Raw genomic sequence first — 480,451 nt, 5'->3', positions numbered from 1 at the left:
GGGTGATCCCTGTCAGTGTCTTATCATTACATAACTTTATGCACTGTTTAACTGACAGTTTAACTTTTATAGCCTACATCCCATTTTATCATATATTTTGTATGTAAAACCTTAATCTGCAAAGGAACTAACTATAGCTCTCGAATGTAGTGAGGTGGAAGTATAAAGTAGCATACAATGAAAGTGCTGAGGTGAAATAACTCTTTGAGGTCCAAACTGGCAAAAAGTCCAAGAAAATGAAAATATGTGTATCACAAGTTTGTGTTCTTCTTTTCAACCCTGATTAATCATCTCACAACCCCTCAGATTTATCTTGTGTCCCACTGCAAGGACCAGATACCCAGGTTGGGAACCACTGGACTGAACTAACTATCTAACTGTATATAAAGTCAAGCAGCTACAGCGGTAAAATGCTGCATGCTTATCTGATGCATCAGTGTCAACAATCTAATACGTTATATAAAATATTATATCACTGACAGGGGGCTTATTTCTGCATAATGAGAACTTTTACTTATATTTTACTTATGTTTTGCTAAGAATACCTTTGTTCTTTGTCTTGGTGGGATTTTGAATGCAGGACTTTGATATGTGATGGAGTAATTTTACATTCGTGTACAGGTACTTTTACTTAAGCAAGGGATCTGAGTACACCACTGATTACACTCTACTGTGGATTTTGTTAATGAAAATTAGAGGAAACAAATAAACCTCTCTTCGTTGTAACACAAACTCCAACCCCGCAGGCGGCGCTAATGCGGCAACGCTGTTAAATCCAAAGAAGAAGAAGTACTATTAGAAGAACAGCATGATGGGATATGAGAGTCCTCCGGCGGCGCGTTGCCGCCATGTCACCTAGAGAGAAACATTTAGCGCTTCTCTCTGTTTTAGGCGTAGTTAGTCTTGCCCTTTATTATTTTCCTACTTTTCTTTATGCAACTTTAATTCTTGGAGTTTGTTGCATTGTGTGTTACTATCACAGCGGAGAACCGCTTCCCGCCAGGTTAGGCCTGAATCCGCGGGCTGGACTGAACGTCCCAGCCTTGCTCAGGCGTTGGTTGTTGGGTTGGGGGGAGACCGGCGTTTCGGTAGCCGCCCGGGGGAAAACGAAGAGTACGAGCAACAGAACCGAGCTCCGGGAATCAGAGGGACACTTCAGACAAACGCTCGGGGAAACTGGGATTTATCGGAGACAAGCCTTGGCAAGTGACTCGTTTCTTTTCAGCCCTCGGGATTTCCTCATGGGGAGCTACATCGGGAAACCCGAAAGTCCAACCGCTGACGCCGGGAGGCCGAAGGCAGGGAGAAATCCCCGAGAACAGCTGAGGGAAAGGCTGTCCAGACCCAACCATGCCGTCTATACGCCAAACAGGCGGTTGTCATTTGCTGGGTATGTTTTTATGATCAAATCACGCTATAACAGTACGAGCCGCCGTTAGGAGGCAGTACCGTTAGAGTCGATGGCATTCAGAAGTCAAAGGTCCAGCTTCTTGGCGGGTTTTAATTATGAGTTCGTAAACCTTAGTATTTTATCGGCACATTGAAACAAGCAAAAACGTAATTGCACACTGATTGAATTATCTGTGACACCCCCTCCCTTTACTATTGCTGATACACTGTAATGTAATGTAAAAAATAGCCTTTATTGTCAAATTGTGAGCTATTATAATGAGGAGGAATTTGGCTTCTATTTGATGATGATTTATGACAGACTTCAAAAACAGGAAAACATCAGTCTATTAAAACAAAATCTATTAAGTTTTACTTTGGTTTGTTGACAACATTTTAATAGATAAGAGTGCTTTATTAATCCCAAAAGGAAATTCCAGAGTTGCAGCAGCCACTTCACATAAATCACAAAATCAGTGAGATAGGTAGATAACAAACACTTCAGTTTAAGGCTAAATTGTGAACAATAACTGAATATATTAAAGCTATTAAAAAATAAAATATAAATAATAGAAAAAGAAACACAGACTCAAGATATACCTGTACTTACACTGTGTACTGAATATACACTTAACAGTGGTGGCAAAATTATATACTATAATACACTGTATATCGATGCATCAGCATATGTAGAGCTGCACAAACCTTGAAAGATGTGATACAAAAATGGGCAGTCTGTACTGTTAAGATTAAGATAGTTCTTTATTAATCCCACAGTGGGGAATTTACAGTGTCAAAGCAGCAAAGTGGACAGCACAAGAAAGAAAAACTGCAAGATGTAAGTAACAATACTAAAAAGATAAATAATAGATAATAATATAATATGTACAATTCAATATTTACAAAATAGCAGCGTATGAGGTAAACACAAGGTACAAGGTCAGAGGAGTCCTCTCTCCAGACACAAATATTATATTTAAAAATGCTACTTATCAGACTTTTACAGGGCTAGCATGATAAAGCCATGGACTTACTTCAGTGTTGTCCCTGGTGCTCACATAATTCCAACTTTTATCATGAGGCAGTTATTTTTAAGAAGCTTTAGAATTCACGAACTAAAACTAGGAAATTGAATCACACAATCAGCTTCTGCATGTGTGGGAAAAGCTTTGTGACTGAATTACCAAGTACTATAGGGAGAGCTGAAGTCACAAATGGGGCTCTGTGTGATGTAGATGTGTCATGTTTAAAAATGTATACATCTCGGTTGAATATTCATTAGCAGATGCACGTAACACGTATCGACTTTTGTTTTTCCCCCTGCAGGGAGCCATTGGGCACAGCGGGCAGGTTCACCATCACCCCCCAGCGTCATTACCCCCTGCAGCAGCCAGGTGTTTCGTCAGTGGGAGTCCTACCTCCTGTCAAGTGGGATGGCTTCAGGAAGAAAAATGTCCTCAGCCCGCGTAACTCCCCGGCAGCCCTTAGTCCTGTCACAGTGAAGATTGCCAGGCCGAACCACAGCACCCCCAGGTCTCTATATTAATGCAAAGTCATAGTCTGTCATCATGCCAGTGTTCTTATTATTTTGTCTATTACCTAAGAACAAACTACATGCTTTGTACATTATATTATTATGTGCCATTTCAAAAGTTAGATAATCAGCTTGAATCAGATCTTGCCCTGCTGAATATTTGTCAGAGTTGTATTATTGTTGTGAAGTAATGCAGTGGAGACTTTCCAAAATGAGTCTGCACATGTAACCATTTTAAGTATGCAACTAGAGCTGAAACAGAATCTTTGGAATCATTTGTTAAGCAAAAAATACCAAAAATGTACCAAAAATATCACATAGCTTCTCAAATATGAGGATTCATAAATTTAATATCTTTCGGTTTTGGACTGTTGGCCCTGATGTGGAAATTGTGAGGAGCATTTTTCATAATTTCCTGACATTTTATTGACTTAATGATTAATTGATTCATCAATGAAATAATAAATAGATTAGTTCTTAATGAAAATATTAGTTTTATGCAGCTCCTGTTTGTAACAGTAACATAACTTTAACAACATTAAAGGCAGTCATGATGTTCACTGAAATGGATGACCTTCTACCTGAATGCAGAGTTTACCTCAACAGTCATGATGTGAGTTTAAAAAAGAGTTTTCAAAGAACTTATGCAGAGTATAAAATATGTCCTGCACATAAAAAGGGATAAATATCCCTAATCTACAAAAGTTTATTCTTGTTCATAAAAGTAGTTTTTAAACACTATATCAGCAAACTTTTGATACAACTCTTGTGATCATTGATGCCACAGATAGTGGCTGTGTCTTGAACTACATTATATTGATATGTGTTTCTAATATTTTGTCAAAAGTCCCTGATTTGTGGCTTTACTGTTTGAATATTCACACTGACCAGAGTTGCACTGTCTGTTGTTTTTCCCCCCCCCCTTTAGTCTGGACCATCTGAGTTGTGCCGGGCTCCCCAGGGCCCCTGCAGACCCCTGCTCCAGAGAAAGTGTCCTCAGGGTGTTGAAGGAAAGCCGCAAGAGAGAAGTGGAGGATGAGGACAGGAGCTTCACAACTGAGCAGAAAAGCAAACGAAGGTACCAGGCTGAAATAGTGTCTGAAAGGCAACACATGAACACATAATATTTGCTTAAAGTTTTGCTATGACTACATAGCCAAGATTAGCATTAATGACTGTTTACTTACCAGTCTTGCCAAGAGCTTCAGCTATCATTGCATTTACAAAACAAGAGGTTATATAATTCACCCTCTGAGCAGACTGGACGCTACAGTGACGAGATGGACTGGGGTTAGCTGGTTAGCATGCTAACTTCAGTGGAAGAAAAGAAGTGATAGAAATAAAAGCAAATCAAGAGTTAACATTGGCGTTGCTTTCAACCACTGGAAACAGCTCTTCGTAAGTACAAGAATGAGGTTTGATGTCAAACTTGCAACGTTTCTCCAGGACTGGAAAGTAAACATCTGTTACTGCTAAAGTTGGTTATGTAGCAATTGCAAAACTTACAAATGGCTCCTTTTTAAACTATCAAATAACAGTTTACACAAACAAAGCACAGACAAGCCAAAGTCAGTCACTCAATCTGTTGTTAGTCCGTTTACCATCTCTGCACTGTTGACTATTACAGCACATACAGGTCAGGTCTCTTTGAAGAGAGAGAATGTTACGGTTACCTCGGACATGATGTAGCAGGAAGGCTTGGACAGGATTTAGACGGCCTCTCTTAAACCCTATTGCCATTTGCTGTTAGAAAGCCAACTGTTTTTGGTTGAGGACGAACACATTCATGCAGGTGAAAATGTTTACATAGCAGTGTTGGCTCAGCCGGACCACATCTAGAGGTGGGCTTACGAAAAGTAGCCTACAGATCTCCCCCATGAGTCTTCTTCATTGCTTTCCTCAACTTGGAACTATGTAACCAGATACAGATTGCATGTTAATACAAGGTGGAAATGGGGTCTTAATTTGAAGCAGGGACACAGTGCTAACGCTGGAATTTCAGCTAACGTCAGTACTGAAAGTTGTGGAGAACATAACAAAGATCACTGAAACCGCACAGACAAAAAACAACAAATATCAAAAATAGATTGGAGATTACACATTTACTGTTGGGTTTTTAAATATATGTGAAGTGATTCATCTAAAAATGCTTAGATGTTGAAGTTTGTTTTTTTATAAAAAAGCTTTTCAGCTTTGTTTTAATATAACTCAAAATGTTCTAAATCAAATGATATGTGCTTCTCAGGACTTGGTTCATTCATTCAGTGAGTTGAAGTATTATGCATATTTTATAATCCATTTTCATTTCCCAAGGCGTAACGACAGTGGTGGAAGTGCACACTCTGCTTTTGAGCCTCTTTTGCCCAATGGAACACCGTCACAGTTGGTCCCTAAGTGAGTTAAAAGTTCAAATCTTAATTTTTAGTTTAACTGCCACTGAAGCCCATAGCAACATATGAATTATAGTTTGGCTGTCTAAATGTATGTGGAAATGCTTTCCTTTCCCCCCTCTAGGCCAGGAAGCCTGAAAAGAGGGATGACCTCATTGGCAGAGGAGTCCATCATGAAGAGGTCTCGCACCTCCTCCATTAGCTCTGGCAGTGGAGTCCATGCCCCCAGAGGAACGCCAGGCACCAGGAGAAACCCTATCCACAGCTCCTACAGCTCTTCACTAGGCCTCAGCCAGGTAACACTTACCTGCTCCACTAGTGCACCTGGCCTCACAGAGATAAATTGGAGTAGTTAAGCTTTATCTCCATGTTTAACTTTACAGTGGAAGAAACCATCAGCTCCCAGTTCCCCTCTGTCAAGCCCTGGATCATCTCGCTCCCAGACTCCAGAGGGAGCCTCCAAAAGACCCAGGTATGTGTCTGCTGAGTCCCGCTGAGTGCAGTCATCCAAATGTACTCTAATATTATGTTTCTTAACTTGTGGTTTCATTACCAGAGAGGACGATTGGCAGTCTCCCAGCTCAGCATCCTCAGTGAGGTCAGAACACACAGCCTCCGATAAGGCCCCTGTTACTTGTAAGTCATGTACAGAAGTCATTGTACAGACATACACACATGATATGTTATTTAGTTGGATTAAAGCTGAAGGATTTAATATGATGTTGTTGCAGCCAAACTGACTCCAGTCCCTAAGGTCCCCGTCACTACCTCAACAGAATCTACAGGTAGTGGAGGGAAGAGAAAAAGGAAGATCCAGCTGGTGTCCAGCCACCGGGACGATCACATCTCCCTGGTATGAACTGCTACTTTCTTAGACTTCATGCTTCCAGAAACCCTTGTTTATATAGTTCATGTGTTGAGTGACCTAGATATATTTCAATCTTTATTCTCATTGATTGGCAGCCCCCACCTCCAGAGCTTGGCTACACCATCACTGTGAAAGACCTAGATGAAGAGAAAAAGGCTGCTATCAGCAAGATCCAGAAAGTCCTGGAGACGCCTGGTGAGTAGAAACAGCCACCAGAATGAAACACTGAATCCTCCTCTTTAACTTCTGCACTGTTTGGTTCATGCTGCACTGTCCATTCACACATACATACTCCAATGCTGTAGAAGTGACAGGTTGCTATTCATTAAATGAATCTTGAACTGAATCTGCTGCTGCCCTCTGCAACTATTAGGCTTGACCAGTTGGCCGTTGATTGGATAAGCCCTCAGCCTGACGTCTGACCCTCCTGTTACTTTGTCTTTGTTTAGCTCCAGAGCCAGAGAAGTCTCTCTCCCCCCCAGCCACCACTTCCACCCAGCCCGCCTCCTCTACCAGCTCCACCATGACCACCACCCTGAGCAGCCTTCTTGCAGCTCCTCTGCCTACAGCCTCCAGCTCTGCCATCCCAGTCATTAACCTTGATCCCAGCCCAGGCAGCAGTGTCAGTACAGCACCTGCAGCCTCCAACCCACTGCTGGAGGCTCTGAAAATGAAGACCAGTACTCCTGCTAGCTCCACATCTGCTGCCATCCCAACCACAGGTAAAATCACTGAACTGAAGGTGTTTCTGTTTCCACATTTTTGTATTTAGTATCTCTCCTGATCTAATACTCACCGGGTGTTTGGTTTAATAAATTAAAAACCCTTTTTAACGTAAAGATTAGGTTTGAAAATTAAATTAATGTAGTCTTGTTTTATTATCATACTCAGAAGAATAAAAAAAAAACAATCAATTATTTTTATTATTTTTCTTTGTTATGTTATCTCCAAGTTAAAGTTTACTTTTTAAAATATTTTGTAATCAGTCTCGTATATCTCATGACATGTATTGATTATACCTGCATGCCTGTTTGATTCTGACATGTTTTTCCCTCCATAAATGGAATCCTTGTGTCTGCAGTGTCTGCATCAACCACACCAGTGCAACCTACCAGTTTAAACCTGAAGGCAACGACTGCAGTGGATGTACCACAACTCCCCCCTGCCACCCAGTCTCAGTCCTCCACTGCTGGTCTGGAGCAACCCTCTGCTTTTACTCAGGTCCTGGGTCAGGTCTTCAAGGCTTCCAGTAGCACCCCACCTGTAGCAGGAGCAGGCCTGTTTGGACTGACCAGCCAGATCAGCAGCCCCTCTGCTTCTACAGCCTCCAACACAGTCACTGCTGCTACTGCTGCTACTACTGCCCCAGCCAGCAGCTCCGAGTCACTCGGTAACACAAACCCTCTGCTGGCCTCAGGGTTCAAGCCCATCTTTGCTGTCAGCACCACCACCCCCTCAGCTACATCAGCTCCAGAGAGCAAACCTCCTGTCCAAAATTTCAAGCCCATCTTTGGAGGGGCTACTGCCGGTGCTGGCTTTGGACAGCCTGCATCCCTCACGACCACCAACCCAGCTTCTACAGTTACTTCAATTAGTACACCTTCAATGTTTGGTGGTGCAACAAGCAGCACCACAGCTGCCTCATCTGTTTTTCCAGGTTTGACCAACGCCCCCACTGGAACAGCCGCCACTGGCTCCATCCCCACCACACAGCCTGCAGTCCAGTCAGGTGTGAAATCCCTCTTTGGAAACTGGTCCACACCATCCACAACAAGTAACAGCTCAGCCACAGTGCAAGCCCCGAATACAGGGAGCACATTTCAGTTTGGAACTGTTACCACCACTACTGCAGCTGCCCCTGCACCTGCTCCTGCCCCCACCCCCGCCGCCGCCCCTGCCCAGGCACTGGCCCCGGCTGCTGCTACCACAACCTCCAGCAATGGCACCTTCACATTTGGTGTCACACAGCCGGACCCACAAGCTGCCAACCAGAAGGTATTTGCTTTTGGCCAACCAGCCCCCAGTCAGAATACAACCACTGCTTCATTTGGAGGGTTTGCTATGGCAAACACGGCCTCCACCACTGCCGCCGCCACCACCCAGTCCACTTTCACCTTTGGAAAGTCATCATTTGAAGCACCAGCAGCACAGCCAACCTTTGGCTCCTCAGCTGCACCACCAAAACCATTCACTTTTGGAAGCAGCGTTGCATCATCCACACCTGCCTCTAACCCTGCCCCAGCTCCTTTCACTTTTGGGGCAGCTGCTGCTACCACAGCAACCACATTTGGGACCCCTGCTAAACCAGCATTTGGAGCCAGTTCCACTGGTTTTGCTTTTGGGGGCTCCACTGCCCCCACAGCTGCACCCCCAGCTGCACCAAGCTTTGGTGCACCAACTCAGACTCAGAGCTCCTCCTCAGCCACCTTCACATTTGGTGGCGGTGCTCCTCAACCGGCTCCCTCCGGCCCTGCTCAGCCAGCACCTAGTGGATTTAACTTTGGTGCTGGTATGTCTTGCCCCCAGTTTGGAACACCAGTCTCCAATAATCCTGCACCACATATGGGAAACTTCAACTTTGGGGGTGCTGCTACTGACAAACCAGCTTTTGGTAAGGAACAAAGACAACCTATGTTTTGATTGTTTATACTTTAAATCCATCCACAGGGGGCCTCTAGAGTGAGACTTCTTTCTTCTCATAAACATTCTCTTGATTGGACTGTTTTTCACATTTGTTTCTGTCTCAGTGGAATTCAGTGGGTTGTTTGGTTGGTTCAATTTATGTGCTGCTTTCTCTGCAGGGACATCTACCCCATCCTTTGGCCAGAGTGCCACGGCGGGTCCAATTGCCTTTGGAAGTCCTGGAACTCCAGTCCAAGGCTTTAACGCTGCTCCTTTTGGTATGTCTTTAATGCTGTTGTTTGATAGGGGTGGTTATACTTGTGCTCAAGCCATGCTGCAAGGGTTTTTCTCACCACTACACAGCAAGGTAAAATGTGTTAATGAGTAGCAGTAACAGTTAGATGAAGCTGCAGACCCTTAACATGTCACTGCTTATACTATTTCTCCCTGCAATACATGGCCAAATAGCTCAGAATGTGTCAGTATGTTATATAGACCAATTGTAAATGAGAAATTCTGCCAATTATTTTTTTTTTACAACTTCTTTGCAATCAAGACTTCCTGCCACCTTTGCTGGTGTAACAGCAGTAACTTAGGCCTCAGTTTGAACCTCATGTTTAGTTAAAACACGAAAGCATGAGTCCTCAAAGTTTTAGCCTCATCTTAAAATGACAGTTAAACTGCAATGGAAATGGGAAGAAGAGTGATTTGTAGAAAGGGGAGGAGAGAAGAGTAATAACCTCGCAATGTTACTTCAGTTGGCTAAATCACTGCCAAAACATACAGGACTCTGGTATCACGGACTGTTTTGCTATCTAGTTTGATCACCACTGAGGTTTCGGTAGCCATGCAGTAGAGACACTCTGCCAAGATATGTGCAGCCCAAAATGTATGTCTGCACAAACAGAATCAGTTATATTTGGAGTATATCTAAAGTTTAACTAAACAATAATAAAATACAGAAGCTGTTTGAGGCAAATCACTAGTAAAATTCAGATGCAGTCCTAATAAAGGCAACCAGAAACAGATATTTATGTGAAATGTTAGAAGTTGAAAGAGTATAAAGAAATGTTAATGTTGTTCCTTAGAATTTACATATCTTAACATGTCCCCTGTGTTTTTGTTTTTTTTTTGTTTGTTTTTTTTTTTTTTCTTTAATCAGGTTCTCCAGCGACTCCCTCCTTCTCTATTGGAGCTGGATCAAAACCATCTGGAGCACGTCAGAGGCTGCAGGCGCGGAGGCAACACAACAGGAAGAAGTAACCTGTACATGTGTCCAACACTGCTTTCAGAGGACTTCAGCTGTTGCTGCTATGGCTAACCTGGCTAACATTGCTCTGTTCTAAGCTCAACATCCCCAAAACAGGCTGCCACCATGCCCTCTGCTTCCTTCCCCTCCTCCAGTGGGTTGTGCTGGCCAGAAACATTGTGTTTGCAGAGGAGTTAGAAAGAGCACACTAGCGTGCTGAGTTCATGCTGCCTGGATGACTGCATGACTCAGTGAGGGATCGTAGCAGTGAGGAGACAGAATCCAGAACAATGTACAATACTTGAAGAGAGAAAAGACAATTGATTAGTTTGATTCTGAGCAAAAGCATATCCAAAGTTCTTTTTTCCTTTTACAGTATGTGGACACTCCCATTGGTTCGTCTTAAGGAGAAAGTTGAGTCCGACAAAGACATGGAGCCTTGGCTCAAACATTTATTTTTTTACGTGAAGCGCTCACTGGTTTGTTTGTTACAGAATATTTGAGTACATTCTCTGAATGAGTCTGAGTAGGGTGAACTGCACAGTTGATTCAGATAAGGTACACAACGCTGCAGTGTAAATGTAAAGTTATGAGTCGTTTGCATTTTAAATTATTTTTTTAATTGGCTCTTTGACCCTGTACATGAATGATTTTTTTCTGCACTTAAGGGCAACTTAGTAAATGTCTTAATGTAGTTAGTGAAGACCCTTTTGTTCTTGTTTCATACTCTTTGTCATTACAAGCATTCCCAGAGTCCTCCTGTGGACAGCCTTTTTTTAATAGTGATTGCCAACACTGATGTAATTAGTAGGTCAGTATGTGATTAGGATGACTACTATTGACTTGTGTCGTCAAACCAAAGCCAATTCTTCAACTTCATGCCTGTGAAAAGAATCTGTGATCTCATCTTTAAATCCTGAGATGTGTTTGTTTGTGCCAGACTACCTCTCTTTACTCCCAGGCACTGAATCCTTGTTAGTTCACTGAAATATAGCAAATCTGACAGCATTGACTAGATCATATAAGTGTTTTACCCTAAACTACTGTCATTACAGATGTACCTTTAGAAATTACAGTAAGTTTTTTTGTAAAACATCTGCACAGCAACACATTATCCCCACTTCTGAAAGATCACTGTTATAATAGATTATAAACACATTAATGTAACATCAGATTTACTAAAAACACAATATGTCGAATTGGAAACCCTTACCTGCCAGAAATTCTCACTATGATGCAGGGATTTTTGTTGTCTCTAATGTCGCTTACTTGCACCGTGAGGTGAGAAACTTCATCAAGCAAACATGACAGTAAACCCATGATGTCAGCAGTCAGTTATTTTATCAAAATAATTTCTGCTCTGAGTAATAATCACCTCTTGTGAAAAGTGAGCAGTATCTGATGCAGTTTTTGATTGTTGATTTTGAATTAATAAAAACTGAATTTTCAACATGGACAAGAACACATTCAGCCCTTCAAGGCCCCATTCTTTTGCTTTCCAACCATGAGACCAAGTGACGGGCCACTAGTCATGACCATTAGTTCAGTTCTTGTTTGTCTCTACTTTTGAACAAAAAGTTACTAAATAAACTGTTATTACCTGTGTCAGTGAATAAGAAATAGACACACAATAAATGTTTCAGTTGTAGCTATATTGATGTAACCACCATATTCAATTTTTTTTTTTTTTTTTTTTTTTACAGTACATCTCAAGGAAAGGGTGACAAAAGTTCTGTTGAACATGACAATAATTTATTACAATATAACTGAGAATATACTTTTGTTCTACATTGTACTCCACAATGTTTCCACACTTCAATCACTGTTAAAGTAGAAATCAGTGAATGTGGTTGGAGTGATGTTGGGTGTATGAATTGTGAGGTTATACCCAATGGACGTGCAAGACACTGAACTGCAACTGCAAGCCTGCTGTGAAAATCTAAACTTTCTTAGATACTTTAAAAAGCAGCTTCAGTTATATAAGGTGTTTTCAGTAAAGTGAGGTCTGCAGTCTGTCATTAGGTAAGATTGCTGCAAACGCAATCCCACTAAATGTTCTTCAGGTTAAAAAATTCTTGAGTATTCCATCGTTTTTTCTTTCTTATGTCCTAAATGCTGCAATATAAAAACTCCATTCAAACTATAAAATGTTACACTCAGTAAGGACATCAGAGTTATTCAGTTTTTGATATATTTCATACTTTGCAAAATATTTAAGGTTTTTCTGACATTTTCTCAGATTAAGATGAATGAATGAAATGTTCAAAATTTTGAGTTTTCCACAACCTTTTTTTCAACTATTTTTCAACCCTTCTACTCATTCATACTTATAGCTAGAAACTCCATTCAAAAGTCAAAATGTTCAGAAATGTGTCTACATTTTTGGTTGTATTTAACTTTGAAATCCATTTCACAGCCACAAATTTCACTCTACACACATCATTGTCAAAATGTCGGCACATTTGTTTTCTGTCACACAGTGTGAAACCCAAAGCACAGTGACTCACAGAATTTGAACTATGACCTTCTGAGTAACAGGAGTACCATCCACCTGCCCCATTGGATCCACTGTTAACTGGCACCAGAAAATACGAAGGAAAACGGAGAGAGGGGCATTTTTAAAATCACTGGTCCTCCCACCTTTTTGTCACTCGAAATACTTCATATCACTGTGTTGAGCAGAGTCTCCTCTCTCAGACAATATAAGGTTTTAGGTGACAGGAGTTGTTTTTCTTTGACAAGGCAGAGTTTAGAGTTGTGTCTCACCATAATCCATCTTTTCCAGGTTTAAATAACATATATAACATATAAACATAAAAACATATATATATAAATATATATATATATATACAGACACACAAAGATGCATACTCACAAACATACTTTTTAGCGAAATGGGATTCCCCTTAATACTCTTGGTCATGATCCAGCTAATTGTCAATGAGCTGCACTTTTACAGGTTTGGGTTGAAAGATTATTTGTTGGTCTGAACAACGGCTCCAGATGAATTTTAAACCAGCTTCGAAGAACCACAAAATGCACTCATGCATAGGTGTAGCAGCTCCACTCCAGTCCATTAGGGGGCGATGATCTCAGTTTGCCATAGTGGGACCATGGAAGAAGACGTGGAAGATATGGACGCAATGACGCATGCGCGGTGCCTCAGTAAAGTGGTCGCCAAGTAGTATCTGTTAGCGGTGCAAGGTACGTGGCAGAAAGCTCTCGATATGGAGGTATCTGCACTAGCCGCCTTGACTTTAATACTGGGCGCACTGGTTATACTCGTCGCATTAGCGGTGGGCAAACGGAAGGAAGAAATAAGAGAGGAAACAGAGCAGGCAGCGGAGTTTGCCGGTAAGAGCTACTATCTAACTAGCTAACGTGACTGTAGCTAGCCCCTGAAGCGGTGAGTCACCGACTCGTCCACCACCTCTCCCCGACTCTCTGGCATGCTTCTTCGGCTGCAGTCACTCACAACCAGCGTGGACAGATAGTGGCGCTAGTAGTAGTAGTAGTAGTAGTAGTAGTAGTAGTAGTAGTGTGTCTGTGATATTTGTTACTCGTTCACGCAGAAACACACACTCATGAGAAACTGAGGCAACTTTTGAGCGACTGTCACCTGACGGACCAATGGCAATCAGTGCTTTATGTCCAGTCACTGCCTATTAATTATGTTAACATGGACAAGCAATTAAACACAAAATAGAAAAGCAAATTAGAGAACAAGAAAGGGAACAATAAGCAAAAGTAGGTCTCTCTCTCTCCCTCTGTAGTTCAAAGGAAATATATTTTAACGTATTAATGCAATTTTACTCTTCCTAAATAAATTAAAGGAGGGATGTTTATTAGATCATTTGCATATTTTAATTTTTAAGGGACAACAATTTTTGTATAGCTTTCCAAAATGCAGTTGTTTGTTCACACTGAAAGAACAAATGATTAGTAGTTTATGTGGCAAAGGAATATAAAATACAAAGGAAAGCGCATGTCTTATCATTCAAGTAAATATGGCAGACCTCTAAAGAAGGCAGTGTTGTAACAGTGTTGTAATAGCTGTGGCTATGATGTATCAGGAATGAAAATGATCTTCAGTGCTCGTGTTTGTCTCTCAGCTGAAGGCAGTGTTGTGAAGGGCGCCACATCGAAGAAACCGAAACAGGAGAAGCAGCGCACCCGTAAGGATAAAGCTTCACAGCACAGTTTCAGCCACCCGCTGCTGGCGTCTTCGCTTAAGGTAAACTGGAACACACACACACAGTGACACTGTAAGAGCCTCTGAGTACAATAAGAGCTGTTGTTCACGGACATATCCATCAACAGCTCAGATCCAAAAAGGGCTCTTTTTATGCCTCTGTGCCCGTGACAGCCAGGGCTGGAGGCATAGTGTTTGACCATTTTGGTGGTCAAAGGTCAAGGTCACGGTGACCTCACAAAACAATTTTTAGCCATTACTCAAGACAATTTTGCAATTATGACAAAGTGTCACATACATTATTATAATTTTATATGACTCTGGATAAACAGGGATGTAATCAGAAATTAGTCGCAGAGGCATACAACCGCGAGGCAGTAACTCTAGTTTCTATTTAGTCTACTCACACATATATTAGAAACATCTCTCTAAAACATTTTAAACTAAAACAACAAAAAACTTAAAAAAGTTAAAACTTTGATCCAAATAGGATTGTTTACAGGGCTGATGTGTATTTGTGATCAATTTTTATATATGATGCTTTACTTTAGGCTCCTTCCCCAAACCATTCTTTGAGCATGTGTGTATTTGTTTCACAGGGCCACAGTGGAAATGTGACCTGCGTTGATTTCAGCAGTAATGGGAAGTACCTTGCATCCTGCGCTGACGACCGCACCGTCCGGATCTGGAGCACCAAAGACTTCCTGGAGCGGGAACACAAGTGTCTGAGAGCAAATGTGGAGCTGGATCATGCTACACTGGTCCGCTTCAGCCCGGACTCCAGGTCTCTTCTTCTCTCTTACTATACGTACTGATGTACATGAAGCATCCCCTACCTATCCACAGACAAACCTTAATCATTCCTAAATCATTTGTTACTACAGTTTCAACAACTATCTCACCTTGTAACTCTGGAGTAAAGATTAGAGGTTCTTTACTGAAGAATATCAAGTCTGCCTCACTTGATGCCTGTAATTTTCAAATGCAGATTTTTTTTTTTAATATGCACACCATACACCAGTAATGTAGATAACCAGAGCAAAATTCTGTCTTTGTCTCTTAAACATGTATGGCATTGGTTCATCTGGTGGTAATTTTTGGATACAGGCATGTGCTAATGCCACCACCTTCTACCCCGACTCTCTCCTTTTCACTGCAGGGCGTTTATCACCTGGTTGGCCAATGGAGATGCCATTCGAATCTTCAAAATGAGCAAGAAGGATGACGGCAGTTTAAGCTTCAAAGCTGCTGCTGAGGACTTCCCACAGAAACACAAGGCCCCCATCCTCAACATTGGCATTGCAGAGACAGGTACAGAATAAGTGAAATGTCTTTTTGTTTTTTGTATAATTTGTGTATGTTTAAGCTGATGATAAATAAAGATACAAAGGGCATTTCTGTTTTGTTTTTGTACGACTCGTACTAGTAATGATAGTGGTGGCACACAGAGTTGTTGACAGTGTGAATGAAGCTGTACATAAGTTGTAGCACCAGTTAGTTTATTTTTTGGCAAACTCCACCATGATAATTTCTCGGCCATCAGAAAGTGCTGCTCCTTGAGCATAGCATGGTCTTTTTTTGTACCAGAAACACTGGTCAAGGGAACTAAATTTTGATGTCGAAACATAGGTAATTTTTCTGTTTGGTTTCTCCTTTTCTGTGAAAAAGTTACTTCATTAGAAATATGGCAAAAAAATGAATACATTGTTGTCCATGAAGATTAGGGAAATGCGACAGCTTTGTTAAAGAAGCAATAACAAAACAGCAGCACAGAGTCATTATTTTATTCTTTGTAATTTACTGCAATGTGTTAGATGGTTACATATGACTGACTGACAGTGTAGTGACAGTGGTGTCTGAGCTTTACAAATAGTCAGTGTTCAGCTGTGGAAACTGACCTTTTGTTTGACTTTGGATGGAGTCATCATGGAAATGTGGATACAATGCTACGTGTAATGATCTTTTCTTTCATTCTCCCACCCTGCTGTCTCAGTGATTTCTTGTCTGATGTCATTGTCATGCATGAATATAAAACAAATTAATGTAACCAAAAAACAAACAAAAAAGAAACAGGTACCCTGTATACATGACGTTTAAGAAATCAGGTTGCAATGCATGTAAAAGCACTGCATGAAACTCCTTACTTACAGTAGTTGCTTACTGTACTAATTAAGCTGTAGACAAGTTGTAGCAGCCTCTTTGCTTGCATTTGATCAGTCAGTGATAAGCAACAAGATGCCTCTGACTGAGATGATAGTTTCACAAAAGTAGAATTACTGCTAAGAAAGAAAATGTCTTTAAAATCAGTTTTTTTTATGAAGGATGCATTCGGTTTCACTGGTTTTCTAGTTTGTCACCAGTCTAAAATACGTGTAATGCTCATTCTGTGTTTCCTCTCTGCAGGTAAGTTCATCATGAGCGCCTCCACCGACACCAGCATCCACATCTGGGACTTGAAAGGAGAGGTACTGGCCTCTATCAACACTAACCAGATAACCAATTCTTATGCTGCCATCTCCCCATGTGGCAGGTCAGTCCCACCCCCTCCATCACTGCAAACCTTCCACTTGAAAGATCAAACGGGGATCTGTCTCATATTTACAGTGCCTAGAAAAGATATCCACCCCCCCTCAAAAGTTTTTATGTTTTGTTCTCATTGTATCAAAGTAGATTTCATGTGGGTTTCTTTGACAGTGATCTATAGAAGAAGACTCTTTAAAAGTGAAAACAGATCTCTACAAAGTGATGCTTTTTAAGGCACTGTAGGTTTTCCTCATTTCATGTATCATCTAGAAATGTATCCATATTTGAATTCTTATACATAATATAATATATTTGAATGAGCCTCCTAATTTTGCACCCCTCATTCATAATTTGCCAAACAAATGCTCTCTTAAATTATTTCTTCTGCACTTTGTATAATTCCTGACCTGATCATTTACTTTCTAAACAAGTTTCATGGTTTATGCTCAACAAAAATTGGTGTCAAATGGAGAAAGGGAGTGATTGCACATTTGTTGGAATATCTGTGCTAAAATAGGATTATTGTGTGTACATCGATGTAGGGTGTTGTTTCAAATACATGTGAGACAATGAAATACAATCCAGGATGGATTTGAGGCTGGTTTAAGGAATTTATACATGAGTTTTAATATTTCTTTGATGCCACAATATTGTACAGCAGTTTATAATCCTATGAGGCAACTCTTTAAATCTGTGTTGTGGCAAAAGTTAAGCCAGCCACCAACATGATGGTCTAAACTAATGTTGGTCTGAACACAGCCGTAGTATTTTGTCACTGTCTCTTCTAAAACCACTGTGTATCCGTGGTCATTTTCATTGCCACAAAGGGAAAGTATATCGTAACACTCAGTACCACAAGGCAAAATGTTACTACAAGAGCTAGACTAGAAAAAACATATTTAAATCCTATGTGACTTAGGTGGAGATGTAATTTTGTATGCTGTTTGTCTCTGTGCTCAGGTTTGTAGCATCATGTGGCTTCACCCCTGATGTGAAGGTATGGGAGGTTTGCTTCGGGAAGGGAGGAGAATTCAAAGAAGTGGCGCGAGCTTTTGACCTGAAGGGCCACTCTGCAGGAGTTCACGCATTTGCCTTTTCCAATGACTCTCACAGGTAACTAAGTCCCTGTTCAGACCTGCTATTAACTTTTGTCCGGAGTGATCTGACGAGTGGTCTGGGCCACATGTGGCCAAATTCTTTTAGCAGTGTGAATGCAAATGCGTCCTGGCCACACTGAAGGACTGCCTCCTCTACTAACGTCCTCTGCCACATTGTAATTCTTCCTGTCACAGTTTCATAATGAACCAAAAACATTTTACTGTTTCTAATGGTTAAAACCTTATTTCACTGTAGAGCTGTGCGCAGCGCATTGATTCGCTCAACTCCTCCGTACCGCTCTCTCTCTCTCTCACTCACACAAGTATACAAAGGCGCATTGACAATGGACCTGTCTGTCAGATTGGCCAAAAACAACACCATATTCCTGTCTATTTGCAAATGAAGTGGGGAACTGACATCCGACCACAAGTGGTCACTTGAGACATGTGGAGGTGCATTTTGGTGCTAGGTGTGAACAGATGTACTAAGAGCTGACCACTTGTGATAAGATCGCTCAGGACGCATGTTAATACCACATCTGAACAGGGCCTAAGGCTTTTCAGATTTCAACACGCAGCCAAAGAAGTGTCTCAAACTGACAGCATAACACTGCCATATAAATGCTTTTTATGCTGTTTTTCTCTCAGAATGGTGACTGTATCCAAAGACGGTACATGGAAGCTGTGGAACACAGATGTGGAGTACAAAAAGCAGCAGGATCCCTACCTCCTGAAGACTATCCCCTGCACGTCATCCGAAGGTAGCCGGGTGGCCTTGTCACCAGATGGCCGGGTGGTGGCCATCAGTGACGGCTCTAACGTGGCTATGTACAACGCTGCCAGTGGTGAGCTGGAAGAGGAAATGCACGGCATCCACAGTGGGGAGATCAGTGACCTTAGATTTGATATTAATGGGCGCTTCTTGGTGTGCAGCGGCGACAAGGCCATCCGAGTGTTTCATAATGCCCCGGGCTACCGGGCAGCCATCAGAGACATGCAGGACATGCTGAAGAAAGCCCAGAACGAAGCCATGAAGCAGAGACTGCAGCAGCAGATAAAGGATGCTCAGAGTGCCCTGGACACTGTGCTGGCTGCTCCTGTTGACTGAAGAATCCCTAAAAAACCACGCTCTGATTGTGATAGTGTTTGACTCAGACTGCTGATCTTTTTTGTAACCTCAACTCTCCCTCTGCCTCTAAATAATCTGGTCAGGGAATAATGAAAGTTGCATGCAGTTTTAATAAAGAATATCTTTTTATGAAAAAATAAAATGGTTTGAGTTCCAATCTTTTTCTTTGCTGTTTAGTGTACAGTAATGCCTTGTGTATGATCTCTCTTGTGGTTTTCTTGGAGTATATGTGCCTTCTACAGCTTCAATCTCAAATCCCCCTCCTCTCAAAAGTCTCACCTTAAAGGAGCTATTTGTTAGTGTTAGTTTTGCTATTGCTACATAGCCAACATTGAAATTAACAGCTGTTTACATACCAGTCTAGAAGAAACTTTGCGAGTTCAGCATCAAACTTCTCTCCTTCACTCACTAAGAACTGTGTCCAGTGGTGGAAAGCAACCCTCTTGTTTTGTTTCTTTTTCCATCACTTCTTTTTTTCTACTGAAGTTATCATGGTAACCAGCTAGGCCCCGCTCGGTTCGACTGTCTACTCACTTTTCAATACAGAGTCACTGTAGCGTCCAGGCTGCCCTGACAGGAGTAGGCTCAGGACGCCTGTTATAACCTCTTGTCTTGTAAAAGCAACGATGACTGAAGTTCTTACTAAGACTGCTAAGAAAATGACCATGTAGCAATAGCAAAACTTATAAATGGCTCATTTAAACCTCAGTTCCTGACATGCACGTGCAAGATGATTTTCTAACATCATAACTAGTATGAAAGCCATTTGTGAACGTGGAAGCTTGAAGCCTCCAGTGCACAAAGCTTCCGACTTTTCAGTGAAGTAGATGTCTTGTATCCAGCAGTTATATATGATAATATAATTTGATTTTTTTTTTTACTTAAATTTTTGTGCAGAAAAACATCAGATGCAAATTATTGTTCAAAGTCTATTTTTCTGAAGACTGTGTGGAGGGAATATTAAGGTGTGAATTCAATTCAGTTTTTTTCTCAGGTAGCTTAAAACATGAAAACTGTCAGTAAAGATGCGTATTAAGTGTAATCCTAACTCTTGAATGGCACAATCTATGCAAAGTGAGATCTCAGAAATCTAGTTTTGTCCACTAAACAGTCCAAAACCCAAGACATTCAGTTTACTGTTGTATAAATCAGAAAATAATCATATTTGTGAAGCTGAAACCAGAGAACTTTTACAACTTTCTTTAAAAAATAACTCAAAACTATTCATTGGTTATCAAAGAAGTTGCCCATTATTTTTCTGTCAATCAGTTAATTGCTCAGCCAACAATTTTCGGTTCTGGGAACGTTCCACAAACGTTCGCTGGAGGGTGCGAGAACGTTCTCTGGATCCCCTAGCAAACGTTCCCACAGGGTCATACAGCACAGTCTTATGAAGCTTCAGGGAACGCTGACGTTTTGCAGTTCGATGAACATTCCATGAACGTTCCCTGAACCTCATATTTTACCAAAAATGTTCCAAGAACGTTAAGAAAACCGTCCTGAATTACCTTAGGGGAACCTACGCTATGGGATCGCAGAAGGTTCAGGATACTAGTTGCCTATTATATGAGTATTATAAAATATGTCTTTGTGTGATGGTTCCTGGGATAGCCTTTTTTTTTTTTTTTTTTTTTTTTTATAGCTGGACCTTTTCATAAGATAGAAGAAATTATTAAGTATGCGACCAGTGCCCTTGAGGTATCTGCCTATATTTTCCATCAGCTACCAAACATCATTCATAAAGCTATCCTCAATTCATCTTGTCTATCTTGTGGTAGTAGCATAATGTTGGCCTTGCAGATCCTCTGAGTCCCTGAGGTGCTGATGTTCCTGTCTGCCTGTGGTTCGTCCCGCCACAACACTGCAAGCTGCCACCACAAGAATATAGCTACTATTCAAATGACTAATAATAGAACACATATCACTGAATTTTTTTTACCCACCCTCAAAATGTTCACAGACACATTCCCCACCTTCTTATATTATTGACAGGACATGAGATTAATAATTTGATATTATTGCAGGCTATTTTATAACACAAATAAACAATCAGACTAATAATGAATTAATGAATAAATAGATAACAACTTAATTTTGAAAAACTTTAACTTCAGCAGTCTGCTGTCTCCTGCTCCCGCTGGCTCCTTCGCACCATCTTAAGGTGGATTAACTCTCACAATGTGTTAATGTCATTCAAGTGGGATGTAAAGTTGTCAACACGTTTTTATCTCTTTTCTCATGGGCCTGTCTTTCACCTAGACGGAAAGAATGTAAAAACATTGCAAATTGAAAAGAAATTTGTCAGCCAGGTCCCAACAAAACTAATTTATCCTTCTTTTAACCAAACTACTTAAGGTGTTGAGATATCTTTTGTTGGTAGAAAATACTATTGCTTTTCCTTCTTGACAATATGAATGAAACCTTTAATTTTTTGGGGGAAAGTTCCGGGAACCTTTGCTTAAAAGTCATTTTTGACAACAGAATTGTTAATCAGTGTTTAAAGCGTCTTTAAGAAACAATTTCATGAATGAAAATATACAACTTCAGACTTGAATTAATTTGATGTGACACTGTGAATCTGTATGCATCCTCTAACAATTGAGTAACAGATACACACAAAAACTGGAAGATTATAAATCATAAACTAAAGCTGCAAGCAGTGTGCAGCTTTAGTTGCACCACAGGGCCTCGGCAACAGTGTTCAAAGAAAACTCACATTTATATATATATATATATATATATATATATATATAAGTGCCTCAATTTAATATCACAAAGGTCTTAGAATGAGATTCACAATCGATCTGATCAAGAAGGAGTTATTTAAAGTATGGGACCCTTCATTTCAAATTAAATTCAAAATTGCAGACTTCCTGTTGGGTTTAGACTATGGATGCTATGGGTGTTACATGGGCAGATTTTCGTGCACATAAGTGAAATTAAATGGATAGGGAGGGGCCTCACTGAAAATTTCTAGGTGGCACTGTTGAGCCATTTTGCCACACCCATGTGCCAGACCCATAAAATACGTACATTTTCTCCAGGTCTGATGCATCTGCCAAGTTCCATGAGTTTGCCATGAGCCCTGAAAAAATAAATGTATATTTGGTAAAAATAATATTATAATAAACACTACAAATTCAATAAGGTCCACGGCACCCTTAGTGCTCGGGCCCTAATGAGATTATTATATATTATTATACTGCCTCAGCTTTTTTTTTTTTTTGCTCCAACTCTGCTGTGTTTTTTGTTTTTTTGTTTTTTGTTCAATAAAGTTTTTTTCTGGCTCTGAAAAAAAGGGGGCGGGGTTGGAGTGTTGAACCGGAAGCAGTATCTGTGCTGTGAGGCACGTTTTCCTCCTGAAGCAGCATGGACAGTTAGTTGTGGTGGTGTGAGGAGATGTCTGTAGAGATGGTGGAGCTCTCGGTCAAAGCGTCAGAGCCGGTCCGACCCGCCGGGATCCTGCAGCAGAACCGCGTCTTTCTCGACTTCTTCTGGGACTTGGCCAAACCGGATCAGGAGGTCCGGCTGAAGGCGGTGGAAAACCTCATCCAGTACCTGAAAACTAATAACAAGGTGAGGCGGATCACTGACACTGTAAACCCAGCATGGTTCTTCTGGACATGTACTCCTCAGATGCTGGGATAATAGTAGTGGTAGTATTGTTAGTAGTTGTATTCGTAATGTCAGCAGCAGTAGGACAAATATTCAAGTATTTTGTGTGCAGTATTACAATATTGTGTGAAAATGAGAACACAATCTTATAAAAAATACTCTACTACAAGTAAAGGGTCATGCTCTCAAACGTTTAAGTAAGAGTTTATTAGAAGAACTCTATTATCCATAGTGGGCCCTGTCAGTGTTGTATTACTATATTACTGAACCATTATTATTGGGAAACTTTAATGTTGTGGCTGGTTGATATGGAGCTCATTTTACTTCCTTATACTTTTGGATTCCTTAATATATGACAATGCATCATTTTTTACAAGCTCATCATAAGCTTTGTATGCAATATAGTTTATGTAAAGTAACTAGTAACTACAGCTGTGACAAAAATAGTAGAGGATTAACCTCTTTTAGACCCCCAAGGCAAAGATTTGTTGTTGTGCCCCTTTTGACCCCCACTTATATATGGCAGATTGATTATTTCCTAGGGCCCCCGGAAACCAGCCAGAACTCTGGAGCTGAAATGATTAGTTGATGAAAAGAAATTAAATAGCAGCAATTTAAGTAACTGATTTATAATTTCTCAAGCAACAATTCCAAAAATTCGCTCATGCTAGTATCTCAACTATGAATATTTGCTATTTTCCCACTTCTCTATGATAGTAAACTGGTTTTTGACTGATGGTCAGATATGATAAAGAAGTAGGGCTTCAGGGAATCATGATGCAATCAATTATTAAGGAGAATAATTGCAGCCTTACAGTTCTCCTATGATGGAATGATAAGACCTTGCCCAAGGTTTTCTGTATGTTAATTACTGATCAAGTAAGTGGTCTTAATACTAGACTTGGACACATGGCGTGGTTCTGTGTATGTCCTACAGGCAGATGAGTTGGAATATACCTTTAAAAGGCTGGTGGATGGACTGGCGCACACACGAGAGGCTGCAAGACCTGGATTTAGCCTGGCTCTTGGACAGGTGAGTGGAGACTATCATCAAACTAGTTGAACCTTCCTGTCCATAATTTTATGCCAGGTTGACTTGTACTTGGAGATCTTAAATGTGAGACAAAATGATCCCAACTCAAAGGTCACACTATTCAATAAATGTGACCTGTACTAAAAGAAATACGAAGGTTTTACATTTATTTTAACTGTCAAATATATATATGTCTGTATGTGCCTCACATATCCAGTATTGGTGGTCCTCTACTTTCTGACTAATACGAACACTGACTTGCAGCATTGACAAACATTTTTCTAGGCGGAAATGTAGTTCAGTTCCTTTTGATGTATGTTACAGATGAGTTATCACACATTGAATGATTCTGTAATTTAGTTTTAATTGACAGAAGTGCTGTTTTTAGATGAATGACATGAATTGGGTGCAAGGCTTTTCAGTTGATGTTCAGCTGCAAACCACATGTGATCAATTTTGGCAGTAACTGCTTAAACATAACAGAAGTAAGCAGGAAATAATCAACATATGCTGGCTTTAGCATGACACAAGTTTTTGTTTTTCAGGTCTTGAGTGCCTTTGAGGACATCTCTCTGCAGAGTATACTTGACAGAATCAAAGAAAAGCACAATTTGCAGACAGTGAAAAAGGTGAGTGTTTGGTGTTTTCTCTGTCAGCAGAGAGACTGTTTCATGAATGAGATCTGTGGCCGCTCAACTTCTTCTTGTGTTTTTCAGAAACTTGCCAGAAATGCTATGTTTGGAAACTTGTTTGGCGTCCTCGCTCTTCATCAGTCCGGCCGCCTCTCCAAAGTAAGTAGTTCCACCACCATTCATCATTTTTAAAGGAAAGGTTCAGCTCTGTCTGTTTGCCGGATGAATAGAGGGAGATTGTGTTTGAACGTAAAAAAACATAAACAAGCCGGTGAATCTGGAAACAGACCGCATCTTGTAATAGAGACTGTGTCGTAACTTTATTTTCCGAGGATGTGGTTTCACAGCTACGCTTGGTAGAAGACGTTGTCAGAGCAGGGAAGACGCAGGTGTAAATAGGAATAATAAGGATGACCAAGGTGACAGAGTTTCATCGTGTGTAATGTAGACACCAGGTTTTGTCAAGAAAGAAGAATATGTGGAATAATATCTCTCTCTGACATGTAATAAAGTTTGATCTTCACAGTTAGCCATTCAAGTCACACAAATCTCCCGCTTTTGTATGTTGTGAACTTATTGGCAGTATTTATAATAGTGGATCGAGGCCTCACTTTTGCTGTTTTCTCCAAATCAGCATCATAATCGGGGGTTAGAATTGGGGCAGCAGCTTGTTTTTGCCCCCCACAGGTTAATCCAGCTCTAGTCTGGAATCATAGTGTAGTTAAACATCAGTCTGTGTTGACTACAGCTGCCGACTCACACTGTGTAAAGGTTGTTGTGTGTGTGTGAGCTGCAGTGTAACACAGTGTTGTGGTCCTTGTCTTGTGTCTCTGCAGGAGCCTCAGGTGGTGTTGGGGTGTGTGCAGGTTCTCCAGAGCCTCAGCCAGCACAGACAACACCTCAAGGACCTGCCCACTAAGACCATGATGGACATCCTCACTGAGGTGACTGCTTCACCATATTGCTATAACCATAACACATATACGTGCACAAAGCACAGGGAGTTCAAATTTAATCTTAAACTTAAATCTTGCATGACTTGATAGATTGTTTTATGTCTTGAAGTTTCAAAAACACATCGAACATGTATGTCCTGTCTGTCAGATCTCGGAGGACGTGTTTGAGGAGGTCCTGCTGGGTGCTCTGCAAACTGACCTGGCATCTGCCTTCAACACTCCAGAGCAGCTGCAGCTGCTGCTGGTAGCACTGCAGCGCTTCCCACAAACCCTCAAACCCAAGAAACTCAAGAAGCTGCTGGGCTCCTCGACCATCATCAACACTGACAACATCCCAAAGTAAGACCACTGTGATTGGCTTGATTTGGTTTTTGCAGGTTTTATGTTTCCCCCTCCCTCGCACACACACATACATACACATGTTAGCTTTCTATCTCTGTCTTTCTTTCCCTCTCTTTGAGTTTCCCTTTAACCATATTGTGTCAGTTATCTCATATTAGCTGTAAAAAGTATGCCCCACTTTCCCTTTCTGCATCTGCTAATTGGTAGCTATAATTAACAACTGCTGTGTCGAAAATCTAAGCAACGTGTGATGTTCTCTGGCAGGTTGACAGAGGTGTTAAAGACGGCAGCACGCTCGGTGAAGAAGGAGTGCGTCCTCCCAGCGGTGGTCCTGGACCTCCTGAAGCTCTCGCTGAAGGAAGACAGCTTCCAGCTCTTCTGGAATAAAGCCATCATCGACGGCATGTTGAAGGATCAGCCTGGGCCATCTCAGTGAGTCCTCACAGGAAGAAAATGTGTTCAAAGACTGAAAGCACTGAGGGGCTAAGAAATTTTACATTCAGAACTGAATTTTTGTGGCAAAAAAAAGTAAAAAAAATAAAAAATCATCAACATTCAACAGGTTTTAGAAATTCCCATTGAGCTCTTGAATTTATGTTGATGATGATGGTGGTGTAGAGCACTGTTGGACACATTGCTCTGAAATCTCCCATGGGTGTTCATTTTCACTGAAACTTTGTTCCACACGCCTAATCTTTTATCTTTTTCCTTTAATTTGCCACTTATGCGTTTGTCCAGTCCTTGTTCCAGTTAGTAAAATTCTGCTAACGTGTTTCCCTGGTGTCGTCCTGTTTGTGTCCAGTTACCTGAGCTTCCGTCTGCTGGGCAGTGCCCTGCCTCATCTGTCTGTAGCCCAGCTGAAGGAGGTGTTGTCTGGAGAGGTGATGATGCATTACGGAGAACATGTGGTGTCTGCTCAGGTCAGTGGTCCTATCTAGTTGACTATAAATAGCAGGTTGTGCTCTTCAAAACTTAATATAGTTTTAGTTTGGGTGATTGAGGTAAACGTACGTCCAATTTAAATTGTTTGCGAAATGGCTCGTACCTCTACTGATGTGGCCACTAGAGGTACATTGAAATAAAAATGTGTTTTTGTCATTTTGATCCACTATTTAATGACTTTTTGACCCAAAGTGAGGCATTAAGTAGTGACTCAACAAGCTTGGTTACAACTGTAGAGAAAGAAACGTCAATGTCACCTTCTGCCAAGTCACCCTTTATATAAGGTTGCTAATTTTTACATCAATGTTAATAGATCACATTTTTCACAACCTGGCAACCCGGAAGTTGCTCCTAATGGCTGATCTGTAAAGCATTTGCAATTTATTATTAATTATGCTGAATTTGTCACCTTTCTTCAATTTTTAACATAGTTTTTTGAAAACTATGGGCATAGGACAGTTACAAGCTCTTAGTATTGTAGTATATTTACAGTTATATTATTGTCACATCCCTGATTGGTCAGTATTATTTTCTCCACTTTGAATAGATAAGGAGAAGTGACTGTGTGGCTGCTTTAACTAGTGGTCATGTAATTAACAGCAGACTAATCTCACCCATCACTTTCCTCTCCCAGAAACCGGATCGCTTCAAGTTGGCTCCAGAGATGGACGTCTACGTGTCAGACTTCTTGCAGGGCTGTCAGGACTCAGACAAACAGCTGGCAGTGATGGTGGGCTTCTCCTCGCTGACCAATCAGGGTTACCCTGTGGTGCCGTCAGTGTGGAGGGTGGTGCAGCACCTCCAGCCAGCAGCTCTGCAGAACTACGTGGAGTGGCTGAAGAACATGTTCATGCAGCCTCAGCTGGACAAGCTGCTGGACTTTAGCACTCGCAAGCAGAAAGACAATCAGGAAGGACGGGAACAGTGAGTGTATATGTCCGCTGTAAAACGTTCGGCTTTCTGAGAATCTCAGCTCTGTACCTGTCTGGTCTGGTGACCATGAACAGGGTTAAAATGCAGGAGTAATAACAGGATGTTAATAGTGATTATCCTTCCTCAGGAGGGAGAGCTCTGTATTCCGCCTGAGGAAGTGGATTGTTGCTCGGCTCACCTCAGTCATTGACAACCACCAGGTTAAGAAGCAGGAGGATCTCATCATGGATGTGGCCAGGTGAGACTTGCTTAGATGAGTAATGTGGAGGTCCTTGTGTTTGATGAGTACAAGGCCATCATTTGGCGTCGTGTTGTTTCTTTTCCAGGTTTGTCTTTTTCCACGCTTTCTTCAGCGCCAAGAAGGCCACGGCCGAAATCGCAGAGACGAAGGGGAAGCTTTCCGTCCCACTGGATGATAAAACCAGAGGAGTGCTTGTCAGTTCTTTCTTTGGGTGAGACACAAAACCTTCTCTGCAGTTCTTAGACTCTCTTAAACATCGGCCACAGATCACAGCTGGTGTAGAGATGGTAGCGTTGGTTGATCAAAGGGAAGAGAGAGACCGGCTGATGCAGTATGATAAAACAAGTAGTTACTATTTAACTTTTTTAAAACTTTAAATTATACAGTGTTGCTTTTTATTGTGTGTTATCGAGAAGCGACAGAGGCGTCTTGTACAGCCTGATTACAGGATCGTTGTGTCACATACTTTTTGATGGACTGTGCCACATTAGACCAGTTTTAACTGCTTTTAACTGTTGGATTGATCAGGGAAAAATCCCTGCCACTCGCATACTAATGCACATACATGTTTACAGTGGCTACCTGATGAATCACAAACATATGCACATCAACTATAAGATTGCTTCCTGAACGGTTCACAACACATCTACTGTAAAAAAAATCCTGCAGTTGGTCTGTTTGCATTCACACAAAGACCTTCCTCTTCAACCAGTTGTTTGGTCCACACCAGGGTTTTCACCACAGCCCAGAGTTTGTTTAAACCTGTATCTGGTACTGGTAACGGCTTAATCTGTAAGATTTCTGCCTGGAAATCAGATGTCATGCATCGGGATGCCCCCTGAAGGTCAGAGAAACGTAACATCACAGCCAGGGCCAAACCCCGTTTTGTCCAAAGACCACAAGGCTGTCCAAAGTGCCTTGTGACCTCTGTGCATCACTGTTTTCTGTCTGCCCACCATCCAGACTCCTCATGTCCATGCACCACCTGCCCCTCACGGAGGACTCAGCCGAGGGCACCGCTGCCAACCAAAAGCGGGCACTGGGTGTGACAGCCGATGGCACCATGTGGATCTACCACCTGGTCCAGTACGCCCAAGTCCTGCTTAACCAGCCAAAACACGTCCAGAGCAGCCAGCCTTTCAGCCCTGAGCAAAGGCAGGCCTGGGACAGGTAGGACAAGAAAGTCTCCTCAAAGTATGGCCCCCGTGGTCCCTCAGCAGGACAGAATCAAGACAACATGAAACATGTTTTCTTCTAATGGGGTTAGGATATTACAGCCACTAGCATGAATATAGTTGTACAGGTTTAAAGGATAATTCAGTTTGATACAAGTTGACTTTTATTTTTCGTAGTTTTGGCCATAATTTCTATAATATGGTAACACTGAACTCACCAAAGTAATATTTATATTTTTGTTCACCTACGGGTTTTACAACTACAATACATTGTTTTTATTGGCTGTATTTTTTAACGCTGTTTAATGAGTGCTACTCACAAGGAAGGGACATGTTTGATGTCTCTGTCTCCACACGTCTTCCTCCAGCATGCTGGAGTCTGTGGCGAGCCTGAAGAAGAAGGCAAAGAAGGGCCAGACAGCAGAGAGCAGCGCGTTCCAGCAGCTCTTCCTGTTGGTCGGCATGCACCTCTTCAAGGTACAACACACAACACAGAGCTGTGATACAGGAGTACTGGAATATCAGTCTTGATGTTGTTGTTGTGTTCTTATAGAGTAGTGTATTTTAATTTTCAATCTGCTGGCACATAAACAAAACAATGGAAATTAGTGGAGTAAGAGCAAAATAACCCTCTTAATAATCTCATGAATACATTTCTTCTAAAGGCCCCTGAGGAGCTGCTGGATATCATGAAAGACCTGCAGAGTTGTGTTGACAAAGCCCAGGAGAAGAAATCCAAGAAGAAAAAAAAGAAACAAGGTGAGGCTTCATACATCGTTCATACATCCATACATTAGAGAAATATTTCAACAAATTGATAAATACACATTATTTGTTTCTTGCCAAAAGTTACATGAGAAGATCTGATACCACTCTGGAGTCTGTGTGTTAAGTAAGAAGCTTGAGCCAGAAATGATGGAGACTTAGAGCCGTGGGAAACAGCTAGCCTGGCTCTGCCCAGAGCTTCAAAATGCAGCTACCAGAACCTTTAAAGCTCACTGACTGATACATCTGGTTGGTTTTTTTTAATCCATACACGAACATCTGCAGCATCCCAGATGTAGAATATATATGTTTTTTTGTTTTTCATATTTAATTCAGCTGTCAGTGTTGTCGCTGGGGACAGGTTATTACCCACACAAGACCTGACAAAAACTAGAAAACATAACATCGTCAGCGTCACTCTGGTCATTCTTGACACTTCAGAAATGTTTCAGTATATATAGTGTTGGTACAATGTCATACTAACATTTTGCAGTTGCATGCAGCTAAATTAACCTTGAGTTGTGATTGTTTCTGTAGGTCAGATTCCAGTTTTAGTTTTTAAGTTACTCATATTTTGTTCTTAAAAAAAAACCCCAATTAGTTAAAGCTGCACAAATCAATATTTTCATTCAAACAATGGATCGAATAACGATGTGTTTGCTGCAAGGAGTTGGTTGTAATGATAAACCCACAGAGGTTTATCATCCAACAGCAGTTTCCCTCAGTGTTTTAGCGTTTTTCAGTACATTGTTTTGGTTTTATACATTTAGCAGCTAAAGAGTCAGATTTTTCCATCAGACATTGCTGGAGACCGAAGCAGTATAGTATAATGCAAATAAAAGGGAAAAATTATCCTGGAAGTGTAAATAAGCAATTCTTTGCGAAGACATTATGGACTTTATAATGTGTTAATATGTCAGACGTTGTACTTACAGCTTGTTCCAAGTAGGTGCAGCCAACTGGTGAAAGAAATCAGTTAGTACTGCTTTAAAGTGTATGGACGTGTATTTTCCCTGATGCAGCCACAGAGCAGGGGGAGGAACCTGATTGGGTGGAGGTGATGGTGGACATCTTGTTGTCACTGCTGTCCCAGCCGAGCCGACACATCAGACAGGTCTGCAAAACCGTCTTCTCCTCCATCTGCCCCCATGTCACTGCAGCAGCCCTCACCGCCATCTTAGATGTAAGTAACATGTTAAAGGTCATTCATTGTCATAGGGTCAAGACAATTTTGACACCAACCGTCAGCAATGTTTGAGAAAATGTTTTTACAGGTAGACGTGATAAAGCTAAGTCTGTAGAGCAGCTTTCAGCTACATCTTGTGACCTTTCTCAGAAGAAGGCGTTTGCTTGGTTGTCATGGAGATGGTTGAGTTGTTATAATGTGACCTCAGTATAAAATTTCAGTTACGTGATGAAAGATATAACATAACAGATGTGTTTAAATGTTTAATGATTTGTTGACTTTGTGTGAGTTCAGAGACCAGAAATCTGTGTAAATGGCCAAAATCCAGCTGGTCAGTGTAGTTTTTAGTAAATGGTACTCGTACAGGAGTTTGGTACTCCAGGGTGTATTTACAGCAGCAGGACGGTGTGTGTGGGACTGACTCAAAATAAGCTCCAGGAGTGTGTCACTCAGTGCAGCAGTGAATCACTGCTGTGTTTTAAATAGTGTTTGGACAACAATGGAGCTCTATAGCACGGAGGAATAAAATGTATTAGGCTTTTGCATTTACATTGTTTAAATCCTGATATTTAAAGTGGATCCTTTTTGTTTTATTGTTGGCATCTAGACAGAGAGAACGGTAGAGCAAGAGAGAACAGACACAGAAATTCAAACTTTATTTGGTGCCTGTTTTATCCAATGCATGATGTTTGGAGCAACAGTTGCAGTCTCAACCATGGCTGCATGTATGTAGAGAGTGTGGCGTGTGTCACACACAGGCCTTCTGTATAAACAGGCTGTTATTCTGCTGCCACTACAATACTGACTAGATAAGCATCAGAAAATGGACGGATGGACATCGTTCCTGTTTGCTAACTGCCCAGATAGTGCCCTGTCAGTTTTACTAAACAAGTGATCTCTGCTGGTTTTCAGAGCCATGTGTGTTGCACTGGCAGGTTTGTAAGAGGTTGTAATGATGGTGCTTTTGGGCTGTGTGTAGGTTTTGGACCCAGAGAGCAATGACGAGGAGGACGGCGCTGTGGTCGTCACTGACGACAACGACACCAACAAAACCCAGAAGAAGAAACCAAAGGGCGATGACGAGGAGCATGATGAGGAAATGGAGGTCAGTTCTTCTCTTACTTAGTCACAACTTATCGTCTTCTGTCATTTGATCAATATCATCATCTTATCATTTTATCTCTCGTATCATACTGTGTGCCACCCGGACCCACATGTTTTCTTTTGTTTACAGATTAAACTAAATAAATGCACATGTCTTTACTGTGTAGATTTTTGTAGTGTTTTAGAAGTAACACCTGATACTGATGTCCTAAAACATGTGGTCATGGCTCTGCCAGGATGACACATCAGACGGAGAAGATGAGGACTCCGACAAAGATGAGGATGATGAAGCAATGGAGGAGGAGGAGGAGGAGGAGGAGGAGGAAGAGGAAGCGGAGGAGAGGATGGAAGAAGAAGTGGACCAAAATTTCCGTTTGGAGTTGATGAAGGTGCTGCAGCAGCAGAATGCTCTGGTGGGTGTTCAGGCTTTCAGCACAGTCTGATGTCTGTGGTTTATGTGTCCTGTTTTTTAAAGTTATGATTGTTTAAACCAACATTAGTTGACTTTTCTGGCCACTTGGGGGCAGTACAGCAATTTGTAATCAAAGCCAGATCCATTTAGTCATGTCCTTGTCTCTTATGTAAAGAGGATAACAGTGATCAGGCCACAACAGACTCTACAGCACAAATGCAGTGTAATATTGTGTTAAAGACTTCTGGGTCATAACCACATGTTCTCTGTTGGCCTGTATGTTCAGGCCACAGAGGAGGATGGCAGCAGTGATGAAGATCTGGATGATGAAGCCATGATGGAGCTGGATAAGAGTCTGTCAGCGCTGTTCTCAGAGCAGAAGAAAAAGACCCAGGCCAAGAAGGATGAGAAGACCAAACTACAGAAAGAGAAGACTCTGGTCCGGGACTTTAAGATCAAGGTACCTCATCCTCAATCTGTGGTCTTCTAACAGACTTCTAAGCAGTTTGTAAACAGAAAATATGCTTTGTCAGAGTCAGGTAATGATCAAAAGTGCAAAAATAGAACCCCTTCCGCCGAACTCAAGCCTGTGCGCCTCCTTTGTTTGGTTGTTGTAGGTGTTGGACCTCATTGAGGTGTTCGTGGCACGGCAGGCTGGAAGTCCTCTCGTGTTGGGTTTGGTGGAGCCGCTGCTCACCATCATCGACAGAGGAATGAGCTCTGACAGTGACCAGCAGGAGCAGGATTTCCTGCGCCGAGCTGCAGACATCTTCAGGTAACATGCTTCAGCTGTGGACTGAGGTGATTCACAGCATCTGTTGTCTCCACCCTGGGTGTTTTTGTTTGTTTGTTTGTTTGTTTGTTTGTTTGCTTGTTGGTTTACGTGAGTGGTGTCGAGCAAGATCATGAATTTGGTTTGAGTGTTTTTGTTCACCAGAGATTTTGGACATTTTATATACCTAAAATTTTCTAAATTAAAAGCTGTTTAATTAAAGTGATCTCATCTCTGCCCACTTAATGACAGCTGGCTTATCACTCCACCTTCCACTGTGGTGGTTTGGTGGTTTTATAATTCTTTTAAACCTCTCATCTGCCTAAAATTAATACCTGAATATCTGAATATGTTATACATGGCCCAAGAAAATGTCTTTACAAGAAATGAAACTGAACTTGAGACAAATCAACATTACCTGCTGCTGTCAGACTCAGCTACAGATTCAAACATCTAAGTTATTGGGTTGGATATTGTAGCCATTTACTGATTATTACTTTTAGTGAATGCATGTGTCCTGTTTGTGTAATTTCTTTTTTCAGGAACCAACTGTGTAGGTCCAAGGTTTACTGCAGGACTGTTGGTGACAGACAGGGGGAGCTCCATGACCTGCTGGACAAACTGATGACTAAAACCCAGAAACTGTCAGACTCCTCAGTCTGCCTGTACTACTTCAGGTACAACTCACTGTTTGATAGCTGAGCTGAAAAGAAAATTATGCTAAACTTGGTCTTCATGAGCAGATTGAATTTGCATGTCTGTAGGACCTGTAGGTGTTAATGTTTTCCCTGAGACATCTACTTTGACTCAAACATCTGTTTCCACGGTCAGGGATGAAATATGGGGCTCTACACATAATTTGGGTCTGTTAACATACCTACATTGTGCGGTGGTTGTTTCGTATTTTGCTGATGTTGTTCTGTCCTTGCAGCGCGTCTCTGTATGTGGTGAAAGTGCTGCGAGGAGCTCCTCCTGCAGAGACCAAGGAGGAACAGACAGCCGAGAAAGCGGCAGCAAACGACGTATGTTCATCACAAACTGCTTCATGTTTGACCTTTGTTTTCATCCACCCTCAGAATCAGAGGAAAGTGAGACCAGCAAATCAGTCAGTTAGTTGTCCTGATGAGACAGCGTGAGGTGTTGCTGCCACAGCAGGTCGTCATGGTTGAAACTACTTTAAGCTTTGTCCAAAACAAATCACACAGAGGTCTGGCCAAGGTTTTCTTTTATTTTATTTTAGATCACAAAGTTCATCAGTTGACAGATGGAAATTAAACAATGTCAGTGAACGCAATTGTTCCCGTTGCATTTTCGTCTGTCATATTATGTCAGCTTTGCACCAAATAGATTCCAGGTCTGTACCTGTTCTTTACTGGGTCAGAAAGTGGGTCAGTCGTGGATAACTTGGCCCCCTTTTAGACACAGCCTCTTTTTCACACAGATTTCTTGTTGTCCTTCGTTTTTTTTTCGTCATCTGTATTTGAGTTGAAATGATTAGTTGATTAATCAATTAGTTGATCAACTAAAATAATTGCAGATTTATGTTCTGCAATCATTGAGGTTATGTTTTTTAAATCATTAAACAAATATTTCTACAGTTGGTCTACACCACCATACAGTTGTATCAGGATGCTGCCATCAGATGCTTTCGTGAGATTTGTCATAAGTAGAGCAAACTTCATTGAAAAAGGTTACACAAATAGTTGTATGTAGAGAGGGAAAATGAACTGAGTAGGACAAACCTCTGAGGTTTCTGCCTCCAGCCAGATACAATGGAGGTGAATGGAAAAATAGTGTTATCGCTAATCTTTTTTTTCCTCCATTTTTTTTTCCCTGAAAGCAAAATGCCTTTTTCACAGCAGATTGTACAGAACATTTTGAGTTGTCACCATAGGAAAAGCAACGATGCTATCTTGTCATTATTGATGATTCAGTTACAAGCTTTGTACACATCATGATTAAGTTTGTTTCTATTGCACTTTGTTACATTTTACTTTTGTCAATACACCAACTTCAGTAAAATGTAATTATTATGTATTATTATTATAAGTCTAACTGGAATTCAGTCATCATTCTTTTTGTTATTCTTTCTTGTTCACTTTTTACTGACCATGTAATGTCAAAATGTCTTCTGTTCCTCTTTCAGATTCCCTGATCACATTCATTTTACTTTCATTCCTCCATTGACAGAAAGTGTGATCCCTGATGGTGGATTGTCTGATCTTTTGTGCTGTTTGTGTGTGCAGTTGAGGTTCACGGGGAATCTGGATGTGGATCGGGTCTCCACCATCTTCAGAGAGGCTCTGACCTCCTTCATGAGCAGGAGGAAGAGCCCTCTCACCGCTCAGATGTTCACAGACTTATTCAACAGATTCCCTGTGAGTACAGTGACACATCTCATTCAGAAAACAGAAGTTAGTTCAGGACATCACAGGGACTGAGGGCAAGTCTCCTTTGGCATGTAACTAATGCAGCTTATGTGTTATTTTCCAGGTTTTGTGTGTGAATCTGTTGGATACAGCTGTGCAGCACATCACATCTGGGGTCAGAAAACACCAACAGGTAAAGACCAAGGCATCTTAACTCACACAAGAGTAAATCAAATGATTACAACGAGATGTCTAGAGTTGTGTCTCAAATGAAGCCATGTTTTTCAATTTTGTTGCTGTGGTGCAGTAGATAAACTAGATCTGTCCACTAGCTCCGTAGTCACTGGGCCACATGGCTTTTTTCAAACAATCAAAATATGCAGTTGCAAGGCTGCCTTTTGAACTTGTGTTGACCGGCTAATGTGAATTTGTCAAAATTTTTGTGGGAATGTTTCCAGCAGCCTCATGTTTAGGAAAAGTCCAGTATTTAAGTTTAACATTGGTGACATTCTTTATTCATCATATTGTCAACAAATCCCACAAAAATACCAAAACCAACAACGTTTAAGTCTGTCTCTCAATACTCCCTCCTGATCCGGCTTTAAAAAACGGGTCACAAATGTAGCATGACATTTAATAAAAAAAAAAAAAAAAAAAAGGCCTGGTCATTTCTTACAACAGCTGGACACTAGTTTTTAGTATATGATGCACAATGAGGAGGAAATAGTTTATTTGTTGGGGACTGTTATCATCTGCAGATTACAGCAGCAGGACTCATGTATGATTGAGTCAAACTAAGCTACAGTGTGTTCATGGTACTGAAGGAAGGATTTTGTCACCCAGTGTAGCGTGTAGCTCATTGATTTTTCTTGAATAAGAAACAGCCCCAGATTAGACGAAGTATTCACCTGTAATACTGTAAAACTGTAGGTATAACACATCCAAGGGTATTTGTATTGCTGCTGGCCTTGTTACATTAGAGCACTGTGTAATGGACAAAACTTGACATTACAGCCCACTTTTGGACAATTGTAGAAAATGTTACAGTCTGTCTGTTATCATCATTATGCACAAAAGTAACACATTTACAACCAGTGTACAGCTGCACTTCAAACCCAGCTGTCTAACAAGAAGGATGTCCTCCCTCCATCTCACCCGTTAGATATTCATGTGTTACTCCTTCTACTGTTTAGTTCATGTCTATGTCAGACTTCCTCTTGATGGACATTGTTTTGTGTATTTCTGTGTGTGTGTGTGTGTGTGTGTGTGTGTGTGTGTGTGTGTTTAGGGCCAAGCGTGTGTGTTGGTGTTGCGAGCGATGCAGAGCAGGGAGGTTCAGCAGCTGCTGAGCGGCACTCCATGGACAGAGCTCTGTGCGAAGATTGCAGGTCAGCTAGCAGCGGTAAGTCGACACAGCTCCACATCACAGTCCTGGGATACATCACAGGGATTAACACCCATCGTGAACTGAATCTACAACACTGACCCGATGCCAGCACTCTCTATCTACAAAATATATCTGTAAATATCTGCATGGAACTGATTAAAAAATCATACTTCCATGCGTAAGATTGATATACGCATGAGGCCGTAACTACACAACAGTTCTTCCCCACAAGTAGAGGCATCCTTACACCAGCATCCTTTAGGCTTGTGCGGATTTTAATTATATTGTTCTCAAAGTTAATGAGATTGCATCGTGCTGTGATAAATGATAATTAGAGCCAATACTGCACTCACTGTCCTCTGTGTGTCCTTGAGACAGCTCAGGGTAAAGACAAGCATAATTACATGCTTCTGCAATTCTTCACCAAACCACTTCATGTCTGTGTCGCCCTGTCTTTCTTCTTCTAGACAAAAAAGAGACCTACCAAACAGCACAACTCCTCCTTAGGGGTTCTTTTGTTCCAGATGCTAAATGTTTGTTGTCATAAGGCATAATGTCACTCCTTGAACTCTGAGCTACATGTTTTGTTAAACATTTAACACAGACAACGTTTCAAAATGACTTAATGATTAAAAACTGCAGGCTAGCACTCTACTTTGAGTCCCCCTATTTAACATTTATAATATTCAAGTGTTTATCAATGTATTAGTCACCCAGTGTAAATCCTCCCGTGGACACCCATAAGAGGAGGCTGATGTATGAACAGACACATGAACAGATACTGAATGACATGTAATAATATAGAATATATCATCATGGGATAAGTTAATTGATGATAAATGCTGTACAGCAGTAGACACTTAAAAATGTCCTCATAGCTGCTTATAACTACATTGTAGTGGGTTATAAACCATTTATTAATCTAGCTTTAGAAAAACTTAATCAAGTGCATTTTTGGAAGCATTTGTTAAACAGGAATGTCACAACACAATTCTTTTTTACTGTGGGCTGTCTTGTTGGCCCAAGGGGTCTAAGATGCTGACCATGTAATCACAACATCCCCGCTTTTAGTCCAGCTGCGGGCCTTTGTTGCATATCATCCAACAAAGCACATGAGAATACAAAAACAAAAGTACACAGGCATTTCATTTACACACATTACAAACAGTCTAAAACACAGTGATTAATCGCCAGTCCAATACCCAACACCAATAAAACAAACTTCCCTCTATTTGTTTTATCTTTAGGCAGACTAATAATAATAATAATACTAATAATAATAATAATAATAATAATAATAATAATAATCATGTGGAGCACAGCAAGGATACAAGGAACAAGGACAGCAGTCTAACCCCGGTGTCATTTTTCTCAGAGTCTTCAGCAGGTTGATCAAGCTGAGAGCAAGGTGGTGAAAGAGAAGGTGGTGAGAACCCTGGAGCTCTGTCAGTTCCTGGTCAAGCACGTTCACCAGCAGGTAGGCTGTGCTCTGCATGTGAGGACGACATCGTGAGAGGGTGGGTACAGTTCAGTCTTTGAATCTCTGCCTCTGTTGCCCCCACCGTGTAGAAGCTGTCTGTGGACCTGGAGCCGCTTCAGAAGGTCCTTCTGTCCCTGACCAGCGTCATCACTTTCAAGAAGACTGGCAAGCTGGAAGACACCTACTGGGCTGTGATGAAACACTTTGGAGTCCTGTGAGTTAATGTGGTTTCTATAATGGCTGCCACAACTTAAACTTAAACAGTACATAAGAAACTGAAAAGTCTGCTTTTTTTTGTGTCTGTGTGTGTGTCAGAGCGTTGGGACTGGCAGTGCAGGGGCAGGGTACAGTTGTAGTCAGACTTTGGATTAAATCATCTTGAATACAAGAGCGCATATGGATATTGATCTTACTTTCATCCAGCCGCTGTGATGCTTTTCCTGCAGTCTTTTGTCCTGCACACGCTCACTTAAAAAAAAAAAAAAGCTGATGTGAAACCTGGTTATGTGTATACATGGCCAAGAAATCAGCATTCTCTCAGAGAAATCCAGCTGGGGAAAATCAGGTTTCCAGGAAACAGGGTTTCTCATTTACAGGACACTGGAGAAATCAGATTACTGCAGACAGCTGTCAGTAAACTGGCTGTTTTAAGAGCATGTAAACACACCGGATGTTCCTTCATTTTGTAGCAGCAGAGTACAGTTGATGATAAAATTCAACCAGCAGCACCAGTGTATCCTCCTTGTACAGCAGTAATTGTTGTCTCCACCAATGTAATGCTGAGGGGGTAAACAGTAGAATGAGCAGACTGCTTCCCAATAAGATATATTTACGTGGAACATGTGCTTGCATGCGTGTGATAAGCCAGTGCGAACTGTTGTGTTACACGGTCATCTGACAGCAAAACTGAACCTGGCTTTTCATGCGGTTCTTATGCTTGTCTGACCTAAACACGTCTACCGATTCTTAGTTGTGGCTTCTTTATTTGTGTCTTTTTTTTTTTTCGGTTTGTGTGTGTTTTTAAGTAGGGTTAGGGTTATGGAAGTCATTTCTACAGAAATATGATGAATGATACCGCATAACTAAGAGTTTCGAAGGGTTAGAAGTTACAGCAGCATTTTGACATTGCTAAAAGGCAAGTGCTTTCTCATTCTGTGGCGGAGCTGTTCAGAGATTTTAAACATTAAGTGTGAGAGCTGAAAAAGATCTGACACCTCACTGACAAAGAGAGCACTGAGTGAAAGACACCTTGAGAGATATTATATTCTTTTTAACACCACAGACTGAAGTTCAGGGTCGTTAACAGAGATTCAGTTTTTGATGAATCGAGTCAGTAGCAATGTTTTTCTTCCCTTGTCCATTTAACTCCTTTGAAGTCACCATTCAGTTTAGTAACTCTTATGATGATAATATGACCAATAAATAGACATAACTCCATACAAAATGCTGCGAAAGGCTTTAGCACGTGGCGTGTCTGCTCCAACAAATTAGTTTGAATAAAAACGTGTGTGTGTGTCTGTATCAACTGTTTCTGAAACCTTTTTTTTTTTTTTTTTTTTTTAATTTAATTGATAACTTTTTTTTTTTAAATGGTGGTGTATGAATTAACATAAGGAATCTATTTGTTGATGCCCCTGATTGATAAGTTGAATCAGTTCTTCTAACAGTAGTAGTAGCATCAGAGCCGTCATGTTGACGTTAAATGTGTTCATGTTCACATTTGCAGGAAACCCAAAGTTGAAAAGACAAAGTCTGACAAGGAGGCCGACCAGCAGCCAGTTCCCAAGAAGAAGAAGGGCTTCCTACCAGACACAAAAAAGCGTAAAATGCGCAAGAAGCCTGTCTTAGAGCCAGCAGCAGCAACCCCCACAGACAAACCAGGAGCAGACAAAGGACAAGTCAAAAAGAAACATGACAAGAAAACAAAGCAGAAACGACTGGCCGACAGCGCGGCGGCTTCTCAGCCCAACCCAGCCAAGAAGAGCAAGACACAGTCTGAGAGCAAACCGGCGAAGAAGAAGAAGAAGAAGCCCAAACAGAAGAAAGAGGGAGGAGGGCAAATGTAAAGTGGACACTGCTATTTTAATGGACACAAAGAAGTTTTTGTTAATTTCTTTTTGAAGAGGCTGTGTTTTTGTCTGTTAATTTTTCTACTGTGCATGCAGTTGACCTGGCTGTCAGTTCTGGCAAGATGTTGGTATGTTTCAGTATGAGACAAGTCCATATTGAAAACTTCCGATGTGTGGGAAGTGAATTAAGACGCATTATTTTTCTAATGTTTGGCTATTGATAAAAAAAAGTATATCTACAACAATAAATTCATTTCTCCTCCCCAAAAATCCATCACAAGCTTTGTTATGCAGCGTTAATGAGAAACCTAGTCAGATCTCACAGTCAGGGTCCCACTCGACGATCAAATACAGAATATAAAACTGTGTGAATGTTCAACAAGTAGGACCCAGCTCTACCTTTCATCATCACTTCTTCAGATCATTTGATATTTCTGCAGTGAAAATGATGAGATGATGCTCATTATATTTTTAGGTTGATTACAACCTATGGTTGATACCTGTCATGGCCTGGAATTGAAAATCGAAATTTAAATACAGTACTGTGCAAAGGTTTTAGGACCTAAAAGTAAAGTTATGTTGCTTTCCAAAAATAATGCCATGAGTTGTTTTATTATATTAATATTATATTATTATCTGTTAACTTCATACAAAGATCAGTAAACAGAAAAGAACAAAATTGAATTGGCATTTGTTTTCTATCACCACCCTGTGACTTTAAAACAACACCAGTTCTCCTCAGTACACTTGATCACAGTTTTTCAAGGTACTTGGCAGGAAGGTTGTTCCAAGTATCTTGGAGAACTTGCCGCAGTTCTTCTCTCTCAGTGTCTTCTGTCTCTTCATGTAATTCCAGACGGATTCCATGTTGCTGAGATCGGGACTCTGTGGGGTCCAGACCATCTGTTACAGGACTCCTTGTTCTTGTAGCTGAAGATGGTTCTTTATGACTCTGGCTGTATGTTTGGCATTGTCTTATGCTGCAGAATGAATTTGGGAACCATCAAAATCTAAACATCTAAAGTGACCAAAACTTTTGTGTAGCACTGTGTATTTTGTGAAGTAGGATGTAAACTTCCCCCAGGTTGCTAATTCCACATGATTCCCAGGAAAAACACTAAGGACATGACCTCCAGGTTCTCCGTTTTGTTCTTGTTTAAGTATTGATTATACAGTAGCTGCTTTAACTAGATACCACTAGACATCAAGTATAAACCTTGTGGTATTATTCTATATTTTTTTTGGTTAACCAACAAAATCAACAATGTGTTTGTCCGTCTCAGTGCTTTCCAACTTCCCCACTCTGTCTGTGGCTTACAGCCCCAAGTCCACCGGTTAATACTGAAAACAAACTGTAACAAAGGAACACAAATACATAGTTTCATTTTTAGAAAAAGGCTCAATAATTTCTGTAAACAGTTGGTCAGTGTAGTTTTTAACAAACATTTCAACATTTCAAACTTTCAGGAGTAAAATTTCATGAGTAAACAGAACGTTTGTCTGGGACTGTTTTCAGCTGCAGATTAATACGCATTCGGTCTAGTGAGTATTTGTTGCCAGCAGGACAGTGTTTGTGAGGTTGACTTAACTGCAGTGGTGCCATTAGTAGTGACAGAGCACGTCAGCTAGTGTAACTGTGTGGCTCATTGATGTGTTTGTAATAGTTTTTGGACAATGCAGCAATGGAGCTCTATGGCACAGAGGAATATGAGGCGTCAGGCTTTGGCTAAACAGACAGCACTATCACCACAAAATTACAGAATATAAACTTAAACCTGAATATATATAAACTATTATAAATATTCTCCTTTTTTGTAAGTTGGGTGAACCAAAATTCTAGACCTGCCAAGTTGATTCACTGTTACAGCTTGATGTAAGACCCTCTACCGAAAAATCTGGGAGAATCTAGGTCAGATTTCACCTTTCTGTATCATATGTATGGACAAACAGAAATGCAACTCCATTACACAACATTGTTATTAGGAACAATATCACAAGCCTTTGCACAAGATTTGATGTTACAAACCCTTGTGCTGTAAACTAAGATGAGTAGTCACACATAACTCTAATTCATCTGTCAGAAAAATGATGTAGTGTCCCACAAATGGATTACTATACAGGACATGAAGCCATGCAGCTATAAATCTACAGGAGTGTCAGGCAAGGCAGCAGACCCATCCATCAGTAATCTCATCTTAAAGCCCCTCTTCACTGCAGGAACCTTCAGTGGTGGGTATTAACAGGAGCCATCTTATATCCAAGACACATTAAATTTTTTGTTTAGTCCCATACTGGAAACAGCTAAGTACTGCAGTTCTCTGTACTGAGAGTGCACAGGAGCCAGGATGTGTAGTAAGTTTGTACCTGGCAGGTAAGAAAACCTGCCTGCGTAGTGGTGTATTTGTCCTAATACCAGATTTTTAATATTTTTAATCATAGACTATATATAACTGTCTCATGCATAACGACAATAACGTGGGTCTGAAAGCTGCTCTAATAATCAATTTGTATGTTAACAATGGATCACATGACCACGTGTGACGTATCACGTGCTGTAACTGCAGGTTTCCTCATCTCTGCAGAGCAATTTTAGGTTCTTTAAGTGGTGTCTGTTTTTTTTCTGGCCCACAACTTTATTGTTGATTGAATCTCATTGCTCTCCTCAACCTCATTTCCACGACCTGCAAACAGCTGTTTTGAGCAAAAAGGCTCTGATAAACCATCCATGCACTACCTGCTCTGCACCAAACACAAGACTGATTTAGAAACTAGGAGCAAACACAGAGGAGAATTTGGCAGCCAGGTATTTCTTTGAGAAGTTGGTAGGGACCAAAAAAAACAAGGCTAAAAGACTGAATATTGCATTCATTGGTTTTCCACAAACATGATTCCCAATGAACGCTAATGGTGCTTCAGATCTGCTGGATGTCTAAACGAGCAACAGTTTGTGAAGTTAAGCTTGGCAACTTTTTAATGTGATGATATGACAGTGTTGTATTTCAACTGTCTGCAGGTGGCAAAAAATCAGTTAATGCAAAGTTGAATCGTTTTAGTTTAACGTTTACATGTTTAGGACGTAACAGCAGATTACCTTTAAACTTGTCACAGACCCAGAGGGATGGTATCAAATGTCTTTGGTGGCTCTGCAACTTTCCCTGAGGATTAAGATTCCTCCAGTGAAAAAGAAATTTCAAGATCTAACAGGCAGATTACCATGAAGATAACTGAGCACATTCACGCTCACATTCTCATTTTGGTAATCCCACGAGCTTCCTTCCAGCATTGGGCCAATATATCATTTTTATGCAAAGGCATTTAGAAAGATCAAGGGAGGTCATTTGCACCTGACAGCAAAGACCACCAAAGTCTTCTTCCTCTGGGCACCATGTCTGCACTTAACTCCATTCAGTAGCTGTTGAGATGTTTAATTCAGGATCAAAGTGGTGCACCAATATAAAGACTGACATTTCCATTAATAGAACCACACTGTGGTAAGCCATGGCTAAAAATACTGGGAAATAAAGCAACATTTTTTTTCCGTCACATTTGTACATTTCCTCAACTCCTGTAGTGCTGTTTCAATGGCCCCTTGACGTCCATTTAAATCACCAAGTTTCCTAAAAACATGCAGGGCAAACAACTGTGTGTGTATCAGTTGGTAGAAGTAAGGATGTTCAATAGCTCCAGCAAGAAGTTTAAAAGCAAAGCTTTCACGACAGAAAAATTACACAGCCTTTGAAAAAGGGTGATTTGATATTCCTTCTTTGGCCCACAGAGCAGTGGAGGTACATGTCTGAGTGCTTGGTAACCTCACAGCCACAGCTTGAACCTGCAGCAATGAAGCATATAAACAGACACTGGTGGTGACAAATCGTCTACCTCAAACCGTGACGGCAGGGGTGAGAACAGGAGCAGCGGTGTCCTCTCTTTCTGACAGTGAACTGTCACTTGTCATCACTCTGAGCTGAGCTATAGAGTGCAGAGCCAATCTGCTAATACAGCTCAGTGGAATAATCAGAGTGAGCTGTAAAGTCGAGGGCAAAGCCTCATAAATATGTGGAAGCTGTAACTGAATGCAGGCCTGATTCATCCCTTTACCTCATTGAATATTTCAGTTCCTATGGAATCATCCTGCAAAATGTGGACTGTGAAATTCTATAGTGCAGTGGACTGTGGAGTGTTTATCATTCCAGTTTTTTGTCTTCACCCAAGTTGCTTTAGTTTAAGTATGGCCCTTGAGAATCTGATGCTCCACAGCAGGAAGGTTGGCAGGCATGCTGGCAGGGTGTTAGTTTTATATTGAGTGCAACCGGAAACCCATTAATTAGTGCACCCAGTAGTTTACTCGCCAGGCCTTGTAAGAACAACCAGAGTTGTTCTACTGCTACTTGGAGGAGACCCAAATCTGCATGCATCACAGTCTGATTCTCCTGTTAAATACTGCTATGCTGAAATCTTTCTGTTCCTGCAGTAATAATTTAAAAGACCATACCCATTTTCTTCCATGTTTCTTGTCACTATCTACGAAGCTCATACTCTATAATTTATAATAATGCTGACCTTCTTCAAAGCAAGCAAGGAGTGCAAGTCTGTGTTCAACAAAGACACTGTCTGGCACTTGGTGGCAAACCAAACCAATGACTGCCAACTTAGGCAAGTCTTAAGTGTCTGCAAGTTGATCTTCATCCTTTAAAGAAATTAAAGGAAATCAATGATTGTCTGGAAATGCACCCAAAGGATGTAAAAAGGTAAAAAAGCAAAAAGAAAAGCCAAAAAAAAAAAAGCAGTAAAAAGCAGTGAATACTGTATATGCTCAACACAACAACAGAAATGATTTGCTGAGACGGTCCAGTGTCTCAAAAGCCAAGGTTACTCTAATCACTTCAATAACGAGAACAAGAGAACATGTTTAAATAAAATCTAAAACCCTCAAAGCTTTTCTGAAAGTCCATCCTATTGGTGGCTGCACTGTACTTACCAGAGCCTTACCAATAGTGGGGCTAAGATGTAAGCCTAGTCTTGTAAATGGCACAAGGGAAAAGGCCAGGAGATTAAATACATAAATTAGAGAAAATAAAAAAAAGTATGGCACCAATGATTTCTTAAGTTGGGAGCATGAATGCTCATTGGACTAAAGAGCAAATTTTCCAATTTTGTGGTCCTACACAAATGTTTATAAGTTCTATGAACTGAAGACCAGTTGGCTAAGGTGACTAAAAAAATACACTCAACCATAACACTAATGCTATAATGCTATGGTAAAAAACCTCAGAGGACTTAATCCACTCACTGGCCAACCAACGCCCCTTGCAAAAGCTATCTGCAGCACAGAGGAAAAGACCTCGTGGGATAACAAAACCCTGAAAACTGGCCTCATTAATTCTAAATTAGGCTATACACAATAACTAGGCTATTCCCAGAGCAAACTTAAATCAGACAAAAGTCTCTCCCTCTTTGTCTCTGTAATGCAACTCTGTGTGACAATGCCGTGCGACAATAAATAAGATCTGTCCTAATTCCTGTATCCTCAAATAATTGTCATTCATTCCCAACCAGTGACCACTGACCATCATTTCCTAGCCACTAACCTGCTTCCATTCTTCCACCCATTACTAGCCACTGAACTCAATCTGTTCTTTGCCAATTATCTCATCATCTATTCCTTGCAACATACCACCACTGACCCCCATCCTTTCTTAGCCCCTGTCCTCCTTCCATCCCTAGCTAGTTATCTATTACTATCTACTGACCATCCATTTCTAGCTACTGACCTTCACTTATTCCTTGTCTCTGACTCTAAACCAATTCTAGCCACTAACCTTTATCCTTTCGTAACTACTGACCTCCACCTATTCCTTGTCTCTGACGTCCATCCATCTCTAACTGCCAATAGCCACATATTAACTGTTACCCTCCCTCCATTCCTGGTCTCTCACATCCATTCCTTGCCTCTGACAGCCAGCCACTTTCATCTGTCATCCTACCTTGCCATGACTTAGAAGAAGTGTTTCATCCCCCAAACAAATAAACCTCGCAACCAGATCAAACAGAAAGATGTATGCAATGACTGGTACACAGAAATACTGTGATTTTATCTGGTCATGACTACTACATACTGGATGTTTTTCATGCTAAAACATATAGGATGTTGTGTGTCCTTATTTATAAATTGTCCTGACGGAAACATATGTGTAAATGTAGAATGCATTACTCATCTTTCATTGACTTACTTCCAATTTCCCTGCGAAGATAAATGGTTTCATTCTGTTGTACTTATGCCAATGAGATAAGATAGACAGGCAGTCTGTCAGTGCATCTTCCAGAGCTGGAGCCTTGCCAAAGACTACTTCATATTCCCAGGCCTTTTTGCTGGGGACAATTTGGAACATGGTGTCCTGGTACCTGGCCAACACACTGACTGATGCTGATTCACTTGCACTGACCTCCAATAAGACATGCTGTGGCACCATCACATGCTGAGCCTTTTGAGATTAAGAATGGCACTTCTATGGATAACCTTCATGCCAATAAGTCACTGGGAGATTGATATTATCCACAAATTTAATCTTGTTGTATATGCAGTGGATTAGATTTTGTATGTGACAGACATAATAGTACATGTAGTTCATCTGGTCTATATATTATTATATACAAATTGTGAATGCAGTGATATGGTTCTTTCATAGCTATCAGGAGCCTTATGTAGGAGACCCTGCGCAAATTCTATGGTTCTCCCCTGAGAAGGTCATTTATTTGTCTAGTGGAATGAATGATGAAATAAAAATCCATCCAAACATTTGCATAGTATCAAAAGTCAACTATCTTGTATAATATTGGATGAATGGTTGGAGTTTTTAGCAGTCAAATCAATACACTATGTAGTTGCATATTTACCTGTAGTAGTAGTAGTAGTAGTAGTAGCATTCAGATTTATTAGTTAATGGTCAAAATCTATAATTGGTTAAGATTACTGACACATTCAACAGATTAACATAATGTAAGTATTTATTTATAAACTTTGAATATTACATATTTTCCTTTGATAAGGCAGATTATATGAACTCCAGAAAGATGATGTTACTGTAAAACATTCCAGCTCTCATAATGGCATACATTTACAGTGATCTCATATAATTAATGACACAGAATTTCTATTAGGCCCACTATGATGCAATATGAAGGATCATAAAAGAAAAAAAGATTGGCTTAAACTGAAGCCCTCTGTTGGAAGGATTCTCAATTTATTACATTTCAGAGGATACATTAAAAATACTCAAAAATGAAAATACTGTATTAGCGCAAAAACGTACTATCTGACACATTAAAGAAAAATCTTATGTGCATTACTACAGCAAAAAAGTTGCATCCTGTCAGGCTAACTAGAGCTACCTACAGATGTCTAACAGACATTGGAGGACAGTACTTTATGCAAATATGCTAAGTCACTTAATTGAAGGAAAAAATACTATGCAAACAAATAAGCTATTTCTATAGCCTATATGCAGCTTTGCACTGCCTAACAGCACCACAACATCCATTATAGTCTAACTACATACTGGTAGTGTGTCAGAGGACATGCCAAGGCAGATCAGCGAGCCATTATGGTCTGTATTGTGTCATCAGCTCTTAATAATTTAACACAACCATGTGTCACATCCCAGGGAGGATTTAAAGTTTAAAGATCTTTGAGGTTTAAACAACGTTTTAGGCTTGGAAGGAAGAAGAGGTCCAAAAGTCAAAGCAGGCAAATACTTTATACAGTCCCATAAGGAGTTATCGGTTGGCTAAATACTAGTGTAAGAGGAAGGAGTGTGACCACATAGCTAACCTACAGACGGGTGACAAATTAGAGGAAAAACCAACTTAAAGTGTCTTAATAAGTTGTTGGGCCACCATGTGCCGCCAGAACAGCCTCAATGCGCCTTGGCATTGATTCAACAAGTCTCTGGAACTCTACTGGAGGGCTGGAACACCATTCTTCCAAGATATTCTCTCATTTGGTGCTCTGATGATGGTGGTGGAGAGCGCCTTCTAACACATTGGTCCAAAATCTCCCATAGGTGTTCAAATGGGTTGAGATCTGATGACTGCGGAGGCCGTAGCATATGATTCGCATCATTTTCATGCTCATCAAACCATTCAGTGACCGCTTGTGCCCTTCGAGTGGCACTGTTAACCTGGAATAGACCACTCCCATCAGGATAGAAATGTTTCATCACAGGATAAAGGTGATCACTCAGAACAACTTTGTATTGATTTGCAGTGACCCTTCCCTTTAAGGTGACAAGTGGACCCAAACCATGCCAGCAAAATGCCCCCCACATCATAACAGAGCCTCCGGATCCCCCCTCTGTAGGGGTCAAGAATTCTGGCCTGTACCTTTTTCTTGTTGTATGCCACTCATTCACTCGCCCACTGGTGGAGAATATGCTGAAGGATGACTCATCTGACCACATCACTTTTTTCCACATCTCTGTAGACCAGTGCTGATGGTTTTTGCACCACTGAGCTCTCAAATGTGCATTCATCTTTGTAATGAGGGGCTTATGCGCTGCGACCTTACTATATCCCTCTCTATGTAACTGTCGACGGACTGTTCTTGCTGATACAGTCCGACCACGTCCTGTATTTACAATCTCGGTCACCTGAGGAAGAGTTGCTGTTCTGTTTTTCCTTACATATCGCACTAATGCACGAGCATCACGTTCACCAAATGTGCGCTGTCGACCACAATTTCCAACCCTATTTACTGATGTCTTTCCCACAGAGCTAAATGCAGATGTCACTTTAGTCACTGTTCCTATTGAAACACCGGCCAGTTGAGCAGTCTTTGTGACCGAAGCTCCTGCCACTTAGATCTTTTCCTCTTGTCATCTTGATACAAAATCAGAATCATCTGGGCCTGCTGAGTATTTTTTTTTTGCACGTCACAGAGCTTGACTGGCTGTTAATCGCCCAGGCTACTTGTACCATACAGTACACCCTTGTGGAAGCATCTGAAATTCCTCGTCTCCTTGATTTGTTCAGGTTTTTTCCTTTAATTCGTCACCCGTCTGGTATGTGTCACTGTAGCACTAGCGTTACCTCTAGGCCCTACTATTATGCTGAGTGTTCTGCATTTATTTTATCTATTTTTATTTATCCCCCCCCCCCCCCCCCCCCCCGCTGTTTCTAACTCTACAAGCAGCAGAGATGGGTGTGGGAGTTCTTTGTGCCTTATTGCTTTTTCCTGTTAATTCCACAGTCTCATTCCCTGAAGTTGCGCTAAGTTAACAGTCCAGAGGTGCCGCCGGCGGAACATCGTCTGCGGTGACGTCCCCGCCGCCCGCGCCCGGGCACGGGGGCTTCTCCTCGCATCTCACGGGCCGCGCGATGACGCACGGCCTCGCGGGCTCCCCGCTGCTCGGCCCGGCGCGCGCGGGGCTGCGACTGTCGCGCTCGTATTCCTCCTGCGCGCGCTGGATCTTCCTGTTCCGGAGCCTCCTCTTGTGCAGGTGGAAGGTTGCCAGGGAGACCAGGACGATCCCCGCGAGCACGGCCACCAGCACGAGGAGCGCGAGGGCGGAGGAGAAGGGCGGGAAGAGGCGCAGCTGCTCCGCGCAGGTGCCGTTGCTGTTGCCCTGGAGACCCCCGTGACAGCGGTGCAGCGGCACCGACGGTCCCGAGGCCTCGGAGGTTCTGGCCGTCATCCGGTCCGCCTTCCCCCTCACCGTCCGCTGCTGTCTCTCCGAGCCCAGTTACCCCTTCGTGCTCTCCGGGCTCAGCGCGGTGACTCCGGCCGCCGCATGTGTGTTACCTGCGCCAGAGAGAGGACACATGAGACCCGCTCATTCATCTCCCGGGAGGGGGGCGGGGGGGGGGACTACCCGCCAGACCCCTCAATAACCGACCCAGGCTACTTTAATAAAAAAAACAATCTGACACAGTTCACATGGGTAATGCGCACCATTTGACACCAAATCACAACGTTGCCAACCCGACAACCCTCATGCTGTTGATCATTTAAAAAAAACCGGACGTTGCTGTGAATGTAAAACGGGATAGAAAGTCGGGACAATAGGCTGCATCATCTATTGTAGCCTAATGCGCAGGCCTCCCAAGATTTAGTCTGACAGAAGCCTTTCTTTCCTGCACTCCGCGCAGCAGCGTTTAGGACGAGAAAGTCAGCTTTACGCAGAGGACAATGGCTGCATTTGTTAGATCTCAAACCTGGTCAACATAATCAAATAGAGGGAGGAAAATCATGAATTCTTACCTGATGAAATAGTCAGTAGGGGGAAGAGACCGTGAGTGGAGAGCCGATATGTGTAAATGGGAAAACTGGATCGCGGTGACGTATTTCATGCAATGTGATGCTGCTGCTGCTGATGCTGAGCTCCGATGATCCAGGACGCTTTGATTGCCGCAATCCGCTCAGTCTGCATCCGGGACAGCACTTTCTCAGGTAAATGCTGTGAGCAACGGGGAGAAAAAAGTGCGTTTCAAAAAAAAAAAAAAAAAAAAAAAAAAAAAAATGCGATTAGGACAGAGCTGTGTTCTGGTTTTCCTCGAAAAGCGTCCCTCCTCCGGCCATCCGCTGCTCCACTCAGCATCTGAATGAAGAGCTGCAGCTGCATTAAAGGTCCCGTATAGCCTACCAGTCAGCTGGCAGGGCTGTTTTCTCTTCTTCAGATGTAGTCTATGTATTACCAGCACCGGAGTGCTTATGTTTCCTTCCCATGGCTAAATTAGTAAATGCTCATTAGTTCCTACTTAAATCGAATAAACACATTAGTTTCAACATTTTACCCTGATCGGTAATCACTGGCATTCCTGAGGGTGTGGTCAGTCAGATGCTGCAAACCTACATGATTTGAAGCTTTATAATAGATAGATAATGTTCAGCTGCCATGCTGAACATTTTTTGGGGCAAATTAAGTATAGTTTAGTGTCAATTATTAGCCTTTTCCCCAGAATCTCAGAAAATAAAAGTTGGTAGAAAGCGGATCTTCATCACACCTACACCTTTACTCTATAAGACATGTAGTTTCAGAGGCATTGTGGATTATACTGTTAAACATCAGTCTATTTATCACTAATTTACAGCTGAACATTGCTTTAGCTTTTAATCAAACCATTAACACCCTTGAAAGCGCCAGATTTCTAAATAATGTAGCCTACATCAGTTTGATAGGATACATGCTGTAAATTTTGTTTTATTGAAGATTTGTAAAGCAGCCAGTCCTTAGCAAGATTGCAGCCTTTATTGGACTCCATTCAAAAGTCCCAGTTTCTCAAAAATACTCCAGAGTCTGAAAAAACATCCATAATATTCACTTTCTCATTTACACCCAGACTTTCTTCTATGTCAGACTTGATTTTCTGGCTTGACGATGATGAGTGATAAACCCAAATCGGTTGTACTGACAACTGCCTTCTCGATAACCTATTACTTGACAAATGGTAATCTTCAGAGACTTAAAACGGTCATGAAATTTAGTGTGGAATTACGAGGTTTAACAGAAGGCTAACCCTGTTAAGCAAATGTTTTCACATTCAAATTGATCCTGAATAATACTCGTTACATCCTCTCTTTTAGTTTTGGTGAAGAGATGAACTCTTTTGCCCAAAAGTCGGTTGAAATAATGTTGAAAACCAGTAATTTAGATCACCACCAAACTGCTCAGCTCCTCCCTCGCTGGAAGATTACTGCAGGCAGTGTGACATGCACTCCAAATATAGAAGTGTGGGAGAAGGAGAACACAGCGAGGAGACATTTCTACAATGAGGCCACACCTTGACCTACTGAGGCTTTAAAGCCACTAACACCACTTTCCCACGCAAAAATACTTTTTTGAGTTTATCAGTAGCTGAGTATCTCAGTGTCATACTACATGCTAGTATGTAGCGTGTTCCTGCTCAAAAAGTAGTAAATGTTTCATGTGCCACTGATGGCCTGTGGACTGGGCTATTTTCTCATGTCACATTGCACAAAATCACTGGAGGGCAAGTTCACAGCTGTAAAACAAACATTAAAACAAACATTTTTACAGAGATAAAATAGTTTTGTGAACACAACAAAAACAAAGCAAAGCAAAGCAAAGCAAAGCAAAGCAAAGCAAAGCAAAGCAAAGCAAAACAAAGCAAAACAAAGCAAAACAAAACAAAACAAAACAAAGCAAAGCAAAAGAAAGCAAAACAAATAAAAAGACTGCGATCAGATCAACATTAGCCGTATGTCAAAAAATGCAGTCCCCTCTCTTGGATTCATGTAAGCTGGACCACTTTGTTGTCACACAGAGAATAGAGGTGCCAGCAACACAGTGTTGTTCGATAATAACTTTCCAAGCCGCTGAAATCTTCTTAAATATCAAAAATCAAATAGTTTTTCGTCTTTTATTACTTAGTTATCGTGAGATATACTGTATGTCTTTTCTCTTTAACTTAACCTCATGTCTGTCCTGCCTTGCTGTCTGGCTTTCTGCTGTTATATTGTTATTATATTGCCTCCTGAGCCTCTTGCCTGTTATTGCTTTTGCTTTGTTGTCAGAGCGCTTTGGAAACTTAGCTTTTAAAGGTTCAATATCAATAAAGTTATTATTATTATACTATTATAAACTATGTCATGTTTTGATGTGTGATCATCTTTAAAATTCATGGATCTGTTACTCAGGCTGAACCTCCAGGACTATATTACTGGTACCTGAAGCAGCACAGCCCCATCAACACAGCCTCTTGCATTGTTGTAATGCAGGACAAGGTGATAAACAGCAGGCGTTATCCTCTGGGACTTTGAATGTCAGTGCAAAATTTCATGGTAATCATTCCAAAACAGTTACTGTTGAGATACCTTAGTCTTGAAGCAGACTGCTGGCCACTGTCAGGAAGGGTGTGAGATGTTGTCCATGATACCCTGTGGACAGAGTCAGCCGTCCTGGTGTTGATGTTTGTTGATCCTGTTGGTGTCAGCTGCCCTCAGCTTGCTGCCTCAGCTCATCACAGTGTAGAACAAGACACTGACCATCAACAAGCGATTGACTCTCTCACAGGACAACAACGTCAATATTGAAGAATTCTGCGATTTTTTTTTTTTCTAAATTCTTCACTATGTTCTCCAGCTATTTGCTAACTCTTCTTTTTTCTTTAAAAACAGCTGAGTGCTGCAACTGAACTGTCTCTATAAAGCTCCATTTAGCTGATGAGAACTGCAGATTCAGGTGTCAAATGTCTGTAGGTTCATCACTGATCACTTTCACATACTACTAATACTAGTCATGAGCCATTGTTAATATAAAAATATTGAATATAGACACTTTAAGGTTAGGGAAAGCTCACAGTTAAAGTGGATAAAAACAATGAATATTTTGTGAGGGACTAGGATCTCCGTTCTCTTGAATGAAAGTCAGACTTGCTAAATGCCCATCCATCACCTCACTTTTCACCCAGGGTGCAAACCTACACTGATACCGAATTTGCCATCGGACTGTAGATCATGAGGTGAAAAATTGTCCAATTTGGATGTAATTCCCAAGGACTCTGGGCTAATGGAACATCTGCAGCGCGATACTGTAGACGCTAAACAATCTCAACAGGAAGCAGTCGGCTCTGAGCCTTTCTACACAGGGTCTCAGTCTTCTTCCTAAATCAGCCCCAATCAAGTCTGTTGTCCAGGTGAACTTCCAGGGGCTCGCAGTTGGCGACCATCTCGACATCCCTTGACAGAGATAGGGGACAGGGGATTCCTCTCTCTGCTTAAATCCACCACCAACGACTTGGTCTTAACAATCTTGAGCTGCAGATGATTCATCCCACACCACTCGACAAACCTGTTCACTACACCTCTGTATTCAGCCTCTTGGTCCCTGCTGAAATCATATACAATGAATGTACATTGTTAAACCAACTGACCATTTTACAGGAACTTTTCCTCACTCAAGTTTCATAAATGTGAACATTTTTTGACAGATTTATGTATTTAAAAATTGTTTTTATTATTGAGATTATTTTATGACTTGAATTTGTTTTCTGTAAATCTGCTTCTGGGTCACTGCAGGAGCTCATCCATCATCTACGTGAAGTCTGTTGGAGGGTTACAACGGTATAAAGAAACAAGTTCTGAAATGCATGTCAGGAATTATAAATCTCACTTCACAGATTAAATCAGAAATCAGAAATCTAATAACCTAAAAGAATCCAAACATTTGTGATATCAAAAAGTGTTTTGAAACACTGTTTGCAGCAGAGTCTCAAACCATCAGCAGTGAGATCAGGGGAAACTTAAACATTACTTTAAATCTTAGAATTCAGATTTTCCTCCAAAATTCAGAGTTTTATTTGAGTGATCTCCAGATTCAAAAGATTTTGCCACACAGTGCTTCAGTCAGAGCAGATTACAATGCAGCATCATGTCTAAAACACTCTGCATATTTATGGAGGTGTGTAGTAATAACAGATAAGACCAAGGAGGAACATTTAATCAGATAAAGGTCTCTGTGCTGTTTTACATTCGCACCACAAAGCGTCTGAGATTCTCACAGTAATTTCCCAGTCCTACTTGTGGACATGCTCCATCACCAGCGGGGCTCCATGAAAAATGAATGGCCTTAGAGGGAATGAGGGTCCCTGGATGATGAACTCACTGTAGATGAGTGCATACTGAAAGATTTATACAACTATTCATACACAGTTTAAAGCAGGGCATATGTTTGAGGGCTGTTAAATGGAGAGTGATTATAGCACTTATTTTAATATTCATACATGTCCACACAGCTGCCCAGGTCAAAATGACTGACATTAGACTAGAGACTGAACTCCAACCATAGAGGAGCCACTGTTATTCATTGTCATTCACTTCAAATAAATGAAATCAGTTTTATATGAAACTTGGAAACCAAAGCTGTTTTGGGGCCCTGGGGGTGAATAAACTAAAAAAACAAGTAGATACATTTTCTGGCAAGCTGGTTTGCAGCTGTGGCAGAGATCATCAGAGTAGAAATACAGTCCAAGTCCAAGGCTGCTGAAAATAAATTAAGTCGCACAAGGTGTCATCCAGCCACATCTGACAATAAAAGTATTTATATCTGCTGACTTGGAGGGAGGGCAAAAAACTTGGCATTGTGGCCTCCTCCTGGCTGCGGGGCACTGGCTCAAAGAACGCTGTGTCTTTTGTGTATCATTGCAGTCTGAACATGATGGATTGTGCAAATGGAGATAATGGTGCACACGTTCAGACAGTCTCTCCTTGAAGGCTCTTCATGGTGTTAACACTCGCAAAAAGTGATGGAGTAGTTGTGTGAAGAATGAAAAAAAAACAAAAAAATAACAGCTTGAGTGAGAAGTTTAAACCCAGTCCAATTTCACACCTCTGCACACTGTACACTACCCGCCCAGCACCAAACAGCAGTTGGTTTATCAGCGCTTTTTCACTGCCTGCTGGGGCTGGAAGCAAGGTTGATGAGTGAACCACACACAACAGTAAGGCTGTGGACCATAAAACCAAAACAATGAGTTGAAAGATGCTAAAACACTCTGTAGAGCTCAGGAGCACAGCACAGTTAAGTCATAATTCTCTGTAGGTTTACCACTATGAGCAACAATTTTCACATTACACAGTGATTTGATCGATTGTTAATATAAAAATATCGATTACAGAAGTTCTTAATGGAGCTCTACAGGATTTCCTTGAATAGGAAAAAGTTAGTAAAGTCTTATAGTTTAGATGATTAACAGCTTCATTATAAACCTGAACTATGACTGTAACCACATTCTCTCTCTCTGAATGACACTGTACATTATGTGGCTGCCTATTATTGAGCCATTCTGTTCTCCTCCAGTGTCAGGCTGTTCTGTCTGCAGCTTGTGTTAATCAGGATTATTAACTGTAATGAGAAAGGTTTGTGGGCCCAAATGCTAAACATATATTGATGTACACACTGCTGTCTAATCTGTGTGTGTGTGTGTGTGTGTGTGTGTTTGTGTGTGACGTTATGCGTCTTATGAAGGAGCTGATATCTTTAAAGCTGCAGGCCATCTCCAGGCAGAAGCAATCCTCTTAATATTCCTTCCACACACACACACACACACACACCACTGCTTTCTCTGCAAGTCTCTGTCAGCAGAATTTCTAATGAATTGCACAAAAGCCGGTTTACCATGCATGCACTCATGCATGCACGCACGCACACAGCTACATGCACAAACAGACACAGACCAACTTTCCTTTTGTGCACAACAGAAATGGCTTTAGGAAAGAATGAATGAGGTTCTTGCGCACGTAGAGAGGAAATGTCTTCCATAAATTGATTTTTCTTTGTTCTTAATGACTGCCCTGTCCCCGAGCAGTAGTGTGTGATGAAGTGTGTGCATTTATTATGAGGATTTTGAATTTTTGCATTCTAAATGAAGACATACAACTTCCCTGGATGGCTCCTCTTGTAAATGAGGGTCAGTTACTTGAAAGAAATTGATGTTGACTATTTATTTTTCTAAAATTATTTTAATTATTTTTGCTTTACTGGACAGTAATGGGAATAGCAGTAGTAGTAATAAGAGGAGAGGTAGAGACAGGAAACCTGGGGAGGAAGTGAGGGTTATGATATGCAACAAAGGTCCCAAATCCAAGGTTGATGTTTTTGTCCCCCACCTCCTACATTGGAGTCACTCTGAAAAGCCAGTGCTTACAACCACCAATAGCTCTTTCAATGTACATGTTTTAGAACTGTTTTAAAATGGGCTTGAAAAAAAATGTGAACCTTAAATTGCCATTATTGCTGTGTCTGAGATGTCTTGATTGAACTAAATATTGAGGGTCTCTCCAGCTAATTGGTTACACACATTTCTCAATGCAAGGTTCACTTTTTGAACCTTCCTCACGCAGTTCTCTGAACCAACCCATAGCTCCACAATGTAGCAATGCAACCAAGTGATTAGATCAACTAATTCTACCAGAACTCCTACAACAAGAAGACTCTGTCTCCCACCCACTGAGCCAGTGAAACTCATGTAATGAGGTTGGTTTACTTAACACCTTGATTAAAAGGGGGATACATACTCAATCCAAGATTACCAGCAGCTTTTAAAGGTGTCTAGCCCAAGTCTTAAAGCAGCTATAATTGATGTCTTTAAAATAATAATGTATAAAATAACAATGGGAAAATTATGTGAAATTGTGAAAAAGGTCAATCATAATATAATCAAATCTTTGATTGATAAATCAAGATTTCGTTTATTGATGGATAAATTAATGAATAATATAATATGAAATTAAATTAAAGGGTGAATTTCCACACTCACTCCAACTCCAACAACTCACTCTGCAGGCGTGTTTATATTTATTTAAATTTCTATAAACATCCTTTTCTTCACAGTTTGCTCACCGACATTATATCGATCTTTTCTTCAGCTGGTGGATGGCATGTGACCAGCAGTTCACCTTTTCCACCCACCTCAAGGCACTGTGCGCGTTACCAGAGCCCTGTTTCCATTTACACACAACTTCATATGAATAAAACCCACACCTTGCTCAGAAGTGATCACACCCACATTTGATGAACAATTCTGTTCCTAAGCAACTGATCCTCTCCGTGTGGGGTTTGCATGTTCTCTGCGTGTCTGTAATTCCTCCAGGCACTCCACTTTCCTCCCACAATCCACTGACACGCAGTGGAGCTGGAGTGCACATTTTAAATTGCCCCTATGTGTAAATGTGAGCATTTGTGGGTGGTCTGACACAATGGGTGAATAGCTAAAGGTGTGCGTGGAAAGGCTCCATCTCTCTGTGACAGCTGTAAATGTGGAAATAAATGCTGGACTAATGAACACTCAAAGGTCTCATGTTGCATTTTCTGAACATTTCTGGAAGTAAGGAGGCTTTATATTCCCTCTGAACTGCTTGTTGGATGGTTGGATAATTTTGAAAAAATCCCCTACCTCCACACCTTTCCGATGCTGTGTAACAGGTGCCTATGTCTGACCAAGTCTGCTTAAGAAATTCTACCCCCTAAAAAGGTCTAAAGCCCTGCCACTGGCTCTAAGAGGCTGCAGTGTCCAATACACTCCACAATCATTAAATATTGTCAGGAAAATCAGTCTGACTCTGTTGAGTCCTTTAGAATGACACTTGAAACTCATCTTCTTGCCCTAATTTTTAAGTAATTGCTTCTTCTCTCTACTTTGGGCCCAGTGAACAGTGAACAGAAATACAAAACTATGGGTAACAAAGTCGTAACATTTTAGAGGTAAGGAGAAATAAACTCATATTTTTGTAAGCACTGATTACCAACGGGATACAACAAAAAAAAAATACAATTTTAGGAAAATAGTGCTAGAAATCTTGTACTTGTTGTGTAATTAAAGGGGAGAACAGCCACACATTACAATACAGCCCATATACCTCAATCCAAATCATACAATGAAGTGGGTGTAATTAGCTCCTTTTTTCCTACACACCTCTATAATCCTTTGTTAATGAGTAAAACTACAATGTGCATTTTGCATTACACAGTAATGGTTAGGGATATTTTGTCACCCAGTACTGTATCCCATAGGTACCCAGTTTTTACAAAAAATACATAGAGTTTAATGTATTTAAAATGTCCAGTTGTTCTTCCCTTGATCTCTTGTTTTCTTCCACTGTACCTACATTTAAGTACCTTTTGGGACCTGTCATCTGCACCCGATCCATACAATGAAACAAATGATATTCAACTGTAAATCACATGCTGTATTATAATATTACCAGATGAAAATACATAAGCTGCTAATTGGACCCTATAGCACTTTGCACCTCATTTCATTACTGAATGACCTCTGTGAAAGCCTTGTGCCAGTCGAGGTAAGGGGGTAAGAGAGGACGTGGTGTGATGTGGATAAGAACTTGTGGCCATGCAGAAGGCAGCGTTGACAACTGCATATGTTGCTATTCTGTACATGTATTTGTAACATATCCATTTGTTTTGTATAGCAAATACAAAAACAGATCTACTTGTATATCAAAATCCTTGCCTTTTCTACAGAGCATGGCTGATGTCATGCAGCAAGAAAAACAATTGTTCTCAATTGCTTTCAAATTTAAAAACTGTGCGCACAAATTACTAATTGTGCCCTTGAATGACTTAATTTGTGCACATGATTTAACTGATGGGATGTGTTCTGTCGGTATAAATCATATGAAAGGAGGAGGTGGAGGAGGAGGAGGGGAGGGGACAGCCTTTTTGTAATTGAAACACTGCCCATTAAAATGTCTGTGCACGTCCCAACCGGCATTGGCCGTCTGGCCCGTAGGAGGGATCTGCTGCTCCTGACCAAAGTGCAGGACAGACGGACAGATGGAGCAAGGGACTGTCACAATCCTCAGGCCTTGCTGCTATTGAGGCAAAGAAAAGACAAGACAGGTTCATTCTAAATGTTTTTTGTCCTCTGACAGTCTTGTCCTGTTCTCTTTTTAATGGTCAGTGTTGTGGTGACATTCCCCGTTTGTCCTGTTGTTGACATTCCTCTCTTGTTGTCTTGAGCCTGGAGGCTTTCCATCCCACTCTACCTCCCTCTCTCCTTCTTTCTACTATCAATTATGTTAACAGCAGCCCGAAGCTTCCTCATAGCATGTTGCTCCATTTTGTGACAGGAAGCCTTTCTGCTGTTACTTTATGGCCTCCTGCTACATTATTGCACTGCACTGGTAATAGAGCTTACTCTCTATTCTACTCCAGGCTTTGCCCTGCAATCCAATTTGTCTTTCCAACACTAGGCATTTTCTGGTGACAATGAAGTATGTTTATGGCTGTGCTGATGTCATCACATTTCTGTTTGTCCCTCATCTCCCAGGGCACAGCTTACCGGAAAATGAATTATACAACACAATGGAAAGGATGGATGTTCTGCAGTCAACTTGAGGCCAATTTGCCCTAACATGACTTGGCTTATGTTTCTAGCTGGCTATACAACTGGAGATGATCTGCCAGCATCCTTGAGAAATTATGTTTTCCTCCTTTTTCCACTCATGTTAATTATGTATTACTAGTAAGAAGCTGGTGGAGGCATGTGGTGTGACAGGTTTACTTTTGATTGGCACAAGGGCCATAAATAGCACATCAAGCATTCCTACAGTAATTGTTAGTCATATTTGAGCCCCTATGCATTGTATAACATGCACAATGTGAATCCACTGGAGAGCCACAGCCTTGAATCATTCATTGATTTAAGTGAATAGCTCAGGCTGAAATATGTCGGGCAGGCAGTACTCATGCATGCAGCCCTGGGCTTTGAGCCTCCCACCGGCACTGTGTGGAGCAACTGGTGTTGCACCTCTCTCTTTGCATGGGCAGTGTTTGAGCTGCTCAACTGAAGATATTTCTGTGCATTTGAAATATTTAGTCAGATCTCCTTTTTTATCATGCTGAAAATTATGCTTAAAGAACAGCTTCACATCTTTTCAAATCCATCATATATACACAGCAGTCTTAGGTAATGAAATCAATCTTATATCTTATACTAAATTTCTAAACTAACAGTCTTTTCAGTACAAAATTGTCTAATTGTTTCCCTGGGCAGTGTTTCCTTGCTGTGAACTGCAGTGTGGTGTGAAACACAAAAAGGGAATTTTATACTAAACAGACTCTAACTATCTGGACAGCAACTCTGGAGCTGCAGGGTCCAGATCTGCCACTACAACACTCATTATTTTTATCATTATTATTATTATTATTATTATTATTATTATTATTATTATTATTATTATTATTATTATTATTATTATTATTATTATCATTATCATTTGGGGCTGCTATTATTGCTGCTGTTCATAACAACATTACACCTATGGATATTACTATTATTATTTTCGCTATAACAATCAACAATCAACACTATAAACAGCTGTTCAAGACAGACTTGAAAATATCCTTTCATATGATATGAAGTACTTAATGTACTTTAGATGTGCTAAGAAATCAATATTTTTAAAAGTGGGTCAAATGACTATGCATCGTGTGAATGGGGTCTCTATTTCTATGCATATGATATCTGCCAAGCATACATACATATATCACTGATATATGTTTTAATGTAATTTCTCTGTTCTTCTTTATTTCTTCCCTCTGAGGATCAATGAAGTCCTTTCTCGGTTTAGGTTTGTGGAAATTATGCATTTATTTTGAAGTATTCCTGGGTTGGGCTCAGGCTTTTATTCTGAAGGCGTGTGGCCGCCGGCGGAAGTGGCGGATGTATGTCATGGCTGTAGGTCTAGTCTGAATCACTAGTTAAACTTTCGGTTTTCTTTGGAAAGACTGTGCTCATGGCGACGTTTTTCGGTGAAGTTTTGTCGGCGTATTCTCGAGCAGTGGAAGAGGACGACGACGACGACATCGAGGAAAACGAAGAAGATGAACAAATCCGCAGAGAGCTGGAGGAAAAGAGGTAATTAGCGTTAGCTAGCTAGCATGGAGAGGCAGGAAGCGATAAGTCAGGAGGCATGGAAGAATTACAGTAGATAAAGCAGACACTTGCTTCCAGTGAAATGAACTGTGAATTATCTTTTAGTGGTGAATATGAATGCGGCTCCCGTCTTAGCATTTTAAATCGGGTTTGTACCACAAAACACCGTTAAAGACCTCTGACGGCTCTTGCCAGCCATCATGACACATGATATTTAGGACTGTTATCATGGCAGTTGAAATTGTCTATGTACAAACAAAACTAGAGGTAAATTACCACACACCAATTCCTACACAGTGAACATGGGGCTTTTGTATTTGTATAAACAAATACAGTAAAAAGTACTATATTTTTATCTGAAATGACAAACTGGGAATACTCACACATAAATAGCCCTAACTTGTTCCTAAGTGGTGATGTAAGAAACTAATGGTGATTACTTGGTTCCTTGAAATTTTTTACCACAGACCTGCTGTTTTTTATCCTTCCATATAACTGCAGTCACTTATCTCAGGTTGATTTCAATCAAAATCTTGAAATTATAGTTGCAGTGGTTCCCAAAACTGTTCCTCCTGCTCTAACCTACATCACTTTTTAATTCATCAGGGAGGTTCATCTGCACTGGAGCGCTGAAGTCTCTGAATCACTAAGGTCTGGAAACAAGTTGCAATGTTCAGACTTCATCCTTGCTGTTGGACACAACGCTGCTAGTAAGTGGCTCCTGTATGGTACATTACCTGTGATGAGTCCGTCAAACACCACCCTCAGTCATATTACACATCGATTGAAACATTAATGACCCCTGTGTGGAAATTCGAACTTGGATAAGTCCAGTGACTGTAGCTCTACTTAGGAGTAATACAGCAGACTTCCAAGAATGTTTTTACTTGGGCTTTTAAATATGATAAGATGTGTAGCGAGCATAGGCTTTGCACATAATTTGTTCAACATAATCTCTAGACAGTATCACACCACTATATATACACATGCAATTGATATGAATAAACACTAAGATTTTACAGTGTTAATGCTGAAAACTGAAAGATTAACAGCAATACCAGTTTTTGATTTTACCATGCTTGTCCTCAAAACGTATTGTTGAGTTAAGTTATTTCAAAGGGTTGCATTGTTACAAATGTAAGAGTGATTTTGAATACAGCATTTTGATTTTACCAGGGGTTCAGGTGGTGCGTTTGCACCCCTTGCAGGTCAGCAGAAAACAGTCTAATTTAAATTCCTTAACAACATTAAAATGCATTAATCAGTATTTTAATATTGTATATGTATCGTGAGAGGTGTCGCTTGTAGTAATAAGCCCACACAGAAGCGTTATAGCACCTTTCAGCTCATTGTTAACATTTTATGGCCTGCAATTTTGTTGCTTTGGTTCTTTAACTTCTTTTCTAGGGTTAGGTTTAGGGTTGCTGTTTTTCAGCAAGCAAGCTCTGATAAACCCACAGTATGCCACCTATACAGCACCAAACAGAAGACAAACAAAGCTGGCAACTAAATAATGATCAACAGATGTTTTTTTAAGCAAAAATGACAAATATTTGCTGCTTCTGTCTGATCAAATATGAGAATTTGTTGCATTTCTTTGTCTCACATTATAATAAACTGAATATTTTTAGATTGGATGTTAGTCAGACAGAATCACTATTTTCTGGCATTTTATTGACAGAACATTTGATTGAAAAAAAAAAGATTGGCACAAAATGAAAATAACCACATATAATCTACCCAGATATATGTATATGTATGCCATTCATTGAAACATTGAAGTGGAATAACGTCACCATGAAAAAAAAATCACAAATCAGCTGTTGTTGGACACTGAGAGGATCTGTCTTCACAGGCGTTCTGTCAGCGTACGTTCTCACCTCTTCAAACTGGGATGCAGTGGGACATGCATCAGTGTGGAACGAGAGGAGCCGGCCTGTAACTGGGCAAACCAGCGAGGAGTCAGCATGTGTTTTCTACAGACACAAGGACAACCCATCAGTGAGTGAAACTGAGCAAAATACCCGAGAACATCACTTCAAAATGTGTCTTCTATTTCACTAATCCCACAGAAAGCACCAGGTTGTTGTAAACTCAATAATCATTCAGTTTAATGTGATAGCTTCTGACCACCTTATAACCCTAACTCTTGTATAGAGAGAACATTACAATGGCTGTGCTCAGTTCATTGTCATGCTACAAGCACCCACCAGATTAAGGAAAAGAGGTGCATAAATTTATGGGGAAATATAAGGAATGCAGATAGAAACAATAAATTTGGTGAAGCCATTTATATGACAGCATCAATCAAACACTATTTCAGTCTCAGGTCTACTCTATCACATTTTATAAATGGTCACATCGTGTGTAATTGATGTGATAGAGTAGCATTTGCACAGTGATGTATTTCAGGAATAAAACATGAAACCCCACTTTTGCTCTAAAAGTTGGAAAGTAGGCCATGACACACAGGATTAATGAGCCATGGTAATCCGCCGTCTCAGCGTTTCTCAGCTAAACTGTCAGAATACGGAGTTATAACCGATCAGTCTGATGTTTGTGGAGGTGTATGTGGTTATTTTCTATCAGTCTAGTGTCATTTGCATATGGTTTAATCAACATAGTAAACAGCTGTGTCTGATAGCACTGTGCTGCTGAGGAGGCTTCAGATTTATCACGCATTTCTTCTCCTGTTACCTTCAGATGGCTACAGAGATTTAATGAGCTGAAGGAGAAGGCTTTCATACAGTGTAAAGCAGCTGTGGATAGCAGATAGTTTAACAGTCACCCAATGATTTACTGAAATTCATGTTATAACCTTCACTTTTACAGCTGATTTAAATGTACCTATAGGTTAGAGTGTGTGTGGGTGGGTGTGTGTTTACATGTTTTTGGAGCTTTTTTTCCTGTACTGACTGAAAATGAAGGAAGAGAGAAAGACGTGCAACAAGCAGGTATGCTGGGGTTAGAGAATGTTTGGTACAAAGCCGCAATGATTAGTCAACTAATTTATTCAGTTAGTTGAAAGACAATTATATCTTGACAGTCAATAATTGATTTTAAGTCAGGCAAACATTTGCTGTATCCAGGTTCTCAAATCAAAGAATTCTCTTAGGTTTCCCATCAGGTTGCCAGCTGAGTGACTTGCAACAAACGAGCCTGTGAGACATCTATCCTCAGCACCGTCTCATACAGTTTTTACCAAAATCCAACACCTCTCTTTGCACTACCTCATTTGAATGAAACTCCCACTGTCTCCTCTGCTTTGGGTGCTGAACTGCACTACATGAAAATGCCAGACAGACAAGCAAAGTGACTGTCAAGCTCAGGAAAAAACCGAACTGTTGGAGCGATGCTTGAGCTGTTTGTGACCCCCATGAAAACAAAGCTTCCTGTATTTTGAGTAACACTACACAGACAGTCTCAAACTGTCTTTAATCCACACATTTGAAATGAAATGTCTTTTCCCCAAAGGTTTTGATATGCCAAGTGCTTTGCTACATTGCAGAAGACCAGCTGTTTCAGTGGACAGAAAAGGTACGTTTATACAACAAAATCAGTTGGATGGTATTGTGATTAAATGATGCCTTTATGTGGAGAAGGTGAGGGCAGTTTCCCCTTCTCAGCCTGTAAACAGATAGCAGGTTCACAACCATGCACATTCACGAGGCACAACAACAACATAGCAACACGAGAACGTCAATATGATTATATCACACACAGAATCATTATCCTGTACATAATCATTAGTGTCACTCACACACAAACTAATTAAGCTACTTCACTGTCAACAGCCTAATTCTCATTACATATACACTCAGTGGCCATTTTATGAGGTACGCTTGTACACCTGCTTGCAAAAATCTAATTAGGCAATCATGTAGCAGCACATCTGGGTGCCTAGGTGCACGCTGACATTGTTGTTGTGACCAAACAACAGACTGGAGAAGAAATTTGGTCTTAAGTGACTGTGAGCGTGGAATGATTGTTGGTGCCAGACAGGCTGGTTTGAGTGCTGATATCCTGAATTTTCACAAAGTCTTTAGTCTTTACAGAAAATGGTGCGAAAAACACAGTTGACAAATCTGCAGCAACTGTGTGACGCTATGTAAACAATCTCTAAAGCATGTTTCCAGCTACTTGTTAAATCCATGCTACCAAGAATTCAGGCTGTTCTGAGGGCTAAAAGAAGAAGTAGGAACGTGTACCTGATAAAGTGGTCACTGAGTTTACCATAGTTATTTGTCAACTGACAAATATGTTTATCACATATTTAGATTACAGTGGTCAAAATCAAACATGCAGGTATTCTAAAGGGTGATCAACATGGTGAAGGTGATGCTGTGTTGGGCTGACTATGTTTGTATGTCTCTTGTAGGTTTTTGACTGTCTGTCCCACAGAGAGCTAAATGTGACTGTGTTGTCAGACAGCTCTGTGGCTGATTACAAGACAGCAGACTATCTGTGCACTAGCTCTGCTCCCTTCCTGCGCTCTCTGCACACCGGTACTTTCAGTGGTCAACCTGTTTGCCAGTCACTGGAGCAACCCAACATAATAACTGGACTTCCAGCTGCAGGTACTAGGATTGCACACTTTCAGTTTCACTAATTCAGGTTTCTCAAATTCTTGAACTCACATTACATGGCCATGTTTTTCTCCTTTCCTTCATCATACTTGCAAACACACTCAAAAACACTATAGGTACATCAAAGCTGCACAGCTTGTCTGTCATACTGCTCTGCATGTTGTTCAGTTTGGTGTCACTTTTTAAATGTTAAAGGTAAAGTTGCTATGGGTCATTGTATTTGTTGTCTCTACAGTATGAAACAACATGAGCTTGTACCAGGCATGATCACGATCTTATCTTGTTTCTACATGAATTGAATAGTGTAACATGGAAATGTTGTTGACAGCTCTGCCCAGGTAACATCAGCTTTACAGACCAACAGGACAGACTGCTCTGACTCTGAATCCTAGAGGTCTGAGTTCACAGCTTTTAAGGTGATAAGCCTAAAACGTCATTATGGTCTGCTTTGGCTCCTTTCCATCTTTACTGCCAAAAGTCCTAGATACCATGTGTTTTGTCATTGTGGGCCGCTCCTCCAAGTTTCTGATGCCAGTAAAGGTTGTTGATAGTGAAGCAAGACAATCTGAAGCAAGTTGAAAAAAAAGCTTGGTAGTCTTTGTCTTTTCACTTACACACATCTAGAAAAGACATTACGCTGTACTCACTTAGATCACTGCTTTCTATGAATTAACGAACCAAAACAATGCAGGCTAGAAATCCAGTCAGTTTGATTCTATACTCTTCCTGCTGAAGTGTCCTTGAGCAAGAATCTGAAACCCAAATTGCTCCTGATGTGTGTATGTGTGGAAAAACTGAAAGTGGCTTTGGACAGAGGCATCTGCCAACTGAATGAAATGCAGCACCATTAGGCTCCCCAACACTCACTGAGAACACATAGTCTTGCATCCTGATTTGGTCATTTTCATTCTGGTGCACTTAAAGACATTGACACTCCAATTAAACGGATGTATCATCAGGATAAAGAACTTGAGCCTTGGTCACTGCGGACTGACGGGTTACACACCTCATGTCAAACAGTCCTCTTTCATTGTGTAGTCACCAGATAACTTTGCACTCTTCTACTTTGTGCTGTTTCATCAGTACTGAACCACTGCCAGGTCCACCGAATCGCCACTGTTGTTTACCAGTGTTACAGTGATGTCATCGGCCCTGACTCTGTCACCATGGAGACCTACAAGCCTGCACTAACCAAGCTTGGGAAGTCCATAAAGGTGAGGTGCTTTTTGTAACCGAGGGGGCTTTTGGAAGGTCAGAGTGGTCAGAAAGAGGAAGAGAGCAGATGCCCCACTCATTTAAAGTTTAGCAGATATCTAAAGTGAATGAAAGATGCACACACTGGCCAACATCTTGAAAGAAATGTCAACACTGAGTTGTGCTTCTCGCTGCACATTAGACGATGATGTTACTGTAGGTTTTGACAGCAGATGGGTATAGAGATAGAGCTGCTGGTTCCAGAAGTGTTGTTGTCCTATATTACTCCCTTTCCACCAACACAAACCTAGTGCTGTTTCTGGGCTGGTGCCAATGCCGGTTTGGTGTTAGTTCACTTTGGAGGAAAATCCAGTCAGAGGTGGGATTAAGAGCAGTAGCACTTCCTTCTTGAATTTGTTGAGAAACTGCTGCTGTTAGTGCCGCACGTAGCCAATGATAAACTGTTTAACTGATTTTTTTTAACACTTTAATCCTCTGTTTCTTTCTCTCTTCAGTTGGACTCGTCTCCGAGCACAGACGTCCTCCGCAAATTTGTCAAAACCACTGACATCCAGAGTAATCTTTATATCTGAAAATGGCCATTTTGCACACTGAGCTGTGCATTGTAATTCTATTTTCCTGTGGTAAAATACTGTCGTTTTTAATAAAAAAAAAAATTAAGTAAGCGAAGGTTTGGGTCTCATTATTTTCTGAAGACTGAATTCTGTACCATTACCTTCTAACACTTTGGTCCAGAGTGAATGTCAAATATTGGATGCATTGCTATTAAATTCAGTAGGATAAACTGTATGAACTTGGACAATTTATGTCTCACCACCAACAGATAAAAATTTAGAACTTAGATAGAAGATATCTAATCTTTAAGACTAATTTTAAGACTAATGACATTAGTCTTAAATTTTTTTTTTTAATTTTCTGAATATGAAATAAAATGTTTTGTCCTGATCACCTATCATATTCTTCACACAGGATCACACTTTTTTGCCCGACTAATATCTTGTCACATAAATAACATAATTCTGTTGATATTACACATTCTTACTGTCAACAGATCCATGTAAAGACCAAAACAAATTGATCCTGCTATGAAGTATATGCATCATCAAAGCCCGATTAAAGAGCGTTGTTGTTCATAAACTGTTAAAAACAGATCAGTGAGACACTATTAAATTTAGTGACATGCTTCAGTGCATTGAACCCCACAAACTCCCATCATTCAGCTATAAACTTTATCCATCTGCAGATGAAAGTAGTCCCCAACAAATGCACTGTTCACTCCTGTTTGAGTCATGTTTGCTGATAACTAGTGTCTGGCTGGTGTAGAAAAATGTATTGCCTTTTTGACCTGTTTTTAGGATTTATATGTACAATAGGAACAAATGACCTAGGTCAGGAGTCAGACAGTCTTAAGAGAAGGACCAACGTTTTTGGTTTTATGGGATTTGTTGACAAAATCCCAAAAACAAAAATACAGAATATCACCAGCCTTATCCTTTTTAGAATGACGCACATTTAAAAGGTCCTGCCTCGAGTGCTGCATTTAAATTGTGTGTTGTGTTGGATTCACTGATATTCAGGAAGCAATTCAGCACAGGAATAAAAAGCAATTTATCAGTATACATAGCAAATATTTCAGTTGTGCTCATGTTTCTAGTCCCACTGATCTCCAGTCAGCTACAATACAGTGAGGTATCGTGGCAACAGTAGCAACCCTTTTATAACAATACATAATTTATTGTTAGTTATTTTATTAATTACTATCTGTAAAGTAACCAATTAAATATGTAGTGCGGTAAAAATACAATATTTCACTCTGAAATGTAGGCTGATAAAGTAACAAAATGGAAATACTCAACTAAATTACAAGTACCTTAAGTACTTAAGTACAGTATTCAAGTACTTAGTTACATTCTAGCCCTGGTATTTATGAGTCAAAACATTTTCAAGTCCAGTGGAGCTAACTTATTCACGCTGCAGGGCCAAACTAAAGACACATAACAAAGACAACCAAAACAAACAAACAAAAAAACATAAACGAAAAAACTAAACTAAAAACAACAAAACATTAAAATAAATCAGAATCATAGTTGAGCTCTGTGAGAAACCCCAAGTCTGAACTACTACTCTAGTGTTTGTTGTGTGTGTTTATGAGAGGAGGTTCTGGTGTGACCCACTGGCTTATACATCATCGCCATATGTTTATGTTTATTTATCTCTACTCAGCTTTGTTTCATTGTATGTCCATGTGTACCTCCCTGAACATTGTTAGTGGTACAGTATGCTGTGTGTAAGTACATTGAAATCCACTAGAAAGTCAAACTCCTTGTATGCACAAACATGCCTGGCCTATAAAGCTAATAATGAGTTCTCACAGTGTCTCCTCCTGTCCCGGTGGGGGCAGTAATGCTCCGCTGGGCTGTTTGTCAAACTCCAGGACATAAAAGAAGACGAAATGAGCGAAACTCAAACAGACCTGTTGGTATTTACTTTGCATAAACAAACCTGACAGGGATTTACTTTTTATTTTCCATTTCTTCACGTTTAAACATTTAGCGAATAGCGTCGACGAGGCGAGCCGAGAAGATATTTTAACTGTGAGCTAGCGGCACTTTACGTTAGCCTGGTTGGGGAGGCTAGCTATGAGTGCTAGCCGGGTTATAGCATCGACAAACGGCAAAAACAAAGCTTCGGTTCACCGGGGCAGGGAGCACCGAGCCTCCAGAGCTAACAAGGTGCTGGCTGAGAGGAATCAGGCGGTGGTGGCGGTGGGAGCCTGGGTGGAGAGCGGACAAGACTTCCTGGAGCACCCGACGGTAAGTTTGGGATTTAACGCTAAGCTAGCTGTGTTGCCAGGCACCGCAGAGACCGTTACTGCAGGTTTTTAGCAGGACACTGAGCTTTATTCACTTTAACACTTGTTTACATTTACTTTTCTGTTTCACTGCTGTATGTGTAAAAAAATAAATGCCAAATGAGCCGTTTCCCCTTTAAGTTTTTTTTTTTTTTTTTAAATTAAATCCCCACGTAGTAATAAACATTCCTCTGCAATCAAAATGGGGCGATGACATTATTCATTGTTAATATGCTAATATCAAGCTAGTGTCCATACTTTTCTGGCCTCTCAAACTGAAATGGTTGAGTATTAAATAAATACTAAATAAAACATTTAATAAATACTTGGGAACCTGGCTTTTAAAGACACATGAGGAACAACAAGCAAACTGAAGGTCACACTTGGATTTTTGCATAGACACATGGTTTTCTTTTTCTAGTTGGAAGACATTTGTGTAAGTCTGTTCTTGACTGTGGTGATATTGTTTATATGCACTGCACTTTATCACAAGTGATACATTCCTCACTCAACATTGCATCTTACATAAAAGGTTGGATCATTGACAAAAGCATTCAGACCCTTTGCTGTGGGTCTCCAAATAGTGGTCAGGTGCAGCTTTATTACTTGAGATGTGTCTGCAACTTGACTGGAGATCAACTGTGGCAAATTGAATTGGTGGGACATTTCCCGTCCAATCTGACAGAGCTCGAGGTGTGCAAAACTTGTAGAGAGGACTTGGAGCTGTAGGCAACTTCTACAAAGTACTGAATTAAAGCTCTGAGTACTTTTCTAAATGAGAGATTTCAGCTATATATGTTTAATAAATTCTAGAAACATGTTTTCAGTTTGTCATTATGGGTTATTGAATGTAGCTTGATGGGCAACAATGGTAATTTTATTAATTTTAAATGAAACCTACAATATGGTAAGGTGCAGAAAATTGAAGCAGACTGAATACTTTCTGAAGGAACTATTTATAAAGCCCTACCGCAAACACTACCTCATTACCTCTGCTTTCTGCTCTCATGTAATTACAGTACTTACAGTGTCAGGTCACAGGATATGTTAACATCAGCTTAACTACATGTTCAGACTGAGCTGGGAAGAACTGGTTTCAGACACCAAGACAGACTCATTTTAAAAAAAGCATCAGGTGCAAAAAACCTAAAATTGAAATCTTGCATTTTTTTTTTAATTTGGGAGATTAAATAAATTCAATAATGATAAATTGCTATAGATAATTTAAATTTGCTGTTGTTTATTTTTTCTTTTCTTTTTTTAAGAAATGTGACCAAGATGCATACTAACTTGGACAATGCCACTTCTTGTAACAGTTTTTTACAAAAATTTGGGCCCGTCACAATTACTTGTTGTTTTTTATATATATATATATATATATATATATATATATATATATATATAAAATTAAGTTCATGAAATAAAAATTTGCGTTACATCAACATTTGAAGAAATTAGTTGTATTTACGTCTCACTTCAAAAAAACAACAACAAACAATTGTCTATCAAAAATGTTTATTGAATCATTTTCTATCAATTGAGTAATTGATGAATTGTTGTTGCAGCTCTAATCATAGATATAGAGTAACTTTTATTCAAAAATGTACTTCAGTTCAGAAGCATTAGCAGTGAAATACTACTAAATACTAGTACTTAATGCATTCTAAGTGGAAGTATTCATCATACAGGACAGAACAACAGCCCCTGTTATTGTCATATTAAAATATATTATAATACTAGTATAGATAGTATTGAGTACTTTAATTTATACCTATGATTCATATTTTTAAAAACCCATAATGGTTTTTATATAAAATTTAAATCTGCAAAGATCCTGTAATAATAGTTGTATAAATGTATTAGAATACGATATGAAACAGTATCATTTCATGGAAATGCTCAAGTACACGTTCCTTAAAGTTGGATTTAGATTCAGCACCCGTGAAAAGGAGCTTTACTCAGTTGCTGCTTAGATTTGGGATCTAAATTTAGAAATTCATCATGACACCTCACGCGTCTGTGCGGCTGGCTGAAATGTGTTGCACTGTCTGTCTCTACTCATAGCTCTCAGGAGAAAAAGCAGGCAGGTTGGAGGGACTGAATCTGCACAGTCACATAAATTTAGACTGAGGACTGTTCCTTAAGTAGTCCTGACAGTCTTGCCTTGTCTTGGTTTAGGCTCTTGCTTCATTAACCGAGGAGCTCCAGGCAGAAAGGAGGAAGGAGAATGAAGAGAGCCTTCGACGATTTCAAGATGAAGTGCGCCACCGTGTGGCACAGCGAACCCAAGTCTTCAAGAAGAGACAGCAGCCTCAGAGAGAACCAATGGTAAAGATAACATTATTTTGACTGATAGTTAAGTATTAATGGCATAATATTAAAAAATCAAAAAACACATCAGGGGAAAGGACTGGGCTGTCAGTTATTTTTTTCAGATTAACTTGTTAAACGTTTAGTCTGTTGAGTGTAAAAAAATTGTGAAAGTTCGCCTTCACATTTCCCCTTTTCCCATTTCTTTAAATTGCTTTGTCCAACCAACAATCCAAAACTTGAATGATATTACGTGTACATTTACATTGATGCAAAACAATGTGATTGACACCTTCATGGCAAACTGTCCAGGTGAAACCTGACAGGCGAACCCCACAACAACAGCATCGAGTTTGGACCCAGCATCTTTCCGCTGGTGAGAATGTGATGTCTGAGGGAGGTGCTGCACAACAGAGGGTGATGGAGGGGAGCTGTCAGGAGGTGAGACAGTTTTACTTAGCATTGCCACTCTGAAGCATGAGTGAATAATTGAAGTTTTAGAAAAGTAATATCACATTTGTTTACTGTTTTGATGTGTGCATCTTCCAGAAAACTACTGAGTAGCTATTTGGTTTTATCATCTTTTTTCATTTCACTGATTTTATAACCCCCCCATACTGACATGTGACCGTTATTTTGACACATAGCTGAATATTATGGCTGAAATCAGTGTCAACACACATCAAGTGGCCAAAAGCATACTGGCACATATATGTTAACATGAGAATGATCCTGTGCACACAGTCAGGTCCAGAAAGAAATGGGTTTTCTCAGTTTGATGTGAAAGGACTTGACTTGCCAGCACAAAGCCCTGACATCAGCCCCATCCAAGACCTCTGGGATGAGCTGGAATGCCGACTGTCAGCCAGGCTTTATCACCCAACATCACTCTCTGACCTCGCTAGTGCTTTGGTGTCCCAATGGGAGCAAATCCTTGGAGCAGGGTTCAAAAGTATAGCAGAAAGACTGAAACCAGAAGAGTGGAAGTTATTATAGCAGCAAATTTATGACTGTGTTTTTCAAAAGATATGTTTAGCTATGACATATAGGTGTAATGTTTAGCTGATAAATAAACAAAATTGTATCTCAGAAATGTTAGATATATTTGAGGTAATTAGAAACAATGTCTCTATTGCAAGATATATTTCAAAATATCAAAATGTTTGCTTACTTTTTTTATAACTGAATATCAGATGATGTCATCAGATTAAAAAAAACAACAACAAAAAAACTTTTAACATAACAATATTTTAATTAGCTCAAGAAAATCTAGTATTGGTGGCTCTCTTATTTTGACCAGGGACAGAGAGAGACTGCTGAAGATCATGCTGCAGTCTCACATATGTCCTTTATCATCCCCTTGTGATGTACAGTCAGCCTTTTGTGGTCCTATTTTCTTCAGCACAAAGTGTGTGTGTGTTGTTGTTGCAGTGAGAATGATTCCACTGTTTCCTTGTATGAGTAATAAAATAATGTGACAGTGATTAATCTGGAGGGTTATTTATTTCCATGGTTTTCCAGTCTACTGAAGGCATGAAGCAGGTCCGACTCAGGCTGGCTGCCTGTCGGATGATCCCACATGGGGAAATTACGTCAGACCTTCCTGGAGGCAAATGGAACATCTCTTCAACCAGTCATGTGAGCTTCTGTGTCTAAAACTAGTTCCTCTTTTTAAAATGTATAGTTCTTATAATTGTGTATGTTGTTGCACATTCAGGGTATAATAAAAATAATTTTCCTCTACACCCAACAGAAACCTGCATCTCACATGCTGAGGGCAGAGGAGGAAGTGGGAGAGGATGATGTTCAGGGAGAGGAAGAGGAGGAAGGAGGAGATGATCATTTCTTTACCAGTCAACATGAATGTCCCCTCGTTCAGCAGAAGGTGAATGTATATGCAGGATGTAGCAGTGGCACCTTTTTATCATGGTTCACTCTGTGTGCCATGTTGATGGCTTTAGGTGAGCCTCACTGTCAGGCTCGCTGAAGCCTGACACAAACATTTCTTGTTACAGCAAGCTAAGAGTTAAGGGATGACTTAAAAGCTTTGTGGTGGGAGTGCTGTGTTTCTGCTAGTATAGTGTTGTTGCTGCTAAACATAGCAGTTAGTATGGCCAGATAATAACTTTGGCCTCATAAGAGCTGAAAAAGCTCATATATTCTTCAAGTTGCTCTTGTCAACTCATAAATCCAAATAGTTACAACATTATGACAATGATATTGCCCTTAAAAAGCTGACTAATCTAATTACAAGTGTGAAACTGGGGCAAGTTCCATTATACCAGAGTTTGTAGTACAAGTTGTGACTGATGACATCATGGAAGTATACAAGGATAATGATAAATACGTCCTCATAACTTCCATTTCCCTCTAACATCTTGTGATTCACAAGTCCAGGCTACTAACAGGGAACAACAACAATAAAGCAGTTTATTCCTGGCTTCATTTAGCTACGTCCAAACCCTGATGCGGATCGGTTAAAAATGTTTCTATGTACTTCTTGCCAGGAAGTTGATTAACCACAGTAGGCCTTCCTGGTACAGTTTAAGAGAGAGAGTTTAACCCAAAGTTCAGTTGCCTGCAACAGTGATGATTAGATTAAGTAAAGGGGATGGATGGTTATTCAATTAATTCTTCTGTTTTATATTGAATTTGATCACCTAGCAGTTGCTGCAGCTCCACCTGCTATATGTCCTGCTTACTTTACAAGAATTGGCAGATCTTATCCCCAACCATTGGCCATACTCATAATCTTCACTGCTTATTGGTTTTTACTGAAGATATAAAATCTGAACACAGCTCAGAAATGGTTTCATTTTTACGAAACGTGCAGTAATTTAAACTCCTGGGCACTATAGTTTTTAACAAACATTTCTCAAACGGGAGCAAATAGTGGGAATTGATTATTTACAGCAGCAGGACAGTGTATGTTGGACTGACTCAAAGTAAACTATAGTGTTCATATAATGAAGGAAGATGTAACCCTGTGCAACAGTGTGACTCGCTGATGTGTTTTTTTTCTTGTTTTTGTTTATCAGTGGAGCTCAATGGCGCAGAGGAATAAGCTTTATTAGGCTTTGGCTACACAGACAATTCTTATAAGTAGAATCAGTTCCTTTATGTGATGTCAATTAGAAAAATATAGTATAAAGGAAAATATAGAGCATCACCAGACTGATCCTTAACATAGATTTAACTAACATTTACACTGATAAAGTGGCGAGCTTGAAGACGTAAAAAATGTTTTGTTTTCGATTTTAATTACGACTGTTGGCAGCTTGGTACATTCATAATGGTTGAGCTGGTCTTCAGTCGAAACCTCCTGACACTATTCTGACTGTGTATATATTTTCAGGTGAGTGGATGTGTGTCGTGGCATACTGACAAATCACATCCTGATCCTGGTTTCAAGTCCGACCTTAGAGACCCACAGGTCCTGTGGCCTCTAGCTGACCAAGAGGAACTGAAAAGACACGTAAATATCAGACATGTTCATGAAGCTTTGACTTTACTTGTTGAAATGCTGTCAAACCAGATGTTAAAGATAGATAAAGATAAAGCCTCTCTCTGCAGCGTCAGTCTCAGTTCCTGATGCATCGCCGTCAGTTCATGAACATTGAAAGAGAACGAGTGAAGGAGAACAAGCAGCACAGGAAACACCTGAAGAGAACAGCAAGGTGACGAGACCACAGCATTTTCTTCTGTATCACTTCCTCTTAATTATGTGAATGTTTAAAGTAATTTTATGCCCAAAGTCTATCTTATTAGTTTACTACTACTTTGCCAAAATATGGCCCAATGCTGTGTTTCTGTGTGGTGATATCACCATTCTTGAAGCTCCTCCTCTGTGTTTGGAACAGGCTTAACATACAGATGAACTAAAATACTGGCATTTGAATGCAAATTACAAGTGATCGTTCAGCCCCAGTGAAAATCTCTTCCTATATGTGCCTGTCCTCAATTGAAGGATCAAAGCAGAGAAAGAGCAGATTCGTCTGGAGGAAGAGAGAAATTTGGAGAGAGTTCGACAGCTTGCAGAGGCCAGACAGAAGCTGGAGGAGAGAGAGCTGCTAATTCTGGAACGTCTGAAGCTTGAGGAGGAGGAGAGAGCTGTGGAACTGCAGAGGAGAAAAAAGGAGGAGAAAGGGAAAGTAGCTGCAAGGTAATTGAAGGACATTAATTTGCCAAAGCTTAAATGTGTAGTTAATGCAATTACCCATGTGCAAAATATGATCGGACACAATGTAACACTGCAGAAATCTTTATAGTATCAAAATATTATTACAGATATTCATTTTGGTTCGTAATATCTGAAGAGAGACTGTTTTATGGGGTGAAACAGTTGAAACAGTGAAGCGCTTTACCGTGCTGTAAGGGTACCTCAGGTCTGAACTGTTTGGTTCACTTTGTTTTGGCTGGTGTAAAAGCTGTCATTTGAACTCTGGTGCGGACAAATCTGCAAATCAATCTGCTTGTAACTATTTATATACAGTATGATATATTCTTATATATCATCTTATATGTTGCAGTCTTGCAGATTGATAAAGCTCATAATAGGCTATTTCTTAGTTAGCTCTTTGTGAACACCAGAGAAGAAAAATAAACCCATAAGGTTCACGAAAGTGCAACTATCAGTCATCAGAATTAGATTTTCTCACATGGGCCTATATAGCCCAGATGATGGAAGATAATTCCACTAATACGGTCCGATCAGTTACAGACCTGTTCCATAGGAATTCATGTGTACTCTCTGTTTTGTTTGTGAAACGTCAGTATGAGCACAAACCAGACCACAACTTAAATGCAACAATTTATAATTTTTTTTCTTGCCCAGCACCGAATGGACCAAACTACAGTTACACCCTTAAAAAAGTGTAATGGCTTCATGAAGCTGAAGCCTCCCTGATTAACAGGCTCATTTCAACTCTTGGCAGGTTCATTGAGGCTCTGAGAGCTCAGATGAAAGAGCGACTGTCTCAGGAGAAACTGGAGCTTCCTCCTCTCTGCTGCTGTGCATCCTCATTCTGGGACTCCCACCCCGACACCTGTGCTAACAACTGCGTCTTCCACAACAATCCCAAAGGTAGTTCTCACACTCTTACTCTCCCTCACTCTCTATACACACTGCCACTGAGCTTTAGAGGACCTATACATGAAAACATAAAAAAAACACACTCTTCACAGTTACATTTGTCTCTTCCACAGCGTATACCCAGGCGTTACATTCAACAATGCTGAGTTTGGATTTACGGTAAAGGAAGCTGACTGCCTGGAAGAAACACTGTTTAAAGTAACAGTCCAACATTTCGGGAAATGCAGTTTAAGTTGTCAAACCAAGACTCCGATTAAAAGGTGGATATCAGTATGATAATGATACCAATTATCACTTATGCTGTGATGGATTAATGCAACATTATTCCTGCTAAACATTAGCATGTTAGCATTGTCAGTGGGAACATGTTAGTATGTCGATGTTAAAAATGTATCTCAAAGCACCACTGTTCCCACATACAGCCTCACAGAGCCACTAGCATTTGTGTAGATGCTTAGTCTTGATCTGCTGTTTATGAAACCTTTTTTGATACTATTGGACTTTGTTTATTAAATATATTCTGTTTTATACCACGTCACATGAATTTACATTAATAGATTATTTATTGCTAATTTAGAGATTTCATTGTAAGCATACCATCTCCATTGAATTAGTGAAGTCAGGTTTACATGATTAGTAAAGAATCAGGGAAGTCACTGCATATGTAAACTTGAAAATTGCATTTGGAGATTTGTTGTTTATTGTGTGGAATTTGTAAGAATCTGTTTTGGGTCATGTTAATTTAAAAAATAAACTCAATTCTGTCATCTTTAATTATTTTTGTTTACAATTCATTGTTAAAAAGAACAAGTGTGCAAGTCTTAACACCTGCAGGTATCCAAATGTTTATGTTAAATTACCATTGTATTTAGTTTTATGAGCCTCTGTGTTATAAACTAATACCTTCCTATAGGAGCCAAACATTTATTATTTTATATCATTATATTTGTTTTCTAATGGTCATTCAAATTTGCATGCACTCTCTAGGGTCATGTGCTGCACTGTGATAGTTGAATAGTGATTTTTATACACTGACTATATTTTCACAGTGTCAAATGTTGGCCATTTGAAGTCTGTTAAGATTTAAAAGTTATGGGGTGAAACAGTCGATTATCTATTTATTACACTGTTGGATTAATTGACACCCATCACAGTGAACATCAAGTCTGCTATAATTTTAGTAATTTGCTATTGTGTAGAAATATGATTGTCAGTCTGTACTTACTACTGCATTACCATGTGCTAACATATTTGACATAACTAAAAGCACAGATGATATTCTCTGTAATTAAATTAACAAAAAACATCTTAAGTGTGGAACAAAAAAAAAATCAAAAATCCAAAAACATTCCAGTATACCTTGGGATATGGTAGCGGTACTGTAAACTGTACATCACTTGTTGTAAATAGGCTTAAAATTAAGTCATATTTAATTCAACCCATTGTCTCAAGCTGCCGTGGTGGAGTGTACCTAAATACATTTACTCAAGATATTTCCCATTTATATCAACAAGGTAAATAATTTTAGCTAATAAACTGGCAACTGAGTGTGTGATTGGTCAATTTCTAAAATAAAAAGCTTTGTTATACAATAACTTGATAAAAATCATATAAATAGGTTAGAGCTGAAATGACTGGTTAATTAATTGGCAACTAACATTCAATTTGAAAAGCTGAGCCACCTGTGGGCCTTGTACTCACTCATTTCAAAATAGACTTTGAACCAATAGGTCACATGGCTTGGAAGCTGCTGAAAGAAAAATAATAATGAAAAAAAAAAAATAGGAAGGTCATTTAAAAAAAATAGTATAAATAAATAAAGTACTAACATCCAATGTTAATCAGTATGAGCTAACTTGAAGTAATTTTGATAATTTTTATTATATTAGGTCTAATTCAAGTTAGCCTGTAGGTATTTGTAAATGTAACATTTCAGTCATTAATTTAGACAGTAATTTACAGATGACCCCTAACTTCGTGCAGCTGAAGACAGCGGCCACCTTTTTGTTTGTGGAGCTGAGAGCATCGAGGATCCGGGCTCACCGCGGTGCGCCAGGCTTCGGCTGTTTCCGGTTCACATCGGAGGGATCGGTCACATGGCCACCGGGAGGCTCCGTCTGGAAAATCGCCTGGAATAAACACTAAGTCTAATAATAAGTATTATTTTATATTCACATGGACGCCCTTTTAGGCAGGACGTAGGCCGGCTCTCCTGCGCGGCGCATATAAACGCACAGTATGGAGAGCTGCTGGATGTTGACGGACCGGATCTCCCACCACGGAGCTAAACGACTGCTGCTTTATCCCTCCAGCGCCCAGCATTTACCAGACATAAAGGTCCGTTTTCACTAGATAGCACCTCACAGAATAAGCGTCTGTTTACCTCCCGGGCTGGGCAGGTCTGTGTGACCCGGTTTCTGTTATAATAAGCGGCCGGTTATCTTTCCCTGTTATCCGGCTACAAACAGACCCGCAGTCCCTTCGCTCTCTCGCACCCGGAGGATATGCGCGGAGCCAAATTGTGAGCGCTTCTGTGTTAGGTTTGACAGCGGGCTGTGTGTTGCAAGTTTTCAGCGAAGATGAGCACCGCTCTGGCTCCCGGCATACGACTTATCACATCGTTTTCCAGAGATAGTTGGTAAGTTTCCATTATGGTCCGTTTCTATTGTTCCCTACACTCCCAGGCAGCTCACAGCCCCTCATTACAGCCGCCGGGTGTTGTTGGTGTGAACTTATCTCCCAGCTGTGAATGATTGTCTGAACCACGTCGATAAACACATTCTGCGGATCTGTATTGGGGCAGGTAAACGCAGTGGGTTCACTCTGTTACTGCTTACTTTTCCACACCATAGTACATGTTTCAAAGTCATTACTGCTGCTTGTTTTCCCTCTGGGTTGTTATTTACCGGGTTCAACTGGGTTTTGCTGACTTGACTGCCACGCCAAACTCCTCGTTTCAGAGCTTCCTCCTTTATCGACGTAGATTTTATCTGTAATAAATCGATGCAGTCGTCGACAAATAAAGCATTTTAGGAATTTGGCAAGACATGGAGCACTTATTTTTTAATGACATGTTAACTTTTAATATCACCCCACGCTGCTTGCCGTGAAGTAGCCATTGGTAGGACGGACTGTTGGATAATGCAGTCAAAGTTTGGTATGGATATATAGACATATGATATAACATCAAGTCCCTGATGGTCAAAAGTTGGGTTGATAAAACATTCCAAATTATTTGGATTATTTTGACTAATTATGGTTTTGTCCAAATAATTACTTTGTTGTAACTAAGATATATTAGATTATCAGAGTAGGACTGTAACTTAGATGTATACCTATAGTCATTATCTGGTAATCTGCCGATTATTTCCTCAATTTAATGAATATTCCTTTGGTTTGTAAAGCATCAGAAAACAGTGAATGCACATGATTTCATAGAGCCAACGTGATTCCCTCAGATTGATTCTTTTGTTCAGCAAACAGTCAAAATCCAAAGATTTGTAATTCACTACAGGAAAAAAACAACAACAAATTCACACATTTGATAAACTGGAGCATCCATTTTTGTTTGGAAATTCAGAAGGTTAATCAACTATAAAAATGTATGGTATGTACACTAGTATGTATGGTATTGAAAATACCATACATACTAGTGTACTTTATAGTTATGAGTAGGTTGTGTTAATTGAGACTCTTTCTCACAGTGCTCTGCCATGTCTTGAGTGTGTGTGATAAAAAACAATGAGGAGCCAATGAAAGCTGACACTGTGGACCCATTGCACTTAGCTGTGCCATACACTGATCTACCTGTCTGTTAGGTAACACTTGTGCAATCTAATGCAAACCAATACAAGACTCCTGCAGAAGGCATATTTTGGAAAATATTATTATATAATTACATAAATAGATTGTTTATACTGATGCAACCATGCTTAAGAAACATTTTACCATTGTATCTGGTAAAAGTGGAACTTTTTTGGGCCTTGATCAGTCAATGCGGTGAAAACATTGCAGAAGTTTAGAGATGAAATTACTCCCTGGTGGAGCTGAAAACGTCTCCTAAACATCAGAAATGTGACAAGGATCCCAACCCCCCAATGCTTTTTTGTAAGGGTTCACTAGCCAAAAAGGTTGAGAACCACTGGTCTTGTATAAACTTGTAATTAAAAAAATTTCAAAGCCAAAGATACTGGTGGTGCTGCTTTACTTTGAGATGTGTTTCTAATATAATGTCCCTTTGAAGATGGACTAAAAACAAAAAAAACCTGTATTTTAAAACTTTGTGTTTTTACCACACTGTAACAGTGTAGCACCATTAGAAAGATGGCATTACACACGTGTCACCTTATGCTGCATATATAATGTGTATGATTTAGGCATGAACATTTTACCAGCATTTACTTAGCTGATACTGTGACTTCCACCAATATATCAGTGTTATTATTATTTCACCAATATTGCCCAGTATGACCACAGTTGATCCATGACATGCTTGCAGTTGGTTCCTTATGTTTATGTTGATGTCTAGATGTCATTTGTGTTTTCCAAACACCCATTTCTACGTCAGTGGAAAGTTTTCTACATATAAAGTTTCTTATTTTTGTGTTAAAAAAATCATAATAGCCAGTATTATAATTAGCTATAAATACAGTATTATAATTGATTATAAACACCTCTTTTTGGTAATACATTTTGTCACCACACCTTTATTTCAATCTCTCTTTTGCAGGTATCGCAGTTTCATCCTTTTACTCACCTTCCTCTTCTACACCGCCTACCATCTGTCACGGAAACCTATCAGCATAGTCAAGGTGACTGGGACAGTCTGATTCCTTTTTATCTACAGTTGTTACAGGATTTTTAAAGAACATGTAGTGTGGGTCAAACCTTGCCTGTAAGTTGCTTTCTGGAGCTCCTTCATTTGAGTTTGGTAGTCATGAAAAAGGCAAAAATGTCAGTCTTGTCCCCTGCTCCTCCTTTACTTTAGCTAAGTACAAATGAGACAACCAGATATTTGCATCTAAGTAGATTCAATAAAAGATATAAAACACAGTGTAAAGAAATCCAGGCCTCCCATTTAGAGTCCCAGTTAATGTAGCAGTAAAATTTGAGCTTATTCACAATTTGTGACCAGTAATTACAAAGGAGATAAATGAAAACATGATCTGAATTTCTTATTCAGAGAACTAGACAAAATGTCTGTCTTAGTGGTGCCTCTCCAAGCCATTTGTTATCTTTCAAGGTCAAATACAACAGTCAGATTAAAACCACAGACTATTACATTAACATGGAGCCAGCAGAAGTAAACAAATGCCTAAGAAAATTTTACCCAAATGCAGCTGAAGTTGAAGATTTTCTGTTTCATACAAATTAACCGAAACTCCCAGCAGCTCTATCAGAGCAGTAACTCATAATTCTTGAGGAGCTCCAAACACTGCATAAAGATTTTGCTTCAAAAAAGGATAAACCTCCCAGAAATGTTGTACATACACTAAGTATTTTATATGAAGTGCTCTTCATCCACAGCCATAATTCCTTTAGATGCTGAAAAAGCATTTGGTTGTTTAGATTCAAGTTTATGATTTGTTGTAAATGGTCTGAAAATAAGTAATAGCTGGTATTGTCTTTGAAGGTTACATTTTATCAACAGCAGACACAAATAATTTGCAGTTAAAATGGGTATGTCTAGTCTCATGAGAGACCATGAAATATACACTTTGTATTTTGAAAAAAGACACATCATCAACCAGTGACTTTATGACTTTGGTACTTTCCATTATTTGTCTCATAATGTTTTGTTTGCACTGTATCATCTGCTTCCTTTAATGTTTTTCTCTCTGATATTCAGAGTGAGCTGCACAGAAACTGTTCCACAGTCATTCGGCCAACAGACCTTAACATAACCAATAATGATACCTGGTGTGACTGGGCGCCTTTTGGTAAGTCCTTTTCTTGATGTCGCCATAGTCAACTTGGATACTTCACTGACTGGGCCATTTATATTGATGTTTTTTATATGAGAGCAGATCTAGGATTTTTTTGATAATAAAAACAGGTGTACGGAAATAGAATTCAAGATATATACTGTATAATATTATATATTAATACTAAAATAGCTGTTTCTGTGTATACTAACTGCAAAGGCAGTATACACGCAATACCTGCCTGTTTGCCTGTTTCACCAGTTGCCTCGTGTCATTAGCTACATAATGTTTACTAGAGAGCTTTGTGAGGTTTTAGCAGTTAAGCTCTGAAAGTTGCTAGCCCTCCTGTAGTAAATGCAGTATTGTTGATGAGAGATTTCCCTCCAACACATGTGAACTTTGACCCACTGTTACAGGTCCTGTACACCCACACAGGCATCTTTAGTTACTCTGGCCATTAAGACTTCTAGACAGGTTGAAGTTGGGTGGAGATCTGCTGTGAATGTTGCTTTAGTCCATTTAATTCAGTTCTAACTATTGGACTTGTATTCCTTATTGTATGGCATAATTAATGAAACCACACACACACACCCACACCTACATTGGAGAAGACTGTAGTACTGTAAGCACTTTATGTGGCCATGTACCTGACACCTTCAGCCTTCAGTAAAGTTTTCTAAATTGAAGTCCAGTCTCTGTATCAGGGTCTCTTTAATTAGATTTTTTATGGATTGACAAAAACACCCCAATCCAACATATAAACCCCTGGACCAGCTAAATCCTTCACTACATATAGATTATCTTATATTTTCATTTCCATGATGGGTGTTGGTATCAGACTTTTAAATTCTGTAACTGTCTATGCTAAGTGTGAGTAGTTGAGAGCAAAAATGGTCATCCTCAAAATATACTGTCATTTTTTGGTATTAAGGTATCATAAGGTGCAGTATAGGAAGGCTCTTAATCCAGGCACAGGCTCCCCTATCACTGCAGAGACCCTGGGTTTTATCTTGGCTTGATTCTGTGGCTCGACCCTGCATTTTAGCAGGCACAACTGTCCACGTTGGTGGGTGTGAAATGAGAGAAAACTGATTTTATTTTAGTTTTATTTTTGTCATCTCTCTAGACCAAGACAACTATCAGACACTGTTTGGGGTCTTGGATAACTGTTTCCTGGTTGCCTATGCCATAGGCATGTTTTTCAGGTTTGTATATGCTGTTGCTAACAGACCTTGTAATGTTTTTTGTCTGCCTGTGTGTGCAACATTGATTCATAATCATTTTCTTGTGTTCACAGTGGGATATTTGGAGAGCGCTTGCCTCTGCGGTACTACCTGAGTGCTGGGATGCTGTCGAGTGGGCTGTTTACAACTCTGTTTGGCCTCGGCTACTACTGGAACATCCACTCATTAGGGTACTACGCCGCCATCCAGGTAAACACACAACACCACCATCATCTGGACATAGGAAGCAACTTATTGATGGGCTGGCCTCTTCTGTTCTGTACAGCGGTATCAATTAGACATCATCAGTCATACCGTCATCACCACTTTGCTTACATATGCATGAGGATGCATGAGGATGCAAGGAAGAAGACTGGACTCCAGCAAACATGGCTATAAACTATGCAGGATTTGAAATATTTAAAAAAAAAAATAGGCTTTGCAAAACTTCAAGGAGGAACAGACATAAAATTGGTTTGTTTACAAGAATTTACCACAGATCTTCTTTAAAGGCCTGATCTGTACCTTTATTTATTCATATATGTATGACTATAGATGTACTGGTAACATTTTGTGTTTCTTCACTTGGATTGATATAGGTCTGTTGAACTGCTGTGGTCACAAACACTGATGTGTAAACAAACCTTACCAAACTGAACCACATTTCAAATACACACCTACCAGCACCTCTAAGGCTCATTAATTAACATGTTGTATTGTATTTGTTCAATCATTAAGCAAACAGAATTTTTAAAACTTCCGTTGGTGGTGTCACAGGACCTTACTTGCTCTAACTATTTCTTGGAGAACAACAGGCTTGAGCTGTGACTGTGCACTGCTTCCTTGGTACTGTCATGCCTGCGCAGAGACCAAAACCTGTGCTCACCGATTGTGTCTGGAAACCTGCACTGTAGCCTGAGACTCTGCACAAAAGTGCACTGTGGATGGACAAGCTTTTGCATGTCATGAAATAATAGCACTTCAAAACATTGACATTTTTTTGTGTATAGAACTTATTCTCCTTATATTCCTTGTACAGAAACTAGGAAGATTTGAATTGCTCTAAACAAAACTCTTGTCCGTTTTGGCAGGCAGAACTACTGCATACCACAAAATCACTTTAGTACAGAAAGAGGGAAGCACGGAGATCGGCTTGGCTGTTGATTGCTAACTCATCACCAAGTGCTTAGTGAAGGTTCCCTTCTGTATACACACTCAATGCCTCATTTCCCATCTTTTATATTAAGGTTTCAGCTAATGATTATTTTCCTGTTTACTTATTTAGGCTCTAAAATGTCAGAATATAGTGAAACATTCCCATCATTATTTTCCAGACCCAAGGTGGTATCTGCAAATTGCTTGTTTTCTCTAATCCACTGTCCAAAGCCCAAAGATATTCAATTTACATTTATGTGAGGCAGAAAAAAGCAGCAAAGCATATTTGAGAACTAGAGAGTGAAAAAATGAAAAATAAAAAAGTATTTACACTAGTTTGTAGCTTATAAATGAAATGCTCTTTTCTAGCTCTGAAGTGTCAGATGAGCTTCAGGACCATCACATTACCCATCCCAAATTTCACATGCAAATTTAAAACCTATGGGAAACTATAACTAGAAATATTACTCATGCTATAAATGATGATTAGTCAAACTTGCACTAATTAGATCTTTAATTTGTAAGGAAAAATGGTTCTCTTTGACATAAGAGATATCAAAATCCAATATCTAAAAAGGACAGTGAAAAGACTAAATCACCCGCATGTAGCTATCAAGAAATCACGTATTTATTGTGTTAATGAATAACCCTTTTGCCCAGTTAGAGGTGTGATCACTGTCAGCTTTGTGGGTTAGTACAGACCTCATTTATCATCTCTTGCCTTTAAAATGTAGAGATCTCACGGGGGCTTAGTCAGGCTTTACTCACACGTATCACATGACTCACCACTGCATCATATGACTGCAGGCATGTGTGTGGGCTTATATAGATTTGGTGTGGGAATGTTAACACGCACTGTGCACGGGTCACCTCCCATCCTCCTTTAGATGTAGAATTTGTACCATGGCTATGACACTTGACTTACTCCATAAATTAACACAGGATGGTTTCTCCCTCTGTTTGCTTCACTCTGCAGGTCATGAATGGGCTGGTGCAGACCACTGGTTGGCCAGCAGTGGTGGCTTGTGTTGGCAACTGGTTTGGAAAGGGGAAGTGAGTACCGGGGTGCAGTTCTGCTGACTATGCAGTATTAGATGTCTGTTTTGTAGCTGACTGTTGTCACGTTTTGACAGCACAGTGAAACTCAGACCCCTCAGACGCTCCAGATTCATATCCTAAATCTAAGCTGCCTGTTAAATATGTGTGGAAGTTCAGTAACTGGTTAAACTTGTTCTTAACAAAGTAGAACAACAAGCACATCAAAATGAGGACTTTGCAACAACAGTCCCACACCTATCTGAACAGGCCCCACCCTTTTCACTGGCTGGTCTACAGCCATGGGTTATGCTTACTTGCACAAAAGAAACCAGGTTACTCAGAGACAACATGTTTACATGCACTACAATAACCTGGTCACTGTAACTTCTGTGTTTACATGAAGCTGGTCAGTTTAAAACTTGTACAGTTTTGTGTTTTAAGATTCAGAGTTACCCAAATGTATGTTTTTTTGTTTTCATTCATTTATTTAAGCTTCAAATGGTCAATTAGTTATTGATCATTAAAGGAATAGTTCAACATTTTCTGAAATCCACTTGTTTAGAGTGAGGTGAAATCAATCTCATGCCTGTGTGTTAAGTTTGGAGCTGCAGTCAGGAAGTGCTCAGCCTCAGCTTAGTTTACAATTAATACATTGTATCTTATTTATTTAGTTCATATGCAAATGGAATGTAAAACTCCCATTTGTGGTTTTAGAAGGGGTCATGTGCTCAATGTACTTTTTTTGACGATTAAAGTTGTATTCATACAGGCATTTGCCTTGTTGTGGTGAGGGAGTTATGCTGGCAGACAGGATTTTATCAATTTTAGTTTGCGTACAAATTAAACAAATGCGATACATCATATTTATTAATGAGCTCTAGAAGTCTTGGTAGGTACACAGCCAGGCTAGTTGTTTTGCCCTAGCCTCATGCTAAGCTAAACTAACCATGTCCTTTCTCCAGTTCCCAATTTAACACAGACATTAATATCAATCTGAATATCACTACGGGAATTAGAACAAATAATCATATTTCTTAAGAGGATGAAACACCCCTTTAACATGGCTGATGACTGATAGAGGAACTGCTGAAGATTTGCAGACATATTATAGTAGCATACAAAAGGTGTAAAAGTCTGTTTATATGCTTTTAGAATCCAAAACCATATATCTGAAGCAATACCTATATCCTCATTTCCCTTCCTTGTGTGCTTGTGTTTTTATCATCAGGCGTGGGTTCATCATGGGTGTGTGGAACTCCCACACCTCAGTGGGAAACATCTTGGGCTCCCTCATCGCAGGAGCCTTCGTCTCCTCGCGGTGGGGAATGTCCTTCATTGTCCCAGGGATCATCATCGCATCCACTGGCATCCTGTGCTTCTTCTTCCTGGTTGAGAGTTAGTTTCTGTTCATCAGATAAACCCACACACCACACTATGCCAGAGCGATGAAGCTTGCCCCTATGTATTTTCTATGAGATGCACTTTGTGTCTCATAGCAGTGTAGCCAGCAGTGTATGATGCGCTTCAGAGAAACTGCAATTATTGTGGTGTGTTGACACCTGTTGCCATCCTTAGAAGTATCATCATCATCAGATGTATCTGGGCTACTGTCCCTAGCAACTAATAATGTCTTTTGGTGTGTTCGTTATGTGCTACATGTGTCTGTAAATGATGTAACCCTACAGAAAGTGGTCAGTACAAACCTTGATACTGGCCAAAAGACAGAAAATCATTAGGGCTTAGGCTTATTTTTTATTGTTGATTCATATATTTATTATACATTATATATATTATATATATATTTCTTTATTTATTTTACAGAAAGTTTTGACATTTATGCTAAATATGTTGAGTATCAAAATTATATAAAATTGGGTATTAATTAATTTTCTGTTGATTGGCTAATAAGTTTATTGATTGAATTGAGTCAGATAAATCAGTAATTAATTGCATCTATGTGTGAAACCTGCTGGAACCTTAAAATCTGTCATATTTACATTTGTGTCATTCTCATCCTTTCGTCTCTGTTATTCAGAACCTGAGGACGTTAACTGTTCTCCTCCTCAGCACCATGTGAGTTACATCAGAAACATTGATCCTCCTCAATAATCCATAACAACACTGCCTGAACTCATGTATGTGTGTGTGCAATAGAGCGATCAGGATAGTGATGAGGTGGAACCTCTCCTCCAGAACTCGCCCCACAGTGACCGAACCGTCAACGGTGCCATCTCCACTGAATCTCAGGAGGTTATCGAGGACCACGCTGAGGCCATTAGCTTCTGTGGGGCTCTCAGGATACCTGTAAGTAAAAACTGTTTTAACCATGAACATGTCTGGTTTGTTTGATTAGGTTGGAAGCTGCTGGTTTTCAATCTCTACTACAGGATTTCATATTTTGAAGTTGTTAATAAACATCAAATTAATGATGATTATGTATTTAATATTTTGAATTTGTTAATAAACATAAAATTAATGATGATTATGTATTTAATATTTTGAATTTGTTAATAAACATAAAATTAATGATGGTTATGTATTTAATATTTTGAATTTGTAAAGTAAACACAGTTTGAAAGATAAAATGCCACAATGTGTAGGGTTTGTTTGCTTGTTTACTTTGGCAACCTCTGGTGGTGGTATCAGGAATGACACTGTGGCATCGAGCAACTGTAATGGCTTTATGCTGATAGAAAAAAAAAAAGAAAAAAGAAGACTCCTAAGATTCAGGGTCATCAATTTTTGAGACACTGCACTCAGAGACAGAGTTTCTTGTGAATGAGGCGTTTGGCCTTTTTCGCTGAAGATATTCTGATGTGTCACAGAAGGACAATTGTGTTTCTTGTGGCTGTTTTCCTGTCATTTTTTTCATGAATGCTATGAGCAGCTATCTATCTATGAAGGAAAACAACTTCTAATTCTTTATCCTGACTACAAATATCTGACCATGCAAAATGCTGTCAGTGAGACCCATCAGACAAATCAGACCTATTTGAATTGATAAACAAATCTGAGATGTGGGCGGTAAGTCATGTATCTGCAAGTACATTAATCCAGGTAGGAGAAAAACAAAGAAAAACAGAATTTGTAGTTTTATTTACCCCTTTATTTGATTTGCCAGTTCCTCATTTAAACCATAGTTTTGATGGTTTTAGATTGTATTTTACTGCTCATTTGTCATGAGACAAAATTAGAGCATTAACATATTTCTCAGTGAGAGGTAATGTAAAAAGCATTGATTTGGCATCGATTATTGTTGTTTCCACCATACAAAACTTTTATCTGATACTCAGCCTTATTCTTGTCATGTCAAACTGTGGGGTTGAATGGGTTATTTTCACTTTTATTTACTTATCTGCCTAGTGTGTGTCAGAAAGTTCACTGTGAATTGTAGCTGTGTAACAGTGAAAATATTTTGATATGATAATTCATTCTGTTTCGTGTCTCACACAGGGAGTGGTGGAGTTTTCTCTCTGTCTACTGTTTGCCAAGCTGGTCAGCTACACTTTCCTGTACTGGCTTCCTCTTTACATTTCAAATGTTGGTCAGTGTTTACTCACACTCTTTATGATATCATACATGTGATATACCTTTATCCACATCATTTAAAGTAATTTTTGAAGATAATGTGGGTTTTGTTTCTCATTTTCAGCACATTTTAAGGCAAAAGAGGCAGGAGACATGTCGACACTGTTTGATGTAGGAGGAATTGTGGGTAAGGACAGATTGATCCCTTTCATGCTTGAATGCTCATCCTTAATAACTTGAATCTCTAAGTGTAAAATTTTCATCTTGAAAGTAGGTGTCTGAATTTTACCAGTCCAATTTTATCAACCTTGACATGACTCAACTTTTCAGGTTAGAATTAGACATTTAAAAAATAAAGTATTTAGGTACTATAAATGCAATGCCGTAAGTTTTCAGTAGAGGGAGTGCAATATCTACAATTCGATTTCCCAATTTTATATTCTCTTGCTTGTAGGATTCAAATCCTGACAGCGTTTATTTGTGGCTACATTCTTCAGCGAAGGCTTTATCATTAGCCAGGAGGATGTCAAGGTTCCTCATCAATATTTCTATTACCCAAATGAATCCAAGCAGACTCTCTCCCAGCTGAAAGTTCATGATTCATCATAATCATCATCAGAGAAAAGAATGTTTAATTAACCTCAGGTCTGTTTCAAATCAAGTCCCTGGATCTCATAGGACTGGATCTCCTGCAATTTTAATTTATGATTATCACGATGCTGCCAGGAAGATGCAATGTGACTGGATATGTTTTGTGTGTACAGGAGGCATTATGGCAGGCCTTGTGTCGGACTACACCGGTGGGAGAGCCACAACTTGCTGCGTCATGTTGCTTGTTGCTGCTCCCATGGTGAGTGTCACCTCATTGAATAAATAGTGATAATAATTTCCGACATAGCATAGATTTTTTCTATGTAGTTGTTATCAAGGGAACATAAAGTTTAATGTGTGATGTCTGCTGATTGTTTTGTTCATGTTCTAGCTTTTCCTCTATAATTACATTGGACAGAGGAGCCTTGGTACTACAATTGGTAAGGGTCCTTTACTTTTTTTTTTTTTTGACCCATTTTAACATTTTTACACAATAGCTTGTCAGTGGCTTATGTGGTTCATTTTATAGTTAAAATGTTCAGGGAAATCTTCATGTTGGATGGTCAAACAGGATTAAATTAAGATATATTCAGTAAAATCTACGCCCAACGCCCAATCTCTTAAGATACGCTGACATAAAAACACACTGCTGCATATTGTGTGCATATTGCAACTATTGTCTTAAATTTATTCAAAGGTGGGGAATTCCATTTCTGAAGTGTATCCAAGTTTTGATTTGCACGTTTTGTTGATGAGCTTTTAACAATTTCACTGTCAGGGCTTCACACATCATATTAAAGTGATGAAGACTGCCCCTGCTACCATTAGAAAAAAAAGTATTATTATATTATATTATTATTAAAGCTATTATGAAACATAAACCTACAGGGAAAAAGCGCAGACGTGCTACATCACACAGCAAATGCCATATATTCAATGAGGCAATTGTTAACAATATCGTCTAGTAACTGAATGGGTCACCAAATGCTTGATCAAGATCCTATATCTTGTCCTATTGTTGTGGCAATTTTATCAGTGGCTCTGACAACAGACTGGTCCTGTTTAAGAGTACAAAATGAGTATAAGTTATAGCCTTTTGACTTAGAGCTGTTTTTCCATTATGTAGGTATGCTGCTGGTGTGTGGAGGCCTTGTGAATGGACCGTACGCCCTCATCACTACAGCTGTATCTGCTGACCTGGTGAGCATCATGTGAAACCCTCCGTTTTATTTCTCCATCATCTGTTAAACCAGAAATAATCAACCAAGATAAGCAACAAGTCTTTTGTGAAGTAAACATTTTCTAAAATGAAAACGGTAAAGCACTGGTTCTACTTACACAATGTGTTTGTTGTAACAGGGAACACATGAGAGTCTGAGAGGAAACTCCAGGGCACTGTCGACAGTGACAGCGATTATTGATGGGACTGGTTCTATAGGTAGGTGTCGAGCATCACAAATGTAGAGATTCATCTTTTTTTCCATTTTGATTTCTTACTTGCAATTACTCTTTTAACTCTCCTCCAATCATTAGTAGTAATATTAACAATAGATCAGATCAACATTAGCACCAACTCTGTAGTTCCCCATGGCTATATGGTGTCTTTTTGCTTATTTTAGCTTGTTCTTTTGGTTGCTGTGGGATTTTCTAAATGTATTTTTTAAATGATGTGCCACAAACTAAATACAATTCACAGATATCTCAACTTGTGTCTAACTATCTAAATACCCAGATACCACTGAGGTGGACTGGGAAAATGTTCATTTTAATTTAATTCAATTTCCTTGTGAAGCAACCCCTGAAATGAATCCTGCTGCTCTGTGATGCCCATGTTTACCAAGTCAAAGAAAATTTGTTACCGTCTACATCTGTTTGATTGGTATGAGACAGTGTCTGAAAGCTTTTCCAGTCAGAAGTGTGAGAGTTGCCAACACTTGATGCTGAAGAAAACGGAGCCAACACTCTGGAGCCAACACTATCATTTTAACTGTCATTTATATGAAATATTAGGATATGGAATAATCCTCTTGTTCTTCTATTTTTCTCCGTCCTTTTGTATTTAAAATTTAACATTTGGCATTTCAGTGTTAATATTTTAGAGGTAGGAACATTTCAGTACTTTATGATGTTTAGATGTAAATGCATTAAAAAATCTAAAAGGTTGAAAGTGTTTGATGTTAGATATTAAGAGTCAACAGACAGGCTTCAGTGTAATAATGACGGTGTGTTCCCTGCAGGAGCTGCATTGGGTCCTCTGTTAGCCGGAGTGATCTCTCCTACTGGCTGGAACAACGTCTTCTACATGCTCATCTCTGCAGATGTCTTGGCCTGCCTGGTTAGAAACACCACTTTATCTCTACTCACATTACTTTAATCTTTTACGACAAGGCTTTGAACATTAGGCTGAGATTTAGTTTATTTGAGCCATGATTTGGATTGTTGAATTGTCTTGGCTGATGAAGATGGTGTTCCTGTAGTTGTGTAACGACACCCTGACTGACGCATTGTCTGCTTGCCTTCAGTTTTTGTCCAGGCTTGTTTACAAGGAAGCTCAGGGTTGGTGTGGACGTGGTCCCCGAGTCAGAGGGTGAGTATCACCACAGGCCCCCGTTTTAGCATCAGAAAGGACATTTCAGGCAGTGTTTGATCAAATAAGCATTTGAAATTCATTCTTTGAAGGAAGAGTTCAACATTTAGGGAAATAGCCTTATTCACTTTCTTGTAGTGAGTTTGATAAGAAGGATGACACCACTGTCACTGTCAGGAGGTTATTAGCTTAGTTTAGCATAAGGACTGGAGGCAGGGAGAAATAGCTAGCCTCACTCTGACCACAGGAAACAAAGTCTAAAGTTAATTAACATGTATCATTTGTTTAATCTGTACAAAAAACAGAAATGTTAAATTGATAAATTGTGGTTTAATGGGGAGTTATGTGATAAAATTATTTCATGGTGAACAACAGCAGGGAGAGTGTTGGATAGACTTATTATACAAACTGCTATTCACTAAGAAAGAGTTACACTATATAACTCCCTATAAAACCAATGTTGTCTTTGTATGGATTAAACTATCCAAGTATGACTCAATAAGGAATCTTTGAGCTGAGCCTTGCTAGGTTTTCCTCCCGTTTCCAGTCTTTATGCTAAGCTAAGCTAACAGTCTCCTGACTCCAACACATGAGAGTGGTATCAATCTTCTCATCCAACACTCGGCAGGTCCACAGATAAGGGTATTTCCTAACATGTCAAATTATTCCTCTAAACAATGAATAAAGGAGAATTTTAATAAGGATATTAAAATTATGAACAGTGCTATTATATTACATTGCGTTTTATATGTTGTAACAGTCATACTCAAGCCAGTTATAACTTTTTATCGATTACATTTTTTATTGCAGGTTCAAAGAAATCTGAATTACTCACACAAACAAAGAGGGAACCAAACACATAAAAGAGGGAAACAATGCTGAAACTTACCTCACCATACATTGAACAACCTCTTTCCATTCTGGCCTAATGGAAACCAAGCTATCAGTGGAAGATTGATGGCACTCAGCAGACGATTGAAGCCTTCTTCTTATTGTAAAACAGCAAGAAATATGTCTTTGTCAAGACAAAGCTTTTTTATGATTAATCTACTCATTCTAACTTGTTTTTTTCTTATTCTTTTATCATTAAAGTGTATATACTGTGCCTTTTCTTAATTTTGTCTTTTTCTGTCTTATCCTGCATCCTCACAATACTCGATGGTTCAGTACAGGCCAACATTCAGGGACACAGAATGAGATAATTTTAAGTTAATATATGATAATATATAAAAATTGTACACCTCCCTTTTTTAAAAATATCAGACCACTTTTCATCTATGTCAACGTCATGGATGAAGTTATGAATATAAAGCAAAATGTGGCACTTACAGCATGTGAGGAAAAACAAGAACTAAATACGACTTTGAATTTAACAAAGGCTTCCTTTTTCTTCTTTCCTAGTTGTACGCAAGCTTTTCATGGTGGAATTCACAGTTCACGTAAACACGTTTGTCATGTAATCCTCATCACAGGAAGGCAAAACAATCCTACACATATCTGTCAGATCTGGATTATTATCTGGATCTGCACCAAATTGTACAACCATAGATCTCAACACCATAAATATGTTGCTTACATTTACACTATTTCTGAGAAATTGCTGAAAAGACTGAAGAAAAATCCCATATTGTGCAATATTAAGGAAAGTGATGAAAAATTCCTGGATCCGTCCCTTTAACCAGATCTGCACCAAAATTTGGTTGGTTGTGGTAATAATGGTTTCTTCTCTGGCTCATGTCCCATCCCCCCACCAAGTTCGGTGGAAAGTGGTTCAGTGCTTTTTGCATAATCCTGTTGACAAATAAACAAGCATGGATGAAAACATAACCTCCTTGACAGAGGTAAAAAGAAAGAAAGTCAAACCCAGGACTCACATGTTCTGTTTAATGATAGTAAATACAAGTTAATTAGGGTCCCTGAATTTAGAGGCGAAGACAAACGATTCCCAGACACTCAGAGGATCATATGGCACTTTAGCCACTCTTTACCATGGTAGTTTCAGTTACATCAGTAGAAACTTTACTTTAAAAAGGTACCTGCTGTAACATAATATAACATCACGGTTATAGTGGTTGGTTTTCTTTGATGTATGAAGTCATGAGTTACTTTGCTGAGTTTCGTACCACTGCAAAACATTTCTCTAAAATAAAATATACAAAGGACACGCAAAACAGAAATTCATTTAACAAAGGTAACTAAACAACAGGACAAACAAGAGTAGTCAGACCTTGACTTAAGGTCTGAAAGGTAGTTTTATGAGTGTCTGTATTAAACAGAACAACAAGCACGAAATAAGAGACAAATCAAGCAGAATCCCCAAGTCTCCAACGGAAGGTCTGGGTTCGACCAGCAGAGGTCAGAATTTCTCACATCCTCACATCCATATTAAAGGAAAAGTCTGGTGATAGTCAATATTTTTCTTGTTTTCAACAAATCCCATGAAAAGCACTGTCTGTGTAGAAAAAGACAGATGTGTATAAAGATATATCTTATTTCTGTAACACAGAGCTTCATTTAAGGCCAAAAATATTTTAAAGAACAATGAGCCAATGAGTTGCACATGTTCATTCATTAACACAAACATGGCCTTAGATGTTTATTTTGAACCAATCCCACTCTGCCATTCAACAGCTGGAAATACTCATTAAATGTGTAGTGATCCACAGCTGAAAATGGTCCCCAGCAAATACACAGTTTTGTCCTGTTTGAGAAGAAATCTTTGCTAAAAACTACACGATTCAGCTGTTAAAAGGAAATAACTGAGCCTTTAAATAAAAAAAAGTGAATCTGATTGTAATTTACATTTTTAGAAGGCGCCAGTGGTCTTGGGGCTGAGAGCCACAGGCAGGGTAGAGAACTCTAAAAACACAAACACAGAGAAGACATGAGATTTGTTGAGAATAGCAAAACTATGTAATGTTGCCAGCATTACCCTTTAACCAGGTAACAGCTTTGCTGAGTCACACTGCTGAATTACAGAATGTCAAATGAAAATACATTAATGAAAAACACTCCAGCAGGTGACATAAGACATACATGAACTACAACTGCCAAATTACATTTATCTTACAATTTATAACCAGGTTCATCCATTCAGATTAGAAACCATTTCAACGTGCCTCAGATGAAGTGTTTGTTGATCATAGTCTAAGAATTGGAAATAGCATCATTTTGTAAAAAAAAAAAAAAAAGATCCTGATCTAATGCAACAATCTTCCAGGTTTGCAGAGGTTTCCTAGTAGGAAGGGTTTCAACTTGAACATACCAACTTTCAAAACATAAATCAGAACAAGCATGACTGGTTGTTTCCACATTGTTGCTTCAGCACATTAAAGGCAATTGCGTAACGTTGAACCTCTCTCAAGTTCAGACTCAAGGTTGGACCTCCAGGTTTGAGGTTCCATTCACAATGAAAGGCTCCAGTTGTGTATGTGTATGTGTAAACATCGGTCCAACACCTTTCATGTGCACAAATGAGTGTACCGCCACGATTACTTCCCAGGAGAGACTGTCCAAAAGTGTTGGCCATAATCAACATTTGTACAGTTCATCACATCAAGACTACAGAGCCACACAAAAGGTGCAGATATTGTTATAGAGAGACGAGGAAGGCAGTGGTATGCAGCCAAGACGCCAGGCTTTTCTCTCAGCCTTTGAGTTTTCACCACTGTGAACAGCTATAAAAAGTTTTGACTTATGACGTGATCTAATGATTCATTTGTAGCATACTGAGACCTAAACACATGAACTAAGGCTTCACAGGAGACTTGTTTAAATCCCTGAAACTTGGTTTCACAACATCCTTAGTTATGAAGAGTTTAACACAGAAACAAAAGCTAACCCGTTTCATCAGGACTGTGTGGGTGCGGTTTGACCAGATTTGAACGAGAGAAAACAACCCCAAAACTATTGTTGGATTTTGATTCAACCAGAACAGTTCCAACTTTGTCAGAAATCTGTGTGTTCAGGGCCTTTTAAGCGTATTATAGTCCAGGTTTTTTTTGTAGTTTTATCCATCATTCCTAACAGTGATAATAATAAACAGCAACATCACTAAACATGAAGTCAGACCAAACAGGTGGTAAACAAAACCTCCAGGTTAGACAAGCTTGTTTGGAAGAGAAAATGAGAAACGATAAAATTATAGCTGTTGTAAACATCCATCACGATGTACAGACTGACACTCTAACATACTGTTCATGCCATGGTAATGTGCACACAGTTTTCTTGGCTGATCATGGCCTTTGTTGTTGGAATGTCACCATTTTCCCTGATATCAACTATTACTTTAGTAAGTACAGTGTCATTATAACTAATAGAGATGGTCAGAAAAAATGACCAAATCAAAAGCCCTTCTGGTCACTGATCGTATATTGCAATGGTCAATAAAAGACCTTTTTAGCGCCAACCATGAACACAGATGAAAATTCATTTTAATCCCTTTGTTTTGACTGCATATTTATTTAGACAGGCTAGCAGTATCCAATGTAGGGTTACATTAAAAAGTCACAACACAACACTATAATATGAACATAAAAACACAGCATAACAGCAACAACGCACATCATTGTAGATGGCATAAGGAAAAAACTTCACACACAATGTTAGTGAATCTGGACCTGTATCCTTCAACATTCATGCAGATTACTTGAGTCTTGACGGTTAAAAATCTAAGCGTGAACACGAGGACTCCCACCAGTTTTTCTGTTAGCTGTCACTGTGTGCTTTTCGGTGCATTCTTCATCTAAGCAGAGTGAAGAGTCACATGAACACAAATCAAACAGCTCGAGGCCGTTAGGATGTGTGAGAGCTTGACTGTTGACAGAAGTGTGGTGTTTTGCAGTCCTCTGCTTGAGCTGCTGTTTTGTCTCATTGGTCCATTAAGGTTTAGCCTGTGGTTGTAACCCCGTTCAGAACAGGGATATTGTGTTACTCTGTCACATCTTTAATGTACATCTTTCTCAAAGAAAAAAAAAAAAAAACTATCTTGAAAAGCTTCATATGATACAGTTCATGTTTCATATCAGTGATATGCAGCAGGATTCCAGGTGCGGTACCAGGAGCTGAAAGGCCAAAGGGAAGATCACAATTACTGACTCAGAAAAATAAAAGCGGCTGAACACTTAACTTCTGTCGGCAATTGCTTCTTGATAAATCATAAGAAACTGTCTAATATTTTAGGAAATGTGTGTATTTGGTTTTCTTGCTGAGAGTTAGATGAGAAGACAGACACCACTCTCATGTCTGTCCAAGTGACAGTCTGGGACACAACTACCTGTAAAACCACAAATCTTACACTTTTCTGTCAATACGGAATAAACAAAAAGATATAACCTGGTAATTGTTGAGCATTAAAGGTGCTGGTAGGTGGATTTTGTTACTTTTGGACAGAGCCAGGTTAGCTGTTTCCTGTTTCCAGTATTTATGGTATGCTTAGTTAACTAGCTCCTTGCTGTAGCTTTATTTTTACCATACATGTATCTAGACAGTGTACATGTGACGTGCATGTATTCAGTGCAGCAATGTCTTGTAATAATCTGCAAGGTCTCATAAAGATCAACACTCATGAACGCACATAAACACACACATACCCTTGTGTAACTGTCCTCTGCCTGCCTGTAATTAATCTCATTAGCCCTGAATCTTGTTTTGATGTCAGCTTACTGCTTTATTTAGTGATCCACTGTTACGAGGACATTGCTATAAAAGAGCACGTATACTCAGCCAACCTCCCCAAATTTAAATGAAAGTACAGATGAGTGATCACAAGATTAATATTGATCTTCTCAACTAACTTTCAGAAATAAAGCAACTAGATGAACTTAACAAAAATATTGAACTGTTCCTTCAAAAATGTCAGGTAACAAGTTGAAACAAGTTGAAAGGTTCCATGTTCCAGTACCTACTAACAGTATGAGAGAAAAGCAGTCTGCATGGGGGGTTAGGTGAACGTCTCTTACCCTGGTGCGCCATAGGAAGCTGCGTTAGCCTGAGACGTTAAAGAGGCAGCGGCTGTGGACAGGCTGTTGGGGGAGGCTTCACGGCTGGCACTGTTTGGGGAGGAATTTGATGAAACTGGAAGGAAAAGATCAAAGAATGACTGCGTATGCACACACATGTATATTCATTAATTCATTGTCTGTGCCGTTGACTTTGGGCGAGGGCGGGGTACACCCTAGACAGGTTGCCAGTCTATCACAGGGCTGACATATAGAGACAAACAACCAGGCAGGTTCACACCTATGGGCAATTTAGAGTCACCCATTTTGGGAGGAAGCCAGGAACCCACGCAGAACCTTCTTGCTGCGAGGTTGTGAGGCAGTGCTAACCACTGCACCACTGTGCTGCCCACACACACACACACACACACACACACACACACATATATATATATATCTATTTTGAGTGTATTTTGGATTAATGTGCAAATTAGCCCTGGATAGTGAAATAAAAGATGAAAATGTTACTAAATGTTTCCAACATATAGTAACATCAATAGGGGAATGTAGGAAACAGAACTTACCTCCGCCTGAAGCCAAAGGGCTGTAGGATCTGGATGCCGAGGCCTGAAACAGTGTGAAAAGGTATGAGAGAAAACCTATTTCACATTTTGACTGTAAAATATATTAGCTTTATAACCAACAATTTCCATATACAGCATATCACAATACCTACAGGATCTGCAATTTTCTGATTTCAACTGTTTTTGATTTTTTTAAATGACATCAACTACGCTCAAGGGAAAACTGTGTGACAGTCTGTCGGCTGTACAAACTCTTGCACACTGACGGATTGACAAGATTTAAATGTCTCTTTAATTATTTATTTTGGAAGTGGCTTGATGCCCCAGATCTGTTTTTTCATCTGCTGCCATGACATAAATAATTAAACGTTAATTTAGGACCTCTAGTTTGAAAGAGCCTTTATTGAACTTTGATATTTTGCAAAACATTCAATAAATGTGTATATACTCCTTAGAAATGGTAAATTGGGGGCTAAAAGTAAAGTGCTAGTTTCCAGTCTATATTTCTAAGCTAAGATGACATCTTTACTTTCAAAAAGTGAAATTCCCAATTTAATTTAATTTAATTTAATTTAATTTAATTTAATTTAATTTAATTTAATTTAATTTAATTTAATTTAATTTAATTTCTGTAATTAATTTTAACTATTACACCTGTCAGCACACACACACACACACACACACACGATATATACACCGCAGCAAGGTGAGAACTTCAGCCACTGCTGGTGTTAAGTTTGTCTTTAGGCCACAGTGGGATTTTATAGCATTGTATTAGCATATTAGTAAAATTACAGTAAGTGATCCATGAATCTGACACTATTCAAGAGACTGTGGCAAAACATAGACCATGAATCAAGGGGAAAGAATAAAGTATCACATGAGAATAGTATTTCAGTGGCTCACGCACCTGGTACATAAAAAAAAACCAAAAAAAAAACAACCAATAGTCGTAATTCTTTGTAAGTGAAAGAGATGGGTGTTTTAGACAAACTAACCATTCTGGAGTTGTAGCTGTGTGATTTGACAGGCAAACTGGCCACTGGACAGTAGATCCTCTTTTCTTTCTGACGCCGATTACAGAACCAAACTCGAACCACCTCCTTCTCCATGGACAGCTGCTCTGAGATCAGGGTTATCTCCTCGGAGTTGGGCTTGGGGTTCTGAAAAACAAAAATGTTCATGACTCCCTCCCCATAATGTTTGCATGGGAAGGTAAGGACATCTGCCATGAATAAGACATGCGTCTGGGCAACGGTTGTACTGTTTGTACAATTTGAAATTTTCTGACATTAGCACTCACCCACAGTGGTCGTATCCATACAACTAAGAGTCTACAGTGCTGTGCTATATTCACATTCAAGCCCACACAGTGTTTATATTTATTTTTTGTTAGTGATGAACAAGTGATCACACATTATACAAATCTATTCTAAATAGAGTTACTTGTGTAGTGTGTCTGTGTTAAACTAATGATATTTCAATCATTTACATATACAGAACAAATTTTTCATCATTGCTTTCTGTTAATGTCTAATGTCATTAGCAGACCATAAACAGTATAACTATATGCTACTATAACTTATAAAAAAGAGCAGGTTCACTAAAAGAATTCATGAAGTATAGGTTCAGTCTTTAACTCACATCAAGGAAACGTTTCTCCAGAGTCAACTTGATGTTTGTTTCAATGCTTGTCCTCTTTTTCCGTTTGCGGCCGTAGCCCTCCATTAGGGGCGGCAGAGCGGAAGGGTTGCTCATCGCATCAGAAGGTGAGTTCTCTAATGCAAAAACAAATGTCACATAGAGATTTATCACTTTTCAACAGCATTACATGTGAGTCACAGCTGCAATGTAAACCTGACTTTTAGAGCATATTTTTTTTACTGTTTATGCAAAGTTGTTTCTCTACTCAACAAGTTTTTTTTAATAAAAAATTTAAAAAATGGTTTTAGGTCTCCATCAATTCCATGAATCTCATTATTACAGGTCCAGGCCTGATGTGTCTTGTTTTGGCTTGCTGTGATATGCAGGTAGGTGATACCTCCATCATCCGTCAAATTCATAATTTTGTTTTATTGTTTGATGACAGTAGTGAATATTTTTCACAGCAGACATATTGACATGTCATAGCAGGAAAATGAAAGGTATGACCAGTAACTTCAGCAGTGGTGATCCTAGACTCTGAGGGCAGATACATACACCTGTATTATCATTTAACATCTAATAATACATTCCTGGTAACTGATAATACAGAAAATCAGTAAGATGTCTGGATTTAAATATTAATTTTCTGAAAATACTTATCTGTAATTATGTTAATCTACTTAAGGCAATTTCATATCGTGCCAACATCACCATGGTACTGTAATAAAACATAAAAATGTACCTGCGTCACTCAGCCATTTCTCCAGAAGAGGTTTGAGCTTGCACATGTTTTTGAAGCTGAGGTTGAGAGCCTCGAAGCGAGAGATTGTGGTCTGGCTGAAATCATTCCCGTACAGTTTTCCCATTGCAAGGCCCACATCCCCCTGTGGTAGAACACACACAGACACACTTATTAACTATTATCATCTTTGCATGGAAAAAGTCAAAAGTAGATCTTAGCACAAAACACAGCCTATTTGATCAGTTTGATAATAACTTAACTCAAGGTGTATTTACTAGCTTTTTTCCACACCTTTCAACCACATCTCCAAGTCATCATTAGTCTGCCTGAGGCGGAGAAACTTTTTCTAAGATTAGGAATGAACTGATGTGGTATCAGTGCCAGTCTAGTCTGAGGATCTTAAATTGAACCTTAAATAGATCCTAAAATCTGATCACTGCAAACATGAAGCCATCTTTTTTAGGGTTAATCACATTACATTATTTTCTAATAAAATTTTGGATCCTAGGAAAAGCAGTACCAAATGTGTAATGTTCAGTATTTGTGCAAGAGATTATATATTTTTAAAGATGCAGCTTTGTACGGTATAAACCAAAATCTAATTATTAAAGAATCATCATAGGATTGCTGCCTGGGTCATATTTCACAGTTTTATCCATCATTTCCAACCATTAGGTTAGCATTGTACTTAGCCTCCTGAGTTAGTTGGAGAGATCTGGAAACATAGTGGCATTGCTATGGGTCCAACGGGGCAACAAACATGAGGCGACCAGAGAGGTTGAAAACAAGTCAACAGTTTAACCACTAGTTTAACCATTTAAAACTGAAGGTGCACACATCTAAAAGGTCACGAATAATCCCTCATTCCACAGAAAAACTATGTGAACACAACTACTGTGAGCACAGTTGGCACAGACATGATGGCAAATATGAAAATAAGATCAAAGCTGCAATAAACGTTAATGCTTTATGACTCGCCATACACATCGTAATTCTTATCAACTTACTGTGTAATCTTTGGTAGCAACAACGAATAAGAATAACAATCTGGGAATTTAAAATGAATGTATACTGAAGGTATGTTTTCAATAACAAGTACTTATCTGTTATTACAGGGTAATCTACCATCTCTGAGGTATTTAAAGTTAACTTACCTGTACCTTTTTTTAAAAAAAATTTAAATAATTCATTTTGTTTGCTGTTACTTACATGATTCATACTGTACTGGTACACTTTTTAAAAACTGCACAAGATTACACTATAAACTGATAGAATTATGCAGTATATTGTGGACCGGTGACTAAAGCTTCAGTACTCCAAACCAGGAATTGTGACAATAAATAAAACCTGAGACATATGGAAGGAAAAAAGTCTTAGGTTTGAAAGTCAATCTGCTTCATGAAGACTGTGTGCGTGTGGTTCAATCATATTTCACTGGTAAGCAGGAAACCCCACATTTGTCATCAAATTGTCATTCAGCTGTTGCTAATTCCTGATTGGTGTGTGGAAGTATGGATGTCATCATTTTTCCAGCTGAGCTCTGCCCATTTCAAACCAATTCGAAAAGCAGCAGCGAAAACACAAATACAGAGGAACGTCATGTGATGTGACCAAAAACTCTTCTTAAAATGATGTGTTCATGTAAGACAATAATGGCTGTAGAAGGAAGCTGATTGTGATTTGGGGTTCTTTCTCTTAATTACCTGAGTGAAGCCCAGTTTGATGCGTCTTTGTTTGAATGCTTTTGCAAATTGTTCCAGTTCCTCCAGATCACTAGGTTCTTCCTGTGGTGGTACTGACATGTGTTTGGGCATCTGGAGGTGAGACATGTCCATGTGGTTCTCCATAGATGGTCCTGCCAGACCAGAGCGACTCATAGCCTGAATCAGACAAACATCACAAAAAAAAAAATAAATAAATAAATAAATTCAGTCTCCAGGTAAAAAGAGGTGATGATGAGGTTTTTGCTTTCTTGGAGCACACCGTTGCCCCATGATGGTACCTTAGTACCTGGCTGTTTAGCTGCTAAATGGAACATTATGTTCACCAGCAAGTCTCTAACTTGTTGTCTAACTTGTTTGTCTATGTGATGCTGAAGCTGTTTTTTTTTTTTTGCAGAGCATAGCGCCTGCTCAGAGAAGTGGGAGTAAATCAAAACAGTAATGTTGCAGGATATAAAACCAAAACTGTGGGTTGCAGATACTATAAAGCTCCCTTGAGCTGAGGAGAACTGCAAAGTTTTTTGAATTGTCTGTGGCTTTTTTACTATAAACAACACTTTCCACATACAAGTAGTCATGAGATTCATTTTGCAAGTTTTGCAGTTCGCCTACAGAGCCAACAGGTCTGTAGACGACGCCGTCAACATGGCTCTCCACTTCATCCTCCAGCACCTGGACTCCTCAGGGACCTATGCCAGGATCCTGTTTGTGGACTTCAGCTCTGCCTTCAACACCATCATCCCGGCTCTGCTGCAGGACAAGCTCTCCCAGCTGAGCGTGCCTGACTCCACCTGCAGGTGGATCACCGACTTCCTGTCTGACAGGAGGCAGCACGTGAAGCTAGGAAAGCACGTGTCTGACTCCCAGACCATCAGCACTGGATCCCCGCAAGGCTGCGTTCTTTCTCCTCTGCTCTTCTCCCTGTACACCAACACCTGCACCTCCAGCCATCAGTCTGTCAAGCTCCTGAAGTTTGCAGACGACACCACTCTCATTGGACTCATCTCTGATGGCGATGAGTCTGCCTACAGGTGGGAGACTGAGCGTCTGGTGACCTGGTGCAGGCAGAACAACCTAGAGCTAAACGCTCTGAAGACAGTGGAAATGATAGTGGACTTCAGGAAGTGCCCAGCCCCACCCACCCCCATCTCCCTGTGTGACTCCCCCGTGGCTACCGTGGAGCATTTTCGCTTCTTGGGAACCACCATCACACAGGATCTCAAATGGGAGCTAAACATCAGCTCCCTCATCAAAAAAGCTCAGCAGAGGATGTATTTCCTGAGGCAGTTGAAGAAGTTCAACCTGCCAAGGACTATGATGGTGAACTTCTACACCTCCATCATTGAGTCCATCCTCACCTCCTCCATCACCATCTGGTACGCTGCTGCCACGGAGAGGGACAATAACAGATTGCAGCGTATCATCCACTCTGCTGAGAAGGTGATTGGCTGCAATCTTCCGTCCCTCCAGGACCTGTACGCCTCAAGGACTCTGAGGCGTGCAGGGAAGATTGTAGCTGACTCCTCCCACCCTGGACACAAACTCTTTGAGACACTCCCCTCTGGCAGGAGGCTGCGGTCCTTCAGGACCAAAACCTCTCGCCACAAAAATAGCTTCTTTCCATCTGCTATTAGCCTCATCAACAAGGCTAGAGAGCCCCACTGTTGCTGATCAATTGCACCAATCACCAGAAAAAATTCCTTGTATGTGAAAACATACTTGGCAATAAAACTGATTCTGATTCTGATTCTGATTCTGATTCTGATTTTTGATATAAAAATATTGATTATAGGTGCTATAAACAGCATGTAACATTAGGCAATGTGATGCAACCTTATACTTTGAGCCGATGTGTGTATAGACAGGAAGTGGTCTGGATTTACCTGTGGAGTAAGAGCCAGTCCAGGTTGATGCTGAAGAAGACTAGTTTGACTCTGGCTAGGAAGGGACAATAGATTCTGCTGCAGAAGAGCTGCAAAGGAAAACAGCAGGTTTTTGATCAACTATCTGTTAACTGTAATCAAGTTGTAGTTCATTAGCTGGGTGGTATTTAAGAGGTTTAAACCATAATGCATTTCTGCCTTAAATCTCTAAGAGTAATTCACACAGCTGAAATGCTGTGTTGACTGAGTGGAAGATTTTTTAAGACTCCACCTTGGTGACTGGTGGGGCTCTGGGAGAGCAGAAAAGGGGAGGGAGATGACAGGTGAGACGGTGGCATCAGAACCAGTTGCTGCATGGTGTGGAGAGAGGTGAGCTCCTGGAGCAAAGCGAAACACAAAACAAGAAAAAGATTTAGTCTAAACTCAGCTGCACATGGAGACTATGCTTCAAGGTTAATCTGAGGTGAATATACTTTACCACTGATCACAATATTTCATACTGTGCAAAAATAACTCAGATAACTAAGATATAATGTATATAAAAATATGACACTCTGAAAGGGGCTGTGGTGCATTTAGCTGTATGTATGTACGACAAACTTCTTTCACACACAATGTGTACAGGACTCTTTGTTTGCTTTAAAGTGTCTTGCTTAAAGGGGTGCTGTAGTTTTTGTACTGACTTCCATAGAGTTTTGAATTGCAAGACTTTGCAAGAAAAGTAGTAGTTAGTAATTAGTTCAAACTGATACAGCAGAGGCAGAAATATCTTGTAGTCCGTTAAGTGGGATGTTAAATGTCTTTCCAATATTATACAACATTCTTGTATAGTTCCCCTTTAAGTGAGTACAAATGCTTTTACAATGTTGTATTTCTACTTGGACTGAAGTAAATCAGAATAGTTCTTGTGAAAGCCCATCGCTGATGAAAGGCTTATATACTCTGAGACGACACGCTTAGATGTAAAATAACCAGAGTTACTGAGTGATTTCAGATCCAGTGTCTTACCCCAGCCAGCTGACCTCCATGCACTTGAGCGCTCTGTGTCAGGTGACATGTCTTCAGTGAGGAAGCTGTATGAGGTGAATCGTTGATGTCCTCTGTCTTTATCTAAAACATCAAAAGCACAACCAAGCAGAATTAACTCAGTTTTTCCTCTGAATAAATTAAATAATAAAGTTTTGTAGAGCTGACTCTAATGAAAAATGAATGTCTTATCTTGACTATTTGGAGCAGATAAAAGTTAGTTTAATGTGTTTTTATTTGACATAGAACAAAGAAAATCAGGTATTTGTGCATATTAACCACAATGATTTTTTTAAAGAGGGTTTGTGATGCCTTGATCTAGTGTACTCTAGATATTAGCGTAGAGGCCGTTTTTTAACTGGAAATTCTGCTTTTTTTTTTTTTTTTTATGAAGGAGGGGTTTGGTTACCAGGCCTCATCATAGGCTCTTCTTTGACTTTCATTTTAACTAAAGTAGCATCTCATGTCCCACCAAATTATTATTGTGGTACCACCTGATGGAAGATTCTACATTCATACATACATATTAAAATAAAGCTATATAAATATATAATAATATGATTGTAACAGATAAAACAACAATAATGATTAGAGTTAAGAGACACAAATACACACGTGTGTACTATGGCTGATTTGTACTAATTGCGCATAGATGTCCATACACGCATGAGACTTTTAATAAATAATCATGTTTCGTCCCTTTCCACCCTCCATACCCACACACACTTACACACACACACAAACACAGACACTAGCTCCAGGACCAGTTTGGTCACTCAACAAAATACAAAGAGTGACAAAGAGTGATGACTCCTTCCCTCCCCTTGGGCAAGCCAGTATGCAAATATCCCTCCCCCTCTCCTCCCCTCGCCACCATCCCCCCTCCCCAACCCCTGAAAGCCATGGCACTTCCTGGAAGCATGAGCTCTGAAAGAAAGGTACAAAAACAATGTTTGGAGAAGTATCCAAATAGCTGCAAACTATTTGAGATGTTTATAAAGAGATGGCAGTCATTATTGACAGTCTGTGGGGAGAGAAAGTAGTTTATCCTGAGGATGTTAGCCATTTAAAAGTCAGTTTAACTTTATGTCTCAGGTAAAGGTACATTCAGTATCATTCACATGGCTCTGGGCTATTTATATTCTAACTGAGCTTCATTATTAAGTCTGCCAAAGAATACAGACTGACTTACTAAGTCTTATGATATTCTTTATTTTTCTTATCCTCAACAAATCCTATGAAGAGACCAAAACCAACAATGAATTGATCCTTCCAACAAGTATTGCATATCTCCTGAAATCTGATGCATCTGATGCTGTGCCAGAGCTCCATCGCTTAAAACACTATTTAAAATACACCAGTGAGCCACACAGTTTCAATGAACCTAAACCTCTTTTTACAATGAAATTAGATATTTTCTTTTCTCTGACTGTTTTACTAGAGAAAAACTCCTAAAAACTTTTAAGCTGAATAAATCTGATAAGGCAATATCACTTTTTGGTTAAACTGCTTTCAACTCAATCAGTGGTTTGTGAATACTAATTGGAAACCACTACACTAGAACACCAAAAGTGTATTAATCCACCACTGAAAATAGTCCTCAATAAATGCACTTTTTACTCCTATTTGAGAAATATTTCCTAAAAACTACAGCGCTAAGCTGTTCAAGGAAATTACAGAGCCTTTTTGAAATTCAATAAAAGCCTAACATACAAAACTGATTGAGGTAGATGATGTAGCAACATAGGTATAATGACTGTATATATATGACTTAATGTTTTTGCCAGAGATTAAGTGAATTTGATCCATGTGTGCCCTTAAAAGGCATCATCAGATTTTTACACACTGTGCCAGATACAAATATTACTGTCTAAGGGCCTGTTCAGACCTGGCATTAACATGAGTCTTGTGTGATCTGATCACAAGTGGACAGCTCTAAGTGCAGGTGCGAATGCACCCAAGAAGCATTGAGGACAGACCCACTGAGATCTGATTGCTCAGACCACGGTCAGAGGTAATCTGGGCCTCATATGGCCGCATTGTTTTAAGAATGTGAATACCAATGTGTCCTGGGCCACACTGAAGGACCACCTACTCAACTGACACCATCTGTGTAAGCGGAAGTTTATTCATTCGTACTAATTTAGTTGGGTGTCTGAAAATTTTGAAAAGCCAACAGAGATATATTACAAGTTTTGATTTGATTCCTTCCTCTTCTTCTTTCAATTTTGCATATTAATGCCAAGTGTGAACAGGGTTGAGCATATTAGCTAACAGGAAAAGATTATTACATGTTACACAAACCAATCTAAATCCTGCTGATGACATTCATGGAAATCCTCATTCATAGGAATTCGAACACAGGAAGGTATTATGAACTCTGTTACTCACTTGTCGATGGAAGTCAATTCCGTTTTGCTCTAAATGTCAGAAAAGAGGGAGAGAGAGAGAGAGAGAGAAAGATTCAGATTATTCTTCGACATTCAGAAAAAAACGGATGATAAAGATCATATTTAGTCTCTTAGGATTCAATGTACATGTGCTTGTACTGTTATTTTAGCACTAAGTCTTTCTCTTTCCACACCTGCAATGACATAATTTCCAGACTGAATCAGTAGATTTTCATTTAACCTTATTTCAAAATATATTGACTGAAAACTATTACTGAAAAGCAAGACTGACTTTTTTGGCCCTTGTTGGCAGTGTTTGTTTCTCTGTGTTTGTTTATAACTTGATTTGATTTGTTCATGGATGTTTAAGATGCACCAGTCATGGGATGAAATGCTAGAAAAAACAAGTAATTTGAAGCTGGCTTTTGGCACTAATTTCTCATTATTTTCTAAGTTTTTTTTTTTTTACAAATCAATCATTCAATTAATCAAGAAAATTGTAACCTAATTAATAAAAATAGCCATTAGTTGCAGCCATATACTCTGCTACAACAGTAAAATGCTGCTTACACATTAATGCATGAGTAATAATAATTTAATTAGTAATCTAATGATACAATAGTCAGAAGGGCTGCATTGGGTATTTTTGATACTTTAAGTAGATTCTCGAGTAACATTTTCAATTCAGGACCTCTGCTTGTAACAAGGTATTTTACAGTGTGGCGGGATTTGTATGATTTGTGTAGGGATTTTTACTACTTCATCCACCACCACTGATTGTTCACGCATAGAGCTGTGTATAGAAAAACACACTGAGAAGTCTTTTCAAGAAGTGCAGTTTTCCTCCTGAAATAAAGATCATTTGTTGTGAAGTGTATGTGGAGAGGACAGGGAGGGAGCTGATAGAGGAGGAGAGCTCATAAAGCTGGATAAAGCTCGCATCATTTGAATGTCAAATGGGGCTTTCGGGACTGTGTGTGTATGAGAGAGAGGCAGTGAGCTGCTGGAGACACACAATGCAAATATACCTATAACCCCCACACACTCCACCCCACACCTAACCCCTCCCACCTCCACCTGGACACACACTAACACACTTACACATGCACACACACACACACACACACACACACACGCACACAGACACACACACACACACCCCTCACCACCACCTCACTATGGTACTGCTCTCCCAGCACAACTAACTTCACAGCCAAACTTCCAGTATGGAAATGACCAAGTTATGCAAATCAGTTCTGAGTGCAGGAAGCCTGTGTTAGAGCTCTGTCTGCATACACACTCACACACGCAAACGTACTGAAAATGATGGTTACACACATACACACAAAATATAATTTGCAAAATTGTAGAAATTCTCAGTTTTAACTACTTATTTCATCTTTTATGGCTGTTATCTGTTAGTCTTAGATTGGTATTTGTAAAAGTGAAGAAAACACAAGTGAACTGCACTGGGATCATGTGGAGTGATATCATCCCTTTGGCACAATTATCTATTTGACTTCAGTTAGTCTTCAGGGCTGAATATGACATTCCTGCAGTGAACAGTCAGACACAGAAGCTGTTTCCCAATTCCATACTACATATTAAGCACTGTATACTGTATATACTATAGACTACTTGTCATGAAACACAGTTTTTGGAATTTTGATACAAAAAATCACAGCATATTTCTATTTTGTACTATGAGTAAAATATGCAATATGTTCACCAGTGGCTGGTGTTAGTCTGTATTTTTTGTTATTGTCAACAAATTCCATGAATAGACTAAAACCAACAGTGAGTTTTAGTCATCTGTTTACTTTCTATTTATACTTTCTGACTTGCCTACACTGTCTGTGGCACTCAGCCCAGAGAACATTAGTTCCTAGTGTTCCTAGTGAAGACAAATCAGGAGGAAGATTAATACACACTGAGTATTTACCATGCACACAGTATATAGGCCACCAAGTCAAAATAAACCACATTATGTATTTATGGTAATGTAGGAAGATGTCACTGGTGGCAAAAGTATGACTCACTTGTGTGTTTTTGATAGTACTTAGACAACAAACCATTGTATGGCAAAGAGGAATAAGCTACCAGGCTATGACTACACACACTGTATGTAGTAGGATCAATTCATTGTTGATTTTGGTCTTTTCAGGTGATTTACTGAAAATGAGAAGTGTATAGAAGACTTCAAACTTCAGAAAGTGGGAGCAACAAGTCTTTCTTAAACATTAATAATTTTTTGTTTGTTTTCTGAGATCTGCCTTGAGCTGACTCTCTGTTCTATACGTGAGCTGCTCCTCTGTTTCCTTTCATGACAATAGTCTGTATCATTAACCACCCTTGAATATCCAGCATAATGACTTCTTTGAGTATACTTTATCATGTCCATTTTCCAGTGTGAATACACCACCTTCTAAAAACCTTCATACTGTTACATTTGCGAATGCAACAGGGTCAGAAGAGCGTATCAGCTCTCCAGTGTTCAGTTCAGGAAACTGAACTTTATAACCTTAATATTCTGTCTGTAACGATCATTCACTCTGTCACTTTGATCTATTGTGTGCACTGTTTTCCTGCTAAGAAACAAAGTGCTGTAGTCTTTAATATGAAAAAGGACTAAACTAAACAGATAATCATGACTCCATACCATCTAAGAAAATGCACACAGTTGGCAGTGTATTAGGTACACTCAGCTAAAACTAATGCAGTCTAATACAACAGTCTCGCACTAAATCCTCACATCATGAAGGTTTTTGAGTAGAGAGTGTTTGGATACAGTTTTTGCTGATGTGTATTGTTTTTGCATCATTCTGTGCAATTTCACAGTTTACAGTTTTTTTTACAGTTTTAGATTCTCAATCTAACAAAAACAACCAAAAATAAATTTGAAAGTGTGAATACAGCATATGGCTATTAATGATTTAAGTTTAGTATTTGTTGTCTGAGTTAAATCCCCCCCAAGCACCCTTGCCCCCTACAAGTTACATTTAAATCCAACTAATTTGCAACAGCAAATAGCAAATTTTGAGAGAAATGTAATGCCAATCTGAATAGTGTTTTTTATCAACACAGTGAGGAAACATTTTTAAGAAACATGTAAATACTAAATAAAAAATACTGAATGTATCTACAAAATGTTGGCTGAGTTTTTTTTCCCTTACATTATTGGCTCAGGGCAACTTAAGCATGTTTTAGCTTATATACGGTTATGTTCAAGCACCTGCTGCACTTGGTTAAAATAAGGGAAATCTTGCTTAAATACTGAAAAAGTAAAAAGTGACAGCATGAGAAAGGATGTGTTAATTTTACATGTTAACATTTAACCATGAACCTTCCCTGCCCTCAATCAAAGACTCAGGATAAAAAAAAAGTCTCTGGTATCATTCTGGCCTACACTCAGTATGGAGAGTCAAGGTGGATGACTCGCAGGTCCATGTAGTGCAAAAGAAAAAAGAAGCCACTGAGCATAACTGAGGCAGGAATACGATTTTGAGGAAATACAGTTGCACAGAGTGAGCAGGTGCAGGTGCAGATCCTCTTGATCTACACAGCTGTAAATATGAACATGGACTGTCACAGTGTCCAGTGAATGTGACTCTCCCATTGTTAAAGGGTCCCACCCAAATTACATAAAACCCCCATAATTTCCCACCTACCTCTAGTGATATCTCTCCATACAGATAGTTTAAGTTTGTCTCTGAGATTTCTGCCTAGACACCAGTACGATGGAGGTTATTAATTGCTGTTGACAATTTTGATTGCTGGGACCACCACAGACTATATTCCACTCACCTCTATTGTATTGGATCAAGGCAACAATCTCAGAGACAGATGTCTCAAAAACCAGACAAATAAAACCAAAAATATCTGAACACCTGCAGAGGTATGGGAAAAATATTAATATTTTTAATTTGAGTGAATCAACCCTTTAAACTAATATAACAAGGTGTCCTGAAAATGAACCTTGACACAACTTATCATAAAAGCTGTATGGAAAAAAATTTATCTGTGGCAGCTAGTACACCTGATCACATACTAACAAAACAAGTCTTGATCATGTATTGACAAAAACACAGGCATTCAGCACTTCCATGAAACAGAGTGGTTCACTTCTCTCACACAAACATTGTCTGAATAAAAGTTCCACATTTTCTGTTGCTGGTTCCTGGTTTTGTTTCGGTACTGGTTGCTGTCCTCAGCCCCCGGGCAGCAAGCAAACAGCCTGAGGTGCATCCTGGTATAGCAGCCAACTGTCACAATGTCTACACACACACACACACACACGCACACACACACTCACACTCACACATACGGCTACCTATGAAACAGGAGCAAGTCATAATGCTGCTGCTTAAGCTTTTATTTGTGCCACATCAGGCATCAGTATCAGGAATAATGTGTTGTCTAAAGCATGCTGTGTTCGGTGAAATCAGATGGAGCATCTGTGAAAAGTTACACTTAAATATAGTGGTGAATGTTTCTAAAACCTGATGTGAATTACAGCGGCAAAGATCACTCAACAGTCAAAAAGCTATTGCCAAAAAGTCAGATATTCAAGTAAAATATTTCACTGGCAGGCTGAAGCAAACAATTGTCCTCTCTGATAATCCAGACTATAATTGCATGACTTTTCCAGAGATCTTTTAAACATTATAAATTGACAAACAAGTAAGCTTCCTAAATAACTCTTCAAATTGAAGCTGATAAAACATGACTCTCTAAAGATACTAATCAAATAAAAACTAAGAAAATGAACTTATAAGTCTATAAGGACAATAAATAAACTCTTTCCCCAGCATCACCAGCAGTGACAGAATAAACTCAGCAGAATAAACACAGACACACTTTTCTGAGTCACCTACTGAACTTATCTGCTTGTTTAGATGATTCAGCCGGGTTAATGTGCACCATAATGACGGTGAAATGTCCTTACCTGCCTGTTCAGCTGGAGCCTCCGACTGTTCCACCGTGTCTGCGCTCATCTTAATATCTGTAATGATAAATATAGCTGATTTTCCTACAGGATTGTAACTTTACCAGGACAATGAAGCACTCAGGCCACCCAGGAAAATGATCTTGAGTTTATTCTAATGCGCCCTCCCCTCCACACACCACCACACAAACTGTTCACACTGTGTGATCCCTAGTTGTAATATTCATAAGCAAGGCAGATATTCCCATAAAGCACTACCACACACGCGCTTATTAAAACTCAGCCTCTGTGTGACATGAAATAGTGACGATATTAAGATGCCATTGACGAGTGTTTGTTGGAGGAGTGACCCACCTCAGGTAAACAGTATGTGCTGCTCCAGCTCCCGTTTGTCTCCCTGATTATTCAAAAAGAAGCTTGTGTTAGGATAAAAAGTTTTGGAAATCCACAGCTGCTCATCTGCATTTTCCTAAGTGGAGAAACATTCACCTCTGCAGTACACCCCACACTGACTGATAGGCTGATTTGCATATGTCTCTGTGCGTCCTATCCAGCTTCAGACTGTTTGCATAAAACAACAATGGGGTACTGCAAATTTACAGTGTGTGTGTGTGTGTGTGTGTGTGTGTGTGTGTGTGTGCCCCTACTAAAAGGCTGAACAGACTCCTCTTCAGAGTCCTTTGAATAACAAGATGATGTGTGTATAATTCTTTACACCTGATATAGCTCAACATGTGTCAGTGATGGGGAAACAAGGTAATTTTGAGACAGTAAGTTATTATTTTTACACAGTAAGTAAAATTATTAAATTAAATGTAAGAGACCACTTTCCCCTTCATTTGGATGCCAATGTTTTTAACTTATTCTGTCATAAATTTGACAGCCATCAACATTTTGTAGTGTGGTACTTACTATTCAGTAGCATTAAATTAAAGTAATCAAGTGCAAGTATCTTGCTGCAAACAGTTGTGATTCACAGTACTGATAATGATAAGCTATTAAGCTATATACATTAAACTGTATTTTTGTGTAACATTTATCCAAAAAAGCAGCTGAGCTCACCAATCAATATTCTACCATTAACATTTGATTATTTATTCATTTATTCATGTCCAGTGGACCAAGGTTGGGTTACCAACTGGGAAAAGTGTGTGGCCCCAGACCCTCCAAAGCTCCAGGTTTACTCTATTTCAGTTAGGTCTATACTGTCTGCTTAATCATAAATCTGTTAAAAAAAATTGCTTCCACTTATGAATGAAGTGCCCTGCGAGAAATTCTAGTTTTAAGCCCTGAATTGTTATAGTTCACATTTAGCCCCTTTGTACAGAGTTGCGTTTTATTAGATTTACTTTTCTTTCTTTTTTCTTGTTTATTTATTATTTAAATTTTTCTTTTTTTAATTTTTCTGTTATTTTGTCTTGCTAGGCAAAGCTCTTGCTGCATGTTTATGTGAAAGGTGCTATATAAAGTTGAGTTGAATTCTCTGTGTTAAGTAGGCTAACAACACAAAGAAAACCTCAGGCATTTCTTGCTTTACTGGACAGTCAAAAATAAAAAAAAAAAGATGTTGAGTTTACTAACATAAGAAAACAGAAATTGATTTATTTGTCATTTTTCTTTTAAGACAGCACTTAAACTATTAAACTAGTTTTCTGACAATCCATTATTCGTCTTCTTCAGGTGTCGGGACCGGTCCACACGGTGGCGGTAATGCTGCTTCGTCTGTCTGATAAACACGTAACAATAACATGCAGCGAAGAAGAAGAGGAGCCTTGTGATTGGTGATTGCTAGGGGACAGACGGCTTCAGAGCAGGCGCCACCGCTACATCTTCAACTCAGGGCGAAAACACCAGCCGTTTTCCATCCCTTTTGACCCATGGTGTCGCTTCTGCTTTCACGCAGCCTGAACCGAGCTTTATTTTAGCCTTTGAATGAGAGACCACCCCTGCTGTGCGCTAGGATATACATTATATAATGCAGCACCCTTTTTTCCAGTCGTTTGCTTATCAGGTGTGACAGACGAAGCCGAGTCTGGGGAAGGTGAGCGAGCCATCCTGCTAATGCCAGCGAGCTAGCTAGCCTCACATTTATATATAAACATTTTCTGTTTTCTGAGGCCTCTAATTTATGTAAATAGGCATAGCACAAAATATAAGATCTTGTCATGTCTGCGCCGGTGAGGTTAGCTGTCAGTGTGTCTGCCGATGAGGGGCCTCGCAATGTTGGCTGGCACTGACTACACAAGCTAGCGGTGATGGCAGCACCTTTTGGCCGGGAAGACTGTGTTTTGCAGCTTTTATGTAGCATTATCTGTGTCTCTCTTGAGGGACCATACAGATATTGTAATCTTTTTTTTTTTTTTTTTAAATAGCAAAGTATGTCTACTTCACATGACATGTCTGTAAAAATACCCTGTGTCAAATAAAAGTGCTGAATTAAAGATGTTACTTAAGAAAACGTATGTAAGTATAATCAGGTAAATGTACTGAAAATATTCAATACAGAAAAAAATACCCTATGACTGTGGCTATTACATATTATATCATTAGATTATGATTTCTCATGCATTGATAGAAAAGCAGGATTTTGCTGGTGTAGTTGGTTGAGGTGGAGCTGATATTTAACAGTTTTGTGTATGACTGCAACCACTGCTTGTTTCAATTGTAAACATTTAGAAAATAGTGCAGAAAAGCAGCAAATCCTCTCAATTCAGAAGCTGGAACCATAAAATGTTTGTTATATTTTTATGAAAAATAACTTGTTTTGTTGTGTGTTTATTAAAATTATACCCAGTAATTTTTCTCTTAATCAACTAACAAAATTAAACCAGTAAATGTGATGTAAAATATGGTACGGTTTTTATTTTCCTAGCATCCAGGCAGCCACTTGTTTCAGTTCATTTTCTTATTATATGAACTCTTCCAGTCTTGAAACTCCATGTGTGTCTTTCTGTATCACACGTACTAATGCAGCAGAAAGTGGGAAATGTTTCAGAGCTAAAACAATTAATTGATTGATCAAATAGATAATAACAGCAAAGTAAAATGCAACCACTTTCACAATCAACTTATCATTTTACTAATTTTCTTAGGACAAAAATGCTTAAGCTCAAAACACAAATGAAAGTAATGTCTCTAACGTTACTTTTCTTCTTAGGCCACTGGCTACGACTTCTTTGATTTGTCCTGAGATTGAGAGCTTCAAACTGGCTGACATGGATGAACAAAGTGTTGAGGTATGTATCGCACACATCAGGCCATGCAGTTGGGGATCATAAATGTTTACCGCTTGAGTGTTTGTCTGTAGGCTGAGTGATCGGATCTCAAATGCGTCCTCAATGCGTCTTGGATGCCTTCACACCTGTATTTAGAGCTGTCCACTGGTGATCAGATCACCTGAGACAGATGTTAATACCAGGTCTGAACAGGGCCTTAAATGTTGAGACTAGGGAGTACTAATAGCTGGAGCCTGCTAGACCTTTAACCGTTTATTGAAAATATTCTTTGTGTGTATGAGTATGTATGACAATGAGTACATTTTCAACAATGATATCAAAAACTTACAAGCCAAAACCCGATTGTAAAGTTGGAGAGAGAGTGAGATCATCCAACCTCTGGAACGTCTCCTCTAAAGTCACATTATTATATATGTGGTGTGTTGCAACTGTCCTGTGACATTAACAATAGAGGGCAAATTAATGAGTGTGTCTGACAGTAACTATACAGAAATATATCATCTTCATATCGAAGCCAAACTAAAAAAAATTGCTGGGTGACATATAAGCCGTCAGACTCACCAGGTTTGTTAGAAAAACCTTTTGAGTCTTGAACTACTGTTCGTAGTTAATACACCACAATGACAGAAGACATTAATAAATACAATGTACATTATTTTATCTGTTTTGTTATAAACATAATCTAATCAAGTAAATTAATTGAAATCAAGATCTGTTCTGCACAAGAAACCTGAATATAGCAGAGAAAATGGTCAAAAAACTATAAGTTTTTTAACCATTAACCACCACTAACACTCAAAAAAAAAAAAATCCGACTCATAGTACTGATCCAGATCTTTCCTGAAATTAAATGGATTCTTCTTAGGCCCATGTCCCATCCTGTGCAAATCGATTGAGTACGTCTTGCATAAACCTTCTGACAAACAAAACAGACATAACCTCCTTGGCAGAGGTAAAAAAATAATGATAAGGTGTAGTTTTCTTCGTGTTGCTAGCATGGACCATATAGCATACAGTTTGAGCTTGATATTTTTCTATAGTAATGATGCATGGGGCACAATAGTAAACTGCATCAAGCTGTTGTAAGGTGGAATTAGCAGCATTAGACTACAAGTTATTGCAATAGTCAAGCACATTACAGACAAGACTATCATCTAACCAAATTTCTAGTAAACATCTTTGTAAACCTGCTTGTAAACCTTTTTGAAACATACAATGTTTAGTTTTTTTGCCGTATAAGTGATGTTGAGTGTTGTTGACTCTTTGGTGATCTCTGTGGCTTTAGTGAGTTGTCATCTCATCTTCTGTCCCCGTGCAGAGCATCGCTGAGGTGTTTCGCTGCTTTATCTGCATGGAGAAACTGAGGGATGCACGCCTTTGCCCACACTGCTCCAAGCTCTGCTGCTTCAGCTGCATACGGGTAAGTCTGTTCACAGCAGGTGGAGAGTAGAAGATGTTCTTCTCACTGCACCACCCCGTATTTTAATATTGATAGTAAATTCTGGTATTAATACACATAATTGATTAACTGTGCATACAATTTGATAGCCCACATTTCCCAGTCCACGGTTATAAGCTTAATTTTTGAGCTTTAAGGAAAGTGAATGTGCAGTTTGATACCCTGAACAGGGAGCCTAAGTCAACACGAGAGAATGATTCACTCACAAGAGACAGAAAAAATGGAAGGAAGGAAGAAAGAAAGAAAGAAAGAAAGAAAGAAAGAAAGAAAGAAAGAAAGAAAGAAAGAAAAGGATCTGAGATGGCCTGACTTTTAGTCCATAGTTTGAGAAAAGCACTGAAAACACTATCCTACATTTCCCACAATGCAACCAGGTAGTTTCTTCTCACTACCTGGTAAATGCCCACCTCTTTTAAATGTCACTCAATTAGGGTAAATAGTGCATCTGTTAGGGACTATTTTCAGCTGCTTATTAATACACATTTGCTGCTTTATCAAGTAATTACAGCAGCAGCACAGTGTATATGGGACAAAGTCATAAAGAAAGAATGTGTTGTCCAGTGCATTGGTGTGGATCAACAATGTGTTTTAATAGTTTTTGTGCAACAATTTAACTTTATGGCACAGAGGAACAGGATATGTCTGTCTTTGACTGCACATATAATTGTTAGGATTAGTTCATTGTTGATTTTGGTCATCATGGGATTTAGTAATAATAGAAGTATTACCAGTTGTATCCTAAAAAGAATCATGTACATAACAATGACAGCACTTTGCACTGATTGTGTTCAAAATACAATTATCATAAATTTGACATTTCTTGTTTGACAGCGATGGTTGACGGAGCAGAGAGCCCAGTGTCCACACTGTCGGTAAGCTGCTTCCATACACACACACACACACACACACACACACACACACACACACACACACATCCACTAGAATTGAAATGGAAGATGCAGACAATGTTTAAAAAACTTTGTTAGTGTCATTTGTTGTTTAATATTTCTTCTGTTGAGAGGTGTTGGGTATGAGGTAATGTTTAAAAATGTGTGTGTTTTCTTCTACACACAGGGCTCCGCTCCAGCTGAGGGAGCTGGTCAACTGTCGCTGGGCAGAGGAGGTCACCCAGCAGTTGGACACCTTGCAGCTCTGCAGCCTCACCAAGCACGAGGACAATGACAAGGACAAGTAAGAACCTCTTACTGCTCTTTCACTCTGTCTGAAGTTGTCTTTAAATGGGTACTTCAAACTGCAAACTCAAACTTTTAGAGCAAAGTGAAAGTGCCCAAAAATTTATTTATTTATTAAGTTATGAAAATGACAAAAATGGTTGCTTTTGCACTCCCTGCATTGTTAATGGACCCATCTCTTGCAGAGACACCCTGACACTCAGGTGTTCTGGCTACGAGGGAAGTCTGTATGACCTACGTAGCAATATTTTTCATCAAAGAGTTGCTTTGTCACTTCCTTTCATTTGGTGTGAGATTTGTTTGGGTTGATCAACTTATATTACCATAATGAGTGTTGAAAAGTTTCAAAAAGTTTCCTGAAAACCTTTTTATTTCTCTCTGATAATCCTGTTGTTGGATTCCTACAGATGTGAGAACCACCATGAGAAGCTGAGTGTTTTCTGTTGGACCTGTAAGAAATGCATCTGTCATCAGTGTGCTCTGTGGGGAGGCATGGTAATGTGTCACATCTTTTGTTTTTAGAGTTTGCATTCAAAGTCACAAACCTAATAATCAAAGTAATCACTTACAATTAGTAGTTGATTTAAATGTCAAAAAAAAAAGAAAAAAAACATATCACAGCTTCCTAATGCCCAAGGTTATGTCTTTATATTGCTGCTTTGTCACAAAATCACAAAATAGTCAATTCAATCAGAGAACAGAGGAAAATCTTTATATTGGAACTGGGACCAGAAAGTACCTGATTCTTTTTTTTTTTTGTGTCCAGCATGGTGGCCACACCTTCAAGCCTCTGGTGGAGATCTACGAGCAGCATGTGACTAAGGTGAAGGAGGAGGTTGCCAAACTCCGCCGCCGCCTCATGGAGCTTATCAGTTTGGTGCAGGAAGTGGTGAGAACTGCTTGTTGCTTTTGTACAAGAGTTGTCATCTGTGCATGCAGTGGGCTTAATGCAAAAAAAATTGTAGTCTTTTATTCTAATTTCTTCTGTGAGTTTTGTTCATGTAAGTGTTTCAACTCAATCACCTCAAACTTTCCTAAATGTACAAACTGGACATAAAAAGCTTGATGAATTTTTTTCATGAGGAGGAGTACATTCATGAATTTTGAAACAAAAAAGAAATATATCATCAAATAAATATATACAAATATATATCAATGACACAGACGTAAAGAGGGAATGATTTGTCAAGTTACATGGTAAAAAGCATTTTGCTAAAATAAAGCTGCCAATGGAGAATAATATATGATGAGTGATAGCAACCTGGGGCAGCATCTCACTAGGAAATTAAATAAGTTTAATAAATCATACACATTGGTTTTGCTTGTGGTAAAAAGAGAAAAAAACTCTGCGAAACCACAGTGTTCATCCAAACATCAGTCAGTTTCATGTTATTGTCATCTACTTCCAGCATGAATATCCAAGAAAATGCTTTACATACAGCTGGTAGTTATCTCGGTTGTTATTAAAGTAACTCAACTTCCACTTTATTAAGTTGACCATCATGAGGCAGGACATAAAATACATTGTTTTATAAAAGTGTATTTGTGTGAGGGATAAATTAGTAACTTTTATTTGAGACATTATTAAAAATGTAGGCAGTATGGCTGTTGTATTGCTTAAATCCACTAGATGGCAATAACATTTTAATATTTCAGTTCAGACCTGCTTCTGTGTGTCTTTGTCTATGTCTGTGTGTCTGTGTCCGCCGGGTCAGGAGAGGAATGTAGAGGCTGTCAGGGGAGCGAAGGATGAGAGAGTCAGAGAGATCCGAAACGCTGTGGAAATGATGATCGCTCGTCTGGACAACCAGCTCAAGAACAAACTCATCACCCTCATGGGTAGGACTCAAGGACACACCACATCACAATGCAGCTGTGTTGATTCTGGGTTTACAAGGCACAAGTGCATTGGACTGATGGTTTTTTTGTCACTGATCATTATTTATGAGTGGTTTGAATCTTAACTACTGCTACTTCACTAAATCAGGATTTAACTTCAAATTATGATACATGGTTGATTTCAAATTAAAATCTGGTTTTGTCATTTAGGCCAATTTCCCTTAAATATTTAATAATTTAAGTCATGCAAAATTGTGAGTGAGGTTTTATATCATTCGGCAAATGTCAAATCAGGCTAAAGTCTCTTTTCTCCCCGTGGTTCAACTTGAGCAAAAGAGGTAATTAAAAAAACACCTTGTCCAACCACAGTAATAATTGGACCAGCTGTCCCTCCCTGGATTTTCATCCATACCAGCTGCATGGGTGAATAAATGAATGTGCAGCAAAATGCAGCATGTGAGTAAAAAGGAGTTAGAGAGAATTTATTCATCATAGTATGACACCTTTATGTGAATTTAAAATTCATCCCAGGTGCCAAATATTATGCGAGCATGTGGCTTGTTCCCTAAATGTCATGTAATGTCTGAATTTAACCTAAATATAGATGAACATAGATGATCAATGTTGTTTATCCCATGTCTGAAAAGGGCTCTTGTTGGCAGAAGACACTGGGCCTAAAATGTGTCTGAAGGTCGAGACCTTAACCTAACAAGATATGCAGACTCCCTTCTGAAAGCAGTGAGAGACGCCTTTTATAGCAATGGTTAATGTACATATAAAATATTTATCTGGACTGAGTGGATGCATGTACTCACTGCCCACATACAACCTGCACACACACCCACCCACTCACACTCACCAACCTCCATCAGGGCAGACATTCAGCACAAATACACTGAAAATAGAAATGCGTTCCTCCCTACCAGGCCAGAAGACGTCCTTGACCCAGGAGACAGAGCTGCTGGAGTCTCTTCTGCAGGAGGTGGAGCATCAGGTTGGTAGTCTGCAGCACCTCAAAGCCTCCATTCATTTAGCTATACTGCATACTGTTGTTTTATCTGTTGTTGTGTAATATTAAAGACATTTTGGATAATTTTCTCATTTGCTGTCTTGCTGAGGATAAGATTGACACCACACTCATTTGCACAGTTACAGCTAGCGTGGCCCTGTCCAAACATACCAAAATCTGCCCACTAGCACCTCTGACACTCACTAATATGTGTGTTTAATCCATTCTAAGGCTGAAGTCTAAAAACAACAATTCTGGGTTATGTGCCAGCCTATTTTTCGGCTGAAACAACATGCCATCGTCGATGTTTTAACTGCGTGTTGTGGCTACAACGTTATGATTTTGCTGTTTGTGTTGAACAGCTTCACTCCTGCAGTAAAAGTGAACTCATCTCCAAGAGCCCAGAGATCCTGCTCATGTTTCAGCAGGTCCATCGGAAACCCATGCAGTCCTTCGTCACCACGCCGGTCCCACCAGACTTCACCAGGTAATCTGCTCAGCTGTAGGAAAGGTCAAGGCCTGACTGTTACAGCAAACTATAGCTTCATTCAGTGTGTCCTGTGTGTAATCATCCTTCCTCTATGTGCTTTCAGTGAGCTGGTCCCTGCCTATGACTCCAGCACTTTTGTTCTAGTCAATTTCAGGTAAATTCAATCTCAAGTTTTTTTTAGCCATAACTGCTGCAGCAGATAATATAAATAAAAAATGGCCTCAGTGCTATTTTACAGTTTTGTCAGCTGTGTGTATGTGTGTCTCAGTAAATAATTTAAAAATGGGGTTTTCTGTTGAGGTCACAGATTCAGACAGCTCCTTCAATCTTTAAACAACATCTCCAAGGCGAGATCTTTAGACCAAAGATTCGTGACGAGACAAAACAGTTTTAGACCGTTGCAGGGTAAAGTTGCTGCGACTTAGCTTGTCAAGTCACCAGTGAACAGAAGGTATGTCATCTGTTTAAGCAGCCAATCAGCTGATCAGGTCAGTTACAAATGGTCGAAATTGGCAGAGTTTTGGTTGGAGGAAAGAAAGGATAAACTCATCAATATGTCTGAGGAACAGCCGTATGTATGAAATTTACTCAAACATGACATGACATGACAAGACATGTTTTTGCCAATTCATCAATACTATGGCTGCAACTATAGCAAGTAGCTCATCATCACTACTCAAACTCAAGTTTCCAGCTACAAAAAAGCTTGAAAAGCTTAGAATGGAAATACAGAGAGTCGTTGCTATGGAAACGGTACATTGTCTCGTCTAGTTGCAGCAGTATTAAACTGACAGTTTCTCAGATTCATCATGAATCTTTGGTCTAAACTGGCCTTTGTAGTAAGCTGACAGTGTTTGAAGTAGACAGATGCTGAGTGCTATTTGACTATTGTTTTTAAGAAATTTGCTTTTCAGGAAGCACCTTTTATTTGTGTGTGGTGTGTATAGAACAGCTATAAACACTTTTGTCTGTAGGCATAGTTGGACGACACTCATACAAACCAGTTGGTTTTGAACATATTCCCACCTTCAGGCGTATCTACACTCAGTGGCTGAGTTATAAATCTAGTGAAAATCTGTAGGAGAATCATTTGTTTAGAGTAGTGTAAATCTGATTTTGATCTGACTTGAAATTATAATATGTAAATATGATATATAATACTCTTATAAAATGCTGTTCAGCCTTGAATTCTGCTGCATTAGGTATATCTTTCATTACTACCTATACTAGTTAAACAGATGGCAGCGGCTGTTACTACAACACAAAAGAAAAATACTGAGATGCTGAAAATAAATGCTGAGACAGTAGGGTCTGGTGGTTGTTGACAAAGAGGATGAGGGTATTCTGAAGCAGTTCCACCCAACACTGAATCAGTTTCAAGAGCTTTCTCCACTTTGAGCGTTGTTACAGCTGGAGAACCCCAGCAGTGCCCCACAGGGTAATGCATCAAAAAAAGCAAGGAGGAATATTTAAATAGAGTATGATTAACTGACTAACAGCTTCAAATAGGAATACGATGTGACAGCAGCCTAATGTTGTTACAGCTGCCTGGTTATTCACAAGTTTTGATATGAGTGTGTTTGATATGTGTTTGTTTTTGTGTGTTTGTAGCACCCTGCGGCAGCGGGCTGACCCTGTGTATAGCCCTCCTCTACAGATATCTGGGCTCTGCTGGAGACTGAAAGTCTACCCAGTGAGTTTGAACAGCTTCCTCTCTTCAATAGCTCTCCCAAATAAAGGGATTGTTCTCCACATGATGGTTACTTTACGGTAGTTCTGGAAATTCAGAAAAACAAAACCACAGTGACTTCAAATATTTCCAGTGCCTGTGCCTGTGTCTCTGTGTTAGTAACTCTTGTAATGTGTTTCCTCAGGATGGTAATGGTGTGGTGCGTGGAAACTACCTGTCTGTATTCTTGGAACTTTCTGCTGGACTCCCTGAAACATCTAAGTATGAATTTTTTTTTTTTTTTTTTTTTTTTTGTGATAAAGTGCTTTTTTTTTTCTCTACAAACTTCTCTTTCAGTAAATCTCTCCTTGCTTTTCTCTATTGGTGGCAAGCCAACGTTTCTCAACCAAATTCTTTCTATATTTCTCCCTTTTCTGTATTGTTAAGCCTGTGATTGACTAATCACATTTCAAATGTTTTATTTGTGGGCATAAAAATAGCAACAACATTCACAATAAGTGCACAGGAAAACACATAAATAATTATTTTATAAAGGATGCAATACTCATTATAGGATGGCAACAGAACAAAGGAAATGTTTTAAGGCTGCTTTTAAATGAAATAAGAATCTGAATCACAAGTCATTAGGGAGTCCAGGAGCATAAAACAGATTTATTACTGGCTGATGACTTCTGGAGGGTTTTTCTCAGAAGGCAGGAAGCACATCCTTGCTCTTTGTTTTCTCAATTTCAAATGACCCCAGAAAGGTTTCAACCTGCATGGCTGTTTTGCTGAAAAACTACTCCCAACACCAGGAGACTCGGACTGAACAGCAATTTTAAAGCAGAAGCTCTAAAGCCTTATACATTATACATCCCTTGTCACATGCAGTTCTATATGAGCGTGTATGTTATTGACATATTACACAAACTCAGACTCAGTCAGTCTTTTAAGTTTAAAAACAAACCACACTTTGTGATAAAGTATCACACTTTCACAGATGCTCAAATATAAGATCAGTCATTATCATTTGTGACAGCATCTTAAACTCCTGGATTTCTTTTCCTCACACCTCTCATTGTGTATTTCCCTGTGTAGTGATGTTACCTTGGTTCTGTGCAGGTATGAGTACCGTGTGGAGATGGTCCATCAGGCCTCCAATGACCCAACCAAGAACATCATTCGGGAATTTGCGTCAGACTTTGAGGTTGGTGAATGTTGGGGCTATAACCGCTTCTTCAGACTGGACCTTCTGGCTAGCGAGGGTTACCTGAACATGCAGACCGACACACTGGTCCTCTGGTAAGGGACACACACACACACACACACACACACACACACCATCATTATCCTGTAGTGCATGCTCACCTGCATTATTCTGATATAATAGAAAAAGCAGCATAGCAGGTCTGTTGTCATATGGTAATGCTGTGTTTTCATATGTGTGCTGTACAGCTACCAGGTTCGCTCACCCACCTTCTTCCAGAAGTGCAGAGATCAGTACTGGTACATCAGCCAGCTGGAGTCAGCCCAGAGCGGCTACATACAGCAGATCAACAACCTCAAAGAGGTAGCGTGTGTGTGTGTGTGTCTGTGTGTTCTTGTGTTTGTATCCTTGTTATAATTCAGTCGAATTTTTACATTTCCAAGTAGCAACAGCTTTGTGAAGTTAGGGCATCTGGGTTGATGATCATGTCTCAAACCCTTAACCCTCACTGACCTGCTGGTGCATGGGTCTTCACAAACTGAGGCTGTGCACCCAAACATTGTTCAAACACACAACACATTACTTTAGATTCTAGTGATGATCCAGATGCAAAGGTTAATATGTAAGGTGACACTTGAAAAGCACAGACATCCAGGTTAATTCCATTTTATGTGATGGGGCAGACGTAAAAACATGGAGTTTAAATATTTCCTCCAGTGTGAATATTAAAGAGCCTCACTGAAAAGCTGGGAGAGGATGATGGCTGAAGACGAAGATGGCCAAACTTTTGAATAAACCTATATGCATAACTGCTTTGTAACTGCTCTAAATAAGCCAGTGTTGAGCTGTGACAGATCTATCAGTCGTCCTGACTGATTGATATTTCTGATTTCAGAGGCTGGCCATTGAGCTTTTTCGCCGTCAAACATCGCGCAGCTCCTCGCCTCCTGACCTGAGGCTCACTGCAGGCACCACAGCTTCTGAAAGAGACCCTCGCTCAGTGAAGAGTGACGATGACATCCAGGCCACTTTGACCAGCACTAAAAAAGGGGAAGAAGAGGAGAGGACCCAGCAGGATGACTCTAATGTAAGGATGGAATATACTGCACCAGACTGAGGTAGCTGCTTACTGCATCTTTCTGTTTATGGTATGTGGAATACCTATAGAGAGAGCGAGAGGAGTCTCGGTGTGGATCTGTTGTGTCAGGTTGGCACATAATTTGCACAAAACCAGTATACTGAAAGTTCAGTTATCAGCTATGGATTGGCTGGGGACATCCCTGTCAAAGTTAATTATTGGGGCATTTAAATAAAATCCATCAAAGATTTTGGAAGGAAATAAGATGTAGCTGCACCGGGCTCTGTGTGTTGAAAGAAATGGGGATATCTCTGTACCACAAAGTCATGAGCTTGAAGTGATCATAGTGTCACTGTGTTGTTCAGGAGCTTTCGGACGGTGACTTGGAGGTGGATTGTCTGACAGAGGAGGAGGTGAACCCACTGGATGGCAGCAGCACCTCGGGGAGCTCCACAGCCACCAGCAACACTGAGGAGAACGACATAGATGAGGAGACTATGTGAGTACAATTTCTCACTTTCTCTTAGTGCAAAGTATTGTTGACGTTCCACAAACCGAAATCATTTTTACACTTTGCTGTGACCCTTCTTACAAGAATGTTGATTTGAACGTAAAGGCCTGAGTTTCTTTACTAAGCTGCAGCAGAGGAATAGTAACACAAGAGAATTTGGTTTCGCTTATCTGTCCTGCTTACCTCGTAAAATGTTAATCAAATGTTACACGAAATTTAACGGTTGCATAATTACTGGATACTTTTTGTGTTTGTGTATGTTTGCACAGGTCAGGAGAAAATGATGTAGACTTCATTGGGAACCTGGAGACGGAGGAAGGAGAGCTTCCTGATGACTTGGCCGGAGCCACAGGTATAAATCATACAGCAATATTAAGTTATTTTCATGATTTATTACAGTATACACATCCCACAGTTGAGAATTTAATCCCTCTTGTGTAGGAATAGATTTCATCCTCTGCAGAGGAGATATGTCTTTCTGTTTATTAGCAGATACTGTGTCTCACTTGTCAACAGAATTCAATGAAACTTGGTGGAAATAAAGTCAAAATTATATTTTCACGTCCGCATAACCTCAAGAGCCTGCCTGACGTAAATCTTATGACCAGCCTGTGTCCGCTGCACAGTCTCTCTCAACATGGCATGCAGCCCAAAATGTACAACCACGTCGTGACTGCACAAACTCATCCACCCTTTGCACCACCCAGTGTAGTAACAGAACTCCATGTGTGCCCACTGTTCTTGTCCTTGTCCATTTTTGGAGTATATGAAGTGATAAGTGTTACGTGTTTTACTGCTACTGTGTTGCCATTTGTTAAGAGACCACATTTTGGCTCATGAATCTTGAAAAGTGACACATGAGAGCAAAATTACTTTATCATGCATTCCAAAGTTCAAGACAAAGCTATCGGTCCACTTCTATTGGCCCAAAACAACCAGAGAATTGCTAGTACAGCAGTGAGCAGGAGACCTCTCAGTTGCAAGTAATGCTTTACATTTATTTTTCTGTACTAAGCTGTTGTATTAAGAAACTTAACATTACTGGTAATTATTTCAAAATAAAATCTTTCAGTGGGAGTTGAAGGGATCATAGCCCTGAACTGCTCGAAGTGTTTAACTGTGATTTTATATTAACAGTGAACAGCAGTAGGACTAATTATTTTCATTACTAAGTCTATCACAGTTTCCCAGAGCCTTAGGTGACATCTCCAAATTGTTTATTTTCTCCAACCAAAATACCCAAAGATAACAAAGCAAGGAAAAGTAACCAATCCTCATGTTTGTAAACCTGTAACATCAAATATTGAATGTTCTGCTGCAGATAAAGACCTTGTTCTATCTTCATTTGAGGCAAATAAAAACCTTGGCCACTATTTGAGAATTTACAGACTCAAATCTATTTTTGTTGTCTGACAACTGCATAACCAGAACATAGTGATACGATGGTGTGCCTCAAAGCAGCTCCTTCAGTGTGTTTGACTGTGTTGGTGTTGAAAGCCATGAAGAGGATGAGTCATTGTTGGTGCACTGGACCCCTTGCAGCGTGCTGATATAGAAACACTTGGTGTCTGTATGTGCACATGTGTGTGGGGGGGTTGTGTGTGTTCACTCTGTTAGAAAGGAGAGTCAAACTCAACAAAAAGCTACACATTTTTTTAGTTCCTACAAAATCAGTGAGTGTAGTGATTTTCCTATATTTAATATATACTTATTTTTGATACAGAATTTCTACAGCTAAAAATTAAATTACCAGAATCTCTTACATGAAAAACTGAAACATCTTGTTTGCAAGCAGACCATTGGAACGTAACCAATATGGACCATTTGGAAAAACGAAATCAAAACAAACTTTTATTCTAAAGGAATTTCCATGACATCAGACAAAGAGTGAGCACACCACAAAAATGTCTAAAGATTGACTGTATTAGCTCCATACACATAAACTGACTGGTGAGAATAGACCTGCATATAATTTAAAAATAATACGTCATTAAACTTGAACTTTCAATGAAGACATTTAGTATTTGGCTGTATTTACCACTGTATTCTATTACAACAAAAACCATAGTAACACCGTCTCTACCTTTAACCTCTTTTTATAAGACAGATGTTATATCTTTTGCCATGGATTTTTAAGTCTGTAAATTCACTGTTTGGTCAAAACCATAACCCTTGCTGCTCTGAAGAAGACTTAGTACATCCATATGAACCATATGTAAACCATATAAACTCCAGTCTTCTGCCTTATCTGCAGGTGGATCCAGCTCAAGTGGACGTTCATTACATCGCAGTGCTGCTGCTGGTCGTAGTGCCAGTAGTAGCGGAGCAACTGCTTGTGGTGCCGTTGGGCCAGGCAGCAACAGCCTCCTGGAGATTGACCCGGTCATCCTGATCCAGCTGCTGGATCTGAAGGAGCGCAGCAGCGTGGAGTCTCTGTGGGGGCTTCAGCCTCGTCCTCCTGTGTCTCTCCTGCACAGCCAAGGTCTGTAAACACAGCTTTCACCTCACTAACAACAAATCATTCCAGCTAAACTGAGAATCAATACTCAAAATCCCACACAAAAAATCCCTCTGGAGGTTCTGCAGCATCTATATAAGGTTTATCTGTAAAAGGGTCACATTGAATTTTTCACTCTAGCTCACACATGTCAGAGAATACTAATACATTTTTCCTTTAATTTCTTTCCAGTGATTGTGACCATCCCAGATATTAGAGACATCATGTACTTGTTCTAGTGTAGGAAGTGTTTCATGCCACGTGTAGAGGTGGCTAATGAACAACATGAAATTACATCATCCTGCTCAAATCTCAAGCAGCAACAGACACAAATAGTTTGACTATGAAGACTTGTGTTTATTTGCACTGTTGCAATGACAGTGCTGTAACTTTAACTTCAGCAGGGCCAACATAACAAACAAAACAAATCTCACAAGGGTAGTAACAAATTAACAGAATCAAAGAAACCAAATTTCAATAACTTACCTCCCTAAATAAAATAAACAGTAGAAAAAGGTATTAAACGTACCCTGTGCAGTTGTTGACCACTAGTAGCACTACGGAGCAGTGTTTTTATAAGTGGGTCACAGTTTTGTTTGTGTCTCATGCACGCACATGTGGGCGATGCAATACACATTCCCGCCAAAGGCTTCACAGTGTTACTTTGATCAGAAGGTGGTGGTAATGCAGCAAGGAACGCACACACGTGCAAAGAGCAGCGAAGAAGAAGAGCGCTAACAAGCAAACAGGGATGTTGATAATGCAGTTTTCAAAATTATTTTATGAGCGGAAAACCATTCATTATATTTGTTAGGCCACAACATACACACAGTGCATTGATGACATTGAATGTAAACACAAAGCTTTATGGGATATTTTTAGCATAACTGGTAGCCCACCCCTGTGAAGATCATGTAAGGGAAGCGGTTTATAAATCACAAATGCGGCTGGTTGGAAAATGAAGGAGACGAGCTTTGCCCTGTGAACTATCAGCGTCTTCATCTTCATCTTCTGTATATGCTGTCATCAGGACATGACATACACCTGCTGTGCAAATCAGTGATAAGTAGTAATAGTATGATTGAGTAAGATGTTCAGTAGAATATGTAAATGGTGAGTAGTTGGAAAAATATGATTTACAGCTTAATGCAAGAGTTTGTGAGACTTTGTGGTTAGAGACCATTTTGTAACAAAATATTGACAGGTTTGATTCTTGATTTTACGACATTTCTTATACTTTAGGCTGTCTCGTTGACCTAAACACAGACATCCCATTCTTGTTCCTGTCTCTTTCAGCTCATCCTCACTCCAGGAAAGAACGAGACCGACGGCCTCAGGTGGTGCGACGGTCAGCTCCAGACTCAGGGGTCCTGATCCGCCTCAAGGCTCAGATGGCAGAGGTCCGCAGCAAGATGTCTGATGTCAAGAGTCAAGTACTGGAGGCTCGGGCATCCACAGAGCCCAGGCCTGGCCCATCAGGGGCCTTCAGTGTCGAGGAGGTTCCCTCTCACCACGCTGATTCAGAGTTGTCAGTGTGTCGTAAGCCCAGTGAGCTGGACCTCCTGGGGAGAGCAGCTGCAGCTCGGTCCAGGCCCTGCCGCCCTGGTGAGGACTGCCACACTGCTAATGCTAATGATGTGAAGCTGCTACTGTTGTTGTAGTGCTGTGATGTTCCAGTGTTATTTCACGAACTGTACACAAACATAGAAAAGTTTCCTTCAAATTGAAAATCCTACTTATTATTTAACTACTCCAGTCGTGTGTGTGAGGTCATCTTCATAATTCTCATAGTCTTTCTTTTTGAGGAAGTGAACTGAATTTGAATTGAGTTCAAAATCTCCCCAAAAAGGCCAAGCTGTGCAAAAAACACTTCTAGTTTCACAGCAGTATGTGCTGGTGGTAAATGTAGCGACAGTACAGGCCAAGCTGACAGCCTGTCAGAACATTATCTGTAAAATTTCAGTTTACCACTGAGATCATCAGCAAAAGAAAAAAAAAAAAGAATATTTACTCCCAGCTGCTGGCAGAAGTCTGGGGAGAAACACCACCATCTTAAAATAATGAAATGACTTCTGTGCTCTCTTAGTATTTCACTTTGTCAAGTGGCTTATTTAACCAGTAATAAGACTGGATTAAAACAAAAACAGTATCAACGAGTACTGAAACTGAAACTTTAACCATTTCAGGCCCTGTATAATGCACTTTCAGATATCAGACCCACGTATGACACTTTCTCTTTCACTGGGTTGGTTAAATTACATTTACACATTGTTATCATTAAATTAATTTTTCATTCCTGTTAGCAATCTCAGCTCACCAAACAGTGCAAAAAAATTTGCCTTGGGCGCTGAGTGTAAAGCAGCTCATTTTTTTTCTTACACAGATTTATCTCAAAATACTTTGGATTCTGTATAAACCTGAGATATAAAGGCAGTGCAGCCAAGATTTAGACTAGACTGTAAATGATAAGGCTCACAGGTCTCATGCTGGTGGGAGTCTTTTGCTTTAATTTCAAAACAGTGGATGATTGTAACATGTGATTCCACACTTCTTGGGTCAGAAGAGTTGAGATAATTACATATTTGTTTATGTTTCTTATTTTCTGTGTGCAGCCAGAAAATCTCTCTCCCCTGTCCTGGACAGCAGTGGTTCTCTGGTTATGAAGAGGAGGAGTCCAGAGGAGATGGAGAAGGACCTTAGAGGAGCAGAGGCAGCCCCGGATATTAGCCTGCATCCTAAAGAGGGGCTGGGAGGAGCAGAGGGTCAGTAGTTTATGAACTTAAATTACTATTTAAACTCACATATATTGAGTTTTTTGGCCACTCGGTGTCAGCAGAAACAGTTACAAATGCAGCATAGACATAATATCACCTCAAATTTTTGTTTGGCAAGCAAGCTGTTGCTGCTTTAAACATCCGGCAAATTCGTTCTCATTTGGAGTTGTGTTATTGCTGGTATTTTTCCAACACAACTCTAAATAAGGGAAACTGCAGCTAGAATCAACCCAAATGAGAGTGGTGGGAATGAACCAAAACAATAGAGTTGCACAACCCAAAATAAAGCAATGAGCTTTAACACACAATAAAAGCTTCATAGAGCTGATGATAATGATAACTACTTGTGTCACTGTGACAGACACCAGTACTCAGCTGATCCATTGTGACAATGAAAATATTGACTAGAGCAGCTTTAAAGTATGGTGACTTGTTTTGTTAGCATTCATAGCATCCTCAAACTGATTGCACTGTAACAAAATCAGTGAGTGTACTTACCTGGATCAGGAATCTACTTGATGTATTTTGAAGTATCTTCATCGTGGAGTTTAAAATATTCTGTTCCAAATAACATCTACTTCACCTTGCTCTTACTCTCCTCTGTACTGTTCCACTGCGACTTAAAATAGTTCCTGAGGCTCTAATGGCTGGTCTGTGATGAACTGTAGGTTGTTTTAGCGCTGTGTCCATCTCCTCTCTGAAGTAGGTTTACAGTGTGTGCACATTTGCCTTGCTCCAAGTTTTTCAGCTTTCTACATTGGAACCAAGGGCATTGCTAGCTGAAGCAGTGGTGAAGAAAAAAAATGACCATGCCAAATAAAAATCTCATTATTCTTTGAGTAGCAAAATTGTAATTTAGCTGAACTGAATGTATTTTGAATTAGGGTTAGAAAAAAAGAAATGTAGACCCTTGTTATGTTGTGTTATTAACCTTAGTTGGAAACTGTACCAGTCTCCTCTTCATTAGCCACATAATGATGACTAATTAAGGATAGTAAGACTTGAGACTAAATATTGTCTGAGATTTTGATAATATCAAGATATATTGTAACTTCCTTCATTATAGTCTAAAGTCATTTCATTGCTTTACATTCCTGACAAAACAAAACTCAATTTTACACCATATAGGCCCCTTAAAGTTTTTATAACAATATAAGGGAGGGATGGGCAGTGACTAAATTGGTGGGGTAAATCTATTTCAACTTGATCCTTAAAAGCCCAAAGTGGTGTTTAAGTTTTGCTTATCCTCCTCCATTTACTAAACCTAAAGATGGTAACATCATTCTGTCTGAACGGTCAGAAATGTTTATGACTTTTGCATGGTGTTTAAGAAAAAAAAAAAACCACACACACACACACACACACAGCTCCCTCATTGTTGTGAATAAGGCTAGGCTCAAATGCAGCTGCATTGTAAACTGGCAAGGCGAATGCATGTAATGCTGTGTTGTGATGGATGGTAAAATAATTGCTGCCACGATAGTTTTCCATTTTCCTCATGGTATTAGACATGACTGGGTCTGCAGTAGCCTATTACTCAAACTTGACTTCCTTGATTATACTTATGCATAAATATAATTTGTTTGCCTGGACTGAACTAAATAACAAGGAACAAAATAAGACCCATGTCTTTCTATTGTATGACTTTGCTCCCGTCTCTTCTGCTTCAGGACTGCTGAAGGCAGACAGCACCCAGGGCCCACTCGTGTCTCTCGGCAGCTCCTCATCAGAGCAGGCCTCCACCTCCAAGCAACAGTACTCGGTAGAGCAGCAGCTGTATGTGACCTCGGGGCCTAAGGATGACATCTTCTCCTTGGGGGGACCAAGCTACATGACTGCCAGCAAGAACTGTGGCACTAGGACCCTAGGGTGCGTCTCAGAGACTCATCATACACAGGAAAAATGTAGCAGACAGCTGTGTTACTCAAACTACAACAGAGAACCGCTCTTGTCTTACAACTCTTCCATTTCTTCTTACCACAGGGCAGCCATGTTGGACTGTGAATCTGAAAGCTCAGGAAACTCCCATCAGTCCTTGCTGGAGGGACCCTCTGCACAGCCACAGTCAAATGAAGGTCGGTTCGCCACCCTCAGGAATGAATGTGTTTCATGATTTCTTTCTTTGGAAGTGGGGCATGTACAGCAATTGCCAGCTGACGAAAAGGAAAAATCTTCATGGTTTAAAATTCAATTTAAGAGTAACAGCTTTTTAGTTAATTATAAAAATGTTTTTTTCTTCCATTCCCCTCTGATGAGAGTAACACTGTGCTTTAGTGAACCTCAGACACACTTCTACAGCACTTAAACTTGAAGTGAATTATTTTGTGTCCACCTGTATAGCTCTCTGTGGATTATGATACACATTTACACACTGGAACAATGTTCCTGCCTGAGTTATCTGCTTTGTTTAGATTCTCATCTGTTATAGCTGTCAATTGAGGACTTTAAAATAACATTTCAGTTTATTACAACTTGGGTCTTGCTTTCATCCATAAAGCAGCATGCACCCCGCCGCATTGCTCATGGTTGTTTTATGACTTTCTATGCTTCTGCGCCAGCCACAGCCAAAGCCAGAGGCATATTGTTTTCAGGTTGTCCATTCGTCTATCCTGTTCTCATGGATTCAATATCTCAATAACTCCTTAATATAATTTCTTCAAATTTGGTAGAAATGTTCACTTGGGGTCAAGGACAAACTGATTCGATTTTGGTGGTGAAAGATCAAAAACGTCAAGGTTAGCGTGACCACACAAAACACTTAAGCCATAAATCAAGACTTCACACAGCAATTAGGATAAAATTTCACACAAATGGTTATTATTTTATTTGACTCTGGATAAACAGGGATGTAATCTGAAACTAGTCTGAGTCATGGAGGTATACAACCGCAGGGCGGTAATTTTTGTTTATTGATATGCTGCAGGTTTAACCAACCTGTAAAGTGCTACTATTGCAAATCAACCATGTGATGACATTCAATGTATGGTGTGACTCTGCTCTTTGTGTATCTGTATAGTATGTTTATTTGAGGCTACTAAATGTATTGTTCCACCATTACTCAACCGTACTCTTCATTGTTGACTGCAGAACTGTCAGTGGCTTAAAGTTTCTTTAATCTTTGATTTTCCCATGTAAAGCACTTTTTGTTTTAAAAACATTTCATTTTAAAAAAAAGTTATAATTAAAATGTATTATTATGATGATGTTATTATTGGAAACATCTGAGAAGAAGCTTGAAAACAATACTGTGATAAACAAAAGTTATTTTAGGTCTACATGTGTATTTTATTTCTGTTTTGTAAAATAATGTAAAATAAAAATTGCTCAATAATGTTCAGTGAATGAATGGACAGGTACAGTGGTCTCATCCTGTCTTGTCCCGTCTGTAGATCAGTCGCCCTCTGTCCTGGTGGCAGCAACCAGCAGTGACAGTGACACTGAGGACGAGGCCCTGCAGAGCAACAACTCTCGCTATGACAACCAGACTCCTCCCTGCACAGGTAACCAACACATGCAATGTCCATGATCACACACACACACACACAGAGATCAAACATTAATATTGTATGATTTGGGGCTTTCCCAGACGAAAGCTGACAATCTTCAGACAGATTTGGTGAAATCTTTGGTCATCTATCAACAATCACACATCCACCAATGGCCAGTTTCGAGGTTAGGACACAAAGAAAACAGTCAATTTCAAAACGAAGGACCAATATCCCACATTGCCACTGCTGCTGTCTGCTGCTGATCATTACAAGGAACACATCATGGCAGCGCTGGGATTTTAGTAATTTCTTGAAACAGCTCTGGATTTTCTCTGACACATCATATCACATGCTATATACTGTACTGATTATGTGACAGAGACAGGTGGTCAGTGACTGGAACAAGGAGTTAAACCTTACTGTACTTTTTATACCTGCACCGACTGATTTTTGGCCACATTAGTGCAGCAGAAACAAGCTGTGACCTCAACAACATTGGTAACCAACAGTTGATTATTTACTCATCCTGAAGTTAAGTTTCATTAGTAGAAGTTGTGCTTTTTGCCACCTGATGAATTGAAGCCCAATATTCACTCTCTTTTAGCTTCTATTTTCTCCCCAAACTCGTGAAGACTCTGTAGCACCACTACGTTCACAGACTGGTAGCATACAGTGGGTATTTAAACCTTTTTATTGCTCCTCTTTGGGCACTTGCTGGTGAGAAAATCACATTCCTCTTTGTCACATTTTTTCTTTTATTGTTAAACCAACTTTTCCATCTTGGCCAAGGGTGATATGTTTTTTTCTGCCATTTCCACACAAGTTTTTTTTATACACGAGGGAAAGGTAGGTGAGTGTTACCTGCTATGATCGCCCTCTTTTTTGTCATGTGATTTATATTTAATATAAAAATATTGTTTATAGCAGCTTTTGAAAGGGTTTTTAAGCTTTTGCCTGGTAATAACAGAATAATTATGTCTGCTGGTTACTACCTACTACATAATAAGGATTTAATAAACAGAAATTTGGGAGCATGCAGGTGTTGATGCATCCTGTATTTATGCTTTTATTGTGTGAGATGTTACAATACTTCACCTCAGCTATATGCACACTTTTGTTTCTAGGCTGAGTGTAGGTAACAGGTAATAAGAAGCATGCAAATGATTTCTCCTCTTCCTTCTTCCAGGAGAGCAGCTTCTGTCTGATGACATGAGTCTGCCTGCTGACAGGTGATTCCCTCTGAGTCTGTCAGACCTGAGAGCCCACTGCTTTATCATCAGTGGCCACACAGCGATGCAATAACCAGAGACAACACACATGCTAGTCACACAGATCTGTAGAGTAGAAGCTGCTTGTTTTGCATGAACTCAAAGACAATTCAACTACCTGTTTGTCTGAAAACAGAAACATTTCTTCTGGTGTCCTCAATTTTTTCAGAATTGGACCGTGACAGAAATAAGGGTAGTGACGGGCCAGTAAATTAACTTTTCAGGTGACAGAATAACATCAGTGTCATCAATATTGTGTGAAGACAGTGAAACTGTCCCTTTTTAAGAGAGAGACCCAACATAGAAAATTTGCTATCTCTTGAAACTGGACTTTGGTTGTATTTCTGTCTACACTCAGTGATTTGACTGCTCCATGTTGACCTCGGAAGTTTGATGTTTTACCCTGCTGCATTTCTTGGTCTTCAACATTTAGGGATGTACATACTTTTACTTCTCTCATGGTCACTCTTCAGTAAATACATCAAAGGAAAACATGGCCACTACAGCCATTTGTGCAATGACTGAATCTCTGAAAATGCTGAGGGCATAAAAACTGTTGGTCTATCTTGTTACTTTTATTTTGTAAACCTGACTGATAACATTTTACCTGGACTACAGGGCATTTAGTTACTTAAATTATTGTTCAACACAAATCTATTACCTTCTGTGTATAAATGTTTTTGTAAATTTGACTTCTGAAGTCCTCAACATATTTGCAAGAGTCTGTCAATAAGAGCTTAATGTTTTATAAGCGTTCTGTTGTTTAGTTCAATCTGTTTGGGCTTCAACCTTGACACCTTCTCAACTTCCTTCAGCCATGTTCCTGCACCAGCCATGGTGCTTAAAAGACTAAATTCATTCCTCAAACACTCAGTTTCAATGACACTGCAGCTTGGCGACTGCATAAATTCGGTGCTTCCGTTCCTCAAGTAGCTCTGCTGATTATATATGTAAATGTCCTCACTCACTCATTCGCAGCAGCAACTGCAATTTCTGTCTTCATTTGACATTTGAAAAGGCTAAATGATCACAGAATCACATGGATTGTAAAACAGCTGCTGCACTTGTTTCTATGGACTAAAACTTTGAAGCATGCTGCAGATCTGACGCCATAACATTGTCCATGCAGTTGTTTTTGCTTTGACATCTGCTTAGACATCCCTGACTTGAGCTACTACTACCATCAATGTTAATTTAAAGGAATAGTTTGGCATTTTGGGAAATATGCTTATTTACTTTATGGCAAAAAGATGCCACTCATGTCTGTACACTAAATATAAAGCTAAAGCTAGCAGCCGGTGAGCTTAGCTTAGCACAAAAACTGGAAATGGTGGCGGGGGGGAAGGCTACCTTGACTTTGTCCAAAGTTAACAAAATCCACACCTGTGCCTCTCCTAAGATCCTACCGTGCTGACATGGAGGTCTCAACACTAAATCAAACAGCACTGCATTCTACAGGTGGAAACTTTGAGCTAGGTTGCACCTTTTGCCACAGTCAGTTACATCTTTTCCGTGAGCTGTCAAATGCAAAAATACCTGTAATAGGACTTTTTCACAGCAGACATTCTGACTTTTCACAGTAGAAAAAGTAAAGCTGTTACTGAGTTAGCAATGGCTCTTTTACATATAAGTAAGCCATCACAGTGTGACAGTGAGCCAGCATGAACAATACCAGGACCCTGAAACTGAAGCAGGATGATAGTGTTCAGCTTTATTCAAAGTTATTCATAACACCTGTGCTTTTCCCGCTGTGACGCATCAAATGTCTGCTGTGGTCTGTACCTCGTTGTGATTATCATGTGTTCTGTTGGACCTCAATACTCCTAATAAAGACAACAAACACGTGTCAAAGGCTGCTGAAAAACAGTGCCCATTACAGGGAGAAAACATGGTGTTTCAGTGGGAAAACGTTACATTGACTTGCTGTGTTATAGCTGATGAGGCGGAGAACAGAAGAACAACATGCCTAACAGACCCTTCTGCACTTTGTAAGACTGTTGATTTACTCTGAAGTGGATCCTGTCCTGTTCATTGAGCCATATTGTATTTTGAAGGCCCCTTAATATTTTAGATCAAAGATATTACATTACATATTGTGCACTTCAGCAGTCATTAGTTTACATTGTAAATATCTTTGAATATAAGCTTGCTGTACATGTGCCTGAAAGTGCATGGCTTTATTGGCTGGATTGAAAGAAGAAAGGAAGTCTTGTTTTTTTTACCAAGACGTGTCAGATCGAACAGAAATCATCCAGTAAATGATGTTTGAATTGAATTCAACTCTACAGTTCTATTCCAGCTGATCATGTGATTTTCGACTTTTCCTTTGTTACCTTTGCTTTACAAGTTTATGTACACAATGAAGGCGTGGGAGACACCATTAATTAACCTTTCCTCTTCTTTGTGCTTGTTGTGTCAAAAGCTGCTTTTGTTTTTAACGTTCACAGACTGCACTGTGCATTATTTGTGTACATTTCCTTTTTGTGTAATAAATAAAATGTTTTACGATTGGAGAAATGGCCATGATCTCATGTCTCACGTTACTTTGCATTTGGATCACAGAAGATCCAATGAGGTTATAGCAGTAATGTCTGAATGTAAAAATGTATAATACAGATTTATATGCAGGGTTAAACAACCTATAGTTGAAGCAGAAAGTCTGTGACCTGTCAGTGATGGATGTTTACAGCAGACAGTTTGGGTAATAATGTATCTATTCGCCTCCTCTTCCAAATAAGTTGGGCTGTCCTTGGGGGGTTTGTTTCCAACCTGTACAATTGTGTGAGTGCTTGTGATTCCAGCAGTGCTGTAGGAAGTACTCAGATGTTTTACTTAAGTAAAAATTGCAATACCAAAGAGTAGAAATACTCTTGTTACAAATAAAAGTCCTGCATCCAAGTTTTTAGTTAAAAAAACAAAAGTATTAGTATCAAAATACACTTTGAGCCAAAATTAAAAGCACTCATTATGCAGAACTGCCCATTTTAGAATAGTGTAAATTATAATATTGGAATAGAATTATTGATGCATTACCAGATGCCCCTAATGGCTGTGTGAATGTGGAACTAAAGAAAGCCCACACGTCTATGGGTACTGGATGTCACCCAGCATGCACTTGTCAGGAAGAAACAGGTTGTCAGGCAGTCTCAGCTTCTTATGCATGCACAAAGTAATTGGGCTGTAAATAACTCTGATAACGACTGACAATGTACTGTACATTCCTACAAAGGGCAGAGATAGAAAGCCAGACTCCAAACAACTAAAATGAGATGGAAAGCACCCAAAAAAAGAGGACTCAAAACAACTGAAAAGAAATGCACAACAACCATAAATGGATGCAAAATAACCAGAGACTCAAAACAATATTAAAAGACATGCAAAACGACACAAAATGACCACAAAGGCTAGCCATGTCATTAGTAGTTGTTTGTGTCTTTCAGTCTGGTGGGCAGCTGTTTACATGTCCAGGGACCCAACGCTTCATAATCTGTCCATAGCTGTAGACTACATGGATTTACAAATACCAGCTATTAACTGATATAATTTCATACTAGAATATTTAAAGTTGTTTTTTGGCATTAAATTATTAACCAAATATGCATTTTCTTAAAGCAAGTTCATTATTGCAAATGTGCCCTCCCCCCACCCAAAATGGAAGTTACTACACCTGCCCCTGCCTCCCACAGTGGTTCAGATCAAACTCTTGTTTGTTCCTTGTTTCCATACTTAAAGAAAAACCCTCCGTTCTTTCGTTCTTTCCCCCTCACTGAATTTCATCGTCCTGTTTTCCTCCAAACCCAAACTGCTGGAATGGAGAGAATAAAGCCAGATTACGAGTGGGGTGAAATGATGAGTCTTTTTATAGAAAGAATGTGGAGGACTGCTCACTTTTTGTAAAGCTGTTTATGTAACAGACAGCGCTGTTCGACATGAAAGCCCTGTTACAGCATCACATCACTGCTCACACTGTGTGGCTTCTGGCATTTCACTCTGCTACATGAAAACTATTTGTTCAGGTTTCCTATTATTCACCTCCACAACTAAAGAAATTACTTCCTGTTAATTCTTCTGCTGTGCGCTTTTCATAACCTTGAAGGCTGTTTGACCAACTGTCTGCAGGAGAGTCACAAGACGAATCCGGGCTGTTGTGAGATGATAGAAGGGAGAGGGATGAAAAAAAAAAAATCTAGGTTCGTCCACACAAACATACATAGACAGAGATTTTTTTTTAACTTTCTCTAATCTTTGCTTTTTGTTAATTGCTTGATAATTAGACCTCTTTGGGTTTCAAACTGTTCTAGATGAAACCGTCTTACAGGTTTGGAGGGGAAATCACCCTGAAATCAACCTGTGAGAAGAACCCGGGAGACACTGCTTTTTCAGTAAGGGGTTTGTGTTATGTTTTTATGAGCTTATATGGTTTATACAATCTTAATTGGAAAAGTAACCGGTAACTAAAGCTGTAGTGAAGGATAAATGTAGTGAAGCAAAAGTGCAGTTCCCTCTGAAATGGATTAGTGAATGGAAATACCCATGTAAAGTACAAGTACACCAATATTGAACTTAAGTAGAGCACTTGAGTAAATGTAATTTCTTCAGTATTGATGAAACCTAGTCAATGAGATCTGGACTGTATGTACCTCATTCTGCCCCCCACCCTACCCCCCCACCCCACCTTCAAACATTTCAAAACTGCCCCTGTGGTTAAGTGATGTCAGGAGCAGATGAAAAGCTTCTGTTGTCCCAATAATGAGAAGAGACTTGATTTGAGGAAAGAAACCAAACTGACAAAGGAAAAAAAAAGGCATCAGCCAAAGACTTGGTCTAATCTTTATATACATGATATTTAGTCACCAGTTACAATACACATATTAATATATACTACAGGAACACAGATAATACAGGTACTCAACGTGTGTTACTGTTTTTTTGTTTTTGTTTTTTTTTAACCTATCCTGCATGTTGAATAAGAGCCAATCATGGGGTTTGTCTTCAAGCCTAGAGGACAAGAAGGAGAGGACTGCTGGCCTGAACCAATCACAGTCATCCATATTGTCACCTCCCTCATCCATATTGGCCAAAGGCCTGCATTTGAAGAGAGTGCATAGAAGAATTTTAAACTCTTCTAAAGTCTAAAGTTCAAGAAGTCCAAACTCCCAGGCAGTCTTTTCAAATGTACACAGATGTCCAAACTGCTGAGGAATGCCAATACAACTGAAATGTCCTGCCTCATATATCACGGCTACTTTTTAAAGAAGAAAGCTTCACATTCATTTTTCCACAGATGTGCAGATGATTTAAGTTTAGCTTTTACACTCAAAAACTAGCTGGCCACAGACTTAGTGACATGATCTAGAGAAGTGTCATATTTCACAAGGAGAAGGTGAAATAAATCCTTATAGGGAGTCTAGGAGTGTGTTAAATGACCCTTACCACAGACAGCAACTTATGACTCATAATGCTTTTCTCCATGGGAAAAATGAATAGGAAACTGACTTCATGAACTCCGTATTTATGCTCTGTGACCTTTCAAGTATGGCTGACAGAACTACATTTTGTTGCATCCTTCAGCAGAAGACAAACCCTCAGAGAGCCTTTTAATGCAACATCATTATTGCTTACAGAGAAAAAGAAAAAGCTTTTTTTGTGTACATAGACACACAGTGCAGATTCATGGAGGGCCCTATAGTTAGACAGAGATTATGGGAGAGCAGAGCTGAACTTCTGCTTGCTTTCATCATCAGGACAGGGAGACATCCGACTCAGAGGAACCTTTAGTGCAGGCAGCAGAGCGTGAGTGAGTGAGGTTTTCTCGAGCTTAGGTAGAGGATTTACCACAAGGGATGATGGTGAACATTTTTATTGCTCGACCCCTGGCAATTTTCAATATGATGACTTAACAGTGTTTAAGTAATTCACAGGGTTTGGGTGAAGGTTTTGGCAAACTCGACCCATGGATCCTTTTCACTGAGCACTGTTATGGTACATCTCTCTTTTAGGAGCGCAGAAATTGCAGCACTGAGTTTCGTAGCAACACTACAGACCTGCTGTGAAACCACATCAGCGATTTGAAAAAGTCAGTAGCAAGTTGCAGGGGACAGAAAACTGCTGCTGCACTGCACAGATGCTCTGAGACGTGGCCACAGGTACAACATGCCTCAGCATAATCGTCCATACAGAGCAGTTTTCCACGGCAGCACAGAACTGCCACCACTTTCAAAAAAACAACAAATCAGAAATGTATTTTGCTATAATGACATCATCTCATTGTTACAACAAAAAAGATCTTGTAATAATGACAAAAGACCAAGTCTCATCATGGCAAAGCATCTTATTGTAAGAAGAAATTAACTCTTGTTATAATAAGAGAAGTTTTGCACAGAGATCCTGAAGTGCTTAAAGATAATTTTAGCGACTAGTTCTGTGGTTTGTCAATGGCAGCATTGGTCAGTCTGTCCACCACTTTGGTCTCGACTGAAATATCTCAACAACTCTAGTATGGACTGCCATGAAATCTGGTGCAAACATCACCAGAGGAAGAAGACTTCTCTAGTGCCAGCATGATGTTTACATGTTTTGGTTTTTGGAGACATTTCTTAACAAACATGGGATGGATTGCCATGAAACTTGGTACAGAAATTTATGGTTCAAAGAGGATGAATTGCAATTATTTTGGTGACCCCATGACCTTTCCATCTACCTCCACTACGTGGAAGTGAACGTGAAAGTGGTGCAGGGATTCATGGTACCTTTAGGATATGAATTGTAATAACTGCCATCATCAGGTCAACATTTTTATTTGACTATGACTTGGCTTATGCCTAAATACTTGTAAAATAATCACATCCCCATCATCGTGCTAATTATCATTAGCATGCTAACACTAAGATGAACACCATCTTAGTGTAAAACAATATACCTGCTGAACATCAGCTTGTTGCATGGTCCATGTGAGCATGTTATCAACATTGTGCCAATGGTTCTCTCTTTTTTGTGCACATCTTTCAGGATTTTGGAGTCTTGGTAGAAAACATAAAAGTGTGGTTTTCACCTTTATACTGTAAAAATAAATGACTGTGAGCATTTCATCATTGTGCTCCCAGTAGTTAAGCAGAAAAAGGATGGCCCATAGCTTTTTTTCTAGAAACACAATAACCAGACATGGTGTTCTGTCACCATAATTAATTCACTGAATAATTTTTAACATGTTAACACTAAATCCATCTCTATCCAGAACTATTACTGTATGACGGCTGTGTTTTTGTACAGAGGCAACCATTTCATGAGAATATACTACTACTGACATTTTTGAACTTTTACTAGTTTGTTTGTTGAAATGAATGAACCCCAACTATTCACAGAATGATTCCCTGCAAAGGATGCAGCACTTAGAAATACAGAGCTTTAAGTCCAACCTAAACAAGAAAATATGCTGTTTGTAAGTTAAACTGTCAGTAGAAGATGGTGGTCTCTGGCGTCAATTTTTGACTCTAAACCATCCACCTCCACCTCTCTCAATTCATGGTGCTATAATAACATCATGCTACTTTAGCCTTTGCTTCTCAGAGACAAAGCTCATCATTCACATGACCACAGGAGGTCACCAGTCTGGAAAATAGCAACATAGGTTGTTCGAAATGTCCGAACGACTTCTGCTGTCAGTTCTTTTTTTTTCTTTTCTTTTTTCCTTTTTTTTTTTTTGGTGAAGAATGAAAGAGAGGGTAGTACATCTTTGAATTCATCACAACATCTTTGATTTAACTCACAGATGTGCAGAGAATAAATGAAGAGTAACTAAAACAAGTTTTTACCTGACAAATATCTGTCCTTTAATTAATTAATTTTATGTAAAGACCAAGCAGATGACAGTTATAATAGAAATCTTTGTCATTATAACAAGATCCTGAGAAAACCTTTTGTCTCATGGTGGCACCTCTGCTTCTCTACAGTTTACTGCTCTGTGTGATTTGTGTAAAAGATCTTAACTGTGATCTAAATGACTTGCAAGACAGTAGCTCTAAGCGAGGCCCAAACTCCACAGCAGCTCAGTTCACTCAAGTGTGCCTCATCTTTAATCAACCCTTACAAATCACCTAACACCTGCAGAGTTGGAATAAAAACCTACAAACTACTGATATAATCTGATTGGCAAGATGTTTTTTTAAGGCTGATACTGATAAAAAAAAATTTAACTCAAAGCTGCAGAGTGGAGATATAGTATTTTAAGCCGATACTTAACATCTTTATTTATGTTTTCCCGAGATTTTTATTCATGTCAGGGTGAGAGAGCAGTGTGAAACAGCAGCTAGGCCACGATAGAACAACACACTACAGCTCTCCAGTGAAAGCCAGACTGGTTCAACATCTTTATATACTTTAGCAGCTCTTAAAGGCAGAGGCTGAGTTTACAGACTGATGCCCCTCAGGCATTCAACAACATCACATCCTCACCTCCACCTCAGTCTGGTGGTAGGAGATTTTTACAGTCCAACATCTGACTGTTGAAAGTCCATATCTGCCATCTATCGGGCCTTATGGAGCATGGATTAAAACCATTGATTTACAAGACAGAATTATATATATACACTCCTCCTGCACTCGCTCCACTCACAATTAGTACTCATAAAACACATACACATCCATGCCCAAGTGAATAGGTAAAATGACTGTGATTCCTGTGATTTCCATTGTTTTCTGGTATATCTCCCATCTTCTTCGGGTATCAACCAACGCTTCTAGACACAACAACTGCAGTGATACTTCCACAAAGGGATCCAGTGGCTTTAGTTTGTTGAGTTGAGTGTCTTGACAGTACATTCCTCATAGCTAGATGCCCCCGAAAAGAATGCACCACCTCTTGTTGACCTACTTCACCGAGTCTCAGTCTGAGGACGTTCTGGGACATGAGGTACATTCTGCTCCACTGACAGTCTGGTGCTCTTCACTTGTCAGTCCACATGATGGTTACAGGAGACACCGAGGTAAGTCCCCATCTACCAGCAAGACTGAAAGAGGAGGTGATGACCCTTTGTGTCAAAGATGACAAACCACCAGTTGCTGGATAAATCACCTGTTTTGATATCACACCTGCTGAGTGTTTCATCAGCCAGCGACTGGGCCGGAAAAGTGGAGGCATGATTTACAGAGCCTGGTTACATCATAAGTTACATCATGACATTTGGAAATTCACTTCATCGATGGGTAATGATGATGTTAGGGGATGTTGGGGAATAGTTAATGCATCCAAGTGAAGGTTCGGTAAACCCCACCCCTGAATAGCGACTGTTCAATCACAGTTTAGCAACTGCAAATAGACACAGCATGGCACATCAGCCATGTCTCCGTTAGCCTTTCCAAACCCAAAAACACAAGAAAAAGGTGTAAGGAATTTATTAAAGTGTGTATTTGTCTGAAAATGTTTAATGTTATCAGCTCCAGCAACCCCAGCCCAATCTTTACCTGAGATAGCATTACATTTTCAGTTAGTCCTAATCCTCAAAGCTTTCTTTCTTCTAATGTTAAAAGTCAAACATATTGTTTGAAAAACACACAAGAAAGCATAAATCTCATAACCTCTGTGATGCTTGTCCAAGTGTGTTTTTCCATAAGCTAAGCATCCAAACAGGGTTGAGTCAGAAGGAAACAATTGTCTGATTTTACATTTTCCACTGTCATACTATAAAGTATGTAACACTAGGGCTAGCTAGCACCGATCTCAGTACAAGCGCAATGCTACTCCATTACTTCTTTGCCTTCTACATGGATCATCAACTGGTGAGGAGGCTAACTTTTTGCTTGGGACTTGTAGCTTTAGCCTCAGTCTTTTAGCATGATATCATGTACGTAGAATATTTAAGACGCTTTAACAGAATTCTCTTTTCAAAAATGTGTTTACAGCCAACTCGTGTAAATAAAGTTTTAGCTAGCTAGATATGATAAAAAATCTTCTAATGACAGTTCTCATTTCAGCTGCGAGAATCAACAGTTGCTGGCCAGAGGAAGGTGAGGCTTAGTGAACGTCAATTGCTCCAACAACACATGGAAAATATTGCAGTAAGGAACAGGGGCGTTTAAGTGTGTTCATTTTCGGTACTTTGAAAGTGATTGACTAGCAGAGTTATGAACTTCATGTGGCTCACAGTTGATTTTCATCGAAGTTTTCATGGTGGTTTGTGGGATAGTTCGCTTAGAGTTATTGAGTATGTAATGCTATGGTGTATTTGAGAGAAAGTTACACGTTTAATGCAAAGTGACAGACATCTTTCCATAGATCAGTCTCATGTATGGGTGCCATCAGCCTTAGAGATTGATATGGATCTAGACCAGAAGTTTTCATTATAGTATCATCATATAAATCAGTAGGAGGGTGATTATTTGATGGTTACATAGTTGTTTGTTTATCATGATTATGAATTGTCGATAAAGAGGGACTCTATAGATAGACTACGTACCATATTTGGTGCTAGATACATTAAAACCAATGAAAATCAGTGGAAAACAGTTTCTTACATCTTAGTCAAGTGTTGTAGGAGACTGCAGTCTTATGGAAGGTGGTATAATGACTGGGTTTCCTATGACTTGCTAACATAACTGAAGTGCGGCACTGTCAGCAGCGTGTTAGACAGCAGAGAGGGGGCACTCCACTGTAGAATCTAGATCACATCAGCGAAAGATCCAATTACAAAGGTGCTGTGGGGCTGTGCAAGCCAGCCTCAGTGGATTACTCTGACAGTGGCAGCTATCTTGGAGTTGGTGATGACGAGGGGTGTTTGCTGTGTAGTATTGTTGCTGTGCAGCTGTTAACGCCACAACTTTATTTACAAATAGAAAACTCTGCTCTCTTACCTCAGGCTACTGAGAATCTGCCCAAAACTGGGCAGATGCCTCCATCTTATTCAAAGGACTATGAATCTTAAAGGACTTTTTGAGAAGCTGTGCTTATTCACTTTCTTGATGAGAAGATTAATACCACTCTCATGTCTGTGCACTAAAGAAGCTACAGCCAGCAGATTATTGGTTTAGCTTGGCATAAATCATCAAGAAAGTGAATAAATATATTTCCCGAAATGTCAAACTATTCCTTTGACAGCACAAGCCAGATTTGTCCTTAACGGTGATAACACACAAATTTAATAATTAGTGAATATGTGTGTAAGGGAGTAGGCTTTAGTCTCACATATGGAAGGCACGTGTTCTGCAGCGTTCAACTATCCTGGTCTGACATTAAACGGTTGTGCATTTATAAAGCCTGCTGGAAAATACTCCTGTTCAGTGGGTTTTGCGTAAAGGTAAATACACTTGAAACACTTGCAATAACTATGTGGCCCAACAGCAACTATAACAAAAAATATATTTGTAAATGCCCCTTCCCAAGAAACCCATTATCTCAGGAGTATATCCCCATCTGGAATACTGGACTACATGAAACATTTATTCAGGTAAGTGACTGCTAATCTTTTATAATCCAGTGTTAAGTGCTTTTATCTGTAGACAAATTGTTGCTGGATAATGGCTGGGTCATTGACTTTATGTGAGGGGGCAGAACATCGTGTGCCTGCAGTCCTAGAAAGGAGGAGCAACAATTGTTCTGGCCTCATCTATGAATATTCATCTGCCACCAAAGCATTGCTGAGAGGACAAAGACGCAAGCTGGGCCATTAGTGCTTAATATAACGCTCAGTCGCTTGACATTCTTGACAGCTGTCTTAAGACAAAGGATGATATGTGTCACCTCACCCTGCATTTATACCTGGGCGACATAAAATAGACGGAAAGAGAAATAATAAAGCTGAGTGATCGCACAGTCAACCTCCTTCACTTTGCTGGTATGGCTAAAAGGCCGTCCTTCTTCTTGGATGCACAGAAAAGTACAGAAAAATGTGTGTGGATGTGGATTTAAGTGATGATACACAAAAGTATTTTGTGTGCTTTTTCAAGGTTTGTTCTAGGACCTTTGGTTCCATTGAGGGGACAACTTAGGGCTCATTACTTTTTCAACCAGAGCATGGCTAATATTTTTGGCTTATATTAGCTTAGAAAACATATCTGGGCAGTGACTGTTTGGTAAGTAACAAGCTATATAAGTATTGTGTTTATATTACAGACAAAAACTACCGGATATATTATTATTAGATTTTTTTAAATCTCAGATATTGATATTGGTGCTACCCTCAAAAATCTAGGATTGGTGAACTCTAGTTTCACCTAACATCAGTTTCTGACCCAGCGAATGCTGTATTAAAACAGCACATTAATGCTCTTGGAGTGACATGTTCAGCTGTTACATATGGGTGTAAAGTTCAGGTCTCAATATTGTTTTGGCTAAGTTGTGTACACTCTGCCTTCCTTCCTCTTCAAAATAATTTCTGTCTAAAGACACTGCCGAGAGTGTTGAGCGACCAAGCATTTAAATTTAACTTTAACAATATTCAAACTGAATGCAAATAAACCTTTTCCTAACCTAGCACTGAGGAGCTCTTGGTCCAATACAGACTTATGCTCCAGCAGTGTCACGACAAGCACTTAAAGTACATTTCATGTGACCGCTCTTCCAGTTAATTGCCCCTAAACATATTCATTCATCCTTGTTCTAGAAGAAGAGTCACACATGTCAAGATAGGTGCAACATGTTTTGCTCAAGTTGAAACATTTTTGAATCTTAATTTGCCCCCTGCTGTGCTTTTCATAGACTACGAAGTACGCGATGGTGAAGCCTCCAAGATTCATTTCCCATTCAGTCTGAACACATCTTATTAACCTGCATCTCCAGCTCTGGCTTCATATTGACTGATCAATGGTCATGATGGATGCAGTTTTTCTCTTTACCTACAGCAAGAAGGAGCAGGGCTTGTGCTCCATGGCCAGCTTACATTTGGAAACAACTCGGCTTAGGACAGAGAGCACCACTCTTCCGACAGAGACTCAATAATCACGTAACAACTGCAGGAGCCACAACTACCTACTATCAAATAAAGACGTGTTGTTGAAGGCAGAGGTGGGTGGGCAGGTGGGTGGGTGGGCTGAGAGGCAGGGAACAGGACTGAATAAATGAAGGAGATGGTTTGGTTTGGGTCACCTCTTCAGATGGTGGCATCATAGGGCAGTTGAGGCACTGCCACTCCAGGCTTCCGATTGGAGTAGCGCTGCATGTGGGACAGAGTGTGGCCAGATGGTGCCAGGCCTAGCAGCTCCCTGGATCTGCCTGGCCTCCTCCGGCCCCAGAAGCGACTACCATAACCAAACCTGGGGCTTCGCCTCACTGCCTGGCCCAACAGCATGGCTGTCTGGGGCCAGAGTGGGTCCGTGAAGCTAGAGATGCTGGACTCCTGAAAAGGGATACAGGACCTGCGCCTCAGTGGGCGTTCTTCTTGGTAGATGTGGGAGGCTGTGAAGAGGTTGGGACTAAAGTCGGAGCAGGGCTGCCGTGAGCCCCGGGTCAGGGAGATACGGCCATCCAGCGATGGCCCCAGCAAGCTGAGGCTAGTTCTGTCTGTGAACGAGTCCGTTCGATCTTCGTAGCCAAGGTCAGCTGGTGCTGAGCACTGCTGCAGGGGCCAGCCTCCGCGACCCTTCCCCCCGATGTCCGCATTACTGCCCCCCTCTCCACCATCGCGCTCTGCCCTAACTGCCTCGTCTTCCTCCTCCTCCTCTTCCTGTTCTTCCTCCTCAACCTCTGTTACTTCCTCCTCTGCCACTCCTCCCTCCACCACACCCTCCTCCTCATCCTCGGTGCTGGTGGGTGGCGGGGAACGTGGGTCCCGCAAGAAGACCACTACCACAGTGATATTATCACTAGAGCCCGCATCACGGGCAGAGGCCACCAGCTTGTGTGCCACCATGGTGGTGTCTCCGGCGTTCTCCTGGAGGTGGTCACTGACTACCCGCACCGCCTCATCTGGACTCACTGTGTCCCAGAAGCCATCACAGGCCAGAATCAGGTAGTCTTCTGAACCGTCCAGTGGGAAGATACTATGATCTGCGTCACCACAGATGTAGGGTTTGTGCTCTGAGTCCCCTGTCAACACAGGCAACAGGTTAGTCTGTTAGGGCCTGCTCTTACCAGCATTCATGACAGCAAATGTTTGCACTTAGCAATTGATCTGAATGAAACAAGTGAGCTGTCAGTCCTCAGCAAACTGTTACATTTTTTTAGTCGAACAATGGTAAATACAGTGTATAAATAAATAAATACAAGTGTGTGACTGAACTCGTAGTTTACCTATTGCTCTGGATACAGACAGACTGCCATTGACCCTCCATGTGCCAAACCAGATCACACAGCCTCCCAGAGCCTCGATCCTCTGCTTCTCATCCTGCGGGGAGACACCAACAGCTTTAGCGGTTGGTTGTAAAGGCGATGACATCGATCACATGGTTTACAACAACCTGATTCTAGCATTTCCTGCAACAATAGGTTACCTGACTCTGTTATACACTTATAGTGACATTCCACCTAATCACACTCTTACGACAATACCTTAATACAGGTGGTGTATCTGGGTAGATGACACTACAGATTTTTAACTGAAAGTGTAAAGCAAACGCTCAAAAGGTTGGGAAACATGCCATGACAAAATGATGAGGGATGGTATGCCATGTTGTTCCATGAATGCAGTAGAAAAAAGTTGTGTCAGACTGTTTTGATATTGAATGTTTCTCGAAAAATTCCATGAATTTATTCATTGATATTTAATTTATTAATTTTTGGAGGGAGTTTGGTGTTACAATCGTTTTTTGTACCATAATAGACATTAATTATTATAATTATTAATTAATTATAATTAATAATTAACTTTCAAGGAACAGTTCAACATTTTGGGAAAAATACTCTCTGGCATCTCTGGAGAGTCAGATAAGAAGATTGATACAGATACCATCTCAATGTCAGGCTATCTGTTTTTCTCTGTTTACAGTTTTGTGTTAAGTTAAGCCAGCTGGCTGCTGGCTGTAGTGTCATATAAAACAACACAGATATGAGATTTGTATCAATCCTTTCATCTGACTCTTTGATCAAAAAGTGAATAAGTGTATTACAAAAAATGTTAAACTTTTGCTTTAAGAGCATCATATCACTGTTTTTAAAAAAATGACCTTGGGAGGCCTGAAATGACAACTGCATTTAAAGAAATCAGATTGTTTTAATTTAGAAACAACAGAAGTTTGTGATTATTCTTGGTATAAGTTTATGCTGTTTAAAACTATGCTGGCCAGAAATACAAGTCTGTTGCTTAATTTACAGAAAATATTTAAAATTTAATTGGATACTTTGGGATAGGAATGGGGAAATCCTTTCAATGTTCAAAAATGATGAACAACTTGATGTGCAGGGGAAGTACCTGGATTTTGTTGTACCATAAATCTGTTAATTCAACTCTATTGTAATTTTGTGCCTGTATTTGTGTTGCTGCTGTATTGGATTGAGATAAAATGCAATACAAATTTCTGTGCAAATACATGCTGTTAATTTTGTAAATATGAAAATGAATGATAGATATACAGTATAGTGTCTCAAAATCTACCAGTCCACCAAGATTCACCACTTCCAATTATGGTTCTTGATCTTAATCAAGTATACAGACCTAGATTTAAGCCCAATGGTGTGTGAAGATGTGCATGTGTAACTGGTTACCTCTCTGTCCGGTTTATGTGGTTTCATCAGCTCCACAACCTGTCCTCTCCTGACAAGGATGACCTGGGAGTCTCCCAGCCAAGCCACATACAATGTCTGGCCCCGCAGAAACGTCACCACACCTGTTGTGCCACAACGCAGGTTCTGCAAAAAACAGAGGAATGCTACAGTATCCAGCTCACAGCAAGCAGCAGCTGCACCACCACTACTTCATACAGGAATGGTGTCCCTGTTTTGCTGGATCAGGGTCATCAGTTTACTAAAAAACAAGCAGAAAATGTATCACAACTAATCAAAGATTTCTTCTAGTCATTCAATCTGCAACTTAATCTTTAATAATGTGGCAGGCAGAAAAAGTGTGAATATGCTAGATGCGAGAGAAACCCGGAGGGGGTTGATTGGGAGGAACAGCCTGCCCATTCTGAACCCAATTAGTGCTTTGTTGTTTTACTTCTGTGCTAGTCATGGATTAGCACTAACAAACACCATGTTCAAGCTGGTTCATAAGTATATTTGGTACCAGAACACCTTAGCTCTAACTTTGTGGTCTTATGTTCAGGTCTTGGACTCTCAGTGGGGAGGACTGGAGTAATCAACTATCATCATCTGGTGGTGAGTTGGATTATTTGGTCCAGGAGACTGCTGGAAAGTCCTAGTAAACCCAAATGTGTAGTGAGGGTGAACTGGGACCTGGCTGAGGCCCCAGTCTGCAAGGTCTTTCACCTCCACCTCCAAAAGAACTTCTTATGCATCCCGTAGGAGGTCAGGGACATGTAATCCCAGTGGGCCATGTTCAAAGCCAGTTACTCTGAGTTGCAGTCAGAATGTTGTTGGTGCCTGTCGTGCAGCAACCTGAGAACCATGGGGGAAGAAAGTCATCAAGCTGAAGAAGGAGGTCTTTTGGGCTTGGTTGGCACAGAGGTCTCCTGGAGCTGCAAATGGGTACCAGCAGACCACTATGGCTACGGACATGATGGTTGTAGATAAAAACCGTTTTGGGGAAGCAATTGAGCAGAACTTTTAGTTGACCTCAAGGAAGTTCTGGCAAACCATCAAATGACGTAGGAAGGGAAAGCAGTGTCCCAGGCTGTGTTCAGCAGGGGAGGAGAACTGCTGAACTATGAATCTGACCAATGTGTTCTCTGAGGAGGAGGCAGAGTTTAAACCTGGGGAAGCCTTACTTATATCTCTGGCAGATGTCTCTGAGGTAGTCTAGAAGCTCCACACCTTGTACCTAGCAAGGTGGCCATTAAATAACAGGAGTGGGAGCTATATCCATATTCTTGGCAGGATCTCGACCAAATTCCCAGTTGGTGTTGGCCTCTGCCAGGGCTTTTCCTTGTTACTTATCTGGCATTTTCATAGATCTTAAGAGGATCTTAAGGCACAGCCAGGGGGAGGGAAGTGACCACTTTGGGGACCTCAGAATCGCCTTGCTGCTTTTTGCTTGTGATTCATCAGACCATGACCTCTGGTATGCACTGGGTGGTTTGCAGCTGAGTATAAGCATCTAAGATGAGAGTCAGCACTTCCAAGTCTGGTTCTCTGCCAGAAAACAGTGAATTGCTCCCTTAAGGTTAGGAGTGAGTTGCTGCCCCAACTCCTGCCCAAAGGAGATTAAGATCTCTTGGTCTTGTTCATGACTGAGGATGACATGACAACATGGTGAATGGAATATGTGACTGACAGGGAGATTAGTGCAGTATCAGCAGTAATGCATTTGTTGGTCCAGACTGTTGTGGTGAAATGGAAGCTCAGCCAGAAGGCATAGCTTTCGATTTACTATCTATGTTCCAACCCTTACCTGTGGTCATTAGCTTTGGGCAGTGTCCAAAAGAATGATTTTGTAAACACAAGTGACCGAAATGAGTTTTCTCTGTTGGGTGGCTGGACTCATTCTTAGAGATAAAGTAAGGAGCTCAGACAGGCAAATCCAACTGATAGAAGACCTTAAGGTAGACCCAGAACACGCTGTATATTATATAACTCATCTGTCCTGGGAACACATTGTGATCTCCCAGGCATAGCTGGAAAATGTTGCTGTTGATATCTGTGGTAGTACATGTAGTAGTAGTAGTACTAGTAGTGATAACAGGAACAGTAGGAGAGACAGAAGTAAGAAAAGACATGCAATACAGTTACCATGATAGATTATTACTGTGCATCATCCACAGGCTTACACTGGGTGAGTACTGCATTGCTTAATAATATTAAAGAGGTTTGGCTCTTTGCAGATGTCGTTACCTCTCGTGAGGCCTTCCTCACAAAACGTTCATCAGTGAGTTTGAAGGCCCTGCAGAGTGCATCGCTGGGGTCCTGGCTGAAGGATTCCTGACGAACTAAGTTGACGTGGAGGTGATTGGCAGCATAAATGGCAGCGTCCACACCACCATGACCGTCAAACACAGCAAAGAAAGCCTGTTCTTCCTGATCCTGAGAGACAAGACATATCAGTTAGTGGACACAGTGAAGAGAACAATGCAAATTTAACAGCTCATTGCCTTACAACTAGCATAATAGTTGCTGATTGTACAATGGTGACTTTAATGCATTGATATGCTGATAATAGGAAAGTGAATTACAAAAGCACCCCACTAACCTCCAGTTTTATCTATGTACAATAAGTTTTACCTCTCACCAAATACAAATATAAATATAACTAGACCTTCAGGTAAGTACACTGGGGTCAGGACACATGGACAATCGAACAGAAATTACATGGGAGCTGCCATGTAAACAATTTCTTTCATAATCCTAAACAATTTCCATATTTAGCAAAAATGTGAAATTGGCCCACAGTTGTAAGACTTAGGGAATTATGATCAGAAAAATCTTCAGAAAACTTACTTTAGAAGAGGGTGATGGTTAGTTTTATGGATATGGCTGAAACCACGTTATGATGATGCAAGTACTTGCACCACTACAGCTGCTACTGCAACTTTGACACCTTACAGCTTCTTATAGCTGTAGTGATTTGAGTTTTGTCTTAGAATATGGACTGTAGATCCCAAAAACATATTTCGTTTTTTCCACAAAGACAGATGTAAATAATACTGAATGAGAGCAGATGATAGCCAAGATGAAACATCATGACACCACCAAGCACTGAAACCTTTTTGCTTTTGTTCCAGTTGTTATTGTTATCGTTACCAAAACACTACCTGAATCAGAATCTGAGAAACCATCAGAAAGATAGATAGATATCTACAGTGGTCTCACCGTGGTCTGATAATGACCTGCTTTTGCATGGCATGAGGTGTGGGGAAGTTGTGTCTACCTGAACATTGAAGAGTGTGTTGAAGTCCGGGATGATGACATGCTTGTCCTCCATCTTACGCCTCATGTTCTTGATGGCGTGGATGGAAGTTTCGTAGTATGGCTGTGGACGGCGCCGGAACGGAATCTCCTTCATCCAGAGGCAGCACATCTCAAACAGTCTGTTAAACACCGTCCGGGCCAGCTTCACAGACTCCATCTCTAAACACACACACAAAGAATTAGACATGCCTCTTTATTGACCATATACTAACCACTCTTGCAGTATAATCCACTTTTTGTACGTCCACCACATAACTAATACACTACTTCTGTGTTTCGCCTGTCCATAGCTACAAAGTCCCACCCTCGAAATAGCACGTGACGATTAACTGGTGAAGCAATGATCATTTCACTGTCTGCTTATTTATTCCATCTAAAGAGAGATATTTTTATAGGGCTGTAAATAATGATTATTTACACTAGTCTGCTGATTATTTTCTTTGTCAATCAATTAATCGTTGGTGTTAAGTGTTACAGAAAATGAGAAAAATGTTCACCACAATTTCTCAGAGCCCAAGGGGACTGTTTTGTCCAGCCAATAGTCTAAAACCCAAAATATTCATTCATAGGATTGGATTACTAAAGAGGCCTACAGGGCACAGGCCCAGAGGCCCTCAGGTCAGAGTCTATGGTTAAAGTTATTGTTAATATTTCTTGTTGCAAAGTTAGTTAAATGACTACAAAGAGACACAAAATGACCTCAAAGAGATGGTTAATGACCTCAAAGGGGTATTTTCAGTTTACAATGATATAAAACAGAGAAAAGCATTTTGTGGTAAGTTTGCATGCTGCTTAATATCAGCTGAGCAGCTAATTAGATATCAAGCCTGCAGGCCGATGTTAGCAGTGCACTTTTCGCCGGTGAATGTTTGTTTGGTCGCTCAGTTGTTGTTCAGAGTCTGTGGCCACCTGCTCTGCCTATGATACAATGTTGACGTTACTGCCTTATGCAAGATTTGATCAGCTGTATTGAAACAACATCACCATCTTTGAAGATGAATGTCTGGATGGTATTCCATCAAAGTTAATGCAAAACTGAGACAGCATCATGAAAAGTATAAAATATAAATTTCTCCCCTTTGGCTTCTAATTTAACTCAAAGGAGAGCACAGGCCAGTTGACTAACATAGCAGATATGTATATGTTGCAGCAGGCAAAAAAAGCAATTTACTGTCACCTAGACTTTCACTGCTGTGAGTTCACTATAAGAATTTAAAGACAACTCAGACAAGTGTGCCAACTAAAACTGTAAAAGTTCTCGATTAATTTTTCTGCTGTGTCAAAAATCGAACTGTGAAAAGTCCCCATCCCCAGTGGAAATTATGCCGTTGTGGATAGTAAAAGCCCCAAGGATGTGTTATACATTTTCAGAAAGACAGATGAAAGAAACCCTCATTGAGATATTGCACTGGGTTACAGAAGTGAGTGGAGCTGAGCTGGGCCCAGAGGTGCCGTCAAGATTGCAGCTCTCAGTTATAACCAAGACACAGACTGTAAGTGCATGGGCTTGACCTACTAATGTTAGCTGCAGGTATAATAGTCTATCCTGTCTTAGCTGTTGTCTTGTCTCTCACTCTCACTCCAGTCAAGTGTCGGTGAGATAGAGAGAGAGAGAGACACACAGAGCTATAAGTCCCATTTCCTCCCTTCACTCTCAACCCTCCACCTTCTAAAAGTACATACATGTCAAACACTGTCCCAATACTGAACCTCACTGTGAACTGGCTGTTCAGCCCCTCTCCACTCATGCACCAAATGGAGATATTTCAGCACTGCATCTGGCATCAAAGGCTACCCATAACACCTTGCAAACAGCTGAAGGAAAAAAAAACAGCAGAGTGCAGCGAAGCAGCATCAAACAAGATATGATTGGCTGCTATACAACACAAGAAGATTCAATTTTGAGAAGGCACACGGTGTGGAACAGTTTGAGCTACAATGCAAGTCAGTCAAAATTAAAACATGTCACACAACCAGGTGAAAATCTTTGTGAAATGGTGAATAATAAATGGTTTTCTGTTACATTTTCAGCTACTGATGAAGTGTAGTCAAGTAAATATTCTATTCACAGTGACATAACTATTTATACATCATGTAGAGACAAGCTCAGTGAACCAGATGAAAACACTGCATGCACAATATATGATTTATATCTGTAGACCATGAAATTTTAAAACTGAATTATTAATACTTTCGCAAATTCATAGGCATACACTTTTCAATTTTAAAAAAGCCACAAAAACAAGTTGGGATAAAATACATTAAACATGTAAAAGGACTGCATTATAGCTTTATTCCTCACATATTTTACCTGTTCCATAATAATATTTAGAGTGATAATTTCTTTTGGTTCCTGGGTCATTTTTCGTGTATTTTTCAGGTTCCTGGCTGCTTTATACTTCATTAAATTGACAAAGTCAGACTTGTGGAGAAAAAAAGCATGCCATGCATGTGGGGTAAGGACAGTTTAAAAGCTGCAAAATGATGACAAAAATCAATTGACAAAAAGTTGGCAAAATGTAGCCAAAAACAACCAATATTCAATAGGATTAAGTTATAATTTATAAAACGCTGTGGAGAGTTATATCCCCTGAATTTGACTGATCTTTAAGGATAAGACACATTGTGTATTTTTGTTATTGTTGCAAATCCCAAGAAAAGACCAAAGCCAACAATGAATTAGTCTGTCAGTACTTCCTGATGTCCTTTCTCTGTCTGTGGCACTCAGCCCAAAGCTCATTGATTACAACTGAAGACATAAATCTTTATAGACATGTGCCAAATTCATTTGTGAAAAAAAAACATCAGGCCACTGTAGTTTTTGGCAAACATATCTCAAACAGGAGTAAATACAACATTTGTTGGCAGCAGTGGATTAATACACATTCTGTGATCTTGTGGGTATTTCCAGCATGTGGGACAGAGTTAAACAACAGTTCATCACTATGAGTGACCTCTTTCAGATTACACATAATCCTTTGATCGATTGTTAATATAAAAATACAGATTAGTACAGCTTTAAAAGATGACTGCTGAATGTAATTTCAGTCTATATCCATTTAATGTTTAGTATAGTTGATGCAGTTGATGATTCTGATATTATACTACCACTGTGATGAAAATATGATCAGACAAAGCTTATGATTTTAATGAAACTCCATTGCCCCATGGTGATATAATTCTTCCTGGTTTATGGCGAGTATGCTTTCTGCCCTCTTGTGGTCAAATACCATTTAATGCAGCTTTGCGGGGGAGAACTGGGACAAAGCCCTGGTGGTTACATGCCTGTGTGTGTGTGTGTGTGTGTGTGTGTGTGGTGGTGGTGGTGGGGGGGAATAAAGTGAGAGAGAGACCTAATTTGTCTGTACCTCTGCGTGTGTGTGTGTATGCAAGTGTGTGTGTAGGAGAGAGAGAGAGTGCACAGCCTCATGGGCCCACCCCGAGCACTCACGTGGTAATGGGTCAGCTCCATCTTCTACATTCTTAATAAGGTGGTGGATGGAGAGGTCAGTCCGCAGGATGCTGTCTGCTGTGGCTCTGGCCAGGGCTGCAGCCAGGGAGCATGGACAGTTACTGTGGTGAGGAGAGACAGCACAGTTATGAATGGGTCAGAAATGAAAATCATGTTACAATAATCTGCTGTGGAGATCAACAGTGTCTTCTGTGTATAGAGAAACTATAGTTCTACATTATCAACAAGCTGGATGGAACAAACACCAAACTCATGGTTTTGTATTCTTATATAAACAAAAAGGTATTTGGCTTTTGACCTTATGATGGCACTAGATGAAAAGTCAGGCGGTCACCAATGTTATTACAATTCTTCCTGAGGGAGACTTGAACGTGTAAGACAGCCATTAGGATACATCATATGGGAACCATGACCTTTGACCCCCTGGTGGTACTACATTAGAAATTGGAGGATCCCCAGAGTGAGTGGGCTTTATCTTCTGGAGACCTGGATATCTGTACAAAATTTCATGGCCATCCATCCAGTAGTTGTTGAGCTATTTCAGTCTGGACTGAACAACTGAACATCGCCTATAGCAATACTGTCACCATGGGTAAAAATGAATATCAGCATATCAGCAGATATATGATCAGGTTTTTAAGCAGGAGTATTTGCCTTGACAAATGTTAAAATGATGTAACAGCTCTGTTTGAGTGTATTGTAGTAGATGTAGTGAGATCACTACATCTGGCCAGAGCTGTGTGTGCCTCGGTGCCAGAGGAGGTGTGTCTCCTCTAAAGGTTAAGGTGCGGTAGGAAGAAAGAGGGGGAGGAGGAGGAAGAGTGGGTCATTTGAAGGACTGAAGTCCTGCTGTACATGAGTCACTAAGATAACTAGGCCACCTCCAGATGCAGGTAACCATGGTAACCCAACTTCTGGATGCTCTTCATCCCACTCAAATTAAGTTAACCCTGAACTGAGCTGATGTTAGCTTAATGGCTTCTTAATTCAGAAGTGAGGGCCAAAGCTTACTTCAGTGCTGTAGAAAAGTATAATTAAAAATCAATCAAATTATGTATTCCTGTCTGTCCTGGACAAATGTGATCTGATGATCTGCAGCCTATCCAATCCATTATTCTTTATACATGTACAATGCTAAAAGATTCACCTGCTGAATATGATACAATCTTTCTGGTTTTTTTTGGTAATATTTTGATTCATACAACCATACATGTAGATCATGCTAGGCCATATTAATTTAAAATGTAGCTGTGTGGCATCTGAATCCTCAAAGACATATTCAAAGACGTACAGTGCAACAATAACATACTAGATAGTGAGATGCTGCACACTTGAAACAGTTTAATTTATCCAAATGAATGAACTGGGGTTGGCTGAGTACAACACAGGGACTTATTCTACAATTAAATGTGGCGCATTAAGTGTGAAAGCACCTCTGTGGCTTTTATGCTAAATTACATGGGTTTAATCAATGAAAAACCAAAAGCTGGTTAATTTCTAAGGATTACAAGGATTTGAAATAAAAAAAATTTGGTGAAATTACTTTTGGTTTTTATGGTCCAGGTACAGTGGGTCTAACCCTTTGTGCATTGTGTTGTATAATGAGCAAGAGGAGGTGTGCTACTTGTGCAGCACTTTATTGAATGACATCATTATAACTTCAGTGCAATTGTAGAGAAACATTAACAGGACCTCAGTTGCATAAATTCTCTCTGTTTTCCTCTTCCCAGAGAAAAATCCAGTATAAAAAGAATAAAAAGAGGATGTGAAACTATAAAGTGCAAGTTCATAAAATAAAACAATCGCTAAACTTTCTGTTAAGACAAAGGCCATTGTTGGAAACATATTTATTATCCTATAAAAAAATAGCATTTTAGGAAGCACAGGAAAAATAAGTTTGATTCTGTACGCTTCAAAATAAAAGTCTCTGCTGAATTCAAATAGGATTTTAAAAGATTTTTTAATACACAAATTCAAATTAGCACAACATACACACAACACAGGGTAAAAAAAAAGAATCCTACACATATGATTACTTTTTTGTGCTATTTGTATTATATTTTAACTGCATTTCCTAACACACCATGTAAACATGTGCACATACTGCTAATGGTCTGAGTTTTTCCTGTGAAGCACACTATATTTTCCTTGGAATGAAACGTGCCATGTGTATAACCTTCCTTTGCTTTTACTAACATCAGCAACAAAGAACAATAAACTGTAGTTCACTTTTTAAATCTATAGTTATAATTTGCCTCTCTTCTTTGTCTCTGCTCTGCCAATACATCTGAGTGTTAAAAAAAGTTAAAACACAGAAGGGACCATTTCTCTCTCCATGGCAACAACAGAAACTACAAATAACTTCACTGACGATCATCTCACAGAAATAGTTAAACGAATTACTCATTTCCATCCTGACACTGGACAGAATATATCCAGATATATCCAACTTGACGTATTTTCTCCGCATTATGGCAGACCTAATTTCTGCACATTTCAACAATAAAGAGTCAGTTAGTGATGAACAGTAAGACCAAATTTACTGGTATTAATATGCAATCTAGTTGTGACATTTGATCACATTTGAAACACCTACATGTTACCTCACTGTGGATGTTAACCTTCAAGTAAGAGAAATACAAAAGAAGTGCTTCAGAAGTCATCTCCATCTGTCCTCAATGACACAGACCAGTTTCCTTCACATTCCACATTGCAAAAGTCCTGGAGAGACTGGTCCTGGCCCATTTCAGACTTCAGGTGACACCTCTCTGGACTCACTGCACTTTGCCTGTCGCTCTCAGGTTGGAGTCAACAGCGCCGCCATCTACCTGCTTCACTGAGCCCTTTCTCACCTGGACAAAGCAGGCAGTACTGTGAGAATAATTTCTCTAGATTTCTCTAGTGCCTTTCACACAGTCCAGCTCGTCCTGCTGAGAGAGAAGCTCCAGAAGACACAGGTAGACGCCTCCACAACCTCCTGGTTTACAGACTGCCTGGCACACAGACAAGCCACAGTTTGTGCAGCTGCAGGGATGTGTGTCTGAACAGTTGTTTAGCACCACAAGGGACAATCTCCTCACACCTTTCCTCTTCAACCTGTACACCTCTGACGGTCAGTACAACTCCTCCAGTCCTGTCATCTGCAGAGGTTTTCAGATGATGCTGTGGTTGTGGGGTGTGTCAGTGGTGGATAGGATGCAGAGCACAGAGACCTGGTCGACTGCTACATGATGCACTGTGGCAACAGCAACCAAGGAGATGTTCTTGAACAGAAGTCCACTTTTACAACAGACTGGACTGCAAATGCAACACAGAGGCTCTTTATAGGAAGGGAAAGGACAGTGTCTGCTTCTTGATCTATCTAAAAAAAAAAAAAAAAATGATTGAGAAGGTTGAATACAGACCTTTTCCTCCCTGGAAATGAGGTCAGGCCAGTTTTTACAAAAATTTGCAAGCACTGCTGGTACACAGATCGCAAACGGTCAAGTGGTTGGTTGTTACTTGTTTTTTCTGATTTATTTAAGTGCATTTTGTTGTGTGTTGTAGTTGGTTGGAAGTCTACAGTTCAGTGATTTTAAAGGTGGACTTGCAGTAGTATGTTAGGGTTACTCTTATTCTGATGTTTTTTGGTTTTCATTCAGAGTCATTATTGAGGGTTATCTGAACGAGGAATATGTGTATCCAGTCTTGCAATTCCTCTCCTCCCTTAGAAACTATTTTTTCATCAGGTCCTTGATTTTGTTCTTGAACTGGGTCAAGGGCTATAAGCATCAGGAACAGAGTAGTTAAAGCATGCCCCCATAAAGCAGTAACCATAGTAACCTCCCATGTAAACGTCTCCTTGAAAATGTGGCAGCTGTATTGGTGAAAGATCTTGTTCTACTTCTGAAAGGGCTCTGTCAAGACAAATTATGTAACAAATCTGCATGCACTGAAGTGTCACATCACAGAGCGACCCTGCGATCTGAATGCAGAGAAAGCCTCAAATTCATTTCCCCATCTCATATACTGGAGGCACATTAGGAAGGGATTTCCTCAGTCACTGTGAACAAACTATTTCAGTGTAGACACAGGATGGGTACGTGAGTATTGCTTTAATCTACCCCTTAGGTTTAGGGCCAAAGTACACTTCTGATCTCCTGTTAGGAACTGTCCAGACCTCTCAGATCATCTGGGACAAGTCCGCTTACTGTTCCCAAAGTCAAAACTAAACATAGAGACGCCGCATTCAGTTTTTATGCACCACGTATGTGGGACAACCTCTCAGAAAACTTAAGGAATGCTACAACTCTCAGTTCTTTTTAACCAGGGCTCAAAACATTTCTATTTGCCACTAGATTGTATTTAGCCTCATTTGAGACTGTTTCTTCAGATCTCGGACAGCACTGTAGCTTAACTGTCATTTTCAATCTTCAATCTTATTTAATTTTATATTCTTAGGGAAGGCTTTAATCTATAATAATTCGTGTATTTTATAAGGACAGTATATGTTTTTCAATGCAATATCTTAATCTGTAAGAAAGTAGTAACTATATCTATCATGCTAGATAAATGTGGAGTAAAACATACACTATTTATATTTCCCTCTTACACTGTAAATGTATTAGAGTGGAAGTATAAAGTAACATAAAATGGAAATGCAAAAGTAACTCAAAGTACAATGCTTGAGTAAATATACCTACTTTCCACCTCTGTTATTACATTATAATACATGTTATAAAAATGAATACAGATGTGGAAAAACTGAGTGTGCAGAACAGATGAAAGAATAAATAAAGACAGAAGATGGAAGAGAGAGGAAAGAAGATGGAGCTCAGACATGAGGGGTGGGGAGGGTCTAACTGTCAGTATTTGGGTTTGCTCATCACCAGTGTCCTCTCATCCATGTTTCCATTCATAGAATCCCACTACATTTCCCCAGTGCTCTCTCTCTCTCTCTCTCTCCTCACTCGTTCCACCACTGGCAGCCTAGTGGGGGTGGATGCTGAGCTAAGGAGCTCTGATTGGCTGCAGGTCACATAGGAGAAAGCACAGCGCACCAATGACAGCTCCTGGTGGCTTGTGCATCACAGTGAGGTCATGTGGAGCGGAGGAGGATTAAAGGGGAGCCTAATCTCACTTCACACCATCACATTGCAACAACGCAACTCACTAGATAAATGACCAGCACTCGCTAGATTGGTCGTCAAATTTGTTAATTCATAATGAAGCAAAGGGGATGCTCCTTCCACACAGCACTGTTTTATTTCACAGTGTGTCTTTTGGCTTTTCTTCTGCCTATCTCCTGAAAGACATGTCTCAATGTGAAAATGTGAAAATAACATATGTGGTGCACACTCACATGCAGCTCAAATAATCCAGTACAACAGCACCACAAAAGGAGACCCCAAAATTAATATAATAAACTCCTCTCTGGGAGTCCCATTAAACTGAACAATTATGTTATTCTCTTATTGTGCCCATACCCTTGTATGCCACATATGACTTGTGACCTTTACATATTTATAAAGAACAAATATTGGCTGCTGTGTGTATTTATAGCAACAATAATGTATGTGTGTGTGCTGTTAAATACTTTGCATTTTAAAGAGTTTCGTTGGCTGGAGCACATTTTTTGTTCACACTGAGAGGGGAGCAGGGGGAGCAGATTTTATTTGTCCAACATAAATAAACTGGAGTGTATGATTAGCAGGCATCAGAGGTATCTTCTCAGTGTATCTTCCCCAATTGATCGATATTTCCCCTTATGTTAACCTGAGCCCAAACACATTCCCTAACCTCAACCAGTTATCTCTGCTACTCCTAATCGTAAACTAAACTACACCCAAACCCCTACAACAAGGAGGGAGGTGTTGTACTGGCCTGCATTAATAGTGTTTGTAGTACTCTCCCACTCTGGTGTGAAAATCGGGTGGGAAGAACAGTAGAAACACCTTTTTTTTAAAAAATCCCTCCAAGGCCAAGGTGACATCTTCAAATGTCTTTTTTCAGTCCAAAACCAAAAGATATTCAGTTTACAAAGATGTAACGATATAAAATTTGAATTGATTATCAGAATCATTTCTTTTGTTTTAGCTCTAATATTTTGCCTCTGTTTCAGCATCATCCCCACTCCTGCTGGTGGACCTCAGAATAAAATTTACCCCAGCTACAGCTTTGACTGCTGATAAAGTTTGGAGCTGAATATGTCGGTATGCTTGAGTCAGCGGTGATTACTGCCGTCTCCCATGGCCCTTAACACAGTCTGGTGTTGCTTTTGTTCTCTCGTGTGGTCTCTGCTGTGGCTGTGTTTAGCTACAATCACGCAGGGAGCTTTGACAGGCTGCTCGCAGTGATAAAACTGGAGAGCTCTGAGTGTATGTGTTAGCAGATGACTCATGCATGCAGCCATGTTTTTTCTTTTTTTTTTTTGTTCTGTATTTTTTTTTTTTTTTTTTTACCATTGCTTTCTACAAGCTTGTTCTTTTCTACAGAATTAGCCCCAGAGTCGAGCAACAAGGTTGTTTCCATAGCAACACAGAAGCAAGTGACTGACAGTCAATGGTGTCAGTCGTCCTGTTGCCAAACCCACAGAGCAAGCTCCCACTTCATTATTCTAAATATTGAACCTTTTCTGTGCCAAGTGGAGGTGAGAGTGTAGATCCACTGGAACTCACACAGCTCTATTGATATGTTCTGCTTTGGCCGCCGGTCCCTTATACCAGGCATTCCTCACTATTAAACCTGGAAGACTGCAGAGCCTTTTCTGGGAACAGAGAGAAAATCCTCTGGCTATTTCCAGCCTCACATTAAGCATTTGTTTTATCATATTTTCCAAGATGTGGTCAAAAAGAAACTTTGATTTAGTGTATTTCTAACAACTACTGTTATGTGAACACAGTATTCTCAAGAGGGTATAGCAGAATTACATAACACAAAGCGAGCCAGTAACCCTTAAATCACTGCTGCTTCTCCCTTAAGATGGCTTTCAAATGACTTTGATGAATTAATTTGTCTCCTCAGTCCACACACACCATGTGGCGCTTTAGTCTGTCGCCGGGCTCTCTGGCGTCTAATGGTGAGTGGCAGGAATCCACTGATGCTGCATTGAACTGCTGGAAATAAGCCTTTATTACATTTTTTACTATTCAACTAAGGCTAAAACCGTCTGTTCTTTCTTTTCCATTCAGGCTTTGGTGCTCAAATTCAAAATGAGAATAAAAACCTTTGGATAGAAATGGACTAATGTATATAATTCTAATATAATTAGATTTTACTCCAAATTGCTATGTTGTTTGGTTCTCCATACTGCACCAACATCTATATCTAAATGTCAAGCACTGTGTTGTTTCTGAATAATAAAGATTTAACAGAAATTACAGGTTTTTTTTACCAATTGAAGGGGAAGGCTGACGTTCTTCTGTATTTTTCTTATTGTCAGCAACACCAACGACGTGTTACTCCATGTTTCAAACCTCTCTGACTTTGCTACACTCTCTGTGACTCTCACCCCCAAACTCATTCCGTCTTGCTGAAGATGTAAATCATTGAAACGCTACACAATTTTCTAAAACAGCTGGACACTCTGGTTTTAAGCAAATGTTACCGCAAATAGGAGTGAATGCTGTATTTGCGGGGGACTATTTTCAGCCGTGGATTAAGGAACATTTGGTGGTTCTAGTATTTACAGCGGCAGTGCAGGGACCAGATCTATTCACGATGCATACACTATTTCCCACACACAAACTGGTATTAAAAAAAAATAAATGTGTGGAGAGAGAGTGTGAGTGTCAGACCAGCGTACACATATTTATACCCTGAGTGGCTGGAACAGTCTGCCTGAGGACCTGAGAACAGCGAAAGTGTTGATATCTTTAAACAGAGACCTCAAACCTGGCTTTTCATTAGAATGTTTTACAGCAATTATTTATTTTATTTAATCATTTATTTTATTGCATTCATGTTTTAAAATGATCTATTCTGTTTTAGTTTTGTTATCATTTTAAAATGTATTCATTGGTTTTGGTATTACATTTGGATTGTTAATTTCCCCTGTGTGTTAATCTCATATTGTTTTACCGTTTACATTTGTGTTGTCTCATTATCAGCTTGTCAGTCATCTGTAAAGTGCTTTACAATTTTTTCTAATGCAATCCAAGGGTGATATGAAGGTAATAAGTGTTTTCTGATATGATATGTCAGCAGGACTTCATCATTTGTCAGTGCCTTCCAAAATCATTGTAAAAATAAATCGGCTTTATGCTGTGACATTACTATGGTAATGGTTTGGTTAGATTTAGGCACAAAGAAACTTGAGGTTTAAGGAAATAGTTCGGGTTAAAATAGGTATTTTGTTAAGGTTAGGGGAACTTTTTTGGCATGTTTACAATAATAAACACTAAGGTTAAATGACACGATTGTGGTCATGGTAAAAAAAAAAAAAAAAAACGCTGGCTGTTGAAACAGAAAAACAAACACCAGACTTCTGCATTGAAGCCAAACATTTGGCGGACCCGCCCATCCACTGTTATCTCCTCTCTCTGTGGACTGTTTATCTATAATGATGGCTCCTCAATTCTTGATTTTACTTCAATCAAGAGTCATAATTACTTCCACTGCTAGAGGGCGTTGTCACTTGTACCAAAACACGCTATTTTTGAGCTGTTGTTTTTCTTGGGAGGACAGTCAGCCGTGTGTTAAGAGTGATGGAGCAGACAGAGGTATTACTATGGAGGGGATTGAGGTTGGCAAATTGGGGGAGTAGAAATCAAGCTTGTGCTTCCACCCATAGCCCCGTTCAGGACTGGCTCATCCACTGCATGGGAGGCAGAAAAGCTCTAGGAAGCTACTTTGCCCTGCCAACCAGTTAGTCCTCATCCTTTAGGTTTACTCTCTTGCAAAACTGAAAAATACTGTTTGGAAACATTTCTAATTAAGAATAAAATCACACTTTTGTGTCTCATTGCGGTGTTGTTATGCTGCTCATTACTGCCCCCTGAGGGTCCTTGATGGCTGGTGAGAACAATGACCTCATTCCACACCTGTGAACAAACTTCCTCAAGTGACACAGGGGTGAGATTTATGCTGTATCAGTCTGTGGTGATGAAGAAACATGTCATCCAGTGCAGCAGTGCGGCTCACTGAGGAATCATCATCATTGTTGGTAGCATCACTCCATTGTTGGTTTTGTCCTGCTGAAGACCAGCAGATGCAAACAAAAAGTGTGGTGTTTTGCCCTTTCAGCAGTTCTACCTTAAGTGCACCCCTGGATGTTTTGTGAGCTCTGCTGATGTAACACTGTGCACTTCAAACAGTGTGGAAATGATGGAGCGACTGTGACTGCAGACGTCACAGAGTGCTGCTGTATGCATTCGCAATGCCGTGTTCCACTTACGTTGATGTGCACAGTGTTGGCTGCAGAGAGGCGTGTCTAATCTGTCATAAAATTAGAAAACCCTCTACATCCACAAAACTCATATAACAGCCTACAGTACATCTGGGACTGTTGTATAGGCAGCGTGTCTACTCTTTCAGCACGATATGACAGCTACTGGAGACTTAAAGGTGGCACACTGCAAGGTAAATGAGCTGTAAAGCATGTGTCATGTATTTGAAACGGTTCTATATCTGTTGAAATGTAGTAAGTTTCCAGAAAAGCCTCCAGCCTTTGCTCAGCCTCCACAGAAACACTGGAGAACTTGCATGTAATTCCCTCCTGAGGTTTTTGAGCAGACCCAGTGCTGCTCTGCACAAGGCCTTAAGGCAGTATTATGTAATCCACCAGCTGGATCATTGGTGGATTGGTGAGAGCCTATAGGAGAGCCACAGCACGTCCTGACCTGAACTGGGAGCTCTCTAGAAGCACCTTTCATTTCACATAAACAATATTGTCCCTGTGAGTAATGAGACATTAATGCTGCCACGTCTTGAGCAGTGTCATAACTTAGGAACCACCACTGCAGTATCAGCTCCCTATTCAAACTATACAAAATGCAGTCAAATGAACAGATGTTTGTCCACGAATACTCCGCCCTAGAAATCCTGTTCCTCTGAGAGGCCACTGGTTCCTGAGGTGTTTTTGTCTTTCCATTTCAAAACTTTATTTAAACGACATCCTTTTAGTCCCTGAACACAGAAACACAAGACACAAGTTTATATCATGGCCACCAGTTTTAAATTATTTCAACTTTGTTAATGAGAATTCAGGTCTAATATTACAGTAACTATGAGACTTCAGTACTGTTGCCAAGGAGGAGAGGCCACTCCTCTCAAAGGCATGAAGAAAAGCATTGACATATTCAAAACAATTTGTTATTACAATTGAGACCAAACAGGGCACCATAGTTGCTGAATTCATCCATCATCAAAACAGATCTAGAAATTAAAACTGCACTGATTTAAGCTGTAGATTGTGTTCATAGTTTTCTCGAGTGTAATCTTCAGCTTTTTCCCATGTTTTTCAAACACTTGTTAATTTTTTGTATTGGTGAATACACCAGGAGCGTTTCATGTCCATCAAGCTGCAGAAGTATTGTAACTGTGTCTCACCCGACAAAGGCTATAGGAAAAATGAACAGGACTTACATCCAGCACCAGCTCCACCACTATAGTTTTTAGCACTAGTGTCTTTGTTGTGAACTATTTTCAGCTGCGGATTTGCCGCGCACTAGAACAGTGTATGAAGACTGAAGTACTTCCATCACAGAAAATACATTGTTGGTTGGTGTTTTCTTGGGATTTGTTGGCAATAAAGAAATATAGAATATCACTTGCTTTATCCTTTAAAGATTTGCTCACTCAAATACTGAATAGAGCCTGAAAATCTCTGTAACTGACTCCTTTATCGTTTGCCTTGATATTCTATCACATTGCCCAGCACACTGAAGTCAAAGATTTCTTTCAAGGCTGTCAAAAGGGACAAGCCTCAGCGTGCTGACTTGATCTCCTGACCATCTGTTTTAACAGAGTATTAAACTGCTTAGAGGATGAAATGCTGGTGATTGTGAACCGCTCCCTACATACTGGCGTGGCACCCATGGCACAGAAAACAGCTGTTGTGAAACCTCGCCTAAATAAATGCAACCTCGACCCTATAATACTTAACAGACTTAAATTAAATTTCAAATACTTACTTACTTAGTAATTAAAATCATAGAAATCAGCTCATTTCTTACATAATCCTTTCAGTATTTTAGAGCAGCATTTCAGAGACGTTCCAGTCTGGCTTTTGTGCTCTGCACAGCACAGAACCTGCTTTGTTCAGTTATAAATGACTTCAAAATACAAAAGCATGTTAAGACACCAAATTCTAGACATTTTTTGTCATTTCATTTTTGCTAAAGTTTACTGTTTTAGGCACCTAAAGTCACATTAGTATAATGTTCATCAGATTTTTGTGGTGCAATTAAAAATGTTGTGTCTTCTAAGAACTTTTAATAATGAATATATTTTTAATATATTATAAACTATATTTTGAAGTTTTACATTTTTAAAAATACATTGTACAAGTACACAAAAAAACAACTTTGTTACAGTAACAAGAGTAAATGTAATTCGATACTTCCACCCCTGGTCTTACATTCTAGCAAACTGAATAATTTGGGGGGTTGGACAGTTGACCAGACAAAACAAGACATTTAATAACGTCACCGTGGGCTCCAGGATATTGTGATCGGCATTTTTCTTTTTTTTTTCTGGCTTTTTACACCTTTATTGATAGGTACAGTGAGAGAGAGACAGGAAAGTTGGGGAGAGAAAGAGGGAATGAAATGCAGCAAAGGGCCACAGGTCAGATTCGAACTCTGGGCTGCTGAGGTTAGGACTAAGCCTTAATGGTATGCACACTACCAGGTGAGCCACCGAGGAGCCCCAGCGATTGGCATTTTTCAACAAATAATGAATCGATTGATCAGCAAAATAACATAAAATAACAGCTGAGCTGATAATGCAGCCATACATCACACTGAGCAGGTTTCATTAAATTAGCTGTGGATGTTCACAGTCCACAGAGAATCAACCTTAATCTGTTGGTGACCTTCGCTGACATCATTAAACTCTTTTAAATGTTAAATGTGCAGAGGATGAACCCTTTCCCTTCTGGATACACACAGTTTCCTCTTGTGCCACCTTCAGGTCACAAACTAACAACTGTACATGAAATACTCTCTGTATGTGATGGAAATTCGATAAGAACATTGATATAACAAGTAATGCTGAAGCAATTAAGCAATTAGATGACTGACAGTAAATGAATCTTAAGTAATTAAGAAGTTATCAAAACTGTTGAAGTTATTAATCAGGCCTTGTTGTACTCTTTCATCTTCTTAAATCTGAATGCTTGAATGCTGAAAACAAGCAATTTTGGCTCCGGTGGTGGGCATTTTTTTTCACTGTTTTGCAATGTTTAAAAGACTAAATGATTAAACAAGTAATTGTACAAATATTTAACTAATTAATCCTTAACAAGAACAATCATCAGTTGCAGCACTACTTGAAGGAGTAAGTACTGCTGCAGTAGATTTGCCAGGTGGTATTTAAGATTTAGCACTTTTAACCACACAGCCATTATTTTGATAAAACTGGTTCACACAGCAATTTAGGTCTACCATAATTCATGACCACATTATTATTCTTTTACATTAATTATACCTAAAATGTATTTAATTCCAGTTTGATAATCATGGAGTCTTTACCACGATGAAATCCTACAGTATAATCACACTTTCTGACCTTGTGTTTTATCCTTTTCTCCAGGTGCTCATTCAGATCCAGATAACGTAATTACTCTGGGTGTGGCTGCTTCACAGTCAAGTGACCCACAGGCTCAACTTGCCTCCTCTATTCAGGAGCTTTCAAATACATTTTTCAAGGTCAGGCAGGTAGGGATTCTGGACTATAACGTGATCTGCACTGCTTTGCATTCAGTACATCTGCCACAAACATATGACTCATCATTTGAATTATGGGCACCTTGTGTGAACAAATACGCCCAGCACTTTGGAGCATTAGCAGACTGGGAAGGCTTCTGCAAAAGTATCTATCCATAATGCGATAAGAGGAAAAGGAGGACACTGCACACTTTTGAAGGTCACTGCACTTCCAAAAATGGGGCCTCTCCAGAGTTGAAATTAATTAAGGCGCCTGTTTTAGAGACATCAATGTGAGGCACTGCTGGAAAGACTAGTGATTCTCCTTTCTTTACAGTCAAGTGTTAGAGAGTTGCAATGGTGACATTAAAAGGGAGAGACAGGGCACTTGAAGATTCCTGAATAGAATAATCCCTCATGCCAAAGATTGTGTTTATATGACACACGCCTCACCCCTCCTGCGAAACAGCCATCGTCTGCTTTATAACAGCCAAAATCAAGCCAAACATGTTGTTGCACTGACGCAAGTGCGCAGCTGAGGTTTACGACAGTTGGTGTCGCGAAACCTTGCACATGCATAGAGGTATAACCTTATGGAAAAAAAGCATTTTAAAACTTATTTTGGGCGTAGTCACCGAACACCAAACGTTTTAAAGGAGCTATTTGTAAGTTTTATTATTGCTACATAGCTAACATTAGCAGTAACAGCTGTTTACTTACCAATCTAGAAAAAACGTTTTTAGTTCAGCATCAAACTTCATTCCTTTACTTATCAGCGGTGGAAAGCAACCCTCTTGTGTTTTCTACTATTTCTATCACTATTGTTTCTTCTAATTAAGTTTGCACGCTAACCAGCTAGCTGGCTTGTCTTGTAAATGGAATGATGGCTGAAGCTCTGAGTAAGACTGATAAGTAAACAGCTGTTAATGCTAACATTTAGCTATGTAGCAATAGCAAAGCCTGACTGGTGATTCTATTCATGCAGTTCTTAAGTCCCTGTGGCCACTGAAAGTGAAGGTCCCCATTCATTTAGATACATTTAGACAAGCAATAAATATAATAATTGCAAAAATTCATGCAACGTCACAGGCAACATAATCACTAAATCCTACAATACACTATTGTGAAATACATTCTACGTCTGCTCCTCCTCCTTTAAATGTATCCACAGATTCAGAGACTGATAATAAACAGCTCACAGTAATATATGCTGTACTGAGGCACAAGGTAACGTCATCAAATGTTTTGTTTTGATCGACCAACAGGCAAAGATATTTAATTTACTATTATGTTAAGATAAAGCAGTAAAGAAAAGCAGAAAATGTTGATGTCATGTAAAATGATTACCCGATCAATGAATAATGAATAAATAAAAATCCAGAGTTGGAACAGAGCATTTCTCTGTATGTTGTGTGCCTCGCTTCATGTGTTTAGATTAGAACAGCAGTTTCTTTGAAAATCTATCAAACGTCTCTTTAACATTTGTTAAATGAGACTTTGTGCACCTTGCTGAAGCAGTGTAATGGGTTGTAGGACTTGACAAGAGGGCTGTAGTTTTAAGTCCCGGTCCTGTCTGTGTGGAGTTTGCATATTCTCTCTGTATTTGCATGGTTTCCCTCTGGGTGCTCTGCTTTCCTCCCACAGGTTGGATGAACAGGAGACTCTAAAATACTCATGACTGTGAGTTTATCTCAGCACTGTGACGGACTCTCCTAATTGTTTCCCTGCCCTCTCCCCAGTGCATGCTGGGGATGCGAGCAGCCTCGACAGCACAGAAAGGTTTACTGTGATATTATTATGTTATGATATGAATGGTGCCAAAGTATGCCTAAACACTAACATCACTCTGTTAACATATGGACAATAATGATTATAACATGCTAAATATCAGCTGGTTATGTTTACCATGTTTGCTGTCTTAGTTTAGAATGCTAATATTTGTTAATTAGCCCCAAATACAAAGTACAGGTGAGGCTGATTTGCAAGGTATTTGGTCACAGGAAACAAATTAACATCAGTCCATCCAATAGTAGTGGAGCTATTTCAGTCTGGATCCACTAAGTGATGGACCAAATGACCAAACGACCAAGCTGCTAGTGAGTGTGGCTAAAACACATCACTACACTTATCTGGTGATTTACTGACAAATAGGTAAAATCAGACTGAACAATGGAGCACTGGAAGAATGCTCCACAGATTTAGCATTGCACCCCTACAGAGCTGTCAAACTCATCATGAACAGATTATAAATAAGGATAAATATTGATGCAGCAGAATCAAAGTCATTGTTTGGTTTTTTTTTTGTTAGTTTTTTTTTATTTACCAAATTTACCAATTTACCAGATTTTATGTCCACTCCACAAGACCTGTAAATAGACTTTGATGAGTTACCCTTTTAGAAAACAGCAATATTTTGATTAGAAACAACCAATGAGTAGTAAGGGAGCATAGTAATATCAGCTTTTAGCTACATTATCTATTAATTAGGTACATTACATTACCAATTGAATAATTAGGTCAATAACTAATTATTATTTTCATTATTGATTAATGTGATGATTATTTCCCTAACTGTTTGGTTTATAAGATGTCAGAAAATAGTGAAAAAGGCCTGTTACACTCAGTCCAAAAAACCAAGATGTTCAGTTTACTGTGACATATGATAAAGAAAAGCCACAAATCCTGACATCTGAGAACCTGGAACCAGTGAATGTTTGGCCTTTTTGCTTGAAAATGACTATAGTTATTCATTGATTACGAAAATAGCTGCCAATAAATTTCTGGCTCTGCAGCTTGATAATTAATATTAGGACATTAAGAACTTTTTTAGTTTTTTTTTTATCTTCCATGAACTGATAAAACTGATAAACTCTAATGTGGTGTAGAGATACACTTATTGTCCATTTAGAGACAGTTACGCTTATTGTCCATCAATCATCACAATCATCTAACATTAAAAGGCTTTCTTTACAAAAGGAAATTAGTTCTATTCTAATGGCTTCATGGCACAAAACAGCGTTGTTATACTGACGTTGCAGAGGGAAAGGTCACATTAGTGTACCGCTGGCTCAACAATTGCCAGTGGTGGTGGAGGGCAGTAACTGAGGCTGCCCTCTGTGGTAATCCCAGCGAGACACTCTGATTAAAGGATTACTCCTGCAACTAATTTCAAAGGGATAGACCAGACCAGAACGAGGAAGCATAGAGGAGAGGAACTCTCTTGGATGACTGGACTGAGAAAAAACTACCTCACCATGGATGAGGATACCTGGATGTATAACACCTAAGACATGTTGGGGATAAACACTTTCACAATGTTTCTAGCCCTGATTTAGTTTTGTAGGCCTGTATTTCTTAGACAGGATGCCTCAAAAGTCACAGAAAAACCCCTTTATTGAGAAACCTCACATAGAACCTCACACAGCTTCAATTTTCAGAGGCGCTCTAGAAAGCCACTCAGTTACTTCCCAGAAGCCTCAGAGGATGTATATCTCCAGAGGGATCAAATCTCCTGGCTTCATATTGCTCTGATTAAACAGTGAAAAGCCAGTGGATAGACAGATGGTAGCGTGAAAAACTAGGACTTTCAAATATTCCATGCAAACGTACTTTCTGTGCTGGAACGCATGTTGACTTTCATTTAAAGCTTGGCCTGCTCGCAGTAATGCTTCTTCACGGGGAGAGGCAGCTACAGTATGACAGGAGTGGTGGATGCATCTGATGTTGTCTCATATACATTCAATATGATGAGAGCTGTATCCATTCTCTTTGAAACTAGTTCAGCCCGAAAGGAGGTCACTTCATTCTGAGACAGTGCATGTGGGACTTCAGTGGATGGTCTGATTTGTCTGCTGTGAAGTGACAAAATCTAACATTTGCTCACTGCAGATAAGATCCATTTTGAGCTCTGGACTGCAGCTTTATTCTGGATCATTGCTGTGGTAATACACTCAGTACATTCCTCTATGACATAACAGTACCTTGCTATTGAAGCGTCTGCTGTGGGTCTGACCTTTGATGTTCTAATTAAAGCAGACAGAGGAACATATTGTCAAACATGCTCAAGAGGCTGCTCAATGAATACAGCTTCATCCTGCTCATTGAAGGCTAATGTACCTCTTTTATGAAATAAAGAGCTTGAGGTGCTCTACTATTAACCACAACGTCAGGGACCTTTATTGTATTGTATTGTCATTCCCCATCTCTCTCTCACCTCTATTCCAGTCATGTTTCTACTGTCGACTCTTAGTGAAGCCATAAAATGTCTCATGAAATATTTTAAAAAGGATTTATTGGGCTTCATGGAACGCCAACCTTATCATCATCATCCAGGGTCACACCATCTTCCCTCAGACACCCTCTTGTCAAACTCAGTTATATGCAATTGGTTCAAACTGTGACGAAAATCATCGGTCACAAAGATCGCTATAATCTTCCGTCTCTTTTTGCCCAGTGCATACTTAAACAGGTTAAGGGAATCCTCTGTGACCCATCCCATAGACTGTACTGTCAGTATGAGCTGTTACCATCAGGCAGACGATACAGAACTCAGTGGTCCAAATTTGAGAACTCCTTTGTGCCTGTATCAGTCAGAATTTTAAACAGCAGCCTAAAATAATCAGAGGTTACAGAGGCTGTAGAGCAGGGCAAAAACTCACAAACTGATTGATATCTCAGGTGGAGTATAGAAGCAATTAACTGATTAATTAAAAAAAAAAGAAAGATCAAATTTATCAGATTAATCATTGGTAAAAAGAATCATTAGTTGCAGCCCTACATCTCAATTAGGGTCTTTTTTGGGTCAGCCACATTTTGGATTGGGACTAATTATACTTCGGTCCATTCAGGTTGGATCTGAGTATGGAGGCTCCCTTCAGATCAGGTCTCCCTTTTTGATGTCTGGTCTGTTTCTGTTTCTGTTTTATACATTGGTCGGTTTCCAATCCGACATTTTGGACCCATGATGATGAAATTTTGGGCTTTCATCAGAATTTGAGTACCTTTTCTCCCATGCAACCGTTTCCTCCTTTTGCTTAGGAAGATTTCTAAAAGTCACCCTCCCTACACCTTGAACAGTCTTCACATTGGCAACTGTTTTGAGGGACGAGATGATTTGTGAATAACTTCAGTGCTCTTGTTTCTAGGATCATTTGTGGTCACAACAGAATCATAAATAATGACAACTTTAAGAGGAGCACAAGTAAGACATTGAACACGATTGTTATTCCAGGGGGATGTGAGTGATAAAACACAGTCCCCAGCCTATTACTCATACAACCAAATGTAGGACTGTATATGTCTATTCTTTCGCTACACTCCTCTCCACAGAAGTCAAACTATGCAGAGCAAATTCACAGGAAACAAAGATGCACCTTAAAAACACAAGCTGTCTGCGCAGATGTGACCTTTATTATTGAAGGACAAACAAATATGCTCGAAAATGCTAGGCATGTAGGGCAGTAATTAAAAGGTAGAAGGACAAAAATCATATACTTCTATGTTCCAGATGATTAAAATCACTTGTTGCCGCACATAATATTAAAGCCAAGGTATCTCCCATTTGGAAATAAACCTTTTATCACTTCTCAGTAAATTTTTCATGAATTATATACATATTTCATTGCATTAATCAGCATCAGCTTTGAGGAGAATGTTTTCACTTGTCCTCAGATTTAATGCTATTTCACTGCTCAAAATGTGTTTATTGCTCATTAATTAATCTGTCTTTATTCTTTACAGATTGCTCCAGCTTACTACAGCTGAAAAGGTCACTAATTTGGAGATGCACCAATTACGTGTGAATACAGACCCCGGAGAGTGGGAGTGATAAGAGTGCGTGGGCAGGTGGACATTAATGCTGATGTACACTTATGCATTGGCAATATTTCTTCTCTTCTGTGCAGCATCCTACTTCTGCTGGATGGCCTGAGGGAAGTCCTCATTAATAAAGCCCTTGAGGGGTTTGCTTGTTCTAAACAAAGCAATAAAGATCACCTCGTTTTGCAGTCAAGCATCTGCGTCAAGGTGATTTTAAAATTTACAGCTGTTAAATTATGTATAATTAAATCAATGATTATCAAAGTAGTTTCTTTATTACTAAAGGATTTTATTTCTTTTTAAAAACTAGTCCTTGGAGATACAACACAAATGCCTCGAGCCTTTGTATGAGCGGGCCAGTGTCGCTGTTTGAGACACAGTGTAAACTAACTTTCACCAATAACTAAGAGTGGACATTATAAATGACGTTGCTGATTTGAATCACTTTGCTTAATTCAGCTAAAAGAGCCAGAGTAACGGTCTATGCAGTTCATTTACTTTTTCCTACGCCAAGTGGTCACTGTTTAAATGCATTTAAGCACATACAACGTAAAGTGAACATATCACCTTTAACAGAGCCTGACATTTAGTTCAGATTTACACTGTCCTCACTTCAGTGGTGAGTTCAGAGTTACCAGATTATGTTACCAGTTTCTGTGCCTTTTGTGGCCTAATTAGCTTTTAACGAAAAAAGTGAGGTACTGTGAATCAAGGCTGAGCTGTCATTGATGCTCTCAGTCACCACTGAGTGGAGGTCCACTGCTAAACCTAATGATTTAGACAGTGACAGTGATGATTCAGTAATGTCAGTTCACTTTGGAAGTTTGTTGATAGAGATTCATTCACACACAAGCAACACAATAATTGTAGCTTTCAAGCCAAGGACAGACAGTGGTATTTAGGAATAAAGACTGTACCACTTAGCGTCTAAACCAGCCAATGTTGACTAATGTTGACCCCTAATTTGTGATATGATGTCACCAGTGCACTTTTCCCAGTGGATTTTTGTTTAGAAGCAAGAACTAACAGCCAAGCTGCAACACAAGACGTGTCCATGCTTCTCAATAAGATGGAGCTAATGTTGGTCATGATCCAAAGTCTGAAAGTGAGTTCAGACTGAATGTTAGAGGCATTAAAATTTTATAGTGTAGACAAATACTATCTGGGTGGCACAAATTGATGCAAAGTCTTTGTGTTAAAAATGTTTGCACTGCCATGTTTGCGTGTTTCCACAATTTGTGGAATTTCCCATGTCACACTTGTATTTTCCACAAGCATGGTGACATGACTCAGTTTCTTCCAGTTGAAAGCTCATGTTTCCCACAGATTCAACATGGCGTGAACATGGAGATGTTATTTAACATCTGTAAGCTGCTGTTTGTGATGCTACACTTGACACATGGGCACCACTTGTATGCAGTACTGTAGTGACAGTATAATGAGTACACCTGCTGTTTCCAACCAGTCCAGCACAACACACTAATGTTAGATGTTTAATGATGATCCTGTTGACAGCTTTGGCTGCTAAGCCAATGTTAACTTCACAGACTGACTGTTAAATACTGATGTAATGGGTTTAATAGGGAACTTTCTGCCACTGCTATCTATCTAGTAACTGCTTTGCAATCTCACACAACAGATGAGATAGTCAACGGAAAACAGACTGGCTGACGTCACAAGACAACAGCCCAGTTTCCATTTGAATTTTTGGCGAACTCATGAACCTGACATTCATTGGCTAAAAGAGATAAAATCTGCTGCGGACATTTGGAGTTTTAACCATACAGTCTGTGGTTTTAACGATCACTGGCCAAAACCGAGAATCCTTATAACATTTCCTCTTCAGTTATGTTATATGCAGCAAAAGCAACAAACATCATGTTGCACAGCTTGCTGAACATAACATTTACCATAACAAAATATGATACAGCGCTGCCACTAATTATTATTTTCTTGATTCATTGATTATTGTTTTTCTTATAAAATGTCAAAATTGTCAAAAATAATCATTATTAGCCCAAGGTGGTATCTCCAAATTCCTTGTTTTGTCTGACCAGCAAAGTAAGTTATGATCATATACAGCAAAGAAAGCAGCAACACCTCATACTTGTGAAGCTAAAATCAGAGCTCATTTGGCATTTTTACTTAATAAATGACAGGAATGATTATTTGATTATCAAAGTAGTTGCCAATTAATTTTCTGTTCATCAACTAATTGATTAAATATCTAACAGTTTCAGCTCCAAAGTCGCCACATAGTCCATGTGAAGGTAAGTTTAGTAGCATTAAGGTTCAGTTGGAGCTTTGACGTTATATCCGATGTAATTTACAAAGCAGCAGGCAGAATGGGTTTTTTCAATGGCAAAACTACCAAAAGGTCATTTTAATCATTGATATCAACATGATTGATATGGATATCATTGTTGAGAATTAGAATTAAAGCTATAACTGGTCCCAATACTTATCTCATATAGTAGCTGGGGGTGTAGGTAGTCTAAACAAATAAAGGTGAGGAAAAAAATGGGGGACAAGAACAACACTACCTGTAATAATTGAATAGAATAAAATGTGATAATTTATTGATAATAATATAATCATGTCACACTGTAGTCATGTTGCAGTTTTAGTCTGTGGTTTATCTCTTAAAAAAACCTGTCATCAGCAGCTCCTCTAACACCACCTACTCCTCTAATTGTGTGCGTGTGTGTGTGTATGTGTGTGTATGTGTGTGTGTGTGCACACGCGTATACTTCAGTGCGTCATGTGTGTTGGAGGAAGCCGGATCTACCCCCTAGTTCTTTACAGCTGTGGGAGACGTCTCTGTTTAATGAGGTCTCGAAAGGCTCTCCCCTCAATTACTATCTATCAGCTCTCAGTGTGTTTGTGTGGAGGGTCATTTAACTCCCCCTCTTACTCCTCTTCAAGTCATCATCAATTCATCAGCAGTCAGTACAAACAGACAGTGAAATCAGACTACTGCCAGTTTTTTTTTTTCTCATTCTGGATGATTGGCCGTTTTGGACAAATCTAATACAGATCACACCATGTCGCTTGTGTTTTTACAAAAAGCTCATAAAAAGCTTTATTTGCCCTTTATCAGAAAGAGGAGAGCATAGAAATGACAGGAAATGTGGGTAGAGGAATGGGAGATGACCTGCAATAAAGGTCCCTTGCTGTACAGAGAAGCAAGAGAGTTGCAATAAAATGATCATCATCTTAAAACACTAGTGTGCTGTATATAAGGTCTAACAAATGTGATGAATGCATTTCCTTCTTCATAAAACCAAAATATTTTACATCATGCATTGTTTCCATCCATGTTTGCTTGCTAAGAGTCTTCGCCACATAGTTACATGTGTTGGCACTTTACAGCCACTCATTGTTGATATATAAAAAGCCTGAAACCAATAGCAGGATGTGAAACTAAAACTTGGACCACTTGTAAAAACGCTGCCCCAAAGTGCGACAAGCATTCAAAAGCTCCACAAGGTGCCTTTAACTCAACTAAAAACTACCTCACAGTAGACAAGGTCACAGATGCAGTAGTCCATCTGGACTTAAAATAGTAACACAGCCCCACACTTGTCACGCCTTGAGTCCCACTGTTCTCTGTCGACTTCACGATCACAAAACTGTGCGAAAAGCAGCGCAGCAAGAATTGGGCGCTCAAAATCAGATTCTTATATCTTGGCTAACATGAATGTCACCTACATCTGAAAAATAATCCCCTAACTTTGTGGTCATACTAGATAAAGTAGATACTAGATACTAGATAAACAGCCACAATTAGCTTCTTTGTTTGGTTTATGTATTTGTAGCAGTTTGTTAGCAAATGAAACCAGACAAACAGTGCTCCTTTGGCCTTTGCAGCCATTCTGCTGTTTGTTGACATGTCTGTAGCTCTCAACAAGTCGGAGATATTGTCAGTGACATTTATAACCCACAACAGATTAAGGAAGTCTGTGTGAATGTGGAAGTTATTCATTCTGAAAAAAAAAAACAAAACATTAAAGCACAGGGGGGATATGAAAGTGCTGTGTGGAGAGGCTAATACACTAGTACACTCTCAGCCCTCACAGCCCTTATTGAAATATTGTACATTCTTTTTTGTTACTTTCTGTATCGTATTGTACATATTGTAAGTTATGCTGCTGCTGCAACGCAACAATTTCTCAGTTTGGGATCATTAAAGTACTTTGATTTGATTTGATTTGAATAAAATGTAGCTGGAATTTGCTTGATTATGATTAAAATGATCAAAACATTGTCACTTTTAAATCAGAGTGCATCATTTATTAAAAATTGGAGACGTTTTGGCCAGTAAACATAATACCAAGCTCGCAAGAGATATATGGGGTGGTGGCTCATCATCGGCCATGTCTCGACAGATCACTGGTCAATTCTTTGCTGGTCAGCACATCATAATGTAGCAAAAACAAGATTAATGATAATGGCAATTTAGGAAAGTAAAATTTATTTCATGTCGTAGACGCTTTTACCTCAGGTTTAAACGTTCGGTTTTGTAGAATATAACATTTATTTAAATGGGATTTTCAACATATAACCAGTTCGATAGGATCTGCTGGGCATATTTTTTCTCTTAAAAAGTGAAATTCTTTAGCGTATATTACAGTGTAATACACAGGTTTACAAATAAGGTGCCACTGCAGTAAAGGCAGCTTGTCTACGTCTGCCTACTTCATGTGTGTGTCTGCTTGTTTTATTCACAGAGCAGCTTAAACTCAGATACACACACACACACACACACACCTCAAATCACACCACGTTTAGGGAGAGTAGATTGCATCCTCTTCTTTTCAGATGTGATTCCCAGCTGCCTGGAGGCAAATGGATTAAAACCTAACTGGCGTCATTTTAACACACACACACACACACACACTCTGTCCACACCCCCAAACTCGTTCTAGCACACCAAGTGCTTCATCCACCCCCTATTAACACACACTCACACACAGAGGGGATCTCTCCTCTTGCAGAAGTCTATTATTAGCTGTTCAACCCAGAGACAAACTAATGACACGTTGGGATGAATCACCAGAGCTGCTGCCTCCGACTATCATTACACTCACAGCACAGCTACAGTAGACAACCATGTAGGATGCTGGCCACCACACACACATGAACACACTCATACCTTCAGTCTGCTTCGAGAACTGCAGCAAAAGTTCTCATCCGTGAACCACTGAGACCCACGTGTCTGCAGGTTTTCGCTGCAACACGTGCAAAACCTGACTCAGCTACCCCTTTATCTGACGCCCGTAACTCACTGTTGTATTTTATATTACCTCCAACTATCAACATCAGTGTGTTCACTGCCATGTTTTATTTGGGCTGAGTATTTAACCTCAATACTGTTTTGGTACAAACCAAAATGTGTCCGTGGAGACAAGTATCAAAAACACTGGATCACTGGATACCTGGTCAGACTGATGATCTTGTTAACTCATACTTTTAACTGATAGGTGAGGATTTAAAGCAGCACAAATCAGTATTTTTATATTAACATGTGAACACACAGAGACTCTGCAGTTCCCCTCATCTCTACAGAGCTTTTTAATATCTTTCAGCACAGCATTTTGTTTTTACTTACTTCAGTATTTCACTTCTGTCTTGCAGAATAGGGATGCACCGGTCTCAGCATGCATCCAAATTACTTTTTTTTACCAGCACAGCAGTACCTGGTCTCATGTTACCTTAGATAAAATGATCCCAGTGAGTCCGAGGCAGTGAGATATACAGAATTTACATTTACGTTGTCCTTAGATGACCGGACACATTAAAGGGAGGGATTTTACCACAGTGTAAAATCTCTGACGCTTGATGAATTTCAATAATCTCACAGTATTTATTGCCATGTTTCCCAACTTCATTGAGCATAAGAAAGCAGCAAAATAACACAGCGATTGCAAATAAAATGGACCCTGGTGTGCTGCTTCCACTGGCTCTGGTGTTATCTTAAGCACAGTTATCAAACTGCCACAGATGAAGACGTCTGATTGAAACATGGCTAGCCTGCTGCTGCTGCCAGCTGTATTCAGACTGGCCACAGAACACCATTATTACTTGGTGCAAGGATGAATGTGTTGATACCATGACAACAGATGTATACAATGGAAAGAGGTGTCAGACAAACACACGCATTAGACCTTGTTATGTGTACATTTTCACTGTGAGCTCAAATGCACAGAGGCCACAGCTTTAACTGGCAGCCGGCAATGTTAATGGAAGAATAAGTGATGCATTAGATCGTGTAACAGCTCTGAATAAGAGTGGATACCTGATCTGTGTTACCTGTAACTCCTGTACCAGAGAAGGAGTCTGCAGGTTTGACTCCAACCAAATACTCTAGCAGCTCATTTTACACAGTAAACACTTAAAAACCAGACAGCACTGAAATCTGTGAGATCAGCTGCTAAAGTGATGGAAGCTTCCTCCATGCGAGTTGTATTTGCTCTAATAGATGTTGCCTGTTGGCCAGCGTGTTTGTCTGTTCAGTATTAAGGTCCGGTCCAAGATATCTCAACCAGCTGGCCAGGCTGACAGGAAATGTTCCAAGAAGTCCTCCAAATTAACTGGCAAAGTGCATCATTGGTCCGTGGCCGTGCCCTCCAGATCAATACATATTAGTATTTTATGACATGACACCAGTATCAGCAAGAAAATATCAGATTCAAGTGATATTTCTCTGAAGGTTCATCACCATGACCATTGCCACATTGGTTTCACATTGTCATTTCATACACTGTTATGAACATATTGAATTACAGCTGCTTTAAGGTTGCACATGGTGATTTGGGTTAAAGTAAATACTTTTTTGGGACCTTCATCATCATGGTTACAGTGATAACCACTTGGTTATGGTTCGGGAACATTTATTGTTGGAAACATTTCTTTGATCCACTCATCCATCTCAAACTGTCCACACATCCAACCCTCTGCAGTTTTACAATAATATCACACTATTTCCTCCTTCCCTCCTGACAAACAAGAGTTAGAAATACTGTGGCTTTGTCACATGGACGTCAACACAGTCATATGTTTTGGCCATTTGCTGAAAGAAACTGATGCTCTTTTTTTTTTTTTTTTTTTTTTTTTTACTTGGGACAACACTCCAAAAACGTTAGAAGTTTTCAATATTTACCAGCTCAAAAACTCAGCTGTGCACATAAAACAACAGATATGAATGTCCCTCTTGACCTTGTGAGCAGTTGAGCCGGCTCCTTGTAGCGCCTCCAAAGATAAACTGCTCCATGGAGAGGAACCAAGTGAGTGATTCATCAACTCCAACAAGCCAAATGTATAAGACACTACCTCAGCCAGAAAAGAGAGACAGTGGGATGTTACAAAGCGAGCCTAGGCGGTGAGCTGTAGTTATTTTGGTGAGTTTGGCTAATAGCCGTTACACAAAGCCAGATTGGATGGACTTTAAATGTCTGTGGCACCTTCAGCTTTCAGCCAAACCTGGTCATGAGCAGTAGTAACACTGACGTTGGGCATCACACAGCAATCTGACTGTTCTCTTGTGCTTTGGAGAGATGTCCACTGAAATATTACAACAACCACTAATCATGCTCACACCGCCTTTGTTCAGCATCAGAAGGCGTGTAGTTGTCAGGAAGCCCGGAGAGTTGTCAAAAAAAACCTTTTATTTATTTATTTTTTTTTACTTTTTGTATTTTCCAGTGGTGAAAAAGTTCTCATATCTTTTACTTAACGCCACAGACCCTTTACATTATCAAGAGCAGAAAATGCCTTGATGTAAAATGTACTTAATTACAAGTAAAATTACATAAGTATTTATAAGTATCAGCAAGTTACATTCCACCACTGGTATTTTCATCGTTCATATTGTATATTGTACACAACTTCTCTGCACAATAATGTGGGCAAAATATATGAAGCAATTTTATGGTGCAATAGCATTTTTTGATAATACATTTGAGAAACAGATAAATGATAAAATAGTCTGCTTTCCTGGAGGGGTTCACGGTGAGAAACACAACTACTAAAACCACCAACTGACATTTTTACATTTTTGTTTGTGCACGGATTATATAAACCAGACATGCTGTGTTCATTCGTAAACTTTAGAGGTGTTGGTAGGTGTATTTTTGAACTTTTGACAGAGCCAGACTGGCTGTTTATGCTAAGCTAATCATGTCCTGACTTCATTTCTGTACTGAAACCTTCTCACTTCTCACGTTTTGGAAGATTGCTGATAAAATCTTTTCACAAAATAGCGAACTACTCCTTTAAGCTAAGAGTGTATGTGCTAATACAATTCTTGGGAGCCCTTTCATTTTCATGTACCTGGAGACCATGAAATGATCAGATTTAAATACAAAACTTAAAACAAGACACAAGATGTTGCGGGCTGAACGCTAAACAACCTTTTATTCGCCAGCCAATCAAACCTGGACATCGTGACTACCATATGTGTGACGTGGATCTGCACGTGGCTGCTCCAGCATGTCAAATGTGTGAACCCTTTTCGAATCAGAGTCATCGTGCTCTGCAGCCTAACACCTGACAGCACTACTGGCTGTTGTATGCGATGCATCCTGCCACCAACACATGCTCTCCATCACTGCTGGAGGACATCTTGACCTTCAGAGAAGCACAGTGCACATGTGCCTACAGTCTGTGTGCAAACTGACCGGTAAAGTCATTTTCAGACATACTGTACATGCAAGCAGCAGTCCCCTTGCCACTTAGTGCCCTAGATGAGTCCTTCCATCCTGTTCTTCCCAGCACAGTTTCTGCACCTATTTTGGATTCAAAACCAGGACAGGCAGCAGAGCTCAGGGCAGAGCTCTCTCAGTAGCGAGACTCTTCTCTTTTTTACTGTTTCTGACAAGTTTGTCCATGTCTTAAACAACTGGCTTCTTGAGAATTTAATTCGGTGGCTGTCAAATTAAAATTGTGCATGCGCTGTGAGCAGACTATCCTTTCTCGGTTAAATGTATGAAACTGGTTGTTCACATCCATCTGAAATGTCCGTTCTTAATGAAAATGTCTCCTTTCCTTTGCAGCCCTTTTAAAGGACTACAGTGAGACTGAGCTGAAGAACAGTCTTCATCTGCAAAATGTCATGAGAAGGTTTGAGTAATCCTGTGAACTACAAGTATTTTCAAAAGGCCACATTTCAATCTTGACAATTCAGTGAGTGTCTGTAATTTTTTTTTTAGAGTGTAACGATCAGTCTTAACGATTGAGACTAATAACGTAACCGGTGAGGTTATTTTTAGCCTGCATGAAGATGCGCTCAGCAGTGATGGCGATGGCTTCCTCCCCCTCCTACACCAAGATGACGTCGTGCTGTTACGCAAAACCAGGGGTTCACCTTTTGTGGACCTCCAGCTCTGTCAGCACTGGCGTCAATTTGCAGCACGACCGAGTTAAGAGGGAATACACAACCACATAACACAGTGCGATACAGCACAGGCAGTCGAGCCAGTGCCGACGCGCACTGTCCGCTTTTAACTTCTGCTTTAGCTGTAATTCCCCCACAACGTTTCAGCAAAGACACTTGTCTAAACTTGATGCTGGACACACCCAGCACGGCATGGCATGAAGCAGGCAGCTGGCATCCTGCGAGGCAAGCCAGCGGGCACCCCGGCTTTATCTGCCGTGGCCCCGGCCGGGGTCGCCGGCTGCTCACCTCCACACCACACAGTTCCCCACAATATCAAGCTACCGACGTTCAAAACACGACCATTTTGCCGCTGCGGTGGGCTCATTTCACGTTAGACACAGAGAGAACAACATGCCATGACAGAAAGTGGACACTTAACTATTTGTAGAGGTGTTGGAGACACAGGTCGAGGCATTCCCCCTCCACCTCGTCCTCAGACACCAGGTCCGTCAAGGGGCGCATCGGCGGCGGGTCGCTCTCCTGCAGAGGCATCCTCATCTCCCGAAGAAAGAGCTCCAGGAACCGTCGGAAGGTTTTCTCCTCTGCTGCAGAGCCGGCCATCATTTCTCATTCCTGGACAGACAGAGACAGCTCCGCCCGTCAGTATAGACTACTAACTTGCCGGGGCTAAGAAGAGAAGAGTCAGTGCACAAGCCGAACTAATTGGACTGTCAGTGCGCTAACAGACCAGCTGAATAAGTGTGTGCTACCGGAGGAGCAGCGCCGTTGACTACCGGTGTGTCTGCAAACAGCGGATCTGACTGGATGAGCGCACCGCGGCGTCTACGATTATACTACCGGAGGAGCTGTCACAAGCTGGACCGAGTCCCCATTCAGAGCCGAGCGGGAGCGCGCACCGCGTTATCGGGGATTTCGGATGATCAGAAGGCGGTGACGTCAGAGGGAACGCACAGGTTTACATTTAGATCGTGAACGCGCACGCCGCCTCCCGTCGCCTGACGTCTGGGACCTTATTGTAGACGATGTGAGGGCGGGTTCATTTATTTAAATTGTGATGGGTACGTTTTACATTCACATACGCAAATTCCCTACGTGTCTGCCAAAAACAAATTCTCCTGCTCTCTTTGGGGCATATGAAGAACTGCTGTAGTATTGATATTCGGCTAACTAACGTAAACCAGTCATTCTTGAGGCTGCATCTAACAATTATTTTCATTGTTTTTAATTAGATTTTATTTATCATTATTGATCATGTGTATGTTGATGTAATTAAACATAGGATGAGCTAAAATATGATAGAATAACACTTTCTAACAGTCTAACAGTAAAATTCTTAAAATTAGCTCCAACTTGAGCAGTTTTAATTGCTGAATTATAAGTATCATTATGTCATGGGAAGTTAAGGAAACGTGTATGAAATATTGTATTTACTAGAATTGATTAAAGAAGTTCATCTTAAGACCCTTAACGACTTACACCCTTGTACAGAGTTTTTGAGAATTAGGTTATGTCTGGGAATAAAGCTGTTTGGATGTATGAATTTCAGTGGTGATATCAAAAATGAAGAGTAAAGTTAGCAATTGATATAACAACACTGTGAAAATATCAAAATGATGTATGCATAAATGTAGGTATGTAATGGTCTGTCCATTTTTGACATATTCTGAAACTTAACTGTTCGGCACTCCTACTTATGCTTATATGTGCTTTATAAAACAATCAAACAAGCAAACAAACAAACGAAGAAGATAAATAGTAATAGTAAATAAAAAGTAAATTACAAAAACTTTCCATATCATTAGGTGAACAAATTATTTTTTAAAAATTAATTTAACTTTATGCCTATATTTAGCTGATAATACTTACGTACTGGTTTTGATTTTGTAATACGTTATTTTCACAGTGTGGAATTGTTAATTTTACTAAAGTCAAAATGCTTCTTTCTCCCCTCGATTAGAGAGCACATGTAGCAAGCAGGGGAACGGTAAAACAAACGTTGTATCCACTCGGACATTTTATTGTTGCAAAACCCGGAAATGGGTGCGTCGTTGTTTTTATTCCCCTGAGTTTCCCAACATGAAAGAAGCGAAGATGGCTGTCCCTGTGAGTATCGGGGCTCTGCTTCAGTCAGACTTCCTGGAGGACGCTGCTTACCGGGACGACGGCCTGTGTGTTGTCGGTATTTTCGGTAAAAGCAACATGCAGCCCGGGCCGCTGAAGGAGTCTCTTATCAACACTCTGGCGGACAAACACATCTTCTCGCTGTTCGGCGGACCGCAGGGCGGCGGTACCGCGGACAGCCACATCCAGGCTTTCTACAACCAGGAGAACCGGGTGCTGTACCTGCTTCTCTCCTCCGTCTGCGACAGCCGGCAGCTGCTGAGAGCCTGCCAGTCTCTGAGCGCCGGCGCCGGCCACTCTGACGCCCATGACTTCTGGAAAGGTCTGGACAGACAGCACTGCCTCCACCTGCTCTACATGTTCTCCGTGTGCCACGTCCTCCTGCTCGTCCATCCTAACCAGACCTTCGATGTGACCTACGACCGGCTCTTCAGAGCCCTGGACGCCCTGCGACAGAAGGTGCTGCCTCTGATCCGAGCTGCCATCAAAGATTGTCCAGTGTCCAAGGAGTGGAAGGTGAACTGCCGGCCCTGCCCCCCACGACTGCTCTTCGTCTTCCAGATGAACGGCACTCTGAAGGTCTTCTTTTTAATTTAGTCCCTTTGTTGAAGTTAATTACTAGTACTGTACATATTTCTTACATTGACATGTAAAAACTTGTGGTCAAAGCGTTCAACTTCCTTGGGGCCCCAACAGTCAGGAGCCCTGAAGCCCACTCATTCCCAGTATTCAATTACTAAACTATAAGGGCCTGGTCACCCCTAGTGCCCCATACCAGAGGCTGAGGATAATAAGTAGTTGGCCTGCTAATATCATGGATGAATTACTGAACCCCCTGGACCCAAGACCAGTCAGTCAGATGACCACAATGAGACTTAAAATGATGCAAAACTACCACAGAGAGATTAATATAACGTGGCACAAAATGACCACAAAGTGAGTCTGTGGTCTCACTGGTAGACACAGTGGTGATGCTACATGTGCATTTGTGTTTAATCAACTAGAGCTGAAACAGTTAGTCAGAGAATTTATAACTAATTATTTTTTAGTAAAAAATGTCAAAGATCGATCGGTTTCAGCTTCAGTTTCACCATTTTCAGTCATCAGTAGATCTGCAGGTCTTAATAAGTTTAAAAATTCAGTTTCCTCAAAAACGCTTAGGAGGTAAAAAAAAGTCTTTAATACGGGCAGCAATGTTAGTCATAAAATGTTTTTGTATCTGATTGTGGGTTGTCAGAGGATATCACACACATATAAATGAAAAGTGCAGTTGTTATGGTAATGAATTTTGTGTGCTCAGGAGGGTCTATAGTCCTTTTTATGGAGGTTTAGTTAGCACCATGTGACCTATAGTAATCATTGGCTTCTGGTAGGTACAGTAACTAGGAAGCTCAAAATGTGAGGATGGAAAAGTGACAATTATAACAAAAACCTTTAACAATAGTCATGTGAGTTTTATATGAATTTAAATGACACCTCTTTTGTTCGTTATTCCAAAGGTTTCTGTAAACGGATCAGAGTCAGGAGGAAACCCAGACAAACCTAAAAAGCACTCTCCCAGGAGGAGGCTGCAGCATGCCCTGGAGGACCAAATTTATCGCATCTTCCGTAAAAGCCGAGTCCTGACCAACCAAAGTAGCAACTGCTTGTTCACCGTGCCCGCCAACCAAGCGTTTGTGTATGTGATACCGACAGCAGACGAGGACCCTGTGGGTGCCTTGCTTGGTCAGCTGCGGTCCAACTGCATCTTGTGTGACCAAGACTCCACCACGTCGGTGTCGGGACCGAGGCGTTACCAGCAGATGCGACGTTCAGCTCGGCAGTCCAGCTGCAGTGGAGATTCAGGCAGCATGTCGATTGGTGCTCAGCTGGTGGACTGCAGCTTGAAGGAATTCCTCTGGCAGCATGTAGAGCTGGTGCTGACCAAGAAAGGCTTTGACGACAGCGTCGGCCGCAACCCACAGCCTTCACACTTTGAATTACCAACCTACTCCAAATGGGTGCAGGTCGCCTCCAGGCTGCACCAAGTCCTAATTAGCAACACAGATGAAGAAATAGCTGAGCTAGCCTCGAAAGTGCAGAGCCAGCTAAAGGTCTTGGAGGGTTTTCTTGACGCTGACACCAAGTTCTCTGAGAACCGGTGTCAGAAAGCTCTGCCACTGGCTCACAGCGCTTACCAGTCCAACCTTCCCCATAACTACACCACTACGGTGCACAAAAACCAGCTGGCGCAGGCTCTGCGGGTGTATAGCCAGCACGCTCGTGGCGTGGCTTTTCAGCGCTACGCACTGCAGCTTCATGAGGACTGTTATAAGTTCTGGAGCAACGGCCACCAGCTGTGTGAGGAGCGAAGCCTGACTGACCAGCACTGTGTTCACAAGTTCCACCTACTGCCTCAGCCAGGTGAATACTCTACCTTACTTTCCTCTGCTACACTGCATCTGTGCTAATGAGGACAGACAGACTGGTGAAGATAATACATAATAATACATAATGTAGTACGTAGAGTATAATGATAATAATTATCTCCACAATGTAATCTGCCATGTAGTTTACATTTAAGGTGACATTTCAGCCAGCTTCAGGCAAACATGCAGTGTGACATGAGTGAAACACAAAATCAAAAAACTTTGTTGGGTAACTATGGGTGTAAAACTCTGCATCATAGCTGAACATCTTCTACAAAAATATAAAGAAAGTGCAGTATGTGTCAATGTACACGCACGTTTCTATATGTTTATATTAATATAGATTTCAAAAGAATTAGCATAGCAAAACAAATAACACAAACACATGAAATCTGACACTAATTTCTGCAGGAGAGAAGCCAGACATGGACCGCAACCCACCCATCCTGAACCACAACAGCAGGGGGCGCTCCACCAGCTCCTGTAACTGTGGCAGGAAACAGGCTCCCCGGGAGGATCCGTTTGACATCCAGGCTGCCAATTATGACTTTTACCAGGTTAGGATTCACACCACACTAGGCTGTCTTTCTGAGGACCACAGCCGAGGAGCTTCTCGCGACTGGTTGTCAAATATCACACACATAGCTCTGATGGAGCTAATATGACATGTTTTGTTTATTGTGTAATTATATATAAATAATGCCAAAGTGTAATTTCATAGTTGATACTATGAATCAGAGTTGATACTTTATTGATGCAAAATACTGTGAATTCAATATTGCCATAAAGGGAGTCCTTCTCATTGATTTGCAACATTGCCCACACTGGCAGTGCAACCCGAGACATTAAAGGATGGGTTCACATTCACATTCACGTCTGTCTTAAAACAATACTGTGTACATTAAATGAGTTACTAGTCATTGTAATTATTCCCACTGTCCATTCTGGCTTGAAAAAGGTCCCTTCCTAAACTAATTTCAGTTTGTGTGGTGGGGGACAAAATCCACAGTCTTCATTCTGTGTAAAAATTCATTCTGAAGTTCAGCTGAAGTTAATATTTGGTTTCAGCTCTCTGAATCAAATGCTAAGCCAAAATGCAGTGATAGTAACAAAAAATGTAAATCTCCCCATCACTTACATTGACGTTGTTTTGAGAAGGGGTCTTTCACTGAAGGAGCAAATAAGAATACTAACACTGCCCAGTGTACATATCTGCATGTGAGTATTGTTTTAAGATTTCAAGAAATGTCAGACTATCCTTTAAAGCCATAGCTAAAAATATGTGGTGGTTGTCAGACCTTCTATCATCTCACAGTATAAATCATCACATTGCCCAGCTCTACCTCAGATATTAGTTTTTCCTCGTCTTTGTTACACATGTTCTTTTACTCTGCTCTTATAGATGCTGGAGGAGAAATGCTGCGGGAAGCTGGAGAAGATTGAATTTCCAGTGTTCCAGCCCAGCACTCCCGACCCAGCCCCAGCCTGCAACCAAGCTCAGCGACTCCCATGTGAGGCCTCAGGCTCCGGTGAGGCAGAGAGGCTGAAGGAGCCAAGCACTGCCCAGAGCCATACACCCGGAGACACCAGCCTCAGTCTGGCTCTCAGTCTAGGCCAGTCCACAGACAGTCTGGGTCCATACGGCGATGGAGACGGAGCCGACACCCAAGTCCAGCAAAAGAGACAAAGCCTCGTAGATCGCCAGCCCTCCACTGTGGAGTACCTCCCTGGTATGATGCACTCTGGCTGCCCCAAGGGCCTGCTGCCCAAGTTCTCCAGCTGGTCACTGGTCAAGCTGGGCCCAGCAAAGTCATACAACTGCCACACTGGTCTGGAACAGCCAGGCTTCCTCCCCGGCTCCTCCTTCCTCTTACCGTGGGACTTGGTGATCCGCTCTCGATCAGAGGAGGACACTGGCCTGACGGAGCCTTTGGATGGAGGCACCTCCTCCTGGCCAGCCCCCAACAAGACCCTGGTGGGAAAGCGAGGGAGCACTGGAGGGCTGGGTAGGAGTCGCAGGAGGGATGATATGGCCCGCGCGTTTGTGGGGTTTGAGTATGAAGATAGCAGAGGAAGACGCTTCATTAGCTCTGGGCCTGATAAAATAGTGAAGGTGCTGGGACCAGGGGGCGCCAAAGATCCCGCCACCAGGGTCCTAAACACCGACATGCCACTGTACATCCCCTCCCCTTCCCAGGGCCGTGGCCTGAAGCCTCACTACGCCCAACTGGCTCGCCTTTTTATTGTGGTGCCTGACGCTCCCCTGGAGGTTACCCTCAACCCACAGGTAATCAGTGGAACATGTCGCTACTTCACTTCAGCGCTTTGGCCAGGACATTGTACAAGCTGCTATAGTGGTATTCTGAGCAGATGATCCGAGTTTTGTTTTCAAAAGCAGTCAGCAGAGAATTTAGAGTGTTTGTCAAGATGTTTTTAGCACTGCACCGTCCAGAGATCACTGGTTAGTCAAACAGTGACAAAGGTCTGGCAATTTATTTAAACACATCTATTTATTTAAGATAGTGATGCTGTGGGCTGCATATTTAGATGTTAAAAGTAGCTAATTTCATAGTTCATGTAACAAATTAATCTTCTACTTTGTTCCTGAATATCTTAACTAATCCAGACTAATATGGTGATAGCCAGCACAAATTATCTTGGTTGTTTGAATTCAGGTGATGAATTGTTGATGTGTTCATTTTTGATGTAGTTGCTGCTAAAGCGTTTTCTGATTATCTGTAGTAGAAAGTTGTATCCCAGGAAATAATAGGCAATAAATATAAATGTCATGTCAGCTAAATGAAGCTGTCCTAAACAGGCAGCCAATAGAGAACCTGAAGTAAAAAAAAAAGTCATATTTCTTATTTAAATTCATAGCACAGGCAGCATCGCGTGGAAGCTGGGAAGTCCAAAAATGTTATAGTTATTTAATTGACTTGTGAGACCACTTTCAGATTCAAGCGAGATGGTCTCAGACTTTTGGACCTCACTGATTCCTGTGACATTAAACTCCTCTTTAATGTCTGGTAGCAATATTCAGCTTTTACTTTAAAAAGAGATGTATGAATGTATTTTTTTTTAAATAAAGATGTCATATTAATCCTTTCCATATTGTGTTTTCAGGTACAGCCTGGTCCTCCTCCCTGCCCAGTTTTCCATCCTGAGCAGACAGATTTAGTGTTGCCCCCTGATGGTCTTTGGGTGCTGCGGTTCCCTTATTCCTACTCAACAGATCGCGGCCCCTGTTACCCACCCAAAGAAAACCAACCACTCAACAACTACAAGGTGCTGCGAGGCATCCTAAGGGCCACCACTGCTAATCCTCCACCACAATGATGTCACTTGCCTGGATCAACTTTTATTTACTGACAACTCCTCATACATTTTTTTTTTTTGCTTCGCTGCGCATGGCAGAGTCAGTCAGTGACATCTTCTTGTCTCGGATTCTCATTAAAGGAGCCGTGGATGTTCATGGCCTCCACAGATTTTGTCCTAGTGATTTTGAGGGCTCTTATCATCTTTCAAACAGAATGAACACTTGTGGCACTTGGGAACAATTATGACCATCTAATAATCGTGATAATTTAACTTTTGTCCAGCTTGAACTTAACTTGAGTCAGACGTGAGTTATCAAGTCTTGTATCTTGTGTCACAGAACTTGCACTTTGCATATGTTGTTCTCACATTTAACGAGGGGAAGACTGATTAACAAAGGTCAGCAGCAGCAAACTAAGTAGTTAAAGCACAGGTTGAGGTAAAGTGTTGATAATTAGGCTGAACTAAAGAGTATTCTGCAATGTCTGAATAATACTACAACACATCTCCAAGACTCTACTGCACCATTGATCACTGCTTACATACCTGGGTAGTCATATCCAAAACACTGGGTACCTACCGAAGTGGAAAATGCTATTGATTTTTTGTAAATAAAAATAACTATTGGTCATCCTGTTTTTGATTCATGTTATGAGTGATATCTGCTCTGTGATGTGGAGGTAAATACTAATGTGAACAAAGTATAAACTATAGATCTAATTAGTTATATTTTGAGGAAACCATTGTCATTGTTATTAACTTAGATCATATGATCAAACCACTCACTCTGATCTGTACTTTAAGTCATGAATGGCACTGCATTCTCTGTTGTGTGCACTAGGTGGGGTTGGGTTCCTTCATTTTGGGTAAACCAGCTCATCATCCTAGGTTAAATGTGTGTTTCCCAACAAAGAGAAGGGTCATATGAAACTTTTTTATCAGTGTTTGAGGCCACATGTATTCTATCAATGGACAGAGGAGAGAGAGGCATAAACATGTTTAAGATTCAGTACAGTTTGTAATTTTGCCACTATTTACACGCTCCACACATTTTCCCTGTCACCCTGGCACTGACTTCATTACATTGGCTTTGTGTCAAAATTAAGATTGAATCCAAAATCTTACTGATTAATTTTAAAACTACATGTACTTGTATAGTTTTATAATTGAATTTTTTCACTCCAGAGCCACAGAGCACATCATACAACTGTTTTCACAGGCCGAGAAGTATTACAGTGTGAAGTAAAATGAACTTCATGTATCAAATCTGCTAAAAAATTAATAATCCGAGTTTACATTACACTCTTTTCTCATCTTTCTGTATTCGAAGACGCATTTCATAGACAAAGTAACCACTTTATGAACAAATTCAACTTGCATTAATCAATATTTTTGATATTGTACCTTAATTTCTCCTACCAGCAGAATTACCCCAAACAATGGCTCCGTCATTGATTTCACTATAGTCTACTCTGTTGTTGTTCTCTGTCAGGTGTACTGCAGTGCCTTATATCTCTAGGGAAAGTGGGAAGCTGTTGTATCCATCTTGTTAAAGCTCCCCTTCTCATGTACTTCAGCCTTTCATTTGTGGTGTGACGGTGAAGATCAACAGGCTCAAAGTATTACAAAGCAATACTGTTACTTGAGATTTTCTTAGTAACAACAACAAGGAACAAGGAAATCAAATGGTGATCCTACTTTCATACTTTAGTAACACACAAACACACACACACACACACACACACACATCTAGCCTGCTGGAATGAGGGTAATAACAATGAGGTTAATAACAAAGCTAAGGCGTGTGATCCAAGGTCACGGAGTCAAACAACCGGTGGTCAAGACTTAAAGAAACATTCAACACATACTGTATTATAATAGTTTAAAATTGTTCACTGTGCGACTTGTTCACTTGAAGTGCCACTTCAGTTTCCTTCAGCGCTTGAAGCACTTCCATTACTTTTCAATTTGAACTGCTCCAACCACCTACACATCAACTCACACTTCAACTGACTTCTGGGCAAAAGTTGCTCTCAGCTCCTCCACTTCATACAACCTTTACAACACCTCACATGATACTTCAGCTGCTTTCACTCCAGTCAACACTTCAACTCCTTTTACTGATCACATTTAAAATGACACATCTTTCAGTTTTTATATTGTATTTTACACTAACCTCAGGATTTCACCACAACCACTTTCGGCTCCTCTATCACTCACATTTCTTTCCCATCCCTTTCATTTGCTGAACTTCAACTGATCTCAACCCCACACTTCAATTTCTTCATGAACAATTTCACTAATGCTGCATTCAAAACTTGCTTCACTGTTTTCACATTCTTATTGATTCAATCCGCACCCTTGGACCAGCGTCCAAGTCCTGTCATTGACTTCTGGTCCATTTGTCGGACAGTTCCTGATGTTTTTAGCATAAGGTCGTGTTCAGACTGTCAACAGCCCCCCGGTGTTGTTTTAATGTAGGTCTGAATCCCCACTTACACCTCAACTGCTTTCAGCATTTACACTTAGACTGACACTTCAACTCTTTTCACTGGATACACAGCTTAATATTATTTCAGTTTTTTTCTCATTGAGATCACTTTTAAATTGCTTTAAGTTGTGTACTCTGTAAATGTGTGCGTGTGTGTTCAACAATTTCCATTTTGTATTTATATGATGTGTCCTCTTTGGAGACAAACAAATGATCATGATGATGATGATGATGATGATGATGAAAATGACTTACTGCAACTGACACTTCCAGCTCTTTTGATTACTTAAACTGACATTACATCTTCTCTCAGCTCTTGCACTTCAACTCCTTTCAGTGTTTGACCTTCAACTGACTCTTCAACTTCTCTCAGCTCAGATTGCCTATTCAATCTAACACGTAAATGCCACTCTGCAGTAAAATTTAAACTTCAACTCCTTTCAACATCTCCATTTCTGCTGCCACATCAACTTCTTTCAGTGTCTCACTACAACTTCAGCTATTACTGTCAACTGCAGACATTTCAAAAGCCCCAAACACTCATCATGTTAAGATGAACCTTTGCTAGTTTTCAGTGACCGTGTCTGACCAGAATTCAGTCAGACCATTTATTTGTAGTGACACCAAAACTGTCCCATGAATTCAAAGTGCCCTTCAAAGAGCTGTTAGTGACTGGAAGCAGTAAATCTGGGTGTGTGTAAAGCAACAACAACCATAAAAAGAACAAAACAAACTTCAAGTGTTCTGTTGGCACCTGTGTACAGGTAGTGGAGGCGGGGGAATGAAAGCCAACCCACACGTAGATCAGAGTTTACAGCTCGGCTTTGTCTCTCATCTCTGTCCTCACCTGAATACCACTGTGCCAAAGTTCAGTGCGCTCAACCTGGGACAATAGGAGAAAGAAGACACTGAACTAGATGTTCTCTGGCAGCTTCATCTTACAGATTGTGTGTGACCCGGAGACAACTGAACACAAACGCCCAAAACTATTCAACAAGCTCAACAGCACAACGGGATGTGAGTATAATACACTTCAGATTTATCAACTGATCAATCATTATTTAAAGTGTCCTTGGGCTCCTGCGGTGGTTTACTATGAGATTAATTTTCAACTTTGTCATTGTATGAACTGTGAGAAGTAACAGCAGACTGTGTCAGCAATTGTGTTATGCGGACAGTTTTTTCCATAGATTGAATTTGGTGATTTTTAAATTTTTTTTTTACTCACTCATTTTTTATTCTTGAGGATCATAATTAGATGTTCTTCTGTTGAATGCTCTGCTGTTCTGCTTGTCCCCTTCAAGGGACAAATCTTGATCAATTTCAAAGGAAGATGTTACAGTTTCTTCCTATTTTAGCTCATGTTCACATTTATTCAGTATTGGTATTTTATTTATTTTTTTATTTCCATTTTATGAAAATTTGTATTAGCACTCTGTTGCTTTTGAGATGAAAACACTTTACATATTATTCCTCTGTATTTAATTAACAGCCGTAGTAACTCATTTTTAGTTTTCATGTTTTTATGGTTGAGACAGTCTCCAAATATTACTGTTGTTGCGGGGAATCTCCAGTGCCAACATTTCGGTACTTTTTCCCTTGAATACTGATAGTGTATTTTAAGTATTAGGGACTAGAATAGCTATTTGACGAAATGGTGGAGTCAGGAAAAAGGTGGTTGCTTACGTATTTTCTTTTGAAAGAAAGGAAATGAAGGAAAGATTATCTGAATTTCAGGGCAGAGCAGAGAAGGGTCTATAAGTTTTCCATGCCCCAGTTTTATAATCTTTGCTTTCCTTGCTTCTCTCACTGTAATTTAATCAATAATTACATAATAATTGTCACATGGTCTGTTGGAAACATGCCTTCTTTGTGTTTAATGGATCATAAATTTGGACTCCTCTGGATGTCTCTGTAACAGGGTTTTATTTTCTAGTGGCTAGTTATAAAGTTTTTCATCACATGACGTCTAATTGGAAAATAAAGACAGGGAGTAAAAAGATAATTTTGCGCTGTTTTACCAGTGCAAACCCCATTGTTAGAGTGAGAAATGGAAATCCAAATGGAAAAGGCTAGCTCTGTCCAAAGGTAAACAATGAGATGTAACATATTAATTAGTGAGCTGTACAGGTGCTGCTAGGTGGACCTTGTTACCGCTGGACAGAACCAGGTTTAATTTGTTTCCCCCTGCTCAGTCTTTATGGTAAGATAAGCTAACTAGCCTCTGGTGGTAGCTTCATATTGAATGGACACATACGAGAGTGGTATTAATCCTCTCATCCCATCAGCAAGAAAGTGAATAAGTGTTGAACTGTTCATTTGAGTTCACATTATTTTTAGTAAATTGGCCAAAAGACCCAGAATACTGGTATGATAGTTTATGGATTGTGTAGAAAGTTTAACTGAAGTTTTATTGAAAACTGGTCACAGTGTGGTCTGTGAATTATCCACAGTAACCATGGACACTGCAACTGGAAAGACAAGTTGAGCGCCACATATTAAATTCCATCCACCTCCATTGTACTGAGGTGTAGGCATAAATCTCAAAAACTGGACAAATAAAACCAAATATATCTGCATGGCAAGATACCAGAGAGAATTTGTTCTTTATTTTGTAATTTCGATTACACACAATTTTTTTTGTGTGTGCAAGGATATAACTTGCAATTAATGTAACTCCAGGTGAGATAATAATCATATCTTTTCTGTTTTTTTGTTAGTCCTTCTCCTGGCAATGCAAAACTAAGAAGACACTGTCCATTTTTAATTGACCTGTAGCAACATGACCAACAGGAAGGCAGAGGTCCAGCGAAGGATTGTGTCCAAGGACGGCCACAACAATGTGCGGATTGACAACGTAGAGGGCATGGTAAAGCTGTACCTGCATGACATCTGGACGACTGTGGTGGACATGAAATGGCGCTACAAACTCACTCTGTTTGCTTCTACTTTTGTCATGACTTGGTTCCTCTTTGGGGTCATCTTCTACTTCATTGGCATGGGCAACGGAGACTATGAGAGCGGTCTGAATTCCAACCATACGCCCTGTGTGGTGAACGTGGAGACGCTCACTGGAGCCTTCCTTTTCTCTCTGGAGTCGCAGACCACCATTGGCTATGGTTTTCGTTATATTTCAGAGGAATGTCCTCTGGCTATCTTCACCCTGGTGGCTCAGCTCGTCATCACCGGCCTGGCTGAGATCTTTGTCACCGGTGCCTTTCTAGCCAAACTGGCGCGGCCCAAGAAGCGAGCAGAGACCATCAAGTTCAGCCAGCTGGCAGTGATCTGCTGGCGCCAGGGAAAACTGTGTCTGATGGTGAGAGTGGCAAACATGAGGAAGAGCCTTCTGATCCAGTGCCAGCTAACAGGAAAGCTCCTCCACTCAAATGTGACACAGGAGGGCGAGAAGACGCAAGTCCACCAGACCTCTATTGATTTCCACATGGACTCCAGTGGAGAGTGCCCTTTCCTCATCCTCCCACTTACCTTCTACCATGTTCTGGATGAGCACAGCCCACTGGCAGGACTGACCGCAGAAAACCTTCTTACTCGAGAGTTTGAGCTGCTGGTCACCCTCAACGCGACGATGGAGTCGACAGCCGCCACGTGTCAGAGCCGCACCTCCTATGTCCCTCAGGAGATCCTCTGGGGCTACGAGTTCAAGCCGGTGCTGTTCAGCACCACAGGTGGCCGCTATGTGGCAGATTTCAACTTTTTTGACAAGGTACAAGTGAGCAACGATGCAGCCCTCCTCAGAAATAACACAGAGAAGCTAAAAATTGAGGAGGACTATAAAAAGGAATAGAGGATAGATGTGTTACTGTGCTGTGTATTGTGCCAGTCACTCTCACGTCTATGATCCCTAATTCAGACACACATTTTTTGAATATTGTTGTAAAATATCATATAAAAACTGTTTTGGTCATGTTTCCCACAACAATACTATGATTTTCTGTTTTTTTCTGTTTTGTAAATCAAAATTTCAAGAAGACTGGAATACCTTACATGAAAATACAGTGTCTCTGCACATTTTATTTATTCTTTTAATCATTCTGACATGTCTTTTTTTCTTTTTCTTTTTTTATATTTTAATTTTAAAGTTTGAATCTAGTGAAGTATACCAGAATTGTTCTTATTATTGGTTGAATAAGCAGGGTTTATAACCCAAGAGAAAATTCATTAGACTGGGTTTTAATTGAGGGTTTTAGTGTCCCCAAACGGTAAATGCTTCAGGCCTTTTTAGATCCAGTGTTCCCTCACACTTATTTGTTTTTTTTTGCCAAGAGTTAGATGATAACACTCGTATGCTAAATGTGAGGCTACAGCCATAATCACTACAAACAGTGACACATTATATCTTGTTTTTGTTTAACAATTCCAAAAACTAGTGTGAAAATGACAAGTTGTGGTTTCGTGGGTGGTTTTATGCTGAAAAGTAAAATGATTCTGCTGTGTTTATCTTATCTTAGCTTAAGAAGACCAATCCAGGCAGTTGCAATGTTGCTAATATTCATGATGCTCAGTGGTTGGTCAGGAAACATTTAAATAACAAAGATATACACTGTGTGTAATTAAGAAGAAAGACAGTTTCCCCCTGTTTCTGGTGTTTGTGCTAAGCTAGGCTAACACTTCATCTCTGTATGGATGCACAGAAAACAAGATGTTATCAAACTGCTCATCTGACCATGGGTAAGACACTGAACAAACATTATTCCCAAAACATCAGACTGCTCTTTTAAAATACCGATGGTCGGCGCTGACTGAACAGCACTGCACGTAGGTTCAGTCCTTTAGGTGGATTATTAATTTTCAAACTAAAAGTATCTCTCTACCTGAAGAAGATAAATATGAATCTAGTATGAGAATATGATAGTGCCTGTTACACATCCACAGGTGCTTCACTGTTACTGAATTTGTACAGCTCATGATTACATTACATTAATCTTGGAGAACAGATGTAAGCATTGTTAAATGTTACTCAATTAGGACAGACAAGGCTTATAATGGTATAATGGGGGGTATATAATACAGAGGCTAATATAAATAATTACTGTTTTGTAAATAAATGTTTCTTTATTCAGTAAAAATAACAGTGTCGTGTTTATTTTTGTGAAAACAGAATTGAAGGTTGGATTGAAGTTTATAATGACTCTGTGTAGGAACAGTGCATGGTGAATAGTAACTAACTATAATAACTCAAAAATGTCAATACAATTTTGAAGTATCCCATTTTATGCAGCTTTCTACTTCCACTCAGTTCAGAGACAAGTGTTGTACTTGTCGATCCAGTTTATCTGACAGCTGTAATTATTTGCTACTTCAAGATTTTTTATGACTTTAATGCACCTACCGTATAATCCACTAAAGTTACGTGTAACAGCATAACACACCAGGGCCATTCTGCATGATACTTTAGATACTTTTAGAACATTTTGTTGATGATTACATTTATTTAAGTCAGGTTTTGAATGCAGGACTTAAAAAAGTTAATTTGTAATGTGATATTGACATTTAAGTAAAGGGTCCCCCACTGTAACTGCAGTGACAGAGAATGTATCTGAAGATGAATGAATTGAGCCATTTGAAGGACAACACATCCAGCCTGCAGCTTCACTGTCTCAGTTGTCTTCAGCTGTCAGCTCTTGTTGTGGCAACACTGAAGCTTGCGCTGCCTGTTGGTGACTGTATCTGGTAAAAACAATCTTTCAATCCAAAGCACAACTGATCTTTTACTTTCAGAGACAGAGGAGAAACATTCTGATCAACATGTACTGTGTTAAAAACTATTAGCTTGGTTAGAAAAGACATCTGAAGGCTGCACTCCCAATAATCAGAGCATCATATATGCACCACATATTCTTAAAATATTAAAATACAAATGTTATGACAGTGAACACTTAAATTTCAAGATGTCACAACTGTGCAACGAAGTCTATCTATGCAGATAGTTTTTGATTTAATTGCTCTGGCTTTCACTACAGTACCATATCAGTGAATGCAATTTTGCTGGCGGTGCACACAGCTTTGACAATAACTTAAAAAAACACACTGTTAACAGCCTTCCTTGGGACTATTTCTTCAGTAGAAAGTAGTTCCAGTGAAAACTATTCACAGTGAGATCTTTGAATTATTGGTGGGATTGCCTCTTCCTTTCCCTTAAAAACTGCATTCAAACTTCAAACAGGTCACAATTGTATGGATTTTAACACATTAATTAAACTTTTTCACAATCTTCATACATACATACATTTTCTTTACCCTCACTTCAAATTGTATGCACATCTCAGGCAATTCATAAAGCAATGTAGTTTGAATAAGCTATGCATGAAGCAATGCAGCTCATTCTTTCTGCATGTACTTCAACTCAGTTACACAGTGTGACTCACATTTAAGCTGTATTCACACGACTGTTTGCATTCTTCATCCCTTTTACTTTTTTTTCCCATCTCTTAATACTACTTCAACTGCTGCCTCATACAAATTCAAGCAACACAGTTTAGTGTCAGCTTATGCACAAGCCAGCAATCCCACTGCCATTTCTTCAATTGTGTTTTCTGGTTCAAAGTAACATTTCTGGAAAAGAGATGTTACAGGTGAATGTTTTAAGTGCCATTTTTGAACACCACACAAATTAGATTCAGTATATCTTCACTGTACTCAGGCGGAGGTGGAAACATCAGGGACACGTCAAAACCTGGTCATGCAGAACTAAAAGTGTTTGCCTGGAGGTGAATGGGAAGATATAGGCCTATTTGTTGTATTTTGTGGAACCCTGATTCTTTAAGGATTTAAAATTGTAATATTATTTAGTGGTTGATTCATTTCCCTTTGCTTCAGTTTGGAAAGTACTTCGCTTGCTTTGCTTTTAGTAGAAAGTGATTTGTAGAAAGTGCAATCTTATTTTGAAGAATTTGAGCCGGAAACATTTTGAAGGAACACAAGCTAACATATCGCTTTTATTCTGAAGGAATCAGACCGGACGTTTTATTGATGCTGCTGCCGGCGGAAGAAAACAAGCTAGTCTGTCAGATGTTTGAAAGTATAACGCCAATTGTTTTTGTTGCTTTAACAAAATAGCGCCTGAAACCAGTTCTTTGAATATCTGTGTGATGTGTCACGGTCAGACATGAGTGTCACTTTGGATATAAGACTGAAAAGAGCAAACAAAGTTTATCATGAGGGGGTAAGTATGTTAACCACAGTCAGCTAACGTTAACTGCTTCTGTAGCCTGTTTAGCTAACATTAACGTCGGCCTTTCTGTTGAATTTAACTGTCAGTAAAACAGTGTAACTAACTAAATAACTAACTAGCTGGTTAGGCCGGAGTCGGTGACTTCCTGTCGGCACATGACCAGCAGCTGATGAGATGAAATCTGTGGCCCCCTTCAGACCTGCAGTTTGCAGTTCACCTCTTGCTGTTGTGAAAGGGTGTTTGACACTGTAGTAAAAGCCTGTTTGAAACTCACTCTCCGATTTGTGAAACCTTTGTTTTATTTCTGAAAACAGAGGAAAAGGGCGATCCCCCCCCCCCCCCCCCCACCCACCCACCCACATCACATCAGACCAGATCTAGATCAGAAACAGCTTTATACTGAGTGAACAGAAAAAATCTATTATACACTAATAATTATTAAGAACACCCGATCTAATCAATAAGGTCAGTATCTGGGCTGATACCGATCAGGTGTCTGGGATAAGTACATCTCTAATACAGGTACTTATTGAATGATAAAAATGATAAATAGTTTTTAAACCACATTTTCTCACCGTCTCTTTCTGTGTAGGATTATGTCATGTGTTGAAAAGACTTATGCACGAATTAATTCATGATTAAAGGAAATGTTTTTGCACAGTATGCGGTTGTTATATCGATGTCATTTTAAGTATAATAAAATGCCAAGATTCATATTGATGGTGAGGTTTTTTGTTTTTTTTTTCCATTTGCCCTTTTTCTTTACATAGTTTTAAAAAAGAACAGATGCCTTATTTACCTAAATACCCACATCATGTTAATATGGGTTTCCTAAGATGTTTCCTTCACAAATTGATCTCTCTGGTCTCTGCCTCAAGAAAATGTCACACAAAAAAAATATTATCATTATTGTAATATAAAATAAGGAAATAATAAAGAGGATTTTTTCTGTACTTTAGAGAAAAGGTAGCCTCAGAGGAATTTCACTATCGGGTAGAAGAATGAATCAAGCATGAAAGTTGTCATTTAAAATATACAACATTTTCTGATTTTTAACCCAAGTTAAAATGTTTCCATTTTTTCCTGCCCCCCTCATTTGAGCTTTTCCCTTGTTTAACTGACAGGAACACATGACCAACAACCATTTCTCATTAGTTTTCATTTTCATCTTCTTTTTTGTGCTACATGGATCACTTAAGAGTTATTTAGTAGCAATATAACTCAAATTCCTAATCAGGCCACAGAATCTGATGGGTCACAAAATTCAGTATAACACTAGTACAGATGTTACTTCTGCCTGAGTTGCTGCAGTTGTGATCAGAATGGGATGTGAAAAGATGCATTAATTGTACAACTTAGTCTAATAGGACTTAACAGAGTTTAACAGATTGAAATGATGATTGTAAACCTTGGGCGTGTACAGCAGTGGACAGGACCTCAACCAAGTGTGTTTGTGTGCAGGAAGTGGTGGCTGGTGTCATTGTGCTGGTGTGTAAGGAGCCGCTGCAGCACCATGGCATCTCCTTGAGCATGGAGGGACTAGTGAACCTGCAGCTGAGCTCCAAGAGTGTCGGCGTCTTCGAGGCTTTCTACAACTCTGTCAAGGTGAACTGTGAGCCACATGGAGCTGAGTCAGTTCAGCTCTCAGTCAGGAGGTCTGAAGTTCAAACAGATGCCGTCCTCGTAATGGGTTAAATCTCACAATCCTCATAGATATTAGATTCATCATCATAAAGACAGAACATAGGCAACATAAACAAAATATTTACTAGTGCTGAAACAGTTAATCAGTTAGTCCATCAACAGAAAATTAATCAACTAGATTTTTGATAACAGATGAACTTAAAAAAATCTCTGGATTCAGCTTCACAGATGTGATAAGTGTCTGTTTTTCTCTGATTTGTATCAGTATAAACTGCATATCTTTGGGTTTTGATTTGACTAAAGAATTTGTAGATATCACCCTGGGCAATGGGAGCTTGTGATGGACTTTTTTTTCCACAAAAAAATTAGCTTCAGCTAGACGCCATGTACACATTACATCTGTTGTGCTACTTACTAATATGTAACACAGTTTATCTTTGTGGTCCCTGTGAAATAAATAAATAAAAATAATTGCTAGGTACAGTACTAATCCTTATAAGTGTGGAGATGATTATCAAAATCCTTGAAAATGAATTTGTTATCATCATCTTTGGTTTATTGTTCTTATCTCATCATTTATTGTTTCATCTATAATTGATCTACTGTAGTTCTATATACATACAGTTATTACATACATCATTTTAGAAAGGTGTCCCATTTCAGATGGAGAAGTTTTGTTTAATGTGCTTTTTAAGACAGAATCTCCAAACAGGTAAACAAAGTTGGTCTGTTTCAAAAGCTCCTTCACATACAGTCGAGGCAAGCACTGTAGGATGCAAAGGCTAACCAGTTTAACCTGATTGAACCATTGCTAATATTAATCAGACCTGTCTGTCACATTTTGCAGCCCATCCAGCTGATCAGCAGTAACATAGAGGTAGCCAAGGCAGGAAAGATCCCAGGAGGCAAGACTGAGATCCCTTTTGAGTTCCCTCTGCACACAAAAGGCAACAAAGTGCTGTACGAGACCTACCATGGTGTCTTTGTCAATATTCAGGTGAGTGAGGGGCTCAGAGTTTAAGTCTTATTAGAATTAACAGAAACTTACTCAACTGTAACTTAACATTGTGTATCATAAATAGTAACAGACAGAAACGGGACAAAAGAAGCATTTTGTACTGTAACATTACAGGAGGACAGTTACTGTGTGGGCGACATGTTTCACTGTTGTTACTCAACTTTTACATGGAATAGGACGCATGCTCAATACACCTCTAGTACTTTTCACCTTCTGAAAGATTCCTGCACTCACATAGTGACAAACCAGGAGGAATTTTTACTTAACGGTTCACAATCAGCAGATGGATTTAATGGTAGTTTAGCTTTTGAATTCATGCAAAAATCACAGTTTCGGTCTGGTCATCTAGTTCCACACCAGAATTCAATTGACAGCTTGCACACCAGCCTAAATTAACCAAACTAAATGGACCAACTAAACTAAACAGATTAGGAGTGAAGAAAAAGAGCAGTGGACGTTGATTTTGAAAAATTAATAAATCCAATTTTGATAATTAAAAAAAATTAAAGTTAATATTCAAATAGATGTGTTACAGCGTGTTTAAACAATCCTGTTTTTGTCTTTCCTCAGTACACCCTCCGCTGTGACATGAAGCGCTCCCTGCTGGCCAAAGACCTGAGCAGGAACTGTGAGTTCATTGTACACTGTCAGGTGAGTGAAACAGATGTGATTTAAATAAACTGCTGTAATAATGTAAATATAAAACAAACATTGGCATAAACATTCACTTGTACTCAAGGATGAACTAACTAGAATTTGGTGGTCAAAGGTCAAGGTCAAGGTCAGTGTGATCTCAAAAAAACACATTTTTGGCCATAACTCACAAATTCATATACTAATTGTGACACGATTTAACTCAAATGTCTGTAGGATAAAATGACCATTTGGACTTTTTATGTCCAAATGGTCAAAGGTCAGCGTCACTCTGACATCATAATGGTCTACAAAAACACTTCTGGCCATTATTCAACACTGTTACTCGGGAAAGGGAGATTGTGACCATATTTCCAGCAACTTTGCTGGTTGGAAAGTTGGCATAAAACCCTGAGGTGGTAATTCTCGTTGTCATTACATGATTTGTTTTTGGTAAATTATATTTCTCTCTGGATATTTGTGTTCAGCCTTTGTCTAATGTCACTGAGATTGCTGTAGAATAAAGGTTGATTTAACTTTGTTTTGTTTACCGTAAGCTTATTGCTTGTGTAAATCCCATCTGTGCTCTTTTGTTTGATACATACACAACGTGTGTTTGGGACAGTACTCATCACATCTGCACGTGAAAAACTGAAAAGCTTCTTGTATGATTATGTTGAACATCGTGATCATGTGATTCAGTTTTGGAATAAACTTGTCATCAAAACCTCTCCCAGATGAGATATTAGTTGTGTTAAACTTTATGGAATTTCTTTGTTTGATTTTCAGCCTCAGAAAGCTAAAGTTGCCCCCACTCCGGTCAATTTCACAATCACTCCAGAAACGTTGCAGAACATCCGTGAGGTGAGAAAACCGCATCGCTTCTTAACTTCATTTTACTGCATCATTTTGTTTTATTTAAAGCTGTACTGAGAGGACAAACTTCATTTCTGTTTTCAGAGGACTTCACTGCCAAAGTTTCTAATCAGAGGCCATTTAGACGCCACCAACTGTGTGATCAGCCAGCCGCTGACTGGAGAGGTGGTGGTGGAGAACTCAGACGTTCCCATCAAGAGCATTGAACTGCAGCTCGTGCGGGTAGAGACCTGTGGTAAGTTTGTGCTGCCAGATGATTGGATTAACCTTCCTTTTGTAGCAGTTAAGGGTTTTTTAAATGTCTGCTGTGTGCAGGTTGTGCTGAAGGCTACGCCAGAGATGCCACAGAGATCCAGAACATCCAAATAGCTGAGGGTGATGTCTGCCATGGCCTCTCCATTCCCATCTACATGGTCTTCCCTCGGCTCTTCACCTGCCCCACACTGGAGACCACCAACTTCAAAGTTGGTCAGTAAAACCCTCCAGTATGCTTTAAGTCCTCTTACAATAATGTCATTTGCATATGCAGTATACATGTTTATTTTCTTAGGCTAATCACTCCCAGAACTGCAATAGTGCATATGTAATGCTGGGTCTGCTATAGGGCTGCAACAGATTATTTCCATTATTGATTAATCTGCCTAGTATTTTGTCAATTAAATGGGTTTATTTACAAAATGGCAGAAAATGGTGAAAGTTGCCAAAGATATTTTAAAATTTACAGTCACATAGATGAAGAAAAGCAGCTAATCATATATTTCAGAAGCTTTAACCAGCAAAGGTTTGACATTTTTGTGTGGAAAATTATTATAACCAAATGATCAATAACAAAAATAGTTAGCAATTGATTTTCTGTCGGATCAAACAGTTGACATTGTCACAGATCTAGATTGCTGCTTACAGCCGCATCAGTATCTGTAATGTCAGCCCTTAAAAGATGAGTGTCAGTTGTACTGCTTAGTAAATTTCTTGGTCATAATATTGAAATAGCCAAATTTAAAAGATCGTCAGAAGAGATATTCATGTTAACAGCCTTAAAAATCCAGAGATACAGAGGCAAACAGCTGTAATATTCAGAAAAGAAGAAACCTTCAGAATCATGTGTACAAATGAACTGTTACAAAAAATGTGTGGAAGAATTTAGAAAATACTATAGTATGGTATATTCCCATATGTTAAAGGAATATTTTGACATTTTGGGAAATAGTTCTCATGTTCATGAAATCTGAAACTAAAACTCAGCCAGCATTTGCTAGCTGTGCACCAAGCCAGCCTGACTCTGTCTGCCTGTCTGTAACATTTACTGCTTAACATGTTAAATCTTGTTGTGTTTATTATGTACAAAAACCAAATCATAAAAACAATTACACGTTTAATGGATGGTTGTGTGTCAGACTATTTCTTGACTGGCAGGCTACCAGCAGAGACTACAGTTAGTGCTCCCAGCCAAGAAATAGTCAGCGTGTAACCCCCTAAATCACTAATTGTTTTTTCACCGAACACATGCACACACAAAAAAAATCTGATATTCTAAGCGCCTTTTCTTGTGCAGTGACAATGTTTGTTTCTGTCCCTCAGAGTTTGAAGTCAACGTTGTCATCGTGCTTCATGATGATCATCTGATCACAGAGAACTTCCCCCTTAAACTCTGCAGAGTCTGAACCCTGGATCTCAACCCAGCAGTTGGGTAATGTCCCTGTAGGCTTGCTGCTGCTGACTTTGATCCTTCATACAACACACAACAGGACTGTGCATTTTGAAACAACAAACAGGTCGTGTGCAGAGGACATGATCCTGCCCCAGTTTTGTTCTCTGCATAGTGCAACAGCTCCTCTAAACCCAGAAAAAGAAAAATTTCTAACCTCTACTGATGAATTATGTGACTCAGTGGAGCCCGGTCAGTTTCCTTCCTTCCTTCATTTCAATTTAATAAACATCACATTCTTGCAGACAATGATCAGTGACGTTACTCAGTGCTACAAACCTGTGAACTTACTAAAAGAGAGCAATGTTTGCTTTCAGAAATTCTTAATTTGACCATCTGGGATGTGATAGATGAACATATGACAAAGAAAAGCTCAAACACAAGATGGTTTTATTTCTTAAACTGGTGTCATCCTGCACATCAACAATTTAATGATGCCAAAAAGATTTTAATGAAATAAAATGTAAAATAAAATGATTAATATAAAAGCAGACATTTGGATGATGAGGAACACGACGAGTAGGGTTAAGACATTATGGTGCTTGGCGTCTCCTGCCAGGCAGCACAGGGAAATCTTCAGGCAGCAAGGCGTGGTCTCTGCAGGTGGGACAGGTGCTCTGCTCCTTCAGCCATGACCTTATACACTGAATACAAACAGAACAAGTGTAAAAAAAATTTAAAACCGGCAGCAGTCAGCATCCACAAATATAGCACAGATGATTGGGAACTGGGAAAAGGTGCAAATCAGGTGTGATCACAAGATTAAGAAATTATATTTAAGTAAAAATTACAAGTGTTTTTTTTTTTTTTGCCCTACTGAATACTGAATGTACACAAACATTTGTTCATTTAAAAGAAAGCTCCACAGGGCACCTTTAAATTAATACACGCACAGCAAGTACACTGTAGCTTATTGGAAAAAAATCTAATAATTTTATAGCTGTGGCACAGCAGTTTGGAAAAGACTGATTAAATAACTATTTCATACTTGTTGAGTTGTCTGATAACTCAAACAGAATTATATAACCAAGAACAACTATATTGTGAATCCAGCCGCATTAAAAAAAACTGCATTGACCACGGAGAAAGTAACCAGGCTCTGTGGGCACCACTCCTTGCCAGATGTTGGCTATGATGCACAATTCAATTATTTGCCAAATGAGAAGAGGGTGAAGAAAAAGAGATCTGCTGTGTTTCTGTTGTGCATTTTAAAAATGTGACAGCTTAGTGTGGATGTAGTAAATGTTAAAGCCTGATTTGCTCTGTAGCTCCACAACAGAGACAGAAAATAAATTGCTTTACAAATAAATTGTACAGCTGTTTACAAGTCAGAGAAAAATACCCCTTTGGCCTTTGTTGTTGGATTCTGAGATTTTTCTGACATCTATTGACTCATGGTTCAGTTCAAACACTGGTGTTCCAGTGTTAAGTATCAAACACTAGTGTTTTTACTCACCTCATTGTGGAAGCTGTGTCTGCACTCCAGCACGCAGATGTCATCTGGACTCATGTCGTCGTGACAGATGATGCAGGGATCCTCCATGTTGAGCTGCAGTCGAGGCACAGGCACAGGCACACGCACACACGCACACACACAGAGTCAGCTCCAAACTGGAGACTGTCGACTTCAGACAGAGTCCTTTATTAATGCAAACGAGAAGTTTAGTTTTTTCTCTGTGAAATTTGGTCCAGACATTCATGCCTTCATCAGGATGAACAGTGATCTGTTTAGTTTTCTAGCACCAACATCAGGTCAAGACTTTTATTTGTCCAGTGCTCTGGTTCATGACTGAGACCAAATACCTGCAAACCTAATAACATTCCCATCAGCCTCAGTTGTACTTTGTGTTTTGTGCTTATCAGCAAATGTTAGCATGCTAACAGGCTAAACTCAGATGGTAAACACAGTACATGTTACACCTGCTACATTAGCATGTTAGCATACCAACCATCATTTTTACATTTACTCCAAATTTTTTTAATCCACCTTCTGGCTGAATAAATTTTCTGATTTCAGATTATATCCTCTTTTAAAATCACTTCTAACACTTTTATACAGCTTACCCTAATTTTTGTGTGTGTTATTTTTGTTCTGTATGTCATCTCTTTTTAAATCTCACCATTGTTGTTGCCTCTGTCTTCTGTTTATGTTGTATAGCACTGTGCTCTCTAAATAAAATCTGACATCACTAAGGTGGACTTTGGTGAATTGTAATGGGAAATGGTTTATTTTGGAAATTTTATGTTATGTAATTTTATAAATGTATGTGTTTAATGTTAATCTCTTTCTTTTCTATTCCTTTTCTTTATGTCTTTAGATGAAATGCTTTGTCACTTAAGTGACAGATTAACTGGTAATTGAAAAAATTACATCCCTAATCCAGGCAAAATTTTTAAAATCCAGCAGGGTAGTTACACTGATAAAGTGTTAAAATGTGTATTTGACTGCAACAAAGAAGATCCATACAGCAATTCTTGTGTTTACCTACAAAATTGCTTTCTGTTGCTTCATGTGAATTTTGGGACTTACTGCGTTGGGATGTGTGACTCTCTGGGATCCAACTGGCTGCCAGACTGGAACTGGGTTTACCAAAGGGGGCGTAGCACACTGAGCTGGACTCCCACGTCCCACAATGTTGGATCTGACAGAATTAAGCTTCTCCTGAGAGGGAAAGGAAAAAACAGCCAACACAATCATCTGTCAAACTGCCCAGAATCAACAGTGTCACTGCATGTCATAAATGAGGAGCTCAAACAGGCAGAGAAAATCAGTCTGACTCCAAGAGCTCAACAGGAGGCTGAGTGTGTGAAGAATTGATAGAAAAGCTTTACAAAGGTGAAATCTACTGAAAATGGGGGGTTATCTGATGTTCAGGCTAATACCACATATATTCAGGTGTGGTAGAGATGTGTTTCTGGTCTGTGTGTCAATGTCTTGTTTGATTTATGAAGCAAACTATATAATCGGTAAATACTGATTTACTCACACTGGTTCACTGTCTTATTTTAATTCATTTACAAGTATGTACGTCATATTTGGGTTAGTTTTCACTAGATCTGTTTCAGGTGAGGACCAATTAAAGCCTTAACAAAACCACACCTACCTGATGGTCCAGGATCAGCTGGGTCACTCCACCGACCACATCCTGCAGTGCCATGCTGCTAAGGCTTCCACCGCTGGATGAACGCAACTCCTGAACAAACCTCATCAAGTCTGACCTGAACACACACACACACACACAGTAAATTGACTTTATTACATACAGTTTTCTGCAAGTGGAAATTTGCCTGATTTGTTCCTTTAAAGTTCAAACTCTGTGCTGTGACGTTTCCTAATTTGTTTACTTCCATTTATTGCAGTCAGTAAGTGCAAAATGTTTAAAAATACTAATGTGGGATTTTTGAGGTCATCATTGATATCAATATTAACAGTCTAAAAATCTGCCAATAGTAATTTTTTAAATATAAACACATGAATAACCTTGATATAGATCCCTACAGATTTGTTTTTTTAAGAATTAGACCCAAAAGACACAATGAGTCTGACATGTTATAGTTGAAAAATCAACTTGTCATAGCTCTGGTGGACAAATTGTGTAATGATGACATTGCTGATCTCAATCTGTATGGTATTGTCTTGCTACTTCTTGGCTGAAGCTAATATTGCCCAATCATCTGCCTAGTTCTAGTAGAGATATAAAAACTGAAATATAGCTTCACTGCTTCAACAACAAAACTTTATGCACTTTTTATAAACAATGTTTGTCCAAGTCCTGGGAAAAAAACCCCCAACTTTTTAAAATAGCTAATGAAGAGGTAAGTTACATGCAGTCAGAAGTGTGTCCATCTTGGCATCCATACCTTGTATAGTCAGGGAAAATGGTTGAAAGGCGCTCCATGGCTTTGTCAAACACGGTGCTGTGTGGAGGCTCCTGTGCCCTGAATGGAGGTTTGTGTTGTGTCTGAGCCAGAGCAACCAGTGGCTCAGGAGCAGACTGCTGAATGGGTGGGGGGGTGCTGTGTGATGCCTGGGCTGAAGACTCTTTGCCTGCCACAGAGAGCTGCAACATTCACACAGAACAGGAAAAAGTTAACATTTTTATACTTACACCTTTAATTAGCACTAGGGATCCAGTGCTTATATTTATCTAAATGTAGATTAAATATGTATCTTACACATTAAAATAACATCTGTAGACTACTGCATTTACCACCTGTAACTGAGGTGATAATCTAAAGAAAAGATGCAACACTCTGTTGTTATTGGACCTTGAAGAACTTACAGATGTACAAGGTATTTGTTTACGATGATATAAAACAGAAAAGAAAAACTGGTGCGGCTGATCTGGTGAGAAGTCTTACTGGTTGTGCTGGAGGTTCGGGCTGGTTGTTGATGTTGACTGGAGGCAACTCACTGACTCTTCTGCCATTCTTTGCTTGATCAATCTGCTCCTGGTACTGTGTCTGTGGACCATATAGAGTCAAGTCTTAACAACTGCTTTAACACATAAGAGAGGCATTGCATGTTTCATTTCTTTTGTTAATATTCTTCAAAAATCACTTATACAACACTCTCACAAAGTTCCAAAATGCCTGACAATGGAAAAATTCACACCATGTGGAGCATTCAGGCTCCTCAGGCAGAGAGATCCTGGAGAATGATAATTCTTAACTGAAAACATTTTGGCAATGAATTCATCTACCTCAGCAGTGGAGATTTTCCTTTCAATTTCTTGGACATTGGCTCTCCAGTTGTTTCTCGTCATTTCCAGGTCTTGGTTTGGGTATCTGGAGAGATGAAGGACAATTCACATAAATCTGATAACATCTGGTCCACGTTTAGTCCATCCTGTTAGCAGGACTTCATTCCTCTTACCTGTGTAGTGCTTCATCCAGTTTGGCCAGCAAAGCCTTGGCGTCTGCCAGCTCTCTGTAGAGGCCGTACAAACCCTGATCCCGGTTGCTCTCCACTACTGACAACTGGAGGAGCAAACCAAGCAGGGTTAAAGGACAGGTTCACAATTTTTCATGTCTGTCTTAAAACAATAATCAGACGCCCATATGAACAGTACAGAGCTTTTGGGCACTTAGATGTTTAGAGTCTTATCTATCACACAGTATTATCATGGAGGCATCTGATTGTTCCTAGATTTATTCTATAGTAGGACAATAACCCCAAACATACAACCAGAGTCATAAAGAACTACCCAGGAGAACTGGTACTGTTTTAAAAGGCAAATAACAATTTTATTTTTTCTGTTTACTGAGCTCTGTATGAAGTTAAGTAATAAATAAAAACTATTCATGACATGATCCTCACTCCTTTCCATACTAGCCAATAAGAAATCCTTTCCGTAATGTTTCCAATGTAAGTAATGGGGAAGAAATCTCAAATATATTCCGTTGACATACCAGTATGGAAAGGAGGAACATCTTCAAAGACTGACTCTTTCCTCTTACATTTGGGGTATGAGCATTGTTTTACTACTAAAAAATGTGAGTCTATCCTTTAAGACAAGAACTAACTTATTAAATGTGACTGTCAAGATGAACGACCTACCCGCGCTGTGAGAGACCTCCTGGTAGCTGAGGTGAACAAGGATTTACAGCGCTTGATCTCATCCTCCAGACTCATTTTCTCAGCTGCCGACTGATTGCTGAAGGAACAACGAGAAAAAAAGTGAACAAAAAATCCAGGAAGGTTTTGGTTTATGCTTCACCTCTCTCTCACCACTTACCCCAACTCCAGGAAATCATGCAACTTTGCGTCATAGTTGGCTTTCTTCTCTCGGATGTTTCGGGCCAGACTATGCATGGAAAACAAAATGACACAAACGTATAACAATAATTATAGATCAATCATCACTTGATGCAATTTTTTTCTCCTGTATGTGTAAAATGAGCAGCTGCGACTGTAACTGATTAAGAGTAGCAAGATGTTCCCATTCTACTTCAAGACACTGTATTTGTGGAAGAAACTGGCTACTTATAACATTTTTGAAAATAAATATGTTTAATATTTTCTTAACTGCAAGCCAGAAAGCAGAAATTCCTACAATTAAGTTTGAATTAATGTGTTTCATAGAGATTTTTTTTTTTTTTTTTTTTTAATGGAAAACCTTGCTTTAAGACTTGAACCAGACAAGTTGTTTATCACTTTAATTTACATTAATTTCCCTTTGTTCTTAACATACTCCAGTGTTATTATCTGTTCAGACTTTTTTCTACTTCCATAAATCAAGCATCCTCACTTTTTAATTTTTTTAATGTGTGTTTTCCTCATCTTTATTTCTTACCTCTTTTTTTCCTTTCTCCTCTTACCCTCCTTTCCCTTAATGTTGTACAGTGCAGCTGGGTGTAAGTAGCATGTACAGTGTACATGTGATTTTAAGTGTATATGTATCCATATATATGAGAACAAATGTACGCTTGTTTTTTCTTCATTCTTTTTTCAGTAAATGTCAAAAACAGACGGATGGTTATGTTGTATAACATGTACAACTTTACCTTCATTTCAAATAAAAATTAAAAGAGTAGCAAGACATCTGTAAAAACACTTGTAACCACCCACTTTAAGGTATACATGACACAAGATTGTTTCATTCATGCTCAGGCTGCCAGCTGAGATGCTGAATAAACAGATGCAGGGAACAAACATAAAAACTGCCCAGGTGACGACCCCCCCCATCGACTCCAGACTTACCTCCCGTGTTCCTCCACCAACTCTTCTATCTCCAGCTTGAGGGACTTCAGCACCTCCTGGTTGGCTTTCTTCTCCTTCTGGTCCCTCTTCACCTCCTCCTCAAGCTTCTGCTGGAACAGTGCCAGCTCTTTATTGGTCACCTTGAAAAGAAAAACATTCAATAATAGACACTTCATCCATTTAGATTCAGCTCATCACTTATAAATCTACTGTAATTATAACTGATTATAGACCTACTTGTATATTGACAGTGATCTTCTGTATGTCTTCCTGAAGGGAGCTGAGGTCTTCTTTGTGCTTTAAGTTGACTTTGTCACAGCCGTTTGCCATTGCCGTGATCTGCTGCTCCAACCTCCTGTTGTTCTTTTCTGTTTTGTTGATTTCACCCTGGACAAATGAAGAAGGCGAAAAGACAACGACAAAACAACTTAAACGTACAGCTAGACTGATTAATCAACCAGAACCATGTACGGACCGATGCTTATTCCAGATAAGAGGGTATCAGTCTAAAGGTCAGCTGATGAGTGACACAGGTTTTCTGCAGCCACCAAATTCAAATGAAGACTTTTTAATACCTTTTTTTAAATCACGCATATCGTAAATTAATACCTGTTACACAGTCATGCTGCTAAAAGAATGACCGGAAACCAGTAGGGACAATAAGGCTTAAAACTACTCATCATGTACATTAATTTAGACATTTATATCACTATTCTTTAAATTCCTAGTAATATAATTCATCAATTAACTTGAGCTGAGTGGCAGAAAAACAAGAAATTCCAGCACAGAAATGCAAAGCTAGGTTAAAGGTGTTTTAGACACAATAGCCAAATGTCCAAATTTAGCACAAATTTGAAATGAATTTACATAATTCTGCAAAAGAAAAAGAAAATTTATGTGCGTTTTCATTCACTATTGTTAATAATACAGATACTCTCTGTGTCATTATATGTATTATTATATGTTTATTATTATTATTTATTTATTGACATTGGAGTTTTCAACCTCTGTCACCCCAAAAAGAAAAAAGAAAAAGAAATTCCACTATCAGTCTGTCTCTACTACAACCGTTACAGATACATAACTCACCTGGCAGCTCTCAAAACGCTCATGAAGTTCTGTGTTCACTGCTACACTGCTCATGGTCTCTGGACAAGTCTACGAGAATAAAAAAAAAATTTAAAGCAATCCAAACTTACAAACAATTCAGCATGTGTTACATATTTATGTATTCCATCTAGTTTATTAAATAATAATAACATATTTTAGTACCTGTGCAGCTGCATTTTTCTTCAAAATGTTTTCCTCGGTTGTCAATGAAGCGACTCCACCTGAAGAGGGATCTATTTCCAAAATTCCATCATCAGTCTCACAGACATGTAGATCAAACCCCCAATGATCATTAACTGAAAAGTAAGGGGGTTGTTGTTCACCGTCACAGATACTCCACACGGACAGGGCATCATTCCCTATACTACTGCCGACAGAAGCAGTTAAGCCAAATGGATAAGGACTTGGGAGGATGGGATAGTACTCAGTCTGTGTAGATGAAAAATTGTCCAGATAGCCTGTGACAGCAGGTTCATACAAATCAGGAGATAGTGTGTTTGTGTCAGGATCCACTATGATATCCAGGTCATCCAGGCTGGCTCCATGTACAACCTGCTGCAGGGAAACGGCATGCTTGGCCAGGCCGATACACTTCCCCATCTTTATGAAGCGAAGGGACTCCAGGAGGAAGGACTCAAAGCCGCCTGCTTCTTCAATCTTCACCTGAGCCACAGGAGGGAAATTTTCCAGTTCACCCACGAGCAGGGGGTCCTCAGCAACCAGGGGTCCATGCTCTTCCAAGATCTGGGCAAAGTAGCTGCAGCAGAAGAAAGATAATCAAATATTCAAATCAAAATCAGAGTGGAGTATGAATGCAGAATGCACAACTTTATTGCAGAACGTTGTTCACAAATATTCAGCGCCTAACACATTAAATAAAAAAGGGAACAGACACTCTGACTGGTAGTCACAGGGCTGGCAAAGATTGGAGAATAGGTATGTACAAATCCAAAAGGCTGAATAATTTAGTATAATTAAATCCTTGGTCTACAAAAGTTATGAATCATTCTATGATTAAGCACATGAACAGTACCAGTTTATGTGGACACACCTACCCATTCATTTGTTTTTCTTTATTTCGACTATCTTCTACATTATAACAAAACTGAAGACAGTTAAACTATGAGATAACACATGAAATTATGTAGTGAACAAAAAAAAGTGTTGAAAAAAAAACTAAATGTGTTTCATGTTTTAGATTCTTCAAAGTAGCCAACATTTATCTTTCCACAATTCTGGCCTTATCTTAACGAGCTTTATGAGGTAGTCACATGGAAAGCTCAGAGCTTAAACACTCTGATGAAACTGGCTTTAATGAGGACCTTCCCAGGAAAGAAAGACCAAGACTTACATCTGCTGCAGAGGATAAGCTCTTTAGAGTTACCAGCCTCAGAAATTAACAGCACCTCAGATTAGAGCCTACATGAATACTTCACAGATTTCAAGCAGCAGACACACCTCAACATTAACTGTCTGGTGGAGACTGCATGAATCAATTTCAATCTTCACAGTCGAATTGCTGCAAAGAAACCTGTACTGAGGGAGACCAATAAGAAGAAGGGAATTGCTTGGGCTAAGAAACACAAAGAATGGACATTAGACCAGTGGAAATCAGAACTTTGGTCTGATGAGTCCAAATCAGATTTGATTCCAACTGTGGATGGTATCTGCATGTGTGGTTCCCACCATGAGGCATGGAGGAGGAGGTGTGATGGTGTGGGCGCGGTTTGCTGGTGATGCTGTTGCCGATTTATTGGAAACTGAAAGCACACAATTGTGTTCCCCGCTGTCATGAACATTCATTCAGATGGTGCGCATGCAGAAGTATTTGCAGGCCACCCTGAATAACAACAGTTTGATGTGTGACCCGTATTCTCCAGACTTTTCTCACCTCGGCTGCCGTAATTCTCCCCTTATCTGTTTCATGACTGACTTTTTTTTAATGTGTTTAAAGGTTGTTACAAATGTTATTGCACTTACTCATACAAACTCTCTTTTGTTGAGTCCGGGTGGTTGTCCAAAATCTTTTTATAGTGCCCTCTGTGTCTGCTGCTGTTGTACTGGTCCTCAAAATCAGCCACTTGCTCTCGAAGGTGACTGGGTACAGTGAATGGATCAACAGGGTGAAGGAATGATCTGTTGACAGAAAGCTCAGTGTTATAAAAGTTATAATTACAGTTATTATACAATTAGCGTCCTTGTGGAGGAACCAACTTACAAAGAGTCATCTTCAAAAAAATCATGGTCCCACTCATCTCTCATAGTTAGACTTGTAGTTACACCAGACAAAACAATAACACCCTGGGAGGAAGAAAAGAGGAAACACTTCAGAGTGATGCTACATAACCATATTCTCTTTTCAAGCAACAACTACCAGTTTCACCTCTGACCTTTGGCTCTTTCTGTTTCTTTTTCCGGCCTCGACTCTTAGCCTTCATAGGAGAATTCTGAAATGAAAACAAATGAGAATTAACTTTGAAACTCAAATTTAATGATGAAATGCTGCATTGAATATTGACAGGAATCAGTCAGAGCCACAAAGGTTAAATCGTATTAAAGGAATAGTTTGGAAAATGATGCTTATTTGCTTAAACGGCAAAGCCAAAATTGTGGTTTTACAGGGAGATATGCAAAGAACTATTTTTTGGCCAAACAAGTCATCATTTTTACACTTTGTTTTTTGTGCAGATTAAACAAAAAAGACATAAAATGTAGCTTTTGATGAGCTGCTAAGTGCAGTTTGTTACCTCTGAACAGAGCCAGGCTACAGGGTTTCTACAATGTCACCAAATTAAAGGCTGTGAAAGGCCGTTTTTACAATACAACGTAATTTGAATTGAATTGGATGTAATCCAATACATTTCATGTTCATATTAGCAGGGACAATAGGGTCTACAATAATTTATTGAGTACAAGAACTGACATATCACATTTTTAGCAGTAGTGCCCAGCTGTATGTGCCAGTAATGCCTTGTAATATAAATTTCAGTTAAGTTAACCTGGACCAAGATAAGCAGCAGAAAACTGATGGAAAACAGTGGACCCACTGATAAACAATTAATTTAAGTCTATTTATGTTATTGCTAAAATTCATACTATTATTAGAAAATGAGCTTCCTACTTACTTTAGCTAGCAATAATGTGGAAAGCCACATTTTGCCAAAATGTTTTTGAACTAAAACATAATACTGAGTTATTTTCATTGACCAACCAGAGTTGATTGAAGGTTTTTTAGGTGCTGCAGTGTTTGGTGGTCAGCCAGTTTCTCTTAGTGCACCACTCTAGTCTGCAGGTGATGTGATGTAAATAAATGCAAAATATATCTCTTTCATCATGCAAGGCTAATTATTTAGTCCCCAAAAGATTACTCATGCAAATTTTTTTTTGTTTACCCATAACAGATGTTGCCGTTTGTGGCATGGTTGGAAAAAATTTTCAAGGCCTTTGCAGACTTCTTATTACATTTCTTTGTTTGAGGGAATGCTATTTAATACTTATAAAGACTTTTTAAGACCTGTGGATACCCTGTGTTACCTGTCTTAATGCCACACTACCAGCTGCCGGGATGCTGATGATAGCTAATATTTACTGCACAGATGTGACAGTGAATTTCTCAGCAAACTATTGGAGAGACAGCAAATAAGTATATTTCCCAAAATGTCAAACTATTCCTTTACATTCAGTTTATGTGGCAACCAACTTCTGTCCTGTGTCATATCAAACCAGGAAAACAAAATGCTATAAGATGTCTGAAGACTTACATTTTGATTTTCATCAGACTTTTTTAAGACTGAACAATGTCCGTCTGAAAAAACAAAGAATTGTAAGATAAATCATGAAGTCAGGGCAAAAACCAGCAGAAAAGAAGCAGGTCTTCAAATCAAGATAAATATGCGTACCCATCATATCAAAATATTCATCCAGTATAGCGTGGCAAGAGAGATACTCATCCCTATGCTCCTCCAGAGTCCAGATAAAGAGTCTCATGTCATGTGGTGAGGCCTGTTTTAGGTATTCAGTCACTGTCAAGCCAATGCTTGAAAAAAGCTCTGGCCTAGTACCAAGCTTCTCTAAAATCATCTCCTGCAATGGGCCAAAGTTGAGCAGAAGGGCCAGGTCCAGTTGCTCCAAGTGTCCTGCATAGCGTTCAATAAAGGATTTGGCAGCATACAGCCCTACAGGAGGAGAAAGCAGCTGGTCAGACTAATGTTAGCACTTAAAACTCCATGCACACACTCACAATGAGCACAGCTTTACAGCTGACCACTCATTTTCACCTCACACACTTTCTGTGTTTTCTGTGTGACATAAAACTTTAAGGCTGGACCAAAAAATGACACACGTTTAAAAAAACACGATGACTGCTGACCTGCATTGTTGAGCTGACATGCCCAGTTGCTGAGTTTGGGATTTATGTCCAGACAGCTACTGAGTAGCTGGAGCAGGACACGAGCCCAAACACGGTTTTTCCTCTCTAGCAGGAGCTCCACAGCCTGGCCAAGTGTCTTGAGCTGCTCCTGCTGCCAGTTAAGCATCTTCTCAGCTAGCTGGTTCCCCCTGGATGAGTCCAGCTCCAGCCAGGGGCTCAGGCTGCTGGTCAGGGTCGACACATGGAGGGCCTTCTCCTCTCTCAGTAGCTCCATGTTCTGGCTGATCTGCAGCAGAACTCGATCCCTGTACAGCAACCAGGCTGAAAACAACAAAATGACTGATCAACACAACACATAGCCAATATATAATATGCAGCTCTAATAAACAGTTAGTTAGTTAACAGTTAAAACTACTGCTGCCTGCCTGTGTCCAAACCAGCTAAACAAGAGGTGGGTTAAGTAAAATAAAAACTCAAGTCAGGATGTCAACAAAACACAACTGGATTTATGTTTGCCAAGAGAACATGTATTCTCAATGTACTAGCAGTCTTATATCAAATTACTAATCAGTTTTACTGCATTAATATGCAAATGTTTGCAGCAACACACACCAAAGTTTAATCAGATCCTCCCGTCTAAAGATATATTTAAGGTCAGAAACTTTGCGTAAAGTGCTCAGTGCAAATTAGCCAATATATATATGTATAACATGTTTAGAAGTCAAGTCTCTGTATCTACATCAAAAAACAACTGCTGGTCAGGCTCTAGCATGGACATTAGTGAAACGATGTAACTGGTATTTAAGACCAAGTTGTGTTATCATTGCTTACAAAATCTTACAAAGCTTCTAAAATAACCTGACTTTAGATAAAGGGGGATGAAAGACATTTAATCTCATTCTGAAATTTGTTGTAAATTACATTAGCTTTTTTTCTAATATCATCTAAATCTGTTGTGAATATGAAATTCTGTAATTAAAATGACTGATGAGAATATACAGATTTCAGTTCCCCTGACTATGATCTCACCATTTAAAAAAAAAAAAAAATCTTCCAACATTTCAGACATGCTGCGTAGTTGTAGCAGAAGCAGTACCTTTCTGTCCACTGTGAGTTGCTGAGTCTTCTTTCTGCTGCAGGATTTCATCGTTGATACCCTGCTTATCTTGAAATGACTGTTTATGCTGCTTCCTCTTGAGCCGGCGCTCTTCCTTTGATCTTAACTTCTTCAGACTTAAAATTTAAAAAAAAAAGAGGAAGGAGATAATTTAGAGACAAGCATCTGTCAGCTGTTTAATGGATCAGAGACATGATTGAGAACGGGTCTAGACCTTCACTAACTCACTATTTGTTTTTGGACTTAACGCCAGCATATTTTAAGAAGAAGAATTTTATAATTACAAATGTCAACTGTACATCAACATATACATTTCTTTTCTCTACAAAAACATGTAGTGAAGTACTTTTTCCACCACGGAGTGCTGAGCAGAGTTTCTTAAGCTCCTCCAATCAAATGTTTAGGAAAGCCTGTTTCCTGAAAGGCAACACCCAGGGCACCAAAAGGTCACCCAGTTATCAATACTCCTAATGCTATGCATTTTAAATTCAACTATTAACTAAGAGACAGAATAAGAACACAGAATTAGACTTTTTAATCAATTAAAGATTTTTATTTTTAATTATCTTTTTTTTATTATTACTTTACTTGTCCTAATTTAATTGCAAATATATTTTATTTATATTGATTGATTGTCTATTATCAATCAAAAAAAACTATTTGTAGTCAGCATATGTGAGGCATCGAGCTGTGCAGCTGTCAGCTCATTCATTAATTCACTACGTTATAGAACTGCACTCGTGACAACAATAAAACAGAACCTGCACCTTAAGAACTGATCTAGTGCTGTGCTGTCTTCACTAAAAATAACTGTTTTTTTAAGTTATTGATAACACAGTAGCAATCCTGCTGTGATGGGCCACTAATCACTGCAGCCACAGTGTGTTAGCAGCTTGAACTGTATTTGACTGCAGCCTCACCTTGTACATTTCTGATTCATTTTTGGCTTCTTAGGAGTCTGTGGTTTGGTGATGGCAGCTTCAAACTGAAAAGAGAAAGAAATAAGCTCAACATTAATCCTGCCATTACTGAACACAGTGACTAATAGTTTACTCCACCTCCAGAGATTTATCTTACCTTACATTTCACCAGACCTGTTGGACCATAGATTTTGATACTACAAATTTGGCCGACACAGTCTGGAGTCAAACATGCTTCTTGCAGAAAATCCTGCAACATAAAAATAACTTGAAGATAAACATTTGAAGACTGGAACAAGGGTTAACAACTAGACTGGCTCTGCGCACAGTTGAAAAAAAAAAAAACCACACCTATTCCAGACAAACAGAGATTGAACTTTTAAGAAATATTGTTATGAAATCTCAACTTACCTTCTCATTCTTTTCAGAGAAGGTAGATGTCTTGAGGGTCTTCCAACAGGTAATGTGGTATTCTACCGTGCAGCTCTGACAGCAGCATATTTGAATGAAGCCCTACATAAAGCATACACAGTTAAAATTCATTCATGGTTTTCATATATGAATTCCTAAACACCATTTTCTGTTTGTTGCCGTTTACCTTAAAATCTGGATCTGTGAAGTAGATTTCAGTTTTCAAAGAGCCATGGCATTTCTCAAGTCGACAAATGGCATCAGGAACAGGAGGAAACTTGCACATCTCTATAGCACTCTCCAGAATGTCCTAAAAAGAAAAAACACAAGTAAGACAACCTGAAGATAAGCCTGATTTGTAATCTATACTAATGCAATCTAAAACAAAAATATGAAGTGAAATGTAAAACATGTAAAACATAAATCCAGTATGTAACTTTTCTTGTTGAGACATTGTCCCTGCTTAACATAAACCTACACCAATAACATACCTTGAAATAGTCAGGTTGTGTTTCTTTGACAATCTCTCTTGTTAATGGCCAGGTGAGTTTACCAGGTGTTATTTGATTCTTCACCATCTGCAGGGAATCTGAAAACTGCTCCAGAGCGACTGCAAACCTGAAGAAAAGACACATATGTTGAACAGTTTGAAACTGCTAAAGGTATGAATCAATGACACAAGACTGTTAAGACTGAAGGCTACTGTACCTGTTCTCTTTGAGATACACCTTTCCAATGGCATAGTAAACCAGACACTGAAATGTCCTCTCCTCAAATGATTTGATCCTCTCCATTAGTTTTTGTGCTTCTGAAAGTTCCTATGTATCACAAAGCAACCACACATATGACGAATAGAAATTTACATACAATTATTATATTAGTGTTATATATAATTTAAATGCTCAAATTATCCTGTCCATGTAATAACATCTTGACCTGAAGCAACAAACTAATTTCAATGGTCAGGGTATATTTTAATGCAACAGTATTGGCTAAAATAAAGCAGATCAAAATCTGATCTTTCTTTACTCTACTTGACTGCATTCAGTCCGCCTCAGCCTGCTAGTGTTGTAGCACTGCTCCCCTTAACTGCAGCTGGTCTATACACTGCAACATTTCACTGCATATAAGAATGAAAATTATTTCACTGCAATAAGTTTGAGGAGTTGCAGATAAACGTTCCCTAATATCAAATCAATAATTTAATCTCCGTAATTTGGAGTAAGGGCCCCCAGCACTTAGATAAAGCAGCTCATGAAAAATAAGGTCTGCCAAATTTAAAAGGCTACAGCTGTTATTACAGTGTATCACATACATATTTAATCAACATTTAGGTAAATATGAGTATCGGATCAGCCTTGGTATTAGCAGACACCCAGTATTCAAGAAATTAGAGAGGAATAAAACTTAATCGTGACATCCTTAGTTTTTGGTTACACAACTACTGTAAAGGGTTAAATTGAATGCAAACAACTATAGTGACTGAGGTAGAAGCCACTCGACAAAGTCAATGCATTATGAACAACCCTATCGGTGCAGTATAAATGTGGGTGCAGTTACTGATGAAGCTTATAGCTGGCACCCCTCTGTACATTTATAAATATGAAGTTAATTCCATAAAGGTCTGAGCTACACGTACATCAGTACAAATACCGTGCAAAAGATATTGACAGGAGAATTTTCCATCTTTAAGCTATAACTGGTTGCTCATTTCTGAGTTACCTCAGACTGGCCTATTTCTGTCAGGGCGGATGCACGGCCGTACAACAGCAACAGTACATCAAGTGTGGAAAGTCCAAGCTCCTGAGAAAGAAGAAGGAAAACATTTCATTTGTATGTCTTTAAAAGCTCACTCCAAATAGAACAGGAACAAACTTTAATATGATTTTTAAAATGCAGAAGATAATTTGAGTAAGTGGAAATGTAGACCCACAAGTCGCACAACTGAAGAGAACAAAAACCTGAATAATTGCCAAATTAATTGCAGCCAAAATAGAATACAATCCCAGTTTGTCACATGATTTGAGGCATTTCTGCCTGTATGTGATAGCTGATCGTGAGGAGGCAGGAAACATTGGGAGAGAGAGGGGATGACTTGCAACAAAAAGGATATAATCCAGTGTTGTTGCATTCACATGGTATTTGTAATCTCTGCATATTGTAGTAATATTGTATATTACTGAAATATTGTAGACTATGTGGTGCAGAATGAACAAACCTGAATACGCAGCATCACAAAGCCCAAGGTTCTTAAAGCTCAATTTACATTTGTTGACAAACTAGAGGTACTGTCATATCATGTGCACAATGTTTATATTCTGCAAAACACATATATAAATTCTGCACATATGATATAGTTCTCTAAATCTTCTCACAAAATGTTGGGAATTTTGGCTCATAACAGTATGAAGTGCTGCAGCATTGACACTGGTTTGCATATCAGTGGTATGATTACCTTGGGTGTGGTGGTTTCCAGCATGGCCAGTGCCTGGCTGAAGGCCTGCTCTGCGTTGCGGCTGCGGAGGTCAGTCAGAGCAGTATGGGCATCCTGCACCATAGATCTCAGCTCTTTACACAGAGCTGCTTTACTGTTGGTCACTTTCTGGTTCTGGACAGAGCACACATCAGCCATCTTATTCAGTGATACTATTATGACTTAAAAGCTACAATCTCTGTAACTTTTAAATGCTATGCTAGGCAATGGTCTTCAATACAAGCTACCAACACAGCAAATTACCAAGCCGTGCCTACATTCATCCTGCAAGTGTGTGAGAAACTGACACCATGAGAATAACTCTTTTGGTATGAAAGACTAACAATAGCCTCAGTGAGTCAATGCGTTGTAATGTTAGGTGTGTCTCCAGAGGTGTGTTTTGACATGTTGACAGTTTTTATGCTACATTGCACTTGAAAAGCTTTACAAGACTTAACACCTTTCATGATTCGAGATAAACAGCAAAATGTGACATGACAGACGCAGAGCTCTCAATATGAATAATGTGCATTTGCATTACATGACACATGAGCACAGCCTTACCTCATCTCCAGTCTGGAAGTTTCTGCTCTTGGATTTCTTCTTTGCTTGTGTGCTGGGCTCACCTTTTCCATTCTTTGAAGGAATCTCACTGGAAACAAAGAATTTTCAATCAGCTATACAGTCTGAAACACAGCCATATAAGACCACACCTGTACTCCACAAAAGAATTAAGGGCACAATTCCTTTATGTGGTTGAAAGCAACAGTAGAAAACCCCATTTGAACCCTTGTGAACCCTTTATGTGTGGGGGTGTGTAATGTTATCCTTCTTTTGACTTCAAAGTATAATTATATGAATGTATCAGACTGTTCTAAGCTAGTTACTGTAGTTAGGATGTTATTATGTGTTAGATAGTGAAGTTAACTAGTAAGTGAATGCAGGCAGCAGGAGAGCAAACTCACATCAAGTTAAAACAGAAGATTAGGTACCAGCGATACCAGTTGTAGAGATTAATGTTGCAGTGATTACACCTTCCTTTTCACCCAAGCAAAGTTTTATCTCAGTAGAGTCAAAAACTACATCCAGTACATGGATGTCAATAGCTCTAGCTTTCCTTCCCTCAAGATCTGTGCATTTTTACGTGTAACTGCATTAGTGGTCATAGGGGTTGGGTTATAGTTGCCAAGGTCCAGAAGCCTGAACATCTGGGACACATGAGCATGTTTTCACTTTCTTTAGTTTCCCACATTCCTCCATATCTAACATATGTTCAATTTGTTCTGAGAGCACACACTTATAACAAAGTGAATACATGATAAAACAAAGAATAATAATAAACAAATGAGTCATACTAACTTTAAGATCTTTAAGCAATGATACAATTTATATAAGCACTGGTAATAGCAACAGTACTTCCACTAACCTTTTTGAGGGTTTAGGGTCTTTAGTATGCTCCATCACCTGTGCAGTCCGCTCATTTTTCCCTGGGGAAAGAATATTAGCCATGAGGTATTGTGATGGAAATATGTGAGCTGGTCAACTCTTGATTAAGGAGGTCTCCAGATGTGCTAAACAGATGTATTTATGATGCAGCGAGGAGAACAGAGACGAGCAATACAGGTAAATACCACCCAATTCTAAAAGTCTTCGTTTGCTGTGGCTCATTTGCCAACAAGTCTGAGTCCGCTTTGTGATTGCCTCAGCACATGCACCAGATCATCTCTGTTTGGGTATAAAAGCTTTGTGCTGGCTCTGTTCAACATCTTCTGAATTCAGCCTTACACTCTCAGAACTTACATGTAACTTACTACAGGTCCAAATAAGGACACTAAACATATTCCACATGGGACCACAGCATCGAACTATACATTTGTAAAGATATGATTAGGTACCAGATAATAAATATGAACCTACGTTACCTAAGTCACATTGTATAGTTAATTATCCTCTCTGTAGGCTGTGTGCCTTGTGACCCTGAAGGAGCACTTGCAACTCCTTCAGAGTTTGTCATGTGTCTATGACTGTAGGGTCTGGGCCATGACCTTGGTTCCTACGGTAACCAGCACTGGGGAATGAACAGTTTGTTTAGGGGCCTACTTATCTTTTACTTATCTTAAGAGCCTAATACTGACCAAAGACCTAAAAATTGCTTCACTGTCATGAATGTAAAATACAGCTGGATTAGTTCAGTTTGTTGGCTAAAAAAAAACAGAATTACAATTCTGAACTGTAATAACAACCAATCCAGAGATACCAAGAATCTGAACCCAGGTCAAACAAGTATTAACTGACTGCATCAGTAGGTGTTAAAACTAACTCACCTGGTTGCTTCTCCATTTTAACCTCAGAGACCTGTCAACACACAAGTTATTAATGACATTAAACAGCCAAGGCCATGTGCATGTGTAAATACACGTTTTCATATCAATTGTATTCTATAAGCTGTCTGGTCTATCTTTTTAATTAGAATTTAAAATAATAAACTATTTTTATATTTAAGTACACAGAATAATCAAGACATAATTACATATTAAAAAGTAAACACAAACTGAAAAAGAAAATTAGATACTGAAAAATGAAAAATGAAATGGGAAAACAGTAAAGCTTAACTAAATGTAAATGCTTAATTTAGTAATAAGTTAAATTAATAATAATCTAATTGGGATATTTGTTAAATTGTTGGACCCCTGTTGGACATGCTTCTCAGTGTTCACAGATGAATTGTTTTGTGTCTAACGTGGCTGCTATCTGCAGAATTATTGTTGAGCTAATGTGATAAGGACAGAGTTACTAACCTTGCTCTGTGGAATTTTTGTTACCACACCAGCCCTAAAATGCTGTTGCCGTGACTCTCCTGCCTCTGCTCTGTTTGTGCTGTCCGCTCTACAGAAAGATCAAAGAGATACAATAGAGCTTCCATAAGTTTGGGAGTATTTATGAATCATGTCAGCACAATGTGTATAAGGTAGCACATACATACCTTTTATTCTTACTCTTTGGCTGTGCAACTGAAAACAAAGCACATAAACATGAGTTTTGTGGGACAGCAAACTATGAGGGAGGGTTTCACTGGATAGGTAATAAACTAGTTAATTTGTCATCCGTGATAAGAAACAATCAGGTCTTAATAAGTTCTTAAAATACATATTCCTGCTTACATTCAATTTAAAGTGCAAAAAACCTTCAAGAAAAAAATGACTAACCAGATTAAGTTAAGTTATTTTTTTTTTTCTTTCCTTCTCAAATTTTTTTCCCACTCACCATTTTCCCCTTTGATTTTTGAGCTGAATGTAACTGAGAAGATGAGGACACCCTGGTGTGTAGAGGCTGCTTACTGATACCAGTGTAAAGTTGTCAAGTAAACACAAGCCCCTTTTATGCAGAGGTCGCACTATATTGCCGTTAAGAAGCCACCTCGTTATGCAACATCTGCTTGTTTACACTAAACCAAACGAAGTTGGCATAATGCCGCCCTTATGTGTGATTTTAGATAGCATGCTGGCATTCAGAAATCTGTTGCATGATGTGTAACACAACAGCATCTGCATCTGTCCGACCATGCCAACTCTCCCTTTTACAAAAACTTAAATTCAATCCATCAAACTTTATTTGTATAGCACTTTTCATACAGGTTAGTGCAGTTCAGAGTTCTTCACAGATGACTGATAAGCTGGATTCAGATATGACTACCTCTGCTGCTGGCTTAAAGGCAGAACAAGTCTGTGTTTGTACCTTTTATACAGAAAAGCAAGGCAGAATAAAGGTGCAACATTGTGTAAAAAACAGGTTGTGTAAAAGGGGCTTCAGTCTAATGTATGCACTAGATGTGAAAAATGTTGAGACATTAAGTTGGGGCATTTTCATAAAAATCTTTTACAACATTGACAAATGTGTTTTACAATTATATGAGTGGAGGGAAAATACCTTTGGGATGTCCAATTCCGAATTTGAGTTGTTGCTGTTCCAGGTTTTTGAGTCCCTCGAGGTCATGCTTACACAGACTCTGCGCTGAACTGTTGGCTTCCATAGCCAGTCTGACCTCTCCCAAGTAGAACAAAGCCTCACAGTAGCGGTAGTGACCCTGAAAACAAACCATGCACTAAACCAACTCATAACTCATATTGTTTACTTTTCAGTGATGGACATGAAGTACATGGACCCAACTGCAGTAACAGGCTGTACAGTTACACTGTGACTTCAGAAACACTGCTCAAGATATGAATCATCTACATATACAGTTTTGTACAGTTTGTACAGTTTCTGTTTGTGATGTCTGAACGCTCAGTATAAATGTCTCTGTATATTATATGGCTTCAAGTAAGTTCAATTCAATTCAATGACACACACCTGAGTTTGTTTGATACCTTGCCAACGAAAAGCCAACTTGAAACTCATTTTTTCTAATGTAAAATATAATTTTACAGAAGCTATTCACAGTGCTATGTGTCCTTGAACCTGTCCTCAACCACAATTAATTTATCTTGCCTCTATGATGCAGAAATATCCCAAGTTCGGTATCAGGACTGATACTGCTGTTTGACTCAGGACATCCCTAACTTCTGTGCAACAAATGTTGGATCAGCCTCATGTTCTCTGCCCATACCACTCCACTGTGGCCTGATTATAAAGGAGATTAGTACCTTTGCCCAGAACGGTTTTATGAGAGTAGCACGTTTTCCATCTCCAACTGCTTTTCTGTAAAATCAAAAATTCATGTTAGAGTTCTAACATTTATTAGGCCTTGTACCTTTGATGACCATCACAATTAAAAAATAAAAACTAAAAATTCAATCATGCGGTAGCATTTCATATTCACTTGCATTGCCTGTATTTATCAAGAATCACTCCTCGCAATCGTGAAATATCCTTTCCTAAAATATCTGTCAGAGATTGTTTTGTGTCTGAATATCACCTCCTGGAGTACTGTAATATCTTTGCACACCTCTGGAGATTTCCTGAATATTGGTTAAGACAGGAGCAACCTCTGAGGTTAAGTTAATAAAATACTTTTATTGTGCCTAAAAGTGAGACAAAAAAATGCATCACTGTGAACATTTGGCTACTTAAGAGTGATTTCCAACTCTGACACACTTGAGAAATAAAGGTCTTTGCTTCCTTCCTTCCCTCCATTTCTAAAATGCGAAAGGTCACTGAATTTACTGTATTTATAGGTCAATGAAAACAATGTAGGCTCAACAATGAGCTCTTTTTCTTAAAACACTGTCTCGGTTTTGGTAGAAATGCTTTTTAAATCATCTATCTGCAAATCTTAAACATCTTTGGATCAGATTAGGTCAAACAATTGTTCTGCTTACAGTGGGGACTTCAGTTCTTTACAAATGAAGGAATAAGTGGTACTTACAGCCACATTTCACTTTTGATAAAGCAAAGGGCTCTGTTTCCATAAATTATGTGGTTGTCAGGGCTGGATGAAGAAGGAATGAATTTCAGTTAAAAAAAAATGCACAGATTTACCAGTTTATTATAGCTATACAATCTCATACTATAACCCTGGAAATGACTCGTATGAAAATGTTCTATTTTTTCTTGACAGTATCTGAGAGGTGTTAAATCATTTCTTTTTTAGGCTATTGCTTTGGTTGGTTATGTATTATACTGAGATGTGTTAAATACAGTGTCAACAAAAACTGAAATACCAAAACTTCACTTGCACAGTGATTCATTGCAGGGCTGTTAGATTTTATTGCATTATTGTACATGTGTACCAAATACATTGGTTACTCAAACTGGTAAAGAACAACTGCAACCCTTTCTAGCATACTTAGTTAAATACAGATTAAAGACACTTTTAAGAGATATTAAAATATTACTTACTAATATTTGAGGGCTTTGGAATAAAACTTCACAGCATCTTCATACTGTTGTTTGTTAAACTTTTCATTTCCTTTCTTCTTCATTTCTTCACTTTTCTGAATAAGGAAATGACAAATTCAATGTTTGTTTCCACGGGTACAAGACAAGTTTAGAGTTACCAGAGTCTGGGGCTGTTCACTTTTTATTTGGAAGTTGATCAATCTTTTCAGCATAGAAAAAAAATCTATTATCACAATATTATTTCTGAATCATTACATTGAATCATTACAGCTCTAAAGAAAAACATTTTTCAAGTTTTAATCTTGTCTCTCTATGTTTATTGACCAGTTAAACAAAAATTCCAGTATTTTCATACAAATTACTGTCAAATCATTTTTGGACAGTCCATCCAGAATGCATTTAAGACCATCCATCCCCAGTTTATCTCCTTCATTCCATCGCTTTCAGGGGAAAAAAAGCTGCACATTTCATGGTCCTAAATTCTCAAATATGAGGCGTCCTTGGCTTAACTGAATAAATAAACTGAATATCTTTGGGTTTTGACCATTGATTAGACAAACAAGGCATTTGAAGATATAACTAGACTGGTCCAACAGATTCTGTTTCACTTGGAAATAAGTCACAGTGAAGCTAAAGTCACTAACTATTGTTTCACTGTGACTTAAAATCTTGTTGTGATTACAGATGATAAATGTTGTGTGTACCACTGTGAAGTACTGCAAATGCTTATATGTGGACCCCAGGATGAATAGCTGTGTTGGTACAAGAGCTGCTGGGGCTGCTGATCTCATTAAAGCTGCCCAGGTCATTGTCAATGTCTCAGCCTGTATACAGTTGTTTCTGCACTCAGCATGTTGAAGCAAATAAGGACGAGTTACAGTGTGTAGATCACGCTGTCATGCCTTACCTCTATGTGATAGTCTGGTGGTCGAGCCATCAGTGCCTTCATTGTCTTTTCCAAGTTGGCACCCATGTCCTGAACATACTTAGCATCTGATTGAAAGCAAAAGAGGAGTGTGTGTGTTAACTCACATCTGAAACCCAGATTTGAAATCATTTTCCTAGAACTTCCACCAGGCTTCATTGTTTGCACAACTCAAACACTTTGCATTTGCAACATCAACTGAACATTTGAGTTTTTCCCTTCACGTGAATTACCAGAAAAGACCTGACAAAACAAGAGTAAGTGTCAGATATGCACTACTGAATGGTTTTGTAGTAGACCAGTATGTGTGAACTGTAGTGTGACTGCGTCTTACACTCGGTGAAGATAAGGTGCAGGGCTATGAGGCAGATCTGTCTGTGGCCGAGATCCATGATGCGACGATGGATAGCAGGTTCTCCTGTTCGCTCTAACCAGTGTAATGCATCCTCTAAAACGTCTGGTGAACGCTGGGGAATGGTACAAAGTCAGACTCACATTAAAATGTCAAACAGAACCCGTCAACTATCTGTCTTTACCAACACACATAGGTATTCATTCAAGTGTTTGAAATTTTTTGACGCTGAAGTTTTGACGATAGAAAAAATTTAAGTATTTTTATAATTTGGGCCTCTCCTATTTTTATAGATCGGGAACATGGAAATTTCTTGAGATACCACAACTCAGGGAATCTGCTGATCCTGAAAAACAATCTCATACTAGTGCAAAGATTTAAAATCTGTGTTTTCTCAGCGAACAGAATTGGGGATATCATTTTTATGTATCAACATATGGCTGCTCATTTCCTTTGGTGTTCAGTACTTGGTTCACTCCTCCTTTCATGATACATTCTGCCACTCAGCCAAAAGATAAAATATGAAACAACTACTTGAATTTACATGAGCCAAAAACCAAACTTATAGTTAATGCTCATATCTAAAAAAGACAAAATTATAAGTAAACTCAAAGCAGACCCCCAAGTGTGATCATAGACAATGATTTCAACCTTTGAAAACATATTGACTACATCAAGAAGATGGCAATTTTCCACCTGAGAAATACTGCAAAATGTACAATACTGTACAAAATCTACCCTTATTAGCTCTTAACCTCTGGCATATTCAATATATTAAAAAAATCCCTTTTTTTCCAGACTTACCAAGTTAAACATGTTGCTTATCATGAAAATGTGTTTTGTTTGGTCCCTTTTCATCTGAAACAGAACAAGCAGTTTAGATCAAAAGCAAAAAAAGAAAAAAGTCAAAAAATACCAACAGCATGATTATCTACCACACAGTCTCCTCTTTTTCTCTTCAGCGCTAAATATTGTATGTGTTATATGTTGGCTCAGACCACTTGCACACCTGCGTGATTATACCAAAAATCTCAAGAAAACCGCAACATTATTTATGAATGATAATGCTGTATGCTGTGTCTGACATAATGTCCTGTCTCTCACAGCCTGAAAGTAACAATGTTTATAACAGCCACACTACAACAAACAACATCTGTAGGTCAGCAGAATGTCACGGCCTCCCCTTAACCTTTGCCCACTTCAGCATTCCTTACTGATTCCGCCAACATGACAAATTCCTGATAAACTATAAAATATTTATGCTATGAGGTTGACTGTCACACACCTACACAAACTCTCCTTGTGTAAATGAACAATGAACAGTTGTGAAGATCTGCCAACACCAACACACAGTATCTGTGATAAGCTAAGATCAGCCAATAATATCAGCTGTGCTGATGTCTCAGTCAAGCTCTTCTACAGATGATAGCAATTGGGGATAAAGCATCAACACTAAGAGAAATTATCACACTGCAATCGCACAGGGTGAGTGTATAAAAAAGAGCTTTACACTAAATCAATACATTGGCAACTTACACTTCCTCTCTCCATGGCTCTGAGGATTGCCTCCAATATTTCTATCCTTTGCAGCTGCCTCAGACTTATATCTTCACTGTCCCTAGAAGGGACAATTACAAACTCTTTAGCACTGTCACTCTCATTAAGGATTCAAAAATTATTCAGATCACAGTCATAATTATACTTACTTGTGCTTGATTAGACCGATTTGTAAAGCCCAAGTAGCAGCTTGGCTTGAGTCTTCACGCTGCAGCAGAATGGGAAGCCAGAAGGCACAAACTCTCATCCGCTGTCCAGCTTCTCTTTTGGTCTCGACAGGGATATGGAACCATCGCTCAAAAATCTCCTCTAAAAAACAGAAACATGCAGAAAACACACTTGGTTTCAACCAGCTGAGAGCAGCACAGAGAATTTATAACCTTAATTTGAAAAGCTGTTTCACATGTTGAGCAACAGCCAGCAACACATGCTCCAAATTCAGGGCTCATTATTTCCTCTTTTTATTTTTCATGACATAAAACATTGTAGATAAAAGAATTTCTCTGTGGCCTTTTTTTTCCTTTTTGCCAACATTAAAATATAAGTTAAAAAATTGATTTATTGAATTTTGATGTGAAATCAATGTATCATGTTTTTTCTGCACTCACAACTTTTATCAAAACTCACCATTATGTCTCAAAGATTTCAGTATTTTACAACATATCGTGCAATGTGTAATTGTTCTTATTTTTTAAAAACAGCTAAATCAATTAACTTCTGCATTTCCAAACAGAATAATTAGAACTACCATCTCATAGTTGTATGTCTTCACCAACCAGCCAAGTTGCAGTGAATATGGTCAGAATATCCCCCTCCTGAGGTACAGCATTGAATAATCGCCAGAGGAGTTTTTGGCATTTCTGAGATATTGCATTCACAAGGCCAAAACCATGTTTTTAGAGGTTACTTTGACCACCAAAATCTAATCAGAAAACATAATGGCTGTCGCTGGCACAAAGGCGTAACAAAACTTTTAAAACTGGGACATTAAGGTGTTTTGAAACATGTCCAAAACTGAGGCCACAGTGACAACAATTGTCTGACTGTACTCTGTCCTGTGCAAAGAACATGCCCTAACTTGCCACATATGTGATCACGAATGAAAATCATTCAGGAATTGACCACTTTGACTTTAAAAAGTTTTTATTTTTATTATTTAAATTTCCTCCACTCCGTAGCTCTGCTTCTTTCCTTCATCTAACCGATAGCACCATCACTGTTACAGACAAATTCAAGCATGTGTTCACTGCCACTTCTCTCCTGTAGGTTTGCAGGTCAGAGTTCACCTGTTTTTAAATTTGACTGAGTGTCTGTGCTGGATCAGCCAATAGAAATCCTGCTGCATTTCATTTTGGAAATTAAGAAGTTATTGTTTTAGCTTGTTTCTTTAGCATTTTCACATCAACTTTTTGTGATTCAAATGTTCCTTACCTGATGGACGGAGGGCAATAACAGTATCATGTCTCTGAGTGGCCAAAAGATTAAAAAAAAAAAAGACAGTTTCAGTGACACTCAGTAAACAGTAAGTTGGCTAAATACTGTAATTTTAAGTATAAGTTAATAACTCACAACATTCACTCGGTGTCTGGAGTCTTCCCAGCCACAGTCAGAATCAGAATCAGAATCTGACATTTTGTCCAACTCTGAAAGCAAATTTGTATAAATGACTCAAATCCATTTACATTCTGCAAACATCATGGCTCTTGTTGTAATGCAGCTATTGAGGCCACACTGATGTGAAAGGTCAGGGTTGCATTACCATGCAAAAATTTCATAACTGACCACAACAGCAGACATGATGTTCACTGTGCGGGATTACCTAATACGCAAATCTATGCAAGTTCATCCTCATATTATCTGGAAAAGAAACAGCTTCCCTTCTGGTTTATAAATGTGATGGGCACATTTTCACTTGTTGTACAGAAAAATCAATCGGAAAATGAAAATATACCAAATCATTGTCGTACTGTAGAGGAAGGATTTCACATTTCCGGAAATGTATCATGACCTTGAAATTATTACGAGGTAAACAGTAGAAATGCATCTTTCACATGACAAGGCATTAATATCCCAGAAACTTAAGCTTTCATATATGCTGCATCACGTTACCACAAAACAGGATCCAGTTTCAACAGTTTCCTCTCTTTGCCAACAGTGGTGTCAATCTGACTGTGTGTTTCTTTTTTCCCCACATGGTGCTAATACTAAACAAAGCCTAAAGGCAGGGCAAAACTCTGACTTCAGCCTCCACCAAGATGCTGGAAATCACAACCACAGTCCATATTTGGGGCATTTTTTATCACCAGAGACACCAAAAACATTACAGATATTACATCCCACACATACACTAATGCAATATTTTGAAAAGAAGAGTGCACAGTAAAATGAACACACATCATAAACACCATCATGAATAACTCAGACCATGCATACAAAGTTTTATAAAGCTGCTGAATATGATGAAGTAGGCTCCCTGCCCCACCCCCCTTTCTTGTTTTGTCATCCTGAGTTATGGCTTAAGGCCTAATGTGTCTTTTTTTGTTAAGAGATGTTTCACATCCTTTTCTTAATGTTTGTAAATGAATCTCTTTTTAAAAAAAAGGAATGGAATTTAAATTGAGAAATAAATAATTAAAAAGAAATTCACTGGCACGAATCAAAATACGTGTTCGTGTGGTTATTTGGAAACTTATCTGACTAGTTTGACTAGCTCAGCTTTCAGAGACATTACACATGCTTAACCCCACAGGAGAGGGAGAGATAACATGAGCACCTCGCAACTATCCTGATATTTTCATTCAATAACGTGGCGTCAACACGATTTGTCCTTATTCTACAAATGCCGCCACTTCAAGTATTCAGGCAGTTGTTTGTCCAAACAAATCCCCCGGGAATTAGGAAACGTAGCTAACGCCACTCCTTCGTGTTAGCATTTTTAGCACAATAGCCAACATACGTAATGTTGAAATGCTGCCTTACACACGTCCAGTGCCGAGTTATCCCGCTGGAAACTGCACTGACTGCTGCCTGGTTAATGCAGCAGCTTTATTTTAGCTATTTCCTCACACGGAGGCAGTGTTTATTTGGCTTAAAACAACGCCACGACACTTTCTTCCCACTTTGTTTTAGCCCGACACAGCGGACCACGGCCCCAACACGTATCAGCCCGTCGACGCTGCAGGGGTTTAAAAAAAGGGGGATTTAAATAAGAGGTAAAAATGAGAAAAAAGACTCACGTCGTGTTAAAGATTAACAGTGGTTTCTTCTCTTGAGGTGCTCGTCCTGTTCATAGTAGTGTGCGGAAGTCAAAACTGATGAGACGTTTCCCGCATGTCGTCAGCATGCGTGAAGAGGCGGGTCTTTGCTTGTTTATTGTGTTTAATTGAGGTTTTACCGCCACCAACTGGTAAGCAGTCATTATTGGTAATAATAATAATAACAATAATAATAATAATGATAATAATAATGATGATAATAATAATAATAATAATAATAATAATAATAATGATGATGATGATGATGGTGACGATGATGATGATAATAACAATAATAATAATAATAATAGCTTTACCACCAGCTGCTATCATTACATGTTCTAATGTCTCTTCTCATCCACCAAAATCACATCTTCCTACTTTGATTTGTGTATTAACTCCAGGTACAACAGCTCTAAACCTTGATGTTATCGACACCTCTCTCTTGTTTCTAACTGTATATCCCATTTCTTTTCTTTTAATCCTGCAAAACTTTCTCTTCCTCTTTTCTTCCCATTCCTGCCAATCTCTGCTTAATTAAACTATTGATTTCTGTTCTACTAAAGTTAATGGTTATAGCAGTGTGATTATTTTTTGTGGTTTCCAATGCCACTTTGTCTGCTGGTTAATGTACTTTCATTCCAATAAAAATACTACACTCAGTGTTTGAATCCCATATAATGTTTGTTGTATCTATTCAGAATATCCAGTCAGCTTTCTGAATAACTACGTTAAACTGTCTTGTGATGGACTTGAGTCAGTTAATTGCTGTGTCAGCACAAGGAAGCATTATAAGCATTTCCCCTGAATAAACTGATCTGTGTAGATCTGAATGTAACTGTAGTGGAGACTTTCAGTATGGGCCTTAACTGTATGTGAATTCAATATAAACTCTTTGTCTTTGTTGCATTTTTCTAGTAATGTAAGCTCAATCAGCTCTTTTCAAAATGTCAAAAATCATTTCAATGTAATGTTTCAATTGATGGTAATATTTTTATTATGCTATTCCGAAAAAGTCCATTAACTTTCGCCATCATGTGTAAAGTTATTGTGAGAAATAATTACACTGGCTCTACGTTCACAAGCAATTCTTTGTAATCAATAGCATTCTGTCATATGTTATATGTTATATTTCATATGTTATATGCAGTGAGAGCACAGAACATGTGATACAGAGCAGATCTACGCTTAGTTGTCAGATTATTAGGTACACCTCTCTAAAACTAAAACAAAAAACACAACAGTTCAAGGTCATAATGTACAGTTTGTGTTTTTTGATTGCGGTGTTATGGCGCTGATATTCTAAAACTTACACTTTACACATTACTGACTATACATTTTCATGTTTGTGGTTAGTTAAAGGGGAATGACACCCTACTTTCAAACTGAAAGGAAATAAGAAAAATTATTAAAATGACCAATGAGATTGTGGTTTCCCAAGGAGCACAATGTTAAGTTCAATTATGGGATTGAAGATTTAATTGCACACTATTAGTTTCTGTCTAATTTGTCTTTAACTCAAAGTCATTTCTCTGTCTGAGCAGGCTGTGGAAAACTTTCTGAGGGTACAGGAAAAAGTTTCTGTTCTGCTCCAGGTCCTGAGTGGTCATGATACGAGTCACCAGAGCCTGTTGTATGGCTGGAGACTCACAGGGGTGATGCTGCACATTGTGACTCACATTCCTCCATGGCTCAATCACTAACAGGCCCAGCATGCCGGCATCCTCCTCCCTGAATTCAGTGGAATTGGTGAATGGCTTTCTATTTACCGCACCTACATCAGTTTCATTGCTTCCTTTTGACACATTGACTCCAAAGTCTTCTCTGGATCCGTGTGTTTGACAGCTTCCGCTAATTTCAGCAGTTGAATTTGGTGCAATAGTCTGATTGAATCTTTCAGCTGAGATACCAACAGGACTGACCTGGCTAACATTAAAAAGGTGGTTACTTGAGCAGGTCATGTTGGTTAAGCTAGATTTGTTAGTTTGTCTTGATCCAGTGGCTGTTCTAATTTTGGGTTTTTGTGGCTCTGGAGCTGCAGTCTCCTGGATGTTTCTACGTAGATAGGCTGTGTAGCCCTGAACCAGACGACTTAACCCCGTTTTATAAGACAGACGCAGTGACTCTGCTGTTCCTAATGGCACCGAGTGCAGCCGGACCTGTTGGAACAGGAATAAAGGTGATTTCAGATCAGTTCATAATCGCCAGGAATTCTGTTCACATTGGATGCTACTGCACCACATGACTGGTGGATGGCCATGTACTAGCATGTCTGACTTTCATGCAGAAGACCAGAGGATGCATATGCCTTTTATTAACCCCCTGAGTCTTTCCCTAACCTTAAACCTGCAATAACTGATTTGTTTGGTGACTTGGGGGTAAAGTAAACATGTGACCCGACCTGGTGGATTCTCATGTGCAGATGAACTGCAGCTCCTGTCACCCACTGCTGCATGGACACTGAACTCATTCTCTTCTTAGTGGTCATCCTCTCATAATGGTCAATCAGCTCAAGCTTTAGCCATGTGTCATAGAGCTCTGTCGTCTCAGCCATCTTCTCCTGGTCGTTTGCAATGCCAGGGACCAGGCTGAGGTAGTTGTGGATGAACCGGCCAATTCTTGAGGAGCTGCTGATGCCAAAAATCCTCTTAGCCTGGGATCTCTGAGTTGATAGGTCCCCCTCTGTTGATCCTTGTGCTCGGACCTGGTGAGATAACAATACATTTTTAAAATTTTGAACTTCAGCTATGTTTTAAAATTATGATCCAAAAGAAAGACTAAAAAGAGACACAAGCCTGTGAAACCAAATTCGCAAGATATTTAGATAGTAGCATTTGGGCTCAGGTCTTACACAAACTGAAACAGTATAATAATAATAATAATAATAATAATAAGGTGTCTATAGCTACACTGGGGGGTTCTGTGAGGCTGGAAATTTGACCTGAATATGGTGCCAGATGAATAATAAAAGGATCACCAAAGTAAACAAACGCTGTCACACTAACTGTCATGCCAATCAGACTAAGAGTTAGAAACTTCCCTTAAATCAAAATGTCAACCTCAGAGTAGTGCTTGAAGAAACGTCGCTGAATTATCAAAGTCAGTATCGGTGTCAGCTGATTTCAGGAAACTGCATGTTTTGTGAGTTTTTTGAGCATTGCAGAAACCAGTAGTCAATCAAGACATACAAACATTAGACAAAACAGGAAAGTTTTACCTACTTGTTGGGCAACCTGATCAAAAAGCATGGACAGAGCCAGAGCAACAACCCCTACTCCTCCATAGGTGACCCTGCTGCTGCCTCCCAGCTCTCCAGTCAGGCTGCGGCTGAACTGAGTCTGCTGCTCCCTGCTCATGCTCCGCTGTAAGAAGGCATATTGATGCTGCAGCGCTGCAGAGGAGTCCAGTGACAAGAAGCTGGTGAGGACCGGATCCAGGGAGATATCGGGGATGATGTTGGCATCTCGAGCCACAGAGAACAGCTCCTGGACGGTGGCTGAAGAAGGAAGGCACAAATTGCGACCCATCAGGATCATGGCTGTTTCTGTCTGTCTAACCAGCGTGTGGTGGTATGTGTATGTCAGTGAATCAGGTCTGCTTGTTATCTGTGTTTCTGACCCTCTGTGTGTTTATTTGCCCTGTCAGCACGACCAGTCCAATGAAGCACTCGTGCATATGCAAAATGCATCAGCTCAAATAAAATGGGGAGTTATACAGTTGTTACAGGAACACCAACCTTATTTTCCTGCTGGGGCAAAGCCAGTCGTAATGAAAAAGTTGTTTCACAGTTGTTTCACAGTTTTCATTAAATGGTAATTTATTTGGTACCACATTCTGATAAGGCACAATTTATAAAGGGTTTATAAGCTGTAATTAATGGCTTTAATGCTGGTGGTGCTGCTTGATTGCCTTCCTGTCTGGAAAAGGGCTGCATCTGGACCACAATCCATTTATATAAACATATTCTATCTCTCCTGGCAAAGGTTGAAATGTGGCTAAATAGCACAAAACACTGTCCCATGAAAAATCATTGTATCAGAAGTGTAATGATGCTCTTGGTGGTATTTTTTCACTTCATATTGAGTGAAATTACTGAACAGATAACACTGCCTCAGCAAGCATATAATAAGGATCTGTTTAAAAGTCAGTGCAGCCTATAAATGACTCTGAAGTCACAGCACTTTTTGTAATCAAATTGACATTTAGACTAGGTACAACCACTGAACATTAACCGTAATGTCAATATGCAAGGAGTCAGCTCACTGCGAGGGACAGACTCTGCTGGCCCTTCAGCAAACTTCACTTTCAGCAACTCTGGTATGATGTTCAGACCTCAAAGCTTCTGGTTGTTGAAATGTTGTGAGAATCGTTAAATGAGTCCATGTGTAATAGTGTAAATACTCTAGACTACCCAGTATTTGGCCTAACTGTTGTTGAGTTTTATATCATAATATTACTTAAGTAGTGGTGGCAAAATATTTAACACATAACATTTCATTATATATCCAGTTGCCTTTGACTCCATAAATCCAGTACCGAAAAACATTGAACATTTTATACTATGTCACAGTATTCTACTGTATAATAGCCTATGTGCAAAAATATTGTGAAAAAGTATATAATGTAAAACAGAATAGAATAAATAATATGAATATTATACTGCAATATATTATGGATTTAGTTTAGTTTAGTTTAGTTTAGAATCTGTCTCTGAGTAAGTAGGATAATATTATTATTTTGTCACATGCAGATCTAGACAGACTATGCACTGTATGTATTCTAAATATATGCACATTAACCCACTTCTAAAAATAGTAACCAACTATCCATTAAATATTCATTCCAGCTCTCTTTGTGCTGCCATGCACTCTCATAGTCACAGTCTGACCAGAACACATGGAAACCAACCTCTCTTTCACTTTCAAGTACATCAACAATAATAATGTTACAAAAAATCAAAATGAGTGTTGAGTAACAGGAGGTGTTGTGGCAAGATTTTAAGGTTAAAAACCCTCAAGACACTTTACTCTCAAACTGTTAAGTGTATGTACTTTTAAAAATATAATGACTGTTTTTCATGTTTTATTCTTGCCCACTGTAATGTCATTCTGATGTATTATTTCTGTCTCAGTCAAGCTTCGTTATGGTTTGACCCTATGGTTTGACCCCGCCGTGCTGCTCCGTACTAACTCGGTGATCTCCGTCGGTCACATGACCCTGGCTTTGCGGTTAGCTAATTTGCTACATTGCCGACATTTACCGATCCTTGAAAATTAGTCCTTTATGCCACGGGAAACAAACTGCTTACTTTAATCATCGTTCCTATGTAATAACAGCCCCGTGTTATCAGCAGTTTGTCTGCTTTGAGATCATAAATTGAATAAATGTCACTAATCTCGATGTGATAATGTAATCATTAGACTATCGCGTTGTCGCCCGCATGACGTCAGTGTCTTGACCTAGACGGTTTGGTGTTCACGGAGAGGAGGTCTGTTCCTGCTTCAGGTCGGTGAAAACAAAACTGGTGAGTACGAAGCACAAACCAGTTACATGCCATGTTTAAGTGCAACAGAAGTGCTCGGACTCTGAGCATAATTTTCTTGGTGAATCACTTCGCTGTTACAGCCGAGTAAAAATACTGCTGCCTGTTTTAGCTAACTGACCTACAGGCAGTCGACAAATGTAAGGAAATCCTTGAATAAAGGAGTGGAGACATACAGAATCGTGGTTCCTGTTTTTATAACAGGCAGGAGGGCTTACTGGGTCATCTTATGAGTGTTAAAATGATGTGAATCGTGTGTTATGGCCTTCACGGTCACCAGATCTCAACAATATTGGACACCTATGGCCTTAACAGTGCTCTCCATCGTCAAAACACAAAACGAGTAAATATCTGTTGTAAGTTTGTGTGTTTATCCCTGCTGTATAGATTCAGGGGAGGGCAGATTTCTATCTGGGCAAAGTGTGCATCTTTCCAATTGCCCCTAAAGTCCCAGGTTAACTCCATATATTCTGGGTCTAATATTATTAATTGCAAATTAGATCATCAACTCTGACAGGTCCTCCACCACCTTCGTACAGCCGTGTCTTGTAGAGGGACAAGAAAAAAAAAGTAGTTTTAAGATCTTCATTGTTTTAGTTTATATGGAGCAAAGTTGTTTTTTATCAACCTGCTTTGATATTTTTTTTCATGCCAAGTAACAAACACATAGAAGTACAATATGAACTATGTTTTAGTTCTGTATTTGGTGTCTGCCAACTCCTGAGATAAATATGTGTCTCTTTAGCTGCTGGATGTTCCCCTATGTTGACCAGTTATTTGCTTATTCTGTACAGTGGGTTTTTAGAGATTTTTCTCTGAAAGTAGCTGCTGGTTGTAGTCAAAAACAGCACCACAAGAATGGTGAGAGTGAGCCAGAACAGTAATGTTGTGGATCGGGCAGTTAAACAATGGGCAGAAACTCACAGCACATTCAGGTGAAAACTGTCTGTAGCTTCATCACTGTTCACTTTGTCACATTGTTTTCATGTTGTCATTGTCAATGTAAAACTATCAGGTGATATTATGCTCACATGGTGCATATTTCTAAATAATTATTTGCTGTTTCAAATTATCACAAACTGACACGGTGAAAATCTGAGGCTGTGCATTCCAGCACTGGAAAACCGTGAAAGTTTCTGTGACTCTTCAAATCGAATCGTGTGTTCAGTCGGGGAACGCAGCTCACTAATCCCCCAGACCTCTCAGTGGGTTACTCTGTCCCTGAGTTTGACTTGAACATTGGAAGGTGTCATGATAGCAATTTATAATCAATAATAAAAATAATAATGGATGAGCGTGACCAAACATAGAAAACTAGAATACTGTAAAATAAACAGAGCAAGGATAATGATCAGATCTGAAACCACAGGTTGTTTAAATATCAGTGAAGGAAGATGAATGAATGGTAACATCACAGGTTTACATATTCACTGACCTCATAATGCAGGAGCGTTATGTAGTGGGAAATAAAAGTTTTGGAACAGTACTATATATTAGGATATCTTGGCCCTTGCTGCTTCTATTATGACCACTCTTTTCACGATCTGTCTTTTGCAAGTCTCTAAACTTTATGGAATTGCAACACTTATATAATCAAGAGTCCCTTTATTTATCGTTTTACAAGGTTGGTGTCGGTTCAAGGTTCTTCTTTATAGTCATACAATACAGGATTGCATAATGTTTGTTGCCACCTCCATGCTACACACACAGAAAATGTCTAAGCAAATATAAAATATAATAAAATAGAACTGTAGTTTAATTTTCAGCAGACGCATTCACGCTCACTGACATGATGATGAACTGTGAGGCTTGTGTATAAGGCACAGTGCATATAAACAGTGTAATAATCTGAGATCGCCATACATACTGTGTGTGCAGGCAGCAGCGTAGAGATCAGTGTGTTCAGCAGCGCATACAAATACACTAATAAATCAGATGATGAATTTTTCATTCCAGATTGTCCAGCATTATGAGTCAGCGGACGGAGCGACGGGGGATACATGTGGACCAATCAGACCTGCTGTGCAAAAAGGGATGTGGTTACTATGGCAACGCAGCGTGGCAAGGTCTGTGCTCCAAGTGCTGGAGGGAGGAGTACCAGCGGGTACGGCAGAAACAGATCCAGGACGACTGGGCCTTGGCAGAAAAGTAAGAGCTTTACTAGACTGCACCTTCACTACCCAGGTCCATCTCCTGATAAATAAAAGGCTGCATCTTGATAAAATAGTCTGCATTCATAGATGTACTGGATCAGCTCTTTTAAAGACTTTGTACAATTGGTCAAACTATTGGAGACTTATATCAAAGTAATCAGCCTTGTCTAAAATATTAGTTTGTTCTCAGTTGATTGCTTTTTCTATGTTAACAATGCTGCTTATTGTAAAAACATAATACAACAACTGCAGCCTTGAATATGGTAAACAGTATCATTCAGGCTCTTGACAAAGGCGAACAAAGTGTGTCAGCTCTTTCTTCTGATTTATCCAGTGCTTTTTATATCATGGAGTAAAATATTTTAATATTTTAAAACCACTTGTAGCACACGACCGGCACTTAGCTGGCTTTTTTTCTTTGTATGATATTCTTACAAAATGAATCAGCTCAACCAGTTAATGAAAATTACAAAGCTATAATGTAATGCCGAAAGACATGTCAAATTGCTTTTTTAAATTAAGTTTTACATCACTACACATTTTCTCAGTTGCTTAGGCACCATCCTGTAATGAAAAGTGTGATTTGCAAACCTCTTAAATCCACAGTTCATTTCTGTGTTTGCATTTATTGTTGCTTTCATATATAATCAAACAGAAAAGTAGTTGTGCCTATCAGCTATACCTGACGTCTTTGCCAGTGACGCTGTATATTAATTTGACGAGATAGGATTTTCTGTAAAATTGATAACTGACATATCAATTTTCCTTGGCCCTAGGTTGCAACGAGAGGAGGAGGCAGCGTATGCCAGTAGTCACGGAGTGCAGCCCCAGTCCCACGCCCAGTCCACACCACCACACCCAGGACACGCCTCTCTAGGACCCTTCTCCAAGTTTGAGGAGAAGAAAACCAATGAGAAGACACGAAAGGTCACCACTGTTAAGAAGTTCTTCAGCCCTTCATCACGCAGTGCTCCCAAGAAAGGTTTGACATTAGCTCAACATACAACTCAGTCCACTCTCCAGTTTGTTATACACTCTGACTGGTTTGTTGCCGAGCTCACTGTTTCCGATATAGATGACATATTTTATTAATCATTTTCTGTATGTAAGACAGACATCCCCTGTGATACCAGCCTCTGGACACTGGTTAGCAAAAATATGGTCAAAATGTTAAGAAGATATTTTAACATGAAAAGCAAAGGTGTAGATAATGAAATGAATGACAGCTGATTTTCATTAAGCTGTTTTAGGTGCAGGGTCCTGATGTTGTTCATGTTGGCTCACTGTCACACTTTGAAGTCTTACTGAAACACTTAAATAAAAAGGAACCATTGTTATTGTCATTAGTGACGCCTATCTGCATCTTGTCAAATATACACACTTCCATAGAAAACTCATAACTCAGAAAGTAGTTCTGTGCTTTTGTAAATAATCTCTTCTCAACTCTCTTTATTAAAAATAATTATGTGGTTCCTTCTCATCAGAAACCCAAGAGGGCAAGTCAACCAGTCCATCTATTAGCCGCCACGCCAGCTTTGAAACAGACCAAGTGTCCAGGGACTTTGTGGACTTCTTGAAAAACCTCCAGAAGCCTGGCCGGGAGATCCATAAGCAGTGTCGAGCCTTCATAGTGAACATGTCCAGCAAAAAGGTCTGTTGTTCTCAAAAATCAGTCAATGACTTCAAATCTGGTGGCATAATAATAATCTTTATAATGAGTGGTTAACTGTGAAACAAGCATCTAAATGCTAAGATGATAGTAAAATGACATTTGATCTAACAATTTCAGTCATCCTCACCTGATATAATCATCTATTCACACTGAAATGACAGTTTCTGTTGCTTCTCTTTTTTATTTATGGGGTGTGTGTTGTTTGTCACAGGCTTGATGTATATACAGCAGGCCTGATACAGAACTGATGATAGGATGACATTCACAATAGATAACGTGCATATTCATGAAACTTACAGTATATGAACCCCCACTGCTTCATTTAACGTTTAATGTGAGTTTAACTGCAGAGGCAGCTAAATCAATCAAAATGTACTTTCTTAAACCCTTACCTCGGTAACATGAATTATAAAAAGCAGCAGGCTGAACGCTCTACACTGTTCACTGCACATTAAGCTCCATTTTCATACTGAACAATTCCATAGTAAAAATGTCTTTTTGTTGTGTACAACACTTAAACTTTGTGATGGATGTATGTTAATGTGTAGCTCACAGACTGTTAAATAAGCAAAGTTACTTTAAAGCATATTCATCATGAACAGCTGACGTTAATAAGCTCTTAACAATACCATATGCATATGCTCGCTCTTTAGTCTGCTTTAGGAATCCTGTAAAAATATGTTTGTAGAAATGCTCTTAGAAAATCTACTAAATTTCTCAGACCATTCATTATCAGGAAACAGGCCCAGATCAATAAACTGGTCAGCTCTGTGTGACCTTCTAACCTCTCGTCTTGACAGGATCTCAGTGCTGATGAACTTTCAGAGTGTGTTCAGGATTTCTACCAGGGCATGGCCGACCGCTTGATGAGTCATTTTAAAGGTTGGTTCAGAGAAGCTTCTTTCATGACATCAACCTCATTCAACAATTATGTCCATAAAGCATCAATAAATGTCCTCAATAAATCTGACATCGAAACTCCATCTCATTTCATGAACATCGTAGCTAGATTGATAAACCCAGAGTTAACAGGAGGATAACACCGGTTATCCTGAAACGAGAGACTGTTAGTGAGGCCAGGTAACCCAAAGAGAGCCACACTAACATGAACTCACCTCAGGCTCTCGTTTGGCCTCAACTGTGACATATTCTGTACTGCACAAGGTGTGGACAGAGTATGTAGCACGCACTAGATGGCAGCACAAGCAGAATTTTTCCACTTAAGTGTTTAATTTTGTCACCACAACTCTAACCACTGTGCTCTGATAAATTGTTGTACACCAGGCTCTTCAGATTCTGTGGAGCAGGTGATGGACCAAGTGGAAAAGTACATCATGACTCGTCTGTATAAGAGTGTGTTCTGTCCAGAAACCACTGATGATGAGAAGAAGGACTTGGCCACACAGAACAGGATAAGGTGGGCCTTCCTGGATCAAAATCAGGCATTCATAATGATAATATTAATATATAGAGTTAGAGATATAGAGTTGATGATTAGGGGTGGAACAATACACACATATTCAGACTGGATACAATCACAGTTTGTTTTGATGAGAGTTTTAGTGGCACATTTAGTGGAGGAATTAGACAGCATCACTGCACAGCACTTCTCTTTAATCTGCAGCAGTCTGTGAAAACTTCTGTCTGAATCTGTCTTTGCACTTGATTACACAATGGCCATTTTTAGCAGCTTTCTCCATGTTTTACATGTGAATGCACAATGGCAGCTGTTAGCTGCTCTTAGTGTCACCCAGGGGGAACTGACTGTAACAAATGTGTGTGATGTATGGTTACATCATAACACCCCAAAAAAGAGAGCTTTAGGCTTACTCCAACATACATACATACATGAATATAAATTAGATTCTTTGTGTTTCAGAGCTTTACACTGGGTGACCATCCAGATGCTCTGTGTGTCTATGGATGAAGAAATCCCAGAAGTCTCTGAGAATGTGGTCAAAGCAATAACAGGTCAGAAAGTATGCTTGAACTTACGGTGTGACTGCAGTTAATTAAAGTAATATATATTTTCTGCTACAGCATACATATTTGCTGCACAGTGTCCTGTTGTCCTGCTGATTATTTTCTTGAGATAATTAATGCCAAAAGATAATGAAAAATCAGCATTGCTGTTTCCCAGAACCCAAGTCAATGTCTCTGATTTGTCTGACCAACAGTCCAAAACCAAATTTATTCAGTTTACTATCATGCAGGACTAAGAAAACCAGTAAACATTTGCAATTGAGCAGCTGCATCTAGTCACGTTTGTATGCTTTTGCTTAAAAAAAAATTATGAAAACAATTTATAAATTATCAAAATAGTTGATCGATTATTTTTAGAACAATTCATCTGTTAATTGATTGGAAGTGAGAAGAAGACCTTTTAATGTTTTGGGGTTCGTTTTTTTTTTTGCAGGAAACTAATGTATTGTATAACTACCTGAAGATACGTAGTCTGTCCACCCCCTGATATGTATGTATCTCTGGCTCTTGCAGATATCATTGAGATGGATTCAAAGAGGGTTCCTCGAGACAAACTTGCATGTATCACACGCTGCAGTAAACACATCTTCAGTGCCATTAGGATCACAAAGAATGAGCCGGCCTCCGCTGACGACTTTCTCCCTGCACTCATTTACATTGTGCTCAAAGCTAACCCTCCACGACTTCAGTCCAACATCCAGTACATCACCCGCTTCTGTAACCCCAGCAGGCTAATGACTGGAGAGGATGGATACTACTTCACCAACCTGGTCAGTTTTTTTCTCTTCTTGTCAGAGTCGGTTTGAGCTGGAGGCCTCTTGTTCCACATTGGTACTCTATGTGCAAAGCCAGTGGCTAATGAGACTGAATAAGCTGATTAAAAATGAGCTCAGCATCATATTTTAATTAATAATGGGATCCTACATAAACTCAGTATTTTCTGCCAAAGTTTAAACAGTTCTGGTTAGTTCACGTGAGAAATTTGTGTATTTCAGTTGGGAAAATGTGATACATGCACTTCCATGCACAAATCAGGATTTAGAAGCATTTGAATTAGAAACTCACGACAGTAGTGTTGCAACAACTAGAGGATCAATAAATTAGTCGATCAACTGAAAAAGAAAAAATTAGTTGTTGTTAGAGTAATAACTGATCAGTCATTGTAATCATTATCCCAGCAAAAATTCTAGATGTGTAGGTTGAAGCTTCTTAAATGTGACGATTTGCCGTTTTTCTTTGTCATATCTGATTGTAAACTGAAAACTGTTTTGCAATTTTGGTGAATAAAACAAGCAATTTGAATACATCATCTTGGACTTTGAGAAATTGTAGCTGGAATCTATCTTTTGACATTTTATAGACAAACCAAGTTCGAGTGAGCTTTAGAGGTGTTGGTAGGCAGAATTCGTTACTTTTGGACAGAGCCAGGCTACCCATTTCCAGTCTTTATGCTAAGCTAAAATAACCAACTGCCTTATTCTATTCTTATATTATTGCTGTCAGTCTCAGCCATCATTTTCAGTTGATGTGTCTCTGTGTTTTGTTTGTTTGTTTTTGTTTTTTTTAGTGCTGTGCAGCTGCCTTCATCGAGAAGTTGGACGCTCAGTCTCTCAACCTTTCCCCGGAGGAGTTTGAGCGTTACATGTCAGGCCAAGCTTCACCACGATTCAACAGCTCAGAGGGGGACTGGGCCCACACTGGCTCAGCACATGGTGTGACTGCCACCAACCCAGTCCTGGCTCAGCTCAATCACAATCTGGAGCTTCTGTCAGGCCTCAGCAGCAAGCAGGAGAAGCTGATGGAGGCTGCTCAGAGCCTGCAGGCCGACCTCCTCTCCTGGCCCAAGAGTGTTGAGCGGGAGGTGCACGACATCCTGGAGAAATACCCTCTGGAGATTCTGCCTTGCACAGTTTCTGCCATTGATGCCAACAATGTGGACAATGACAACCTGCCACCCCCCCTCACACCCCAGGTGTTTGCTGGGTAGTGGAGTCTGCAAAGGGAGGCAACATACAGCAAAGGTACTAATGCTTTCAAAGTCAGCTCCTTGCTTGTGTTTTGAGTTAGATGGTGACATCCCACATGCACAAATCTTATATGAATAGTTTATAGTCTCATCTTGCTGAGCTTCTTCTGCACCTTAAATTCCCAGACTGTGTTTGAAAGCACTCCCTGTTTTAATATACGGTGCATTATATTTACTGCCCACCATTTCTGTCATTCTGCACAGTACAGAGAAGAGACAAGGAAACTTAGGGAGCTGTTGTCTCCAGCCCCTTTTACACTGCCTGAACAGGGCAGGAACATTGCACCTTCATTGCGCCTCACCATTCTGTATAAAAGGTACAAACACAGAATCGGGGGATGGTCATTGTTGTTCCGCTCTTAAGCCGGCAGCAGATGTAGTCACAGAGCTGGATCAACGTCTGTGTAAAAGGGAGAGCGGGCATTGTGAGACATGTTGTGTTACGTCATGCATCTGATGTCTGAACACCAGCATGCTATGTAAAATCACACACTAGGGCAGCACTATATCAGCTTCGTTTGGTTCAGTGTAACCAAGTAAAGGCGGCATAACGAGGCGTCTTCTTAACGGCAAAATAGCGAGATCTCTGTGTAAACAGGGCCACCGACTAGCACTAGCATGTTAGCTGTTACCCACCAGCTACAGTAGTTCACCAACTAGCACAACAAGGGTATTCTGTATGTACTGTCAGAATAAAAATAATAGCTAAGGGTTCTCTCTTGTGTGTTAGGTGGGAAAGAAATGATCTAAAACTGAAGTGCAGGTGATATTAGCCTGTTGGAGACCGGTAAAAATATATGAAATAGATTATAATATAATATATCATTTTGAATAAAACTGAAAACATAAACCTCTTGTGTTATTGACAGTTTTTGATTTTAGTGAATTATGTGTGCCTAAATTCAAAACTTATATTTTCAGTATTTTTTAACTTCTTCCCGCTCAGGATAAAAACCGGTAGCGGTACAGTTATTTAATTGACAAACACAAAATCACCATATATTACAAGATAATCTTTAATAGCTGAAAAAAATGTAATGGCAGCATGAAGTCAGATCCTGTTTTATTATTTTTTTACACAATGGTAGCCAGTTACAAACATCTTGTAAAAGACTGAAGATTAAGTTATATTTGCCCAGTAATATTTGAAGATTTCACTCTTTGTGTGGCTTTCTTGGACTTTTATTTCACTTATAATTTTGGTGCTAAAACAGGTTTTAAAGCAACTACAGCCATCTGTATGTGGTGATGTGTTTCTGTTTGAGGCCAGTTTGACTTGTCATTATAGGAACATAATCCCATTTCTTGCTGTGTTTACTATTTTGTGTGGAGCTCTTTTTATGTCTGTTGTGGAGTTTGGTGAACAGTTGCAAATGAAATTCTGCTGTAACACATTTAGAGGAAACATAGAACTGCTCTTGAACAAGTCTTGTCATTGTCAAGTATCAAATTAACCTCTAGAGGTCCTCCAGTTTTTATTTTATTGGTTTTTATTTTTAGTTTTTATAAACACACTATATTTTAACATTGTACTGTGTTTTTATAATGTACTGTATTTTGTCAGGCTTCCTGCATATTAACTTCCAAAATGAATAAATGTTAGAATGCAGTAAGCTTATTATCCTATAAATAATTAATTTTGCGATGTACTGTATAATACTAAGTGTAACTACAGACTGGTGACCTGTTGAAACACTGATGCCCTACGACTGTTTTTTTTTTCTTTTTTGCTGAATCATTGTTACAATCATTCATCAGTACTACCATATTGTCACATCTAGCAGAGCATTGACCCAACATATAAAAGCCTACAAAATAAGATCACTGTAATTTATCCTATTTACACAACTGCAAAGAAACCAGAGCTTCATTTGTCACGTGATGTGTGGTTTAACAAAAATAGACTAGCATGATGATAGCTAAAATTATACTGTTAGATTTTTTAGCTAACTTGATGACATTGGCTATTGATTTTTTTTTTTTTTTGACCAGAGCACTTTTATTTTGAAATAAAGGCACTATGAGTAGAGAGTCAGAACCATGAGTATAAAACATATAATTTGGATTTATGACTGTTTGTAGATGACAATAATTTACTAATTTGAAGTTGAGGAACCACTTTAAAGAATAAGTCTGATGATACAAATTTTCTTATTGAGACCAAACCCAACAATGAATGGATTGATCCTACAAACAAGTATTTCCTTTGTAATCAGAGCCTGATATATATCAACTGTGGCCCAAAAACTATTTAAGACATGACATGTTTCTTCATTACCAGAAGGAAAAAATACTATATTTATTCATCTGTGGCTGCAAAAAGTCCCCAAAAATGTACTATATGTATACTTGTAACATAAAACTACAGTGCCCGGCTGTTATTTTTTTTATTTTATTTTTTGTGTGAGTTGTTTTTAAAGATTTGTGTCTTCTATAGAAACCAGTGAGCTAACTTGGGTCAGGGTAGACAGGGGACTCCAGAAATCCAGAAAAACACCAGCCTTATTTGTCAAACATATTCTGAAATGTGAAATAAAAAGCTACCAATCATTTCATGTTTATGATATAATACCATTTCATGCATTTGAGTTCATGCTTGATGGCAAAGTGTCCATCAAACTGTCATAATTAAACAAATCATTGAATGTTTTCTGGGATTGCTTGTTTAAAATTTTTGCAAAACTAAACTAGAATCTACAATCTTCTTTAGACAAAATTAGAAATACAATTGATGATGCAGTTGCATGAGTGCCCAAAGTTGGATGATGCTAATTGTTGGAATAATCAATGCATTTTTCATCTGAGTGAAATAAAGAAGTCAGTGAAATGAAACCTAAATTACTTAAGTCTCTTTTTTGCAGACTGTTGTGAAGTGGTGGGTTATACTTAAGTTGTGTCTCCATCATTTTTGTTTTGTAAATGCAACAGAGACATATTTCTCATAATATAAAAACTGTATAATCATAATGTCTAATGTCTTTGGTAAAATATGAAGCATTTTCTACATAGCATTTTACTACCATATGAAAATATATAGGTCAGGGTGGACTGTAGATAAACTTGGTAATGATGCATGCTGAGTCACTTTGTCCTGACAGCAGCGGTTCATGGTGAAGCCATGGATGGTACTCTACTTTTTACCTGCACAGTAATCTTGAGATCACTTATCATATTTATAAGCAGGGGTGAGTGTAAGACTTGAGTAAAAGTACCCGTGCAAGTGATACATACCATTATGGACTCATTATGAGAAAATGGGTCTTTGGGCACAGACAGGTAAAAGAAACGTTGTGTCTCTTTTTAGTTAATGTTCTTCTCTTTTTTGTAATTTTTTCTGTTTATGTGATTGTTTTGTGTCTGTCTTTGGTCCTTTCACATCTCTTTTTGGTCCTTTTTTGCGCACTTTGTGTCCGCACTTCTTTTGTAAAATATTAAAGGTCACTGAATACAGAGTCTCTGGGGCCCTGTGAGTCTGTAGGGCCCCTGGGCCTGTACCCGGTAATCCTGTTTGGTAATCCATCCATGCCAATTAAAAAGTCCTGCATGCAAAATCTTCCTAGTACTAAAGTATTACCAGAAAAATGTACTTGAAGAATCAAAAGTAAAAATACTCCCTATGCAGAAAAATGGCCCCAGTGACTGATACATCATGTCATGTATCATATATATTATTAGATTATTGCTATTGATTAATTAATATGTAAGCAGCATTTTGCTGTTGTCATTTTACTGTAAGGTTATTAGTTGGAGGTAGTTGTAATTATTTTATCTACAGTTAGATAGTTTAGTCCATCAGTTCTCAACCCGCTTTGTGTGAGATACGTTACTTGAACATAAATTACTTAAGCACCATCTGATGATGTCAAGACTGACACAGACAACAACAACACGCTCTGACTGCCTCAGTTTTCACTGGGATTGTTTCATTTTCCCACAAACAAAAACTGCAGTGGTGGAAAGTAACCATGTGTGTGTAACAATGTGTGGTTGGGCTCCTTATCACACAGAACAAGTACTTTTATTTTGATACTTTATGTACATTTTACTGACAAGAGCACTGTACCTTTACTAAAGTAGTACTACTTTTACTTGTAATCAAGGATTTTTACAACGTAGTATTAATACTTTTACTTAAGTAAAAGATCTCAGTACTTTTTCCACCACTGAAAAACAAGATATATATGCACAAAGAAAAAAACCCTCATCAAGTACATAATATGCAATTTACTGTTTATTTAGTTTTGAGACTGTTAGGTGACATGTGAGGGATTTCTGGAGACTGAAATAGTGACTAACTTTCTCCACTAGAGGCCTCCAATGTGCAAAAGTGACTAAATGCAGTTTTAAAGGGCCATTGTCTGAAGTCACTCAGCTGTAAACAGCAAGTCATGGCTTCTCAAGGAATAGCATTATAGACATGTAGTACTAACTGAAACAAACAGCTATCATTTGGGGAAGAATTTGTCATTGGTTTAAACTAGAGTTTGCATCCATTGAGCTGTATGTTTTTCTTATAACATTATCATCATACAGTATATACACAATACAAGATAAATTAACTGCAGATAATGTTTATACATGCTTATATATTTCTGAAAAACAAATAATGAAAGCTTTATACATACAGTAAGGCATAGAATATATACAGAACTAACCTAAAGGAATTGGTATCAAACATCTGTCAAATATTCACACCGCAACAAAACCAAGAATTCAAAACATTTTATAGTATATACAAAAATACTTATGCAAATGCCCCTAGGAATATTTTAATAGAAAAAATAATAGGAATCTCATCAGGAGGACATCACATTATTTTTTAAACATGCACTTGCCGCAAAGGGTTTTCAGTTCAGCGGCGGGCCACATGTCTAGATGTTTTGTTGTCGTTTTTGGGGTAACTGTGAATCACTGAGAAAAAAGCGGTTCTTGGTGCAGGGATACTTGGTCTACTGTGCTTGTTGGTCCTCTTTTAGTACCTCAGATTCTCACCTGTGCTCCGCAAGCTTGTGTGGTCATCCCAAACGGGAGGCGTACAGTACAGTCCAATAATCTTATATGGACCTTAAACTTGTCATGTTTTCCTCCTCTATCACACTTGCTACACTTTGGACTCACTCTCTATGTTGGCAATGTCCCCGTTCCTCTCAGTCTGCTGGCTCTTCTCCTGGTTGTCCAGGCTGGTCTTGGTCTCCTGACCCTCCTGCTCAGATTCTGGCAGACCCTGCTGGCTCAGCTTACTGGCCAGTGACCAGGTTAGGGGCAAGCGGGTGCGGCTTGTCATATCAGCCAGCTCTTTGGCACTGCAGGCGGGTGTGTTGGTTTCGTAGATGTCGTGGAAGCTGTTGTAGTCCACCTCATAGAAGCCATCCTCCAGTGTCAGGACTGGTGTGAAGCGGTAGCCCCACTTGATCTCGCTGCTGACATATGAACTCCTCGCCTGGCACGTCATGCCTGGAGACACAACAACATTCAGGTTTAAAAGATTTGGTCCATCTTACAGTGTAAGTACATCCAAACTACAAAAAAAAATTTCCCATTTTGCTCTCATGGTATCCACCCATAGTTTTGGTTTTATTTGTCCCGGTTTTGAGATATCTGTCGCTTAGATTTCTTCCTCCACCCTAGCACAATGGTTTGAGTGGAATTTTGTTTTGATGCTCACTGAGGACATCAACAGGAAAAAGTATAACAAGGCAGCCAGTTTTAAAGAAATGACGACACATTGAAATTTTGTACAGAGCTTGGTGTCCCTCTCAGAATTAAATGTAATAACTTTGTTGATCCTGACTTTTAATCTGGTGCCATCATCAGGCTAAACTTTCTATCTTGTTTTTTAATACCTGCAAATGAAGGTCGTTCCCATGGTAACACGCTAAACTAAGATGGTGAACATGGTAAACTATGATAATCAATATAAACACTGTAAGTGTTAATCATCAACATGTTAGCATGATAGCACACTTGAATTGAAAAACTTTTTCTTATTCTTAATTTTATTGTATTTTAAGACAAGGAAAAGTAGCAATACCTCACTTTTGAAAAGCTGGAACCTAGTAATGCAGCATGAAAAATGAACTACAATTAACCAATAATTGAACTGGTTTGAATTTTCTGTTGATATTTAAAAGTGTGCTCTTTGGCTCAGCTGTCTGCAGGAGTCCTCTGTGAGCCTCCAGCAGCTGTTTTAAAACATACCACTAAGGAATTATTTAATTGGTTCATTTTATTACTAGTGAGATAAATGATCACGTACCAGTCTCTAATATGTATCAGGCATGTCAACACGATCTGATCTAACATATTAACATATTTATTTATGTTTTTTAAGCTGGGGAACAAAAGCTTTGGGTGCGCTACACTGCACACATCTATTACGGTTCTTACAATTAATCCAGAGGGAGTTGCAAATGTGTGCACCAAATATTATGACAGTCTATTTAATATTTGTCAAGACTTTCACTGAAAACCACAAATGTCAACCTCATGGTGCCATCAGAAGATCACCAGCATCACTAGGACTCATCCTAACTAAGAAATTGACTACTGTGAATATTTTTTTGTGCTAAACATCAACACGTTATTGTCGTCACTATGACCATGTTAGCACGCTAATGTCAGTGCTTAGCTCAAAGCAGCGCTGTGTCTAAGTACAACCCCACTGAGCTGGTAGTGTGGCCATAAACCCTCAGTGTTGTGTATACTTTAGGACGTTAAAGGCAAGGTTAAATCCAAGCTCCTGAAATCACTTGGTTAAGGTTTGGGAAACATCAGTGTAATTGAGTTAGAACTGAATTAGACTTAAAGTTTGTACTCAAAGACAAAAAAGTGCTTTAGGCAAAACTATGAATGGTTGTACAAAATTTTGTGCCAGTGCATCTAGTCGGTATTTCACAGAATAACTGAAAGCTTTTATCTGCAGGTGGCACTAGAGGAAAAGTCAGGGGAACACCAAAGTCAGTAGGATTCGTCATCTGGGAATCATAAATGTCTGTATAAAATTACATGGCAGTCTATCTCATATTTGTTGAGATATTTCAATGTGGACTAAAGTGTTGGTAGCGTGGCTATGAACTCTTAGTGTGGACCAACAGACAGAATGACACTGCCACCCCGAAAAATACTGTAACTGCCATTTGTTAAATTGATTGAAATTAATAATAATAAAGACTTTACTACTTATTGACATGCATTGAAATGATGAAGCAGGTCTGTCACTAAAAATGAGGCAACTTTTGTAAATCTGAGGTAATGCATTTCTGTGCACATTATTTTAATATATGCATCACAAATTAAACATCTAGCCAGAAAGCCACTTTCTGAGGACTGAGGACTCACCTGTGGCCTCGACCATCCCCTCCAGAATCACAACAATTTCCAACTCCTCCTTGGCTAGGTGGGCTTGTGAGATCTCCCAAAAGGGGCTGTTCTGATTTATCTCATGGCAGATGATGAGTGGCGACACTAGGAAGAGCCTGTCATCTCCTGTGTTGTAACCCACGTTTATGTCCGTCTGGTTCAAAGGGATGAACTCCCCTTCCTTGGTCTGCTTAGACTTGATAAGCTTGGCCCTGATTGAAGCCTCAACGATGTGCGAGTTTCTGAGGTCTCCAACTCTGAACATCAGGCACAGTCGTCCATCTCTCATTGAGATGACCGCATTGGTGGAAAACACGAGTGTCTCAGCTCGCTTCTTGGGCTGCGAGATCTTAACAAACATGCAACCCACCATGAAGGCATTCACGATAGATCCCAGCACTGACTGAACTAAAAGCAGAACTATCCCCTCAGGGCATTTGTCCGTGATGACTCTATATCCATAACCAATGGTGGTTTCCGTCTCAATGGAGAACAGAAAAGCTGATACAAACCCATTCAGGTTATTGACACATGGAGTCCACTGATTGTCTGCTATATGGTCCAGATCACCCCGGAGGTAAGCGATAAGCCACCACATGAAGCCAAAGAAGAGCCATGTCACCGTGTACACCAATACGAAGATGAAGAGGTTGAACCTCCATTTGAGGTCTACCAGCGTGGTGAAAATGTCTGTCAGATACCGGTATGTCTCTCGAACATTCCCGTGATGGACGTTGCATTTCCCATCTTTCTGGACATACCGCTGGATCCTCTTTGCCCTGTCCATTTCTGCCAGCTGTTTAGGCAGGTCCTCACGGACCTGCTTTGGCAATTTGGGCTGTCTGATGATGGCTGGGCTCTCCACATCCTGCTCCATGGGGTTTCTAGATGGATTCAAGCCTATAAGTGAGGAAACATGGCAGTAGTTATTAGAAATAATTGGCAAGTGCAACTGCACTGTCATTTTTGCCTTGATTCAAGCCATTAAGATGATGGAGAGTTCACAGAGGCTGTGGGCAGTGGTAAGTAAAAAGGTACATTTACTCAAGTACAGTTTCTAAGTACATTTTTGTCGTACTTGTACTTTACTTGAGTACTTTCATTTTAAGGTACTTCATACTTCTATTTCAATATTTCAGAGGGAAATATTACATTTATCTAGTGCTGGAGTTACTGGTTACTGTCAAAGTTTTCTCTATACCAACCAGGTGAAACTTTTGAATAACATTACCTTCATGTAATAATAATAATAATAATAATCCAATGATAAACACTATGAAAGGGTACCATTCTGTTTTCTATGAACTTATATTTGATACTTTGAGTACATTTTGTTGCAAATACTTTTATCTGAGTAAAAATTGTGAATGCGGGACTTTTACTTGTAATGTAAGATTAGATTGTTTAGATTAGATTACTAGATTGTTTCTTTGTTGTTGTTGTTCTTTTTCTTCTTTCTTTATGAAGCTTTAAAATTCCAAAATATAAATAAACAAGTTAAATGCCATTCCTATTATAATGTGTATTACTTTAATGTGTGAATTCACTGTTATATTTTATTGAAAAAAATGTGTTGAAAAGAAAATAAATGTTTTAGCTTCTTGTCTTAATAACTGAAATAATTGTTTTCCATACCACATTAAAATAATTAATATAACAATAAAACATGTCTGGGGTGTTCTCGATGAAATGCCATTGGGTCTTAAAGACATAAAAACTAAATAATCTATGGAAAAAACAGCCTCTTGGCCCCTCAGAAATATTTAAAGACCATTTTTACATGAAAATGCTGCAGTACTGTTTCCAGGTTGTATTTGTGCAGACTATTGTCCACAGTGAAAAACAGAAAATGGCTCAATCTCTTCTCTTCAGTTGCCAAATATCACAACTGCATCACAGTCAAGGAGTCAGACAGCCAGCCCATTGGACCAAATCATTATTTCATGATCAGGACATCATCCGACAATATCAATATAAATACAGGTTGATGACAACAGCTGTGCTGAGTCATCATCTTTATCAATGTTTAAAATGCATGATTACAGAAAAAATTGAGACGACAGAAAGTTATCTTGTTAATGTTGCCACCTAGACTACACGCACACCACATAGCTGTTCTCATCTACATATTTTTCTGTTTCTGTTGTCCAAGAACTGACCTTATGAAGTATGAAACAGTGAATTAGAATAACCACAATGCTGTGTGAAAAAATCATTCTTTTTTTTTTTCTTTCTGTGGTTGCAGCTCAGAGACACAGGATCTCTGAAAGTCTCTGAACACACGGCAGCTCAGGAACCTTTCAAGGAGAGCTCTCTCAGCCATTTCCTCAGTATCTTGATTATATTTCAACAGGAAAACTCACCAAGTTACTGTCTCTTCACTTGATTTCTTAAAAATTATCCAAACTTGTGTTTTCCAGCAGAGATCTCACACCCTGTAATGGCGTCTCAGCTCTGTTCAACAATGTCAAAATCTACTTTCATTCCCTTCTCCTCTGTCGATGGTTAACAGGTGAACAGTAAATGTTGATAGTTGCTTTGTCACCAGCAGATGGTTCTGTCAGGAGGTCAACTACAGTCTCATATTTTCCTCTTGATTCCCAACAATATGATTTCCCTGTTTGTCAGTGCTTGTGTTGTTGTAAAAGTGACTCAGACAGAAGTGAACAAACAAATGAAATATAACACTTTATATTTGGACTGAAAAACCTTGACAGTGAGAACAAACGCAGCTCAGACAGACTCAGATGTTTTACAGTAATATTTGACAAAAACCTTCCAGTCACACGTCACATGATGAGGACTTTTCTCCAACAGAAGAACGACAGGTGAAAACACAGTCCAACATCTTTTTTTTTGATAAAATCATTCTAAATGTTAATGGCATCAGCTGTGTGTTTAAAATGAGCGATCCCAGAGAAAGTTAAAGGTAACTCAAAGTTGCCTTAAGTTTAAAGTCACACAGTCCATGACCCTCCTGAGCCGCTGACGTCATCATTTTGAAAAGCTCAGTTTAGCACACTGAAACACCAACACCAAGTGCAACACCAAGTGGTGTTTTCAGATTTACACACTCTGGAAACCATTTCAGAAACACTCCTTTTTGGGGGTGGGCAGGCTGAAACTGGGAAAAAAAAAGAGATGCTTTTGCAAATTTAACAGTTTCGTACTCCAAGACTGAGTGGCAGCTACACAAACACAGCATAACATCCCAAACAATAGACCTCCTACTCTGCCATTTTTTCCAGTATTATTTTTTACAGTACTACCATGTGAGTTGAGTCCAGCATGTAAGTACACGAGTACCTTACTGTGCAGCTACAGTAAGGTGCAGGGAGAACGTGTTACCACCCACACTGCCAAAAGCAAGCTACACTTTGTAACAGTAACTCCCGCAGTATAGAGTAGGTGTGTAACTCTGAATTACAGTTGAAATGCGTTGTGGGTGCTAGGGAGCTCCTCAGCACCCACAGGGAAATCATACTATGAGGTAATCATATATGAAGAATAAGATAATTATCCACTGAAAATAAATTAGTGTCAAAGAAGAGGCTTTTTAAACTGTGTCCAATTCTTGGTGTCCTGACTGTCGCCTTTAGGTTATGACCACTCACAGGTCTCATACAGGGACATAAAGTACATCATTTTGTATCACCTTGTGAACTGCTGCCGTCTGACCTAACAAGCGCACCCTAAGTTTCAAACTGAGGCTGTAACAACCAGTATAACACACCCCATCCAACAACTGGGCCATGATATCTTTATTTATATTATTCAGGCCACACAAGCTTCCCCAAGAGTTTCCTATGATATTTGTGTGGCATCCCATCGTATTCTGTCTGTGTTGATGTGTTGACAGGATTTAGACAGCATCTCCAGAATTAGCAAAATATTCAAGTTCAAATGCAGTTTTCAAAATCATAATGTTATTACTATATACTACGACTATAATATGTCACTACTATAGCTTTGAATGCTCCGGGGGGGGGGGGGGTTGATCCATTCATACCCACTTAATGCCATGATTAGCCAGCTGTGTGGAGGTGAGAAGGTACATTTTGAAGTGCTCTCTCTTTTTTTCAGTATTTACACAACTATTTCAAGTGTAAATGTCTTCCAGGAGAGAAAATGTGCACCATTATCCCCATATTTAAACAATATTGCATCTCCTCCTCTCTATAACAGCAGGCTTTCCACTTTTCAAGTGTGGCTGTTCAGAACAGCTATAAACACATTTGATATCTACTGTGGTCAGACAACACATCATACAAAGTCCTTCTTTTAGAGCATAACTCAATCCTTAACCACTTGGGGACTGGACCCCAAAAACATTATTTTGGCCATTACCCAGCAGCAGCTAGTATCTTTGACAGTATTGTAAATAAATGTTGGCAAAACCAATGCTTACAATATTTCTAAAGGCAGTGCCGCTCTGTTCTGCTCTTCTTCTTCACTGCAAAATATGCTAAGGCCACAGCGCAGACTGCAGCAGCAGTTCAGTCTCTTGTATTATTGAATTTAATCCTTTTTTACATTTGTTAAAGTTCCACAAACTTCAATACTGGTTGCATTGAAGATGAAACCATATGCAAGATTTAAAATGCCTACATTGAAAAAAATCAAATAAATACAAATTGAAACATAACACACATTATTATGTGTATTGCTTTTTATGAATCCATATAATTAAAGCTTCTCAAATGTGAGGATTTACAGCTTCTCTTTTCATTTCTTAAATCATTTTAATCTAGTTTTTATAATATAGAGGTGGACTATTAGTTGAACAAAACAAGCATTGTGAAGGTGTCACTATTTTTTTGGAATTATACAAACCAAAAATTCAATCAAATTGATTAATTGAGAGAATGATCAGGAGATTCATCTATATGAAAAATAATCAGTTGCAGTCCTATATAGAATAGTTATATATAAAAATAAGTTACACCTCAACCAGCTACATAAAATGCTGCTTAGACATTCATGTTTGAGTTATGATAATCTAATGACATAATATAGAATCTCACAGGGACAATTATTTTTTCATTGAGTACTTGTTTAATACCTTGAGGATATAATTCTGATTATATTTATTTTTACTTACAGTTTAATTCACAATGTTTAATTGTAATGGAGTATTTTTACAGTGTTGTAAAAATTAGGAGGCATACTTTTACTAAATATGCACCATTTGTCAGAGCATGTTCGTCGGACATCACCGGGGTAAAAATAAATCCATGCAGTGCCCATGAAATACAGTAGAGTTGTAATGTGATCCCTCTGATGTGGCTGTCACATATCGTTTTTTTTTTTTTTTTTTGTTCTACTGTGCTGTGGACTGTCCTGAGATCAGGATTTTTCTGTGCACGCAGCCTAAGCCACCATCAGTGTTTCTACCACTGGAACAAATGGTTGTGTTGAAGCCGTTCTGCTCTCCATTCACAGGGGAATATTATGAGCTTCGGCAGTGCTGGTTTCCATGGCAACGCACAGCTCAGTCTACCAAGTGCTCACAATATAGCAGGAATGTACTGGATGAGGCCACAGCGTTGGATAACATTTGTCTGTTTCATCTCGTTTCAGAAGGCCTGAGGAAGAACAATGTACTGTATCTGCTTTGTGCATAAAGCTGTCATTCATGCCACATCTGGGATGTTTTTTTTTTTTGGCTCTAATACATGAATAGCCGTGAATAGAAACATAATAATCAGGCTTTTTTAAAGCATGTTTGTCATAATGGTACTGACAATAAAGAAACAATGAAAGCCTACAATAGTTTAGCCTATTATTATTGTAGTTGATGTTGCATCTTTCAGCGTATTTTTTATTTTGGTTTTATGGTCCACAACTTTGCTCATAGATCATCACTTTGGTTTTGACTGCAGCAGGCAGCTTTTTCAGTGAACAAGCTCTAAAAATAACCCACTTAAGGCTACCTGCACCAAAAGGCATATAAAGTCGCGACTAGCAGGAGAACACATTTGGCAGCTAAAGAGCCATATTCAAAGGAGCTGGTAAAGACCAAAAACAGAGTTAAAAGAGAGTGAGTGCTGGATCACAAACATGACTCCAAATTAATGCTAATGTTACTCTGCAACTGCTTAATGTGAAAAACCGTAGACTGCTGACATTTGTGTCTGTGTCTGTTTTGTTTTGTCAGTGCTAATCGATTAAAACGGCTGGGATCTCCAGTAATGAGTGAGAAGCAGTAGCAGAAGAACAGTCGCAAGTTGTAAACATGGAAATCTCATTAGCTTGGTGATTGGAAGTGTCTTGCTGAAATGCACTTTGGGAGTCCTACAACTATGTGTCTACCTTGAATTTTTTTTATATACATAGGTTTGTAGCATAGACTTTTTATCAAAGGAGCAGTTATTTCTAATGCTGCTCTTAATCTTCTGCACTGATGATTTAACCAGAGGAGTTTCATGTCTCTCTCAGCCATAGAAGAGCTCCAACCCTGAGTAATGTAACGCTGTCAATGAGAAGAATGAACCGGACTTTTACTTCCGGATCCCAGAATAGCTCCTCTATAGGGAACCAGAGGCCACCCATGAAGTTAGTAATGGAACTAAATTGAATCACTGGAGGTTACTGCATACAAGATAATCAGTTTTACTGATGGTTATACACGTGTATCAATGTTGGACCACATGCATGGTCTACAGCAGGATGTGGTTTTAAAATATACATATTGTGTCAGATGAACATAATCTCAAAGGAGAGTCTGTTAACATGAATGAAATGTGTGAATACACATCGGTACACACTCATTTGATGTGATTTCATGATTCAGTCTCCAGTTCTCTTTTTCATCATGTCTGCTGTGTGAAGGAGATTGTTAACCAGGTAGCTAGATCCAGATGTGGCCAAAAATTGAGCTGAGGCCGCATGGGGACAGTGCTGTTATTTTTAGCCATACAAACAGCTGAGCAGAGGCAGTAAACGTCACATACATGTCATTTTCAAATCTTACCACAGTATTTCTCCAGCTCTCTCGAGCTCGGGTGAGAATAGAGCTCAGTGGCTGAAAACGAGTCCATTTATCAACTGATTCTCGAAAATACACCGAATTAGCCATTCTTGTGTATGGAGACAGTGTATTGCTGCTCTTCAGTATGGTGCATGGAAAACAACTACCTACTCCATCAGCTGTGATAGGGGATTAAAGGATCAGTTTACCCAAATTACTTCAAAATAAGACAAAGGAGGAACTGAAACAAATTTATTAGTGAAATTTTGTCTGTGAATTGGGTGAACTGATCCTTTAATGAGAAAGGTGTGGGCCTGATCAAATGGTAATGGAAATGATACATAAAAAAAAAAAAAAAACACACACACACACACACACACACACACACACACACAAATACAAAACAATACACTGCATGTGTTACACATTAAAAGCCTATCAGGGAAGGAGAAGATTGCCGGTAAGCATCCTCCCCTGGAGGCTTTTAATGTGAAACATCTGTTTTTTGCCTTAGCTGTAAATACCATCAACAGTCAAGTGAAAGAGGATTACATCAGAAAACAGGTAGACTTCTTACCTGTCGCCTGTGAGATAAAAAAAAGGTGTTGTTTTGTTGTGTTGTTTTGAGCGAACAGTAATAATTAAGGCGCTCAGTTGAGTTTATCAATATTTCTGTCAACTAAAAATTTCTGTCATCAGAATCTGTTGCACCATCCAAATGCGTCACTAGGTTTGTATGTAAAGTCCCTCCTAAAGTCTTGGTAACATTTTGCTGATTTAGTCGTAGTAGTCTGCGTGAACAGGAAGTTACTGCAGCATCACGAGCGGTATTAAAACCTTGCAAACGTTAGTTCTGTCAGTTAGCTAACATTTGCACATGGCAGATAGGTGTAAACATTTAGTAACATCAGTTTCTCCAGCTGTTTGTAAATTCAAACATAGCCTAATTCTAAAATAAGTGTTAGTTAGGTGTGAGTTTTACACAGCGCTAAATTCCAACAGGTTTCACCTCACAAACTAATTATCACCTGGAAATGATGTGTTATTAGATCTTTACACCCAGTAACTGCAGGGAACTGCGTTAGCTTGTGGCTGAGAGAAACACGGTATATCTTTAGATGGGTTCAAACCAGGTCAAACGCAGTTGCCAGACTGACACAGGTAGATTTCTGGTGGGTGTAGAGTCATGTTACCAGCCCAGATACTGTGATACTTCCAGGATCCGTCCTTCAAAGAATGACTATCCTACAGTGACTGTCAGGAACTGGAGTTTCTGCTCTGCTATGGCTGCAGAGGAGGCAGCAGACTTAACTGGGTAATACCAGAAAATAAAACAGCGGTTTGTTTAGGAGGAAGCTTTTGGCAGAGCTAACAATAAATCCAAGCAGCTAACCTTTTATTGGATATGACTACGGTTTCAGTAGGAATTATTTCATTGAAGATGGAGCGACTGCGGTGGGAAACAACTAAGGCTTTTATTACACTGGAACTGATTTCATTGGAGAGAAACTGTGCTGAATAATACATCTGTCTAGGTTGTAGAATAACTGGCTTTACAAACAACTGGTTTGAGATGAAATCTTGTTTATTACTTATTTTATTAGAATTACCGGTTTCATGAGAGATTAACTGTATTCACTTGAGATTACAGGCTAAAGATTAACTGGATTAATTTGCAATATGTAGTTTCATTTGTGATTAAATAAATTATCTGCCACAGCATCAGATTCAGTTATCACTTTCTCATTAATTAACATGTATTTTAGATTACAAAAGTAGGCTACTTTTCATCTCTTCTCTTAACTGTGGTAAATGAACTAATAACCTTATATATCCCATATATACACACTAATCTTGGTTTCAGGTATATGCACCTTTCAAATATGAACTACAAACAGCCCAGATTCTTTCTTTTCCCCTGGTGACTGTAAAGCTTTATTATATGATGTTTAATATGATTATTGTAATGGTTATTAATTTACTCTTGATTGTGGTTGTCTAGGCTTTGTTATGTTGCTTGTGTAGAAATATTAACATTTGTTGTTCTCAGGTCTCTCTTGAAAAAGACATCTCACCCTCAAAGAGGCTACCTGATTAAATAAAGTTTAATTAATAAAATTTGATATGATGAGCAGGTGAATGTTTGAAATAACTTGGTGCCTGTTTGACCACTTACCTTCTGAAAAGGAGCTGCAGGACATCGGGACCAAAATCCATTTATAAAATTCATACTGACCTTTACAGCTGCACATTTATTAGACTATGGTATAATCATTTATTAACTTACAGACAAGCTGTTGATATGTCTGAAAAACTGAAAACTGTACAAATGTAGAGAGAACAAGACAGTAAAGATAAGAGCTGTTTTTTTATTCAGAAGTTCCCATTCTGTTGTTTAAACAAAAACTTTCTTGTATCAGTGTTTCTTGATTAAATTTTTTTTTTTTTGATTATAGCATGGCTGTTTCTATTCAGTAATAAAATAGTTTAAAATATCTTTGAACGTATGGCATTAATAAAGGGTCTTGGGTTTCTCATTTCCTAATGAACCATTAACACTAATAAAAGTTAGTCAGTCACGTGCAACTATAAATGTTAACAAACCATAGGCTCTACAGTCAATCATCTGGAGTTGTAAATGTTAAAAGTACTTTATTAATGGATTTTGGTGCAGGTGTCCTGGAGCCCTTTTTCAGAGGGAGACCCCTCATCTATCTGATGAATTAAAGAGCTTTGCTGGAGGAGGATTTTCCACAACCTGGCAACTCAAAAGTCGCTCTTATCAATGGCATACAACTGACTGACTACGAAGCATGAGTGAATTATGTATTAATCATTAATAAATCCATTCATTACAGCTTATAAACCGAATTGTGCCTTATCAGAAAGTGGTACCAACAGGTCTATAATTCCCATTAAGATCAGATGACAAACATGAACAGTGATTTCCCATCTATGAAGGTTTTATACAGAATTCAGATTTGGTCATTATAATTACTGCTCTTGCCTGTAAATAGGAAAATAACTTTTTTAGAGAGGAGTTCAAACCTAAGTCAGCCGGTTAGAGGACAACCGGCTCCACAGTTATTAGTCAGTGGAGATCACTGGCGTTTCGAAATTTACAATACGGGTTAAGGAAAAGTATTGTTCGGCTTTATAACGTGATTTTATTATAGAGCAGGCTAGGCTAAATGATTTTGCTGGGATCAGGTGCATCCGCAGGAAGCGGAGAGCAAACGAACAGGCTGGAGATTTCCCGTCGTCATGGAGATGAAGGTGATCCAGATAATAATAACAGCCTCCTATAATGGCAGTGCATTTTCTGCCTTTACACATGCACCGGTCAGTAGCCTTATCTGTGCTGTGGTCCTGTGGTGATGTGAGGCCGCGGGCCTGCAGGCTCTTGCAGCCCGGAACATTTTCTTCAACACCTTCCAGTTTCTTCCCTCTGACAGTCACAGGAGGAAAGCGGCCATCGGCATCGACTGCAGTTATCATTCATGCTCATATCTGCATGCGTGCTTTTCTTGCATGGCGCCCTCATTATTCTCCTAATTAATCTCCGATTCGCCTTGCACTGTTATGTAACTATCCACCCCCCCCCCCCCCACCGCCCCCCATATAGGATGATTACATTTAACAGGCTATCATCGCGACAAGGAACAGCGGAGGGAAAGGTGCGTACCTTGTGCAGCAGATCAAGAGTCGCTTCCCGGCTCATTTTAAGGACGTTTTGTTCCCATGAAGATTCTCCGCTCAGGCTGGAGTTTCTGATTATCAAGACGCTCTGCGAAAACCGACCGAAGAACAAACCCTCTCCTCCATCCTCTCCACAGAAAAGGCATCGGCCGTCAGCCTCCACCCCTCAGCTGGGAGAGAGACGTAGGTGAACACTGAGGGAGAGAGAGAGAGAGAGAGGGAGAGGGAGACAGGGAGGCGGAGAAATGTGTAATGATAACTGAGACTGGATTACCAAATGTTCGGGGGGGCCCCAGACCCTCAGGGGCCCCTTAAAACCCCGGGTTCACAAGATATTATTTGTGTCTAATCCTATATTCGTTAGAAATGTGCACCTCTGAAACATAATATGAACTATGTCCTCCATCCTCCATCTTGTCCATCAATGTAACTAAGTATATTTGCTCAAGTACTGTACTGAAGTATAAATTTTAGCAACTTGTACTTGTATAGTCTTTTCATGTCTCTTTATACCTCTATGATGTTTTGTTATTGATTAAAATACAATACCTAATAATAAGGAGCTCTCCATGGTGCTGATGCTGGGAGCTATCCTGGGTGTCTCCCTCTTTCTTTTCCTTGTCCATATGAGTGGGAAGGTTACTGCCAGCAGGAAGTCACCACATCTAATCACTGACTTCACCTGTTTGTAAGTTAGCTACCTACGCATTATTTATTCAGAAAGTCTCAGTGAGATCAAGATCTTTGTTGTCAATCGTACAAAGCTGGTAACGTGCTCTCAGTGACAATCCTAGTGTACCCATGTTAAGTAGGTTTACTGTTTATTATGTTTAGTTTAGCATGTTAGCATGCAAACATTTGTGATTGGGCACAAAGACAGTCAGGAAGTCCAGGTGGGCAATACCACGATATTTGGTGTTGATCTGACACCAAGTAATATCAGTGCCATGATCACCAATATCAATACTGGTATTGATACTTTTTATTGTTAAGAGCAGCTTAGCATTGTGTAAGGGAGAGAAATATGACAGTTTTCTGTAGTAAATAACATTATGTGAATTGACTGAACTAAAGAGGTGCACACATGCACACCTCAGCAGCAGAGATACAAATATTTCAGCAATAAGAAGAGTGGCCATGTGGCCATGTGAGCCAACATGTGATGGATCCATGTGTTTTTGGTATCAGTCCTCTTGACAAAACAAGACTTGGTATAGGTAATATCAATACTCTAGGGATCGATCCACCCACCCCTGTCAGGAAGCTGCAGAGGAGAAAATGTACAAAGAGGTGCTGTACACAATATAGCTGCATGGACTAAAAAAAAAAAAAAAAAAGATCAAATCAGAGGAAAAATGCAAGAAAAGCTGAACATGGTTCTTTGTTGAAACTTAGTTTAACTGACTGTATGTTGCCACTGTATGGCATGTGTGCTCAGTTCTACTTGCTTTTATTTTCTTCTGGTCAGAATAAATAGTCAGTTATCTTATTAACAGTGTGTTTTGGGAGGAGATGGAAAAGAAAGTGATTGGGTCAGGTTCCCCACAGACCAATGCGCTAATTAACAAAATAAAGACGGACATGTTTAGCATTTAAGTTATTTTTAATTTTACCATAATAAAAATCACACATTGCTTTTTCACTACAAACTAAACCCAAAGAGGACTATAGATCTATAGCTTCCTAGAAGCTAACAAAAGGAGATAAATAACAATATAAAAAACATTCAAAACATTGCAAACGTAACACCGTAAATCAAGATTAGTAGTGCTCCAAAGGAAGAATACGTCTCTCCTGCATTGTTTATCAAGTACATCAACAACATAAGCAAGATAAATGAATTGATGCTGTCGATGCCGTTACTTCCTATAGTTAAAAACGATGGAGCTGTTTGAGGTAAAAAGAAAATATATATATCTTGGTTACAATCACAAGGTGCTCAGACATTATCATCAAGTACAGTAGGAAACAGCCGTTTAACTTAGCATCGATGCTCTATATTGCAGCTTCAATGATTTTCATGTGGTAATGTTCAGAAAGCAGAGTGGAAGTTGACATTAAATAAGTAGTTTACTTGTTAGATTTAAGATTCTCTCTCTAATTTGCCATGACATCTGCAAATTTACATAAGTGTGAAACAAATTTAGCTTCCTTCATACTAAAACTACATAATCATGTAAAATGTGAAGATTGACAGTATGACAACATGAATACCACACAACCTCTCTTAAATCTTTAAAAACACACTCCTCAGGAAGTTGCATAATTAAAATATACTCTTTATCCAAACAGAATAGGTTCACAGTTATTCTGTATCCAGACACAAAACTTAGCCCTAAAAATACAGATCTGACTTCAGTGTCCTTACCTACAATATTCAATATTTACTACAAGGTTCTTTGAATGTTAGTACTGGATATATAGTGAAAGTCCTGAACCCTATCACTTATCAATCCAGATCAGGGCAGAGGTATAGTTAGAAGGATAAATCAGTTATAAATAAATTAATGTAGGAATGATAATAAAAACAATGATAATGACAACAAAAATAACAATACAAAAATGCATTTAGGAGATCACTGCATAATGGGCAGTACTGGCTTTCAAATGAGACATAACACCCACTTCTGACATGACAATCATCTCAGTCTTCAGATTTTCTGCACATTTTTGCACATTCAGACTTTTATCTAACACCTTGTTTACATTGGCTGCATAGCGAGAATGGCTTGTCAGCATCAGCTTCAATTTTTCCTCAGTGTCTACACTGGTTGCATTCAGCCATAGTGCTGCTAGGCATTCAGATCAGTCTTTGCAGAGCTTGCAGTCCAACACAGTCACTAATTACACTCCCAAGTTGGAAGAAAACAGATTGAAAGCCTACAAAGACACTTTGGGTTAAGGTTACGTGCCCTAAAGCAGGACTATGTAACTTTAAAAAATCATTATGTCTTACAGATGAAAAGTTGAATGCAAAAATAATAGTACAGCTATACTTAGTCTGGTACTATCAACATTAGAGAGACACTAATTTATAAAAAAGCAAGAAAGCTTCAGTTTGCATAAGCAGTGACTTAACACAACTCCAATATGAATGAAAGATTAAAAAAAATAAACAGTAAAATAAGGCTGATATCTTGAACAAACAACTAAAACTAAACTCCAAACTACAGATGAGCACTGACAGCTGAACACAGAGACTTTTAAAACTAAACCTCCAGCACAGACCCATGAGTTTAGCCTCTGAGGACACAGCTGAGGGGAGGAGACCGTCATGAGTTGGTCTTGTTTGGCTCTGCTCGGCCCTGCTACTGAGCAGGACCACTTGGCTTGGCACAGCATGGCTAAAGTAGATAAACATGCGCTAACAGAAAAACCCTCTTAATGACGCCGCTCTACCTGTGCTACTGTTACACTACATTTAAACATTTACCAATATCCCTTTAGATGGCCGCTATAGACGGCTGCATTAATTAAAATGAAAGCAGATCTGTTCTGTGAGACGCACAACAGGCTGTCTGCACAAACCTGATTTTGTGTTTTAAAAGATGAGCTTCCATTTTAAATCGACACAACTGTCCACAGAATCTGCATAATAGCTCACCTTTCACTCATGATCACACACACACACACACACACACACACAAACACACACACAAACACACACACTGTAGCTGTGGTTTTTTCGCATTATGTTTTGTTCTTCAACTTACATGTAAATGTAACTATAGTGACTGTGAGCTGGGCTCTGCGCGCTGCCAAAACCCGTCTGATCCCACAAGCGGTACTGTGTGAGGTCCCAGAGTAAACCTGCACATCACGGATGAGAGGTTAAACCACTTTTAAGTATTTATAGTATTTTTCATTGGCCTGGATTTCACTGGAAAGCGGTGGTGTTTACACTCAGTTGCCAGTTTATTAGGTACACCTGGCTACAGCTGTTCAGTTTTTGTTAATGTTTGTTTCTGTTGATTCAACTGTATGGTCATGTTAGAGGCTGGAGGTTTGTGAGGCTGTTGACTTGTATTACAATATACTGACAAGCGTTTCTATTACTTTGTCCACCCCAGTTAAATTAAAGAGGGCAGGCTAAATAACAGAAAACACTTGTCTGTAAAATGCAATACAGTTCAGCAGCACCACAATCTACAAACTATAAAATGATCATACAGTTCAATCAACACCTCTCTAGAACAGTTTCAACAAAACCTGAACATTATAACCTTCATGGTGGGAGGATTTATTGCAGGACTGCATTTGTTTTAGATAGGCGTACCTAATAAACTACCACCTGAGGGTAATTTGTTTGCTTCAGAGTGTTTTTTTTTTTTGACGAGACGAGAAAAAATATCTTGGGTGAACAGAGTATTGATATAATGGAGCATGATTTAAAGGGTCCCATTTTAAGACATCAGCACAAAATATTGGCAACTTCAATACAAAAACCAATATCAGCTGAGTAGTATAAAAAATTGACCATCCATCCTTTTGCTTTTTGGTCCGATCAGTCACGACTGTCTCCCTTCGGCTTCACCACCACGTGATCTTAAACTCATAGATGGGTCTCTTGCAGTAGTAATGGTTGATGAGGTGCTTGTCACAGACACCGATGCACTGCTGCTCAGCAGTGATGCCCCGCTCAGCCAGGTCACTGACGATGCAGTGGAGCAGGTCATAAACATCTGCCACTGCCTCCCAAGGTCCAAAGGAAACATCCACTTCGCAGTGATGCTCAAAGAGCTTCGCTTCGCTGTCCGAGCGCTCAAAGCGCAGAGAGTTAAAAAGAGGACGCTCATATGGTGTGATTGGCATCTCCTCCTTGTAGACACAGATCTTCAGCTTGGCAAATCGTGCCTTTTTCTGCATGGCCCTCAGTTTGGCAATCTCCACGATGCGCTCCAGATTGTCTGGAATGAAAACAGTCACATTGATTAATGCCATTTCAAATTATTTAGAAACATATTCAAGGATTAGGTTCGCAATTTTCCAAGTGTGTCTCATCAGGTTCCCAATGAGCATTTAAACAGCTTTTGGGTGCTGTAATCATTCCTCCTGTTCATATTCATCCCTTCATCACATGTTTACAATGTAAGTACTGAGGGACACATGCAGTCTTCTTCAGTCCTCGCTCTTTATGAAAACATATTCCAAAATTAATCTGACGTTAATATGACACTTCAGCAGTCAGAGTTAGACAAATCTGCAGAGCAGTGGTGGAAGTATAGTACAGCAAAGTAGGAATGGTATCCACTATCCTTAAATTAAATCATGATAAAGTCTATACTAAACAACCACCCAATTATGACCTATGAGCGTGTACTATGACCTGTATGCTTCGCATATCCATACCCAACCCAGCTCTTTGCTCTCAGGTAAGGTAAAGTAACAGCACAGCTCACACAGGACCACCAGGTGCTGTTGCTAAACAACAAAACTTTGCAAAGCTCACAGCAATTTGCATGGATGGAGCACAATCTATCTGTTGTTTTTTCCCCCATCATCGTCCCTGCATCTCATCACTGTCAGGTGTTAAACTTTAACTGGGAGATGAAACAGTTTTTGAGCAATCATTAAGCTGCCAAGCTGCCAGTCAAACCTGTTTCAACCCTGTTGAAAGTAAGATTTGAACCTGTACGCACAGCTTCAAACCCTGAGCAATGTATTGAGTGCACTTTGTTCACTGTGCAATTTACTAGGAAACCCATCAGGAGATGTAAAAGATAAAAGTGGCTCCTCCAGCTCGTGTTTCCATGTAAATGTGTGAGCTGGGCTAACAGGAACAGCAAGGTTTAGCTAACAAAAGACACACCTCCAAAGCCGTCTAACTGAAACTCACAGTGCTGAATTCATGTTCCCCAAATGTGAAGATGTGGACTGCAACTGGACTATATTAGAATAATAAGCCTGTAATTATCTAGTACAGAAGTTGTACTGAATCATCATGTACCAAACCAAAACCCTTGGATCTTGGACACATACTGTTGCACCCACAGCACTGTGAAACTTATAAAAATGGCAGCAGATGTTGAGCGCTGTAGTCATCGGTAATTCTGGTAAAATAATGCCTTTGCAATCAGTAGGCCTATAATTCATGCGTAATGTGCTGGTTTGCTGTGTGGATGTTGCAGTAATGCAGAGGTTTTCAAACTGTGAGGCATGCAGGGGGTGTGAGAGACGAGGCAGGTAATGTGTGAGGTGAGGTACATGCAGGTGCTCGAAAAACAGCAGGGAGTTAGTTACTGTAGTCTGATCCACTTGTCAACACAGACAACAGTTGAAGCAGCAGTAGTGGCTACAACACACAGCTCATGGAAACAATTAAGTACTTTAAATCCTGAACCCGCACTCTTTCTCTGAGTCATAACTCAGTCGAATCTGAACACACACAGACATGAAACACATACTTTTAAATTCAGTGACTTACATCTTCTGAGGATATCATTATCTCTAATGTCCACTGCGAATAAACATCCATAAATCCTTAAAACTGTCACATCGTCAGATTTTTACATTTTCTTCCTTGATAATTGCCTGTGCAGCCATGTGTACAGTGCAAACACAAACTAATAGCTAATTTGGCGTGCTGTTTGGAGTCAATTTGCCAAAATTGTGAACAAATAGAAGCTAAAAAATGGGGCCTCAAGTTGTAAAGCCACAATGTAACTAACTGAATCCTTAGTCCATGGTGTCAGACTTTGAAAACCACTGCAACAGTGCATAGTTGTGTCAACCAATGAAGCTTTGATGCTGATGTCAAATTTAGATTTTATAATATTTTCCCTTGTTAATGAACAGCCACGCTCATTTCACTTACCTTTGTAGTAGGGCAGCAGATCGAGGAAAGCTTGTCGAACTTTCTCTCCCGTGAGCGGCTGAATTTCCTCCAGGCTGTCCAGCAGTGGGCCAATTGCGTAGTACTGAGCCTCTCTGTGCACCGCTCTCACTCGGTCCCTGTGGGGAAGCTCCCCTTCTCGGAGGAAGTTCAGGATGTCCCTTCAGATGGAAAACAGCATGGCTAGAACATGTCCACACAAAACTATATATTTACCTTATGAATCCTACTTTAAACAGCTCGGCTTTGGTGTGGGAGGGCTGGCTCTATTTTAAAACTGAACTGATAAAAACAGATGATGGCAGAGCAGTGGTTCTACACTGATTATAGAAAATGAGTCTTTAAACTCAAATAGGAAACACGTTTTAACACACAACTTACTCATCACTGGTGCAGCCAAATGTTTTTACAAGACACACAATAGATTAACCTATATTACTGCTACAGCTACTGATAATTCACAGTTCTGATTGGTTGTCAATTGCTGGTGTTGCCAGTCCGGTGCTGTGTTGGAGCATAAACTGGTTTGATTTTATTTGTCATTATGTCATGTTCTGGCAAATTAAAAAGTCAGCACCCTGTGCCAACAGCATTACAGCGCTAAATCCAACTTGTATTGCATTAGTAATAAGCAATATGACAACGTGATTATCATTACATTATGTTTGTTTATAAATGGACTAACCGATCCACTAGTGTCTGATGAGCCGTGCGCAGTTTACTGCCGAGTCCAGACCAGCAACATGAAGGGCATCAAACTTCAGTATTGGCTGCTGGAAAACCAGCTTAGAGGTGCATTACTGCCACCAAGTGAACTGGAGTTGCTACTCTCTGATTGGTCTCATAATGGTCCACTCAGGATCGTCTGCTGAGTAAAATGCGAAACCTTGCGGTAAAATTCAGTATACAGGTCTGACGCAGCGCTTAATGTTAAACCGGTTTGAGAATCTTTACATCTATCTATCTTTATATCTAACCTTTCTAGTAACCAGATATAGACAGATTCAGATCAGAGATTCTCATGTGTGCACTACTGTCATAAGTAAGAGACTGTAGTATCCTGTGGCCTCACGTCTCCCTCGTCTTTTTGGTTGTAACTAATTACTTGATTACGTTATATCATCTCACTTTGAAATGTAGTTAGATCTTGATTTGTCAGATATTTAATATGCTGGATCAAAGAGACATCCCTGCCTTGTCGAACCTCAAAACAAATACCCATCAAAGTTTCTAAACTGTTTCACTGTCACTTCTTGTATCGCTATTGCCACATAAAACTGCATATATATATATATATATATATATATATACATATAGGAATTTATTTATAAATAATGACAAGACATTGAAGGGTAATTTTGCTGACATCCATCCAGTCAATATCTAAATTTAATCTTTCCCCTCGATGCAGACGGCATAAGATAAAAACTGTATCTAGGTGGTGATTATCAAACTAACTTCCACCTGCAGTTTTTCCTCGCACATTCCCAGCTGATATGACTCACTAAGCCAATTCTGGTTTTCTTTTGTTCCTGACACTACTTTGCAACATAAGCATCGTATCTGGCCTCGTGATAAATTTAGATATCCGGATGACGGTGTGTGTAGCCTTTGTGAGATGTCACGCCTTTTTTCTGTTAAGTTTCATGTTATCAAACCTCTTTTACACTCTTGACATCATTCCCTTCTTTGTAATTAACACCTCTGCAGTGGAGGAAAATTATTACATCATTACCTTCACTTTCAGCTGGGTGAATTACAGCTTTAGAAAGTTATGACACAAATGAAAAAATATTTTCATACCTACTTGCCTCTGCACACTAGCTACATATTTATGTCTGTTTATCTTTATTTTTGCTTTAGGTTTATGATTGAATCTTCCTTTACAACTGTTCTCAGCACTGTGACATCTTGACTGAAAATCCTTGTGTGCATCAACATACTCAGCCAATAAAGTTGATTTTGATTCTGCTTCTCTGCAGCAGAGCCTGGAAGGCTTGTGAACACAGAGGATAAAATGAATGCAGAAAAACACAGGAGGAAAAGTTGCTGCAGTGTACAGCAGCATCCTCTGAAGTTTTTTTTATTTCTTTGTATAGTTACATGTCTTCTATCTCTCATCCGGTTAGCTCCTTGTGTTTAAATCTTTAATGCCCACCTCCTAACACAGACATACACTGGGGCATTCATACAGAATTGAAATTACCCTAACCTACTTCTTACATAAGTCATACATCTTGACTCTGCTTGTTATCACATTCATATTTAAAGCAATTTGCTTTTCCTTTTTAGCCATGCTAGCAGCGTGGCCCCGGGGACGCCGATGCTGATCCACTTTGGTTCAGACTGAAATAACTTATGAAGTTCAGTACAGACATGATGCCCTCCAGGGGATGAATCCCACTGACTTTGGTAAACCCTTCACTTTTCATCTAGCACCACCATGAGGTTGACATTTGTGGATGAGATATTCGTGTCACAGCCACAATTGGAAATTTGGAACAGACCTTCGTGCCCTCAGGATGACTTGCAATTAAAGTGATGATCTCTTAACTCTTCAAACCTCTGCCCTCTGGGAGGTGCTACAGTTCCTTGTCCATCAAAAAACCTGGTTTAAGAACTACTCACTCTGACTATTGATCCTTGCATTGTATTGTGATACATACTCTTCATTGCCTAGATGTATTGTGATAATAATTTATTGGGTAATATGTTATGTCTGCCTAAAACAAATTACACCAACTCAGGTTGCATGGTCAATAAAGTGAAGTAAAGTGAAGTAAAGTGAAGTAAAGTCAAGTGTACTCTTGGACCTGGTATTAACATCCGTCCCGGGTGATCTGATCACAGAACTGATAACTCTAAGTACACACCCACATTGAGGACGCATTTGAGACAGGATCTCTCACCTCTCATTTTGAGGTGGTCTGCGACCACATGCGCCCACATTCTCTTAGCGGTGTAAACACATATGTTTCCTGGGCTACACTGAAAACAGATGGTTGTTTTGCACAAATTAGAAAACAACATTCTCTCAGTAAGACATGATTTGCTTTGTCTGGACATTTATGGATCTCAGTGGTGAACAAAAGTTTACACATCACGGTAAAGTTTTGTTCAATTGTGGTGAGATTCATGATATCAGTAGCTATGGAGACAACCCAAACAACTCACCATTTTGCACCTTTAAAGTCAGTTGCTACCAGCTTTGCTCATAATTTTCCTGCCCTCTCCAACCATTCACGATCCAGAACCACACTGTCATGTAACTGAAGGCCTTTTTGTTGTGTTCTTATATGAATGAATTTAAAATCCAGATTATAATTCTTGACACACTTTTCACTGGCACTGTGGGCTTTTATCCTCAGGTAATCTAGCCATTCTCTGATTTAATGTAAATGTACTTTATTTTTTACTGTATTTTAAATCATATTGTTTGACAATGCAGTGTCCCTGCTGCTTGTCCTCATCGTCATCCTGTATTGCACATCTGTATTTTGGTTAGTAAGGCTGTGTGGTGTCACCAAAAATAAACTTCCACATAGACAATAGAGTTCCTAAACTGTAATTGTCAAGACACAGCTCGTATTGGCAGCTACGTATATACATGACTCAATTTTATCTGATCATAGACATATCAGTATAGACATATACTGTTTATCTGCTGGTAAGAACAAATAAGAAAAAGCTGCTGCTCAGTACTAAATTTACAAATTAGTTTACACCACTTGCAGAAGCCGGAGATACCAGTTGTTTTCATGGCATACCCACATCATGGATACCTACCAGAATATAACGATCTTCCTTCACCAGCTTCAAAGCTACTTTCAGATTGCAGTGTAAACTTTTTTCTAGGGACTAAAAGTTTGTCCTCTGCTATCTTCATACATTTTTCCACTCTCTCACATAACCATCCTCTCCTTAGTATTTCAGTTCCTGGTATCTGATATTTTGCCAAGCTCACCCAAAATATGTTCCATCCCGATCGATGAAATATCGTCCCTCAGCATCACGTGGGATGTAGTGACGCCCGCTGAACATGGCAGCCAACATGGTGTCCTCATATCGCCGCAGCGTGGACAGGCGAGTGGTGAAGTACATGCCCCCCACGTTCAGAGAGATGACCTCTGGAAACTGTATGAGAATGGAAAACAAGACGGGTAAATAACAAGAATACAGGCACGCAAGTGACCATCTGAGTCCATAATCATGTTAGAGATAGAGATAGGTGTTATTCAAATGCCTATTTTACTACAGACAAATACTCAGAATTGTTTTTAACTACTGAATCTGTTAAAGAAATGTGAGGGCTTTTCTTTTTGTTAATTACAGGTTCAGGACGGTTCAGGGTGGCTCTACTGCGGACCTAATCTATGAACTCTGTCTGGAGGAGGATGTCCAGACCAGAGCACAGCAATATTTGTAAAGTAAATTAAATTATTTTGATAAGTGTCTGGGAAATCTCTCCTGATAACGTCTGAACTTTTTGTTGTCTTAATGGTCAATCTGCAATGATGAGTCAGCGGATTTGTTGCATTTTTCAAAATGTACTGTATTATGACAATGCAATTTTAGATAACTATGCAACAAATGCGCATCTAATGAACCCAGTCCAGCGCTTGTACTTACTTTATCAATGACGTTTCAGTCCTCAGATCATTATCAGGTAAGATTAATATAGACAAACAGCACTTTGTAGTAGCGGTGCTACCAACAACTCTTGTTTCCCTGCGATATGTTAAATAATATAATCCCTTCCACCCCTGAACATGCACATCATGGACGCACTATCTTAAGTGTGAATGCTGATTTCTTGCATAAATGGTGCAAACTGTGTGTTGTTTTTTGAACGGACTGCATCCAGTAGATCACCAAACAAAACTGAATAAAAACGCATGTTTTTTACCTAAAGCTCTGAATAGCCTGTGTGAGGAGGAATGTGTCACTCAAAGTGTCTGATCAGCCGTGACTTTACAGTCAGACCACAGAGGACTATAAGAGGATTATTCTTCTGTAGCCATGTTTAGACCCTTCAGCGGGCTGGATGGTCCGAGACTGACACATCACATGCTCGCTCATTAACACAAGTCAGGTGACACAACTGCCAGCCAATCATAACAGGGCCCAGCCGACTTAACCAAACCCAACAAAAACTGATAGATTTCAAATTCACCTCTTGATAATCTTAAATGTACTGCCTGTACATACTGTTATTGTATATACAATATATTGTGTAAATTATTCATATATTTTACTTTATACGTAAAATATATACCGACAATCTCACGGTACAGCTTTTAGGAGTACACATTTGACTCATACTAATGCACTGTAAATAAGTGTACATTGTTTATATTATACATCTATTTATTATCCATCCATCCATCTATACATTTTAGAGCTGAGATGATTAGTTAATTGATTAGTCAATGGACAGAATATGAATCAGCACGTATTCTACTAACTAAATAATCATCACTTTGTTATTTGTTTAACCTAAATGTCAAATATTTTTGCTTTAACTAACCTCTCGATTTTCGTCACATATCACTGTTAACTGACAGATTTGTGAGGACGTCACCTTCAACTCAGCAAAAGTTTTTGACAGACAAAACGTTCAATCCATTAATCAACAGATTGGTCATTAATTAAAATAATCATTAGTCGCAGCTGTAATCTACAGATGGGTGACGAATTGAAGGAAATAAACAACATAAAGTGACTTAGTGAGGTGTTGTGCCCTTTGATTCTACAGGTCTCTGAACTCGACTGGAGGATGAACACCCTTCTCCCAAAAGATATTTCTTCATTTGGTGTTTTGATGATGGTGGTGGAGAGCGTGTCTGACATGTCAGTCCAAAAGTCTGCTGACTGTGAAGGCCATAACATGTAATTCACACCATTTTCATACTCAAACCACTCAGTGACAACTGTGCCCCATTACTGCGGGTATTGTCATCCCGTAGTGTAATAATTTGGAAGTAATACTATATGGTCATAATTATTTTAGTCATGTGGACACTTTAACAGTTACTAAAACTCCTGCTGAAACTGTGTATTTGTACTTTCTATTTTTAGTACTTTTATGCTCTTATGGATGACAGCTGTTATTTATTCAGTTGTAAACCTTACGTTTACGTGGATAACTGACCACTACCGCCTGTTATATCTGCAAATATCATTATCTCTGAGTGGTTTGCAGTTTGTTAGCTGGTGTGTGTGTGTGTGAGCTCATTTTCGTGTGATTTTCCACGTCCAACAGTGCCATGAAGCGGCCTACCTCCTGCTCCTGTGTGTTCAGCGCGGAGCGGAGCGGCTTGCCGAGGGTGAGGCTCGGCGAGGGGGAGGCCGGCTTTCGGAAATCGTCCTCCGCAGCGTCCGAGCCGGACATGGCATCGCTCGGTTTCTCGGTGTCCCCTGCGGCCGAGAACACCACCATCACTCTGGGCAGAGGCAGCGTCCGTCTCTCCTGGATGAAGCGCCTTACCCGCGTAGTGGCGGCGGCGGGCAGCGGGCTGAAGGACAGGGGCTGGCGCTCCCTGCTGCAGCCGTCGGAGCCGGTGGACCCACCCGAGCCATTCTGCTGCATGCCCACGGCACGAGCCAGGGGGCGACTGCAGCACGAGCCACAGCGCGCGACTGTTGGTGACTACAACAACAAACAAACAAACAAACAAACAACAACAACTGAGAGGGTGGGGCCCGAGCAGCTGCAGGGGACACACCCAGCTTTTAACCCCCCCCCCCCCCCCCCCCCCCCCAGCAGCGGAAGCAGGGGGAAATTCCACGTACAAAAATAAAAGGATAAAAGAAATCACAGGCTGGTAAATGTGCTACAATGTTTCATCCAGAGTGTTAGCGGTCCGGACTGGGCCTGTGCTGTCTGTAGTCATGCGTGATATGACGTGTCCGCACACCGTGATGACGTCCCGTGATCCCATGATGCCCCCTCCCCAGAAATGATCTACTGTCATACTGTGCACGGTTAGACAAAGTCATTGATGTGTTATCCACGGTAAAAGTAGGGACTCAGGAGAAGTTAAATTGACTCAACTCAGTACGGATATTATTTGGCTGACAATAAAAAAATCCCTACACAAAAGGATATAGTTGACTATGAGCTGTTTACATTGCCCCATTAGAGTGCCCTTGGATCAGGATGGTTAGGATTTCTGATGATTTATATCCCTGCCTTAAGTCACAAATATGCCTATACCAAGGCAGGCCAGGCTGTGTTCACTCTGTCAAAGAAGAGAGAAAAGACAGTGCACAGTATCTGTGCATGATGAGAAACAGGCTCTGTAGTAAATGTCTGTAAAGCAGCTGCCCATGTTCTCTATTAGACTCCGTCCATACATTATGGACAACTATTCCGTCTTGTATTGTCAAGAGTCAAACTGAATATAATGGCTATTTAATAATGCCTTTTATCATATTGTATTTGATCGTTGATATTTGTGTATGTATTGCTTATCATCTGTGTACACTGTGCAGTAAAATTGAATCATTTAAAAATAAAGATATAAGTATAAATGATATTAAAAAGATAAATTCTAAGATGGAAAAATATTAATAGCTATACATGAAGTCTGTCTGTTATGGTGTATGGTGGTATCAAGCATGCACAACTTAAAGAAATGTAATGACGACCTAATCGAGGGTATCGTTGGAAAAACTGATTCTGTGGTCATGTAGATTTTAAATAATGTATTCAGTAAAATATATTCAATATAATTGCGTTCTTGATTTTGTGGTGAGTATGTAAGTAAATATTAACCAAAAATGATTGGAATAAAATCCACTTATTCTAGAAAAAACATAAGTAGGCTATTATTTTTATGTAATTCTAAATAAAGACTATTAGGTAAATCAAACCTAATGCATCAGGTAGTTTTTAGTTTTAGTTTTTTTTAGTTAGTTATCAGCCATGACTTAACAGTCAGTTTTTTAAGTTTTAGTTTTTTGCTGCAAGAAATTTGAAAAGAGTGCAGACTGCCAGTGACTCTCTTCTTCCATGTAGCAAATCTTGCAAACACTCATGTGGGCTGTCTGACTAAGGTAAGGAAACTTATTTTGTTTTCACCTGGAAACTGTGATGTAAACATTATACCATTTTGATGGTTTGCTGAGAAGTCATTATTTTTAGCTAGATGGCTAACACCACTTTGACTCACTGCACGCGTTCCTTTACTGAATATATCTGCACATGCACAGCATGAATGCCAGCAGGAAGGGGCAGACGCATTATCTAGTGGCGTGTTTTTGTGTTATATTATGAGCAGGACATTGTAGAGAATTCTACATAGAGAAGCTTGTCAAGGTCTGTATGTGTGGAAGTGATGCCCTTTAGCTTGTCACTTTAGCCTACTGTTGAGACTATGTTTATTAGATTAGGGTATTTAGTGACTTTATTTGTTATTTGACACATACATCAGGTTTTTGCTTTAGCCCATATTTTAACCTTGAATTACGTTCATGGCACTCCACCTTTATTTATAGTTATATTCTTTTTTCACTACATATAATTTGATTGATCATAATTTAATTTATAGCAAATGTCATAAAGTTGCACTGCTGACGTAGAATATCAAGTATGACATGTCCCCCATCCTACGTCTTTTAGTTTTGTCTCATGAAGGGACTCTGTTGTGAAATCTAGATTTAAGACCTGAACTGTTTTAGTTTATATTGTGGTTGTAGAAGTATTATCAAACAGAGAGCCTAGGGAAAGACAGTATTATTGCATCATAGAAGCAACCATCATCAATACATCCAAAGATCATGTAATAATTGATCCACCAGCAATGTATAAATGTCAAAAAACTGTGAAAAATGCCCATCACTTTCACTAAAGCCCAAGTGAACATAATTAAATTGATTTAGTTGTCTCTCAAACAGTAAAAAACTCCAAGATGTACAGTTTACTGTCATGGAAAATTAAATCCAGTAAATATTCCCATTCACACTGGTGGTTGTACGAAGTTTTGGTATTTGCCTCAAAAAATGACTTAAACAGCCAAATGTACACGTATTGGTATATTGCATATAATGCTTTTCAGAATTTGCACTGGGAAACTAACTTCATGAATCAAGTGAGCAACAGTTGTGTTTCCGTGAATATAAAATAAAGTGCAAAATGTCAGCTAAATTGTTAACACATTTCCTGGTTACCAAACATTCGAGGAACTTTTTCTCGGCCAAATGCAAAAAGATTAAAACATGACACTTCTATATATTTTTTTTAGACTTACATGTGCGAAACAGTTAAGCAATATAAAATAAAATAACAAAAAAATAATAATAATATAGAATTACAATAATAAACAAATAGCATCACTTGCAAGGACATCATCATTATTCATGTTTTTAAAAATGCTAATTCATACAGTCCCAAATGGATTTTCACTGGCTATGGCCAGTGTTAGCTCCCTAAATAGACTAAAGTAAAGTAGCAATTTGGACATATTAAGATTGCTGCCACTGTGCCACGCTGCCAATTGTCCCAGTGGCCACTTCATGTACTGCAATGTAAAAATCCCCAATGGTCCAAAAAGCACTTTCCCCATAAAAGAGACATCTATGTTGAGAAGATACCTTGAACCGCAAACAAGGTCAGCTTTTACTCTGCAGCGTATGGAACACACACACACACACACACACACACAGAAACCACACACTATATATGGATATGAAAATATACACCTATTTTAGATGACATATCAGTCATCCAAAACATGTGTCTGCAAAGTTTCAAGGTTGCGTAGCCACGAGTTAGAGGTACAACTGTGCCACAGATTCACACTGTGGACTGCTTTTACAAAAAACAAATAACAAAAAACAAACAAACAAACAACAAAACAACAAAACAACATATCAGTCAGAGCACTTTCACCAGTTACTCATGGTTCAACACGTGCTCCTTCAATAAAGTAAATCAAATAAATCTATTTGCTATACTTTTGCCCTGAGCTGCTCTATGATTTGTACTCGCTGCGACAGAAATTTGAATGTAAACACACAACAAACCTTGCTATGAAAGTGGCAAAACATATTTCTATTTGACAGCTGTAAAATCTAAAAAATGTACAAAACTGTGTATTTGGCTACAAAGGTCACCCTAATGTATGACGCTTCTTTTCACACTCAGGAGTATTATTTCATTATGGAGCTAATGTGGGTGCTACTGTGCGCTATGATTAGCCTGAATGAAGCTTTAGGTATGAGCATTTGTCCATGGCCCATACTCGCCCTGTGCTGACAGCTCCCCCTGTCACTACAATGGGTAACAATAGAAGTTTTATGGATGATGAAGGTGGGTGTGAAGTGTTCAGTCTCTATATGGCAGGAATATCTGGGATATTGATCCACCCACTGTTGTCTAAACTTAGCCCAGATGGCTGATATGGTTAGGTCTATATAACTGCAGAGAGAGACTAAAAAGTTGGCTCTTAGGACGTCTAGGACGCGTTGAGAAACTCTTCGCCATGGTAAGGCTGTCTTCGTCGTCCTTCACATCCTTCTTTATTTACCTGTCCTCCTCAGCTTCTTTGTTCATGTCTACTCTCATGGGTTGGTGGTAGGAAGAAATATAGGGGGGTAGGTAGGAAGAACATACACAAGGATGGAAGAGCCAAGTTACTGTTTCTCCGAGAAATAGCTTTTTATACAACTGGGCAGCAGGTAAAAATGACTTTGAGCAGGTTGTGATAATTTGGGCTGTATTTTTTTGTACCATTGCGCGTCTCAATCAATAAAAATTCAGGCTACATTCACAGGACGAGCATCTTCTGCATCACTCTTTTGTCCTCACTGTGAGTGTAGGTGCATAGCTATGCAGCAAGCTAAACACACTCAATCCTATGCTATCTCAGACTTCTACTTCATTACATTTGAAAGAGAAATATTGATTCCTAACTTTGGCGTGGGGCTTCTTTGTCACGTTTTGCATGTTTATAAGTTGTTAGCAGGTACACCAAGGAGTCATTTCTCCTCTAAACTTCTCAGATGGCTTAATTCAAGAAACTGTTCAAGGCCCAAAGTAGTAAAACCATTCAATATTTCATACACACCATACATCTCACATCATTTAAGGCAACAAGGCCCAGTTTAATGTACAAGCAATCGCTCCAATTCTCCCACCAGGCACCGAAGAAGGCAAAGAAGAAGACGGCTGAGGCTGGCTCCAATGTGTTCAGCATGTTTGAGCAGGCACAGATCCAGGAGTTCAAGGAGGTGAGACAACTGCTGAGAGCTGCATCTGTCACATTTTTTATTAATCTTGTATTACAAATAATTTCATCTGAGCTTTAAGTCCCCCCATATTTGTATCCATACTTGAATTTTTTTGTTTAAGGAAAAATTGGTTTTGTGGGATCAATATTATCATGATGGAACTAAAAAAAACACAGACTAGTCCTGGAAAACATTTTTATCTTGGCTTAGCTTAGCACAGCTGGGAGTGGGGGAGACAGCTTGTCTGACTCTGTCCAAAGTTTAAAAACAAGCAATAGCTAAAGCTCACTAATCAACACACTGTATTATAATTGTTTCAATCTTTACACAAGCAGAAATGTAAAAACAATTATTTGTGGTTTCAGTGGGAGTTAGACATTTACCCATCTCTCTAGTTATTTAACTGGTTAAATAAGCTGCTGAAGCATTTGATTCAAATGAAAACATGCACATTAATAGGTGAAGATGCTTTAAATGAATGCATGTTGACATATACAACTGCAGAAAAAGGACATCTGTGTCTTTTACTCCAGGCCTTCACCATCATGGACCAGAACAGAGATGGTTTCATTGACAAGAGCGACCTGAGAGACACATATGCTGCTTTAGGTGCCACAAAACACACACAAAACACACACACACACACACACACACACACACACACACACACACACACACACACACACACAGACACACACACAGTTCTAACAAAGTTTATTCAAACAAAACAAGGTGACTTTTGACAATGTAGACAAAAGTCAAAAAAGTATGGTCTGTCTGTTCTGCTACTCAAGCAGGCTAATGTTAAAACAAGCTCACTACAGTTCATAATGGATCTTTAAACAGCAGTCATGTTGGGACATCAAATCATGGAACAGCTCAAACTGTAGAACAGATGACCAAAACCGACCATCTGAGAGCCAGATCATTAATTGTTCAGACAGTTCATTGGTTTTGATCATTGTGATTCAGCAGAAAAATGTAAAATGAGTCATGGGGACCAGCTCTGGGTTATAATCAGGCTTAATCAATGCAGTGTTGGTCCAGCTTTATGAAAACATTGACCTGAAGACTGACTGAAAGCATAATTAAGCAAATGCAACCACAACTATAGCTACTGACAAACTCCAGCCCTTGAGGTTTTAGTGTTCAACTGAAATGCTTGATGGTCTGACAGTGTCTGAACCCCCCCCCCCCATCCTGTGTATCACAGTGGTTTTCTAAGTGACATTATCTTGTCTGCTCTTTGTGCAGGACGTCTTAATGTTGGCAATGATGAGCTGGATGAGATGATGAAGGAAGCTCCAGGCCCCATCAACTTTACCATCTTCCTAGCTATGTTTGGAGAGAAGCTCAAGGGTTAGTCACGCTATACTACAGACTATACTAGAACTGGTTTCAACTAGAGCAACGCATAGGCTAATGCTTTTTTTTCAATATTAAAGCATTCCTCTTGAAACATCTTTCATCTTTTAGGGACTGACCCTGAGGAAACCATTCTCAATGCTTTCAAGATCTTTGACCCTGAGGGAACAGGCGTCCTAAAAGGAGAGGAGTAAGCATTTTAAAATACCTTTACTTGCTATTAAAGTATTACACTACAGCTGTCAGGCTATATACTGCACAGTGGTGCTTTGTGCTAACTGATAACAACAGTATGCAACGGTAACATGTCCACAATGATAATAAGCAGGTATAACGTTCACTGTGTTTACAATCTTAGGTTAGAGAAAACATTTACAAATTAGCATTAAACACAAAGCACAAGCTGATGGGAATGTCATTAGTTTTGTAAGCATTTAGTCATACAGCAGAAGTATTGGACAAATTCAAAATTTGACCTGATGAAAGCGCTAGATGAAGTCAGGGGATCTCCAAAGTCACTGGGATACATCTTCTGGAGACCATGAATGTCTGAATGACATTTCTTGGCAATCTATGCTGTCGTTGTTGAGATATTTCATTCTGGACCAAAGCTGGGGGCTGACATCTCTATAGCAATGCTGCCTGTGTGGGTGTGCAATATGTATTAAGCATTGACAAAGAAATATTGCTGTATAAAATGTTAGGTTTTTGCTGAAAAGTTTTACTTGATAGAGAGACGGTTCAAATGTTATTTTATTTACATGCTGTGGTGTAGATACTGTTTTATTTTACAGATAAAAAACAGCCAAAATTTCCATAATAGATCTTTTTTACAGCAAATAATAATATTAATCGTAAGTCAGGACCAGGACCCTGTAACTGAAGCAGCTAAGGGAAATTCGGCTATCGTGACCTTTACTATTTACACTTGTGGTTTTCCTGCAGTGACATGTCAAAATGTTGTCTGTGACAAAGGCCTATACAGCAACACTGAAGAAACTGAATATAGAAGACATATATATAAAAAAAAGTTCAAGTTGAAATTCTGTGTTTTGTTGATGTTTTAGGTTAGTCAAAAAGAATTTTAAAGGAACAAATATTGGTTAAAATTTAAGAAAAAGTAACAAATTATAATTTTCCATTCACAGCATCAAATACCATCTCATGTCTCAGGCCGACAAGTTCACAGAGGATGAGGTAATGCATGTCCATCCACCACTACTTACAGGCATCTGTTATACCCCTGACAGAAATATACAGTGATGCATGATGAAGGAGAGAGATATTAATGATAATGACGACATAAAGGAGAACGTGCAATGCATGCTGGTATACTTGCAGTGAGCTCTGCCCTAAACACTGCAACCTTTAAAAAAACATAAGATAATAAGAAACAGTCACTTGCTGTTTTTTCACCTGCCATCCAACTGTGGCTGTGGTTTCTTCAGTTTGAATTCCTTTATGCAATGTTTTAAAGGAGCTATGACCGTTATTTACCATTACTATGAAAATGTTTAAATGTGAAAACAATGTGAAAACAATGTGACAATATGAAAGGGGTTACTCAAGCTGTGGTGATGAATATACAGAGAGAGAGCCAAAACAGAGCTTAGAAAGGCTTGTTCCGTAACCTCTGGATGTGTGAATAGTTCTTAAAAAGTGAATATTATTGCAGTTTTAAACTAATTTATTGACCAAATGGTGTCAAATATCTTTATATCTTGTTATGTTGACCAGTTTTTATTAAGGAATTTATTAAGTTCCACTAACTGTGAAAAAACACAGCACATTTCCTGTGGTAGTTTCACAATAAAAGCTTTCAACTGGTGTGCCAGTGATATCATGAAGCAGCAGCAGGAAATGTTCTGCTTGCATCAGCAGTAACTTATCACAGCTCACAGCTGAAAGGCGTATCTGAAACTGAGCAGGGATGCTGGAGTGAAACTGAACTCCAAAACCACAGAGATTCAGTTCCCGGCTATACAGGTACTGAGAGCTGAACACAAAGCAATATGTTAACAAGTCCAAGTATGTTCACACCACAAAAGTAGCTTGCTAATTAATAGTTCTTTCTTATTTGTTTAATTAGTGAGTTCCCAAGCTGCTAGTAGGCGTTTTTTTTTTACCTTTGAAGAGAGCCATACTTGCTGTTTCCCCCTGTTTCCGGCCTTTGTGCTAAGCTAAGCTAAGCTAACACTCTCCTGGCCATATTAACCACACAGATATGAGTGGCATCAATCCTCTCATCTAATGCTCAGCAGTAAAGTGAACAAATATCAACTACTGCGATAAGAATTATGTAGGGGGTTTAAATTAAGTAATATATTAAGATGCATTTCATCACCTGAACATTTTGATAATTATTTTATATTATTAACTCTATGATGCTGATGCCATTTCAAACATGCATGCATCGAGCATGTGGTTATCACTTTCAGTCTGAGTTTTGACTCTCATCCCACTTCTCTTCTTTTAGGTAAACCAGATGTTCACAAACTTCCCCCTGGATGTTGCTGGAAACCTGGATTACAAGAACCTGTGTTACATTATAACCCATGGAGAGGACAAGGAGCAGGAGTAAAACAACCAATAACAGACCTCAAATCACCTGTCACTCACATGCCATCTGATACTTCAACCAAAGATCATCACACATTGTCTTGTTTCACCCACAGCTTTAACAATAAAACTTCCAGAAGAGTCCTGTCTTCTTTGTGTCTATATGAGTTGCTTCATATGACATTAAAGTGACACTCTATAGCCTCTGGCTGCCATACGCAGAAAGAAAGACAAACACACCTTATTCCCAATTTTGTCATTGTATACGTTCTGGTGCATGGCACAGGAGAGATGACACTAATGCTCAGAGGGAGAAAGTTAAGCTAAAAATGCTTTATTATAATCAGTGTTCAAATAAACAGGCTAACAGTCAGAGATGGAAGGTGGACGAACGTATTTGAGTAAATGTACTTACTTACTTCCACCACTTCAGCTTTTAGAAGGACTACTTTTGTTGCTTTTTTGGCTCCATTATGATTTAAGATTTAGCTACTGTGCAATTTACATCACATAACAAACTCACTACTAGAGATACTGGAGCATCAAAATAGCTTTTTCAATTCCCCGAGTAGCTGTAATGTAGTTACAGCACTTTGTTGTTCTAGTTCCTGTGAATTCTTAATACAGTTTTTTTCATCCCAAAAATGACACATTTCTGTGGTATAGTTTTTTTTTTTTTTCTAAATGTAACAGAGTTTTAACTAGAGAACCAGGTAGTAGGTGCACGCTGGCTTTGTAGAGCAGAACATTCACATGTAACAAGAGCTAAAGGGGAACATTAGTCACGTCACTCAGCTTTGTTGCTGAGAGCAGCTTGAGAAAAATGAAACCACTAATTAAAATACCAAACAGTAGAAGCAGTTGATCAGTGTTATTTTTCCGTGTCCAATTCAAACCACACAGAGATTGTAGATGTGAGTTTCAGAGAGGTCTTGGCAGTCTTCAGCATGACGGATGTGGCGAGGTGTTGAAAGAGGAAGCACAGCTTGTGCTGCTGCCACTAAAGAATGAAGGCCGCCGGACCACTGAAGGTAATACAGCTACATAATATGCAAACATTTTGCCACTTATTTGTAAAACATTATGTTAGCTTGTGTGATTTTAAAAGAGATTAACAATATCTTATATGTGGATGTTTGTGTTTGAACTGATTTTGATGGTAACAGTCAAGATCCCAAATTAATAAACCGTGTTTTTTGAGAAGCTGGAAACTTTTCAACATATTTTTTTCCAAAACACACAAATATATTATCTTGGTCAATATAGACATATAAAAACCTGTGATTGAATGTAACTAAGTTCATTTACTTCTATTTTACTTGATTTTTATCTACTTCTACTTCCCTACATTTCACATGGAATTATTGTGTTTTTTACTCCTCTACATTTATCTGATAGTTGAAGTCATAGTTACTTCAAACTTCTGTGGCTCATTAAAAAAAATACACATTTTTATTTTTTAAACTACCCAACAATATATTCTGTGTAATTGTATAATTCATAATTAACGTGCACCTTAAAGCATTAGCAATAACCATCCAATCATCCAACATTATGAAACACTAATGCATTAGTGAGTGCTTTTACTTTTTACACTCCTGGTACATTTTGCTGCACTTATATACTTTTACTTAAGTAAAGCTACAAATGTAGGACTTTTTCTTGTTATTGGAGCCAAAAATACACAATCAACCATATGTTCATTTCAATAGTGTTCAGTCTAAGCACAAAATGGAAATATTTCCAAATGCAATCAAGAAAAGTGGCTGTAATTTAGGGAGTAAATATAAATATAACATATCTACAGCATGTCAATAAAATTGTTTGACTACCCACCAGTATGTAAGCTAAAGAAGTAGATTGGAAAATGGGCGACAACTTTGCGTTTAGGAGGGAAAAGAAATAAATGACTTTGTAAGTACTTTTTTAAGTAAAAAAAATCCAGTACATATTAAACAGTTATAATATACAGATAGTTAACCAACAGTATGTGTCGGAGAAACTTATAAAGTAGTTATGGTTAAATCACATTAAAAATGACTATATATAAAACGACTCCGGTACATTGTGGACAGAAAAAGTAACCTCACAAAATTACAAAATTTACACTGTAAGAAGTTTTGAATTATGGCATACTAAATACTTGGAAAGAACTAGAAATTGAATTTCCTGTGGAAAATGCTGTGTGAATGCTGAGAGCTAAATGTGATTGCCGAAGCAGCGCCAAAGAAGAAGTCTGGAGGCTGAAATGCATGAAATGGTTGAAAAAAGTTGAGTTGTTGAAGCAAAATCCTGGTAGAACTGAAGGTTTGAATTTCAATGAAATAGAAAGTATGGGAAAACTGTATTCTAGGAGTCATCACAGTATAAAATGTATTTGTTACATTCAGTACGTGCAGTGAAATGCGCATATTGGATAACGGTTAACTGACAAACGTGGAAAGTAGGTTTCAAAGTTTTAAGGAAGATTTTGGAAACTTTTTATTTATTCAGCACATTTTTTTAACTTTGTCTGTCTACAAGGAAACTCCCCAGGGCACATTAGTTTAGGCCATTACCTAATCCTTAATGTTTAATAACCTCTAATACTACACGGCACCATGCATGACTTTGAAAGGGCATTGCTCATATTGGATGAAGTGCCGACACACTTGGACTATAGAATCGGCCACGGTTATGCAGTTTCCACATGCCCAAGATGATCGGATTGGACCTTTATTCAGAGGTATGCCTTATGGTGTGAATTGGTGCTATATATAAATAAAATTGAATTGACTTGTGTTTTAAATACACTTACTCGTTGATTTATTAGGTACACCTGGCAAAAACTAATGCAGTCTAATACAACAGTCCTGCAGTAAACCCTTCCGTCATAATTGTTTTAATGTTCAGTTTCACGCTAACAGTTTTAAAGAGGCACTGATTCAACTTTGTGTCATTTGTGAGGCTGCAGTTTGTAAACTGACTGTCAGGAGTTCACCAATCTCTAAGATTTATATCACACAATTTACATCCAACACCAATGCAGGGAGTAATGTAATGAGACCTGGGGTAAACAGTCCCCTGAGAGGGGTCCCTGTGTCCAACCACAGACCTACAACTAACCACAATCTTTCCCTAACCTTAACGATTCTGTTGTCGTCATCTGAAGATACTGGTGACTAGTCATTTTAAAGATGCTCTTAATGAGCCTAATCCAGGGTTTTACAGAATTGTTCAAGACTGATGTTGTCTGGGTGGGAGAGGATTCTTTCACAGAGTGTTAAGAAAAACAAAACACCCACAACAGACGTGGGTGTGGACTTCAGTGTAACATGAATACAGTCAAACGGAAAACCATGACTGTGACGGAAAACTGCAGTGTATTGAAAAGAGTTACTTCATGGAAAGACCATGACCCAAGACATAAAACCAAAATATCAGAGCATGAAAACAAAACTGTTCAAGTCCAGACCTGAATCCAAAGCAGAATCTGTGGCAGAACTTCAAAACTGCTGTTCACACAGGTATGTCATGGAGGAAAACAACTATTGTATGTAGACAAATTAAAAAATCATGCTGTAGAATGAAACATGCACAGGCATCACAGCATTAAACAGTAATGTTGACATTTTTACATATGTCTAAGGGTTGTGAAAGATAACACAACATTGTTCAAGAGAGTTCACAACCGTGATTACACTCTGACAACTTTCACTGTTCACTGTCCATCTGACAATCTAAAACCACAGTAGATAAATATCTTAGATTCAATAGTTTTATTTTGATTACTGATGGCATAACAATTCAGATTTTTCCCACTGAACAAGTCTCTGACAACCCTTAAATATATACTAAAATCAGGGCTTCTGCAATTAACTGATTAGTAAAAAAAAAAAAAAAAAAGAACAACAGAAATCTATAGAAAATGGCTAGAAAATGTTAAGTTCTGAGAGGCCGAAGTGATGTCTTCAAATGTCTTGTTCTGTCAAACCAACAATCCAAAACCAACAGATATTACAATGATATAAACTTTTCCGTTTATTCAGTGGGGTCCCTGTGTAAAAACAGGGAAAAGTAGAGAATGTTTGAAATTGTTTGCTTGATAAATGACTAAAAATGAATGATTTTCTGTCTCTTTATGTGCAAGTTCAAATGAAGTAATTTTTCTCCATGATACCTGCTACATCTCGTAGATTCAGGGCTGAATGTACCTACTGCCCTACTTACTGATGCAATCAATCATTATGTTTTATATTTGGAATAGATTTCGGTCTGTTTATTTATACCCCATTAGCTACTGTTACAACAATAAAGTAGCTTTTTTCTGGGGGCCCATTTTTACAATCCTTAAATATCAATCAATACAAGAAGAATCAACAATATGAAACAATAAAACCCCAGAGTAACTCAAAAACTCATCTAGCACCATAGATACTTTAACTCTACATGATACTGTCAGCTCTTAGAAATAGGAATAAATCAATAAGGAATAAATCAAACTCACTTTTACTCACCACAAATAAAGCAGGCTGGAATGATCTCTGCATCCACATCACAACTTCTAGGAGCAAAACCAGTTCTATATTTAACTATTACATTACAAGTGTACATAAATACAGTATTAACACTTAATTATTACACTTGATTATACTCAATTTACTTCTTTCTGCTGTAAGAAACTCTCCGATTAGTGCCATACTATTTTATATTTACCGCTATTTTCTAGAGATAATTTGTTGTTTATTCTTCAAAGACCAAGCAGCTACTTGCAAAAGAAACTACAATGAAGAAATGTAGTGGTTGAGAAAACGTCTTCTGTGTCAACAACAGCATGACCTTAGAAACAAAGCTCTTATGTCTGAGACGGTGTGAAAGTGGGGTTGATCAGTCTGGTATTAAACCCAGCCAAACTGCTTACTGTATAACAGACCAGTCAGCTTGACACACCTTTGTGAAACCAGCCCTTGCAGATATAGATATGCTGTATTAAAGGTGATATCACAGTATCACAGTATTCTTGCTTTGGGGACTGTGATGCTTCTCAAATGGCAGCATACACTGGCAAGTATAAGTCCTTTATACAACCTACAAACATTGTTTCAGTTTTGTTTCGGCCAACCACATCCTGTGATTCACTCTGTCTTGTTAACAGGAAAACATCAGCTACTTCAACCATGACAGAGAGAAGAAGAGAGCTGAATGTTGACCAGCCATGCCTGCATTAATATAACCACAACTTCTGAACTTAATGACTAACTAATAACTGTTAACACTTGTGCCGGTTGGTAATTACTCAAGTGTGCCAGTCCACCTTAAGACTTGCTTTGGGTCCATATAAAAGTTGGTCATTTGTGTGTCTGTGTTTTAGGTATGATCGGAAACTTCAGTGTGGTGGCCACAGTCCTGACTGTTGCGTTCACCGTATCACTAAGCCTACTGTCTCTGCTCTGTCTGCGGTGCAAAAGGAAGTCCAGTAAGTGCATTTCATAGTTAAGACCAATTGAGTCATATGTTGAACTATGTTGCTTTTTTTGTTTTTTTTTTTTCTTTTTGTTATTAAAGTGTTTCATATGAAAAAAACCGAACAGAGACATGTCCTTCAACAACATGCAACACTTGGGGGAATATAGTTATTTTTTACAGTTTGGTCTCTGTACAGATTAAACAAATGTGTTACTTTTTGAGCGAGAGGTGCTGCTCGGCAGAGTTTACCTACAGACAGAGCCAGGCCAGCTGTCGTTCTGTTAAGCTAAGTTAGCTGGCTGCTTGTAGCACCACATACAGTTCTTAACTTCAAACCAATGTGACCTACATTCATTTCACCAACATAGCTCGCTGTTTGACTGAAACCCAGTGAGCTGCCTAAACCTGAAAATCTTATTCATGCTTTAATTGCTGTGAAGGAATATTGTAGGAAAACAAATGAAATATATTCTCATCAAGTGTTTGCATTGCATTTCATTATGTTTAAAAACAAAAAACAAAAAACAAGGTGAAAGGCTGTTGTTCTTTGCATGGCCAGATTAACCACTTAGAGGGTCCTGGGACAAAAATGTGTTGCTGGACTCCTACTGACCATAGTACAAGGCAGTTTGATTATTTCCCCAGCACACAGAATCCAACCAGTACTCTAGAGCCGAAATGATTAGCTTATTATTGAATTAATCAGCAACAATTTTGATAAATTAATAATCATTCAAAAATGCAGAAAAAGTTCAAAGGTTCCAGCTAAAATATGAATATTTGCTAGTTTCTCACTTTTCTATGATAGTAAAGACTTTTCAGTTTGGACTGTTTTCAAACAACAAAAGCACTTGAGCTTCGGTGAATAACAAACTGTTCTCTGGAAGGGGACAAGACACGAATCCAAGAAATACTGATAATGCGAACACTTTTGGAAAATCTCTCCTCCTCAAAAACTTGGTGGTTGCGTTCTGTTATAAATTATGGAAGTAGCTGCGTGAAGAATGGAACAGATCCACGCACCTGGTCGGTTGCTGCATATCTTGGGCGTGACTGTCGGATTGTCAGATTTGATAACTCACAAAAGTTGTTGGATGTATTTGGTCCATATTCTCAGTGTGCTTCATTTGGAGTATACTGAGGCCATTCTCTGTATAAAACAGTAATCAGTTATACCCTGTATACTACACTGGACTGCCGAGAATATTTCCTGGTTTGTAGTTTCAGCACTTGCATTAATGGTTCATGTAATCAGTCTTGTAACTATATCTATAAATGTCTGTGAAAGCAGCCTTGTTCGAACTGTTGAATACTTGAATACTATTATTTCTTGCAGAGGTCATACAAGAGGAAAATCAGGTATATCACCTGCAGACATTGTGAGTATTTATTCTCAAGTCATGTTGGCAGATTGCTTTGACCATCATTTCCATTGTTTATGATAACACCATACTCAGATTACTTGCTGAGTTAAAAGAAGTCAAGACACAGTCAAAAAACACAGTCAGTCAGACCCCCAGGTTAGATAAACATATTTGGGGGAAAAAAGAAGGCAAACTGTAAAATTTTTACCTAAACTGTCTGTTGTAAACATCTATCACAGTTTAAAATGGATCCCATGTCGACGCTTTAGTAAATTTGAAATTGAGCAATAAAACGTATACGTTTTGACCTTAAAATACTATCTTGACAGCCAGCGCGGAGGAAGCGTTTTTGCTGTGATGCAATCAAAAACAGGTAGAGTAAACCAGCTGCAGCTGTCACTCACCACAGCCTTGAATACTGAATCTGTTGACCTGGATTTCTATCTGTTATTCACTTATTCCACTCAGCATATTTAAATAACTTTAACACTTTTTTCCCACAGTCACCAGAGCCAATCCGATAACGTCAGCCACAGTGTATGTATATTACGACACACATCAGCTATTCTCACCTCTGTATAAGTGTATTTTGCAGTGCATGTGTTGGCACTGTCATGTTTGTTTTTTGCTCATGAGTAATACAGTGTTTGAAATAAGCTATTAGCTAAACGCCTCACTAGGTCTGTCTTGATAGTAAACGCAGACACTGGGGAGGTGATATCAATCTTCTAATCTTTCTCTGGGAAAGATGCACTCAGCACTGAGCTGGAGTCAGGATATTATTATCTTACCTCTGTCCAAAGTTCAAAAATACACCTCCAGCACTTCTAAAGCTAGCTAACATTTTATATCTTGTTTCTTTAATCCATACATTAACAGAAATTTCAAAATTACTTAATCATTTGTCGGAGCATCAGCACTAGTGTGCTTCCAGGTAGCCCTGCCTCCTAGAAATAATGTTAATGCGCAACTAATATGCAACAGTAAATACATTTGAAAGAAAATGTAATTATGACCACCATAACATAATTGGCAAGTTGTGAACCTATCAGTAAAATGTTCACAGACACTATAACGTAACTGGAAAAAAATTAGCTCCAGCTACAGTGCAGGTTGCCAGATACTGTGGTTGATTCCAGGTTTTGTTTGTAGTCTCTGAACAGGCACAGTGTCATCGAACGTGACAACAAGCTGGCTGTTGTTCACCAAGAGATAATTCCAGCATGTAAATCCACATAAAACCACAAACTGAAGTTTTTATTTTGTGTAATTAGGAAGTTTTAGAGGTGTTTTGGTCAGAGCCAGACTAGTTGCTGAGACTGACAATGATCCCTTTATGAAACTCCCAAAAAACAAACAAACAAACAAAGAAACATTATTATGTTGCTTATTTTAACACAGTGCTGTTTTCAGTCTGAATAGAACATGTTACTGAGAAACAGTTTCTCACTGGGGTATACAAAATATAACAAATAATCCAAAATACCAATTCATAGGTTTGACTTTACAGTCACCAAAAAAATAATAATTTATGTTTTTCAGTGAAACTCGAGAGGACATTTCACAAGGTAAGCTTATCTTGTTTTTACAAGGTTTCAGTTGTAAAACAAAAGAAATATTTCGAGACTTAAACCAGCACTGACTCTTGTTCTACATAAATCTGACGTGAGCTGATTTATCAAAACAGGTTTATAATCAACCACTGTGTATTACAGATTCAACTGATGAACTGGCAGACTATGAAAATATTAGTCAACCTGGTAACTTTACATAACACACAAAATTGAAATTCATTCATTCATTTTCAAGTATTTGTGTTTTTGTCATTTAATTATCTTTGTATAACTGCTTTATTCCTTTGTCCTTGATGTAAACACTCTGCTGCAGGTCAAAGAGAAAGTCTGGAACATACATATGTGTAAGTATTTCAGCAAATAATTTAATTGTGCATTCAAAGAATCTGGTCATCAGTCATAAAAATTAACTGATCATTTGAGTCATTTGCCTTTAAATGCAGCATAGAATAGAAAACATTTTGTTTTACATTAGAGAGAAAATTTGTCTTTAGCTCGGCAACTCCTAGTGACGCAGACAGATATATAGAACAGTCACCATAAATATATATAAATATTTTTGAAATGTTAAAAATAGTGTTATACAATACAGCTGAGCAATATCTTCAGCTCTGAATTAAGAGGGTGACAAATAAGATGGAAAAGACTTTTGTTTAGGAAATAACCCGACAATGCCTGAATAAAGTAAAGTAGTTCAAGAGTGTAGAGGAGAATCATGGGATTTCCTGCACAAGTTCAGATGGAGCCTTCTTCTAACGTTAAGTGTTTACTTAGAGTGAGTTTTACACAGCATTACATTAAAACAGGTTGTACCTACAGAAATAGCTCTTACATAGAGATTAGATGTAATCAAATCTTTACACCCAGTACCTGCAGGTGTAACTGTCGTGTAGCTAACTGAAGTAATCGTGAGATAAATACCGTTGACCTATTTGTCCTGAAACGTCCAAATGGTGTTTAATCATAATAAATATTATCAAAATAATATCAAAATAAATCTTTTTAAGTTACATCTCAAAAAAATAACACCACATGCCTCGATTTATGAAACGTTTGACTTAAATAGCATGACTCCATTTAGCATACTTTCTACTCTTCATAAACTAAACTTCAGAAAACTCAAAACCTAAATAAAAATGTATAACCATCACCAAAAACTAAATCATTTTTGTAACACTATTGAATATTGCAATGTTGAAAGTGAGTAACAGTGGAGTCAGTATGAACCGAGATCCCTGTGGAACATTTCTAGCAACCTCTTGAACACAAGCCCTGAAGACTTGACTGTCTTGGTGTGTCTAACAGATGTACATTATTATTTTCTTACAGAGCTCCACTCCCTAATTCAGTGTATGAAAACACACACACAGAATGTACAACTGGTGAGCAGTTTTGCATCTTCCTCTCTTCTATACCCTTAAAAAAATTTAAAAAAAAAAAAGTTTTATCAGCAATTTCTCCAACTTACATGCATTTGTTGTGTTTGTCTAGATGCTGATCAGACACAAGGTGTCTATGCAAACTTTATCCAGTCCTTACCAATAAATAATGGTATGCGCACACACACACACACACACACACTATAAAGTAGCAGCCGTGATTCAGTGATTCAGATAATGGAGTTTTCTTATTTATGGATCAAATGTCAAGTTGTAGGAATGTGAAAGAGAAATAAACAAAATACCGGGTATTAAAGCTCCACTCATTCAAACTGTTTCACCAAACAGATGAGGACGACTATGAGAACATATTCCAAGATGATGGTGAGTGGCAAAATAGCATTTGTTTGTAAAATACATGCACAAAATATCTGCTCTCTGGGTTTTTTCCTAACACAGTGGCAATCTATAACTGGAGTAAAAACATATTCTACTCAAGCAGAAGACTTTTTGTAGCCTATCTGAGCAAGTTTATAATTATAGACAGCATGATGAACTGTTTCATTGAGAAATAACATGCAGATTAATGGATATTGAATATAATTGTTAGCTGCTAATTAATTACTGACTACAGTGTTTGTCACTGTGGGGTGACAATAGAGACACTGTGGGAAAAAATTGAAAAACAATCTCCGTATGTACTTAAAAGTCTTAAGTTTTTTTTCAAAATGTATCTAGCTACAAAAACTTCAAATGTAAAATTTTAGGACAATGTAAGAAATACTGTTATTACAAGGAAAACAGAAATCTTTGGAGAAGAAATGGAGCAGGTATGGTGTATGTTCATACATGTATAAATCTGCATGTGATTAAGAAGTCAGATGACCTCTGTTGTGTCAAATCACAAGCAAACCCCAAATATTATTGGTCTGATGCTAATAAAGCACGGGAGACCACTGTTTAAATCCCATTTCCTACCGACAGTAGGTGCTGGCTTCCTGCAGCCAAATGAGTAAATGAGTAAAATGTAAATCTTGCTCCGTAACTTTAACCAAGTCATCAACCTTAACCAAACCTAAACCACTGCATCGTCACATCAAAAAACACTTTAATTTGTAGAACAGTTGTCATTTTTTTAAGGTTGTAGGGGCCACTTTTAAAAGATGCTTCAAATCAGAAAACACTTTTAGTTGTTGTTCTGGAGGGCAAGTACAAACAAGGCGTTTTGTCTTTTAATTTGGAGGACTGCTTGCCCCTTGCAAAACACAGGTGTCTTCCCTTAATTTCTTATGTCATTGGTTTATGTGTAGGTGCACAGCCATGCAACAAGCTAAATGCATTTCCAATAAATGCTATAATTTGTTTCACCATCAATATGCATTTCCCCTTACCTCAACCTCAACCTCAACCTTTACCCTAATCCTAACCAACCCCAATCAAGCCACAACCATTAGCCCACACAACCATTGTCATGATATGCTCTTCAGCAATGCTTTTTCCTCAAGTGAATGCATTACACTTCTGTAGTTTTGTGCTGTTACAAAATTACAATATGAAAATGACTAAACTCTGCTTATATCTGCTTTTTAAAACTAAAGGACTAGAGATACCCCAATGGTGAAAAAATAACTAAAGTGTTACCAGTGTTACAGCTGCAAATTACTTATTTTTTTATTATTATTATAACTTCAGAAAACCCATCACACTTATCTGGTGTAGTGGTCACTAGACATCATGTTTATTGTGCCAACTCATTACATTGAATGTGAACCTGTTTAGTATATCAAGGCTGAAATATTAACTATTTTATTTATTTATTTGTTTATTTTGTAACAGATGAGCCAGATTACGTGAATGAAACCGTGCACTGCACCTGACGAGGACCTCCAGGAATCATCAGTGAAAAGACGCAAACAGCCTGTACAGTCTGTTGTCTATAACTGGAAATACAAGATGTTTTTTTTCATTCCTGCTACGTGTGATGTGCAAATTATGTAGACAGCTGTGTGAATAAATACCCATGAACTTTGACTGTGGTTCATCTGTGAAAAGTGAGGCTGCCATCTAGTGGTAAAAAAAAACCCAAAAATTACGCTGAAGCAACAGACACTGGCTGTAAAAGAGTTATTACTGATGTATTTCCTTGCTATTCTTGAACATCTGGTTTGATAGAAGTCATTTTAGGATCTGAATAATCAAATATGTTGAACAAAATTTTGGAAGCTTTTGAGTATTAAGGATCAACATAGTTACCATGCAAATAAGAACCAGTTTAATATTGGCCATACACACCACATAAGACTGGCATTGGTCTGGTTTTGGTTCATCTTTTCCACTATAAGGTTTCCTAAATGTTTGTTGTTGGTTTTCAGACATAGAGAGTGAACTGGCTGCAGGTCCTTCATCACTGTCTTCTCACGTTACTGAGGATGTCACAAGTTGAGCTCAGGAAGTGGCTACTACAAGTCATATCAAGCATGTTACACTGAAAAGAGATTTGTTGATTCCCTTATTTGTTTATTCAGATATTTGTAGAGTCAATGGAGAGAGCTGCACATATATGCGGCCCAGATTTATTTGCTATGCCACTGCACTCCATTGGCTTAAGTATTCTACATGTTGGCATTTTCTACAAGTGGGACACATGTCTACTGCCTGGTGCTGCTCGAATGCACATTTAAATGCTCAAAACCGCTCCAGACCCATCAAAGGAATCTTAGTTGTGTCATAGCTTGTGCATGACTGCCTTGCAAGCAATCACATCACAGAATAAGCTGTACTGTGACACCACCACATCATAGGCTATGCTACCTGCAGCTGCAAAGCTCTTCACAATGAGGGAACAGTCAGAGAACAGTTTTACACATAGACGGTTTTATTAACCTGAACAGGTCAGCTGAGATGTCTCAGTCTGACGCTGCTCAGAAACCAACAGCCAGAGAAGACAGACGAGCAGAGCCGACGTTAGTGTGAACAGACAGAGAATACAACGTCTAGGTACACACGCAGATTAACCATTTATACATATATACGTGTGTGTGTGTGTGTATATACTGTATGTATACAGTCTGTTGAAGGTGGTGCAGTGACGTTCCAGGTTGGGTATGGAAAAGTGATGCAGCAATACACACACTCACACACACACACACAAGAGCCAGTGTTTAAGTTTCTCAGGGGTGAACACTAATGACTCCTCGTGTGATTTCTAACAGAAGCACAGCAGAGATCGCAACGAGTCAGAGTGAAAACATGTGGGGAAGTAAAGCAGAGCGCTGACGCCTGCTGTTTAAACCCAGATTCAGGTGACGGTGACGCTGTGATTGCTGTGTCTCAGCCGTCCATTCAGCAGAGCAGGAAAATTTATCACCTGAGCAAAAAACAACTTCCACCTTAACAAGCCATTTGATCTTTTTTTTTTTTTTGTCTTAACAGGTCTGAATTCTCAAAAATTAGCCATCAATGTCAAGTGACGACTCCTATTTCCAGGAGTTTGACTTTTTCAGCAGGTTAAAGTAAGGCAGAAGGTTTTACTTGTTGGGGACAGCATCGATAGATCTGAGGCAAAGGAAATCAGTCCCCCATGAATCACAACCGGCATTACTTTAAAAACAAAGCCTGAATACAGGATGACATGGCTGATAAAGCAGTTGTGGGTTTTTTTGCAGGGTGAGGAGGTTTCTGGAGTAAACAGGAGCCTGTCTGAGTAGCTACCCACCTCTCATACACTCTCTCTCACACATACACACACACACACACACACACACACACACCAGTGGGCTGATGGGAAGTTTAGACGCTGCTGAGGGCATCCACGCCAGGCAGGACTTTACCTGAGGACACAAGGAGAGTGAACACACAGTCAGCATCACCATTATTGAGCCTCAGTACAACGCTGAAATGATTTCAGGACCAAGTTTTTATTTGTTCTTCATCGTCTTGTGACTGAGCATCACGTTGTTTTTCTGTCACTCACCCTCCAGCAGCTCCAGGCTGGCGCCGCCTCCTGTGCTGACATGGCTGACCTTGTCTTCTGTGTTCCACTTGGCGCAGCAGGTGGCAGTGTCACCCCCACCTGGAGACAAACGCACATCGTTCTTACATGATCACAAGGCTTATTTCAAAATCTTAAAAGATCTTGGCAGTGTTGATTAGCTCTGGTTTTACTTATTGTAACAGCTGTGCCTTGTATAATGTCCACAATAATGAAATCTGTCTGTTTAACAGCTTAAAGACAGCTGTGACAAAAAAAAGATTCTACCCAGGCTTGGCTTCACTGAATGCTGCAGTGTTTTGGACCACTTGTGTAACGACATGAGTTGTGGTAAAAATACAATGCTTTCATTTTCCAAAGCACCGCAGGCCAAAGGTATAAACACGCAAGCAGTTTTTGCAGAAATAACATGAAAATAGGTTCAACCATCTCTGACAATCAATAGCCTATAGGCGCAAACACCACTACAAACAATATATAAAAATACCACAGAGCACTAAGAATAAAAAATATTATCATACATATATACTTATAAAAAGTAATGGAAAATATACAAAAAAAATACATAAAAAATTAAATCAAAGAAGAAGAAAAAAAAAAAAAGAATATAATGATCATTTAATAGATTTGATCATTATTTTACCCAACTCTACAGGAAACATGAAATTTGTACTTTTAAGCTGCACCTGTCTGAAAGCCATTTTTATTTACTCATGCTGCCTGTTTCAGAGCTGTGGTCTTGTCTGAATGAAAGATGCAGCCCATTTGAAAAACTGTCCCAGTAATGATCTGCCCTTCAACATATCACGCTCCAGCAATTTAGCATTGCGAAATCAGATGGTGGTTTCTGACAGCCTGATTAATTCTTTATTAAAAGTGAGGCAACACTGTTTCACACCTGATGTTCTGAAACAGTTGTATTTCTGACATAGTACTGCTGCCTCTGCTATTTTCTCCAGTAACCACAGGTATCGCTACATAAACCAGGACTGACACCATTAGTCAATCACTACTAGCATCCGCTCATGCTAACAGAGTCCTGGACCAAAGATCTTGACTGACATACAGCTTGATCGGTAGACTGAATAACATGGTTAGAAACAGACCGTTTCCGTCCCTTCTTGTCTTTCTTACCAATGATTGTGATGCACCCTGTTTTGGTCACCTCGACCACTTTGTCCATCAGGTTCTTTGTCCCTTTTGCAAAGTTCTCCCACTCAAACACACCGACTGGGCCGTTCCACACGATCTGCTTGGCCCTGCCCACTGCCTCTGCAAAGGCCTTAGAGCTCTCTGGTCCACAGTCCAAACCCTGTGGAGGGCAGAAGAACATTATTATCAAAATAGGAGAAAAAAATAGTGAAAAGAAAACTTTAATGACAATAAAAGATGAATCTTTTCCTCTCACCATCCAGCCAGCAGGGATGCCAGCAGCGACGGTGGCGGTGCCAGTAGCAGCTTTCTCATCAAACTTGTCAGCAGTGACAAAATCGACGGGCAGTGTGATCTTGACGCCGTTCTTCTCAGCTTTGGCCATCAGGTCTTTGACGATGGCGGCTCCCTCCTCATCGTACAGGGAGGTGCCAATCTGACAAAGGCAAGAGGAAGGGAGGACATCAGTGATAAATAAATAAATAAACTACACACTGACTTCCGTTACATTGAGCAGCCCAGCTGGTTTGTGATATGTTGACAAATAACAACAGGCAAAGAGATCATACCAGACAACATATGATAAGTTCAACTCTGAAACATACATTCTATCTCATTTATCTAGTAGCCTCAGTTGAAAACTAGTATTCCCCCTCTGGAGGAACTGTGTGATTTGGGTGAGAGGTGAGTCCCATTTTCTTTTGTACTGTACAAATGATGATGACTTGAGAGAGTCAAGTTTCCATTAAATGGCTCAGCTAAATCCTGAAATGAATCTGGTGTTCAGATGATCAAAAATAGAACAAGTCGTTTAATTTAAAGGTTCTCCATTTTGCTGGTGTTTTAATGGTTGAAAATGTATATGCAGCAATCTGGTTCTGGCTTACATGAATTTATATATCTGGTAGGCTCAGGTAAGCAATAATAAAAATGTAATTGATTCATATGAATGACAAATTGCTACTAGCAAGTAGCAAGTTTGTGGAGATCAAGAACTCTGTCTCTACAACAACCTGACAAAATGATCGAGGCTGATAACACAGGTGTATTTCTACATAAAACTCTTTGGTGCAGCTTCATGTTTTCTCACATTTCAGTGATCAAAATTTAATGATTCTTAATTGCTGTTACTCAGCTTCCTCTACACTCAGAGGCTGATATCGATTCCTTCAGTCTTATTAAGTGTTCTGTATTCCAGGTCGAATAATTTTATAATCATCTGCAAATATCATCATGTAATAATGTTTCTTTTCTACAGTGATTAACAGATCATTTATCATAAAAACGTAATGTTCCTAAATCACAAATAACCGTCCCAACCCTGCTGCAATTTGTCTGTAATCGGAAAAATCAAGACCAGAAAAGAAAAGAAATTCCAATGAAGATCTTATTTCGGCTTGTTACTGGTCAAAAAAAAATCATGTCAGGAGCTCTGTGATTGGTGAACCCCCCATTTTCTAGGAGGTCTTGCTAATTCAATTAAATGAAGCTAAATTATGGTGTAAAATCAAAACTAACCAATCACATTTCACCTCTAAGAGGGAGGGTTCTTTTATTGACACAACAGTGACGACTTCCAACAGCTAGACGTCCTGAGGTTCAATGGTCACGGTTCACCACTGAGAAAGATAAAAGGCTCGATAAGAGATTTGTTAGCGCTGGAGCGTACTGAATGCTGGTGGTGGTCAAACAGACTTGTGAAACTGCTTTATTTTGTTGGTGTCACAGCTGAGATTGAGAATCTCTGTTGATAACCAAAATATGACCTCAGACAAAAAGACTAGCTTTTGTTTAAAGGGTCAGTTCACCCAAATTACAAAAAAATATTTCCTCACTTCCCTGTAGTGGAATCTTGCCATGTAAATAGTTTTGACATATCAGTCTAAGAGATTTCTCCCTCCCGCAACACAACGGAGGTGAAAGGAATTTAAATGGTGGTGCTCGAAGTACTGAAAAATTCTCGTCTAAAAATTACTAACAAAAAAAAAAAAAGTAAAGAAACAGTGAGAAAACGTTGAATTGACCCTTTAAACAAAAGCTGGTCTTTTCAAATGTTTTTGTCAGAGGTCAAACTGAGGGGATGAACGTGATTCTTAGTCTCTGCAAAACTAACAAAACAAAGCAGTTTCCCAAGTCTGTTTGAACACCACCAACGTTCAACAGCGAGTCCAGCAGCTCGATAAAGAGAGCACGTTGAGTAGTGAACGCAATGAACTTGTGAAACACTTGGAATTACATCTTTTTTTTAAAGTCGTATGGGGATAATTTTAAATACATTTACACTGTCACAGAATGAAAAAGTCTGGTTGTAAAATGTGTATTACGTATTTACCCAGGCCATTTACAATAATTAAAACAGCTATGGATCATGGATCAAATGACTATGTGTAATGTAAAAGTGGTCACTTACAGTGATGAGCCCATAAAGAATTATCACCTGACTCTACAGGTCTCTACAGGTCTTTGTTTTGTTTTCCCACCTTCACCTTTATAGCTTTGATTCACTCCCACAGCAGCTCGGAAAAAAAGCTCTAAAATCCCATTGTACACTACATGCAGACTTCCTCACCTCCATGTTGTTGAGGACTTTGAGGAAGGTGAAGGCCATGCCGCCGCCAATGATCATCTCATTAACCTTATCCAACATGTTGTTGATCAGCTGGATCTTATCTTTCACCTTGGCTCTAAAACACAGACAGGAGAGAGGAGAAACACATCAGTATAGATAAGAAACATACATGTAGAGGAGGGGGACCTCATGAGGAGAAAGAAAAAAAATACACAGTTGGACTGATATTTGCATTCAGTACTAAACTGGAGTATGATTTTAATGAAATTTCTGGCCTGGGTTTTAATTTAACTAGATGTATTGTTTTCATGTGATGATCTGAACGTTGTTACTTAAACAAAACTCTTCACACATGTAAAACTAGATCTTTAATAAGGCTGCGTGTAGACTGTCAGGAACCCTGCATGAAAAAAAAACAGCCATTTTTGTTAAAAAGAAAATTACTTAAATCAATAATCAAACGAGTTGCTGATTAATTTTCTGTGCATTGACTAATCAATTAATCAGCAGCTCTATGCTGTTATCTCGTGATCATCACAATGCAATGAAAATGCATTCATCTGTCACTTAAACTTCCTGGACTGTTTGTCATGGTTTCACTGGTACTTGAAGCAACACACTCCCACCAGTACAGCCCCTTGCATATTTAATGCAGAGTTGTTTTCCATCTGAACTGCCACTCATTCATTTCCTTAGCTTTTAATTGCAGTTTTCTTGGGATCACCCATTTGGACACAAACAATTCCACTAACAATGATGAAAATATCTTTAACCATACTACCCACCACTACTTCAAACTCATGATTTGTTTGTTTCACTGCTGTCTGAACCCTGCAGCCATTCACTGGATGATCATTACACACTAATGGTCGATGTCCTCTGTTTGTGAACTGGAAGAAGATGATTGGCTGCACCGTTCGACGCTGAACGGATGTGACAGTTGCACAATGCACTCAGGCTAAAATGGACTCTGACATGAGGCCAAATCCCACATGTGGCCAACGGCAGCTCTGTTAAACAGAGTGTCTGTTACAGCAGCTTCAAACACTGTTTCCTCTTAAGTCATCCAACGGTGGCGCCGCAACTTGGACCAACACAAGAAACGATGACCCAATAAATATGAAACCATCTGCGGCAGAGACACTAGAGGAAGTAGTGCTCTGCCAGCTTAGAGTTTGTAGTGAACTGCTGAAAATACTCATCTGGCAGCATCTGGCTGCTGTTGTTGTATTCAACATTTTCACCTCCTCATTACTATTACAGATATATTACTGACTTTGATTTTAAACTTGTAGTTTCCGTCATTGAACTTGTGTAATATCAGACGAAACAGGATGATGTTAGCTAATTTCCTCAGCTAAATAGAGAGTGATTACTTTAGTCCTGCTTGATGACAGACAAAAAAAAGGAAAAAATGTATGAAAAGCTCAGTAGCATAATTTTAAATCACATCATTAATCAAACAACCCTGAAAATGGTCCTGAAATAAGAATGCATGTGAAAAAATGTTAACTGATGAGTAAAAATAAAGAGGAATACACCAATATGTACTGTGACCTCTCATCTCTGCCTGCTGGCTATCTGCACACTAAGTGAGCAGTAATAGCAGTGTCTTGAAGAAGGCAGTGTACTGTGACACCACAGATTACATAATGAGCTTACAGTCTCTATTCCTGGATTGTCACCTGGGTATTTGAAAAAGAGACTGCACCACGGGAAAAGGAGAGGACAACGCTGACAAGAAGACTTCTTTTAAAATCAAATGGTGTCTACAATAAAAACTGGTATTGTCATTTTTAGCTTTTCCTCTCAAGTCCGACACAGTGTAGGAGGTTAAAAATTAATGTTCCACAGGGGCTGAAACGCTGCTGTAACAGGCAATGTTCACTGCAAGCGTCTCCGTCTCCTTTTCGCCGCTCTGTTATCTTTACATGCAGGGTCGATTTTAACCACACTGGCTCATGTCTCTTAGGTATGAAGTTCATATATGAATATATATAAATTATATAAATGTTTTACGGTCCATTTTATTTGCTGCTTACTTTGTCTCAACACATATACAGCAAAACTATATCATATTGTTTGTAATTAGTGGAGGGAGACAGAAGGAAAGGTGCAGCCAGAGAGCTTCTTCATGAGCTGAACGCAATTCTGAACTATATCATCAATGTGGCTGGTGAAGAACAGATAACGTTCAGACTCTAAACACAGGGTCATTGAGCAAAGAGGTTGAACCAGGCTCAACCTTTGCTGCAATGCATCATGAACTAATCTACAACTATATCTACTGTGGTGAAATCACAATTCATGGTAGATTACTATGTGAATGCCATATTTGCAATCATTTTACAAACTGTCCAGGTATTACAAACCGTTGTGCATTGTATTGGTGCCTGATAAACCTTTAAAGCATTCATCTCTTACTTCCTGGATTTTTTCATGTCTCACTGGTATCTTTGCAATAAACCACCAGCAACACAGCCCCTTGCATTGTTTTGCCACAGAGCTGTTTTCAGTGTGATCACCTGCCAACATGTTCAAACTTGGTGAATTGCTGAAACAAACTGTTCTCACCCTCCGAGGATGGCCAGGAAGGGCTTCTGAGGCTTCTCCAGAGCCATGGCAAAGTAGTCGAGCTCCTTCTTCATCAGGAAACCAGCTGCCTTCTGAGGCAGATTCACTCCCACCATAGAGCTGGGAGAGAGGAAGAGGAGGAAGAGCAGTCAAAAGCAGGGTTCACCAACTTTATTAAAATTTTTACCACATAGGATTCAATTTGACACCTCATCCACTATTGGCCAAGCATGTTCAAGAAGAAACAGAAGAAGCAGAAAATGGATGGATGGATTAAGCAGCCTGCGTCCTGCTCACCTGTGGGCTCTGTGAGCTGTGCCGAAGGCGTCGTTAACGTAAACATCTCCCAGTTTGGACAGAGACGCCCTGAAGGAGTCAATCTCCGCCTGGGAGGCCTTGGTCTGAGGGACAAAAAAAAATATTGGACAAAGTAAGAGAAGAAGACGATCACAGAAAGAACGAAGAAACGTGCGTCAGTGGCTGCAGTCTGCATTTCACCCACAGATCCACCCATTACTAATTGCATAAAGATTACTACAATACAGTTTTCTTTTTAAAGGCTTCAAATTCTTATCACAAAAGATTATTCTATTTTTTTTAATACCATTGGACAAAATTCAGGCATTCATTGATTAATTATGTAAGTATTAATTCAAATATCGTGAGCAGCTGCTGCACCTGTTTTATTATCATCCTGATGCATGATTCAAATCAGTTTTTCTCTCTTGACTAATCTCTAAAGTCCACATTCACCTCACAGCAGCTGCTAACATAACTGTCAGGTTGATTCAAAATGATGCATGACATTGAAAACACCCACGACCGTCTATAGCAGCAGCTTAATGACATTCCTGCTGTTTCACCCGCACTAGCAAACTCCTGCTACTAGTCGGCTGTAGTGTGTATGAACTAAGGCTCAACAATTAATCAAAATATTATTAAAATGGAAATATAGCTAAAGGTAATATCTAAATCACAGTATTTTTGATAAAGGTAAAATGTTTCACGACATACCGCTATGAATGCAGCATTATGTTGCTACAGAGGTGTCACAGCCTACAAACATGCTTGTTTGGTACAGACCAGAATAAAAAAATCACATCACTGCATATCATTCAACCCTAATATGAACAAATGCTCTCTATCGCTACAGTCAGTGCATTGTGGATCAGGTTCCTGCTGCACTTTAGCAAGCAAAGGTCGTGACTGTGAGACCGGAGGGCAGAAAAAGGTCGAGAGAGCTCTTCAGTGTCGTTCAAATGTCAGACATGAGTATGGTCAGGTCACTGCTTCCCCTTCAGTCCATACTGCTGTGTTCTTACTTTTTCCTTAAATGCATGTTATAGATGATACCATGCTTGTGTTTGTTGCACATCGACGACCAAGACAACATTACAGTGTCTCTGTCGTCCTTTACAGTATCATCATATGGAGCCGGGACACACTGTAGTTCCTCTGCTCCTCTCACAAAGGTTTGACTCAACCAGTGGAATTATTTCAGCCTCTGGAGCAGCTCTGTCACTGAGAAATACTTTTACAATGAAATAAAATATAAAAAATGTCCCGGTGTGATACAGTGCAGCAGTACAGTAGAAGCCAACCCACACAGGCTGCATACCAACCAGGCCTCTCAGGACAGGAAAAGCAACACATCCAGTCAGGACAGCCCCCTGACCTTAAGGATAAATGTCATAAGGACAAGGCTGCTGCCTCCCGGGATCAGCATTTATACAAAGTCCTGAGCCTGAGTCTGTTTTTAAATCACATCTCAGCATAAAGAAAGAGATGGTCACCACTCAGATGTCAATGTCCCTTCCTCGTTGCCTCCACAGATCATGAAAGCAGAGATGGCACATTAGCAATTAGAGGGAGGAAGACTGGAACAGACAGAGCTGTGATCTGGCCCTTTACAGCTGACACACTACAGCTGTGTAGCATTCAAAGTTCAAACCCAAAAAGCTGAAGATTCGACAGACAACGCTTTGAGCTGAAGCCCAGCAGACACTGCAGCAGTCCTGGCCATGACATCATGAGACGGTGATGCAGCCCTTTCACAGGGACACTGCAGCTGGAGTGACTGTGCATTTTCCTCCAAGTGACCCAGCTGTGAGAAATTCTGCTGGGCAGAGTCTGCTGCTGTCTGTCCCACAGCCAGAGCACTGTGGTCAAGTCTGACACCAATTAGCCCAAACAGAGCACTGGACAGTAAACACAGTAAAAGTGTATTTTGAAATGTATGTAGTTTAATGTCTCAGTGTACTCTGTATTTAGGCACAGAAAAGGATTTTTAAAAAAGGAATTATACAATTTTTTTGTTTCAGTATCTTATGTAAATTTCTGACTCAAACAACACACAAACCTTCCTTCTACAATGGAGATCAAATATTGTTCAGAAAGTTGGTCCCAACACTTGCAGCACTTGCCAAAGGCATTAACAAGTTATATCTTTGCTGCCTCTCACTGCTAACTTGGCGTGAGCCACATGCATGAGGCACCAAATTCTGCCCAACCTCGATCAGAGCACACACACTGCTGGAGGCCTCACCTTGTTTCCAGAGGCGTCCTTGCCTTTTCCCTCCTCGGCGACGTGGAAGCGGAGGTTCTCCAGCAGGATGACGGACCCCACGGCGGGGTTAGCGCAGGCAGCTTCCACCTCGGCACCCACACAGTCCTTCAGGAAGGTGACGTCCCTGCAGAGCCCCAGAGGACCAGTGAGGATGATTTTTGATGGTTTATCTTTTTACAAACGTGTTATTTTATGATCCCAGGAGACCAGGCTTTGTCTTCTCGATGAAAATTGGTAGTCATTCTGTGATCATGAAATTACCACGCTGTGATCTCAGGAAAACTTTGGAGGGTTAAATACTTTTATCATGACCCATTTTTCACTGGGAAATCTGCTCTAAATATTCCAGCTATGGATTTATCGCCCCTATTAAGAAATAAAATGAACTAGATGTATTAAGTGGAGGAAAAGTGGAGGAAACCAGTTGTTCAGTCCATCTACTCACTTTCCCAGCAGAGTCTTGAGCTCAGCAGCAACGGGCTCCAGAGAGTATTTATCAGGCACAAAGTTTCCATCAGGGCGGCCCAGGTGGCTCATCAGCACAACGGACTTGGCCCCGTGGTCCAGGCAGTGTTTGATGGTGGGAACGGCTGCCTTGATCCTGAAAATCAACGAGCATAAAAGTTCAGCAAAGCCATCCTTCACCCTTTCGTCCTGGCCCTCATGTGTGTGAAACTTTTTGCTATGACCTTCAGGAACATGACTTTATTTTTACAGGGAGAACAGAAACGAGATGGACTTTACCTCTGGTTGTTTGTGATGTGCTTGTCCTTCATGGGAACGTTGAAGTCAACCCTGGAAGAGAACACCAGAGAGAAACAGACTGATGAGGCATGTCGTGCATTAAGGTTCCTGTAAGATTTCTGGGCATCAGTACAGAATGGTAGCAATGAGACACTCTGTTATACACTCTGTTATAAAGATTGGTTATTGCTCCTAGTCTGATAAACCAAATCAAGTAGCTGAAAGATTTATGATTTAATTTGATGAGATCGACTGCTGTGTTTTTGACTTGACAGCCCTGATCTCAGTCTGTGTGTTGAGCTTGACAAGATGAGCTCAATTTTTTTTTTTTTTTTTTCTTACAGGTGATTTTGATGACATGGGTCAGTGATTTTTATCTTGCACGTTAATAATTTTCCACCCCCACCCCAGTAGTAATTACAGCCACAATGACCTACTTTTTTTTTGGGTGCCCTTTGCTGGTCGTACGGTTATTTAAATCCCACCTGAAGCTCTCTGTTGAACAAACTATGTGGTGGTGACACAGTTTCTAAATTACATCAAACCTAGTTTGGCATGTCTATACTGCAATTTCTTTTTAATTACAGACTGACTTACACAGCAATTTGTCTGCAGTTAGCTCAATGTGTCTATCATTCTGGCTGATTATTATTATTGCCGTTATTATTGGTTGAGGTGCAGTTTCTAATACAGATGCCCTTTATCTACTAACTGCTTTTGGTTAAGGTTAAATTAATGAGGGAGAGACGGATGCAACAAAGCTCTCCAGCCAGATTTGAATCAGGGACGCTGCAGTTCATGGTGAGCATTTTAACCCTCAAGCTACGGGGGGGCCACATGTGGTTAAATTATGTCAAAAATTTCAAGATGTTATATGCAGCAGGAATTCAATTATAAACAGGTCTAGTCCAGTGCAGCCAGATAGTCAACACAGACATTTTCAGACATTTCCATTAGGAGAAAGGCTTTTATTCATTTCCAGTAGCAGCGTTAGCAGCTAGCATTGCTCTGCCCACTGAGCTGGCTGCACCTCCATCACAGCAACGACGCAAGCTGGCAGGCAGCTCGGGAGAACATGCTGCATCCCTCGTACTCCAGTCAGTTACATAACCACCTCCCTCCCCTCTCTGTCTGAGGACCCGATGCACTGAGACACATGATCAGCCTGCACACACTCTGCACGCTCACTGCACCCACTGCCATAATAACAGCAATCCACTGTCTTAAGTCTAAAACCCAACAGTCAGCAATTCAGCAGCTCAACAGCTCCCGTGCACAGACGAGGTTCAGCCATCTACCAACACTGTTTTACACTCTTTAATTTGTTAGCATGGACCTGCGAGATATCACTGTGTAACTGTTTCGTTACACATCATTTACACAGAGGGCTCAGACATTTCTCGGAGGCAGAGCTGCTCTCGAGGCAGATATAAACTCGGTGGATGAGTTAAATCTTGATGGGTGGAGCTAAAGAAGGGCACATATTCACAGCACATGTTCACTAATGGCAAAGTTGGAGCGTAAAGAAAAAACAATAAAAAAGTGTCAATGCTCTTCATTTTCCAATTGGCTCATATGGTACAATGTGTATGATGGCTGGTGAGAACTCAGGGAGGCAGCTAGGTTAACTAATCAAGATAACTGGGCTCCGACAGACGTCTATTTTTATGCCAGAGGGCTTGACTTTAAAACATTATCTTCCTCTTGTCCTTCCTCTTCCTATTCTTATAATTTTATCTGGACTTCAGTCTAACTTTGTAAAGATAAACTGTCCATCTGCTCAGAAAAACTCAACCAATGAGACCAATGAGGAAGTCAGTCTCTGGCCTCTGCTGGACAGATTTCTGCCAGGCACTGCCGGGTCTCTACAGCAACGTCCCGCCTTCCCTCTTCTTAATTCAGGACCAGCAGCCGACACAATACCTCCCCTGCACTCTGTTTGCAGCTGGAAGTTCACAGAACACACTCGTCCGGCATGCTATGACAGGCCCTGGGTGTGATATAAAGTAACTCAGTGCAGCACACCGTTAGTCCACACTGAGACTAATTCAACATGAACCTGACCTTTTAACACTGAGCAGCGAAGGCTGGGGGCTGCTGCCGGTGAACCTTGTCCTATGACGCCTGTTGCACCACTTAGATGAGCCAACCAAAATGACCCTCTGACATTTTCACACAGGGTGTCAGTTTCAAGTGCACTTCTGTTGCCATTGGCCTTTACAGTTTGCAGAAATATCCAGCGAGTAAATGGCATACAATACCTTTAAGAAAAATTAAAGCTGTGCATTTCAGACAAGTTGAAAAAGGACCTTTTTATTATTAAACAAGTGATTAAGTTGTATTAAATCAGGCAGCACAACATCCTTGGAGGTAAGGATGTTAAAACCTACATGGACTGCACTGCCTTTGAGCTAAGCACTGAACCACTTTGCTGCCTGTAGTTGACCAGGGATGGATTAGTCGATTAGGCAGATGATGCTAAATTAATTAATCGCCCATGTGATGAATAACCAATCAATAACAGTTTAAGAAGTTAATCAGGTAAGAATGCCAAAAAATTGACGATTAACACTACTGGAGATGAAAAAATTAGTTGATAAAAATCTGGAAGTATTTTGAAGTTACACTGGGCTCTGGGGACTTTTGACATTTTTCATTTAACATTTTAAAGCCTAAATAACGTTTCCTGATTTTCTCTGCACGTAAACACTAAGCAGTTACTTTGAAGCTCACAGAACATTAATCTAATAGATTATCTGACATATTAAGCATCACAGATGCATGGCATTTGCATAGCATTTTTTGGGGCTGAAAAGACTTGTTGAATACTGAGTTAGCTGACTGACAGAAATTATAATTTGAATACATCACTTAGGGCTCAGATTGGCATGCAGCAATTGCCATTAGTTTGAAGGTAAAAGACTGAAAGATTAGTTTTAAATATGACATGTTAACCAAAGAGACCACAGTAGGTCTGTGTGTGACGGATCTACAGGTCTTACTGCGCCATGAGAGGCTGGGCGACTGCAGTGATGTTACTCTAACGTAAGGGGCTCATTGCTTGCAGTGATGTGGTGAATGTAAGGGGCTGACCCTCGGTGATGGTAGTTCGCCTCTGGTGACTCAGTCGGTTGCATCCATGCAGCATCTCTCCACGGGCACGTAACATGGATGGAAAACGTGACAACCAGCAACTTCACTTCCTGTCCCCTGTTCAATGGCCTGAACCAACTCGCACACCGTTAACCACCGCATTAATGTCTCCTCATCAGCACGATGGGAGAACCACACAAAGTTTGTTTCATGGAGGAAGGATATGTTTCGGGGCTCTTAAATGTCGGTTACCTAACGTCAGGCAATCCCACTTCCGATTAACCGCGTCGGACCCAGAAGCTGACAGACACTGCACAGGCTCACCTCATAATGACGCGCTTCCCCTTGACGTCCACCTTGTCCAGGGTGAGTTTGTTAGACAGAGACATGTTGCTGGTTTTCGCTGGGTCGTTTCTGCACCTTCCTTGCTGGGGATCCTCCGCCTCCTCTGGTTGACGGTTAGTAAGACACGGAACGACAGCCGTGACCTTAGTCAAGTATGGATGGACACCGAGGGGGCGGGGCAGAGCGCCCTCCCCCGCAGGTGATTGGCTACGGCGGGATGACAGCCTTGTATTTGATTGGATTTGCTAGTTGTCAGTAACATTGACGTAACGCTGTATTCTAAACACAGACTGGTTCTGATACGATGGAATGAAAATCGCCTGATTAAAAAAAATATAAAACTTTTTTTAACATTTTATTGTTTTATATAGATATATAGCAATTCCATGGTCAAACTATAAAACGAGAACAATATATAACAGAACTAAAAATAATAGGAATAACTGCATAAAGCAAATCACGTGTGCTTGACCACGTTTTCTGAAGGAGTAACAATTCCTTGTTTCTATTTTGGAGATTGCTCAGGGATGCATAAAAGTTTTCCACATCGATTGAAAAAAAAGTCTAAAAGTGTTAATTATTCTTGATTATTCTTGATTTTGGTACAGTCATCATTCACACGGTCATTGGATTTAACAGATAAAAACAAAATCATACTAGCAGAGCAAGCTTTTTTTGGAATAGCAGTAGTTAAAAAATATGTAATGTTGTAGTTTAAAAAAAAAAAAAAGAAGGTGTTGCTAAAAATGAGCATACTGGAGAAATGTAATGTAATGGAAATTTCTATTACATTAAGAGGTAATCATAGCCTTAGCACATAGCCTTACACACAATGGATACTTGTGAACACCTTTCAGAACATCACGTATGAAGGTCATACTATTGTCGCTACAGATATCTGCAAGGAATAATTTCTCTGATCAGTGCCTTTGCGTCTGCTGATGCATCCTGCTTTAACGTGGGAAAAGCCCTTAATCATTTAGAAAACATGTCAACAATGACATGGCAATAGTTGTTCCCTCACCTGGTGTTAGTTCGATAAAATCCAGTTGTAACTGATCAAATGGTTTTTCTGGAGGTGGGTGAGCACTTTGTGGAGTTTGGATTTGTTGTTAGTAGCACGGATCACACAGCTTAAGCAAAGCTTTTGGGAGAAATTAGAGAATCTCTTTTTGAGCTAATATCTATATTTCACCCATCATACCCGCTTTTGACACATAGTCTCTACCATGTCTTGACTTTGCATAATGAGGAAACAGGTATTTGGTAAACAGGGTTTACCATTTGGATCATATCAGACTTTGTCATTGACTGAACAATCTGTTCTCCTCCAGGCAATTTTCTCCTCCGAGGTTGCTCTTGTCTGCAGTTCTTGTAAGTCAGCTGTAGGTGTTAGTGGTGAGTCAGGTATAGCAACTCGTTTTTGCTGCTGCCTTTGCAACTGCATCAGTTCTGGTGTTTCCCTGTAAAACTGGAGAACTGTCAGTGTGTGCCTCACATTTTCAGATAGCAACCTGTTTGCACAACAGTACAGCATCAAGAGGTGCATCAAGGAAGGTATGGTGCAGAGGAGATTGATGGCAGTGGTTTAGCCAAGATTGTGTCATACAAGGTTGTGACTGCAAAACCTGTTAGATTTTTACCAGTTGCTGGGTCTCTTGAGTCTTAGCTGTCCACAAACAGCTCCAAAACTGCAAGTTGCCATTTGTGTGTCTATTAAGTCTGGTCTGGGGGAACAAGTTTCAGTTATTACTGCAATGCAATCATGTGGCCGTCCATCAGCTGGTCTGGGGAGGAGAATTGCAGGGTTAAGAACAGTGCATCTTTCTCCAGTGATGTTTGGCATTTCAAGCAGAACTGTATTATATCTGGGCCATCAAGCTGTTGAAAGGTGCTCAAAGCAAAATCATTGACACTGCATGTGGGAAGTCAGATCAGCGAAACCTACAATGTCATGTGATGCTATTACAACCTTCTCAGCAGCCGCTTCAGCTCTGAGAAAGGTTGGAAGTCCTGCTGCTACAGAGTCAAGTTTTGATGAAAAGTGGACTACAGGTCTGTGTTGCCCCCCATGGCCCTGCATCGGTACAGCTGTCAGATACCTGCCCCTTTTGTCAGCAGTCACTGTGAATGGTCTGCTGCAATCTGGTAAACTGAATGTTGGAGGGGATTGTAGAGCTAACTTCAAATCAACAAATGCTTTTTCCTGCCTCAGATGTCCATTCAGCTATTTCATTTGCAGTGAGGCCTGTCCCATGAGCCACCACTGCTTTTTGAAATGGTCTGTAAGAAGAATTAGGTGTAATCAAAACTGGTGTTGTGCCCACATGATGGTGCTTTATGTCAGAGATGTCATTCACAAAAGTGTATCCTTCATGAAACAGATCTAAAAGGTTATTTATCTCTGTTGGTTTGTGTTGAAAACCTGTGAAATTTGTCAATTAATACTCTGTCTGGAAGGAGTTCAACAGTTCTGACTGCATCTATTACAGCAGTAAATCTTTGCAGTGCAACTTTAAACCCTTATGGAAACCAATATTAGGATCTGATGTCTTTTTCCACCCAGTAGCATCCTTACACATTTTAATCCGTGGCCCCAAATCGTTCCACCTTTTGTATTCGGCTTTGACCAATGGGACATAAATCAGAGTGTGGTACTCAAAACAGTTTGAAAAGTGGGTCAGGCAAAGCCACTGAGGGGCAGTATCAGTCCAGTAAAACCAGTCAAGCTTGACTTTCTTTATCTTGACCTTCTTTGCACCATTTATTTTCAAACTCACTATCTGCTGCAGAGGAGATGTGCGACATGCAGTGTTAGCTCTGTGTTGCCATGATGTCAGTGTGTGTGTGTCTGTGGTGACTGTTTTAGCTTCTCGTACGAGGGTGTTGTTGACAGAGTTAAGTGCAGTGTCTGGAATTCTCCACTGATGTGCACACATCAGATCCTCTTTGCCTTTGTTACGGCACCAAACTGGTCTAAGGGAAAGGGGATTCATTTAAAACTAGATGAGGAACTTGAGGAGTCATTTGTTCAGGATCTCAAATTTTTATTGCCAGGAAGCGAAGGATACATTTAACTTCATGGAGAGCCCAGGCCAAAATAACAAACATAAGCCTATCTAGAAACAAAAACCACAATATTAAAACTAACATAAAAAAATTAAAGCACTAATCTTCCTATCACACTCAGATAGCAGTTCTCCCCTATAACTCTCCCCTGTAGAGCTTCTTGGCAAGATTTACAGCGTTCAGATTAAAATCATACTGCCAGTAACTCAAAGTACAAGCAGTAACCGAAATTCAACCAACCAAAAGTCTCTAACACACATCTTTCACCAGGTTACCAGAGAGCCATAATTAACATATTGACAAATATAGCTTAACACACACACAGGCAGGCAGGCAATGGGATGTGGCAGAAAGAGAGAGCCCTCAAGTTCAGCTCCTCATCCCTGTTATACTCCAGGTGAATTAATAAATTAATAGGCTGAACTAATTGGCTGCAGGTCCTCAGATCCAACCAATAACATGAGGAGGGAGGATCCAGAGCTTAGACCCACAGAGCCTGAGTTCAGCGAAGGTTCCCCCGGGAACGCTCAGTGAATGTTCTGCGATGTAAAAAGCACCTCCACCCATCTTGTTACCGGACGTTACGCTAACTTCAGGTTGACATCTCTGCCAGTGTTTTTAAAATAGTTTCAATTTGTTAAAAAATATATAATAAATAAATAAATGAAATGCATGTTTGTTTTTTTTAAAGAGAATTTGTATTTGTCTTGCTAGGCAGGGAGGGAAAAATATAAATTTGATCTTGAGTGAGGCCTCAGCTGACAAAGCATGTTTTCATTCATGAGTTCTTAAATTATCCATGTTGATTTGGTCATATTGTACATTTTATCCCCTGCTGGAGAAGCCCAATAACAGACTTACTTACTTTCATTTTTAGAAATAAAAGGCAAAGGCATGTGTCTTACTTTTTACAATTTTGGTGTCATGACAGAGTGTAAAACATAAAATTAATTTAAGTTTGCATCATGCCATGGTATATTTAATTTGTGTTAACGCAGAAAAGTAGAAAGATTCAAAGTGACAGTGCACGTCTCCACTGGGATTATTGTAGCTACAGGCACACTACCCTCTGCTGGCCACGGAGAGAAAAATATAAATTTAATCTTGAGTGAGGCCTCGGCTGACAAAGCATGTTTTCAATCATGAGTTTTTAAATGATCCATGTTGATTTGGTCATATTGTACATTTTATCCCCTGTTGGAGAAGCCCAATAATAGACTTTTACTTTTATTTTTAGAAATAAAAGGCAAAGGTAAGTGTGACCAAATTTGTAACTGTGCCTTGAGATAAATCAGAACGGTTCACAATTTATAGTCATGAGGTTTTTTTTTTCTGTGGCATCTAAAGTGTTTGAAGTGCTGGTTGAAACTGACAGGAGAAGTGAACATAACTTGATGGAAAGCATTGATTTAAATCCACAAACTGCAACTGATTATACTTGTTGGGATCATGGATGTATTATAATACTTCCATGGCTGATCCCTCCTGCCCGTCTCAGTGTCAAAACCAGATGAATCCTTCACTGTCCTCGGCTCCTAGCTTGTCACTCACCCTGTGTGTCTTTGTTGTTGGGGCAGTTTTTCACCCAATGTCCCATTTTTCCATACTCGAAGCAGGTGTCAGAATGTCCACTTCCTCTTCCATACTCTACGGCCTGAATCTCATACATATTTTGTATGGAAGATCTTAATTTTGTAAAGCTATCAGATACATGTTGTGGTGTAAAAGATACTGACGTACTGAAGTAGATTTACAAATTGGCATGAAAAGGAAAGACCCAAGTGAAGAACAAGGACCTCAAGTTTGCACTGAAGTGCAGTACTTTGGAAAACGTAGTTACATTTCACTACTGGAAAATAAAATATGCAATAAATTAACAAAGGTCAAATGCACTAACCTTTAATTTCACTAGAAGACCACTTAATGTTATTTTTTATTTATTGTATTGACTTATCTTTTATTTCATACATTTGAATTAAACACAGCAAGAAGGTTCTGGGTTTGAACCCCGGCTGTACCTCGCCCTCGCCCAGTGTCAGCTGGGATTCACCAAGGTTGACAAGAGGCTAGGAGAGGCTACTCTGATAGATAATGGTAGCTACTGCACGCAGAATTCACAGCTTAAAAGACAAAACAATTTTCAGTATAATCACAGTTAATTTATTTGAACAAAGTAAGATGTTGGAATAAGCACAGGCATTCACTGTCTGAACACAGATATTCATTATTCATCTGTACAACCAGAAGGTTTATTATTAGGTGAGACGAAGGTCTGTCATGGCGGCTCTTCACTCCTCAGCCTCTCTCCACTCTTTGGGCATGACCTTTCCAACTGGTGACAGATTCCAGGTGATGCCAGTCTGAGTCAGCACCTGCACAAAGACAGGAAACACATCATTTAATCCCAAAACATCTTTAAAAAAAAACATTTGCTGAGAGGATAACAGGGTTCCTCACAAATTTAAGACTCTTTAAAGACCGTGTTAATACAGAGAAAGTCAACTTTAACTCTAAAATGTACATTTCACAGTACACACCCTTTATAAAAATTAATTTAAAACATCCAAAGAATAAAGGAGGTGAACTACGGACCAAAACTATTTTTTTCTTTTTTCTATTGTGGTGTAAACTGCTATAAGTACACTGGAAAAAAAAAAAAAAAAAAAAAAAAAAAAATATATATATATATATATATATATATACCCAAAGACTTAATCTTACAATATATGGATCGAATAAATATCTTTCATATTTAAAGGACCTTTGAGCATATTTAAGGCTCTTTACTGTGATAAAACAGTAAAACATTCTCAGACCTATGTACTTTTTAAACAAAGTCATTCAGCGGCCTCCAGTGGTTATAATTAATATCCAACATTCAGAGAGTTATTCTAACAAATGTAATTTTGTAAATAATGTCTAGTGTGTTATTTTTCTGGATTGTTGTCTGTGAATCAAGAATAACAAACAAAAATATAAATCAAACAATAAGCTCACATCATATCTTCATCAAGGTATGACAGAGGCCACTTTAAGTCAAAAAGTTGAATGCACAGTTGCATTTCTCTTTTATTTTATTGTTATTCTTAACACCTACAACCACTCTTAAATTGTTTTATAAACACTACCAGAAGAAGAGCTGCACTGTTTCTGAAGAGATTTTCAGTTTTTTGCTGTTGTTTGCAGCAAAAGGGAAAATACTTTTTTTTTTTTTTTTTTAAATATGAAGCCAGTTTGGAATAAAATATTTGGAAAGTTTATAGCAAAAGAATAGAAACTCCTGGACGTACATTTCTGATATTTTGTTCTGCCATTGACTGTAGTGAGTATAGATGTTTTTGTCTGGGTGTGTACAGAGGCTGTCAGTTGATAGGTAAGGTCTAGGTTATGTGTTTGTGTCTATTTTTTGCATATGTGCATTTTCTATATTTCAAACTATGAAAAACTTGAATTACCGCCTCACAGTCGTATGCCTCTGTGACTAGTTTCAGAATACATCCCTGTTTATCCAGAATCATATAAAATAATAAACATTTGTGTGTGAAATTTTGTCATGATTTCTGTGTGAAGTTTTCAATAATGGCTAAAAAGTGTTTTGTAAGGTCACCGTGACCTTGACCTTTGACCACCAAAGTCTAATCAATTCGTCCTTGATCTACAATATCGATATATTTTGTTGTGACCAAGTTTATTATGACCAAACTGCCTGTTCAGGTCATAATATGACGTGGACTAACACAACAGAGCTACTTACGTATGACCACACGGCCGTGCAGAAGACGGCTCCACCGACCAGCACGCCGGTGCCGTACTTGGCGTGGAAGTCCTGGCTGTTGGTGGATCCATGCCTCACCTGCCGCACAGCCTGACCTGGACGACAACAAAACACAGTCTTCATGGTGAGGAGTGGCATTTATACACCACACTGTAACTGACTTTTATTTCTTTTTAAATTCATTTTCAATCAAGTTCTCTTTATGGGGACAATACACATGAGAGATATATGAAGCTTAAAATTATACAAATGAACGTAAAATCTGCACAAATCAAGATGCAGTAGTGCGATGAATGACAGAAAGTTAGGTGTGAGAAAGGTGGAAAATAAAAAAGGCTGAAATAAATTCTGCTGCATATTCCAATCAGGACTGTCGTTAATTTGTCTGTCTAGTACTTTTAAAAAATCAAACAACTGATCAATAAGTCAATGGAAAAATAATCAAGTATTTTGATAGCTTAATAATTGGTAAAGTCATTACTCAAGCAAAAACTCCAACATGATCCATCTCCAGCTTCTTAAATGCGACAATTTGCTGCTTTTCTCTGTTTTACATAATTGTTTTTGGTTTTAAGCTGTAAAATAGGATATCTGGAGATTCAAAAGACTGGACTCAAAAGAATTCTGATGAACATTACTTCACTATTTTTTTCTCTCCATTTCTTAAATGAAAACATTACTAATCCAAAGGTTCATGGACAGTGAAATCCAAATTTGATGCAGCCCAATATTACAGCCTTTTCTGCACATCCCCTCAATCACAGGCAACAACAACACACATACAAAATACCTCAAATTCCTCCCCATTAAAAAAATAAAATAGAAAATAAACAACCAAAGACCTCTGGTCTTTTCTCTTCAGTTGTCTTCTTTAGATTTGCATGCTATGTATGTTCATGGAAAGTTTTCATATGTCTCATCTGTTAATATCATTAGTAAAAAGTTCAATTATGTCCTGTGGTAACCAAAACAGGGATATATACATAGTTATGCAGATGAATTTAGAGCTGCAATGATTAATTAATTAGTCACTTGACAGAAAATGAATCGGCAATAATTCTGGTAATTGATTGTTTAAGTCATAGTCATGAGAAAAAACTCAAAAAAATTCACTGGTTATGGCTTCTCAAATGCAGATATGTATGGGTGCAGACAGCCTTAGATTAATTACACAGTAAATCATAACATGGACACAGCATGGCCTTGTATGACCCCTTTAACACTGATCCAACTTGTGTACAGGCAGCAAAGACATGGTAGGGCTCAATTAAAATATGATCTATAGAACCATCAGGATTTCTGGTTTGAGATAAACTAGGGCCGAAAACTAGTTGAGATAGATGTCTGTGCAAGTCATACTGTCATTATCTTAGAGTTGTAATGACTAGTTGATGAACGCAAAATTAACCTGCACCTATTATGATAAAGGTTTCAGTAGTTGTTTAATGCAAAACTGCAACACATTTGCTGCTTTTCTCTGTTTTATGTCATTAAATCTGTGAATTTTGGATTGTCAGTCAGCTGATACAAGAGAGCTGAAGATGTCACCTTGGGTTTTGGGATTTTATGAGCACTTCACACTTTTAATTCAAATGTGCCCATAGAAAATGTGATAATGAAAGATAAAACGGTCACATTGCTTTTCCCAAAGAGGTAACATTTCCTGTCAAGGAAATGAACTATCCTGTCACATTTATTGGTCATATCTGACATGGGAGTTCAAATCATTTCAAAATGGTTTCTGAAATATTTAACAAGCTCAGAGGACTGTCCTTAGTTGCCCTTTCTTCATCACTCTATCACATCAATGTATATTTTGACATTTACACGACAGAGAATAAATATTGCAAACAAGATAGCGGATCATTATACTGTGTCAGACAATGACACATCGAAAAAAAATGTCGTATTAAAAATGCTACTTCTAACTCAACAACTCGCTAACCTTGTGAAGTTAATTTAATACATGTAATTGCACAATTACGCGTGTTTTAAGACATTTAACTACTTCTTTGGTGAGATGATAATGCTAGCTGGCTAACAGCAGGGTGTTAACACGCCGACCGCGGTCACCGATCAAACAGAGGCCGGTCAAACTTGTGGTCGACTGATAATGAGCTGCCGCCTGACCTAAATACACACATAAAGCATATATTTAAACGAAAACCCAGTTTGCGTACCAGTAACGTTGACTGCAGCTTTAGCAAACCGGTACATGTTGTTTCGCCTGATGTCTTCAGATACCCTTGAAGAACGGAAGTGCAATGGCCGCTGCACGTACACAAAGCGGATATTACGATTGTCGATATGAGCATGCGTCGACAAAAACTACACATTAAGTGCGTAAGTTGAAGCGAAACACACACATTTAGTGAGATAAAAGACACTCAAAAAGCTAATCATTAGTTCTTATGTGCGACAACAAATATGACAACAAAATAGGTGCGTCAGAAGAGGGTGATGGAAATAAAAAGGTTTCAGAAATTTACTACTGTCACCGTGTCAGGATGGCCGAGTGGTCTAAGGCGCCAGACTCAAGGATAAGCTCCTTCCGCTGTAAACGGGACTTCTGGTCTCCGAATGGAGGCGTGGGTTCGAATCCCACTTCTGACACATACCTTTTAGTTTTGTTACTTTAAGTCAAAGTCAACAGTAGTGATAAGACGAACAAAAGTAAGTAGTTCATGTGCTAATGTATTACTAATATACGGAGCGAAATATTTCCACTTTTCAAAAGGTCAATTGTCAATCAAATTGTGCATACAAATTGGGTTTCACTGTATCCCATACCTCAGTTTTGGTTAATTCAAATTCACAAATCAAATTTAACTCGGGAGATGCTTTAATAATGGGACACATTTTGAAAAGAAATAAATAAAACCCCAAATTACACTTGATTAGATTTTATCATCAAATGAGACCAGTGTTGTTTGTGGATGTCACAATTATTGTTTAATATTTTTCATTAAATAAAAAGTAACGGTGAATTAACTTTTGAAGAAAGACCAATTCTTAACAACTGTTTGTTGCAGGGTTGAATTTACTTCTTTCCAAATAAAAATCAACAAAATATGTAATTTGCCCAGGGCTGGCCAAAATTTTGCATAAAATAATATTTTATTCAAATTGTATAAAGTGACTGTATACATTTTCCATACTTTGCAAGGATTTCCTGGATTCAGGTAATGCCATTTCACTTTTGAAGGCAACGGTGGTGAAATATAACTAGACACATTGACTGCAATACTAAATAAATTGATAAATTAGATACAAATTTAAATTACTTCTTCTTTTCTAGCGATTTCTTCACAAAATTTCAGAAACATTTTCAATTTCTTATCTCTGCTTTTACACCAACTGCAATGCTTTAATACTTTAATACTCATACAAATATTGTGTGTTAATTCACCAAGTCTGCATCAACATGTCATATTATTTCACCCTTTTTCAAAATATTCTCTATCACAAGACAGTCATTAAAAATATAATAAAGATGTTTAAATAAACAGACTGGCAAGCCTTCATTTTTTTAGTTTTCTTTATTAAATCAAAATATCATTCAGGATAATAACAGTATGACAGAATCAGAACATTCATTTATGTATGTACATGCATACTGAAAATGTTCCCTCACTGAATCAGTTTTTATGGAAAATGGCCAATCTCTCCAGCTTTTACAGGGATGATGCTCACAAAGAAAAATATTGTTAACCGATTATTTAACACAGCACATTTTTCTACAGTCAGAAAAACTAACTTCTTCCACATACTTTCAGGATTAAAAATTAACCATTTTTCCTTGCATACAAAGCCTCCGCAGGAATACATTTACATAATTGTAACTGTATTCCAACTTGGACTGTAAAATATTGTTGAAAAATTATGTTGTCAACATTTTTATCTATTACCCAGATGTCATCAGAAACTAAGACCTAACTGAAGTCACTTCTCTGTACTTTGAACTTTCTGACACTCTGCATCAAGTAATAAATTACCACAGTAAAAACACTACTGGGTGTGAATGAGGCCTGCGTATTAAGTCGTGTTTAATTTATTCTTTTTTTTTTTCTCAAATCATTGCACATTACTTGCTTTGTCCGACCTACTGTCCAAAATGCAAAGGAAATTCAATTTACAATTTACAAAAGAAGTAATATTCGAGAAAACTGAAACCAGAAAATGGTCAATATTTTTACTTGATAAATGACTGAAATTGGTTTCAGGTACTTATGGGTTGTCAACAGAAATCAGCACTGAAAATCAGACATTTTAAATCTTGCTTAAATGTACGGGAGCGTTCAGATCAGCAGATATATTTGATGTGATGGAATGTTTCAAACATCTAAACATTATCGTCCTCTTTTATTGTGAAGAGCTGACAAATATAATCTCTTAAATGGTTATAATTAAGCCAGAAAGGATACAAGTTTGGTTACAATTAGGTGCAGTTTATTGAGAAAAGGTGCTTAAAAAGAGATCTATTTTGCAGTGTTTATTTGATGACAACTTTAATGTGTAAAATATTTACTTCAGCTCATCATTGTTTGGTCCAATTAGTTGCACTGGCTCTCCTGTCTCCTGATTAAGGAAAATTACTTTGTTTTTGTTTTTTTTCCAACCTGGATGTTTATTATTGTGGGTTATGTTAATTCTGCACTCCCCACCTCCATTGTAGAGATTCAGGAGACACGACTCAAGCACAACATGCAGGGTAAACGTTGTGACCCTCCCAAAGCTTTCCGAATAAACTTTGATTGTACATAGATCATTTCAAACATTTGTCTCAGAATCAAAGCAAAAATAAGCAAAGAAATCTTGCTGGCTAACCAAATGAACTTTTAGTCGGACTCAGTGACAATGTTTGAAATTTTTTTCTATAAATGATTTTTATAAAACTGAAGTTAAGTCAGAAAGTGTTAAGGTGCTACATGCCCCTATAGATTTTAATTTTCGTGGTTTTTTTTTTAGTTTGTACTTCCTGAATCTCTAAAAGAGAGGTGGCAAACAAATTTTGCAAAGCCCAATAGTCAAAATAGACAGAATCATGAGAAAAAAAGCTCAAGTTGAAGACATTTTCCTTTAAGTTATATTCCTTCCTGAGATAATGAATTTCAAAGCAAGCTGGGTCAAACCTTGCATGAGAGGAATGTATACATCCTGCAATAAAACAGCAGCAACATTAACAAAGTGTACAACAGATCTATGGATCACAGATATAACTAATTTGACAGGCTGTTGATGGGGTGAGCTGAACAAAGCTGATCTCCCTCTTTAGACTACAACCCGCTGGACATTTTACCATCAGCAGCTTCATAAAAAATGTTGGAACTGGGCCTTCATTTTCTTGAGTTCTGATTCTCAACAACAATCTAAGGATCCGTGTTTAACTTCATAGAAAGTGCACTCAACTCTAAGAACGCTGCAGTGCTCTACATCAGAAATCAGTATATCTAACCGTTAATGCCATCTAACCTTCACATAACATAAATGGAGATGAATGGAGCTCAGACGGCATGTCAAATCCAGGATTGCGATGATCCAAAAATACTAGAATGGAAGCGTTTTCTCTGAATGGCCCTAACAGGAGGCAACCAGCATCAAATTACAAACATTAAGGCATCTGTCATTTTTCCCTCTTGGTCACTTTTCATTTTCTAGTCCGCCTTTTTGTCTTTTCCTTCCTCGTCGTCTGTGTACTCTGTGGGCTCCTCTCCTGGTTTCAGAAGCTTGCCGATGTAGTCATACTTAACTGTAATGGATGAAAACAGTCAGGGTCTTTTCATTGTGCTTTGTACTGTAGCTTTTCTGGAATTAAATCATGTAACATTTTTTTCTATCAAATAAGTCATAAAGTTAAATATTTACTATGATTTTTAATAACAACGTTTATTAACCAACAATAGTGCTCTGATGAAAAAATTGAACCTGTTGCAACTACAGCTGAAAATAATCATCATCTTCATTATTGATTAAACCAATAATTTTTTTCAATGACTTGATCAAATAACTGAGTCACTGTCCGTCTGTCCACTGCTGTTTACAAACATTTTGCTTTTTACACTGTGTTACAAATTCCCACTCCTAAGCTTTTAACAGCAAATGTGGGTGAGTTCAGAGGTTTTATGTTTTAAACTGGATTTTACATTAAAGTTTCCACACTTCCGTGCTAGTCAGGTTTAATAAAATCCAAAGTGAACATGGTGTAAAGTCATTTCCCTACATTTCAGCTCTAACAGTACTAGCACATAGTGTAGGATAGTGCAGGGAGGTCCTAGGTATACACCAGATGCCGACCTCTACATGTATTAATAATAATAATAATAATAATAATAATAATAAAGTTTATTTATACGGCACTTATCAAATCAGAAATTAAAATATGCTTTACATAAGAAGCAGACATAAAAGGGAAAAAAGATCAAGTGATATTTTTGGCCACAATAATCATAATGTGAAAATGTGCTACAGTCACATCTCTACTCACAGGTGAACTGAGTCTCCCACTCCGAGAGGCTCTCCTGCTGCATGGCGTTCAGGTCGGACAGGTCGTCGGGTTCGTCTTTCAGGGCCTCTTTCTCCAGACAGAACGTAGCCAGACCTCTGGATGCATCTCTGCCTGCAAACACTCCATATGGACCCTCTGCAAGACAGACAAGACAGAGAGAGAGCGCGCATGGTGAGGTGAATGCACACCAATAACAGCAGCAGAAACAATGTCAGGTAGAAAATGCTACAAACAGCTGATCATTGTTGGGGTTGTTCTACATGTCACTTTCTCTCTAGTGGCCGGATGTCGAACTGGGTATCTGTTTAAGATCTAAACCAACAATGTTCTAACCCTTGTAAAAAGCTGGTTATAAAACCCTGATATACATTATTCATCTGTGCCATAGAGCTCAATCCGAAAAACTATTAAAAACACATCAGTGAGTGACACTGTTGACCTAGACAGGATAGACAAATTATCATGTGATGGACTATCATGTGTGTTGGTCTTGTCCTGGTGTTTGTTGACAGTAAGAAAAATCTAAAATATATTTTATTTAAAGTCCTTGTACAGCTTCTTGGGTTTAGACAACTTTTGACATTTGGCTTCTGAAAAAAAAAAAGTAATGGGATTACTGAGTCATTTTTATATTCCATCTAAATTCAGTTATATCATTCACGCCCAAAACATTCAAACAAAACCCAACCCTAAATGTTACAAGTTTACCAGCCTGCAGCAGCCACAAGTGCTATCAAAGTGCCCTTGAGCAAAATACTGAACCTGTTGCATGAGATCAAATTTCAAATTAGTTAAATTTCTGAAATGCAGGATTTCAGTGGGCGTGCAGTGCACTGAAAAAGTTTGCATGACAGCCAGTTATCATGTTGGTCAGAGGTTACATGCAACAGAGGTTACAGTCTGAGATAAGATAAAAACATAGAGGTCTAACTCTGTGTCTGTTTCCAGCTCACAGAAATGTCCCCGTGAAGCATGACAGAACAGATTCCTTTTTCAGAGAACTGGAGGCAATGGAAAAGTTGCAGCACATGCCTTGCTCCCCGGTAGAAACCTACATAGAGTCGACGTCATTGCTACAAAGAATAACAGATATAACAGCAACACGATAACTGCAAAGTGGGGGGACATACTTAAGGTGTCCATTTTTTTTTTTACCCATACAGAATGTTAGGTGACTCACAGGCGGAGATTTCCAGCATAAAACTCCCACTATAATCATCAGTTTAAATGATGTAACAACTGAGTTACAAAATATCTGCTTGTTTGGTCCAATGTTGAAAGGTAAAACCTCATGTATATAAAATTTTAAGGGAATAAGTTACTACTACGTCTCCCAACCTGCACTTAAGCAAAAAATATGCAATCATGGAGTTCAGATTCTGTCATGAGAGCTACTAACAGCTGGTGAAAGCTACAGATGGTGAGAAAACCTAAAACAACCTGGAGCTCAAATCGGTTAACTTTTTAATACTGCATCGGTTTTGATAGAGGAGCTACAGGACTACATTTTGTTAACAGCTGGGAAAACAAAGCATTTCCTCACTGTTCCAATTAACACTTCTGGCTGGCTTCTTCACCACAGCAACAGCACCTGAGACTCCTGGACTCATGGGTATTTAGACTTCTGGGCATTTTTCTGACGCTTTAGATAGACCAAAAATATTAAACTACTTTAATATTACTATTAAAAAGTAGAAGTTGAAACACAGGCAGTTTGACAGGTACTCTTGCCTGTAGCTAGTTACAGCTGGTCATCCATTAAAGATCCCACAACTATCCACAATGCATGTGTGCAAACATCCCAAAAAAATGAGGTTCTCCCCTCTGCTTGACAACTGTCGATTAAAAACCATGTCCTGTAATTTCCTGAATGTCATGTGGAACAAGGAGTTATAAAATGGCGGACAGTAAATTTAGTGCACTATATAGTAAACAGGGAGTGATATTTTGGACGCCTTTTAATATACAGTCTACTTTCCCGCTGCATCGTTAAAAATATGGAGTAACTCAACTTCTTGCATAGACGATCTCTGGTTTCAAGGCTACAGCAGCTCCTCTGTTGTGAAATGCGATCTCAGCTATCAATCTAAAGGGGGTGTGGCGTCGGTTTCCAGTTAAAAAAAAAAAAAAAAAGTCAACTTAAATATTTGCCAAACAACAACAACAACAACAAAAATCGATACTTTTAACCGCTGAATGGCTACCAGTCAATTCAATTTAACACAACCAACGGCCGCTTCAAGCTAGCTGCCGTTGCTAACAGTCACATCTTGACGGGTCCGGTAACGTTACCTGGCCCGTAAAACTTCTTCCCCCGGGTAACGTCGAACACTTTCCCGTTGACAGCCATGAGGATCCTCGGCTCCTGCACTCCATCGTAGGGTTTCAACTCTGCCAGGGTAAAATCTCTCTTTTTCATTTTCGGCAGCGGTTTTTCCACCTCGCCGAGTTCCGGCGGTTTGTCTCCGCGGAAGATTTTGTACAGGAGGAACAGGCACAGGCTGAGCAGGGTTAGGTTCAGCGGAGAGGTGAAGATCTCCTGGAAAATGCCGCTGGAAGTTAACTCGCTTGCCTCTGCTTCAGCCATGTTGGCTCCTCTCTCCGGTGTGTGAGTTGGGGTGGGACCGGTAGAGCTCATGGATCCTGAACCAATCCCTGCTGCAGCCTCACAGGCAACGGTTTAGACCAATCGGACTCTTCCAGCTGCCTAATAGATACTGCAGTATCCATTATAAAGTGCATCACCACATAGTGCACTTGCACAAGTTATATCATTGATTACTATCTTCCTTAGTTTGAAGGTCTACTTTTTTTTTTTTTTTTTTTAATTGATTAATCATCAGCACACTAGTTCTCTTCTTCAGTACACCCAGCTAAAAATGAATGCACTCTAATACAGTCCTATTACAAATCCTATCCCCATGAAGGTTATAAGTTGTTGATGAAACTGTTCCAGATCTCAGAGATTAGAGAAAAGCTCTAACATTATCCTGCAACTTCAAGTGCTCTCCATTTTTCACCACAGCAGTCATTACATCACTCAGGTGGGCAGCTCTGCGCGGCTGACTGATATTCCCATATAGTGATAGCAGTCACAATAGGAATTGCAGTGGGCCAAATAAAATTTTAATTCTAAAATAATTCACGGGTACAGTATAAATTAAGGTGTTTGGGCTTATGGCACCCCTGGTGTGTGTGTCTTTCTTCAGTTTCTCTTTCTCCTTCTTTCCTTTCCTCCCTTTTCATCTCTGCCTGCACTTTGTCAGTTTTTATGGAAAGCTCCTGTAAACACTGTTAGAAACCAACAAGTTATTATTCAAATCAATATCATCAGCTGACGTGGCATACCTGAAGCTCAACATGTTGCTGGATCAGGAGCTTGATGTCCTCGCTTCGCCATTACCGTTCCTTGCCTCGTTGAGCCACTTCTCCTCCATCTCTTCGCTCTGCATCTGCAGCTTCTGTGTTTTCTCCCAGCTCTCCTCCTTTGTTGCCAACTTACACCCGAGACAATCCTCTAGAGCTTTGTGTTTTATTTTCCACTGTCTCACTTTGGTGGATCTCCATATTGTTCTCAGCTTAGCCATCATTATATACACACTGGTGATCAGGCTCATGTTCTCACTTTTCAGCTTGACGGCCAACAATCTACTGGTTTTCCCACTCTGCACTGAACTGAATCAAAGTTTGTAAGTACAAAGTTTCACCTGGTTGATCTGTGCACTCTGTCTTCCAGTACTGTTTGACCTTCTTGGTCTAAATCCTCTGGAAGCACGCAGTTTCTTTTAAGAAGCAGACCTCTTTTTATTAAATTTTCCTTTCTGTTTTTCCTGCGCCCAGTCTCTTAACTGGTTGCAGACTAAGACTACAGTTCCTTTCTTCCCAGAAACAGAGTTGAAGCTAAAGTGTCCTTTTCATCCTGCAGCTTTTTTTTCTTTTTTACTCCCAGCTGAGCTACTTGCTGGTTATTGCACCCTCAGAGCAGCGTTTTCAAAGCCAGCAACTTGCCGTCTGCTTTTAAAATCCAGCAGGGCATGAAGGAGCGCTGGGACTTTGCTGGTATTCTCAGTTCTGAACCATTTCAGTTGGACTGCCTTTATTTGGAGCATGTTGTTGAACAGAGTGACTGAAAGACACAAATACACATGTAAAAGGTGAAAGTACTGTCCTGACCAACCTTGACAACACAGAGAGAGGTGGGATAAATCTGAGTGTAACTGACTGGATGACAATTTTTCTCATCTGCTTTTGCACAATCCCCAAATTAATAATCTTCCCTAAAAAATAAGCATATGTACTATATTAGAGTATAATAGGTATGTGTAAGTTTTCTCTTCCGCAGGGCGTGGTTTCTTGCTGGAAACGGGGGGTGGTGAACTTTACATATGGATTTTGGACTGTCATGAATTACCATCAAGACAATTATTCCAGCCATGACGAAATAGAAAAGGACACCTCTATTTTTATTTTTTAAGGATGGTAGAGAACAGATTTTTTTCCATAAATAGTGTCATTAGGGTTAAATAATGACAATGTCAGTAGGATAAGGACCACTTGTGTATAGAGCCACAGACTATGGTCTAAGGTTATTGTGTAGTTGATGTTGGAAAATTGAAATGAGAGATAAATTCACTGTAATTCATGAGACCTAAGAATTGATCAGCTGACCTACCAAATCAATGACCCTATCAAAACAATTCTTTAAGAAGATGGATCTGTTTTTGTACAAAATGTCCCCATTGATCTATATATTGATGAAAAGAAAATTGTGCTTGTAGATAATTTTCCATGCCAACAGAGCTTGTTTAAGAAATCCTGACTGCTTAATTGGGATTTTATCTATTTAATAATTACACATCAGTAAAATCTGTCTAATAAATCTTAGATGTGTAATTTGGTGTACAGAAATACAATGAGTGAAAACCCTCATTTTTGCATGACTTAGACACAACAAGTGTTGTTCCCGTTTCGCTAACTTCAGCACCATTGCCACAGACTGGACTACCAACTGCGCTTCCCAACATCCGGTGATGGTGTCACGCAATTCGGGCACTTCCTTCCTCCGAACCGCCTCTCCTCGACTCTGTGGTTCCCACCCAAACAAACAAACAAAGCTCAGCTGGATATTTTCTCCCCTCGGAAACGCCAAACAGCTCTGCCCGCAGCCCAGCCAGCCCCCCATCAGTTAGCTGGACTTGCTTTCAGAGAATGGAGCTCCCGCTAACCACAGACGATGTTTACCGTATCTGTCTGTAACCTCATCCAGCCGACGGCTTGCTTGTAATTTCAGCCATTGCGCAAGAGTGTCGGTGGGGTTAAGCTAGCTAGCTGGCACTCTACGGCAGCCGGTTTAGCGAGGCTGGGCAGAAATGACGAGAGGTCTGGCTGTGACCGTCTTCGCTTTAAAGCAAGGGTGGTAGCCACGGATAACGGCCCCGGTTTGGCTTCTGGTGTTGAGAAAGATTTGTTGAGTCAAGCTAGCTACCAGGTGAGTTTTCAGTGTTTGTGTGTGGAGCTGAAGTTAGCTAGGCTAGCTCTCCAACCTTAGTAACCAGGACCGCTGGGCTGGTGTTTTGGCCATGTCATGTTGAGGTAACTGAAGTCATCTTCATGTAATTTATAAGTTTTTAGAAAATCATATAAAGTTAACAATCTACAGATAGGACAGTAATTTAAAAGCTTGTTACAACCGAAATTTGAAGTAAACAGTGCGAGGACCATGTACCAGTGTAACTCTTTCTCTTTAGTGCTTGTCTTACTGTTAATGAACTCATATGCAGTTGTGCTGAGTCAGTTAAAACGAATAAATGGCACTTTTTTTTATCAAGTCGTTTCAGTATAATTTAGTTGCAACCAATATAACTTTTACTGCTCTTCTAATGTTTATATATGAATAAAGTAATTTATAAAGTGAATACATGAGTGTTTGGAGTCTTAGACAGAGAAATCCAGCCAAGTAAAACATGGCTTTGGTACTTTTATAGGAGTCATATGAATCTGCAGCAATGAGTTCATTAGTCGATTAGTCGATCAAAAGGAAAATAATCGGCAGCTACTTTCATAATTGACTAATCTTCTCTAGTAGCAGCCCTAATTTGCAGGTTGGGAAGAGATTAAGTGATCTATAGGTTTTGCAGTTTTGTTTCTCTTTCTCATTGCATGTTACAGGTATGAACTCTTATTATGGAGAGATTCATGTGTAAATTGTAGAAATATAACATCAGTTATTTGCAGACACAACAGATGATACAGATGGAGATAATAAGAGGAAGGAAGTGATACCAGAAAGTTTTAAGATTTGTTAATTCCTAGAAATTATGGAGGGTTAGAGCAATTATTATTTTCTGTTTCTAAATAACTGCACAGTGTTTATGACTTGTTTATTATGGTCATTCATCTATTGTGTATCATGTCTTCTCATCACACAGCACACTGAGCAGCCCAGCAGCTGCCTCCTAAATTAAACACCCCCTCCCCTCCCCTGTTTGCTTGTCCTGGGCTTTTCAAAACGTATTTACTATGAGTGCAATGCGTGTGGATGCTAAAGTTGTGATGCTGGGAAAGGAGAGCGTGGGGAAGACCAGCCTGGTGGAGAGATACGTTCACCATCGCTTCTTGGTTGGACCGTACCAGAACGTGAGTGTCAGCTGCTCCGCTGCAATTTCCATGTTGGCCTGTTGCTGATTCCTTCCCTGACTGCTGCCCAGAAGAAAAGCATTACTTTTATATTTAGCCTTGAGGACACTGTGGTAATAGAGGCTCAAGTCTGTGATCATCATTAAGCATAAAAGCACTGACAGAAACTCTGGATGTAGTAATGTTTCAGTATGTTTTCCCGCATACCACATTAGATAAGCATTTTTGTTAGAATCTTACATCTTAACATGGAAATCATTCAGTCATGCCTCTCTCTGTGTCCTGTTTAAAAATACACCATAATGGCTTTAAAAAACTGACAGTTTCATTAAGTGATACAGTATCTTTTGAAAGTATTCAGAGTATTCAGACTTTTTGCAGAATTTACTGTGACAGATTTCATTTAAAATATATTAAAATTTCTTTAATGGCCATCAGTCTACACACAATACCTCACATATTCTTAGATCTTCTTGCAAATCCATCAGAAACAGAAATCTCAAAAAACTCATTTACGTACTATTAGTACTCCGTAGTTCACAGTGGTGGAAAGTAATCAGGTACAATTATCAGGTACAATTATCAAGTACGTAAAAACCCGTATGTGTGTGTGTAGACGAACTCATCTTGTGACCCTTTGAAGGGGGTCCGTTCCCTAGGTTGCGAACCACTAGACTGAACTACATTGCACTGTATAAAGTAGTTAGTAGTAGTAGTAGTAAAGTAGTAGCTTCATGTCCACGACTTACAACAGTAAAATGCTGCTTATGCATAGCTGTATGAGAAACGATCTTTATGTCATTTTAGTAGTTCAACCAATAAAACTGCATGATAATGTGTTGTGATAAATTAGCTTGCTCTTTTTGGGCAATTGTGTACAATATCTATTTTAGGAAGGGAGCACTGTATACTCCAGGGCACTGTATACACTGTATACTCAAGCGCACAAGTATCAGTCTAACCCAACTTTATGCTGTCTCCCATTAATGCCCATTTAGATTGTGGTCTGTGAAAGTTCAGACTAAAAGCACCCACAGTCTATAGGGACTCCATGAGTGTCTAATGCTTTACTGCACTCGCTTTCTCTTCCTGACAGACTATCGGTGCTGCTTTTGTTGCCAAACCAATCCAAGTAGGAGAGAAAGTGATAACCCTGGGCATATGGGTGAGTTGGAGGCTACGTCATGTGAATTTGAGTGTTTGTTGTGCATAAGTGTCAGCGTTTAGCCAGGTGAGGTCAGAAAATGTGCCCTCAATAACACCCTACGTGCCAGTCACATCATATCAGCTCCTTTCATCCTCAGCACAGTGTATTCAGGCTAACAAAGTCAGAGAGTAGTAACTACAGAAACACTGAAGTAGTGAGCAAAGGGTTTGACGTTAGAAGGCTCTCTCAACCTGTGTGACAGATAAGCTGTAAAAACTCAATTTTGTACTTTTTACACTGATCATTAATTATTGTCACGGACCTTACATGAAACATGAGAAAAAAAACATCTATCTTAACAGCTAGCCGTAACCAGCCAGGGTGCGGTCATCTGAAATTTAGTTTTTAAGTCTTTTATTATGACCTTTTATTACTGTTTGTCCCCCAAAATTATACATTTGATGGTATAATAATTTCTGTGTTAAGGTAGAATGTGAAAAGGTCAAATTCTGGTCTTAGCTCAGTTTTAACCACATATGTAATCACTACATTTTGCATTTGTAAGGCAGTATTAGTAAGTCCATTTACATGCATATAGTCATTTGCACAATTCCACAACTGTACATACATGATTTAAATAATTAATGATGATAGTTTTATCATATATACATAATGATTTACTTATAGTGTTCTCTCTTGTCTGTTCCCCCTTTCTTTGTCTTCACCATGATTAGAATTAGGTGAAAGAAAAATGTGTCATAAAACAAGTAATTCATAGTTTTCTGAGTCACAGTTTTGGATGACATTTAAGCTGTTAGAGTTGAACAGGAAGAAGGGTCTTCTCTCATATCATTTCACCTTGTTTCCATTTAGATGGATCCCAGTCTTTCTCACCTTTGTCCCACTCTTCTCTCTTACTCACCCAGGACACAGCTGGATCAGAGCGCTACGAAGCTATGAGCAGAATCTACTACAGAGGAGCCCGGGCGGCCATAGTCTGCTATGGTAAAACTACACTGCTTAATCATCTTATGGAGAGCTTTCAGGTGTCATAATTCATCTTCTGGTATAATAGCTCAGAACAGCTGGAGGCATTTCTAAACTACCAACTTCACATAGCTCCTTAAAGATTATAAAGTTTATTTAAAGATTTGCCTTTTTCAGGTTAGGACTCAATACTTTACACATTTTCTAAATAGTTGTCATGTCTTTGCTGCAAGTTGGGGAACTTTGCCTCTTAGAAAATAGCTAACGGCATTTCCCACTGGATTACTCACTCTTCTGTCATATTTTATTAAATGTCTTCTTTTTGTCTGGTTGCCTTCTTCTTCTTCTTTAGCTCCCGTCTTCTCTCTGTAGATTTCATTCCACCTGTACATTTCATCCCATTTTTTTAACCTCATCTGCACAAATTGGTGATCGTGCCTGTTTTTCCAGGTTCTTCTAGTTATAGTAAATATTTTTGACTATGTCCAGCATTGAAAATTGAAGAAGTGGTCAGAATTGTCAGATTGGTTGTACACTCCAGTTAATTCATACTGCACTCCTTCTGCACTGTTTGTAGAATGGTGTTTATATCTATATTTTAGGGGCAATATTGAATACTTTGTGGAATACTTAAAGTCTATATAAACAGTGTCAAACTACTGTTTTGGTTGTTTTTGACTTTCAGATCTGACTGACAGCAGCAGTTTCCAGCGAGCTCGGTTCTGGGTGAAAGAGCTACAGAACTGTGAGGAGGTAAGAGAGCTTTTCTAGTCTAAAGTTGTATGAGGCACATTTGACTGATATTATATCTGTCATTAATATTTACAGGACCACATCATTATAATATAGCTTCATACGAGTTCATGAAACTACAGTAGAACGTACATGAGCAGTAAAAGTGTGTAACTAGATGTATCTATGTTTTGTTATTGACAGTCACTGTGGTGGTTGTGTTGCAAAAGTGGTTGTTTAGCACGTATAATGCCATTTGAGTGCTGATTGAATGCTGCATTCATTTAGCAAAATAACCAAACTTAAGTAGCTGTGCAAGAAATTTGTCAAAATTAAAACTATATTATTAGATTATTAGATTCAATTATGAAGCTGATCAGACATTCAATGTGAGTGGACACATTTCAGTTGGAAAAAAAAAAAGGTAAGAAGTCAAAGCAGCTTTTTGACCTTGTGTACTATCTACATGTCACTCAGTAATATTGTTTTGTTTTTGTCTGTGTTGTACACTCCAGCACTGTAAGATCTACCTGTGTGGCACTAAGAACGACCTGATTGAAGGAGATCGGAGTTTGCGCCAAATCGACTACCACGATGCTCAGGACTTTGCTGATGGTAACAACAGCCTCATTGTTATAAACCTCATTTTACTGTCTGTTACTCCAGCCTCTTATATTTATACATGGAACTGTGGACATGTAAAAGAAATCACGTTAGTATTATTATTTTAATTGTGTAGTCCATAAAATGTAAAGACTTTTGACTTGCAACAGTTGGTTTGCCCCCTCATTCTGGTTTACTGACACCACACCATGATCTGTGGAAGTATATGAGAACAACAGAGCCACGGTTGAAAATATCACAAATAGCTGTCAAAGCTTCAAATCTGAGCCACTTTCTCTTACTCTGCGCACATCTGATATTTGCTGATATATGCAGACAGCATGTTCATGTGTGCATGCAAAACCTTCAAGAAAGTAGGTTAAGACTTTACAAAGTCCAAATAAGGAGGTTTTACCAACAGAAACTTAGCTGCATTAACAGTTCATCTTTTACCCTGAAAAAAGGACCTGAGGTTGTCCATTTCTGAAGCTGGGGAATAATTAGATTACTGAAGTGTTTGTTACATCGCTTCAGGATATTAATGAATGTATGACCTTTATCAGACTCTGGTGCATGGACAAAACTTGCACAACTGTCCTCTTGCACAAGTTTGTGCCTCCGCCTGACTGACATCTAACCTTAATGTTTTTGTTGTTCTTACAGAGATTGGTGCACAACATTTTGAGACCTCCAGTAAAACAGGAAATAACGTGGGTGAGTCACAACTTCAGTCATATGCAGACTCTATTTAACACGGGTGGTTGGCTCCAATCACAGCTGTATTTATCCACAGTCTGTTTGTTGAGGAAGTGGGTTTCCCTCAGAAAACTACATTTAATATACTTATAATTTTTTACACAAAAAGAAAATGAAGAGTAGTTTAATAAACAAGGAAACATTGTAAAGGAGGAGACTAAGTGCTCTACATGCAGCATGTGGGCACATACTGTATGAATGAAGAGATTCCAAACTTGACATCTTGTCAATTATTGTTTTGGCACTGTCAGCCACTATAAAATAGAAATTCTCTTATAAGTCATGAAGATGATGAGAAACTTTATCAGGATTCAGTGGAAGAGAAGCAGGTGGCCTGATGTGGCCTGAGAGAGAACAGAAAACACTCTTCTTCCCGTATAACATCACTGTCCAACTCAGCAGTGATAGCTCTCCCTCTCACACCGGGTGCTAAATATTGCACAAACACTGACTTAATGGACATTTGGGTCAAAATTACCAAAAGCCATCGCTTTAACAGAAGCACAACAGAGAGCAGTCAGGACCAAACCCCTGTAATCACAGTAGAAACATTGTCAGGGATAATCGGCTTCTGCGCAGAGGTGGCCAGCAGTTGTGTTTGTCTACTGACAGCCTGTCATTTATTTCTGTTCTCTTTAGAGCATCTCAAATCCACAACATTTACAACCTGTTGTAACCTGCAGTTAATCTTTATTAGTTTTTTTGTTTTTCGTTTTGTATGTGAAACTGATACAGTACAGTATTTAGGCGTGCAACTTCAGTAATTTCAGTATTTATTAATCAGCCGGTTATTTTCATATCACACAAGCTATAAAATTTAAGGACATTGTGTAAAATGTCTGTTGTAATATCACAAGCTGATGTATGACTAAAACAATTAGTCAATAATCAATAAAAGTTTAAACTTATGGACCAATAGACTAATTGATTAATCTTTGGAGCTCTAACAGTATTACAGTGTGCCACTGCCGAAACAAACATCAGCTTGTGTAACTTGTGGTAATATTGAGTCTAAAATTTAATCGTAAAGCTTCTACACAAGAACAATAGTAGCACTCTAATGCTGTAATGAAAATGGACCAGTTTTTATCAGGACATGATGTGTGAACAAACTAATGGAAACTGACAGGCCTCATTCTCCCTCTGCTTGTCAGATGAGTTATTCCAGAAAGTTGCTGAGGATTACAACAACACTGCCTTCCAGTATATGACAGGTGAGTGTTTTATGCACACACACTCTTTTTGTTTGCATTAATCCTCTTTGTGGTCTTTAAGGGCATTCAGAGTATGATTGAGACAAACAAGTTCACACGAGTGTTTATGGTCACACTCAAAGCCTTATCTTTCTAAAGACTGGGATAACAGTGCACTTTCAGCCAGTTCTTCATTCATTGATTCAAAGTAGTTCAAGTTCAACTCCTACTCGCTTTCTTAGAACACAGTCATCTTCCATTATTTGAATGAAAACCGCCATGGTGGTGCAGTCATAGATATTACACCCAAATTTCAAGCCAGTTAAAAAGATTAGCACCTAGTGACTAAATAGTACTCATAGGAAGGCCGGTTTAAAAAACAGGAATTCAGATTTTAATGTAGGTTTGAGTTGTAAACATTCAGAGCTACCTCAAGATCTGAAAGGCATGGCGGGATATGTGTTGTATTAACTGAGTAACCAAGTTTTGGTTAATGTCGCATTGCTGAAATACATTATGTGTTTCATAGCCAGCTTATACAGAGAACATATGATAAGATTGATCCCTGGTGAACACCACATGCGAGAGGGGCCAGATGTGGAATAAAGACCCTGCACATGCAACGGAAATATTTCTGGACACACACTATTAGCGAAACAGATCCAGGACCCAGGAGTATTATTCGAACATTTGGTGAAACAGGAGAAGATAAATACACTCTCATATTGCTAAATATTAAGCTACAGCCAGATGCCAGTTAGCTTAGCTTATTGCAGAGACAGGCAATGGGGAAACAGGATGTCTGGCTCTGGCTAAAGGTAACAAAATCTGCTTTCAAACACCTCCAAAGCTCACAGACATTAACATGGTTTTTTTTTTTGATTAATCTATACAAAATCCATTGTAAGAACAATAAGTAATGTGTTAAAACTGTCTTGAGTAGCTGTAAGGGAATAGTTTCTTCAACTTGAAAGACGATTCATCACCTGAAACTGCTGAACACAAGAGTTCAAACAAAATCTTTTCCTGTTTCAGCAGAGGAAAATGGCGTCGACTTAGGCCAGAAGAAAGACTCATATTTCTACTCCTGTTGTCACAACAACTGATGCTGAGCAGCAGGAAGGGAAGCAGAAGTGGTCACATTCCCTCAGCTGGAGTCAAACCTGGATATGCTGGACGGATGTCAATACATTTGCTCTGGATCCGGTATCCAAATGACAGAAACAGAAATCAAACAGTGCTGTTTATACCTTGTTGAATATGTTTATTTCTTTTGTGCCATAAAGAACTGTGGGCTGCAAGGCTTTATGGAAGAGGATCCGCTACGGCTGCAACTGTTACTTGGTGGAGAGGGATTTCAAAACAAAAACACTTCCACCTTTTCACCCAGTTATGTCCTGTGTTTTATTCCCACATCAGCTGATCACTTCACTGTAGCTCTGAGCTGGACCATATCATGGAAGTAAACATATCCCTAAAGCTGTACAGTTAAACAGTCTGAAGATGTGCTGTGGTTAAAGGATGATCTGCAGTGGTGAGGGAGTTCAAACAGTGCTGACAGAAAAGAGGGATCTGACTGGACCTGCACTGGCAGAGGCAACTTGATGCTAACACTGTTTGATGTTATAGCGGGTGCACTGCTTTGGGACGGTGAATGGTTTGTTTACAGCAGTTAATTTTTGTTTACTTTGAACTGTAATTTACCTCATCGTGGAAACCCATCTGTTAGGCCTGCACATCTTCAAAGAAGCCTACACCAGTGGAGTGAAGCCAATGAGGATATGAGTTAGGAAACAAAATGAAACGCTCCCATGTTCTCAGCCATACTCCATTGAATCGAATCCTTATGAAACATTTGCAAATCTGGTATAACGCATGGATGAAAGCATACCAGTGATTTTTCAAAGGCCTTTATATCCACAGTAGAAATGGCAGGACTGTAACAACTTTTTTTGCCATGTGAAAACTCTGGATGTAATAAGAGAGCTGAAATGTCCCACCACTGAGCCTTGCTGCTTATTCGCTCCCATGACCACAGAGCGGTCCAGAAAGCATTTTACAGCATCCTTGCAAAAGAAACGTCTGTCAAACTGTTGACAGGTCACCTGTCACACTCCAAACAAGTTCACTTCAAACAAGCTAGAGAATTTTCAAACTATGAATGTTTAATATTTGTAAAACATTAAAGCTCTTTAGCTGTGGCCAGCTAGAGAAACACTAATACTTGCGCAGTGGGCCACACGACACAGAGGCAAACCTGGAAGCTACAGGACATTTTTGGCTTATGCGCTTTCCAAGTAGTTTTTCATTGAGACATACAGCCACCATCTTGGAGTGCGGTATCCAGTTCTTATAATACATCCACGCTGACACTATGTACAACATGTATCTGGTAAATTCTCTTTCGCAGCATAAGCTACAATTTTGTCAAAAGGAAATTAAAGCAGATTTTAGGTGGTGGTTGATAAAATGCCTACATCTGTTATAAAAGTACATGAACTAACCTGACTGAAGGAACATTTAAAGAGTTTCCTACATGTTCTTTTTGTAATTCCAAATGGATAGTAACACAGGAAAAAGCCTTGAGGGAGAATGTTGTAATATGGTATAAACTGTCATCTGTCAATGTTCTCAGAACAGTATTTACATATATATTTAAGAGTCAAGTCACTAATTTATTGCCTTTTAAGTTGTTGTTGTTGCCAGATGTGGGGAAATAAATGGACACAATCTGAGTTTACCCCATGTTGCTGCTTTGATGTGTTCGTGTCATATATGTTTATATTTTGATCCACAATATTTTTATTGAAGGCTGTTAAAGAGAGATTGGTGTAAAATACAAATATGTTATGTAAAATTAAAAACTTATTGAAGTAATGTTTTAAAGCTCTGATAGACCTTAAATTTTATAGTGACTGACCAACAATTTTTTGCCCTTGTGTATAATATATGAGCTTTTTATGCATTTGTGTGGAAAAAAAGGGACAATAATGGCAATATATGGTGAAGTGTAAAATCATTACAAATCCCAGCATGGATTCACTTTGGCCTGCACACCAGATTTTTTTTTGGTGGTTTAAAATGTCTCATCTCCATAATATCATCTCATGCCGTCTGTCCCCACACTGAAAAAAATGAAATAAAAGCTTGTGCCTCGAAAAGGGATGTTACTATAAGGTAAATAAAACCCATTCAAGCCAGCAAACTGTCACTGGAAAAAACAAAACAAGTCAGAACAAAAAGAGCAAGCGTTTGAATGAATTCTCCATTCTGTGGTTTAACGTGGTTTAGCCCATCACTTTCTATAACAAACTATTTTCAAAATAAAATCTGTTTTTCAGCTTCCTTCGAGTTTCAGAGCATCTTCAAAACTGCTCTTGGTGGTGCATTGAGGGACACTTAAACATGTTACATTTGATTATCATTTGCCAAATATCACCCAAAAGCAATAATGAGCGACACCACTGGCAAATGATTTCATAAGACATAAAATAAAGAAACAAAATCATGACTGTACCTGAATGTACTTAATAAATAATTATAGGCCATACTCTCTCTATTGATTTCCTGGTATGGCTGTGCAAAAGATATTAAATTACATTGTATGTGGTATTAAAAAGGTTTTAATATTAATTTGGTGAACATTGCAGAAACCATGTATTGAAATAGTTAAAACTCCAGAAACTTAAAAATGCTTTGGACAATTTGGTAGAAATATTAAATATACATTATTTCTATTGTTAACAAGCTAAAACGTCCAAAACCACAGACAGGGTTCTGACACATTATTGTTGGAAAAAGCCTTGACATATCACTGTTATTAAAACAAGTCGGAAAAGAAATCTGTGGACGCTACTGCCAGCTCACTCATGTTTGTTTGTGTGGTGTTGATGTAGGAGGAAGAAAAGTTCAAATCATTTTCTAGCCTGCACATGTTGCACAGTGTCATGTGCCATTTGCTCATGGAGCAGCAAGCAAGTCATTTATACTGTTCAAAGTTTAAAACAGCTGGATCATGGATGAGTGAGAAGAAACATGACTTATGGTGCCTTCTTTGGAAGTTTCTTGACAGATCACTACACAAGTGTATTTCATTTCACTTCACTGACAATATTTCTTCTGCCTGCATAAATGAAATTAAGTTAAATGATGGGTTAAGATGCTTTTATTCTGGCGCGCCCTGTATCTCTATATTCAGCCTTAATGAGTCTGAATGTACTGCTACATGTTCACATTCATTGTGACAGATAGGTTCATGTCATTCATTTTTGTATTTGAGATAATTTTCTGTCTGTGTGTTAGTGTTGTCAAATTTTATGCAATACAGTTACACTGAAATCACACCTGAGAGTTTCTGAGTATGAATGCAGATGTGCTGATGCTGCCTTTTCTATTATACCCATGGTGCACTCACACTGGTGTTTCTACCTGTTTTGGCTGATTAATCTTGGCTCATGGCTGAATCCAAAAGGTCCTGTATGGTCTCTGGCAACACTGCCGTGAAACGTGAAAAATAAAGTTTACCGCAGCATCTCCACTACATGTTGCTGTTTGATTATCAGCTAATAGAGATTTAACCTGGTTCCAGATCTCAAATAGGCCTGGTCTTATGAAACAATTAACCAGAGTTTGGCAAGGCAGATCATTTTCCATGGATCCCCCTCTGACTGGTTCCTGTGCCACCATTTAAGAAATCCAGAAATAAATAATGTGAAGTGAAACAGCTTCTCTATAACACAATAAAACTTGTGCTTATATTCCCTCTGATAACTTTGAATCCCTTTAATAATTTTGCACTGGGAGGAGCATAAAATATCTACTGTCATATTTTGACTACTACTGACATCGGCTTTCGTTCAGCAGTGGCACACGTTTGACAAACTGGTGAAAACTAGTTTTCAACACTTTGTAGCAGTTGACCATGAAGAAATAATATTTTGAGTTTATTTAGTCAAATGTGAGCAGGACGTTTTTCAGCTCAAGGTTTTCACAGGTCAATCCTTCACCTCGTCAGTGTTCAGCTGCAGGATGAAACTCGAGCTGCAGGCCCTGTGCTGGGAGCTCCTGAAAAAAAAAAAACACTGCCAACTTCTGATACATTTTAAAGGACATGGGTGATAAATAACTGCATTTGTACACACTATATCTTCCTGAAATGCAGAATTATGTAATTTAATTTAATTAATTTAAAGCCACATGACTAGGATTCGAAAATGTCTGACCATCATCAAAACACGTGAACAGATGCTACAATAGAAAAAAAAATAATTGTGACTTGAATTATAGAAATGTACAGATATATGTTTTCTATGTAGCTTAATGTTGGACCAACAAATGAAAAAAGGATGAGGCCAGCACAAAGTGCTTATTTCATAACTTCTTCTTCTTATATATTTATATAGCGGTTTACTGGTCAATGGTTGAGATCAAACAGGTCATAATTACACTGGAATGAAACATTGCTTGTTGGGCAACTGTAAAAAGGCATTAGTTGGGAAACTTGGCTCTCACAGGTGCCAAACCATTCCTTAAAAATATCTCCAAAGAAATACACTCTAAGGCATTGGCAGATAACACACAGACAATATTATAAGCTTGAAGACAGAGCGAAACGCACGTGGCAAGAACACAAACTGAAGTGCGAGCATCGTGACAGGAGTCGATCATTTTCATTTTCCAATCGATGACTTTTGTTTCAACTTAGTGAGAGAGTCAAGAACGAGGAGAAGGAGTGCTAACATCCCCACTTCCCCGTTATCATTTGTGCGTTACAGATTAATATATGAACAGCATACACACTTGAGCAAACTTAGTGCTATCTCTGCATCATGACCACCAGCAACCACGAGTGCAAGACTGAGTTTTCCGTTTGTGTTGCCCATTTATCAGTCTGTGCAGTCCAACCTGCCTCAGCCTGACTTATAGAGCTGCTAAATAACCTAGTAGCTTCTTTATCTTAGACAGTTTTAGTGTTCCATGATGTCATAAATACTTTCTTTATGTCTTTCCCAACCTGACATGAAGACTGGTCTCAGTCAAACACTTAATCCTTGTCAGTTTAGGATCCTTTTTTTTTTTTTTTTTTTTTTTTTTTGGCATGAAATGGTTAAGAGAGTATTTTTTCCATGTACTGGCTGTTAGCAGCTTCAGTCCAAAACCCCCATCACTATCATCTGGCACTTTCACTTTCTCATAGATGGTCCGATCTTGAACCACCTTCTAATGATCTGAGGCGTAAAGAAGAACAGGAGACGAAGGGGAGACTGGAGTGAATGGAAGTGCGTGTCAGGTTGTCCATCCTGGATGGAAGTGGATTCAGGTGGTTGTGGAAGGTGATTTTGACACGTGTCCAGTAAAATTATACAACACTGAACTAAGTCCACTGACCACACGGACAGATTTCAGTCCAGTAGCGGCTGCTTATATTTCATTTGAAGTGATGTTCATGTCTGAAAACACAACCTGGCTGAAACTGGTTTATTTACAGACAAATTCATAGTTTTTTCTGGTTCCCTTGTTACCACAGCCACCATCCAACTGCAGCAATGTAAACAGGATCACTTTTAAATTAATTCCAATGTAACCGGGTAGAAGTCCTTTACCAGACTGAGCGCCGCTGTGACTGTTGGTAATCCTTGTGTTCCAGGATTCATGGGCTGCAGAATTTAATCCCACCCTGACGAGAAGCCACAGTGTAGTCTTTTCTTGCACTAAACAGCAACACACCAGATACAATAATTGTCTCCAACTACATTAAGCTTTTGCAGGTCAACTCGCTGACATGTATGACACCTGAACTACTACTTAAAGAAGTGAAATTGGTCGAAATGTGAGAAAACAGGTACATCGGAGTGAAATATGTTTACAAACGCTAAGTTTCATGTAACAGTTCCAGATTATTTTCTTTGACAGATCTCCCATATGAAGGTGCAGCCAGTTTGTGCAAAGTCACTGTGTCATGAACTGTCTCTACAGCAAGTGTGTACCAGGGTCAGGGAGTGTGGAGCAATTAATACGACAAAACTACAAATCAATAAATCCTTAAATAATTTGTGAAACTGCTGCCAGTCTACACAGTATTTATTATGTTTATTTATTGATTTATGGATTTAGTTTTGTCCTAAAAATTCCTCTGTACATCCACCTGCACACTGGATACAAACAGTGACAGACTGGTCTACTGTAATGTGATTGGTTGATTGCCATTTGTTTCCCCGCTGCAGCGACTGTGATGTCTTGTTGCCTGACTGCTTGTTCTGCCTCCGTGTCCTGTGCCAGTATAAATAACAACCAACTGTATGTCACTCTTCTTCCTCTTCCTCCTCTTCCTCCTCCTCCTCCTCCTCCTCCTCCTCATCATCGTCGTCCTCCTCATCGTCGTCCTCCTCCTCCTCATCGTCCTCTTTGATCTCCAGGTATTCCAGCCCGACCTCCTCCATCACTGCCTCTCCATCCTCTTCGCGAGCATCTGATTTCTGCCTCCCCACCTCACCCTCTTCCACCAACTCCTCCTCCACTTCTGCCAGCAGTTCCTCCTCCTCCTCCTCCTCCTCCTCCTCCTCTTCTAAGACATCCCTCTCCTCCTCGTACGAAGAGATGGGCGAGTAGTGCGGGAGGTCGAACGCCTGTGGGCTGCTGGGAGCTTCAGAGCTGCTGGGGGGAGGTGAGGCTGCAGGAGCAGCAACAGGAATGGTGATTGGTACCGGGATGGAGAAAGCAGGAAATGACTCAGAAGTGCACATTCCAGCGCCGGCACTGGTCTCCTGGACCCTCTTGGCAGTCGGGTTCAGACTGGTGGTTGTGTTAGAAGCAGCAGCGGGGATGACGGCCATGCCCAGCCCAGAGGTCAGGGCTCTGGGTTCAGGTGTGTATTCTCGAATCTCCCCTGGTTCCAGTGGTTCAGGCCCACAGGGGTCGTGTTCACTGCAGGACAGCTTGCCATCCAGCTTGGAGATGAAGAGCAGTCCGTCACGGTGCTGGCAACAGTAAGAACTGGGACACATCTCACAGAAGGACGCCGCCTCTTTACCACATATGTCGCACTGGTGCCACGGACACTCCCATCGACCTACCATGAATATGCAGAGTTAAAAAGTTACAAACTTCTAGAATAATAATCATTCTATTATATTATTATTATTATTATTTCTATAACACAAATAATTAGAAAAATACAACTTAAAAGCAAAGAGTCATATCATTCTCAATAACAAAAGATAAATACAACAAATGAATACATATATCTTATTATAAATTATAAATAAATTAAAAAATATATCTTATTAATGTACATATTATCTTGTTAGTCACTTGTTTTCTTAGTTTAATGTGTCACATTTAATAAAATAGGACGTTTCACCCTTCTTTGTCCCTCACTGCTAAACATCCCAAAATGCCAAAAACAATTTAACTATTCTTTATCACATTTCCAAGGAAAACTCCTCTGACACAAAGGAAATGATACTGGACGTGTCCAGCACCACAGATTGTACCAACACAAACACCCATGTGCCCATGCCGAGCCACCGACCTGCAGGCCTCTTGGTGAGGTTGAGGCAGTCTGCGTGGTAAACTTTAGGACATCCAGGTCTCTTACAAGAAACCATCTGTCCTCCGTCTCCACAGCTGAAACACTCGTCCTCTCTTTCTTTGGTCACCACCACCTTTTTCTTCTTCTTGCCGTGGCCTCTCCTCTTCAGCTTCCGACCTTTGTCCTCAGATGGAGGGTTGTTCTGGTTGCAGAGGAGAGAAGTTGATCAACAGTGTTAAAACAAGAACACTAGTGGTGCTTTTATTGTGATTTCTTTTAGAAGACTCCTTAAGTAAAGCTGATTTTATGAGCCGACCTCAACACGCCTTCACCTTCTCCTTCAATAGCCGGGCAAGGAAAACCTCAACACAATTCTGCACTTCAAAATAACTTGCACCTAGATTAATTAAACATACCAGTAGTATTTACTTTACGTCACCACACTCACCTTTGGCCTGACGCCCAGGAAGCCACTGCAGTTCGGCGCTCCACATTTACAGACTGTCTTCCCGTTCCCTAAACACTCCAGGTTGTAGTTGAAGGTAAGCTCTGTGCCTGAACAGATACACAAACAACTGAAAGAGGCTGCAACTGTGGAAGATAAACACTTTATCTGACTAACTCAGGCTGCTGAAGCCTCGTAGTAAATTTGGCCAGGATAACAACAAATCAAAGAACTATTTTAATATTTCAAAATTTGTCAAAAAAAATTACATTCATTAAATATTCACACATAAAGTTCCATCATTTACTTGTTTACTCCATTGAACAGGTTTTTTTGTTTTGTTGCCCAAAGTGGATTTAACACTGTGGATCAAGGAAGGCTTCAGAGTTTTCACCTTTAACTTACAGTATCGAGTATCTTACATGTGATTTCATGGAAAGAGTACATGTTTAAAAACTGGACGCTCAAAATCTGATTCCAGGAGAAGTTATTTAACAAACCACCCGATCAAAGTGGTTGTTTGTTATTGTCAGCTGTAGATCAAGCGACATACCTGCAGCAACGTCGACAAGAGCAAACAGCCCCACCCGGGTGTCTCCGCTCACCGTCCACTTCTGGGTCTCACAGTTTGGCTGACAGCTGTGGTTCATGAAGCGAGCCTCGTTCCCTTTTGGCCCAGCATCAATGATCCGGTCCTAACACACAGACACACACACACAGACACACACACACACACACACACACACACACAGACACACAGGTGTCTCATAATCGCTAGACTCAGCATACAGTACACAGTACTACATATTCTTAACACAGTTAAGTGGCTCTATTTTTATGGTGCCTCTATGACCAGGTTTGGTATTTTTCCCTGACCTTCAAATTCACTTGGCCATCTGTCTGATAATTTAGTGCTCAGTGCAGCGCACAAGCAGCAAGCCTGGAAGTTTCATTAAATTGAGGCAGCGCAAGGAAAGCTGTAGCTGTAATTTGGCGGAGCACAGAATCACATCTGTTTCTAGAGAAAAATCACTCGGATGGCAAATTGGTGTTTCTGCGAATGAGGACAAACTGTGTCACAGCTATGAAATAATGCTTAACAATGTAACAACATTTTTTCTTGGGCATGTCTGTGCCTTTATTTACAAACAGCATGGAAATTACAGGAAACAAGGGAAAGAAAGATGTAACACAGACCAGACTTGAATCAGGGCCTTGAGGTTCATGGTCTGAATCTTGGCCCCAAAGCTAAGGGCTTGTGGTAAATACGCTGTGTGTAAATAAATATTTTAATGAAACACTTTCCAGCCAGTAGATGTGTTTAGATCAGGACCCAAGTGTGGTCCAAATTATATTCACTCTAACTGGGTAGAGTCTCTGTCACAGGTCTCGGATCTGTTCAGGTTGAATGCATTTTTGGATTGAGTCTAATAATCCTGGGATCAGGTTTGTTTATGTACGTTGTGTTCAGGTGAGAGTCCAAAAGACCTCTATTACCCACTTCAAACTACACACTGATAGTACATTTATCTTTAAACATGCATAAATAATTGTTTATTCATTTCTTGTTTCCTTCCTGCCAAAATAATGTCATCAAGTTTATAGTATTACTACAAACTGCAGTATGCACCTGGGACTCAGCTCAAAGCTTAAACACACACACACACTCTGGCTCGGAGCTGTACCTTATCCAGAGTTAACATGTAGAAGTTACAGATGTCGTTCTCCTGTGCGTGTCTGATCCTGGACCTGCACTCCTCCTCGTCAATCACCTCCCCAACGTACTCGCTCACAAACTGACCCTGGGAAAGCAACACAGGGAACATTCATTATTTAGCCGGATCCAGCTCACTGAACAGCAGCCACACCACCTCAGGGGACCTCTGCACCAGTTCATGTAGAGGAACTAGTGCCTGTATCAGCAGTCTATTGCAGTATTCTAGTGGCAATACTATTACTGACAGTATTGTATTTACCTTCTTGATGTCATGGACACAGCGGAGCCCCCAGCCTCGGGTCAGAGTCCTGAAGATCTCCACCTGGCTGTACTGACGCTTGGTGAACGCCTGGTTGAGGCACCGTTCACCCGCCGGGCAAACCTGCAAGTTCAGAGGGTCATTATCAAAATATATGAGTCATACATGATGACAGGGATATTTTACACCTGACTATATCAGAACACACTGTGCTCTCTATGTTGCAACAGCAAAGGAAGCTATTTCAGCCCACACTGTGCCATATTTTCATATATACAGTGGATCAAATGGAGTAGTCGTGAAAGTTTAATTCAGTCTTGATTTGTGAAAATACTGTCCACTGTCAACATGCTTTATAATGCGTTACCATGGAGCACTTATGATCGTGAAGTCTCTTTTACATTGTGTGAGTGTGATGGAGGCGTTTCTGTACCTGTGGGTGGCATTCGTACAGCAGCATGCGGTTGATGCATTCTGAGTCCATCCCACACGGGCTCTCGTCTGTCGCCTTACAGTTACAGCGCGGGATCTCTGATAGGTCGGCTGTAAAGATCTGAACCTTTCCTATTGGTCTATTCACCTGGATGGGTAAGGAAGGTGGAGCCAAACGTGAACTCTCCTCTGTACATCAGACTGAACACATTTAAGGCTTGTTACTGAGTCAGCGTCAAGTAAATGCTCAGTGGTGCTGGGGGGTGGGGGTATTCAGTAAAAGTAAAAATAAAAGTAAACTATGTTGACAATTTAACATCAATCAATGTCAATCAATTTAACATCTGTTCGGAACTCAAACAGATACCATGTCTTCACTTCTGTAGAAATCCTGCTTGCTGCAGCATTTTGGACTAAACAAAGACAAAGGTGGATCCCAAGTCTCCTCCCTGACCTTTATATGTTTGTAAGGAGGAGGCTTCCTGTCGTTCTTCCTGTCCTCTTGAAGCTGCCGAAGCTCCTTCTCTGCCTGCAGCTCTCGAAATCTCACAGCTGCCTCCTCCAGAGCTGAGGAGGGAGATCGATAGCCAGAGAGGTCAAGCCATCAAACCAAGTACAAATTGGAGACACAACAAGATAACATACAAAACACTGCATTATATACATATACAAAATTTTATCGAAGCCATTTTGCTGGACACACTGGATACCTTTCTTGTAGGTGGCATCGACACCTTTCCCCATCTTTTCTTTGCTGTTGGCGTCCACATCCATATAAGGAAAGACTCTGGCCTGATAGGTCCACAGGTAGTCGTTGGAGCCAAAGAAGTGAACAGGGAACTCCCCGACATCGTGCCTCATCCGCTGGATGTTCTCTGGGATCGTTTTGGGATGGCTGACTTCTGCTGGCCACCACCTTTATAGAGGTGTGGAAAACACAAATGAAACAGAACCTCACACCAATGGTAGAGTTTAATGAAACATGTCTGTTTATAGAACAGGATCCTGCATTGTCTCCCCCCGATTCGTGCCTGTTTCAAACATCTCATTATCCGTTTCACCCACATCTGTAACAAAATGGCAAATGCTGGATTCATTGGTGCATATGTTGCATGTTGTGTTGATTTTGTGTAATAATGAGAGAGGCTTTTGGTCTGATTTCATCAAGTAATCTCTTTGAGAAGTTTCTTGTTAAAATTTATAATTTGGTATGTAAAAACAATTAATGATTATTTTCATTACTGTTTACTGTGTATTATTTCTTCAATTAATTGATGAATCTCTTGAAATATAAAATATTGGAAAATATTGGAAAAATGCCCACCAGAATTTCCAAATGCCCCAGGTAATGTCCTCAGATGTCTCATTTTTTCAAAACCAATAGTAAACCATAAAATGTTTACTTTTAAGAAGCTGGAATCAGTTTAGTATTATAGTTCTTCTTAAAAATAACTGATAACAAAATAACAAACCGATGGTGAATAATTTTCTGTCAATTAACTGATTAATCAATTAATTACTAAAGCTCTATTGTAGGAATAACAACAAAAATAAGAGTCTACAGTCATGCTAGAGGCTCTGTAACAGCTGGGTGATAACATCTGCATGCTAACATGCTCACAATGAAAATGTACCTAGTTCACCTTCTTTGTTTTTGGCGCTATACAAATAAAATTGAATTGAATTGAATTAAAGCAGGAACTCTTAGTCGATTAGTTGATGGACAGAAAATTAATCAGCAACTATTCTGATATTCAATTAATTGTTAATGTTAGTTTTTGGGTAAAAACGCATAACATTCGATAGACATTTCAGGATCTCAAATGTGAATATTTGCTGCTTTTCTTGGTCTTACACATTTATCAAGAGTTTCTCCAGTTCGCCACTAACCTGTACCGCCCAACTTTCACCCAGAGGATGTCCTTGTAGCGAGGTTTCTTCCCAGCCTTGCAGTCGTTGCAGTACCAGCTGCCTTTAGGCATCTCAATGTTCAGACACTCCCGGTGGAAGGCAGCAGGACAGGACTCGCAGCACAGCAGACTTCCCCCTGGAGCACAGGAGGAGGAACAACTTTGTTTTAACTGTTTTGACTGTTTCAGGGTGTGTGTTTTGTCAGCAGATCATCAGATTCACAGAGTTTGTGTATGTGCATGTGAAGATTGGATAGCAAATTATTGGTGAGAGCTATATTAAGAGTACTACTGTTTGCTGTAACATTTATGAATATTTTAGCCTCCTTCAGCTAATTGTTTTTGTTTTATAGCACATTTTCTTTGTTTCAGTCAATCCTGCTCATCACCACATGACAGACCGATACTGTAAGTGACTAGTTGGTGAGGAAAGTTAAACATTTAGTGCCTAAAGATCCAGATATCATACTCATGCGGAGAGTAAATATTGGACTTATCACGTAGACAGAAATATGACTCCTGCTCATTTTATTTATGGATTTTAGGTTCCCAGACCTTCATCAGGTAAAATTCATACCAACAGTTTGCAGGATGTTTTGGATCTTTCACAGTAGGACTTAATGGTGTGCAAGGACTTTGTGAAAATTGTAATGAAAAAATCCAGGGTGTCTTCGCCTGGGTTTAGAAAATTTTTCTGAATTTGTGAGTGGGGCATGTTCAAGCTAAGACATTGGTGTTGCAGGGGAAGCTCTTGGTGAGTAAAGGAATTAAGTTTGATGCTGAACTTTCAACTACACTGGTAAGTAAACAGCTGTTAATGCTAATTTTGGCTATGCAGCAATAGCAAAAACATACATACAGCTCCTTTAAACTAAGGGACTGTAATTACCGTATTATCCATGGTGCACGCAAAACCTGTCTATTGGATGTTATTACTTAATTCTTTTCTATTTTTATGTAATAAATCTCACAAGTGAAGGGTGAAATAAAATAAAAAGTCAAATGATCACCCCCAGCTCTCAGAAAAAAGTCAGACTAGCCTCCCTTCAGCAAAATTACATAAGACTCCACCTTTTTCAACCCCTCATCACCCCCGATAATTTTGCCAAATTTTAACCTGATCTGGGGATTCTATAAATTTTGCCAAGTCCGGCTGAAATTACTCCTAAAGCCATACCCTCTGTGCAGACAAAGCACCAGCTGACGTTGACGTGTTCGTGATTCTTGACGCCGCGGCGGGCGGTGAAGTGGTTGGGACAGATGATGCTATTGTTGGAGAGGACAACACTGCCTGCTGCCATGCAGAGGTCTGTAGCGTGATAGGCCACTGGGCAGCGCACGCACCGTACCAGACGACCTACAGACAAAAACGAGAACAAATGGACAGTGAAGGCACAGACGGTGAAGAGAGTAAAGGTATTATTGGAACGTACTTAAGCATCCTCTGTTTACCTTTAGAAATGGAAACACTGTTGGGATTGGCGATGAAGCAGGTGAGGCAGACGTGGATTGAGCAGCGGAAGCCTCGGTTCACAGGCACAGTCGGGGCAAAGCTGGCGATACACTCCCCGTGGTAAAACTTCCCGCACACAGGGATCATGCAGCGCCGCACATCCTCACTGCGCTTTTTACATACAAAGCAAGTGTGGATGCCTGAGAGAAAAACAAACATAATGCAAGTAATTTAGTCATTGTAAGTATAAATCTTTAAACCTTATCAATGCATGTCAGCACCATCATTTAAGATTTTATCTTTATATGTTTTATTCATATTAGAGCACAAAGAAAGAAACAGAAATACAAAACACCGTTTATGATCCAAAAAACACTTTCTGGAATTCAAGAACTTTTTTTCAGTGTTAAAAATGGAAAATTAAAATGATATCATGATGTTTTACACATTATTACAACGATATTTTGGTCCCACTGACAATGGGCCTTGATACTGCAGCCTATGCCTAATGTATCTATTTATTTTATTTAGTTGGATTACTTTCTGCACTGCAAGGAATAAAGCTTTAACTGTAAAGCTGTAAAGCTTAGCCACAGACGAACCTGATTTGCATTCAGGACAGACAAACTTCCCTTTTGGCGCCTCGGCCAGGGAGATGCAGGGCAGGTGGAAGGCTCCACAGCACTGACCCTCACAGAGCAGCAGCTCCCCCGTCTTTTCACACACCTGAGATAAAAAAAAAACACAGCCTGCTTTAAAAGACATAGCATAATAAGAGTGATTCAAAGTAGCTGTGAAAGTGGTCTTGTGTGTTTGGGTTCCAGTTCCTCTAATCTGATAGGTTAAGTGTGGTATTAGCTTAGTTTGTACTCAGGGTGCAGTAAGCAACTCTGGAACCAAGCATCTACCAAACAAGTGAAGTCATTTAGCCAAGGCTAACAGTCCTGCTTGCTGAAGACTGTGACCAAATGACAAAAAGAAAGCAAATACTGCTGAATTTTCATCTTCCAACAGGACTCACTTTATCAAGAACCTTACAAGTGGGGTTATGCTGTGTTAAAACTCTTTTTTTATGAGAAACCTTTCTTTCTAACAACATCACTTCATCTTATATCGAGAAACTTAACACAAAATCACCACATCATCACAAAATCACCACACTGAGAGGACACTGTGTCCTACATCAGCTAGAAAATGACTGGTTTACATGGTTTGACTAGATATTATCTCATCCCTGCGATGTAATATGCTGTCATACCACAGAAATCAAATATGAAAAAATGAATCTGAAACACTGACCTGCTGGAAGAGTCTGTTCTTTTATCTAACCAGTGCAGTTTGACACAGGTCCTTCCTCAGGGTAGTTTAGTTCTGGTTCAACTCCATAGGTTGAATAAAGAGCCGACTCTTCAACTACATTAATTAGTTTTGCTAAATTTAGTTCTTTGTTAACTGAACACTTACAGTAGTTGTTTGAAGCAGTCACTGCATACTCTTTCCACTGAAATCCAGTACACAGCAACATCAGACCACAACTTCCCAACTGGAGCTGATTATGTATCAATTACATGCTGTGTGCTGAACGCCAAAGAGTCAGCCTACTGTTTGTTTGTAGCTGTACAAACAAACAGTATATAGGGTCCAGCTGTTCCAGAGGTTCTCATGAGGACTGAGTTAATTAGCAAAACCACAATCTCACAGCTGGATGAGCCTCTAAGATTAATTCCATCACTGCTACAATAAATCTTATCCTCCAGAAAATAAGACTAATACAAAGTTAAAACTTTTCTCAGAAAACTGAGAGCAAAGAGGACACAGCTTTCACATAAGTAAACTGGTCTCACCTGACATATGTTCTCCTTCATGGAGGCAGGGCCTCCTCTGTCCCCTATGATCTTCCTTGAGGGTAAGAGTGGGTCGTCGCACAGCGACAAGTCGTCCTTTATGGAGGAGAGGCTGTGAGCCGCGCTGGATGTGTCACCCTTAGGAGGAAAATGAAAAATTCACTGTAGCAATAAATCAGGTACCAAATTTATCAAGTGACTCAGAATAAGCAATCATGCTGGAAGTTAACCTCCTCCTCAGATACAGTAAATCCTTTTAATGTTACAGGGCTCGCATTCTCTATGAACAAGAGAAAAAAAGTCTGTGACAAAAGTAAATATGCCTGACCTCTGAGTCTGCTGTGTCCTTTTTGACCTCCTGGGCCTTACTGTCCTCTGGCTGAGGAGCTTCGACGTCTGTTGACGCTGTCTCCACCTGGCTGGATTCGGCTGGAGCTGGTGTGGGAGTGACGGGTGCAGGAGTGCTGGGAGTGAGACCGGCCTGAATGGAGGGCGTGGGCGTACCGGTGGAAACCTCTGGGGTATTCATTGTGGAGGTGGATGCTGTAAGATGCTTACTCTTTGATTTTAAAGATGGCAGCCCTGAATCTGGGTGATGTGAGAAAGATGTGTTACTGGTAATCACAGACAAGACAGAAAAAACCTAGAGAGGTTCATGAGATTCAAAATAACTACTTATATTTTTTATTAAGTCATAACACTGCAAGTAAATCTCCATCTAAAGCAATTTAATTCTGAGTCACGTTTTTCTTCAGCAAAGCAAATTTCTTGGTGGGACTGGTGGTAATTTTTTTCAAAAGGGCTTTTTTCTTTAATTTTCTCATGTTAGGACACATGATTTCAGTTTGCTTCATTTCAAAATATTGCGAAATATAACTGTTGTGAGATGACTTACTGACCTGATTGAGGAGCAGGATTTGAATTGTTCTTCAGTGTTTTGACCTGTGACAAAGAGAAACATTATCAAAAAACTATTCCTGTCAGAAACACATAATAGAGCATAGCATAGCATAGCATAGCATTGCATAGCATAGCATAATATAACATGGCACAGCACAACACAACACAACACAACACAGCACAGCACAGCACAGCACAGCACAGCACAGCACAGCACAGCATAGCATATTTCCATCTTTGCACCACCCTTCAGCTCTCCTGTGCCCACCTTGGGATGCACCTCTCACAGTTTGAAAACCTCAGATCTAATGCAATTTGAAGCTTTAAATGTTGAGGGACACAGGTTATAATAAACACCTCTCAACTGAATTCAACACAACACATAGCCTTGACAGAAACTGAACTGAACAAGCTTCGCACAGACAGGATTTATTGTAGAGCTACTGTACACACAACACAACATGTTGTACCTTTTTCTTGGGGCCTGTTGCAGCCTCTGCCTCCAGACAGTACTCCAGGATCTTCTGAGTGGGTTTCCTCTTCCGCTTCTTCTCCAGCAGAGGAGCGTTTCCTGTCAACCAAACGTCCCAGTCAGGTTAGCATTAAACAGAAAGAGGCTCATCCACATTTTCAAAACAGTATATTAAAGTGTTTATTCAGCAAGTCATGGCCAACAGCACAGTCCAGACTGGATAATCGAGCTGATTAGATTAGTCAAGCAACAGAAAATTCATCTGCAACTGTTCTGATAACTGATTAATCATTTTCATTTTTTGAAGCAAAACTTTCAAATATATGTTGGTTAAAGTCATATTGGATTATAAACTGAATATTTTTCTATTTTGGAATAAAAATATAAGCAATCTCAATACATACTTTTGGGCTTTGTAAATGATGGAGGGCACGTTGTATTCCAGCATTTTATACTGTTTTTTTTTTACATTTTTACATAAAATAAATATGTCGTATGTGGACTTGTGGATTTATATCAACTGTGTAGATCTCATCCACGTATGTTTTACTGTTGATGCTTTTTTCTGCTATGTTTCACGGATGTACCTACATGTAATGCACAGCACAAACGATCAGAGAGGGGGTGCTGAACTAAATGTGCTCTCAGGAGATGCACTCTAGTAGCTGCGTGCTGAGAATCGCTGATCTGAGATCAAATCCATGCCCAACAATAGGCATAACAGGCAGACAGAAAAACATGACAGCAGCCCATGAGCCATGATAAATAAAAATACCCTGCACTTGTCTTGATCAATCACGCCAAAGGTGTTGTTGACAGCAGATGTGATAGTAATGCTCACTGAGCACAGCAGAGCAGCGCACACACATTTCCTTATAATGGTTACACCCACACCCCCACCCCCACCCCCACCCCTACCCCCACCGTACACTCAAAATTTCGTTCCTTCCGGGGGAAGCTTTGAATGCAATTAAGTCAATAAGAAAGATAAACAAACACTGCCTCACTGTTGTCTTTGATGAGGCCTTCTGACAGCGAGGTCTCAGCTTCAGGAGGAGGGGTTAGTGTGTCGATGGAAAGCACAGCTGCATCTTGGGGAGGTGTGTTTTCAGTGCTTGGAATTTGTAGTTCAGAGGGCGTTGTTGCAGCGATTTCCTCAGGAGGTGGTGTCTGTATTTCAGGAAGTAAGTTCAAGGATGGGTGATCATGTGCGTTCTTGTCCAGTCCCGGGGGTTCAGACATAGAGGTAATGGGTTGAGCGGCCTGAGAAAACAAATGGCATGATTTCATTGTCGATCAGTGATACAAGTTTCACATGTAGTGATATTAGATGCACAATGCCAAGGCCAGTATTATGCATATATAACAACATGTAAGTTATAACAGATCTTACTTTGTATCATTTTTACCTTTCCAATCGACTGGAGAGGCTTTTTGGTTTTCTTCCTCGTGGAGAAAATCTGATCATACTCTTCAGTCCATTCAATCAGCCTCTTGCTTGGTTTTCTTATTCGCTTATGTGCTGAAAAAGATTTACAAGGACAGACACAAAAAGGAATCCTTTCATTTTTATATCAAGATGCATTTAAACTTTACAGTCTGCTGGCTATCGGTATATACCTATAGATTAGTCCTTTGTGCTTACTTCACTGTACAAACTGTAGAAAAGACTTGAGACTTTGAGTGAACTGCCTCAAACATGCTCAGCGTGAATACATCTATAAAGTCAAGTTCAAACTCACAAATGGTTATTAGGCCCTTGGTCTCTTAGTCTTTGTTCATCCTTGAAAGTTAATAGTGCAGTGAGGTGAATGTGCCTAATCTATCTATCTATCTATATCTATCTGCTATAATTAATCTAGTGAGAATGAGGTATTGGGTTGCACAGCACACTGTGTGCAAACATTTCTGTTATGGAAATCACTAGGTAACTGGTCAACACTGTTACACAGCAGATCGAAGCAACATTTACCATTTCTGAATGACATACAAAACCCATTACCAAGAAGAGCAAGAACATGCCAAAGCTTATCAGCTTCGCCTGATTGTAAGTGTTTACCTGCTACAGTGGAACAATCCACTCCCCTCTATACAGTAATCACACTGACAAAATATGGATTCATGCACTGCTTCTGCTCTTACTAATGTTGTGGCCGACTTTCATTTCTCTACAGCAGTCATTTCTGAGGACACTGACACTGTGGGCCCCTGAAAGACAATATTGAGACAACTGTCACACCAACCCCACCTCCACCTAACTCCTTGTAAACAGAACTAATCTGTGCACTGTTTTTAAGCCTACATTGTTTACATAAAGCCCAACTGTTGCTCACTTATATCATTCTCCTAATGAGTGACAGTGGTCCAGTTATGGTCCAATTGGATGAGCCGTTCTCCTTCATATTATCCCACTGGGCAGTATGCTGGACATTTACTGCAACTTTAACTTGAAAAGTTTGGTATTTAAGGCTGGTCTTTGTGCATGTTTGTGTAGAGCTGCAGGTCAGATTGTGTTTCACTATTTTGGGCATACTTACCTGTTGGAGCCTTGTCGCGTCCTCCAGCGCTGTGCATCAAGCTTGTGTTAGTCTCAGTGCAGTCTGCAACAAGGCCATTGAGCTGTTCAAGACATAGTGTCGTGTCGGACCCCTGCTGCTCCAAAGGCACCATGTTCTGTAGCTTCTTATTTACTTTGCTCCACCTCTCTTCCTCCTTCCGAACCACTCCTTCACCACTTCCAGCCTGCCTCTCCCAGCTGCTGGCCTGCATGCCCAACAAGGACTGGACTCTTGATGAGCAACCCACTCCTGATGAAGAGTCCACTGTTGGTAAGGATGGCATTCCTGGCGACGACTCCAGTCCTGGGAACCCAGGTCCAGACCTGGCAGGACGACAAGGCACTTTGCGATTGGCTTTCCTTTTCCCTCCAGTGCAGCTGCCCCTCCTGTTATAGGGCCTCTTCGTAATCTGACTTCTGCTGTCTTCACTGTGGGTGATGATGATTTTGTCTGAAGTTGAATTTGAATTGTTATTGACATCTCCAATTTGTTGATCTTGGCCTGTGGGTTTAACCTCCCCCGGCATCACTAAGGGCTCCTCCTTAACATGTGCACTTGGTGGCCCGATCTCCAGTTCTAAGGGGGCCCCTTCTCGCTCTCTAGTGTCATGCAAGTCCTTCAATATCATGAGAAAAGTGCTGAACTTGTAGTTTGTGTCTGGTTTGAAAGAGATGGGTTTACCATTGCCCTCATTTGTCAGGGACTGGAAGGATACCTGCTCCACGTTTTTAAAGGCATTCATAAAAGAAAATGGCGAGGAAGGTGAGGATGAGGAGCATACCTCAGAGGACTGATCTTCTTTCTTTGCCTTTACCTTAGAAGTAAGGGGTATGAAGTCCATCGGTGGAGTTGAGGAAATTGAGAGATCTTCATCTTCACTCTTGACATCAGCTTCAAAATCAGTTGAATCAGAAAACATCAAAGGGGGGCTGCTACAGCTAGAAAGCGTGTCACGATCATACTCACCATTGTTATTATAATGAGACTTAAGAGATTTTGTTTTAGTGCAAAAGTCTAGTTTCGTTTCTGGAGTCCAAGTGGAGTTACGTGCAGAGTGACACACAAGGTCCTCAGTTTTTTTTAAAGGATTCAAGGGTTCTTTCTCTTCAGCTTCCTTCTGGGCTTTTTTCTGCTTCTTCTTCTGCTCTGCCTCCTGCATGGCTTTAAGGGCTCTGGTCATTAGCCGACTGCTGGCTGGAAGATGGGCAGGCTGCTCATGTATGACTTCATGCACTTCAACTGCAACCTGCTTTGATTTGTGGACAACTTTCTTGGATTTGTCAGGAGACAGACCTTCGGAAACATTAGCATTCCTGGATACTGAATTCCCTTGCCGGTGAGAAGGCCGAATTGTGTTATTTGATGTACTAGTGACAGAAGGTGTTCTTTGCGCTGAACCGCCTAACTGGTCAGCAGGCGTGCTTGTTACATTGTCAGCAGGAGTCTTCTTACTTTCTGACTCGTCTGAGTGATTAGAGGATGTGGACGTCACATTGCTTGGACTTACATTGAAAACCGGTATCCTTTCTGCCTCTGGGCTACTTAACTCATCAGCAGAGACACTTGTCACATTGGAGGTCATGACAGTTTTGCCTTGTGATGATTCTGATGAGAGACAAAGCATACCGTTCCCACCACTTGCTTTTAACTTCACAACTGAAACCTTTATAGATTCTGAATTCTGATCTACGGAGACACCTGCCTTGCCATCCACCCAGTCTGATTGTTTAGAGGAATTTTTAGTCAAATTATTATCTGATGTCTTTTCTTTTTTTGTGCATCTAGTTTGGTCAGGTGGACTAATGGTTACACTGGACTTTAAGAACTTCCTACCTTTTATGTCCTTGCGAATTAATTTGACAAAGGGGAGCCTACACTTAGAGACCAGACTTGTTTGCTTTTCTAGAATTGCTAATGAGTCAGTAGTGTCAGCATTTAAACTGGACACTAGACTTTTTTTACTTTCTTTTTCCTCTGCTTGATCGGAAATCCTGTCAGTTACATGGACCTTTTTATTAGCTATCATGTCAGGATGTCTCTTTACACTTTCTGAAAACCTGGATTTGTCATTGAAACTAGCTTTCATGCTGGGATCTAAGGCCTTTTTAATATCTGAGCCACCAAACTGGTCAGACGTCAGGCCAATAACAGTGTCAGTTGCATTACTGAGTGTCTCTCTAAACTTTGAGTATTCACACTTGTCAGAGGGCACACCAGTCTCAACAGAGACTGGGGACTTCTGTCCTGACTGGTCAGCAAGACCTCCAGTTGAACCAAAAGGTCTATTGGCAACTGGTTTGTTTTTACACTTCAAATTTCCTAACTGCTCAGAAGGCAGATTTGCTTCAGCAGGCACCAGAGTCTTATGCTTGTCTGACAACCCTGAGTGGTCACTGGTCCCACTACTAGAGGAGACACTTGTAACCAGCATCTTTTTACTAACAACTGAGTTCTTTTTCTTACAGGACACCTTACTAAAGAGAGTGCGGTCTGGCATCGGACTAGTTGTTTTAGGTCGCCTGTCTTTGCCTGATTTACTGAACCAAAGACCACTCTGAATTTCGGGCTGCTTCTTCACCTCTTTGACAACTGTAACAGACAGCTGAGTCGAAACTAGCTTAGGCTGACGTTCAAGTGCTTTAGGACACAAAATCTTAGGGACTGAGTCAAGGTCAGAGTATGGACACTCTCCATTCTCTCTATCTGATTGGTCAGGGCTATTACGCAATGTCTTTTTAGAGTGTTTACTGTTCATGTCTTTTGATGATTTACTTGATTTCTTCTTGCCAGAAGATTTTCTTAAAGTGCTTGGCTTCTCCGGAGTTGTTATTGGGGATGAAATAAGGGGGGATGAAATGGATCCATTGGTCATGTGTGATGTCTCAGGCAGGGAGACAGGTGAAGTGGAGGGAGGAAAGGTTGGATGGGCCTTGTTCTCCCTCTCCAGCGTGGGACTCTCGTGGAAGGCATCATCTATGGATGAAGAAACAGAGGAAGCCATTTTGGGCCTCTCCGGGAGATTAGCTTCAGCTTCTGCCACACTAGATTTCCAGGAGTCCTGAAAACGCTTCGCAATCTGCAGGAAGGTAAAGAAAAACACTCATCAGTGTAAATGTATTTGTTTAAAGAATAATTTGTTCATGGCCCCTGTTGTAAATAAAGTTATATCCAAAAAGGTCTGTTTCAAAGAGTTAAAAGTTTATATTGGAGTATAAAACTGCTATCACCCAGCAATGATGATAATGTAACCCAGCATTTTATTAAGACGTGCATTAAGGCATTGATAAAATAGTAATTACAGTGTATTTGTAATTCTGCTCCCTTTGCTTGCCCCTCCGACGCAGTAGGGGGAGCTGTTCAAATTCAAAGCCTCCATGGAAAGTGTGAGTTGATTTTTCCTCCACCCAAACAAGCTCCACAGGCTCACCAAAGGTCCTGACATGGTAGAGCCGACAGGGCCGGTCACTGGGCTCTGAGACAACAACAAAACATCAGCCTCAATGTCATTAGACTAAGATTAAAGTCACATCAACCTACACAGGAAGTACACAAGTGCATCAACAAAGCACAGTTAAAATGCAAGAACACCAAACTCTCTGTAAAATTAAAGAATTTCAAACATCACATGTTGTTACATGACCAAAATATGAATCATTACCAAGGAAAAATGGGTGTTAAATGCATTTGTTCTTAAATGTATACATTCACCTGAACCTACTGAGTCATTAAAACAATCCCACAAGAGACATAAGTATTGGTGATCTACTCTAACTGTAGAAATCCACAAGTGCAAAGGAAAAACATTAAGTGGACAAACACTTTCAGAGTATGAAAGTATAATACAGTCCATATAAATGTCAGTGGACGCAAATGCTTAACTGAACTGCTCTCTATAACGTTGAATACTGGGAGATCCATTAGTTGAAAGAATGTGTTTTTTTGTGATATGTGCACTTTTATTCTAAATTACAATCTCATTTGGTAATGTTTTGAAAACATTTCTAGCACAATGCTTCTCTTCTCTGGGTAACTTCACCCAATAATGGCATATTCTAGGAAAATTGATCAGTTTGCAGAGTAATAATTATATATTTCTTAATATGTCTAAATTATGATCTCAAACAATGTTATTCAGCTTTTGGATGTGGTGTTAATCTTCATTCACTGATACGAGAGAGCCCTGCTATTACCATTTGAGGATGTCAATTATCTGCCGACCAAAGTAATCCACCGGGCATATCGCACAGTTAAAAGCAACCCATACACAATGCATTAGTTCGGGTAAAATAAGTAAGCCAACAATGTTTCAGGCCCACCTTTCACTCTGTGATAGTTTCCCTGTACAGGGTCAACGATAACCTCACAGGGCCACCACGGTCTTCGGCTGAACTTTGCCCAAATAATCTCACCCTCTAAAAACTTCACAGGCGGCAAAGGCTTTTTCTTCAGGCTGTTCTGCTGATGACAAGAAGACAATGAAGAACAAAAGTGCAATGAGACATCTGAAAACAAGACAAGTTTCTTATTTCCACCAACTGTGCCGCGCCAGAGCTCATCTAAACATGATTATGTCCATCGTGACCCATTGCATTTGGATGTGCATTTACTCTACTGTCAAAAGACATCAACACAGACATGATGCGTAATCCAAAATGTGATGGTTCAGTAATAATGATGTCTGCCTGTTTAATAAAACTGTGTTATTCAAAATCATCTTTATAATCATATTTTTGGCCTTGTTTGACCGTTCTAAGCCTCTGTGGATCTTTCTGTAAATTGTTGTGGCAGGAAGTGTGAACCCACTGTGATGTGTATGCCTGAAAACATCAAAGACGTTAGAGGAAGCAATACTGATTTATATGGCGAAGAGAAACTGAGCACAAAGGTCCACTTAATAGCTTTCTCCATTCAGTGCTGATTGTAGGTCGTGACATGCAGTTCAGAGATATTTAGCTACAGGCTCTGTGTTCAGATTCTCTTCATCACATACTGTGTGCTCAAAGGTCAAGAATGAGCATCCATGTCTTGGTATTGGTTTGCTTTTCATCAATAATTTTCAACTGACTGAAGAGTGGAAAAAACAAAGAGGAAGATGAAAGATAGGCAAAGTCAGAGGGTGAACTGAAGTTTGCTTAAAATCATCTGCTATAAGGTTCACTGGTTTTTATGTTCTGTTCATAGTGGGTCAGAGGTTTCAGTTTCTGAACAATGTTCTCAACAGACTTTTTTTCTGTGGTCTAAGAGTCACTACTCACAGCAGCAGGTCGAGTGGACCGGTGGGGGACACCAGCAGCCCTGAGTTATGACTGGTATGTAACAGAACTGACCAGAGGGCCAATGTTTGCTGGTGCTACGATGTAACCCTGACTGAAACATTTTAAAGGAATTGTTCAACATTTTGGGAAATTCACTTTATTGTAGAGAGTTACATTAATAAAAAAAAAATTGATACCACTCTCATATCTGTCTCTTAAAGGAGAAGAATGTCTGTTTTACACATTAGAGCCTGTTCACACGTCTTGTTGAGTATGACTGTATGCGTGAAAAAAAGTTGTATACCAGCACCTCTAAAGCTCAGTAACGAACACATTATATCTTGTTTGTCCAATCTGTACACAGAAAGACGAGAAAACGAGAAGCTGTGGTTTCACAGGGAGTAAAAAAAAACAAACAAACAACGGATTACAACAGAAAAGCATCCAGCTGAACTAACTAACTTAACAGGTTTTCTTGTGACCTTGCCATCATTGCCCATAATTTGAAAGAAAAACTGCTCATTGCTTCCTTGTTGCTCTACGTCCACATTTGAAAATTGGAGGGTTTTAGTGGCAGTGAATGACCTCTGTAAGGATCCTGTAGGCCTTTTCTCACAGCAGACATTTTGACAGTATGGGAAGCACATGTGTAAATAATAAAATCAGCGATGATATATTCTATTTAGCTGCTTCAGTTTCGAGCTTCTGGTATTGTGCACACTGGCTCACTGTCACACTCTCATGATTTACTGGAAGTGAACAATATCACTACATTGAAACTTGAATAAAACAGAGCTATTGTCAGCGTTATTAGTAACACCTCTGCTTTTCCTGCTATGACAAGTCAGAATATGTGCTATGTTCACGATGTGTACATTGCCCTATGACCTCAATGATTTGAATTGTCTGTGTTTAACTGCCATTCAGAGGTTTAGAGGTTGTTTTTCTTGGAGGAGGCAACAGATGCTGAAAACACTGATTCACATCAGTAAAACTAAAATGACTGTATCAGAGCAATGGGTGAGCTGCTGTCTTCTCTTTCTTTGGATCTAGTGTCACATCATGAGCAGTGTCAAAATGTAGTTACAAAGGTGTGTCTCCAAACAAGACAGAATAATAAAAAAAAAGGGGTAAACATGAGCAGAGCTTGCAACAATTAATACATGTTAAGATACAGTTCTTTATGTTCCAGTGGCGGAAAAGACATATTTGATGCTAGAGTATATTAAAGTAGGTCAGGGGTCAGTCTGACAACATGGACAAAATTGATTGATTGACTTTGATTAAAATGGTTATGTGTTGTTTGTTTTCATGTCCATGTGTTCACAACATATAATAAATATTTGTATATGAATAGACAGAGGACAGTGTACAGAAATAAAGAACCATGTGGATGGGACATTCTGAACCTTAGCAATGTTAGTAAATTCATACAATAACACAAAAAAAGGTCAAACTAATCTATTTTGTTACTCTTATTGTTCTTCTTCATCTTACTTCTACTTGTGGAATAAACATGCTTTAAGTTGTGGAACTGCAGTTCCCATAATGTAAATGTAAAAAAGAAGTATAATTTTGCCATGGATTCACTGACTTATGCTGCGGGCCACAACTTAAGCCCTGTTTTTTAAGCTTATATTTGTGTACTTTTTGGCAAACTGGCACCATTAAAAGAACGTTGAATTAGCTATTAGCAGTTCCAGATTGCAATGAACCCACAGATGTTCAGAAAACTCTCACTGTATTACTTTGATACTGAAGACAACTAAAAAACATGGTAATTCTCAGGTAAGTTCAAACTGATTATAAAAAAGTGTGTTGTTTGACTATGTTATGATTTGGTGTGTTAAGTGCAAATTTCACAAGGAGTTTTTAAGAGTTTTGAAGTACCTTATTTGTCTCCATGAGCTCTGTGTTACAGCCACTGCAGCAGCTGCAGCTGCTGACAGTGTAGGTAAGCAGGCCAAGTCAGCGCCCAGTCCACAATAACTAACCTCTGTTACTTATTGCAGATCTGTCCCTCCCTCCAATCCAGCCCCTACTCTCCTCACAGTTTGAAAACATCTGGAGTAGGTGAACGTTTTCCTTTGGCTCTTTGTAAAAACAAGACCAACGTGTTTATCAATGACGGAGCTAGGGTTGTGGAGTCATGTCTTGTCTGTATTTACAATGACCGATATTCTGTTATGAATAGCGAAGTGCGGTGAGGTGTTCCGAATCATACACAGGATTTGTGTGCTAAAAAGTTGTGATCCAGCACAATCACAAATATTCTGTGGCCAGGTGAATGTCAGTCACAATTCGACAGCGTCGTCTCTCTACAGCAGACAGAAAGCTGTATGCCTGTCTAATAGTGATGTTGATATTACTAAAAAAAAAAACAAAAAAAAAACCTGACAACCAGGTAATGTGTGCCAAGTTTACTCTGGGTAATAAGGGTAAAACTTGCCATTGGATGCCTTGAGGGACTATCCACAAACAGGAACAGATCGGTGTCGCTCTCCCACTCATCCTCTGAGCCATCCCAGTATCTCCTGCGCTGACCCGAGGACTGGGACCGGGTGACGACCTTGGCAGACGACAGGGTAGCATCCTTAGAGTCTGAATTTAATTCTCCAGGAGTGGACTGAAGAACATTCCCCGCCCTCTCAGGTTTGTCCTGCAAGCCTCCCATAGGTGTCTCTCGCACTTGATCATTGTCTTCATCCTCAAATAAAGAGGACTCAAAATGGAGGAAGCCGTTAGCAAAGGGGCTGTTGCTATCAAGGGAGAAGGCCGGGCTAGGTGGGCCTGAGAAACAGCCGTCTGTCTTTTTCTCTGAGGCGACAGGATCGCTCCGATTGGCTGCTGGCGCATCTCTCCTTCCAGTGTGGACCTCAGGTTGTTTTTGTCCAGCAGAAGAGTTTCCAAAGCTTTCCTCCCTGCTTGTATTCTGGGTGCCAGAATAACCCCTGCTGGTGCAATCAGCCCAGGAGGCTCTCTCCATCTCCTTCCTCCTCTCCTTCTTCTTATGCACCCCCCACTCCCAGCTCCTCTCTGGTTCCCTCACCGGCAGGACCAGGTCAGGCTGGCTCACCATGGTGGTGAGATGCTGCAGTCTCCTAAGAGGACTGTATGAGGAGGAAGAGGAGGAGGAGGAGGAAGAGGAGGAGGAGGAGTGGTCCCTTTGGGTGAACCCATAAACTGATGCATGCTTGAGGGAGGAGGTGGCAGCAGACATGGTTAGGCCAATCCTGTAGTCATGGTGTCTGGCGGAGCAAGAGTGGGTGGAGAGGTCACGGCCAGGGGTCAAAGGGCAGTTGGACTGATGAGTCTCCCTGCCAGGGCCTGCATAAGGCCCACTCATGCTGGCATGGTTCCTCCCTGAAACAAAAATGAAATGATCAGTATGGAACCTACATTCTTGGCGACAAAAAGCCATCCGTTTGGATGACTGTAAAACATAAACTTCATCGTTCTTCTTACACCAAACTTAAATATAATTCGCTTGGAATAATTCTTCCTCCAATTGCCTGTGGCACTCAGTTGTAATTATAAAATATTTTCTGTGATCCTCCTATAATATTCCTTTAAGAAATTACACTTAGCCATGATTTTGGCATGGCATGTTTCTCCAATCTGTCTTTCATTCAATACTATGTCATAACGTTGATGCAGCCTATCTAAAGTTAACCCAGGCAGCTGGTAATGAGATATTTTTAAAAGTGTCAGAAGAAAGGCACAGCTCAGACATCAGATCCGTAAACACAACACAATCTGCCGTCATATGATGTCAAAATAAAAGCGTAAACACACTCACTGACGACGAGCGGATCGACCTAATGTGACATTACAGGAGAGATTCTGCGCCAGCACCGCAGCCACAGTGAAAAAGCCTTTTAGGTTAAAAAAAAAAAAAAAAAAGATATCGCGATATGATGCAAAATGACATCAAGCCCGATAAGGTCAGCAGCCTGTAAACTCACACACAGACGTTCAGTATGTTCACACCATAAACACTGTTAAGATTGTTACAGCGCGTCATGTGAATAATAAAAAAATAATAAAAATAAATAAAAATAAAAATGAACCCGACGTGAAAAGCGCCGGCGCTGGATCCACGAGCTGGAATTAAAATGGACCCGTTCGTGCGCGTGCATGGGTCTAACGCGCGTGTGCGTGGGTGTGTGTATTTGTGTGTGTGTATATTTGTGTGTGTGTGTGTGTGTGTGTGTGTGTGTGAAGGTGTGTGCAGCTGTGTGTCTTGTGTCGCCCGTGGCTTGCAGTGGATCAATGACTGCAAGAGACAAGACACACAAACGACACACAAACATGCAACGACGACGACACACGGACGAGCCCACGCGCACGCACCGACTGGCACTCACGGACGCACAAGCGTACTTCTACAAGGCTCCCCTCCGACAGATGCAGGCTATGTGCATCAAACAACAGAAAAATCACGGAGAAAACGCCAAATGACACGGGGTCTGCCGGGAGAATCTTACCATTCCGGTGTCGCCCACCGCGGAACTGACCCTCACCCCGCTCATTTTGGCGTTTAAATGTGCCAATTTCCAATTTTTTGAAAGCGGATGAGGAGAGTCCCAGCGGCAATACTACTAGGCCTGGATCCTGTGAAACGTACTCACTCACTCACCCCCCCCACCACCACCACCTCCCTCCCTCCCTCCCTCCCCCCTCCTCCTCCTCCTCCTCTCTACATGCGCTAAAGCCTGGTCCAGCGGCCCCTGGAATAGAAATTCAGGCGTGTTGTGCTCCTCCAGCGACCCTCCCACTTTTACTTTGTGATCAACTACAACTTTACAATTCCCCGTTATTGGATCTCTGCTCTGTTGAATGGCTGTTTCCTGCCTGCACACTCTGCCTGCCCCTTGAAAATCAAGTCTCTCTCTCTCTCTCTCTGCTGTGCGCACTGCCAGTCGTCACCACTGCCTCCCTCCCCAGCCGGTCCACAGCATGGAGCAGAGAGGGGGCCGTAAATGTCTCATCAAGAGTTGGAAAAAAAATAATAATAATCTGAGCTGACAGCCCATAAAAACGCACCGGACCACCACACGGCAGCCCCCCCCCAAAAAAAAAAATCGCCCCGCCCCTCCCCTTAATTACAAGCATCAATTATTAAGCTAAACCAGGCTGCCATCACCAATGACATGTCACATGCCAAACTTGTGCCAACAACTGGCATCCTCCTCCTCCTCCTCCTCACCACCACCACCACCATCACCCCGACACGCACTTGGGCTGCACACATGCGCCTGGAGATGAGACGAAAGAATAAATAAATGAGCTGACACAAAAACGTCCAGCACCCCGTCAGAGAAGCAGTGAAATGGTGCTGCAGGCTACCCGGAAAAACAGATGAGTTTCCTTTCCTGAGACGAGTTGCTGTGTAGTCTCTGGCTGCACACCCGGTCCCTTCAAAATGGAGTCCTCCAGCCTTAGAGGAGGCTGGAAAAAAAAAAAAAAAAAAAAAAAAAACAGGCCACAAAGTGTTAATATATGCTCGATATAAAGTTCACCCAGCCACGGAGAAACTGAACCACAGAGCGCACCTCTCCTGTGCCGTGGAGGTGTTTCTGGAGGCTGGTGGAGTCTTGAATCACCCATGCCACGGCAAGAACATGTTCTTTAGTGCATGTTATGCCTCCCAAAGTCACTGTCAATGAGCGTTTCTGCCACGACAGGGGGACTGAGGCACAATCATCCTCTGTTGTGTGTGTGTGCGTGTGTGTCTGTGTGTGTGTGTGTGTGTGTGTGTCTGACAGCAAAAAACCACAACACTTGATGGAACTTAAAGCGTCGACCGTGCTGATTTGGCATCAGGTTTTATACACATCAGGAGAAAAATAAACGCTCAGGCTTTCCCCCCTTTTCTTTCAGGAACGAAGGGGTGAAGGCAACTGCAGCTCTCGGCCGCTGAGTCTGGGGCTGAGAGACGTGCGAGATCTCCTTGATTTGGTGGGTTTGATTTTTTATTTTTTTATTTTTATGGGCGAGGAAATGTCCAGGTCTGTAGATTTGGAGACGATGTGTCAGTGAGGACAGGCATGGCGGGCAGGGGCACGTCTAAGGTGTAAAAATACCTCCCCCCCCCACACACACACACACACACACTCTCCCACTCCACTCTTATCCAAGCGTCGAGCCGCGTTCATGATCGACGCGGCCGCAGCACAGTAAACCCCCCTCTCCTCTGGGAAACCCTGGAGAAATGTGACAATGGAGTGAAATAAAGGCTCGAGTGGGTCAATGTTGTGCCCGCAGAAAAAGACGAGTCTCTGCAGGTCAGTTGTGTGAAGTGTGGACTGTACGTTTTCTGTAGCCACACACGGTGGATATCAGCCCCTCTCTTTCCTCGGTGTATGCGTTTTTTTTGGTGTGTGTGTGTGTGTTTTGTTTTACTCAGTTGAGGCGGAAACACGGATGATTTGAAATGCGATTTGCCTTTCAGCCTCGATCTCTGCAGGAAGGGTTTGCTTTGGCAGAGAGAGAGAGACTTATGGAGACTCACAGGAGGGAGCGCCGGGCAGACAGGACGGGGCCTGCTGCGGGTTTGCGCAGCGCAGAACAGCGCCGCGGCTCGGCGGCAGCGCGCATCTCCCCGTGAACCGTCATCAGTCCCGTTAGCGAGGTTTCAGTCTCATTTCGTGCAGTTAGTAAGTTTCCACTTCCCGGACTTTCCACCGCTGCGTCAAAGCAGGTTTTGGTTTGACGAAGCGTCCAGGCTGCTTTGAGTCTGAGTTTGAAAAAAAAAAAAAACAACTAATTCTTATAATGCTGAGGTAAGTACACGTAGAGATGTTGTCAGCTATAACTCTGATACCACAGCAAACAAAAACTACACTTAACCTGTTGAGTGTGTATAATACCCACCCTGGCTTCATAATGGCGCGATGATAACAAGTCGTTGATGTTAATGAAAATGAATATTTTTTCCCATCCCTATTAGGCTAGATGGCTCAGGGTAGACTGCCGGAAACCCCTCTTATTAAAACAGCTCTGTAAGTCACAGCATCCAAAATGATGATACATGAAACCAAAACCTCTCTAAAAACAGGTTCATAAAAGTTTTTGAAGGTTATAGTTCTTACAAATACAGCCTCAAAAACCACCAGAAATGAAACCAAAATGCTCTGTTGCAATTCAAATATAAAAGTATAATTAGTTAAACAATATCGAAAGTAAAAGCACACATTATGCAGAAATGCTCTGTTCGGAGTGATATATTAATAATACATGATATTATTGGGTATTATTACTCAATCCTGAGACAGAATTATAAAAAAAAAGTCTATTATTTTATAACTGTTGCCAATTTTAGGTACTTTATACACTGCTGGGTAGTTTAGTCATGAAGCTCTTCATCATATTATATAAGCTCCTCTTATGTTTTGCATGTAAGATTCTCATCTGAAAAGAAATGAACAACTGCAGCTGCCTTATAATGTAATGGGGACAGTGCAACATTTCCCTCTGAAATCTAGTGGGGGGTAAAGCAGCATAAAATGAATACAAACAAGTACAAATGCCTCAAGTACATTCATTACTTAGTACTTAGTCACTCTCCGCACTGTATATATTGCATTTTTGAGGTATTTCTACTTGAGTATTTCTATCAAATGCTACTTTATACTTCTGCTCCACTACATTCAGTGGGTACAATCTTTAACCCTTTTGGCTTGGGATCCTTTACAAAGCAGCAGTGTCTATGTCCGAGGGCCAGATTAACTTCCTGGGGGGTCAGGGGGCAAAAACTAGTTGTTGAGCCCCTATTGACCCCCCAGTATACACAGCAATTTCATTTCCCCCACACATCCAGGAACCAACCAGTAGGCCAACTCTAGAGCTGAAATAGTTGAATGATTATTTCATTAACTGATTGATTGACATTTTTTACAAAGTAAACACAATTTTGTAAGTAAGAATGGTAATGAAATGTCCAGTGTGTAATTCCCCAGGTGATGTGAATGTTTGCATTTAAACAAAACACAAAAAAAAAACTAGAAGCACATAACCAGCATATAACCAGAATCAGGACATTATTATTGGACAAGTATGTTGGCACATATTAGGAATTTGTTTCTCACTCACATACAAGTCATGGAACATGGTCAACCTGGAACAGGTGAACAGTTGTCATTACTGCAATGTCAAGTATAATCACCCAAACATGACAAATTAACTTTGTGTTAACTTAGGACAACAGCTCAAGAGTGTGAAACCAACATACCAACTATGTGGCGACACAGTGATGTCAAAATGTTTGTCTGTTCTCTGCACTCTTAAAGAAACTAGCAGCAGCCACAGAGGCTCAGTAAATGCCCCCAAACCCCAATTTGTTTCATTTTGTCTCATGTGGTCTCACATGACTTAACTTGAAGTAATTCATCAGCCTTTCCACAGGTCTCTCTGGAGACACAAAAGGCTGCAACTTCTTACTCATACACAGTCGTACTTCCTTAGACCTGTGAACAGCCAAACTCTTAGGTATTTGTAACATGTGTAACAGCTTTGGGATGAAGTAATTCATTCAGTAATTATATTACTGTTACTAATGCCAGACAGCTGAGTATTGACAGTGAAATTGGTAACTTCACTAATTAGTAAAGTAATGTCATTCATTATTCAATAAGTCATATGTCATGTCAGTTTGAGGCCCAAACAGGTCAAACTAAGCAACATATCACAAAAACCCTGAATGTTAGTGAAAAGTTAAGAAAATTGATACACATTCTTGTATGTTAAGTTTAAGTGTTTTTATTTCTTTCCTCTTCCATTAATCATCTCACAGCTCCTCATATTTTTCTTGTCACATTTTGGAGGGGCCCGACCCCTACATTGGGAACCACTATACTAAATTACTGAACTGTACGGTAAAGCTATCTCCATATCGACCAGTTATATGAATGCAATTTTGAATGCAGTATTTTTACATTGTTGTATTATTGCTTTTACTTAGGTAAAGGATGTGAGTACTTCTTTAATACTTTGCTGATTCATGGTCAGCTGGGTATGAGGTTCTGGTGACAGGAATATTAGATGCAGGGTCTTTGAGGTTCACTAAACTGAGACATTATGTCTTTTGTAGTTATTACTGCAGAATAACCTCTTTTTTTTGATGAAGGCCTCACAATTTCTTGAAGGATAAACAAAAATGCCTTGTAGAGACCTGACATGTCCACTGGAGGGCAGCACAGCACATGATATAAGGCGGAAGCTTGAAAAGGGAGCAGGTTACAAGGATTCAGAGAGTAAAAATGTCTAAGTCTCAACCTGACTAAAGCAATTGTTTGACCTGGACGTTATCTTTTCACCTAATGAGATGACTGCTCAGCCTTCTTGGCTTATTCAGGTTACATATGCATGAATGAATTTTAAAGTAACTAAACAATGTAAGAATCTCAGCAGGTGACACCATCATTGGTATGAACTATTTTTACTTTTGCACATTTCTTTTTCAAAATAAAGTCATCCATAGTTGTAAGTTTCGTATTTACTGAACTCCTCTTATCATAGAATTTCAGCTTTTGTAAATGTGCTTTAACTTTATTGACAACTCGAACAAAACCTTACACTCACTGATCAAAGCGACACAAGTAACAACATATACATCCAAATACTGGATCAAGACTTTGAACTGTGGCAATGTGTTTACAAAGCATTCATATGTGGTTCCATAGTGTAGTGGTTATCACGTCTGCTTTACACGCAGAAGGTCCTGGGTTCAATCCCCAGTGGAACCATGGCTTTGTTGTGTTCAAGTACATGCATTTTCAACCACTGCTCATATAACACGTCCTTGTTCTGTAGAACATGTATGGAAGACAGAAGGTGACTGAAAACACCATTAACATAGTAACACTGAAATTCAGGAATAGATCTTACAGTACATATAGGTGTACAGAAAAGTTGAAAATAAATCATTACATAATTATATTATATAATCATATTTATGCTTATTGTATGAATACATAAGCATTTAGATATGTCTAAATATTTTCCTTAATTTCAGTATTCAAATATGTTATCATTTATTTATTAATTTATAAACGAATACCGTATTTTCCGCACTATAGGGCGCACTGGATTATAAGGCGCACTGTCAATGAATGGTCTATTTTCGAACTTTTTTCATATATAAAGCGCACCGGACTATAAGGCGCATTAAGCGAAACAAAACAGTCAGATAAGTCGGTCAAACTTTATTAAACGCGTTCACAATAACTCTCAACATTGTTCAAACGTTAATGAGCGTATTCACAATAACTCCCAACCTTGTTCAGTTGTAACACGTAAAAAAAACACAGTCTGATACCGCTAAATCAAACGTTAGCGTATTCACAATAACTCCTTATAGGTCCTTATACACACACACTGTAATATTATGGTGAAGCACAGTATGTATTACTCCGCAACGCTCCTGACTACGATAGCCCTAATGCTGCAAGCGGTGTGGCTTTGTAGTTTACCAAAGTCGTACTAAAACATTTTGACAGAGCGCCGTGAGCGCCGTGTACCACACAAAATCGCTTCGAGGTCAGTAAGCACAACCAGAATTAATCCATATATAAGGCGCTCCTGATTATAAGGCACACTGTCGTTTTTTGAGAAAATTAAAGGCTTTTAAGTGCGCCTTATAGTCCGGAAAATACGGTAAGTACCTTTTCCACCCTTTGTATGTGTAAATGTAAAAAGTTTAAGAAAATATATTTGAAGACTATGCAAAGCACTAGTCCCCACTCTTACTGTTTAATATCAGATTTGGTCCTCATAAAACTGTTCACTTTCACAAGAGTGAGAGTGAGCATGCACACTCACACAAACACTCGTACTACTATATTAGTGAGGACACTGTAACTGAATTACATTCCCATGGCTCTAGGATTGACACTATGTAAATCCTCCACTCTGGTCCAGATTGAAATATCTCAGCTACTTCAATGGATTGAGATTACATTTTTGTACAAACATTCATGGTTTGTGGAGGATGAATCCTTGTGAATTTGGTGATCCGGTGACCTTTTCTCTAGCATCACCATCAGGTCAACATTTTAATTTGTTCAGTATACCAGCAAAACTAATGACATTCCTATTAGCCTCAGTTGTGCCTGATGTTAAGTGCTAATTAGTAAATATTAGCATGCTAACATGCCAAACTGAAATGGTGAACATAATACCTGATCAGCATCAACTTTTTATCATTGTTATTGGTTGTTGGTTTGATCCTCAGCTCCTCCTGAGGAGCCCTTCAGAAAGACATTGTCTTGTGTCAATGTGTGAATGAGAGCCGAATTAAAAAGTGTTTGGGGTGAAATTGCTATATAAATGCAATTATCATTTTGCATGGCTGCAGAATTTTAATCTCTATAGCACAGATTTAAGATGTAGATACAGACAGGAAACATGGAGAGAAAGAAAAGACAATAATAATCTGGGACATTACGATTAAGTGGTCTTAACTACTAATAAAACCCAGCAAGAGATTTGAAAATGATGAGGCTTTTTCACTATCACTTTCTGGCATCTTATTCACTGAGACGCACACACACACACACACACACACACACACACACACACACTGTGAAAGCTCCTGGATTAGATTTGTGGGAGGAAGAATTCAGTCCACACATTGATTAAGTTTTAGTCAACTGTCTGTCACATGAGAGAGAGAGATAGAAAGAGAGAGAGAGCTTTCCAGCGGCCTCTCCCAGAACTATGTATGTGTGTGTGTGTGTGTGTGTCTTCCTGTTGTTTTAGATTCCACTTCACTCCCCCACTGCTGCCAATCCATGACCTCTGACCCCTGCTGAACCCAGCTGTCAGCTGTCCTGGCCTGCATGGGACAACTCTCTCTCTATCAAGTTTTTTTCTTTTTGTCTCAGTTTCAATCCCCTTCTCTCCTCCACTCCTCTTACACTGAAGTCAAATCAATATGTGTGTGACCATCCTTTGCCTTTAAAACAGCACCAGTTCTCCTCAGTGCACTTGTGCACAGTATTTCAGGCTACGTGGCGGGTAGGTTGTCCCAAGCATCACCGAACATACACAGTTCAGCACTGATTCAGACTTCAGTTGAGTTGTACGTTCACATTGTGTTGCTAGTTGCGTTGTTATGTTCATTCGACTAGTTGATGCCATTAGTTGTCAAAAACTCCACAGAATATCTTAACTAGTATGTTCAGTATAAATCTGAACTTTCCTTGTAACTACATCTTTGTCACACAATAGCTGAGCCTGACTGCTTTCATATTGGGTTGTTTAAAGTTTATAAAATCAATCATATTTTCTCAAATGCTCACAGAAAAGTGTAACCCTTTTGCTGCTGGAATTTGTTTATTCCAGAAGGTAATGAAAAATGATCTTGAAAATAAGCAGCAGACACTGCCTGGTGTGGGAATCAAGTCGCCCTGCACCTCCACCTCAAAATTCAGCCTTTGTGGGCTGTTTTTGTATCAATTTCTACTTTTAAAATTGACCCACAGAACAATGCTCTTTGTTTTTGGTGGAGCCTGTTTACTGTCTACAGATTGCATCATTTTATTATGAACCCAGATTTTATGTATGTTTTATTTCAGTTTAGCAGGTTCAATAAAGCTGCTGCTCAGCTTTTCATAAAAACAAATCACCGACCAAAACCAACAAACCAACTCATTCTACCACTAAGAAGCCAAGTTATAAACAGGCCCTGTTATTTTACACATTCAGTGTTATAATTTCCACACACAGCGAGGACAAAACGAGGACACGCCACCAGAGAAAGCATTTTTTAGGGGGATACAAACAGCCAGAGATCTCAACACCTGGAGTTGAGTCACTGTTGACCAACAACCCCAGATGCTGAATCATCCTATCACCATGGAGACAGATATCAGGCCTTTAAGGTCGCCCTGCACATCCATCATATGATCACAGTTCACAGGCTGTCAGGGAGTGAGAGAGCCATATGTAGCTGCTCTCCTGCTGGACACGTTGATGGAGTCGTGGTAATAAGCCTAGACCAGTCGTTCCAACACTTCCCCACGGACTCGCCAACACACGCAGCTGAGAGATGAACTGCAGTGACCAGAGGAGCAGGGCGGTAGTGGGAATGCAAAGTGGTGGGTTTGTCACCAACATGAAGCACCACATCTGGTCGAGGACAACTGAACCTTTCGGGATCTTCACGTAGTGCTGTTCACCTGCAGTTCAACAACATCTCATGGGAGCAATTCATTCCTGTTTCACTTGTTTTCTCTCACTATTGGCTGAGTAATCCTCCATCTGGCACAGATGTCACTGACCACAAAATACTAAAACTTGAAGCAGGTTGCAAGCACATCAAGTAGTTTGACAGATATCTCCAGGGCTCTTTCTGAGCTGTTATAAAAATATAATCAAGTTTTCCTTTTATTGCATTGTATTTTCAAACTCTTTGCTGGTGTTAATGTTTTGTTTATCTTATACACTGTCACAGTGTATTAGAGACAATATTTTGACTTCTGAGTAAAAGAATTATGAAAACTGAAGACTGGTGATTATATGAATAATTGTGATTGATGGAATCAAAAATATCAAAGTCTGCTTGTTGTAGCCTAATATTGTTTTATTTTAATACCTTTAGATCAATTAGTTTGCATCGAGAGTATTTTGGGATGAAACCCGTCAGTTCTTCTTCACACAGGTGAGGTAACCGCATCTTTTTAAGAACCACAGATACAGGACTGCTTCTACCATCATCTTATTAGGGCCTTTTATTGTCTGAAAAAAATCACTGTCATTATGTTTTGACCTTTATGTTATTATCTCATGTTTGTATATTCTCAGAAAAATATGAGGATAAAGTGATTCAAAAACAACAGAAAAAGTCAGGAGCCAATGATGCAGCCAAATCCTGACTCGCTGAGATGTTTTGAAATCGTACACTAAATATCCTCTCTAGTCTCATCAAAACTCATTACCTCCCCTCATATACATAATCCTCATTAATCCTACTTGTACCCATGAACAACGTGTGAAAAACAGAAAAAAAACTCTTTGAAATGAGAGTCTGCTTCATTCCAGCTTTGGCGCCTCCAGACAAAAATATCTCAGGAGACCATTAAAAAATGTCAAATTCAATTATGCCTTTCTCTCTGTTGCATCTTAAAAGACATCTCACACACACACACACACACACACACACACACACACACACACACACACACACTTATGTAAAAACTGAATGAAAGGAAGAGGAAGTCCTGAGGGCTTTGAAAGCATGATTGGGAGAGAGCTCTTGTGCTGGTGAGAAAGGAAAAGGTGAATAACAGGCCCTGGTAGCCGGCAGCCAGCACAAAGTGGAGTGGAGAGCTCCATTCTCCCTGCCAGAGAGGGAGACCCCTTACAGGGGGTGGGTGAGGGCCCAGAGGGCCCTCGGCAGCCCAGGACCTATGCTTAATGAGAAATTCCTGGGGATTTAGAGGGGCGCAGAGGTCTTCATTTTCTCACTGCGCCCACAGTCCCCCAGTAGCCGGGTGGTGAGGGTTCTCTTTCAGCCCTGAAATGTCCCCAGAGGAAGAGAGAGTCCCCCCATTCAACAAGAGCAGGGGCCCGCCTGCCTGCTGGATTATGTATATGAGATGTGGGTTGTAGGATCACAACCTGCCACCTTCTGCACACTGCAAAAAATGTCAACAAGTCATTTAAAGCTGCACCTGCCCTCACAAAGTGGGGCTTCAGCGGGGAGGAGCGTCCCATCCCTGCTAACTAAGATGCAGTACATTCATACTGATGAGAGTCAGTGGAAAATGTCCCCACACATTAAGTTTAGAGAAAAACATGGGCCGTGGGCCAACATTCAAATTCTATTCTCCTGGCCTAAATACTTATAATACAGTATGTAAACAATTTTTAAAATGACTAAACTAATAATAACGAATACTAATTACTAATAAAATAACTATGGCCAATGTAAACCATGCATGCAACTCCAAATGCTATTTTTTGGGGTTTTGTTCCCTTCTTTTTATATCATGGGCAGATAATACAGCGGAAAAAATGATAAAAGAAAAATTTGGTACAAAATACAGCAGTGTCAAAGAGAAACACTCCACACTGTCCTGTGAAACCACTTTGCAGTAACTGTGCAAATCATCAAACTTAGAAGGTTCTCACTTTTACAGAGAAACCAATTTGTCCATTTGTAAGATAAGATATAAGGCAAATAAAAATACAAAACAGTAATGAAACAGAAACAAATTCAAAAGATGGATTTCAGACAACGTTGAACCAAGATGTTGTATCATTACAGTAGTATTATTAGTGGATGCCATTACCATCAGCATCCACAGCCGTTTTTATCCCATCAGCGCGTTGTGTCGTATTTTCTGTATTTTGTGGTGCCCTCTGAACTCTCAAATAACGCAGCTACCGCTCCAAGACGACAAAACTACACCCCCTGCTGTACAAATCCACACCTACAACAGGACTGCTATCAGGGAATTTTCATAGTGGTTTAATTTTCCATTAGTTCAATGAAGGTTTACATACATTATACATACAGTGCCTGGTTCAAAGAGGGGATCTACTATAATAATTGCTTGTATTTTCAACTGTATTACAAGACAAAATGTGAATTGTGTCCAGTTCAGAAATAAAACCTAAATTATGCTTCATGAAGACATTTCTTAATGTTCAAAAATTGTGTTTTTGAAAATAATTTCCAGCAACATCCTTGCATGGCAGCTGCGGTATGGCTACAATATCGCCAAAGTTAGGGAAACGTGGTCATGGTTAAAAAAGCTGCTCCACATGTTCAGTCACTCTCTGCATTGCCAACACAGGAGGTACATCGGCATTCGCAAAAAGTTTGCTGCAGCATCATGAAATACCCTTAAGATAATATATCACCCCATTTGTTTCATGAACAGCAAGTGGACCCAAAATTAGACTCAGTGATATTAGACAGTTCTTTTCTCTGTCCGCTGTTCAGGCAGGTGGATCAGTATTTTGAGTTACATCAGGAATTTTAAGTACAGGAATGAAATTCAACAACAAATGAGGTAGCTGCCACTAGTGGCTGAAAGAAAGCAAAAACTTGTACGATGTAGAAACAGATAGGATCACTTTCTCGTAAAGAGCATCAGGATGCTGCCTGTATAAAGTTCTCCCTGACCCTGCACGATGTGCAGAACCTATTGCTGGGCATTGTAGAAACCAGACTAATTAAATGGGACTCCACATGAGAATATGAAGCTCTTCAACTGGAGATGAATGATAGAGTGAATAACTAAGAACATGTTGAGTGCAGTGAATCACTTCAGCACATTGACAGATAATCAGCTCTTGGTGAAATGTACAATTTAAACACTGAAAACTGAAGAACCTATCAAGTTCAACATTATTTTTTCCAGTCCATGGCCCCGTGGTTGAAGGGGAGCAGAGGCAAAGCACGCCTTTGCGGGAGTTAATTCTCCAAGTGTCTAATTAGAAGAATGAGCGGGGGCGTTGAGGTGCTGCTGGGATGCAGCTGCCCCTGTCAGAGGCTCCCAGCACCAGGCCTTTGGACCTACTCTGGCCCTAGGCCCCCGGCTGAGACTCTCTTACAGCTGGCCCCTCGGTTGAGCTTCAGAGCCACAGGGCCGGGGCGTCGGACATTGTGTTGAGAGAGCTCTTGCTGAGGATCGACTCGGCTGCCGACACAAACAAACCCCAGTTGGCTGTTTGACGGCCTCACAGGTACAGAGATGGCGTCCTCTCACTTGGACTCTACTCCTCAGGAAGCCAGTATTCATGATGGAGCATTAGGAGAGCGGTGCAGCTTCGAGGAAAGCTTAAGTCTGCATTCACATCTTTGGCGTTTCACTGACAATCATGTCCATGGCCTCTTACAGTGGGTTGACCTCTGCAAAGACACAGCAAGAAAAACCTTTGGTGGCGTTGAATTCTGTGTGCAGACCCACTTAAATGTGAATGTAACTTTTAGATTTCTATTCCTATGAGTTTGAAGTTCTTGTACCAATTTCTTACTTTCTCACTCGGTAGAATTACTCAGACAAGGTTGAAAGCTGTCAAGGACAGTTAGCATGAGCTTTCAACTTCGGTCTCAATTTTGTAGTTCTTCTTCCATCATTACTCTCAGTAGCAATAATATTGATCATTTTAAATGCTGAGATCTGGGAACATGGAGGCGTCACTAAAAAGATGTATGGCAGGTCAAGAGACATGAGGAGTCAGACTTCAACAAACTTTCAGGTAAGACAGTTTGTACACAAACTGACACAAAAAGACAGTTTGTACACAAACTGTAAGTTGTCTATATTGTCTCCTAGAGTTTACAGTTGTATACAACTAGTTTGCAACACCAAGTACAGTTTGACAGAAACACACACTGGATGAAATTTGGTACATAATGAGGAAATGTTGTTAATTAACAACTGCAGTGACTACAGCAACAGTTTTTGGTTATATTTAAACACTTAGCACTTGGTTAAGGTCAGGTTAGATTCAAGATCTGGTTTAAAAAAATTCTGAGTAACTTCAGACACATGTTTATTGACATTTAACCAAAGCCACAGTCTTTCCCTAGCCTTAACCAGAATGCTTTTGTTGCAGAAACCTAACCACAGACGACAGTCAGGATGTGAACCCCTGTGTCTGATGTCCACCATCCACCCTGACCACCTCCCCACTCGCCTCTGAACATAATCCAGGCAGCAATTACATTTTTCATCACAATGTAATTGGGAAAACAATTTGGTGATATAAAAGCATGATTGAGAGAAAGCTCTTGTGCTGTATTTCCAACATAATTTCTAGGAGACATGGTTGTTGTTGTAAACAGCGATTGCGGACAGTTCCTGATACAACTTTAACCTACTGGATTGTTGTGTGTACACAGTTGTTTACTATTGAACAACTTGTCTGATTGCTCCCGATTCTGCCCTTGTCACACATTGTTGTGATGTCATCATGTCTCTCAATCTCAGCAGTTACTTTGGTTACAACAATGTTATCACGACTGACAGATGAAGGATGGACAAAGCCATTCACTAAACCACCCCCTTTAATGAAAGTGGGAAAGTGAGTATCTTTCATTAGCAGCTTTGTTATAGTAAGCCACCAAGTCTTTCACTGTATGTGTTAGTAAGACGCTTTACAGATCTATAATTAATAATGAATCTATTAATTAACATTAATAGATGATTAATTGAGTTGTTAGTTACAATGATGGACATTTTAATAAGATATATTTTATTGAAAGTGATACTTAGCACACACACACACACACACACACACAGAGCTCACTTGGCTCTGAGCTGGGCTGTGTTGGTCAGTGCCATTTCAGAGCCAGACAACCGTCCTTTTTTTAAACTCAAACGCAGCCGGAGGCTTTGACAGAAAAAACGATCTCCACTCAGAAACTCAGCGTGAGCAGCAGACTCTCTGAGGACATGGCCACAGAATAAGTTGGGATCATTATGCATCTATTCTAGTGAAAGAAAACTAGGCCTTTACTTAACTGTAAAGTACAGGAATGGCTGCACTTCACAAAATCTTACCATCTGTGTTAGGAGTTTTAAAATGTATTCTTACTTTATTTATTTTTATTTATTTCTTTATTTGGATCCCCAGTAGCTTCTACACAGTGTTTGCTATAGTCTTCCTGACTCTCCAGCAGAATTATAAAGGATTTTTTAAATTTATAAATGACAAGTGTCATCATACTCTGCCGTACAAATAGTAATAGTAACAGTAATCTCTATGTTTCTGTTTTTAATAGTTCCAATTTCATAGCTGCTGCAAATCTATGTTTTTTTGCTACTTTTTTGATGATAATGAAAATGAAAATTTGATTAAACTTGAAAAGCAGTAACGTCATTTAAAAATGTTTAATATATGGCCTTTTCTGTGGAGCTGAAAAATTGACTTTTTAAATATTTAAAGGTTAATTTCAAAAATGTGTTCATCTGAATGTGAAGTTGAGCAACAGTCACTGGGTTTATTCCCGTCCTGTGTCCACAGTGACAACCGGACATCAAACCTGCATTAAAACAACATGGAGATTCCTCAGGCCCAAATCCTGAAAGAAACAAGAGAAAAAGCTCTGCTTTCTCCCTCCAGCTACGAATTAAACATCCGAGTGCTGGTTGTTCACTATTTAGCACAAGTGCAAAGAAGTCGTCTTTACAGGAGAAATGTCCAGCTAATTGGTTTGTTAAGATGGGAGAGGGTGTGAGGGGAGATACAGGGAGAGAAATTTCCCCTTTCTTTCAGTCCAGACAGGTTAAATGTGCAGTTACACCCGGACAATGGAGCCGTCCTTTCACATGCAAAGATGAGGTATATGGAGCGAGCCGGGTTTTGTGGCCGGTGTTCAGACTTCAATTGAGAGGCACCAAAGCGTGACGGTATCCCCTCCCACTTCATGCCTCCCACTTTCCCTCCTTTCCTCATTCCCTCCCCTCCGCGCTTCCTCCTTTCGTTCTCCTCCACCTTGCATGTTTTCCTCTCTCCCTGTATCCATGTTTCCCTCCATCCTTCTGCCTCTCCTTTCATCTCAGCCCAGCATCCCTAACAATTATGTTCACATTGAACTATTCGGCGCCTCATGATTTAGCAAGAAAGAGAATAAAGGTGTGGAAGTCACACAGACTTGCATTTACCTTTGTATTAATCATAACAGTCATTAGCCAAATTTCCATTAAAAGGTAGTGAAAATTTTTGAATTTGCAGAAAGTGGCAAGAAAAAAAAAAAACAAACAAAAAAAGTGTGGGCATTTTAATCCACTGTGAGTATTAGTTGAGATGGTTCATGAAGATAAACAGCTGGCATCGCTTATTCTCCACTCCGCAGGCATTTATCATTGCAGAAGAAGAGGGTTCATCAAGATGGTGTCAGTAAAAGAGTGCCAGTCAAACCACTAATAATAGACCAAAATAATAGACCAAAACTGTGATGGAAATGTGGCATTTATGTTTGTTTTGTAATTTGAGGAGAATAACAGTCTTTACAAGTGGTTGTTTAAAGGCTAGGTTTAGGTTCAGGATTGCTCAAGTCTGTCTTTAAACAATATTGATGCGCCATATGTACACGAGAATAGGTGTAACTAACTGACACCACATCGGCCCTGGAGCTTTTTCTCTCTGAAATGTAGTGATGTACAAGTATGAAGAAACATTAAAACTTAATACTTAAGTAAAAGTACCTTAAAATTGTACTTTGATACAACACATTTCACCACTGCACATGATCCCCTCTTTTATATAAAGAGGAAAACATTTAATTTGTTCCTATTGATGGCGGTTTCACTCATAATTACTGCAGCTACATCCCATCTTAATCCAGCACAACAGAGGTAGGACAGTGGTTAGACAGGGAGGGGTTGTGAAGAGAAAGATGAGGGAAGGGGAGAGAAAAAAAAGAGTATGGGGGTGGTAGCAGAGGGGATATTGGGTGGTGTAGGGGGTTTGTCATTCAGAGACTGAAGCCGTGAAATGGTGCTTGTAAAAGCCTGGCGCTGGTCGACTCATTGAGTTGTCAATCTGCCCGGCAGGTCCCCTGTATGATGAGACCTGTCAGAGAGCCACAGAGAGCGAGCAGGCGGGGTGGGGATGACCTAATGCTACATCAGCTCCCTCCCTTTTCTCTTCTGAGAGGTTTGAGTGACACCCCCACCAGCCCATAATACGACCCCCCGTGGTGCCTTGGCAGCAGTAGGACTGGACCAATCAGGACACTGGACGCTGGCTCAGTGGTCAGTAGGGAGGACTGGAAGGTACTCAGAAGATACAGGTGGTAGAGAAAATAGCAGCAACTGTTCATAGAAAAGGAGGAACTGTCACAAATGTGCTACAAAGCTGGTACATGAGAACATGAGGTCTGTCAGTCAGCACCTTGAGCTTTCAAAGTCACTTGAGTCAGTTGATTCAAGTCATCTTGTAAAAAACAATAAAATGACTGAACATGCCAAGGTGAATCTGCATGTCATAACTTTCCCTCAAATCTGTAATGTATCAGAGGCAGGAGTATTTGTAGTTGACATGACCACCATGGACATAATTTATATTAAGTTATATATATATATAAGTTATATAGAGGGCAGATAAACACCTTTGCTGAAGGTTTGAGGTAAATGATGAAAAAAAACATTAAGTGCTCCAAACTCTGAAGGTGGATTTTTTTTTCTCTACTGGTTGACAGTAAAATCTGTTTAAGGTATCTGAAAAATAAGACAACATCATATTTAACAGTCCAAACCTGAAGCATAGGCCTATGTGTGTGTAGGGTAAATAGAAGACAAGACTAATGGCATAAAGGTTTTATTTGGGACCATGAATTATTAATTTGAGATTGTGAATTACTAAATTGTGTGCACACTGGTGAGTATGAACTACACCCATGGTAACTTCAAGTCCTTCACTTGGAGCAGCAACTTCATCGCAGCAGGACGAAGCCAATCCACTGACAAAGTACCATGGTCTCAGGACTTAGAGGTGCTTTACACTAAACTGCGAACCATCACAATGTGCACTGCAGGTCACAGAAACACACAGAGCTCTATCATCAGCGAAAAGGCAGAGACACACTCCTGAGCTCACCAAACCTCCACTCACAAACAGAATCAGTGTGACAGCAATGATGGGAAGAATAACCTCACTGAGAACATAAACAAAACAAAAGCAAAATGCTCTAAAGTCAAGGTTTCCGGAAAGAAAATTCACTGATTGCATCTCCAGGAAACATTTTGCTTGCAGAGTCATTTGCTTAATTTGCAGTTTGTCAGACAACGAGGGGGCAGGTGGCGACACAAACATCTTCACCCACTGGACTTTAGTTCTCTGTCACGTCCTTCCACCTATCACACCATCTCTTTGTCTGTCTCCATCTCCCAGAGTTCGGCACTGGACCAGATGCATTGTCCTCTTTGATGACTTGACGTCTCTGTCTGTCACATAGACGCAGACACAAAGACACACACACAATACTGACGCACACAGCACTGCCCCCGGTCACAGTCTGGCATCCTGACAGATTCTCTTTAAAAGGTTACATGTCAATCTGATTTGACAACCATGATAAAGATTTTTGGATCCAGTCCCACTCAGAATACAAACACAAATTCCACGCCAGATGAATGTTGTGGAATGGCATAATGTCGTGGTCACGCAAAACTAGCGCTTTGTAAAGCCTGCCAGGTATTAGGGTTACTATGGGTGAGATAAACTTCAGGCAGAAGCCCTGGTTCAGGTTACTGTTTAGGTTAGCGCTTACATTTTTCTTTGCACCCAAATCCCACTCTGCAAACCTAAATGGGTGTATCACGATGGGGCAGTATAGTGATATGAGATATGAGTTAAACAGTATAGTTTATTGTATTCCCAACAGTTTATGTTCTTTCATTCACTTTGTAATACAAGCAATTGTGGGAAGGTCCGCCTTGGTTCAGTTCAGTGTGTGGCTATATTTAATCTCCATCAGAAACCACCAGTTACCGTTCTTATGATCCATATGTGGTATCTCTGCAGCTGCACTGGCCCTGATTTGTGGCAATATTTTTGAGGAGGCACACGTCAGTGACAGGGCAGCCAACATCATAACTTTGGACCTTTTGAAGCTGTGGTGCGTATGATCTGTTAAAGCAGAAGTGTAAGCCCAGTTTAAGGCTGTAAGGAAAGTCAGTCTCAGAGTTACTGAAGAGCTTCAAATGACCAATTATGAATTCAATTGTCATTAAACAATTAACAATAAATTCCATATTTTCAGCTGCTGGTGTTAGTTTTATGGTACATTTACATTTTTAGATCATATTTTATTCATTTATGTACAAGAGTTTTTCACCATCGACAACAGTAATGCAGTTCTGAGTACGTACTTGAATTATTCCTTTTTTTATATTTTAGGAATTTTGTGGTGGCTGCTCTGGTTCCACTGACACAGCCATTTATTATATGAATTATGTTATATGAATATTTTACAATTTGAATCTGTCAAAATGTGCCTGTGATTCTTTTACATTGTTCTTTTCTTGTGCAAACACCCAAAATGTTGTTCTTTTTTTACGTTGATGTTGGTCCTCTGTATGTCTGTTCACTGAACCGTCTGTCCGGTGTCTGCTTGTGTCGGGTTTCATGTAAATACCATAATTTGTTTAAAATTTAAAATTCAGTCTTTACATTTGAGATTCAAAATGGGAGTGAGCTACTAGAGGGGGAGAGAGAGGGAGGACATATTTGCATGGGGATGGGTAGGTTGTACTGTACAACATCTTGGTAAAAACAAACAGGTGACTTCCACAGACTTCACTGTGGACAGTTTTCACCCTCTTCAAGTAAAATGGAAACTATCAACATGATTACATTATATAAATGGTTATATTCATTTTTTTGAAAAACTTGGGTGAACTCATCTTGTCATATTCTTTCATATACTACTTCATATTCAGTGCCAATGTATTTAAAATTCCTGTGTTTATGAAATTTCTGTGCATGGCAACTGTGATATGGTTAGGGCAAATTATGAGGCATGGTTAGGGTTAGGCAACAAATACCAGGTTAAAGCTGCTACAGCCTTTTTTTTAAATAGATGACTAGCTATTTTGTAAAAGGGTTGGCTTATAAAGACACACACACTGAGAATCACCATCCAACTCTACAGTTCCCTCGAGCTTCTCTCTTTTAGCTCATTGTTTTAATTCATTTCACTGCTTTGTTTTGACAGCAGCTGTGTTCAGAAAAAAAAGCTCTAAAACCCACTGTACATTACCTACCAAGCTGCAGAACCAAACTGCAGAAAGAAGTTAGTGACTATCTAGAAACATAGTGAAGCATTTTTTTAGTGAAGCAGCTTAAGAGGGAGATTTCATAAATTATAATATATTATATAAGTTCATAAGAAACTCAGTGAATATTGGACTTAATTTCATCAGATAGCCAGAATCATGACTCCAAATAAATTATAGCTAATGTTGTTATTATAACTACCTACTACTTTCAATGGTGAAGGTAGTAGGTAGTTCTTTGTCTTACAACATTTATGTCCGAATGTACCCTCATGGTCTGTATTATAAGCTTCCTTCCTCTTGAATTAAAGGAGGTGACTTAGCTTTCTATCCTGCAGCCTTGGCTCAATCAAACTATAGTTTGGGAATACTTGTGAAAAACAAAGGTCTAGTAAAGTTTTATGGTGAATCAACATCCTGTGGTCTGTGTTTTTTTTTTGTTTTTTACAAGTAATGCACTCCCTCTGTTAGACCTCTATGTCACACACATCCCTTCCTATCCTAGCCTCTGTGTCTCATATATATACACTCAAAACACAACTGCACAAACACAAACCCACACACAGACACACACACACACATACACACACACACACACACACACACACACACACACACACACAAGCTGTCACGCAAGACCACAAACTGCTTTCATCCAGCTCTGAGATATATTTTAAGCAAAGGTCCAAAACATCACACAAGAAGGATGACCTGTTTGCTGACATGAATTGATGTCAACAGTTGGCTGTCAACAGCAGCAATTTATCCAAGGAGATTAATGCTTTCATTTGAAGTATATAACTGTTTTTTATTTGAGAATAATCTCATCCACATAAGAATACTACAATATTTCTTATAGTAGGATATTTTGCCCATTTTACCAAATCATATGTTTTATTTTTAAGTATTTGTGTGATAACTGACCATTTGCTAAGCATAACCTGGTCAGGTTAATATTATCTCTGCGAGTTGGATGAATACACAGCTCTGGGCAGACTTAAAGACCCCCTCCGATGAAAATCAAGTTTTTAACCTTTTAACCCTACCCATATAGTGTTTTTTTATATTATAGAAGGCATATTATGATAATAGGCAGCATAGTGGTGCAGTGGTTCGCACTGCTGCCTCACAGCAAGAAGGCTCTGGGTCCTTTCTGTATGGAGTTTGCATGTTTTCCCCATGTCTGTGTGGGTTCCCCCCGGGTACTCCAGCTTCCTCCCACAGCCCAAAGACATACGCATTAGGTTTATTGGTGACTCTAAATTGCCTGTGTGAGCTTGCCTGGTTGTTTGTCTCTATATGTCAGCCCTGTGATAGACTAGTGACCTGTCTAGGGTGTACTGTTCTGATCTGTGTCTGCTAGTCGCCAATTTTGGTGCACAACAGACTCCTCATCTGAGTCTGGGTCTGACTGAGGCTCAAATGTGTGGCTGACTCTCTCCGACGTTTCCTCTAATGCTGACATGTGGATACACACTTCACTGGTCACCGAAACCTGGTTAATACAGAGAGCAAGAGTACACATTAACACAGCCGCTAACACTGTGTCAGCCACTGCCAGTTACAAGCTAACAAACAACAATAAATAACTTTGCTTACTTTTCTGCTGATAATGTCTTTTAGTCACCAAATTTGGCGCACAACAAACTCCTCACTACTTGACAAACTCCTGAGTTTGGGTCTGACTGAGGCTCACACTGCGCTCACCTGTTAACCTCATGCAAGCAGAGTAGTGGGCAGGGCACAAGATCTGATCCAGAATTTCTCAATGAATCATATCAGAATGTTTTTTACATAGTTTAAAACATGTCTGGAGAGGAACTGTTTCTGGCCCTTGATGGCTACATTAATGATCATGTTAATGCCTCAGGCTGAAGCTAGAGGCCCCAGGTGAAAAGTCAGCAACCTCACCAGTTGATTATATATGCAGCAAACATGTTAAACAGCATTGCCCTGAGTTGCCGTAGAGCTAGTTAGTCCTACGATTGTAAAGAAAAATGTATGATAAGTTGACTGTTATTGTATTACAGCATAACCCTGATCCACTGCGTAGCTTAAGTATTTGCGTTGTCAGTGAAAACATTATGTTTTCACTTTTAATGTTACAAGAGAAATGGCCTTATGGACGAGGCCTAAGTGATGTTTGGTAAATTAAAATGCTGTCAAATGAGGGTTGTTAAACTTCCCGAAATCCATTAAACAGCAGGACAGAGCTGCTAACATAGGCTAAAACACTAGCATCCAGAACCAATTTATAGACTTTGGATGTGCTTCTTGTAAACTTGGCTTTTTGAAATGTCATGCTGGAGACCCACAAACTAAAATAGTTAGCTAATGATAGCCTTGAAGTAACACTACTGTAATGTAGTTAGCCAGAAATGCTAACCATTGTAGCTTACATTAGAGAAGAAAAACAAGCTGTTTAATCTATTACACTCTTGCTCTTGTCTTTTTGTGTTCTGGTTGGTTTTTGGTTCTGGAAAAGGAACATTTAAATGCAAAGTATTGCTCATCCTGTGTGGTGGAGGTTTTTTAGTAAACAGTCAATTTAGTTCACTCTTACAAGATTCTACAAAGTTTCAAGGAGAGACTGGTGACATTTAATTTATGTCTCTCAGGAACACACATTGATTTGCAAGTTGATGACGTCTGGACATCAGAGGCGACAACAACAGCTTGTGCCACAACATGTGGAACGACTTTGTTTTTAAGAGAATGAAAAAGCTTCTTGTTCCTGGAGTTAAAAATGGAGAGCCTATATTTTAGGACCATCAGAGGTGGGCGGTTTGTCCCGGCTTGGCTTGGCACAGCCCAGGAAGCCCTATGTGACTGGCCTTGTTTGTTTGGACAGCAGGCCGTAATGTGGCGAGCTGCAGCCCAGGAGACTGACCAGGAATGTGGGTGAAGGTCTCATTTGGCCTCATCAAAAGGCGACCGTGAGCCTCTCTGCTGTCTCCTCTCTCTAAAAAAACCCAAACCATCAACACTGAGATTACTGCTGGACCTGCCAGCCCTCCCAACACTACACTGTTTGAAGTCCACTAACTGCCATGAGACAACTAACAAGAGGACTAAAATACAAATACAACTGATTAGTGCCAGAAACACATTTTGAATTCATATTGTTCTTCCTTCCGCATAATTCACTTCTCTGCCCTTGACTCAGAGTGCTTAGTATGATCCTAACATTCATAGTCATGATACTATAGTTTAATTCAGCTTTATCCAACTTCATTCAACTTCTGTGCCACGTCATCCACAACACGTATGTTTGTTAATTACACCTTGACATGCACAACAGTGTCCTTGTTATGAATTTAATCCTGCTTTAATCTCATTCAGGATAATTAGATTAAAACAGGTTAGTCATGTATTTATTTATTTATTTATTTATTGCAAATTACATTGCAGTAGACAGGCAGCTTTTAGCTATACATTAAGAAAGCACAACATACCTCAAAGCTTTCCTTACATGGTTTCTCATAGTATTAGGCAAAAGGGTGTGGACTTGATTGAGACAGGCTCCCGTCAACCTCAGTGTGACCAGAATGCTTAAGTTTTCAACCAACAGCAGTAGCTTACAGGTGTGGCTGACCTGCAAAATGTAATCTTACATCTCTCAATGATGCTCACTATAATTAATTGAAATTGCTGGGGGGTTTTTTCTGTTTTTTTTTTTTTGTTTGTTTTTTAACAGCTGTCAGCCTTGGAGGATGCATCTGCCTTTACAACTGATACTTATCTATAAAAAAAATGATCACCCTTCCAAACTGTTATTGATATTCATCTGAAGTACTAAATTACCACAGGCCACAGTTTCCCTGCCTGGCAATCCTAACAGTTACCAGTGCTGCCAGATGAGCTGGGCAAGGGAGAGCCCATGCAGCAAAAAAGCTGATGAATCAAATGTAATAAATGATGAGAAGGATGAGAAAAACTACAAAAATATATCTGTGACTCTAGAATAAGCTGCTGTGAGAGCTCATGGCTAAGTGTGGGATATGCCACATTTAAACACAGAGCAAAACATGTTTTTCGTTAAAGATATTTAAAGAACTGGAGGTGGATTTGATCTATCCAGTCTCAAAGTGCAAAACATCACATTTACAAGGCAATAAATAACACTTTCATAATCTCGCCTCAAATGTGGCGAGTTTGTCTGTTGCAACTGTTGTTTTAATGAAGTGTTTCATTTTTCATCAGCTCCTCTTTTCTGCTGCCCTCTCTCCTCTGATAAAACCAGTGTTCAGTAGACAGACATTTGAATACCAGGTTATTATTCGAAATAGAAATTCAAATACATATACAAAAAACAAACAAAAAAAACCCTTAAAAGAATAGAACTCCTTGTTGTACAGTAGATAAATGCAGAAAATTGAAATAAATCAATCCCAGCATATGCTCCCCTATTTGAATTTTAAAATAAGCTCCAATAGACTCAAGTGAAACAGTGAGCCCAGTCTTTCAGGGAGTCCAGGCAGCTCTCCGCTCGGCTCCTGACATCCTGCTCTTCCTCTCCTCTCACCTTTTAATTGGTTAGAGCGGCTGCCGGCTTGTCAGGATGTCCCGGCGCTGCATGACGCCTGTGTTTCCTCCCTTACAGCTCAGACAGAAAGGCCTCTGTCTGCCTCAGTTTCCATACCGAGAAGGAGCAAGAAGGAACTTACCTGTTCTGTTCTTTTCTATTGTGAGTTATGAGTTTATAAATGTCGACACCAGCCAGAAGCGTCTAATTTTAGCTCCAGTATGCAATGGAGTGGACTATATGAAAAACATGTTTCACACTTTTTCTGAAATGTTCCCTTCTGCTTTCCTGTATGTAGGCTGTTAAACTCACCTTGGCAGTAAAGTGTCTGGCAAACACTTGTCGTCATTGTCAGTTACGAGTTTATGACGTAGTCTGCATAAAAACTGTACAGCTTCAAGACAATAGTTAACCTGGACCCCAGAAGTGAAAAAGGAGGATTTGTGAAACAGGACGGATGCATCACAATACATTTTTAATTCATTCAAGATGGAAGTTAGTGCAGGTGGAAAGGTTAAATCAACAGGTTAAATAGTTTTTTTTTTTATAGTTTCAGAATATCTCAAATGTTGTGCTCATGTATTTCACAGTTGTTGACACTATTGTGGATCAAATATTTTTAAACTCCACTTAGATGAAAATGTTCTATTCTTATTGAGCGAGAAGCTTCAGGGAGAGACCTGGTCATGGTCATGTACATTTGTGTAACTGCTGATCAGACGGATAACATTAGGAAAAAATAAACTCTGGTGCCTTCAACAGCTCGTTTTTCTCTTTTTGTCTCTGCCCTGTTTCTTTGTGTCTGGATCATTAACGTCCGCTGGAGGAGACCCCAGTCGTCGTCTCCCTGTCTGTCTCTGTGCAGACTGACCCATAGCTGTGTGGGCAGACGTTGGTCACAGTTTGAGCCTCCCGGTCACCGGGGCCCTCGCCAGACTGTCTCACCCCCACGGCGCTCGCCACAGCTTGGAGACAGACAGGTGACTGCAGCTCATGGCTCATTTCAGAAACTCATGTTTGGATGTGGACTCCAGTCTGACAGATCACATCCACAGATAAAACTGCTGCTTTTCTGGATCAGTGATGTGCATCAGTGCCTGGATGAGACAGTGGTGGACCTTGATGTGGTAAAGCACTTCAACTTGCGATGAACCCACGCCTGTTGGTGTCACTAGTGTGTGTTGTTACCAACTCAGCGGGACAGAGAGGAGTGAAAGCTGTAGAGGAGGGAATTATGGATTTGAATGAAACCACAACACAAGTACCCATGCTGCTGCGCTGTTTTTGTTAAAATCCCCAAAGGTTTCGACCTCAAACAAGTGCTGTACTGAATGTCGATTTGTCTGAGGTTATGACGAATAAGCCCCGGCTGTAATTTTTTTCAGATAGAACAATTGCTGAATGAGAGACTGCACAGACTTACAGGAGCTTGTGAAACAGAGGTCAGACGCAATGTCATGACGCTTCATAGCATTATCTTAATCTTCAAGTGCACGTTTCTTTTCCTTATCAAGGACCACAGTGGAAATAGTTACTAATTACTTAATTCTTTTGTCTTTTTGCCTTAAATGTTTAAAACAAACTCTGAAACAGATCTTAACTCATGGCTGACCTCTGAGCTTTTGGGTGAGAGCAGAGGGTCACTTTCTCTGCTCTCCAGCTGGCCCTTGTCTTGTCCAGGAGGTTTGTAGATGAAAGCAGAAACAAAGGCAAACAAACAGAGGGAGGAGCGCTGATTTGTCATCACTGGCACAAACACAGCGATCACTGACATACCACAGAGATCAGAGTCACAAACATCTGTCTGATGTTATCAAAATGTGTTCATGTCTACACTAATACTGATAAATGTAAAGACACAACCTTTTCTCACAGTTTTCTTCTTCTTTCCTCACATAGCTGATGTGTCTCAGCAACACCTGAGAAAGTGGATGTGTTTGAAAATGTTATTTTGTGAAAGTTGTGTGTTTGCAATGAGCTTTGTGTGATTGTCATGACCCCGGGTGTCTGTACTTTGAGAATCACACCTGCTTCACACTCTTTGGAGTCTCTCACAGTGATAAACCCACGGAAAATTATCAGCTGACTCTGTTCCCCTCAGCTCCTCAGAGCATATTAACATCTTTCAAATTGTCTCGGTTTTCCGACCCAATGCCTCACTGTATATAAGTGTTGTTTTCAGTCACAGCAGGCAACTTTTTTTTTTTTTTTAATCAAAATAAAATACAAAAAATTCTCTATACACTGCAGTGCTCAGCAGCAAACAGCAAACAGACACAGTTTGAGACTAGCTGGTGAACACAGTGGAGCATTTAGCAGCTAAAGAGCCAGATATTTCCCTCAGGAGCTGGTGGGGACTAAGTTAATATTGGACATTCGTTCATTAGGTGAACACAAACACAACTACAAATGAATACTAATGTTGTTCTGTATCTGCTCGATCTGTAAATAAGCAACAATTTGCTAGCAAGTTTAAAACATCAACTTAAAAGCTGTAAATACTGTATGTCAGTGTTGTGTTTGCAGCTTGCTCTTCAGGCCTTATGTGGACAAATAAACTAGTGCAGGTTTATAGAGCTACTACAGTAGCAGAGAGAGATGGGAAGATCCATATGATTGGCTGGCACCAGAGAGTTATTAGCTTAGCTTAGCATAAAGGCTGGAAACAGGGGAAACCGCTAGTCGTACGCTGCTTCTTCAATCCATTTTGTACTTTTCTGTTTGTATTTGGATTGCATTTGTGTTTGGATTAAACAAGCTAGATATAGTGTATATAATGTTGATAAGTGAGCTTTAGAGGGGCTGGTGGGTGTGTTTTTTTTTTCCTTTTCAGCAAGAAAGCAAATCAACATATTTCACCAGAACGTCGAAACATTTCTTTAACAAACGGGTGAATTGCACAAATGGTAAATTCAAAAGTATTCACATTCTTGAGGACATGAGCTTATTGGTGCAAAACTTGTTTTAAGTTTGAGAGACTTTGAGGCTCCAGTTGTTTCATGTTTCACCTACAACTACAACAGCGCCACCAGTTTGTTTTAATTAACCTCCCCCTGAGATCCCTGGTGCCAAATGTAGGAGCTGCTGCTGCCCACCTTTCTCAAGAGGGGGTGGGGTGGGGTGGGGGTATCAGCAGAGATTCAATGCTCTGTACAAACATACATGTAACTGCAATGTTAGAAAAGTGAGTCCACCATTCTTCATCCAAATCACAGATTCACACATGATTTGATACATTAAGGCAAAAGCTAACTGGAGAGCAAATAACTAAAGACACAAATTTTCTTGACAGATTCTTGACTCCATTGGCTCCCGGCAGGAGATCGGACTCCCGGGGAAATCTTTATCTGCTGGATCCTGGAACACACGTGACTCTGCTACATGTTTGACTTACTGAGGGCATGTAAACAAAGTGTTGATTCGAAGTCTTTGTATTTAACAATGGTAACTGTCAACTTGTTTGTCTGTCGAAGGGGCAAACAAACATGTTTTCAAAGAGTTTCCCATCAGGTTGAAAGAGCTGGATGAGCCAGTGTGTGGTTTACAAGTCTATAGCCCTGTCACATTGTTCTTCTTCTATCTGTTAAAGTGATTAAAGTGAAGCGACTTTTTGTTATCCAGATGTAGGTGTTAAGTAAATGTTCAGACATGACAGGACAGTCACGGAAAGAGCCACAATTATTATAAAAATGTGCAATTCAACAAAAAGTGACAAGACTGGTAAAAAGACATGGACCACATTTACACCTGGTATTAACATCTGGATGTGGAAAATCACACATTAATGCAGGTGTAAAAGCAGATGAAATTCACAGTGGTCAGAATGTGGTTGGATCATTCTGGTCACTTCCAGATGTGGTCTGGCTGGTTCATTGTAAATGGATTTTAGCCAGATGATCACATTCTTACTGTACAAAGAAAACCCATAGAATAAGTTCCAAGACTCAGAGGGTCACCAAAATCAGTCGCATCCATCCTCTGGTCATCATGGATATCTATGGCAAAGCTTATGGTAATCCCTCCACCGGCTGCTGAGATATTTCAGTCTGGACCAAAGTGCTGGATCAACAGCTCAACAAAGGCATCTCTACAGCCACATCACCAACGTGGCTAAAAATAGTCATGTGTGAGATTTCCCACAATTTCAGACCTTAAAATCTTGCTTAGTCTGTTTTCACAATTACAGTAGATCGTTGTTAAATGTGGGAGGGAAAATAAAAAAGTGGATTTTGATTGTTGTGGGATACAGAGGGATGAGCTGGTCATGGTTGTGAGATTTAATTAATGCCACAGTCTTTTTTTATTTTTTATTTATTTTTTTTAACAAGAAGAAGTCACTGTGACAATGCACTGAAACTGTGTGAAGTGTGTTCGTGTGTGTGTGTGTGTGTGACAGAGAGAGAGGTTTTACAACGGCTGTGAAAACAAACAGACATACATTCACTCAGGAAAGAGGATAAACATAAACAGGAGGAGGAGGGCTGCTCTTCCGGGCTGATAATTACATATTTCACTGATGAAAGATGAGTAGTGGGTGATGACAGCCTTATTCTTCTATTCTGTTTTTTCTTTACATTCTTTCTTATTTTCCATTGTGCTTCACATGGCCACAGAGACTCTCAGGGGCAGAATATAGTACTTTGGCTTTTATCCAAAAACCTGCAAAACTGTGACATCCCCATCAGCCTCAGCTGTATTTTGTTTAGTGTTAATTAGCAAGGTTAGCATGCTAACAGACAAAACCAAGATGGTAAACGTGGTAAATATGGGCTAGATTTGTCTCAATTTGTATCAGTGTTATTTGTGTGAATTCATTCACAAATGCCCGTTTGAAAGTTGTAAATGTTAGGAAGATATTCACTAGCTTTTCATTTATTTGTAAATTAACTGAAAGATTGTTTTTATTTGTGTTTGCGTATTTGCAGATCTGTTTAATATCTGCAAGATATTTTTGTGAGTTTCCAAATGTATGTTTTGTATTTGTGTAAGGTATTCTATCTTTACAGATTACACATGGATTGTCAATCTGTTCACACAAATAATACTGAAACAAATCTACCGCCATAGGTTAACATTATACCTTCTAAACATTAGCATTTTAACAATGTCATTGTGAGCATATTAGCTTGCTGATGTTAGCATTTAGCTTAAAGGACTGTGGTGGCCTAATTAGTCACAGAGCCACTAGTATAGCTGTAGACTCCAATTTAAATGCTGAGTAATTATGTTATTTATGAGGAACATATACAGACAGTGGTGCAACTTATAGACAGAAAGGATTTGTTGTATTTGGTTAGTTCATACACAGAAACACCCCTAACTCTTTGTTGTGTTCTGTTCGTGCTGTAAAGTTCAACCATAAAACGGTCTCATGGAATCACAGTGTTATAAAACCCTGCACAAGTCAGTTGTCTCTGAACATGTTTTTGAGGTACAAACACGAGAGATCAACCCACAAACACGACAGCCCCCGCAAATCACGAAGCTTCCACACACAGCCCAACACCTCCCGGCTCGGGTTTTTCAAACAGCATCAGCAAACTACATGAACAAGGGTTGGAAAAGGCTCCTGACCTTCAACAGACAGAAGAAAACAGCATGTCAACAGTTTGTAGACATGGGAAAAAAGCGTGTGATAAGTGGTTCACAGTGATTTAAGATGTATTTAGATGCATTTTAGTAAATCTAGTAAATTAGAGAGTTTTATTTGCCAAAATGACATGCAATATTATTTCTCAATAAAATGAATCTTACTGCAAATTGATCCAAAATACCCCTAAAAGTTTCTTTGATTTATCTGAATGATCATCTGTAGACCGTTAAACCGACTGCAAGGCACCAAGACTTGCAATTAATTTTACGGTCTACAGGAGCCTGCGTTGGAAGTGGAGGCTTTTCAGGTCAGATTGTGAGAAATATTCACACACCACAGCATGTGAATGCACCACAGCACAAAATCTGTTGCCACAATCTGCCAGAAAATCATGTAACTATTCTGATCCTCACTGAGGCAAATGGCTGCACTGGGATTTTATCTGCCATGTACTGTATGTCTGAACACCCCCAGGCACATGGAGCCTGCTCGATGCAGGTTATTTAGGAAAATTACAGAATAATTTCCACCAGTTATTAAGATAAAATGATCTTTCCAACATCCTGCTGCTAGGAAAACTATTGAATCAGAAGAACTGCTCCTAATTTCTGAACCCTTTCCCTATCAATCTGTCTTTTGGTGGAGGAAGAACATGTTTATTTCTACTGAAACTCAAAGCTGCTGCGTGAGGGAAATCATTATGTTAAGTCTGAGGTTTTCTTGGCTTACCTAAATGCTTTAATCTCAACTCCTTATCATTACAAAGCAAAGGAGATCACAGACACTTAATGCATAATGCAACATATTTTCCTTTGCTTCTTTTTGCTGCTGGTAGAGTTGACAAACATATTTTTGGTCTTTATTTTGCAATGTCAATCCCACTTATATTCCTTTAAAAAATGCAGAATTCAGTGTGTGTGTGTGTGTGTGTGTGTGTGTGTGTGTGTGTGTGTGTGTGTGTGTGTGTGTGTGCGCGCGTGCGTGCATGAGTGTGTGTGTACTTGTGTCTTACAGTAGGAAGCATTTAAAACTTCAGAGGCCTAAATTGCCACCTGGACCTTCATCGCCATTAGCCACCCTCTGAGGAGAAAGTGTAGGGTTGAGAGAGGGAGTTTGACTGTAATACACTTTCTTCATGTCCGTTGACGCACATTTGACTTAATGACATCCAATCAGTCACATCCTCAGGGCTCCATACACGAACAATTACAGGCCTGCTTGGCTGCAGTGGACGGTAATCGTTCACATCAGCTGAGTAATGACTCTTAAAAGCCCCAGACAACCTGTTGTTTCCAAATGACACTTTTGTATGTTATTAAAGGACGTGGCTGCAACCTTATGCTACCAACATCATCTATGCAGAAACAGACCCAGTTTTTTTCTTGAAAATCAAATTGCATATACGGCCCTATAAAAGCCCTTTTCTTTATTAGTTTCTTACTGTGAGTAACAGGTTTCACACATTACACATCATTTTCTGCCGAAGTTAGAACAATTTTGTTTATTTGTACATGTTACCTTTACATTATCAATCAAAACTGATGAAACCACACCCACATAGTGCTGAACAAGAAGATTAATTGGGCTTTGGGGAGTTCAATTCTTAAATTGTTGTTTATTTACACAAACACTTGAGAATACCTGCTGTTATACAGAAATACTCGAGATGTTTTAATTTAAACATACTACATAAGCATTGTGAGGCTACAGCTGTTGTCACAATTCATTCGTCCATCACAAGGTTAACACAAAAGGTTTCTGTAAATCATGAATGCAAGAGTTTTTCTACAAGATGTGCTTTTGACTCCCAGCAAAGTTTGAGAATGGAAAGTTTTTGTAAAAATAAACCATGATAATGTGAGCCAGTGCGATTTTCCGTACTAAAACAATTTGAACCAATGTCTATTCAATTTGAACCAATGTCTATTCCCAAGACAGGAGATCAATCTAACTACGCAATGTTTGCTATGCTTTGGAAAATGGTTTGTAATAAAGTAAAATATATGTGATTTGTAATTAATGGGCAAGACCATGCAAAACCAAACCACTGGTATGCCCTTAAACACACAACTGTAATTAAAGGCGACGGGAAGAGACAGTCACAGGGAATCAAACCTTCTTGTAAACTTGAACATCTGTTGTTTTTTAAACCCAGAATAAAGCACAGTCAGAGTAGATTCAGGCCTCTTGACAAACACCTGACACACTCAATGTGAGGTATCAAACCGTTAACCCTGCCAGTGTTGGTGCCTTGCTTTTCCATCTGTGGATGATCGGAGACAAACATCCGACTCATCTTTTAAAGGATCCTGCTCCTCACTTGTTATTGGTGTGTGTGGTTGCCTTGAAGGAAGTGGTTGTCATTGTTGTTGAAAGTGGGTGTGAGAGCTGCATTTTTAAAAAAGTGATTTATGAGACCTCTGGGTTCCTCTTTTGTCTTTACAGCTGCAGTTTCCTCACGACTGAGTGTCTCTCAGACACCACACTCTTAAATGCCTGCGTCCTTTGTGTTTTTGTCCTTGAAAGTCGAGGACTTGAACCTGCTGACCTAGAACAAGAGGCTCAGAGAGATACACTGAACGCATCTCAGAACGTGCAGCTCCTCATACTGCACATCTTCACGTGTATTATTCAAATAGTATTAAAGGCATTTAGTGAGACAAACTAATTCCTGGACTTTCAACATTAAAAAAGGAGTTAACCTACCTTTTTAGGATGACAATGAGAAAACATTGTTCATTTACATACCTGGCAAGTTGCAAAAAGTTAAATCTGGCAACACATTACATTTGTTCTCCTGCCTGATTTCTTTGTGGCAAATACAGCAACATTAAGTTTAGTCACTCACTGCATTTGAGTCAGGTTAGGGAAATATCATTGTTTTGGTTTGACACCAAAAAAGAGAAAAGAGACATTACATGTTTATGTTATTTAAACAAAAAAACATAATTTCCTAACTTTAACCAAAGTGCTTTCATTACCTAAGCCTAACCACATGTGGTATGTGAATCTCACTGTCAAGTCTTGTGCTTTGCACTAGAGCTGGAACAAGCCTCCACTACTACATATCTAGCCTAAGGAGACAGCGAATGCCACATGAAATTTGAAACATCAAACATTTAACCACACACGGCTCCTTGTCTCACCAATAATCAGATAATCGACATATTTATAAAGACCAGGAGAACATAAAAGCAAGTAGAACCCAGCAGATTCTTCAATCAGCAGATTAATTCAACATGGTAAATGATCATTTGCTTTTAGCGCTGCGTTGTACACCGACTATCCGCCCTGACCACTCCTTCTGACTTACATGTAGCACAAACACAAACAATAACACATCCTTCACAGGAAAAAACACATATTTCCTATAAATGTAATCCAGGCAGCAGTTATGGTTTTTCCAACAAAATGTAATTCATTTTAATAAAGATGTGGAGGCAAAAAACAAAAAAAAACAAAACAAAAAAAAAACAACTTGTGTGTGTGTATAAGCTGACAGGATCATTATGTCAACTTTTATGTCAGGTTTTCAATGTATTTATGTTGATGCTTCAGCAATCAATGATTTTGGATCCTTAATGTTGGGACTGAAAAGAGATTTCCCCAGTAATCATTTAATTTAATATGCTGATATATCTTCAAAATAGTGTCATTAGGCTGGAAATGTGTCATCAGTTGTTTAATAATCTTTAAGATTATTGTTCTGTTTTTAGTGACTGTGGATGAAAGTATCAGGCATGGGCGCAAAATGAAAAGTAAATGTCAATAAAGCCTCTCCAAGGTGTTTTCACTGAATTCAGGAGAAATAGGTTAACACAGTGAGTGGTTTTAATTGCTCCCCCGTGGGGAGCTCAGTGTGTCTGAAATGAGTTATCACCAAGGCCAGGCGACATAAATCTACTCTGACACAGCCACTCTGGTCAGCCAGGAAACAAGTCAGTCAGTGAGTCCAGTAAGTCAGCCAAGCTGACAGCGAACCAGACAGGTCGGACGGCCGGGCAGCCAGACGAGTAGGATTCAGGACGCCGACTGGTCACTTAGTGCTGCTGTCAGTCAGATAAAAAAAACAGCAAGTCTGTTTATGAGGGAGTCAGTCAGTCAGGGAGCTTTCACAGTGTCAACACTAGAATAGGAAAAAAAACAGTCAATGTGGAAATAGTGCTTAAGTGCATTAGAGTGAAGTTCAGTCTTATTGTAACTAACTGTGTTTTTGTTTAGCTGGAACCCATTCTGATGGCAGCCCTGCAGCCCTGCAGCCCTGCAGCACCAACGCAGTAGCCTTGTTGACTTTTTTTGCTGCATACCAGTCAATTTCAGTACAGGTCTTGAAAACTTTCCATTCTCTTTCCTTGACATACATGTACATCAGAGCCCTCCTATTAAACTATGTTCACTGGCTGAATATGAATCTTAAGACGTGCCTCTGGTCTTCTGTCTTTTTTGTATAATTATGTAAATCCAAATCCAGTAATGAAAAGTGATCTCCACTGAGTCATCTGAGTCTTTTTCACAGAGCTAATGAGGGAACAGTTTGTCACTTTGGTTGAGACTAATGAACTCGGCGCCCTGTCAGTCTCAATGATATGTCTGCATTAACTGGAGAAGAGGAGAGAATCACTCTGAACATTTTGTTGGGGAAAATGAACTAGTTGCTCCAAAAAGAAGTGCAAATTATCACAAGTTGTCTGAAAACATTTTAGCCACCAAATCAAATAAAAAGTAGCTCAACTGAATGGAAAACCACTCAATCTGACAACACTGTTTTTGAATTATGTGAAGCAAATGTGAAGAAAGGCTTTGTCCACTTCACACTGAAAAAACGGTTTTCAAATCTACCCTCAATAAAGAGCTCAGGTTTGGTGGTAAAAGGTGTGACCAGAGGGCTACAATGAAGATTTATCCCATTAGGATTAGCAGGAATGGACCTGGGATAAATCTTTGTGTGTGTGTGTGTGCGTGTGTGTGTGTGTGTTGAAGCTAGAAGGGCCTCTATAAGTCATCCAGCCAGGCTGACAGCCATACAACTCACTGAATAACTAAACTGTCTCATTGGCTGACTGCTTCGCTGGCTGTCTGGCTGACGAGGCAGTCAGGTGATTACAACGACGCCGTTTGGTTTTACAGCAGAATAATATGGCCACTGTTCACTCTCTTTCCTTTCTCTCTTGCCCCAGGAGGATATAGAGGGGGCCGGCAGGGGAGTGATTAAGATTTTAGGGAGCTGCCTGCCTGGTTCAGGGGTTGGAGGGTAAAGAGTGGGGATTTATAAGGGCCATAAATTAGACCCAGACATCGTCCCCCTTGTCCCTCCCACCTCTACACCCCCCATTATTTTAAATCACTCCTTGCCACATCCCTTCACTTTAACACGTTTCCCTTTTTGAGATAGATAGATAGATAGATAGATAGATAGATAGATAGATAGATAGATAGATAGATAGATAGATAGATAGATAGATTCATTCGTCCAACTGTGAGACATTGAAAAATGGCTAGTTACCCCACTGTGAAAGCCACACAGACAGCGAGGCTTTCAGGTCTGACCTACAAATCTTCCTCTAATGTTTGTGGATGTGTCAGCTCCACAGAGGTTCGACTGTACTCCAGTCTGTCCTTAATGACCCCTGACACTTCTGAGTTTGCTTTAAGAGGAAATAGGGACGGTCAGTAAATACAGAGGTTCTCCTTCAGCTGGAGGATCCAGGGTAAAGATACTGTCTCAGTATGATCTGTTCCAGACAGGATGAGATCATTATTGATGGGATTATGTCTAGTATTGAGTCCTAATTCAACCCGTTTCCACCACACATCAGTTTGTTCCATTAATTTCTACTGTGGTAATCTGTTTTATTCTGCTTTTGCTTTGAAGACACTGACACTTATTTTCTTGGAATGTAGAAATCACTTTAATGCTCTGAAATCAATCATTTGTTTGAAAGAATAAAAATATGACTGTTAGAGCTGAATAACACCAAACAGCTGTATCATCTGCAGGTGGCTGATTGGCGTCTTTATTAAAACTAAGATCAAACCCATAAATATGAAGAAAGGCAAACATTTTTCTGGTTAGACTGTTTGACCAAAGAGGACAGTGAAAATACAACTTCAGAGCGCCTCTTCAACCACCAGTTTCTTCTCTCCTCAGTGTTTGGAGGCTATTTTGATCATTAAAGGCCCGAGCCTGGAGCACTGTGGGTGTATGTTGGTGCTTTGATTAAAGGGCAGCCGTTGAAGAGTGTGTGTTTTGTGGTCTTAACCAACAGCATGGAGGACGCCATACAAGCCCAACTGACGCATCACCACACCGAGATCTGAGCATGTGCGGTTGAGGGGTGGGGGAAAGGTTGAGGTATGGACAAGGGATGGGTTGGGGGGGCTGACATTAAAGCATCAGTTTATAATACATGGAGCAATCCTAATCCTAATTCTCAACCTAACCGCCATCTTGGCGAAGTGAGGGCTGGTCAAAATGACCTCACTTGGTGAAAATTGACTTTATTCTGAAGTTCTGCAACTTAAATTACAGACAGTGAGAACAGTTAAATCTGTACAATGGAAGTTCATTACAGTCCAGTAAAAGATGTGTATATAGATACCTCTTGTAATATTACTGTACAAGCCGCCTACTGTCCCTACACATCAGTATTCATAATGTGGTTGATTTGCGATGTATTAATCCTGTTAATGCCTATAATCAGTTATTTCTTCATGAGCTCCTCGTGACACTAGAGAACATAATTTAGATTAGAAGCATTAAAGTGCTGCATGACCTGCTTTCAGTCAAAGGTCCTGATGATACAGATTCCGATTCAGACAATTTTATTAATCCCAAGGAGGGCAAACACTCTGTAGTTTACCCAGTCCGTAGAAATAACAAAACTCACAGATTAATATATATGTCAGAGGCAACAGATCAACATACATGGGTCAATACAAGGGAACAACAATCATCAGTTAGTAAAATAAATAAAAATAAAACAAATAAGATAGATAAAATAACACAATTTGTTACAACTCATATAGTGAATAAATGATCTATATAAATGAATGACCAAATTTAAAAGTTTACATGAAGATGTTATTCAAAAGATGCCAAATTATAGTCACCACAGCTGCCCAGTCATTCAGTTACTTAACTCTTTTTGACCATTTTTTTTATTCATACATCTTCCCTCTGAATCTATACTCAAAACTATGGTCAGCTTTGCAAACTCACCATAAACAAGCCACAAGCCAAGAGACTGTTGTGCCACTGTAGCCACAGGAAATGTCTGTTTTCTGAAAATGTTCCCAGCAGATTGTTTTGGGTCTAACATCCTTCAAACAAAGTGATAGAGGTGACCAAATCAGAGATGTGAAAATTGATGGAGTAGAACATAAAGCAGATATATGTCTTATTTTTTTCAATGCCTCCATCTGAAAGGTGTCATGAAAGTTGTCCGCTGACGTCTCTCTCTCTATGTTTACGCACACTGTGCATCCTCCTTCCCTCCCTCCATCTTTCCCTCTCTCTCTCCCACTGAGCGCTCCATTGATGTACCAAGGGCTTCTTTCAGCATGTCTTCAGGTCTCTGGCTCTTTTAAAGCAGCCTGGCTCTCCAGCGAGTGTGGCCTGACAGAGGACGTTTTCAAACCGCTCCTGACATTGATGAAATGCCTCCGGTAGAGTCCAGGAGCTGCAGTTAAACACACAGTGGTGAGAGTGTTGACTGAGACCATGAGTCTATGTGTGTGTCTCTGTGTTTATGATTAAGTAGTTTTCTAAAAGTCAAACAACGAACAGAGGCCTATTTGATGTATGAAACTTTGAATCCCCACAAACGTTTGGATAAAAACTTGTTTCCCATGGCTGCCCAGTGCAGTTTGATATGATTTTATACACAGAGTATGTCAAACAACATATTTTGGAAAACATTTTATTTGTTCCAGTCCTTAAAGGAGCCAATCATTAAATGTTTTTTATATTTGGCAGGTTAGGAAAGTTTCAAATTTGCTGTTATGTTTCGAAAACTTTTAGAGCTGTCTTATTTCCAGATAGCAAGATACATCTGGCCTATGCTATGCTTGTGTTTTTCCCGTGGCCCAGTATACGCCCTGGTTCCATGGCCCAAGTCTGGCCCATATACAACATGATTGTGAGATGCTACTTCCACATCTGGTCCAATTCTGGCGAACGCACAGAAAATCTTCCGGCTGTCAGCCAGCACCGGAGGATAACAGCTGGAATCTACCCAGCTGTGGAAGAATATAATATAATATATTACAGGGACAGAAGTTTCATTTTGCTATCTGGGTTGTATCTCACTTGTTTAGTCAGCACATAGCACTTCTGTGCAGTGTCTCTGGCTATGTGTGTGTCTTGCTAGATGCATAGTTTTTGGGCTCTACCAAACCTGGCAACCTCACTGTGGCATCAAGATTGTGTCACTATTGTTCACTAAGAAATAGTTCCAGCATGTAACCCCTCCGAAATAAACCACAACTTGTCACTTCTACATTTCTGTTTGTGTATGGATTAAGCAACTATACATTGTGTTGTTGCCACCTCAACTCCTGCTGATGTAATCTTATTTCATTTCAACTATACGGGAATTCTCGATTGAGGAATTTTTTGTGTAACTGTTGTGAGAGGCTGCTCCACCTGTTGCATTATGATCTCTCTCCTCCTCCTGATTGTTTAGATGGGATTTTCCTGTATGCAGTGTTTTAGCAATTTAGCTAATGAAGCCTCAAAATTTCAGTTGCACTCACCTACATCTTTTTTTTTTTTAACAAAACAATTTTTCATAATGCCTTTGCAACAGTTGGTAATGATATGAGTGAAACAATATGACAGCACAAAAACAGTGTAGTTAAAGCCAGATATTTCTCTCAGCAGTTAATGCACCATGGGCAAGCATTGCATGTCCTTACAACATTTCTGTGGCAAACTTGCTGGTAAACAGATGCCTATTTATACATCCGGCAGACAGAAAGCAACATTAGCATTTATTCTCATTCTGTCTCTGGCCACATGATGATTATAAGTCCCATACTTACGCTCCTTTTTGTCCTGCTTTGGTTTCCACCAACTCCTGAGAAAACTGCCTGGTTCTTAAACTGCTAAATTCTCCTGTGTTCCCCAGCTAATCACTAACTGTGTCTGTCTGCTGTTTGATACTGAGCAGGTACTGTACAGTGGGAGCAGGAAGAGTGACCCGAAACAATACAGTTACGAGTTGTAGCACCAAAACAGTTGTAGAAAGGCTATGTGGCATGAGAAGAAAGAAAGAGGGAGAGGAGGGCTTGTGCAGGTTGGATGAAGAAGTGGAGGTGGTGGTTTACTGTAACAGATCTCATTAAGCGCTCAGGAAGAACACGAGGCACAGGAAGTCAGGCGCTCGGTGTCCTGCTCTGCCCCGCTGCATGCCTTTTACTACTCTGTTATGGTCTGCTCTGTCTCAGTGTGTGTGTGTGTGTGTGTGTGTGTGTAGGAGAGAGACTGAATTAGTGACAGAACAACAGAGACTGGCAGTGACAAATTTGGCTTGAGAGGGCGTGTGTGGACGGAAAAAGACAGAGTGAGTGTTTGGGAGGAGAGAGTGGAGAATTTGCGTAGTAGAGGGCTTCACTCTGAACACACACATCACCCCTGCACACAGACACACATACACACACGCACACACATATGCGTACATAGTAAGTCCAGAGGAGTAGTTTCCTGGTTGTGGAAGTAAATGTGACTATTACTGAGGTATTAATGTCTCCAGATTGCAGGCCTGTTCCTGCCCCCGCATCCGCCGGCACTCCTCTCTCCACAACTGTGAAATTGGGACCATGTGTTGCTGCCGCTGCACTCCTCCACCTCCTCCACCTCCTCCATCCCCTTCAATTGGCCAACAGCAGGTTTCTCAGCCTTCCTTTCCTCTCATACACACAGTAGCACTGCTTCTCCTGCTTCTCCTGCTTCTCCCCTCTTGCTTCAGTTTTTCCACTCTCTCTCCTCCATTACTCTTTGTATACTTCACTCACTCAAATCTGGCATATTTTCTCACCTCTGTGCACCTGACCAGTCGCTGCATGAAGTGGATGTTATTGTCTCATTGTCCATTAATCTTGTGCATTGTGTTACCTCAGACCACACATTTTGATCTGCCTTTCTGCTCGGCCAGTACCTGTGACTTTAATGCTCACACTGTACAATTAAATCCACTGCTCTCAATGTCTCAACGATGTCACTTAAGAAGACAGAAAGGCTGCATTAATTACTGTGCAGTTCTTCTATGAACAGAAAGTAAGAAGGAAAAAAGAAACATATGGAACTGCAGATGTGTTGCAGATGCAGACAATATGGTCTGTGTGTTCTGCAGTAAAGTTCAGTTTGAGTCAAGGATCCAGTTTTAGCTTGTAAAATACTATTACAATAATATATCAGAATATAATATATCAGTTTATCAGATATTGTGAATGCACTCAAACTGACAACCAGTGTGACAGAAATGCACACCAATTCTAAAATTAGCCAGGATTTAAATCAGGTCTAATCTGTGCAGTGTCTGCCCGGCTTTAGATGACCTGACACGCACTTTGGTTAGAGGATGCAGAGGCCTTTCATCTCTGCCTTCGTGAGAGGTGGGGAAATGCACATTAATGCCATCTGAGAGCTACAAATCAGGGAGAGACAAGGAAATTGATGGAGAGAGGAGAGGACAGACAGCTGAGGTTCCGATCAAGCATTTGCAAAGAATTCAAGCAAAGGAGAAAGGAGAGTGAAAGGAATGAGGAGTGACTCTGTGCGTGTGTGTGTGTTCAGGGGTTGCTAAGGTGGGGAGGTCAGCTCTTGCCAGGATGCGGGGGTCAAGTTTATTTTTCCTGCCAGGGGAGACGCTGACAGAATGCAAGGAGGAGATGAAGGGATGAATGGAGGGGAAGAAGGAAGAGTCAAGCAAAGTACAGACTGAAGTAAGACATGAGTCATGAGCACCAGACAAACTGAGAAATCTATTCTTGATATTTGCTAACTTGGTCTAATTAACATTTGGTAGTATAATGTCACTTTGTGAATGAGCTCAGGCTCCTAAAACTCTGTGAAAATGAAAATATTATACACTGTGCACAAAAAGTGTAATCCCACCAAGATTACATGAAGAAGTGATCAAACCAGTGATCCAAGTCATTTTTTAAATAAATTGCCAAGTGCAGTCAAGTACTGTGTGATATGCTAAATAATCTAAATCCATTTTCTCAATTTTTCATTGAAGACATGTCACAGTGGGAAAATCTAATACAATAAAATTGATGATGGCTGAATTCCTTTCAGCTGCTTCGGTTTCAGGGTCTTGGTAGTGTGTACGTAGGCTCACTGTCACACTGTCATGGATTAAAGGGACAGTCAACAACAGAAAATGTAGCTATTGTGTAAAATGACTCAGTGATACACTGTCAAACAGCACTGAAGTGAATTTTGAGCATTGTGATACTTTCATTTTAAACTTTTCACTGCTGGCAGTTGGTAACATATAAAAGCAGAGAAGGTGAAAACTGTTGTCGGCGTCGGATTTTAGAGTTGGAGCATTTCTTGGAGGCAGATGTACAAGTGTGAACTACTGGGCTGGCGCTACTTTCAACTGGACATTCGTTTATCAGGACACTTGAGCAGTGCAGACACACACACACACACACACAAACACACACACACAAACGGAGGTATCTTATTAGTGTCAGGATGCACTGAAGAGCCTCCACACTCACCCCAGGTTCATCCTCAGAGGTCACAGCATAACATCCTACAGGAAGTAAACAAGCACACACACATGCACGCGCACACATACACACACATATACACACCTTTTCCCCTTTCTTCCTCCTCTTCTTTCTCATGTCATACTCAAATTTCACAGGATAACATCCTGTAGGAAGGAGAGAGAGAGGGTGTGTGTTTGCTAAGTGTGTGTGTGTGGGTTGGTTAAATTTACTCAGCAGTTACTTGTCCAACTGCTGGGCTATTAAAAACTTATGGGAATGAGACATCTCACAGATTTAAAGAAGTTTCAAGAATCAAGATGAATGATGGTCGTGACTTTTACTCGTCCTTCAGAGATTTAGGACATGATGACATGAAATAATAAAATCATTCAGTCTTTTTACTGGACCATCGGTAGGTGGGAGCAAACAATATAAAATGCAAGTAGCTTAAACAATAATAATCTATATGTCAGGATTTGCCCTGATGGACTTCTTATGTAAGGACTTTATTAGTTTTGATTCTCTGTTTGGACTTTTTGGTTAATTTCCTGTTTTATTTTGAAATTACTTCCTTGTGTGTCTCAAGGTTATTTACTTCCTGCCTTTGTCCTGGTTCCCTCCTTGTTGATTGTCTGCCCCGCCCTAATGTGTTACACCTGTGTTCAACTGACCTCGCCCTCCTAGTGTATTTAAGTCTCAGTCTTTGCCTTGGTCTTTGTCAGTTCGTCTGTTCTGTTTCTCTCTCATGCTCCACTGTCTCTTGCACCTCTTTTTCTCTAGTTTTCCCTGGTTGTTTTCAGCTCTTCAGTTTTGTTTCTCAGTTCTGGCTTTTGAACTCTTTTCGTTTTCACCAGTTCAGTAAGTTTACTTTTTGGTTTAATAAATCACCTTTTTTCTACCCTCTCCCTGGTTTGTCTGCATTTGGATCCTCAACTCCACTCATACTCATGAGTCGTTCACTTGTTTGTCACTTTTAGCAGCGTGTTTAAGGATGGTTATGCCAGTTGCATCATTTTGGTCCAGATGAGCACCACCATGATGCTGACGTTTTTGGTTTGGATCTTATTTAAGCTTTAAAATATTATATGAAATGTTATATTCAAAACTTCAACACGTCTTAGGGCCCTATCTTACGCTCAACAAGTCTGTGCTAGTTTCATAGTGATGTCCTGGTGAAGTGCTCGTCATTGCTTTTACATGGGGATTATTGAAAACCAATAATATGAGATAGAAACAAGAAAATAAAACAGTAGCTCAAAAGATTTTGTTCTTTGGCACCAATGCTGTTGCACGTCTGACACAGTGACCCTGCACCTGCATATACACAGGGCTGTGTATTTAAAGAGTGACCATGGAGACGATATGACACCACAACATGGACCTGAGAAATATGTAAAAAATGAGGGTGCATTTAAGAGGGGAAGGAGGTCAGCTGAACTGCAGAAAGTTACAACAAGCTCACACCAGGGGAACAAATCAGGGAAACATACTCGTAGGAAGCAACATATAAGCCAGGAATAAGACAAATGTCCTATTCTAACTTTACTTGCATGGACACTGGCATTTTTTATTTCAATGGTCTTTACTGACACACGATCAGATGCTTAACTCTTTGAATGATTGAAAGGCCTTTGGCCACCAAACGTCGTCAATGTTAATATTTGTTTGAAGCTGCTTGTGCAGACTGCATTTCCACCTGAAAGCAAAGAAGATGAAGGTAGACTGATAAGGATTAAATTGTGAGGTAGGTGTGTGTGTGAGTGTGAGGCTGAGGGGTCTGTAACACTGCACAAAACAACATCCCTAAAGCTATTCCTGTAATCTCTCACAATTTCCCTCCCTCTCAATCACTCTTTTCTCTTTTTCCTCCTTAGTCAATCTTTCTTCCCTCAAGGAGCCACATCAAAGAGCAGGGAGCTGTTATCAGTGCTGGGAGCTCTGTGTGTGTGTGTGTGTGTGTGTGTGTGTCTGTTTTGGACATACCACAGTTTATCTCCGTGAGTAGCAGGCCTCCTCCTGGTTTATCTCTCGCACTGCTTGTTGAGATTTATCAATGGGAAATAAGAATGGAACAAACCTCATCAAACCTCTGGAGTCAGAAAAGCTCTACATCATTGATTCTATTGGAAATGTGGATCACCCTCATGAGTTGTCCATGTCATGTCCAGATGTTTGCCCCCAGTGGAGTTTATATTGTATTTTGAATCAGTCGCCTTGATATTAAAAGTTAAACACAAAGCTGCACTCTCTGTTTCAGCACTGCCACATGGCTCTGTTTTTGAGAACGAACAGCTGCTTATCGAGCTTCTTAACTGTTTGGCGTGCAGGAAAGTTGAGGGGTACAATCAGTGTTTGTTCTTTCTGGTGGGATGGAAGCTCTCAACATAAAATCTACAGACATTTTCTTCAGGCTGATTATCACAGCATCACCCAGAGGAGGCTGAGTGAGAGTGATTGTGTTCACTGAAGAAATCACGGTTAATCTTAAGAGTTTGCAGTTGGATATTTTGCATGTGAATGTTAAATTCCTGTTCCTCCTCAGAGGCCCCACATATGTAGTACACGGTTTTCAGGAAGCTACTGCAGCCTATTTATAATCATTATTTTGTGTAACTGTTGCTAAGTGCACAGCCACACAACAGTAATTTTTGTCTTTATAAATCAATCACCACTGTCACACTTAGAATTTGGACACTTACGCAAAATGGCACAGACTGAGTATAGTCCATGGGTAATAAATACAGCCTGCTGCTTGTTTGGCTGTTTTTTTATTTTTTTACACCAGTTTCCCTGCAAATTAATTTCTAAGCAAATAGCTGTTAAAACCTCCTGTACTTTCTGTACCTGTGTATTCAAGTCAGCTTTATTTATATAGCTCAGCATCACAAATCACAAATTTGCATCAAAGGCCTCAGCATATGACACACTCTGTCATTAGACTCTTGATATGGATAAAGATAAACTCCCCCAAAAAAACTTTAATGGAGGAAAAAACCCCTCAGGGAGAGCAGCAGAGGAAGGATCAAAAGCAAAAATGTGAGGCAGAAATGTCTCCTAATGTTCATATTAAAAGGAAAAAGCTGACAGAGACAGAGACTATATTTAGCCTACATTACTGTATATAGTATATCCAACCTTTGTGCCATATAGGTAGTGTTCAGTGGGAACTTTTCAGGATATAAAATAAATAAATATCTCCTTTCAAAAAGCTTGACACATGATAGAAAAATCAAGGTGGTGTTGCCTGTCAGTGAAAAACACAATCTGACCAATCACACAGCGGGACATTACATGCCTGCAGCTCCCCTGCTGCCCAGAAGGATCTGAAGCTGTCGTGAACTGCAAGATAATTTGACCGAATGTCAGACATCATTGTGCAAACAGATTTTCCTCTTCTTTCGCATGATTGAGAAGCACACACATATTTAAGGAAACAAATTTTAGCAGCACAAAAACTCTTTCTTAACATCTTTATCATTTTACTTAAGGCTGAATAAAAACAGCTGAACACACAAACTTTACTTAAATGGGAGGAAACTGTGCATTTGTTGGGGACTATTAACACTAGTAGATTAATATACAGTTGCTGCTCTTGCGAGTATTTACTGAGGTCTCTGGCACACATTCATAAGCTATGAATACACAGACTATACTTGTTAGTACAGTCAGTTCATTGCTGTTTTTTCACGAGAGTTGTTGACAATAAGAAAAACACAGAATCTCACCAGAGTCATCCTCGAAGTGGCTTCTCCACTGATTTCCTCCCAGTGTGGAAGAAACACAGATAAAGTTTTTGATTATTAAGTTTAATGGGGATGCACTTAGGCCTTTAGCCACATTTCTGCCAAAACCCCATGAAGTATGAATGGGAAATATTGCTGCTTTGAGTGTGTCATTGCTCTTATATCATATTTAATATGACATTTTTAGTTGGTCAGTCATTACAGACTCGTGCCGTGCAGCCAAAATGTATTCAAACCCACAGGAATCCATTTTAAATTCCACTAGAAGCTTTCCAAATTTACCAATTATGTCTTAAAATCACATCTTTGGTTTGAATATTTTTCTCATATAGCTTTAATAAAGAGCTGGAACAAGATAATATGTTGCTGTCATGCAGAAAGAAATCAAATCATTTTACAAAAGGGGGAAATAAAAGGGGAAATCTTAGGTTAAGGGACACAGAAACACAAAAATGCAGTGTTGTACTGCGATTATACATGTGAAATATCTGCCATGCAGTGCTGACTGTTGTCTCTATGCTGTCTCTATATGAACATATATGTACACATTTTTATGAACCTCAATTACAAACGGAAAAGCTGGATTACGTGTGAACTATGGGTGAAGGAAATCTGAATTCCATGCAGGAACGACAGACTGTGCCACTTAACGAAAACAAGAAACAAGTATGGGGCTGGAAATAATAAAAATCTGAGGAATCACGGGTCATGCTACTAAAGATCTTAAAGTCTGGTCAGGTTTAAATAAAATCTCTGAACATGAAAAACTAAAAATATCACACACAGCACCTTTTCCTGATGTTAATCGGGTCTAAAAACTTATTGAGCAGTATGCAGCGTATCTTACATGTAGAAAAATGTAAGGGAGCCAGGTCCGATTTCACATTTTAGATGTGATTTTTCTCCTGGGTGAGTCTTCTATTTTAACAGAACAGAGAAGTGTGGTGACCAGTAAAAGCACACAGTACACCGGTGTGATTAAATTAGCCAGTCCATAATCTTGTCAACAAAAACACATTGGAAAATCAAAACAATTTTACATTTGAAAGAGTTCAGAGTAATTCCCAGCATTTAAACACAACCATTAGCTTCTCTTCCTTTTAGTCCTTTTATCTGTCCCTCCTCCCTCCAGTTTCTGGTCTTTGCTCACAGGCACCAGTCGACAGACATCTCTCATCAGGAATCAGGACGTTTACGTCTAACACTTCCCACTTTTACTCTGCTCTCATCTTCACCCCTCTACTCTTCCCACTCTAAAGCCTTGAGTCAGGCCATGTTACCCTCACAATGTCATTTACATGTCAAATCTTTTCTGTCCACATCGGCCTTTTTAAAGTTGTTTTCCAGATCATGTGACAGTGATATATCATTGTTCTGCTGGCTTCTTTTGTTTTTTTGTGCTCTCCCTTCAGAAGCAATGCTTTCTCTGTCCACTTCACAACATGTAACTGACATGTAAAAAAATTGATTTTTTACAAAAGCTTTGCAAAAAGACTTAATCATATGTGTGACCGAAGGCCAAAACAGAAAAAAAGGATGTTTTGTCATAAGTTCAAGTCTGGCAAAACATCCACAAATGTATTGTTAGCAGTTATATCAGCACAAATAAAGAAAAGTCTCAAAGTAAAAAAAACCCAAAACAACCTTATTCAGGATTATTCTAATGTTTGATAATATCTCTGATCTCTCTCCAATACTGTTCTCCAAAGAAAAACAACAAATACGTCAAAACAACATTTGTTTATGTTTTAGTACCATCGTAGTAGCTGTGACTCTAGACTGTCAGGAGAAAGACACAAAGTCTGCAGAGGGAGGACATCAGGGTGGATGGATGGTCAACAAAATGCCTTACTGTAAAAGCAAGTTCTCTGTTATTTTCCCTTAATTGTTGAGGTTTCCCTGAACTGAATCAAGTTGTCGTGGTAGGTGTGAGTGTAAGTGTAGAGGTCATGGACAAACCAAATGTGTTTTGTCATTTAATTTGGATGATTTGTTGGTCTCTCCGTCCTTGACTGAAAGGTTAGAATAAGATCTGAGCAAGATGTTAGTACTTGACGATCCCATGGTTCAGCTCCTATCACATGTGGATCCAGACATTCAGATTTGTTATCTACCACATCCAGATTAGACCAGAGGAAACTGGAGGAATCACAAGAGCAGCACAAGAATCAATGAGGCTAACATTAAGTATAAACTATAAAAGAAAAGCTACATACGTTTGTTTTGGAACCTCAACTACATGAGTACACAGAGTTTATTTTTGATCACTGAAAATGGCCATTCATCCCTGCCTCCCATTCATTACGTAGCTGATTTATTTTGGCAGAGCAGTTATGCAATGACATCACCTGTGACCACCATGAGGTACAGTGTTGTTTATCATTGCTGTTTATCATCCTCTATTTTAGGACCAGAGAGACTGCGAAACACAGATAAACGTAATGACAGACCGACGTTCAGAGCCAACCGAGCAGCCTGCAGGGAGACGTAAAGAACCCAGACTTTCCCATCTGAAATACAACGTGGTCTTTGGAGACTGACCATTTGGTCCGCTTACACAATAAATTATCACCAGCACCAACCTCATCTTCACAAACACTGACCCATATAAACCTAGAAAACACACATGACAAAACAAACCCAATTTAATGTGAAACATGAAACATTTTCCTCAGTATTTTTCATCACATTGGCAGCATGGCTTTGGTCCAGAGTGAAATATCTCAACAAATTGTGGGTAGAATACAAAAACATTTCTCTGGATGAAGCCCAAACACTTTGTCCTGTGACTTCCTTTAAATTCAGCAAGTGGACACATTTTGGTTTTGCCTAGAATAAACTCAACAGCTGTTGGCAGGTTTGTACAGAAATTTGGTAGCGACTTTTAATGTCCCCAGAGATCCCCACTTCTCATCTAGTTCTTCTGGCAGGTCAAAGTTTTTACCTATGGGTCGATATAGTTCAACATTTACTAGATGAATTTCCAATGCTCCCTAATGACTGAGGTGATCTGTGGGGGAATCTGAGTTTTCATCCACAGACACCAAAAGGGAGGCATTTTTGGTTTGGTTTCTACTGAATCAACTGGAATGAAATTTGCTACAGACATTCATATTCCCCACAGGATTAACTGTAATAACTCTGATTATGATGGTTTACAGCTTAGCATGTAGCCTTCATGCTTTCAACATGCTAAAATACTGTGTACGGCTGCCACCGACATCTCTAAACATGTTCATGTTCATAACATAACAAACCCATAACAAAGGGTGTTCACTACTGTGGCCCTGAGAGCTCAATGCACTGCAACTAAGAAAACATATGCAAATAGATATCATACTTGCATGGAAGTATGATAATTCATATATTATCATACATCCATGTGCACTGGTTGTTAATGCTTTTAACTTGAAAAGTCACAAAGCATTTAACAACAAGTGCATCCCGACCAGGTTCAACACTTTTTTGCGTCCCCTGGAAAGTCATTTTTAGTCATTTTTAATCATTTTTACATTCACTTCACCACAACTGGAGTCTGGAGCTCAACTTTTCTGTTTGCATGTGTGGGATCAATCTCACAATTTGGTTTTCTTTAAAGTTTGTGCAGTTTGATAGAACTTATCTTGTCTCAGCCCTTTCTATGATGGCTGTGATCTTTTCCTCCTGCCTTGGAGTGCGGCCATTCAAAACAGATATAGAGATGGATTACCCTTCATACAAACTATGTATTGTTTCATGCACACTTCAGCCTTTGGAGCCTCACAGTTGACCAAAAAAATTCTCTAGCAAACAGCCACATAGATTAAGATGACTTGTACGACATTTTGACAGGACAATTGACCAATGAGCAAATATCCCTAAATCTTGGCACATTTCTTGAAGTTTGAAAAGGTAATATTGTATACTTTTTTATTAATACTTTTTAAAAATTCTCTTGACAAGAAACACACAGAATTGACAAAAGCAGTTATTATCTTTTTTTGTCAACGTGGTTTCTTTGCTTTTGTTTTAAACATAAAGCACTACATGTGATGTCAGATTAAAGAGTGAGAGGGAAACAGTCATGTGCAACAGACGTCTCCATCCTTCAGAGGAGGGAGAAAACGACAGGGAGACAGACAGGAAACAGTGGGATACATGTAGAGACGGAGGGAGAGCGTGCAGACAAGAGTCGTTGGAGCGTGTCAAATATCTTCATCCTGTTGCGGGAGAGAACGAAAGAAAGAAGTGAGAGGGAGAGAAAAGCTGAGAGAGGAGATAAACAAGATGGACAGAGAGGTAAGTGAACAGAGAGAGAAACTTCTCAAGCCAGGAACAAAAAGCACATTGATCGGACGTGTCAGTCAGCGGAGGTGAATGAAAGATGGGGGGGGGGGGGGGGGGGGGGGAGCAAGGAGGGAAGCAGCGAGAGGAAGTGGGATTCAATCAAACCCTGTCAAGGTCAGTTTGAAGTGAATAGGCTTCTCCACCTGGCTGCTCTTTCACTGAGAGGATCCATGCTGATGGGGGCTGTGTTGCACTGCATGCTGGGAGGGGCCGGTCCACTGTAAAGACTGTCACTGAGACAAAAGTTTACTCTGGTAGGATTCAGGAAAGATAATCAAATCTTGTAAGTCATGACACTGTATTTATAAAGAGCAGAGGATTCAGTTCATGAAAGTGATGTTATTTTGAAGTTACAGTAATTTAATTTTAGTTTGAACCTGTGGAAGACTACAACTTCTATCTTACATCATCATCAGACATCATTTCCACTTTACCAAGGGGCTTGCAGAGATAACATTGCTCCCCCTGGGTTAACCACACATGCTGACAGGCCTGTCATTTGTGGAATCATCACAACTTCTAGCTCCCAAGATCACCAGCCAGTGTTGCTCAACTAGCAGATCCTCACATCTCTGAAGACGTCAGAGCAAATTGTCAGGTAGGTATTATTTGGATTAATTGACCCATTAAAAGCTAAAAATAAAAGCTAAGCCATTAAATTTCTTGCCTAAAATTAATAAAGTTGCCTTATGTCTTATGTATCTTTGTAGTTCCTTATAGTTTCTTTGTGGTATTTTTATGGGATATTTTGCAGGTGATGACTAGGGGTTTCAGGCCCCTGGAACCGTGCCCGGTAGTAATCCACTCACAACTAGAACACAGAGAAAGTCCTCACGATTTAGCTAAAGGCTTCATATTCTCCAAACAACTTTAAAAATTAAAGGTTTGGTTGAAGCCTGCAGACTCAATGGTAATGTGGCACTGTCTTGAATCACCCAAAGGACAGTGGGAACTGCAGAAGCAAAAGTAAAATTTGGTCCAAAATAGTCACACACACTCTTCCTCACTCTTTCCCATTTTCACTTTCTTCATTTAGGTCTGGGGCAGACAGAGCAAGCCTCATTCAGCCGACTGGAACTGTCTCATTTCACATTCAAAGGTTTGTGTTTGTGCTGGTGTGTGGTGGGACGTATTTGTGTGCACGTGTCGGAGCAGCTTTGAACAGTTGTCTTCCTTACAACTCACAAAGTGAACAACTACTATTGCAAATAGTTGCTGTGTGTGTGTGAGTGTGTGTGTGTCATACTTCAAACACAAGTAGCTCCAGCCACAGTGTCACAGACGTATTTGCTGCTGGCTACTGTGTATAAATAAGTAAATGCTTGTGGCTCAAATGTGTGTTTGTGTATATGTGTTTGTTTGTTCGTGACTGAGTTGATTGAAGTGGTTTCAACCAAACCATGGAGCTGACTTACATGTGTCTGTGTTTTAGATCTAAATTCTTGCGTGTGTGTGTGTGTGTGCAATACAAGAGTTTGATTTTAGTCCATTAACAATAAATCTATGTGTTACATGAAGTATACAACCAGTCAATTCAATTTCATTAGCTCTCTAATCATCCAGTTAACGGATGATTGTATGTGTAGGATCTGACTATTTCTGACTTTGGTGACTCCTTGTGATAGTATGAAAAAATATACTAGGATTTTGAAAATTGGAAATGGTGTCCTCCAAACATGAGCCAAATCTGTTTGGAAGAAAAAAAAACAAAACAAAGGGCGATGGTAATAGTTATTACCCAAACTGTAAATGCTTCATTAGCAGTTTTACTACATTTCTATTAGTGGTGGTCAGTAGTGGTTGTGTAGTGCAGCTATTTTTAAAATCGTGTCATTTTCAACACACAACATTTTTTTAATGTTATGTAGCTTCAGTGTGTTAAACTGCTTCTTCTTGTAGTATAGCTTGCTGCTTTCATCATGTAGTGTTTGTGTTCATAGCTTTTTTAGCTGCAGTTTCAAAGTAGATCCCCCAACACTGCCTCCAAATAATGTGGTTTAAATAACCTGATCACTTGCCTGCTTGTGTTTTGTGTCATGTCAGGCTTTTTATAACTGTTGTTGTAACTGAGAGAAATGAAGTTGAAATAAACCTGAGTGATCTTTTAAGCACTTTGAGCCCCTCTGTCTGTTCCCTTTTCACTTTCTATTACATAATGCATTTTCTGAGCTGTTCAGGTCAAAACAGGGTCTGCCCCTCTTTCAGTCACAATAAATCAATGTGGTTTATGTGCTAATGGGCTAAAATATAAAATATAAACATGTATGCGTGCATTGCCCTGGATATTTGGCCTGGTGGCTCATTGCCAACATAAATCGCCTGCTGGCAGCCTGAATGCAGCAGGCCTGCCTCTGCCTGAGAGCCATTTCACAGGTAATTAATGGACATAATGACTGCAATTCTGGGGGAAGAAAGGAGAGCGTCTTATAAATGCACAAACATAGCGATCTGTGCACAAAGGCAATTGCACAACATCAGGCTGAGATTTTTTAATATTCCTTCACTGCATAATTGTATCACTCAGTAAATCTGACCAAAATCCAGTGTTTACAGCTCTTCAAATTTGCAGAAATTGAGAAAACATTTAAGAACAAATATTTTGTCCATTAAAAGCATGCATACTCACAAAATTGTCCATATTTCAACACCAATACACAAACAAATTGCCCTCACTTTCACAATCTGACACACCAGCTACAGTGTTCTTACAGATAAAGGTTTAAGACCAAACACAAACACACGTCTGTCTGTGGCTGCACGTGCGTCACGGCACTACCACACAGGCCTGGAATCACTTATGTTGCCACACATCCATAAACCAACCCAGGAAAGACGCGTGGCACCACGAAACTACACGGTTCACCACTCAGACTAAGAGCTCAAAGTACTTCTAGACTGAACTGTGCAACTCTTCTCTGCTCAGTGTGCCTCTCAAATATGTTGCTTGTGGTTTTGAGTTACCTGTATTTCAGGTACTATGTGTGTATTTAACGCAAGGTAGATTTTATGCTTAATGTCACAGATTTTTAGCACTAAGCTGTTCGGTTGTCTGTAGACTACACACCATCAAGTGATCAAGTGTATCTAATTCCCGGCCACTGAAACATCATGCAAGTTGCTGATGAAGCCAGCACATTTAAGGAATCCATGTCTGAAATAGGCTTAAATAAGCGGTTTGAGTAGGGAGTTTGGGCTTTGAGAATTTAAGATGTTTATTATCATTTTCTGACATCTTATCCACTTTTTTCCAGACCTCTTATTCCTTTCACTGAACTGACGTCTGTGAGAGCTAGCAGTATGCTACAGGCTACAGGATAACCATCATATCTCTGCCTTCCATTATTGAAGGGTGGGAGGGCAACCTGAAGAAGTGGCCTCAGATATTGTTTCCCCCTGTTTTTAGTATTTATGCTACGCTAAGTTAGCTGTCTCATGGTTGTGGCTTTGTAGGTTGTGTTGAAAGCAAGAGAGTGGTATGTTCTGGTATCTTCTCATATTACTCTCAGCACAAAAGTGAATAAACTGATTTCACAAACTGTTGAACTTTTCTTTTAAGGTGTGAGAGGTTGTTGTTCCACGTCATTAATTTCCCAAAACTCTAAGAAAAGCGGAGACACCTGTAGCATACCGCAAATACCTCACAGACGCTGGTTGAGTGAAAGAAATAACTGGAAGTTGCGCTAGTAATAGAGGCAGAAGGCTAGGGGTTGGGATAAGGTGAATATCTGAAATAATGATAATAACAGCAGCTAACCACCCATCAACAGACAGAGCACTATAGTGGGAGGTTAGTCTTTAGCAGCCTGTTCAACCTGAGAAATACCCAAACTGCCGAAGGACAAAAATAGTTTCTTGGCTGACAGTTGGATGTTTCCGAGTCAAGACCACATTTCCCATAAATCCTGTTGCTTCCTGTCCCTGAGAGGATGATGCTACTTATTTCCCAGCTCTGCAATGAATCAATATGTTTTTTTAACAACCCTAAAAGATAAGAGCTGTGTGTGTGAGAGTGTGCTCTGTTCAACAGAATGAACAGAAACCTCCTCTGTTGTTCTGCCACTGCAGCTGTGGGTCTGTACACACTGATGACAGCACGTCACTTACACACACACAGACACACACTAAAACCTACCGACATCTACCTATAGACTACAATATGCACGAATACGTGGAATCGTACACATGTGCAAACACGTGCATGCTGACCTCTGACCTCTTTGACCTGAGGGCCAAGAGAGTTCAGCTGGACAGCCCTGAGCACCTGGCTAAACTCACAACACACACACAAAATCACACACTGAACAACATCTAATCACAGTTTTCCAATTCCATTCACATGGAAACGTAAGCAGCACCAGAACCAGTACAATTTAATCATTCTTATTTACATATTCCTCTGTTTATCCTGTCGCATGGTCCCTGCACTGAGGTGATAAAGAAATCATTATTTTAGGATCACAACATGTGACAACAGCTGTACTGTGTGATCAGCTGTATTGACTTTTAAAATGATTGATTGCAGAGAAAGAGCAGCACATTATGAACACAGTGCAGTGGGAAATAATCTTAGTGTGGACATGCCTCAAGTTTCTAGTCACTATTTACACAGTTGTTGCTGTTTGCATGTTACTCTTCCAAAAGGCCAATCATCTTTGACTTTAATCTGAGCAATTACTTCACTAAAGCTAAAGTCTTCATCTTGTTTGGCTTTGTAGCTCTCCAGAATAGTCCTGGACTGAAAAACATTTCTGGAAAAAAAGTCTACAGGTGTTAACTTTGCATCATGAATCTGGGCAGTCAAAGAAGAATGATCTGTTTGCTTGGAGGTGATTTTAACTTAAGAGCACCTCTAGGTGACAGGTGTGTAAGGGGTGTCACCTGAGGGAGGCAGGTAGGAAGGTGAGTAGGGCTGGGTCAGATCAGCAGGGTGAGGAAAGGTTAGATAAGTAAAGGTCAGGGCAGGAACGTTTTAAATACTGGATACTGCTTTTTTTTTTGGCAGCAGTTTGCGTGTTCGGACAGTCCTCAAACTTGCATCTGAGGAATGGCCATGTGCAGCCAGGTTGGATGTCAGCTGAAACAAGAACTGATTCCTGGCAAATGTATTCCGGCAATTTCAAAGCCATAATGTATTTTCTAACTTTGATATCAGAAAGATATTTCACTCATCTATGGACAATGTGGTATATTAGTTTGTATTAGTTTGTGACTGTGGCAAATATGTGTGGGTTTGCAGGCTTCACTCTTCAAAAGTAGAATTATGATTATTATTATTAGAAATCACAAAATGACAGTATGTTTATTTAACTTCAAAGTTAGGCTATGTAAGCAGAAATGCCAAAAATATGTGCTTGTTCCAGCTTTGAGGATTTGCGGCATCATTTTAAAGCGAATACTTCTGAGTTTAGTAACTGTTGAAGATGTCACCCTGGGCTCTAGAAAACTTAAATGTAACATCACTTTATAGACCAAACAACCAACAGATCAATTTGAGAAAACAGACATGAAGGATGTCTTTGTTTGACCCCCCTTAATAGTTGTAATATTTAGAAGCTGTACACAAGCAGTGATCCCCTACTTAACAATCTACTGACATCTGCTGATTTGACAGAAACCTGTATCACCTGTATCATTAATAGTGTTGATAAATTGATCCTTGGTCAGTGGGCTAAAGGGGGGAATCCACATTTGACCTCTGACCTTCTCTATTTGTCCAAAAACTGAAATAAGTCATACTTTAAGATGAAAGGTTTGAAAACCACTTCCATTCCTCATTTGAACTTACCTGAGAGAAAGTGAAGTCAGGTGAGGTGAAGTGAGGAAGGCTGTGGAAGTTAGAGGCGGTCAGTTGAAGTCAATGAGCTGCTGCATGTAATCGTCTCCATTACAAGCGGACGATTACATGCAATGACACATGTAATTACACAACATTCCTGCCTCCAAGGCCTCAGCGGACCCAGCTAACTACACCTGCAATTTACGTGTTGAAGTGGAGGCCGCTCACTTTCATTGACCCTGTGCTGTGTGAATGTTAATGTGAACGTGTGTGTGTTTGTGCGTGAGTATGAAGGTAGTCAGGCAAAGTCATGACGGGAGCTCTGGGTTAAAACATCCCTAATTTTTTAAACTTACTGACACAGCAGAGTACAGAAGTTGAGTGTGGAGATGCAGAGAAGCAGACCAGTTAAAAGCTTTGACAGTGTGTCTACAGAAGTTCTACCTCAGCATCTCAAATGCCTTAATTTGTGCGTTCAGTGTCCTTATCAAACCAAAGCCTAGGATCGAAGATTGTGTTTTCTCCACACTCCCCATACTCCACCTCAGACCACCACCCCCACTCCCTCGCCTGCAGAGCTGAGCAGCTAACTAGCCTCTTGCCATAAACCAGCGACAAAATAGCAGCTCCTAATTGTTGAGTTTAACGCCTGGTGATTACTGGGGCTCATAAAACTCCCCTCTGACAGAGAAACCCACCTCCCCACCTCCCTTCACTCATTCAAGGCCACACAGGGCGCCAGTGCCAATCAGCAAGTCTCTTTTTCTAACACCATGTATTCATTTTACAGCCCAAAGAGGGAGGAGAGGTCTACTCTCATTTAGCTAACGGAGACCAATAAACACTGAGAGATTTAGATTAATTGACCATTTACAACCAGGGGAGGGCTGGCTAAACTCTGCTTACTGGATCAACTGAGTTGACTTTGAGTTTGTCTGTTGTTTACGTCCAAAATAACATGCAGACAGGCAGTAGACAGAGGCATTGTCTCACTGAAAAGGGTGTTTCTGCATTTCTGTATGAATAAACATAAAGCCGACCTCAGTGGGTTTGTTCTATCAGAGTGAGCTGATCTCAGAATGCACAAACCAACAAAGATTATGAGTCCACACAAGCTTTCTTAAAAGAGGAGAAAATACTTACTGTATATTTTTTACGATTGCTCACTTCGTGGCTTTCATATTTCAAATCCTCTTGCAAGACGAACAAGTGTGGAGCAGCCAGTGAAATGTAGACGTTTTATGGGATAATACTCAATACATTTGCTATAATCAGTGGCATGTCCGCTTTTCTATTATTGATGGTTTTTCTGCGCTCTGTTGGCACAGCTGCAGGTGTCAGGCTCACCTTTTTCATCAGAAACAGAAACTCCCTCAGAAACAAACATACCACCATACAAACTTATCTGCCATTTCATTCAGGGCATCTTCGTTTGCTTCAACTTAAGTTCATTACAAAAGTTACATGAATTTTATGTTTTAGACATTAGCTCATTTAAAATAATCAAATAAAGTGAGTGGACAAAATGCTAACTAGATAAAGACAAGTGCAACAGCTCTCTTCCTAATCTAAGGTGAAAAATCTGCCTGAAATGTAAAGCAGTGGGAATGTGATGAAATAACTTAAAATAGTTGTGATGCCCTTTGATTAACCTATATACACTCACATACACTCATTTGTACTTGTGAGCACCCTCAGTGTCAAAATGCATTCCCTTGCTCCTAACCCTGGCTTTAGGGTTGGTTATGCTAAAGAAACTGTTCATACGACGTGTTGTCAAAAGGTAACAGTGTTTATACTTGATCCAAATGGCCACCATCGAAGGTGGAGTGAAAAGCCAGCCGTCAAAGAGAGGAGTCAGTGAAACACCAAGAATTTAAACATAAAGTATGGGACTGTATATTTGTGAGTACATCCCCTGTGTAATTTTATTTCACATTTACACAGAAGGCCTCTCAGACTCTGGGGGAGGCAACCTTAACAACAGGCTGCACAGATGGGAAAGTTTTTTGGTAATTTGACTTTAGGAAAACAGAGCATCACAAGCTGCCATTTAAATGAAAAGATCGATGGTAGCAGATTGTAGAGCCAGGTTTCCCCTCTAATTTTAGGGGTGGGTGATGTTTTCATTTTCTCTTGGTTCTACGTCTATCCTTGTTTCATTTTCCAGTTTTTCCAGTTTACATTCTTGTACAGGCTGGAGCACAAAGAACTGTTTTCTGGAAATGAGAATCACCACTTGCCTCATACTTTTAGGATTTTTTTCTGTTTTGCAGGGGTGGCAGGTTTCTGCCTAATGGATCTGGAGGAAAATACTTGTGTAGTGGTTGTATAGCGTCTTTGTCAGTGGGGTCCTCGAGCCTGGGCTGAAGATGCCTTCTCATTAAGTCGGGGTTGCTGGGCCTTATTGTTGTGCTAATAAGGCACAGATGTGGACACCCCGACTCCGGAAAATCATCCAAGCAGTTTTGACAGCAGACGCCTCTCAGGAGGGAGAGAGGGTTTGAAATCCTGAGGGGACCATTATAATTGTTTTTGACGGGAATCCAATCCAAATATGTACATGCGTGAAAATGAATCAAGCTTGAGCTGTCAACCTCTGAACTGAGATATTTATGACGGTGGTGTGGAGGGAGGAGGTGGTTTTCTATTGTCAGGGATGGGAAAGAGATGATGGTTTTAAATTCAGATCCCTTAATGAGCTGGAGGAAGTGTGGATGGGGGAGAGACAGATTTGATTCTCCGTTCTTTAACAGCTAACACTGATTTGCCCTTGAGCAAGTGGTATAAGTATGATAACACCTGATGAATGCAAGTCCAATATGTACTCTCCTCCTGTGTTTCTGGTCTCCACCAACTTCTGGATGAAGTATCTGGCTCAGTAGCTGTGAATTGCTACACTATGTTCAGCAGCTGTCTGCTGATTGGTGCTGATCAGGTACTGTACAGCCAGCCAATGATATGTGCACACGTTGTGGCACAAAAACAGCTCCTCACGTTAAGCTCTTACTCTTCCTGGTTTGTTTTATTACACCTCGCAGTGAAGTTGCTCTGGAACCCATCTGCTGTTGAGATGTTTTCCTCAGAAAAAAAATGATCAACCCCATGGGCACGGTAGAGGCAAGGTCAGGAGAGCACCAGCATCACTAGGAGTCATCCTCTGGGAAACATTCATGTCTGTACCAAAATTATTGCAATCCACTAAATATTTGTTGAGATATTTCATTCTGGACCAGCAGACCAAATGGAATTGCCACTCCTAAAGGATGTTTAAAAGACACCTACCAGCAGCTCCACAATTGTCTAATCACCAGGCTTTATTTTGTCAGCTGCTAAACTAGTTACAGTTTTATTCAGAGTAAGAAAAGGACAGACCTCCCAAGCTTCTGCATAGCCACTGATTATACCTGTTGTGTAAGCAAACAGTATATACTTTATCATTGAGTGAAAATTCACAAGATATAACATAAAGGTCTGACAGTTGTGAGGTAGTCAGAGCATGGACAACTGTTTTTATCCTCATCCAGTCATCACCATAACTGACAAGTGTACATACTTGTGGTGTCTTCAGAGAGGTGAGAATGAGGTGAATCTGAACATAGTTGCTGGTGACCTATTGGGGGGGGCTCTGATAATCACAGAGAGTCTGCTATAAGATTGTTACCATTGCTGTTTGTCTTCGTCATTCACATACACAGAGGAAGGCATGTTTCTGCTTCTTTCACAGACTCTCTGTCTGTCTGTCTGTCTGTCTGTCTGAGCAGGAATCTACCTCTGCGAGTGTGTGTGTCTTTAAAGAATTAGAATTGCACACGCACACACACACACAGGCCATTAGTGTGCGGTATAATGATAGAACCTTTGTCTGTGTGTGTGTGTGTGTGTGTGTGTGTGTGTGTGTGTGTGTGTGTGTGTGTGTGTGTGTGTGTGTGTGTGTGTGTGTGTGCATTAGACAGGTGGTTAGCAGGCTTTGATAAACTGTGCTTCTAATCCATGGCCCATGCAACAACACACCTGCTGACAAAAGCAACACAGCATAAGCTGAAGGAAACACACACACACACAAATACGGAGTATAGACTATAGTCATTGAAATGCAGCTGAAGAATGCACTGTGTTAAAAGGCTGAGTCTCCCACACTGTTCTTTTTATAGTATGTAAACCTATTCAAATTAAAGCTTAGACTCGACACTTTAATGTAGCATTGTTTCATTTCGAATTCAGTGTGCTGCAGCACCGAGCCTGATGAACAAAAAATGTGTAACTCTCCATATACTTATGGTCTGGACTGTAGTAGTCTTCATTGTTAGTGATGGAGTCTGTTGTTCTGGTGCTGGAATCAAATGAGCTTCACATGCTCCAGGGATTCACAGGAAACAATACATGTATATAATCTAGTGTTACTGTATTATCTCACTGTTATTATCCTCATTGTTTACTGTTCACTCTGCCATATCACAGCTGTATTATTCATTCATTCCATGCACATTATTTGACATTATAATCACATCATCTGAATTGACATCAACAATAAACAAATCCCCCGAAATTGCAGTGATTCCTACTTTCGCTCTCCAGCTGAAGCACAAGGGCATTCTTATACATATTCCTTCACTCCTTGCCAATCAACATCTACCATAAACAAAAACCACCCACTCGCATTCCAGCCTGACCAGCTTTAATTAACCCTTTGTGTATCCGGTGATGGTGAAGAGGGCTTGGTTCATGTCAGGGAATGAATGCGCTGATGCCACAGAGACTGCAGGATTAAGAACATGAAGGGAGCGGAGTCACTCTGTTGAGATTAACACCTCCGTTTGCTTTTCCCACATGGCCTCTCAATCCCTCTGGAATGCTGCATCACTGTCCCTTCAAACTAACGTCTTTCTCTACAGTCAGGGCTCATTAGTTTATGGGTCTGGATCTGAGGAGGGTCCTGTTAACTGTATATTACACAGAGCTGTAGGTTGTTTATCAATATCAGCTAGTCTCTGAGATTTCTGGCTTTGAATGTGCTGCTTGTACTTTAAACTGCTCAAACATGGAGGACAATGATGCCATGGTTTAGCATGGTGATGTTACATAAAAAGTTCTTTGTGTTGCCGTGTCAGGTCTGATTCAGTATGGCAGAGTTTAAAGGCCCCTCCAGCAGTCCTCTGGTCCAAAAATATTCTGTTAGGTTAGCTGGAGACTCTGAATTGAGTATGAAAAGGTGAAAACGGCCTACGGTCTGGCATGTTGGGATAGGCTTCACAAACAGATTGATGGGTATACAAAATTTTTCTTTCTAAATTAATTTAGGCCAACTTCCAACACAAAATATTCAGCATTCACTACAAACCAAAAGTTTCCCATCTTTTGTCCATACCTAACCAAAATGTGATGTTTATTATTGTTACCATGACAACAAAGGTCCGCCTGTCATTGGTAGGCTAGGGTTGCTCAAATTTACCAAAATGTAAAAAAATAATAATTAAGATAAAAACAGGGAATACTAGTGTAGCTGACAGATCAGCAAAAAACAATGTTGACTTGTTTTCACACAAAAGTCAGATTTCACACCCAAAGAACTCAGATATCCACTTTAAAATACAAGGACATTGCTCAAGATGGGATTGAAATTACAGCAGGACCAGTTCGCTGACAGACAGGTAAGGTCATTCTGGCTGTAATTATTACTGGGGTGTGGGTGAAAAATTACCCACGTACAGTTAAAAATCACTGACCAGAGTAGATAATGTTAAACTCCCTTCACCTCCCCATGATAATAAATTCAGTCTGAATGGGGCTTAAGACAAATTCAAGTGGAACTGTCTGTTGTGTTTGTGACAAATTATAATCAGTTTATACAGCATGCTGGACTTTGACAATTGGCACCAAAGTTTGCATCCTTGTCTTTAAGGAGGCAAGAGAAGCACTTTAAAAACGTTAAACTTCAATAAGGGTAACACATTGTTACTTGTGGTTTAAGTTACTTTTGATTTTTTCGTTTTTAACCATGGACACAATCTTTCCCAACTCTAAGTGCTTTCTGTGCCTAAACAGAACTATCATAAACATATAAACATGTTTTAGTTTCTATCAGCAGATATTGATGGAAAAAGAAAAAATACTACTCTGTTCATTTAATTTGATGTTTTAATTACATAAAACCTCTTAAGTTTAATCAGTTAATTTCAAATATCTTTAAGCATTTTCAAAACAAAAAATTAAATAATCTACAAACAAAACAAGCAGAAAGTATAATTTACAATATTTCACTCCACATCATTCATATCTAAAATAAAAAGTTTAGGGCTCAAATCAAAATCTTGTGGAACTCCACATTTAGTTGTCAGAGTTGTGTATTTGCTCAGGAAAATTTGACAATAGAAAAAACTATCCAGCTTATTTATAGTTGTGTTAATTTGTTGTGCTTTATTTACAACAAACTAATTAATTTACAAAGATGCTAATTTAAAAAAGAACATGATTAGTAATATATGAGACAGTCTTAATTCTTCATCTTTGACCTTTTTCTTTGTCAGTTGCGACATTCCTGAAAGAGATACGACGTGATCACTCAGTTTATATTGGAATTTTTTGATGTGATCAATTACTTTATATTGAGATGTTGCCTTCAGTATCTGCCAAAGCTGTTCACTTCACATCTAAAGATGGACCGGGACATCTCCGAGTCATGAACAAATGGACGGCCACAGGCCCTAAGAGTACGAGCTTAAGAATTAAATCCCTCATCGTCTAACATCCCATTGTCCCCCAAATCCAGCCTACCTTAAAAGAAGCCTTCTCTGAGCCCTGCAACAATGTGGCCCATAAGACCCCCCCAGACAAAAAGAGAGAAAGATCCTCTCTCTTTCTTACTCCCAGCTCCCTCTCCTTCACTCTGTGTAAAGACCTGATCCTCCAGTGTGAGAAGCTCTTAATCAGGGGCCAAACAATGAGGCCCCAGATCCCTGCTTTTTGACAGAGGGCCTGATCTAATAAGCCGAGGATGGCTCGAATTGGGGGGGGGGGCTGGTGGCAAGGGATTACTGGGAGAGATCTACCCTGGAGAGGGGAGCCTGATCATGGGGGAGGAGGGGGAGGAGAAGGATTGGACAGAGAGAGGGGGGGTGGGTGGATGGGTGGAAGAAAGCAGGAAGGATGAGAAAAAAGGCTAGGACCAGATATGGAGGGTAGAAGTGATGGAGTTTATAGGTGTAGATGCAATGTGTGATACTTTTAAAGCAAAGGCAGCTTGAGTTGCAGTGAATCAAGAATTTGAGCTTGTTTTTATCCCTCACAATCATCTGAGGGATAAAATTACTTTTACTAAATTATGACCACTACAACATATTATATGTTCAATAATAACCTATTGTGATTCAATGACAATCCAAATGTTTCAGGCTAACATATTTATGTTTGCCCCTTTCCTGCTGCTACTTCAGAGGAAAAGACCTTTAGTGAGACGTTTTCCTTAAATTGTGTATTTGTCAAAGTATTTCAGGTTAGTGATGTAGGTGTTAATCTAGAGCCATACAAGGAATATGTAACATTACTGGCTTTAAAGAAGAAGAAAAGGATTTATCTTATGGTCACATTTAGCTGCACACACTCTCCTGTGGAGACAGAAAAAAAATATACCTTCCTCTAACTTGTAGTTTTTATATCTTTGTCCTGTCAATCTGTTCACTGGGTTTCCTCATTTTGTGACACTTAAAATTCCCAGATCATTAGTCAGCTGCTGAAGCACAGGAGAAGAGGGCAGGAGAGGGGGAGGAATAGGGCAGAGGAGAAAGGCATAAGACAGTATAATAGACGGAGCATGGTGGTTATGAACACCTGTCTGCAACAGCAGGAGGTCGTTAAGATGGACATGAGGGTGGGAGAGCTGGAGGTAAAGAGGAGAGAGGTGAGAAGTCATGTGAAGCCAGTGAGAAGAATAGGTGTGGTGGTTGTACAACTCAGACGGAGAGAGGTTTTGTTCCTTCTTAGGTTGTATATGTAGAAATTTAAAAATAATAATTATAATACATGATATGTATTCAATGGACACTGTTGCTGACAACATCTGCAGTCTGGCTTGTTAAATGCTTATTGTGACTAATCCACTGTTCTTCTGATGTTGATACTCACAAAGGGAGTCGCTCTTGCATCCTGACCAGAAACACAACTCCAAATGAAAACCGTTGGTTGTGTAAATAAGCAACTGTTTGTTAACCCATCTTTGAGTGGTTTTCATTTTGAGGAACAGAGAATACACTATGGAGTAACCTTCAAGTATCTGCTGCTGAGTAAATTGGAGTTAAGGGCGAAGGGGGGAGCCAATTCATGGTTTCCATGTCTGCAAAAGTCTGTGTGGGTCCACATGACATAAGTCTTTTCCAAGTTCGTGATGGTCCAAAATTTGAGTAACGAGTTACATTTGAGTCCATGTCTGACAGTCCATGCAGACTCAATATTTCCCATCCTCGGTCCTTTATTGTTAAGTGGTCACACACATGGTTTTCTTTTTTGATTTTTTTCGTGTTGGTCAGCCAAATTCAACAAAGGAGAACTTCTTCTCGCTGTCAGTAGAGCCACAATCATGTTTTCTAATTCGCATGTGTGTAACATGTCCACATACTCATACCCACAATTGTAATATGAATAGAGTCTGTGTCTGCGCCTGCAGTCTGCATCCGTCCGAGAGCAAATGGAAACCATAAGCCCCCTTCTCCTTCCAGCCAGGCCTCCAGCTTCCCTTCTTTCCTCCCCTCAGCCTCTCCATTCCAAACCTTTCCTTCATCCCCTGCTTAGCCACCTCTTAACCCAACCATCACCCCAAGGCCCTTTCTCCCCTATCTTCTACCACCATCCCCCCTTCTGCCACCCCCCTTTCCACCCTGAAAGATATGCTCTACTCAGTCACATGATTATGTGACTGAGATCCAAGACCTGTTGTAGTAAAATGGCCCGACTCAGTTAGACTGAGTATGATTTGGACCTGGAATGACTCGAATTCTGGGTCCAGTCTCAGTTCCTAAGATTCAATTGGACCTGCAAAAAACTCTAATCTGCACACGGACAGCATAAAATTAATTCAAATAAATAATGTTTGTGAATGTTAGTCAATAGACTTTCACGGGATATTTGTGAGCAGATTTCTTTTCTTTAGCATCGATAGATTAAACACATCAGCGAGGGACAAAATATAAAAATGTTGTTTTGAGATTGATCAGGTTGTTATACTGAACAGATACTCAGTTCAGATACTGATGATATATGTTTTATTATTTTATACTTTGTTTTTACTTTAAACTTTGGACCAAATAACTTTCAATAGATTTTTTATTTGTCCTGTCTCCTAGCAATTAATTTTCCCAGTTACACTGTGAGCTTGTTTATTAACATAATTTTGTAGGAGACAGGGTTGACAAGAGTATTTTTGTCACAAATGCTATACTCAGATTGTGTTTTGCATACATTTTAGCTAGTGTTTGACCTGTATTTGTATCAAATTTTCTCCTTTTTGAAAGTTGAAAACTGAATATAATGAATAATAGGTTTTAGTAGAGGCTTTAGGTCAATGGATGCCAATGAGAGACTGCATGGTGTGTGAGGGCAATTCATTGGAGAGCTGGTGTTGGGTCTTAATGTGAAGCAGGGGGTGTTTCACTTCCTGTCCTGCTGGAGAGGGCGGATCCATTAGCAAAAGCTACTGTGACACCGGGCACTCGAGACTTTTGATGTGTTCGTACCAGCAGGCTGCAGAAGTGGAGGAGCGAAGACCTGAGAGCTTTCAGAGAGCAGACCTGATGTGTCCAGATGGGGTCTCCATCCATTCATAGTGTTTTCTTTTGAAAAGGAGGGACTTTTGTTTTTCAGAGAAAAAAAATGGTTATTGTCAAACTGATTTGACTGTTTTAAAACTACAAATACAACTTCAAATAGATTAACTTAACCTTTAATGATTTCATGTTCTTTTTATGCAGCTCTCTTCTTTCCACACAACCATCACGCTGGAACTGTGAGAATATACAGAGGTACAGGACTGAAGTAATATGAAGTCACATGTAAAGAGACGTACCTGGTTAGCTACTGGCAGAAATGTTGTAGGCGTGTGAAAATCTTTGAAGGGAGAACAGTTGCCTAAATGTGTTGTCGTGTTTTGGACAACATGAGGATCCGGCCATCAAATCTGATGTAGCGATACAAAAACTACAAATGCTACATGATATCACGTCAAGGTCACACTGACAGAGGTCATGACGAGATTGTATTTATCACACATTTACATTTATCTGTCACAGCAGGTGTGATGTGGGGGAGAATCTATGACTTGATATAAATGAGATGAGTAGTACACAGACTGCCCATATTTTGTTATATTTATGTAAAATTCTGTTTATCTCCACCAAATGATTGCAGGTATGACTTTATGATTTGATGAGATGTCTTAAGTTTTTTTTGCTGCCTTTTCCTTTTCGACATCTGTATGTGATTTTGATGATTGTATGAACAGTTTTGAAGCCTTTGGGGCCTGCAGTCGCTGTTTTAGAAACAGTTTGTGTCATCTGTTCTCAACAATGAGTCAAATGAATGGAGAGAGGCTGTAAATGATAACTTTATCAAGTTTGTTCTGGCGCTTTGGTACAGCGCATGCAACATAGCCACGGCGTCTGCGGTTCGATGTGTGTTGCATGACGTGACTCTCTCCTCTTGTTTCCTGTGTGGCTCTGCACTGCTAATGAAGGTTAACAACCACTTGAAAAAAGTAATCTCAAAAGAAAAAAAGTTTGTTTTGCAACAGTTTCTTAAAGCTGAGAGTCACAAAGAAGCAATAAAATATGATAAAATAAAATAAATAATGATACAAGAGACAAGTGTAACAAGCCCCACGGCAACAAGAATAACATGTCACTGTATTACAGCATTGGAAGATTATTTTTAGCTGATATCAGAAAGATATACTGAAACGAAGGAGAAACTAATGACCTGCCCCACGGGAGATGAGGAAGACAAGACAGGAAAGAAGTGGAGAAGAGGAGAGAAGGCAGAAGATTCTCAGTTAAGCGAGGTCAGGAGGAAGAGTCAGACCACAGATCCGTTTCCATCCTCTCTTTCTGTTTATTGAACTGTAATCATGAATAATACCCCCCATATGTAACACGTTACCGGATTTCCTCCAGAATACTGCAGCCGGGAGTCTGTGTTCACTCAAGCCCCAGTGCTGAGGTTAACCAAACATGTCTCCGCACGTACATCCTGGGTATATCACACAGTGTGTTTGGACGACAGTAATCCCTCTGTTGCCAGCCAACTATCTGTAACAACACATGTGAATAAACTACATACAAATGCCCCTTTGTAAACATGGGCACAAATCTCACTTTACAGCAACGGAACTAGTGTAAGGTGAGGATATATGTTAGTCAAGCTTTTGTTCTGTAAAACCATTTGAACTTTGTATTGATTTTTATATATGTATGTAGAATATGGAGCCATATTTATGAACTCACCTCTCTCCACTGTTTATTCTCCATTTGTCAAATCAGAGTTCAGAGCAAAAGGAAAAGCAACAAATGCAGAACCCAAAAATAAGAATGATGCTCCTACAGTAATGCTCTAAACCTGCCTCCTAAGTATTACATTTATATACTATAGGTTTTATATACTAAAGGTTATTTTCCACTCCAGGTCTTCATGGTGGATGATACTGGACTTTGACATTGATTAATGTGACACATTAAGGAGTAGTGAATGAGATTATGACTTGAAGGTCAGTACATTACAGTTACTAATTCCAGTAACACTTTATTACGTCAGCCTTTGGGGGGCTGGCTTGTTTATTGTCTTGAAAGGGTTTGACAGGATCCTGATATAATTTAGTAACAGATTTCTCTTTTCCAAATACTTTGCCCAGTACTGCTGGAGTTCCTCCTGCATCCTCCATGTGGTTTTCTCTGCCACCGAACGAGGTTTCTTGCTGGTGGTCTTGTACCACTTGACAAATCTTTGCCCATTGTTGTCTTTATAATACAAGAGGTTATAATATGCCCTCGGAGCAGTGTTACATCTTCAGAGCTGATTGGAGGCTGCAGTGAGTCGCTATCGCAAAGTGACAAGGGCTAGCTGGGTAGAGTGCTAACTTCCTTAGCTGAAAAGGCGCGATAGAGACAAGAATTAACATTGGTTAATTCAGTTTGACACTGAACTTGCAAAGTTTCTCCTAGAATGGTGAGTAAACAGTTGTCAATGCTAACATTGGCTACGTAGCAAAAACAAATCTTACAAATAGCTCCTTTAAGCTACAGAAACACTTTTTTTGTGATTGTGGTTTTAGTAGCATATAGAAAAGAGTAACCATGTTCTATCATCATTGACTATTATTGCCTAAACCTAACCATTAAAATCTGATGTGGCAGATTCTGAAAAGACGTTTCTGTTTTATCAGTAAAAATAAAACCAAAACAATCTGTTTACATATCAAACCTTTTTCCATAAGCAGGTCTTTGTACATTGTTTTAGTATCTAAGTGCGAATGGAAAACTTTAGGAAATGATCTGTAAATTCTAATATTAAACTGTGTTTTCAAATGTATCTTCATGGTTCAGGCCATGGCCGTGCTCTGTTTCCAATGTTTACAGGGTCCTTTTAGGGTTATTGATGTTGAAAGCACAGCTCTAATGCAAGAACAATACATTGTTTCTCCAATGAGATCTTCTCATCACCTGATTAGCTCCCTATGTGTTAAATTTTACACCTAATAGAGTGCAACATGGTGGGAGGTCCATGGAGGTGGTGCTGCTATATCCAAACCTATATACTATATAAGTGCTCTGGATACAATCTGACATAATATATAGTTAGTATAGGATAGAGTGGAGGAGCATAAGGATTTTTATCAACCAGCTCTCTTACAGGGGCCTCGTGGAGACAGACAACAACAATCCAGATCACCCGCCAAAGAACCGAGCCAGAGGGAAAAGACAGACCAACCTTTAATTTACTGACAGCAATGCCTTAAAGGTATAATGTGTAACTTTGCCACATTAAAAGGTCTAAAAACAACTAAACCTATGTCATATACTTTCTTGAGTTCTGCACTTACATAGTTGCAAATGTTTCAAGGAATTTTTAAACCTAGAAATATCTGTCAATAGTGTCACAACCACACACCTTACCCCGACCCCCCTCTGACAGATACTTAAGTAACATGACCACACTTATGTAAAGTTGGCCCGATCCATTCATTTATATGCTCTCGATCACTGTCGCTCCTCTTTGTTACACCTTGAGGAGCCAAGAAGTGTCTGGTGAATTTACAACATAAACGTAAAATGAAAGCCTGGAAGCCTTTTCACTAACAAACCATCAGAGGCAGAGAAATACAAGAAAAAGTGACGTCACAGAGAAGAAAATTACAGAGGGAATCCTCCTCCTCTTCTGCTCGAGGTTATCAGTGCTGGGCCAGTGGGGTTGTTTCAGCCGTGGCATACGTCCCAAATACTTCAAAGAGGGACACGTTCACACGCGCAAACACACACACACACACAGGCAGTCAGCCAGCCAAACAAATAATTAACAAAGTCAGTGAGATTAATTAAAGCAGCAGGGTTCAGACAGGGTTCAGCCTTCTGTGTGTGTGAGGGGGGAATGGGACTCCCCTGCTGGATGTGATTAGAGAACCAAAGAAGAAAGGGAGAAGAGGCGAGGGAAAACATTGGCTGTCATTGATATCCATCTTCATGTAAACAGCTGGGCGTGTGTAGGTATGTGTATGTATGTGTGTGTGTGTGTGTGTGTGTGTGTGTGTGTGTGTGTGTGTGTGTGTGAGTGAGAGAGAGAGAGAGAGAGAGAGAGAGAGTGTGTGGTAAGGAGGCAAGAGTAGTTTGTTTTTCCAGAAAATTTGGTGAAAAAAGACTGAACGAGGTGGACTCCTAAACTGCAGTCAAAGCATTAAAGTAATCAGATTACTTTACTGCAAGTAATACAATAACATTATTAACAGTAGGTGTGTAACCAGACCAAGCCAGGTGTGATTTCCTGACATTTACCCCTGTTAGCTACGCACACACTCACTTACTAAATGCACAAATGATTATTGCTGTGCACTTATCAGCTGTTATCGCTGCACATTGTGGCTGCACATTTGACTACTACTAAACTACTAGTGCTGAGCCATATTAGGCTGCCTATTAACTTCAACTGAGTATCTATTGGATATTGAATGAATCTGCACCTCATGAGACTGGTGTTTGCATCCTGACACTGCCCTGCAATTAACATTTAGTTGTTTATTCTTTCCTTGATCTTAGCCATTCGCAAGCTGAAGTGTGCAGATATTTTAGCAACCAAGAATTTAAGTGTATTTAAGTGTAAATTATATTTGATCATATACATTATATATACATTGTGTAAATTATACACATTAAACATACTAATATATAATCTATAGATGAATATGTATTCCAAATATACTGTATTACACACACATTAGATCTATGCATGCTTCAGGGTAACATACTACACACAACTGTTTACAGTTACATTTACATTCACATTTACTCATTTGGCAGACACTTTTATCCAAAGCGACTTACAAGTGAATAAACTTTTATTTATTTGTTGTCTGTGTGTAGTTCTTTGGTTCATTTTTTGAACAGCTGTAGTGTTTAATTTTGCACAATAAAGTTTCATCTTATCCAATCAAAACCATTTTCTTTAATCTTAAAAAAAGTAGGAAAATCCCACATTTCTGACCATTAACTGCAGAATCAAAAATTAAATTAGCTGTTTAATGAAACTGACTCTAAATAGTGAAATCCTTAGCATGTGTACAAAGCCAATATGCTATGGTCTTTATAGCTGCACTGTCCCACCTGTTAGAAATATTGTGGATGTTTTTTGAATAATTGTAGTCACATTTGACCAAAATGTATCCTGACATATTTGGTATCTTTAGAAACTTTGAGATCTCCCCTGAAATGTATAATAAAGTTCTGTGAGTTTGAGCAAAGTTTGGCTTCACAGCACGTGTTTGCACTGACAGGACCACCAGTTTATCAGATGACATGTTTTAATAGCAGGTCTCTTGCTGTGGGACCCTCCCCCTCGCCCTCTCCGTTCCTTTCGCCCTCCCTCCTGCTCCCCCTCACCCTCCCCCCCTGCCTCTCTGCTCTGCCTCTCTTTCAGCTCTGTGTTTTGGCAGCAGTGCTCGCCTGCATCTCAAAGCCCGTACTCTCAGCTTGTCCCATTGTGTTGCGAACATCGCAGGTAATGATTAACACAAACACACGACAATAGGAGTTTCAGCACCCAACCAGCGTGGGAGTCGATTGCCTTCAGGTTGGGACAAGCAGACGTTCATGTCACTGACCTGTACTAAAGACCACAAGCCACGAAAACTGTACAAGTTTATCCATTTTCAGTTGTCCAGTATATTCAATATACATACATACTTAGAGCAGCTGAGAACAGAGGCTTCCATACAGGACACAGGGTTCCACTGAGGAGGCTGATGACTATGAAAATCATTTCATTCATAAACTATGGTCTTCACAGTCACCAAATCTCAACCCAAATGAACAATTTCAGAGCCATATCTGTTATTAGTGTTTATACTTTTAAAGGGACACTCTTTTCCTTGATGTTCTACATATATTTCACTTTTATAGCCTTTTTTTGCAGCATCACTTTGGTATTATCTCCTAGATTTTCTGTTGTCAAATTGTACAAGTATTACAAGTATATTCCCCATATATTTCTATTTTAAGGGTGCTCACAGGTCCACATTCTGGTGCCCCAGAAACTTAACTTTAGATGTATGATGTGATGTTGTTTAAACTTTCAGCTCTGAAGAAGGCACGCTTGTTCACTAACCTACATTTATCAAGATGTCTGGTGCAGTTGAGCACACCTTCTATAGTTTTGAGTGTTGTAGCTGCACAACTGACCCATAGTTAGAGACTTAATATTGATTATTTCTAGTGTTTAATTGATCAGACAGTCTCAAACTGATATACAATGTCCACTCATTACCAGAAATCAAGTAGGTGTTGGACACAAAAATGTTGTAAATGAAAAGAAAACAAAGCATCCTCACATTTATCTCCATTGCAAACAACCAGTTTAAAGTCTGAGCTTTCACTCAAACAGACATGATATGTAGACCAATATGTTTATTGATCTCTTGTGTCGACATCTTCCTTTGTGTTAAATCCTCACCAGCTTCATGCTCCGCCTTCAGGAGCAGCCACTATATAAAATTATGAGTGAAGACAATTTTGCCTCTAATTTGGATGTAGGACCAAAGCAGAATATGTGCTTTTAAATTAAGATGCACTCTTGTTGACATGGTCATTTTGAAGAGGAGCATTAGCTAAACAGAACAGAATTGAAATGTAAATGGGACCTGATGTTTCCATAATGTGTCCCTGCTGTGAAGTAGACTAATGAGAGACCGGCCACGCCTCACACATTCCTCCTGACCTTTATTCCACCTCACTTTCCCTCCACACACACACACACACACTCCTAACTTCACCTCACCCCGATGATTGTCATTCACCCCAACATCACCCCTTCTCCTCCCCAATCTGTTATCAGCTGTCAGGCACCAACCAGCCTTGGTATTCCCCATTAGCATTAACATCAGTATGCAGCAGGCTATCAATGCTTTCTGGACCTGGGGGCACCGGGAGGGTTGTGAGGGATCCTCCATATCACTGATGTCATCAGATAAAGAGGTGGGATGGAGGGTCTGGTGCTGGTCAAGGGGGGGTGTCAAGTTGAGGTATTTTGATTCTATCAGCAGAGTTTTGATACCAGAGGAGAAAACTGAGAGGTTATATTACAGTGATCTGTGAAGTTGTATTTGTTTTGAATTACTTAACCAGTGAACCATCTTTGCCTGAACTTTGCCTGTCTCCTTTAGCTCTGCGTCCGTCAGTGCTTTCCTCTGTATCCCAGAAAGCAGTGGAAACAACAAAGTGGTACTGCAACATCTTGAAGTACATATATTAAAGGAATAGCTCAACATTTTGCTTTAGACAAGAAAAACGACACCAATCTCATGCATGCGTGCAAAGTGTAAAGCACAAGTTAGTTGTTTAGCTTGGTTTAGGCATTAAGACTGAAAGCAAGGGGACACATCCAGCCTGGAAAAACAAACAAAAAGACCTGTAACTTCTTTTTGCCCTGCAGTACTGTTAAACACTTCTTTTAAAATTCCTGTTGTATTACATCAAGAAAAATACGACACCGTGAGTCCAAACTGGCTTCTTCTTTCAGTACAGAGGAATCTTTGTGTGTCGTCTGCCTACCAGACATAAAGCATAAAACAGACAACTTCAGTCCTGGTGTTGCCATTTTATAGTGTTTGTTCAGTTTGGTTTTATTCTGTTAAAAAACAATGTTCACATAACACTCTTTTCTGAATATTCACCAAAAGCAGCATATAAAGCCAATGTGTTATGCATAAAACTGAGGCATGACATTGGATATAAACACTCAAAACTAGAAAGGCACTCAGAGAGTGCAGACCTCTGCCAAGGCCGATGTCAAACAACATACACCATCCCAAACCTTCAATTCATAATAAATGATCTGGATCTGCCACAGAATCTAACAGGCCCTTCCCTGATTCATGCCTCACCACTGCACCAATCCCTTGCAAAGCAGCTCAGGACTTTTTGCATAATCCTGCTGACAAATAAACAGACACGACCAAAAACATAACCCCCTTGGCACTGATGTCCGTATGTCAGAAATATTTTTGTCCGGCAATGTAAAGCAGAACCAAAGTCTTAAAGGTTTGGATTAAAAGAAGCTGCAGAATGGTTTTGTTCTTGTTTTAAAAAGACTCATAGGTGAAACAGAATCACATGCGACTGGAGGCCAGTGCACACAGTTGCAATCACTGTAGTGTACAGAAAACATCAAGACAACATCAGCTCTGAAAACCACTCTGGTGAGAAGCCTTTGTCAGCTGTGTTAACATTTAACAGTGTCATGTGGCTGCAGTGCATTCTGGTATATGAACTGTTGGCAGTATTTCCTATACTGTATATAAGTTTATATGACTAACACTGTTTAGCTTTAAAGCTGTCACACATTCAAATTCTCTGTGAGACAATGCCATTTGTGTATTACTCAGCATTATGCAAACTCTGCTCTGTGTGTGTGTGTGTGTGTGTGTGTGTGTGTGTGTGTGTGTGTGTGGACTGATAGATTATAAGATACCTGTGTTTTGGGAGGGGACAGCAGTGGTAATGTTATTGCACCTTGTTGTTGTGCTAATGAGACAAAGTTGGGACTTGCAGTTGCCTCAGTTGCTTAACACACACACACACACACACACACACACACACACACACACACACACATACACACACACCTGATTATTTTCTGACCCAATTCAGGCAGGGTAACCAAATTAATCATTAGTGGAATCTGTGCTCATCAGTCCTTTGCTGTATTGAACCAGCAGTCAGTCTCTCTCTCTTTCACTCTCTCTCTCTCTCTCTCTCTCTCTCTCTCTCTCACACACACACACACACACACACACACAGGTATGACACAAACATACTGAGGCAGCCCAGCAGTCGACCACAGTGCTGGCTGGCATTAGCACAGCTCTTATCTACTTTATGACTTCCACTCTGCCTGGTTTATTTGTGTACTTTGACTTTCGCTGTAAAGCTCCGTCTGACCCGAGGTAGCACTGTGCTGTGTCAAAGGTCAAATCTGGAATTTATTTCAACACATAAATTTCAGCTAAACCTACTCATACTGCGGCCACATGAGGAGTTTGACCTACAGATAAAAGTAAACGGAGTGTGCAACTTCTTTTCTTTACCTCTTTTGTGATTTATTAGGAACTTTTATTTTGAAGTCGGCAGAGCTTTCTAGCAGGCTGAGCTTTGGTTAAACCACTGTTAGAGCATCTTGGAGACTCACTTTACTAAAGCAGGTATCATGTAACCCTGTTTGAGTCCTGGCCAGGACCTTTGTAGCTTGTGATTGCCCTCTTTCTCCCCAACACTTCCTGTCTCTCTTTATAATAAAAACTATCCAGCAGAGTCAAAACAAAGTTTTCTCAGAGGATGAAATTAATTTACTGGTGGAGTTTCAACACTGGATATTTATGGGAAGACTGGTTAGCTAACTGGCATAAAACCAATTCAATGTATATTATAGTATAATATTCATATTTTACTTTTATTTTATATTTATTTTTGACTAGAATCATATTTATTGTTATCTTGTCTGTGGTTTGGGGATTCAGAAGGTCAACAGGTCCACAGAAATTTGAGAAACATTTTTATCTCTAATGTTCCTTCCTCTTTCTGTTTTTGATGTACTCTATGGTCAAGAGTATGCGGATACTTAGTGAAAATGAGAGATAATAGATGGATAAATCTCTTTTGGTCTTATTTCTCTTACACTTTCTTTTACACAGTATCATAGGAACAGAAAACCTGAGGGCGTGCACCTGTGACAGACATTACCTGTAATGTTGCTGGTGTAGAAACTGAAGTCTTTACTATTCTTGCACCAAAAACTACAGTTAAAGCTAAATCTAAACATTGTGGCTCTGGAAGCCAGAAAAGAAGAATTCATTTCACTTCATATCAAGTCCATCTAGGCGGAAGTGTGCAGCTTGTATAGAGATGTGCTGTCTATTTTTTCCAACTTTTTTTTTTTTTTTGATAAAATCCCAGGAGAGTCAGGAGTGACAGTGACTTATATATAAAACTGAACTGGGAGAGCAGTTTATGAGTTAGTGAGCATATCCATGTGATCTTAAGTTCACATTTCTTATCACTTTATTGTTACCATCATGCTGATCTCATGCTTGTACTGCTGCATGGATTTGCGTTGCCTCACTTTGTCACAGAGAAATTAATACACGGCTCTTATTACATTAAGCTACTGCGCTTTCATCTGAGGGGAGACATTAAGGCTCAGAGTGTTAAGCTGATAAAAACGGAGCTGATCTTGATTCTCTGCTGCAGCTAATGGGATTACTCGCTCCTGTTCTTTTACTGATGCAATTAAAACATGGAGGCAATTCACACGCATTCACTCACTAAAGCAACTTAATTGAATGCGCCTTCTTAAGAGGCCTTAATGCTCTGTTTACAGAAAGGACAATTACCCCGCAATAAATTATGAGTCGTCATAAAAATCTGTTTTAATAACGTGATTTATGTCATTAATTTGCGGCTTTGTGTGAGAGACAACAACAACAACAACAACGACAACAAAACAAAAACAAAAGTTAAGTTTGCTTACAACTAAATAAAGTGAAGTAACCACTGATTTCGGGGACAACCTCGGCGAGCAGCGCCGAGGGGTGGTGGAGGGGACGGAGAGGCGCGGGGTGTTAGGTTTTATTTGCCAGCTCTTTGGAGGGATGGGGGCTGTTTTGGGTGGGGGTAGAGGGGGTAACAGAAGCGCACCCCTCCCCTCTCTCTCTCGCTCTCTCTCTCTCCCCCCTCCTCCCCCTCTCCTCCCTCCCTCCTCCTCCTGCTCCCCTGGCCGCTCTCAGACCATTGTTGTTGTGACTGCCGTCCGGAGAGCAGCAGAGTGCGGTAGGAGGGCCGGTGTGTGTGGGACGCAGTCACTCGCTCCTCTCTCTCTCTCTCTCTCTCTCTCTCTCTACTGTAGAAAGGAAACGGACTGAGGAGGCTGAGCTCCACATTTGAACAGCGGAGCTCGGGATACAAGGATAAACTCGCCAAGGAGAGGAGAACTTGCAGAGGCGCTGCGTAAAGACGCACGTAAAGAGTTTTATCCAAGACGACACTACAGTTTAACCAAGAAGGGACTCTGAGCTGGGGGCACGTTTTATCACGCGTCTCGATCAAGCTCTTTCTCTCATTGTCTCGCCACCTTGGATCTTCTTTTTTTGAACATCATCAGAGCGAGAACAGGCAGGTTTTTACACGCTCAAGTCCACTTTCTCGCTCCCTGTTTGGTTTTCTTTCTCTCCACGGATTTAGCGCTCTGAGAGAGCGGCTGCAGTGGACTTTGCCCCGGGGATCACAGCTCCTTCCTCCGGTCACCAGGAGAACCCGGCAGCTGTCGTTCATGTTCCAGAGGGCTGTTTTTGATGGATTTATAAGCTCAACTCCGCGTTCAGCCGGATACAAAACAGCCGAGACGCACTCACAGACTGCTTTGGAAAGGGATACAGCGGGAATGCCGGAGCTCCAAATGAGGATTTCAATATTCACTCGTGTCGACCGGGACGAGGAGTGATTTCCCCTGGGTGCCACTCATCAGGGCGAGGACAGATCGGGAGGAAAGGTGGGTGAAAACAGACTGAGACAGCTGGAGATTCTTGGAGAGTTGTTTCATTCATTTTCAGAGGACACGGCTCAGGGTGGCTTCGATTAGAGCAAAAAAAGCAACTTAAGTAATCTTCATATTCACTTACTGTAAGCCTCAAATGTTGCTGTCAGGTCGAGGTTATTCTACTTTTTATTCATTTTCAGGCTTTGCTAAAAACCCTGTGCAGATTTCTTGAAATGAGGCAGAAGATCTAGTCTGTCTCTCCACTGCTCGGATCACTAATTTGCATTGTAAAGTAGTGAATTAGTGCACGATTTGTAAATTTAAAGGGTGTTTCGGGAAAGAACATGTTGTGTTTTGCAATGCGCGGAGCCAAACAAGTCACTTATTAGACATTGAACCTTCCACATGGACTATTTGTCAGGATAGAAGAGCGGAGTCTGAACTCTGCCAGGCGACACACATAAAAAGTGATGCATTTCATTTGTGTTTCACTCACGCAAAGCAGAGAAAATGACAACGTGAATGATGCTAAAAAAAATCCTCTCTGATGTGGCTTCATGGGAGTAATGTGGTTTAATTTGGGAGCACTTAAAGTAAAAAAAAAAGGTTTTTTTTTAAGTAGTCAGCTGGTCTCAGGAAGTGTCACTCACTCTGCTGAATTGATTGAATTGATTGACAGACGGCAGGACACACATGTGGACACTGTAGCCACGCAAGTCACTGTAACTGTACAACATAAATAGTGACAGGTCTGACTTGTTTTTGGCAGCTCGCAGGTTCATTATAACCTACAAGGGCCGTTTGGGACCAACAGTGCATATAGGCTGGATTTATTGAGTGTGATTTATGCGACAGAGAAATGCAGTAGCCTACATTAGAAATAAAAACCTACACAGTGACGCCCTTCTCTCCGTGTTTCGGGGCTGAAAAGTAGAATACAGTAGAAGTGTTTTGGCTCCGGCTGAACACAGCAGAGTGCAGCAGTCAGGCAGCGTGCCAGCGGAATTAGCGGCAGCAGGAGAAAAAAAGTTTTCCAGTCCTTAATTGAGAAAGAATACGTTTCATTCAGCGAGCTGGTTCTTTAAACGGTGTGTGTGTGTGTGTGTGGGCGCTGCCTGAATGCATGGAGCGAACGCACCAGGGTCTGGCGCCTGTGCGCAGTTGGCCCGACCCGCAGCAGAAAAATCACTGTATTATTCTTTTAGTGTTCTTAGGCTTTCAAAGTTTATGGTTTGTCTGCAGAATGAGCTCATGGAGACAGTGTTGTATTTAAATTTGTTTTTCAAATATCTTTATTAAGTTAGAGAAGAAGAAACCGTGTGTTTGAGGAGGTAACATTATTCAATTAATTGTATAGTAATCCAACAGGGAATGAATCAGCAATTATTCTAAGTAATTGTTTTCAGGCATTGATAGTAAAAAAATGGCTAAACCCCACTCCAGCGTCATAACTGAGAAACTTTGCTGCTTTTCTTTGTCTTTTGTGATATTAAACTGAATGTATTTAGGTTTAGGACTGTTGCTCAGAGAAAACAAGACATTTGTAGACAGCACCTTGGGCTTAAGCTAACAGTGATGGGCATTTCCACTATTTTCTGACATTTTATTGACCAAACAGTTTCAAGAAAAGAACTGGTAGCCTTATCAATAATGGAAATAGCCAAAATTAATATTCTCCAGGCTAAGGTACTGAAAAAAGCAAGGCGTCATACCCTGGACAATTACCAAATCTATCAGCAAAGTTTAGAGTTATATTTCACCTGTATATATATTGACCTTCTGAAACCAAATTTGTATCATATTGAGAAGATGGTGCTCGAAGTCGTCGCACCTATTCCATTATGTTGCTTCCCTGCTGTGTGTTTCCACCTCCTGTCCCGAACCTGAAGTCTCATCAGCTGCCAGTTGAATCTCTGCTGCTCCGTCTAATTCTGTAGCTTCCTGGCAAGTTTCAAGTGTTTTTTTCCTAGTAAGAGCCCATTATCCCAGGGCAGACTGAGTGCCATCCATTGACAAACAACAGGCGGTAACAGCCCTGCTCCTTATTCATGACGCCGGAGAGCCTGGACAATGTAAAGGCCAACAGGACAGTTAGCAGGACATCTGGTTAAGAATACAGCTGCACAGTCAAAACACAATCTCTCTTTAACTATTTGCCTGAACAATTGTTTGTATTTGTGCCACCTGGTTGAAAAGTGAACAGCAAAGTCTGTGTCTTTAGCTGCTCTCCAGCCAGATCTCCTCAAAGAATCAAGTTTGTGATCAGCAGATAACCAACCATCTGCCATGTGTTTGTTTGCCCCCACAGGATCCAGATTTAGAAACTTTGTGGGTTTCTGAGATTGCCAATGCCAGGAATCGGAGTGTGAGGCCCGCTCAAGGCTTCCACCATATATTTCTACCGTTTAACCACAAGACACACGCGTCACATCTAGAAGATGGCGAGGGTCTGCACATTCTGCTTTCTCCTGCTCTGTTTGATGGAAAGAGTCTCAGCCAGGGTCATTGACGAAAGAAGAACTAAAGGTAAGACCTGAATAATGAGAACCATGAACCCCCCCAAACTATAAAACAATTTCTGTCCTCCCCGAAATCCTTGTCTAGTTATCATAAGATTTACAAAAAGTTTGCTTCATGTCATTACACCTTAGCTTTGGGGATTTTTGAAAATCTTTCTTCTTTGCAAACATTTGCTGTGGAGAAAGACAGTTCGCTGCTCTGAAAAAGTGGTGTGCTTCAACTGAGTGATTGTGTTTGTAAAGGCTTCGATTTAGACAGTTTTTGTTTCGTGGAGGAGGAAGTCCAGGTGACAGGGAAAATGACAGAGGGGCTGTAGCCACGTCTTGGAAGGAGTGAAGAAGGGGAGAAAAAGCTCTCAGTGTTTTTGCTGTCGTAAACTGTGCTACCTGATCCATCTGAGGCCCTGGGGCTCGGAAGTGTAAATCTGCCTGGCTGTGTGCCAGCTGTAAAGGATGGAGCGGGGGGGTTGAATGGGATTTTTCATTGATGCTTTACAAAGAGAAGCCAACGCAATAAATCAGTCGTTGTCATTTTAAAGTTCTATCAAAATGTTCCTAACGAGCACAGGTGAATTTGGTCAGATTGTTAGAATCAGAACCATTCAAACATAAAAGATATGACTTCAATCGCCTATTTCTCTGCTGCTAAGTTTTTAAGTCAGATTAATAGGATGACTTTTTGTCAGGATGTGTGTAGATTGATGAAAGACAAAGTGGATTGTTGTCCCGGGGGCGTCAAGCACAGAAGTTGCCTTGTTACTGTCTCGGTGGACCCAATTTGCACTGCAGGGACAAGCAAGGCCAGCTGGGACTTGCTGTTTAAACGACAACATACAGGAAAGACGTCTTAGGTTCATTTACAAGACACATGAGAGAAGAGTCAAACCAGGGTTGATAACAGAAAGATCTGTGTGTTGTAAAACATGCAGGTGGCACCAGTGGAGACATAATCTCAACTTTAATTTTGCTAGATGACTTTTTTTTTCCAAATCCCTGGTCAAATAGGAAGAATGAGTCTCATTTTTACAATTTTCAATGAATTGATCCAATTGTTGATGCAAAGGGTCTGAGAGAAAATACAGTAATGTTGCTTCAGTTAAAGGGAGATTATCACAACTGAGAGGAAACAGAGACATCAGAAAGAAAAAGCTAACTCCCCCTTGATGTCAGTTGAAAGAGTTAAAAGAGACTCTACCACCTCCTTAAAGGTGACCCCATCTGAACAGAGATCCCAAGGGTCAGAGGGACCCACAATACACGGATAGGGTTGGTTTCATCCAGTCTTCGCTCTGGAGGAAGATGATGTAGAGACTGAGAGTCAGACACAAAGAAGGAAAGAGACATGTCCTGCTGCAACTGCATTTTTTTTTTATCTTTTCAGTTTTTTTTTCCAAAGGGACATGTTTTATTTAAGAAAGATTTTATTAATCTCCTTGTGTTTTCTGCCATGTCGCTAATCTGATAATGACTATGAGTGAAAATAAATCACAGTTCCCTCCAGATATAATTATACATCTTTCATTACAAACCACATGCTGCTGCTAAATGTAGGGATCTGACTTGTCCAGTGTTTTTTTTTCCTTCCCCCCCAGAGAAACTTATTTTGAGTCCTGTTTTCTCCCACATCATTACAGATTATATAAAAGTCTGAGGGTAGCTTTTGTCTGTACATTGCTGCTGTGATTTCAGCTGCTCTTCATCCCCACAAAGCTGAATAAAGGAAATAACATTTACAAGTGTAAAGGACACTTGGCAGCTTAAATCTTGGCTGGCTGAATCCTTTATTTGTGTATTGTCATTTATCATTGACAGAGCCATTTGAAACAGCAAGGAGATCAGAGTGTGCCAGAGAATGCCATCTTTTGCTTTGGTGTCTGCACAGATTAACTGGGTTTGGCATTTTTTTTGGGAGTGCATCTGCGGGTTAGGCAGGGTGTCCAGGCCAGAGCTGCCTGTGGACAGAGCTGGACCAGTTAGCGGCTTGTGATTTTCAAAGTGCAAAGCTGCTTTACGAACTTTGTAGAGTAACTACAAAGTTATTCTGTGACATGAAATAAAATCGTAATCTCACTCCAAGTATCCTTTGATAAGTAAATTAATCAATACTGTTACAACTTTGTTATATAATATTCATATCAGTCTTTCATTATCTCTTTATACATTAGAATCAATGCTTCACAGGAGGATCTGTATATGGTTATAACTGTATATAGAAGCTTACAACCACATTGTAACGTGTTATAAATCCTGTAGTAATTTATTATGTACTGTCTTTGAATGCTAAATAGAGGGAATTAAAATAAAGTGTTACCTGAGACCCTTAAAATGAAATCCACAAACTGACCTGGTTGGAATCATTTCATTCTTAAATAAGAGGATCCAATCAGGAACAATATTGGAAGATTTTCTACTACTAGAACTGGTATGAAGTACATATTATTGGGCTCTGCTGCTGTAAGTTCCTGGATCGGGACATGAAGGCCTCTTCATTGTCCCAACTAGTGTCCATAGAGGGCTCTGCTGTCAGCCCAGCCGGCTGGCTGACTGGTTGGCTTGCACCAGCTGAGTGGTTTGTTTGTGTTGTGTTGTGTTTTGTTTGCCCCCTCGCCTCTGGGTGACAATTCACACTCTGCCGCAAGTTCAACTCCAGGGCACCGTCCCTGTCTCTGCAAGTTCATTAGCATGGCTGCAAGTGTGTGTGTGCGTTCATCTCTGTGATTTACTGCTGACTACTGGTTTTACTGAGTTTATGTTTACTCCAATAGAGGAAAATGTGTGTTTTCATGGGATAATAATCATATTCTTAATATTTGGAACTCAGAGGACACAGGACACTAAACAGATTGATGATGAGTGGCCATCAAGACCTTTGTATTAATGTGTTGTCTTTTTGCTGCTTTGACCAGTCGCCATTTCTGGCTTTCTACTAACGAGGTTGCAACTGTGTATTTGTTCCTGAAAGCATTACCTCTACATGTACACTGGGCGACTGGGGAAAAAGGCAGCACTTCACTCCAACAAGGGAACAGATTGCCTTTTCACTAAGCGCTCACAGGAAGCAATCAGACAGAAAATTGCCCTGGAAAATTGCTCGTTCTGAGTGACTGAGCGGTGAGCGAGGTCCCTGGCCAGGGCGCACATATGCTCCAACAAGTGAGTGGGCGAGCACATAAATGGGCGGGTGACCGACTGAATGGATGGCACTGTGGCTGATGGTGACACGATAGTAGCTGGGTTATCAGGGCACTCTATCACCGGTTCCTGGAGGCATTAAATGACAGCAGTTGCTCAGGAACATGGTGTTCTGTTGCCTGACCTTTCAGAGGTAAACTGAAACTGCCAGTATGTGTTTTAACAATTTTTGTCTTGTTCACTCGGGGCATCTTCAGACCAAGGAGATTTGAAACAGTTTATTAAAACTCTAGATTCCTTTATTCTGTGAAATGACTGTACCATGACACCACAAATTTGGTTCTTTTAAACACAGTATTGTAGCTTTTTAGAAGTAAAAAAGCATCATTCACAGGAAAAAACAACAAAATACATTCATGGGTTCAAGGAGTCAGTTAACAGGCAATTGCTTATCCAATCAAAGTCGACCATAAAAATGAATCTCAAAATAAAATTCACAAGAAGGTGAAGGACTAAGACTAAATTTCTATCTTCACCCTTCCAGATCTTCGGGTCTCCAGGCCTCTGATCGTGCCAGGTTACCCAGAAAACACCACAGCGGTGGTGGGCGGTCAGGCGAAGCTGGTATGTAAAGTCCATAGGCCGGCATCCACCAAGGTGCAGTGGCTGAAGACGGAGGTCAGCACTCTGGGACGAAGCCATGGAGAACCACCTCGCCTCAGGGCTCTGACGGTGAGAAGCTGACAAAATGAATAAATAGATAATAATACCGCAATTTGATTTTTCATGTTCTACTCAGACAGGGCTTTGATTCTGTTCTCATCATATTATCTCCTCCATGCAGGCCCTGCAAAGCAATGCATCCAAGGTGAACACCCTGCATCTGTCCAACATCACTGTGGAGGATGCAGGCGAGTACATCTGCATGGCTGAGAGCACCCACGCAGGACAGGCAGTGCAAGCCATGCAGTCAGCGTGGCTGGACGTCCTGCCTGGTGAGACACATGGACATCTTTACTAGAGTTTATGCAATTGTGCAATTTGTTGGACAGCTTGATCTAAAGATCCCCATAGTACCACAGGAGGGAAGACCTTTAGCCCTGTGGTTGTTTTAACCCATAACAATCTGGCATCTATCAACCATGTGACCATTCATTCATAATACAGCACCACACTGTTTTCTCACCTCAACTTTTTCTTTTCACAGGTACCATCATTTCCCGAACTGTGGACCTGACTGCTGCTGATATTCCCCCAGGTAATTTCATTCTCATGCTGGAAAAAGTGAAGTGAAATGTTGACAATCTAAGCTTATCTATTACACCCACTGTGAGCATTGAGTGCATGTTAATTTAATCCTTTTAGGTGTCTGCAATGTAAAAAGATAAGTTTGAAGTGGTATCATGGCCATCTGTGTGGGCTCAAACACTAGTGTCCTTTTCTCTGTGCTGGAACAAACTCCTCTCCTCCCTTCGCTCACTTAGATCTCCAGTGAACCTTCACCGCCCCTCAGATTTACTCTCCGTCCACTGTCACACTGCAACATGTTCATTAGCTTCAGTTTCTCTTCCTCCTCGTTTCTTTTCTTCTTTTTTTTTTTGGAGTGAGTGTGGAAGGGAGGGAGTTTGCAGTGTTAGCTAGATCGCTCTCAGTCCCACAATAATCCACAGAGGAACAAAAAGATGTAGAGGAGGGGGTGTGTGGAGGAGGGTCAGGTCTTCTAGGCCTCCTGGTCTCCATGGTAATTTCATTGTGTGTGTGTGTGTGGGGATGGGAGATAATGGGGTCAAGGAGTTGAAGGTCATAGTTGAGGGGATGGCTACTTTAGAGAGGAGATGAAGAAATGACCTGCTGACTGGCCTTGTCTGTGTGCCCTCAATGTAAAAGAGTAGAAGAACCAGAAAGTGGGTAAAAGTATGAAAAAAGAATCAACACACCCTGAACATCAAAGTAAGGGTGCATTTGTGCTGTTTGGTTTCAACAGATGTTCTTGAGGACCTGAGTGAGGACACCACAGAGCATCTTCTGTTAGAGCCGGGTAACGTGCTGAAACTGCGCTGTGACATGAGCACCCGGCCTGGCATGGCGGTGACCTGGTACAAGGAGGGCGTCCGGGTTCTGCCCACACCCCGGATCCAGATTCGTGGTGCCATCATGGAGATCACAGACGTAACATACGAGGATTCAGGCATTTATGTTTGTGTTCTCCGGGGAACCAAAGAGCCCGTGAGAAACTTCACCATCACTGTAACAGGTAGAGACACTAACACTGTTGTTTATTGACTTAAGAGTTTAAGAGCTTTAAGAGTCTTGCAAAAGAGCTGAACACTTTCAGTGTGTGCCAAAATTTATGCTACATTACATTAGAGCTGACATGTTTATATATTTAATTAATGCATTTGCTTATCTACAGAAAATTATGAGGAGACTATTAATAAAACACTTATGTAAATCATTTTCAAGCAAAAATGCTAAACATTCAATTGGTTTCAGTTACTCAAAACTGAATATTTTATTTTTGAGTTTTACATGGTACATGATGATTATTGTGGGTTGTGGACTGATGGGAGGACAAAAGAAGGTATTTAAATTAAGATACTTCAGTGTTGGGAAAATGTGACAGGCATCTATTTTTTACCATTTTTGAAATTTTGCCCACAATAATTCAATTCATGTGTAAATCTGAATGACGTGATTAAATCTTTTGACATCCATTGCAGAATTTGTTTCACTGCTACTAAATATCAGGGACTGAAGATGGCAGAAAATGTGTTTTTGTATCTCTTCATACTCTCTTTATTTGTCGTCTGTTCAGACTCACTGGGGTCAGGAGACGATGATGAGGACAACGGTTTGGAGGACTCGTCAGCTGAGATTGAAAATGACCAGGTTTACTTCTCCAGAGGTGTGTTGGTTGTTTGCTTAATCACTAGTTGCTTAGTACAACTCAATCTCCAGTGTAATCAGAGCCTTCTGACTAACCTCTTTGTCCATTCAGGTCCCTATTGGACCCACACCCAGCGCATGGAGAAGAAGCTGTACGCTGTTCCTGCAGGCAACACGGTAAAGTTTCGTTGCCCAGCCATGGGCAGCCCCATGCCAAGCATTCGCTGGCTCAAAAATGGACGTGAATTTAGAGGAGAACATCGCATTGGTGGCATTAAGGTTAGTCTGGCAGCAGAGTGTGATGTTGAATTGTACCTGGGTTCTTGTAGACCTTTGATTGTCAGTGTAGTCAGTTGATTAGTCAGAGATTACAGGTTGTAGTTTTTCACCTAAGAATCGGAAAACAGCCAGTGGGCAGAAAAATTAGGAAAGTAAATATCTGGGCTCTCCAAGTGTCTGTTTAAGCTAATGATGGATTATTTTTCTTTGGCTAGCTGAGGCACCAGCACTGGAGCCTGGTGATGGAGAGCGTTGTTCCTTCAGACAGAGGAAACTATACCTGTGTGGTGGAGAATAAATACGGCTCCATCTCTCATAGCTACGTCCTTGATGTCCTGGGTAAGACATGATGATGCATAATCTTCTGCGTTCTGGACTCCTGCCATATCTGAGAGTGTGTGCATGAGTGTGTGTCATTGTTGCTTGTGATTCAGCGCCTCAGACACTCTAATCCTTTATGTATTTGTGTGTAATCTGTGTCTAATTTGCTTCTTGACCAATATTTTTGTATTCAACAGCTTCAGATTTATAGATTAAATACTTAAGTACTGAATTAAATATCAGCAAAACGAGATGTTCTTTAAACCTACATGTTAACTATCTGTGATCTACCTATAGTATTTATCACAGCAATAGCAATATTTATTAGTCAGCACTTATGCAAAAAGCATCGTGTCTTCAAATAAAAGCCTCCAGGCTGAGGGGGGGGGTAACCAAAGGGGTGAGCAGAAGGTGACAGGGGCGCCTGGCGTCCGCTGTGGCGGGCAGGATGTGGACGATCAGGCGTCCACACCAGTTTTCTACCTGACCTGTGACAGAAGATGAAGGGGGACTGGGGTTTATTTGTTCATTTGTTCGCTGTCCATCCACCGCGGGGTCAGTTTCTGTCCCCATCGACGGGGGGAAAGGACTAACGAGACAGCTAACGAGATCAGAGAGCGAGACTAACTGCAGATCAAAGAGAACCCCGCAACCAGCTGACAAAGAGCCACGTTAATGGAGCCGGTTTTCATCCCAAAATGACATTTTATGCTCTTTTGGCAGCATACAAACACATTATAGGTGACAGGAACAACTGCTGGCCATTTCAAGACATTTGTTTGTCAAATGGCCCAATGGCCAAATATCTGGATGTTTTTGCCATAGTTCAATACGATTCAAGTTTCCCCCACATTTGTCTTGCCTACATGGACTCCTTGTGTGAGGGGTGTTTCTGAGACTGTCAGAAATAAACCACACTGGGCAGATCAGTTAAATCCCTGTCTCTATGTTCCCTGGTCACCTTTGAACTGTCGAGAAGAGGGGAATTCTTTCAGCTCTCATTGGTTTCTCTGGAGGCTATTGAGATTTTTCTCTGTCTCTGCTCGCTCTGCTTATCTTTTCTCTGATTTCTTCCCCATACAGAGCGCTCCCCCCATAGGCCCATCCTACAGGCCGGTCTACCAGCCAACACTACAGCAGTGGTGGGCAGTGACGTCCAGTTCCACTGTAAGGTCTACAGCGACGCCCAGCCTCACATTCAGTGGCTAAAACACATTGAAAGAAATGGCAGCCGTTATGGTCCTGATGGGACACCTTACGTACAGGTCCTCAAGGTTGGTGACATCTAAAATGTGTTATTAAATAATTTTTACTCTGGAGTCCTCAGAGCCAATACCGAGAATGGACTTTTAAAAGACATTGCATTGCAGTGGCTGTTGTAGAATAACCTTTTATGCCACTTTCTGCATCTGTGTTGTGCAGACTGGCAGTCTGAACATGTCAGAGGTGGAGGTGCTATACCTGTCCAAAGTTACCATGGAGGATGCGGGGGAGTACACCTGTCTGGCTGGAAATTCAATTGGTTTTGCCCACCAGTCCGCTTGGCTGACGGTCCTCTCAGGTAAAGGATGAACAGAACTGAAGACTACATGATTTAGTGCTGAAAAGATTTTACTTAAATGTTTGCATAATTTTGACTATTGATTTTTCAAAAAGTGCTTTCATTGTCTATGCCCTCTTGCCATTGTGAAGTAACACTTTTGTGGCCAAATACTGACAAAGCTGACCAAACTGTCTCCCTCTGTCTACAGAGGAGGAAGCAGCAGATGCTATGGACACCTTGGAGACCAAGTACACTGACATCATCATCTACGCCTGTGGTTTCCTGGCTCTGATCATGGCCATCGTCATTGTGGTGTTGTGCCGAATGCAGGTCCACCCAAGAAGGGAGCCGTTTGATGCTCTTCCTGTCCAGAAGCTCTCCAAGTTTCCTCTTCGCAGACAGGTACAGGGTACTATGTATCATGGGAACTTAAGTCTGTCTTCTCTAACAGATGCTTTGTTTGGCGTCATCCAACCATGTCTGAAGGCAAAGTGCTGTTCCGGATTTCAACACTTAAAACCTTCCTGTTTGTTCCTGGTTGCTTAACTAAATTGTCCTCCTCCACATCTCTTCCTTCAGTACTCAGTCGAGTCCAACTCATCAGGAAAGTCCAGTGCGTCTCTGATGAGGGTTGCTCGCCTTTCATCCAGCTGCTCTCCCATGCTGGCTGGAGTCATGGAGTTTGAATTGCCCTATGACCCAGACTGGGAGTTCCCCAGAGAGAAGTAAGTTATCTGTAATGTACAATCGCTTCGATCATCATATCTGTATTTATTATGAAAGAGAACAATGTTGAAATTTTTTACAGAAAAGTTCTGCCCCCTTGTAAAGAGAGTATTTCTTCACTAAGTTTAGTTTGGCTGCTGGGATCCAGACTCGTTTAAACATTGTAGCTTGCACATCATGTGGGGACCTAAAAAAAAACAAGTCCGCAGCCCATTTTTGGCTCTGCCCAACCCATGTTTTAAGAAACCAGAACCCAAAATTATGGATTTGTACAGTTTTCATTTGGACATACTTATTTTCACTAACTCACTCTTTCTCTCTCTAGTTTAACATTGGGCAAACCTCTAGGAGAAGGCTGCTTTGGTCAGGTGGTTAGAGCTGAAGCCTACGGCATCAACAAGGACTCCCCAGACCAGGCCACCACTGTGGCGGTTAAGATGCTCAAAGGTAGGAAAGAAAGGATACAGACACAAAAATACCCCAAGGGATTAGCTAAAGTCTGCTGTCTGTGACAAAGGCATGCTTGTCTAAAGAAGAGGTATTTTTCTCTCAGATGATGCCACAGACAAAGATCTGGCAGATCTCATCTCGGAGATGGAGCTGATGAAGGTGATGGACAAACACAAGAACATCATCAACCTGCTGGGAGTCTGCACACAGGAAGGTGAGCTTCATACCTTTGATTTAAGTATGATTGTTGCCCTGGCTATCTGTCAGCTTGTAATCGGTCATGTTAAGATAATGGTCTTCTTAGCTCTTGAGCAGATGTTTAGAGCAATGATGAAAAGACAGCATCCTCCTTGTTAACAAGTTAGCAAATTATCTCCCCTTATTTTGTAAAGAAAACAGAGCCTTTCCTTTAGCTTCCTCCCAACCCACATTGTTTCAGCTATGGTGGTCCCAAGCCACTAGGCTAAACCAACAATAGAAACAACCCTATCCTTCATCCTGCTTGTGTTAACTCCCCAGGCCCTCTGTATGTGCTGGTGGAGTACGCCTCCAAAGGGAGTCTGAGGGAATACCTGCGGGCACGGCGACCTCCAGGCATGGACTACACCTTTGATGTGACCAAGGTGCCTGAGGAGCAGCTCACCTTCAAAGACCTGCTGTCCTGTGCCTACCAGGTGGCCAGAGGGATGGAGTACCTGGCCTCCAAAAGGGTATGTTCACTTTATAGAGACACAAAACCTAAGAATTTAAGTAGCAGCGTATGTGAGAATATACCTGAATCTCTGGGTGGTAAAATCATACTGCACCCAGAGAGTTCTTTTCATTTCTAGCAGCTGAGAAACTTGTCAAGAAACTATGTTTTAGTGATGAGACAATTTGATAAATCAATAAGTCGACGGAAAGTTAATCAATCAATTGTTTAAACAATTAATCAAGTCAAGAAGCCTGAAATTCTCTTATTCTGGCCTCTTGAAGGTGAAGTTTTACTGCTTTTTCTCTGTATATATCACTATCAATGGAATATCTTTCCATTTTATACTGTTGATCAGGCAAAGCAAGATGCTGGAAGATATCACTTTGGGTTGTGGGAACTTATGATATTTTTTTGACATTTTATAAATTGATTGATACTTCTAAACTTATTCTACAGCACTGTTGCTTTCACTTGTTGCATGCCTGCATAGCCCGACACATATGTTTTGTACTAATCCAATATAACTTGAGATTTCTAATATATACAAATTGTAATTGTTTTGGTGGAAGAACTTTTACATTGCAAGCTTCAATGTTTACATATGGGTCCTCATTACAGTTAATTGTAGCCATGTCTCTGGGCAGGAAATACAGCCTCAAATGAAGGCAGGATAGTATGCTTCTCAAGAACTTCTCAACTGTATAAGGGGCTGTAATATCAGAAGTTTACTTTTGACGTGAAGGGAAGTGTAATTAGGATTGAGTTCCTTTGTGTAATTCAATGTTTTTGTATTTGGGCACTTGGCCTTCAGATGGATGAGTGTGGCAGCTCCAGGTCTTTCCTTTCCCTGTCTCTCTTGTCGTCCTCTGTGCCTCTGTCTGTCCTTTTTTCTTTCTTTTCTTCCCATTCCCACCCCCCATGTTTCAATTCCTTTCATTTTCCCAGCATGCTCTCTGTCTGTATGCTTCTTATCAACACGTCTCTTTGTCTGCCAGCCGGTGTCTCAGACAGGCATTCCTGAACAGAAAGCTGCTGCAGCTTCAGCCCTGTTTACTCTTCCCCATCCATCTGTCCGTCTCTCTGTCGCCGGGCTTTGTCCTTTTTAGCGCTGCCATAAATCTGTTAGCAAACAGGCAGCAGAGCCGTCGTTTGGGTGTAGGCATCAGGTTTCTGGCTCTACGTCCTTCTAAGAATGCAGGAGCCTGAAACTAACCCTCCATTATGGGGAGACCCACAAACCAAGACTGGTTCATTTCGCATGTCCCCACAAATCCCACGTCTATTTCGAATGAAAACCAAAATAAACTTAATGACATCCATTCAATGTGGGCAAACAGAGCCTTTCTTTTTTTTCCTCCCAAAGGGTTGTTTTTTCTTCAAACTCCCGGGTTTCTATATAAAGACATTTTAATTTTGTTGCGTTCACTAAAATGAGGCGCTGTGTGTTGACTTTAGACTCTTGAGTCTTTTCATTTTTGGAAAAAAATCTGCAATGAGTAATTTCTACCTTGCCTACCTTTGTGTTTTTACATTGTCACTCCAAACTAAAGCCTGGAACAGACTGAAACATGTCATGTCACAAGTCTCATGTCTCTTCAAAAGAGCATTTCAGGAATATTTCAACCGTCTTGTAAGGCAAGAACTGTAAATGTATACCCTTGGCAAAGGGAGAGGGGATACAATACAAAAAAAAAGAAAAAGCATGTTCATTATTAACAAAAAACATGTATTCAGCCCATTTTCCCAATTAAATCTCTGAGCCCACTAACCAGGACCAATTAAACTTAATGCTGATGGTTTAATCTGGATACACAGCAGTTGGTCTAAAGCTTATTCGAGGTTTTTGTCAGGTTTCTGAAATCCTCCCTCTACTCTCTCGACAGTGCATCCACAGAGATTTGGCAGCCAGAAACGTTCTGGTGACGGAGGATAACGTGATGAAGATCGCTGACTTTGGCCTGGCCAGAGGAGTACACCAGATTGACTACTACAAGAAAACCACCAATGTGAGTGACAGTTTATAGCAGCCTGTTTTCATGAGTCACTTTTCACACTTTCACACTTTCACACCAGTTGAGAATTCTGTTTTTCAGTAGTTAATAAGTGGAGTAGAGTGCAGCCAAAGTATTACTGTCCTTTTACTTTTCCACAGTTGAGGAGCTCAGATGTCGACATAAAATATTATTTTCCGGCTTCCTTGATCTGATGTCTTTTTCTAAATGATCAGCTGTTAAATGAGATCACTTGAATATGCTAGTCAAGTAGAGTTACTGTAGCAGACTTAAATATTAGTCAGCTGAACCTGACATCTGACCTTCTGACCTCTCAGGGATGCAAAATGTATCATGTGGAAGTTGGTTGTTTGTGAAAAAAAAACCTACCTCACCAGCCCTGCTTATAAACTTGTCTTCTCTTCAGTCAGGTTCCTCTTTCCTGGCTCCTTTCACAGCTTTAATAGTCCTCAAGACAGATGTCTGATGTTTTCCTCTGATTGGCAGCAGACTTAATAGGAGTTAATTAGAAAAGAGGGGAGACGAGGACAAAGGAGGGGGAGGATTGTGAGGGAGGAATGAAGGGTGTGGAGAGCCATAGAGTGAGACTGTGGTTAGAATGTGGGTTTTAACGTTTCCATGTCCGCTCTGCAGGGACGGCTGCCGGTGAAGTGGATGGCACCAGAAGCCTTGTTTGACAGAGTCTACACGCACCAGAGCGACGTGTAAGTTCAACTTCTCTAGTCAAAGTCTCTGCAGCAGGAAAACGTGAAATGCTTCATAATAAAGACAATGTGCAATAAGAGATTAATGTGAATTGCAAACATCTTATTGCAAACATTGTATTCTGTTGTAATTGTGTCATATGGCTTAATGCATAATTTCCAACTGCAGTAAACAGAAGTAAATATGTCTCCTGATCATTATACTCTCCTCTTCTTTCATCTGTCCTCAGGTGGTCGTTTGGCGTACTGATGTGGGAGATCTTCACGCTGGGTGGCTCACCATACCCTGGTATCCCTGTTGAAGAGCTCTTCAAGCTGCTGAAAGAAGGACATCGAATGGATAAACCCTCCAACTGCACACATGAACTGTAAGCACGAGCTCTTCCTTTTTATTTTCCACCAATAGCAGCCATACCCGTCTACGCCCATCTACACCAGCCAAAACAGTTTTATGTCGGGTTGAGATATTTTGCTAGAGTAAAGAGGGAAATGAAGCAAAGCCTGAAAGCTAATTAATGAAATATATTCACCCAAGGCTTAACAGTTTTTTTGGACAACTTCAACAAGCCAATGTATTTATTAAAGAACACATTTTTACTTCAAAACCAACAGTGTTGTCTTATTGCAGATTATCTTAAGTGTAGAAATAATGTTTTTCCATGTTGTGTTTTTGCAGCTACATGATGATGCGTGAGTGCTGGCATGCTGTTCCCACCCAGAGACCGACCTTTAAACAGCTGGTGGAGGAGCTGGACAGAGTGCTGCTGTCCATCTCTGACGAGGTGGGCTTCAAACACACACACACAGTCACACACACTAACTTATGCTCTCATGATGAACATGCACACATTTTCTTCTTCCTCTCTTTCACAATCTGCTGTCCAGATGTCTTCACTACACAAAAGTCAATGTGTAGAGAGCAGACTTATAAATTCCAGACAGCAAAAACAAAACCAAAATGTGTTTGACTGTCTAAATTGCTGAAATGTCAATGTTTTTCAACAAATACCAACACACCATCGTCCACAGATCAGTCAACATTTAATGTGATTGATTTATTGGTTTTTACTTCCACTTCCTGATACAGAAATTTACCAAAAAATCGTTTAACCTCCCCAGGCTGTAACTGTTGGTCCAAAAATGTTGGTCTATACTGATGTGGTGGTCTTAGACTGCAGTGGTAGCTATTCTGCACATCTGCAACTTTTCTGTCATGGACATCACTAAATGAACGGCATGTTCAACAGCAGCTTGACAGCCTTTGAGAACACGCCAAATTCAGTTTACTCTGCTGTTTACTGCCAATTTTTCAATGTGGATCAGTATCTTTTTCTGCCTCTGCAGAGACACCATCAATTCTCTAATTTCTGAACTTCCTCTCTCTTTTCTCCCAGTACTTGGACCTGTCAACGCCCTTCGAGCAGTACTCCCCATCATGTGAGGACACGTCTAGCTCCTGCTCCTCTGACAACGACTCAGTTTTTACCCATGATGCTTTGTCCACCGACCCCTGTCTCCTGGGCTACCAGGATGTGCGCTCCCGGATAGACATGAAGACGGCACTGCGATAGGCACCCAAACATATTCACACAACAATACAGTGGGGAAACTTTGGGCTTTCATGTAAAACAAAACTGGCGGCCATACTGGAGGTCCACAGCAGCATTTCTAAAGTTAAGTTAAAGTTTTTATTCCTGTTAAGTTTTACACTGGACTTCCATTATGGCCGCAGACAAAGCCCTTAGTTATAGGTGGGCATCTTTTACACACACATAGACACAAATACAGACACGCGTGTGCATGTGGAGCACTGAGGCCTGTGGGCTTCATTACATGGTGGAGTTTTGTAGGAAAACGTTTCATTGTGGGCAGAAGAACGAGCAGAAGAAAAGACGATAAACTAAACATGGTACTTTGGACTATCAGCTCTGGCACTGTGCCCAAGAACAGTTGTAACGCTGGAAAACTGCGGCACTAAACACCACAGAAGAGACCCTGGTACTCAAAAACGGCTTGAAATGCTTCCTTTGATCAGCTCTCCTTCAGAGAGGCAACGGACAATGATCTCACAGAAACTCAACCCAAAACCAGGGCTTGAAACCTTGGTGATAAAGACATTTTAACAAAACAAAAAGATTTATTTTGCTATGATAAAAAAGAAGAAACTGATTGTTAAATATAAATCTCTCTATATAAGATTATTTTACTTTTGTGTTGCTTATTTAAAAAGAAAACGGTCTTAAATCTCAGGATCTCTTGTGCTAAGAAGTTGCTGTGGCAGCAGCAAAGTGCCTGAATTTATGATTTCCTGTGAATATATTAGAATATTAAAATATTGTATGTACATATCATCAACAGAAAGACGATTGCCTTTTATAAATTATTCTGAATGACACAAAAATGAAGGTTATTGGAGGCAAAAGGAGAGAGGAATATGAGTGTTTCAAGTGCCAAACCTGTCACAGCTGTCACACTGTCTTCATGGTCAGGTTTCATTCCAAAATACCAACATATAAGAAAGAGAATTAGAGAAACATTTGGAATTAATGACCTCACTTTCCTAAAAAGGCAAGCTTAAAATCACAGTCTGTAAATAATACTACATAAAATACAACATTGGAGTCATTCCCAAATTATAAATTAATGGTAGATGCTGTTAAATTTCTAAAAATCAGCCTGTTTTTTGAGTTATGACAGAAATGATTTTGAATTTTCCATTGACAACTCAAGCCTCAAATGTTTGTGGTGAATTGTGGATTGGTCTTAAAAATGGTGTAAACTTGGGAAATTTTGGAATGAAACCCTCCATTTGTCATTTTGTAGTGAACTGCTGCGGCCTCCAAACCAAGAAAACAGCTTGTGGGTAAATACCAACAGGAGCCCAGCTATTGTTGCTGTTGTTGGACGAAAACCGTAAATTTGCTAAACTTTTTGGATATTAAGAAAAACCATAGCTTCTCAAAAGCTGTAACATAAACAAGGACTCAACAGGTCTCCAGACCCCGAAGGTCACGAGACAGACTCATTTACACGTAAAAACAACAACGCTTTGAGACATCGTGTGGTCTTCCTCTAACAACAGCTTTACTCATTCAGTCTTTGCCTACATTGCTGCTTTGTCATAGACAGTGTGTCCGCGGTGGGACTCACCCTGAAAGGAGGATTGACGATTCAGCATGAGGACTCTGTGGGGAGCTGGCCCAGGCCCACTGTCACTGCTGACAAGGAGAGGAGGGCAGGGCGGGGGACACTGAATGTGAAAGCCAGTGTGATTGATTTCAAATAGAGGAGAAGGGGGAGGGACTCTCCTTTGTCTGGCTGTAACCCTTCACCCAACCCAATCTGTTGGCGAGGGGTCCTCAGGTCCGCAGCCTGGCCGGACAATGAAGGCTTTGCCGGCTTAATGGGTGTGACTACGGACCAGAGGGAGTTTTGGGGGTGGTGGTTTGGGGATAGCTTGGGCTTGTGTGCAAATGAAGAGGCTCTTATTATGGTAATGTCTCCTCTTCTCTCTCAAATGCCCCTATCTTTATCCATAGCCACCATCTTTTAAATTACAAATCTTAATTCACATTCGCTGCTTCACCACTGCCACCAGGACCAGCTGCAGAAAATTCCCCTGTGGGGTAAAATGCCAACTGAGTCCCAGCCTGCCTCCTGAATGTGCCTGCAGACAAGAGAGTTCAGACACAAACAAAATAACCATTGACAGTTGTTATGTGGAAAGAAATTTAAAAAAAAGAGAGAGATTTCATTGGATGATCAGATAATACGGTATCTCTCTCCAGATCTTTGATCCCTCAAAGGTCAACACTTAGCAACTAATTTGCTTTAGGCCGAAATCTGGTTTACAATTGCTGGTGAAACACGCAGCCTCCTTCAGTCTCCTGAAAAAAATTTCATTTGGCTAGTCGCACCATTACTCTCTGGTTCTTTTTTTTCTTTCAGATGTTGGAAAGTTTAAAGAAAATTTAAGGGTTTCATTCCAAAAGTGCTTCAAATTCATCATCCGTTCATGTTACTATGTGCAAAACCAGTCAACCATTTTTACAGTGAAGGATTAACGTATCTACTCTGGTCATTTTGTTTGCATTTTATGCTGCCAATCATCTTGTGACAGCTGCTGTCACTGATGGAGATCTCATTTTGGAGTGAAGCTCTTACATTTGCATAAAGTGTGCGGACACATTTACATCTTTACATTCCAGTTATCCCAGATACAAACTGTAAACAATCACAACGTTCTTAAACATTTCCTCAAGAGAATTATTTTAGAAATATCTAATTTATTTGTTTATTGTTTTGTTTTTATATGAAATAAAGTATAATTTAAAATAAAGCAACTCTGCGTCTTGTCTCTTTATTAAAAAAAAAAAAAAAAGTGGCAATTCAGTCTGTCAGGCAAGACAATAACCAGACTCAACTTGGAGGCCAGAAATTTCTTGATTCTGGAGAAGTTGTTATCATTCCCATCAGCTAATATTGACTGCATTGATGCTTTCATTTGAAACCTACAGAAAAAGAGATGTTCTCAGTGTGTTGTCCCTCCCACTGTGTCTAGAGGACTGTCCTTGTCAGGCTCAGGGGACAACCGGCTCACAGCAGAGGGTCGTCAGCTCATCTAGCTCTCCTGGGCTCTTCAGCTATAAAATCTGGTCCATATGCTCTCTACCTTTCTCCTCTGCTGGCTTCCACCCTGCACTGGCTTCTCTTACTTTTTGCACCTTAACAAACGCACATTTTTGTTAACTTACATATAATAAATAACATCTGTTTAGGTAAATCCCTCCCTCCCTTGTTCCATTCCTTGAGCCAGTTTGAGACTAGTGGGACCTCATGTGCAATTTTGACATTCAGTTTGAGCTAAAAGTTGTAATTGGCTGGTTTGATCAGCATACCCTCTACCCCCATCTGACAATTGTGTCCCCTATTGTTTAGCATAGCACTTAGCATTGTATTTAAGATTTGTCGGAAAACCGAGAAAGGTTTTAGTTCTTCGATTTAGACTCACACTGTTTGTCTTGCAAGTTGTCTACTCATATCAGCTATTGAGATTCAAGGAAAGGGGGGCTCGAGGAGACTCATGGCGAAGATGATATGAACCTTGGCATTTCTATAATTGTATAAACACTGAAAAAAAGGTTAAGGTAAGCTTGGCTGAGATCAATAAATCAATAATCAATAATAATAAAACTAACTATGTGTATAAGTGCAATGGAAATAGACGTACTGACACAAACATCCAATGAGTCTTCCACTCCACTGGACAGATGATGAATGACTGCAGATAAAAAATATCTGCTCTGAGCAGACAAGGAGATTGAATTGTTCCTTATATGTAAATACCACATTTCTATCACGTGCTTCACAATGTTTGAGTTTTAACTCTTCTTCTGCAATGTTTTAATGGCACAAACTCATAATATTTACATAATAGGAGTGGATTAAAACACCCAACCACTTAAAAAGAAAGAAAAACAGATAAAGATCCTGAAGACAGCGGAAAAGCAAAAATCAAACGGAGAGAGAAACAAATGTGAGAAAGATGAAAGACAGAGATGGCACAGCGAGACGGCGAGACGAAAGAATGAAGAGATGGAGGTTAAAGGTCAAGAGGTGGGAGGAGAGGGCAGCAGTGATCCCAGCCAGCCCCGCCTTTTGAAGTGTGTGCGTGTGTGTTACATTTCTGTGTGTGTGAACATGATTATGTTCTAGTGTGTGTTTTATCTCCTGTGTAGATGGAGTGTGGTCTTTATATGTATGTGTTTGCATTTGTGACTTATCTCCCATGTACAATAAATCTTGATCACCCAGCAAGTCTCTGAGCTCCCTTCCTGCTGGAACTGATAAAGGCCTCTGTCTGAAAGCTGTGTCTGGACGTCTGTGTGTGTGTGTGTGTGTGTGTGTGTGTGTGTGTGTGTGTGTGTGTAGCATTAACTGTGACTACCACCGGTTTTAAAATGTAGGCAATAGGAAAGTGGTGCAGTTCATTCGTTTGCAGTAGGTCTTCATGGTGTCAGAGTTTTCTCCCAGTACAGAGAATCAGAACAGACTGGCTTCCTCTGAAAACACTTTTTACTCCTCTGATCATGATCACACATAGAGCTGAGAGTCTTCTTGAATCCAGTCACATATTAGACATATTAATACACAGTCCTGTGACCTGCAGCAATACCGTGTTTAGACTCAATACAATTTGGTTCTGAGACTTGATCTTTGAAGACCTAGAAAGGCCGCCAGTGTAGAAACGCAGATAGTGGATTTTCAAGAGCTGTAGTTTGACTTTGTCACATTTCTGTGGAGTGAATCATTTTGGTCACTTTTAAGTTAAGGTTTGACTCAGGATCTAGTTTATATTTAGGATAAAAGTGTCAAGGAATGAATGTAGTCTGTGGCATGTGTGTTATTTTAGTACTTAAATGTTTTCAACTGAAAAATATTTGGGTTGATAGTTAAACCTTATGTGGTACACTCACACTCACCTCACACACACAGATCTACATGTGAACTGTTTACACACAAAGACCTCTTATCTCCAAAGAACAGTCTGTTCGATTTGTTGAGATTGCCTAACTGTGTGTGTGTGTGTGTGTGTGTGTATTTGTGTCTCTGCTGACCTGGCATCGTAAATAGGAAATAGCTGGGGTTATTCAATTTCCATCACTTTTGGGGAGAAATAAACACAGACATTTACATTTCAGTCAAAATATCTGATGCTACTGGTCTTCTGCATCACTGGTTACCATGACAACGCATAAGGAATTCCTGTGTCAATATATTTAATATATTATATATTATTTTCTATATATGGGGTTAGTTCAATGGAGAGTTACGTGTCAGACTATGTGTTGGCCAGCTGCCGGACAAACAATGGAGACTCTAGGAAGTTACTGGTCCCATAACTTCCATAAAATGGAAAACTGACTTTTTTATGCCTCAGTTTTTAAAGTATTTTCAAAAAAACTAAATATATGTAATCACCTAGTCTTCAGTGCCTTCCATGTTTACACATTCCCAGTATTTATGTTTTGCTACGCTCTAACCAGGATCTTGTGGTACAGATATAAGAGTAATATCAATCTATCCATCTACTGTTTCCCACTGTAAGAAAGAAAAAAGGCGTATTTCCTGGGATAATGAACAGTTCCCTTAAAGTGTGACTTTCCAGTTGTGCAGGTCTATTGATAACTATCTTATAGAAGCAGTCATATGTGCTTCACTGTGGTTTTAGATGTGTTGTTGATGTTTCTGTTCCAAGTGCTTTATGTCTGGATTCATTTTGACTATAGCTGCTACATTTTTGTACTTCTGAGACAACACAAGCACCCTACCATCATTGACCATGTGTTATGTGTTATGACAGAGGGACATGAGGATGATTTTGGCGTCCCTGCTCTCATGCTAAACTCACCACTGGACCAACATGCTGGTTTTGTTGTGGTCCAATCCTCTAAATGTTCAGCTCAGGGTTGCCAGGGGTTTTTGCTGGGTGTGTGAATGTACATGACAGCAGTGTTGGACTCAGCGGCCAATATATTTGCTGACTTGTTTCCTTCTCAACTCCTCTGATTAGTCAGCGAACGTCCGGCCTGTATTGTGGGACCCTGTCAACTAATCCAGCTCCCATTTGGTCAAATGAACTGTTGCTGCCGCCAGGAAACCCCCGGACTTCAGTTTTACCAACTTTCATGATGTTTTTGGGTGCTGCTGAGCAAGCTTAATGACAGTGGGAACCACAACCCCACTTTCTTTTTAAAAGAAATAAAGAGTGTGTCCACACTTAGACAGCCGAACGTGAAATTGTATCTTTGTGTCTGTTTTTTTCCCTGCAGCCACGCAAAGCTTCAACTTTAGTATAACTTAAATGGTGAAGACCATCTTACAATGTATGCTATCTTAAAGATCTGAGTTAACTGAGCTAAAGTGGAATAATTTGTTTCATAGTTTCTTGAGCTGTGAAAATGTAAAACCAACTGAGGTGATTTCACTGAACTTGAGAAAACAAGTCCAATAAAAATAAGATATCAAGTTGAATCTATTGTTCAGTTCTATTTTCTATCTATGCTCTATTTTCAGTCACACTGAAAAACATTATAGTCAGATTTGATTTCCATTTCCTTTTTCTCAACTTTAAGAATATTTTTTTCTTTTACTGTTGGAGCCACTTTGATCCAGAGGTTGTACAAAGGGAACATGCAAGGATACCCCCACTAATCTTGTTAAATTATAAGTGTATGTGGGTAGGGACTGAATTCAGTACTAACTGTCACCATGATGAGCTTTATTTTCATTATAAAAACAAAGAGAAACAACCATGATTTATCTTATCTTGTGTTAAAAACACAGCCAAGTCAGGAGAACTTAAGGTTGTATATTCTGACGTGGGCTGAAAATAAACACTTTAACTTTTAAGTTTAAGTATTCTGAAGTGAACAAAACTTCTGTTTACATGAAGTTACAGACTAAAAAAAGATGAGTTGATTCCTGTGAGTTTTACAGTGTACCTGATGTACCAGCAGGTTGTTTATTGGACCTGCCATCCCACAGTGCTTAAGTATCTGAGAATCAACACAAATCTGTAACTTAGAACTCAACAGGATGTTCTTGCCTGAGCTTTTCTTCAGTGGTATTCATAGAAACACTGCAGACATCCTTTTGTTCTCATGTGTTTTTAGGTTGTTTTCCTTCACATTGTCTTCATCTGCAAAACTATTCCAAACAAGGATGAAAAAGTCAAGAGTTTGAATCAACTGCAGGTCGTAACTGTGTGCTGACTGTCAGCTTTGAACAGAGAGGAAGAGATATTTCTGATAAATAGCCTATATTTGTTGAATCAACAGCAGTTTTCATCACTTGGCAAATTTCAATAATCAAAGGATCATATTTGTTATGAAAGCACTGAGACAAGACTTAAAAAGGCAAGAAAAATGTCTCTCAGATGCAAAATAAACCTTACTGCCGACAATATCTACTCCTCTTTCTGAGCTCATCGTCCTTAAAACGTCATGGAAATTCCAACAGCAAGACTAGACTCTCATCTTGAGCAGCCTGAAGGCTCACTGTGCCAAAAATGGCATCAACTCCGACCAGCATTCCCAGATCTCACCATCCTCTGGTTACCTGAGAGGATGGAAGGAAGGAAAGGAAGGAATGAAGAAAGAAAGAAAGAAAGTTGCTAACGTTAGCATGCCCAGCTAACCAGCTTACAAGGTAACATTACTTCCGAAGCCAAAGACCAGGGGTAGCAGGCTGTGTTAGATTAATGCCTCTGAAGACCTGGAACAGCTACAGTGTGGGAGACAAGCTGCTACATCAGGGTTTCAACTAAAATTAGCCCCTTTATCCTGCTCTTTACTTGGTTTGCTAAACTCATTATGTTTGATTGCGCTTTGTTAGACACATACTGGTTACTCCCCGTTCCCAAATCTTTTTCTCTTGTAAAAGTGAAACACAGTAATTAAAAATATGAACAAGGCAGCATAAATCTAACCTCTGTGTTGTCAAATTATGTTTTCCTATCGTACATATTGTACTTACTATAGGAAAACATAAGACAGACAGGTATACCTACCAGAATTGGTTGGCATTAAGGTCCTGTATCCTCACTGGAAACTGAACCTGTGCCTGTGTTGTTTAGTGTGGGTGCATAGTGTAAGTTCATAAAAGACTGCTTCAGGAGGTAGGGCTTTAAGTTGCACAATTGTAGTTAGTTTTCTTGTACTTTCTAACAGTTTGCAGGACTTTGTGGTCCTTTGGAGTAGTTACTCTTTGTCTGGTTGCAGAGATAAGCAGAACAGCATCATTTGTTATCTGTGTCTTACTCCCAGTGTCAGCTTTATGTGGGATAAAACCAGTGGTGTGGTGGTTCATTGTGCAACATTATTAATGCATGACTTTTTTTTGTAATGGAGCATTTTTGTATTTCATTACTCAGGATCTAAATGCTTCCTCTGATAAAGACACTAATCCAAAGGTAGATCATATAGTGTAATGTTGTTATCTTGTGTAAGATTACTGTACATGACAGACTGTAACATGATGATTTGTGGCTACGCTTAGGTGGGAGGTGGCTAAATGCCATATACCTGCGTATACACACCTGTGGACGAAACGGTAAGGGTCTGTTTTATCCAACATTTTGTCATTTAAAAATCTGATCAGCCAGTAAGCAGAATGTGGAGGTCGACTGAAGAGACATGGGGCAACTCCTCTGTTTATAACTGTTTAAAGTTTAACTGCTTTGCAACAGCACACTGAACCCTGGACCACACAGCCCTGTACTGGGTGTGTGTGTGTGTGTGTTTGTGTGTAGGATCCAGTGCAGTGTTTGTTGGTCCAATTTATCTATTGACCTCCGGAAGTATTTGTGATTCTGTCTACACACACAGTGAGTGATAAGGCCAGGAAGAGAGCGTGGACACAGGATGTTGAGTTAACACTGGGACAACATGAGAGGAGCTTATCACATAGAGAGGCAGCCATAACACAACAAGCACCCATGTGGATCCATACCAGTGTGAGCTGACACAGCCTGCTGGTTAGAGGACGCCAGTTACATTGAAGAGCTTGTTTTCAACTTACTGCCCTAGAAAAACACCAGCGATGAAAGCTGTGAATATTTTATAAAATTCAAAAAAATCAAATGGCACAGTAGACAGATATGTCACCTGTACAGACAACAAAACAAAGCTGAAAATTCAGATTTACTGACCAGGAGGCTGTTCACAGGAACCAGACCCACAAAGGTCCCAAAGCTTTTTTTAATTGGCTGGTTTGTGGTGGTTTGATAAATTTGCCTGAAATTTGCACAACTTAAGCCCAGTGACCACAGTGGAGCTTTGTAGGCGCACAAAAGGAGATGTGATATCCCTGGGAGGTCGTGGCGAATATTCAACATTTCAGAGCGCTGAAAATGACTTTCCACTGTTGTGCAACAATTGATCAAACCAGTCATTTCACAAGCCTGTCATTATGTTTCCATCACTATTTGTCTCTTCTGTCAACACAAAGTGAGTAAGTTTCACCCTTATAGACTCGTCATATCCTGTCTCCTCACTTTATGGACTGGGTCTATTTTGCCTTCATCAATGCTCTGTCAGCCACTGAAAAATTGTCAATTAATCCTTAATTGATGTGTCAGAAATCAGTGAGAGACACAGTTAAGCTTTACATCACTACAGAAAAAAATATTCATGATAACACTTTATTATTATCCATTTTACCTAAGACGGGTTATTGATCATTTTGTGGTGTTTATTATTACTATTTTAAACACTGATTAACTCAAAACACTGAACAAGTACAGTTGCAACAAGTTGCGTTTGTTTTGCAACTGAAATGTGGCCTTAATACATCCATAGTGGAGAACCTGGCAGGTGTAAAGATAAGTGTGTGACAAAAGGTTTACACACTGTACTGCTAACTCCCAGTAAATTTATTTTAACAGAGCCAGTTTTAGATTTAATGGTGATCTAGGTCTTGTAAAAAAAAAAAAAAAAAAAAATCCTGACAAATATGGTGGGAACACCCTTTTCTGTCATTGAAGGGGAGGCTTAATTTCTGTAATGCACAGAAGTGAGAGGGAGGTGGTCAGGGTGGGTGGTGGGTGAAAGTTGGATAAAGTTCAGTAAACACATTGTGTCTTGTGCTTCGTGCTTCAAGTCACTGCAGATTTTTTCAGAGGTAAAACAAAACCATCATCTT

The 480,451-nt window shown here is 39.8% G+C and overlaps 26 protein-coding genes and 2 non-coding genes across 44 annotated transcripts; 17 read left to right on the top strand and 11 right to left on the bottom strand.

Annotated features, from left to right (window-relative positions):
• Window positions 1–797: 797 nt before the first annotated feature.
• Window positions 798–11,516, top strand: pom121 (POM121 transmembrane nucleoporin). The gene is made up of 13 exons (XM_071460382.1): window positions 798–1,390; window positions 2,716–2,922; window positions 3,852–4,001; window positions 5,237–5,317; window positions 5,438–5,609; window positions 5,697–5,785; window positions 5,870–5,949; window positions 6,045–6,166; window positions 6,277–6,376; window positions 6,631–6,903; window positions 7,263–8,792; window positions 8,983–9,081; window positions 9,966–11,516. The coding sequence occupies exons 1-13, from the start codon at window positions 819–821 to the stop codon at window positions 10,064–10,066; spliced, it is 3,576 nt and encodes a 1,191-aa protein (XP_071316483.1). The 5' UTR covers window positions 798–818; the 3' UTR covers window positions 10,067–11,516.
• A 1,686-nt stretch (window positions 11,517–13,202) lies between these two features.
• On the top strand, window positions 13,203–19,135 carry tbl2 (transducin beta like 2). Its single transcript, XM_071460384.1, has 7 exons — window positions 13,203–13,406; window positions 14,165–14,286; window positions 14,844–15,028; window positions 15,404–15,555; window positions 16,648–16,774; window positions 17,728–17,880; window positions 18,513–19,135. Exons 1-7 carry the CDS (start codon window positions 13,280–13,282, stop codon window positions 18,970–18,972), a joined length of 1,326 nt encoding a protein of 441 aa, XP_071316485.1. The 5' UTR covers window positions 13,203–13,279; the 3' UTR covers window positions 18,973–19,135.
• Window positions 19,136–22,343: 3,208 nt separating this feature from the next.
• Window positions 22,344–40,678, top strand: mybbp1a (MYB binding protein (P160) 1a). Its single transcript, XM_071460709.1, has 27 exons — window positions 22,344–22,569; window positions 23,546–23,641; window positions 24,187–24,270; window positions 24,358–24,432; window positions 25,110–25,217; window positions 25,378–25,568; window positions 25,836–26,003; window positions 26,374–26,491; window positions 27,148–27,437; window positions 27,574–27,684; window positions 27,773–27,898; window positions 28,651–28,857; window positions 29,231–29,339; window positions 29,528–29,621; window positions 30,650–30,810; window positions 31,793–31,918; window positions 32,154–32,330; window positions 32,616–32,789; window positions 32,947–33,104; window positions 33,644–33,778; window positions 34,033–34,123; window positions 35,348–35,479; window positions 35,595–35,663; window positions 36,759–36,872; window positions 38,233–38,334; window positions 38,427–38,551; window positions 40,064–40,678. The coding sequence occupies exons 1-27, from the start codon at window positions 22,393–22,395 to the stop codon at window positions 40,401–40,403; spliced, it is 3,858 nt and encodes a 1,285-aa protein (XP_071316810.1). The 5' UTR covers window positions 22,344–22,392; the 3' UTR covers window positions 40,404–40,678.
• Window positions 40,679–49,563: 8,885 nt separating this feature from the next.
• Window positions 49,564–50,920, bottom strand: LOC139607647 (uncharacterized protein C11orf87 homolog). Its single transcript, XM_071460711.1, has 2 exons — window positions 50,662–50,920; window positions 49,564–50,202 (listed from the first exon to the last, which is right to left on the bottom strand). Exon 2 carries the CDS (start codon window positions 50,093–50,095, stop codon window positions 49,676–49,678), a length of 420 nt encoding a protein of 139 aa, XP_071316812.1. The 5' UTR covers window positions 50,096–50,202; window positions 50,662–50,920; the 3' UTR covers window positions 49,564–49,675.
• Window positions 50,921–61,574: 10,654 nt separating this feature from the next.
• psmg1 (proteasome (prosome, macropain) assembly chaperone 1) lies at window positions 61,575–68,273 on the top strand. The gene is made up of 7 exons (XM_071460480.1): window positions 61,575–61,796; window positions 62,421–62,524; window positions 63,670–63,815; window positions 65,289–65,351; window positions 66,193–66,391; window positions 67,484–67,614; window positions 68,110–68,273. Exons 1-7 carry the CDS (start codon window positions 61,675–61,677, stop codon window positions 68,185–68,187), a joined length of 843 nt encoding a protein of 280 aa, XP_071316581.1. The 5' UTR covers window positions 61,575–61,674; the 3' UTR covers window positions 68,188–68,273.
• A 1,761-nt stretch (window positions 68,274–70,034) lies between these two features.
• Window positions 70,035–78,642, top strand: ccdc15 (coiled-coil domain containing 15). The gene is made up of 10 exons (XM_071460478.1): window positions 70,035–70,428; window positions 72,645–72,794; window positions 73,089–73,217; window positions 74,298–74,414; window positions 74,530–74,661; window positions 76,132–76,251; window positions 76,350–76,453; window positions 76,744–76,938; window positions 77,711–77,859; window positions 77,982–78,642. Exons 1-10 carry the CDS (start codon window positions 70,255–70,257, stop codon window positions 78,029–78,031), a joined length of 1,320 nt encoding a protein of 439 aa, XP_071316579.1. The 5' UTR covers window positions 70,035–70,254; the 3' UTR covers window positions 78,032–78,642.
• A 1,228-nt stretch (window positions 78,643–79,870) lies between these two features.
• slc37a2 (solute carrier family 37 member 2) lies at window positions 79,871–95,019 on the top strand. 2 transcript variants are annotated; one of them, XM_071460477.1, is made up of 19 exons: window positions 79,871–80,205; window positions 80,337–80,506; window positions 82,598–82,679; window positions 83,717–83,807; window positions 84,919–84,997; window positions 85,090–85,225; window positions 87,147–87,223; window positions 88,437–88,603; window positions 89,244–89,281; window positions 89,363–89,512; window positions 90,662–90,752; window positions 90,861–90,923; window positions 91,501–91,586; window positions 91,719–91,767; window positions 92,454–92,527; window positions 92,687–92,765; window positions 93,565–93,662; window positions 93,850–93,914; window positions 94,725–95,019. In XM_071460477.1, exons 2-19 carry the CDS (start codon window positions 80,448–80,450, stop codon window positions 94,738–94,740), a joined length of 1,500 nt encoding a protein of 499 aa, XP_071316578.1. In that variant the 5' UTR covers window positions 79,871–80,205; window positions 80,337–80,447; the 3' UTR covers window positions 94,741–95,019. The 2 variants fall into 2 exon arrangements, with proteins under 2 accessions (XP_071316578.1, XP_071316576.1); XM_071460475.1 differs by having other exon boundaries at window positions 79,897–80,506.
• Window positions 95,020–98,340: 3,321 nt separating this feature from the next.
• pou2f3 (POU class 2 homeobox 3) lies at window positions 98,341–115,296 on the bottom strand. The gene is made up of 13 exons (XM_071460479.1): window positions 115,143–115,296; window positions 114,789–114,845; window positions 109,845–109,873; window positions 107,436–107,537; window positions 106,699–106,804; window positions 106,428–106,516; window positions 104,527–104,703; window positions 102,824–102,965; window positions 102,082–102,215; window positions 101,436–101,600; window positions 100,438–100,480; window positions 99,875–99,989; window positions 98,341–98,977 (listed from the first exon to the last, which is right to left on the bottom strand). The coding sequence occupies exons 2-13, from the start codon at window positions 114,835–114,837 to the stop codon at window positions 98,938–98,940; spliced, it is 1,191 nt and encodes a 396-aa protein (XP_071316580.1). The 5' UTR covers window positions 114,838–114,845; window positions 115,143–115,296; the 3' UTR covers window positions 98,341–98,937.
• A 1,262-nt stretch (window positions 115,297–116,558) lies between these two features.
• Window positions 116,559–141,027, top strand: trim37 (tripartite motif containing 37). Of its 4 annotated transcripts, XM_071460879.1 has the most exons (26): window positions 116,559–116,829; window positions 117,946–118,024; window positions 119,343–119,444; window positions 120,315–120,355; window positions 120,558–120,674; window positions 121,084–121,171; window positions 121,443–121,565; window positions 122,338–122,515; window positions 123,442–123,509; window positions 123,887–124,011; window positions 124,118–124,168; window positions 125,626–125,707; window positions 125,889–125,965; window positions 126,806–126,985; window positions 127,139–127,253; window positions 127,786–127,977; window positions 128,334–128,467; window positions 128,749–128,831; window positions 130,734–130,961; window positions 132,273–132,581; window positions 133,589–133,738; window positions 135,421–135,619; window positions 135,734–135,825; window positions 137,140–137,250; window positions 137,843–137,910; window positions 138,425–141,027. In XM_071460879.1, the coding sequence occupies exons 2-25, from the start codon at window positions 118,004–118,006 to the stop codon at window positions 137,866–137,868; spliced, it is 2,892 nt and encodes a 963-aa protein (XP_071316980.1). In that variant the 5' UTR covers window positions 116,559–116,829; window positions 117,946–118,003; the 3' UTR covers window positions 137,869–137,910; window positions 138,425–141,027. The 4 variants fall into 4 exon arrangements, with proteins under 4 accessions (XP_071316980.1, XP_071316979.1, XP_071316981.1 ...); XM_071460878.1 differs by lacking the exon at window positions 137,843–137,910; XM_071460880.1 differs by lacking the exons at window positions 137,843–137,910; window positions 138,425–141,027 and adding an exon at window positions 137,337–137,835.
• A 2,297-nt stretch (window positions 141,028–143,324) lies between these two features.
• Window positions 143,325–189,926, bottom strand: ppm1e (protein phosphatase, Mg2+/Mn2+ dependent, 1E). The gene is made up of 8 exons (XM_071460527.1): window positions 189,733–189,926; window positions 189,402–189,595; window positions 160,904–161,025; window positions 157,412–157,611; window positions 156,379–156,567; window positions 154,135–154,278; window positions 152,725–152,818; window positions 143,325–152,520 (listed from the first exon to the last, which is right to left on the bottom strand). Exons 2-8 carry the CDS (start codon window positions 189,584–189,586, stop codon window positions 151,586–151,588), a joined length of 1,869 nt encoding a protein of 622 aa, XP_071316628.1. The 5' UTR covers window positions 189,587–189,595; window positions 189,733–189,926; the 3' UTR covers window positions 143,325–151,585.
• Window positions 189,927–191,050: 1,124 nt separating this feature from the next.
• On the top strand, window positions 191,051–197,463 carry smg8 (SMG8 nonsense mediated mRNA decay factor). Its single transcript, XM_071460528.1, has 5 exons — window positions 191,051–191,683; window positions 192,604–193,507; window positions 193,924–194,069; window positions 194,915–195,799; window positions 196,636–197,463. Exons 1-5 carry the CDS (start codon window positions 191,060–191,062, stop codon window positions 196,846–196,848), a joined length of 2,772 nt encoding a protein of 923 aa, XP_071316629.1. The 5' UTR covers window positions 191,051–191,059; the 3' UTR covers window positions 196,849–197,463.
• Window positions 197,464–200,065: 2,602 nt separating this feature from the next.
• On the top strand, window positions 200,066–204,408 carry kcnj15 (potassium inwardly rectifying channel subfamily J member 15). 2 transcript variants are annotated; one of them, XM_071461458.1, is made up of 2 exons: window positions 200,066–200,335; window positions 202,039–204,408. In XM_071461458.1, the coding sequence occupies exon 2, from the start codon at window positions 202,101–202,103 to the stop codon at window positions 203,121–203,123; it is 1,023 nt and encodes a 340-aa protein (XP_071317559.1). In that variant the 5' UTR covers window positions 200,066–200,335; window positions 202,039–202,100; the 3' UTR covers window positions 203,124–204,408. The 2 variants fall into 2 exon arrangements, with proteins under 2 accessions (XP_071317559.1, XP_071317560.1); XM_071461459.1 differs by having other exon boundaries at window positions 200,087–200,335; window positions 202,097–204,408.
• Window positions 204,409–206,290: 1,882 nt separating this feature from the next.
• Window positions 206,291–214,579, top strand: vps26c (VPS26 endosomal protein sorting factor C). Its single transcript, XM_071461460.1, has 8 exons — window positions 206,291–206,501; window positions 207,972–208,115; window positions 209,002–209,151; window positions 209,743–209,823; window positions 210,595–210,669; window positions 210,766–210,916; window positions 210,997–211,149; window positions 212,260–214,579. The coding sequence occupies exons 1-8, from the start codon at window positions 206,445–206,447 to the stop codon at window positions 212,340–212,342; spliced, it is 894 nt and encodes a 297-aa protein (XP_071317561.1). The 5' UTR covers window positions 206,291–206,444; the 3' UTR covers window positions 212,343–214,579.
• On the bottom strand, window positions 212,760–241,527 carry ttc3 (tetratricopeptide repeat domain 3). 2 transcript variants are annotated; one of them, XM_071461453.1, is made up of 47 exons: window positions 241,398–241,527; window positions 239,731–239,804; window positions 239,593–239,626; window positions 238,311–238,470; window positions 238,141–238,222; window positions 237,409–237,462; window positions 236,587–236,719; window positions 236,235–236,320; window positions 235,328–235,422; window positions 234,855–234,917; window positions 234,133–234,187; window positions 233,417–233,573; window positions 232,473–232,500; window positions 232,288–232,375; window positions 231,814–231,844; window positions 230,916–230,976; window positions 230,054–230,141; window positions 229,472–229,624; window positions 228,739–228,819; window positions 227,725–227,834; window positions 227,508–227,634; window positions 227,204–227,326; window positions 227,017–227,118; window positions 226,763–226,855; window positions 226,606–226,670; window positions 225,665–225,801; window positions 224,569–224,889; window positions 224,099–224,374; window positions 223,961–224,004; window positions 222,590–222,646; window positions 222,418–222,500; window positions 222,180–222,335; window positions 220,362–220,956; window positions 220,179–220,247; window positions 219,327–219,476; window positions 219,090–219,229; window positions 218,125–218,193; window positions 217,947–218,043; window positions 217,263–217,366; window positions 217,090–217,174; window positions 216,749–216,850; window positions 216,348–216,447; window positions 216,248–216,311; window positions 215,491–215,605; window positions 214,917–215,048; window positions 213,843–213,935; window positions 212,760–213,030 (listed from the first exon to the last, which is right to left on the bottom strand). In XM_071461453.1, the coding sequence occupies exons 2-47, from the start codon at window positions 239,791–239,793 to the stop codon at window positions 212,920–212,922; spliced, it is 5,232 nt and encodes a 1,743-aa protein (XP_071317554.1). In that variant the 5' UTR covers window positions 239,794–239,804; window positions 241,398–241,527; the 3' UTR covers window positions 212,760–212,919. The 2 variants fall into 2 exon arrangements, with proteins under 2 accessions (XP_071317554.1, XP_071317553.1); XM_071461452.1 differs by having other exon boundaries at window positions 216,248–216,447.
• An 861-nt stretch (window positions 241,528–242,388) lies between these two features.
• LOC139608029 (uncharacterized) lies at window positions 242,389–244,951 on the bottom strand. Its single transcript, XM_071461457.1, has 3 exons — window positions 244,637–244,951; window positions 243,817–244,119; window positions 242,389–243,574 (listed from the first exon to the last, which is right to left on the bottom strand). The coding sequence occupies exons 1-3, from the start codon at window positions 244,949–244,951 to the stop codon at window positions 242,918–242,920; spliced, it is 1,275 nt and encodes a 424-aa protein (XP_071317558.1). The 3' UTR covers window positions 242,389–242,917.
• Window positions 244,865–257,623, top strand: rabgef1 (RAB guanine nucleotide exchange factor (GEF) 1). 2 transcript variants are annotated; one of them, XM_071461456.1, is made up of 9 exons: window positions 244,865–244,984; window positions 248,914–249,105; window positions 249,887–250,092; window positions 250,595–250,761; window positions 251,583–251,664; window positions 252,067–252,199; window positions 252,662–252,753; window positions 253,279–253,535; window positions 254,333–257,623. In XM_071461456.1, exons 2-9 carry the CDS (start codon window positions 248,927–248,929, stop codon window positions 254,750–254,752), a joined length of 1,536 nt encoding a protein of 511 aa, XP_071317557.1. In that variant the 5' UTR covers window positions 244,865–244,984; window positions 248,914–248,926; the 3' UTR covers window positions 254,753–257,623. The 2 variants fall into 2 exon arrangements, with proteins under 2 accessions (XP_071317557.1, XP_071317556.1); XM_071461455.1 differs by lacking the exon at window positions 244,865–244,984 and adding an exon at window positions 246,800–246,939.
• Window positions 257,624–259,009: 1,386 nt separating this feature from the next.
• Window positions 259,010–273,322, bottom strand: kcnj6 (potassium inwardly rectifying channel subfamily J member 6). The gene is made up of 3 exons (XM_071461580.1): window positions 272,806–273,322; window positions 262,130–263,050; window positions 259,010–260,245 (listed from the first exon to the last, which is right to left on the bottom strand). The coding sequence occupies exons 2-3, from the start codon at window positions 263,025–263,027 to the stop codon at window positions 259,893–259,895; spliced, it is 1,251 nt and encodes a 416-aa protein (XP_071317681.1). The 5' UTR covers window positions 263,028–263,050; window positions 272,806–273,322; the 3' UTR covers window positions 259,010–259,892.
• A 1,081-nt stretch (window positions 273,323–274,403) lies between these two features.
• kctd7 (potassium channel tetramerization domain containing 7) lies at window positions 274,404–286,558 on the bottom strand. The gene is made up of 4 exons (XM_071461581.1): window positions 285,932–286,558; window positions 283,616–283,785; window positions 279,634–279,812; window positions 274,404–277,726 (listed from the first exon to the last, which is right to left on the bottom strand). The coding sequence occupies exons 1-4, from the start codon at window positions 286,238–286,240 to the stop codon at window positions 277,350–277,352; spliced, it is 1,035 nt and encodes a 344-aa protein (XP_071317682.1). The 5' UTR covers window positions 286,241–286,558; the 3' UTR covers window positions 274,404–277,349.
• Window positions 286,559–290,038: 3,480 nt separating this feature from the next.
• Window positions 290,039–295,180, top strand: myl10 (myosin, light chain 10, regulatory). The gene is made up of 7 exons (XM_071461586.1): window positions 290,039–290,138; window positions 290,794–290,883; window positions 291,417–291,492; window positions 292,138–292,242; window positions 292,360–292,438; window positions 293,397–293,445; window positions 294,725–295,180. Exons 1-7 carry the CDS (start codon window positions 290,136–290,138, stop codon window positions 294,827–294,829), a joined length of 507 nt encoding a protein of 168 aa, XP_071317687.1. The 5' UTR covers window positions 290,039–290,135; the 3' UTR covers window positions 294,830–295,180.
• A 149-nt stretch (window positions 295,181–295,329) lies between these two features.
• On the top strand, window positions 295,330–306,600 carry LOC139608100 (uncharacterized). Of its 4 annotated transcripts, none has more exons than XM_071461582.1 (13): window positions 295,330–295,838; window positions 297,425–297,532; window positions 300,158–300,262; window positions 301,589–301,631; window positions 301,946–301,989; window positions 302,120–302,153; window positions 303,159–303,184; window positions 303,332–303,376; window positions 303,504–303,534; window positions 304,520–304,572; window positions 304,682–304,741; window positions 304,918–304,953; window positions 306,406–306,600. In XM_071461582.1, the coding sequence occupies exons 2-13, from the start codon at window positions 297,442–297,444 to the stop codon at window positions 306,444–306,446; spliced, it is 609 nt and encodes a 202-aa protein (XP_071317683.1). In that variant the 5' UTR covers window positions 295,330–295,838; window positions 297,425–297,441; the 3' UTR covers window positions 306,447–306,600. The 4 variants fall into 4 exon arrangements, with proteins under 4 accessions (XP_071317683.1, XP_071317684.1, XP_071317686.1 ...); XM_071461585.1 differs by lacking the exon at window positions 295,330–295,838 and adding an exon at window positions 299,942–300,070 and having other exon boundaries at window positions 297,451–297,532; XM_071461583.1 differs by lacking the exon at window positions 297,425–297,532.
• Window positions 306,601–307,423: 823 nt separating this feature from the next.
• On the bottom strand, window positions 307,424–321,744 carry pgk1 (phosphoglycerate kinase 1). Its single transcript, XM_071461579.1, has 11 exons — window positions 321,583–321,744; window positions 318,166–318,216; window positions 317,867–318,022; window positions 317,401–317,545; window positions 315,153–315,256; window positions 314,856–314,975; window positions 312,282–312,396; window positions 309,969–310,148; window positions 309,695–309,872; window positions 308,543–308,641; window positions 307,424–308,399 (listed from the first exon to the last, which is right to left on the bottom strand). Exons 1-11 carry the CDS (start codon window positions 321,645–321,647, stop codon window positions 308,359–308,361), a joined length of 1,254 nt encoding a protein of 417 aa, XP_071317680.1. The 5' UTR covers window positions 321,648–321,744; the 3' UTR covers window positions 307,424–308,358.
• Window positions 321,745–326,809: 5,065 nt separating this feature from the next.
• Window positions 326,810–330,718, bottom strand: cox7b (cytochrome c oxidase subunit 7B). The gene is made up of 3 exons (XM_071461258.1): window positions 330,628–330,718; window positions 328,427–328,542; window positions 326,810–327,044 (listed from the first exon to the last, which is right to left on the bottom strand). The coding sequence occupies exons 1-3, from the start codon at window positions 330,662–330,664 to the stop codon at window positions 326,961–326,963; spliced, it is 237 nt and encodes a 78-aa protein (XP_071317359.1). The 5' UTR covers window positions 330,665–330,718; the 3' UTR covers window positions 326,810–326,960.
• Window positions 330,719–330,948: 230 nt separating this feature from the next.
• On the top strand, window positions 330,949–331,060 carry trnal-caa (transfer RNA leucine (anticodon CAA)). Its single transcript has 2 exons — window positions 330,949–330,986; window positions 331,015–331,060. It is a non-coding gene; the product is annotated as a tRNA-Leu (tRNA).
• A 1,437-nt stretch (window positions 331,061–332,497) lies between these two features.
• pgrmc1 (progesterone receptor membrane component 1) lies at window positions 332,498–337,586 on the bottom strand. The gene is made up of 3 exons (XM_071461257.1): window positions 337,245–337,586; window positions 334,932–335,087; window positions 332,498–334,196 (listed from the first exon to the last, which is right to left on the bottom strand). The coding sequence occupies exons 1-3, from the start codon at window positions 337,537–337,539 to the stop codon at window positions 334,102–334,104; spliced, it is 546 nt and encodes a 181-aa protein (XP_071317358.1). The 5' UTR covers window positions 337,540–337,586; the 3' UTR covers window positions 332,498–334,101.
• A 24-nt stretch (window positions 337,587–337,610) lies between these two features.
• rab24 (RAB24, member RAS oncogene family) lies at window positions 337,611–351,541 on the top strand. 4 transcript variants are annotated; one of them, XM_071461254.1, is made up of 9 exons: window positions 337,611–338,641; window positions 341,381–341,588; window positions 342,685–342,753; window positions 343,662–343,740; window positions 344,408–344,475; window positions 344,970–345,069; window positions 345,721–345,771; window positions 346,968–347,027; window positions 348,042–351,541. In XM_071461254.1, exons 2-9 carry the CDS (start codon window positions 341,472–341,474, stop codon window positions 348,110–348,112), a joined length of 615 nt encoding a protein of 204 aa, XP_071317355.1. In that variant the 5' UTR covers window positions 337,611–338,641; window positions 341,381–341,471; the 3' UTR covers window positions 348,113–351,541. The 4 variants fall into 4 exon arrangements, with proteins under 4 accessions (XP_071317355.1, XP_071317357.1, XP_071317356.1 ...); XM_071461256.1 differs by lacking the exon at window positions 337,611–338,641 and adding an exon at window positions 338,689–340,440; XM_071461255.1 differs by lacking the exon at window positions 337,611–338,641 and adding an exon at window positions 338,692–340,440 and having other exon boundaries at window positions 348,045–351,541.
• A 380-nt stretch (window positions 351,542–351,921) lies between these two features.
• Window positions 351,922–378,434, bottom strand: nsd1b (nuclear receptor binding SET domain protein 1b). 4 transcript variants are annotated; one of them, XM_071461248.1, is made up of 26 exons: window positions 378,337–378,434; window positions 378,131–378,232; window positions 375,231–376,144; window positions 371,843–371,981; window positions 370,826–370,998; window positions 367,506–370,602; window positions 367,111–367,176; window positions 366,378–366,490; window positions 365,976–366,231; window positions 364,967–365,067; window positions 364,496–364,538; window positions 363,925–364,184; window positions 363,597–363,734; window positions 362,355–362,478; window positions 361,752–361,952; window positions 361,477–361,656; window positions 360,280–360,436; window positions 359,100–359,305; window positions 358,844–358,956; window positions 358,391–358,537; window positions 357,958–358,080; window positions 357,667–357,783; window positions 356,535–356,676; window positions 355,985–356,091; window positions 355,537–355,738; window positions 351,922–355,074 (listed from the first exon to the last, which is right to left on the bottom strand). In XM_071461248.1, exons 1-26 carry the CDS (start codon window positions 378,389–378,391, stop codon window positions 354,308–354,310), a joined length of 8,043 nt encoding a protein of 2,680 aa, XP_071317349.1. In that variant the 5' UTR covers window positions 378,392–378,434; the 3' UTR covers window positions 351,922–354,307. The 4 variants fall into 4 exon arrangements, with proteins under 4 accessions (XP_071317349.1, XP_071317351.1, XP_071317352.1 ...); XM_071461250.1 differs by lacking the exon at window positions 367,111–367,176; XM_071461251.1 differs by lacking the exons at window positions 378,131–378,232; window positions 378,337–378,434 and adding an exon at window positions 377,269–377,431.
• A 4,020-nt stretch (window positions 378,435–382,454) lies between these two features.
• Window positions 382,455–382,527, top strand: trnav-uac (transfer RNA valine (anticodon UAC)). Its single transcript has one exon. It is a non-coding gene; the product is annotated as a tRNA-Val (tRNA).
• A 70,220-nt stretch (window positions 382,528–452,747) lies between these two features.
• fgfr4 (fibroblast growth factor receptor 4) lies at window positions 452,748–473,087 on the top strand. Its single transcript, XM_071460752.1, has 21 exons — window positions 452,748–453,494; window positions 455,791–456,008; window positions 459,678–459,865; window positions 459,978–460,128; window positions 460,341–460,391; window positions 461,118–461,387; window positions 461,949–462,038; window positions 462,132–462,298; window positions 462,514–462,637; window positions 463,703–463,893; window positions 464,042–464,180; window positions 464,371–464,564; window positions 464,742–464,887; window positions 465,214–465,335; window positions 465,442–465,552; window positions 465,858–466,048; window positions 467,916–468,038; window positions 468,678–468,748; window positions 468,979–469,116; window positions 469,425–469,530; window positions 470,143–473,087. Exons 2-21 carry the CDS (start codon window positions 455,921–455,923, stop codon window positions 470,317–470,319), a joined length of 2,838 nt encoding a protein of 945 aa, XP_071316853.1. The 5' UTR covers window positions 452,748–453,494; window positions 455,791–455,920; the 3' UTR covers window positions 470,320–473,087.
• Window positions 473,088–480,451: the final 7,364 nt, after the last annotated feature.

Source organism: Trachinotus anak, unplaced genomic scaffold (genome assembly GCF_046630095.1).
Source record: "Trachinotus anak isolate AG129_WGS33_773 ecotype Australia unplaced genomic scaffold, CSIRO_AGI_Tana_v1 ptg000024l, whole genome shotgun sequence".
NCBI lineage: Eukaryota > Metazoa > Chordata > Actinopteri > Carangiformes > Carangidae > Trachinotus > Trachinotus anak.
The sequence above is the reverse complement of the archived record's forward strand: the minus strand, read 5'-3'. Positions and strand labels throughout refer to the sequence as shown.

What these genes read in the sequence shown, in the direction of transcription:
- pom121 (XM_071460382.1), top strand. Translation starts at nt 819, where the DNA reads ATGAGAGTCCTCCGGCGGCGCGTTGCCGCCATGTCACCTAGAGAGAAA. An exon ending in CCGAACCACAGCACCCCCAG is followed by an intron (nt 2,923 to 3,851) that starts GTCTCTATATTA and finishes CCCCCCCTTTAG; the next exon opens with TCTGGACCATCTGAGTTGTG. An exon ending in CTTTAACGCTGCTCCTTTTG is followed by an intron (nt 9,082 to 9,965) that starts GTATGTCTTTAA and finishes TTCTTTAATCAG; the next exon opens with GTTCTCCAGCGACTCCCTCC.
- ppm1e (XM_071460527.1), bottom strand. Translation starts at nt 189,586, where the DNA reads ATGATGGCCGGCTCTGCAGCAGAGGAGAAAACCTTCCGACGGTTCCTG. An exon ending in CTCCAACACCTCTACAAATA is followed by an intron (nt 161,026 to 189,401) that starts GTTAAGTGTCCA and finishes TCCTCACCACAG; the next exon opens with TAACTGTCCATGCTCCCTGG. An exon ending in GTCTGTATCCAGAGCAATAG is followed by an intron (nt 152,521 to 152,724) that starts GTAAACTACGAG and finishes CTGTGTTGACAG; the next exon opens with GGGACTCAGAGCACAAACCC.
- cox7b (XM_071461258.1), bottom strand. Translation starts at nt 330,664, where the DNA reads ATGTACCGGTTTGCTAAAGCTGCAGTCAACGTTACTG. An exon ending in AGCTGCAGTCAACGTTACTG is followed by an intron (nt 328,543 to 330,627) that starts GTACGCAAACTG and finishes GTTGTCGTCCAG; the next exon opens with GTCAGGCTGTGCGGCAGGTG. An exon ending in GCACGGCCGTGTGGTCATAC is followed by an intron (nt 327,045 to 328,426) that starts GTAAGTAGCTCT and finishes GTCTTTGTGCAG; the next exon opens with GTGCTGACTCAGACTGGCAT.
- tbl2 (XM_071460384.1), top strand. Translation starts at nt 13,280, where the DNA reads ATGGAGGTATCTGCACTAGCCGCCTTGACTTTAATACTGGGCGCACTG. An exon ending in GCAGGCAGCGGAGTTTGCCG is followed by an intron (nt 13,407 to 14,164) that starts GTAAGAGCTACT and finishes TTTGTCTCTCAG; the next exon opens with CTGAAGGCAGTGTTGTGAAG. An exon ending in TTTTCCAATGACTCTCACAG is followed by an intron (nt 17,881 to 18,512) that starts GTAACTAAGTCC and finishes TTTTTCTCTCAG; the next exon opens with AATGGTGACTGTATCCAAAG.
- pou2f3 (XM_071460479.1), bottom strand. Translation starts at nt 114,837, where the DNA reads ATGAGCGCAGACACGGTGGAACAGTCGGAGGCTCCAGCTGAACAGGCA. An exon ending in GAATTGACTTCCATCGACAA is followed by an intron (nt 107,538 to 109,844) that starts GTGAGTAACAGA and finishes TTGATGTTTTAG; the next exon opens with ATAAAGACAGAGGACATCAA. An exon ending in GCTTCCTATGGCGCACCAGG is followed by an intron (nt 98,978 to 99,874) that starts GTAAGAGACGTT and finishes TTGGCCTTTCAG; the next exon opens with CTCCTGGTACCGCACCTGGA.
- ccdc15 (XM_071460478.1), top strand. Translation starts at nt 70,255, where the DNA reads ATGAGTGCTAGCCGGGTTATAGCATCGACAAACGGCAAAAACAAAGCT. An exon ending in ACTTCCTGGAGCACCCGACG is followed by an intron (nt 70,429 to 72,644) that starts GTAAGTTTGGGA and finishes GTCTTGGTTTAG; the next exon opens with GCTCTTGCTTCATTAACCGA. An exon ending in AAGAGGAACTGAAAAGACAC is followed by an intron (nt 76,252 to 76,349) that starts GTAAATATCAGA and finishes CTCTCTCTGCAG; the next exon opens with CGTCAGTCTCAGTTCCTGAT.
- pgrmc1 (XM_071461257.1), bottom strand. Translation starts at nt 337,539, where the DNA reads ATGGCTGAAGCAGAGGCAAGCGAGTTAACTTCCAGCGGCATTTTCCAG. An exon ending in GAAGAAGTTTTACGGGCCAG is followed by an intron (nt 335,088 to 337,244) that starts GTAACGTTACCG and finishes TCTGTCTTGCAG; the next exon opens with AGGGTCCATATGGAGTGTTT. An exon ending in GTGGGAGACTCAGTTCACCT is followed by an intron (nt 334,197 to 334,931) that starts GTGAGTAGAGAT and finishes CATCCATTACAG; the next exon opens with TTAAGTATGACTACATCGGC.
- vps26c (XM_071461460.1), top strand. Translation starts at nt 206,445, where the DNA reads ATGAGTGTCACTTTGGATATAAGACTGAAAAGAGCAAACAAAGTTTAT. An exon ending in ACAAAGTTTATCATGAGGGG is followed by an intron (nt 206,502 to 207,971) that starts GTAAGTATGTTA and finishes GTTTGTGTGCAG; the next exon opens with GAAGTGGTGGCTGGTGTCAT. An exon ending in GACCACCAACTTCAAAGTTG is followed by an intron (nt 211,150 to 212,259) that starts GTCAGTAAAACC and finishes TCTGTCCCTCAG; the next exon opens with AGTTTGAAGTCAACGTTGTC.
- nsd1b (XM_071461248.1), bottom strand. Translation starts at nt 378,391, where the DNA reads ATGGGTGATTCAAGACTCCACCAGCCTCCAGAAACACCTCCACGGCAC. An exon ending in TGTACGAATGCCACCCACAG is followed by an intron (nt 358,081 to 358,390) that starts GTACAGAAACGC and finishes CTGAACTTGCAG; the next exon opens with GTTTGCCCGGCGGGTGAACG. An exon ending in ACATGTTAACTCTGGATAAG is followed by an intron (nt 356,677 to 357,666) that starts GTACAGCTCCGA and finishes TCTGTGTGTTAG; the next exon opens with GACCGGATCATTGATGCTGG.
- pgk1 (XM_071461579.1), bottom strand. Translation starts at nt 321,647, where the DNA reads ATGTCTCTGTCTAACAAACTCACCCTGGACAAGGTGGACGTCAAGGGG. An exon ending in TTCCTGGCCATCCTCGGAGG is followed by an intron (nt 312,397 to 314,855) that starts GTGAGAACAGTT and finishes TCTGTGTTTTAG; the next exon opens with AGCCAAGGTGAAAGATAAGA. An exon ending in CAGCCTGGAGCTGCTGGAGG is followed by an intron (nt 308,400 to 308,542) that starts GTGAGTGACAGA and finishes TTGTGTCCTCAG; the next exon opens with GTAAAGTCCTGCCTGGCGTG.
- myl10 (XM_071461586.1), top strand. An exon ending in GGCGTCCTAAAAGGAGAGGA is followed by an intron (nt 292,439 to 293,396) that starts GTAAGCATTTTA and finishes TTCCATTCACAG; the next exon opens with CATCAAATACCATCTCATGT. An exon ending in ACAAGTTCACAGAGGATGAG is followed by an intron (nt 293,446 to 294,724) that starts GTAATGCATGTC and finishes CTCTTCTTTTAG; the next exon opens with GTAAACCAGATGTTCACAAA.
- rab24 (XM_071461254.1), top strand. Translation starts at nt 341,472, where the DNA reads ATGAGTGCAATGCGTGTGGATGCTAAAGTTGTGATGCTGGGAAAGGAG. An exon ending in TGGTTGGACCGTACCAGAAC is followed by an intron (nt 341,589 to 342,684) that starts GTGAGTGTCAGC and finishes TCTTCCTGACAG; the next exon opens with ACTATCGGTGCTGCTTTTGT. An exon ending in AGCTACAGAACTGTGAGGAG is followed by an intron (nt 344,476 to 344,969) that starts GTAAGAGAGCTT and finishes TGTACACTCCAG; the next exon opens with CACTGTAAGATCTACCTGTG.
- psmg1 (XM_071460480.1), top strand. Translation starts at nt 61,675, where the DNA reads ATGGCGACGTTTTTCGGTGAAGTTTTGTCGGCGTATTCTCGAGCAGTG. An exon ending in AGAGAGCTGGAGGAAAAGAG is followed by an intron (nt 61,797 to 62,420) that starts GTAATTAGCGTT and finishes TTAATTCATCAG; the next exon opens with GGAGGTTCATCTGCACTGGA. An exon ending in GACACAAGGACAACCCATCA is followed by an intron (nt 63,816 to 65,288) that starts GTGAGTGAAACT and finishes TTTTCCCCAAAG; the next exon opens with GTTTTGATATGCCAAGTGCT.
- rabgef1 (XM_071461456.1), top strand. Translation starts at nt 248,927, where the DNA reads ATGAGTCAGCGGACGGAGCGACGGGGGATACATGTGGACCAATCAGAC. An exon ending in GACTGGGCCTTGGCAGAAAA is followed by an intron (nt 249,106 to 249,886) that starts GTAAGAGCTTTA and finishes CCTTGGCCCTAG; the next exon opens with GTTGCAACGAGAGGAGGAGG. An exon ending in CTTGATGAGTCATTTTAAAG is followed by an intron (nt 251,665 to 252,066) that starts GTTGGTTCAGAG and finishes GTTGTACACCAG; the next exon opens with GCTCTTCAGATTCTGTGGAG.
- trim37 (XM_071460878.1), top strand. Translation starts at nt 118,004, where the DNA reads ATGGATGAACAAAGTGTTGAG. An exon ending in GTCCCACCAGACTTCACCAG is followed by an intron (nt 124,012 to 124,117) that starts GTAATCTGCTCA and finishes ATGTGCTTTCAG; the next exon opens with TGAGCTGGTCCCTGCCTATG. An exon ending in AGATCAACAACCTCAAAGAG is followed by an intron (nt 127,254 to 127,785) that starts GTAGCGTGTGTG and finishes TTCTGATTTCAG; the next exon opens with AGGCTGGCCATTGAGCTTTT.
- ttc3 (XM_071461452.1), bottom strand. Translation starts at nt 239,793, where the DNA reads ATGTCAGATTCTGATTCTGATTCTGACTGTGGCTGGGAAGACTCCAGA. An exon ending in ACAAAAGAGAGTTTGTATGA is followed by an intron (nt 220,957 to 222,179) that starts GTAAGTGCAATA and finishes CTTCTGCTGCAG; the next exon opens with CTACTTTGCCCAGATCTTGG. An exon ending in CATGATTTCCTGGAGTTGGG is followed by an intron (nt 218,044 to 218,124) that starts GTAAGTGGTGAG and finishes TTGTTCCTTCAG; the next exon opens with CAATCAGTCGGCAGCTGAGA.
- smg8 (XM_071460528.1), top strand. Translation starts at nt 191,060, where the DNA reads ATGAAAGAAGCGAAGATGGCTGTCCCTGTGAGTATCGGGGCTCTGCTT. An exon ending in CCAATTATGACTTTTACCAG is followed by an intron (nt 194,070 to 194,914) that starts GTTAGGATTCAC and finishes CTGCTCTTATAG; the next exon opens with ATGCTGGAGGAGAAATGCTG. An exon ending in AGGTTACCCTCAACCCACAG is followed by an intron (nt 195,800 to 196,635) that starts GTAATCAGTGGA and finishes TTGTGTTTTCAG; the next exon opens with GTACAGCCTGGTCCTCCTCC.
- LOC139608100 (XM_071461582.1), top strand. Translation starts at nt 297,442, where the DNA reads ATGAAGTGCCGACACACTTGGACTATAGAATCGGCCACGGTTATGCAG. An exon ending in TGTGATGCAATCAAAAACAG is followed by an intron (nt 301,990 to 302,119) that starts GTAGAGTAAACC and finishes TTTTTCCCACAG; the next exon opens with TCACCAGAGCCAATCCGATA. An exon ending in TGAAAATATTAGTCAACCTG is followed by an intron (nt 303,377 to 303,503) that starts GTAACTTTACAT and finishes ACTCTGCTGCAG; the next exon opens with GTCAAAGAGAAAGTCTGGAA.
- LOC139608029 (XM_071461457.1), bottom strand. Translation starts at nt 244,951, where the DNA reads ATGATCCTGATGGGTCGCAATTTGTGCCTTCCTTCTTCAGCCACCGTC. An exon ending in TTGATCAGGTTGCCCAACAA is followed by an intron (nt 244,120 to 244,636) that starts GTAGGTAAAACT and finishes TTATCTCACCAG; the next exon opens with GTCCGAGCACAAGGATCAAC. An exon ending in TGCACATGAGAATCCACCAG is followed by an intron (nt 243,575 to 243,816) that starts GTCGGGTCACAT and finishes CTGTTCCAACAG; the next exon opens with GTCCGGCTGCACTCGGTGCC.
- slc37a2 (XM_071460477.1), top strand. Translation starts at nt 80,448, where the DNA reads ATGAGCACCGCTCTGGCTCCCGGCATACGACTTATCACATCGTTTTCC. An exon ending in GCCATAGGCATGTTTTTCAG is followed by an intron (nt 84,998 to 85,089) that starts GTTTGTATATGC and finishes TTGTGTTCACAG; the next exon opens with TGGGATATTTGGAGAGCGCT. An exon ending in TGCTTGTTGCTGCTCCCATG is followed by an intron (nt 91,587 to 91,718) that starts GTGAGTGTCACC and finishes TTCATGTTCTAG; the next exon opens with CTTTTCCTCTATAATTACAT.
- mybbp1a (XM_071460709.1), top strand. Translation starts at nt 22,393, where the DNA reads ATGTCTGTAGAGATGGTGGAGCTCTCGGTCAAAGCGTCAGAGCCGGTC. An exon ending in TGCAGCAGCAGAATGCTCTG is followed by an intron (nt 32,331 to 32,615) that starts GTGGGTGTTCAG and finishes CTGTATGTTCAG; the next exon opens with GCCACAGAGGAGGATGGCAG. An exon ending in CGAGCTGCAGACATCTTCAG is followed by an intron (nt 33,105 to 33,643) that starts GTAACATGCTTC and finishes TTCTTTTTTCAG; the next exon opens with GAACCAACTGTGTAGGTCCA.
- fgfr4 (XM_071460752.1), top strand. Translation starts at nt 455,921, where the DNA reads ATGGCGAGGGTCTGCACATTCTGCTTTCTCCTGCTCTGTTTGATGGAA. An exon ending in CCAGGTTTACTTCTCCAGAG is followed by an intron (nt 462,039 to 462,131) that starts GTGTGTTGGTTG and finishes TTGTCCATTCAG; the next exon opens with GTCCCTATTGGACCCACACC. An exon ending in AGTACCTGGCCTCCAAAAGG is followed by an intron (nt 466,049 to 467,915) that starts GTATGTTCACTT and finishes CTCTCTCGACAG; the next exon opens with TGCATCCACAGAGATTTGGC.
- LOC139607647 (XM_071460711.1), bottom strand. Translation starts at nt 50,095, where the DNA reads ATGACGGCCAGAACCTCCGAGGCCTCGGGACCGTCGGTGCCGCTGCAC.
- kcnj6 (XM_071461580.1), bottom strand. Translation starts at nt 263,027, where the DNA reads ATGGAGCAGGATGTGGAGAGCCCAGCCATCATCAGACAGCCCAAATTG. An exon ending in GGGGATGGTCGAGGCCACAG is followed by an intron (nt 260,246 to 262,129) that starts GTGAGTCCTCAG and finishes TTGTGTCTCCAG; the next exon opens with GCATGACGTGCCAGGCGAGG.
- kctd7 (XM_071461581.1), bottom strand. Translation starts at nt 286,240, where the DNA reads ATGCAGCAGAATGGCTCGGGTGGGTCCACCGGCTCCGACGGCTGCAGC. An exon ending in TGAACACACAGGAGCAGGAG is followed by an intron (nt 283,786 to 285,931) that starts GTAGGCCGCTTC and finishes ATTCTCATACAG; the next exon opens with TTTCCAGAGGTCATCTCTCT. An exon ending in TCTGCTGCCCTACTACAAAG is followed by an intron (nt 277,727 to 279,633) that starts GTAAGTGAAATG and finishes TTTTCATTCCAG; the next exon opens with ACAATCTGGAGCGCATCGTG.
- kcnj15 (XM_071461458.1), top strand. Translation starts at nt 202,101, where the DNA reads ATGACCAACAGGAAGGCAGAGGTCCAGCGAAGGATTGTGTCCAAGGAC.